This window comes from Dryobates pubescens, chromosome 21, assembly GCF_014839835.1.
Source record: "Dryobates pubescens isolate bDryPub1 chromosome 21, bDryPub1.pri, whole genome shotgun sequence".
Taxonomy (NCBI): domain Eukaryota; kingdom Metazoa; phylum Chordata; class Aves; order Piciformes; family Picidae; genus Dryobates; species Dryobates pubescens.
This window is the reverse complement of record NC_071632.1, coordinates 5,237,758-5,808,358: the sequence shown is the minus strand read 5'-3', so window position 1 is coordinate 5,808,358 and position 570,601 is coordinate 5,237,758. Positions and strand designations below refer to the sequence as shown.

General features: G+C 46.0%; 5 protein-coding genes across 10 annotated transcripts; 2 read left to right on the top strand and 3 right to left on the bottom strand.

Annotated features, from left to right (window-relative positions):
* Positions 1–8,931: 8,931 nt before the first annotated feature.
* WDR37 (WD repeat domain 37) lies at positions 8,932–45,660 on the bottom strand. Of its 2 annotated transcripts, XM_054171247.1 has the most exons (15): positions 45,511–45,660; positions 40,784–40,815; positions 36,921–37,098; positions 34,523–34,619; positions 31,295–31,390; positions 31,060–31,124; positions 28,052–28,187; positions 26,617–26,688; positions 25,674–25,718; positions 23,238–23,314; positions 21,893–22,130; positions 21,250–21,391; positions 13,628–13,762; positions 12,936–13,050; positions 8,932–10,004 (listed from the first exon to the last, which is right to left on the bottom strand). In XM_054171247.1, exons 3-15 carry the CDS (start codon positions 37,056–37,058, stop codon positions 9,873–9,875), a joined length of 1,488 nt encoding a protein of 495 aa, XP_054027222.1. In that variant the 5' UTR covers positions 37,059–37,098; positions 40,784–40,815; positions 45,511–45,660; the 3' UTR covers positions 8,932–9,872. The 2 variants fall into 2 exon arrangements, with proteins under 2 accessions (XP_054027222.1, XP_054027223.1); XM_054171248.1 differs by lacking the exon at positions 40,784–40,815.
* Positions 45,661–51,463: 5,803 nt separating this feature from the next.
* On the top strand, positions 51,464–56,456 carry IDI1 (isopentenyl-diphosphate delta isomerase 1). Its single transcript, XM_054171430.1, has 5 exons — positions 51,464–51,638; positions 52,556–52,719; positions 53,178–53,270; positions 54,592–54,722; positions 55,676–56,456. The coding sequence occupies exons 1-5, from the start codon at positions 51,496–51,498 to the stop codon at positions 55,991–55,993; spliced, it is 849 nt and encodes a 282-aa protein (XP_054027405.1). The 5' UTR covers positions 51,464–51,495; the 3' UTR covers positions 55,994–56,456.
* A 2,398-nt stretch (positions 56,457–58,854) lies between these two features.
* On the bottom strand, positions 58,855–70,041 carry GTPBP4 (GTP binding protein 4). The gene is made up of 17 exons (XM_054171403.1): positions 69,934–70,041; positions 68,201–68,371; positions 66,762–66,865; positions 66,548–66,684; positions 65,953–66,053; positions 65,360–65,452; positions 64,811–65,002; positions 64,654–64,719; positions 63,919–64,008; positions 63,427–63,537; positions 63,081–63,158; positions 62,923–62,974; positions 62,281–62,381; positions 61,249–61,446; positions 60,565–60,630; positions 59,584–59,718; positions 58,855–59,068 (listed from the first exon to the last, which is right to left on the bottom strand). Exons 1-17 carry the CDS (start codon positions 69,979–69,981, stop codon positions 58,916–58,918), a joined length of 1,896 nt encoding a protein of 631 aa, XP_054027378.1. The 5' UTR covers positions 69,982–70,041; the 3' UTR covers positions 58,855–58,915.
* Positions 70,042–96,538: 26,497 nt separating this feature from the next.
* LARP4B (La ribonucleoprotein 4B) lies at positions 96,539–148,378 on the top strand. Of its 3 annotated transcripts, none has more exons than XM_054171316.1 (17): positions 96,539–96,897; positions 115,704–115,838; positions 129,303–129,450; positions 129,611–129,772; positions 131,870–131,951; positions 133,339–133,475; positions 135,378–135,481; positions 137,135–137,245; positions 137,745–137,798; positions 138,141–138,350; positions 139,282–139,388; positions 139,987–140,124; positions 140,739–140,784; positions 143,411–143,575; positions 146,573–146,697; positions 147,319–147,430; positions 147,940–148,378. In XM_054171316.1, exons 2-17 carry the CDS (start codon positions 115,758–115,760, stop codon positions 148,219–148,221), a joined length of 2,064 nt encoding a protein of 687 aa, XP_054027291.1. In that variant the 5' UTR covers positions 96,539–96,897; positions 115,704–115,757; the 3' UTR covers positions 148,222–148,378. The 3 variants fall into 3 exon arrangements, with proteins under 3 accessions (XP_054027291.1, XP_054027288.1, XP_054027289.1); XM_054171313.1 differs by having other exon boundaries at positions 139,870–140,124; XM_054171314.1 differs by lacking the exon at positions 96,539–96,897 and adding an exon at positions 110,387–110,426 and having other exon boundaries at positions 139,870–140,124.
* A 12,521-nt stretch (positions 148,379–160,899) lies between these two features.
* On the bottom strand, positions 160,900–455,943 carry KIAA1217 (KIAA1217 ortholog). 3 transcript variants are annotated; one of them, XM_054171453.1, is made up of 21 exons: positions 455,625–455,943; positions 377,262–377,548; positions 274,746–274,941; positions 255,183–255,381; positions 249,805–249,898; positions 217,038–217,870; positions 207,420–207,524; positions 206,850–206,902; positions 198,202–198,365; positions 190,105–190,280; positions 180,810–180,940; positions 179,567–179,714; positions 176,806–177,307; positions 175,677–175,857; positions 173,432–173,586; positions 172,810–172,956; positions 169,410–169,529; positions 164,966–165,043; positions 163,170–164,849; positions 162,568–162,690; positions 160,900–161,808 (listed from the first exon to the last, which is right to left on the bottom strand). In XM_054171453.1, the coding sequence occupies exons 1-21, from the start codon at positions 455,842–455,844 to the stop codon at positions 161,317–161,319; spliced, it is 6,084 nt and encodes a 2,027-aa protein (XP_054027428.1). In that variant the 5' UTR covers positions 455,845–455,943; the 3' UTR covers positions 160,900–161,316. The 3 variants fall into 3 exon arrangements, with proteins under 3 accessions (XP_054027428.1, XP_009907367.2, XP_054027429.1); XM_009909065.2 differs by lacking the exons at positions 164,966–165,043; positions 455,625–455,943 and adding an exon at positions 384,111–384,348; XM_054171454.1 differs by lacking the exons at positions 163,170–164,849; positions 164,966–165,043; positions 207,420–207,524; positions 455,625–455,943 and adding an exon at positions 384,111–384,348 and having other exon boundaries at positions 160,901–161,808.
* Between the last annotated feature and the right edge of the window lie 114,658 nt (positions 455,944–570,601).

Here is a 570,601-nt window from a genome sequence, read left to right as displayed (position 1 = left end):
TCTCTCTGTATAGAACTTCTTCCTAACTTCCAGCCTAAACCTCCCCTGGCACAGCCTGAGACTGTGTCCTCTTGTTCTGGTGCTGGCTGTGAAAACTGATCAACTGCCTGGGGCTTTAACTTTGTAACTTTCCAAGGGCTGAAAAACTATTTACAAGAGATTGTTTATGATCTGGGAGTCCTGGTGGATAACAAGTAATCCATGGGACAGCAATGTGCCCTTGTGGCCAAGAAGGTATCCTGGGGTGCATTAAGAGGAGTGTGTCCAGCAGATCAAAGGAGGTTCTCCTCCCCTTCTGCCTTAGTGAGACCTCACCTGGAATATTGCATCCAGTTCTGGGCTCCCCAGTTCAAGAGGGACAGGGATCTGCTGGATAGAGTCCAACAGAGGGCTCCCTGGAGCACTGCCCTGTGAGAAAAGGCTGAGAGCCCTGGGGCTGTTCAGTCTGGAGAAGACTGAGAGGGGATTTGATAGATGTTTATAAATATCTGAAGGTTGGGTGTCAATAGGGAGGGCACAGGCTCTGCTCAGCTGCACCCTGTGATAGGACAAGGGGCAATGGATGGAAACTACAGCACAGGAGGTTCCACCTCAACATGAGGAGGAACTTCTTCACTGTGAGGGTCACAGAGCACTGGAACAGGCTGCCCAGAGAGGTTGTGGAGTCTCCTTCTCTGGAGACTTTCCAGACCCATCTGGATGCATTCTTGTGTGACCTGTGCTGGATTCCATGGTCCTGCAAGGGGGGTTGGACTTGATGATCTTCAGAGGTCTCTTCCAAGTCCTGACATCCTGTGATTTACTAGCTTACATTTTCCTTTCTCTAGGAGCTCTGCACAATTGAGCAGTTAGAGGAGCACAAAACAGGCCTAATACTTGTGTCACAAGTTTTCTAAGGCATCTCTGAGGGCTGCAGTCTACACAGACTATCCAACAGCTCTGCTTAAAAGTGTGGAGTGTCTGCCACTTATCCTGGGACCGAGCTGTGATAAACACAGAACCAGCTCACAGAGAATTAAGTAAGTATAGGAAAGGCAGGGAAAGGCAAATAGTTACAGGGAGCTACTCTGGTTTTTTTTAACCACTTCCCCTGTGCTAGGAAAACCACAACAGCTTCCAGGGCTTCAGAGCTGCCATTTTGCTGAACACAGCAAAACCTGTGGCTGGAATGGAAGGGGGTGGAAAACATAGAAGGCTTTAGTATTAACTTTATGATTTTGCATCTGATTCTAAGCTGTCCCACTCACAGGGAACAACATGCCAGCTTGAAACTTATCATACACACCTGTGGAGTGTATGTGGCAATGTATCCCCCATGACATTTGCCTTCTGCAAGCTCAGTGTAGGTACCTAGCAGCACCACTATGCCTCTCTTTTGGAGGGAAGGGGCGAGATGAGCTCTCTTAAACACAGCACAAACACAACCCCACACTGGCACAGGCTGTCAGCCCAGGCGAGGTTCCAGGTACCCAGTGCCAGACCAGAGGCATTCTAATGCTGGGCATGGTCTGGGGCAGGCAGCAGATGCCCAGCAGAAAGGCAGAGGCAGCAGTGCAGGCTGTCCCCCTGACTGCCCCATTGTAACGACTGTTGAATGCAGGGACCCAAGGAAGCTGTGGGCATGGCAGGGATGGAAGAGAGCTGCAGGCATGGCAGGCATGGAAGTGAGCTGCAGGCAGGGCAGGCATGGAAGTGGGCTGCAGGCATGGCAGGCATGGAAGAGAGCTGCAGGCATGGCAGGCATGGAAGTGAACTGCAGGCATGGCAGGGATGGAAGAGAGCTGCAGGCATGGCAGGCATGGAAGTGAGCTGCAGGCATAGCAGGGATGGAAGAGAGCTGCAGGCATGGAAGTGAGCTACAGGCATGGCAGGCATGGAAGTGGGCTGCAGGCATGGCAGGCATGGAAGTGAGCTGCAGGCATGGCAGGCATGGAAGTGGGCTGCAGGCATGGCAGGCATGGAAGTGGGCTGCAGGCATGGCAGGGAGTGAGGCAGTGGGACTGCTGCTTACACTCAGCTGCTGCTCCTCTTGCTGCTGGCTGAATATTTAGGAGTTTATCCTGTTTAGGGAATTACAGAGCAAGATCTTGGCAGACTAGACAGCATGAGACAAAATTGGTCCATAAGTTTACAGGGCAAGGTTTAATGAACTCTCAGAATCCATGGAGGGTACCAGTGCCTTAGGTGCTAAACATGTTTGTTTATTGCTCTAGCAGGTCTCTGTTAGTCAGAGTTTATACATGGTCTGGCCAAGTGTTTTGAGGGGTTTTTGTTCTTGTTGTAATGCAGAAGGCTTTTATTGGGAGACTGACTAGGTACCAACTGCAGTATTGGAAACATTACTGCATCTGGATTAAAGAAAACACCTCACAAAGTGTGTGATGCTTTCCACCCACACATAGTTTCTACAAGTGCAGCTTGGACTGTCCAACTATATCCAAGTGTCAGGAGATTTCCCTTCTGAAGAGAAAAGTAACACATTTTTTACTAAACTGAAGATGTTTTAGTTCACTTCAAACTCCCCATTTCACGTGGAGATCTCTTCACTGCTTAGCTAAAAGACTCAAAAAACTGCTCAATGACTTTGAAACACCACAGGGAGCTCCACATCTGACCCCTCCTCAGCTTTGCAGCACAGCCTCAGGCACTGCAGTGCCCGCTCCAGGCTGATGCTGGCTTGAAGCAAGTAAGGACCAAGCTCCCTGTATCCACCTGACAAAATAAAACCATATTTCAATGAGTCTGAGTTGGGAGTTCCTGGTCTTTAAGAAACTAAACTGACTGAGAGTTTGATTAAATGCTTTGCTGATTAGCTGAAATATTTTATTATCTTGAAGCACTCAAAACCCCCCAAGCTTAGATTATTGGGGTTTTTAAGTGCTCCAGTTTTTCCATTCCCCTCTCCACCTGCAGTGAGCATCAGCTCCCTTGCACCTGGGGCATGGAGACACCTTAGCAACTCATCCCAGCCGTCCCTGGTACTGTCAGCACCTCATCCCACCAGCACCTCATCCCTCCAGCCACAGTGGAGGTGCTACACAAGGCAAGCACCAGCTTAGAGGCCCTAACCCATGGGCAGGGCACACCCTGGGCTTGATAGCTTTCCATGAAGTCATCTGAGCAGAGCCCTTCAGTTCATGGTTTAAAATGACAATCAATGAATCAGTAGGTGTGGTTAATACTTCTTTTGGCAGTGCCTGTGTATTGCTGCCAGCTAACTGCTTGCAGCTACTGCTGGGCAGGCATCTAGGGGATGTATCCTTCCCCAGAGAGATTCGCATTTGGGCATCCAGCGTGCACAGCTCCACCCAGACCAGCAGTCTTCAATAAGGCAAATCTAGCCCTGAAGAGCAAGGTAGTCTCTATTTAATTAAAATGATATAAAACCATGAGAAATGTACTGGTCAAAAAAACAGAAAACAAAAGCCTCTGTGTGCCTTTACAGCAGCAAAACTGTGCTTATGCCATTACCTTCTCCTCAGAGCTGTGGAGGAAAGGTTAACGGAGGAGGCCCAGCTGAGCCAGAGGAAGGGAGGCTCTTTCCGTTCTGGCCAGCACCTTTAAACCCGTGTTACATCCAGCGATGTTCCAAGACATTTGGTTGATAGCATTTTTCACAGCAAAGTAGCACGGCCGCCCTGACAGACGTATTCTGCTCCTTTACGTTGTCCTGCAGGCACATGAATTATGAACCAGAAGAGCTTCGCCTGGCTCCTTGCAAGGGAACCCAGCCGGGCTTTGCCTCCGCGTCTGCGAGGCTCAGCGCGCCCTCTGCCGGCAGCTCTTGCTCACACCGCGCCCGGCGCTCAAACCCTTCCGCCCGCGAACAGTCGGGGCCAGCCCCGCCGGGGCCAGCTGCTCGGCTCCCCAGGGAGAGCTTTCGGGAAGCGCACAGGATAGGACATTTCGGGAGGAAGAAAGCAAGTGGAAGGGGGGGGAGGGGGGGGGGGAAGGGGGTGGGGAAGAGAGGAGGAGGATTGGACTCGAACTCCAGAGGTCCCTTCCAAACCCTAACATCTTGTGATCCTGTGCCTCTCCCAGGCAACCAGCACCAGAACAAGAGGACACAGTCTCAAGCTGCACCAGGGGAAGTTTAGGCTGGAGGTGAGGAGAAAGTTCTTCACTGAGAGAGTCATTAGGCATTGGAATGTGCTGCCCAGGGAGGTGGTGGAGTCACCGTCCCTGGAGGTGTTCAAGAGGGGATTGGACGTGGTCTAGTCATGAGGTCTGTGGTGACAGGTTGGACTTGGTGATCTTGGAGGTCTCTTCCAACCTCGGTGATGCTGTGATTCTGTTTGAATTGCTAGAACAAGGTCTCCATCTGCATTTTGATAAAGTCTACTTCCAGCAAGAGCTCTTATAACATGTTGGCAAGGCTGGTGGTGTTTAGAGGTCATTTGTTCTGTTGCATCTGGAGAAGAGGAGATAACTTTAAATACTTGTAATCAGCTTATTAACAAAGTGGATCAGAAGTTAGATACCATTTCTCCTATGATTTTGTACTTGTAAACTTCAGCAAAACAGGCCAGAGGAAAAATCAAAAGGATATTAACTAAAGATCAAGATCAAATTAAGCTGGATTAAAATAGCTCCACATGTTATCGAGTATAACAAGGCTGTGTTGCAAGGTGGAGTGGATGTCCAGATAAATTAATCTTTGGCCTTCAGTATGGGAAAATAAATGTAAAGCCTATTGACAGAGCAGCTTGGCTGCAACATCACAGAAGCTGATTAAGAAAAAGCCTGATGTGGACTTGTTCACATGCTTGGCTTTACCTTTCCCTGCCCCCCTCAAGTCACTTTGAGACAGGAAGACACTGAAGAGGAAAGGAAAAACCCCTTTCTGGTGAGAGGAAGAGGACAGTGGAAGGTGACATTTCAGTGGTTATGGCTTTCTAGTGGGAGAGCAGAAAGATATTTCAAAGAGTTGTAAGTGCTTTGAGGTAGTAACTCAAAGGAGCAGATGAGGCTCCTGCAAACACTTGATTCCTCACTGAGGCCAACAGCACTGCATGGAGAGGAGGGATGGAGTTTGGAAGAACCAGAGTATGTTATGAGCCCAGCAGTATCTATACTGCTATGGCACTCCTAGAGCACTCAGGGCAACATGCAGCAGTGCTGCAAACACAGCAGGTATCTTGCTGGGGAGACCTTATGTGCAGCAATGACTAGAAGGGGTGCTCACCCTTTTGGCAAAGCTGCTGTAATCAGTAACAAAATCCATGCTCTCTGGTGAGGAACTGAGACTCACACCCACAGACCCTACCTCCAGGTATCACAGCTCTGAATCACACCAGATCCTCCAAAAGAAAGCTGCCCAAAAGGTGCCCTGTCCCACAGCCCATCCCTCCTCTCCCTCTCACAGATGCTGCCTTTATTCAGTTTTTTAACCTTCTAACTCACCTCAGTGACTCACACCCATCACCTTCACACCCTCTCACCTTCTCCTGTGCTTTTCATGCTGGAGCTGAGTGCACTCCCTTGGGGTCCTCGTCGCTGTTCCCTGTGCAGCCACCTGCAGCTGCTCCTGGGGATGCTGGACATGGTGTCCTCCAGGACTGCAGGACCCTATCATCAGTACCCTTGCAAACACCAGGAGTGAAATGAGTTTTGCAAGAGGAGCAACAAGCATCTGACAGAAAGGGTTCGTTCACTGCTCCGTGGAGTTATACCAGGAACTGACACAGCCTAGCTTCAGTTTCCCAACTGTGAACTCCAAGTAGCCTTAGATAATCATGGGAGGGATTTCTTTGATTTCAGTAAACCACGCATCTGTGCCCAAGAACTTCTCAGTACATTAATTCAGCAACATAAAATATAGACAAAATTAGGGTACAGCACTGAAAATGAAGTTTCCAGACCCGTAATTGGAGCCATGAATCTGATTTTCCAAACTACTAACCACCCACCAGGCTGTGCAGAACACTGATGGGAGCTCAGCACTTCTGAAGGGTGCATCACAACAGCATCCAACTTCTTGACAGCCTTCTGGCAGAGAGTTTTCACAAGCTTCATGAAACATGAAAGGCCAAGACAACACATCCTGCAGTTACCCACACTGGAAAACAACCTTCATTAATATCATCACTATTCCCTCTACCCTGAAACTGCTGCTGAAAAGTTTTGCTCTTCCTTCATTTCTCTCCCTTTTCCCTAATGCTTTAATCCTGTACTTCGAGGGTTTTCCATACTACCAACCTGCTTTCAGAAGTGTTTGCTGTGCACTGTCGAACTTTGCCTTGCTGTATGCTCAGCAGTGGCAGCCTTGGGAGGATACAGTGCCACCGAAACACTCAGGCTCAGCTTTGCCTCTGCACAAGGCTGATCTCTGGCATTGCAAACATTTGAATAAGGTTTAACACAAACTAACAAGGAAGTCAAAATCAACTCTCTGCCTTTGGGGACACCAGAGCTGGAGTCAGTGCTGCAGGTAGGATCTCAGCAGAGCAGAGGGGCCGAATCCTCTTCCTGTCCTGCTGCTTTCCTTGCTTTGGATGCAGCCCAGCACACAGAGCTGCCTTCTGGGCTGCCAGCGACCAGTGCTGGCTCATGGGGAGTTTGTCACCAACTGATACCCTCAAGTCCATCTCAAGGCTGCTCCTGAGCCACTCCTCACCGAACCTGGATTTGTGCTTAAGACTGCCCCAACCCAGGTGCAGGATTCTTTCAGCAGAAAGGAGTGGAAAGTGGCAAAGAGCATCCTTTGGCTACTAACCAAGTGAAATACAAAGATGAACAGAACTCTGCTGCAACAGGGAAGAACAACAACCTGCAAAAAGGAACTGTTGAATGCTTTAATGCATTTTGAATCATAATGAAGAAAAACCATTTTACATCTAAAAACAAATTAGCAGAATAATAAAAAGTGGTTCCACATAACTTAGAAAGTTGGGGGTTTCTTTCCAAAAAGGTAGTTTTCACATATTTAGGCAACAAAGATGATGTTTCATTCCAGATCTGATTGTATACACAAACTGTGAAAACTGATGTGCATTGCTTTGAGAAAGACATAAAAGCTTGCTTTTGCCCAGTGATGAGTTGTCTGTGAAGTTCTGCACAACACTGAAACTGTAACTCTCCTCCTTTTATGAAATGCTGGACATTGCTCAGAGCTGAAAAAAACCCACTCTTTAGAACACTCAAAGCTGTGAAATGTTTGCCACGTGCTTGGCCAGTGCAGCCTCATTCACTGCCATGCTCCCGTGTGATTTGCTTCAAAGGGGAGTGACCCTTAACCCAGGCTACAGTACAAGAAATTAAGCTAAGTGATAGTGAAGTGTTAGCTGATTTCAGCATTAGCCTGCTCAACAGAACATGGCTCTAGCACCTTAGTTGGTTGATTTTGTCAAAGCAGAAGCGTGTAAGCATCCCACTCTCACTGCCAGAGGATGTCCCCTCTGGTGATATCAAGAGTTTGCAGCACTGATGGTTAAGCTGCATAGAGACTCTTGGTCCCCTGTCACATAGGTATCTGAGAAGCTTCAGCAGACAGCTTAGCAAACCAGTGACCCTCCCACCACTTCAGGTAATAAAAGCACACTCACTGCTCAAGACACATGCAGGCCATGCTGCAGCTGCTTCTCCAGACTGAGGAGACGTTTTCATCTTGTTCTTTTTTAACAGCATCAACCTGTGTAACGCTCTCTCCATTACCAACTCCAACAAAAAGAGAATCTCTCCTCCTTAAAGAGCAACACTTGCAATCCAACATCTAATGGCTTTACCCAAGAGTTAGAAACCCAGGGGACAAAAAAAAGTGAAAATCAACTTTTGACACCATCCTGCAACCCTTGCTGTCAGAAGACTGAAAACTCTGCAGCTGCTTCCTGCAACCTTGCTACTCTTGGTATTTTAAGATGACTTCAGTAAAATTCTGGATATATCTTGTATCTCAAAAAAAAAAAGAGAGAGAGAGAGAGAAAACCAACAGAAAAATCCAAGATATCAAGCTAATATGATATTATGACCACCTATACTATAAAGACATTACATACATCCTCCATTCATCATCTCGAGCTTCCTTACTGTTACAGTTCACAATCAGTCTAGGACCTCAGTTTCCCTGCAATTACTCAACGAGGCATTCTTCATCCAATCCCATTGCACTCCAATGCCACTATCTGTTAGTCAACAGAACAGTTAACATATCTTAATGTCACTCTAAACAGTGCTGCAGAGGACATGAGCACAGCTATAGCTTCACAAAATCATAGTAATGAGATAATAAGTTCCTAACACCTAATGCCCCCCTCCCCCCAAATCACATTATAAGAGTGCACCCTTGGCTCCCCTCAGCCTTCCTCTGGCTCTGTGCTATGTCAGACAGTCAGGGGTATGATCTCCCTTTAGCTACACAGCAGTGGCTGTCTGAAGCAGGGGGTTTGTTCTCCTGAGGGTGTCAGCTGACACCTGTATTTACTCACACAATCAGCAGCCCTGGTAAAACACCCCACTGCCAGTGCAAAGAAAGCTAAGGACAGTGAAGACTAAACCCAGAGTGAGATCATTTGGGAGGGAGTAGAGAGATCTGGCAGTTACCCCCTTCTGGAAGAGAGCAGGAACTAGAGCAGCCCTTGCCACAGCTGAGAACAGAAAGGTGACAGACAACTTTCATATTGCTCCATTAGCTGTATGTGTTCATTATCCTAAGGATCACATTTGGTATGATTGTCTTTCCTCTCAAGGCAGAGACAGGACTTCAGCCACAGACCAAAAGTGCTTTTTTTCTAAGCTACAGAGAGATTCAATGCATCTTGACCAACATTCATTTTTGAGGTAGTACTCATTGACTTTGTATTGCTGGCTCAAAACAAAAACATGGGAAGTGAACACAAAAGAAAACTACGCTCACTGTAGGTATAGTTTAAAAAACAAAATCAAATTAAACAACAACCAACCCCCACCCCCCCCCCCCAAAAAAAAAAACAACCCCACAACCTATTTCCTTTCTGGGCAGATCACCAAAAAGAAGCAATCCTTCTTACAAAGGTCAGCTCACATTCACTGGTAGAGTCAAACTTTTCATAAATGGTTTATAACAATAGCTATAAACTAAAGTGCTTCAGAATTTGCTTGACTAGGTTTCAGTGATTAGAATCATGATGCTCTGGATCTTTGCTAGCAGGAAACACCATGAGATTTGAGTCACTTTATAGAAGAAGGGCAGGATGAATACTTTGCTTTTTCAGAAGTACAAAAAAAAAAAAGCTTTCCAAACAAACCTGGCAGTCTTTACTCAACTACCTGGCAGTCTTTACTCAACTGCAAGTTGCTTGCATTTTCCTTCTCAATTCTACTATTTCTCCAGTAACTGGAACGAAAATGGGAGTCGAAGTTGCACTACGCTGCAGCACTGTTAAAAAAAAGGTATTCCAAATGAGATGCAGACAGGAAAATGTTTGCCACCACACACCTAGTGAAAAGTCACACTTCATTTCAAAGTTGGAGCCCTGCAGGTTCTTTGTCACACAGGGCAGATATGTATAGTCATGAGAAAAATGTAACAGACTTGCTCTAACACCCTACATTAATTACAGAGCTTTCACATTCATGTCACAAACGTAATGCCCTACTGTGCAGCTATTCAACGCTAAATAACTTAGAACATTTGCAACAGGGAACACACTGACCAGTGGATGCCAGAATAGAAAAGTTGATACACCAGACAAACTAATTGAAACAAAATAAAAAAGAAAAGAATCACATTGTCTGTACAACCCATGCAAACTGCACAACGTGGGAACAAGAGCAGCAGCTGCTCGAGTCTCTGCTAAGGAAGAGCTTCACAGCCGCAGCAGACTGGCGTTTGGAGAGGTCTGCCAAGGGGAGAAGTAGTCCTCGGCAGCAGGAGCTGCAGCCACGTTGCCAGCACTTCATTTCTCTTGTAACAAAGCAGGGATGTTGATGTTCCACCCAATAGCCTGGCGATCAAACCCACAGGTGAAGAGGTTACAGATGGGGTGGTCCTCACACCACGCTGAGCAGCACACCATTCTTCTGTGGCCCTGCAACAGTTCAGGAGACAGCAGGATTACTGAGGGTAGGGTAGAAGAGAATAGACCAGACCAGACCAGGTTGAAAGAGACCTTCAAGATCATCACGTCCAACCTATCATCCAACACCACCTAATCAACTAAACCATGGCACCAAGCACCCAATCAAATCTCCTCCTAAACACCTCCAATGACGGTGACTCCACCACCTCCCTGGGCAGCCCATTCCAAAGGGCAATCACTCTCTCTATGAAGAATTTCTTCCTAACATCCAGTCTAAACCTCCACTGGCACAGCTTGAGACTGTGTCCTCTTGTTCTGGTGCTGGCTGCCTGGACAAAGACCAGCCCCTGCCTGTCTACTGTCTATTGTAGAGACCAATAAGGTCTCCCCTGAGCCTCCTCTTCTCCAGGCTAAGTAACCCCAGCTCCTTCAGTCTCTCCTCACAGGGCTTGTGTTCCAAACCCCTCACCAACTCTGTTGCCCTTCTCTGGACATGTTCCAGCAAGTCAACCTCCTTCCTAAACTGAGGGGCCCAGAACTGGACACAGGACTCAAGGTGTGGCCTAACCAGTGCAGTGTACAGGGGCAGAATGACCTCCCTGCTCCTGCTGGCCACACTGCTACTGATACAGGCCAGGATGCCACTGGCCCTCTTGGCCACCTGGGCACACTGCAGGAACTGTGAAAGCTTCTATGCAGATCGTGAAAGCTTCTATGTCAAGAGGTTAGTGGGAGCCAACATGCAAACCTGCTAACACTCACAGGGGTGTTCACAACTCTAGAGAACCCTAGAGCACATTCTTAGTCATCTGCAAGGAGAAAGGCTTTGTAAGAAGGAGATCCATACTGAGAGGGGCACACAAACAGGTGCACCAGAACTCCAGACATTTCCAAGGTCTGTTTGCTACCTAATTACACTTTATTCACAAAAGCAAATGGGATTTTGATGTTAGCCTTTTTATCTCTAAAAGCAATCCTAAAGTACATAACTGCATGCTGGCAACTACTCTGCTAGAAACCTGCAAGATTGAGTGTCCACCACAGCCATAACACAGAAAGGATAATGCTAAAGAAAGAGCAATTTCACACTGAGGAAAGGCAATGCCTTATCTATTGTTCAAGTCCTACAGTAACAAAAAATACCCCAAGGAGAATTCTGACCAACATTTAAGTCACAAAAATGAACTTCCCATGATTTCAGCAGTGTCAGCCTGATTGGAAATATTGAAGGAAAGGAAAAATGAAGAAAGAAAAATAACCAAACCCCAGATTAAACAACAGCCTAGTAAACCCCACTGAACTACAAAAAGACTCAAAATAAAAGGACTGAATAAGGCTTAAAACTCCTTAAAACTCCTTCCTGTTGAATCCACCCCAAATTCTATTGAAATGGCATATCCCATTAACAGCACTTAGTCACATTTGCTCCACTTGTGATGCCTGCCATGCCAAACAGCAGCACAACTGCACAAAACTGAGGGCTGCAGTAAGGACAGGGTAGGACCAAACACCAAGAATGCCTGTGTGTGAGCATGGGAGGGAAAACACCACCACACATATTAGCCAGTCACACAAGGTGAGTGAACAAAACTCACAAACAAAACTGCTTGTTTCCTTTTGTTTCTTCATATAACAAACACTGTGTAATTGGGGGGGAGAAAGACAAACCAACAAAACCCAAAACCAAACAACCTCAAAACAACCACAAAAACCAAACCAAACCAAGCAAGCAAAAAAAAAATAATTAAAAAAACCCAAACCACATCAAACTTCACAGTGAGTCACTCCTCTGACACAGCACAAGCCACAACATTCACACACCCCTGCAGGGCTCTCACACACCCTGCCCAGCGCACAGACATTCACACACCCCTGCAGGGGGCTCACACACCCTGCCCAGGGCACAGACATTCACACACCCCTGCAGGGCTCTCACACACCTTGCCCAGGGCACAGACATTCACACACCCCTGCAGGGCTCTCACACACCCTGCCCAGGGCACAGACATTCACACACCCCTGCAGGGCTCTCACACACCCTGCCCAGGGCACAGACATTCACACACCCCTGCAGGGCTCTCACACACCCTGCCCAGGGCACAGACATTCACACACCCCTGCAGGGCTCTCACACACCCTGCCCAGGGCACAGACATTCACACACCCCTGCAGGGCTCTCACACACCCTGCCCAGGGCACAGACATTCACACACCCCTGCAGGGCTCTCACACACCCTGCCCAGGGCACAGACATTCACACACCCCTGCAGGGCTCTCACACACCCTGCCCAGGGCACAGACATTCACACACCCCTGCAGGGCTCTCACACACCCTGCCCAGGGCACAGACATTCACACACCCCTGCAGGGCTCTCACACACCCTGCCCAGGGCACAGACATTCACACACCCCTGCAGGGCTCTCACACACCCTGCCCAGGGCACAGACATTCACACACCCTGCAGGGCTCTCACACACCCTGCCCAGGGCACAGACATTCACACACCCCTGCAGGGCTCTCACACACCCTGCCCAGGGCACAGACATTCACACACCCCTGCAGGGCTCTCACACACCCTGCCCAGGGCACAGACATTCACACACCCCTGCAGGGCTCTCACACACCCTGCCCAGGGCACAGACATTCACACACCCCTGCAGGGCTCTCACACACCCTGCCCAGCGCACAGACATTCACACACCCCTGCAGGGCTCTCACACACCCTGCCCAGGGCACAGACATCTTCACTTGAGGAAGGAGAAAAATGCTGATGAAATGCACCGGAGACGTTCCCAACTCCAAACAAAAATTCCACATCTGGTGCTTATTTGCACGTGGGTCATTTCCACAACTGCCAGCAGCACAGCCAAGTGTCTCTCAGCAGCTGTGCAGTGTAAGCTAGAGCTGCCAAAGGCCCCCTTAGCCCCGGTGCTGCTCACCTGTCTGTTGCTGCGCGGCAGCCGCGCCAGGCGCACTCCGGACATGTCGAACAACCGGACCTGCCGGTTGTCGTGGGGCAGGGCGATGATCCTCTGGCCAACACACACATTGATCCTGCACATGGGGGACAGGACACAACATCACACTAGGAGTTTAAGCACATGGGAAGTGACACAGCTGAAGATTAGAATTCGCAAGTGGAAACACAGTATTAAAGGTTCAGATGCTACAGCCCACACAGCAAACCCCTGAGGAGCAGGACAGTGTGGGCACTGCAAATTAACATTGCCTGCACCTGCGCTTTAGAAAGCCACTGCAGGTGATTTCAGAATCTCACCAATCCCAACTTCAATTGCAGTGACTAAAAACTAAGGTACATCCCATGAGGGTACAGCTGGAAGGCATCACCTAGTCCAACCACCTGAGTAAGTCAGGGCTGACCACAAACCAAACCATCCTATCAAAGGCACTCTTCCGATGTCTCTTAAACACTGAGAGCCTTGAGTCATCAGCCACCGCTCTCAGAATCCTGCTCCAGTGTTCAACCATTCTCTTGGTACAGAGATGCTTCCTAATGCCCAGCCCACGACTCTGCTGCCACAGCTTTGAGCCATTCCCACGTGTGAAAGAACTGACGAATTAACTAAGGGAGCAGGACTGAAGAAAGTCAGTAGCTCAGAGAGCTGCCTACCTGTTGACTGCAGAGTCTGTGCGGATCGTGGCTATAGGAGACCTCATGTTCTTCAAGTCCCAAACTTTTACAGTGCGATCGTCACTACCAGAAACAACGTTGTCTCCCACAGTGAAAACTGCAGATGTCACAGTGCTAAACAGACATGAAGAGGAAGATGTCAAGCCCTACAGTTCTTCATTAAACTAGCATCTGACTCAAAGATCTGTTTTCTGTTCCAGCATTCCCTTTCAAATATGTAAGTTGCCTCTCCTTTTTTTGTCCCAGGTTGAGGCAGATCCTTGCCCTGCCTCCCACCGGGGCAGAAAAAATGAGACTCAGACAAATGGATTGCAGAGGCGATGTTAAGTTGAAATGGAAAAGCAGTGAGTGTTTTACAGAGAGACTACAAGCACAGTGACAAAGGAGATCCCAAAGCATGCCCAGAAGCCTCCCAGCACTCCCTTCTCCCCACCTGAGGGTACACCCAAAAACCCCCAGGGCTCTTTCTTCCCCCCTCTCCACTGTTAGGCTAATCTCAGCTGGCCAGATCTGAGATTGCCTTTCCCCCTTCTCCTCTTGGCATTAGGCCTAACCAGGCCCAAGAGGCCTTGAGATAACTCCCCCTCCACTACCAGATAGGGAGCATCTGCCACAGGGGCAGCAAGGGAAGAAAGGAAATGTGAGACCTTGCAGATGGATTTATAGGGAGCAGGACATTATGGTTGTAAAATACACAGCTTCCTGTGTCCACCCACCGGGCTGGACACCCGGGGCACCGCAGGTGTATCTTGTGTGGCAGCAGCAGCAAGAGGCACCCAGCCTAAACTGCCACACCTTTTTTTTTCCAGCTAATCTGAAATACTGAAACTCCAAGTGGGTATTTTAGAGCAAAAAAAAAATATTCTAACAAGAAGCTGTGTCACTTGAGGTGTACACAGGGCTGGATTGCTCCAAGTGTATGGAATATAAAAACAATAAAATGGTCAAATAAAATTAGTGTCAGGTAGTGATAGGACTGAGGGGGATGGAGCAAAACTATAAATGGGTGGATTCATTGGATGCTAGGAAGAAATTCTTCACCATGAGGGTGGTGAGACACTGGAACAGGTTGTCCAGGGGGTAGTAGAAGCCCCATCCCTGGAGGTTTTAAGGCCAGGCTGGATGTGGCTCTGAGCAACCTGATGTAGTGTGAGGTGTCCCTGCCCATGGTCCCTTCCTTGAGGTCCCTTCCAACCCTAACAATTCTATGATTCTGTAAGTGCCCAGCAGTGGAAAGTCATTCTGGAGGTGTCTCTCACATTCCTCTGGCCCTAATATGAGCTAAACACAGCCAGTCTTGAAACCCTAATTCAGTTCTGAAGTTCTGTACTGATGTCCACCAAGCTTCTCAGGCAACCAAAACTGAATTGGCAGCATATAGCACAATTCTTCCTCACCAATGTTTTGAGACCAGTAGTCAAGTTCTTTCCCTCTCCACCCAAGGACTTCTGCAGAACTACCTCAGGCCTTTGTCATCCACAGCACAGACACTGAAGAGGTGTAACTGCAGCTATTTTGTACACACCCCTGGATGCAGCTGTGATACATGTACAGAGCTCCCAGTGTAACTCCACTAGCAAGAGCTGCAGCAATCTAATCACTGCTAATCATGATTTCTACTCCTGTTCTACAAGCAGCTAAAGCCTGAGTCAGATAAAAGTGTTAAGTAATAGTAGTAAGAAGAATGATCACTTCTGTGTCCAGTTCTGGGCCCTTCCATTTAAGAAGAACACTGAGACATGTGAACATGTCCAGCAAAGTACAATGAGGCTGGGTAGAGGTCTGGAGCACAGCCCTGTGAGGAGAGGCTGAGGGAGATGGGGGTGTTTAGCCTGGAGAAGAGGAGGCTCAGGGGAGACCTTATTACTGTCTACAACTACCTGAAAGTAGGCTGTAGCCAGGTGGGGGTTGGTCTCTTCTCCCAGGCAACCAGCACCAGCACAAGAGGACACAGTCTCAAGCTGTGCCAGGGGAAGTTTAGGCTGGAGGTGAGGAGAAAGTTCTTCTCAGAAAGAGTAATTGGCCACTGGAATGTGCTGCCCAGGGAGGTGGTGGAGTCACCACCACTGGAGGTGTTCAAAAAAGGATTGGATGTGGCACTTGGAGCCATGGTTTAGTTGTCATGAGGTGTTAGGTACTAAGTAATGGGTTGGACTTGATGATCTCTGAGGTCTTTCCCAACCTGGTTGATCCTATGATCCCATGACTCAGATTTTACTCGTGTCTATAAATGCAGAAGGCAGACCACAGAAAGCCCCCTAAGAATACTTCCAGAAATGGGAAGAGCAAAATATTACTTTCAGAAGTGATTATATAAAGAATTTTATGGACTAATTTTATTTTAGCATTTCATTATCTTTGTATTCCATACTTTCATAGCACAGTATACTGCTGAGCTCAGATGAACAGCTCTCTTGACGAGGAGATGTTTGGGGGTTTTTTACCTTTTACCTATTGTTACATATTATCCAATTAAAGCATTTGTACTACTACTATTTTCATTTCAATACTGCCTGAATTCCCAACTCAAACCCAGTTCTTTTCTGCCCACACAACGTACTAACAAAGCAGGTTTGTCTCTCCCCAAAATCATCAGGGAAGGCTTCTCAGCTGTTCCCACAGATTTCACTGAATGACCTCTCTTGCAGCCTGGGTCAGGCACATCAATTGCTTTCCAATTCAGCCATTTTAATTGAAGTTGTCAGTTGTTCCTGTCACTTGGGTTGTTATGCAGAAATCTGAATTCATGTCCTACCCAAGCTGCTGATTGAGATTAGCACTCCCCAGGTCACAATGGACCAGTTTATGCAAGCCTCTTAATTTAAATTGACACCAAATTAAGTTTTAATTAGGATGAAGACCCACTTTATTCATGATACCAAGTTTTCTCATGCATTATTAGAGTGCAACTAAGCTACCAGGGAGATGATTACAATAAGAACCAAGAGGTCTTCACCTAATCTTCTGGACTTTATGACCCAGAAGTCAAAAAGTTGCAGCAGACATGAAGGTCTCAACTGATAAAGTCTCCTTCCTCAAGCACCTCCACACTTGGAAAGGAGACTTATTCACACAGTCAGAATAGGGATGGTGCATTCTTAGCACTGAAATTGTCTTCCACCAGCCTGACTTCAGGTTGGACTCGATGATCTTTGAGGTGTCTTCCAACCTTACTGATACTGTGATACTGTGACTTCCACTAAACTCTCTTTGTTTGGCATTTTAATTCAGAAATAATAACAACAACAGCAACAATAATAATAATAATAACAATGATAATAATAATAATGATGATGATAATGTTGGAAGAGACCTTCAAGATCATCGTGTCCAACCCATCAACTAATCCAACCCACCTAAACAACTAACCCATGGCACCAAGCACCCCATCAAGTGTCCTCCTGAACACCTCCAGTGACAGTGACCCCACCACCTCCCCAGGCAGCCCATTCCAATGGGCAATCACTCTCTCTGCATAGAACTTCTTCCTAACATCCAACCTAAACCTCCCCTGCCATTTCCTACTTATACACTAAACCAGGATTTTAGCCCAACCAAAAAGAGGTGAGAACAAAGGGAAGCAAAGTCTGTGTGGAAAGAAAGAAGCTGGCAGAGCAACCAGTATACAAATAGTATTTTCAAGGTATTCCCTTCCTAATCCCATCCATAAATTAAAACACTTTCCCCTGCATTTCCATGTGGCTCATTTTGCTTTCTGTTTACACTTACATTCATCTTCAGTTTGTTCCAACCCAGATAAAACTGTAGCTAACATCCCCCTGGCTAAATTAATAAAAAGTGTCAACAAAAGCTCATCAGCCCCTGTGTTAATGGAATGCTAGAAGACATTAGGTTTTTAATAACTCAGAGGGATGACAGGTATTGTAGGACATTTAACAAAAAATCCTGGCAAAGAGGAAGCAGTCTTATGACACTTCAAACTGTGGGTCCCACAGGGAGTTTGGTCTGCTACAACTATTCTCCAGAAAAGCTTCAGCCTCGCCAAACTGCAGCAAAACTCATTTATCTTGTCATAGGGAGCAGCCGAGCGTGCACTGCCAGCTGACAGCGTGGCACTTCCTCACCACACACCGCTGCCTGGCCTCCAACATCCTGCTCCCTCCGTGGGTCTCAATCAACAGAAATGCTGTAGTGCTAGCACTCCTCATTAGGCCCAACAGCTGTCTCCCCAGTCACACTGAGACACAAAACTGTTTTGCATAACAATCTGCTGAAACTTCGCACATCGGGGAAAGGAGGGGGGGCAAAAAAAAAAGCTGTTGGAAATGTTGGACCGTGAAATGCTGATGCAGAACCTTCACTGGCACTGCACCAAAGAAAAGTTAACACTGCTCTCTCCATTTTGATTTACAGCCTGTACTGGGATTTACCCCTGAACACTGCCAGACAACAGCTTTTTGTGCCTGTGAGAAGGCATCTACTCACAAGCATAATCCTTGTGAGGGGTGAAGCTCCAGAGAAACACGTTTCTACAATGCACACCAAACTGTAGTTAAACAGCAAAATTTGAGTGCTCAAATATCTCTCTCTCACTTCAAATAGTAAAACTCAGGAGTGAAACCCAAAGGAAATGCTATTTCAGATGATTATTTCCTGCACAAGAATTTCCTTTCTTTTAGGGGAACAAAGTGTATCCCCGCACTGAGCAGGCTGCAGCCTAGGGGGAAGTCACCACCTGGGTTTAACACCTCCAGACACAGACAACAGCTTGTACATTTAAAGGGTGGTGGCACTGACCACAGGAGTCCCAGGTGAGAAGCATTCAAGTTTTGGAAGTGCTAAAGGCACTGGATTCCACAAAGACCTATACACAAGTCCCAAAGTCTGATTGTGGATTTCTCTCCAAAGATCAGCAGAGCTTGAGCGGAAGAACAAACCACGATGGAATTAACATAGGAGGGGAGGGTTCAGAGATAACTGCTGGCACTGAAAAGTGCTTTTTTTAGGGTTTAAATCAACATTGTCTGTTCCAGAGATATGCATTTCATGGTATTTACATTGCCAGCATCTCCTTTTCTCACCATCATATAACGAAATGATACAGGATTGAAGCACCCACACACACAAACCCCAACACTGCCGGGCACAAAACTACTGCCCGTCCCAGCAGGCTTGAAGCCTCGATCCCTCCCTCGCATGTCCAAACCAAGAGGTGCTCCCGGTGAGAGGAATACCGGAGCAAGAGGCGGCAGCCGCCCGCTGCGCTCTGGGGAGGGCTCTGCAGAGGCTCCGGCTCCTCTTTGCGCCGCTTGCCGCCGGGTGGCGTCCGGCGGGGTGCTGGCGCCCCCTGCTGGCCCCGCCGGGAGCGCTCGGACAGCGCGGCCCTGCTGCTCGCTGAGGGTCCGTTGCGCTCCGTGCAGGTGCCTTTGCGCATCCAGGAGGAAAGCGAGCGCTGGGCAGCATCAAACGGGGCGCGATGGAACCAAACAACCTCCGAGCCACGCTCTGCCGGGATTCGGTGGTGGTTTGGATCCTTTGTGGGGAGGAATAAACTCGTGGGGGGAAGGGGTTACAGGGCTTACTGTATGCTGGCCTCCTTGTTGAAATGTCTGGCACATAGTTTAGGAGTTATCTAATGAAATGCACATGGTGGGGGGGAAAAAGGCTGCTCTATGGGTTCTAGACAGCTATTTGTCAGGTACTACTTAGCAAGAGGCTGTTAAAACTTAGGCTCAAGGACTTCAAATCATCAGCATCGATGACAGTAACACCCAGGTTACAGAACTGATTCCAAGAGCCTATCAAAATATTTTACATTTGGTGAATTATTCAGATTTAAGAAAGCCAAAAAATGCCTGGTGTGCATGTGCTAAAAGCATTTCCTCTATGCTGTGAGAAGAATGTGAGAAGGCTGTTACAGTGTTGATTTGAGAGTGATTCTAGAATCATTTGCTGATAGCAAGTACAATAATGGACCAAAAATAAAATCCCTCAGAGCGTTTCGACTGCAAAATACCGAGCCCCCATCTCCCCTCTGACTGCATTCCTCAGTGACTGATGTGATTCTGTGACAGAATCATCTCTTCAACAAAATGAACAACCTTAGTCATTCGACAGGAAACTCAGTTTTAAGACTCTCAGAAGTTTTGAGTGTATTTGGTGAAGAAAAAAACCTGCGTCAACACTAAAAACTCATACACTGCAAGAACTAAACAGAGACAGACAACACACACAAACAGAAGTATGAAGACAAATAAAAGCTGCAACAGAGAGACCAAAGAGGTTGCTCAAGGTCTGTTTCATTCATAAAGAATAAACTGCCCAACTGTTCATAGGTTTTGGTGGCAGAGGCCAAAATATCAGCACAGCTTTTCCAATGTGCACCTTCACTCCAGGTCAACAGCATTTGGACTCAGCATACAGATGGAATAAAACCTCATATCAATCATGATCCTTTCTCTGAAAAAAATACTCTGAAACAAAGCAATTAATTAGCTCAGGAAATGCATGCACCCATGGGACACAAAAAACTTCCAACCTTTACAAGTCGCTCTAGAGAAGGTGATAGAGGAGTACAAAAATGATGGCATGAAGCAATTTCAGGACACAGACTACAAAATAAAGCTTACTTTTCTATCAGGAGAAGATAGCTACATATATGGGATGACTGTCACACACCAAATAATTTATCAAGGTGAGGGGTCAGGGGCAGGGCATAATTTAAAGAGGTTTTACATCATGTATGTGTTAGGCAACAGCAAAGAAAATGGGAAAGTGGATCCTGAACTCAGTCATAATGCAAGCTGCACCTCTGAATTAACCACAAACTACAAGCACAGATGAGTATTTGTGGGTTTTGTTTGGAGCTATGACTGACAATCATCTTTTAATTCTGAAACAGTCACATTCAAACATTCCAAAATCTTTACAAAAAATATTTGCTTCCTTGGTTGAAGTATCTCAAAGTTGCTCCTGCACTTTCTGTGTATCAAAGCCCTGACTAAGGGAATGGGAAGCCAACACTGTCACAGAGATCCTCATGACTACATTTGCCCACATTCAATAGCAGCCAGAATAAATACTCAAAGCCTGAATTGCCATGTAAAAATGTTACACCAAAAGCTCTGTTTAGAGAGAACACGGCAATCAGTGCCCTTACTTCAAGTTCTTAGTTTATGTACAAATTAGAAGTTTATCTTAAAAGAGCAAAAATTATCCAGCCTTTTTTCCCCCCCCATTGGTTCCCAAGAATTAACCTTCATTTCCCAGTGAGTATCATGACAAGCAGAGGCAATCTGCTTCAACTGCATTACAGCAATACCCCTCTAAAGTACAGGTGTATGCAATGTGGGAAACAACGTCATACCTTCAATTACCTTTACTTGTAAAGAGGTTTAGCTAGACTTACCATATGAGCAATATCACACCAAGAGCCCTGGCTGGCTGTTTTGGAAATTAAGTACTGCTGTGTTACATTTGAAGGAGGACAGTTAGGGGTTTCTGTGAAAATCAGGCTCATAAAACAGGGGAATGAACTTAGTACCTCAAAAAGAGCACAGGAACAGTTTTGTGCAGATTAGCAACTGAACACGTTCACACTTTCAGAAGTCATCAAAACCTGTGAAGGAACTGTCACTCACTCTGTGTGGCCCTGAAAGACATTCACAGAATGGATAGAAGGATCTCTGAAATCCCACAGGCGGAAGGTCGTGTCGCGGGACGATGTCACCACCAGCCGCTGGGTGGGATGCGTACAACAGTGAGTCAGCTCTTGGTCGTGCCCTGCAATCACAGGTGAGGACATGTAAGGTCATGGAGGTAAGGCTTTTCCTTTCCACATGAAATGAATGGAATGAAATGCTGGTGATTTGCAGTAATAGTTCTGAACTTTAATGTCACCACGGCTGTGAAAAGCTGGAACTGTGTTTCAGCGTACCAAGCCCTCGCTGCTCGCTTCCCATCATTATTAAATACTGAGAGGTTATTGCTACTTAAGGTGTCACGAACAAAAAGCACTTTGCAAGAACTACAATTTGGCTACATTCAGTTTAAAAAGGACTGCTTTCACAGGTTACATTACAAGCTTAAAAGAACACCAACTCATGCTCAGATCTGCAAGGTTGGAATTTTAGAAACCATGGCAAGCTTGAGCAGCAGCTGAAGTCACCTACACACTTGCATCGCGGTCCAGAGGAACGACTTCCTCTTCCCCACTGGTACCCACAAATAATGGCATGTACAAAAATAAGCCACCAATTCATCCTTCTGTGAGTGAAACAATACCTGTGAGAGAATGGACAAGTTCAGAAGTCTCTACATCATACAGATTTGCTGTCCTGTCCCATGATGCTGTCACAGCTTGCTTCCCTCCAACAAGCCAGTCAGCTGCTATGACCACTCCTTGATGGCTTTTGAGTGAAGTTAATGGGGCTCTGACAGTGGGACAGTCACTAGAGCCATCCCCATCTCCATCAGGTTCATCTTTATCTGAGATCTCCACTTCATCTTCTCCAGACATTTGCTACAATATGCAACAGGAATAAAGATTTAGGATAAAAGGGAAGGAATCTCTCTGTTACATGGTATAGAGTAAATGCTTCTCAGTCTCCTCAAGGTGAATTTGGGTAACTTAATTCTGTAGAGTGCAGCCTTGTGCAGGTACTCACTATCAAAAACTTAGCTGGAGGAGTAACACCAGGGGGTTAAATGCAGTTGAATTTTTAAAGATAGGAAGCATCTAACAGAACACTGACTATTTTAATCTTTGGGAAGAGTATCATTTACAGCTGTATTTTGCTGACAGCAACATTTGTCTGCTGGTCAATAATCATCAGGCAGTGCTGATGTAAACTGCACACAAAAACTCTTTTGCTAACACAAGACAAATATGCTTTTCTTTCATGATGTTTGGGTGTAAAAAAAGATAACATTTGTCCTACTCTTTCAAAATGGAAATGCCAGATTGAATAAGCTGAATCAAACATCTTCCATTCAGAGATCTATCTCATATTACACAGCCATCTCTTGCCTCAGCTTCCCGAGAAGCTCGTGCTATAAACTACATTTGACTTCACAGTTTTGAAAGTGTAGTGCTTTCAAGTCAAATACAGTCCACAGTAAAGAGTGACTAACAAAAGCCTGGGGACAAACCTCAGAGAGTGTGATGAGTGCTGGCAAGAGCTGATGTGAACTAAATAAAGCCACAATTAAATAAATGCCAAGTCTTTAACCATCAGTTTTTCATTCACAGCAACTATAGCTAATACAGGTGCCTCATTAAGCTACAAAAAAACCCCACAATAGTTTTGAGAATATTATCTATTATTCAAATCATTACCAAAACAAATTTACTTGAGAGTTCATTACCTACACATCTATCAATTCATGTACTTGCAGCTGAACCACAGAGCTTTGAAAACATTTTGTCTCACTTTGAAGTGAGACTTGTTTGAATTAAAGGCTCAAATACCTGATAAACTGAAACCTTCAAATCCCACCTCTGGCAATCCTGAAACCATGCCATGTTTAAATTATGTATAAATTTAACAATCAGTCTTATCATAAAACCTGCATCTGATGAAATTGCTGTGCAATTAGTTTAGCTGCAGTTACTTAGTTGATTGCTTACATTGCAGTCTGTGGTTGGCTGAGGGGCAGGCAACTGTACAATGTATCTCCAGATGTGAGCTGTCTGGTCTCCAGATGCTGCACAGGGGGAAGAGAGGTGTAAAAAAGAGAGATATTAAACAGGAGTATTTCCATAGACAATAAACCCAAACTTTAGCACCAGAACAAGAGGACACAGTCTCAAGCTGCACCAGGAGAGGTTTAGGCTGGATGTTAGGAAGAAATTCTTCATGGAAAGAGTGATTGGCCTTTGGAATGTGCTGCCCAGGGAGGTGGTGGAGTCACCATCACTGGAGGTGTTTAGGAAGAGACTGGATGGGGTGCTTGGTGCCATGGCTTAGTTGAGCAGATGTTCTTGGGTGATAGGTTGGACTCAATGATCTCAAAGGTCTTTTCCAACCTGGTTCTATTCTATCCTATTCTACCCTACCCTATCCTGCTACATTTGGCAACGCTGAGTTGCCTATTTTTCTAACAGACACAATTGTGACCTTCCTGGTAAGCAAGTCTCAATATTAATGGTTACTTTGCTGGATTCAACAATTATAAGAACATAACTCACTATGCAGAATCTAAGTAGCTACCAAATTAATCATTCCTGCAGTAAAAACATCCACTTAAATACTACACAAGTATCACTCCTGTTCTAATGCCTCACATTTCAAGAAGACATTTAACACATCAACAGGTGTCACCCTTCAGTTGCTATTTCTCATATTACTGGGGTGGTTCTTCAGTGATTTCTTCTATTAAATGTTTTTAGCCTGTTTTTAATAAGAAACCCCAAAAAAGCAAGTGTGCAGCTATTCTGCTTCTGCCTTAGACAACTCAGCTTAACTAGCACTAGTTTACAGCTCTGCAGGTACCATCTGATTTTAGACTTCAATTGTTTTGGAAATAGACTTATCCATTATCATCTAGGGAGAAACTCAAGATTCCCTTTGTTATGAACAGAATAAACATACTCTAATACATTGGGGTAGAGTGATGACAGCTCTAGACTGAGAAGGAAAACAGTTTGTTATGAGCATGCACAGTTCTGACAAGTGCAATGTACATGAAAGCACGAGGAAAAAGATCTCATCTAATAGACCAGGTAAGAAGGCAAGAAGAAAGGTCAACCTGTTACTGTTTCTGGATCAGGGAGGAAGACTTTTTTCATTTCAATCAGTTCTAAATCAATCAACACTGTAGAACACTTCCCCTGAAAACTTTCAATGACAGTTTTCAGAACCACCTCTCAGCAAAATGAAAGATGATGTTAGCTATGGGCTGCTTTTGTTAGCTTGCTTTCATTTTTTGTCAGTTTATATAACAAGACTGTTTATGGCACTGAAACAATGGCTACAGTTACCATATCAGAACAGCCAAACTTAAATCACTGTCAGCCTAGACAAGAAGGCATTCTACTCCCTATCTTCTTTTACAGTAGTCACTGTAGATGAAGAAAAAGAAGTGTTTTAATTTCTAACCTCAGTAATAATTATCTTCCTTCTACAATAGCTAACAGCAGCAAACTGAGTCTACATCTCTTTAATCCCAAAGCTAGTGCCCTAATTGCTTGACCATATGAACCACATGAACCCAAAGCGGCACTGATGGTATTCTCAGTCCCTCTGGGAAACCATGTTGTCTGTGCCTGGTGTGCCTGTACTATTCTTTAAATGCCTCAACAGTACCCAGTATAATCTCCCTAATTATTCCAGAGACTGAGGTTGAACTAACAGGTCTGTAGTTCCCTGGGTCTTCCTTCACGCCCTTTCTGAATAACACTGGGTTATTCCAGACAGCAGGAGCATCCCCAGACTCCCAAGACCTTTGGTAGATGAGAGCATTTGTTAGCTTCTTCAGTAGTCTGGGATGAATCCTACCAGGCCCCATGGACTTGTGAACATTCAGCTGAGTTAAGAGTCTAAGTATTTGTTGTTTTGTAGCAGGTAAGAAAAATGACAGTGATATGACAAACAGGCATGGGAATCATAGAATCAATGAGGTTGGAAGAGACCTCAAAGATCATCAAGTCCAACCTGTCACCTAACATCTCATGACTACTAAACCATGGCACCAAGAGCCACGTCCAATCCCCTCTTGAACACCTCCAGCGACGGTGACTCCACCACCTCCCTGGGCAGCACATTCCAATGGCTAACAACTCTCTCTGTAAAGAACTTTCTCCTCACCTCCAGCCTAAACTTCCCCTGGTGCAGCTTGAGACTGTGTCCTCTTGTTCTGGTGCTGGTTGCCTAGGAGAAGAGACCAACCCCCTCCTAGCTGCAAGATCTAGCTCTGATTTGTATGGCTTGAAGTGTAAAAATAATTCAACAGACAACTATGCTGACAAAGGAGTAGGGAGAGGGCCTACAACCAAGAAGATGCTAGGGAATAAGAGTTGCTTTTCCATCATGATTAACATAGCACATGAAAAAACTTCACATACCTGTAAGAGCCACTTGCTCAGTTGGATGAAACTTTATGGAATTCACTGTGTGAAACAGAGCAAAGTTTTAAGGTAGTATACTAGAAGAATTATTCCACAATATTTTATCATTAAAAGATTGGCAATTAGCAAGTCTTTGGGTTTAAGTAATTTTTTGTAGTATGGCAAACCCTCAGGTGAGATAAAGCACAATGGTATTTGAGTACATAAACCTGTGTAGTACCAAGGGAAGCAGCTACAGTTGATTATACAACACTACTATACTTTCCAGCAAGGTACTTCAAGAATTTAGTACAAGTACTTCATGTTGTAAAAGATAAACAAACCACATCCAAACTATCATGTGTGACAGGAGACAATGCTCTGGACTTCCATAAAGATAATTCTGTATTTGGAGCTAGCTCTAACACGATTAAAAACTCACCATACATGACCACCAGCTTTCTGGTTATTATTTAAGGCTGCAGGAACAAATGCCTAAAAACCTAATCTTCAAAGCAAAATTCTACTACTACACAACAAATTATGTATCAGATCATGTACCAAGCAAAGAAATGCAAACAGTTGTTCACCCAGCAGCTGCATTTTGTATCCCAAATATAAGACAGATCCTGCAAACCAGCTTTTCTTGTTCTGCATATGGGTAACACCTCAGTGAGTTCTGACATTTATCTTCTGCATGTTGCAAGCATGCCTGTAGGTTTCTTTACATGGACTTGTTTATTCACTTAGCATTAAAGACCTGCCCTAATAGGGACCTCCAAGAAAGAATCTTATTACAAAACATTCTCTGTATGAAGATTAGTGGAACTGCACAACTGGTTCATTAATGCTGTTGGCAAACATGCAAGTGAAACCTCAATAAACATTTTTGTAGCTGTCCAAAACTCATTTCCCCCTCCCACACTCTGTTTCCAGTTTTCACAACAGACTCTTATCTTACCTGATCCAACATGCCCTACATACTTGACAAGGCATTTCCCTGTTTCTATGCTCCACAGCAAAGCAGTGTGATCTACAAAGATTAAAAGGCAGTTAGAAATGCTGTTACAAATGTATGTTTTAACCAAATCAACGAACAAGTTAGCTCCAAACGTAGAGCATACCATATGGAATAGATTTCAAATGCAGAACACAACAAATCCTCTTGAATACCACTTTATATATGAAATAAGTTTGTTTGTTTGTTTTTATAACTTAATGCAGATCTGCCCCCCAAAAGTAGAAGAGCTGTCCCAGTTGGATTAATTTGCTCTAAGTGCTGCAAGGAAAATTCTACTTTTGCTATTGTTCCCAACTCAGTTATATACTTATATATAATGCCCCATCTGAGTGTCATGAGACTCAAATAGCACAGAAAAAGCATGCAGTGGTGAAAAAGTCAGGCATTCACTAGAAACAAGAGTTCTGTGCACAAACTGTTTAGTTCCTGCATGGAAGTCCTAAATGCATATAGGTCAATGCAGAGCACTACAGAAAACTTAAAAAGAAATCACTCCAGTGCTACTCCCTTATCCTGCCAAACTCCAAAATAAAGAACAATTTATAAGTACCTGTAAGTGGGATCTGGAAAATGCTTCCAAGTTATATCAGGACAAGACAAGATGTCCCATGTGAACACAAAATGTAGCCCTTAGCAGGCACAGTTCAGTTTATGAAGCAGAGGGTCCTGGTCCATAATACTTATGTCCAGGAAGCATCCTCAGATTCTATTCCAGCTTTGAAAGACTATCACTTCAAACTGCCCAGTCCTGACCAGTTATGGTTTGTTTACTCCAATCACACACACCTCTAGACTGGTATTTGGATCATAATAGATTTAGTGACTTACTCATTAGTACCTGTTTCCCTCCTGTGTGGGAAGGAAGAAATCTACTAAGTTACTAATAACTGAAAACTAAGCTTTCTAGCTGCCCCCACATCCTTAGGCAAAAGTCAGGTAAGTGTGAGAATCCAATATGCAAACTGTGACTGAGTCTAGGGCTTCTCTAAAGCAAAGGCTAAGTGATACTATGATAGAAACTCAACAGGGATCCTGTGTACAGCCATGTAGCTCTGTGCAAGAGTCATGTCCAAGCAGGCAGCTTCCCCCACACCCATCTACACCATCCAGAAGGCTAGAGCTGATCCTAAAGGCAGTGTGACCTGTGTGGAAGTTAACTAGCATATAGTCTAGAAAGATCACCAAGGATGCCTGAAACCTCTAAAGGGGAAATGCATTTCGAGGAAACTCCAATGCAAGGCTTTTCTATCTAGAGAACATCTTTAAATATTCTTTCAGTGTGGAGCTAAGTACTCAAGTATGCTTTTGATCCACATTTGCTATAGCTTAGGGACTAAACCAGGGTTTTCTAGAGATTCAAGCAACAAAACTTTACCAGCAGATGCAGTTCCCAACACCACTGGCTGAGTTTTCGCGACACTGACATCCCAAATACCATCCCTGTGGCCAACATATTCCTTTACCAGTTGACAGATTGCCCTGGATGTTGTAGTTTTAAAACTGGATACAATCTGAAATAGCAGAGATACCAACATATTTTTTCCACATTGACCCAAGATCAAGTAATTATCTCACAAATACAAATAGAGTATTTTTTCATAATGATCCTTCAGTGTTCTGACAGTTCACTACTGTTCAAACTCTGACACTTCATGGTAGCAAAAGTGAGTTTGGATGCAAACATACCTCTTCATTTCCTTTGTTAATAACACCCTCCTTTTTTAAAGGACACCAGATGAACTGTTCTGTGGGCCAATAATGTAATCCCATTGGAGCAGTGAGTTGTACAAATGCAGTCTGCACTTCTCATTCAGTTTGAGTGTGGGAGGATGGTTTAGAAACAGAACCCCTCAACACTTTCTTTGCCTATTCCCAAACTAATGTATCTGATAATTTAAAGACAACCTGCATTATCTAGTGTAAAGTCTATGAAAAAGCTCACTTAACACATAACTGCAGTAAAATCCAGAAGCACTCCCATTTAAAACACTCACTGATTCAAAACTGCACAAAGCTAATCAAATCTAGACACGTTGATCCTGAGGGTCTCTTCCAACCTGGTTTATTCTGTTCTATCCCATGCTATTCTATTCTAAATCCAACATTAACCTGAGCCAGCTGACTTGTGTAATAAAGCTTTTCTTTTTTAGAAAGATATGTCTGTCTCATCTAAACATTTGATAAGCACACTCCCTCAGAGCCAGTGCTAGTGGGGAAGCAAAGAAGGCTCATTAAATCCAAGTAAGTACTTGCATATGTAATAACAAATGAAGAGAAAGACAAATACTCAGAAAAATGGTAAAACTGGAAGGCACAAGAGTAGAGGAAAGCTGGGAAGACTCAGCATCCACAGAAAGAAACCCAGCCTACATTTTTAGATGAAGTGGACTGCAATACTTTTAAATACAGGAAGTTTGTCTTGCTGGAACACTTCCAAAGACAACTGCAATCAAGAGTGGTGAAAGATGACTTAAAAAAATCAAACCCACTGTGGAATACCCTATTTTTCACTTGACAAGTCTAGAAGCTCCTAAATGTTCTTTGAGGAAGACTGTCTGAAAAGCTTTGCTAAAAGTGAGACAAGAAGACTTCCATTTATCAGTGTTTTCCCCTGCATGCAATTATGGGCAGGTTAAGCCAAAACCTTTAAATGCTTCAATACAAATCACATTAAGACTTATCTACAGCTTAGTAGAAGCTAGAAAATGAAGTCTGCATTTCAGATATACTAAACTGAGGATAAAATCCCCTTAGTTTTTGGTATTTAAAAAAAAAAAACAAAAGGTCATAAGTATGCCATTAAAGTAAATTACTTTCTAAAAGGTTTCTAGAAGTTAGAAGACTATCTGCAAAAGCATCCCAAATCCTGAGCATGTCAGCTTTCCAATGATGTGATGGTAGTGCCCTATGTGAATTCCAAATTAACAGCTAGTAAGTATTTAGCAGGAGGAGGAACAATCATTAAGGATGCATTGAAAAGAAAATGAGTCAGTGGTAAAGACTGTTAGCTCAACCATACTCTGAACACAGTCCTACAGGTGCAACTTTCACACTGAATGCAGTCCTCCAACTAACCTATGAGAAGTGGAATTACACAATTAAGTAAATGGGTAAGGATTGGTATTTCCAAAGTTCTTCACCTCTCAAACCATGCTTGCATTCTGTCTTTCTAACGAGTCAAATTCTCATGCAAAAGCTTTCCAGGAGAAATCTCCTCAAGAAGCAGAGATTTTCCAAAGCTGCTGGACAGTGGTTTCATGGATCAGTTAATGAGCAGGCTGTAAAACTCCTTGGGGAGTATTAGCAGTCCTGGATGAACACAGACAACTATTCCAGAATGCTCCCTAACACTAAATACCAGATATAGCTAACACACAAGTTTTCTACACATTGTTTTTCCTTCTTTTTTGTTGCCACTCACCTCACACACCAGTAACTGGATAAACTAGGCAGTGCCTGGATTACTTCATTGTCCCTTAAGCACATGAACAGTTTTCCAAGAAAGAAAAGGAAATAACTAACATGCAACTTTCTAAAAAGAGGCCTCTGTACTGCAGAAAGTTTTTGCAGTAACTTCAGCAGATCTCAGACTACCACATACAAACATAAACAACTGGGTCAAGAGACAAAAGGTTGCAGCTTTGACTCCTGTCTGTAGGAAGGAAGAAGTCATCAAAATAAATCCACTCCCATGAAGAGCAGAAACGTTTCTGGACAGAGATCCTCTCAACTTCAGCACTCCTGTCAGCTTTCCTCTCTACCCTCCAGCAAATGCTGATTGAAAGTCATGGGAAGAGCTGTATCAGCACATTCCTGGTTATTGATTGAGATAATAGATACATGTGATGTCTGTAATAAGGTATTAAATTCCTCGTGTTCCACTACTCGGGACTACTTTCCTGTGCATGCGTATCAAAACATTGGGAAGCAAAGTTGTCACCCAGAAGCCTCCACCTCATACTCCCCAGCTACCCATGCTGAAGTTGTGAGGCCCACCTGCCTTGCCTAGGACATGAGTGCTACATTGCAAGACAGACATTTAACACCAGCCTTAAAAACCTCCAAAATAAAAAACCCCAAACCAACCCCAGCACTACACTAGACAAAGTGCTACTCCACAACTACATAGCAGATGTACTAACATTACATCACCCCTATTAATGTGATATTTTCCCTATTCAAGTGGCCTCATTAAAGAATTTACTTCAAGTTACTTCAATTTACTTCAAGACTCCAAATCTTCATTAACTCCAAGTAAAAGGAAGAGGCAGCTCTATGCATCAGAGTGGTAAGAATAAAAGAGAAAGTTTGAAAACCAGTAAAATATAAAGGAGACCAAACAAAATGCAGTAATGATGTGTAGAGGTTTCATCTGTCTCATACCTTGCTAGTAGATGCCTTGTAAGTTGTCTTCAATTTCTGAGAAAGCTGACTGGTACTATGGCTGGCTGTTGAGACAAATAAATTCAAAGGAAGGGATTTCAAACACAGCATTAGCTTACTTGCAGAAGTAACTGGAATTAGCTCCCTTCAATAAGATGTTAAGTTTTGGCCAGAAAAATGCCACAAAATACTAATTAAAAAAATACTAGTGTAGGATTCTTTGTGGTTCTCTTACCTTTTGTTTTCAGCTGTCCTTTGCTCAGCTCAGCCCCATCGATGGTCTGTCCTTCCCCTGCTAAGCGCTCATTCAGCGTATCGATCTCTCTACGTACTAAGGAAAGCAAAACTTCACATGAACAGCATTTACACCACCATTAACATCCCCTTTAGCAACTATGATGGCTACTAAGTAACCTGTTTTATGCTAAGGACAGGAAAAGCCATCAGCTGTGACCTTCATAAAGCAGGTCTCACTAAGACATAAACCAAGACTCCTGCTAACTTTTCCATCAATCACCCTTGACCCAGAGTCCAAGAGAAGTATTGGTGGCTTCTAATTGCTGTTCCAAGTGTGGCTAAGGATTAGTAAAACAGCTTCTGTGAGATACATGACACACTTGCACCAAATCAAATCCAGCCAAAGACTGAAAACTTGCAGCATCATAAGTATTTTAGCCACAGAATTAGTATGCTACTTCTCAACAAAGATCTAATTCATCAGGCAATAGCACCTGCCCCTGCATGCTTGCCTGGTAAGAGTTTCAGCAAGAAAGTGCAGCAGACATCTATTTTTAATACCATGAAACACACTAAAGAATTACACTGACCTGTACCTTTTCACATTCAAGTGTTTTAAACCACTACATAATATCCAAGTGTTCTAACTGCACATCAGACAAAGCATGTATTTGCAACAGGAGCATGCTTTTCTGGCAATTCTTTGTCACTCTCACCAGGGCCATTTCAACACCAGAGTGATGGCATGACTGAAACACATCAGGTACCTGGAAATTATTTACACTGGCTGGGCTGCTTTAAAGGTGCTCAACTTTACTCTAAAGAACATTTTCAGTGGCTTACATTTTTTTCCCTCAAAATCTGAGCTGATAGTCTTTTAAGCCCTATGAAGAGAGGTTGAGGGAGCTGGGGTTGCTTAGCCTGGAGAAGAGGAGGCTCAAGGGAGACCTTATTGCTCTCTACAACTACCTGAAGGGAGGTTGCAGACAGGCAGAGGTTGGTCTCTTCTCCCAGGCAACCCGCACCAGAACAAGAGGACACAGTCTCAAGCTGTGCCAGGGGAGGTTTAGGCTGGATGTTAGGAAGAAGTTCTACACAGAGAGAGTGATTGGCCATTGGAATGGGCTGCCCAGGGAGGTGGTGGAGTCACCATTGGAGGTGTTTCAGGAGGAGACTTGATAGGGTGCTTGGTGCCATGGTTTAGTTGATTAGGTGGTGTTTGATGATAGGTTGGACGCGATGATCTTGAAGGTCTCTTCCAACCTGGTCTATTCTATTCTATTCTAAATGTTCTCCTCAGATGAAATCTTCCTGAGAGGCTTTAACCAAGCAGTTTTCCCACTGTTCTTGAGAGTAAGTCTAAGTCTGTCTTTTCACAAATTCCTGACTTCTTTAAAGAGGAATTCACTGCCAGGCTTTCAGATGTGAGAGAACATGACACACCAAGAATATGATTCCTGCCATTTGTGAGAAATTCACTGAAGTCTCAGTTCTAAGGACTAGAAAGGTCAGTTTACATTTCCATACCACATCCAAGTGCCTGAAATGAGCAACGCAAGATTCTCTTTCCTGTCTTCCCAGCCACATAAACCTAAACCTTTATGGAATATAAATAATGAGAAAGACAAGTAAACAAAGAGATGGGCTTGTAGTCACAGATGACCAACACAATAACCAACCAGGCAGATACAAGAATTGCCTGAAAGGACTAGTGATGAAGACTGGAAGGGAAAGAAAAAGAAGAAACTAGAAATCAGTTGTAATCAGTGCAAGGGAGTATAGGAAAATCCAGGGAGGGTAATCAGAGATTCTCTACATACAGTAAGCACAACACTAATGTAGGAATTACACCAAGAACCAAAACCAGGAGACTAAGCATCAGAAAAGAAAACATTTAGGAATTATCAGGGCAGTAGAAAGGGACTACAGAAGCCAGGGGTGAACTAGAATGATGTGAATAAGACAGACAAGAAATAGAAATGGAATGGAAGGCAAACAGTCATGCTCTGGAGGGTACTGACAAATTCAGCACTTGCTTTCTGACAGACATTTTTGAAAGCTGGGGAGGGAAAGCCCTTTTTTCCTGCTATCAGCCAAGTTCTCAGCAGGAGGCTGAGAACTCAGTTGTGCTAATTGTCACTAAAAAATGTGTAGTGCTGGTGATAGCTTTTAACCAAAACAACCTCTTCTTTTAAGAGAATAAAAAACCAGTGCATTTTCAAAAGCATGCAAGAACTTTTTTTAACACAAGTGTTTGGTTTAACTGTGGGAACAGATTAGGTGTGGAAAAAAACTTGACCTGGAGCCAAAACAAACAGATTCCACAACTCAGAAGCCAAGCCAGGCAACACGGCTTCCAAAATCCAGCAAGGAATGCTGAGCAGAGGCTTTACTGTATGAATTACTCTGGATCCTCTCACACCACCCTGGACCACTTCCATCACTGTATGACTGCACTCTCACTAGTTAAATAACATCTAAACATCTTGTGCAGGTGACACCTGGAATTTCCATCTGAGTGCTCAGCTTCAGAACTCATGACAGTTGTAGGTGCTGGTTATGCAGTGTACTAAGAACTGTCATCCAAAGCCACCATATTTTACACTCTTTCAAGTAAGACACTTTTCCAACTTTACTTACTGATGTTATAGCATTAAAATTATATCATTATATCATTAAAATGAATCCTGCAAATAAACAGCAAAGCCACCAACTCAATGGCTGAACACAGCTGCCACCAGATGAACATGGTATAGAACAGAGCCTACACTGACCAGGAGACAACCCTTTCATTTTCCCTGCCTAAGAGTCACAGAGGACAACACACATCAGTTCTCACTGCTTGTGTGGAAGAGCTAAGGAAGTGAGGAGAAAGTTCTTCACTGAGAGAGTCGTTCGCCACTGGAATGTGCTGCCCAGGGAGGTGGTGGTGTCACCATCCCTGGAGGGGTTCAAGAGGGGATTGGATGTGGCACTTGGTGCCATGGTCTAGTGATGAGGTTTGTGGTGACAGGTTGGCCTTGATATCTTTGAGGTCTCTTCCAACCTTGGTGACACTGTGATACTGTAACTCCACCTTTGGCTGCAAGTTCGAAACAATTCTTCAACGCCTCAAAGAAAAGCGATGTTAATTATACACAACAGTAGCCACTGTAAGCATCTCAACTGGTGCTACTGTATCTCAAATCCAACCAATTCATAAATTGCTGTGAACCAGATAACTCACATTCCAAATTTTCAAGGTAGAGGTTTTCAAACTCCCGTTCTATTTGTCCAAAAAGTTCAAGGAGCGTGTTCCGGACAGAGGATGGTAGTTTAGAATCCTAGAAGACAAAAATACAGGGATGTTATTTTCCTTGATGTGCTTTTCATGTAGCTACCCTTCAAGCTTAAACTTATTTTTAATGTTCTCTCCATCTCCCAGCAAGCAGGAAAATTAAAGGCGTAGAAACACAAAAAAAGCTTGGTGCATCACACAATTACTCATTTTTAAGTACCACCCAACTTCGAGGGAACTTTATTGCTCGACATGAGTTTAAGGATGCTCAGAGCTTCTGCTCTTACGTGTTTCAGCAAACCCAAACCGAAAGACAGTAGTCCCATTCCGACAGACGGAATCAGGAGGCAGCGTGCGCGCAGTGGCCACCAGAGGGCAGCACACGCCTTCAGCTAAGCCAGCATCTCCTTCAGGAACAACTGGAGAAGCCTGCCACGATCCCCATCTTATCAGTTATTTCTGAATATCCGTTTTTAAGAGAAAAGCAAAAGAAATCACAAAGAGTCCTCCTGCAGAGCACACCTGTTTTGTGCATCACTCAGTTTCAGACCAGTTTCACAGCTACTCCAAGAAGTGGTACTCTGAGCACAGCTCTTTACGTCCCTCTAGGGTTTTCCTTTCTGCAACTTCCTCTGTCTCTCCCTTCAGACAGCACTTTGTCAAGCAGAATGTGAGACAGATGTCAGTTAAAATCAACTTGAAACTAAATCTATTAAACAAGAATACTACACAAATGAATCACTATTAAGAGAAACACTGATGTTAGAAGAAGAATTTCCAATTCAGTTACCTAATTCCACACAGAATCACATACTAGTAGGGGTCCAAAGCGACCTCAAAACATCACATAGTTCAACCCCCCTGCCCGAGCAGGATCACCTAGAGTGAGGTTATGAAAGAAACTAAATTATCCTGCAGCTTTTGAAACAGAAGAGATGTGAGGAAAGGCTTTCAATCCACTACTCAGACCCTGAATGTGCTAGCAAATCTAAACCTGTCCTAAATTAACTAGCATAGTAAACCACATCCACTTCCTTTACTCTCTAATTACCATGTAATAACATTATCTGTTTATCTGCAAAATGACTTATCTAGATCTCATGTGGTGTACAGCTTCACTTGTGAAGGGGCATTAATACTCTGCTCATTACAATCTGCCACTGGCTGTTCAGATAATACATAAAACATTAAGGACATTAACATAATAAGCATAACACACTTACAGAGTTTAATAAGAATACTAAAACAGCCTAAAATTTTGGTTTACTACACAGAAGTGACAGAATGCCTTGGGTCTCTCAGCTGCCCTTCACCTCCTTCCTGAAGTAGGGCTGCAGCAGTCCAGCACATGAACAGTTTTCTATCCAACTTCTAGATGATCAGAAGTAACAACTTGTTAGTTCCAAGGAAATCAGTGCTGCAATTTACTGAGTAATAGATTTCCTTTTCTTTGAAACGTCACAACACTGAGAAAACACAAGGTTTTCCCCTCAGAGTATCTGCAGTCAGAAAGTGAAATGTGTCAGAGCCAAACACTGTTAGCAGGCCAAACCATCTCTGATAAAAATCAGGTTTTGTACCATCCTTGCCAGGCCCACATTAACACCGTGTAGTCAATTTGACAATAAATAGTTTTCAAACTGGTATTTGCTTATCTCTGGCAGCACTTCTTCAAGCATGCCCTTTAGGAGCCTCACCTACTGTTAATCTCAGCATTGTTAGTTGAAACACTCCAAGTGGCTCCACACAGGCTGTGTTCACTACACAGGCTGGCACGATAAGAGACTACCAAAGTTTGTGGCTGTTGTTCTTTCCCTCAAGCTTAATACATGTAAGATCACACTTTCACTTGAGACACAGTTTTAAAAAGCAATAAATAAAAACCCCAACCCAGCCCCAAAGCCTTCGGTTAGCTCACACCTGTCAAGCAGGCTGCAATTGTTTCCTTCATAGAAAGGCCTGCAGCAGAGCATTCTAACACCTCCCCTGTCAGAGTGGTCATAACACATACTTCAGTTTATTCATATTCCTGGGTTACTATTGTATCAAACTCAAACTTATGAAATCAAGAATCAATCTTTGAATTTAAGGGGAAGAAGGGAAGGTGCAGCAGAATTAATAGTCTATTTCTTCTCTATTTTTCATGGTTTCATCATTCCTGTAAGAAAGCACAAAAGCCGACGAAAAGCTCCACAGGTCCAAACTCAACCTGAAGCAGCATCAGCCTCCAGGTCAGCAGTCTCCAAAGACAGCCAGCACTTACAAAGCTTGCTGTTCCTGCAGCTTTAGTGGGCATGTTCCATTCCTTAACTTCTTTGCTTTCTTATGGAAGTAAGCATGACCTTACCTGCCCTTCCAACATGTCTCTCTGCAGTCCTGCCCGCTCCTGCTCGGAACTGTTGGTCCTCCGGATGGAAAGGCTGTGCGATTTACGTTTCTGCTTTGCTTGCCGAGCAGATGCACAACTTCCACTTTCTATGGGCATTACTTCAAAAAACCAGCTTCACAGAGGCTCCTATGACAAACTAAGGACAGGTATTACAAGTTAACAAATCGCTGTGCCAAACTGACCACAGTTTATTTTTTTCTTCTCAAAACAGAAATGTTTAGTTCCACTAAACTTTGGAGTTGTTTAGGTGGGGATTAAGAAGGGATCCCTATCACTAACAGCTGTTCTTCAAACAACATTAAGTTCAAAAGCACATATGCACATATGCAAATAAAGTGGAATCACTTCTGGGTTATTTATTCATTGGCTAACAAACCTGCACAAAGGGAAAATCAATTCCACTGCCTTGCCCATTTTGGAGAACGCTAAGCAGAGACAGCACCAAAACGCTTCCAGGTAACAACTACTATGCATATGGTATTTCACTGAAATGCATGCAAAATTAAAACCCAGCAGGAAAATGAAAGCAAACAGACATGATAATTCAGGGACACTGTCAGGTTACAAATGCATTATGCAATAATAAGGGTTCGTTTACCAAATTGAATAGATGAGCTTGCTTACAAGTAAGCAGAAATGAATTGTAATGGCTGAAGTTCTGAATAACTACTTCCCACCAGTTTTGGCAGCTGATTTTCACTTTCTTGACAGCAGAAGTGCCCATGAACTCAGAAGACTGAAAGTGCACCTGGCTTACCAGGCTGTTGCTGCTGTTAATTTCTGGCAGTTAAAGCCAAATATGCAATTTAATATCCCCAAAACCACCTGACAGTATCACTGATTAATATTACCATGCACGACCCACTGCTTTCCCCTGTTTAAGAAAAATCAAATGACATTTGATTTCTTGTAGAAAGGTGGAGAATAACATTCTTTACTATCAAACTCTTGGGTTTTTACAAACATTTCATCACTGAATTACTTCCTTTTAATTTAAAGCTGATATTCAATAGAAATTTTTTCATTTCATGGGCTACCAGTTGCTAAAAAATTTCTCATGGTTTAGGGTTAATTGCTGACAATTTTGCAATCATGAACGTAGAGAATAAAACAAAGATTCATTCTCCAGCATTAATTACTTCTGAAACAACAATTACAACTTCAAATATGTGCAACAGTCTGCAGAGAAATAGGAGAGCAGAGTTGGCAAAGCTAACAAGCAACTGAGCTTCCTTTTAAATGAGTTGATCAGAGAGAAATGAAACCAAACCCAGGGCCACTTCCAATTTAAGATCCACCAACGCACTGGATCTCAAGCTAGGAATGAGCACCATCACTATGAACAAGATTAGGCATTAATCAGTTTGGTGGCTTTCACGTGGTCTTTTCAGCTTTTTAACAGATCATAAAGCCAAGGAAAACCAGACCTTGCTAAAAACACAGTGTGCATCATGAATGCAAACAGCTTCAGATGTGCTTTGGATATCAAATAATGAAAATATATAAAGATATCTACACTTCTATATCAAAATGAGACTAGACTTAGTGAGGACATCCATCCTCAAAATTCCTCATTAAAAAAAAAATACTGGTATTTTAATTAGCTTCTGGAACACACAAGTTCCAGTAACCTGACATCAATTCCACGGTGGACCTAAAATAAAAATCAGGTTGCACCAGGATCTTGTACTGCACTGAAATGATTTTTTGTTCATTTCCTCTAGACTCTGCACAGCTCTCCCCTGCACCTAATCCCATCAGAGCTTTTGATCTGTGATTAATCAGCAGTAACTAATTAGCTATAGTCAAAAGTTAAAGAAGGAGAGAAAGAACCACCATTAGGTCATTTCTTATTTGATTAGGTTTCTTTTCTCACTGTGGCTAGATCCCTCTACTGCAGAAAGACAGGATGGAAACTTTTAAAAGCCCATCCCATAAACAAGCTGTTGCCAGCTTCCTGGGCTTCACTAAGGACCTTCCTGTTCTTGGACATACTGTCAAGAATTTGGAATAGGTTTTCAGTGCTTCTCACATTTCTGCTTCTTTTCAAAACATGATCAGATCTCAAATGTATATTCACCTCTCTTCCATCCTCCTTCCTGTCTCCCCTTGGGAACCACTCTTTCAGGGGCATGCAGTTTACTGCTCTCTGCAGTGTCTGGGATTACTTTTTAAGGCCCAAAGCACCAAACTCTGTGTGCACACACAGACATGATAAAACACTTTATATCTCTATACACATAGTTACATATAGTAATAACACAAATCCGTTAACACTGCTTCACTGATGGTCTGTGACAAAACACTAACTGATTTCCAGTTCCTGCTGGAGCTGGCTGCTGAGCTCCAGCTGCACACAGAGGTGCTACTGTGGTTTATGCCTAACAGGCTCTGGTTTAGCTGTGCTAACTGCCATTCACCCTCTGCTGCCAGGGAACTTCATTTGAGAGGACTCTCATCAACAAATATCCTTTTCTGGATTGCTTCATAAAATGACAGAGTGGTTTGGAAAGGCCGTTTAAGGGTCATCTCATCCAACATACCCTGCAGTCAGCAGGGACAACTTAAACTAGATCAGGTTGTTCAGAGCTCCCTTCACCCTGACTTTGAGTGTTGTCAGCCACGGGGCATCCACCACTTCTCTGGGCAACCTGGGCCAGTGTTTCACCACCCTCACTGTATAAACCTACTCTCTTCTAGTTTAAAACCATTATTCCTTGTGCCATTACTACAGGCCCTGGTAAAAAGTCTCACCATTTTTCCTGTAGGCCCTTTTTAATTAATGATAGAACACAACAAGGTTTCCCCAGAGCCTTCTCTTCTCCAAGACAACCAACCTCAACTCTATCAGCCTTTCTTCACAGGAGCGGTGTTACAGCCCTCTGATACTTTTGTGGCCCTCATCTGGACTTGCTCCAACAGGTTCATGTCTTCCTTGTGCCATTGGCTAGGATAGGATACAACTGACTTTCTGTGCTGCAAGCCTACATTGCTACCTCGTGTTCAATTTTTCATCCACCAGTGTCCCAGAGTCCTTCACTGCCAGACTGCTTCCTTCCCTCAAGTGAATCAACTGCACCACTCAGCATTGATGCCTACAGATTTGGCAGCTGTATATGCCAGCACCTCAAATTTAAAGGGACACAGTCAAATGCATCAGACGATCCTTTTACAGAGTGAAATTCTCACATTAACTACAAATAAGTTTCTACTTTCACAGCTCGTAAGCAAATAGAGATGTTTAGGTAAGAAACACCTCCATTACTCGAACTGTTTGGTAGCAGCACCTCATCTGCAGCCAGTGGCATGGACAATAGCAGCACTCTCCTCATGCACCAGCATGACCACATCTCTCATGCACTGTTCCGGAGAGAGCAAGCATGCACGCTCTTCCTCAGGCTCTGCAAGACGGTGCACACAGCCATAGCAAACTGCAACCAAAGAGGCAACAAGCAGGCATGTGCAGAGGATAAGAAGGAGAAGCTGAAGGCTTCTAGCTGAAGGCAACTAGCTTCACTGCCTGCAATACTGCTCTGAATTTCACCAAGTAGTCTTACAGCCTTTCAGTAAGGGAGTAACAGAGGATGCAAACCCTGGTTTAAAAAGTGACAGTGTCCCTTTAAATATTTAATCTTTACTGTGACTTTTCAGAACTATTTTGATGCTCAGCTCAGTAAGAAGCTGCAGGTTTTCAAGAGTAGATTTTGCAAAACAGATCCTTGGCAATATGATGCTTCAAAGATTAAATTAATAAAGGTGCTCATTTCTAGCAGTTACCTGATTCCCCTTATTATGTAAGGTTTTCAAACAACGAAAATTACCTGTCCAGAATATCAGTGTCATGTTACATATCCTATGAAAACCATATTAAATATTGATTAGTGAGGCAGTCAGTAGTATACAAACCAGTCAGACTTTCACATTTTTGAAACTTTGTAGTTAGCATACGCTAGCGGCAGGAGAGGGGAGTGAGGGAAAACATCAACACACGGCAAGGTGAAGCACCAAAACCCAGTCAAACAAAGGAACAATGCTTCCAAATGACCCACCAAATATTGTTAGTTATTCATAACTTTTGACTGTTACTAATGGGTTCTGAAAAGAAGTGTGGGGCTCAGATAAAGCTAAATTCACAAAAGCTAGAAATCCACAATCAAAAGAAAAGGGAGGGGGGGGAAGCTGAATAAAAGTACTTTCCAAGGAAACACACAGAAAAGAGGGTGATTGTTGCATGACTAAACTATAGCCATTAACTGTGGCAGTTCACAAGCACTGCACTGTTAAAAGGTGAGCTTCTGAGACTTCACTGAGTTAATCCTCTCAATCCTTTTGGAAAATGCTACGTTTGCATAGTGTCCTTCACACAATCATCTGTCAAAGCCTCAGGAGAGCCCTACCAAAGGACTTTCTGACAAAGTCGATCAGCAGAAGTAGAGGAGGAAGATGTCCTAGAAAACATCCTAGTCCACAGGTGAGTACTGCTTTCTAAAAGCAAAGATACTTGGCTATTTCAGTTGTGCTGGTTAATTAAACTCACAGCATATTTTACATTGTGTTAAATTAAAGTTCTGCCACCTACCTTTCTGTAACAGATGTTACCGTGTATTCAGTCACAGGAAATACTTCAACAGAGTAGCAGTAAAGAACAGATGTGTAACCAATTGCTATTTTATTCCGCTACAGCAGAGAAATGGCACCAAAGTACACACCCTGGTCTTACAGGACTGAAAATCCCTGCAGCAATCAACTAGCTCTATTGCCTCCTACTTCTACACTTGAACAACAGAAAAGCAGACTGCTCAAAGGAAAGAAATTCTGGGGTATGCATGCTGCTGGGGGCAGTCAGACAATCTGGTTTAAGTGTCAGAGCGCAGAGAGAATGGCTACAGTGATGCATTTCCTTTTTTGTTCATTCAGGACAACACTCCAGTCTGTAAAGGGAAAGCATCAGGAAGTCCCAGCAACATCCCTTACGCAAGAAGTCCCCGCTCCATTTTGTGTGGAGTTTAGCAGTAGTCATACTTATTCATTACACTGTCAGAAGAAAAAAAATATTAATGACCACAACACCACAGAAGTAGTTTTACTGTATGTGTACGAGCTCCTAAATCTCTCAGGCAAGTCTCTTATTTTCAGGCAGGGTTCAGAACAAAATTTCAGTGTATACTGTGTAAGAAACAGAGGGCTATTTACACCAGCAGTCGTTGTTGTGTGCAACATTAAAGCCCTAACATACCAAAATGCCAATTAACATGGGGGGGAGTCCACAAAGCAGGGAGGGAAAGGGGAGAGAGAGGAGAATGATCATAGCTATCAAGTTCTTAATTACATGTAACTCAGTTTGACAGCATTACTCAGGAGTTAAGGAGAATTAAATATCAACATATGCCACTGCAACCTTTATTAACATGCAAAGCAATAAAGTTTAAATGAGTAAAACTTCCATTTTGAGGTATGCAGTGAACAATTTTTTTTTTGCTGAACATTCAAGTGCCATGAATTCAATAGCAGCACCAGGAATACAGCACACTTGAGAAAGATCAGGCTACACAGATTGCTTTGTAAGACTAGTTGTTTTGATAAAAATACATATTTAGGAAAGAAACTAATCCAGATCGTGCTAGAATCACTGACAAGTGTGCTAATGAAATCCACTCTAGCATTACAACAGTGATTTTTTTCCCCTAAATTTAATGCAGTATCCTTTCAAACAAACAGGATGTTCCTTGAAATGCAAAAAAGTGGAAGAAGCATCCAGCAAAAAGCTGACAACCTTCCTTTGACACAAAGCATAGTAAAGAAGATGCACCAATGAATTTTAAGTACATTATACAGCTGGAAATCAACAATAAGAGCCTTAAGGCACTAGTAAGCACCTACTCCAAGCAAGTTTCTAACACCAACATCCAAGCCTGAGCCAGCCCAGTTCTGCTGCAAGCAAGCTTTGATCTTCCTAATTCAATTATGTCAGCAAATGCTGCAATCACACCAGAATGCAGTACAGACCCTGACTGCCAAACAGTCTGCTACAGCAAGAAACCAGACTCTCATCCATACAGACTTATCTTAACTAATATTAAACAACAATAATTATCACACTTGGGTGACTTTTCTCTAATTTAGAATATAGAAGATACCTGCCTGGGTCCACCAGATCAAGAGCTGTCAGGTGAAACTGCTGATGTCCTGAAAGCATGCAACTTTCCTTTGACATCTGTACCACCTATGAGTGTGCTCACTGCTTCAACCTGTTTAGACGGTACAGGGTACAAAATAATCTTACATTTAACACTAGTGAGTTGCATGTCACTATACAGCATACTGGGGTTTATTAACCAGTACTGATTAGCTGACTTCACTGAAGACAGACAGCATCTGCTCCTGCTGCATTACATACTGCTGGCTAAATCCTAAAATATGTGAAATCCTAAAAGGAGGCTACTTTATTTCCTTAGCTGTTTCACAGACCTTTTAGCTCCCATTCCTGTATAACAAATCCCTAATTGCCTAGAAGTGGTCTACATGCATGCGTGCACAGGTATGCAAATACAAAACCTCAGGGTGAGGAATCCTAAGGAAGTTCAAGAGCAAATGCAGTTTAACCAGGTATTTGTTTAAGGAAGCACTGCACCACATTCAGATGCCAGAATCTTATTGTGCTAGTCTCTAAACAATGCTTAGGGACTTATTATCAATGTCCTGGATAAATTGCTATTATGCTTTCATGCAAGCGGAGTGACCTCTAATATCATTGCTCTTCCTTTGGGAATATGTTACTTGCCAGCAAATCAGAATCTTTCTACCGCTTCAGACATCAACAAAAGCATGTAACTGACACAAAATACATTTAGTAAGCTTTTCTGAAGCACCAGTAACCTTTGTACAGCACATTCTTGAGGTATCCTCTGGTGCGGCCTTGTCAGACCATCTCAATTCCTGCGCATTCCTCAGTACAGTACGAACAGATTCTCCCCACAGAGGTTTGAAGCAGTGGCATCCAGAACAAGTCATTCACAACTCTTGGAGCTGAGGCTACTAGCTTGTCTTGTGAGGGCATGTCTACATTGTAGAGACAGTCTCATCTTTGAAAGACTTACCCTTAGATTTAACATGACAAACTCAGATTAGGGGCAGGTGCCTTTCCTTCAAATATTGCCCAAGTCCACAACACACAAAGATTAAAAATTGGGCATGATAGGGCTGACACACACACACAAGATCTTATCTGATATAAGCCACTCATTAGAAAACATACTTGAGGATTCTTGAGGTTACCAGCTCGCTTTCAAAAAGATCACCAAAGAAATGCCAACAGCAGGCTTGCTTGGAAAACAGTTTGAGAAATTTGCTTAAGGAGAACAACGCTGCAGTGATGTTGCAAAATTGGTGCCTGCACAATAGACATTTGTGTAATTTCAAGGTGTACCCAATGACACTGAATCACTTCAAAGAAGCTGCTCCACCAGTTCTTTAGGCACGTCTCCCATGGATTACTGTTACAGAAGGCATGTTTTCAAGTGCTGTAACAAAACAAACTTTGACAAGCTGGGAGATGTAAAAGGAGGTACAGAAACACACACAGAAGTTTCTCTCTCCTCACAAACACCAAGATGTGTCATTGAACAACGGTTCAGGGCTTCACTTGAGAAAGTTTGCCTTGCCTTTGCATAAGCATATTTTATTGTTCTTAATAGCCTTTCAGAACTGGAAGCTAACATCTAGTCAACCTCTTCGTACACTAAGTCTTCCTTCAAATTTGCTTTCATGGTTTTTAGCTCACAGACAGAAACACTGCAAATGGCTCTTTAGAGATGTAACTTTTATTCATCTCACAGACGATTCCAAGTCATCCTCCCGCTGCCGAAGGCCAGACCTACCCCATCCCTCCACAAATGGCACTTCCCATCCTCAAGCAGTTGTGCCCCACTTCAGGGAATTGGGGAATTTCATTTCTCCTCCATCTGTACGTGTGGTATGTTCTGAACTCTTATCTGTAAACTAATGACACTTGGCTTGTCCTTAGAATATGCAGTAATACACAAATGAAGTTAGCGAGCAGAGCCTCCTGAGCAGACACCCTTGTTTTCACTGTCTGCAGACCTGGAGCCATCCCTACGGCCTCGGGCTGCAAGCGTTAGAGGAACAAATCTTTTGAAACCCCCAACCCACCACCCAGAGGAAGAGGCAGAAGGGCTTATCTTCAATTACTAGGTTTCAAGAAAACGTGGAAATCGTCTCGCAGGGAAATAAACGGGAATAGGGCGGGATGGGAGTGGGTGCCGAGGCAGGAGCCCCGCTTTACGCCACGGGCCTGGCGAGGCGACGGCACCGCGCAGGTAGCGCCCGCTGCGCTTCCCCGAGACCCCCAGCCCCGGCCCTCCCGCCCCACGCCCCGGCCTGACTCAGCCCTTCCCCGCAGCTCCCGCAGCCCCTGGGGGCAGCCCCTGCCTCCGGCTGTGGGGGGAGACTCGGCGGGCAGAAGATGGCGGAGGGTCCGCGCCCCGCTGGGGGGAGAGGGGCGGGGGGCGCAGCGGCCCCCAGCACTCACCTGTCAGCCACAGCCGGGGCGGCAGGCGGGAAGGGGCAGGGCCCCAGGCGGCGGGGGAAGTGAGAAGGAGGAGGGCAGGTGGGGCAACGGTAGCAGAGAGCAGCCGGTGCCGCGCTCCAGCAGGGACGCGCCTCTCCGGTGAGCAGCCCTCACGGCGACATCCGGCGGCGGGCGGAAGCGGGGGCCGCTATGGCGACGGGCTGGCAATGGGCTGCCGATGGGCTGCCGATGGGCAACCGCCGCTCGCCGCCAGCCCAGCCTAGCCTGCCGCCCGCTGCCTCGGGCGGCTGCTGCCCCGAGGCTCAGCAGCGGCACAGGAACGGGGCACGGGCCGCCAGCGGACGGCTCGTTTGGGGTGGGTGCCGTCAGTGCTGGTAGACGAGCCCACCGCAGAAGCCAAATGGCCAGAGCAGGCCCTGCCAGACCGCGAAGGACGGGAGACAAACGGCAGCGCTGCCACCAGCCCGCCCGCACCTCGGTGGCTGGCTCTCAGCCCGGGCTCTCCTGGCTGTTAATTTCATGCTGAGTTGTGTTTCGTCCTCACTGTTGCCCGAGTGGACCACCGTGGGCTGCCAAGGCAGATAAAGCTTTCCTGAACGACCGCTGGAATTCCTCACTTTTTAATATAGAATGGCTGTGAGATACCAAATCTGGACTTTTTCTACTGCATCTGCAGGCGATAGCACAGAAGCAGTGAATCAAAGCTAAGCTCTTTGTTCTGCGAGTAGGCTGCTCGCTTTGAAGCTTACAATACATAATTGAAATGTGATTAATTCCTCTGCTGATTAACACTTGGAAGAAACCTTCACCTAAAATTCTTATTCATTACAGCAGACTGTGAAAGTCAAAAGAGGCCTTTGCCTAATTATTTTCTCTCTTCCTGCAGATTATCTGGCTGCCTCAGAAGAGGTCTGTGAAAAGGCCAGGGGAACATGTGCTTCAGAGTGAGAGCTGAAAATATTACATTCTCTTTTCATGTACTTTGCAGCGACAAGTACGCCTGCTGCTCTCTTTTGTCTTCTTTTTCCTTTCTGCCTCCTTCTGTGCAGTCATGTCTTAATTGCAGCTGTATGAACACTGACAAAAGTAATGTGGTTTACCTTTTTACAAGCATCTTTTTCACCACTGGAGGTTGTTCTGCAAGACAACCAGCCTAACTTGAAGACCTTAAAGGTCTTTTCCAACCAATGATTCTACCATTCTCTAAGATTAGCCTGTTCCCTTCTTTGAAGCCACCAAAACAAGAAAGGAATGGAGCAAAACAAATACCTAAGTGGCTTTAAGGAGGGAAAGAGAGAGGGGAGATAGAACTGGCAGAAGATGGACAGAAGGTAGAACAGAGTTGTGTGGGAGGAAGCCTGAACACAACCTGACCAAATGCCACTATGTGATCCTTTGAATTCTCCTCACAGTCGGTGCAGCTGCCATTCCTGCAGCCATCTAAGGCAAGTCACAACTCCAGTCCTCAGCTATTCAGTTCCTAACTGAACATTTTTTTTAAGCCTCATAATTCCTAACAAAATTACTTAATCCTGATATAATTCTATTGTACTGTAGCAGTTTGACCTGTAAGTACAAAGGAAAAAAGAAGGTCCGGTGAGAGAACAAAGATTCACATTTGGGAAGACACTTAGCAGCTTTCTTACCTTCTGGAGCAGCTCACACTATAGCAACAAAAGGCAATACAGAAATGGCCATGTTTTTCCTGAAAAATATGCAAAATACTTCAGTAAGGAAAGACAGGAACTTAAACAACTTTTTCCTTGAGACAGGGTGAGTCTGATATGAAAAGTGACAGTCCTTTTGTGGATGCATTTGCTTTCTCATGAGAAAAGAACAGCCAGTGTCCTGTTGTCAGTCCAGACCTCTAACGTGTTTCATTTTGTCATGGCACTGCAAGAGCAGCAGGCACTGTGCTGCACCTGCTTTTCACCAGCTACTTGTTTTAAAGCAAGAAACAGCAATACAGGAGCCTAGGGAATGGGGGCAGTACTAGTTAGCATCATACCAACAGCTGAGGAGCTTTTTTAATAGTCATTACAGAAAAGAGAGTTGCAACATTTAGGTTGTCCTGGACATCACCTTCCAAACCTGCTGATGGGCCCACATCTGGACTTGACAAGATACAAGGCTTAGGAAACCAGCAGCAGAACAGAATAATAGCTGAAATTCCCAAATTAAGATTTTTCCAAAGTTGTAAAAGTAGCAGGGAAAGACAAAACCTCCTCTCCAGAGCTCAGACCAAAAGAAAGAAGAAAATAAAAACAGGTCTAAGGGAGAAAAGGACTCAAGGATTATTTCTTCCTTCAGATAGGAAATGTCCCAATACCTCTTCCTAAAAGAGTTGTTTCCTGTTTCATTAATCATCACCTTATGCTGTATAAACACATTTGGAAGCTGTCCATCGTAGCACACTTTCCATTATGCTTGAGGTAGCAAAACGAAATGCAAATACAACATCCTACTACAAAGCCATCTGGCTTCTCTGAAGAGAGATGAAGCAAACCCATTTTCCTGGAATAGGTCTTTTAAGAAAGAAGGGTCAGGTAAACAACAGCAGAGTAGTCAGGACTGGGAGGTGTTTTCCTCCCAATTCAGATAAAGCCCAGGCTGTTGTTTGTTCTGCACATAAGTGGATCACTTGGACAAACGTTTTCTGCAGAGTTATGACTCCAGGGCAGGAGGAGACTTCTAAGAGGGATTCCTCAGAGAGCCCAGGAACACAGATAGGTCTGTATCTGAGAACAGTGATTTGGAGGTCTTGAGCATTAGAACAAATGAACAGGAAGCTTAAAAAGAGGCAGGTTGGATTTGAAGGGTTGGGGGGAAAATTCTTTTCCTTGGCAAAGCTGAAAAGTGAGGAGACACATCTCAAGAGTCTGTATGTTCTCAGCTGGGGTCAAAGCCCAGGTTTGTTCAGTGTTGGCTTCATCCTGTGCTTTACCATCCTCTTGTTTAACTTGCTGGAGAACTAAGTTGGTTTCCTCCACTTTGGTGAGGGTATAATTTCCCTTTATCTTAGCAGACAGCAAAATCCTGACAGTGATTTGCAGGTGGTTGGATTTTCATGTGAAATGAGAGACTTCCCAGTGATGACAGAAACTGATTTTACCTTGTTAGTGGAGTGTTTGCAAGCAGTCATCAGACTTCAAGGCATACACATATTTAAATCAGTTTCTAAGGCAGATATATGTCACTGCAGGCATGTTTCTGTGCATTTGGAGGGAATCCAAGTGTGGAGGTTTTGCCCTTACAAAATGAGGATGTTTTCTTTTCAACTCAGATGGCTTCTCTTTGAAGGTACAGGGCAAGGCTGGAGGGGAGTGAGAGGAAAGATGATACAGATTACATAAAGCACCTGATCCTGAAAGTGCCTTTGGTTAAACACTTAGAAGGCTTCTCCCTTGTCTGTTGTGTGAAAATTGTTTATTTTGTCTCTTTTGTCCTTTTTGGCTGCTTTGTTTTACCTCTTGTTACCCACCAGGACTTGTCAGACATGGTGCTCACTGCCATTGCTCCAGGTGAAGTCCTTTGTGCCAGACAGGAAGCAGTGTTGGTTCTGACAGTCAGGTTCTGAAGTGCTTGTACAGAAGTTCTCAAAAGTCCTTACTAGGGGTGGGGTGGAATCTTTTCTCCATTATCTATAGAGACTTTTCCTGGTATCCCTCTGCTGTGCAGCCTGAATGTCACTGTGTATATCTGCTCCTTGGTGTATGTCATACTCCAGCTGTGTCCCATGTATGGAGCCCTCTCTGTCTTTTAGGGTGGAAGTTTCTATGCCAGCAGAGCTTCTTCCCCCTCAGGAGAGCTGGTTGCTGACTCTGCTGCCTTCAGAGAAGATACTGGCTTGCATGTCCATCTCAGCAGCTAAAATGTTTTTGATAGATCTGTGTAGCTTGTACCTATTCACATTAGGAGAATGACAGAAGAAATATCTGATGGATTTTTTCACCTGTAACAAAGCAAGCAGCGAGTGATCAGCATGGCGAAGGCGGTTTCTGCAAAGGCCAGTCTGCAGTTACTGCATTCTCATGCTAGACAGTGACTCAGTCCTTTCTGAGACAGCATCTTCATTATTATTAATGTCCTTGTGATAATGATTCTGTTTGTGATTAATAACACTATGATCACATTAGTATTACTGTCCATGTGTTGTGTTTGCTGTAGTTTGAGGGATATGCAGCAGCTGGCACATTTTAAGCTCTCTCCTGATTTCAAGTGGCTTCCACTCAAACCACCTCTTGCCTTCCCTCTTCTTTCATCAAGCTCTGCACAGGGAAATCCCTGTAAGATATCCCCCTAGTAAGATACTAGCTGTCAGCTTAAATATTTTGTTCTGCTAATGGCATCCTTAAATGACAGGCCATCTGGCCTGGCCACAGGAGCTATCAGGTTAAAATGCTGAGATGGGAGTTGAGGGGCAGACAGAAAGAGGGATGCCTCCAAGACATGTAAAGTATCATTTATAGGCCTTTTGTGGAATCTAACCATAAATCCAACCCTGTGAACAGGCAATAAACCAGCAAGAGAAGTCCTGCTCAGGACATACTCATCTATGGTGTGTGATGTTTCTGCAGAGGCTGATACATTAGTTCCCTTGGATTGGGTATCTCTGCATAGCTAGAACCCTCATACCTGAGCAGTGCACCTTCACATACTGCCTGTGCTTGATTCCTTGTTCAGAAATGGGATTTTTCTTTCTGTGTCCCTGAGGGACAGAACTAGTTAGGTATTTGCAGATCTTTACTAACAGAGTAGCTGTGAAGCAGAGTAGCAGTGAAGGGAGTCAGCTGGCCAGTATTCCCCAGGCTGTGATCTGTATGGCACACACTTAACCTCTTTAATTCAAAGGATGCTACTATGGAGCAGAGAAAAATATCCAAGATTAAAAGTGTTAGACTGTCAAAATGCCCAGGGACTCTACAGGCATCCACCTGAAAGAGTGCTCTCAGAATCGATCAGAAATTCAGTCCAGGAACTACATTTGTAGGAGCTGGGACTGACAGCTGAGGGGAACGGTGTCATTTAGTCTGGAGAAAAGGAGACTCAAGGGAGACCTTAACATTCTCCACAGCTACCTGAAAGGAGGTCCTAACGAGGTGGGTGTCACACTCTTCTCCCAATTAACAGTGGTACGACAAGAGGAAATGGTCTCAAGTTGTGCCAGGGGAGAGATAGATTGGACATCAGGAAAAACCTCTTCACCAAAAGGATTGTGAAGCCCTGCAACAGGCTGCCCAGGGCAGTGATAGAGTCACCATCCCTGGAGGTATTTAAAAGATGCACAGACGTGGTGCTTAGTCGCATGGCTTCGTGATGGACTTGGCAGTGCTGGGTTCATGATCCTGATGATCTTAATTCCAGCCCAAACGATTCTATGGTTCAGTGCAGTCCTTCGGTTTCCATGGATGGGTAAGAGACAGACAGCAGGGCTTAGCGTTAGAAATACCCATAGCTCCCACGATACCGGCACCACCTATCATTGCAAGTCCCAGCAACAACGCGTTGCAACGCAGGGCGCTCTGCAGATGAAGCGCTGAAGGCTGCTAGGCCTGTACCGCACCGATCGCCACCCAGCCTCGCCGCAGCCTGGTACGCCTGCCCGTCTGCCCCGGCGCAGGTTCTGCCGTGCGGCTGCTCGCCCCGGCATATCCCGCAATCCTCGATGACGGAAGGCGCCCCGAAACCTCAGCTGCCAAGGGAGCTGCAGCTCTACCGGTAGCTGTCGCCCACCCTGCCGGAAGGAGCTGAGCTGGGCCGGGCTGCGGCTTGACCCGGCTCCCCCGCTCCCATTGGCCGGCTCGCCGCTATGCCCTCTCTGTATTGGTCCGCCTGGCCGTGTGGCGGTTGGCTGAGCTGCCGTCTCCCCTACCTGTCACTGGTTGGTGCGAGGCCGGAGCAGCCCGCGGCGCGGTGGGGCGATCGGGCGATGCTGTGACGTGGGCGCTGCGGGCGCTGCCATTGGCGGCAGCGGCGTGACGGGCGATGTGGCGCGTGCTGAGCCGGGCCGTTAGTGCGGGCTGTCGTGAAGCCGCCGGCCCTCAGGGGCGTCGCTGTCGTGTGTGGGGCTGTCACCAGCCGCTCGCTTCTGCCGCCCGACAGTGTGAGCGGAAGGTCTGGGCCGAGAGGTGAGGAAGGGCTGAGGGCTGGCGAGAGCGGGGAGCAGCTGCTGCAGCAGCCAGCGGAAGGGAAGGGATCTGCGGAGGGAGAGGGCGGCGGACGGGGGCAGCGAAGACAGGGTTTGAGGAGTGTTTGGGGAGCGCCTTGGGCAGCGTGTCCTTGCCGGGGAACCCTCGTGATTTAGTTCTTGGTGACGGGAGGAAAAACCACTGGTGCACACGGTGTCTGTCATGGTGAAGGTGACCCGGCGGCAGTGTGCAGGGCACGCACACTGGGGCAGGGCAAGGTGATGTTCGGAACTGCATTTCAGACACTACTAGCCTACCAAAATCGTACAGTTGGCACAGCTGGCCTGCAGCACCTGCTGCGTGGGCTGTCAATAATAAAACGCTCTGCTGAGCATCTACACATTAGATAGCAGCGCTTGGCGTTGCGGGGAGGAAGCTTCAGAAATTGAAAAGCATGTAAAAGCCCCAAAACAGGATTGGGGCACCACTTACACTGTGCTGGAAAACTGACCCATTTGGTTATTTCTCAGACACTGCCCATGTATTGGGTCTGGCTGAGATGAGTTAGTTCTCCCCATAGCATAGAATCATCTAATTGTCAGGGTTGGGAGGGACCTCAAGGGCTACCCAGTTCCAACCCTCCTGCCATGGGCACCTCACACTAGATCAGGCTGCTCAGAACCACATCCAGCCTGGCCTTAAAAACCTCCAGGGATGAGGCTTCTACCATCTCCCTGGGCAACCTGTTCCAGTGTCTCACCGCCCTCGTGGTGAAGAATTTGTTCCTAACATCCAATCTGAATCTACCCGCTTGTAGTTTTGCTCCATTTCTCCTGGCATGTTTCATAGTGCTGTTTGTAGTGCCCGGAACCGTATCGGTTTTATTTTCACCAGATGACTCTCCACTGTGTTTTCAGGAGAACATTTGCTACCATCACGATGCCTGAAGTAAACACAGATCACCTGGATGAACAGCAGGTGCAGCTCTTGGCAGAGATGTGCATCCTCATTGATGAAAATGATAAAAGGATTGGAGCAGATACCAAGAAAAACTGTCACCTGAATGAAAACATTGATAAAGGTACAGCTTGCTTGCCTCCTAGTTTAACCATTAAGTTGATTGAGGCTTTAATTTAATCATGGCTACATGTTTGAAATTACTTCCTGACATTTCATGCCATTTTTTAGGAGTTTTTGAGTCCTCTCTTTTTCATAGTAAATTTCTGGATACTGAGCCTTCCTTGGAAGCTTGCTCAGTTATGCACCTTTAGTTGACTAGAACTTCTCTGTTGCATTGTTGTTATTGGCACTTTCCTAATGGCATAATGTTTTGTCTCGTTGACATGCATCAGCTTGAATAATATGACAGAAACCCAAATAATAACTCTTGGGTTTTTTATCAAATCCTTGGGTTTTAATGTGTATGAATTTTAAATGTAAGTGATCTGAAAAATGAGAGCATTCTAAGTCCTTAAACTCTGTCTTCATATGTTTTTTTTCCCCTCCTCCTAAATAGCCTTCTGTTTCTTTTGTTTTCAGGTCTACTGCACCGAGCTTTCAGCGTGTTCCTGTTTAATACAGAGAACAAATTGTTGCTGCAGCAGAGGTCAAATGCAAAAATTACCTTTCCAGGTCAGTACTGAAATGCATTGTATCTATAAAAATGTTTCTTTAAATCAATGTTTTCAAACACTGCAGTCTTTTTTTTTTTTTGCAGTGTAACTCATTCTGAGATTTTTAGGATGTACTTTCTTGGAGGAGACACTTTGAAGAGTTTGAGCTGTGCATGTGGATGAAGTAGGATAATGGCACCAGTGGTTTGTTGCCAGCCATCATCCTGGGAAATGAGCTTTCCTGACGTGTTTCATCCTGTTCATGCAAGTGCAGTGTGTGCTGTTCACCTCCTCTGCTGCAAGATGTATTTGCAGGAGTTGAAACAGGCACTGTGGTAGCTGGATAGTGTCTGGGTTCCACTAGTAAAGACATGCAGCTGATGTGTAGCAGAGCCCTGCTGCTCGACAGCTGTGCTGTGTTTCAGCCAGCTCTGCAGACCTTTGTCTGTGGCTGTGTCAACTTCCTTAACTATGGAAGAAATGAGGCTGTGGGCAGATTCTGTAGTGCATGAGTTTTGAAGACTGTTGAACTACTGCTATCGAATGCAGAGGGAGAGGCATAAAAATAAGTGGAATGAAAGAAACATGGCTTACATCAGACATGTGGGAGGAAGCATAAATCTGTTTCAGAATTCCAGGTGGAAAACAACTTCAGCTCTTCCTAATCCTCTTTAACTTGGGCAGGAAAGACCTTTTCTTCCTTCCAAGGGAATCTTCAGGCTTTGGGGTCTGTTGTTTGTTTTTTCCCTTGACCACTACCTAACAAAGTGCTCAAGTGTAGTTTGTGGGTAATCTGACTCTGGTTTAAATGCTTTTGAGCTAGACTCTTGCAGATAGAAGTTGGTCAAACAGAGTTATTCTACATTACTGATAAGTGATTTGCAATACACATGAAGCAGAGTGTATAGAGGGTCTGTTATTTAAACACAAGCACAAACTGTTTGTCTACTTCTTGTCAACTGGTCTTGAAGCTCTGGAGGCTTTTTAATACTCTGTTGCATATAAACTGCCCCAAATAATTTTAATTGGTTCTTAATTGGTGCTTTCCAAACTGCCTCTCTAAGTAGATGCTCTCTTGGGCATGAGCATGCATGGGTTTGTGTGTTGAAACACTGATGTGCCAAGCAGTACTTGGCACAGGCAAATCTTGGTGCAAAATATGGACAGAAAAATAATGGTGAAATTATCCTTCCTCTCTTCTCTACGAGAGAGAAACAAGGCTGTGAAGTGTTGAGTAACTGTCCTCTGTCTCTGGGTTGATTTCTAGGGCTGTGGGGTTTTTGGTTTGTCTTTTTTTTTTCCTTACATGTCAAAAATGTACTGATACAAACTTCTTCCAGATTGTTTTACCAACACTTGTTGCAGTCATCCTCTAAGCCATCCACTAGAACTGGAAGAAAACAATGCCATGGGCGTTCGGAGAGCAGCGCAGAGACGACTGAAAGCAGAGTTAGGAATTCCTCTGGAGCAGGTAAAGGAAAAAGGGAGAGAGGAATTCTTGCCCCTGTTAGCCCGTTTATAGACTGACAGTGTCTGGCAAGCAGGGTCTGGATGAAATCTGAAGAGCTGTAGGGAACTTAGTGAATTTGAGACTACTTCATCTAGATTGCAGAGCCTCAGAAGCTGATGGAGCTGAGTGGTGTTTTAGAATAGTGCACTGCCCAAGAATAAGTCACTGTAATGAAGGGTTACTGCTTCAGGGCTGCCTAGGGCTGCTTGGGCTGTCCTACTTGCCCAGGCTGCTGTCTTTCCTCCAGGCTGCAGGCAGGGCACTGTATGCTGTCTGTAGGACTGGTGGTCCTGGAGGGCATCACTGAGCTTCTGGCACCATCCATCTACAAGTCCCTCTGCAGTCCCAAGTTTTGTGTAGGGTTGGCTGGGCGCACAGTTTTGCTGCCAGAGCTTCTAGTGGCAGTTTGGGAGAGCACAGGAAAGCTGCCTGAAGGAAGCTCACAGCCAAAATCTCTTTCTGCACTTTTTAACTAATGACATTTGTGTCATCTAGGAGAGGCTTAGGTTGTCCCTGAAATTAATTACCTGGTCTGCAGCTTGCACAGATGCCTGGTAAATGAGGGTTTCTTGTCTGTCAGCACCAGTTCTGGCCTTGGTTCTAAGCAGCTGTCAGGTCTTCTCCTTGGCAGGTAAGGGCTGTATTGATCAGCTGCAATGAGTGTGCTTCAAGGTCTAGGAAAGATCCTTTAAAGCTTCCTGTGGAGAAGAAATCACTCAGTGTGAGCCTAACTAGAGAAACTCCGTGCAGCTGCTGTCAGCAGACTGCAAGCTGTTTATTGTTCCTAGTAATTGCCTGTGAGGCACTAGTGCAGGTGTACTCTGGGGGAATGTTCTCAAGGAAGAGGCTGAGAGCTGGCAATTCTGCTGTGGTGCCCAGTAGGGCAGTTGTGCTGACAAGTGTTTTGGTTGTAGGTACCTCCAGAAGACATCTCCTATTTGACACGAATTCACTACAAGGCCAAGTCTGATGGGATCTGGGGTGAACACGAGATAGACTACATCTTATTTGTACAGAAGGATGTGACACTGAAGCCTGACCCCAACGAGATCCAGAGCTACTGCTACGTGACACAGAAGGAACTGAAGCAGCTCTTGGACAAAGCCTCCAAGAATGAAGTGAAGATTACCCCATGGTTTAAGCTAATTGCAGAGACCTTTCTTTTTAAGTGGTGGGATAACTTGGCTAACCTGAACAAATTTGTTGACCATGAGAAAATACACCGGCTGTAAACGGCTGGGGCCAGGGCTGGCGCTGCTGTGCTGTCTCACTAACTCTATGGTAACTGGTGACTCAAGGCACAAAACTGGTCCTCCTGGAGCATGTTTAACAACTTTGTACAGAGATGATTGTGGCTGATGGTTTTCTTTTCTCTCTTCACCTCCTCTTCCCCTCAGCCCTGTTCCTGTTGGCCAAGTTAAGCTGAATCTCATGTAAAATGGGTAACAGTAACATAAGAAACCCCATGGTTCCCCTTCTCCATTACATGGTGTGATACAGAAGATGTCATCCCATGTATGCCCAGTTTGCTGTTCCTTCCTTGCCTAACTAGAGCTGCTGGGGAACCTCCTGCCCAGCTCATCTGACTGTGCTGCTCGCAGCTGTACGTGACTGCACCTTCTGAAAGTGGTGACATGGATTTGAGTGCTGCATGGATGCCAAGGCTAGATGTCTGAAGAGAAAACCCAATCAATTATTTTAATCAGGATGATTTTAATTGCAGAAAGCAAATCTCTTCTGTTGCTGTACCCTATAACCAAACACACAAAAGCTAAGTAATGTGGTTGGTGTGGGCCAAGGCTGGCTTGGAAGTGCTGCAGTGTTGCAGCTTTAGATGGTAAACGCTGCAGGGGTTGTTTGGGTTATTGCCCCATCACCTGGTTAGTTTGTGACCAAGTACTGCCCATCTCTGCATGGGAAGTGATGGTTAATGATACCAAATGCCAGTAGTACCTCAGACACGGGCAGTAGCCTGGCTCTAACGGTTCTGCTCTAGCTGCTGGAAAACACGGGCAGCTCCATCCAAGCTTGTTTTCCTGCAACATCCACTGTAACAGTCCTTCCAAAATCCTGGACAACTCAAACCCCTTGAACTCCAAGATTGAAGGCTCACAATTTATGGGCTTATATCAGCTGTTAATTTCAGATAATCAGAAGTGCCAGAGTGCAAGAGCTAATCCTTTTTGATCCTGCAGTCAGTTGCTTGTAGCAAGCCAGAGGGAAGGCTTTTCTGAAACAAGTAATATGTGAAGGGTCTCGATTTGGATTAAAGACTTTATTGGTTTTATTCCCTGCCCCCCAAAGCTTGTCTTCTGTTAGCAGATTACTCACCTTAAGATTTATTACCTTCTACCAGAGGTGTCTTGATGAAATAGGATGCTTTTCCTGCCACTGCTCCTTGTGTGTAATCCCTGGGTTTAACTACTCGTTCTGCTTTGAAAGTTAACTAGTTTCTCCAGTGGTTAGCATGCTTCTCATCCCAGTGTTGAGGGGCAGCACTGAAGCTCCTGTGTGCCAGCAGCTCTGGTGCTTCAACACTTCAGGCTTTTAGAGCCAAGTTTGTTGTATGTAGACCTGAAGCAACAGTGGGTGAATGAATTGTGATGCAGTGTAACAGTTCTCCTCAGTTCAACACAAGCCACCATCTATTAGAGTACTTGGCAAATACCTGGAATACTTTTTAAATAAAGGATTACCTTAATAAGACCATGATTAAAATACCTAACCTAAAAGCTGGGACTTGCTTTCTTTCCAGACTTTGAGCCATGTGGAGAACCATCTGACATCACTGCACTATAAGCACCACCAGGGTTACTGAAGGCATTACTGGAGCAGGCAGTCATTTTAGCAGGGGGCTGGGTTTGTAGGGCAGCTGCCTGGGAGGAGGAGCTGACACAGCAGATCCTGGTGTCAAATGCTATGCCTAAGGGAGCTGAAAGCAAAGTTTAGCTAAACAGTTTCAAAGCCTTTCCAAGTTCTGATATTGAAGAGGTTTTGTCACTGAACTTTGTTGTGTTCCTGTCAGGTTTTTAACAGGAATTTATTCCACAGAGCACATGAGGGGAACAAGGATTTACACAGTGCTCCAACATGTTAAAGCTGGTATCTGAACACTTCTGGAACGCACTCTGCTGTTGTATTAAAAACTTTTAAAGTAATAGGTTAAGGATTCTTCCCCCATCTTGGGCCTTTTGGTTGTTTTCAATCCACTTTCCATTGGATTCAGGTTTATGATTCCAAACTGCAGATGAAGTGTAGTGTTTGGGCAGCGCATTTATAATGCATCATTTTACTAACCTCTAGGCAAGCTCTTGACCAACTATAGGGATGAAAAGCCACTCTTTCACCTTTGGCAATATATTTTGCATTGACTAGAGAATTTTTGTGTATCAGCTTCTGAAAATGTCTTCCCAAGCAGGGGATGACAGTAGAATAACTGCCATGCACTCCGGACAAAATTTCAGTCGGATCCTCATTTTCTGCATCTGGAAGAATAACCTGGAATACTGAAAGTTTTAAGCTGCAGCCTTCTCTGCCTATGCTGCTTTGGGTCAGTACCAAAGCTGCAATCCTTCCTGCTGCTTCAGTCAGCACCATTTAGCTGATTCAAGCAGCAGCATTTCTCCCTCTCATTCCAGACTAGCTCAGTGCATGTGCACTGTGTGCAGTATGTGTCAGGCTCCTGTTACTTCCCCACCAATCTTGAACTCCACCTGCAACATGAACTCATCCCTCACTGTACATCAGAGCTAATTTGAACACAGCACCCCAAGCCTCACTGCTGCAGGACTTTACAAAGCTGTGTCTCAAATTCTGAGAATAGCTTCATTACAAACACTTCACATTTCTACGTATAACTTTTAGTCTAGCTTTATGCAGCACTTCAAATGCTTTACTTCTACAGGAAAGCCAGGAGTAAGAAAATGGAACAAAGCATTTTTATCTATTTGGCAATGGTTTCTACCTCTGGTACAAACCTGTTGTGATATTACAGCTGCAAAATGAGGAGTCAGCACTTTCCCCCTCTGAGCTATAAGTATCTTCAGCACTAACACAAACCACACACTTTTTAAGCACCATTACTAAAAAGGAAGACAGGCCCAGAAATTAGTTCAATAAACTCAATTTTAATCAGTTTTAATCCAGAGGACTGGTTATCTTCTCTGTGTTTTACCAGATTTTCTCTTTCCAGCCAGCAGATGTTTTGGCTTCAAGTCAAATATGTGTCTGTCTGCCTCTCCTTTCCTGCCTAGGCGATTCATTTTCTTCTGAGCTTTCTTTGCCATAGTCTTGACCTTCTTCACCATCTATTTAAAAAGAGACATGCAGAGTGAGTTCCTCATGTAACACAGCTAACTAGCTTTACCTTTCACAAAACCCAGTAAGCTAGATGATTTTAACAAGGACACTGATACCCAACATCTGCCACCACATGCAACTCCAGAACAGCATTACTGCAAGTCACTCTAATCCCCCTTAGCAAAACTCTTCTCTTTCCAGAAAGCTTAAAATCTGCTGGCACTGCCCCTGAATTCTTGTCTCACTGAAGGTAGAACTCCACAGGTTGTAGAACTTTCCCTTCATACTTGTTCTTAAAAGACAACAATGCAAAATGTTCTCAGTCTGCATTATTATGTCCCATTGGTAAGAATGAACTAGGCAACTGAAGTACAGAGTTCAGATGAACTGAAGATGGAGCTGCAGAGAGAAGAAAGATGAACGCTGGACAAACACAACCAGCCTAGTATGAAGTCTCCCAGAAGCTAATTTAAGCATGACCACGATGGTTCAGTTGCTACAGAGGTAAATAGCTTTAACAAACCTTCTCATCACGAAGACCCGAAACGTCCCGCGGTGTGCGAGAGCAGCTGCGGCTGCGCGCCACAGACTGGGGAGTTTCGGACTCGTCTCGTTTCCGTTTCCTGGTAGTGCTGCGGGACCTTCTCATGTAATGTGCCTGAAATGCAGAACAGCACCTTGACCATTAGCCCAGAAACCAGCAGCTCAAATGTGCTCCACTTCCAATCAGACTAAGAATGAAACCGAGGTGGGCTGCTGTGACACCAGACTGACTACTCCTCAGTGACACCAAGCCCTTGTCAGCCAGCTGTCGCTGCCTTCCCATCCCACAGCAACCTGCATATTTCAGTTGGCGTCAGCAGATTGTTCTCACAACTATCAAGTCCAGCTTCCTGCTTTTTCTGAGCAGGTTCCTAAGCAATGGCAAATAAATGGATAATAATACTGTGGCACTTTTGCAACAGCAAAAAGGCAGTGAAGAAACCTACTCTGACCAGTGTCCTGTTTACAGGATGTCAGACATGGAAACACCATCCCACAGCACAGCAATTCCATTACTCCTGAGAGCACTGAAATCAACATGGCATCTCAGCTCTGCTGTGGATGGGTAGTGTTGACATTCCTTGTTTCCCAACACCTTGTTTAGTTCAAGAACTTAAGGTCTGAAGGCCTAGGCAGCCAGAATACTGCTGCATTTGCTGGACAAAATGATTTTAATTTCTGATCAAGTGTCTCTCAAAGGCAAATCCCTGTTTGACATACTTTAGCTGCCTTATGTCTCAAGGTGCCAGCTGCCCTCAAAGCGGTGCACAAGATGTTAGTTTCCATTTGCAGCCTACTCAATGTTTTGAACACCCAGTACCAACTGCCTCACCGGGGTTTTCTGTCTTCTCCCTCAGAGACCCTTCCTCTCTCTTGTGCCAGCTGTAACACACATTGCCAGTCTGCTCTGAGACCTTGATCTCCTTTAGATAAACCTTGTGTTCAATTAGCAAAAACTTACATCGTCTTTATTAGTCATGTCGAGTCCAAGATCAGTCATTTCTTTCTCTAGCACCTTCCTCTGGACCTGTAAAAACACAGTTACTAAGAAAACATTTCCCTCAAAAAAGCATAGCTCCATCTTTATTTTCTGTCTTAGGCTGCCACAGTCCCATCACAGTCACCATGTGTTTATTCCTTTGGCACACCCCACAAGCTGACAATCGAAGCCACAACTTCACATTTCATTTGTTGCACCTCAATTCTCTTCACCCATAAATCCTTCTTCACAGGATTGCAAGGTCCCAGTATTCCTTAAAAGCCTTCTCCATAGGTTCCCTTTCTGGGGGGCAGTAACAGGGAGGTATTTTGGTTTCCTTACCTCTCCCACAAGGCACCACCCCTCTGGGGAAGGTAAGAAATCCTGGGTACAAAATCAGCGACATTCCTTTTCCTAAAATGTCTGCTTATCAGTTTCCTACACTGCAATCATCCTGGACTACTGGTCACAAGAGAAATGGCTACCACCCCTCCACAAGCACAGTAGTGACCAGAACTCCTAGGAGGTCAGAAGAAAGCAAGCAGCAAGGGAGAGGGCCATACAGAAGTGATGGGTTCCATACAGAAGTGATGGGTTCCACTAATCAATGTTGCTATGTTTCTGTGAAGCTATCAGCAAGACTTTGTTGCAGTGTTCTGTACTTGCCTTTTTGGCTGTTCTAGGCATCCTTGGGCCGTGAATATCCTTTTCCTTGGACTGCAGGATTATTAGCTTCTTCTTTTCTCGGATCTTTTGCGCCAACTGTCGGATTTCCGTCATTTCTTCATCTTCACTTTCTGGTTCACTGTCGTATTCTCCAGCAGCCTCCCTCAGCTCTTCCTCTTTCTCTAATTCTTCCAGTTTCTTAGATTTTGAAGAAATGAAATGAGAATCAAGGTGATCATTAAAGCCTTGACTTGCAGTCCTCAACATTTTACTTTTGCATGGTCCAAGGCCATGACAGAATGCAGACCCTCCACAGAAGAACAGTATTACTTGATCATGACTCCTCCAGCCACACTTAATGTAGTTGGTGGAGCAGATTACTGTGAACCTATGGGGCAGACTACTATGCAGACTTACTTTGTCACATTATAGTTTTTGTAACTGCCCCAAAGCTCCCCACTGCAGGAATGCAGATGTACTGTACTGTGCTGGCTGTGCTGATTCTGGAAGCACAGGCTGAAAAATTCTTCTGTTTCTGCATCAGCAAAACATCAGCAATTCAGCCAAACCCAGCTGCATAACCAGCAGGCTGTGTAATCTGCACTCATTACCTCTCTTTAACAATCAGTACAAAATAAGAGCAGTACTTTTTATATTGTTAATTGAGAATCCAGTCCATTTCCTGTATCATCACACCCCAGGAGACATAAATTTGATGGGAGAATTTCATATTATCAATAACACATAAAGTTCAATGGCTGCATTCCTTCTGGCTGCAGTCAAAGAGTAAAGAAATGTAACTTCTGCAAACCCCCTATTTTAGGATGGGAAAAGTAAGATCACCATTTTTCTAACAAGTTAAAGCCATTTTCCCTTCTTCTGAAATGCTGTCCTTGACCACTCAGAACACAGCATCTACCAGCAAGTGCAGACAATAGAAAGGAACTTGTTCTCCTGACACACACTGGTTCTAATCTACAAATAAAGGCTTAAAGATGCAATAACAGCACAGAAAGAACAATGGGAACTCACTCTCATTATATCCGGATCGATGTAGTCCAGTATGTTATGACCTTCCCATATCTCTGGTATCTTATCGTACTTCTCAGATGAATTCATTAAGTCCCAGTATTCTTAAAAAACACAACACAAGTTGATAAAGAGACAAAAATAACTTCACAGAACGTGCAATGACAGAAAACACTCAGATCCCAATTGTATAAAAACCAGAAGAGCCACATCTGTAAGTGGCAAGAATTAGGTAGCATCTCTGACGTGTTCACAAATACTCCTGATGTCCCTCCTACCACCAAATACTGCTCAAAAATGACACGACCCAGTGGAAACAGAACACATGCAGTCTCTCTCACAGCAATACTTCCTTCACAGAGAGCATCAAGAACTAATGAGTAATGCAGTACAGAATGGAAGATAAAAATGACTCGAGTCATCAGAGCAGTCATTGTACATCTGTGATTCTACCCGTGAGGAAAACTGAGGGACATTATACAAGAAGAAGCAGATCACCAGCTCTGGAATAGAAGACAAGGACAGTACACAAATGGTGGCACTGGAATTTAGTTGAAAGGAGTCAACTTTAGGTATTCTCCCCTAAGACTGAAAAAGCCAAACTTTACTGCTTAAGAGTAATACTGATTCTTATAGAATACTTACTCTGAAGATCCAAAATATAGTCATCTCCCATTTCAAGCTCAAGATCTCTCTCCTGCAAAGACAGGTAGCTTTATGGATCATCTAACTTCAAATTTATGGGCCAGTGTAGCAAATTTGAAATCCAGCTGCTGATTTCCTAATCTAGAGATGCCACTTACCAATTTCCTCTTGGGTGTGTCTACTTCCATGCGCCTCTTACGTGCTACTGCTCCCTCAGGTATAAAAGGCAGCCGCTCCTACATTATGGCAACAACCCACCCCAAGGGAAAAGGCAGAAGTTAGAATCAATTCTTTTTCATAATGCTGTAAGTCACCATTGCTGAGCAATGTATTCCTAAAGCATACAAACCCCCAAGTTGACTCTCAGCCCAGCAAAAGCAGGTACAGATCAAAAATCAGCAAATTTCACCATACTCATCTCTTCACATGTTTAAGATCAGGGAATTTTTACCCTACTCAAGAAGAATTGAGCAACACATGAAAAAAACCAAACATGTAGCCTACCTTGTTATCTCTTTTGGTTGGCATGGCCAAGTGTAGTCTATTCAGCACTTCATTAACTTTATTTCCTTTCATTTTAGTATCAACACGATGGGCCAACAGCCTGTCACAAGCCTGAAAGTGCACATGACAACATGAGGCAAGGAATGAAGCCTTCCCAATTCAAGAAATGACACAGCAGGCTTTAAATCCCAAGTATCTAGCTTCACATCTCACCTCCTCTCTGATCTCTTAGCTCCCTAGCTCTCAAGAAAGCAAAAATTACTTTTCACAGTGAGCTGACACCAATAGAAAGTAACAGAACCCAGGAAATGTTCACCAGTTGGGTTTGTTTTCAGTATGATTTATATAATTTTCCACTTCCACCCAAGGCTATAAAGGACAGTGTGCTTAAAATGTATGATGATAAAGCACAGTTTAACTGAGATTAAATTCTTACAAATGAGGCAAAAACTCTTCCCTTTAATATGAAACCAAGAGTGATAACAGACCTACCTCTGTTTTAACTTGCATTACACCTTCTTCCGTTAGGGTACTTGTCTCTATTACAGAAAATCCTTCTGCTTCAAAACTTTCAAATATTTTCTGAAATAGAAACATTATCCCAAAGAATTAAATTCTGCCCATTTTTTAAAACATTGATGCAGTAAGTCCAGCATCCATGCATGCAACCTGTTACTATTTCATCAACGGGTTTCTGAAAAGCCGACAGACACTTTACAGCTACAGTTCTGCTTAACCTGTTTCTTCTGTTAAAGCAAAGACCTGCTTTCTAAAAGGCACCTATAAAGGACTCATAACAACAAAACCTGAGAAGGAACCAACTGTGAGAGAACATTCCTGAACTGGTAGACACAGAGTAACTAGCCCAGCACTTACACAACCTGTTGCCCAGTAGGACCTTCCACGGCAACTTCTCAGCAACACCTCTCTGGTGCTCTTTCTCCAAACTCTTCCTGAAATGATTACTGAGCAAGGCTACTCAGTTCCACTTCCAACTACAACACCAACTACAAGTTCTCACAGCATCAGAGATTTCCAAAACCATATTAGACAGTACTAAAGAATATATGAGTAAGGTCCTGGAAAGCTACCTTCCATTACGCTATTGGAGGGTTAAAGAAATGATCATGTGAAAGTTTCTGCCCAATACAAATGGCAGCTGTCAATGACACCTGTGCATTGCATTTCTGTAAGTGTCAGAAGATAGAGAGGTGGGAGAAGTCTCACCTGACTCTCTTCAGGAAGTTCTGCAATCCTCTTCACATCACATTTGTTTGCAACAATTATAAGTGGCTAACAGAAAAAAAAAACCACAAAAGAATCCTGATTCAAGTTATCATGTTATAAAAACATGGAGTTCATTAATGAGGTAAACCAAACCTACCTTGTTAGCAAACAAGGGCTTAATATTTCTGAAGAGCTCCACTTGCTCCTCCAGGCTGTGCCCACACTGCTCAGACACATCCATCACATACAGCACAGCAGCACGCAGATGAGCCAGCGCAGTTATAGCCTGCATCTCGATGGTGTTCCTGTCCTCCAAGGGATGATCCAAAATGCCAGGAGTATCTACTACCTAAAATGAACATAACTCAGTCAGGCTTTAGTCCACAATAACTGATAAACTACTGCAGAACGTGTGCCTGATTGCTGGCCAATACCCTCCATTTTAAGATGGCAATATTCCACCCTTTCAGTCATAACTAACACTATAAATTTGGCCAGCTTGCAAACTGCAGAGTGGAATAACGGCACAAGAGTGAGGTCTCAGAACAACCAACTCTCCAAGAATTGAACACTTTGGCACACTTACACAGCAGCTCTCAGACAGAGAGTGTCTCTAGATACAAAAATACAACTCCCTGAGAAATGGCAGACCAGGTTATAACCAGCTAATTCTTTAAAGGAGATGTGAAGTGGTCCCAGCTCTTACCTGCCAACGCAGATACTTATAATCCATGTGTCCCACGAAGAGAGATTTTGTGGTAAAGGCATAAGGCTGAACTTCCACATCTGCTCGTGTAACCTAGGAACAAAATTGATGCACACACTTTTACTGACAGTCTCCTGAAGTTGCAAGCATTGTATCAGAGTAATACACTTGCAGAAATAATACACTACAGAAATAGCTAAAAATGGTTATTCTGGCTTTGCTGCAAGCATTTATCTATCAGAAGGTATGATAATGGATATGTGCTGTTTTGGGAAAGAATGACTTTTGAGACTGAAATCTATTGTAATTCTCCACTTATCCATTCAGAATTTCATAAAACCTCTGTTCACACATTTTAATTTGATACTGCTCACTTCAGGCAGTGCCATAATGATACCACATTGGTTAAATGTTACCTTGTTTTAAATTCAGTGGTATCTCGGTATTATTTTGGGGGAAAAAAACCACAACCAAACCAAAACCCACACACACCCACATGAAAAAAAAAACAACAAAAAAGCCAACCCAACAGAATATTCAAACAAAAAGCCAACAAACAAAACCCCAACCCAAAAGCCCAAACATGTCCATACCTTATTTATAAAGCTGGATTTTCCAACATTTGGGTAGCCACACAGCAGAAGAGTTCGTGTGTTGGGGTCGATGGTTGGCAAACGAGACAAATGTTGTCGCACTGAAATGTTAAGAAGATTAACTATATATAAAGGCATGGCTGTCACTTTTAACCTATGAAAAATGTTTTATAGCTGTAAACACCACAAAATTTGAAGAATTCTCAAAGAGAAAGCTACTTAGTTAAAAATACATTCTAAGTACTTGGGCATTTTGAAACTATTTCTGTCTCCTGTTCCACGTAAACAGAAGGAAAATCTTTTCCACTGTGAGGGTGACAAAGTCCTGGAGCAGGCTGCCCAGAGAGGTTGTGGAGTCTCCTTCTCTGGAGACTTTCCAAACCTGCCTGGTCAAGCTCCTCTGTGACCTGCCCTAGGTGATCCTGGTCTGGCAGCGGGGCTGGGCTGGACAATCTCTGGAGTTCCTTTCCAACCCCTAACATTATGCGAGTCTGTGCCTCCATTCTGTACTAAATACATTCTTCTGTTACTAGGTGTAAGAACAGATGGCAGAGCCAATTCACACGCCTTATTTTAGTCTATTTCCAACACAAACCTTGCTCCAGATACTCCAGGCTTTGTTTCTGCCGTTTGATGATGGTGCACATGCGTCCCAGGGCGGCGCGCTTCAGCTGCTTGCAGCGGTAGAGGGAGTCGCCGTACTTCATCAGCCGCACGTAGTCTTTAGCGACGCTGTGAGGCAGGAAATGGGAAATTAGCCAGCAAGTAACCAGGCTCGTACACAAGTGAAGAAATTAAATGCCCCTTACTTGTCAATCAGATTCTTGGCAATATTAATCTGTCCCAAAGCCAGCTTATAGTGATCTTTGTCATAGAGAACGTTCATCAAATCCGCATAAAAAGGGTGAATATCCTAAAACAAAAGCATGAAAGCAAATTAAGCCTCACATTTTCCTTGGTTAAAATTACTACTTCTTGGCAACTATGTAAGTTCATTAGTATTTTATGTAAAAAAATAATCTGTTTGGTCAATAAAGGCATAAATATTATTAGCTTTGAATTTCTTCTGCAAACACATCTTGGACTCATTCACATGGAGTTTCCGTTTCATCTTCTGGTTTGTAAAACACTGCTAATAACTCTGAAATGCTCTTTATAAACAAAACAACAAACTGCAAGCAGCCTGCAGAACTAGCTTCTAAAAGCAAATTCACACTACACCCCTAGCACAACACCAACACAAACTCTTCTGAGTGCCAGATTAGAATAGAATAGAATACAATAGAATAGAATAGACCAGACCAGGTTGGAAGAGACCAGACCAGGTTGGAAGAGACCTTCAAGATCATTGCGTCCAACCCATCAACCAATCCAACCCTCCTAAACAACTGAACTATGGCACTAAGCACCCCATCAAGTCTCCTCCTGAACACCTCCAGTGATGGTGACTCCACCACCTCCCCAGGCAGCCCATTCCAATGGGCAATTAATTAAATTCTGTGTACACTGAATAAGTTTCTTCAACACCCAAATAAATCCTTCAGCTTTCCAAGGAAGCATCATCTTCAGTGCAAACCTCTGAAACAAAGTATTTTAGCTACTCATGTACTTGTTTATCATCACCTAAAGATATCAGTGGGAATTTTGCCATAATACTCAGCAGATACAAAAACATGAACAAAAAAAATTCCAAAATCCAAATGGTTGCAGGTTAACACTTTAAACATGAGTGAAAAACTGCCTATAAAAAAATCCACTGGAGAGATGGATCCAGATGGGAGTTCCCGGGAGCTTAAGACTATATGTGCCCTTTATGGGTCCAGGAACAATGCTTATGTTGTCAATGTAAGTTCTGAAGAACTGAAGATGGGGAGCAATGTGATATACTTGCATGTTTCTTTATACAAATATTGTCTAGGGATGACTGAGCATCAGCACAATTTGCATGCAGGAAGAAATAAGCAGATAGAACATAACTGTCAAAACTCCACACTTTCTTTCTCTTCACTTCTTTGCAGCTTCTGGCAAACACATCTTGGCAGCTAAAACCTTGTAAAACTTATCCTTCAGTAACCATCCATGGACACAGTTTAGGCTTCTTTTCTTAGCAGGCAAGTACTGGTTTGCAGAACAAGTTTGCCTAAAATGCCTCCCAGTAAAATCCACTGGGAATCAATCAAAAACACCTACACAGTGAATCAAAATGAATGAGCAAAGTTCCTTTTTGATCAAAGGATAAAATACTTACATCTAATTTGGGGAAATCTGTTAAGATCTGAGTGAGTCTGTCATGGTAATTCTGCTGAGTGTATTTGACTTTTCGCATGTAAAAGTGTCGAATCCGGTGGATTTGGTAGTGCTTGTGAATGACAGTTGGGGTCTTCCGCTGAGTCTTTGACAATGTCAGATCTATGAAGTCCTGCAGTCAAGGAAACACGACTAATTAGGCAAACTGTCAAGTAAAGCCGTGAATTTCTTTCTGGTGCTGGAGCACGCACGCCACACATGGTTTGTAACCTATGCTTTAGGATACGTTCGTGTCTGCAGACACTAACAAGCAGTTTGCACATCCCCTCTTCGGTTTCATTTCATTTGACTGGGAGCTGGCTTTCTGTCCACATCTGCCCCAGCAGCGGTTCGGTTTGGGGACAGACACCAGGACTCCCATAGCCTGAAGCCCAGGTGTGGGACTGGCCTGGCCGAGGCCGTGCCGAGGAGTGCTGCACAGCAGCTCCCACCCCGCCAGCAGCTCCGCGTACCGCACTTTAACTAACGCTCCTGCCTTAGACCAGGAGCGCAGCCCGTTCTGAAGGAGTGCCCAGAGAGTTGGCTCGGCTTTAGAAAACCGGAGGAACTTTTATGGGAACCACCCCGACAACCCCTGCTCCCCCCATCCCCAAGATCCCTCCTCAGGCTGCAAGTGCCCCTCTCTGTGACAGGAGCCCTGCTCCCCCCATCCCCAAGATCCCTCCTCAGGCTGCAAGTGCCCCTCTCTGTGACAGGAGCCCTGCTCCCCCCATCCCCAAGATCCCTCCTCAGGCTGCAAGTGCCCCTCTCTGTGACAGGAGCCCTGCTCCCCCCATCCCCAAGATCCCTCCTCAGGCTGCAAGTGCCCCTCTCTGTGACAGGAGCCCTGCTCCCCCCATCCCCAAGATCCCTCCTCAGGCTGCAAGTGCCCCTCTCTGTGACAGGAGCCCTGCTCCCCCCATCCCCGAGATCCCTCCTCAGGCTGCAAGTGCCCCTCTCTGTGACAGAAGCCCTGCTCCCCCCATCCCCGAGATCCCTCCTCAGGCTGCAAGTGCCCCTCTCTGTGACAGGAGCCCTGCTCCCCCCATCCCCAAGATCCCTCCTCAGGCTGCAAGTGCCCCTCTCTGTGACAGGAGCCTTGCTCCCCCCCATCCCCAAGATCCCTCCTCAGGCTGCAAGTGCCCCTCTCTGTGACAGAAGCCCTGCTCCCCCCATCCCCGAGATCCCTCCTCAGGCTGCAAGTGCCCCTCTCTGTGACAGGAGCCCTGCTCCCCCCATCCCCAAGATCCCTCCTCAGGCTGCAAGTGCCCCTCTCTGTGACAGGAGCCTTGCTCCCCCCCATCCCCAAGATCCCTCCTCAGGCTGCAAGTGCCCCTCTCTGTGACAGGAGCCTTGCTCCCCCCCATCCCCAAGATCCCTCCTCAGGCTGCAAGTGCCCCTCTCTGTGACAGGAGCCTTGCTCCCCCCCATCCCCAAGATCCCTCTTCAGGCTGCAGTGCCACTCTGTGACAGGACCCGCGCACCCCCAATTCCCCCTTGATATAGGCCGCCGGGCTCAGGCGCACTACCCAGGGCGAGTCCACGAGTCTGCGGGAGGGGCAGGAGGCAAAGGCCGAGGCCACGCCGGCAGCGTGAAACCGGTGGGAACGGACAGTGGTCTCCTGACGGGCGCGGAGGAGCTCGCCCCGAGCTGAGGGGCGCTGAGGGGAGGAGAAGCGGCAGCGAATCTCGTACCTTGGCGGACGGCACCACCGTGATCTTCTTGAAGTTGTAGAGCGCCATGGCGGCCGGTCCAGCACAGCGCGGCCGAGCCCCGCCGCACGCCGCCGGAAGAGGCGGCGGCCTCGGTCCTCTCGCGAGAGCCGCGCGCGTCCGGCCCGCCGGCGCGAGGCGGAGCGCGGCGCGGCCCCGGCGGGGGCTCCCGAGGGTCGTTAGCAGCGCTGAGCTCCCGCGCCTTTGCCTCAGGATGTTCCTGCGGCCCGCCTGGATGTGGCTCTGGGCGGCCTGATCGGGGGGGTTGGAACTGGGCGATCCTTGGGATTCCTTCCAATCCTGACGGTTCTATGTGAGAATATACTCTGCCATGCTAGAATCATCCAAACAATAAACGTTATAGGGAATCGTTAAACAAACAAAAAACAGTGTAGTTTTCTGATGCTTTATACTGGCACTAGTATTAACACTAGTTTTAAGAATAGAATAGACTAGACTAGACTAGACTAGACTAGAATACAATAGAATAGAATACAATAGACCAGGCTGGAAGGGATGTTCAAGATCATCGAGTCCAACCTATCGTCCAACACCACCTAATCAACTAAACCATGGCACCAAGCACCCTATCAAGTCTCCTCCTAACCACCCTATGAGGAGAGGCTGAGGGAGCTGGGATTGTTTAGCCTGGAGAAGAGGAGGCTCAGGGGAGACCTCATTGCTCTCTACAACTACCTGAAGGGAGGTTGTAGCCAGGTGGGGTTGGTCTCTTCTCCCTAGCAACCAGCACCAGAACAAGAGGACACAGTCTCAAGCTGCACCAGGGGAGGTTTAGGCTGGAGGTGAGGAGAAAGTTCTTCACTGAGAGAGTCGTTAGTCATTGGAATGTGCTGCCCAGGGAGGTGGTGGAGTCACCATCCCTGGAGGTGATCAAGAGGGGATTGGATGTGGCACTTGGTGCCATGGTCTAGTCATGAGGTCTGTGATGACAGGTTGGACTTGATGATCTTTGAGGTCTCTTCCAACCTTGGTGATAACTGTGATACCTCCAATAATGGTGACTCCACCACCTCCCTGGGCAGCACGTTCCAATGGCAAATCACTCTCTCTGTGTAGAATCTCTTCCTAACATCCAGTCTGAACCTCCCCTGGTGCAGCTTGAGACTGTGCCCTCTTGTTCTGGTGCTGTTTGCCTGGGAGAAGAGACCAACTGCCTCCTGGCTACAACCTCCTTTCAGGTAGTTGTAGAGAGCAATGAGGTCTCCCCTGAGCCTCGTCTTCTCCAGGCTAAACAACCCCAGCTCCCTTAGCCTCTCTTCATAGGGCTTGTGCTCAAGACCACTTTTCTTCGCTTTGTGGAGACCAGGACTTGATTTAGGAAAGAAACTGAGTTTTCTAGCTGGGTTTAGCAGAGATGTGATTGATCTCTGCTGTTTCTGAGGGAGGTGTCTGACATCATTAAATTCTGCATTAAATTCCCAGAGAACTGACACATCTCAAGGACACAAGTGTGAATCCTTCCAGTCATTTTCACAGTAGCTTATTGAGAAAAGGTTTTCCTTAATGCATTTTTGCTTCTGAACTTGTTCTCATACTGTCAGTGAATTATTATCCCTCTTAATGATAATTCTTGAGGGCTAAGTTTCGAGATAAAGAGATTATGCCCAGGATCAACTTTTTAACCAATGCTATATTACAGTGTGCTACCATTTCTTGACTCCAGTTTTCTTGTACACTCTGTATTTTGTATTATTTCTAAAGCATTAAGATGTGTTGCACAGTTTTAAACCTGCCTAAAGAAACTCTCTGGTGCACAGGCAAGTCATTGGGGATTTTTATACAGGAAATAGATTTGTTACCTAAAGAAGCTTTAGAGGTTAGCTAGATAGGAAAGAGTAGCCTGCCCTGTACTCAGACTGAGTTCCTCAGAAGACCTTCAATGTGGTATTAGCATGATGCAAAGAGCATCATGGTAGGACCCAAGCACATGTATGACCTCAGACCTGGGGGTGTAGGCTTCTCCCCTGTCCATGTCTGCTGGAATTTACCCAGCACATTGTTAGTTCAAAGTAGCCCAAACATCCTCTTGCTGTGACACTCTGATGTAGGAAGTGCTGAAAGGTTGGCCAGCCAGGTCCCACTAACAAGGAGTGGCTGTTTTACTCATAGGGAGGCCACGCTAGTGGTGCAATGTGTGCTTACAGTCCTAAGCACCACTGGCAGCCTGGTCCTCACCCACTGTGGACAACCTGAGCTGTACAATGTGGATCCTGGCAATACACCCTAATGTCTTCCCTCTAAGTGCAGTCTAAGGAAGTTAACAAAGGATTTATTGTTTCCAGGTTAGTAGAAAATTCAACTTGCTCTGCCTCAGCTTCTAATTTCTCTTGTGTGATAAGGCTGAGAGTAGATACTGAAGCTACACTTTGCTAGCTGGGCGCCATGGCTAAGCTCAGCTGTGGTACAAGCTTGTACAGCTGCAGTGACTCATGCTGGTAATGGCAGTGTTTGTCACATCAGCAACCACATCTCTCTGTGCCTCCAAGGAATGTCACCTTGTGAATGCCTCCATAGTAGGCTTCACCTTGCTCCTCTGCAGAGATGATGATTGGGACTGACCTATTAAATGGTCAGGAGGGAAGACTGAGAAAGGGAGGCCATGAGCAACAGGAAGTGAGATTTCTGCCCATCAGCAAAATGAGCAGCTGGATTCCCACAGTGGCTCTGAGGGTTGGAGCCTGCAAAATATTGCAGGTGGGCAAGTCTCTTAGTTTGTGCTCCTTTTTCTTTCACCTGTAGCCTAGATACAACTGTGACAGAAGGAAATGATCCTGAAGGATCGTTTGATATGAACTTAAAAAAGCTAAGAGTGAGCAGTAATTACCCCTTGGCAAACAGGGCGACCCCTCTGTAGAGCTGATCTCCTTCTGTTAACACTGTTGGTTCATTGCCTCGATTCTTCTCAGCAGGCCTTACTCAGGATTATGGCTGGAACTTCATCATGCTGAAATGTCCTCACAGTTTGAGGAGTTTGATATTTAAAACTTGTTCCTTCTGCCTCAGTTTGGCACCCAGGGCTGATAAATTCAGAGAGGTTTCTGGGAAGGCAGCCAGTGCTTTCGAAGCCCAAGAAAAATCAATCTTCCACAAAGGAATAAATTAAATTCTGTCACTATCTATCAATATTTGCCTCTGACTCCACATAACAATTATATGGAAAGGGGCCATTTGCTGTAAATATGGAAAGCAGGGAACCACACACAGTTGTGTTTTTTGGGGAAAAAAGAGATCTTTCACAGCACAGAGCTATTCCCAACGCACCATTGATCTCCTCGTAATGGGCACTGCAGGAACAAACACAAAGTCAGTCCTAAAGAACTATAGTGCTCCTGCCTTCAGTCTCCACACCTACAAAAATAATCCTCTCAATTTTTCAGTGCTGCATTTTATAGTTTCCCATTGCCTTCATGGCCTGGACAAAGCCAAACTAGGACAGCAATGCCAGTGGGGCATCTCCTTGTGAGCTGGCACAGCTGCACACTGGTGAATAGTGTGGGCTCATGCTCCACAAGAGCAGACTCAGCCAGGTGTCCATCAGCAACTGCTGAACATAAAGATACTACCTTTGGCTCGGGAAGGCCTTGAGGCTGAGCCAAAGTGTGTTCAAGTCAGGGAGGTAAAAGTACACCTTGTCTTGTTCTCACGAGCTTTTCTGCAGAGCTGCTGCAAGACAGTAAAAGAGGCAGAGTCTGAGACTAAGCAGAGCTCTGGCACAACCCAGTCTGCCTATCCTCATGTTCCTGCACTTGAAGAGTCTTCACTCCCTTACCAGCCAGGGGAAAGCTGTGTTTTACAGAAGCATCCAACTTCTGAGGGCTTCCCACTGGCTATATACAGATGACCTCTGGTAATGTTCATATCTGGGTGTTTAAATTACATTTCACCCATTAAAGTATATACATATCTCTAAACTATTTCAAATCTTCCCTTGTATGGATTTGGGGGTTCTTGTTTCATCACTCATCTCCAAACTGAGAAAAAGGTGCTGTTCCTCAGCAGGTTAGTTGCTGCTTTCAGGTGTCCCTGGTCCATATCTGTGATTGTATTTATACATATTTCAGTCTTTCTGCTTTTCCTGGGCCTTTTTCACAGGAAGGAAGCTGGGAGGGTTCTGTTGTTTTATTCTTCTTGTTTGTGGGGTTTGTCTGCTTGTTTGTTTTGCTCTTGGTTTTTTTGTTTGTTTGTACTTTTGGAAAACTCCAGTGTCCTCTGGCTTCCTGCTTCTCTTCCTCTGGTGATACTATGCTCCTCAGCTCTGTCTGTTCATACAGATGACATAATGCTGGGGATCAGGGGTGCTTGTAGAGGGATGCTCATTGAGGCTTAACAGCAGAGGACTGAGTGTGAAGCACAGATGTTATATGAACTGTATATAAGGTCAGCTTCACAGCCCCCACGTTGGAGCTACAACAGAACATGCAGATGCAATGAGGAGCAGAGATCCATTTATTCAACCATAAGCCAAATAACTTATCCTCCTTCTGGAACAAATACAAATGCTCTCCTGAGCTGTTATGATTTCACCATAACAACCTGATATACCTTTGAAACCATTCATTTACTAAACACTTCAGCTGTCAGGAAAAAGAGGGATGGAGAGGGAACTGGATTTCATATCTCGTGCCTGTGACATGTTCTGGCTTGTGTGACTTTCTTCTTCACAGAACATCTGACAAAAGACAGCCTGAAGTAATCCTCATCCTCGTACCAGTGGGTATTTCCAATGAGGTGGCTTTCCAAAACATGACTCAGACTTACAACCAAGGCTCCCTATTGCTTTATATGGTCCTCACTGTGCAGAGTGAGGTAGGTCTCTCCTGCTCCTCCCAGTCCCCCATTCTTTGTGTTGTCATAGTTAACTGGGAATTATAGATACAGAAATAAATAATCATTCACTGTCCAAAAATAGGTCAAGAAAAGCCACTGGGTGTGCATAAGAGAGAGCCAGCTTTGAAGCACTGACTAAAAGTGATGAGGCTCCACATTCATGTGGGTGTTCTTGATGCAAGCACTGGTGACAGCAATTACAAGCACAGTCCTTCAGAAGCAGTCAGGTCTCGGGGCTAGCCTGCCAGCACGTTCAGTCACTGGGCCTGCTTTTGTGCAGGGTATTTATTTAAATGTTACCATGAAAATTCCGTGTCCTCTGACATGCTTGCATTCCTCCTCCTGAAGTGAGCCTCCCCAGAATGGGGGGATCCTGGTTCCTCCAGCCTGCAGAGGTGAATTGTGCCATTAAAACATGAATCCTAGGTGGGCTTTCTTAGGGTACACAAACTGGTTCAAAGCATCACCCAGCTGCTTTCCTTTATTATTTGACTGTATGTGTTATGCCCTCCATCAGTCACTTCTTCGTCTGTGTTCAACTTTCCTTCTGGAACTGAATGTGCACAGCTGAATCCCAGCCGCACACACCAGGTCCAGCTCCTTCACAAGCCATACCCCACAGCCCCACGGACTCCTGGGAGCAAAAGGTGCATGATGTCAGATGTGGTGGCCATTAGTGTTTGTGCCCTGCCACAGGAGGCTGGGTGGTTTTGGCTGCGGGCTCCATTACAGCAAACATACTCTTGCCTGCTGCTCATCCGAAGGAAGCCGCGACCCCGCCTGTGGCGCTTGCTGTGATCAGCCACCAGGGGGCGCGAGTGTACGCGAGTGCCAGGCTAATTAAGGCACGCGCTTTCGGGTCACATAATTAATTTGAAGGGAGTGGAGCAGTGGAAGATGCTGCCTGGCTTCTACCTCCTTTTCCTTTGGAGCACCTGGCAGAGTGATCTGAGGGTTTCGCTGCGGGTTTGCTGTCAGAGCCCTGCCACTCTCTGAGGGCAATGCTTCCCAGCTTCCCAACGCCAGGTGCAGCAGCTCTTGGGTGCTCACTGTGGGCTGGTGCTCACAAAGTGTTTGTCACGCAGTGACGACAATGCATAGCAAGCTCAGGAGCCAGCGTTGGATGATGAATCAAGGCCACCTAAATGATGTCTCAACTTTTTCCCTTCTGAACTCAAAGGAAAAAATGCGTGCCTAAATCCAGGTCTTGGCTTAACCTCATTTCTTTCATACACTCCCAAAGAAAACAAATACAAAATGGCAGTGCAGGAGAACAGGATACTGTTGGTTTAAATAACTGCAGCATTGTAGAGATTATTCGTGTCATTTTAGGGACTACCAGAAACCACCTGAGAGCAGCAGAGGAACAGCAGGGTTTACATATTTCCTGGGCTGCAGCAAGAGAAGTGTGGCCAGCAAGTTGAGGAAGGTGATTCTCCCCTTCTACTCAGCTCTGGAGAGACCCCACCTGGAGTACTGCCTCCAGTTCTGGAGCCCCTATTACAAGAGGGATCTGGAGGTGCTGGAAGGTGTCCAGAGAAGGGCCACGAGGATGATCAGAGGGCTGGAGCACCTCTCCTGTGAGGACAGGATGAAAGAGTTGGGGCTGTTCAGTCTGGAGAAGAGAAGGCTCCCAGGTGACCTCATTGTGGCCTTCCAGTATCTGAAGGGGGCTACAAGAAGGCTGGGGAGGGACTGCTCAGGATCTCAGGTAGTGATAGGACTAGGGGGAATGGAATGAAGCTGGAGGTGGGGAGATTCAGGCTGGAGGTGAGGAGGAAGTTCTTCATCATGAGAGTGGTGAAACCCTGGAATGGGTTGTCCAGGGAGGTGGTTGAGGCCCCGTCCCTGGAGGTGTTTAAGCCCAGGCTGGATGAGGCTCTGGCCAGCCTGATCTAGTGTGGGGTGTCCCTGCCCATGGCAGGGGAGTTGGAACTAGATGATCCTTGTGGTCCCTTGCAACCCTGACTGATTCTATGATACTATAAATTCAGTTAACACAGTATCTGAGGCCCAGCCATGCCTCTGCACCTCCTTTACACTTCTGGCTGAGGAGACAAAATGTGTAACACTGACGAAGACCATGTCCTCACTTCATGTTACTTGCTGCCAGCTAAAGAGTAAGTTTTCTTGGCTGTGGGCACAGTCCCAAGAGCACTTCTGGTGTTTGCTCTGAGCCCTGTGCTGATGCACTGCTGCTGTGTTAGCACAAATGGGACTTTCCCCAAAGATCTCATTTTTGGAGAAGCATCAGAGGTTTACTGGTTTAGCTGCTTTCAGGTTTCAAGCTTGTGTGGGAAGACAACCTTGAGCAAGAGCTTGGCAGAAGTTGAATTGTACACAGGCTGGTGGGGCCCTTGGCAGCTCCAGCCAGGCATGGCCTCCTCCTGCAGTGTCCAGAACTTCCCAATCCTCATCCAGAGCCTTCAGCACTTTTTGAAACAATACCATTCAGGGCTGTGCTTTAAGGAGTGAGAGGTTGCATTTGTTTTCAGTATTTCACTCTGGGGAAGTTTTGGGGTGTTTTTCTTTCTCAAAATGTGTTTCATGACACCATGGAGCAGCTGGAATGACTGAAATGCTGCAGAACACATGACTCCATGGGATTATTTTTAGATGCTGAGCTACATTAATTGTTCTAAAGACAAAGACGCCACTTGTGGTTTAAGGAGACCTAAACTTCAGACAGCTTAATGCTGGGACATGGTATGGGAGTGCTGCTGTTACATTTGCTATTGGCCCCTGTCAGGAAGGATGCCAAAAACCCACTGGTGTGTATTTATATACCTTTGTGTGTCAGGAATATCATCCTAAAAGAACCTTCCTTTTCCCTTTGCTGTTGGATTGCCCCCTTGACTGACCAGACAGACCAGTCTGTTAAAGCCTATTTTTATTGTGCTCCAGTTCTCTTTAATGAGAGGTCTGTATTTGGAAATCACACATTGAAAACTGAAGTGACCAGACACAGATCCCACTGGGAAGGAGCTGGAAATTACATCTTGGCACACCATGGACAGTGGACGGGTTGCAGAGCAGAGGAGTCTCTGGCCACCAATCTGCCTACCTGCACTGACTTACAGTTTGTCCATGGGAGGACATGGAAAAAGAAGTTTAGTGATGAAATGCAAACAGAAGACAGATTTTCCAGGATCACACATTTTATGTCCATGAAAAGCTGATGTGGTGTCTCAGCTTTTTTGCAGAGAAGCAGGGCAGGGAATGGGGGTGGCAGGGGCAGCCTCAGCCCTGGGCATCAGGCACCTCCTTGGGGATGCAGCCAGGCTGAGGCCAGGCCAGGCCATCAACCCTAACATCTGCAGGACAATCATTGTTGCCGTGGCAGAGACACCACAACAGACTCACTGGCATCCCCCATCTTGTCACAGCTGCTAGAATTTTATGACCTTAGTTGCTGTGTCTCATTTGTTTCACAGTGGAAAGTGACACATGTATTATAGATTACTCTCTGTGGAAGTAGAATAGAATAGAATAGAATAGACCAGATTGGAAGAGACTTTCAAGATCATCACATCCAATCTATCATCCAACACCACCTAATCAACTAAACCATGCAACCAAGCACCCTATCAAGTCTCCTCCTGAACACCTCTAATGATGGTGACTCCACCACCTCCCTGGGCAGCCCATTCCAATGGGGCTAATTTCTTCCTAACCTCCAGCCTAAACCTCCCCTGGTGCAGCTTGAGACTGTGTCCTCTTGTTCTGGCACTGGAGCAATAAGGTCTCTACAACTACCTGAAGGGAGGTTGTAGACAGAGGATGCTTTCTGAATTGGGTGAGAGGAGAGCTGAGGAGTTATCAATAATTGTACCCCCAAGTAACACAGCTCCACAGCTGGGTCAGCTGGCCAGCCTTGCAGAGTAAGTGGTGCCTGGAGCTCCCCTCCTCCTGGCCTGGCCAGAGACCAGCACTGCCTAAAGAACAGGGTTTCCTCAAATTTCAGCTAAGAGAAACCCTTTCTGCCCTGTCCTAATTGTGTTGTTTTAACAACACAGCAACACAGCTCTCTTTGCCTTCTGCAACGCAGCAGAAGTTTTTAATGAGATAAAAAGGAGTTAAGTGAATACTAAATGAAGTGTTTGTCCTGGCCAGGTTAAGAACAGATTAGTGCTTATTATTTGAAAGCCTTGTACAGGGGCAATGATTAAGTGAAACACTGTGTGGGTTTGACCTGTCATGCTGGTTTGCAGTAAGTCTGTCCCTCTGCAAACAGGAACCCACAGAGTCCCTTTCCAGCGTTAAAGATACCTGTATGGTACACCCAGAAATCACCCTGGCTTTACAGCGAGGGGGAAAGGGAGTCAATTACATTGCACCATCTTTTCAAGCACTGCCTGCAGCCCTTGAAGGAGTGTCCCCAGAGGAGCAGGAGGATGTTCTCTTAAGTATGAAGTGATGCTGTTTGCCCCAATGGCACGAATGCTTCTGTGTGAGTGTGGCTGCAATGCACGTACTTGAGATTTAGCAAGTCCCTGTGCAGGTCAGTTCTGACACATATTCCTTTGGGAATGCAGAGTGTTCCAGCACAGCTGGCATCTGGATGCCAGTTCCTGGATCCTCCTTTCATACTATTTGAGCACGTGTCATGGTTTAATCCCGGCCAGCAACTATGTACCACACAGCCACTTGCTCACTCACCCCTCCCCACTCCTGGTGGGATGCAGGGAGCTGAGAAAAAGGTAAAAGAGGCGAGTTGAGATAAGAACAGTTTCATAACTAAACTGTCAGAATAATAAAATAAGATAACAATTGCAGTAATAAAAATTGATACAATGAGAAGAGGAGGAAATAAAGCCCAAGAAAAGTGATACTGCAGTCGCTCTCCACCTGCTGACCAGTGCTGGAGCAGCGATCCACCCCTCCCGGCCAACTGCTCCCAGTTTATATTCTGAGCATCATGTCTTATTGTATGGAATAGCCCTTTGGCTACTCCAGGTCAGCGGTCCTGGCCATGCTCCCTCCCAGCTTGCTGTGCCACTGCCTGCTGGCAGATCATGGGAAGCTGAAAAATCCTTAACTCAGGCTAAGTGCTACTTAGTGCCAACTAAATCATCAGTGACTCGTCACCACCACGCTCACACTGAATCCAAACCACAGCACTGTACCAGCTACCAGGAAGAAAATTAACTCTATCCCAACTGAAAGCAGGCCAGTGTGGTGGTGGCCCCTGGCACTAAACAGCCTGTTGTAGTGGAGTCAGTAGCTGGGGTACACACCCTGCTCCAACAGATGTTTCCATAAGCTGCCTCCTCCTGTGTGAATGTGTTGATGTTTAAGTCCTGGGCTTGGCTGTGCAAAGGCTCAGCAGGTTTGCAGCTAGCTGTGCTTTTTTAAGGGCCACAACAGAAAAAGAAATGGACTTTTACCTGGATAATATTTAATTTGTCACCCAACAGGGTTTGGTGACAGAGTATGACAGGTGGTCTGCCTGGGTAGGGTCTTGCTGACCCCAGCACAGAGTGAAACCATTCACCACATTTGGAGGGGACACACTGCAGGACCACTGTTTGTTTGCCTGAGACACCTTCTTGTATGCTGGTCCCTCACCCTGACTCCTCCAGACTTCTCATATTTATGGTTGTGGTTGCCATTGGTCTCAGTTTGCAGATGTTAACTGTCAAATACTGAAGGTGAGCAAGACAGATGGAAAAGAGTGGAACAAACTGAAGGTTTGTAGGAGCTAGTACGGAAGCCTGGTCTGCTGGGTCTAAGTATCCACTGCCTTGGAGAAAGTGATACATGGCTCTGAGAGCTGTGCTGGAGAAGTTCTGGCAGTCTTAAAAATAGAATAGAGATGATGTAATAATTAAAATACAATCATTTCAAATTGTCCTTTTCAACAAGTTAGCATGCTTTTATGGCTGGAAGATAGTTATCTGAAGTAATTACCCTGTTATCCTAGTGACTGACTGATGGTGACCTTTATACTGCAAGTGAATTATGCAAATTGGTATTTTCATTAAACATTAAATAGCTCCCTTGGGAGGAAAAATGCTGCTCACTGTTCATTGGCTATTAAAGTCTAATGATATGATTTACCACAACTTTGTTTTCCATCTCCAAGGGCTCTGGAGGAGAAGGGATTAAAGCTTGGTTTGGAATTTGAGGCTCAGACATGTGTAGACAGGTCAAATGAAGTGGAAAAAAAAAAAAAAAGGGCAGAACAAATCCCAGTACCTTCATCCTGTCTTCAAAGGGTCCATTCTGGCAGAACCTTGGTGTGCCACTGAAATGCCTCCAGCCCTATGCTTTCTAGTCCACTGAGCGCCTCACAGACAAGAGGTAACCTGCCCACTAACTTAGCCTAAATCTCACCACCAGGTTTTACTTCATATCAACACATCAGCAAGTCCTAAACTCTAGAGCATGGCTGGTTCCTTTGCTTTCAGCAGCTCACACAGACCATGCACGGTCTCAGAGCCAGCCTAGTGCCACTCAGGCTCAGTCAGGGGGAAATTCAACTCACCTGACGGACAGGTGCAATGGGAGCACTGAAGAGCACACTTCCAGCACAGCAGGACTGCTGGAAGTTTACAGAGTTATGTTAAAAGGTCATTAGGAACAAGGGCAAAAAATGCAGCCTTTAGGAACAAGAGTGACTCTGGTCATTGTTGATGGATCCTGTGGTACAAAACAGCCCTGGGTACCTGCACGAGCTAGCTAGAAAGCGAGGCAGACATTGTCAGTGCTAGAGTAGGCAGGCTTGGTGCTCAGTTGTTGCTACTCCTACAGATTTCTACAGTCTCTTTGGAAACTTCTGCTGTTGCATTAAACATTCAGGTGCCTCTTCTGAAGAAGCACCCACTGGAAGAGGTGATGGCTAGTAAGAATCTTCTCTTTCTCCACAGTGGCTTTATCTGGGACAGTGGTTCTCTCATCAGCGTTGGGTATTCCCTCTCTCACCAGCAGTGAGAGCCTGCATCTAAATGTCCAGCCATGGAGTAGGTCTTCTATGGACTCTAGAAGTGTTGATTGGAAGGACCACAAGATGCCATCTGGTCCAGCCTGAACAGCCCAAGCACAATTCATGGCCACTGTCTCAGCTCCCCAGATGACATGGGAAGCTGCCTGGAAGTTCATGCAATTTTCTGACTGGGTATCACATCAGCCTCAAGTCTCAAACTCTACATCCAGAAGGGTTAATGAGTCATATCACTAGCTGACAGAAATGCCAATCAACAGGGATCAGCTGTAAATAATTAGATGCAGAATGTGAGCATTAGGTATGCACAGAAGTTACAAAACCCAAGAGAGTGGAAAACTGCAGTTCCTAGGGAGCTGAATCTTGATAAATCCTTGGTCAAAATACTCCAAATCTGAATCCCTTTCCTCTGTTTTCAAAACAGACAACAGTTTTCAATATAATTCAAATCAGTTTATGTATTCTAAACTATTTAGACCCTTAAACAGACATTCAACTTTATTGTACTACAGATTCATTCAGTTGAAACTTATTTGATGACTACATCTGGAAAATGCATGTGGTTTAGTAGCTGATAACATCTGCAGTCACCTAGCAACATATTTGTGACAGTGACCTGGCAAATGTTTGAATGACTTTGTTAACTGTTTAGCCCTCCTCCAAAAAGAATAAATTGATGAGAAAGGTATTCCAGGAAAAGCCTCTTCAATTTTGCTATTTCCTATCCACATATCTTGACCTTTCTAGCAATCACTTCTCCAACTTCCACCCCTTCCCTCCTCCAACACTGCCTGTGTCCTTCCAGGTGTGTATCAGCCTTGGCAGCATAACATTCCCTCGCTGAAACCTCAGCATCCTCTCATAACCAGCACAACACAAAGGCTTCCAGTACTCCACTCTCCATGTCAGGCCTGGCCACAGATCCTCAGGAGAGTCACACCCCTGCACAGAAAGATGTTTTGGGGTGCTGCTGTAGCCGCAGTGAGCCCTGAGCTGTCTCAGTGCTCAGAGCAGGCAGGGCTTGCCTATGCCTCTTGTGGCAGAAGCACAACCTGGCTGCACACCAGAAGCTTGGCAGAAGTGACAGATGGCATCCCACAGATTGTGACTCTGAATGGACATGGTACAAAACCACACCGCAGCTAGTAGGCACTAACACTACCTGTAGCACTAGTAGTGCTACCTGTCATCCCACTCATATATCCTGCTTGGCAGTGCTGAGTGCAGCCCTGCTCGGAGCCACCTTGATGGTGTGGTCCCTCCCTCCTGCACTTCTCTGTGGCAACACACAAACTGCCTTTCCCTCCAACCCTTCCTGCTTCCTCACCAGCAGCATTCCTCCCAGAAGGAATCAGAGGAGGCCAAAATGACTGCTGGATTCAAGTAGGAAGCAGAGAGCCAGAAGGTGAGCAGTTCCTCCTGTCCCCTGTGACATCCTGGTACCATGACAGTATCACACAGTATAACTAAGGTTGGAATCCCATGATGAAACCTCCAAGGACTGTGTGTCCCAGCAAGAGGAAATTAGCTGAAGAGTAGAGGTCTTGGTGAGGAAAGAGAGCTTTCCATCTATGTTCCTAGCCACAAAGGCTTGCTAGCATTTACTACTGTTAATATCCCCATAGGGAGCATATAGCTGCAAGAGCAGCAGCAGCCTCATACTGCTACCAAGTTCAGCCAAAAGCAGGCAGAGGAGAGGCACAGTGACAAGCCAACAGTGTCCCCACTCCTCAGAGCACAAACACAGCTAGGGCCTGAGTGCACGAAATACCTGTGCCTGAAGTCTGCTCCGGGTTCAGTTCTGCAGAGGATTTTATACACCTGCCTAGGTGTGAGCCAAAACCCCACAGAACTGAATATTCCAAACCCTGTGAGGTCCAGATGAATTAGGCCAACCCCAAAATCCCAAATCCAATCTTCTGTGAATTTTGGATCTGGAGATAGAGCTCAACTTCACCATTTGGTCTCATCTTTAATATACAGAGAAAAAATGCCAATGTCAGCTTTCAAAGTAATCCTTCCATGTCCTGCATGACTGCCTTTCTGACTGCAGACATGCTGGTTACTGACTTGGCCTCTCCCAGCAGAGACACCTCCTTACCTACATGGTTCTTTGGGAGGCAATTATTTCCTTCCTGCTCCAGAGGTTTGCTGTTTTGGAGCTCGTGCTTTCTTTCAAGCTCCCATAACCCTCTCAGGAACCTCTCCAGGTGAAAGCAAATGTTGTCTCAAAGGGGTACTGTGTCTTTTATTACGTCCTGACTTCACTGCTGTAATTCATTATCTGTTGATCTGCCTGCCATTTCCCTCAGGCGTTTGCAGCTCGCGTTGAACTTCAATGTTGGAACATGGATTTCTGAGCATTTTGCTTCCTTCCTGGATGGGCATCTGTGGTTTCATCATGGGAGAGTGGTAGTTTCAGGCTGAAAGCAATCTTCTACTTACCAGCTTTCAACAGGTCCTTTTCACTTCTCATCTTTTTATTTTCCTGTTACTTCACTTGCTGTGTCTCGTTCGGTAGCGACGACAGCCTTCTCCTCCTGAGCTGCTTTATCATCTCCTTTTTCTTTCAGAATCAGTTTTCCTGATGAGCATCTAGAAAACTGCCAAAGCCCCATTGGAGTGTAGACCTCACAGTGGTATGAGTGTCCTCAGTTACCAGTTCAGGTTACCCAGTGTAGAACTTAGTAAAGAGGGGGCTGGCCAGGGCTAGTTCCAGCCTGACCATCAGTTCTTCTTGCCTTTTGCCTCCTTTGCCTCTTTCTCAGTGATGAACACTTGCACAAAAGCCAAGCACGTGGCTTGCTTGCCACACAGCTAGTATGATGGCCAGTGTCTGCTTTAGTTGTCTTCAAAGGCATAGCTCTCTAGAAGAGCCTGTGATAGCCATAAATGCTAAGTCTATCACTTGATGGTCTAGTTAGAGCTGGAGAACTTAAGACGCCTCATGTGGGGAGACAATACTTGCAAGCACAGCTGCTCTGCTGCACAGCAAGGTTTGCTACAAGCTAATGAGCAAAGTTCCTGTAGGTTTCTGTGTAAGTTACATGCATAAGGTTAAAGCCTGCTCCCAGTTTCACCTGCTTTGGGCAGGTCCTCTCACACTGCAAAGGGAAAAGAATACTTGTTTTGGCTTATCACACAGTATCACAGTATCACAGTAACTAAGGTTGGAAGAGACCCCAAGGATCATCAAGTCCAACCTGTTCCAACAGACCTCACAACTAGACCATGGCACCAAGTGCCACGTCCAATCTCCCCTTGAACACCTCCAGGGACGGCGACTCCACCACCTCCCTGGGCAGCACATTCCAATGACGAACGACTCGCTCGGTGAAGAACTTTTTCCTCACCTCGAGTCTAAACCTCCCCTGGCACAGCTTGAGACTGTGTCCCCTTGTTCTGGTGCTGGTTGCCTGGGAGATGTGTGGCATCAAACCGGGGTTGCCTGCCTCAGCCCCTCAACCATGGTGAGATGGTGAGTGCATTTGGTGGTGACCCCTGGTTGGGGGATCCTCCCAGCCCATGCCCAAGGCTGCTCTGAAACTCTTCTACTCTGCTCCTAGGAGTTGAATGGTGACAGCAAATCAGATGTGCCCTATCATTGAGCATGCTGAATCCACAGTGCTTGCAGATGATTTAGCTTCTGGAAGGTGTTCAAACAGTCCAGAACTGTCTGCTCTTGCGCATCTCCCCCTGAGAAGCAGAGTAACTCTGCTGGCATTGAGCCAGACCCACACTACCCCTGTTGAACAACTTGGGCCATGTCAGCGACCCCGCAGGGAGTCCCCAGCTGTGGCACCAGCACTGAGCACACGTTCCAGAGAGCTGAGCACGGTAAAAAACCTAGGCAGAGATAGCAGAAGGGAGCAGGAAATCTCAGGATGCCATTCCTTAAGCAGGCATATCCACACCACTCTCCAAAGAGGCATGAAGGGTTTACAGCCACTGCCCAGAAATGGAGCCCAGAGTATTCCAACTGCCATCTGCTCCAACTTGCTAGAATGATGAATATGGGCATTTGGAAACCATGTCAGTTTGGTTCTAACTCTACTGGCAAGCACAGATCAAAACCACCCGAGCCATTGATTGTGCCTCCCCAGTGCAAACCCACTCAGCGCTTTCTTCATGCTTGCTGTGCCTTCATGCATGTGGACACCCACAGCCTCCCTCAGGACTGCACAAGCACCTACCTCTGCCTGGTTTGCTTTGCCTCCAACTCCTGGTAAAACTTGCCTGCCTCTCTCTTTCCTCTCAGAATCTCAGAGAGCAGATTTCATTCCTCACATTGCATCCTTGTTGCAGCACTGCCGAGTTCTGCCTTTTCCCATACTTGCTCCACAGAAACAGGGGCAGCCTGTCCATGGAGACTGCACTGAGCCCATCTCTAGACTGCAGACCTAAAGGCACAAGCAAGATCATCTCCTCTGCTGCTCCTTAAGAAAAGCAAGGACCACAGCCTGCCACAAGCATCCAGCCTGGCCCACTCGGACAGCCAAGCTGGGAAGCTGTGTGAGCTGATCAGTCTGCACTAGGGGGCTGCCAGCATTCCTTAGCTGTATTTCCAGAGTTTGTAACAACTGGATGGCTTAGTGAGGGCAGAAAAGCTGGATGGATTGCACAGGAAAACACATTTAAAATCAGTTCTTTCCAACCATACCTTCACATTTCAAGAGCTGCTGGTGGCAGCTGGGTTTAGCACCTACCTCCTGACTTGGTCTGAGCAAACAGAATGCTTACTGAGCACTTTCCACCTTTACATGGAAGCAAAATACAAAAAGGAACAACAAAAGGTACACATAAAAGCTGCTGGTGACAGAAATCAGAGACTCCATTTGTACTGATCTTTTCAAAGTTTAGCACTTGGACATGACATTTAATAAGCCAGATAGGTCAGGTCTGGGTCTAACTTACAGTCAGGGACAGCTTTGCTGCTGGTTCTGATGACACAGAAGGTCAGTGCATCATCACTGGTGTACCACTGCATCATCACTGGTGTACCACTGCATCATCACTGGTGTGCCAGTACCTTCCCATTTTTATCCAGCATTAGCATTGCTCATCATTTAAAGGGACTTTTACATTCAACTTGCTACTGGACTATGACACTTCAAAATGGTTCTGGCTGATACATGTACAGGTAAGATCTCAAAAGTGTGACCCCCCCTCAGATGCAGAATACAAACAACAACCCAAAAGTTCATTTTTTCATGTTTTACTCCTTAATCCAGTTTTGGTTTAGTTTGGGGCTACATGCACAGTTTTTAAAAGCTTGTGTTTGGCAATAAGAGCTGAGAACAATTGGAATCCTTCCTCCAAAGTTGCTCATTGGTGCAGCCTTTTTTAGTTGGTTTTCATCTTTTATTTAACAGATCCCCAATATAAACAGCCTTGATGACCTGTTGGTAATTTCCTGAATTTTAGGCATTCCATCATTTCCCCCAGAAAACAGGCATTCAAGAAGTCAAATAATCTTGGCCCCAGTGCTCTTTTGCTGCTAGAGGCCATTTGCACAGCAGACATCTGCACTTGGCACCTAGAGTGCCAGGTCATCCTTGTGTGCTCCAAGACAGGTGAGAAACTAGAGGGGTCTGACTCAGGCTTGTGTATCAAAGAGCAAATTACTAACCTAAACTACCAGCAAAGAAAGGGCCACGAGGATGAGCAGAGGGCTGGAGCACCTCTCCTATGAGGACAGACTGAAGGAGTTGGGGCTGTTCAGTCTGGAGAAAAGAAGGCTCTGAGGTGACCTAATTGTGGCCTTCCAATATCTGAAGGGGACTACAAGAAGGCTGGGGAGGACTTCTCAGGATCTCAGGTAGTGATAGGACTAGGGGGAATGGAATGAAGCTGGAGGTGGGGTGATTCAGACTGGATGTGAGGAGGAAGTTCTTCACCATGAGAGTGGTGAAGCCCTGGAATGGGTGGTGGTTGAGGTCCCATCCCTGGAGGTGTTTAAGCGCAGGCTGGATGAGGCTCTGGCCAGCCTGATCTAGTGTGAGGTGTCCCTGCCCATGGCAGGGCGGGTGGAACTAGATGATCCTTGTGGTCCCTTACAACCCTGACTGATAGATGAACGAAGAAAGCAAACATGAAATGCAGCCTGGGAAGGAAGCCCCTTGTAATGCTGCAGTTTGTACACCTATTTGTGAACCATCTGTCGGTCAGCACTGTGCCTACCAGCACAGACTAGCATTCCATTTGAATGGGCCTGGAAAAGCAGATCAGAGGGACAGTAAAGCAGTGGAGGAGAACACAGGCATCACTCTTGCAGGGTGATTCAGCAGTGATTTGATATCTCATTGCATTTATTCATTCGTTCATTCATTCATTCGTTGTGAGGGGAAATTTTCAGCTGCCTTTTCCTTCCTGTCTGCAGCGTGAACCACAGCAGCGTTCTGCAGCCATCTAATGAAAGCTCTGCAGACCTCTCCATGGAGACCCATTTAAACAGAGAAGTCACAGGACAGTTGCTATTTGTGTGCCTGAATGGAAATCTATTGTTGTTTCTTTTTTTTTGCTCCAGTGAAGCAGAACAAACCCTTCTTTTTCTTTGTTTGTATGAGGTGAAAAAACATACTGGCACTGACTTCCAGATAGAAACTCTTAGTGGTAATCAGCTCCTGCTCACTTGGAGAACATCTGGGAACACAGAGCCAGACACTCCATCTGTTCTGCTCCTACACTTAGGTAGCATACCTGCAATGTCAAATACCCTCCTCATTTCCTGTGCCTGCTTACACCTCATGCTATAGTCTCTCATGGTCACAGACTGTTTCTTTGCCTCCATCTAAACCAGAGAGTAACCTCTGGGCACTAGACAAATACCAATTTTGTATATATAATGTAAGGCATGAAAATGAATATGGATATTTTTATAGCTGAAGTAGTGAATCCAAACTCAGAAGCCTTGTCTCAGAGGGCTGGTGTCATCTCTGACACATAATCTCTCTATACTTTGGCTTTCCATCTCTATTTTTAATTTCTTTTGCCACAGTGTCCTTGTCAGAGTCTAGATGCTCCTTGTGTTCATGTTCTATAGACATATAAACTAAAGATAGTTCTTGCTGCAGTACCTTCACATGCTCAGAAAGAAACACATTCTGAGGAAAAAGAAAAAAAAATATTAAGGAGAGGAAAGGGGGAAAAATAATCAGGAGCTGTGTGATGTATTTTGTAACACCTGGGAAGATGTATCTGGCATGGTTTAGCACCAGGCTTGGTAGAGGCAGACAGGGGCTGGATTCCATGATCTCAAAGGCCTTTTCCAACCAAAAGGATTCCCTCATTGTGTGATTCTCTGTACAGCCTTCTACACAACTCAGTGCAGAATGCAAGGCCAGTGGCCTTCCTGATTACTCTGCCCTGCCCCTCAGCACTCATTCTGCCCTCGGGTGCCAGACTGTTGTGGGGCTGGGCCAGCTCAGGTGTGCTGGCTTCATTCCTCTGTTCAGGGGGGCACACTTGTGCAGAGCAGAGCTGGAGCCTCTGTTCTCACATTGCAAAACCTCTGATTTTGAGAAGGAGGTTAGGGCACATTCACAATCAAGCATCAAGCAGTTCTTTATAATTATAAGGGACACTACAATAGGTCTTGTTTTAGAACACATCTTAAAGGACACCAAGATTCACCTTGCAGATTAAGACACCTGGCTGGTATCCACAGGTCAACTGGATGTCCAAGCTTTGGTTACAGCCAGTGGACTCCAGAGATCTGCCTACCTCACCCTAAAGTAGACCTCTCAGTATGCAAAGCAATTGTGTAAGCTGAGGTGTCTAATGCCAGATTTGCCTGTGGTATCCAAGGCAGAACTGCCAAACATTAAACACGACCTTTCTCCATCCAAAGTGGCAGTCAGAACCTGAGGGCCTATTACAGAGCACCTCAAATGGCACCAGAAGAACAATGTGGGCAACCGAACCAGTGAGCTGGGTAGTTCTCCAGCTTTCACTGCCTGTGATGGGTGTTTGGCTGTACCTCCCCCATAGACACCTAACCTGTGAGATAAATGCCACCCTGAATGTCACATAAACAAAGACTGTCATTTGTTTTTTACTTCCCAAGTGTGGGAAGTTTGGCTCCAAGTTCCAAATCAGCATCTCCCCAGAGCATCTTTCTTCTCAGAGGGCATCATGGGGCTCAGTTGGCTCTTCCTGTCTTTCCATACCTCCAAGCAGTATCCAGTCTGCCTTCAGCTGAGGCACTGACACGGTTTGGTATGTTAGAATTAATGTAACTCTAATGTAAGGTACTGGAAAGGAACAGTGCCTATCCAGCACTCTGCACCTCTCAGGCTTTCTCATTATTTACATAGTGTTTATATTGTTTAGTGGTGCCAATCAGGGTAAGTATTGCTTGCTGCAGGGTGCTTTCTGCTCCATAACTGCATCTAGCTTCTACCCTGAAGAGCTTACCATTTAATTCTAAGGCAAGATGCCAGGAGTTTAGAAGAAGAGAGAAAGTTATGAGCAAAAGAGGTAACAGTGCTAGTCACAAAGTCAGAGGAAGCACAATCATTTTTATCCCTCTGTTTATTTGTTAAAATTATATACTTTTTGATTCAAAACAAACAAACAACAAACACAAACCAACCCTGCATGGTTCATTTCTCTTTCCCCCCTTCCTGGGGGGGAAATTTCCATTTCTCAGTGGAAATATTGCACTTACATAATTTTAAAATGCCATTTAATCCTATTTAAGATTCCTTCTCATGTTTATAACATCCATCTACTTACATATCATTGCTTCAGGTATGAACAAGCTTGGGGCTGGACTACCAGCAGACATACAAGGCCTTTCTTTCCCTGGTGATCTATATAGTGAGGCAGGTCACATTCATCCATTTTGCCTCAGTTCCTCTTGGTTTAGGTGCCTGCCTGTGATCCAGCCTCCAGGCTGGGCCCTGTACCAACATGCAGGTTTTCTACTGGCTTCTCAGCCAGAATTTCTCTGCATTTTCTGGGAACATCAGTCCTGCTGTGCCATCTCAGGGCATCACCTACTATGACCTTCCACAGTCCTCCCTGCACACTCTCACCCAACTCATTTCACAGCTCTAAGCACATGCTTCCTCAGACACAAGATCACTTTAACCATCCATTTAAAAAAATGAAATTGATCTCTGCAGAATACTCCCTACTTATTACTCATTTTGAGGAAAGCCAGAAGCATTATCCATGTTGCAGCAGACACCAGAATGTGCTGCCACTGTGCAACATACAGGAGAAGAGGTGCTAGAAGTGTAAAAGGCATTAAAGGGAGCATTAAGCTTTTACAAATCACAGTGTATTGAAAATCAGGAGTCAGATGCATTTGTATAGTTCATGACCTATTCAAATGTACTGTACTCTGAGAGCTCTCCTCTCTCCAGACACAGCACAGAATGCTGGAGGTAAACACTTTGCTGCTGTGCCAGAAAGCTGATGGTGAAGAAAATGTCTCTTAGATGCATAGGTCATCCTGCATTTGTCTCACCTGGGCTCATCCTTCAGCTAAAAGGCACTGGCCTTTGCCAGGCAGTCAGGCAGAGTATTTTCTGAGGCACATATTTGTCTAGCACACACTGAACCACCTGCACAGCCTACAGAAGCTACCAGATATGCTTCCAGCCCCACAGACCTAGCTGAGACCTGATCTAGCCAAACAGGGAGAAGAAACAGTAGAAACAGGTATTTTTCACTGCTAGGTAGCTCTCCTGTAGATTTTACCCACCTATAGTAATACCAAAAGAATTAATATCTGTGTCCCAAGTCAGTGTTAGCTGACCAGGCCAGTAACAGCACTCCTGGCTGCCTGCCACCAGGAGGGAATAGCTGTGTTATGTCTCTGACACACTGAATTTTCCATGTTGCATTTAGCTCAGTAAACAGCCAGCTGGAGCTTAGTATTCATGCCTCCTAGAGTATAAACTGAGTTTGCTTTTTAAAGAGATTTCTATTTCCTCTCTGAAGGGAAAGTTGGAATTGGTATTGCCCAATACCTCTGCATAAATGATACTGTCTTTATGTGTACCTGGAGGTGCATAGTGATTTCCTCACTGACCTAAGTATACCTATGTCACACAGCCACTTGCTCACTCCTCCTCCAATGAGATGGGGGAAGAGAATTGGAAGACTAAAAGTGGGATAGCTCATGGGTTGAGATAAAGACAGTTTAATAGTTAAAGTAAAAGCCACAGGTGCAAGCAAAGTAAAACAAGGAATCCCCCCTGGCAGGCAGGTGTTCAGCCATCTCCAGGAAAGCAGAGGTCCACCAGGTGTAATAGTGACTTGGGATGACAAACGCCATCACTCCAAACATACTCTTTCCTTCTTTTCCCCCCAGCTTTACATGCTGAGCACAACATCCTATGGTATGGAATATCCCTTTGGTGCACTGGGGTCAGCTGCCATAGCTGTGTCCCCTCCCAAATTCTTGTGCACCCCCAGCCTACTCGCTGGCCAAGCAGCATGTGGAGCAGAAAAGGCCTTGACATTTGTAAGTGCTGCTCAGCAGCAACTGACACACCTCTGTGTTGTCAGCACTGCTTCCAGCACAAATCCACAGCCCCACACTAGCTACTGTGAAGAACATAAGCTCTGTCCTGGCCCAACCCAGCCCAACCCAGCTTACATGTCTAACACATGGCAGCAGGTTGTGGTCTGTAGCAGTCATCATTCGTGGGGGGTTCCTCTGCTCCATTCACAGGTCAGTCCACTCCCAAAGTCTGGCACACACATCCCCACTGCTTTCAGCTTGGCACACCCAGACAGATGTACTTTCATCTGTCTGGTTCAGTTTGGGCTTATCTTGATGCACTGGGCTGAAAACCCTGGTGCTACAGACACTCATTCTCTCACAGATGGCTCAGATGCCCTTGTTCCTTTCATGAGAAGCAAAAACTGTTGGGCATTCTGGGCATCAGCTGAGCTTCAGCTCCAGAGTTAATCCATCAACACCAAGTGCCTGGCCCTGCTTAACTTGTGGATGTTTTAAACTTGTGTTTCTCAGCCTAGGTGATTCCATTAGCCAGGCGTGAGCTACATAACACTAATCAAACAGTGAACATTCTTTCCACCTCTTTGGAGCCATGTACTCTGATAAAGCATGACAGAGACTTAGCATGGAGAATAAGGCATGGAATAAAGAAAGGAACCCCACCTTGCTGAAGGAACAGGGCTAGAGGGAAAAACTTGCCAAGCCTGGGTGTTTTTGAACTAGTTTCACAGTAGCACTTTACAAGGTTTGTTACCAATAGCAATGATTCTTCAGCTGGAAAAGAAACAGATCCAAATGATCCCATCTATTTTTATCAGGACTGAATACTCTGTATTACACATCTACACTTAATTGGGAAAAATGAAAGTTATGCCATTAAAAATCAAATCAGAAGAAAAGTTACACTGGAACATACCTCATCTGAACCTGGAACACTCCTACACTTAGAGATACATGAGTAACAGGGATCATAAATCTCTGTGATCGGTAATGGACTTTCATCAGGTTACTTGACCATTAATTCTTATTTAGCTACAAAAGGAAGCCTGAACAGCTCACAGAACTATAGGATTCTACAAGCAGCTGAGACTCAGATCTAGATATCATGTATAATCTTTTGGCAGGTCACTTAATCTCTCGTATTTTCCCCTCCCTTTGGAAGCACTATTTAGTTGTCTGTGTCTGCTTTGCCTGTTGAGGAGGTAGTCTACTTGGAACAGGAACTGTCTGGTACACAGACAGTCAACTACTTACTTGTGACCTACAAAAGACACTGATGCAGAAATAAGAGACATTTAAAATGCTACTCATCAAATCAGAGCAACGTAGGATGATTACTGGATTCTATTTAAGTTGCAGCTTTATGACAGGAATAGTCTGTTGTGTGCTATCACTCAGCATCTCACGTTTGAAAAGATCCCTCTGTTCCTGCAAAGTTGGGTAACAGCATCATGGATTGTAAAATATTCCTTGGCTCATAAGAGCTCACCAGCTGCAAAGTACCGAGTGGTTTGTGGGCTCTGGGAAGTGTTCCAGGTCAGCAATTCATAAATACTGGTGATTCATGAAGCCTTATCCATAGATCTGCAAGATCAAGGATTTTCAGAATGCAGCTACTACAGTGTGTTTAAATACAGAATCACAGAATTAACCAGGTTGGAAAAGACCTTCGAGATCATCAAGTCCAACACCATCTAATCAACTAACCCATGGCACCAAGTGCCTCACTCAGTCTCTTTTTAAACACTTCCAGGGATGGTGACTCCACCACCTCCCTGGGCAGCACACTCCAATGGCCAATCTCTCTTTCTGGGAAGAATTTCTTCCTAACATCCAGCCTAAACCTCCTCTGGCACAGCTTGAGACTGTGTCCTCTTGTGCTGGGTGCCTGGGAGAAGAGACCAACCCCCATCTGGCTACAACCTCCCTTCAGGTAATCATAGACAGCAGTAAGGTCTCCCCTGAGCCTCCTCTTCTCCAGGCTAATCAACCCCAGCTCCCTCAGCCTCAGAGTGAAACAGGAAGAAAAAGGTATCTCTGAATATAACCTTTCTTACAAAGCAGCAATCTAGTCCTGTTCCAGTGACAGCTTTTACCATGTTACTCAAGTGCTTCACAAACTTCAATCAGTTAATCCTCTTGTGAGGAAGGAAATACTATATTTGGAGAAAATCATAAAGACTGCAAAGGCCAAGCATTCCAGTACACACAGTGATTTGTCAGGCTTTGAGTTTCTGTCTGCTTCATTCTAGGTTTAGCTTCCAGGAACACTGTATTTTTGTAGCTCCACTTTGTATGGAGCTCCCTTCTTACATAACCCAAACACCTCACTCCTTTTCGGTGAGCCAAGAATCCTGATTAAAAAAAACCCAAAACACAAACACTTAAAAACCTTGCAAAACTTTAACAGCATCACAAATAGATTGAGAAGTAACTTACCTAGTGCCCAATTAGTGGGTCTAATTTTGCTTCATTTTTGTGGACTAGCACTTGTACTGCTTGTGGACACTGCTCCTTCAGAGACACAATCTCTCTCCAGACTGTTGCTTCTGAGCTGCAGAACCAGGAGTAGCTTTCTACTGCCACACACTATCCACTGTCCATGGGTAAGATTTTACTCATGTCTGTGCACACATTCCTCAGCTACCAGCAGACCAAGGAAAAAGGTAAAATCTCTTTCATCTCAGCAGTGTGCCATTAAAAACCAGACACATTCAGTGACCAAGTTCTACATCTCCCATGGTGAGAAGTGGCTCAGGCACATAGGAAACTCCTGTTACTTTCTGGAAAAGATACTCAAGTTTGGCTGTTTCTGAAACACAATAAAACTCATGAAGGAAATAAAAACCATAGCTCCATCGTATCTAGAGTGACACGTGTAACCATGGATAACACTTCTATAGCATTAGGATCAGTTACACTTCCTGCACTGCTTGAGGTGTCTTCTGTCCTTCTGAATATCTATGCTTCAAGTTTTATTCCTTTTCCTGATCCTAGTCACCTTCTTTTGTTCAGGGTTTCTTCCTTGTAAGTTCTGGAAAACTGAACTTAACCATGGAAAACACTACCTGTGCTCACAGAAGCACTCATCCTACCCAAGAATGCTGAGAAACACTCCCCTTGGATGAACAGAGAAGCTTCACATCTGCTAAGACCTGACCTCATTTCAGGCACTGTGATGTGCTTTATTGCCTCTACTAGCTAGGGACCTGGAACAATACAGCCACTTCCATAACAGTTCCAAAGAATAATGTGTGTCCTCAGAATAAGTCTTCTAGGTTAATTGCAGTGTTTTCTCTATGGGAATTTCTAGCAGATACGCTGAAGGCAGGAAAATGACTCTTTTATCAGTAAGGATTAAAAACAGGACCCAGAAGGCCCTATCTGGATTAATTCCTCCGATGCAAAGGTAACAAAATGCAGGTAACTATTTACTGCTGGTTAGTTCTAAGGTGATGTTGTTTTGCCACTGTTGAGGCTGAAGGCAAGCTGAGAACTGAGCAGTCCTGGAAGATGATCCTTTCTAACATTTAAGTCCTGAGAAGAAACCACATTTTCCATTTGCCTTTTCTTTCGTCAAACACAAGAACCCTTGAATCTCATGGAATTCACCGGAACTTATTAAAACTGAAGAGATACTGTGTTCCCCAACTTGGCAAACCAAGGCCGAGAAGACAGAGGACACAGCGTTGTGACAGCGTTTCGGAAGGCGGCAATATGCCCTATGGCAGCGCGAAGAGCTGAGAGTGCTGACAGACTTAGGCTCCTCGATTAGGGACAGCATTGCTAAGGTTCCCCGCCCGGCCTCGCCGCCGCGGGCTGCTGCCCCCAGGACGGGCTGTTAAGACTAATTCTGTCCCTTCTCGGCTTTAAAGGGAAACGCTCCCCGAGCGCCTGCCGTGCGGAACGGGCCGCGCTCCACGAAACGCCCTAGTGGCGGTCTGTCGGGGCTTCCTAGGAAGGCAGCACAGCTGCCCCCGCCACAAGACACCCGCCGAGTCGGGAGGTGCTGGGGCGTGTCAGGGTAGTGCCGCCCGGTAGGGCTCTAACTGCAGGGACCAGCCCGGCCCCCCCGCGCCGGCAGGGGTACGGCAAGCGCGAGGAGATAAAACGGCTCCAGAGGGCAGCGGCACCGGCCCGCCTCCGCGCGCTCATTCAGAGCGGCTGACGTCAAGTGTGTCACGTGCTGCCCCGCGTCACGCCGCGCGCGCGGCCCACTCCGCCAATCCGTGGGCACTGGTGCCGGCTGAGCGCGCCGCTCCGCGCGGCGTCGCAGGCCAATCCCTTCCGCCGGCGGAGGAGGGACTTCCGCCGGGAGCCGGAAGCGGGTCTCTCATGCGAGCGGGTGGTTGAGTCTCGGCTCGGAGACGTTGCGGGCCCCGAAGCCGCCGCCGCCGTCTCCTTCTCCTCCTCCGCGCCCCCCTCCCCCTCCCCGCTGTGCTGCCGCCGCCTGCTCCTCCTCCCGGCCCCCGCCCCGCTCTCCGCTTTCCTCCTCCTGGTATCCGGCGGTGGCGAGGCCCCGGCGGCGGCGGCGGCGCAGCGAGAGGCCCCGGCGCTAGCGAAAAACCCGACAGGAGCGAGAGGCCCCGGCGCCAGCGGCGACCCCCTTCCTTTCGTGTCTGCCCGTCTTATCGTCGAGGCCCAGCCCGAGGGCGGCGGCTGCTGCTGCTGGTGACAGGTGAGTGCGAGGGGCTTCCCAGGCCCTGCGTCCTCCCGGCGGTAGCGCCTTCTCGGGCCGCTCTCCCTTCCCCCACCCCATCTCCCGGTGTGAGGGGGAATGGCGGATCTGAGGAAGAAGAGACACTCCCCCTGTTCCGCCACCCTTCTCGCACCGGAGAGGCGGCCGGAGCCGCCATCTTCCCACCCGAGGCGGTTCCCGGGGGAGAGGTAGGAGGGAGGAGGAGGGATCCCGGCTCGGGGCCTTGATGGTGGCGGGGGGTAGGGCGAGTCGCCGGGCTCGGCCGCCGGGGCCGCTCCCGCACTGCGGCCTCACCGAGCAACGCTTGCTGCCCCGGCCCCGAACGGTAGCCGGGCAGCGGCCGAGTGAGCTTTGCCCTCTATGTTGATTCTGCGTTGCCGAACGTTTCCGTGGGCAGCGGGTGAGCGCGCTTTTGGAGGCAGCGGGAGAGGGATGAGGAGTGTAAGGGCATGGCTGAAGCACCGGCTTTGTAGAACTTTATGGCTGCCCACCCTTGGCAGTGACCCCTCTCTTGAAGAGCACGGCAGGAGTAAGCGGCAGGCGGTACCAGCTCATAGCTCAAGGCAGATGCAGGGCAGCGCTGACTTTTCATGAGAGCTGTGTCCTCAATAGGTGAATTGATTGTGCAGGAGCTAGCAGGCCGGCTGTGCTCGCGGGTTGTGAAGCAATAGTTGCAAAAGCAGCCACCACACAAACGGTGTTTTGCCCCTAGGATTCTGCTGTCATTAGGCCTTCACTAGCTGCTTCAGCTGAGTTGTTTTCACTCTTAGTTTTGGTTTCTGCAGATGCTCAAAATTACTACGTAGCTTTGTCCACAGTTTAAACAGATGTGTGCTTGCCAAACAGTGTTGTACAAGATCCCTGTGTGGCAGATAAGTATAATTATTTTTGTTCTGCAGGTAAGGGAATTGAGGCAAAGTGGTTAAGACTTGCCTGTGGCCACAGAGAGAGCAAATTCCAAAACCACTGTTTAAACTTGAGTCACGGTTAGGGTAAAACCATGGGAATTCCATCTTCCAATCCCACATATTGTCTCTGGCCTAATTTTCTTGGCTTCAGTCGGAATCCTTAGTAAAACTGGAATAGGAGTCTTAAGTACCGCCTCAGGATCTCCATCAAAAGGCTTTAACCTTTAATATGGTTTAAGTTGTGTGCCAAACTTTCACAGATTGGATACATTTTCAAAGGTCAAAGCATGTTGTGTTCTTTTTTTAAAACTTGCTGGGATTTCACAACTCAAGGGTTTTGATTCTGATCTGGGAGCTGTTTTTATCAGCTGAACTTTCACTTTTTTGCTGCTGACTTGTAAGCATTTCTTCAAGTCAGCTCTGGAGAGATGGAGCCAATCAGCTCACTCACTCTAGCTATTGGAAGACCATACATCATTTTTGGTTTTCATTCAGTTTTTGTGGAAGGTGAATGGGGGGAGGAAATGAGGATGAGGCCTGCTAGAATACACCCAGAAAACATTACATATTTTATATGTGATATCTGTAGAAGATTGTGGTTTTTCTAGGTATGGTGCTGTTCATGTGTAGAAACTGTTTATAGGGAAGCCAAAATTACTCTTAGGTTAAATTCCTGTTATATTTGGGGGGGGGGGGAAATTAAACTGAAATAAAAGGATTGCATAAATGAATGAATAGAAAACATCAGACCTCTTGAATGTTCCTAAATAAGTGACTGTATATTTTCATGGTATATAATTGGGTTGTTCAGTGCATGCAGTGTTCTGGGTTAGACTGAATTGTTTCCCTTGCAACTCCTTCTGTTTTTCAAGTGTTTGCACACAAACACCTTAAGGGAGTAAAGATGTCTGCACAGGCCTGTTCTGCCTTGGCTGCTTTTATGCCTTGCTTTAATGTAGATATACCCATAGAAAGGTGCTGATACATACATATATATTGTTTAGTTATGTGACTGGCACTGAAATATCTTGCTTCAGTATGACCATGGAAGATAAAGAACTGGAGGCAGTTGGGGGGGCTTTGGGATTTTTGTTTGTTTTGTTTTGGCTTGTGGGGTGTGGGTTTTTTTGCTTCTTTTTGAGACATGGACCAACCATGTATGTAACTTGTGTCTCTGTTTTCCCTGAGTAGAGTGACATGAAATACTTGGTTTATTTGACTGAAGTGCAGAATGAATGCTGTCAGGTATGTCTAATCTGTGTGTTCTGTGGAGATCTGTCGCTTTAAGTCTCGTATCTGGCAATGGCTTTGGCTTTAAATCAGTTGTGGGCTTAATTGGCGTGGTAATATAAACTCTTTGTTAAATATTTATTACACTGCCTCACCAAATGCACATGCTGGACACGGAAGAGGCATGTTTCTGGCCATTGTGCATGACAAATCTAAGGTGACAGCTGAAAGGTAGCAAGAAAGCCATAAAGAACAAAGTAATTAGGTATAGATGGGTTTCATCAGTTTAATTTTTTTTAAACTGGGCGACTTCAGTGCTACTGATGTTTAATGCAGTGGTGTCTGCATGTATTCATCAAACATTCACATTCTTGTAAATTAACAGGTAAGGTACACAATTAAGCATGTAGAGCACTTGGCTTATCTTTTCTTGTGTGGGTTTGGCAAGGGCAGCAGCCTTATTGATCTCCAAGAGCAGCCATTCTTGTCTTGGAGGTGCTCGGTGAAGGAAGGGGCAAAGGTGGCTGTAGAGGTAGCTAACAAATGCAGTGGCAGAAAGAGTGAAGAAAGCTGTCACTGGCACAGAGCTAAACAAAAAAAGGCCACATGAAGAAAGCTTAGGAATGTAATTTCAAATCTGGGGGGGTATCAGTCTTGGGGAGTGTGATTGAATTTTTGTACCTGTGCATACATGCACGCGTGAGGAGCTGCTCTATGGCACAAAGCATTGTCCAAAATGTGGGTTAGATAGTGTTATGTTCCTGTAAGCATTTACTAGCAAAATGGCATGTTCAGGCAAGAAGTTTGTGTAACTCTTAGAAATAATTGTAGAAAATAATCTTTGGCTGCATTCATTCCTGTATGTAATCTGTGATAGTAGACTAACAAGAGTATTTGCATTCGGAATGGACACGCAGGTATGAGTAGGAAAGGAAGGATGTTACAAAACAGGACGTTGTGAGGAAGAAAATTATCTCCTCCCCCTGCAGTTTTGAAAGGCAATAGTATGTGGAGGACTGTGAAGATGAGATGAAAAGTTACTCCTGTAGTACAGGCCCTGGAGAGGTGTTTAAGGTTGTTCCCAAAGCAAGGCAAATGCATGCTAAAACTAATAGTCCATATAAAACAAGATACAGACAAGTGGATTTCACCTTGTAAGCTAGTCAGTAAACTAGGGAGGGGAAAGTGATAGAAAAGTCAACCTTTGAAAGAGTGCTAGTCTTATGTGATACCTCAGAAAAGAAAACCTGCACACACAGCCCTTCTTTCCCAGCTAAAAAGTAGAGTTGTAAGCTACTTCTTTGGGGACACTCTGTTTTCCTTTCCTGTGCTACAGCTCCTCTGTAGCAAACTGAAGGCAAGCTAGGGTGTCAGAACAGTCAAACACCATAATAGAATATCTCTGGAGCACTTTCTTTGGCTCTAAACCTAGGATACTTCACTTGGACAATAAAAGTAATTTGTTGCTGGATAACTGAAGAAGACTCATTGCGATTCCAAGGATCTGTTTCTTTAAGGACTTGTGGCCTTTGATTGGCACATGGTAAAAATTCAGGTTGGAGGAATATGTTGGGAATGGGAGACAAGAAGTTGATTTCTGTGCCACCAAGTCATTTCTTAGCCAAGTTCCACAAAGTAATAGCTGGTATTTCTCAAGGTTTGGTGACGTGATGGAGCCAAGGCTTTACAGTCCTGTTTTTTCCATTGACCTGTCACATAAGCATGCTTTGTGTGTTGCTGCTGTGTGCTGATTCTAAAGGGAGGTGTGTCCCCCTCTGTTGGGAGCAGGTGCCACAGAGTAGTACCTGCAGATAACAGAGGTGCTGTGGAGTGCTTAATTTAAGCGTGACTGCACCACAGCATAATTGTGTGATCTGGGATAGCCATGACAGCATTTGTTCTGTGATGTGTGCTGCTGCAGGTATTCTGTGTCTGGGTATGTGTTTCAGGAACAGCAATTAACTCCAAAATTGGAAGTCTGGCAGGGGTTACTAATATGTGGTTTGCTGCTTGGCCTAGAACATTGCAGGGAATTGGGGAAGCGCTGTTTTGACGCCCTGATGAATCACCAATTTCTTTGAGCCTTAATCTTTTCTAACACTCGTTTACCATGGAGGGCTGGGCTATGCATATTCGGGATCCTGTCAGTCCAGCTCCTTAATGGGTAGTTGAATGATGTAATACAAAAGGAATCGTTGGTTCATAAGCTCTACGGATTGCCGCCTCTGCACTTCCAGCAGCTCTCTTGTTATTGGCATGAGGCTGTTGGCATGTAAGGAGCTGGTGTCTCCAGAGCATGTCCTGTAGTAAAGCTTTGTTGGTGGCTGCCTCTGTGGCCAGCTTAAGATCCTGGGTATCTTGAGTTCTATGTATGTGTGCTTAGGGTGGTAGCAGCTATACACCACTTCTAGTTTCAGACCTCTTGTGTGTGTAGCTAGATAGAAGCAGCATGGTAGCTTGTGATGAGTTAGACCCAGAATTGCTTTTCTCTAAGGGACTCCTTCCTAAAACACCTGTATCACTTTTGTCTTGAAAATAGACTGACACTGACCATAGAGTTTGGAAATTACACCTCCAGATTCTATCAGTAGTTCATGTGGGACTTGTTCAGGGGTGTAGTTGTAGATCTATTTTACCTAATGCTTATGCTGTGCTTTATGCAAGTCTGAAGACTGTATTGCTTGATTTTCACAGTGTTTTCTTGCACAAGCATCAGAACAGTATTTTCCCTTTGCTTAGATAAATTCTCCATCAACTTCATACTGGCCCCTCCTTGATAGCTTCTGGAAATAAGCAGAAATAAGCAACAGAAATGAATACTAATACCTTATTGATGGCATTCATAAGGCAGGCTTCTCTCTGTTTTCATAATGGAGTTGCAAACTTGCTTCCAAAACTTTTAGGTCTACTCCTTTGGTGTTTCTCTGCGTTTCTGGAGGGATGTAACATTTTATAACTTATTGTAACATTCTCTTAACTTATTTTGTAATCACAGGATGCCAGTGATCTGACAGGGAGTTCTGAGGAGCAAAATATTAGTTAAATAGTAATTATGGTGAGGAAAAAAATATTTCCCTGTTTGATCCGTCTCACTTGTCAGAGACGTAATGAAATGTTTGAACAGCTTTACAGTGATGTCTCTCGGCAGCTTCATGGTTTTGGCTTTGGTCAGTGTCAGTATCCATAAGCATATTTTTACATGGGCTGTTGCAGGTTGCCCCACAGCAGAGTCTGACTCTGCCTGTTGTTCAAACAAGGAACTGATGAATCAACAGGCCAATGTCCAAAGTAGCTTGCTTTTTCATACCCTGCCTCTGAAGGCTCATGCTCAAACGCTTTGATGTATCTTAATGTTTTCTTACTCTTGTTCTACAAATTAGAAAAGCAGAGCAAAAGGGAAGAAAGCATTGGGGCATGGCTCCTTTGAAGTGCTGAGCTGCCCATATGTGCAGAATTTGGAGTCTTATCATGGAGTTTCATTCCCATTCAATTTGTTGCTGCCTGACAGATAGGAAGAGAAAATGGTCAACATGTTGCTGTTTAAAGCAGTTAGGCAAAATATTGTCTGGGCTGGCGTGTCTCCAAGATCTTGGGGTTTGTGTCCCTGCCTTGTGGTAGATGTCTAAAAGGGAGTGGGACACTTAAATGAACACACTGCAGCTTAGTCTATGGTCTATTTTGTCATGTTTATAATACTCTGTTTGCTAATTAACTATGTATTTTAACTGCCTGGATTCAAGGAATCAGTGAAACTTTCAGGAGGATCTGTGCCCAGTTGTGGCGTGCAAGAAGAGTTGTTGTCCTCAAATCAAAGCTGAACTATTGGAACAGTTCATCCTTTAACAGTGAGTCAAAACCTGAATTACCAGTAGTTTTGATTGCAGTGATACTCTTAAAAGGTGGGGTGCTCTAACTGTGCACTGTACACCCAGGAGGTGATGGCCTTTCATGGAGTCTTTTAAAAGTAAGCAGGAGTTGCTTCTGGTTTTGGTGAAGCTTGGAATGGAGGGTGATGAGTTTTCAAAAGAGGAAGTAGTACTGAAATGACTGGATTATTTGGGTTAAATTCTATTTTTGACAAAGAGGTTAATGAAATAATCACTGGCAAAAACATTAACTTCCTTTTCTTATTACACAGCCTTAAAGTTCTTGTTTCAGTAGTTTAATTTCACTTTAGGTTTGGTCCTGAACGCGTTTGAAAACTTAAACCAGCAGTGTTTTAGGTGAATACATGCTTTTTAGGTCAGCTGAAAAATATCTGGACCTGAAAGCCTGAGGGGAATTAATCCTGGGATATTTGTTTTGCAGAACAACTGTTTACTAAAATTCATGTTACATACTGAAGGCTTATTGTACAGCTTTGTGTTGGAAGAAAACTCCTCATTGTGCCTTTTCACTTATCCTGGCAATTACCAACATCTTTCTGTATATGCCTCTCACCTGGACCCTACACAGGTGCAGACCCTTTTCTCTCTCACTTTTCTCAGACCTGTTCTGACAGAAGATGTATTCTAGGAACACTAACAGCTGTCCCATCAGGCTGCATCAAATCTTTTCCACACTGAGTTCCACCTGCATTTGAATTTGAGATCCTTGGTGCAAGGTTCTTGCTTCACAGAATCAGACATTCATTGTGTGGTCTGAGAATGTGATGATAAAGAACTTAGCATATCAGCTTTGAAGCTCTGTGTGTGCCCTAAAGAATAATTCAAGGCACTAAAAATACTGTGTCATAGAAGTTCCTAATGCAGTTTCTGATCTCTTGTTTAAGCACAGTTCTGATTGCAGACTTGAAACGTGCAATCCGTCTAGTAACAGTGTTCTATGATGGTGCATCAAGAATAGTGTGGCCAGCAGGAGCAGGGAAGTCGTTGTGCCCCTGTACTCTGCACTGGTTAGGCCACACCTTGAGTCCTGTGTCCAGTTCTGGGCCCCTCAGTTTAAACAGGACATTGAGACTCTTGAATGTATCCAGAGAAGGGCAGCAAGGCTGGGGAGAGGCCTTGAGCACAAGCCCTATGAGGAGAGGCTGAGGGAGCTGGGATTGTTTAGCCTGGAGAAGAGGAGGCTCAGGGGAGACCTCATTGCTGTCTACAACTACCTGAAGGGTGGTTGTAGCCAGGAGGGAGTTGGTCTCTTCTCCCAGGCAACCAGCACCAGAACAAGATGACACAGTCTCAAGCTGTGCCAGGGGAAGTTTAGGCTCGAGGTGAGGAGAAAGTTCCTCACCGAGAGAGTCGTTCATCATTGGAATGGGCTGCCCAGGGAGGTGGTGGAGTCGCCATCCCTGGAGGTGTTCAAGAGGGGACTGGATGTGGCACTTGGTGCAATGGTCTAGTCATGAGGTCTTGGGTGACAGGTTGGACTTGAGACCTCAAAGATCATCTTCCTACCTTGGTGATTCTGTGTGAGACCTGTTAAAGAGCATCAGTCTTCCAACCTCACCCGTGGAACTACCTTAAATATTAGCCTTGGAGCTTCAAGTGATGTTTTCAGTCCTGTCCCTCATCATAAAATCCTGCATCACCACATCCTCTTCTGCCAATTCCGGAGTTTTTCTGCAGGCGTTGTCCGGAAAGCTGTGCCCAGCAGATCTGGGCAGTCCCAGGTGGTGCGGTGAGCGTGCGCTGCCCTTTTGCTGGCTGCAGGGTAGTGAAGTATGCGGAAGGCTTAAGGATCACGTTGGTAAATCAGGAGGAGGAACAGTCAGTAATTGAAACAAGGAAGTTTGTTGTTCCCAGCATTGCTAAACTGACATTCTTCACACACAGCATTTACCTTGGGCCCTCTAATTAAGTGCTGAAGCTGCTGCTACTTTGTATGTGTTTGAACTTTGGAGAACGGAAGTGTTTCTTGGACAAATTTGGAAAGGCCAAAGAGCCCATCAGTTGCTGCTTCTTGGTTTTAAGCATTTCAGGCAGCCAGTAGCACATTGCAGTGCTTGCAGCTGTGAAACAATACAATGACATGCCCACCTGCTGTGAGGCGGGCACATGAAGATGCTGGTGGGTCCGTCGGCCAGGGAAGATCAGGACCTTTCCTAGCTTTCATTCCAGGTCAGGAATCAGTTTCAGTCTTAGAATGAAAACTGCCTCTTGTGGTGAAAGTGCACCAGTTTCTCTAAACTTTACTGCTCTGACTCAGCACTTGGCATACTTAATTGTTGCTTCCTTCAACAGTGGAATATGAAGATTAATCTCTTTGACTTCACTTCAATAGATACTTAAAGAAAAGCAAACTTGAACTCCCCCCTCCTTGGTTAAGTGAGAGCAAGCCAGCTGTGTGGGGAAGGAAGGGAAACAAGGGAAATGTCTTATTATACAAGGAATAACACCTTGCATAATAATTCCTCCTGTCTCCATGAGTTCAGAGAAGATATGATAGAATGAGACAGACTTAGTATCCGGAGTGCCAGAGTAGCCTCACCTGCTGGCAATAAGATATGTGTCAAAATGAAGAGCTATGGTTTATAAGAGCAATATTTGACAAGTCTTTCAGGTGGCTTTTTCTGATAGCCATGTTCATCTCTTCATGTGGTGGGAAGAAGCAGTAGAGGCTGAAGGTAGGTGGAAATTTTTCAAGTTGGCCTCATTTAAAATAAATCAGAGTTAGGAGCTTACCATCTAATGCTCTCAAAGTGCCTATTCAAAAATAGCCCAGAAGTGAACAATATTTGATGAAATCTGTGGTAATTAGCACTAAAAGGTCTCAGCTCCTGCCCTGTCCACTCCAGGGTAAGCTTTAATTTTCTTTCCAACTCAGTTTACTGCTTTTAGTTAATTGTTGTTAATTCATGTGACCTCAGTGCAGACAACCAGCGTGGATGATGGTAGTGGAGGTCTGGCATTTGCTGGTGCTGCATTTCAGGAAGGGATTTTTATGATGCTTTCCTGTATTTACATTAAGTAAAAACAATAATTTCTGCATCAGAGTATTTGCCATTAAATATTGGTGTTACATTAAAAGCCTGGAATATTCTCCCACTTAGTTTGTAGGCGTAAAGATATCTGAGAAGCTTTGAATTTACAGAGCAAAATGCAATTAGCCTGTTAAAGATCCCCCCTTAACGAGTCCCAAGTTAATATTTGTGGAGCAGTTACCATGATGTATATTAGTATAATTACCAACACTTCTACCTGCATTTCCTCAGCTGTGACTTGTATTTGCAGATCAGAATCCCCCTGCCCTGGACACTGTGCAAGCACTGTTGCCTTGTAGCTTAGTCAAGTGCCACAGGTAACTTAACAGCAGGTGGATGGCTGTGCAGCTTTTGCTCTCAGGAAAAACATCTGTTTTAAAGAGCCCATGATTTTCTTTGGTTTTTTAATCTTGTGGCAGGAGGGAGTTTCCATCATTCTACAGGTTCAGCTAATCCATTCTAGGCATAAGCTTGAGGTTTTTATTTATTGTGGATATTTGGCCACTCTTGAGGCTGACTGGTTTTAGAGGGTGCCATGAAAAGTTAGCCGCCTCCTGCAGTCAGGCTCATTTAACGAATGTGTTCTTTATTACACAGCTTGAAAACAGAAACAGATCCAAAATGCTGTGCAGTGTGGGGTCTGGAACTCCAGGCTTAACCTTCTGTAGGTAATTTGAAGCATTTTAGCCCCATGTTCAGGCTTGATTGGTTTTGTGGTTGGTTGTTTTTCACATAAGAGAAGTGGCTTGCATTGACCTGTTCTTTTACTCCTTAATTCAGTACAGGCAATCTGCTGGGATTTCTCCTGTGAAAGTCCTGCAGGTATGTTGCTGTCTTCTTGGTTTGCCTGCTTGCCTTTTTTTTTCAATCTCACTTGTAGTAGGAACTACCTGTGGGATTTTGTAGGTAAGAGTAATAGGAGCAGCATCAGTGATGTGGACTTGACCTGCTGAGTTTCACTCCGAACTGCAGTACGTGGTTTGCAGTACCCTGGGTGGCTTCCTAGAGAACAGGAAGGATGGATTAGTGGCATCAGGTGTTCAACTCAGGTTTCTCTACTACTCAAACTATGTGTACAGGCAACTTCCTGTGTAGTTCTGTCTGTTTGTAGAAAAGGAGGGTTGTTCAGATTTATTCCAATTCTGTTCTTGAAGATGATGGTTTTCTGTCTCAGACAAGTAAAAAGAGACATCACAGCTGAGAGGCAGGGAGGAGGTCAAATGCTCATGAACCTGACAGATGGCCTGTGATGGAGTCTTGTAGTGGAAAATCTTGCTTTGAGACACATGCCTAAGTGGCAAATTCCTGGTCTCTTCACTGAGGAAGATTAAAGATCTTTTCCCTCCAGTGTGAGATGGTTTCTGCTTTTTGTAGGCCTTGGTAATGAACATAGAGTTTGGGCCTCTACATTCAGCTAGATGAAACAGCTTTTCAAGAGAGGATGTAGTTGTGAAAGTCTGTGATCATAGATGTGTTGTATGAAGTCAGCATCTCACTTCCCATTTCAGAATTGTCATGGCTTGGCCGAGCTGCTGACAGCTTTAACTCTGCCATGGGAGGGTTTGCTGAGATAAGGCACAAATGGGACAGTGAGGGGGCTGCTTGCATGAGCAGTTTGGTACTTTCTGAAATCATCTGATAGAAGAGTATCTGACATAGTTGAATAGAAATGAAACGTGCATCTTCATGGCTGACCTGCAGGGTGTGTGCTGCTAGTCCACTTCCAGTGAGGAAAACAAGCTTGTGGCTTTGTGATGGATGTGCAAGCCCTGCTCGTTAATGAGCTGGGTTTCTTAATGGTGTGTTCTCCAGAGCGCTGCTTCAGACCTGCAAACTGCTCACAACACCATCATACTTGTCTGCAAGGCACATGATGCTCTGCCAGGCACAAAAAAATTCTTCCTGGTGGATTATTTACTACTGGTATTCTTAAATGGTAAGATTTTTTAGGCTGTATACTATTAAACATCTGATACATTGCATGGCTGAGGAGGAGATGAGCCACGGGCTTATTGGGCTATTTTTTTGAGTGATGTTTGGGGGCACATCAGATAGTAGCTGGTGTAAAATTTGTCTTGGTTTGCAAGAGGACTGCAGAAATTGTGTGAGACCTTTCAGTATAGTAAAAAGGTTTGGTGTTTTATTTTAAGTATATATACTTCAAATACAGTGCATCAAAGGCTAGACAGAAAAGATACTGAGGATTATTTATTGGTAGGGGTCGTCCTGTTATCTGCTATGTACTTTTAAGCTGTTTTCTTCCTGCCTGAGACAGGTGAGTAAGGCTGTAACTTCCTCCCCTTCCCATTTTTCTTGCTCTTGACTAGCAGTGTTTTTCATACACCTGCACAGAGTCCTTATCATTGGCCACTGTCGGGCTTCTTTCATGTTCTGTCGCCTTTGCTTAGTGACTTACTGCTTGGTATCTTCTGCCAACTAATTAGCAATCTGAATTTCTAGACTAGCAGAGTGGTCAGTTCTGGTATGCAGATCTGTGAGGAGGCTTTGTGTTTGAGTTAGAAAGCTCAGTAAGTGATGGAGATGCGAATTGCTTGTGAAGCCTGGTGCAGAAATGCTTCATAAATCTTTAAATAAGGAAATGCAGCCTTCCCTTTAAATAGCAAGGTTTGCTGCTTCCCTTGAAATCTCAGTCAGTCTTACAGGAGAGACTACCTTTGAAGAGATAAAAAATAGAGTTGCAGGACAGTTTTGGAGGCTATCAACCCTGTAAGGAACAGTTTGTTTTAAAGAGCACTTGAAGCAGATGCAGCAGTGACTGTAAAGCACTTGCACTGGTGTTTGCTCTTGAGGGTTCGGAACGTACAGGCTTCAGGTTTGGGAGGGTTTCTGACACAGTGCATTTCTTGTTCATACCTGATTGCCATGTGGATTTTAAAATCACAGAATGCCAGGGGCTGCAAGGGACCTCAGAAGCTCATCCAGTCCAACCCCCCTGCCAGAGCAGGATCACTTAGAGCAGATCACACTGGAACACATCCAGGCAGGTCTTGAATATCTCCAGAGAAGGAGACTCTACACTCTCCCTGGGCAGCCTGTTCCAGGGCTCTGTCACCCTCACAGGGAAAACTTTTTTTTCCTCATTTTTCCATGAAACTTCATATATCTCAACTTCCACCATTGCCCCTTGTGCTGTCATTGGCCATCACCAAGCAGAGCCTGACTCCATCCTCTTGACACTCACTCTTTATAAACATGAATGAGGTCATCTCTCAGACTTCTTCAAGCTAAAGAGCCCCATCTCCCTCAGGCTTTCCTCATAAGGGAGATGTTCCACTCCCCTAATCTTCTTTGTGGCTCTGTGCTGGACTCTTTCAAGCAGTTCCCTGTCCTTCTTGAATAAAATACCTTGTACCTGCCAAGTGTCCTGCTGCTTGTCCTGCTCTGGGGGTTGCCTGGGCACAAGCAGCTTTTCTTGGCAGGAAGGAAAACTGAAACAGATCAGACAGGACTGCTCTTGGGCATTCTGAAACGGGACGCTCCAGCCACCATGGCAAGCACGCTGGGTGCATGCACCTTTTGAATCCTCCACCTGACAGACTCAGCAATGTTGGGGTCACACTAAGGTGCAGAGGTGCCATTTTCAACTTTTGCTCCCACTGCTTAGCTAATTAGCAGTTAAAAAACTCTGAGCCTTGTGATGACTTTTGAAGTAGCAGCGTGTTCAGTCCCTCTGTAGACACACACTGTCGCTAAACATTTATGCCGTGTCAGCTTAATTGCTGTTGTGTAATCCTGAGTTTACAACTGACGTGGGCACAATGATGTTGCAGAGATCACCACCAGCAGATGGGATTTTGGGGATTGTTCAATTTCTCATTCACAGCTGTTTTGTCCACTGCAGCAATGTAACTGCTTCACAGGATATTTTCTTTGAAATAATGCCGTCCTTTTAAAGTTGGATTGCTTGTCACATCTGCTCTGTAAAGAGACTGGTCTCCTGCTTTGAGTTCTGTCCTGGGCTTTCTGTATTGGAAGGATACAGCTTTGTAGGGCTGTTCACCTGCAGAAGGCTAACCTGTGCCCCATGCAGCAGGACTGTAGTTCAAGGCTTGCATTAACAGCTGAGATCTTTTTGAAAGCCTTCTAAAACAGCCATCTGATTAAAATTACAAGGTGGTTCCCCTATCACTGCTCATAAGACTAAGATGAAGGGCAACTTGCAGCCTTTTAGAGCTTGTCAGGTTTTCTTGATGGTGGTCTGTAAGCTTAGCCTTTATCTGGCTTAGCAGCTCTACCTGGGCTGAGGGCATTATTAACTCTTGAAGTGTGCCTTGGGAATTGAAAACAATTGTGCAAGTATTAAAGAAAAGTAAACTTTGTTTAAACTGGAGTTAATGTGTTACATGAATAGCATACATTTGGAAGCAGCACCTGTTATTTCTCATATCAACTCTGATGTATTCAGCAGGTGCTAAAACTTCAAAGCCGAGGTCAGTGGTAGCTCTGATTGCTTTTGCTGGGTGTTGTGATCCTTGTGGATGCATTGGGGGGGGAATGATGGTGAGAAAGCCCGTTATCTCTGACAGGAGGAAGGATTGCTGGCCTGCAACTGGAACCTTGTTAGGAGGCTTAAGTTGAGCAGTGCCCCTCTGTTTTGAAAACATTTGAGTCTTTCTGATGTTACTGGAAGCGTGTTTCTGTATTAGCCTTGTGAAAAGTTTATCTTGATCTGTGTTTAGAGTTTCTAAAATGTTTGCTAGGAAAGCCAAACTCACATCTGTTTTTGTTTGTGCTTGCTGGAAGAGCAATGAAAAGACCTTTTATTCCGGCGAGCTGTTTTGTGTTGCGTGTTGCTGTTTGCAGGGTGAAAGTTAGCTGTCAGCACTTGCATTTGTAAATCTCTTTTTAAGGGCTGATTACTCTGGGCTGAAAGTTGGCAGGCAAGATCTCAGCCCTAGAGCATTGTTTGGGGTTTTGCATGTTTTTAAATAACAGATCTCTCTGACTGGTGTAACTGAGAGACTGCTCACTGCTGCTCATACTCCTGTAACTCTAGACAGCAGAAAAGTGCTGGACAGGAATGGGAAAAACGACAGAGGAGTGCTGATGGAAGCAGGGGAGTGGGGGGATACCCTCGTGGCAGGCTTTTGGGGCTTGCCAGGGGCAATTAGGATGTTGTCGGCTGTGTAACAGTCAGGTAGAGGTCTGTGAGCTGTTTGCAAGGTTGTGGTGTCTGTGGATGCGGGGTGTGTGTAAATACCTTCAGATGGTTGAACGTTAACTCTGCCGGTGCTGTGATACACTGCATTTTAGGTCAGGCTTAGGTAAAGGTTAGCCTGATGTTGACACCACAGTAGCACACACACGTGGCTTTTGGATGAGAGCAGTCCCAGCTCTGCTTGCCCTGGCACCCAGACAAACGTGCTCATGTGGTTGTGTACGCTTACCTGTAGAGTTACCCTGTGGACCATTGCTGATTTGTGTCTGCTGTCTTCTGAAGTGATGGAATTTCTTATAACAAACTGCATTTGAAAATATCTGACAGTAAAGAACCATATTGTCAACTTCAAAGAAGGAAAAAAACCCACACAACAGCATTCTCCCCCCATCAGAACAACCCAAACCAATCCAAAACCAACCACCAACAAAACAACCCAGAAAGGTGAAGGTGGTTGTGGATGTTGTAGAGGGAAAAGAGTGATCTGTTAGGCATGCTGCTCAGCCCAGGTGGTCTCAGTCCCTCCTGAGAGTGTTCTTATGTAGCTCCTCACATTAGCCACTGCTGGCCAGGTGCCCCCAGGGGCAGATCTGTACAGATGAGTAAGGAGTTCCTGCCCAAGTCCTCCTTATTGTGAAGAGAACAACTGTGTTAAGACTCCTGTTGGCAGCTCCTATCAGCAGGCTGAGCAGTGTGTTGGCATTTGGGGGCCATGGTGATTTTTACCTGTATTTTAACCTTGTGGGGCATACATCTCTTACCTGCTTACAAACCAAATTCAAACTGCTTCTGATAAGCTTCAGTGAAATCCAGGCAGCTTCTCTTGGGTTAGGTAGGCTGGAAGTAAATCTTTGCATGTCTTGGGAGCAACTTTGCACTTGACACAATATATGTGCAATTGTTGAACTTGGCTAATTACCAAGTAGCAAGCCAGAAAGAAAAATAAAGATGTTCTGGCTGCATTTGCAGGGTTGAAATGGTGCATAACGTTACAAAATTCTAACTGCCTACTTCTGAATCAATTCATAAATTGCAGTTGACTGTGACCAGCCATAAATCCTGTCTCTGCCACAAATTAAGTACTTAAAAGCTTATTTAAGAGGCTGTGGGCTTCTGAAGGTTTTTCTCATGGGTTTAGGTTTTGTAATAACTTGAATGAAGAAGAATTTCAGCCTGCTGCTGTAGCTCAGTGTTCTGCCATAGGTTTTGTTATCTCCAGCCCAAATGGGTCTTCTGGCTTGCATTATTTTTCTTAGTGTTTCCTTACTGCAGCAGCTGTTCTTAAGCAAAAATGAGGTTTCCCAATCAGCAGTTCAGTGTAACCTTTGAAGTGGTGGCCAGGTTAACTCATCAGTGGAGTGATATTTTAATGCAGCAATAAAATGTGCCACATTTCACTTGTTCACTAATTTGACTATTAAACTGGCATCAAAAGAGGATGAACTCCCCAACTGTCAGTCCTGACTGTAGTTTCTAGTGTAGTTGTGGTTCCAGTTGTAGTTCCTAGCCACCACATGCTGATTTTGGTTCCAGTGAATAAACTTCTGTATGAAAGTGCCTGTAAATACTAATGAAAGACATGCTACAACATATGCTGGGGAGAGCCTTTAACATTTTGTGATGATGGGTGGTTTTACTGTTTCTCACTGCCTTTGCCACAAACACTCTTCTCTGACCTGACAGGCATGGAAGCCTGCATGGAAGCTTTCTGTTCTAACATGCTGGTGAGTGGCACCTCTGCAGTGGAAGAGGTGATGATCCTAACTTTCCAGTGCAACCCTGCCCACTCGATGTGCTGGGGCCATAGAGCTGTGTGACAGTACTAACTGAAGAAAATGGTAAGACTGCAAAGGAAATTCCTCTGCATTTGAGGTCTTTCCCCGTGACTTACCCATTTTCAGAGAGGCAGTAGCTGCTCATTCCCAAAACCTTGGGACTCAGAAGGCAGGTTGAATATCCCCTTTAAACAGATTCTAATAGCCTCTCACTTGTTTTGAGAGCTGGTTTGATCCTTAATGATCAAAAGACAACTTAAATATTTGGGTTTGGCATTGTAGTTATTAAAAACAATTTGTTCCCAAGGTTGAGGGGATTTAGTGTGGTGTCTATCACAGCAAATCTGTGTAACTGAGAGTGTGGCTCTTAGCCTGAGTAATCCAAACAGAGTTACCTCGAGCTTCAATCTAGACCTGGGCGTCTTGCATAATCTCATCTAAAGGACTTCTGATAAGAGTCTTGTGTAATCTCAACTGAAGGGCTTCTGAAAAGCAGAAGGAGGCTGTGCTGCTGCTCTGATTGCCCCTGGCTTGCCCAAGAAATCTGAAGTTGCAACGTGTACATTGCAGTCATGTGTTATCTATCAAGTTGGTTAACAACTTGTCTACCCTGGACTAAAATTAATGATTGAGCTGAATACTTGGTGCTTTGTGGCCAGTCAGCAAATGCTCTGAAGGATGTATGTAGTGGAACTTTACTCCTGTTTGCTGGGCTCACATGATTTGAGCTGGTTTCCTTCCACAATCTGTAGATGTATGAAGTATTGCTGCTAACAGTGCGTACCAGAGGACTGAGGAGATTGCAGCATGACTGGGGGCAGTCTGATGTGGGAAGGGAAATGTGAGAGAGAAGCAGGTGACACAAAGGGATGCAAGGAAGTACCTTGACACTGGTTTGGGGATCAAAAGGCTGAGTAGATAATGTCGTTGCAGACCAACACACCTATCTTACTGTGAAGTAGACTTCACCTTGTGAATCTGAACTAATGTGCATGCTCAAGGTTACTCTGAGCAGTGGTGGAGATTACATAGGCTGAACAAACACAATGTGCAAGAAGTCTAGAACAAAATATTAAGAGGCTGAACTAAACTTCTTTAAAGAATACAAACAGAAGCATTCTCCAAGAAGCTTAGCCACCTTCCACATTGATACTGGGCATGCAACTTGCCATGCCTGGCTTTGAGCCAGCACAGAGGCTAGCTGTTTAATACTCCCTTTGGAAAAATTGCCTTCACCTTGAGGATGATTTCCTTGCTTTGTGAAACAGAAACATCCTGAGTGAATTCCAGACTTGCTGCTGTGTAGGTTCTGTGTGTGCTCCACCATATGTAAGGGCAGACCTGTTTCTGTTACTTTGTCTTTTATTTGTTTGGGATTGTGGTGTTGAGGTTTTTTGTTTGTGTGGGGGTTTGCCGTTGTTGTTTCTTTGGGTGTTTTGTGTAATTTCTGCCTTACTTAAATAGTTCCTGTTCCAAGATGACAGGCAGGGTGTTGAGGGGGGTGGAAAAGAATCTTCCAGGAACACAGCAGTGACACAGTGAATGTATTTGTTTCAAATCCATGTTTTTCAGCTGCCTTTACATCCATAGCTTAAGTAGTAAGCAGCTACATCCCCCTGTGGGGGCATATCAGTGCGGTTTTTTCAACTGTATGTGCAAAATACTTGCTGCATAACCTCCCAGTGCAAACACTTGGCTTGGTTTGTAGGTGAGGCTTCCAGTTTACCTTGGTGGTCTTTGAATCAGGTGTTCAATCAGGTGTATGGAAGGCTTTTGCCCATTTGCAAATGCACCTTAGAGGAGGTTCCATGGAGGGAAAGAAGTGCTTTTTATTTCCAGTCTCTTTGGGCTTGTGATACCCCGAAAGGAGCTTAGGCTGCTGAAGGAAGGACTCATGCTGTTACCTTCCCTGTGCTTCAGGTCTTTGCTGCTGTTTCAAAGGAGGCTGTAGGTGTGTCACCAGTCTGAAGGCAGTAACTGTCTCTCGTGTTACAGATGCAGTACTGCAATTTCCATGTGAATAAGTAACTGAAAAAGCATGTTACACTTTGCTCAGGGTCCTTTAAGGGGAAAAAAACCCCCTCATCCTGATTTTACACCCCAATATTTACTTCTGAGACTTCAGGCTTTACAAGAGCTTTTCTTGCTTTCTGAAGCCCAGGGTTGGTGTTTTTTTTTTTTTTGAAATAACAGTATTAAATAATAGCATCAAATTTCAAAGCAAAGTTGCTGTCCAGATGTTAAACTCTGCTCAGTTTTCTACTTGTCTAATCAAATAACATTTTAGGATGATGGAGCAGAACAACCTGCTGAGCATTACTAATACAGCAGAGCTGTTGTAACTTGTTTCTTAAAATCCACAATGGGCAAGTGACTGTCAGAGTAGTTGTAGAAGACAAACTTTGGTTTGTGACTAAATGCTTCTAAGTAAGTTAAATCTCCCAGGTGGGATGAAGTCAGGATTTGAAAAACAATCCAAATAATTAAGGTGAGAATCAAGGGAAACTTTCCCAGTGGAATTCCCCTGCCCCGTGCTGTGGTAAGTGTCCATCTGCTCTCCTGGAGCAGGCAGCAGCTGGCAGCTGAGTGTGTCTGCAGGCCTGCTTTATCCTTGCCTCTGCCTTAAGGTTTTCTCTGAGCTATAATCCTGACCCTGTTGTGTGGAAGCTCTTTGGACCTTTGGTCTAAACCGGCATGGCATGACTGGAATGGCTGTGAGTTCTCAGGAATTTCAGCTACCACTGACAGAATCTTTTGTCTTCCTGTTTCCACAGCTTACAAAGGTGACCAGTGAAGTTCTCTCTGAGCAGTCAAAAAGCAGACAGCTCATGACTTCTGATCAGGACACTAAAGTTGTGGCTGAACCGCAGGTGCAGCAAGTACAAGAAGTTAAAGACGGTTCTCATCTCGTAAGTATTACAACTGCAGAGTACCCTGGTCCGAGGGGTGCACGAAACAGTTTGTCAGCTGTCTTCATCAAGTTGTGTCTCGGAACATTTTAGAAGGCAGTTGGCTGATAGCACTGCAGCATAAAATGCTAGAACAGAGCTGTTAAAGGTAGCCAGTGGGAACATCAGGGGGTCTAAATAAACTGCGAGTTACAACAGGCTGCACACAGTCAAAGCTCAGGGCTTTTTAGACCACGCAGGAATTGCTACCAACCTTGAGCTAGCTTTTAGCTCACCCACAAACATGTGAGGGAAATGCACTTGGCACGTGTCTGTAATTGGAAAGTCCAAAGACACACAAATAGGAAATTGCATTCTGTAACAGGAATTTTGCTGTCAGTTCTGCCAAGTGGCACTGTGCTGCTGTGCTCCTGTGCAGGATCCGGGAAGTCGCTTTATGGGATGCTTTTGGCAGCTCCTACAGCAGCTCAGGCTGTGTACACACATTGCAGTAAATGCTACATCTGTCTTCAAGACTGAATGCTTGATTTGGATATAAGCTCTACTCATTTTCATTGTTGATCATCAACTGTATGTTGGAGGGAGTGTTTCCTCTTGGGGCATCTTGAAGTGTTTGGTTTCTGTGTGTGTTCTGCTAGGCACTTAGCCTGTGTTGTGCTAAGCAGCACATACCTGCTGCTTCAACTTCCCTTGTAGCAAGCAGTGTTGTGCAAAACACTAGACTCCTGCTTTTCTTTGCTAAGCAAGCTTGTGAGGTTTCCTTTGTTCCCCCTTCCTCCTCTTTTTTTCTTCGTCCTGGGTTCTCTTCGCTGTTTTGCATTTCTCAGATGTGAGTTTTGTTTATTTGACAGTAGGGGAAAATGTTGGATCCACTTTTGTGCCATACTTTTGAAAGTTGAGCATTGCTGACTTCCCCCCCTTGTACTTGAGTCATTAATTCCAAGAGACCAGTGTGTAAGCTTGAGTAAGACTCCTGCAGATTCACTTCAAAAGCTTGCAGCTGTCAGTGTACTTGCAACAGGTGCATTAGTATTAAAAGTGCTGTGATCAGTCTTTACATTGATGCTAGTTTTTAACTTGGCACACTACAGTTTTTTATAAAGCTACATGCAAAGTTGGGTCAGAGTCTTAATTTCTGTACTTTCATGCTTATATGGAGAGAGTAAGGATTTCTTTCAGTTTCAGAAAGTGTCTGGTTTTTTCCTTGCTAGAGGACAATAATGGCAATTTGGATATCCTGGAGTGCATCAGTAGTGATATAATGCTGCATTTCAAGTTAACTGATTCTTTTGAGGTGAAAGCTTTTCCTTTGAATATTTTATTCCTGTAAGACTGTAGCTTTATTAAGCTTTTAAAAATTGTATCAGTGTGGTACTTGTATGCACAGTTTCCAAAGGTCATTTTGTTGTATAAGAATCATTGGTAATACAAGCTTGTTCAAAAGCAGTGTTCCTAGGCTGGTTCCTTCCACGATGGCAGCTTGCTTGAGTGTGTTGTGCCAGTGCTTCAGCACTTCACTTGCAGGTTTTGGTAACAGGGTTATAATTTGAGGTAAAGCTTCATGGGATACAGGAAGAAGTTAGCAAACTGAAACCATCAAGACAATTCCAAAAATGTGATAGGAAGGAGAGACATTTCTGATGCCCATCTCCTCTCATCCTATCACCTGATACTGGAGAGAACAGACTGACCTCCACCTCACTACACCCTCCTCAGACCTGTCATTGGATTTTATTTTTGGTATCCTGATTGGCAATTTCTTTTCAAGTTCAATCATGAGTTCTAAGTACAAGCAAAACAGCTGGCAAGTCAAGAAACTTGAGATGGGACTCAGTGGTAGAATAGAATAGAATTAACCAGGTTGGAAAAGACCTTTGAGATCATAGAGTCCAACCTATCACCCAACACCATCTAATCAACTAAACCATGGCACCAAATGCTTCATCCAGTCTCTTTTTAAACACTTCCAGTGATGGTGACTCCACCACCTCCCTGGGCAGCACATTCAGGAGGAGACTTGATGGGGTGCTTGGTGCCATGGTTTAGTTGATTAGGTGGTGTTGGATTAGTTGATGGGTTGGACACGATGATCTTGAAGGTCTCTTCCAACCTGGCCTATTCTATTCCAATGGCCAATCACTGTTTCTGTGAAGATGTACTTCTGGTACTTCCTAAAATTTTTCACAGGAGGTAATTTAGAAGCATGTCTTGGGCTTGGAGCTGCTGGGTTATGTTGTTCAAAAGTCCTTTTACAACCGTTGAAGAATAAACCTCATGGAATCAAGAGAGTCAGTCTGAAGAAATGAGATTTACTGGTTTAGGACAGGAAGCTGTGTAACAGTTCAGGGAAACTTTGCTGTAGCATGTAATGCTTGGAGCACTGGCCAGTACACAGATTGCATACACTCTGTGCCAAACAGAAAGGGACCTGGAGGTACTGATTGACAGCTGTCTGACCATGAGCCAGTAGTATGCCCAGGTGGCTAAGAAGGTCAATGGCATCCAGGCCTGCATCAAGAATAGTGTGGCCAGCATGAGCATGGAAGTCATTGTGCCCCTGTACTCAGCACTAGCTGGTCCACACCTTGAGTACTGTGTCCAGTTCTGGGCCCCTCTGTTTAAGAAGGACATTGAGACTCTTGAACGTGTCCAGAGAAGGGCAACCAGGCTGGGGAGAGGTCTCGAGCACAGCCCTACAAGGAGAGGCTGAGGGAGCTGGGGTTGTTTAGCCTGGAGAAGAGGCTCAGGGGAGACCTTATTGCTGTCTACAGCTACCTGAAGGGAGGTTGTAGCCAGGAGGTTGTAGCCAGGTCTCTTATCTCAGGCAACCAGCACCAGAACAAGAGGACACAGTCTCAAGCTGTGCCAGGGGAAGTTTAGGCTTGAGTGAGGAGAAAGTTCTCAGAGTTAGCTGTTGGAATGTGCTGCCCAGGGAGGTGGTGGAGTCACCATCCCTGGAGGTGTTCAAGAGGGGATTGGATGTGGCACTTGGTGCCATGGTCTAGTAGTCATGAGGTGTGTGGTGATAGGTTGGACTTGATGATCTTTGAGGTCTTTTCCAACCTTGTTGATTCTGTGAATAGCTTTGAATGGGGGAGGGGAGGAGTAGGCCTTAAACTGAAGATGCAGGATATCAGCATCATGAATGATCAAAACTGCTCAATGTTCACATTCTGTCACATAAGACCATAAGAAAATTGCTGAACACTTACACACCTGTGGATGACTTCTCATGCTAGTGTTTAATTGCTTTGGTGTGTAAAAGGGGTATTTAAACTCTTGGCAGTCCATTTAACCTTGATATATTGGAGGGGAAGTTGAGCAATCGTTGTGCTGTCTGTTGTGATGTTGCGCTCTCTTTTCCCTTAGCCAGGGCTAGGCATGACGTCAGCTATGGCCTGGGGAGTACAGGACAATCACTGCTTCTTCAAGACTAGTTACTTCATTACAGAAAAGGGATGAATGAAACTAGATATCAGGTTATATTTTAAAACTGAGCTCTGTAAGATGATGGGATGAACCCCTGTCCTTGAGAAGGAATAGGCACATGTGAAAATGAAAGTAGATGAATAGGTATATTGCTGTTAATTAGCATCAATTAACTGGTGACTTAAAATCACAGAATAGTCTGGGCCAGAAGGTACCTCCAAAGGTCATCCAGTCTGACCTCCCCTCAGTCATCAGGGTCATCCCAAGTCAGATTAGGCTGCCCAGGCCCTTGTTGACCCTCACCTTGAATACCTCCAGGGAAGGAGCCTCAACCACCTCCCTGGGCAACCTGCTCCAGTGTTCCACCACCCTCATAGGAAAGAACTTGTTGCTAACATCTAATTTAAATCTGCTCTTCTCTGGTTTGAAGCCATTGCCTCTTGTCCTGTCACTGCAGGCCTTTGTAAGTAGTCTCTCAACATCGTTCATGTAAGCCCCCTTAAGGTACTGCAAGGCTGCTGTTATGTCTCTCTGGAGCCTTCTCTTCTCCAGGCTGAAAACCCCCAGCTCCCTCAGCCTGTCCTCTATCAGAGGTGCTCCAACCCCCTGATCATTTTTGTGGCCCTCCTCTGGACCTGCTCCACCAGGTCCTCGTCCTTCCTATACTGAGGGCTCCAGAGCTGTACACTTTACTCCAGGTGAGGTCTCCCCAGAGCAAAGTGGCAGAATCACCTCTCTGGATCTGCTGGCAATGCAGCTTTTGATGCAGCCCAGGATGTGATTTGCCTTCCGGTCTGCAAGTGGACACTGTCTACTCACATCCAGCTTCTCATCCATCAGCGATCCCAAGTCCTTTTCCTCAGGACTGCTTTCTAACACCTCATCCCCCTGGTCTGTATTGAAGTCTTGCTTTCTGCACAGCTGTGTGCAGGACAGAGAGCTAAAATACTTAGTAAGAAAATAATTGTTTAGGTCATGGAAGTGCTGCTTCAGAGCAGTTTTGTTCCTTGGAGAGGGAAAACCTATTTAGATCAGAGTCAAAATACATGTATAAAGGAAAACAAACCAACCCAAAATAAGAAACATCCACACCCCTCCATCTGAGCTGGGCTCTGAAGTGGCAGAGCACAAATTTTGTTGAGGTGCTTTTCAGAGCAGGTGGCAACATTTAACTTAGCTGGAAGGTTTTTAAGGTTTAAGGTCTTGGAAGTTAAACAAGGGAGCTCAGGTGATGTAGCAGAACAATAATGTGGTGTTTTCTGCTTAAACTTGTGTTGCTGTTTGTTTTGGTTTCTTAGTGATAATCCCAAAACCAAGAGTGTTGAGAAATGTGCACCATACATGCTTAAAACTGGAGATTATCATTGGAGCTGTTAGATAAAACCGAAGGCACAAGTACAAAGTGTGCCTTTGTACGCACAAGAGTATGGGAAAACTGGAAGCAGTTTCTGCTTGCCTGAACTGCTTCGCCCATTTTCTCCCCATTAGTTGATAGCTGAAGTGCTTGTTAAGGCCCTGGAAAAGTGGACTTTGCCCTGGTCTGTCTCTTAAGGCACTCAGTTCCTCTGCAGGAAGCGTGTAGTTACTAATGATTAATTCACAGAGGAAGAATCCTGCCTCGCGTTGATCTGTTTGGGGGAGTTTTCTGAGCAGTGGCAAACTTTGCAAGTAGTGCTGTGACTTCATGCAGATGTTAAAAGCAGCTTGAATTGTTTGCTTGTGGCAGTTCTTCAAAAAACTGGCTATTATAAGTAACTCCCTCCCCCTTTCCCTGGACTTGGTTCCAGGGAATGCTGAAGAGAGGAGTGACTTGGCATGGTTTAAGTCTGGATCCAAGCATGTTGAATAACTTTGGCCCACGGGAGAATGAAAAGCAATGCAGCAGATGGCAGCAATGGTGCACCAGGCTCTCTGTCCCAAAGAACTATCTCTTGCAGGCCTTGGAGGGATAAGCTGGGGGGGAAGGTAGTCTTCCTCTTTTCTTACTCTGCAGTTTCAAAGCAACCTTGCTGAGGAGGGAATGTACTTCCTGACCAGCTCAGCAGTCTCTTTCATGGTCAGAGAATTAGTGCCTAATAGGTTTCCCCTGGAAGCTAATCAGTATGTTTTTCACATACAAAAGCTCAATCTGCCTGTGGCATTTACAGTTCTGTTTAAGAATCCAAAACACATCATTTTGTTGTGGTTGGTTTGTCCTGGGAGCAGAATACTTACCCGGAGAGAGAAAGTTAGTTGGCAGCTGTGTTACAGCTTTGCATTTATCTTTTTGCAAAGAGAAGCACCATGAGAAATGACTCAACGTGTGAATCCCTTGAGAAAGCTTCAGAAGAGAAGCGTTTCACACTGTCTGAGGAAAAGATTCACCTCTGCTCAGTTTTATGCTGCTGAATAGTAACTCTACTACTGTGTCTGCAGGAGCACTTCATAGTGGCTGCAGTGGAGACCAAAGTGACATTCTGACTTTCTGGAGTCCTGCATTTGCTCAGTACTGCCTTGTACTTGCAAGTTAGTGCCATAAGATTGTGAACAGTTTGGGATAGTAAAAAAAACCCAACCAACAAACAAGGCAAGTTTTCATTCTCTTGATTCAGATTTTAGTCTACCCTGGTTCTATTTACTCTGGGTCAGTGCAGCATTGCTTCTCTTCTTAGTCTTCAGGTGATAATGGGAAACAAAATGCTTGGTTCTGTTTTTGTTCATTACTCTAAAAGGATGTAAACTTAGTTTACCAAATAGGTAAGAATGAATACAAGAGAGGAGCTAAAAATTTGTTGTGTGTTGATTCTGTCAGAAGCCAGTGAAGGAGACTGAAAGGATGCAGTGACTGTGGGCTTCTCTGGTAAACATGGACTGATTTATTTATTGCTTCCTTGCAGTTTTGAGAACAACAGAAATCTTGCAGTGTGGTGGTAGCAGGGGCTATACAGATAAGGGCTTAAGACACGATTCAGTATTACGTAGCCTATGGACTTGCTGTGAAAGCAGCTGCAAAGATAGTCACAATAGCCATCATACAGAACAGAAAGTAATGACAGTAGAATATTAAGAGCATGGATCTGTGAAGCAGCCTTTACCTTGCAAGTATATTTTACAGTGGAAATTAAACCAGATCTCTTACTTGCCAGTTGAAAGGCAAGTACCTGACTTAGCCTTAGTACCTTCATGTACTGCTGTATGAATGCAATGAAGCAAGCTGTCAGGCTGACTTAAAGCTCTACTTCAAGTACATCATGATGACATTTGCCATGAGGTGCACAATCAGTTTCAAAATAGCCTTTCAATATTTGAGATGGAGTTGAAAGCTCTTTGTTGTCTTCCTTTCTTCTGTTTTCAGTATCATTTAAGTAATTGGGTAGAGTGCTGTAGAGGAACAATCTGCAGGCTCTCTGAATGAAATCATGGCAGTGGATTTGAGAGGAGGCCTGGCTGACCTAAGGTTCTGCAAAGGCAAGCAAGAACTCTGTTTGGAGCAGACAAGATTGCTGTGTAATTTCCACCTTCTTAGTGGGGTTCTGTTTTTGAAGAAGCAACCACTTTTTCAGTCAGTAAAGGGAATAGAATAGAACCAGGTTTGAAGAGACCTTTGAGATCGAGTCCAACCCAGCACCATCTAATCAACTAAACCATGGCACCAACCATCCCGTCCAGTCTCTTCCTAAACACCTCCAGTGATGGTGACTCCACCACCTCTCTGGGCAGCCCATTCCAATGGCCGATAATTCTTTCTGTGAAGAACTTCCGAAGATCCAGCCTAAACCTCCCCTGGTGCAGCTTGAGACTGAGTCCTCTTGTTCTGGTGCTGGTTGCCTGGGAGAAGAGACCAACCCCCACCTGGCTACAACCACCTTTCAGGTAGTCGTAGACAGCAATAAGGTCTCTTCTGAGACTTGCACTAGATGAAGCCTTGGGGTGAGTAAATGCACGTGTATGAAGATGTTACAGCTGTGGCAAGGTCAGGAATAAGCCTGTTTGTGGACAGCAAAGAGAACTTACACTGGATACAGACTTCTGGAAGGAGGAGCATTTAGGCAAGCTACCCTTGAAAGCCGTCCAGGGTTGGGGTTTTGTGTGTAGAGAAATGCACACATTTTCTGGCTGTTAAGTGCAGGTTTATGCTGCCACAGTACTGAGATGGATGGCCAGATGATCTTGAGGCCCCTTCCAGTGCTCTAAGGCAGAGGCATTGTGTATTTTACTTTTCTCATTCCTTATCGGCGTGAAAAAAAAAAAAGGCCTGGACCAGAATTAGCTTCCCTGATAACATACAATGGCTGCTCAATGGACTACATGAGCTCTTATCTATCTTTATCCTGTTTTTCCTGAAGAAGTAATCCTGGGGTAGGTTCAGCTCTGGGGGAAGGGAGGAGAAGGAGAAAAAGAGTTCAAAATATTTGTTCTTTTAACTTCCGCTGGTTCAGCCTTTGAATCAGATTTGAAGATGTGAAGCCAAAACACCTTCTACCCTTACACAGAAAGCAGGAGTTGTATTAAATATGAAGCCAAGCAGGCTTTTTGCACTCATGGGTGTTGTGAAAGATGTCATTTAAAACGTTTTAATGATTTGGATGAAGGAAACTCTTCAGGAAATCAAACAATGGAAGTTTGTAAGACTTGCTAATACTTGTAAACAGGCTGTAAGCTCATTAGGACAATGATTTGGCTTGAATATTGCAGTGCATATGATGAAATACTACAACATTGCTCAGCAACTGGGATCTGGACTTTGAGTGGCAATGACACATGAACCCCTGCATGGTTTAAAGTGTGCTATTTTTGGCGGCTGGGTGTTGGCTTGTCTCCTCAGTAGCAGTAGAAAGTTGGTGTGTAGAGGAAGGTGATTGCAATGAGAAGACTCCCCTGACGCTGCTTATTAAACATGGGCTGCTGCTTCAGTACAGAATTCAGCAACAGCACGAATGAGGAGAAAACCAGCTTGTTACAAAAATCTGTGGAAGAGGAAGCAACAGAGCCAAGGATAAGTAAACCTTTCTCTTCAGTTTTAGGCAGTGTGGAAAGCCAGGGTCTGCGTGCAGTGGGAAGGACAGTTGGCGGGGCAGCGGTGCCGGCCGGCAGCGAACGCGGGCACGGCAATGACTGTGCCACATCAGGCTCTGCATTGGGCCTCTGGGATGGAAGGACTAAATACCCCTCATACAAAAGCATAGAGAGTGCTCCCTGTGAGAGCTCTAGGAAGACGTATGACAGACCTTTTAGCTTCCTTAATTCCTTTAGTCACCGCCTGAAGGTCTCTGGTACCTATGGAAACCCTCAGAAAGCTGAGGAAAGGAAAGGCGGAGTTACTGAAAAAGCAGCGCCTGAAAAAGCCAACAGCAGCGGTCAGAACGTGAGCAGTGCAGGAAGGGTTAACAGTAATGTGAATCCTGAAAATGTAGCTGCAGAAGAGCCTTGCCTTTTTGATCATATTTCTCCTTCCCGTGTAGTGGACATCCTAGACAGCGGCGCACAGGATGGGATTTCCTTCAACAGATGTTTTCTGGAGGATGGTGCAGTTACGTGTGGTGATTCGGGGCAGAGGGAAACAACTGTAAATGTTGAAGGTGGCAAGAGTGACAGTCTACAAAAAGTTTCAAGCTCATATAAAGAGATGTCTCCAGCATTTTCCTGCCCTGGTGTAGACGACAGACAAGATACAAAAGACAAGGAGTTCTACAGTATTTGTGTTGTAGATGCTGAAGAGCTGAAAGGGGGTGAAGGGGTGCCAGCTACTGTGCATGGAGAGGCTGCAGCAGACTCAGATAACTCAGCTGTTACTGATGAAGGAATGCACAGCATGGCACGACCTTCAGACACTGGGGAGGAATTTCCAGTGCAGCAGTCAGAACAAGTGGAAGCTGAGCTTAGCTCACAGAAAGAACTGTTTCGGTATAAAAAAGTGGACGGGTCAAACACACAGGAAATGGAAACAAAGGAATATCGCAGCACAGACGTCCAGTCTCCATGTGAGAACCCACTGGGTGACAGGAGTCAGGTGCATAAGCTGGATACTGGCAATGCAGTGACAGATGGCTTAAGAGCAAAAGTATATGATGAAGTCATCCCTGGGAGTCAGCAGGAGGACACACGTACTGTAGGTGCTGCTGTCAGTTGTGATAAATCACTCCACGGAGCTTGTGATCCTGTGAAAGGTGTGGATGCTGCTGAAGAGAGCCAATGTGGTCCTAACTCATTACAAATGACACACAGTAATTGCATTTCCAGTGCACTGCTAAACACTGCAGTATGTCAGCTGGGGAAAATTGAGGAAAGTCCTGATTGTGAGGCTGTCTCGCTTGGTTTCAGCAGGCATCCCTCCAGTGTTGTGAGGGACATAGCTGCTAAACAGCTGGCAGAGAATGCTAAATTACCATTAGGCTCGGACAGTGATTCTCTTCTGGGGAATCAACAGGTAGGCAAACTTGCTGAAGAAAGTGAAGTAAGCTCAGATGTGGAAAAAAGAACATCTCAAAGAGCAGGTGGTGATAGCCAAGTGTTTACACCTGACTCTAATGACCATCACAGCCTTTTGGAAGAGTTCTTGACAGAGAAATGCACAGGTGCCGTTTGGCATAGCTGGGAAGCTTTGAATGTAGCTGAAATGCACGAAACCTTGGAAGAAAGTTCTGGTTTTCACACTCAAGTGAAAGGTTGCCCTGAAAAGACATCAGCTGAAGCTGCAAACTGCAGTGGCACAGAGGAAGATGTCTGTGTGAGTGTCACTGAGGTAAAAGGTGACGTGCTCACGGAAGCCAATAGCTTGGGCAGCACTCAGTCCTGGGGACGTGATGGCACTGTGACACCTCATGAACTATATCACATAAGCACAGAGGAAACATGCCTGAAGTCTCGTATTTCACAAGAGTCACAAGGGGATAAACTCTGCAAAAATTCAAATTCAGATGATAAAGACACCCTTTCTCCTGTGGAAGAGGAGGATATGGATAAGATGGACATGAACTGTAGACAGGGTGAGCAACAGGATTTGTATTCCTGCCACACAGTGGCAAATCAATGGAGTGTGTGGACAGACTCAGCCAAAAGAGCTGGGGATGTGGTAGAATCTGTAAAACAGACAAAATTTGAAGCTCTCCTCGATGAGACAATTGATAAGAAGGAGGAAAAGGTAAACCAAAACTTGGATGCTAACACTGGTAGTGATAAAAACATCTTAAAGTGCAATGGAGTCTCGCCTCATGATCAGAGTACTTACTCTGATCCCACTGTACCCATAGCTTTGGACAGGTGTACGCACAAGAGTGTAAAACTGGTAGATGCCCCTAAACAGCTGGAAGATGCAAATGGTGTCTTTCACAAGGCCCAGAACTGTTTGCCATCACTGTGTCAAAAGTCATGTTCTCATGTGCATGAGAAACCAGTGGAAGAGTCTGAGGTGTGTCAGTGTGCCAGTCCAGAGCCGAAGGCTGGGACCACTCAAGTTTCTGTTGGACCCTTTGCTGAAGTAGGATTAGAAACTCATGAGAAAAGTGTATGTGATGTAAATGAATGTAATCTGCAGGATGCAGAAGGGAAACAGTGTGTCAGTGTCCACTCAGAGGAGGAGAACCTGACTGACTTTAGGGTGTCTGCTGGGAATCCAGGAGCTTTTACCACAGGAAATGTAAAGCAGGTAGAAGCTGAGGGCACTGAACTGAGAACCACCTGTTACATATTAAGTACTGAAATGAATGACTTGACCACAGGTTGGGAACAGGTGCAGGCGGATCACAAGATTTTCTCAAACAAAGAGCTTGGAGATCTTGTTGACCCAAAGCAGGTAGACAAACATGTTGCTATTCCTTCCTATGAAATCCACAGTGCCTGCAGGGCCGCAGGCTGCCAGCGCGGCAGCCTGCACGGGGCCCTGGGGCCGATGGCAGATGGAGCGAGTGACCAAGAGCAGCACACCTATGAACTGGACAGACACAGTCCCCAGGCTGAAGTGTGGCCACACTTTATCAGTCCTCAGACCGGCAGTGCTGACTGGACAAATCAGCTGTTCTCCGGCACCATCAGTACTGGTAATGGGGAGTATCTGGTGGGCTTCCCATGGAATAATGCCCTCCCTGACAGCTGTGTGAAGGGTGACAGGATGTGTGTAGTCACTGAAGGCTTCCAGAGTGACCCCCAAGCTGTAACAGCTGCTTCATGTGCAGTGGGAAGTTATCCCTGTGGGCTGCTGGCACTCGAACCCGGTGGTACTTGGGGATGGCAAGACAAAGACATGTTTGTAAGTATTCTGCAGAAATGATTTGATGTTGCAGCTTTAAGCTGAAGCTAGGAAGTGGAATTGGCCAAGTCAAGTTGTTGTTTTATTAGATAGATAAATATTTCATATGGGGCTTTGGGGGATTTTTATTATGGGTTTCTTTTCTCATTTATGGTTGTGGTTTGTTTGGCTTGTTTTTCCTTTTTGGTTCTGCTTACCTCCTGTGGAAGTTTAAACATTGGGCAAAGTTTCTGGATGCAGGTTCTCAGTTCTGAATGAGAACTTACTACAGACTGTTAACAGTGCTCTTTACCTTTGTATAGGGAGAAATATGTGTGGATCTCCTGAGATCTTGAAGTTATGGCTTGGTAGCAATTAGGAGTCCTTTTGTTCACTTCTGGAGATGGTCTTCTGAAGTGCTGTAGAAAGGAATGGCTGCAGGAGAAACATGGGGCATGAGGTAGAATGGATCTTGGCTAGCTGGGGTAAGAAAACCAAAGCTGACCTGTGGTGGCTGCTGTTCTTCTTCCTTCCCTGCCAAGCGGAGCTGGCCCTGAGCATGGCTCCCTGCGCTGGCTGCTGTACAGCAGCTGCTCACACCTTGCCCAGTGGTCACAGTGTAGGCAGTGGGTGGCACTGGAAGCTGTTTGCTCTCCACAGGGGCAACTCTTCATGTATTAAAAGTGGAAACTGATGCAACCTGTCATCATCTTTGGATTCAAGTAGTTATGTCAAATGCTTCCACTTCTTATAACCCTTGTCTATCTAGATGTGTTTGAGCTGAGAGTCTTTAGCTCTCCTGGATGTGTTTTCTGTGCACTATGATGAGTGCACATGTTCCAGAATAATTACAGCTTCATGGAGTTTTGAAGTGCCTGTCTTTTTAACTCTCTACTGTTCCTAGCATCCTTAAGTTCCCAAAACCTCCTTTAATAACCTTTATTAGTATTTGTGATTGTGAGCAATACTCTTTGCCAGTATAGCCCACATATTAAAACATAGCAAAGATATTCTGAGTATGGAACAACTTCCTGTATTCTACTCAGACATTAGCAAAAAGAGGAAACTGTCTCCTGTTAGTATTAATAAAGTGTTGTAAACATTGGGACTACAGAGAGTAACCTCTAAAGACCAGGGATAGCCATTTTTATAATGCTCATATATAACCATTAAATGTGTCCAGGTCAGAGGAGATTGGCCTAAGATGATTTCAGTGGATCGTGGGAGAATCCATTGTTTTTGTCCTGCCTTGGGGGGAACTAACCTAACTCTGTGGATGCTCTGGATTTTTCTCCTTTAGTAGTGACAGAAGTTGTCAACGTATCGTTGCTCTCAAGTTTTTCTAATGCTTCCTTAAAGGCGTTAGCCTGTTTATATGTCCAGAAACCCCCCACCTTCTGGTTTTGAATTGTCCTTATTTTGTAATGGTATTTACCAGAAGTAGATAGAGCTACCAGTCAGCATTGAATTACCATGGACGGAGCCCTGCCTGAGGTCTGGGGCAAGTACAGGTTGAGTCAGTCTGTCAAAGGCAAAGAATGAACTGTTTGCTGTACTTTGCTCTGCTTGGCTACCCTTTTCTGGGGATTCTTCATCAGGGAGATGAATTCTCTACAACACAATTCTGCCATTTTTGTACCTGAAACAATTATGGGATGGCAGTTCAATTAACACATTTAGATGTGAGAAAAGCTTGACAGGTCCCCCTTGAGAGGTATATCTGGTAGGTTTATTTGAACACACACACACAGATGTATGCTGTGCACCCACAAAGTGCAGAATCACAGACTTGTGGATTTGTTGTTTTGTTGTTTCTTTCTTTGTTTTTGCAGGAGTCAACCAAGGTTTCTGAGTTAAATCCTAATGCAAAAGTTTGGGGAAATCATATGTTACACTTGGAAGCAGGTGGTGCCACTGATGGTAGTGTGAGCAGAACGTGGGAAGAAATACCTGAGCAGCCTCCAGATTCTTGTCAAGAAGGTATGAACAAGTTTGCAGCTGTTGGTTGAGAGAAATGTTACATTCATTTCCTGGTAAAACAATGAATGCAAATGGATAAGCAGCTTCAGATGTGGGTGTAACTATGGTGTTACTGTGATCAGAAGGGATGCTTTTTGAGTGTGTGCCATCTTTGCTGCAGGACTGGATGCCAGTGTTGATGGCGACAAAAAGCACCAGAATGCAGTGCTGACAGAGCTGCAGGAGCCATCACCAGCACTGCCAGTGTCAGACCAGACAGAGATGAACCCTTTGGCTCTTGATCATTCCGAGTATGAGTCTATGCATGAAACCACCCAGACAGGTAAGGAAAAGATACATCTGCTTGGGCTTGCTTTTAAAAAGCAAATATATTTTGAGTTGAGTAGGGAGAGTCCATTAAAGAAACAGACCACCCTGCTGACCCCAAACAAAACAGAAAACCCAAACAAACAAAACCCAACAGGCTACCTTCTTGGTTCAATGTGTGGTCTATAAACAGACCTCAGGAAATCCTCTCTTGCTCTCAGGCTAGGCTTACTTGTACACCAGTCTCCTCCTGTTTGATTGTAGGCCTTAGGAGAGTGCTGCACAGAACTGATCATAAATTCTGGATATAATTGAGTATCATTTTCTGGAATGTCACTCTGGATGCAAGTCCCTAGTGTAGATGTTTTCCATTGAAATATCTATCTACCTAAGCTGCAAGTTTCTAGTTAGGTCAGGTACTGAGGTAGAACTCACCCAGCACGTGTCTCAAGTAGTAATGTTAAATGTGTTGAAAGTTCAGTCCTGTACTTAAAATGTAAAATAAGCAGCAATTTATTTTCAGTGCTTTGTATTCTTTTTGAATGGAGGTTCATAATTTTTTTTCCCAGTGCCACTGTTAGTAGCTGTAGTCTATAGCAGGTTTTAGAAACTTCTGCAAGGTAGCATAGAGATTCAGCCAGGCTTATACTGCAGTGAAAGGGATAGAAGAGCTGCAGGATGCATGTAGGATTGCTACTTGAACTGAGATGAGGGATGGAAGAGAGGAAAATACACTGGGGATTTCATGAGAGGTCTGCTCCATGTTTCTTGTGCTTAGCCAGTTTTATAACATGCATTTGAAACACCCAGGATAGAATCGCTAAGAGCTGGAAATGAAGACAGCTGAAACGGGACAAAGCTGTGGGGGCATCCTTGCTTGTGTTGGAAACTGAAAGTTCTCTCTGACTCTTCTGCTTAAGGGTATTACTAAATAATAGCTAACAGAAAATTACATTAATGGTGCTTAACACTCTGGAGGGGAACAGTGTCCCTCAGCTTTTGTGTTAGAACTTGTCAGCCTCTCCTTTGCATACCCCAAATGGTTCCCTTCCAGCAGGAGTCAAATAGTGCTGTAAAGTGACTGAGCAGCAGAACACACCTGCTCCATTGGTGGTCCCAGCTCTGGAAGCTGGGGGGTATTTTTTTAATCTTTATTTTAAAAAATACATCTAATGCATGTCATCTTGGTCTTGGCTAGGTCTTTGGCAAGGAAGAAAGAGGAAATGGGGAAGGGAACTAGTGGTTAGCACAAGGTATATGCTTCTCAGGTGTTGGCATGGTGTGCATGACAATGAAGGAAATAAGTTGCTTTAGGAAGAAGAAAGGATATGGAGAGATGAAGAGAAGTATGAGAGATGCTGAAGGTGGGAGGGATATAGAGGGTAAGAGTTAGTGTGAAATGGTTTTAAGAACTAATTTACATTGATTTAATGTACTACTGAACATTTTCTAGATCTCTAAAAGTCACACTGACTTCCTGATCTTTAAGTAGTTCTTCCACTGGCACAGTTAGTTTACCCTTAACTGACTGCAGTATGTTGGGTGAAACTAAAATGAACCTGAAGTGAGTGTTTGCAGCTGAGAATTTTTAAACTTCCAAGTCTAAGAAAAAAATAATTTCTCCTTCTTTGAGCAAGAGATTAATGGATCACATCTGTTGTTAGTTGCATTGGTACCTGCTGGTACTTTGCAGTGACATTGTGGAATTCTTTTCTGAAATGGGGCATTGGGGCATTCAGATTTAACCAGAAGTCCAAAGGTCCTCCATCACCATGCTCATCACCCTGCATTAGTCAGGGCTCAGTCAGCTCAAAACTGGTTAAAGACTGGAGCTGATGCTTCAGTATCTACTTGGAGATGCTCTTCTAGAACCTCTTCAAATGTTTGTCTTCACTTGTTAAGCTCCGCTCTGCATATACAGAGTTCTATTTTCCTGTCTTAAAGGGCTCCTTTACAGTCTTGGTTGATGCTGAGCTAGTTCCCAGGGAACATGTATGAAGCTGAAAATGTGTTCCTAGTTATACAGCCAGCAGTAGACATGAGGGCACGATGAAATCACCTGTTGTGTCATACAGCAGAACTCAATGTTTAACTGAAGTATTGTAATGACTAGGTGGAAATGAACAGTTGCAGCCAGAAGGTCAGGAAGATTTACGAGAATTACTGAAGAAAACCCTGGAGTTCTGTTTGTCCAGGTAAGCATGTACCTACACCTAGCAAACTGGGGCACAACTGGCAGGATCCACTGCCTGCCTTGGCATGTGTGTTGGTGTGTTTCTCAGCTGTTACTTAAAATGGAGTGGAAAGGATGAGAACTTGGAGGAAGCAAGATCAATTCCAGAGTATTATATTGGTGGGCCTCTTAAAGCTTACCCAAACTTCTGGGCCTAGAGGATAAAGCAGCAAATACATTGAAGTGAGTGTAGTTACATGCAGCTACAGATCAGGGCAGTTTTTGACTGTTACTGAGGGTTTTTTCAGATTAAAACTTAGTTACTTGAGCCAGTTGGTAAGCTTTGCTTAATCATTTAAAGATTTGCATTAATTCAGAGGAAGATATTTGTAACTGTGTCTGTAGGTCCCGTTATACTTGTAGTGGTGAGATGGTTTAACCCCCCCACACCCACATAAAGCACAGCTAACCTCAGCTGGGGAAGTGAATGGAAAGCTGTATTTTACAAGCAATAATAAAATGCAATGAATATATACAAAATATACAATATTTACAATATTACACAAGAATTTACAGGAAAGAACACAAACACTGATCCTCCTGAGGAGCATCCCACTTTGGGTTCCCCCCAGACCTCTTTGCCCCTCCTTCCCTTTCCCCTCACAGTTAATTAGGTGAAAAAGGCTATTAAGGGAAATTTGTTAGCTCAAAGCAGTTGTTAGGAAAGTTAGTTTCTTTTATCAGTTTCATTCAAGGGTCAGTTGCATGCTCTCTGGCCAAGAAATGAAAAGACAGACTGAAGCTGGAGTGAGTGAGAGAAAGAATGCTAGAGATATTTGCTGTGGTACGTCTCATTTCTGACCAATGAAATTCGTTTAGAATTAATCTTTGTTTTCCTTTTAACAACTAAACATTCAGCTAGAGAATTCTCCAGCTATCCTTTTCTTAAAGGCACAGCCTAAACTGTCACAATACTTTAATTTTCTTTTGTTTTCCTTTTAAAAATTATATTAAAGGCTCTGAATCACACACTGAGTATAGACAGATGAGAGATGATGGAAGCAGTTTACTTGTTCTTAGTTATGCTCAGTGCTTATGTCTAGATGAAGAACATCCTGGACACAGCTCTCAACAACCTGGAGCAATTCCTTGTCTGTACTCCTGAGTAACCAGTTAGTGCTCATTGGGAGTTGCAAACTTCCGGCACTATTGTATGTTTGTGGGGTAACGTGCTGCCTGGTGTTTTCTAGGAGGTGAAACCAAGTGAGTGGGTTGGGAAGTTGGTGAAAATGCTGAGAAGAAATTTGATGCAGAAAATCACCTTCTACTGTGTGATAAGTTTTGGTCCCAAGTTTATTGGCAGAAGCCAGTATGTGACATTTGCCTCTTTCTTTTTTCTCTCCCAACAGAGAAAATCTCGCCAGCGACATGTACCTTATATCACAGATGGACAGTGATCAGTATGTGCCAATAATGACAGTAGCAAACCTTGATCACGTCAAGAAACTCAGTACTGATATGGATTTGATTGTTGAAGTGCTGAGATGTGAGTAAAAACCCCTCAATACTAGGCAGTGCTCTGGTAGTTGCTTTAGGACTACTGCTTCAATTTTCATCCCCTCTTGTTGCACATGGAGCAAGCATCTTCCAGTTCAGACCATCACAAATACTGCACTGTGGGTTTATCAAAGCTGCTTCACATTTGAGATCTTGAGTAATAATCTGTGGAAATGAGAATAATGTGAGCTGAAATTGTGGCATGTGGTGAGACAGCTCACAGGACTGAAGGATCACAATGGGGCTGTGTCTTGAGGACAGGGAAGAGGAGGAGAAGTCACACTTGCTATGGAGAACATTAAACGTACAGAAGTTGGCTATAGGGGTAGTGGGAGCCATCTAGGTCAAGATCAGAGGAGTTGTATCCAAAGGGAATCTTACAGTAGGCATCTGCCACTGACCTCCAAATGAAGACAAGACCAATGAAGCAATATTTGGGGTCACTTAAACAAGCTTTGGTTCAACAGAACCCGGTTCTTCCAGGTTACTTCAACAAGCCAGGTATCTGATGGGAGGAAAATACAAGCAGCTCACATGTCATTCATCAGGCTCCTCAAATGTGTAGAGGACGGCTTCCTCATACAAGTCAGATGTGCCAGCCAGGAATGAGGCACTGCTACTTGCAAATCAAGAAAACCTGCTTTTTAATCCCTCAGTTAGTGATAGCCTTGACTGCAGTGACCACTATGTTGTGTAGTTTGAGATCCTGTTGAGCACCCTAAAGGTTAGTACTAAGACATATTTTAGAGCAAACTTCAGCTTGCTTAGAGCTCACTTGGGTGGAATTCTGAGGGAGGCTTTCATGGAGCATGAAGGAGCTAACAAGAACAAATCACAGAATGTAAGGTCTTGTGTCTGAGAAGACCTAATCCAGGAGTGTAGGCTAGGATCTCCCCAGCTGGGGATCATCTCTGTGGAAAGGCACCTGGAGGTCCTGGTTGTCAGCAAGCTCAGTATGAGTGAACAGTAAACTGCAGCAGTGAAAAAAGCCGATGCTGAGGCTGCTGAGTTGCATCAACAAGGGCATCACCAGCAGAGATAACAAGGTCATTGTCCCACTCTGTGCAGTGCCTGTCAGGCCACATCATCCCTCTTCAGGTTTCATTGCCACTACATCAAAGAGATGTGGACAGGCTGGAGGATCTGGAGAAGGGCCACAGAGATGACCAAAGGACTAGGAAGCTGCCATATGAAGAAAGGCTGAGAAGTGGGTTTGTTCAGTCTTGAGGAGAGAAGGCTTAGGGGAAGTCATACCTCTGGGCTGCACTATTTGAAGGGTGGCTGCAAAGAAGTTGCAGACTCCCCTTTTACAAGGAGTCATGAAAAAAACAGGAGTCATGACAGGAGCAGCTGCTCCTCAGGAGCTTCCCACTGGACACAATGAGAACAATTAACCACTGGAACAATCTCCCTGGGGAAGTGGTGAGTTCTCCAACACTGGGCAGTAAGGTTCAGCTGGGCAGGGTGCTGGGCTGTGCTGGACTATACTTTTGCCAAGAAAGGCTGGACCAGATCATCCCTGAGGTCCCTTCCCACCTGCAGTTGTATGATTCTGTGATAAAATTCTCAGAAGAGGCTACTGAATGTTGCCACTAAGAATAATAAAAGAAAGTGTGACTCAACATGTGCCTTAGAAGAAAAATCCAAGGAACTGGGAATTTCTAGGCTGAGAAATCTTCACACTCTTGTAGGAGGAGTATGGAGATTTTAAAGAACACATCATCTCAGCTTGCCTGAAAGGGTCCTCAGTTATCTTCTGCTTATACATAATGTACATAAATATTTGAAGTTTAGCACAAAAAGCTCTGCATTATAAAGCTTTTGGTGTGCACAGCCACTGGTGATTGCTGACAGCTGAAATATGCTTTTATGGTTTTTTTTTCCCCCTTAGCTTTGCCTTTAGTCCAAGTGGATGAGAAGGGAGAAAAAGTTCGGCCAAACCAGAATCGCTGCATTGTGATCCTACGGGAAGTACCTGAGTCTACCCCCATCGAAGTAAGGCTTTGCTTGTGCAGTAGGAGTGCTTCTCTCTTGGCATTGGGAAGTTAGATGTCTTCCAGATTTCATAAGCATATCACATCTCTTACTACATTGTTAGTTTCTAACAGCATTGGTAAACCTTAGTCTGGGGGGGGGGTGTGTTTGGACAATATATTTGAGAAGCATGTGGCTGGTAGGAAGGCCCTGGTGCGAAGCTGACAGTGCTGTTGGGTAGAGATGCCATTGTGCTCTTGGACTGACTTACCCATACGTTCTCAGTGCTCACCTCCCTGGATAAACAGCAGATGAAGATGAGGTAGGATAGCTCTTAAAATGGAAAAGGCCACTGCTGCACCCTGAAACTTGTGAAGTACTTAAAGCTCTGCAAACACTTTCATAAATGCTGAGGGCAGAGGTGTCACGTGGATAGGGATCTCTGCTGGCTTGTGGACCGTGTGAGCGTGGAGAACTTGACTCTTTGGAGGCTGTTCAGTGTATCTGATGTAGCTGGGTCTATGACTACTGGAAAGACTAGAAAAGAATGATTGGGCCATAGATCAAACTGTCAAGTTTTCCTAAAGGAGCAGGCAGAGATTCTTGGTGATGGGCAGATACTTTAATTTCCTGTCTGTGGTTTTACAAGGAAGAATAGATTCTGAGAGTTGCTCTTGATAGCCTTCATACAAAAAGTACTGCAGTTTAAAAACTTAGGCTAAACTGTAAAGTTGCCTTAAATAGGAGCATGAACCACAGTCCTGAAAGGAACTGGAGGGAAGGAGTTAGATATGCTCTATGTACATGACTTTAAAATACCAGCTGCTTTTAACCTAGCTTTTAATAGGTCAGAGCTTTGGAGGTCTTGGGTTCTGGGGTTGAGTTTTTTTGTCATCACTTTGGATATATTCCCTAGTGGTATATATCTTAAATTGTTAAGAAGGAAGTGCTGAGGAATCTCTTTGCAGAAGAGGTGATCTGAGTGCAGTGTTTTGTGTGTGATGTGTTTGTATTTGCCATTAAGCAGCAAGGTTCCAAAGCACCTGTAAAGCCTCCCAACTTGCCTCTCCTTTTGATGCTGCTTGCCTCAGCTCTGCAACAAAAATGAATGTGCAAATGGATTAAACAAAACAAAGCCCAAGGGTTGTGCTTTGTATGGACAGGTTGGACTTGATGATCTTTGAGGTCTCTTCCAACCTTGGTGATTCTGTGACATTGGTTGATTGGGTTTGAGATGATACAAACCCTGTTTCAGATACACTTGAACTCAGGTGTCTGCAGATCCCTGTGTCTCCAGCTTCTGCATGGGGTTTTATGTGGCTGTGGTTTTGGGGACAGGGAGAAACAGACATTTTTCTGCACTTGATGCCAAATGTGTCTCTATGGCTTCAAGAGCTTAGCTCTCCTCATTTAAAGGGTGCAGATGGCTTCTACTCTACTAAAGAGTGCAGGATGGCCTTAGATAATGCTGCTTTGAATTCCTTCTAGCTAGCCAAGAGATTGGAGGGAGCTGACACCACTGCAGGTGTTCTGAAGTTCTCAGCCCAAAAGTGCTATCTATCTTAGTTGGAATTCCAGAGTTCTGCACATCAGATGGATGTTTTATTATGTCTGTTTATTTATCTTTCTCCCTCCCACCCTTTTCTCTCTTCTTATCAAACCCACTACCCTTAGGAGGTTGAAGCACTTTTCAAAGGAGATAATTTGCCTAAGTTCATAAACTGTGAGTTTGCCTACAATGACAATTGGTTCATCACATTTGAATCAGAAGCTGATGCACAGCAGGTAAGGCTTTTTTCAGAAGCATTTTAGAGTATTACAGGGAAGAAGGGTGGGGTGAGGGTGTGTTGATGGGTCATGCACTGTTGCAGATGTGTAACAAAGAAAAATACCAAACCCTCTACAAATAGCAGTGCTTCCATTTGGCTCGTACCCAGTTACCAGTACTATCAAACATAGCCTTGTGTCCAGGTTTCAGCTAGCAATTTTGTCTTGTTTGCCATATCCTGGCATCTTGGCCCAAGTTATACATTTTTATATTAAGAACATAGATACTTTGGATGACATACTGAAATGCTTCACTCATAAGAATGAAAGTCTTATTGTAATGCTACTGAAGCACTTCTGCAGTGCTAACTTAGCTCTTGCTGAATGCAGATTGCATGTAAGGCTTTTCTGTAGTCTGACATTAGCAGACTATTCAAGAATTGTTGGGCCTAGCCTGTCAAAACTTAAATTTCCTTTGCTTAATATAGTTGACACATTTTACAATTCCTTTTTAAAGGCTTACAGATACCTTAGAGAAGAGGTGAAAACTTTCCAAGGAAAACCAATAAAGGTAAACCGAGCTTGATGTTCTGGGGGTCTGTGTGTGTGTTTATGTTTTCTGGGGGCCACTATTTCCTAACAAAATCTAAGTGATCTAATCTCAGCAACTATTTGACCTGGAGATGGGCTTTGAAGCATAGCACATGCTATTTTGCTACTTTTCCTCCTCTCTGGCAGCAGTCTATCCATCCGAGCATCAGGCCAACAGGGAAGCATTCAACTGTTCCTGCCTTCCTTGAAGGAGAAAGCAGTGACTGATAAGTGTCCAGTAAAAGTTTGAGAGCTGCTAGTTTGAACCACCCTGGTTTAATTTGAAAGGCTGCTGTAATAAGTAATCTAATCTCCTTTGCAGGCAAGGATAAAAGCAAAGGCAATAGCTATAAACACATTTTTGCCAAAGAACGGATATAGACCCCTGGACATGAACCTCTACACGCAGCAGCGTTACACAACATCCTTTTACTTACCTCCAGTATACAGTCCCCACCAGCAGTTCCCACTCTACAGCTTAATTGGCCCACAGACCTGGTCAGCCACACACAGCTACTTGGACCCTGCACTGGTAAGTCTCTTGCTTATGAAGCTGCTGCCTTCTTTCCAGAGCTGGCATCTTGTGAAATCTTGAGGCATAGGAAGCATGTGTATCCAGAAGAGGGGAGTTGAAGATGCTGATTCTTCTTGAAAAAGTTGCTCAAAATTCTTCCTGTGGTGGTGTACAAGGTTAAGTGTTTAAAAGTCACCTATGATTTCAGACTGCAGTATGATTCTCTTCTGAACCTGCTAGTTTTTGAGGCAGTTCTTCACTGAAGTTCTAATCATAGAATTGTTAGGGTTGGAAGGGACCTCAAGCATCATCCAGTTCCAACCCCTCAGCCATGGGCAGGGACCCCTCACACTAGATCAGGTTGCTCAGAGCCACATCCATCCTGGCCTTAAAACCTCCAGGGATGAGGCTTCCACCACCATCCTGGGCAACCTGTTCCAGTGTCTCACCACCCTCATGGGGAAGAACTTCTTCCTAATATCCAATCTGAATCTACCCAATTCTATTTTTATTCCATTCCCCCTAGTTCTAGCATTACCTGAAATCAACTGTTAGCAAAATAAATCTTTACTAAACAAGTGTTTTGGTCTTGGTTAAAACCTCCTTAGAAATCAGATCTTCAGAATATGAGCATGGATAACAGCGTTTGCCAGTGCTATTAATATTTCCTCTATGAAACTCATTTGTACATCTAAAAAAAACAAATTGTGCTAGTGAAGTTGGAGAAATTACTATGAATATGCTTCAGATTTTGAGATCTTGTTAATACAAGACTGTGATATGCACCCACCACAAAAAAAAATCTTTTGCTAATGTTACTTCTTGGGACAAGAAGACACTAATTCACATGTGGTGCAAGTGCTGCCCTACACAGAGTGGTGGAGAATACAGGGGTTAAAAAAGCCAGCACTCAGTATTTCTCGTTCTGAGCATGCAATATATTCTTCAGGTAACACCATTTCCAAGTACTGGATTTATCAATGGGTTCACATCTCCAACCTTCAAGCCTGCTGCTTCTCCACTGACCACACTAAGGCAGTATCCTCCCAGAACCAGGCAAGTGGAACCACCTTTGGACAATATACATGTTTTATTATCTGCCTGTGGAGTTTTAATCTGCTCCTTAGTGACACCAGCTAACTTGAAATAACTTGTAAAATTGAACCTGATGCTAGGTTAAGTGAGGCCAAAGGGCAGGTGGTGTTTGATGGGCAGTGGTTAGTTGATGTCCTGCTTCTAAATGTAAAGGGACTGTCTGAAAGCCAAGACCTTATCCATTCCATGACTTAGGGTAGTCAGATGAAATACTCTGAACGATGGCATGTGAATCAGGATTATTCATTTTCAGTTTCACAGAGCTTTTAGTCAGGCTGTAGTTGAACATAGAGTGACCTGTTATGATGAATATTTATCATTTACCTGAATGAAATATGCAATAAAGCACTAAAGATCTTACTGCTGCTGAATTCTGCGTGTAGCCGTGGGCCTCAGGAGATCTCTCATAGTACATATGTTGAAATGACTTTTGAATTTATAGGAATCCTAGCAAGTCCCATATACGACACACAATTCCCAGTGCAGAAAGGGGACCTGGGCTTCTAGACAGTCCCACAATATTCAACTTTTCTGCTGATCGTTTAATCAATGGCGTCAGGAGTCCACAGACGCGGCAGCCGGGGCAAAGCAGGGCACGGATGCAGAGCGCAGCTACGAGTTACACCAAGAGGGAGGTGGGAACTGGCCGTGTGGAACAGACCAGCGTTGACTCTTCTCCTGGGTTAGGGAGAGGAAGGTGAGTCTAGTTTGTTAGGTGACCTCTTAACAGCCTGGGATTGCTGCTTCTAGTCCAGAGGTGTGGTACTGGTGCTGTTCTCAGTACTATTTTTAGCTCAGACTGTCCCTCCTCAAAGCTGAAATCTTGGAAAGTACCTCAGAGCAAGGGCAAAATCTAGAACACATTTGCACTGCATTCACTGGCCTTGCATGCTTTCCTGCCAGATGCAAGTCATTAATGGCAACTGGTGAGGTTTAGAGCCCATCATCCTCTGTCCTGTCGACATCTGTCCTAAGAGAGTTTTTATGTATTATTTGACTTGGTGAAGCAGCTCTGCCCCTGCCATTGCTCAGCAGATTGTGCACCTCAGCCTTTACTGGCAGTGCTCATTGCTAATTTTTTGCAGTCCAAAGGTCAGAACTTTGCCCGAGTTAGGCATTCACAACAGCAAAGATGATGGGGGGGGAGGTACAGAGGGAGGAAAAATTATTGCATGCAACTAAGAAAACCATTGTCATTCGGTATAAAAACCAAACAGAAAGCCAACAGTTTGAACTGGTGTCTCCTGTTTTCATCAAGTGCCTTTTGGTGATGTGCAGGCAAGGTTCTGATAACTGTTTTCTTTCCCATAGGAAAAACTCATATGGCTACCGAAAGAAAAGGGAGGACAAGTTTACAGTGAGTGTTCATAGTCATATTCACCTCTAATAACAGTAGGGTAACAAGGCAGTAGTATGGATATTGTGTGGAGTAGCAGGTGAGGTAAGTTACTGCACAAGAAATGGTGTGTCCCAGTTGACTGAAAACAGCAGCTCACAGGAATTTACTGTGTTTGGGAAGCAGAAGATGGTCTGTTAATGCAGAAGTCAGGAAAAAGTAAAAATTACTCTTTCATAGTAGCAAAAAAAAAATCCCATCTTTGTCAGCCAGTGTTCACGTTCAGGGGAAGATAAATAGCTGAGCTGAAGTTCCAAACCCTTGATGGTTGTGCTGTTGATGCACGTGCAGCAGATCCATGTGTTACAGTGGACAGCTAGGGTGGCAGCTGTGGTGTGTGGGCAGTTTTTCTCAGGTGCCTGTCCAGGTGAGGGTGTGCTGGCACTGAGAGAGTACAGCTTTGGTAAACGGAAATTTGAAGTCAATACCTGAATAGCCTTCACAGTTTGCAAGGCTGGAGCAGACATCTTGTAGAAGCTGATTTGATGAAACCAGTCTCCCCTCTGTAGGATTGTCAGTAGTGCTTTCTTTTGCCTTTACAAAGGTGCTTGGATTTTAAAATTAATGTCTTCCTGTCACCTTTTTCTCCCCCTGGCCTTTAAAAGAACAAGGCAGTGGTACAGCTTAGTCTTCTGAGTGAGTGGCTGGAGTCAAAGGATTACTGAGGACACTTACTGAGCAGAGAGGCTCTTCTTGCTCAGCTGACTTTAAATGTTAGTTGAACTTTGAAAGCTGGTAGGCATGGCAGACCCATGTTTCCCTTCTCTCAGCACCCAGGATTTAATTGCTTCCTGTGCAGCCAGGTTCCTTCTAGGTTCCCCTGGCCCATGAATCTTTAGTCTGTACTGTCTGGCGATGCAACTTGGACAAGGTTGAGAGCTGGTGCACACCCAGAGCTGTGTGCACTAGGAATGAGCAATACTCTCAAGTGAAAGATCAAAACCTGTTCTCTTTTAGACTCTGGAACTAATTGAGTGTGGGATCCTCTTTCTTTTGTGATGCTGCAGTGATTAGATAGCCACTTAGGTCTGAATGGAATGATGACTTCTTTCTATTTTATTTTTTAAGAGGAAAAATGAGAGTATGAATGCTTGCATGGGAGAGCATAAACCTCTGGATCAGATGGTGTCTGAGGCTATAGGCATAAGCTCACAGGAAGCTGACTTGAGAAACTTTATGCAGTTGGCATCTAAAACACATTTAAGTCCTGGTCTCAATACTTTAAGATGTTAATGCTGCTTGTCTCTTAATGTGTTGGGCTTTTGGGACTCATCTGTAGAACTTCAAATGTTTGTCACAAATAGGAGAGCATTATCTAATATAGGGCTTCAGTCCTCTTTAAGAAAACGAAGTGCTGTGACTTGAACTGTGCTTAAAACCCCTAAAGTTGTTCCTCTTGCAGTTTGAGTTAGACAAGTATAGGCTCCCAGTCACCCTTTGGCAGATCATCTGACTTCTATTTTTGGAGGTTTGCTGCCTCCATTGCTGTAGCTGTGTTCTGAGGGTCAGTAGCAGTCCTAGGAGCTGCGGGTATTGTCCCTGTATCTATTCTTTCCCTACTTGCCTCTCAGCACACTTCTTTTGAGGTTTGTTGCAGTTTACAGTTTTGTATCTCTTGCTCTTTGTGAGAAGGAAGGTGAAAAACCAGTAAGTAATGCAACACCTTTGTGTCCAGAAGCCTTGTTCTCACCTTCAGACAGTCTTGGCTATATCCCCTTTCCAAAATAGCAATTGTCTCAGACTGCTTTGCCCTTGGTGCTCTGCAGCAGAGGCCCTTTTGGCACAGGCCTGAGCTCGGTGGTGAAATAGTTACTGCTTTGTTTACATGAGGGAGGTGAAGTTAATGGGTAACTTCACTTCCAGCGTGTTACAGAAGGAATTGTGTTTTCAGTGTAAATAGAATTTAGCTTTACAAATCCTCACAAGTGATCCTCACACATGACCTGTAGCTGTGCTGCTCTTAACTCCTGCCGTGCAGAAGAGTTGCAGTTAGCCCACTGATGGGTTTTTGTGGTGGTTTCTTTCTTAGATATGGTTAGAAAAATTCTTACTGTTGAAGAAGTTGTGACCTGTTTGTTTACATTGTTATGAACATATAAATTCCTATTAGTTAGATGGAAATTGCTCTAATGTACCCTCCGTGCAAGCCGCAGTGTCTTGCCATTTCTTACTGTCTGAATAGGACTCCTGTTTGTTGTCTAGAATGTTAGCAGCTGCACCCATGGACTATGTAGTCACTGTATCATGGTATTTAAAGCAGTTTGTCTTCCTTTCTGTCAGTGCAAGGGTCCATCCTGAAGGAAGGGGTCAGCAAGATGACTTTCCTTACTATAGTAGGAGTTTAGGCATATGAAATGTTTAGGATGCTTATGGCATCTCATTTAAATAGCTTAATATGTTAAGGTCAACAATGGAAGATGAAAGCATCTGTTCCTTGGTACTGTGTGGCTGTCTTGGGAGGTAGGGTGGGGGAGGTCTCACTTAGGGCTTCACAGATATGAATCAAATGCAAAATACAGTTTAAAGTCCCATGCTTGTCTTTTCTGTCATCCCGTGCAGTAACCTCAACGTGTTATTTCTGTTCCAGAGAGGCCAAACACAGTCTCCACCACCCCCAAAACCTCCATCTCCTAGCTTTGAGTTGGGCTTATCTAGCTTTCCTCCACTACCTGGGGCTGCTGGCAATTTAAAGACAGAAGACCTTTTTGAAAACAGACTGTCCAGTGTGGTAATAGGAACGTCAAAAGAGAGAGTGAGTAACTGGGGGAAAACAACTGCATACCTCCTGGGTTCAGATTTGGTGGCTTACAGGAAAAACTTGTAGTTTAAAATGGGTCAGAAGAAATGGCTTTTGAAAAACAGCTGTCAAATGATGTGCCATTGCCTTCTTCACTTGCGTCTTGGAATTTGTTTGGTATTCTCTTGGAAACAGTGTGGAATGTGAGCACCAGTATCTGTGGATGTTAGTAGCAGAGGTTAGAGAACAGTATCACTAAGGTTGGAAGAGACCTCAAAGATCGAGTCCAACCTGTCACCACAGACCTCAACATGTCATGGCCTCAGACTTTTTAATACTCAGGTGAAAAATGTGTGATAAATTTCCCTCCTGTTTGAATGTCTGACTTCTGAGTTGTGTATAAAACACTTCAGAGTGAGGGAGACAAACATTTAAGCACTGAAAGAGAGAGAAGCTGCCTGCGTGGTGTAAGTATGCTGGAACCAGAGCAGTTCTCAAAAGCAGCTGGATTCCAGCCTTGTCTTGCCATAGTGTTTAGAGAGGAAAAATACTCAAGAATGACTTGGCAGCCCCTGCTTGCTAGATGTAGTAGTGATGCAGGTGAAATGTGCTCATAGATTTAATTCTTCAAACTCTCTCTATCATGCCATCTGTGAGTGGCAGGATTTTCTCCTCCAGACTCCTCTAACCCTCCTGTGCACTAAGGAATAGTCTAGGCTGTGGAAGTCTGTATTGGCTTTTGTTTGCTAGCTCTAATTATCTTGGGTTTTTCTGGCTGCACCATGGCTGAAGAAGCTAACCTCTGGATATAGCAGTACAAAGCAACCTGATGACACACTGAAATCTCTCTCATGTCTCATCTCTAAAACTATTGCAGAAGTGTTTTCTTTGGTGCCCACATATCAGGGTGGGTAGGGAGGCTATTTGTTGGTGAAGGAAAGAGGAAGGGGCAGGAGAGCCTGCATCTGGAGCAGTGATGGCACAGACAAGCTATCCATTCTGCCTCCTGCAAGTGGTAATAGGGACAGCTGCGTTCCAGGGTTGCACTGAGGGGGGGATGTGCAGGGCAGTACCATGGGAGCAGTGTTTAACTTGCTGTTAGCCAGTACTCCAGTTTGTAGTCTGCTCTTGGCCAAGATCCGTCTCTCTTTTGATGTTTTACCTCTGTTATTTCTGAAGTAGTCTTCTATTACCATATTTCAGCTTCTAAATGTGAATCCAGCAGCTGCTGTTGACAGTGCAGCTGGAAACACATTGCCTCTCCCATTGCAAATCCTGTCCATGCTTTGCACTGTCCTTGCTGCGAAGAACTCCCCCCTCCCTGGCTCCCCTGCAGAGGCAGCTTTGGTAGTGGTCAGGCACTGAGTTTGTGACAGTGCAGGGTGCTGTAACATTAACAAGCTTCCCTTGACTTCCCAGGTTCTTTCTCTAGCCTGTGTGAGTTGCTCTGTTCCATTGTGTGGGAGAGAGATTGTGCTCTTTCCCTGTTGGCATCAGTAAGGGGTAAGATAACAGCAGCTGGCTCCAAGGAGCAGCTGTGTTCTTTTACAAAGGTGTTTGAGTCAGCAGTAGACTCTTGCTAAGGTGTGCAGACTGCTTTCACTCTTGATCTCAGTAGTTTTCTCATACCACCTGCTCTACAGTTACAAAGTACTGAAGTAGCTGCAGGGTCCTGCTCTTACTCTACAGGTGGGCAGGCCTAGTGTACAGAAGCAGAGTAGACTCTAAGTCCAACAGTTAGCCAAGAACAGCTTGAAGCTCTGTGCTTTGTGATGCCCTTCTGGATGCATCTCTGAGCAGTGACAGGTGCTAATCATCCTGTGGTTTCTAATTAGGAAACTGCAGTGCTGTCAGACCAGAGCTGAGTGTTTTGGCCTGGCAACACCCACTCACATGTCTGCTTGACTGTGTACCTACAAGTTTTGATGAACTTGAGCCAGAATGCTCAGCAACTTGCACTTTCAAGCTTTTGCATGCACTCTTATAATGAATAAAACTACAGAAGTTTGTTTATTTCAAAACAACCACCTTTTATGGTTTTATTTAGACTAAAACTAGGCTTAGATCTCCTGCAGTACTCTGCTGCCTGATGTAAAACCAGCTGATCTAATACCATTTTCCTTTCTAACACTGTCGTCTTTTATGACCTTTGAATGGTGGCTGTGCTGGGGGAAGGGTGGCTGTCTTGTTCCTTCTGTGCTTGTGCTCTCCCACTTTTCTTCCTTCTGTTCACCAGAATCTGTTCTGCCTCTGGAGTCAGGCAGACCAGCAGCCATACTAAAACAACATCACATTTTAAAGCAGAAGGTTTGTAAAGGTCAGGAATAAGTTTTTCAAGATCCAAAGTCTTTCTCTTAGGACAATTCAGATTCATGTGTCTTGGACCTATTTGGCCTTTGTCTGGGAGAGCAGCATCACTTGACTCCAGCAGAATCTTTTGAGGGCTGTGGGAAAAGCCTCTTTTGTATGGTAGGAAGTCAAACTATAGCAAAAGAGAGGGATTTTTAGTGATGGTCATATCCTAGGTTGCAAAGCCTTCAGGGTTTGGTTTTGGCTGGGTTTTGGTGTGGTTTGGTTTTTTTTTTTAAGGTTGGGGTTATTTTAGCACCAGCTCTTGGGATTACGCAGTTACATGAAGAAGGCAGTTCCTAATGCATAACACCGGGAGGCTTTTGTCTTAATAGGCTAAGTATGATTATGTGAACCAGCACAAATCTTGTTTTGTCACCAGCAGGCACAAAACTCCTATTTTGGAAGAGGTGATTTTTGTCATCCAGATATGACCCAAAGGGAGCTAAGCTTCCAGCTTTTATGAAATAGCTGCAGTGTGTGCTTGTGTTTCTCAGTAGTTACAACGGAGAAAAGCTTGCTTGTCACAATACATACGTTGGATCCTCCCGTGGTTAATATCCCCTTGCAAATCAATTCGTGAAGTGCTTTGTGTTCATTTTCAGGCAAACCAAATTAATTGGATGTTATGATTGCCCTTCTGTGCCTTTTCTCCTCCTTCAGAACATTAATGTGGATGCCAGTACAAACACTATTCCATCGGGGATTCCTCGAGAGCCGTTGTTGCCAGTTTCTTCTCCGCTGCCCAGGACATTTGAAAGGTCTCCTTCGCCAGTCCAGTCTTCTGAGTAAGCACTTTAATTACATGGCTCTAATTAGCCTGCTCTGAATCACCTTTGCATATCTGTTAGCAGAAGGTTAGGTGGAACACCGTGAAAAGCTACTCAGATGTTAGTCAATGAAAGAGTATTTTGTTGTGCGTTGTAGTAAAGACAGCAAAGCTTAATCTCTGAGCAATGTCTTGATTCAGTCACAACAGTCCTGCAGCAGGCATTCACTGCTGTGGTTTAGTCTCTGCAAGTGTTACATAAATACTTTCTGTTTAGATAGTTTTTGAGTCTAGAGCATTGGGGCTATGATTCTCCTGTCCATGCAATGAAGAAAGCTTTCAGTAGGAATTTATTTGGAACCTGCAAATCAAATTGAGGTGTTTGAATAGCAGGAGTAAGATAAGTCAATAACCAAATGATATCAGAGGGCCACAAATTACAGGTAGGGTTAAGTTCCAGAGGAATGTCTTTTTCCTTTCATATTTGATAGCATTTTTAAATGCACTGCTTGTCATGATATGCTAGGAGATTATAGCCTATAGCCTTTTCATAGCCAAAGTTATAGACCTATTATTAGATCGTTCACCTGTCCTGAAGTTTCACTTCTCATGAGCCTTGCTTCCTGCTGGGTGTTTACAGGGACTCCAAAGTTGTGGATAAACAGCAGAGAGAGACACAGAGCACAGAGAGGCTTCCTTCTTCCACACTCAGTACTGCATGTAAATCGGTACAAGTCAATGGGGCTGCCATAGTAAGTGACCTTTTTACTGCACCTTCTCTTAACAGTCCGCTCTGATGCATTGAACAGAATATTGCTTCCATTGCTACCCAGCATTGTTTAATCATGTGAGCCTGGCACCCTGAAATTTGTGTTGGTGGCTTCATGATGACTTGCATGATTGAGTTGTGCAATTGAGAGTGCAAAAGTGCTCAAGATAACTTGGTGAATGATAGCTCTCTATCTCAGTTCTGTTCCTGGTAGCATCCTTGAGGGCAGAAGCCTTAACAGACGTGTTGCTGTTTAAACCAGAGTAGTTTGCCCTGTTGCAGTACCTCATTTTTGTGGCCTGCTGTCCTGCACCTTTGTACCTTTCCTTGCACCTTATTGTCTGTACAATGTCTCTGCACTTCATCCTCAAGCCCTCACCTGCATTTTCAGCACAGTAGTCTTTTGGGACAAAGACTTTCCCATCTTTCAGACGATTTTTCCTTGGGATGCTTCGTGTAACTTTGATGCCCTGTTGGCTTTCCATTTCACAGGAACTGCGAAAACCTAGTTATGCAGAAATCTGCCAGAGAACAACTAAAGATCCTCCTGTGTTGCAACCCCAGAAAGAACAGAAGCCAAACACTGTAGCATGTGGGAAAGAAGAAAGAAAGCCCACAGAAACAATAGAGAAAAACAGAGAACCTCCTCCTGCAAAGTCACATCCTGGACAACCCAAAGACCAGAGGAGACAGTCAGGACGCAGATCGTCCCCTCCGGCCGTTGGCAAACGCTTAAATAAAGAACAGAATACCCCTCCAAAATCTCCTCAGTGAAACTAGCACCTGGGAGGGATTTGAAAAGAGGTCTGCTTCCCACAAATTAAACCCGTGTTCCCACTAAGATACCTGAGAATGAGTTGCTGGTTAGGAGCTTGCAGTGATCCTGGGCATGTAACAATGCCTGCCAGTTTATTTTTCCTGTGAAATACTTCCCCCCTCCCCCCCCCCCCCACTCTTGAACAAACATTCTGTTTTTATTTTTTCTGGCTAGTTGTTCTAAACCTTACCATTTAGGTTGGTGCTTAATTGGAGGTGAGGCTTAAGTGTGATGATTTTTTTTTTTTTTTTTCTCTTTCTCCCCAAGATGTAAAAATATTTGTCTTTAAAAAAAAAAAAACAACAAAAAAAAAGGAAAAAAAATAATAATCAACTTTTTATGAAGCCTCTCTGTGGCTGTGTGAGTGCAAGCTCTGTATAGTGAGGTTTGTTTTTTTTTCTTCTAAACTGTTGAAGCAGAAACGTGCTGCTGCGATATTTTTAATCACCTGGTCTGCAAGTACATATCTGAGGTGTCCAAGAGACTGGTAAGGGCAGCTAGTGTGTAGAGTGCAAGGGAGTTTAGATACCTTTTACCATTTAGTATGTGACCTTGGAGATCGATTGGTTGTTTCCTTTTTGTTTTATTGGGCTGCTGTACTAAGTGTCAGCAAATGAACTTGCACTTTTAGGTTCAATGAGTAGTTGTTTCTAGCAGTTTTAAAGAATTGACCTTTCCTTTTTTTTTTTTGGATGTTTTGCACAGGCAAAATGAATTCTACAGAGCACCAGAGCAGTCTTTCTAACCTGTTTTCTTTCCTGACTTTACTGCAAGCAAGTAACCATCTCCTCACTCCAGAATAAAACTGAGGTTATAATTTGCAAATACAAAGCACATTGTGAACAGAAAGAATGAAGTCTGAGCTTCTCTGGTGGTGAAGGCTGTTAGTGGACGTTATCAGGAGAAAGCCCTGGAGCCTTCTTGTGATAACCTTGGCTTCCCTGTGCTTGTAAGGGAGTTAACGGAGTCAGCGCTGTACGTTCTGGTTACCCCTGTGCTCTCTCTAGACTTTGTGTTAAACTCTGCCCCAAGTGCTCTTTGCAGGAGTTCATATCTCAGTCAGCCTCGTGTTGACACCTTCCTGGAACTACAAGCATTGGCATACCGATCCAAATTGTTTCAAGCCGTGAGATAATGGTGTTTGTCTTGTGTGCTGGAGGAAGAGATCCCTGGTGTTTACCTCTGGGACGAGGTTTCTCACACTTGCTTTAGGAGTTGATGCGCTTTCTGAAGGACAAGGATGCACTAAATTAGCAAGTTTCTACTAAAGTTGAATATAAATTATTTTTTTTTTGTTTGTTTTAGAAATGCCTAAACCTTTTTTTTTTTTTTTTCTTTAAGTGTTTCAACTGCAGGAAGTTCAGACAAAAAAAAAAAACTCATTCCTGCTGCCTATGACAGTACAGTTTATTCCACACAAGGAAAAAAACAAAAAGAAGCAAAGAAAAGAAACAAGAAGTTTATTTAAACAGCTGATTTTTTTTTAAACACAAAAAAAAAAAAGAAAAAGAAAAAAAAAAAAAAGAAGAATTATTTCCATCCAATATTTAAAGACTTGAATTTTATTTAAACTTGAAAAAAATGACTTTGCCTTAACTTTTGTACAAGACAGCTTAGAGTTCATGAGGTCTGACCCCGTGGAGGGTTAGTGTGAGTGGAGTACAGAAATTACTCAGTTACAGTATGTATCTATTGTCACTGGTCTTACTGGGTAAAACATACTGTAGTGCAGGAGCTAGCAGCAGTTTGTGGTGTGTTTTTTTTTTGTAATATACCTTAAAGATCTTAAAACAGTTGATCTTTTTCAGATTGTTGAGAAAAAAAAAAAACACAACAAAAACAACACAAAAAAAAAACACCAAACCAACAAACAAACAACAAACCAACCTGTAAATGCAAATAGTCAATACTGTATTAAATATGTGCACTTGGAAGTGTGTGCTTTGCTTGTACAGTTGTAAATAATCAGAACATATAAAAAGAGAAAAAAAAAAAAAAAGGTACCCTAAAGGAGAGGAAAAAAAAAAAACAACAAAAAAAAAAACAACCTGATAAAAATTATTGATATTATAAATGTTGCTGTTGAGCTGGATGTAGATAAAACTAAATGTTGTGGTTTGAATATTACTTTAATTTGTTGGGGTTTTGGTTTTTGTTTTTGTTCTGGTTTTCTTTCTATTTTTTTGTTGTTTGGTTTTTTTTCCCTTTTTTTTTTTTTTTCCTTATTTTTATTCTGGTGTGCTGAACTGACTGCCTCTTCACTGCAAAAGGGAAATGGAATGAAAGTCTGATTTGAGAGCCCCTCACGTGTTTTCAGAAGTCCCTCTGAAAACGAAACCAAGGCAGTTTAACCATTTCAGAAGTGTTCTGCAGTGTAAATAGTGAATTTCGACAGTCGAACTAATTCCAAGTCATTAATAAAACTGAACTTAATTGGGGGGGGGGGGGGGGGAGGAAAAACAACACCCAACCCTTTAGACTGCTACAGAAACATACACTGAAGCTTACTTGTCTGCTTTCAAGAGTATCAGTGCATTCCTTAGTGTATGGTTCCTAGAACTGTAAAGTACCTGTAGAAGTTGACTCCTGATCCTATCCGCAAGCATCAGCTGGTAACTAGTTGACCTTTTAAAGCCAGCCTGTTGTATGCTGCAGAACTGGTCCCAACAGGGCGTGCTGGAAGCTGATGATTTGTTTCCTTGTTTAAGGAGCACACTTTGTGAATGCTGTGGGAGGAGATAGGACTCTGATTACGTCACCAAAACTGCTCACCCAGTTCTGTCATTGGACTTTCCTAATACCTTACTCCTTTCCCCAGTGGCAGTGAAAGTGGTAGCTAGATGTGTGTATGGTTTAGGCCAGCTGTATGATTCATTTTGTTTGTCTGCTGCAAGTGAAAGGCTTTACCAGCTGCAAACAATCACAAGTGGTTCCTTACAGCGACTGTGTAGTGGTGATGCTCACCTGGTCCCTAGGGGAAGCTGCTGAGAGCAGCAGGGTGTGTTGTGCTGTCCTAATGTATTCTGCTGCCATTTGTGCTAGGTCAATACACTGTAATTACTGCTTGCCCAGCAACAGGCTGTTGCATCCAAAGTTTGAACCTTCCTCTGATGTGATTTTTACAATTTGATTTGTTTTGGTGGTTTTTCTTTTTACAAAAGCAAAGAAGTGACATGCCACGGAGCTGTGTAACATACAACTGACCCTTACTGCATCTTCCTGTGGGGATTGTTTCTTGCCACTCAGTGACAAAATGGGAGGTTTTGGAGCAGAGTTGTGGAGTTGCATGCAGACTGTTGCTATGATACACAAAGAGATTAAAATGTGGCTTTTAACATGCAAAACCTGCCAGAAGAGGCAGCTAAGTTAAAGGTTCAGGGATGCAGTCATGAAAATTGGCATTTTACCTGGCAGGACCGTGTGGTGCTGTTCTCCACTTTGAAAACAAGTCCAAACAGGATCTGAGACCACTCTTCAAAGAATTTAACAGACAACAAAGAAGTTCCTTTTAAAACTTCCTGTTGTTTCAGATCAGCCCTCCACCTCCAGCACTGTCATTTGCCACCTAGAAACTTGTGAGCAGTGGCAATCGGTTTTTACCTGGCTGCTTTATCATTCAGAGGCTTGAGCAGCTGACATGGAAGGGCCCTTGTTTGAGTGTGGTGCAGTGTATCAGGAGCAACAGCTGAGTGTAATGGTGCAGACCTATCTCTGTATCTCCTCCAGCTAGCTATGGTTAGGGGTTTTTATGTGCTTTGTAACCTGTTACACTAATAGCAGCAGACAATCTAAGAGTTCTGAGGAGACCTAACAGCTGCCAATTCATGAAACAGAAGTGTAATACGGGAGCCTTCTTGAGGGTTTTTGTTTTTGTTCTTCTTCCATTAAGACTGGAATCAAGCTTACATGTAAACTATCAGTAATTTAAGTTTCCTTTTGTGTCATAAAAATGTAAAACTGTCTAATTTGAAACAAACAAAAAAAATATGTAGGTTATGAAAAATAAAGATTTAGGCACTGTTGAATTCCTGATTTTTTTAATTAAACTTTTCTTCAGCAGTATTTTTCATTACCTTTGGTGTTTTGATCCCATTTTTGGACACTGTCTAATTGGGGGTGGGGGTGGGAAGTCTTTGCTTCACTGTGCAGCTGTTGTAATAATGATTTGACACTACCTAGCAGCAGCAAGAACGCCTGTAACGACACTGAGGACACTAGTGTCCATCTCGTGGGTAACCGTGACTGGTTGGCCTTTAAAAGCCAAAGCTGATGTGATGTTTTGTTTACTGCTGGTTATCTTCATTAGGGGGTTCCTCAGATTAGGAGATAATGTGTTGGCCTGGTTTTCAATGTGGATTTTAATGTCTGGGGTTAGTGCCTTGGTTGCATAGCTCTTGGATCTAGAGATGTCCTGGGATTATGGCTGTCTTTGGCTGGTTTTGCAGGTTACCGTGGCCGTGCCTCTAGGAAAGAAAAGCTTCTGGGATATCCTCCAAGTAAAAAAATCTATTTTGGAAATACTTGAAATGTTTTTCTGGTTTTCTTTCTTTCTTTTTTATATATATTTTTTTTCCTTAAGCTTTGTCTTTCCTTCAGCTATATCTGACCAAGTTTTAACTCAAACATGGAAGTCTTAACAGCTCCTGTGCTTTGTAAGCATCTTGGCGGGTGTTGCAGTACTGTTCGTCAAGCTGGAAGCTCAGTAATCCTCTGGGCTGCTCTATTTCCCTGCTACTTTGTGCCCAGCAGAGAAGGACAAAACAGGACTAGCAGTGTACACTGGACACTACAAATTTCTTCATGTTAAATATGAGTGATGTGAATTGCAAGCAGTAACACAACCAGTTTTGGTTTCAGCGTGGAGTATTCTGCCCTTGGAACTCAATTTTCTGTTACTTAGTGTGTAAAATGCATGGAAATCTGTCAGCAATGTTGCCATAGTAGTGGCATGGCTCTCCAGGAGCCCCTCAGCCTAGGCAGAAACTGAGGGTTTTGACAGAAGAGAGGAGCATTGACCCCTTTGTGCTGGCTTTCCCCAGTAGGAGGTGATTTTGATAATGGCAGCACCATTGTTCATGCTGAACTAATCTGGTTTGTTTCCTTTTGGGCAGGAGGAGAAAGAGTGACTCTGGAATGCAGTGCTCGTGCAGTTGAGCATTCAGTGATTGCTTATTGTCACAAATTGGCTTCTTGTGTTTGGATTCTAAGGTGGCCTTAGGGAAAAACCCAAACCCAAAGCATTACGAAGTTTTGGAGTTTTTAATACGCTTTTGTTTCACTAACCTCTAGAAGCTAAAACTTCCTCTTCCACTGGTTATCGTGCCCAGGCTCTGGGTGCTGCTGGCTGAGGGTGCTGGGGTTGTGTAGCCTGGAGAAGAGGAGGCTCAGGGGAGACCTTACTGCTGTCCACAACTACCTGAAGGGAGGTCGTAGCCAGGTGGGAGGTTGTAGCCAGGCAAGCAGCACCAGAACAAGAGGACAGAGTCTCAAGCTGCACCAGGGGAGGTTTAGGTTGGAGGTTAGGAAGAAATTCTTTGTGGAAAGAGAGACTGGCCATTGGAACGTGCTGCCCAGGGAGCTGGTGGAGTCACCATCACTGGTGGTGTTTAAGAGGAGACCGGATGAGGCACTTGGTGCTGTGGTTTAGTTGATTAGATGGTGTTGGGTGATAGGTTGGACTTGATGATCTCAAAGGTCTTTTCCAACCTGGTTAATTTTGTAAGTCAGGGATGTGACTGAATTTCCAGGGCTGCTGGTTTACAGGTGGAAGTAACCTTAACCCACTCCACCTGCATTCGAGAGGAGACGCTGCGTAAGGCAGAGCCGCAGGGCCGGCCTGTGGGAGCAGCTTGGGTACTGCGGTCCCTGCTTGCAGCATGGACACATCCTTTGTACTATTCCATGTGCAGCTGAGGTTGTTTAAGTAGAAGTCTGTTCCTGTTGCAGCAGCATTTGGAATACTCTGAGCTGTCAAGCCAAGTCAGCATGGAAGTGCTGTCAGGAGCCTGGCTGCCTGAGCTGAGCCCTGTCCTGCAGCACCAGGCCTGGCTGGAAAGTAGCTGCAAAGAGGTTGGAACAGGGCAGCCCCTGCTGGCACACCAGGGGCAGGAATACAGGTGGTGCTCAGAGGAGAGTGTCATGGTAATGGTCCTGGCAAGGACGGTGTCTTCCGTAAGCCAAAGCTTATGCCAAAGCTTATGGAAGAGAGTGAGGGAGCTGAGAGCTCTTTAGCTTAGCAAAGAGGAGACTGGGAGGTGACCTCATCAATGTTTATAAAGATGTAAAGGGTGAGTCCCGAGAGGATGGAGCCAGGCTCTGTTGGATGGTGCCCAGTGACAGCCCAAACAGCAATGGTGGAAGCTGAGGCATAGGAAGTTTCATGTGAGTATGAGGAAAATTTTTTCCCTGTGAGGGTGACAGAGGCCTGGAACAGGCTGCCCAGGGGGGTTGTGGAGTCTCCTTCTCTGGAGCTATTCAAAACTCACCTGGGTGCATTCCTGTGTAATGTGGTGTAGGTGATGCTGCTCTGTCAGGGGGGTTGTACTGGATGAGCTTTTGAGGTCCCTTCCAGCCGCTGAAATTCTGTGATTCTGTGTAGTTAGCTTAGGACAAACGGAAGGTAAAAGTGCTTGGTTGAAACCAGGCCTTGCTTGCTCAGGTGGACGTGGCTCAGCTTACCGAGCTTGGCCATTCTCAGCCTTATTTTATGAGGGAAAGGGAGCAGAAGGCACCTGGGTTTTGCTTTAGCCTTTTTGGTTATTCTCGTGTGTGAGCTGCAAATGCACTAAATCTTTTAGTCTGATGGTGAGAGACAATCAGAAGTCTCTGTGCGTTGTCATGCAACAACTGATCGTGAGCACTTCGTTGCTTGGCAAAATGGAGGGCAAAACGTGTAAGGGAGTCTGAGATAAAATCCCCTCCTGATCTCTAAATTTCTCATCAGCTGGAAGAGCAAATTGCTTTGTGTGCCTGTAGAAGTCATCCTGCAGTCTGGTGGCTTCACATCCCATTTGCTGTGGGCAGGCAGTGTCTGCAGAGTAGCAGTAAATCAATCATGGCTAAGGATGCTCTGAGGAAGGAGGGATAAATGTAGACCTGTAAAACATACTGAAGCTGGCAAGAGCTGTGAAATCTACATGGATGGAATTACTGATGTCTCTGATGTCTTCCAAAACTGGAGCCAAATTCATAAGTATGATCTCTGTGCGGCTTGAGATGTCAGCCCAGGCAGAATGACTGAGGTTTGGCAGGTCTGGTCCATCTGACTATCTCCTCTCCAAGGCTGGAACTGTCTTCCAGGAACTACAGCTCACAGGCTGTCACGAGTGAGACACTTCTGTTACTCTTGCTTTTTGTCTCTGCCTTCAACTTATTTAGGGCTTAGGTGGTCAGCATGCAGCTACTGCAGCAGAGCAGTGGCTGGCAGCCCACCCTGTGTGGTGTGGGGGGGCAGCAGGACACGCTCTGTGATGGGCACAGAGGTTTGGAAATAGGTAGTTAGTGTGCTCTGTGGGGAAGGATTGTCTTGACACATGTGAATTGTCAGGTTCAGGGTTCCAGAACTATACTTTAGACAGTCAGTTACAAAGTATTTATAGCTGTGTCTGGCGTTAGGACATTTGTCTAAGTTCTTCCTTTCTGTTTGTTGGAATGTGCCCTTCCTACATCCAGGTAAGTGCTAGCTCCATCTTCTCTGGTATGACTCAAGGTGGTACTGAGGGAAGGTGCTTACCTTGAAGCTATGGCAAATGTGCACTGGAGGGATCTGTTGATTCGGGCAGCAGACACTAAAGTGACTGTTTGGCTCAGGGGAGTTGGTTCTTGGACTGGCAATAGATGTTTCCTTGGTAGCAAATCCTGTTTTGGACAAACCTTTGTGTTTTACCTTTCATTTGAGTCATCTCTTCCCAGGGAGACCTCAGCCGTGCTGGCTGCTGTCCTGTGTACTGCTGCATACCTTCATCCTAGCCTAGAAGCGGCACTGCAGGGGATACATAAAAGTTAGGTGCCAGGTTCAGTGTACATTGAACTTTAATAAACAACCAAGAGATGTTCTTTGGAACTGTTTTTTCGTTCTGCCATAGAAAAGGAGCTTTAGGTACCTCAAGTGGGTGTGGAGTGGGAAGTTAGGGAAGTAGGGCAGAGCTTAGTGAGTCATACAAACAATGCTGCATGCTGCTTGTTAGCAGGTGCTGCTGTGATGGCAGCTCTGACCTGCTCTGCCTGCCCTTGCTTTGAGCAGAGCTTTGGCCTTGATCTCTAGAGGCCTGTACCAACCTCTGATGCTGGCTGGGAAGAGAGATAGTCTTGCTTTGACTTGATAGGAAAATACAGCTCCTCCTGTTCACTGAGTACTCTCCAGTGAGAGCCACTGTTACCTCTTCAACAGAGCCCTGCAGAGACAAAGCTTGGCTCCTCTGCTCTGGCTTTAGCAGCAGATACTTTCCAGTGTGCTTTTTTTTCCTGCCATGTTGTGCAATTACAGTTCCTACTTGATGCATTTTTTTTTTCCACTGGTTTCAAAGTAATCAACAAATGCTGATTACTGGGTTTTAACTGTCTCCAAGGATGGAGGCTTTCCAAACCTCCCTGGGCATCATATGGAGAGGGAGAAGGGGTCCTTTTTCTAGGTTTAAGCAGGATTTCTTAGTGTTTCCCTTTGTGCCCATTTTGTTGTTTTATATTTGTCCTCATCAGGACTTGAAGTGACTTGGGACAAACTTTTGTTCTGAGGGCAGCTTGGAGCTGTGTAGCTGCAGGTCATTGGGAACAGGTCTAAGCTGAGCTCTGGTGGGGAGATGCTGTAAGGATGAAGTGTGCTGGCAGCAGCATTGGGGTTTATTTTTTTCAATGGTTCCAAAGAGCAGCTCCTGTTTCAGGGGGATTGGTGGCTTAGGCTGAAATCCCTTTGCTGGCATCTGCTGGCTGGGAGGTGCTGTGTGACTGCGTTGTAAGACTCTGAAGGGCTTTTTACCCTCCCTGTTAGTGTCACTCCCAGCACTGAACACGGGGAGTTATGACAGGGTTGGAGTCCAGACGGCTTCTTAAATTCTTTGGTGCTGCTGCAGAGCTGAAGGGAAATCCTTTGAGACGCACAGAAGGGTCTCCTCCTGCCTGCAGCATCTGAAGAGAGCCCATCTCCACTTTAACCAGGCAGGATGAAAGTGCTCAAAATGAGGCCTCATCTGTTAGTGTTCTTGTTTTCAAAGCCAAGTCATTACCCTGTCCTCCCTCAGGTATTAATGAAGCCATTAATTGTGCCAGCCTGCAGAAGGAAGGGTGCAGGCTGCGGTGTGGCTGCGAGGGGGATGACTTAGAGCAGACGTGCTGCGTTTAAAGCGGTGCCTGTATGCACAGCTCCCAGGCAGGAGACTGCACCAGTCTGCCTCAATCCTCTGTCATCCCCCTCTCGGGTTTGTAAGCATGCAGGAGGAGCTGCCTCTTGGTGGGGATCGGATGGATTTGGCCCTGTATATTTCTAGGCAGAGATGTGCTGCACAACCCCCTTCTCTCCCCTGCTCTGTGCTCTTCTGCTCTGCCATCTCACCACTGGCCTGCCCAAGGTGCTGCGTTGCTGTTGGTTTGCTGCAGCGGTGCTGACTCTGGGCTGGCTCAGATGACAGCAGGCAGCAGGAAAGTCCCTGCTCACCTCCCAGCTCCTTCCAGTTCAGAAGGGAGCAGTGAGCTGTTCCACTACTGATTCTGTTTTTTGGAGCAGTGAGATCCCTGAACCCACAGGCTGCTGCCAGCTACAGCAGCTCGATGGCTGCTGCCAGAAGAGACTTGTGCTGTGAACACAGCTGCCAGCAAGTCTAGCACCTTCTTGGGTACAGTTTTGCTGGAAAGCTTTTTGTCATCTTTTGGCTGCCCAGGAGCTGGCAAAAGGCTGATCTGGAATTGCCAGTGCAGGAGCTCCCTGGTGGCAGCAAGGAGGATGAGTTGTCTTTTTTTCCCTGTCCCCTTTTTAAACAGGCTGTCCTCTGTCAGCCCCAAACTCCCAGTTGAGTCACTGGGCAGCTACCACTTCTTGTCCTGAACTGCCTGCAGCCACCTCCACCAAAGCTGCCTCTTTACAACTAGCCTGCAGCAAGAAACTTGGCTTTTGAATCACCAGCATGTACTGTTTCCTTCTGCACTCTAGAGATTTATTTACAGCCTTGTTTTTTCCAAATGCTGCTGGTGCTGAGCTGCAGCCTATGGGCAGCCCTCCCCTGCCTGCATTTCTGAGAGCTCAGCAACTTCAGAGCTGCCAAGTGGGGTGGGGAAGGAATAGACACAACCTGGCCCCCAAAGCTCCTGGCAGCAGTGCCTGTACAGAGGGGTTTGTGCTGTCTGAGCCTGTGAGGGGCAGCTCTCCTAGGGGTGCAGAGGATCAGGTACTACAGGTTACTGGTTTTCATTAGAAGTGTCAGATCCCTGGTTGGTATCAGACTAACAGTTTAAGAACACATCCTGCTATGACCATCATTTAGCTTAAAGTGGTGTTTTAGCTGCATACCCTGAAGTGTGGCACCCACCTCCTGGAGCTCTCTGCTGTCTGTGGGTGGGGACATGCAGTAGCACTATATGGTAACAAGCTACATGCCATTGGCTCAGGCTGGTTCCTGTAGAGCAAGGGAATAATGGATCCAGCACTTGAGAATCACAGAACCATTGGGGTTGGAGGAGACCTCTGGAGATGATCTAGTCCCAAACCCCCTGCTAAAGCAAGGTCACCTAGAGCAGGTTGCACAGGTGGGTTTTGAAGGGCTCCAGAGAAGGAGACTCCACAACCTCTCTGGGCAGCCTGCTCCAGGGTTCCAGCATCCTCAAAGTAAAAAAGTTTCTCCTTAAATGCAATTGACATCTCCTGTGCCTAGTTTGTGCCCACTGCCCCTTGTCCTGTGCACCACTGAAAAGAGCCCAGCCCCATTCCCTTGATTGCTTGCAAAGTGCATGGTGTGTAGTGTGACAGGGTTTTGAGAGATTCTGCCCACTTAAAACAGCTATTCCTAGACCAGGCTTCTGAGCCACTGCTTTTCTGTACCAGCTGGAAGGGATCTGGCTTCACTCCAGGGCAAGTGCTCTGAACTGTGCCTTCAGCTTTGCTTTGGAGCCACTCAGCTTGTCCTGGGCTTGGCTTGCAGCCTGATGCTGAAGCTGCTTTGGTCTGTACAGGCCTGGGGCCTTGGCTGTGCCAGCAGAGGACAGCACTCAGCATGACCCTGCTAGAACCAGACCATCTGTCAAGTTCTTGAAGTATGAGTTAATGTTTGCATTCTTTTAACACTCCAGCTGCAAGAGATGCACCATGGAGTCCATGTCAGCTTAAGATCCTTGAGCCCAACCATTCTCTAACTCCACCAAGTCTGGTGCTAAACTGTGTCCCTCAGTACCACCACATCTCTGCCTCTCTGAAACACCTCCAGGGATGAGGATTAAACCACCTCCCTGGGCAGCCTGGGCCAGTGCTTGAGAACCCTTTCAGGGAGAAGGTTTCTTCTAACCTCCAGCCTAAACCTCCCCTGGCACAACTTGAGGCCATCTCCTCTCATCCCTTTGAGGGCTCAGCCTTGAAATGAGACTTTTAAGAAATTTCCTGCTTCACAAAGAGGAATAAACCAAGGAATACTTCATGGTGGAAGAGACAAAACCTCAATCAGGCAAGGCTTTAGGGGCCTGTTCTTTTTTTTTTACCTTGCTCATTTTCTAATCTGGAGTTCCCCTAACTGGATTTTGTCCAGGTAAATCTGAAAGACCCCCATTTTAAAACTGTGATCTATGGATGGCTTTACTCTGAAGTCAATTTACCCCTAGTGGTTTAACAGCCTTAGCAGCTAACTGAGACCATGGTAGAAGTTAGTAGTGACAATAATACAAATAGATAAGCATGCAGCCCTTTATTTTGGTAAAGATCTTTGCTTATCATAGTTATGTATATTACATGATGGTTGTTATACAAATCAATTTATTTACAAATCCATGAGCTCTGCAAGCTTCTTGCCTTTTTTTTCCCTCCTTATTTGACTGATATCTACCTTTTCCCACCCCTTCCCTATATATATATATATAATATATATATATTTTATGTATATTTTTTTTTTAGGCATGCATAAAAATGAACTTTGGTTGTGGTAAAACTACTCTATGTGCCCAGCCACATACAGTATTTCTTTATTTATAGATATTTATAGATATGTACAAAAGGGTTTTGCCAGTATACAGAAGAGTTACAACAGTGTACAGGGTAAGGATCCACAATGCCATACATTGAGGTGAAATAAAACTGAAGGAACAAAAAGGGGTGGAGATTCAGTGAGGAAAAGAAACAAACCAAAAAAGTGATCAGCAACTACCTCTATGCATTGAAACATTTCTTTATTTAGTTCAATTTCCTTGGCTGGCAAATTCTTAAATAGAATCTGAGTGGCAGTGCAATAGGGTTTGAGTTTCCTCGTGCACACCGCGAGCAGGCTCGCCCCGTGCAGAGGTTTTACTGTCCAGCATACTCCTTTCACAAGTACATTACAATAGTATCAAAAATGTTTTGGCAAGAAAGATCTGGAGAGGAACCATGACAAAAATAGAAATCTGTAACAAAGCTAAATAACACCAAAATAAAAGAGAGAAACCAAAAAAATAGTTTAGTTTCAGCTTTACAGTTGTGTATCGTCACACTTTAGTAGACCTCTGTTCGCTTCTAGTCCCCATAATGAAAAATAGCTTTGTACAAAACAGCTCCCTGCAGTGGTGCCTGGGCACCTCCTCCTGCTCTGGATGCTGCTGTCGCACACAGCCAGCTCCCCTTGCACCCCTCGCTGCCAGGAGTGCTGCCTGCAGGGAGCAAAGGCTCCCAAATCCTTACAACAGCAACAGAGCTTTCAAAACAACAAAGGAAAAGAAAAAGCTTCACTCTACTCTAGGGCAGTAACTCAGTGTTTAGCATGGGATTAGTATGAAGCCTTCAGCAATACAGCAAAATGGTTACATTCCCTGGTTAAAATATTGGCTGTGGGTTCTTTGGAAGTGAAGACAAAGCCTTGGTGAGCTGGCAGGCGTGCTGAGCTCAGCCTTTAGGATGGCTCCTTGGCTGTGGTGGCTGGGGTGGACTTGCCGGCATTTCCGTTCTGTGCCTTGTAGCTGGTGAAGCTAGGGGTGTGGATTGTCCTGATGCTCTTCATACCTTGGCTCAGTGAGGTGGGAGAGGTAGAGGAGGGGGGGGAGGTAGAGGAGGAAGGAGGGGGTGACCGGCCGTTCTGAGTCTGTAGTGAGAAGGAGAGATGATGACCTTTCCCTGGGTGAGAGGGGCTCTGAAACTTGGAGGAACCGTTAGAGACAGAGGGGATGAGGGAGGTAGAGTAAGTTATACGACCTGTCTGAGGAAGGTTAGAGGAAGGAATGGAGCTTTTAGTAGGTGGATTAAGAGGGTTAGAGCTGTCACTGCTAGAAGCAGGTGCTGAGCTGCTTTTCCCAGAAGTGGGAGAAAAGGCTGGGATCTTAGAAGCAGGTAGGGTAGGGGAAGTAGCCTTATAGTCCCCACCAGCTTTCTTAGCACTTCCATTAGCCTGCAAATAAAGATGGCAGGAGACAGTTTGTCAGAAAGCCAGTAACATGATAAACCAGCAGGACCTGGGGAACAGCCCTGCAGAGAACAAGAATCAACAGTTTGAGGCCTGAGCTAAGGCTTGCAGCCATGGACTGGACCTGGTAGAAACCCCAAAGTGCACAAGGAAGAGTGCAGAGAGAGAGAGAAAGATCCAACAAAGCTGTTGTGAGAAGGTGCAATCTATGGGTTACAGAGCAGTATGGACCAGTCGCTACATTGGCCATGCTTCCAGGTTATTAAGGTGTGAACAGACATGTTAATGAGCATCTACTGCCCTCTCTGGCACCAACAGGCTTCCTGCAAGGGCTTTCTGAACAGCAGCATTCCAAGCTCTCCTAAAGAACCACCCCATTTACCAGGGGGAAAGTAAACAGGTAGCTGAGTGTTTAAAATTCCAGCTCAATACTACAGTTTTAAAAACTAAACAAGCAACAAAACAAACCAGAAACATACAGAAGGGGGAAGGGGGGGAGTGGGTCAGGAAAAAAACAAACCAAACCAACAAAGCAGCAGGTGTTTTATTGCAGACACGCATGCACAAGCATGGCAAAAAGATCAGTAGGTACTGTCATGCCCCCAGGCTCCAGGACGTCCAGTTAGAGCTCACTTGACAGCCAGGCATCCGTTATTTGGTATAATCTGAGTCAGTTACTGCAGCTTTGACAGACACAGACACCACCAACTGTCCATCCAAACACGGGGGTTAGGGTAACACTACCTGTCTGTACTGGCGTGGGTCCTGCAGCTTGTGCTGTTTGCCTGCCTTCTCCACGCTCCCTTGTCTACTCTTTGAAGCCAGGGGCACCGGCATCCGGCTGGTCTGGGAGGCGGCGCTGGAGCCCTGCAGGAACAGGTGGAGGGGGACAGGGAGGAGAGACGAGGTGAAGGTGTGATCAGCGCTGGTGTGCTGGCAGAGGAGGCTGCACACCATGCACCAGAGAAAAAAAAAGAAACAAAAAGCCACAGTACTACATGCAGGGAAAGTTTGAGAGCTACACACGGCAGGGGTTAATTCCCAGAATCAAGTGGAGAGCACTGCTCACTACTGATCAGCCTGGAGTCGGTGTCAGTGACACTCCTCACTTCACACAGCAGATTATTCCACCCAGCTCCCCTGCATTTGCCCATCACCAATCAGCAGCAGAGAGTCAAAACCCCCACAACCAAATCCCAACCGTCTATTAGCTGTTAGCCACCTCGTGGGGAGCCCAACCAAGCCACCTGAAAGGAAGCAAACCAATCACAAGAGCCTCTGGTTTAATGTTGATTATTGCAGGTTTTAAGAAAGCAGCTGGAGGTTTGAGGTCCGGACTAAGGTACCTTACGTGAGGTGGCTGGGGCAGCCGGAGGGGGCTCTACGCCAGCAAGGCTCTCATCCAGCACTACAAGCTCTCGGGGTGGGGTCTCTGCTACTATCTGGGCAGAGAAGGGGACAGTGCTTCCCTCAGAGCTGTGTGTGTTTTCAGGGATAGATTTTGGACTCATTTCACTGATGGTGTTTTCCAGCTGCTTTATGGTCTGCTCGAGGCTGTCTAGCGTCCGGTAGGTGCTCTGCCGAATTTCATCAGTCCTAGACAGAGACAGTGCAGCTCCAGAGGGGCCCTCTTGCTTCCCAGAAGGACTTTTGTCACTGTCCTCAGATTGAGTCCCGGTGATTTCAAATCTCTTTGCTTCCTTGTGCTGCTTCACAGTCCCATCTTCCTCTTCTTCTTCGTAGACCACAACCTGCAAGGTCTTCTTTCCAGTCTTGGTTCCTGTCCTTATGGCCTGTGTCAGAGCAGCCAGCTGCTTCTTAGGGAATTTGAACTTGAATTTTTTCTTGGAATCCTGCCTGCTTCCAAACTGATCAGCAGAGTCCAGGTTTGTTTGTGTGCTCAGCCCATAGATCTGACGGTATTTGTCAAGGTTTGTCGTCGTGCTTTCCTCCTCTACAGGCAGTCTGCTTTCTGCAGGGTCAGAGGAAGGCTCAAGGTCAGCGATGTGCTGCTCATCGAGACTGTGAGCTGCTGAATACTCCGTGCTTGCCCTTCTGTCATTAGCTGCTGGTGGCTCTTCCTTCTGGCTCTTGGAGATGTTGTGTGCTTCGTTCTCTTCCTCCTCCTCTTCCTCTTCTATCTTTTCATCTGTCATCATCTTCTCCAACTCCTCATCACACTCTTCAAAAATGGTAGAAAGCCTCTTGTATGCTGACCTGATGTCCATTGGCTCATCAAAGATGATGATGACAGGTTTCTTGTCCAGACACACCACCGGCTCTTCACTGTCCATGCTTCCCGGGGTGCCCTTCTCCGAGGCCGCGTCCTTCCTAGCGTCGATGTTCACTGTTTGCACATCGCCACCCTTCCGGCTGACTATGTCATGAACTTCCCCACTGGAGAGGACCTGGACGGCTGTTTTAGTGATCATGAAGGCAATGTTTTCCGTAGGTGGGCTGTCTTCGCTTGGAGAGCTCGCTGGAGAGTCTGTCTCTTCAGTGCTGTTGCTTCTGGCTACTCTGGGTCTTAGCACAACCTGGTTATAGCTGCCTGCAGAAGCTTCTTGCTCCTGCGAGGGAGGCTGAGGCCCCCCGGCCTCCTGTGCGTGCCTCATGAGAGGGGCGACACTGCTGCTGGGAATATGCTTGCCTGTGCTCTGCAAGGCTTCACCCTGCAGCGGGCCCTGGTGAGCATCTCGGGAGGCTCTGTAGTCTGGCCTTTGGTTTCCAGTTTCAACAGCTGGAAAATGGGATCCTAAAATATCCCGAGCCCCTCTTCTTTTGTCATCCTCTGGCAAACTGATACCAGACAGGTTTGTGCTCACATTCTGAAGGTTTTTCTTAGAATAGTCTCTACTGTCTACAAACAAACCCTTGCTAAATGTAGGACTGTCATTCATTGAAAAGCCAACTTTACTGTCAGCTGTGCTGGATGAATCAGAACCCAATTCTTCTTCAGTTTTCCCTTCCCTCTTCTCTTTAGGATGGTCACTATCTGTGGGAGATCCTGTTGTAGCCCCATACACCTAAGGGGGAAAGTTGGATTACTCAGTTATTCTGGGCTCTTACCTCTACAGGACTTTTTCTTTCCCCCAAATTAATCATCACATTCTCAGGGGAAGCACAGACCTCATGAACTCACCACTCTGATTACAGCTGCAGAGGCATGTCTGAAGTTGTCATCTGATTCCTGCCCGTCTTCAGAGCAAAATTCTAAGTTCTGGCAGAACAGTTCATGAGGCTGCTGCTCTGTGCCATGCATGTGGCTAGCAGGGGTTGTTACCCAGGGCTCCCACTTTAACAAGGCCTCCAGAATATGCAAAACCACACAAATCAACTTATTCCCAACATCTGCGGCAACCTTGACCCGTTCACTTGTCAGCTTAAAAACCCAGATCCCCACTTCGTGTAAGGCTGAAGTTGAAAGGATTCACAGTATCTGATGAAGTTCTGCTGGCATGCATCAAAGGGAGCCTGGTGTGGAAGGGCTGGCAGCAGCGCACCAGGGCTTGCTGGCTCCCTGGAGAGTCAAAGGTGTGGGTCTGGCTAGCCTGGAAAGGACATTTTGCACCAGGCAAAGCTGATTTTCAAACTACAGCATTTTGCCCTTTCTAATGCTGCTCACATCTGAGCAGTGCTGCTCCCCTGCAGTTAATACACTCACCCTCTGAGCACTTCTAAATCCCTGCTGCAGCTCAGAAGTGCTCCTTCCACACTGCCTGCCGCACCCAGGGGAGTGCAGAATGAAGTACATTTATAGAAGCAACTCCAAACATGACCCAGAGAAGTCATAGAATCATGATGCTTGGAAAAGACCTCTAAAACCAGCAAGTCCAACCATCAACCATCTCAATCATCCACAATGTTTTTCTACTATCATGGAATCATAGAGTCAATAAGGTTGGAAAAGGCCTCAAAGATCATCAAGTCCAACCTGTCACCCAACACCTCATGACTACTAGACCATGGCACCAAGTGCCATGTCCAATCCCCTCTTGAACACCTCCAGGGACAGTGACTCCAATTTTTCCCTTGTATCCAATCACCCATGAACTCAAAGCAGTTAAGATCCCAACACTGCAAAAAACACTGGCACTGACTTCCAGACAGAAACTCTTAGTGGGACTCAGTTCCTGCTCACTTTGAGAACATCTGGGACCACAGAGGCAGTCACTCCATCTGTCCTGCTCCTACACCTAGGTAGCATACCTGCAATGTCAAATACCCTCCTCCTTTCCTGTGCCTGGTTACACCTCATGATGTAGTCTCGTGGTCACAGACTGTTTCTTTGCCTCCATCTCAACCAAATAACAACCAATTCTGTATATATAATATAAGGTATGAATATGGATATTTTTACAGCTGAAGTAGTGAAACTCCAAACTCAGAAGGCCTCAGCCTTGTCTCAGAGGGCTGCTGTCATCTCTGACACAGAATCTCTCTATACTTTAGCTTTCTATCTCTATTTTTAATTTCTTTTGCCACTGAGGTCCTCAGGACTGTTTCACAATCACACAGGCTGTCAGGGGTTGGAAGGGACCCAAAGAGATCATCAAGTCCAACCCCCTCAGTTGGGTGCTGCTTTTCTTTGGGGCTTGGTTTGGCAAGTGCTAGTGACAGCTTAGGGTAAACACAGGGTAGAGGGAATGACCTGAGGAGACAGGAGAGAAATCTGCTGTCAAAAGCTGGCTTGCCAAGAAGGAAATGAAACTGGCCTCGAGCGCCTGCAGGCAGTGTGCCAGAAGTGCTACTGCTGATGTTACTTATCACAGAATCATTAAGGTTGGAAAAGACCTCTAAGAACAAGCCTAACCATCAACCCAACACCACTGAACCATGTCCTGAAGTGAAGACTAGAGAGCTTGAGACTAGAAGTTGATCCCTAACACACCAGAAGAAGAGACACTACTTTTAGATGAGTGAAGATCAGTCAGGAGAGCTGCTGTCCCAGCTGAGGTGAAGAAATGCTGGTATAGAAAGGTGCAGGCTGGCTACGGCAGGCACTGCCCACACAACATCACAAGGTGTGGTCTCTACATCTCAGGTGATGCTTTCTTAGCTGCTGTCTGAGCATTTACACAGAAAAACCTCACACACAATCAAAATGTAGGAGCAAGACAGCCCATGATGGACCAGAGTCACAGTTCATCTCTGCAAAGGCTGGTTAGCAGCTGCTCCATGGACACCCTGACATGCCTCTTCTTTCCACACAAGGAGGGGCTGTCACCCAAAGCAGCCACATCCATGGGCAGGCTGACACTGCCTGCACTTCATGTTGGGAGCTGGTATCAGAGCAATGCAGCAGGGCTTGCAATCACCCTAGCCCCAGGCCCACCTTCCAGTGCCACCATGTGTCAGAGCTCCCAGGCCATTCAGTGGCACCTGCTGACCCACTGACTGAGGTCCCATTTCTCTATACCCTTTAGCAAGTTCCACTTGTTCCAAGCAACATCCTGTGGTGTCATGGTACCAAATATGTCCTTTTAGGAACTGCTGCCCTTCTACCAAAAAAAGCAAATCACAAGAAAATTCACTTCCTCATTGAGTTTATCATGATCATAAGGCTCCACGTTTCAAGCCAATAAACACTCTGCCCTGTCAGATGACAAAACCAGCTCTCGTTAACCTTCATTTCATGGCCTCTGTGTTATTCCAGTGAAAAGCAATTCCAATGAATTATGGCAGTCACTTGGCAGCACCATTCAAAGAAACATTTGTGCTACAGGATGTGCACTGTCCTGAGTGGTGACCCAGGCTTTCACGTAACACCACCATCCTCTCATTCTGAGTAGTAACAAGGACCTTCACAGACACATTCACACATTTTTTTGCTCTGTAACACTGCCACACACAGCACAACAAAGCCATTTCCCCCCCTTTTAGTCATATCCATGAACTCATACCTTCACCCAGCCAGCTGTTTGCAGCTTTAATGCTCTTTGGGCAGCTCCAAGCCAAGTCCATATGTGCAATGCTCTGACCTGGCAACAATATCTTCTAAGGGAGTTGTGGATTTTGATGCTAATAAGACATCAGACACTGCTATCTAGGTGTCATCTTGTCTGGGCATCATCTTGTGGTTTACAGCTGCAGTGCCATGTGCAGATGCAGCTCACTGTGGCTAGGAAAGGTAAGTCCTCCTCTGCCTTAGGGACCTGGCAAAGGAGCTTTCACAGAATCACAGAATGTTAGGGCCTGGAAGGGACCTCGAGAGTTCATCCAGTCCAATCCCCCTGCTAAAGCAGGATCACCTATACCAGGTCACACAGGAACTCATCCAGGCAGATCTTAATATCTTCAGTGGGGGAGACTCCACAACCCCCCTGGGCAGCCTGTTCCAGTGTTCTGTCACCCTCACAGGGAAGCAATTCTTCCTCCTGTTTCTATGGAACTTCCTATGCCTCAACTTCCACCATTGCCCCTTGCCCTGGCATTGGGCTTCGCCAAGCAGAGCCTGGCTCCAGCCTCTTGGCACTCACCCTGCATATATTTATAAACATGAATGGGGTCACCCCATAGTCTCCTCTTCTCCAAGCTGAAAAGCCCCAGCTCTCTCAGTCTGTCCTCATAAGGAAGATGTTCCACTCCCTTAATCATTTCTCTCTTGCTGCCTCAGTTTCTCTTAAATGAAGTTTAAATGCAAACCCTCCTATAAAATCCTTGGGGAGCTACTCATGGCATCATGATACCAGAGGTGGTATTTCTGCTCCAAGTCACTTGCAGTTTGCACACACACACACACACACACACACACACAGAGAATGCATGGGGAGCTCAGGAGATGTTTCTTGCTCCTCAGTATACTCCACTTTACTGCAAACTGGCATTGGGCAGTCAAGCTGTCAAGCCTGCACAACCCCCTAAACCCAGCAGAGATTCCATTCACTGCTCTTACACTTGAAAAAGAGCTCTCCAAAGGCAGAAATATTAGTCCTTTCCATCAGGCACATTGGCTGCCCACTAAGACAAATCAACTCCACTGGCAGCTCTAGTTCAGATGCAGTGGTGAAATTCATCCACACTTGGCTGCAGCCCCAGGTACGTGGCTTCTTGTCTGAGTCCTGTGCCCAGAGAGAGAATCTTGGGCATTAGCTTCCAGAGTAAGGGCAAATTCAGCCCACCCACCTTGACTCTGTCCTCCAATATACTGAATGGGACTTCTAAATAGCTCGTAATTATTTCTGGGACCAACACAAGAAGCAAAATAAAGCAGAAATTCTTCAAAGTGTCTCCTGAGACTGAGAGGAGCCACAGGAGAGCTGCTTCACCACCCACTGCCAGAACAGCACTGGGAGGATGTTCTAAGGACTTAGAGCATCTCCTTGGCAGAAACTGATAGATCCTCTTCTAATTTTGATCTCACAGAATCATAAACCTTCATTGCATAATTGCTGAGGAGTCACATAACACATTGCTACAAAGTTCTGTATGAGTGTTTCTGAGCCATACTGAGATAAAGAGAAGGAAGCCACTGGGCAGTGGTGGGCAGGGGTTAGAGAGAACAGGACACAAGATATAAGATTAGTTTTGAAGGAAAGAAGGTTATGCCAAGACCGGGTGGCATGGTTACAAATGCCACTTGTTACCTTCTTTTCCTTGTGATGCATTAAAGTCCCAGGCCTTATGTCTTTAACATGTGTATCATTTCTGGACTGTTCAGCATGACTGTTTGAGTTTACATCCATAAAAGAGCACTTCTGGAAAGCCTAGGAAATAAATACTGCAGGTTATCAGGAGACCAGGAGCTTTTGCACAGAAATGTCTGGAGATGACCAGCTACAAAAGGAGCATTTGTTTTTTAACAGTCACAGCTCAACAATGTTAGTTACCATCTCAAAATCTCTATCATCTTATGAACCTATCAGACTAAAAGGGGCATCCCTTCCAGTTTGCCAGGACTGACTCTAACTCATCACGCTGACCACATGTGCCCTGTGGGGAGATGAGCTGGATTTCTAACAGAGGGGGAGGTGAAGTCACACAGAGGTGCTGCAAATCATTTATACTCAGCTAGGAGCTCCATGAGAAACTCTGGGCTTGTGACAATACCCATTTCCTGCTGGTTGATAATCATGGAAGTGCTACATAGCTCTCCTTCTCCCCACACAAATTGTTATTAAGGCTGTGGACTTGGAGATGTGTCTTTGCCACAGTCTTCATTAAGGCTCCAGATGGTGATGGTTCCAGCCTAGGGGGTTGTGCAACACTGGCCTCCTACCACGTGCACCACGGCCTGGAGTTGTCAGCCCTTTTTTGTGCTATCTTCTTTCCATTTTCTTTGGGTTTCTCTATCCATCTGGCTCCCAGATCTGGAGGAGCTGAACCATCACTGCATCACCATGTGCATCACTGGCATTTCTGAAGGCCTCTCCTGGCTCAGTTGGCCTCCAGTGAGATGTACATCTGTGCCAGCCAGAGGAGCAAGGGAAGAGTGCTGACAGGACTCAAACACACCATGACATGCATGAAGGTTATATTCTTATACCATGCAGTGGGGAAATGCTTTAATTCCTGGCCACTCTCACACAATCAATAGCTCTGATTACACCTAAGAACCAGGACTGCTCTTTGGACATCGTCTTCCTCGTAGGTAGAGCATGTTCATGCAAAGTGAGGAAAGTAACAATATCCAAAAGTCTAGTGCAAAAATAGGGGTGCAGAGCTGCTTCTGCTTTCCATTACACCCTACCTGTATGTGTTTATGGGCCAGTGTACCTAAGATGACATGGAACAGCCTTGCCTCTGATGATACACAATAGGGACTTTGCCCAGCTTACCCACCTGTCAGACCAGTGGTGTGGTTCTGGGTGAGGTATACCATCCACAAAGGCATCCTCAAAGCCCTTCAGACTTTAAGTGATGAAGGATCCACTATTTCCCTTGGTACTTGGTTTATTTATCTCCTTTGTTCCCCCAAAGCTGTGATTCTCCAAACACAGTTTGTGCTACAGCAGCTGATTATTATCATGCCTTTGTTCTGCTAGATGGAAAGGTGCTGCCCATGGAAGAGACACCACATTGTACTCAAGATGTTTCTGAACCTTCATGCCATTAACAGCCTTTACATGGGGGGGGGACACACAGACACATAACCATGGAGCAGCTCAATGCTGATCCCTCTGATCCTGCACAGAGAGATAAAAAACACCACCCAAAGCAGACACTGACTTCATGGCCACAGCACTGGCTGGGGAGCTCCTGTCTACTTGTGACTGCAGCTCCTGTTTCTTTCCAGGACAGGCAGCTGTGGTCTGGCCCACATTTTGTTGTTTTTCACATGGGCTTTCTATTTCAGTGACTGCATGAGGACTAGTAAGTGTCTGCTATCATCTCCCTGCTCTCATACCCCTCTAGTCTGAATGGAGCTGATGTAGACAGTAAGGATTTTAAATGTTCTTCCAGAGAATGACACTATAACTGATCCCAATGGCCCCTGACTATAGCCAGCTGCACTTTCAGAGTCAGCCAGCTCTCAATCATTCTGTGATAGGGCTGCTTGTTTCTTGTATACTCTGTGGTGGCAGAGTTTCATCAGGATGTTGTATCATGTTTGAGCAAATTCTTTACAGAAATGTCTCTAGGTATACAATTCCCTTTCAGCAGCCAAATCTGCTGTACCTGACCCAAAGGGTGTTGTTTGGGTTGACAGGTCTGTGTTCACTAGCAGAAATGTTTACATCTGTGCTTTAGTTCTTCACTGCTGAATCATGTACCCTACTTCCCATTACTCTGCCTGTGACTGGTACCAGACTAATGAACCTGTAGCTCCAGGATCGATCAGTTTGCCCTTTCTAACCCATGATGTTCTGTCAACCTTCTAAAACACACTTAATATTTTGGTATTGGTTTAAAATGAGCCTTGCTTGTCCCCAAAATACCATTTAAACACTTATTCCCTGTTGAGCTACCATGGCTATGTCTCCTCCTTAGCTCTCCTAAGCCCCCTTTCTAGGCCTTAACCTCTACTTCATTGCTACCAGTTGCAAGGCAGCCAGGTTGCTTTCCTAGAGACAGGAGATGATGAGACAGTTTCAGCATCCCCAGTTCTCCTGCTGCATTAGCTATTATCACACAAATGGGATATGGGTAAGCCACTGCTACTGCTCCACACAAACCACACCATCTGAAGCACTCCTGTATGAGAGCTGAGCAAAGGGGGAGGCTGCACTCATCACACATAACCATTACTGCTCCAGATCCACAGCTCCTGTGCTGCAAATGCTCCCTGGGCAGCACCAAACCAACCTCTTGGCAGGTGGACAGCAGGGACCATCTCATATGGTGAGAGTGCTCTGAAACACCCTAACATCAGAAGCTACAGCCACAGAAGCTGATCCACACCTGCTTCCCCCGTGGGCAGGGAAGAGGACAGAAGGTGCCCTGGGAAGATGGAGCCCACTGGTGATGGCGGGAACAGCTGGCTTCTAGCGCAGCATCGCTGCCACTGAACTGCAGCAGCCTCTGTGTGCTACCAAGTGAAGGACCAGCATGACAGCATTACTCCTGTGCCACTGGTCATACACCAGAGGGAACAGGAAATAGTTCAACATCCGAACACTCCAGGAAACACTGGACCATAGCACAGAACAAGTGAGCACCACCTGCCAGGAGCAGACCCCGTATGCTTTGTTCCCACTAACGTTAACACAAGTGAGAGGCACCCAGCACCTCGGCAGGCTGGTACTAAGTGAGAAGTGATAGGCCAGGGACAATCCCACCAAATGCACACCAGTATTTTACTTTTCCCATCTGCACATGTAAGATTCTCCAGTAGCAACCACTGCATTCTTGACCACTCCCTCAGCTCCAGACCTCTTGAACAAAATTTGGGTGGTGCTTACAAAACGTGTACTGAAGAGCGCAGCAAATGGGGACCTGGTGAGATTGGCAGACCTACTTTCCTTCATGCTGTGGGCTAGACACTGTGCTGAGGTCTTAGAAGGGATACCTGGCACAGCTGCCTCCATGTGCAAGCCAAAGGCATACCTGTAATTCAGCCATGATTTTATCTCCTTCCTCTTCCTCGTCATCTTTTGCAGCCGATGCAACAGCATGCCCTGCGCTCCGAGGCAATGCCTGCTCCTCTTTGGAGGCTTTGGGTTGTTCTACCTGCCCAGCATCTTCACTGCATTCCTACAATCAGATGAAAAAGCACAGGCAGACAATCTAATTTAGTGGAGTCCTCCAGATGCAAAGCAAACCGAGAAAATTCAACACTACTGCAGTTCCCCTGTTGCAAGGTCCCTCTTTCTAAGCAGACTGCTCCCCCATCAGCTCAAAAGCAGCCAGTGTTGCTGAAGTGATAGTGTGGCCGCTGGTTAAAAGGCTTCCCAACCAGGGCTTCCCTCCACTTCCTTCAAAAGCAGCCTGTGACTTGCCTTCTCCATTGCTTAGGAGATAAGAGCAGCAAGTCTCCTGTCAACAGAACCGATCAAACCTTTCTGGGTCATTTGACCTAGCAGTGGTGCTCCCTGATAAGCAGTTCCAGTAGCTCTCCTGGATGTAGCTCTGCCTTAACTTATTTTGTGGTTTACAGACCCAGCCCAAGACTGGGAATGTTTCTCTGTGCCATCAACAGTCTGACTGCTTAGAGTCTGCATCATCCAACCTTGACAACAGCAGCCTCTTTTCTGGCTGCATAGACGACTTCTCCTGATCTTGTTGTGGTTAGTCCTGACCCTGGCAGGTAACTGCGCCGTGGAGGTGGAGGAGGCGGAGACTTGGTCAGCTTGTCATTATCCTGTTCTCCATCAGGAACTTCCTCTGCAAGTAAACAGCAGGACAAAATGACCATAGGTGGAGGGGGGAGAAAAAGGTTGCATCCCTGTCTCAGTTGGAAAGGAGGAAAACAGTCTTAAAGACCTAGCTGCTGAAAATCTACAAACAGAAACATGTTTGGGATTCAAGCAGAATTCCTTTGAACCAAAGACAGCAGTGTTGTTCTTGCTCAGAGAAACTGGGCCACTTCATCCAGAACACAGCAGCAGAGCTCCTGTCCTCCATGCCACTGTGGCCCTGGGTGTACAGGTGTGAGAGCAGAGCACACACTGGTAACTCAGTCACTGTAAAGGAGCATGTAAGGTGCAGGGTCACCTGGGAGCCTGCCTACAGATAGGGCCTGAGAGTCTCCTTTGAAAGCATGGCCACACATGTGGACACCAAAGACACCAAACCTGGGACTTTTGTGTTCTCAGCAAGTCTGAAGCAACTAGCACATGTTTCTGCTTATGCATGGAAGGTGCTGCTGGGAAGGAGCTAGGACAGGAGCTGAAGAGTTTTGTCAGTCTTATAGTCAGACAAAACTAGCTAAATTCAGGCAAAGGCTGAGAGGGAAAACACAAATGCTGCTCTAGAGGTGCCACCTCTGCAGTTCAATGAGTCCTCTTACCCCCAGCAGGGAAAGGCAGCATTTGTGCCTTTCCTAAGGCAGCATTTATTTCCATTTTACTTAACAGTATCACAGTACCTTAGAGGTTGGAAGGGACCTCAAGAGAGCGAGTCCAACCCCCCTGACAAAGAAGGATCACTTAGGGTAGTCTGCACAGGAATACATCCAGGGGGGTTTAGTCTCCAGAGAAGAAGACTCCACAACCCCCCTGGGCAGCCTGTTTCAGGGCTCTGTCACCCTCACTGTAAAGAAGTTTCTCCTCATGTTGAGCTGAAACCTTCTATGTTCAAGTTTGTATCCATTGTTTCTTGTCTTATTACTGTGCACCACCCAAAAGAGCTTGGCCTTCTCCACTGGACACTCACCCTTCAGATATTGATAGGCATTGATCAGATCCCCTCTCAGCCTTCTCCTCTCCAGACTAAACAGCCCCAAGGCTCTCAAGTCTCTCTTCATAGGGGAGATACTAAGAACTCCAGGAATTCACAGTTTGCCCTTGAATTACCATATAAGAGCCCTAGATATGTTTTGCTAATCCCTGAAGATTCACATACCAAGAACAACAACTGAGCAGAGCCAGCCCTTGATTCCCCAGGAGAGTCTTCCAAGAGAAAACCACTTTTCTCCAACTGGCATTCTCTTTCCACCATGCTTCCCTACCCAGCTGCCACTTCCCCTTCCCTACTGTCCTGGGTCAGTAGTTTCTTTCCCAGAAGCAGCCTTACCCTGCTTGTGACCTCTGTTTTTCTGGTCACAGGCTCAGCATCACACATGGTAAGAGCCACCAGTTTCACAGTGCTGTTGACAGTGTGTGTTTTCAAGGGCAAGAGGACAACCTTCCTGCAGCTACTCAGTGTTATATAAACAGCTGGAATAAATAGAATCCAGACAGATAAAACCTCCTGCTTTTGGGATTACCCAGCTGTTTAGGGCTAAGTATTCCCTCTGGGCAAGTTGTTGCATAACTGCCCACTCCTGAGGCTATGTCAGGCTCTTCTACTCTGCCAGCTGGACCATGGGAGTTGTTTAGGTTTCTGATGGTAAGATCATTTCTGCTTAAACTCTTTGTGGCTCTTTCCAGAGCTCTCTGTAATGCTAAACTACTAAGTGAAAAACTGAGCACAGTATACTAAATGTAGGTATAGTATGAGATACTCTCATCTCTGTCAAAAGCAAGGTGTGCTCTTACTCTCCTGCTCATGAAGAGTTCATCACCAGAGGACAAACTCACTCTTCCAGCTGCAATAGAGAGAAATTCATGTTCAGCTGGTTACCCACACTGGGGCATCTGTAAAATGACTGCAGCCTCTCCACAGGACTTGCATTATTCCTCAGGGGCATACTCAGAGGTACCACGAAGAACACACAAAGCTGTAAACTGAAACCACTCTAGACAGCAGGACAAAGAACCTCTCTTCTTCCACATAATCAATTCTGCAGCACCATTTACTCTAGCAAAACTTACCTGAGACTTCTAGCTTTTCCACTGCATCCCCTTTAGGCAGTGCTGCTGTCTGGGGAGGCATCTCCAGGTTAGGAATTGATTTCATTATGTTGGCTTGGGCCTCTTCCAAGAGCTTTTCAAATTCCTTTCCATTATAGTGATCGAGATTTTGTCTTTTCTCTTCCCATTTCTTCTCAGCTTTCTAGACAAAAGCAGTAAAACAGCTGTTGATCTCTCTGATTGCTGTTGCGGGGACTGACTTCACAAGAAACCCATGTGTAAACATTACAGGTCAGCATGGAGAGGTTATTCTCAGTTCTAGCCAGCAACTGGAGGAAATACATTGGTAGTGATTGTACACTGGGCCAGCTACACGACAGACTGACAGTGGCCACTGCTCACTGCAGGAACAGAGGCAAAATGGAAATCTGGGTCACTCCTCACTGGAGATTCAAGTGCACTCTATAATAAGACATGAGAGCTCACTTATGGGTTGTCTGTGTGAAACCATTGGAGCTTCACACTCTTTGGCCCTTACCTCTCCATAAAGACATATATGGACATTTAAAGAGCGACTGACATTCACTGGTGCAATTGCTGCCAGAAAATCAGAGTACTGTTCAAAAAGAAGGTATTCTAAAAAAGGACTTTCAGTATGTTTTTGAAATATAGGTTATTAAGAATTAAAAAATACAGTTTACAGGATCACAGGGTGTTAGGGGTTGGAAGGGACCTTGGGAGATCTTTGGGTCCAGCCCCGCTGTCAGAGCAGGACCATAGAATCATGTCCAGACAGGTCTTGAAATTCTCCAGAGAAGGAGACTCCACAACCTCTCTGGGCAGCCTGTTCCAGTGCTCTGTGACCCTTACAGTAAAGAAGTTTTTCCTCATGTTGAGGTGGAACTTTCTGTGCTGTAGTTTTTATCCATTGCCCCTTGTCCTGTCACAGGGCACAAGGGAGAAGAGGCTGTCCCCTCCTTTTGGTTACATGTAATTATCCTGTTGCATCTAAACCCAGAGGTATCTCCAGAACTGCACAGTGGAGTAAGGGGGGAACTATATGCAGCCCCAGAATGCAAGTGAAGAATGCCACCTGCAGTCTGCAGAGTGAGCCTGGGAGCTCAGAGCCAAAGGGAGGACAACACCATACCTCAATGGATACAGCTCGGCTCCTGGTGCTTGCACTGTGGATTTCCTCAATGAGAAGACTTTGCATGGAGGTGCCATTGACAGAGACCTGTGGTGCTGGCGTGGCTTGTGTAGGTTGGGATCCTGTTGTGGGCTCTTGCAGGGGGGCTGGTGGGGTGGCTGAGAGGTGGCCACCCGCCGACACACCTTCACTGTGGCTGGCTGCAGTGGGTGAACCCTGGGCATGGTTGACCAGGGCTGATGAGTGCTGGGACTGATGGATGACAACAGGAGAGCTCTGCACGTGATGGACTGTCATTGTGGAGAAGGGGATGACTTCTGACTTGACTGATGACACCTGGTTCTCTGATGTGACGGCTGTGAGGCTTTGCTGTGCGTGTCCCTGGGCATGCTTGAGCTCCTCCTGGCTTTTCAGAGTATCAGCTGCTGTGGCCTTTTCCATGGTAGAGTACTGCATGGGTTGGGATGGATCCACACCCCTCAGCAGTCCTTCTGTAACATGTCTGCCCAGCCAAATGGAACACAACAGCATGGCACAAGGTTAGCACACAGGTAAGTTGTGAGCAGTAAGTAACAATCAACTTTTGGAAGGGAAAAGCATCTCTGTGAAGAACATCAAAGTGGTGGCTTTGCCTCCTGATGCTCCCAGCTGTGTGATTTTATAGCTTCCTGCCAGGGTCAGGGGCTCAGAGTTGTAGAAAAGCCACACTGATTAGGATGGATTTGCCTTCTCAACTGTTTACAAATCTCCAGGAGTGTACTGGCACTTTGGGACCAAATCCAAGGTCAGTCTTGATGGGGGTGCTGAGCAAGGTGATGGAGTTGAAGATATCCCTGCTTACTGTGGGGGGATTGGACTAGGTAACCGCTAGGGGTCCCTCCCAACCCAGTGCATTCTATGAATCCACGAGTTACAGCGGGCTGATGTTAGAGGGAGAATGGAAATCAGCTGACTTAAATGTTATACACTGCATCTAGCTAAGCAAGATGTTCCTGGGCTCTCAGCACATAAAGTGGTAGTTGCACAGGCTAGAACATGAGGCAGAAGATTTGGGAAACTGCCAAAAGAAAGCCTTCAAGTGATACTTCACCAAGGTTTTGTCTGTCGAGAGCTTGGGGTAGGATGAGATGAGGATACAAAGGGCTGACTATTTCTGGCAGCTAGCTGTAAAATGGCTGAGCTTCAGAGTGTAGCTAGCTATCAGATGCCATCAGGTTTTGGAGTACTCACACAGACTTTGTGAGGCTTAATCATTTCACTGCAAAAAAAAGGACTTTTGGTAAAGCTGTGGCATGCATGGCTTATTGTGTTGGGGTGGTTTTTTCCCCCTTAAAGAGATTAAGACAGGAAACAACTAGTCAGTTTTAAGAAAAGGAAATGAACAAGAAAGGACATAGATGTTTATCTACATGGAAAAATAAAGTGATGGCTCCTAGGAAACCTGTTCCATAGACTACTTTATCCAGGTGCCAGAACTGGCAAATCCATTTTACAGATGCTCCAGGATATATGGAAACAATGACAACCCTACATTCCTTAGAATAATGGTGGCAACAATAGGTTTATGACTTACATTTGCTTATAATTGAAGTAAAATTGAGACTACCACCACCACTGACAGCTTGCCCTGACTCACTGGTTTGCAGCAGGACCTGAGTGCAATGCCTGTTGCCTCCTGTACATCAGCAGTTGTTTGCTGCTCCTGTGTGCTGGCAAACACAGCTGAACACTGGCACTTGGAGAAAGCTGAAATATTAGGTGTCCACTAACACATTTCCCTTGCAAAGAACAAAGAGTTTGCAAGAGTTCACAAGTGTACTGAAAAATGTTTCTTTCTTTCACAGAATCACAGAAACATTCAGGTTGGAAAAGACCCTCAGGATCACCAGGTCCAATGCAGAACCCTACTCTACATGGTTCACCCGTAAACCATAGCCCCAAGCACCACATCCAGACCACCTTTAAACACATCCAGGGTTGGTGACTCAAACACCTCCCTGGGCAGCCTGCTCCAGTGCCTTACCACTCTATCTATGAATTATTTTTTCCTGCTGTCCAGTCTAAACTTACCCAGTCACAGCTTGAGGCTATTCCCTCTTGTTCTATCAGTAATTACCTGTGAGAAGAGACCAGCACCAGCCTCTCCACAATGCCCTTTCAGGTAGATGTAGAGAGCCTTCAGCCCCCTCTGTTTCAAACTAAGCATCCCCAGCTCCTTCAGTTGCTCTTCTTAAGATTTAGCCTCCATGCCCTTTCCCAGCTTCCTTGCCTTCCTCTGCACTGGCTCCAGCACAGAAGATTTAGGCTATCTTCATCCATTAGGAGTATTTGCTTGATTTCCCCTTACCATCACATTTCTGGGGATGCACATTTCAGTGTCAGGGACTATTTCTGCTAGCTTAGATTGCTGTAAATGCCTGCAGTTACTGAGCTCAGGTATGGGACTGATGCCATCCTGTAAGCTTTCTCCAGCAGGGACTTCTCAAATCTGGAAGTGTTGTGTTCAGAGGGAGCTAGTTTCAATCATAAGAGCTCACCCACTGGGGCTGTTGGTCTGAATAGAACTGCTGCACAGAGCACAGCAAAAGCCAGTTTGATTTCCCTTGGGAGGGCTCTGGGAAGGATTTCTAGAACACTGCAAGCAAGCTGCATTTCTCAGAATCTCCTAGGAAAGAGGGCAAGAGCCCCAAACCTGGAAGATGTTCCAGGCCTGCTGGAGGCAATCCTTTTGTTGTTTTGAAGAAGCTAATGTGAAAGTCACCTCCTGAGCATGGTGAGGATGTCGGTCATGCTGCGCACACGCTTCAGCAAGCTGTCCAGCTTGTGTGGCTCTTCCTTCAGGAACCTCACAGCTTCCACCTCAATCCTCAGTATTGCACGCATCTTGTTCTGCAGCGTGGGGAACTCTCCTGCAAAGACAGCAGCTGTGAAGCTCCGTGCTAAAAGGTGGATGTGAACGTTAGAGAGTCCAGTGCCTATCTCTCTCCAGGGCCCGTGCAACAAACCCCTTAATCCCAACTTTAAATCACAGAACCACAGAATTTCAGGGGCTGGAAGAATCACAGCATTGCTTAGGCTGGAAAAGACCTTTGAGATCATCAAGTCCAACCATATTTGCCTTGGTTAGAAAAAGAGTTTGGCAAAACAATTGTCAAATCCCACTCTCCTGACTCAAGCTGGAAGATTTATCAAGTCCCTTAGAGGTGTCTGCACTGCACTAGGTTAGGCCAACAGAAGCAAGGCATGCGAGGCTGAGCACACACTTCTCAGCGCCTCACTTTATGCCCAAGGATGGGGAGGTCTTTGGGTGGGGGTCTTTGGGTGATCACTGGGTGGTGAAGATGGCCTTCACCATCTTAACCATCATAGAATGATCCAGACTGGAAGGGACCTCAAAAGCTCATCCAGTCCAACCCCCCTGCCAGAGCAGGAGCACCTACACCACATTACACAGGAACACACCCAGGCGAGTTTTGAACGGTTCCAGAGAGGGAGACTCCACAACCCCCCTGGGCAGCCTGTTCCAGGCCTCTGTCACCATCTCAGGGGAAAAATTTTTCCTCATATGTACATGAAACTTCCTATGCCTCAAGTTCCACCACTGCCCCTTGGGCTGTCATTGGGCACCACCCAGCAGAGCCTGGCTCCATCCTCTTGGGACTCACCCTCTACATCTTTATAAACATTGATGAGGTCACCTCTCAGTCTCCTCTGCTCTAAGCTAAAGAGCCCTCAGCTCCCTCAGTCTCTCCTCGTACAAAAGATGTTTCACTCCCCTAATCATCCTCATGCCTCTGCACTGGACTCTCTCAAGCAGCTCCTTGTCTTTCTTGAACCAAGGGGCCCAGAACTGGACACAATATTCCAGATGTGGCCTCATCAGCGCAGAGTAGTGGGGGAATCCTTCTGGAAGTGAAAGTTAACGTCCCAGATCAAAGGCAAAAGTGTTCTCAGCCACTGTGGCTGAAAGAAAAGGGGCAGGAGTGGAAAGGAGCAGCACACACCTTTCAGGGTGGCAACAGACTCTCCCACTTGACGCAGAAGAAAGGCTCCATCTTCAACATCTTTCAGGGTAACTGTCTTGCTGGAAGCACTGGAGTCCCTCTTCAGGTCTTCAACAAATGCCTCCAGCTCACTGGCAAAACAAAAGAAAGTGAAGATAAAATGTAAGCAGGACCTTCAACTTACAACCAGATGCATGGAAGTGAATGGACTAAACCTAAGCAGAAACCATAACTGTGGCATCTTTATGTCTGACACCGCAGGCTGGAGAAACAGCAAGGTACAATGAAAGGAGTTGAGGGTGCTGGACACTCACAGTGTAGGCACAGGCTTGGAGCTAGCTCACGACACTGATCTGTGTGCCAGGCTAGAGAAGAGCATATTGACCTCAGGGCAGCTGAGCTGCAAAGAGCAGATGGGGTGGTAAAACACATCTAGCAGCCAGCCCTCTGAGGATGCAAGCCCCACTGTACCACTACATCCAGTAGTGGTTTGTACCTTGCATTTTCTTGTTGCTGATAACACACAAAGGGATGCCCAGCAGTGAAGTAACAACCCAAAAACTGGCACTATTGGCCCCCTGATGAAACCCTGCTGATCTGCCAGGACTTGCTAGACAGGATATAGGGTCCTGTTTCCACAGATAGCCAGACTGAAACAGTAAGTATGCAGCCTGCAGCTCTCACTCAGCATTTGGAGTCGTGAATGAATCACCTCAGGTGTGTTTCTTCCAAACAATGCCATCCTGTTCTTCCTCTGGCTCCTTGTGGTGCTTACTCATCACCTTTCCCAGTATTTTTCCCATCTCTTCCATAAACCACACACATTTTCACGATCCTTCAGGCTTGTAAACTTCATTTTTGTTTTGGGGGCAGCCATTATTTTTTCCATTTAAAGTTCAGACCACATTTCTTTAGCTGGAGTTTCTACACAGAAGCTTAAAAGTTTCTCAACCCCCTTGGCCCCTCCCCACATTCACAACTATACAAACACCCATGTGAAGAACTTCAAAGGGTCACCACTTGAATATTTATTCTAAGAGAAACCCACCTCTCTTAAAACACCAAATTTACTGAGAGGAATGTCTGAGAAGCAGTTTAATTGCACTGCAAAGCAAATCAGCTACTCCTTGCAACGTCATTTTGGCCCTCATTTCGTGCATCTACTCAGGTTTTGCAATTGCTGTGAGAGAACCAAGGTGGAAGGAGAGGCTGAGGGAGCTGGGATTGTTTAGCCTGGAGAAGGATCAGGGGTGACATCATTGCCCTCTACAACTACCTGAAAGGTGGTTGTAGCCAGGAAGGGGTTGGTCTCTTCTCCCAGGCAACCAGCACCAGAACAAGAGGACACAGTCTCAAGCTGTGCCAGGGGAGGTTTACACTCAAAGTGAGGAGAAAGTTCTTCACTGAGCGAGTCGTTCGTCATTGGAATGTGCTGCCCAGGGAGGTGGTGGAGTCGCCGTCCCTGGAGGTGTTCAAGAGGAGATTGGATGTGGCACTTGGTGCCATGGTCTAGTCGTGAGGTCTGTCGAGACAGGTTGGACTTGATGATCCTTGGGGTCTCTTCCAACCTTAGTTATACTGTGAGACTGTGAAGCTGATTGACTGAAAAAAGGGACACCTCCTTGCTCTCTACAACTACCTGAAAGGAGGTTGGAGTGAAGTGGTGATTGGTCTCTTCTCCCTAGAATCAAGTGATGGAATGAGAGGAAATGGCCTGAAATTGTGCTGGGGAGGGTTAGGTTGGACATCAGGAAAAAAATCTTTCCTGAAAGAGTGTTCAGGCATTGGGACAGGCTGCCCAGGGAGGTGGTGGAGGCAGTGTCCCTGAAGGCATTCAAATACCACATAGAGATGGCACTTTGGGACATGGTTTAATGGCTGTGGTGTCTTTTCCACATGAAGCAATTCTATGATTCTATGAACTGCAAGTCTTGCTTCTCCAGATTCATACAGGCACTGGAATAGGATTCCCAGGGAGGTGGTGCAGTCACCACCCCTGGAGGTGTTAGAAAAAAAGTGTGGACAAGGCACTTCAGGTTAGGCCAGCAGCAGGACTCTATCTTTGAAGTCTTTTCCAACTGAAACAGTTCTATGACTCTGCATTTTCCTTGCACCAGCACAGCCACTGCTGCAAGAGAAATCCAGCAGGAAAAAAAAACCAGCAGAAAATTATGTCTTTTCAGCCAGGTCACTTCCTAGATCCATCTCAGTGAACAGGTGACATGGAGAGGAAAAGAAAGGAGTAGGTGGCCAGTAATGGGATAAACAGGATAGAATCCCTTGCAGCACCACTCTGCATTTAGGTGAGTGTGAAGTGGAAGCACGGTCACACAGAACAATAAAGGGCAGTACAACAGTCCTGATACACAGAGAAACAGAAAGAGTATCATCAGGACCTGAACATCAAGTGCACACAGCCAAAGAGCTCAGCTCAGTCCAAAGCCCAAGACTTTTAGAAGCTATAAAACACCTTTGAATGAGGCATCATAAGCTGCTTCTGAACGGGTCACAAGCAAGCCGAGGTAAATGATCCTGTTCGCATTTTAAGTCCACTTCTCTGCGCCTTGAGAAGTGGGGGAGCCCCAGTTTCCAGCAGCAGAAGCACCCTTGCTGGCAACTCTGCGGTGCACCACACGATGGCAGCAACGGAACGCTTCTCAGCGTGCTCTTCAGGGGCAGAGGCTGCGCTGCTGCGGCTACCTGCTCGGCTTCGCCCGCCTCGGCTGCGGCTACCTGCTCGGCTTCGCCCGCCTCGGCTGCGGCTACCTGCTCGGCTTCGCCCGCCTCGGCTGCGGCTACCTGCTCGGCTTCGCCTGCCTTTGCAAGCGGGGCCACAGACACAGCCTGCGGGGGGAGCTGGAAAAACAATTCAGCTACAGTGCAAAGGCTCCTGACCTGAAGGCAGTGCTGCTTTGGGAATCATGGGGTGTTCCCTCTCCCTTTTGGGGATCAGCCCTGGAAAAGCAGCTTCCCAGATATTTTGTATCCACCAGGCAACAAACCCCCCCCCCCCCCCCAACCCTATGGGCAGAAGCTTAAATTTGTTCACATGTGGGAAAAAAGAGACAGGAACAAAGAGAGAACACTGTTAGGGTAGGTTTATGACTGTTGGAAATGTAGGGATGAAGGACAGGCTTCCATGTAGCTGACAATTGCTTTCTTCCCCCTTTGTTCTATGAGCAGAAATGAAATGAAAGGGCCATCACAAAGCCCTTTGATTCCATGCAGTGATACTATCACACCAGACAACTGACCCTGAAATTACTCAGGGGATACCACATCACACTGCCCTATGCTGCTAACTACAAGGGAAAAGAAACTCCAGCCCTCAGGAGCCAAAGCCTGAAGCAGATCCAGCAACTGAAACATTTCTTTCCTGCAACTGTGGACATAATTTGGCTTTATAGCTTGGACTGAGCAAACCCAATTAACAAGACACTCCCTCCCATTACTGCAGTTTCAGAAGGCCCATACAAGAGACATGATTTTTCTGCATCTACACTTCACACAGGGCAGCCAAGGCAAACTCTTAGCTTAAGCTGAGCTCTTTCTTCAGGCAAAAAGCATCAGAAGCTCCATCTCAGATTGCAGCGTCAGTAGAACAGGTTACAAGGCAAAATGACACAACGAACAGTAACAAATCACTCAGGCCAGCTGCTATTTGCCCTGGAGTTCAATGGCAACTTGAGCGTGAAACAGCTGAACTGTTGATGCTAAGCATCTAACTTGGTGATTAAAACTGCTTTGGCACCAGAGTGGTGGAAAGTGTCAAAGGGGGCCAGAGTTATCCAGGGAGCTGCACTCTGGTGAGACTGACTCTCAGACTGATCATAGAATTGCTTTGGTTGGAGAAGACCTCTGACATCAAGACCAGCCATCAGTTTAAAACCACCACGGCCTTAAACCACGTCCTGAAGTCTACGCATTTTTGAACACCTCCAGGATCTGTAACTCCACCACCTCCCTGGGCAGCCTGTTCCAATGCCTGACCACTCTTGCAGCAAAGAAATTTTCCCTAATCTCCGACATAAACCTCCCCTGGCACAATTTCAGGCCATTTCCTCACATTCTATCATCTGATACCTCACCTCAATCTCCTTTCAGGGAGTTGTAGACAGCAATGAGGTCTCCCCTCAGTCTCTTCTCCAGACTATAAACAACCCCAATTCCCTCAGCTGCTCCTTACCAGACCTTTTCTCCAGACCCTTCATGAACTTTGTTGCCCTTCCCTGGACATTCTCCAGCACCTCAATGTCCTTCTTGGAGTGAGGGCCCCCAAACTGAACCCAGGATTCAAGGTGTGACCTCAGCAGTTCTGAATACAGGGGGACAATCACTTCCCTGGTCCTGATATAACTGATAGATATCAAAACAAAGACTAAATAATTAGTGGACCAACGCATAAGTCAGGGAGGAATGGTTGTGATTTGTGAGAAGAGAAGGTAAGTCTCACAAATCCACAAGGAAACAATTAAAGCATGGGGACAAGCTATAGCCCAAAAGGCTTTCAACAAGGTATTTGAGTAAAAGCTTTCAAGAAAGCAATGTTGCCATGGGATAAAAGAGGAAATTCTCTCATGGATAAAGTGCTTGAAGTGAAGTGAAGGGATCAACAAAGAGCTTACTCAGTGAGTGTGGTTTGCTGGTGGGCTCCACAGGGATCAGTGCTAAGGCTGGTGCTTTTCAACATGTTATCAATTATTTAGGAGAGAGGATGAATGGTATAGTAAATAAAGAAATGAAGTCTCAAAAGGTTATTAAACTATTCAGGGGAATGGAAATGGAAGGTGCACATGGAACACCTGGTACTAACTGACCAGGCAAACCCCAAAGATTAAAGTAGCTCCTAATAAAGTAATGCTTGTTAGAAAAGGAGAAACAAACCCACCCCCACATAAAACAACCTCTCAGCCCCCTGAGTTTTTTACACACAGTAATGAACTTTGAACTGATCATCATCTGTTGTGAGTGAGGTGTTGGACTTGGAAGGGAAAGTTTACGTGGAACATGAAGGGATGCCATCACCATGCCACTGCATGAAGTCATGATGTGCCCACATCCAATACAGCTGCTGCAGGGCTCTCTCCTCTCCACATCCCCATCTCACAGATGGAATTAGAATGGAATTAGAAAGGGCATAGAGAAAGGCAAAAGGAGGATGAAATGTAGAGAAAGTCTACTACAAGAGGATCAACCAAGCAGATCATAGAGTCATAGAATCAATAAGGTTAGAAAAGCCCTCAAAGATCATAAAGTCCAACCTGTCACCCAAGACCTCATGACTACTTAGACCATGGCACCAAGTGCCACGTCCAATCCCCCTTGAACACCTCCAGGGATGGGGACTCCACCACCTCCCTGGGCAGCACATTCCAATGGCGAGTGACTCTCTCTGGGAAGAACTTTTTCCTCACCTCGAGTCTGAACTTCCCCTGTCACAGCTTGAGACTGTGTCCTCTTGTTCTGGTGCTGGTTGCCTGGGAGAAGAGACCAACTCCCACCTGGCTACAACCTCCCTTCAGGTAGTTGTAGAGAGCAATAAGGTCTCCCCTGAGCCTCCTCTTCTCCAGGCTAAACAATCCCAGCTCCCTCAGCCTCTCCTCACAGGGCTGTGCTCAAGGCCTCTCCCCAGCCTTGTTGCCCTTCTCTGGACATGTTCAAGAGTCTCGATGTCCTTCCTAAACTGAGGGGCCCAGAACTGGATACAGGACTCAAGCTGTGGCCTAACCAGTGCTGAGTACAGGGGCACAATGACTTCCCTGCTCCTGCTGGCCACACTATTCTTCATGCAGGCCTGGATGCCATTGGCCTTCTTGTCCACCTGGGCACACAGCTGGCTCATGTTCAGCCAGCACAGAGTGCTGCTGTCCAAGCCACGGGCTTTCAGGCTGGAAAAGGGAGTATCAAGGGACTAGGAAAGCATCTCTAGCATCCTGATCAGCATGGCAAGGGTGAATATGCTGCTGTGCATGATTTTAGAGTTTGGGATTGACTGACAGATGAAAGATTCAAAACCAAACAAAAAGAAGTTCTTTCTATCCTCCCCAAAAAGCATTACTCTGTAGAATTCATTGTGCCTAGAAGCTGTACACAAAATTTACATACATTTTTTAAAATGCCTACGTTTATGAGATGTAAATAATCCTTTTGCATATGAAGATATCTTCTCTGACTTGGAAAATCCCTGAGCTACAAGTCATCAAAAGCAGGGAGATGAGCTCTGAGCATTTTGCCACGTTCTCCTTTCCCAAGTATCTGCTGCTAGTGGCTCTCCAAGACTGCTCAGTGGAGCTTTTTTTTTCCTCCACAAGAATTCCTGTGTTCAGTAAGAAGCCTGGCACAACTTATGTTCTTGTTAGGAAAAGCAACTTGCCAAGGACCATATCCAATCAGACAGATTGGATGTGGCTGTAACTTAAACACAGGGCTTATAAACCCCCTTCTATCTAGGTGCTCACAACAATCTACAACATGTAGTAGTCATACCTGTAACATGCTCCTCACAGCATAAACACTTCATTAGTCACTGTTTCATTTCACCCTAATTGGTCCATGGCCTGCTAAATTTCAACTATCTACAGTCCCAAAAGTGTCATATATGACATCTCTAATGTTGAATCAAAAGACTAGATAAAAACAACCCTTGCCCAGTTAATTCTGAGTGTATTTCACTGTCACAAGTGTACATAAATGTTACCCTTAACAGTGTTCCTTAGATTTCCTTAGGTACCTCTGAACTGTCATCCTGCTACAGCTGTGACACACATGGGCACACTTCTGGAGGCACCATCATGAGTAGCTGCTCAACAGAGAGCATGCTCTGAAATGTACATAGAGTCATAGAATTGGCAGGGTTGGAAGGGACCTCAAGGATCATTTAGTTCCAACCCCCCTGCCATGGGCAGGGACACCTCACACTAGATCAGGTTGCTCACAGCCATATCCAGCCTGGTCTTAAAAACCTCCAGGGATGAAGCTTCTACCACCTCCCTGGGCAACCTGTGCCAGTGTCTCACCACCCTCATGAGGAAGAACTTCTTCCTAACATCCAACCTGAATCTATCCACTTCTTTTCCATTCCCCCTAGTCCTATCGCTCCCTGACACCCTAAGAAGTCCCTCCCCAGCTTTCTTGTAGCCCCCTTCAGATACTGGAAGGCCACAATTAGGTCTCCTCAGAGCCTTCTCTTCTCCAGACTGAATAGCCCCAACTCCCTCACGTCTCTGACATCTCAGCTGTTTACTACATCATACTGCCAACATTTTATTTTTATGTCCTGGGAAATAAAGAAATTAATTTCAGAATGGCAGAAAGGAGAGCTGCTGGAGCTGGGATTTGCCATTTCAGAGCAGTAAATATGCTTTTGTAAGTAGTGCAGAAATCCTTAAGCTCCCTTGCCTTGCAGGAAGCCAGTTCTGCTGATCTATGACTAAAGAAAGGTCAAGAGGACAACAGTTGAAATGCTAAGAAATGGTAATTTTTCTGCCCTGTTGCATCTGTTTATACATCTGCACTGGGATCAGCTTAACTGGAGGTGCCTACATAGATTGTGAACCTTCTGAATACTGCCAAGTGATCCTTGATGTGTGATTTTGTGATGCATGCTCTTCACCATAAAGAGTCATCAGCTGTTGAACTTAAAGCAGTGCTGTGCTGCTGCTTTTGGGCTCTGATCCTGCAAACAGCCAAATGCATGGCAAAGAAATCTCACTGAACCTAACTGAAGAAAAAGAATGGTGATTTAATATTTGTTTCTAGCAGGAGGCTCCACAGGGCTCTGGGCAGCCTGATCTAGTTGAGGATGCCCCTGCTTACTGCACAGGGGGTTGGACAGGATGGCCTTTGGAGGTCCCTTCCAACCAAGACTGTTCTATGATTCTATGCTTCTAAAAGGCTTGAACTAACATTTACAACCTATGAATGATCCAAGTGACACATTTCCCTGTAACATTAACAAATGAGGTAGCACAGAAGCAGCAGAAACACTGGGGGGAAAAAGAAGAAAAAAAAAGATAGAATCCAAACCCTGATGAACCAGAACCACACTGCAGTCAGAGCTGTATGCTAAATGAACAGCTGTCAGGATGAATGCATTTTGCCATTTGACCTCCCTCAGTCCTCATTTTATGAGGCAATGCAATAAACAGCCAAAACACACAAACTGCTCTTTCCACAGAAGAAAAACAAACTAGAAACCAGGCAATGAGGTACATGGGAATAAAGTGATGAACAGGAGAGTAATTACTTAAGACTACAACACAAAAGTTAGTTAAGACTGAAACCCAGCTGAGAGGGTGATACACCCCAGCATGGATTGCTGCTGCACATTCAACCTTTCTTCATACAAGACATACACTCCCTTAGCAACACTCCACTTTGTCTTCACAGAGGCACCATTTTTACTACAAATCTTATTCACCTGACAACACACTGATCAACAGGAAAGATTTAGTCTCCTTAGCTGTCAATAACTGTAATCCTACAGCTCTTCAATCATCATTTCCAATGACAAGCTGACTAGAAGGTTTCTCTCTGTTATGGAGCTATTCTTCAGGTGTGAGCTAAATGCAGTAATGAGGAAGAATTAGTTATACAGCATCTTACAAATGGGAGTGCTAGAACAAGTTAAATTGTTTATTGATTTCAGCTTCATCTTGACTCCTGCTGACTCTGAACAGGGACTAAAACAAACAACTTGATCCCACCAGTCTTGATAGGCCAAGGTTTTGAGGGGAAAAAAAGTCTTACAAAGAGCCTTACACAGCAACAACCACCACAACAACTGCAAGTAAAACTACTTTTTTTGTTAAGTGTATGGAAATCCCAGTGAGTCAATTTTAGACAGAGACTGACATTGCTGACTGCAATTAAACTTCAATCCTCTATTTATGAGCCTCCTCTACCCCTCCCATATAATAACCAAAACACTTACTATTGAAAGCTGATTTTTGTACTTAAAGCCAGACTCATTAGAGGAAATCCCTCCCTCCTCCCCTCAAGCACAATGCATAAAGCTGAAGGGAAGAGCTAGTGTAGGGGGAGGCTTTCAGAAGATGGAGGTGGTCATGGTCCTTACTGTCATCTGCCCCCTTATACAGGGGGAACTCCTGAGGAGGCTGAAGCTCTTTGTGCTGCCAGTCAAGACCAGGGATTTGTACAACACAGACACAGTCTTGCAGCCAAGAGGAGCACAAGGAAACACAGCTGGAACAGCCACACACCAAGTGCAGTTTCACTGAAGGGAGTGCTGACAGCCAGGCAAGAGCAACAGATTCTAAGAGGGTTCTGAACCCACCACAACTTCTTTACGATCCTCTCCTCCTCGTTGAGGTATTTCTGCCTCTCCTGTTCCACCAGGTTGCGCTGTCGCTGCACAGGATCTTCCAGCCTCTTCACGGTTTCCATCATCTTGCCATTGATTTCCAGCTCTGCTTTCTTCACCATCGCCCTCAGCACCTCCTGGTTCTGCAGCTGTTGCACAAAAGAAATCAACTTCAATTTTTCCTGCTTGACACACATCCCTGGCAACCGAATACATTGCAGAGCTCAGTAGCAGCTTGGGATAAATACAGACCTACAGTGAGAAGGAGTTTTTACCTTTCTTATTCCCTCTTTAACTTTCCCTACAAACATTATTCCATGAGGAAGAAGCAAGGGCGAGAAAAGTACAACTCTTATCAACTTCTAATTTCCAGTTGCAAGGTGCTGAACAGAAGGCATTGGGATCAGTAGACCACCTTCAGTGCATAACTTCTGCAAGGATTGTGGCCCCCCCTTTATGCTCAGCCTCATGAGAAAGCTGAAAGCTTGACTTCCCCTTTGCACATCCCTCCTAAGCTCATGCATTGCACTGCCCACTCGTGCCTGCTGGATAATCCCAAAGATTAATGCCAAGTCTGGAAAGCACTGCTGTTCTCAGGATGGAATTCTTCAGCCTCTCAAGTGGCAGAGAAAGGGTTGTGCCACCCAGCGCAAGTTGCTACAGACCACAGCTCATCTGCAATGTGCAAGGCCTTCTTTGCCCAAAAACCCCACCTAAACAACACAAACCCCTTTGTAATATGGTCCTTTTCTGAGAATTGCAAGAGTCACACCTTCCTTCTGGTCTTAGACTTATGTTAAGTGTCTAAAATGTTCCTTTTCTTGCTGATACCAAGTTCGCAGAACAAAACTCAGCTAAGAAAGCAAACTGATCTGTAGTCATCTGTGGGCAGCCGTAGAGCAGCTAAGGCTTACACTTACCCAGGGACATTGTTTAGTGGGCATGGTGGTGTTGGGTTGACAGTTACACTTGATGATCTTAGAGGTCTTTTCCAACCTTGGTGATTCCATGATTCTATTCTACACAAACCAAACCTGTTCAAGCCTCCCACACAAACCACAATATTCAAAGTAAGAAGCAGGGCTCCATCTAGTCTCAGCTTTGGGATATGAGGAACAGCTGAGGGAACTGGGATTGTTTACTCTGGACAACAGGAGGTGAAGGGAGACCTCATTGCTCTCTACAGCTTCCTGAAAGAAGGTTGTGGTGAGGTGGGGGTTGGTCTAGGATCAGGTGACAGAATAAGAGGAAATGGTCTGGAAATGTGCCAGGGGAGGTTTAGGTTGGAAACCAGGAAAGATTTCATTATGGAAAGAGTGGTGAGACATTAGAACAGGCTGCCCAAGCAGGTGGAAGAGTCGCTGTCCCTGGCATATCAGGACATGGTTTATTTGCCACAGAGGTCTTAGGCTGAAGGTTTGACTTGATGATCTCAGAAGTTTTTTCCAACCAAACCAGTTCTGTGAGTCTGTGATAGAGGCAGCAGGGGTACAACTCTGTTAGCCCAGCAGCTCTCTCATACTGTGTGATTTTAAAAACCTCCTGGGTTAACTGGGAGACAAAGTTCCAGTTTTAAAACCACCAGCTCTCTGCTAAACCTCCAGGCCTAGCAGCCAAACAGACAAAGGAAGAGCACTGCCTAACAGGAAGAAACACAAAAAGGGGTTACCTGTAAGGCAGTACAATGCAAGAAGGCTTTGCAAGTTCATTTAAGACAATTCATGGGAAGTTCATTTAAGACAATTCATGGGAACCAGAGAACAAAAACATCTTTGCCCAGGTTTCCAATCAGTGCAGAAATTAGAGGAACAAACTCAGCTCTTCCCTCCCAACTCTTAACATCCTTGTGGCTGTCTTCTCCAGCAACATAACTGTGATGAGAGGGAGGGCAATACGTCACTGGAAGTGCATGGGGAAGAGGGGGGGCCTGAGCTGTGACAAAGCAGGAGGTGTTAACTCAAAACTCAGCTGAAGAGAAGTGTTAGTAGTTAGGGGGGAGGGGGGGAATGAATCTGGGAAACATTTGAAACAGCCCAGACTTCCAAACATTGTCAGCTGCTTTAGACTAGACTGGATTCTTTTGAAGACAGTGCATGTGTGGATTTTTCCCCACTATGGGATTAATGTTTGGATTTGATAAATTAAAACCTCTCCCAGCGAGGCCCTTACAGCTATCTGAGCCACACATCTCTTGCACTGTGCTCTATCTTTCAAGGAGGAAAACACAAATGAATGAATAGCTGAGTGAATGAGCGTGTAACACTTCAGTCAAACACTTTGTTCACAGCTCATTAAAAAGGGGGGGAAATCTGACACAGGGAAGTGACTTGGGATATGTGAAACAACTGATCCCAGGTCAGTGAGAAGGACAGCAATAGCCAGGTGTCCAGAGTTATCTCTGCTCCTCAGCTGGTAACAGTGACTCCCAGTAACACCAAAGTTAAGTATATGCAAGTAAATACCTAGAGGGCAGGTGTCAGGAGGATGGGAGCAAGCCTTTTAGCAGTGGTGCCCAGTGACAGGACAAGGAGTAACAGGCACAAACTGGAACATAAAAAGATCTATGTAAACACAAGGAGGAACAGGCTCTGCTCAGCTACACCCTGTGACAGGACAAAGGGCAATGGATGGAAACTACAGCACAGGAGGATCCACCTCAACGTGAGGAGGAACTTCTTTACTGTAAGGGTCACAGAGCACTGGAACAGGCTTCCCAGAGAGGTTGTCTGGGGACTTTCAAGACCCATCTGGATGTGTTCCTGTGAGACCTGCACTAGGTTCTATGGTTATATGATCCTGCTCTGCCAGGGGGGTTGGACTCATGGAGCCACCATCCCTGGAGGTGTTCAAGGGGGATTGGATGCGGCACTTGGTGCCATGGTTTAGTACTCACGAGGTCTTGGGTGACAGGTTGGACTTGATGATCTTTGAGGTCTTTTCCACCCTTATTGATTCTATGAATAATGGCCAGAGGTCCCTTCCAACCCCTAACATCCTGTGATTTAAGGGTGATGGATCATTGGAACAGGCTGCCCAGGGAGGTGGTAGAGTCACCATCCCTGAAGGTGTTAAAAATTTGAGTAGATATGGCACTTCAGGATGTGGTCTAGTGGTCATGGGGGTAGAAGGTTGTTGGACTTGATGATCTCTGAGGTCTTTCCAACCTTAATGATTCTACAAAGATTAAGTGTAGTCTCACCAATTCCATAAAGGAGCTCAAAACATATTTGCATTTCTAATTCAGAGACACACTTGTGGGACTGGGTATCATATACCATTTCTGACAGCATGATTATTACATTTTCTCTTCTTTCTGCAGTGCTCATTTCCCTGCACTTAATACCTAAAGAAAATGCAAATATGCACACACTTTCCCAACACTCAACTTCAATCATATCTAACTACTTTCCTCTTAAAATGTGTGCAATTAAAGGAAGGAATAGACAAAACAATTCCAAGGTATGTATAAGACAATCATGCATAGTCTCAGTGTGAGCAGCCAGCAACGTGCACTTGCAGCCCAGCAGGCAGCTGTACTCTGAGCTGCATCAGAAAAAGTGTGACCAGCAGGGTGAGGGAGGTGATTCTGCCCCTCTGCTCTCATGAGACCCCCACCTGGAGTACTGTGTCCAGTTCTGGGGAACCCAACACAAGAAGGACATCAACTGTCAGAGCAGGTCCAAAGATGGAGCACCTGCCCTGTGAGGACCAGCTGGGATAGTTGGGGTTTTTCAGCCTGGAGAAAAAAAGGCACTGGGGAGATCTTAGAGCAGCTTTTCAGTACTTGAAGGAGGCTACAAGAGAGCTGGGAAGGGACTTTTCACAATGGTTAGTAGTGATAGGATGAGGGGCAATGAATTGAAGCTGGAGCAGGGCAGATTTAGACCAGAGATTAGTAAGAAATTCTTCACCGCGAGGGTGGTGAAACGCTGGAACAGGCTGCCCAGGGACAGTGCAGATGCCCTTCCCTCCAAGTGTTCAAAGCCAGGTTGGGTGAGCTCTTGAGCAGCCTGATCTAGTGTGAGGTGTCCCTGCCCATGGCAGGGGGGTTGGAACTGGATGATCTTTAAGGTCCATTCCAACCCAAACCATTCTGTGAGTCTGTGATACACCATGAACAAATACTCTATACTCTTTGGTTCAAACCTGCCACTAGGAGTTCTCATTATCTGGGAGTGCAGAGTGAACAGCCCCACTGAACTCAGGATGGCCTCCTGCCTTCCCAACAAATGCATCCAGGACACATCTGGGTTAGAATCATAGGATTGTTAGGGTTGGAAGGGACCTCAAGGATCATCTAGTTCCACCCCCTGCCCTGTCATGGGCAGGGATACCTCACACTAGATCAGGTTGCTCAAAGCCACATCCCTCAGCACCATGAGACTTTGAGTTTCTCTGAAAATCAGAGCACTTGAGGAAGATGCTAGTGGAGCAGCAAGTGCAGCTAATCTCTGGCCATGATGCAAACGTCTTCATTTCAGGAATCTCTCATTAAAATCCAACCACAGACTGAAACAGCCTTAAATGTCTGGTTGCATCTAGTTACATACACTGGTGTGTCAATCAATACATCTGGATGGATGCCTGCTGGATATGCTTTAAAAAGAGGATTTTTGCCAGTACAGACAAAGGCTATGTGAGCTCCTTCTCACTGTGTGATTCTTCCATTCCACTGAGCAAATGAGCAAGAACTTAGTGATATCATCAACTGAAAGCTGAACCATATACAACATTAAATAGCACTTTCTGTCCTGTTCCTGTTTCTTAGGTATCCTGCCAACTTTTGAGCCTCTGCAATCACTGGGCTTTTTTTCCCCAGTTCTTTGGAAGTGTTTCTTTCAGTCTGTCACCATATGAAAAACTCACACAAACAGGAACAAACTGACTGCCAAACCCAGGAGAAACAGTAAAAGTGAAAAAAATATGAAGTACTGTCAAACACACTATGCAAGCAACCTGGAAAACAGAGAACAAAACAGAACACTTTTCCCTTTTGCTTGGAGTTACTTTACCAAACTCACAGTGTCCAATTTTTCCATTCAAAGTGTGACATTTCAGCTCTTTTCAAACACTGCCTCTTTCCACTTGCTCCCCTACAAACTGTGAGCTCTTTTCCAGAATGATTCCACCCATTCCTGAAAGCCGTGACAGAAGTCAGTAATGAAGGTGATTTGGATCTCATATACCAAAGTTTCACTTGAGCTACAGGTTCTTCCAGCCAGCTGTCACAAATTTGCCTGCTTCCTCCTGACACGCTGCACCGAATTTGCTCTCACTTCTGAAATGAGGGAAGCTGGCCAGAGTCGATCAGCACACTCAGGATATGTCCTTTATTGCTCCTCAAGACTTCCTCGGCAGCATGATCTGTGCAGCCAGTACAAGTTTCTTCACTCATCTGTGCCACAATGCTCTATCTGACCACAAACAAGGCTACTGCCCCAGGCAGGATTGTGCAGACAAGGTGCAGCTGGGGAAATGTCACCACCTCAGCCAGCAGCCCTTGTGGGAGCAAGGCACTTCCTGCCTCCAGCGCAGCACTGCAGCCTCTATCCTGCTCTGTAAGTCTGCATGCTAAGTATAGCTAAATGTACTAAGTACAACCTGCAAGAAAGCTGGGGAGGGATTTTTTAAGGGTGTCAAGTAGTGTTAGGACTAAGGGGATCCAAGCTAGAGGAGGGGAGATTTAGATTAGACATTAGGGAGGAGTTCTTCACCATAAGGGAGGTGAGACACTGGAACAGGTTGCCCAGGAAGGTGGCAGAAGCCCCATCCTGCAAAGTTTTTAAGGCCAGGCTGGATGTGGCTCTGGGCAGCCTGATCTAGTGGAAGGTGTCCCAGCCCATGGCAGGAGGGGTTGGAACTAGATGAGCCTTGAGGTCCCTTCCAGCCCTGACAATTCTGTGATAGCTGGTGGCCAGGTCACAGAAGTTAGCCGAAAAGCTGCATGTGGCACGTGAAGTTACAGAAGGGCAGAGGGGCTGCAGTGGGCTGTGGCACAAACATTGAAGAATTCACACAAAAAGTTGTCTTAGCAACTTTGTTCTCATTAAATGGAATGCTGAAGTCTTCTCCAAACAAATGGAGCTTTCCTGAACAGGAAAATGATTCTATGATCCTATCCCAGTGAAACCACAGCAAGTACCACTCCTACATTCTAAACTGTCCTGGTGGTTACAGCAGTAGCTGCAGCCCTACGGTACCGAACATCTGATGTAACTTTGCAGGCAAGTAGGACTGGCACTGCAGTTTTCCCCTGCTCTCCACTTTGTCTTACAAGAAATTGCATTCCCTGCTTTTACATCTTCTCAGACAATGCACAGAGCTCTTCAGTTTCCAATTAAGCAAGGGGCTGAAGACCTGCACAGCTGCACATGCTTATTTTCAGTGTCTGAGGAGAGCAGCATATTGACATCTGCAGCATGACTGTAGGTGTCAACAGAGCCTTGGTTAATGCCTCATTGTTCTTACTGTTTCTTGGTGGTGTGCATTACAAAGGCACTGGTAAAACCTGAATGCAAGCAGGGGCACCAAACCTCTGCACCAGCTTTGGAAATGCCTTTCCCCCCCACTTGCTGCTCAAGTTGGCTATTCTTTTGGATTCTATAAATACAGGACTCAGACTCTGGCTTAATGCACATCTACTGATCCTCAGCTACATTTGGGTTTCCTGACATCAAAGTTGTTTATTCAGGGACTTAAAAACTCTCTCAGCTATAAAAAGTATGGAGCAGGAACAGGGCTCTTCCAACATGTTTGTACAGCACATAGCATAGCAGGGTTCAAACTGCAACCACAGGCTTGATATTATTGTAATATAAAAATGGATGTAATGCCTAGAGTCACCAAAAAAGGCTAGAAATGATGGTTTTTCTCTTCAATATCTAAGCAGAAAGCAGTATTTAAACTGAGCTAATTCTCATACCTCTAAGACTATGCAAGCAGTGTATGCTAGAGCAGAATACACTAGTGACTGGGCATCAGGCACTAGTGGTGTCCCCCAGGGATCAGTGCTGGGCCCCATCCTGTTCAACATCATTATTGATGATCTGGACAAGGGGGTTGAGTCCATCATCAGTAAGTTTGCAGATGACACCAAGCTGGGGGCAGGTGTTGATCTGTTAGAGGATGGGAGAGCTCTGCAGAGGCACCTTGACAGGCTGGACAGATGGGCAGAGTCCAAGGGCATGAGATTGAACACATCTAAGTGCCAGGCTCTACACATTGGCCACAACAACTCCATGCAGTGCTACAGGCTGGGGTCAGAGTGGCTGGAGAGCAGCCAGGCAGAAAGGGACCAGGGGTGCTGGCTGACAGTAGGCTGAACATGAGCCAGCAGTGTGCCCAGGTGGACAAGAGGGCCAATGGCATCCTGGCCTGCATCAAGAACAGTGTGGCCAGCAGGAGCAGAGAAGTCATTATCCCCTGTGCTCAGCCCTGGTTAGGCCACACCTTGAGTCCTGTGTCCAGTTCTGGGCCCCTCAATTTAGGAAAGATGTTGAGATGCTGGAAGGTGTCCAGAGAAGGGCAACAAAGCTGGGGAGGGGTTTGGAACACAGCCCTCTGTGAGGAGAGGCTAAGGGAGCTGGGGTTGCTTAGCCTGGAGAAAAGGAGGCTCAGGGGAGACATTATAGCTCCCTACAACTCCCTGAAGGGAGGTTGTAGCCAGGTGGGGGCTGGTCTCTTCTCCAGGCAACCAGCACCAGAACAAGAGGACACAGTCTCAAGCTGCACCAGGGGAGGTTTAGGCTGGAGGTTAGGAAGAAATTCTACACAGAGAGAGTGATTGCCCATTGGAATGTGCTGCCTGGGGAGGTGGTGGAGTCACCATCCCTGGAAGTGTTTAAAATCAGCCTGGATGAGGCACTTAGTGCCATGGTTTAGTTGATTAGATGGTGCTGGGTGGTAGGTTGGACTCAATGGTCTCAAAGGTCTTTTCCAATCTGTATTCTGTCTTGGGGCTTTGCTAGACCCCTGCTTCTGAGAATCTCTTTATAAGAAAGAGGTGGGGGGAAAAAGGAAAAAGGCATTTGCTGACAGCCCACTTGTCTGGCATTGCCCAGGCAGGCATACCTGTAGCTGCTTCATCTGATGCAGCTGCAGCCGCAGGTCCGACACGTTGCGTTTCATACCGTGCAGGCTCAGTTGCATGGATGGGGCTGCAGCAGGGTGATGATGGGTGACAGCTGAGTCCACAGCGACCAAAGCATTCTTCCCTCCAGATGTGTTAGCAGCACCTGCAAGAAGCAGCAGCACAGCTTGAGGAGAACAGAAAGGATCTGCACTGGGGTTTTGGTCGTTTGTTCCCACGAGCTCACACCGTATCAAGTTCAATGAAATCAGATGGAACTACTGTCGAGAGCTTTTCTTTGCCATTTGAGGGCAAATTTTCAGTGCACCAAAGAGCAGAACATTTTTCTGGCTGGAATGAGTGTGAAACCAAAAGTGGTTAAGTTCTATCCCTGGCCCATGTAGTCTTTTCAACCAGTGAAGCCTCCAGATCTGCTGAGCGTAACACTGCCAACAAGCAATCGAACCTCAAACATAGCCTTGGCAAAACTCCTAGGGAGGAAGCATTGCTAAAAGATGGAAATGACACCAGACTTTTCTCCCTGAAAACTAGGCTGCAAGGTTTCTGAAGAATCATGTTTTGGCCTTTACCTATATTTGCAATCCCTAGTTGCACCCACGCTCTGTAGGAGATGCCAAGCCATAGGCTGCCAGAGACGTGCTCCAAGACAAAGCTGCCCTAGCCCAGTGCTGGCCACTGTAATGCTACACCTTACCTAAGTGTGCCCTGGCTAGATCTGCTCAGTGCTCCAACAAGGGCTCTTTTCATCTGGCTGCTGAGCAAGCTGCTGCTCAGCTTTGCTGTACTCAGGTATGATTCAATGCTCTCTTGACTTTCAAAGAGTCACTTAACAGAAAGGAGCACTCAGGAAATAAACAGTCCTTGTTCCCTGCCATTCTGTACCCACTCCATGCTTCACTCTAATATATGCTAATACTTACCTGTCTACATGTACACTGCAGTTTTTCCAACAGTCAAGCATCTATTTCTCTCCCACATGCACTAATTTCCCCTCCCTGCTCCCTCCCCCCCTTTTTTTTTATTGAAGAAAAGGATAAATAGTTCATAAACCCTACAGACAGAAACCACCAGAGAGCCTGAAAAATGTGAACGAGCCTCCAAGAGTTCTGATCCCCAGCCACAAATCTGGACTATTTTTGAAAGCACATCTACCTTTCTGCTATTCTTTGCCTCAAGCAAAATCCCCCAAACCTCAGCCTCTGACCCTGTGATGGTGCAGCCAAGGCATGAATCAGTCCCCACCAGTCTCTCCCCCATGCTGGCTCCCAGTCAATTCACATATTTTCTCAGGAAGGGGTGCCTGCGTTCCTTTTACAGTAGGTGGACTGTGATCTGCTTCTGCAAACAATAAATGTCTCTGACTCCCTATGCAGCAGCTCTTCTCCTCTTCTGCTGCCTCAGCCACCTCTTCTCACCCTGAGGTGCTCATGGTGTCCCTGCTGCAGGACACGCTGAGCCTGTGAAGGATGATGGACTCCCGCGGGTGCGAAACACAACCACAGACACTGAGTGAGCACGGGAGTGGAGAAATGACCAGCAGCTGATTTCTCAGAGACACTTACTTTCATCACAAAGGAATAAGTGGGCAGCTGAATGAGGCATTGCTTCATCCAGGGAGTGTAGCTCGCTTTTGGAGACCATCCCAGGCTGTAGCTTTGCTATTAGATGTGCAGCCAGATGGAGTGACGGAAAAGAAACAGCACTGGCTCTCAGGTTTTCAAATGAACCCTTGCTGGAGCCAGGTAAGGAGAATGCAAACCCCCTACATGATTCCTCTGGACTGAAAAACCCCAAACCCCAAATGTTAACTTTTTTTCCCCCCACAAAGTCTCACAAACTAAGCTGCCATTTTCAAAGTACAAAGAGAAGTGATGTGCAGAAAGGAGGAAGGTTTGCTATTTGCCCAGGCTCAGGAAGGCCAGGAACACAACATCCACTCCCTGACACTTGACCTTTACCATGGCTGCACAGACATTGCTCTCCTTCCACTTTCCAAGTTTTGTTTTTATTTCCACTACAATAAGAATTGATTTTGAAGCAGGATTGGGGGGTGGGGGGGAGGGAAAAGCCACCAGCAGACACCCAGCAATGTTTCTTCACAAATTACTCATCTCCTTGTTAAAGGGCCACACCACTTTGAAGCATCATTTGGAGTTCTTTAGTTCTTTCCATCCAGTTAGAACCCACTAAACACACAGGCAAATGCAACATTAAGGCTGCAATTCAATCATTAACAAGCTGGTATGGCCAGGCAGCCCTAAAAGAATCCACTGTTCTATACATATAAGTGTGTGACTTCACTTCATTGAGCCTGAATGAGTTTAGGATCATGTTTTACCTGCAAACACTTAGTTCAAAGACTGGTGTGAGCTGTCTTTGAATCTTGAGTCAAGCAAGCATATATGGGCAATGTTTTTAATGCATGGATCACCACAGCACAAGTCATGCACTTGAAAAAGGCACACAGATATGCATGGCTGAAAAGACAGCTCACCAAGAGTGAGGAATTAAATCCAAGCCCTTGATGTCTAATAGAATCATAGAATGGTCTGGGGGAAGGGACCTCTGAAGGTCATCTAGTCCAACCCCCTCTGCAGTCAGCAGGGACATCCTCAACTAGATCAGGCTGCCCAGAGCCTTGTCGAGTCCCACTTTGAATATCTCCAGGTATGGCTCCCAACCACCTCCTCCTGGGCCACCTGTTCCACTTCTCCCTGCTGTCATCTCTGGAGGTCTTAGTGCAGAAAGATGTATGCCTTGATTCCTTTTCAGGAAGTACTGAAATATCCTTCTTCCCCTTCCAACAAGGCAGCAACCAGCAAAGAACTATTGTTGGGGGTTTTTGGCAGTCCATGATACTGATCTCAATTTACAGAATCACAGAATTAACCAGGTTGGAAAAAGCCTCCAAGACCATCGAGTCCAACCTATCACCCAGCACCATCTAATCAACTAAACCATGGCACCAAGTGCCTCATCCAGTCTCTTTTTAGACACCTCCAGGGACAGTGACTCCACCACCTCCCCAGACAGCCCATTCCAATCTCTCTTTCTGGGAAGAATTCCTTCCTAACATCCAGGGAGAAGAGACTGACCCCCAGCAAGGAATCCAGGATTCAATCTATCGATCTCAGCATTTGATGGACAAGATTGTAACAGGAAAGAGAGCAAGTGAGCACTTCTCAGCATATTTGTAACTAACCTCAAGGAGACCTCTCCTGGTATAGTTTGTTGTAGAGTCACATGCTGCTCCCAAGCAAAGAGTCCCTTGACTTCACCATTCACTTTTGATGAACTAAAGAAGATTATGAGGATTCAGGCATGGGATTTCTCCCAGCATTAGTAGAAGAGACTCAGCCAGTCTGTGGAAGGGTACTGCTCTTTGAGCACACCCTCCATGACAGAATTGAGCCTCAAGCAATAAAACAGAAGAAACACAGACACACATGATCTCTACAGGCTCGTTTTCCCCACTGAAACAAAGTGGGTTAATTTAGGCCAAGGAATCCACTACAGACTGGGAAAGCAAAAACATGTAAAATGCAACCCCATGCAGTGCTACAGGCTGGGGTCAGAGTGGCTGCAGAGCGGCCAGGCAGAGAGGGACCTGGGGGTGCTGGTTGACAGTAGGCTGAACATGAGCCTGCAGTGTGCCCAGGTGGCCAAGAAGGCCAATGGCATCCTGGCCTGTATCAGGAACAGTGTGGCCAGCAGAAGCAGGGAGGTCATTCTGCCCCTGTACACTGCACTGGTTAGGCCACACCTTGAGTACTGTGTCCAGTTCTGGGCCTCTCAGATGTCTCAATGTCTCCTTAGAAGGACATTGAGACACTTGAATGTGTCCAGAGAAGGGCAATGAGGCTGGGGAGAGGCCTTGAGCACAGCCCTGTGAGGAGAGGCTGAGGGAGCTGGGGTTGCTTAGCCTGGAGAAGAAGAGGCTCAGGGGAGACCTTATTGCTCTCTACAACTACCTGAAGGGAGGTTGTAGACAAGCAGGGGCTGGTCTCTTCTCTTAGGCAACCAGCACCAGAACAAGAGGACACAGTCTCAAGGTGCACCAAGGGAGGTTCAGACTGGATGTTAGGAAGAAATTCTTCACAGAGAGAGTGATTGCCCATTGGAATGTGCTGCCCAGGGAGGTGGTGGAGACACCATCATTGGAGGTGTGTAGGAGGAGACTTGATGGGGTGCTTGGTTGCATGGTTTAGTTGATTAGGTGGTGTTGGGTGATGGGTTGGACGTGATGATCTTGAAGGTCTCTTCCCACCTGGCTTACTCTATTCTGTTCCACAACAATTTGGTTTATATGAAATTCCAAGCAGAGTATTTACAACCTAGCCATATAGAGTTATCTAGGATTTAGAAATGTTGGGTTCTTTCCCTTCCCCAGTGTGCTAGCTCTCTATTTTTTGCATGGAAGTCTTCTATTCTCAGAACACACACACACTACAGAATACAAAGTTGGTTCAACATTGACGAGCCAATTTCATCCTGCACAGATGTTTTATTGTTCAGGATGGGAAGCAGTTCACATTTCTGCTTACCAGTGCTCTAGAAAGGACTGCTCAATCAACATTTTATAGCATTTTTTTTCCTTTCAAGCAGACTTTGAAATTGCTAAAACTGGTATCTCAGTGCACAGTTGTCAAGGGGAATTGTATGCTAAGAGAGTCAACTGTCAAAATGGCTGCACTTAATAAGGACTGGGCTGAACCAGAAAACAAAACAGCAGTCAGCAGAGGCATTTCTAGATGCTGCTGGTGTGTTTTAAGTGCAAGCACAGTCACACAAAAAAGGAGAAACATTCTGTAGCATGTTCTGGCAGATTGCCTGATTTTGAAGCGAGCAGGGACTGCATTGCCTTATTAGAGCCTGTCACACACCATTTCAAGAGCAGGTGCAGAAGCAAAAGATTCCATTACACAGGACTGTTCAGCACTCATGGCTGAGGTGGGTTACAGCTCTGCAGTACACTGGGCTCAGCACCACACCTTGTTTCCCTTGCCTGCTACCATTCACTTCTGCGGCTGAATCATGCTGGAAGGACAGGATTTAGGGATGCAGACTGCTGGAGTTACAGTTATACCTCACAGCACTATAGGGAACCTTGCATCCAACTGGCTGCATGCCTGTCCCCACTGCTTTATCCTCATCTCCCAAGTGATCAGAAAGGCATCTATCTTCACTTAGCTCTTATCTGGGGCTAAACCACAGCAGTTACTCTGTCACCCAATGACACTCCCCAGCAGAGAAGCAGGAATGAGGAAAAAGAGAGATGAGCTACAGGTTGAAATTGAAACAGATTTAATCAAACAGGCAAACTGGTACCAATGCCAATGCAAAATATATAAAGTGATACTCAGCCTAGCATAGGTGCAGCAGTCACAGTGTCCAGGAAGGCAGGTCTTAAGAGCAGGAGAGGAGCAGGCTGAGGAGGCTTGGCTCCCTTCTCATCAAACTTCCTCCTTTACACTGAGTGTGATGCTGATAGCCTGGGACACACCTGTAGCCAACTCAACTCATCTGTCCCAGCTGACTCAGAGCTGCTAACGGCCTGCAGCCCATGGCTGGCCTGGGATTCTCTCCCAGCAAAGCCAGGAGCCTATTGCATAACCTGAACGCTGGTACCCTCATGCACAGGCTGGATGCAGGCACAGCCATGTGACAGTCAACATCACTGCAGGACAATGTGGATGCTGATCTGATCTTTCCAGACTGAACGACACATCCTGCCCCACACCCTCCCATGCTTGGACACAACTGTTAGATGCCATTTTGTCATTCCAGGGAGACAGGTTCAGTCATATGACAGGGCAGGGAGTGAGGAGCCTTCAGCAGCTACAGTGGAAGGAAACAGTTGCTGGTCAGTTGAACCAGGCTGTTCTGGTGGGCTGGGCAAGGCTTCCACACCGAGGAATCCCCACTTTTGTGTGAAGCTGGGTGGTAGTTTTAGGCTGTGGCTAGGAAAATTTTCCACGGATCTTGGACAGAAAGTGATAGAATGTAAACAAATCACCACTGGATATAAGAAGGAAAATAATGATAAGGTCTAAACAACCCTATTGTTCTGACATCTAACAGAAAGCCAGCTGTGTACAATAGCTTTTTCTCTTTTTGGTTTCTTCACTCTAGCAGGTATCAGGTGGTGCTCCTGCTGCCCCTGGCTGCATTCTTGTTGTGGCTAAGTACTACCAGCCTACTCTCTGCTCTTCTCTCTTTTACCTGATATAGAGTAGGGGAAGGGAGCAGGGAAGGGGATGCTGCTGGTAACCCCCTGCTTTTGTCCAGGGGTGGGGTTTGTGTTGCTTATAAATTGTATGTAAATATTGTATCTTTTGCACATATTCAGGGCATTTCATGTTTCTAGATTGTAGTGTGCTTGTAAACAGAGCTGCATTTGCTTTCAACTGAGTTGGCCTGGCAATTTTATGCTGGGGGGTCATTTCAACCCATCACAGGCTGTTTTGTCAATTAATATTAGAATGGAATAGCATGGAATGGAATGGAATAGCATAGAATAGAATGGAACAGCATAGTATAGAATGGAATAGCATAGCATAGAATGGAATAGCATAGCATAGAATGGAATAGCATAGCATAGAATAGAACAGAATAGAATAGAATCAACAAGGTTGGAAAAGACCTCAAAGATCATCAGGTCCAACCTGTCACCCAAGACCTCATGACTGCTATTCCATTTCTCATTCCCTGGAGAGCATATTCACACACACAGGTGAGTCAGTGAATATGTTGGAAGGGACCTCTGGATTTCATCTGGTCTAGAGTCCTGCTCCAAACATGGCCAGTCTACCAACCAGCACCAGAACAAGAGGACACAGTCTCAAGCTGCACCAGGGGAAGTTTAGGCTGGAGGTGAGGAGAAAGTTCTTCACTGAGAGAGTCCTTTGCCATTGGAATGTGCTGCCCAGGGAGGTGGTGGAGTCACTGTCCCAGGAGGTGTTCAAGAGGGGACTGGACTGGACTTGGTGCCATGGTCTAGTCATGAGGTCTGTGGCGACAGGTTGAACTAGATGATCTCTGAGGTCTCTTCCAACCTTGGTGATACTGTGATACTGTGTGATACTGTGAATCTAGATCAGGATCTCCAACTCAATGCCTTCCACAAAGTACTCATCTGAATGAGCAGAGAACAGGGAAAGCAGGAAGGCCTAGCAGCAATACAACAGAAAGAGGAGCACAAGAGAATGTGTGTGCAGGTTTGCAGGTGCTCAGTGGGAGATGAGACCTGTGCATGGAGAAAATAAATTCTCAGAGTATAATAACACTGAAATAGGGAAAAGTCTAAGAGCCTTTTGCAGCTGTTTTGAGAAATGATGGACTTTTCAGTAAGCTGTCTGAAACTGATAAATTACAACTTGTTTCTTCACAGCCTGAAATATTGCTAACCCCAGCCAGGGGCCAGCAGGAAGGGAAGAGTTGGAATGGGATGAGAGTGGCTTGGGAACAAAGGCCCAGCACTAGGACTTTAAATTCTTTCTCTCTCACATATTTTGATAGTTTCCAGGTCTGGTTTGATTTCTGTCAGTTGGAGGGATGTGGATGTACTGCAATTCCAGAGTAACAGGAATCCTAAACATGAACTAACAGCTCCAACACAAAGGCTAGTGAAGAGCATAATAGATTTGCTAATGAATGTGTGTGGTTTACTACCTGTTGGAGCACAGAGCTCCCTGTGGGAAAGGCATTACCAGGAAGCAGGGAACTGCCTTTATTTGCATTCAGTGCATAGGGAAGGGTGAATGAGGAGGCAGACAAACACACCCTGCAGACCTCTCCAGCAGCAGCCCATATACAAAGAGCTCCAATCACATGGAGACCTTCTCTCCCAACAGCCTTACACCAGCTTTTAAACATGTAACGGCTCACCAAGTGGGAAGCTAAAATAAGGCCAGCTTTTATTGGCTTCATAATTGATGCTTGCTCAGAAGAGTGTAGGTGCACACTAACAATTAGTAACAGACCAATACAGCTTAATTAGGGAAGAATGGTCAGGCATGGAAACTGGTTGCCTAGAGAGGTAGGAGGTGGAGTCACTGTCCCTGGAGGGGTTCAAGAAATGTGTGAACATGGCACTCTGGGGTGTGGTTTAACGGCCATGGTGGTGTTAGGTTGATGGTTGGACTTGATGATCTTAGAGGTCTTTTCCAGCTGAAGCAATTATATGGTTCTACGATTCTACAGAGCACTATCTTGCTGACTGCCAATTTTCTTAGCATTGTCACATCCACAGCATTCTGCTGCTGGAAGGACCTTAGAGGGAAGTTCAGGTGACCAGGATAGGAATGAAATATTTAGCCTTCTACAGCAATCTAGATACATCCAGGGTTACTGTCAGAGGTATACTGCAGGGGGCATGAGTCACTGGGAAATTCATTTGTGAAGAGACTGTCCCGTTCAAACCACTCAGCAGCAGGTGTAAAATCCATTTCAAGGACCCACCCCATCAGAAATCCCTCTTGCCAAAGCTATGATCAACTCTCATACCCTGAACTTCAGCTCTGACAGCACCACTGAAATAAATTTGACACTTCCATAAGCTGGGATGGTAGCAATGTTAGAGGTATTCATATGCTTGAGCAACTTGTGAATGAAAAGTGTGTTCTCTTACCTGCAGTGTCAACGCTGCTCTTGCTGGATGCAATTTTCAACATCATCTTCTCACTAAGGTAATAAAAACATCATAATTTTAACTTACTAACAATAAAACCACAGTGAAGTTTATAATCAGCAAATTAAATGGCCTTGTCTAGCACATCTATGTATTTTCTATTCTTAATTTACATCACCAGTATCTTGTCAGTTGGTTGCTTGGGGGTTTTTTGTTTCTTTGTTTGTTTGCTTTTTAAATCAGCTTTTAACACAGGTTAAGCAAGGCATGGAGCATAAGCAGCAGGAAGCACAGAGATGCAGCTCCATTCATTCTTTTTTACCACAAAGAAGAGTAGTGCAGTTAATCTCCATCTAGCAGTGGGCACATTCTTCCTCTCTGCCTAGCATTTACATGGGGGTGTGTGTGATAAAGGTGCTTTGAGCATTCAGGGTTTGGGTGCTTTTGGTTTTGTTCTGTTTGTTTGCTTGGTTTTTAAGTTATTACTACATTCAAACATCATTTGTTGTTGTTGCTGATTGATCACTGAAATCATTACAGAGAAACAGATTGAATGAATTCTGTTTTTACCTAGAAGCCTCTTTGCTATTACTTGTATTTGGCCCTTTAAAAAGCGCAGACTGAACAAGACCAGTTAAACTGGCAATCTGTTTCTCCATGGCTTGTATCCTCTCTCTGTAAGACAAGAGAACCATTTGTTAAAGCCAGATATATTTGCTTTCAGACTCGTTTTTCTAGGTGAAGGATTACCACAGGGTTGGAAAGACACTACAGAGCTTGTGCAACGGCCCACGGGCGCCAGTTTGCGCTGTACCTTGTCGCGGCAGCTTACCTTGTCTCGCTTGGGACAGCTTGTGCATGGTAACAGACAATAAAGAAAGACAGCTGCTTGGTTAAAAAAGGAGCAAAACAACCACCCACCCAGATAATGAACTTGCATTGATCTCACAAGACCTCCAGCAATCAGTTCATGCCCCTTGGCATTAGCGAAGATCACTTTTTCTCAGCATTACATATATATTGTTCTTATGTCCACACTGGGGCAATGGTTTTGGCTGTATGTAAGGTCTCAGGATTAAAGGGTTTTAACACTTCTTGGTACTATTTTTACTCTCCCCAAACCCAGGATTTTTTGTTGCCTGTGAAGCATTTAATCTGCCCAAGCTGACAACTTCCCAGCCCAAATCCTTTGCACCTGGCATCACAACTGTCTGCTGTGGAAAGGACAGCAATGTGACAGACAGGCACAGGACACCAAATGCAGCAACGTTAGCATAAACCAGACTTGCTTTCATGCACATATCCTGAGAAATTCCTGAAAAGCAGAAGAAAAGAAATGAAGAAGAGCTGTAATAACTATGCTCAGCGTTTTCCAGAGGTACCACAGGCCACTAAACAACCATGCTGACTTTTCTGGATAGAAAGACTAACATTTGTGTGCTTATCTCTTTACATAAATGCATATATTGGTCAGGCACCAAGAGACTTCCTCAGTGAGCCTCCAAACAGACACAGGTGACTACTTTCACATGCCAGTACACCAATGCCACACCACAACACAGGCACACAACAACATGGGACCTCAGACAGGAGCTTCTGAAAATGTCTCCCTGTATGCCAGCAGTTATGTCAGTGGGGAAACACAAAAGCAGATACTAACAGCAGGCTGTGACACTGGAAGATGACTGGGACCCAAACTACTCCAAAAGCAAGTGACTGAGAGCAGCTGCAGTGACTGATGAAAGAAGATGGGGCAGACAGGCACAGCCCCAGGCTGAGTCTGCTGCAAGAGCCATCCATCACCATTGCTTCATCCCAGGCACACGGAAGCAGCCAAGCTCTAGCCACCCCCGGCTCTAGCTGCTGTTTGGTGACCAAAGCAATACCACCACTAGGCAGGGACCACATAAACTCAAGCACAGGTGTCACCACCAGGGAAAAGCAAGCTGACAGGGTACAAAGCAAGAAACCAGCCCAGCTTACAGCTAGCCAGATTAGCCAGGTTAATGATTTCATTCACTTCCAGGGAATGAAATCGAGCTTTGCTGGGAGAACAGGCAGATACCACAGCCAGGAGAATCTCCAGGACACCCAGATGCCTAGGGAACAGGGCAGCACCACGAGCCATGAGATGCTAACAGACAAGGAGGGAAGAAGAGCGCTCAGCCAGTCCCTGGCTGGCAGATGTTGTTCTTACTGCGATTTACTACAGCGTGCACATCTTACTTCTCTGTCTTCCCGTTGAAAGGTATTTTGAAGGGTGAGGAGAAGGCTAGTGAATCTGACCTGATTCATTTCAAACCAAGAAATAAAGTTACAGAATTTCCACTCTTACAAGTTTTAACATAAGAAACTGGTTCAGGCTACAGTCATCTTTGGAACAGAAAAGCAAGGACTAAAAGCCTGGGATAAATATATTCTAACAAACTTTAATGTAGCATTTTTGACACTTAATAATGAAAACACTCTCCTTTTTTTTCCTTCCCCCCCTCCCCCCCCAGATAATCATCACAAAACCATCTTTGAACTAAACCCAACTGGAAGTCTATCTGGTCTACCAACTCATAAATATGATGGTTTTTCCATCCCACATTCAATAATCTGGAAACAATTTTCTGCTTCAGAAGAGATTATGGCAACACAAAGCTGATCTTGTCCTTTGCCATGAAATCTAGGAAAATATGCTGTTAAGAGGGAGAGGGATGTTCCAGAGATAGGAGATGATGAAAAACGAATGAAATACTGGAATCAATTGCACAGAGCACATTATTTTGCATATGGTAAAAGCATTAAGAATGTGAAGAATCTCTGTGTGCTCTGGAGTTGCTCTGCTGAAGACAAGGCAGGACTTTGCCTGTAGTCATTCCTGTGTAATGCCCAGACTCCTTATGGCCAGCAGGACCAAACAGTTCAAAACCAGGTGTTGTCTGGGAGGAAGCACCTTTTAGGCATTAAATAAGATGAGCTGAGTTTGGGAGGGCTGGCAGCCTGACCGAAGGCAGTGTGCTCCAGCAGCAGGCAGCGATGCAGCGTGGCTGCCCTGGCAGCAGGGCCATGCCCTGGGCTGATGTGGTAGAAGAGCTTGGTGGTGCTCCCTTGAGGAGCAGTGACAGGCTCTACAGCAGCCCCCTTCTCCTCTAGCTTCCCTGTGAAGGGCTGCAGCAACCTGAGCTCCAAAGGGAGAAAATGAACTCTTTCTTCAGGCAGTGCCAGGCAAGGCTCTCTCAGGGATGGTGGCAGAGCCATGGCAGTTGCACATTTTGGTTTCGCAGCATTACACTCTCTACTCCTCCTGTGCTCCCTGCTGTGGAGAGAGAAGGTGAAGGGAACAGCCTGCCCCACCATCCCTTCCTGCACCAGGCAGGCCAGTGCCCCAGCAGCATGGGGCAGGTTAGAATCCCCACAGCGTGGGGTAGGTTAGGGTCCCCACAGCATGAAGCAAACCAGTACTCCAGTGACATGGGGCAGGGCAGGGCACCTAGGGCAAGGGACAGGCCAGCAGTCTGGTGACATGAGTGAGTCAGACTGGCACTCTAGTAACATGGGACAGGTCAGGCTGGGATGTAGAGCTCTAGGAGAGAGGGTGAGGCAGAGCATAATGCAGTGGTGCTTCTTTGCTGGCAGTGGTAGCACAGGAACACTGAACCCCCTCTCTGTTACCAGATTAATTTCCCAGATAAATCTGCATCTCTCCACCACCCAGGAAGAGCAGGGAGGGTCTCTTCCACAGAATTTAGGAAAGAAAAGAGTATTTTATCAGCCTGAGCACAGACAGGCATTGTTTCACATTGTTCTCCCATGAATGCAGGGAGAGTCAGAGGTGGTACTACGGTGGGGAGGAAAGGAGGGGACAAGGTCAGAAGCAACTCCCAGATCTAGAAAGCCTTTTTGCCAGACTTGGCTTTGGCTTGTCACAGACTTTGGCCAGCAGAGCAGGCATGGGCTGCTGGCCAGCCCTGCTCTCCTCAGCAGCCTGACCCACAGCCCTGGCCCCAGGAATGTCAGGGCATTGGGGCCCTGCCTTAACATCGCTGTCTCCAAATTCATCAGTAGCACAACAAGCTCTTGCTTCTGTGGGGACTGTGCATTGAGACATCAGATTTCACCACCAGATTTCTTCCTGACAGCTTCAGTGAGGTTTCATGTCATTCCCTCTACTGCAATTAACTACCAGTAATGCCAAGCACGGCCAAACTGGTACCCACTTCTCACAGCGATGCCATTTGAGCGTGACTTGCATGTTCCTTCCCTTTCCTGGGGACATCTTTCATATTCACATCACTGGGAGGATACATCACACAGACAGAGACTAGAAACGGGCTGTGTAACTGTTCATTCATGTTCCTATCCTACCCTAGGCTGTGCAGTACATCATCCATAACAGACAGACTCACATAACAAGTCTGGCACCATGAACTAATTGGCACAGTATCCTGGAGAAAGCTTTTCAGTGACTTCATATTTTATAGTGAAATCCCAAGTGAAGTCTGTACAGCAATCAAAAAGAGGGTCAGAGACAGGGAAAAATATATTTCTTGCTATATTACACTATGAGAAAAATATTTCATTAGTAATTTTTTATATCTCAGTGGGAAAAGAAAGAAACCTGCAGTAGGTTGACTTTCCCAATGGCTTCCCTAGAAGCAAGGGATGGTAGTACAGACATGCTTTACCCTAAAGTCCCCCCCAGAACAGCAGAGTGGATATCCTGCAAGGTAGTGAGCCAGCAGAACCCTTCTGTAGTCTCTTCCCAAGGGAAAGGTACACACAGATGAATATTTCAGATTAAACTCAAACCTTCTACAGCTTGTAGCTAAAGGGAAAATGGAAGCTCTGAAGCACTGCCAGCTGCAATACTATTTGACAACTCTGATCCAGGAGTCTGTATCTCATCTTCCTACAAACAGTTCCTCCAACAGAAGGAAGCCAAAGCACAGTTTACCTTTCCTCCATTCTTTCACTTGCCTTCATCTTCTTCTGCCTGGTTATTCAACATCTTTCCCAAAAGAAGATGCAATTTTGGCCCAGTGGAAAGTGTCTGAGAGGGTAAATCTGCAAAGCCACTTTTCTTACACAATTCTCAGTGCATTGCTGATGGAGTCTCTCACTGCCTGTGGCTTTACAGAGTATCACCATTTTTCCCTAATGCACAGAGAGTCCCTCCATACGTTAACATATCAGACAATCATGGACATGGAGCTGCTGGAGCAGGTCCAGAAGAGGCCATGAAGGTGATCAGAGAGCTACAGAACTTTCCCTGTGGGGATAGCCTGTGAGAGTTGGGGCTGTTCAGCTTGGAGAAGAGAAGGCTCTGTGGAGACTTTAGAGCAGCCTTCCAGTACCTGAATGGGCTACAAGAAAGCTGGGAAGGGACTTTTTATAAGGACCTGTAGTGATAGGATGAGGGGCAATGGCTTTAAGCTGGAGGAGGGCAGATTTAGACTGGAGATTAGTAAGAAATTCTTTCCAGTGAGGGTGGTGAGACACTGGAACAGGTTGCCCAGGGAGGTTGTAGATTTCCCCTCCCTGGAAACAGGATAGGATAGGATAGGATAGGATAGGATAGGATAGGATAGGATAGGATAGGATAGGATAGGATAGACCAGACCAGGTTGGAAGAGACCTTTGAGATCATCGAGTCCAACCTATCATCCAGCACTATCTAATCAACTAAACCATGGCACCAAGCACCCCATCCAGTCTCTTCCTAAACACCTCCAGTGATGGTGACTCCATCAAAGTCAGGTTGGATGAGACCTTGAGCAGCCTGGTCTAGTGGAAGGTGTCCCTGCCCTTGGCTGGAGGGGGCGGAACAAGATGATCTTCAAGGTCCCTTGCAACTCAAACCATTCTGTGAACTATTAATCTATGAACCAAGTGGTTTTGTGATGGGAACAATATCCAATACCCTACACATGGCCATTACACTTTGGTCCTGAACTGCAAGCCACGAGCCGTGAACATGTCTCCATTTTTTCGCCCAGTTCTACTACCATCTTTTCTCACTATTCTGGCATAAAGAGGACAAAAGGTCTGTCCAGGCAGAAGAGGACCACAGTACACTCCTGAAATGCTTCTAGGGGAAAAAGCCTTCTACAGAGCTGTTTTTGCTGTTCTAAGGATCGTGTTTGAGTGAGCAGCAGCTCTCATTGTGTACATATTCAGCGCTTGCAAATAACCCAGAGTTCTGCAACAAAATGTGTGTTTTAAATGCAAAGAATGTAAGTCAAATGGCATTTAACTTAATGCACTTTTGGGTAAACAGCTTCTTTCCCAATTTATCAACACTGGAACATCTGCTTTGCCTGCAGTAACTTCTGGAAGTGTCTACCATAAGCTACATAAATGGAACATTCAAAAATATGATAGCATAACACTGTTTAACTGTTAAAACAACCCATGCTCACTCACAAGAATTCACTCATTCTCCTTGTAAGCCTCAGATTGAAGAGATGATGACCCCCCCAAAGATGAACTGCTGCAACTTGTTGCAACTTCTAATATTTTTGTGCATATAGATACTAATATTGTATTTCTTACATGTTTGTTTTTAAATCTCCATCAATTGGTTTCTTCTTATTGCTGTAAAAGATGGAACTCTTCTGGTAAATGAACTGCTGTGAGAGTTTCATAGAATCACAGACTTGTCAGGGTTGGAAGGGACCTCAAGGATCAGCCAGTTCCAACGCCCCTGCCATGGGCAGGGACACCTCACACTAGGTCAGGTTGCTCAGAGCCACATCCAGCCTGGCCTTAAAACCCCCCAGGGATGAGGCTTCCACCACCTGCCTGGGCAACCTGTTCCAGTGTATTATCACCCTCACAGTGAAGAACTTCTTCCTAACATCCAACCTGAATCTACCCACTTCTAGTACTGCTCCATTCCTTCTAGTCCTATCACTACCTGACATCCTAAAAAGTCCCTCCCCACCTTTCTTGTAGCCTCCTTCAGATATTGGAAGACCACAATTAGGTCTCCTCAGAGCCTTCTCTTCTGCAGACTGAACAGCCCCAACTCTCTCAGTCTGAGTCTATTCAATGCTTTATACCATGAAAAGCTACCTTCCAAATACTTGAGGTAGAAAAGATAGAAGAAAGAAAGGCATGAAGTAATTAACCCCATCCCAATCCTGGCTTAAATAACAGGCTTGAGGGAACTGCCTTCTGCAAAGCAAAACTAAAATGGGAAACTCCAAGAAGAGATGGAAATACTGGTTTTGGTCTTTTGTAGACCCAAATCTGCTGCAGTTGACATTCCAGAGGTAAGGGACCCATTTCCTTCAACCAAACCAGGACAGGGTCAGTGAGAGGTGTGACCTGCTGCAGGTACCCAGGATACTCTGATAAAGCACACACATATCCCACTTCAGCCCCAGCTGGCAAAAATAGAGGATTAACAGGAGGAGTGAGAGTCAGTTTAACTTCTGACACTGTTACTATCCACTGATCTGGTTGAGGATGCCCCTGCTGACTGCAGAGGGGGGTGGACTAGATGATCTTCAGAGGCCCCTTCCAAACCAGACCATTCTATGACTCTGTGATTTTAATCTTTCCTCAGACTGAACCTATGCGTTGTCCTGAGGCTGGATAGTGCTGCTGCAAGGTAATTTCCATGAAGAGATGGCAGAAAGAGATGTTTTTGTTGTTGTCAGCTCACTGCAGTAGGAACTGAAGAAACAGTATTTCTGAGCTGATGGGTTTCATGCTTGCAGTTTCCTCAACCCACTCCTGAATGGGTCAGGATGGGGAGTCTCTCTTGTCACAGTGCCCAAATGCAGAAGACCTCCCTCCTCAGTATCCCCACAGACAACAGAATCTGCCCTTTAACTGCACACCTGACACCATCTGCCTGCAGACTGACTGAACCCCCCCCACCGTTCACTGTTTGTGGCCTGCTTTTTAGGCTCTTTACACAGCCACCAGCAAATGGATGATGTACAGGACAGAGCTGCATGCACCTCTTACTGTGCCTGGGAGGGGATGATGAATTCAGCCCTCTCTTTCCAGTCCCAAAATATCCTTACTCACAGAGGGGAGCCCAGCTGTGCTGCTTCTGAGTGTAAACTGTAAATGCTACACAGCAAGTGCAGGGTAACTTTCTACCATTACATGTGTCACCCTTCAGGTGTTCTTAACACCCTTGTAACAACTCAGCTCCTGCTGAAGCAGGGTAAGAGCACTCCAGTGCCTTAGTGTTCCTTGTTTAGATTGGTACAAGCCTCAACAACGTTTGCTTTGCAAGTTTAGGAAATGATCACAATGCTAAAGCAAGGCTTAGAGGATTTCATGTCTGCAGAACTCAAACCCAGTTCTTAAGATTGCACTGGTTAGAGAACACAGCAATTTGCACAAATTGTTGCTGGTATTTACAGCTGGTTTTTAGAGAGTCACATTTTCTCAAGGTTAACCCCCCCCCACATCCCATAAAGGCAGCTTTCAGAATAGGGTTTGTTCCCAGTGCCATGTGGCTAATACACTCCATGCTGAATTTTAAGGTCATGGATTTATTTGGAAGTGTAATTATGCAAATGCAATTTTCAGCACTGTAAATGTATTCTGAGATCAGGACTAAAACTCCTGGTGCAAAGCTCCCCTTAGGAGCTGCAGAACTCTCTGTACCATTGCTCTTTATATATTCAAAGATACACAACCTTGTGCATATCTGTGTAGCTGAGTGAACAGATGAGATGCCCAGAGGGGACAAAGTTGCACAGACTGGAAAGTTGTTGGTGTCCTTCCTTATAGTCAGCTCCCTAACATGAACCTTGTACAATGTTGATCTGGAAGCTCTTGGATTAGAATTACTAAATAAAGTCCCAAACTGGGAGCTTGGAATGACATTTCAGGAGCCTGCATCTTTTTCTTGGAAATAAACAGGTACAAATGAGGTTTCACTGACCCTAGACACGGCACTTGGTGCCATGGTTTAGTCATGAGGTCTGTGGTGACAGGTTGGACTTGATGACCTTTGAGGTATCTTCCAACCTTGGTGATTCTGTGTGATTCTGTAATATGCCCTGAGTCATACCCTTGTGTTAAGAGAACTACCAAGCTATAAACCTGTTACTGTGGATGGCTGATTTTCTCCCATCCTCCATTTTTCTCCCATCATTGGACCTCACAACACAAGCATGGTCAGAGACAAACAATTGTTGAGCAAGTTGCTCGGGTAGAAGGGAGGTTTGGGGCTGTGCAAAGCTCTCTATCTCCCCAGTGGTTAAGGCAGTCAGCAGTTACCTTTGGCCTCTGTGAGCTCAGCATTTTGCAGCTATTCATCTTCACTTGCCTAAAGAGCCCTATAAAAGTTAGCAGCACAAACAACACGCTAGAGATTAGCGCAGCTCTTGCAAACACACAGCAGCCGACTGGCAGCCCAAAGATTTTTCTCTCCTAGGGCAGGGTCTATAGCAGGAGAAGCCTTCACAGACCTTTGCATAAATCTGGTCCTTAAAGAGACAGGAGAGATGATTGTCATCATTGTCAGCGCACAGCAGTTAACAGTCAGGGCACCAACTGTTTGTGACGCCGGAAAAATCATTGGGCACAGCATTTGTGTTTCAATTTCTTGCCTGGGACAGGCTTGCTCTTCTCAGCAATTTCCCCTTGAGGAACATCATTATAAACAACTGTCCTGGTTTTATGCAAATTCATGTTTTACAGGAGATAAGACAGCAGTGATAAATTCTGCCCATTTCCTAACACTAGATGAGAAAAAAACAAACCCACAGCCCTCTACTCCATAAAGCAAGCAGAACTGTAATATCACTGTGTCATTCTTAACAGGGGTGAAATATATTCCCTTATTAGCAGGAACAGAACATCATTTGTCCTTGTAACGGGATCTGGTTGTCTGGAAAGCAAAAATCCTAGTTCATCATTTCATGTTATTATGTGGGTTGGTTGGTTGGTTGGTTTGTTTGTTTCCCAACGACTGAAATACACACAAATGGAAATAACCAGGGATTCATCATGGGTTGACAATACCTTCAGATGAATAAGGGGTGGTGTTGCACCTCCTCTGAGTTCCTAACTGCCTCAGACAGGGGGCTAGTAAACGCTGCAGCCCAGCACAGCAGCTTCTTACACCTTATATAGCTCCCTGGGTGTGAAATGGCACAAGGTGTGCAGATTAGGAAGGCTTTTCTCATTTACACAAATTAAAACCACCCACCCCCACTTCTGCTTTACCTTGTCTCCTTGTCCTTGGGCATCACAGGTGACCCATAGCCAAAGGCCTGCTTGTCGACTGGAGATGGCACCGCCTCAGCCATGCCCGAGAGGCCGAGGGCGCTCCGTGCTTTGGCATCCACAAAGACAGGCTGGCCTGGCTCCTTTTTGAAGGACTGGCGGCTGGGAGAGGCCCTGTCAGGCTGCAGGGTGTGTGGGGGGATGTGAGCGCTATGGTGAGGATGAATCTCCATCATTCTCATGTCAGCCAGCCTGTGGGGCGAGGCGGGAGGCGTTTTGGAGCCCAGAGTGGGCAAGTGGCTCTCCGGGTACTTCCGAGACTTTTGTCTGTACAAGGACTGCTCCAGCATCTCGGGCTGCATGGAGGGGCTGCAGTAGGCGCTCGAGGACCTGACGGCACCGCGGTGGTAGGCTACAATGTGGTCGGGGACATCGAGGGGGTGTCCGGAGTGGGAAGCGGCCACACTCATCCTCCCCTCGTGGTACAAGTAGGGGTCACCGTACAGACCTTCGTTTCGGATCAGGGCGAGGGTCTTGCTGCCCACGTCCTCGTCCGGCTTCACGTCTCGCCTCTCCAGGATGGCGCTGGGGCTGGGCGAGATGGAGCGCGAGGCCGGCACGCCGGACAGCCGGTCCCTGGGGATGGTGGCGTTGCCTGGCACGCCCACGGGCCGGCCGCCGCCGTAGGGAATCCTGGACGGAGAGGGAGGCATGGAGTGGGGCACCGGGGTGGAGGGTGGCGAGCTGGGCATCGCGTGAGGAGGGTGCGTGGCGGATCCGGGGCGGGCGGCGCTCGGGCCATCGCGACCTGCATAAGCAATTTCCCTCTGCATCTGGAAAGGAAAGGAGAAATGAGTGAGATACAAAAAAGCCACTGAATGAACAAAACAGGATTCGGGCTGTGGCAACCTGGACAGCTGCAGAGGAAAAAGGAAAGAAAACCCAACCCTTGAGAGAAAACAATTTGTCTGCATAAATAACAACACTTTGGACTTGGGTGCCTAAAGAAAATAGCCACCACGAAGAGCAATAAAATGGGCTCCAAGTGAGAGGAAGAGGAGCTTTAAAAAGCTTTTGCTTCTGCAAATACCATCTTACCCTGATCTGATATTCCTAGCCCCCAAAGCTGAAATCAGGGCGGCAGGTGTTCCAAGTACAGGTAGCCAGTGACAGACTTAAACACTTTATTGATCAGACACAGACTAGAGTTCACTGGTTCCAAGCCATGAAGAAAATGCTGATGCTCTGGCACTGCAAACAGACCTGAAGTCCTTAGACAAGAAAAATATACACTGCAATTAACTGGCCACTTGCTTCAGTGCAGGATTTAGCCTTTTGCTGATAACCTGATGTGGTCTGCATTCCACAAAGGATACACAAAACACAGGAGAACATCACACACAGGTATTTATTGCCTGTGACACGGTTACACTGCACGGAACAGTCTGATCCTGTAACACATGTGCCCTGGGTTTGCCTCACCAAAGGTGAGAGTGCTTCAGCCGGCTTGTGGAGCATACACTCGGAAAGTCACTGGGCAATTTATCACAGTTCTGTAAGTAGCAGCAACTGCAAGCAGTAAGGAATGAGCAAGCAGCCAAAGGAAAGGAAAAACTTCCATATTAATGTGTGGTGCTTTAGAAATAGCTACAACAGCTACATCTGTTTCTGAGACTGCAGCATCTCACTCTGCCCAGCAGTGACCTCTCTAGATGGCTGAACGCTGTCAGTGACAGACAGGGGAGAAATTCTCCCTCTAGCAAGCATCATGGGCCTGCTCCGGTGCTGTTATGGCAAGGCAGATAAACAGGAAGATGAAAAAGTCAGCTGGGTTCCACCAACATGAGAAAAAGCCCTACAGCTCCTAAAAGTTGCGCTGGCAATTTCGCCTTCCCTCTCCATCTCTTCCAAGGGACTGCAGAAAACTGAGCGTCAAAACATTCCCAAAGTGACAGGGCACATGCTCGTGGGCACTGGAAGCAGCTGAGCTGAAATCCTCACCATTTTTTCTCCCCTCTCACTCCTTGCTTTGACAGCATGATTGGAATCATTGTGGATACAGTGATCCATGGCTGATGAAACAAGAAATCATATTCTGTCCCCGCCCCATCACAGGATTTTCCACTGGTAAGGGAGTAGCTGTGGCTGCACATACAAACAATGGCTGCTCTCATCAGGGCAGGCTCTGCACTTGGGAATTACAAATGACGTTCCCCGGGTCCAGAGATCAAAAATCTGGAGTATCAGGTATCAGAGAGAAGAAAGGAGATAACCTGAGCATAGCAGCAGCAGCAATAAATAAGTGTAACAGAACAAAGGAGCATGCAGGGGTGGGCCATAAATGAGACAGAGCAAAGTCATCAAGCCAAAGGGTAACGTGGGAGCTTTTTAATTTGCACAGAGAATCACTGTAGCCTGGAATTTAAAGTAAAATATAACCAAAGAGTATTCACAAAATGAGCAGTGGGCATTCAACATAGTTTTCTATAGGCCTGAAGAAACACTGCACCATACTGAGTTGTATTGTGCATTCAGACTTTGGACCTGGGCCAGCAGAGCTAAAAGACTCCTACTGACTTGAGCAGCTTTGGGATCATGCCTCCAGGGACAGGCAGCCCCAGATGTTTTGCACTAAGGGAATTAATTGCAGAAAGAATATTCTCCTCGGTTTCTACTGTGCAAGCTACACCATGCCCTGTTTAGTTGCTTCAGTTAAACTTGCAACAGATGCAATGGTATCTGGCACAAATCTAGCTCTGGGTTGCAGCAAGAGGAAAATTCCAACCATTACCTTACAGTGAGGATGAAATTTCCGTGGGAAGCTTTGAAAGTAACAGGTTTAATTTCCACTACCTTCTGGAATTCATATTGCTCATTCATTTCTCACAAGCCCAAGAAATCTCTCAAAGAAGCATTCCTATTTTCCACCCTTGCTTGAAGATGGAACTGAGGAGCTCAAATATGAGGCTGAGCTACTGCTTAAAGCCCTGTGTCTGAGCACTGACGTTTGTAATGCCATTTCCTTTTGCTTTAAAACACCACTTGGTGTACACAGCCTGAGTCAAGACCCCACTGGGCTGGGCAGGGCACAAATGCCTGGGCAGTCAACCCCTTCCTGAAAAGTTCACTTTCTATTTTAAGCCATGACTCAGCCTTTGGGTGGAGTGTGCTGAAGGAGAGCGCAGAGACACGGAGTCCGTGGTGCCCGGGGCAAGTGCACTGGGGCACATGTTCTGGGCAGGGACATGTGCTGGGGACTGGGATCCTGGAAGCCTTACTGGCTGGATTACAGTGTCTTCTGCCACCTGGTTGATAGTTTGTCATTCCACTCACTCATGTCTCTTCTTCAGGCTCTCCAGGTTCTTTGTTAATGGCAACTTTAAAAATGTGAATGATGCTCTTTTCTTGCTTCACATCTTTTGTGTGCTGCTCAAGGCACACTAATCCGCTCACATACACTTCACTTTCTGTGCTGCTTTTCTTCTCTCCTCCACCACAATACTCCCATTTTTCTCAAAGAAAACACACACTTGGATATGCAGGCTGAGCCACATCTTCTTGGACTCCAACTGCATGACTTCTGGAGAAGATTGAGAGGGGATTTATTAAATGTTTATAAATATCTGAGGGCTGGGGGTCAAGAGGGAGGGGACAGGCTCTTCTCAGTTGCACCTTGGGATAGGACAAGGGGCAATGGATATAAACTACAGTACAGGAGGTTCCACCTCAACATGAGGAGGAACTTCTTCACTGTGAAGGTCACAGAGCACTGGAACAGGCTTGTGGAGTCTCCTTCTCTAGAGACTTTCAAGACCCATCTGGAGGCATTCCTGTGTGACCTGTGCTAGATTCTATGGTCCTGTTCTGGCAGGGGGGTTGGACTCAATGATCTTCAGAGGTCCCCTCCAGCCCCTAACATCCTGTGATCCTGTGACTCAGGGTCAGACAAAGAGGCTATTAGGCATATCTGAGAATCTAAATACTAGGTGTTGTCACAGCCACTTGCTTTGAGGGCAACAGGAGGACTTTTCAGTGCAAGCACAGGATCATGTGCAGCCCTGTAATACGTTTGCCTGAGGGTGTGGTTTTCTTCAGCACATAGCTCTTCCTTGTTCTTCCTGCCTGTAGACTTTGCATCCTTGAAAGAGCAACTTGCTTTGTCAATCCTTAGGTTGAAATATGGCAAATGGCTAGCAACAATTTCTACATCTGTGGGGAAAAGCATCACTAACAATCTTTCACCTTCTGTGGTAAAAAAAGATCAGACCACATTTAAACATCTCTCTAGTGGAGGTTTTCAGTCAGTCTAACAGCACTTGAGTCTGTAAGATGAAGATTTGGATTTTGTTTCCTACAGTAAAGCAATAGAGACACAGCAGAGTGTTGCTATATACCCAAGGGTGGACACAACAGAAACCCAGTTGGGTGCATTACATTAAAACCAGTTGGCATACTCAGTAAGTCACTGTGTTTTGAACACAGCAAGCTAGCAAACCAGCCATCCACCCACCCAAATGGGTGACCTGATGAAGAGGTCATCTTCTCAAGAGTCTCGCTCCTGGTAGCCCACATGCAGGGCAGGCAGGCCCAGCATCTCTGCATACAGCAGAACACAAAGCCCTGGCCTCTCCACTAGCCCCCTGCAAGGAGGACAGAGCCTGGCATGCTAAGCCTTATATGCCACAAACCTTACAGGCAGCAAAGCCCAGCAGCTGGTGAATCCTGCACTGCAGTCTGACTTGGTGTCCATCAGCACCAACTCGACACTACACTGATCTCTATTCTAAATTTGTTAGAGCTGGCCAGTCTCATAGGTCACTCTGGTGATCTGTCCCAACATGGACATCTCACAGGGAAGAAGCTGTCCTTGCTTCTGTCTCTCCAGCTGCCTCAGCACATCAGCCCCACACAGGCAGCAGGCAGGGTGTGTGGAGCCGTGCCTGCACACACACTGGGCAAGGCCAGCCAGCGCTCAGCACTACGCCTGCTGCTGATTCACCAGCACCACACCAACCCTTCACCTCGCCACACCATTATCTGCCAACATCTCACAGAAAAACTTGGGCAGAGAGAAAAATAGGCCAGGCTTTCTGACCCAGCAGCCCTTCCCCTTGCTCTCCCAGGCCTCACCTATGTCAACAGAGATCACCGCAACTGACTTCGCCCCAAGGGCTTAGGCCTGCCAAAATACCTACATGGAACATATGCCCTAGATGGAGCTTATCCATGCACCCTCCTGGAGACACCCTGGAGTTCCCAGCAGACTCCATTAATCACCTCTCAGGCATGTGAAGCTGTTGCTTTTCTTACTCTGCCGTTGACACCCTGCCTTTGCCTGAGGAAACTGCAGCGATGCTCCTCAGGCTGGCTCACCCAGCACTAAACAGAGGAAACAGAGGATGCCTGCAAAGAATTTTATTGAGAGTTTTGATGAAAAAGCTGCAGAAATGTTAAATATTGATACAACACTGACACATTCATAGAATCATAGAATTGACAGGGGCGGAAGGGACCTCAAGGATCATCTAGTTTCAACCCCCTGCCATGGGCAGGGACACCTCACACTAAGTCAAGCTGCTCAGCACCACATCCAGCCTGGCCTTAAAAACCTCCAGGGATGAGGCTTCCACCACCTCCCAGGGCAACCTGTGCCAGTGTCTCACCACCCTCATGGGGAAGATCTTCTTAGCATCTAATCTGAATCTACCCATTTCTAGTTTTGTTCCATTCCCCCTAGTCCTATCACTCCCTGACACCCTAAAAAGTCCCTCCCCAGCATTCTTGTAGCCCCCTTCAGATACTGGAAGGCCACAATTAGGTCTCCTTGGAGCTTTCTCTTCTCCAGACTGAACAGCCCCAATTCTCTCAGTCTGTCCTCATAGGAGAGGTGCTTCAGCCCTCTGATCATCCTCATGGCCCTTCTCTGGACACATTATGATCCTTCCTGTTATAGAGGCTCCAAAACTGGATGCAGTACTCCAGATGGGATCTCACCAGAGTGGAGCAGAGGGGGAGAATCATCTGGCTCTAGAGACCTCTAATGGAAATCGCTCACCAGAAGAAAATCCTCTAAGAAGTGAGGAAACCCTTTTGCTTTTCTAATCAGGAAAGACTAAATTAAAGAAACCCAAGCCCAACAACAACCCATGAGCTTGTGCTTTCCTCACAAAACCCACAGTGACAGCTTTATTGTGCTATTTGTCCAAATGCCTCACTTTAATCAGTAGTTGCACTGGTGGATGCCATTTCTGTTGTGACTCATCTCTTGTTTAGGTTGCATTTAGACAGCCGAAAGCACAACCCCATAATGCATGGGTTTAATATTTCTCAAATCAGGCCATTTACAATAAAGAAAGAGTGCTTTCAAAAATTCCAAAATTGGTAAAGAGCTTGAAAACTAAAATTTTAAAGCATCTCTGCCACCACTATCTGTCTATCAGCCAAATCTTTATGCTATTAGGCACCACCGAGAGCTTGTCACGCTTGTCTGTTCTTGTCTTCTCATAGTATGCCCTTTAATTCCCATACATTTCCCCATTTTATTGGGTCACAGAATCACCAAGGTTGGAAGAGACCTCAAGTCCAACCTGTCACCACAGACCTCATGACTAAATCATGGCACCAAGTGCCACATCCAATCCCCTCTTGAACACCTCCAGGGATGGTGACTCCACCACCTCCCTGGGCAGCACATTCCAATGGCTAACAACTCTCTCAGTGAAGAACTTTCTCCTCACCTCCAGCCTAAACTTCCCCTGGTGCAGCTTGAGACTGTGTCCTCTTGTTCTGGTGCTGGATGCCTGGGAGAAGAGACCAACTCCCTCCTGGCTACAATCACCCTTCAGGTAGTTGTAGAGAGCAATGAGGTCTCCCCTGCGCCTCCTCTTCTCCAGGCTAAGCAACCCCAGCTCCCTCAGCCTCTCCTCACAGGGCTGTGCTCAAGGCCTCTCCCCAGCCTCGTTGCCCTTCTCTGGACATGTTCAAGGGTCTCAATGTCCTTCTTAAACTGAAGGGCCCAGAACTGGACACAGGACTCAAGGGGTGGCCTAACCAGTGCAGAGTACAGGGGCAGAATGACTTCACTGCTCCTGCTGGCCACACTATTCTTGGTCATTACAGGAAAAAACCCCAATCCAAACAACGAGCTGGCTGCAGCTGCCCAATGCCACATTTGAAAACTGCAAGCACATTAGCATCATTTTTAGCTTTTTCTCATCAGGAACTTTCCAGTGATAAATCTTTTCAGCAGGCAATGCTAATCCAAAAGAGCTGAAACATTTGGTAGAAACATCAGGAAAGACAGAAGTTGGTAAAAAAAACCCCAAACCAACAAACCAGCAGATTTCAGTCAAACATTGTCAGTGTTTCTTATCAGACATGTGCTCTAGAGTTTTAGCTTTTCAGATTCATACAGCTGGGGTAACTTGCTCAGAGCCTGTGCTGGGGCAGGCACTTGGTATATTTGGGGTGATCTCCTAGCCCAAGCAGTAAGACATGCCAAGGGTTTCAATGTCCATCAGTCCTCAGCAATACTTCCAGATTAGAAGTTTATCTGGCAATCTTTGCCCCCTGATGCCCAAAAGGGAGAGTTCAGACCATGAAACAGCTGATCTAGGCTAAGCCAGAGACCTTGTCTCAACAGAGTCTGGCCCCAGAGTAGAAGGCTCTAGGAACTGCCAGGGTTCACAATTGTTTTTCATTATGGGAACCACATGCTGGTAAAATAAAACTGATTTCAAATGTTCAAACTTCCCATGAATGGGGAATTCCAAGACTCAGATAGCTGCTCTTAACATGTCCCACAGATTTCCATTGTTGTTTTTTTTTCCTGGATAATTTTCCAGACCAAGAGTTGCAGAATCCCCAAGAAATCTCAGTACTTACTATAATTGGTTTCCCATTCTTAGCACGTGTCTAGGTTTCACTTCTCTAGCTCCTTTTGCACAGTTTTAGTATATGCTCAGTTGTAAAATTGCTGTATTACAGTGCAAGAAGGGTTGAGCTAAATACTCATAACATCTAGGAAACTGTAGTGCTCTGGTTCCAGTGAGTGACTACACCAGAGCAGACTATTTAACTGGACATACATGGATATGGCAGACAATCACTGGCTTTTGCTCCTTCTGTTTGTACTCTTAATTCTGCTTATTCTTTTCTGTCTCTTAGGATGAGCTTGTGATGTTCCTTATCCACTGTACAGGCTCTGGGCAACCTGATCTAGTTGAGGATGTCCCTGCTTACTGCAGAGGGGGTTGGACTAGATGACCTTTGGAGGTCCCTTCCAGCCCAGCCCATTCTATGAGTCTATTTTAAGTCATGGTGAATCCACCCAGTCCTTCAGTTTCTATGTTCACAGACTTCTTTTCTTTTTGTTCTTTTTTGTTTTGTCAGGCTTGGCTGGCTAGAATCTGCCAGGAACAACACAGGAGAACAAGATGGTGCTGCTCACTGTGAAGGGACGTAGAGTTTAGAGCACATTGACCTGACCCTCTAGGAAGCAGGCATCCTGAGTGAACCTTCATCAGGTGTCATCACCATAGCACTGTGTATCACTACTACAGTGAGTCTCCACACCTTTCTGCCAGTTGTGCAGGGGTACACAGAGGTTCTGGCACAAGCACTAGAGCAGAACTTTTAGGATGCCATATTAGAACAGAACAGAACAGAATAGAATAGAATAAACCAGGTTGGAAGACACCTTCAAGATCATCGAGTCCAACCCATCATCCAACACCACCTAATCAACTAAACCATGGCACCAAGCACCCTATCAAGTCTCCTCCTGAACACCTCCAATAATGGTGACTCCACCACCTCCTCAGGCAGCCCATTCCAATGGGCCATCACTCTCTCTGTGTAGAACTTCTTCCTAGCCTAAACCTCCCCTGGCACAGCTTGAGACTGTGTCCTCTTGTTCTGGTGCTGGTTGCCTGGGAGAAGAGACCAACCTCCACCTGTCTACAACGTCCCTTCAGGTAGTTGTAGAGAGCAATAAGGTCTCCCCTGAGCCTCCTCTTCTGCAGGCTAAGCAAGCCCAGCTCCCTCAGTCTCTCCTCATAGGGCTTGTGTTCCAAACCCCTCACCAACTTTGCTGCCCTTCTCTGGACACGTTCCAGCAACTCAACCTCCTTCCTAAACTGAAGGGCCCAGAACTGGACACAGTACTCAAGGTGTGGCCTAACCACTTCCCTTTCCACGCCAGAGAGCATCAAACACATTCTTAACATTATTGTCCCTCATACCTATTTCCTACCTCTATCTTTCACGTACACTTGTGCATGAACCCAGTCCCTACAGCAATGCAAATGTTCTACCTCAAGGTATTTCACATGTCTCAATATGTCCTTTTAAATCCCTGGCTACATACAAACTTAATAAACCCCATATCCCAAAGCTCCCCTGGGGAAAACAAAGAATACCTAGTTCACTTCTTACTGAATGTAAACCAGATCCATAAAATTCCATGCTGGCCACAAAACAAATGTAATGGCAGTATCAAAAATAACCTTTGATTGCTTCACCTTGCCTTAAAGTCAACGAGCAGGCTGAGGATGGGTCATGCAAGCAGGCAGAGGGAAGAGCTTCAGAACAAATCCTACACAGTCTGCTCTTTCAGGCATGCTTTCTTCAGCTATCCTGATGCTACCATGAGCATTTGTCTCTACAATGAAAAGCAGCAGCACTCTCACTACACTCTTAGACAACATCGTGACCTACGGACAAACAAAACAACCTCTGATAAGCCTTTTGCTCTGAAATGATTAAATCCACTTACTGTTGCTCAAGGAAATCACTTGAGTGGCTGCTGCAGTGAGGTGAACATTTGGTTCCACTTCTTCTAATAAAGCACTTTCTTGTTTTCGGTCTTGAATCTAAATCCTCAGCCTATGTGGTAATATTGTGTACATCCATGTCTTCTGGGAAAAGGTTCTGAGGCAGTAAAGGCATCCCTTGTTCCTCCTGCTCAGAACAGGGGCAGGCCATCTTGCTCTCCCCGATCATCTAAGTAATGCTGCTTCAATAGACTGAAGTACTTTTCCACATGACAGGCCTGCAATTTCTCCTCCCCTTCGAAATTAGTCACTAAATAACCTCCTTGGCATGTCACCCAGTCACTAACTGTGCAACACGATGTGATTCAATCGCTCAACCACTTTTTACTGTGTGCCTATAAGATCTATAGAACGAGACTAAGGGGGAATGAAGCACAGGAGGGACTCACAAAGGGGAAAGCCATAAATAAAGTAGTGAGTAACCTTCATTTAGGCAAAAGGGTGCATTTCAAAGGCAGCAATACGAAGCACATACATATTCATTCCCCAACAGGTGAAGACCTGCAATTAGTGACCCAGAACATACAGTACATACAGTGACCCAGTACATACAACCCTACAAAAAACCCACAGCAGTGCTAAACCTGAGAAGCTTTTCACATACTCAGCCTGGTAGTGACATTTGTTAGAAGGAAGCAGAAGCCCCTCCCGTGGAGGAGGCTGACTATTCATTAACCAGGCACCTGTGCTGCTTGGCTAACCTGAACTTCAGGGCCCCTGTAAATCAATCTTGTCGTTATCTCTGCAGCACACCACACTGCCCATTATGGTTGGTTGTTGGCTGGTTTGCTTTAAAAAGGAGGCAAAAGGAAGGAAGAGAGAACAAAAGAGATGCTTCCCTAGCTCCCAAGCCCTCATCCAAAAGATCACAGGATACAGAAAAAGTCTTAAAAATACAGCATTCACAGGCTAAAGCAGATGGCACTTGAACACCACAGGGCAAAATCTCATCTCACAAGCCCTTCCCAGACCTGCAATTATCTTCTCAGATGGGGTGGGGGTGGAGTTTTTTTGCTGCTGGTTGGGGTTTTTTTTCTTTCTTCCCCCACCCCCCCACCCCCCCCAACAGAAAATCTGCAGTGGCAGTCAGAGGAATCAAACCACAATTTAAGCACATGGCCATGAGCTAATACCACTGTAACAAGCCAGTTAGAATGGGACCTTGCTGGAGTAACACCTCTGTGTCACAGTACTGCTCTCCATCTCTCAGCCACTGGTGAGGGAGGCATCATTCATTTCCACCACAGGAGGCAAACTGACACAAAGCATTTAACAGGATAAAGATCTGGTCAGATATGATAGTCAGAACTAAAAATCCAGGTGTCCCACCCCTTGCTACGCCCAGCCCAGCAGCTGATGAGTCCTTCAGCTTTGTAGAGGGCTGCTGTGTACTCTGACTCCTGGGGTTGCTTAGCCTGGAGAAGAGGAGGCTCAGAGGAGACCTTCTTGCTCTCTTCAGCTACCTGAAGGGAGGTTGTAGACAGGTGGGGGTTGGTCTCTTCTCCCAGGCAACCACACCAGAACAAGAGGACACATAGAATACATAGAATACATAGAATAAACCAGGTTGGAAGAGACCTTCAAGATCATCGCGTCCAACCCATCAACCAATCCAACACCGCCCAAGCAACTAACCCACGGCACCAAGCACCCCGTCAAGTCTCCTCCTGAAAACCTCCAGTGATGGCGACTCCACCACCTCCCCAGGCAGCCCATTCCAATGGGCAATCACTCTTTCTGTATAGAACTTTTTTCTAACATCCAGCCTGAACCTCCCCTGGCGCAGCCTGAGACTGTGTCCTCTTGTTCTGGTACTGCTTGCCTGGGAGAAGAGACCAACATCCGTCTGTCTACAACCTCCCTTCAGGTAGTTGTAGAGAGTAATAAGGTCACCCCTGAGTCTCCTCTTCTCCAGGCTAAGCAACCCCAGCTCCCTCAGCCTCTCCTCGTAGGGCTTATGTTCCAAACCCCTCACCAACTTTGTTGCTCTTCTCTGGACACGTTCCAGCAAGTCAACCTCCTTCCTAAACTGAGGGGCCCAGAACTGGACACAGTACTCGAGGTGTGGCCTAACCAGTGCAGGGTACAGGGGCAGAATGACCTCCCTGCTCCTGCTGGCCACACTGTTCCTGATGCAGGCCAGGATGCCATTGGCCCTCTTAGCTGCCTGGGCACACTGCAGGCTCATGTTCAGTCTACCGTCGACCAGCACCCCCAGGTCCCTCTCAGCCTGACTGCTCTCCAGCCACTCTGACCCCAGCCTGTAGCTCTGCATGGGGTTGCTGTGGCCAATGTGCAGAACCCGGCACTTGGATGTGTTAAATCTCATGCCGTTGGACTCTGCCCATCTGCCCAGCCTGTCGAGGTCCCTCTGCACAGTCTCAAGCTGCCCCAGGGGAGGTTTAGGCTGGAAGTTAGGAAGAAGTTCTTCACAGAAAGAGAGATTGGCCATGGGAATGTGCTGCCCAGGGAGGTGCTGGAGTCACCATCACTGGAGGTGTTTAAGAGGAGACTGGATGGGGTGCTTGGTGCCATGGTTTAGTTGATTAGATGGTGTTGGGTGATACGTTGGACTTGATGATCTTGAAGGTCTCTTCCAACCTGGTTAATCCTATCCTATCCTATCCTATCCTATTCTATTCTATTCTATTCTATTCTATTCTATTCTATTCTATTCTATTCTATTCTATTCTATTCTATTCTATTCTAGGCTGTAAATTCCTGTGGCATTATTGGTCTTGACCAGAACTTCCCCAAATTCCTGTGTAGTCTAATGCAAACAGTCTCTTCAGAAATGGAAGAGAGATTTCTTTTGTTTGGCATGTCCATAGTTTCCAGCTTCTCTGTAAACTGTTGTACAACATTTTTCATTAGATGCTTGCACTAGAACCAGAATAAGGCATTGCTCTGGTGCACAAACAACACTAAATCTGTATTTCAAATTGAATCAGTCAAGGCTTGCTCCTTGCAGTGTAGGAGTAAAGTAGCATTTACCATTGTAGCATCTGGTTTGTATTTGGCAGGTTTAACTAACCAGCCAAGCATCCCCTTTTAATGAATGGATGCTTATACTTGACCTAGTTGAAAAGCTCCTTTGGTCTGCTGACCAACCAGACTCAAAACCATCCAGAGCAAAAAACATAAGCACATGCCCTAGCACACTTGGGTTCCACCACACATGCTTTCCAATAGCTGCAGAGTACTCCCTTCCACCTATGTTCTTCCTTACAGGCTAACAGACCTGCCATGAGACATCCATTATTATGCTAACAGACAGGTTTAAAAAGACCTTCTGAGAAGAGTCTGAGGGAGCTGGGGCTCTACAGCTTGAAGAGGAGACTGAGGAGTGACCTCATTCATGTCTATAAAGATATGCAGGGTGAGTGCCCAGAGGATGGAGCCAGGCTCTGCTGGGTGCTGCCCAATGACAGCACAAGGGGCAGTGGTGGAAGTTGAGGCATAGGAAGTGCCATGGAAACAGAAGGAAAAATTTTTTTCACTGTGAGGGTGACAGAGCCCTGGAACAGGCTTCCCAGGGGGGTTGTGGGGTCTCACTCTCTGGAGATATTAAAAACCTGGATGTGTTCCTGTGTGATCTGCTCTAGGTGATCCTTCTCTGGCAGGGGGGTTGGACTGGATGAGCTTTTGAGGTCCCTTCCAGCCCCTAACACTCTGTGATTCTGTGATTTCACTGCAGGGAACTGCAAGCTGGTAGGATGCACATTTCCAATAACTGGACTTCAGCATGATAAAGTACATCCCAGAACATCAGACATACTCTAAGTAGTTCTCCATACATCTGGCACTATATGCAAGCCTCCAAGTACGTCTGATGCACACAAGAAGTTTTTCCATGAGAGGAATGAACCTTCTTTTCATTTTGAAACACATCAGGCACACCACCATGAACACTGCACACATATATCATTACTAAGGCTGTAATTTAATGTGTAGGTTCTAACAATGCATACAAACCATTTGAGCATCACTTTCCATTTAAATTACTTTATCAGAGCCCTCAAGCCTTGCCTAACTTGCCATATATCATCCTGTGGGCAATTACTTGCTATATATTTCTTTGGAAGTACTGTAAGGAACGAGAGTTCACTCTCAGCTTAACCCCCTGGGTATAAACAAGGGGCATGCCCCTAAGACACCCAACATCCTACACTTCACTGAGATCAAGCCTGCAAGCTGAGATTAACTTATGACCTCCAAATCAGTGCTAGTGTCTATATTAGTGATAGACCCACTGATAAATCACCAGCCATCCTACTTTCTTCTTTGTTATTTACAGTCTTGGGCTGTCAGACCTTCCCATCAATTTGCCCATCTTTTATTTTCTGTTGGCTTCCCTAATTTTTAAGCAGAGGACCCTCTTAGGACAGAACATCAGTAAAACACACATTCAGAGAGCCAGAGAATAGTTGGATGTCTACACATGTGGCACTTATTGCTTGACTGCTGATCAAAGTCCTTTCTGCTCCTGATAGCAGCTCTTTTGGTTCCTATTCCCTTAATATTTTCGTGAATGGGAAAAATTAAGCAGCTAATGCCCTGTACTGCTGTAAGCATCCATCTCCTTGAGAGAAAATAGGGAAGCACTTACAGGGCTGGATTATTTGGCACTTACTCAGGACTTGGGTTCATTCTCAGCACTCTGAAGCAAAGCTTGTGATGGACTCAATGGGCTTTTGCTTAAATGCAACAAGTTTGTTCAGTCTAGAGAGCCCAAATGGGGAGGAGAGATTGCTAATGATGGCTTTTACAGCTGTACTACTAAAGAAGCATTTTCTCCTGCTTTTTGGTGGCTGAGTTCTGGGTTTTTTAGGAGTGGGGTTTCTGCCAAGGAAGGTCCCATGCCACCTCACCAGTCTTATAGCCCACCCATCTTTTAATTTTGAAACCCAACACTGTAGGAGGACAAAAGGCTGGGTGTGGAGTGATCTGCAAGATCTCCTACATCTGCAGCCTCTGATACACAAGACTCTTGAAGGAAGCTGGAGAACCACCATCAGTGTCTTTCTTCCCTCTGCTTAGGTAGGCACCATGACAGAAACCTCAGTGTGATAGTCCACTTTCTGCAATGGAAGGAGAGTTTAGCTCCTAGTTTTGTTTCCAAGCATTCAGCAGAGGATGAAAGAAGTGGTTGCATCCAGTCCTGACCTCAGTCTCAGCTGCTTCCCCATGGCAAAAATGGGGGAGCAGAACACGGACCCTTCACCTGCTGGTCTTCAAAAAGGGACTGAGGTGACACACACCCCAGCACCCAGCCAAGCCACACTGCTCTCCACAACCTGAGATAACTTTCAAAGTGGCCTTAACTTTCCCTCAGCAGCTCACCAGCCCCCTACCCATGTTTATAGCTACATGGATGTGTGTGATGTTTCCTCCGAGACTGAAAATCCTACAGCACCTCTGTGAATTTGAGAGGCCAAGCTAAACAACCATGGAAGGAACAGAACAGGCCTGCCTGCCTGCCACATACTGGATTTGAGCTTAGGTACAGACTACACTATCCTCTCCCAAACACAGGTACTGTTTGGCATTCCCTCTGTTCGCTGATTCCCAGGGCAGGCGGTGGAACAGATATGCCTTGGGGTAGACACAAGCACCAGAAAGTCTTCTCCTACTTATTCCAAATTCCCTAGTTCTTAAAAAAAAACCCAAACAAATAAACAAAACAGCCCTCCCACACCACAGAGCACATAAGTCCTAGCTAAAATGAAGCACTCTAAAGGGGACAGGCACCTCCACAGCTTGGTAGGATGGTTGGAGCTCACGGTGTGGAGCAAGCTGTGTAAGAAGCCTTCGACAAGCAGCAGCTGCTCTACAAGAGAACAGTGCTTCATTAGGGCCATCAAGATGATGAGGGGACTGAAGCATCTCTCTCACAAGGAGAGGCTGAGAGACCTGGGGCTCTTTAGCCTGGAAAAGAGAAGACTGAGAGGGGATCTTACCAGTGCTAGTTGGTATCTAAAGGGTGGAGATCAGGATGATGGGGCTGGGCTGTTTTCGGTGGTGCCCAGTGATAGGACAAGGGACAAGAGGCACAAACTGAAACACAGGAGGTTTCACTTAAACAGAAGGAAGAAATTCTTTCCTGTGAGGGTGTTGGAGCACTGGAACAGGCTGCCCAGAGATGCTGTGGAGTTTCCATCTCTGGAGACTTTAAAAACCCCCTTGGTCACATTCCTGGGCAACTCTGCTCTAGGCAAACCTGCATTAGCAGAGGGGCTGGACTAGATGATTTCCAGAGGTCCCTTCCAACCCCCACCGCTCTGTGATTCTGTGATGCATGTTTTGCACATCAGCAGTATGGTTTTGGCCTACCCTTTGGTGATGGCAGATCAACATAATCAGGACTTTCAGACATTTAGAGATTAAAAAACTAAAGGCAAGAAAGCACAAGTGGGAAATCCTGCGCTGGAAACTCTGCAAGCCTCTCAGAATTCCTTTTAAGTTTACCAGTGCAAGTACAGCCAACTCTCACTGGAGTCACATGAAGAAGGTTCTGCAAAACTGAACTATGATGTCAAGTCTGCAGCCTGTCTCCTTAGCCAGTAATTTAAACCTCATGCTTCCCCCTCACTCCCGTAGCCAGTTAACAAAGACATTTTCCTAGCTATGGGAAACTATCACAGCATGCACCGCAGACAGACATGCATTCAGCACCTCTCTGAAGTTAAGACAGCAACTCTGAGTTGCTGTGCATGGAGGATTTATCTCACCTGATGTTGCATTAAGAGGCAGTCAGCTAGGCATCCTGCAGGATTCCCTCCACATTCCCTCTACGGCTGGGTGGGACAAGCCGCCCTTCGGCGCTCCCAGCCTCTCACCGCGGGCTGCAGTGGGTGGTGATTTCTACCCTCAGCTTAGAAGGATTAGACTTTTTTCCTAATTCTCTCTCGTCAGCCTGTCCATGTGGCTTTCCATTTAGCTCACTCCTGCTCTGTTTTTCTTCTTATTTCCCCCCCCCGCCCTCCTTTATAAGTCAAGCTGAGATACTATAACTGCAAGGCAGAATCACAGAATCACCCAGGTTGGAAGAGACCTCAAAGATCATCGAGTCCAACCTGTCACCACAGACCTCATGACTAAACCATGGCACCAAGTGCCACATCCAATCTCCCCTTGAACACCTCCAGGGATGTTGCATTCATTCATTCATTCCAGCTGATGCTAGGTAGTCCAGGCAAAGGAATTTGCTGAGATCTACCTTAGAATCACACAATCATTTTGATTGGAAAAGACCTTTGAGATCATTCTGTAACCCTGCCAAGGCTGGTGCTAAACCATGTCCCACAGCACCACGCCTCTGCCTACTTCCAACACCTCAACCACCTCCCTGGGGAGCCCGTTCCAGTGGTTGATTCAATCAGTGCTGTGGTTCCTGTTTGACTGAGCTAAGAATTAAGGCTCTCTAGCCTGAAGTGGGCAATAAACATCATTTATTTATGAACAGACCAACACAGAAGCACCTCCCCTTTTCATTCTCTTCCTCTGCCCTACCCTTAGCATGTTTACTTATGCCTAAACTTTTAAAAGCCCAAATGTGGAGGAACTGAGTGTGTACCATCGTTTTTTTCCCCTGCTCAGTCAATATGTAACACAGAAATAGTAATAAAAAATAGCAAGTGCCACGTGCTGCAAACATTTAATTCATATAGAAGTCATGACTTGGACTCAATGACCGGAGAGGTCTTTTCCAGCTTCAATGGTTCTATGATTCTGTGGCACTGGGAAGAGAGAGGGTAGGCAAAGAAGATTTCTGTGAAAAGCTATCTGAGTGTAGAACTGCAGAAGAGGGCAAAAATGATAAAACAAAAAGGGAAAGAGACAGGGTGAAGGACAGTAATGGGAGTTTGTGGAAGAGGCCAGAGATGAAGGAGGGTAGCACTGGAGATGGAGTGCTGTGAACTAAACAGGGAAATGAGAAAGGGATAATACCTAACAAAGAAAGGAAAATAAGAGATTTAAGTTAGGAGATGAGGAACTGATGAGAAAAAAAGAGGAGTTAAAGAGACTGTAGCATAGAAGGGAAAGCCAACAAAAGATTCAATGAAAGAATGAGGACAAATGAGAGTGGGAAACCCTGAATTACTGCAAATTTCTCCAAGGATAGAAGGTTTTGCATTAGTTCTTGTTACTACAATGATGGAGCTTAGCATAGCAGGTGTGGTAAGCAGAGGAAGAGGAAGGGAGGAAGGAGAAGAGGAAGGAAGGATGAGAGGAAGGAAGGGAGGGAGGAAGGAAGGAAAAGAGGGAAGAGAAAGAAGAACATACACCCAACATACATTTGTTTAGTTTGGGTTAATATCCTGAGGTTTTGTAGATGTTTGAGGACATGTATGAAGAATCTATGACCATCACTTGCCTTTTCAACCCACTCTTGTATTCAAAGCCAAGATATCTGAGAAGCACTTTGAAGTTACAAAAGGCTTTTGAAACCTAGCACTTAGTCGAGCTTTTCCCTCTGAAGACGTAGTTAAGGTTCAAAACGGGTTCATCTCCTCCAGCCACTGCAGAAAACAGCAGCTCTCTTCAAATCATTGCCCTTTGTACAGGTCTGGTTGTTAGTGTGGGGACAGCAGGAATTCTGCTTTGATGAAGTCACCACCAAGCTCTGAGAAAAATAGCATACTGTGTGCATGCAGCCCTGACTTCTCAGAATATTGTCTCCCATATCAATTCCATCATGTTATCAACACCCTGACCATACAGACATGACCCCAAACACGTCTGCACACCAAGAGCTCTTTGGCTATCATAATGTTTAGGTTCTCCAGGGAGGTGGTGGAGTCACAGTTCCTGGATGTGTACAAGAAACATGTGGCCATGGAACTTTGGGACATGGTTTAATGGCCATGGTGGTCCTAGGCTGATGGTTGGACTCAATGTTCTTAGAGGTTTTTCTGACTGAAACAATTCTACAATTCTATGACAGTGTCTAACAGCCTTTCCCATTCCTAGACTAAGACCACTTCCCCCCCTCCCCAGGTATAAAACAAGAATCCAAGAGAAAGATAAAAGGAAAGAACTATCACTATAAAATGTTGAACTTAGGGCATGCAGCAGCTTAGACCTAGGTAAATGGGCAAATGGGTAGGCTCTAGATCTGGAGCGGCCTGGTTACACCAGCTGATGTTGCTACAGATTAGTCATCAGTGAGACAACTTTGATGACACACTGGGTGAACTCTGCTCAGAAGAGAAGGGAGCACAAGGCCATGCAGTGCCTGACTCAGAGCAGTTCCACTAGGGCTTCCAGTCGAGCCTCAAGAAACACTTGAATGTGTCCAGAGAAGGGCAATGAGGCTGGGGAGGGGTCTGGAGCACAGCCCTGTGAGGAGAGGCTGAGGGAGCTGGGGTTGCTTAGCATGGAGAAGAGGAGGTTCAGAGACCTTACTGCACTCTACAACTTCCTGAAAGGAGGCTGTAGACAGGTGGGGGTTGGTCTCTTCTCCCAGGCAACCAGCACCAGAACAAGAGGACACAGTCTCAAGCTGCACCAGGGGAAGTTTAGGCTTGATGTGAGGAGAAAGTACTTCCCAGATTGGAGTGCGCTGCCCAGGGAGGTGGTGGAGTCACCATCCTTGGAGGTGTTCAAAAAAGGCTTGGATGTGGCACTTGGAGCCATGGTTTAGTTGTCAGGAGGTGTTAGGTATTAGTTAATAGGTTGGACTTGATGATCTCTGAGGTCTTTTCCAACCTGGTTGATTCTATGATTGTATGAAAGGCAATTTGAGCACAACGAAGCATGAGATGCAGCGCATTGTGCATTGGCTTGCCAGAAGTCACAGTGCCTCTGTGTGGAGGTTTATTCCCCCAGCACCATCTCACTGTTGGAGCTATCTCCCTGCTACCAGCCTGCATCACTTGATTTCTAATGGCCAAGACAAGCACCCAGACCAGCGAGCTCATTTCTGCATATTTATGAGTGCATTTCATTTCCTGCAAACAAATGGAATGTGAGAGCTGAAAAAAAACAAGCCCCAAACCCACATTAAAATTGCCCAATTAAGCAGAGAGAAGTTAATAAATCTCTCATACTTGATTTTCCTGTGCTTCCTCAGTGTACTCTCCAGAGAAAACAGCGTGCTGAGAACGCTAAGAAACCTCTTGGCAGCTCAGCCAAGATTTGTCAGGGTGTTATGACAAATTACAAAAAATATAAACACACTGAAACATAACACATTTCAAGCCTAAAAAAGGTTGGATTTACATAATTACATCATTGGTTTGCCAATATCCACATTTATCTCATCAGCATAGCATGGCCCACCCATCCCATAAGCTATTAGCCTGGACTGAACATACAAAAGCTGTTAGTGATTTATTTATTTGGTTTTAAGCTAACATCAGGACACTCCTCATAACTTGTGCTGTGTCCAAACCAACTGCTTCTTTTGCTTTCAGACCAACTGCTTCTTTTGGTCCAGACCAACTGCTTCTTTTGGTCCAGACCAACTGCTTCTTTTGCTTGCAGACCAACTGCTGGTTTCTTTTGCTCTTTAGGTAGAATCGTCTCAGAACAAACAGAGGAGTCAAGGTAATTCATAGAATCATAGAACTGGTTTAGTTGGAAAAACCCTTTAGGATCATCAAACCCAACCATTCTCTAACTCTGCCAAGGCTGGTGCTAAACCATGGCCCTCAGCACCCCATCTCTGCCTCTTTGAAACACCTCCAGGGATGGGGATTAAACCACCTCCCTGGGAAGCCTGTGCCAGTGGCTGAGAACTCTTTCAATCAAGAAGTTTCTTCCAATCTCCAGCCTCCCCTGGTGCAACTTGAGGCCATGAGGATACAGCACTTCCTACCCCCTCTTCATTCTCTTGGAAGAGATCAAGCCCATCATGTGCACAGCATCCACATCACCACCAACGCAGGGAGCCAAACCCTTCAGACCACTCTCAATCTCAGCACTTCCTCAGGGCACCACTGAACTGATGGGGTTGTCCTTTTCCACCCCCCCCTTTTTTTTTGTCCCCAAAAAAGGAACAGTTTCAAACACACACAGTTCTGGTAGAGATCAGCATTTTTTATTTGGTTTAAACATGCTGGAGATCAAATTTCTGCTCTTTCAAAAAAAAAAAAAGAGAAGAAACACTTTGAGCAACTGCACTCATAAATCAAACTCAATGCACAGCTCTGTGACTCGCTGTGCTCACGACTCAGCTCTGATTTTTGTTCCATATTTGTATCTCTTCTCCCTGGCACTGAAGCCAGGAAAAAAAAAAAAAAAGGACCTGGACAAGCTGATATGGTTAAATGAATGTAAAGCTAAAGGGTAGTCCTTGGTCTCAGCTGGCATCACCAAACAGCTGAGTCAAAACACAATTTCTGTTACAGGGCAATGAGGCTGGGGAGAGGCCTCGAGCACAAGCCCTGTGAGGAGAGGCTGAGGGAGCTGGGGTTGCTTAGCCTGGAGAAGAGGAGGCTCAGGGGAGACCTCATTGCTCTCTACAACTACCTGAAGGGAGGTTGTAGATAGGGGAGGGTTGGTCTCTTCTCCCAGGCAGCCAGCACCAGAACAAGAGGACACAGTCTCAAGCTGTGCCAGGGGAGGTTTAGGCTCCAAGTGAGGAGAAAGTTCTTCCCAGAAAGAATAATTGGCCATTGGAATGTGCTGCTCAGGGAGGTGGTGGAGTCACCATCCCTGGAGGTGTTCAAAAAGGAATTGGATGTGGCACTTGAAGGCATGGCGTAGTAGTCATGAGGTGTTGGGTGACAGGTGGGACTTGATGATCTCTGAGGTCTTTTCCAACCTTATTGATTCTATGATTCTATGATATATGGAATAGGTTAGGATGTAAGTAACATCAAAGTGCTCTAAAGCAGAGATGATAGTTAAGAGAGCTAAGCAGCATGTTTACACCTGTAACCAGCTGTTCCTTCCATTTTAAGGACACAGCAATTCAGAAGAAATAGGCTGCTGTGCTCAGTGTTAGACTTGGCACTACTGGGAGGAGAAATGGCCATGGAAGCTGTATATAGAACTGGATTTTGCCATGGAAGTGTCCAAGCAGCACTGCATCTCATTGCTGCAAGGCCCAGCACGACCTGCAGCGGTAAGGACATCTTTTGGCAATGTTAGAAGTGCTATCAGTGCCTCAATGAGGAGTCTTCTTAGATCACAAACTTCTTCCTCTATTGTTTCAGCTCTACATTTTCATATTACTTCCCCCTACCCATTAAAAAAACCCAGGTCAACCTGGCAGCAGTAACAACTTAGTTTACCCTAAGATCAAGCTATCTATAGTAAACATGAAGTGACTGAGGGACCAGCCCTTCACTCACACACCCTTTCTGGTCTTTTCACATAGTCACATAGAGTTTTGGTTTGCAGTGATGCAAGGAAGGCATACAGACACACAAAAAATAACTTCAGCATCACATCATTTCTCATGGAGTCCCACTGCCTGCTGATACTTGCAACTGCCTTGCTGTTGCCAGCGGAGGCTTTTTTTAACCCCAGATCATAACGTGTATCCCAACAAAAAAAAGGTATTTTTAGTGCTTATATTCTTAGAAATCTGATTAGATTTCCAGAGTCCTTATTAGAAAAAGTACACTCCAACATGGAAAAGCAGCAAAGTCCTCAGATATGAAGCTGTGCTCTCCCAGACACCAGGTACTGGTTAAATTCTCTTTGTTAAAAAGAAGATAAGGACAGAGTTAATTCTATTTTGTATTCGTCAGGCTTATCTAGAGGCAGGTAACTAATAATATACTGAAGTGAAGACTGGGTGGAAAGCAGAGAATTTGGGTCATGGTCACAAAATATCCCATTTAGGATTTGTGAAAAGCTTCTTGGGAAAGCTAGGTTCCCAAATGGCAAGTGAAAGGAAGATGTGAAGAAGAAAAAGCACTGCTTCTAACTTTACTTGGGTTCTAGAAACTGTGCTACCAAAGCACACACCTTCACAAAGTGCTTTTTAGCCCACTTCAGTAACAGCTCGTTCAGAAAGCTAACTGAAACTCATAAAGCTTGGTTGGACTTTGCCTTATGGGACTCCAGCAGTTCAGATAAGCTACCTGGTTTACAAAGGAGGCAAAGGAGGACCACTCCTCCTAGTAAGAAAGGTCACAGCCACAAGCATTTTTATCAACAACATCTGACTCTGCCAGACACTAAGGAATTTCAAGTAAACAGCCAAATTAGTGCAAATTGTATTACTAAAATCAAAGGCAGTGAACAACAACAATAGAAAGAGTAAAACATCTGAAGGATCAGAACAAGGAAAGGTTATGTAAAAAGAGGTGGAGTAAGAATAAAAGCAGAAATCAGCAGACAATAAAAATGGACTCAGATCCAAGCCTTATGTTTTCATTCAGGGCAAGCTCCCACTGAAGGCAGAGAAAGCTTTTTCTGAGAACCTCAGACTGAGAGGAAAACACTTCTGATTTCAATGAAAGGCTGAAAAGACCTTCACACAAGACAGATCATATGTTGTCATTAAGCAACTTCACCAGCTCCAGGGCAAGCTGGAAGCAAACCTCACATGAAAGGCAGGCTAGCTTGAATATAGGCCTGTTGGTGGGAAATGTGGAACTTCCCCCCATTAAAGATTCCACTAAACCAACTGCATTGTGGTGGCAAGTGGATCTGTTTGCACAGACAAGACTCTCTGTGAGTTTCCAGGTAACTGGCTTGTGACACCTACCACATGACTCTCCTCCCAGGCTGCCCGGAGGATTACTACAAGGGTGCAGCAAGCTCACATTTCTTGAATGGTTTACTGCCAAGGACCTGAGCTCTTCTTCCAACAGCCAGCATGATATAAACTGAAAATCCACCCCCATTAGCTGGAATTTTTCAAAAGGCTATCTTTTCAAATGTTGGTAGAGCAGTAAGATCTACATGGTTATAACCTGAAAGGAGGTTGTAGCCAGGGGAAGTTGGTCTCTTCTCCCAGGCAACCAGCAACAGAAAAAGGACACAGTCTCAAGCTGCACCAGGGGAAGTTTAGGCTGGAGATGAGGAGAAAGTTCTTCCCAGAAAGAGTAATTGGCCATTGGGATGTGCTGCCCAGGGAGGCGGTGGAGTCACCGTCCCTGGAGGTGTTCAAAAGAGGATTGATTGTGGCAACTGAAGCCATGGTTTAGTTAGTCATGAAGTGCTGGGTGATAGGTTGGACTTGATGATCTCTGAGGTCTTTTCCAACCTTATTGATTCTAGGATTCTATGATATTCCTTACACAGTCTGTGAAATAAATGTAAGCCACCAAAGCACGCTGCCAGCTTACTGAAAAAGCCACAATGCAGTATCCCCCCAGCTGTAATGCAGGCTCTGTGTCTTTAAACACACAAACTTCTTGCCAGGTAGCAGTTGAGAGTTGGATATTGTTTTATGTGCAGTTAAAACTTAAAGAAAATACATATTATTATTTTTTCCCTTAAAACTCCATCCACTTTCCCTCTACCACAGGCTTTAGGCAGCAGTAGGTATTGTACATCAAAAGACCTATGAATGAAAGAGAACAGGTACATTCAGTCTCTCATCACAGTCTGATTTGATGCAGCTACTTCTCAGTGTCTGCAGCGCTGTAGCTGCATAAATAATTGCTAACTACTGACAGCCTCCTCACAGCTGAAGCTGTAAAAATCCCTATCAGCTTAAAAAAAAACCACCATCAGAGACTTCTTGTCTTGTTCCAGTCGCAGCAAGATTTGTAAAGGCAAGCTGGAGAGCAGCAGTTTACATTTAATATGTAAGTTTAAAGTGCAGACATCAAATCTGAGAGTAGAGTTTGGTGATTTAGAGAGCAATTAAACATTTATTTTCTCATGTGGCTCAAGGGAGAAGAGACAGGGTGGGTTTTTTCGTGTGTGAAATCCTTTCAATGAATCTGAAAGTGTCTTTTAAGTTTGGAAAAAATGAAGAGAGAAAAGAGAAAAGAAGAAGAAAAAGAATTAGCTATCTTTCATTATTTATAAGCATCATCATCTTACCTTACATCTCCTGCAGAGCTCTGTTTCTGGATGGCTTTGGCAGGTATTCTAATTCAGAATGAGTTTCAGCAACACATGCCATGACAATCTTCCCTCTCTTTAAAATAAACCCCTTTTCCTCTTTCCCTCAGACAAAGCATGTGGGCTGAAAGAGCTGCGGCGTGGCTGTTCAAAACATTTCGTGGACACTCAGAGGCTTGCTTTCTACTGCATGAAAGTTCCATCTGAGTGGGGAAGGCATTTTTCCTGTCCCGGAAATCAGCATAACCAAAACCAATGCTGAGCTAATGAGAAATGTTTCTTCCATGTGTTCAGTTTGGCAGACACTGCCAAGTCATATCAAGGAAACACGTGATGTTTATAAATACAATATGGCTCGTGTTGTCATAACCTCTCAATGACAAAAAGAGCATTAGGAGAAGCAGACAGCAAAGCAGCAGGAAAGATGAGATTTGTATCATTTGGAAGGTCTCTATCCAATAATAGAGGTATTAGTGTTTGCTTTTGCTTTTGCTTTTTTTTCTCCCCCTTCCCAAAAGAAAACAAAGTTTTACAGTCGCAGGCTCAGCAAGGCAACTCAGAGACATGCTGTCCTATAGGCATCCCAGCACTAAACTGCAGCCACCCAAGTTATTGTTTGAATTATTTTCCACTACTTTGCTCCTAAGTATCTCTGCATAGTTCAAGGACCTGTTGGTTTTGGTGTTTTTTTTCCCCAGACAGTATGCAATGAAAGAATTATTCAGCCATAGGATGTGATGAAGAAATGAAATGTTGGCAGCATTCAAAGCCTTGGTGTTGATTGATGTTAAGATCACAACCAATCCAATTGAAAGAGGCATGAGAGCTGCTTGTATGGCTACAGGTACCTTAAGAACAGAGAATGATGATCCTGATCCTGCTTTTGTTCTCTCTCTATCTTCCCTGCAAACCAGCACTGAATTTCAGGCTCCTTGGATGCTTAAAAAAATATCTGGGGAGTTGTCTGTTGGTTTTGAGCACTTCTAGGCTTTTGTTTTGTTCTGGTTTTTTTAAAGTTCACAAATTGCATCTAACTCTAGAGAGTTAAAATATTAGCAACCTGCTAGCCAGGGGATAAATGAAAAGTGGCTGCTGCACAACAATAAATTAATCAAACTATTCAGTACAAGAGTTTGCCTAACTTATCAAATCACAGAATCAGAATCACCAAGGTTGGAAGAGACCTCAAAGATCATCAAGTCCCACCTGTCACCACAGACCTCATGACTAGACCATGGCACCAAGTGCCACATCCAGTCCCCTCTTGAACACCTCCAGGGATGGGGACTCCACCACCTCCCCAGGCAGCACATTCCAATGGCGAGTGACTCTCTCTGGGAAGAACTTTCTCCTCACCTCCAGCCTAAACTTCCCCTGGTGCAGCTTGAGACTGTGTCCTCTTGTTCTGGTGCTGGTTGCCTGGGAGAAGACACCAACCCCCTCCTGGCTACAACCACCCTTCAAGGAGTTGTAGAGAGCAATGTGGCCACCCCTGAGCCTCCTCTTTTCCAGGCTAAGCAACCCCAGCTCCCTCAGCCTCTCCTCACAGGGCTGTGCTCAAGGCCTCTCCCCAGCCTTGTTGCCCTTCTCTGGACATCTTCAAGTGTCTCAATGTCCTTCTTAAACTGAGGGGCCCAGAACTGGACACAGGACTCAAGGTGTGGCCTAACCAGTGCTGAGTACAGGGGCACAATGACTTCCCTGTTCCTGCTGGCCACACTATTCCTGATGCAGGCTGTCTCACTTTACTATACACCTCTCTTTAACTCTTCCCCTCTCATCCTGGCAGCCCAAACCCCAAGCAGCACCATCATCACCTTTTTGCCACTGTAATGCCCAGAAAATGGGGAGTTTCCAGGTGCCCCCCCCCCCCAGCTCGACTCTGACTCTATTTGGGGGACTATTTTTTTTTGAAGACCAACTCTAAAAAATATATAAATCCCAAAGCCCTCAAAGCCCTCCTCACCAGCAGCACACCTCAATACAACAGCAGCCTCAACAAGCATTCTGGCCTTGCCCACCCAGCCGAGGGCTGGGATGATTTACTGACCTGCTAAGGTCTTAGGCAAGCCAGGGAATTAAGCAGAAACGTGGTAGTTCTGGGACAGCTTAAACCAGAGTGTAACACACAGGCTCTAGGACAGGTGATGGGGAAGAGAAAGATTGCCAAGCAAAACCGCCACCAGTTTGTTATGAGGTAAAAATTCCTTCCCAGTTCTCAAAATTGGCAGACAGATGAAGCTCAAAGCAAACTGCTGCATAAACCAACATGATTAGTATCCAGCTGAGCCACCAGAAATTCAGACAAGTTGCAATGGCAGAATGGGGAGATGATCATTTAAGATTCTGGCACTTTAAGCCATTCCATGAAAGGAGGGTGTAGGGAAAGAGGACAGAAAACACTCTGGGAACATTCGGTGGGGGAATCACTTCCACTTGGAGTCACCAAGGGCTTAGAGCAACATCCCATAATAAAGGAGCTGTCACACTTCCAAAGAAATTAAATTAATTCAGCAGTATAGGAAAGTCATATGATCATAGAATGGTTTGGGTTGGAAGGAACCTTAAAGATCATCTACTTCCAAGCCAATGCCCGGCCCAGGTTGCTCAGGGCCCTGTCCAGTCTGGCCTTAAACAGCTCCAGGGAAGAGGCATCCACAACCTCCCTGGGTAACCTGTTCCAGGGTCTCACCACCATTACTATAAGAATTTCCTCCTAACATCCAGTCTAAATCTGCCTTTCTCAAGCTTCAATCCATTCCCCATCAGCCCATCACTACAAACCCTTGTAAAAGGTTCATCTCCAGCTTTCCTGTAGCCCCCTTCAGGTACTGAAAGGCTTCTATAAGATCTTCCTACTACAAGGTCCACACCTTGAGTCCTGTGTCCAGTTCTGGGCCCCTCAGTTTAGGAAAGATGTTGAGATGATGGAAGGTGTCCAGAGAAGGGCAACAAAGCTGGGGAGGGGTTTGGAGCACAGCCCTGGGAGGAGAGGCTGAGGGAGCTGGGGTTGCTTAGCCTGGGGAAGAGGAGACTCAGAGGAGACCTCATGACTGTTTACAACTACCTGAAGGGAGGTTGTAACCAGGGGGGGGTTGGTCTCTTCTCCCAGGCAACCAGCACCAGAACAAGTGGACACAGTCTCAAGCTGTGCCAGCAGAGGTTTAGGGTGGATGTTAGGAAGAAGTCCTTTACAGAAAGAGAGATTGGCCATTGGAATGTGCTGCCCAGGGAGGTGATGGAGTCACCATCACTGGAGGTGTTTAGGAAGAGACTGGATGGGGTGCTTGGTGCCATGGTTTAGTTGATTAGATGGTGTTGGGTGACAGGTTGGGCTTGATGATCTCAAAGGTCTTTTCCAACCTGGTTAATTCTATTCTATTCTATTCTATTCTATTCTATTCTATTCTATTCTATTCTATTCTATTCTATTCTATTCTATTCTATTAATGTTTATCAGTTTATAAAGGGTGAGTGCTGAGAGTTTGGAGCCAGGCTCTGCTCAGTGATGCCCAGTGATGGGACAAGGGGCAATGGTGGAAGTTGAGGTAGAGGAAGTTCCATGGAAACATGAGGAAAATTTTTTCACTGTAAGGGTGACAGAGCCCTGGAGCAGGCTGCCCAGGGGGGTTGTGGAGTCTCCTTCTCTGGAGATACTCAAGACCTGCCTGGATGCATTCCTGTGTGACCTGCTCTGGGTGATGCTGCCCTGGCAGGGAGGTTGGACTGGATGATCGAGGTCCCTTCCAGCCCTTAACATTCTGTGACTCTGAAACAGCATTCAGCATGGCAGAGCTGTCAAAGAAACCATGCTCTTCAGGACATCAATGGCCACAGCACAGTATCAGTAATAAGAAAGTAAGGCACTCTGAAGGACTTCAAGAGAAACTGTCCTTTAGAGCTTGCAAAGTCCAACCTGGTCTGGTCTGGTCTAGTCTAGTCTATTCTATTCTATTCTATTCTATTCTATTCTATTCTATTCTATTCTATTCTATTCTGGTCTATTCTGGTCTATTCTCAAACACAACCCATTCAGAAACATGCATGAAACAGAAAGAAGATGAGGGAAACTGGAATTAATGGACCTGCAAGCTGAGTGGTCTGATAGCAGAAACTCACAGATCCCACACTCCTCATGCATGTTCTGACTCTTCTTCTCCATATGGATAATACTTAATACTTCAAGAGCTACTGCCAATTCTTCTACAGGTCTCACATCTGTTTGGTAGTTAAAACAGGTGTCCACGCTGGCAGCTGACATTATTTTCTGGGATTATTTTGGGTCTGTTACATGGAAGTGATTATAAATCACATGAATGGAAGCCTGAACATCATCAAACACAGGGATAAATGTTCCAAAGGGACAAGAAGGCGAACAGTAGAAAAATCTGTAAAGGCAAAACTTTCCCAGACCTCAAACCCCTGAAGCTTTAACTCACATATGGCAGGACATACAACCACACTCACGGTATCACCATGGAAAAATGTATTTACAATGGCTAATTCATGATATCCTAAACATTGCTCTTTCTACCAGTCTGACAACAAGCTGCTCTTACCACGCTGCAGAGCACAGTGTTTACAAAAGTTACTCCCTGCTTCCTACTGGAGTGAATTTAGCACTCATAGATCACACAAACATGAAAACCATCAATTTACCCAGGGCAGAGATGGACCAAATACAAGGGGAGGGAAGAGAAGCAAAGGTCTTTCCACAATCTGTTGCTTACTATGCAATACTAGCACATCAATTGTACGTGTGGCTCAGTTGCCACACACTTCCACCCCCTTTAATCTGCTTTGCTAAGCAAAGAAGGATAGAGAGTCCGCTGACAGTTGTCTCCTACAGATAATCCATTGATGGTTGCCCCCTATACTAAATCCATTGATGGTTGTCTCCTATAGATAATCTATTGTTGCTTGTCTTCTATAGATAATCCATTGATGGTTGTCCCCTATACTAAATGCATTGATGGGTGTCCCCTATACATAATCCATTGATGGGTGTCCCCTATACTAAATCCATTGATGGTTGTCCCCAATACTAATTCCATTGATGGGTGTCCCCTATGCTAAATCCATTGTTGGTTGTCCCCTATGCATAATCCATTGATGGTTGGTCTCTTCTCCCAGGCAACCAGTACCAGAACAAGAGGACACAGTCTCAGGCTGCGTCAGGGGAGGTTTAGGCTGGAGGTTAGGAGGAAGTTTTACACAGAGAGAGTGATTGCCCACTGGAATGGGCTGCCTGAGGAGGTGGTGGGGTCGCCGTCGCTGGTGGAGTTCAGGGCGAGGCTTGACAGGATGCTTGGTTGTATGGTTTAGTTGATTAGGTGGTGTCGGATGATAGGTTGGACATGATGATCTCGAAGGTCTCTTCCAACCTGGTTAATTCTATTCTATTCTATTCTATTCTATTCTATACATAATCCATTGATGGGTGTCCCCTATACATAATCCATTGATGATTGTCTCCTATAATCCACTGATGGTTGCCTCTTCTGATTTAGGTACCTGGAGGCAAACTTCAACCAGATTTAACCAAAAGGTAGAAGCCATTAGACCACCACATCTCTACCAACACTGCCAAACTAGAGATTTGTGAGAAGATCCTACAGCGCTTCTGGTGAGCAGAGGACAAGTTGCAGTGTGTGCTCCAGCTGTTCAGAGTCCAGAGGATGTGCATCAGGAAGAGCACTGCACAAGCCTCTACTCTGGGAAAAGCCTCAGCTGGGATCTGAATGTTGCCACACAAGGAAGAACCCAACCAGAAGACACCCATCTTTAAACAAACAGGTTTGGTTGTTTCTGGAGCTCAAGAAATCGCTTCTTTTCCATGCTCATGACTTTGAAGTGCAGCAGTTCACACAGATCAAAGAGAAAGCTTTTTTGCATGCTTCCCCAAAAAGCCCCTAGGAACATCTTGGCTCTGATTGCACCTCTGAGACCAGAAAAGGGAGCAATTTGCCCATGCAAGGGGAAAGGCAAAGGAGAAAAGAGCTGTTTTGAGGAGGCACAAAAGGCATCCCTGGCATTTCAGCAGAGCAAAATAAAATGTTCTCACATGGAATCACCGCTCTGCAAAGGTCATCACTGTGTCACCATCATTTTTGAGTTATGGCCAAAGAGAGCTAACTCAAGCATAATCAGGAGATGGCAAGTGTGCATGTCTGCTGTACACCACAATACTGCAAAATGAGCAGCACAAATTCTGACAGTTTTTGCACAGAAGTAGCACCTGTGTTCACAACAACTCTCTTAAATACCTGGAGGAGGGCCAAAGAAGTAATCTTTGGGTTTGAATCTCTGCAGCTAACAGAGTAACTAACCCTAGCTAAAAAATGGTCTAAAGCACACAAATAAGAAGTAGAAACCTTCAGTATCCACTGCATGTGGAACAAGAACAGCACAGCACTATTTTATAAAGCCACAGTGAAACTGTGAGTTTCATAAGGCACAGTGATAGTTTGTCATGCCTTCCAAGAGGAACGAGATGCTTTGCATGCACAGAAATCACAGAATCACAGAAACATTCAGGTTGGAAAAGACCCTCAGGATCACCAAGCCCAACCCAGAACCCTGCTCTACAAAGTCCACCCTGAAACCATATCCCCAAGCACCACATCCAAACCACCTTTAAACACATCCAGGGTTGGTGACTCCACCACCTCTCTGGACAGCACATTCCAATGCCTGAGCACTCTTTTGATGAAATTTTTTTCCCTAATGTCCAGTCTACAGCCTGTTATTGCTACAGGAATATAACTAGAACTGAGGAATTTCAGGATCTTAAAGAAGAGACTGAAAACTATCACATTTGGAGCACATTTATTTGCTCTCCCATGTGCAGCACTCTGAACAATCAAGTAATCAGAATTCTGACCTATCAAAAAGACCATTTTATAATTCAAGTAGATAAAGGAGAGGTGGTTGGGAATAGTGCCTGTAAATAAACTATTGCCACCTTGCTAAACTGATGAGGCCCTAAACTGTTGGAACAGCAGCAGTGCTCACATGAAATGTTAATAATAAAGCAGTGAGACACGCTCAGAATTGATAATGAAACCAAGCAGCAAATGGACAATTAAACAAATCACTTCACAGGAGATTTTCCACACTGTTGAACCCACTTTGGATTCCCACACAAAAGCCACAAAGCAGGTAGGACAGTAGCAGCATTCCCTTCCAGCCCCATCCAGCTCATTTGATTGTATTGTCTCTTGGGGACAGACCTAGGATGGGTGGGGAGGAGGTAAGGTTGTGTATCCCCAGCCCCACCACCACCCCCTGCTGCCACATTAGCTGTGGTGGAAGAGATGCTGCAAGGGTTGCACCTCCTGTACCCTCCACATCAAGGTGGGAGATCACAGTCCAGCAAAAGATACAGACAGTGACAGAGAGAAATCAAATATGGTTGAAATGCCTTCTTTAGGGTTCTCCAATACTGGTCCTTCAGAACAGGTAGAAAACGTTAGATAAAGGCAAACCCATTCACACCACAACAGGTATTTATCAGCATTTCCTGCTTGAAATGGGCACTTACAACATGCTTTAATGGACTTCAAGCTAGGTACATCTGCTCAGCCACTGCAAACCTGCCCCTGCTGCAGTATTGCTAGAGTGCCATGCTTCGCTGCAAGGGGTTTGGAAACACCAAATACAGAGCTGGATAAACTCTGAGCATTGTTTATGTCTTGAAATAAGTAATTCAAGGCTGTGTTTTGATTCACGTGCCTCAATGCTAGTAAACAGGAACAAAACAGCCAATGCTGAGGGCAAGTAACTGGAAAAAGCAAAGAGGTAAAGAAATATTACAGAAGGCATTATCAGTTCCCACTTCCATACACATCCTATGTGCCCTCGATTTTATGAGCTGCTGTGTGCGCACCAAGAGTTTAAACATTTAACATAAAAGCTGGAGGAAAGAGGAGCATAAATGCAGCACTGTCACTTACCCTTATATCTCCATTGACAGCTCTGGAAGCGTGATTAAATGCATGTGCAGGATCTTTGTTGTAAACTTTAAGGAAAGATCGGTCTTGAATATTCCTGGAATCAAAAGAATCAGCAGTGATAACAGATGAAAGTACTTTTATTTACTCTGTTGCCCAAAAGTTTCAGGTAACACAAACACAGTCAGCTCTGCAGCCTCTCTAGAAGAGCAACTCAAATGCCATAACTTGGACCCAGACAAACAAACAAAAGCCTACTTTGATTCTTTTTCCCATGGGAAGTATCACTCTTTTGCTCCAGCTCCACACCCATAAAAATTAGATAGGGTAAAGTTTCTTTCAAGCTCTTGCCATAGAGTGAAAACACTTTGAAGACAATAGAGCTGCAGCATTTGCACGGCACTCCAAAGGATTTAGTTAATATTTACATGTTTTATTGTGTGCTCAGCCTACAGGAGCTGTTTTTGCTTCTCCATGAAGCGAGACTATCAAAAGGAAAACGGCCTTTCTAGCTGCACTTATTCTGCAGGCAATTCTAATTATCAGCCTGCTCACAACTAGGCAAGTAAGTAAATAAATAAATGCACAGAAGGGAGAAATTCAGTAGCAGTTAAGTCCTCCCTCTAAACTTTATCTATAACAAAGGGGGGCAGGAATGACAAAACCAATTAAACAAGCAAAAAGGTTTGAGGAAAGGCATCACAGAAATGGCTTGGATGGAAAGCCCTAAGAGAGAGTATTTTTGTTCAATGAGGACCCAACACTTGGTCATGGATTAGTTTTATTTTTCCAACTACTGCATTTAGGAAAGAGGTAGATGACAGGAGTTTTCTGTTTAGTTTCAAAACCTACCTTCCAACAATCTCGGGGCTTAGACACTTTCCCTGAGTTCTGCTGACTTCTTGCTGATGTTTAATCAGCAGCAACGCCTCCAACCTACATCCTCTCAAAGCTGTGACTCCTTTCGTTTCCCAGTAGCGATCTCTAGAGAACTTACTTACACATGTGAGCGAATTCCTTTCCTCCAGGTGCAGCTACAAGCCCAGTGAGCTGATCTTAATCGCTGGGATTATCATTTAAAAATGAAGGAAAGGATTCTTGGGCAGGTCCAATTTCTTTCTTACCATGTCACACTGCAAGCAGTGATCGCTCTGAATGGGCGGCTAGTCAGAACTTGTGCTGCTGTTGGAGATGTCAAGTAGTTATTAAAGAAACCCTGCAGCTTGAGAGACAGATCAGTGCCTTCTGTTTAAGAACTGCAGGGCTGACGAGAAGTTCAGTATTTATGAGTGTTTACTTGTAGAGTGCATAGGAAAATTGCTACCTTGCGGCAAGTTCAAGTTCTTCAATTATTTATGGTAACCCAAACAGTTTTCCATCTTGCAGACATAACCCTTTTGCTTTGAGATGTGCACACTGGGAGGCTCAGTTACCATTTTTTGTGTGCCTCAGCCAAGGAGATACGTCCTTTCTGGTACAGAGCAAGCTCTCTCAATCCTCAGTTCAAGCAGCAGCACATTACTCGTGTTAATAAATGTTATCTGCTGTCCTCCGTGCCTGATGATTAGGAGCTGGTGCCTCAGCTAACACGAGATTGCTTTAAAAGCATTCTCCATGAATATTTCTGGTAGAAACATGACACTTGAAAGTAAAACGTTGCTGTGAGGCAAAGCACCAAAATACGAAGCATTTGATCTCCGAAGTGAATTCTGTTCCACCTCATGTTGCCGTTCTAGGACAAACACGGCTGATAACGGCTATGTATTACTCTGCTTGTGTTATTACAATTCTTTGCATTACTGTAGCTCCCAGATGCCCTTGGCACGTTCAAAGGCCTCATTGATCTGTGTGTGTGTGCTGTATAAACACCCCAGGAATACAACCTCTTCACCAGCTTGCAAGGTGAATAGAAGACACAAAAGCCAACGGGATAGCTGCAGGAAGATAAGGGAACAAAAAGAAACAAGGAGACTATAGTTTCCTCTGCCAGGAGAGCAATAAACAGATCCTGGGACCAGGAGCATGCTCTCAGCAGGCAGTGCAAAGGAGACAGTGGGAAGGAGACCAAGGCAGTGGCTTTTCAGATGTCTGTGGAGGACACCTTCCATGCACTTTAGAGGGCTGTCTGGGAGGAAAGCACTTGTTTGAAAATTGAAGACGTGTAGCTGGCATTGTTCACCAAGTGGAGGCAGATGGCACTTGGTACTGAACAAGAAATGAAAAGTAGCCGTGAAGTGGGCTTGAAGGAACCCTCATAATGAAGACAAATAGTTTGTATTTAATGAGATGGAAAAGACACAGCCAGAGGACAAATGAAAACATCGCATGTGGAACAGTCCCCTTGTCAAACTGGAAGAATGATCTTTGTTGCTTCGTTTGAATGGGTAAGAGAGAACAAGATCACCTGCATCAAGTGCTGAGGAAAGACCATTACAGCAGTTGCTATCAAAATTAGCTGAGTCTTTTTTCACTATATGCTGGGAAAGGAAAGTCTGCATCATAGGAAAATCAGGCAGAAACAATCTGAAAGCACAGAACCACAGAATGTTAGAGGTTAGGAAGGATCTCCAGAGATCATCCAGTCCAACCCCCCTGCCAAAACAGGGTAGTCTGCACAGGAATGATTCCAGGTGGGGTTTGAAAGTCTCCAGAGAAGGAGACTCCACAACCACTCTGCCTGTTCCAGTGCTCTGTCACCCTCACTGTAAAGAAGGTTCTTCTGATGTTGAGGTGAAACCTTCTGTGTTCAAGCTTGTATCCATTGTTCCTTGTCTTCTTACTACCACCACCAAAGAGCCTGGCCCCCTTCACTTGACACCCACCCCTCAGATGTTTATAGACATTGATCAGATCCCCTCATTGATCAGCTCCAGGTCTCTCAATCTCTCTCCACAGGGGAGGTGCTCAAGACCCCTAATCATCCTCATGGCTTACCACTGGACTCTCTCCAGCAGGTCCCTGTCTCTCTTGGACTGGGAAGCCCAAACCTGGACACAGTATTCCAGGTGTGGTCTCATCAGGGCAGAGTAGAGGGGAAGAACCTACCTAGACCTGCTGGACACACTTTTCTTGATACCCAGGATACCACTGGATGTTAGAAGCCTGAACCACTTTAAGAGAAGGATCAAGTTATAGGCTTAAGTAGAAAGGTAGTGCTTTGTCCCTAGTGATTTAGAAAAAGAATAGAGAAAGTAAAGAGAAAGCAGTGTCATGGCCTAATGAAGGAGAACATCAGCTTAGGTTGAAACTAATGGTCCATGAGACTATATTTAAAGAGAAGACCAAGATTTTAGTTTGGGCAGAAGAAGCAGGATTCATGTCATCCAACTACACACATTCATAGGGAAGACTTCAAGAACTAGGATTCCTGGCATGTATAATTTATCAGACAATTTCAGAGGATTAATCACAACCAGCTCAGAATGTGGAAGCAAAATCTCCATTTCTTCAGCTGAATAGAGTAGTAAGTTAATAAAAAGATAAAGAAAGGAGGGGGCGCAGAGGAATATGAGACAGCCTCCAAGAGTTGGCTGAAACACTGTGTTTAAGACAAGGAAGAAAGAAAACTAAAGGGAGACATGGCAAGGAAAGGAGGGGAAAATGATAATTCATCTGTTCTCTGAAGGGAGACACTGGCAAGACCTTGTGAAACGTTAGAAGTTGTATTGGAAATTATTCAAAGGTGGGGAAAATGCAGCTGGTAGAGCATGCTTTGGACTCCATTAAGCTGGGATTGCTGAGGTTTCCTTAGTGAGGAGGGTAGCAGAACTGAAGGAGGGAGGAAGTCAGCTGGGCCATGGGATTTCCTCCAGAAATGCTCTACAATACAGGCATAGGAGCAGAGGAAGGGATTGAGCCAGGCCTGAGGTTGGCAGAGTGACGCCTGCAATGGGAGCAAGGGGGAAAAAAGGTGGAGTGGTATTAAGATAATCAACAACCACATTCTCAGAGGCAGGGAGGAGATGAAATCATAAAGTGTTAATCTGAAACTGAAGGGAAGATGCAAGGATAAAGTGAGAGAGGATGAGCCGATGGGCTGGATGATGCTGGCAATAATGCACTTGGCAACGGAGACACAGCAACCCCGATCCTGATTTCATCAGTTGGTTCAGTCTTGTGAACAGACTGATGGAGAAGAAGCTTGAGTACATGATGATGCAAAACCCAAAAAATAACAATCAGATGGGTCTTAACATCAGGCATTACAGTGGCCAGACGGGGGTGTGGGAGTCTGCAAAGGAAGATAAAAAGCCAGAAAGCAAAATCCAAGAGTCTGGCTAATGACAAGGAGTGGATAGACAGTCTGAGGTGAGCAAGCCAGAGGTGAGAAAATGGAGAATGGTGCTGTTCAAAGATAAGAGGAGGAATGGGGCACTTGGAAGTGGCAAGGTTAGAAAAGCTCCTACTTACTCTTTCAACTACAGCATTACATGGAGAAGCGTTTAAGCCACAGGATCTCCAGAAGGCAACAGTGGGCAGTATACTTTTCTGACTTCCACATGGCACTAGTGGCAGACTGGTGTAGAAAAAACACCTTATGCTTTCTCCTTCATCTTCTTATGCTCCCCTGTCTGTTCTTTTTATCACATAACTTATCAAACAGATGGCACTGAGTTTCACTGTGCTTTTTTGCAGTTTTTGCAGTGTAACATCTGAGGTGTGCCTGAGCTTTGTTGCTGAACCATTTGGGACTGTCTAGGGCCCTTGAGAACTTGTTGCTTCTGCTTAAAGAGCACAGACATCAGGACTGAAGCTGCACTTCCACAAAATAAAGGATGGAAAGGTGCACCCAGATGTTGGTCAGATCATTTATTGACCAAGCTCTGGATCATTGAAGGGAAGTGACTGCATTAGTTGCTGCATGCTGACATGCAATAGGAAGGTGGTGGGGCTGCTGCAGCAGCAGTCACCAGTGCCAGGGATCTTTGGCAGTGTTAGATGGTGTGTTATTGGCACTGTTGTGAGGACATCAGCGACATTCATATTTGGAACTTCAGGCTCACAAGGATCAGCCTTTGCACTACCAGCAAAGAAAACACCAGGTTTTCTGGAAATGTCTAGTTTGAGGTCTGTAATTTAAATATTGGTCTCAGTTAAAAACTCAATAAAATATTAAATATGTGAACCTGGGTGCATTCTATGGATATCTGAACCAGGCACACCTTTTATCAATGGCTTGTGCAACAGACATTGCACCTATAGCTGAAGGCAGTGTCAGGCCAGCCCTCCCATATTAGTCAGACACCACTGAACATGCCTTTTGTGTCAGGCCACTAACTGTCAGATACTTATCAGCTCCACTCCTTTTCATTCTGCGAGTGCACTAAACCAAAACAAAAGCAATCCCCCACCCCAACAGCTGTAATTCCACCTTTACTTACCTCACATCACACAATTCATAGTAAATGTTTCTGCTCTCATCCTTGATGTAAATGGCCACACTGGGAGACTCCAGCATTTTCATGGTCAGCTGCTGGGGGAAGGCACTTACAAAAAGGGCACGAATTGTGTCTGTGCTTGTGATTTCGTTTGGCATCCTCAGCTGCTTTGTTTCATCTCCATACTGAAGATATAAAACACCTGCAAGCAAAACAGAATAGCAGGTTACATACTGTTAAGTGGAAAGTAATGATCTGGGTTTCAGAGTCAATGTGGAACACATACTGACAGAGAAAAATCAGCTCCTGCTCCTTACTCATAAAGCACATACAACATTTTCCTTTTAAACACACTGCTGGAATAGAGAAAGCACAGATCAGTGATCTTCCCATGCTTTGATAACTGTGCTTGACACCTGGAGGTCATCTGTCCAACTCCCTCACTCAAGCAGGAACACCTACAGGCATTTACCCAGGACCATGTCCACACATTTGTTGAATACCTCCAAGGAAGGTGGCTCTGCAAGCTCTCTGGGAAACCTGTTTCACTGCCTGGTCACTGTCAGAGTGAAGAAGTGTTTCCTTATACTCAAAGGGAACCTTGTCTATATCAGCTGAAGACCACTGCCTGTCACTGGGCATCACTGAAAAAAGCCTGGCTCTGTCTTTCTTGTATTCTCCTCCTATCAGTTACTTTTATACAGTGATGAGATCCCTCCCCTTGAGCCTTCTCTTTTCTAGGCTGAACAGTCCCAGTTCCCTCAGCCTTTCCTCAGAGTAGAGATGCTCCAAGCCAGTTAATCATCCTTGTGACCCCTTGCTGGACTCGCTCTAGCATGACCCTGTCTCTCTTGTATCAAGGATCCCAGAACTGGACCAAACAGTTCAGTTGAGAAGAGGGAAGGATCATCTTCCTTGACCTGCTGGCATCCCAGGATAGTACTGGCCTTTGCCACATTGCTGGCTTACATCCAGCTTGCTGTCCACCAGGATCCCCAGATCCTTCTCTGCCAAACTGCTCTCCAGCTTGGTGACCTCAAAGAAATATTGCTGCGTCTGCTTTGCACACATTTAGCAGCCTGGAATCAGATGGAGGAGAAAAAAATGTAGCACAGACAATAAAGATACCACTAAGTTTTTATTTCTGCCAGCTGCCACTGCCACAATGAAATGCTTGGTGAGTGGCTCAGAAGCTCTCTAGCCATTGCAAAGTATTTGGAAAAGGAAAACAGTATCAGATCTGCTCAAGAATCAGTGACTGCAGCTCATCTAGAAATGCAATCAAAGCAGTTTTACACCAGTTGGTTGGGCTGCTGACACTGACAGTAGGAGGACAGCATTCAGGCTGAACTAACTGCTGAAGGCTTTATGATATTTTCAGGCAGCCTCTGGGGCCCGAGCAGATTCTGTCCTGCCATGCCTTCGCCCTTCCCAGTAACCACCACAGGCAGGCTAGAACTACCCAGAGTATCTTACACAAGCTGAAGTCACTGCAGTAATTGCAGTGTAGATGTCGTTCTCCTGTGGCCAACACAAACAGAAGGGTTGGGAACACAAGGTCCTCAGTGCAGTTACCAGCAGTCATCAGCAAATCTCAGCAAATCTCAGAATCTGGTAACTCAGTAGGCTCTCACATAGTCATCACCAATAGCATCACAGTATCACCAAGGTTGGAAGAGACCTCAAAGATCATCAAGTCCAACCTGTCACCACAGACATCATGACTAGACCATGGCACCAAGTGCCACATCCAATCCCCTCTTGAACACCTCCAGGGACGGTGACTCCACCACCTCCCTGGGCAGCACATTCCAATGGCGAATGACTCTCTCAGTGAAGAACTTTCTCCTTACCACGAGCCTAAACTTCCCCTGGTGCAGCTTGAGACTGTGTCCTCTTGTGCTGGTGCTGGTTGCCTGGGAGAAGAGACCAACTCCCTCCTGGCTACAACCACCCTTCAGGTAGTTGTAGAGAGCAATGAGGCCTCCCCTGAGCCTCCTCTTCTGCATGGGCAGTTTATGGTGCTGAGATTCAAACACTGAGCAAAAACCAATGGGAAAGGCTAAGGTTCCAGAACCCAAAGGTATTCAGTGAAAAGAAAAAGAGTTTTAATCTGAGCCCTCTTTCCCCTTACCCTTCAGCAGTGCTGTCCCAGTGTTTCACGACTGCTGGAAGGAGTGAACAAGTCCCTAGTCAGCTGCTGCTACAATCAGTGGGTAGATAATTGTGCTTGCACTCAGGGAAGGAAGATGTTAATTTTTTTTTCCCCCCCTTCTGAATACTAAACAAACTGCTCAACATTACCTAACCATTACTTAATATTAGGCTGCTTTTATGAAATGGAGCTGTTAACATCATTTCCCCACAATTATCAGGAGCTTCTACTTTTTCTTTCATTAAGATTGCAATCAGACACTTTATGACTCCTACTGCAGGCTTCCACTTTCCCTCTGGCTGGAAAAAACTGTTTCAGACTAAAAAGTTACTACTTTTCTCTCACAGACTGAGGAGAATTTGCCTAAGAATTTTTGGGTTTAATGCCAGTCTTTAATGAGTTATTAAACTATTTTCCCTCCTTTTTTTTTTTATTTTAATTGGCTCCAGCATTTATTTCCTTACATTCTCCTAAGTAAAAATGGCTTTTTAGTGCTCATTCAAACAATTTATGCAGCTAAGCATTCTTTAGAATTCAGAAAGTAACTGTATGAGTAAAAAACAATAAAGTACACATGCTTTTAATGATTGCATTTCCTTCACTGTTCCAATACATGCAAAGGAATACTCATTTTTTGATGACAGCTGTCAGTTCTGAAGAAGAGCACAAAGAATTTGCTGCACTTTGGCATTTGGGACTTTCATGGAGGGCTGGGTATCAAATGGAGGGGGCCAAGCTCTTTTCAGTGCTGCACAATAAGAAGACAAGGAACAATAGGTGCAAGCACAAACAGAGAAGGTTTCTGTGGCAATGCCAGCGACGAGCAGTGTGAGCAACCTGGCAGTGCAGGCCTAGAGCCTGACATGGTGGTAGGCCATGCTCAGCCTAAGTGCAGAGCCAGCTAGCAGTGTAGCAAAACAGTGCTGTGCCTGCAGCATGTAACTAAAGCAGGACACTGGTAGCTATAAACACAGCAAGCTATCTTGGGACAACAGGACATGCACCTGCATCAACAACCTCGCGTGTCAGCAGTAGTTGGACCAATAATCTGTAATAGTGTGATGTGTGGTCACTCATAGGGAACCAATGAAGCCATGCCAACGAGGCTCTCCGAGTTTATAGAAGTTGTAGAAGTTCCCCTGATACACCCTTGCCTTGCCTTGCCTTGCCTTGCCTTGCCTTGCCTTGCCTTGCCTTGCCTTGCCTTGCCTTGCCTTGCCTTGCCTTGCCTTGCCTTGCCTTGCCTTGCCTTGCCTTGCCTTCCCTTCCCTTCCCTTCCCTTCCCTTCCCTTCCCTTCCCTTCCCTTCCCTTCCCTTCCCTTCCCTTCCCTTCCCTTCCCTTCCCTTCCCTTCCCTTCCCTTCCCTTCCCTTCCCTTCCCTTCCCTTCCCTTCCCTTCCCTTCCCTTCCCTTCCCTTCCCTTCCCTTCCCTTCCCTTCCCTTCTTCTTTGCTTTACACTACTGTGCTGTACTCACTATGCTTGCACTCTAGTCCTACAATACTGGAACAATAAAGGGACAATACTCAATCATCTTGGTCGTGTGTATTGACCCCAATCTCCGTGGTCTGTAGGTTTCAGCTCAACATGAGGAGAAACTTCACAGTGAGGGTGATGGAGTGCTGGAACAGAGAGGTTGTGGAGTCTCTTTCTCTGGACACATTCACACTCCACCTGGAGGTTTCAGAAAAGAACTGGACGTGGCACTTGAAGCCATGGTTTGGTTAGACATGAGGTGTTAGGTGATAGGTTGGACTTGATGATCTCTGAGGTCTTTTCCAACCTTATTGATTCTATGATTTGATTCTATGACTACCCTGGGTGATCCTGGGGGTAGGACTTGGTGATCTCTGGAGGTCCCTTCCAACCCCTAGTGTTCTGTGATTTTGTGTCAATGATAAAAATGTGGGGGGTTTAGCTAAAATTACAGACTTTATGCATCAGCTTTTGAGTTGTGTGTGCCCCTTCTGCCCAGTTTCAAAGACAGGGCAGAATGCAGAAAAAGCTGGGTTTGCATTTCAGGCCACTAAACCCACGCTGAATATCGAGCTACTGAAACTATGAACAGAAAAGAAATGGTTGAGTTAAGAAAAACATCTTCCATAGCAGACTAAATCATTTCAGATCAGTCCTGACTCTGCCTGGCTTCTAGCACTCTCACAAAATACTGATGCAAAATAAAATTCCAGTTGTCTTGGGGGCTTGGATTTTCAAAGCAAATATGCACTGTTATCCAAAAGAGACTGTGCCTTAAAATAGACATCTTTAGCACACAGCTCAAAGAAATATTTTGGCCACGGTCTCTCACTGCTAGGGTGAAAAGACATTTTCAAAGGCATAATAAATTCCTTTTTTGCTTACTCTTCCTTAAATCACATGCCCTTATAAAAAATCCCTACTGCTTTCCCTCCTGAGCTGTCTGACCTGTCTCGTGAAGCAGCAAAGCTTTAGGGCATTTCCCATTTGACAAAATTAACTGCTCACTGCTCAAAATCCCATTTCAGCATGACAGAATAAAGACATTCTAAACCCATTCTTCTAAGTTATTGACATTATTTCTTTTTCTCCCACACATTGCCCAGCTGAAACTCAGAACACTGGTAATACCCACAGGCTCAGCTAGCTTCGTGGAAGCTCTGAGGCTTCTTTTTACCTTCAGCTAAAAAATTAGCCCCATGGAGAATTAAAGCAAAAAGAAACAGAATCTAACTCAGGCACAGCTTTTGTCAGGGCACTGCACATATGCCAGCAAGGCTGTTGGAAAGAAAAGTTAAACACGATGAATGTTAATGTCTCCATGCACCCTGAAATCCCTCTTCCACTTGTGCTTCTGTTGCAATGGATTTACCTGAAACACAAAGATTGTGCCAAATGTTATGAGGCACAAACCAAACAGGGCTGCAAAATGCCCTGCTACTCTGGGAAGGCAGGTGTGAATGGCAGAGAGGATGAGGGAACACCACCATGCAAACTGCTTGGGAAATGCAAGTCAGGCAGCACTGCGGCTACCACTTCTAGGTGCTCCTAGATGCTGCCAGCCATGGGCTTTCCCACAGTCAGCTGCAGCAAGCTGAGATAGAAGAATAGAATAGAATAGAATAGAATAGAATAGAATAGAATAGAATAGAATAGAATAGAATAGAATAGAATAGAATAGAACAGACCAGGTTGGAGGAGAGCTTTCCCCTTCGTCATGCTGGTATAGCACAGTTTCAGAAATACCTCTGGAATTTCTGATATGTCTTCAGCCTATGGGCAAAAGGCCATGGCATTAAAGGCAGGAAGGACACAGCAGAAAACATTTCTGTGTAAGCCAGGCCTTAGAAACTTAAACCTCTTTACAAATTGCTTCACAGCACTCCTGTCAGCAGAGAGGTATGTTTTATAGTAGGGGAAATTAAACACCCAAGGGGTGAAAGGACACGCTCAAAGAAAGGTTTACAAGCATAAAGCCCAGATCTGCTGCTGATCATGCGAACACACCACATGATCAGCCATTCCTTGCCTGCATACAGAGCCTTTTCAAAACCAAAAGACTTTCTGCTCCTCCTTTAACCAAGGGTCAGGGACAGAAGGACTTGCAAACTATTTCATCATTTCTCTCAGAGATGGCCTACGTGAAAGGCAACTCAGTGTGATGGAATATGTACCATTACCTTCATTTACATAGGCAGTACCTCCTGTGCAAGATGAACTCACCAGTGCTGGGTTTACAGAATCAAACACAGAATGGTGTGGGTTGGAAGGGGCCTGGAGATTGCCTGGTCCAACCCCCCTGCTACAGCAGTTTCACCTAGAGCAGGTTCACCTAGAGCAGATCACACAGGAACCTGTCCAGGTGGGTTTAGAAAATCTCCAGAGGAGACTCCACAACCTCTTTGGACAGGCTGGTTGAGGACTCCAGCACCCTCAAAGAAGTTTGTCCTTAATTTTAAGAGAAAAACTGTTCCAGTTTGTGCCTGTTGCTCCTTGTTCTATCTCTAGGCACCACTGGAAGAGAACAGCCCCACATCCTCATGGCATTTAGATATTGATCAGCACTGAGAAGATCTCCTCTCAGTCTTCTTCAGACTGAATAGCTCCAGGTCTCTCAGCCTTCCCTGTAGGTGAGATGCTCCAGTCCCCTCATTGTCTTTGTGGCCTTCTGCTGGATTCTGCCCAGTAGTTCCTTGTCCTTCTTGACCTGGGAAACCCAGAACTGGACACAACACTCCCTCAACCTGCTGGCCACCTGGGTTAGAGGGTGCCATCCTGCACTTAGTCCAGCTAGCAGAGCTTTAACACTGCCCATGCTGTGGCTGCAGTTCACACAGGCACACCAGATGCATGGCAAGGTGCTCAGCTCCGGTGCTGCTGCTGGGCTGCACAACCCACTTGGCAGCTGAGGACATGCCCATGTGGGGTAAGGGTGAAGCATGGCTGAACTCACAGGGTCTAGGCTGGCTTTAGAGGAGCTGCATAACCAAAATGGCTCAGCACTGTACTGGTAAGATCATGACTCCTTAGTCACAACTGGTAAAGGTTTACTCCTTATGGCAGCACGACACCACTCAGCTGACATCTCTCAGCACCTCCATCTAATCCAGGGTGCTGACCTAACCCTGACTAAGGATCATGTTATCATGGCTGTGTTACTAACAATGATCTCAGTGCTGGGCAGCTCAAATGCTTGGAAGAGATTTAATCACAAATTGCTTTTATTTACAGAACAGTAATTATCCTTACAAACTGGTTGTTGAAGAGATAAAAGCATGAAGCACACAACAGCAAATATGAAGTTAAATACTTGATAAGAGTAAACTTAACAAACATGACTGAGTCATCTTCTGTGACCTTTCCAAATAGCAGTTTATTCTCTCACATAATGAATTTTAAATGGAAAAATACAGTTACTCACATAATCCTCTCATCACTTTCATAATGAAGAAAACTGAGGCATAAATAGCTCCTCAGTGTTAGGAAATAAAATATTGTCAAAGCTTGACGTGGAGTGGATGAGCTTCTGGAGGACACTCTCTGTGTGGGCAAGAGAGGCTACAAATGTCTGCTCTGAAAAAATCTCACTGCCATTTGGCAGCACTACCTAAATCCATGGGCTCCTGTCTGAAGAGGAGCATTAGCTGATGATGATTCTTTACTTGGCTGAGAGATGCTTGGGTGCTGGAGCACTGAAACCTTCCCACAGAACCAGAAATCACAGGTGTGAGCAAGGTACTCCTCTCTCTTCTGACCCAGCTGCCCTGCAGATTTCGTGTCTATGAAAAGTTGACTGGAGTACAGTCATCAAAACCTGTCAAGCTGTGCCAGGGGAGGTTTAGGCTGGATGTTAGGAAGAAGTTCTTCATAGAAAGAGTGATTGGCCATGGGAATGTGCTGCCCAGGGAGGTGGTGGAGTCACCATCACTGGAGGTGTTTAGGAAGAGACTGGATGGGGTGCTTGGTGCCATGGTTTAGTTGATTAGATGGTGTTGGGTGATAGGTTGGACTCAATGATCTCAAAGGTCTCTTCCAACCTGGTCTATTCTATTCTATTCTATTCCATTCCATTCCATTCCATTCCATTCCATTCCATTCCATTCCATGGATGAATTGGTAGCTCTGAAATGTTTTTCAAATCAAAGGGGGAAAGCTAGCTGTAACTAAAATAGGGGAAATACCTACAGGAGGCCTTCAGACCTTGTTGGGTGAATAGTAACATCAAAAAAAAAAAAGTACACTGGGAATAAGTGCAGAATAATAAGTAATGGAAAAATAGATAAGTTGGCAAAGAAAGCACTAGGACAAAGGGCAATGGTTTAAACCACAGAAGGATAGATTTAGTTTGGACATTAGGAAGAAGTTCTTGATTATGAGGATGGTGGAATGCTGAGAACAAAAGCAAGAGGCAGCCTTTCCCTGACATTATTTCCCTTGGAGAACAGGAACCAGAACTCAGGCCTAGCCCAGTAACTATGCACTAAACCCACTACCTAAACACATACCCAGTGCTGGGAGCAAAGATGAAACCCAAGAGCTGTACTCACTCAGGGCCTTGCTGTCAGCACTGACAGCAAATTCTCCATATGCTGTGCTGAGGGGCAGGCAAGTACTGTGCTTCTCTGCTTGGCCAACACCTTGGACTACAAAGAATTACAACTCATTTTCTTCCTTTGCATGCCCAGGTGCAAATGGAAGGGCCTGCTGTTTGGCTGACTTACTGTGTTAGAGGTAGACTTAGAAATCTTGCCTCATGTGAAAACTAGATCCAAGTTGTTCAAGTGATAGCTCCTGTGCCAGATATGACCCATGGGATAGCTCCATTTGGTCTCCTGCCTTTCCCCTGAAGGGGAGTTTGACCAGTGCAAGCTATTCCTGTTGCCAAATCCCTCGTCCAGCAGACAGCAAATGCTGAAAGCCCAAATTGCTGCTGCTAAATCAGATTAAGAAGTGGCAGTAGAGTTGGATGAAGACATTGCACCTTCTGCCTGGACATGATTTGGAGTAAAGAGGAAAGCTACTAGCACCTTGCCATAGCTTTATTCAGTTTACCAGTTTGGATTCTAATTACTCTACCCTTCACCTTCACTACTTTCATTCTGGTTTACATTCACGTTGCAAGGTCCTGCAATAGGAATATTTCCTCACTCTGTATATTGCCAAACACAGTGAGGTCTCATTTTCAGCCAAGGCCCTTCGGTATTACTGCAGTGCAAACAAATAAGAAAGATTATATTCAAATAGGTTTCAGCAGTGACAGGTACAGACCTGCAGAACTAATGGTTTTATTTACCACACTGCACATTCACTTCAGTATCACTGCAATGAACCCACTGGATCCATGCTGATGCAGCCTGTTGCAATGGAGACAAACTCAGCTCCAGCATGAGCCAGCATCTATAGTACACCTCTTATCAGCTTTTTAGTGGCAGACAGAATGTGCTTCTCTTGAGACAGTTTGTACCAAATAAGATCTTGCTGCTTGGAAGTCTGGTTTTTTTTCCTAGTACACCCAGGACCTTCTCATGAGGAGTGGATGAGGGAACTGGGGTTGTTTAGTCTGGAGAAAAGGAGGTAAGACCTTCTAACTCTCTACAACTGCCTGAGAGAAGGTTGGAGCAAAAGGGGGTTGGTCTCTTCTCCCCAGTTACAAGCAATAGGATAAGAGGAAATGGCCTCAAGCAGCACCAGAGGAGGTTTAGTTTGGAGATTTAGAAGATACTTCTTCCTGAAAGGGTTCTCAACCCCTGAAACAGGCTCCCCAGGGAGGTGGTTGAATCCCCATCCCTGGAAGTGTTTAAAAGAGGCAGAGATGTGGTGCTGAGGAACATGGTTTAGCACCAGCCTTGGTAGAGTTAGAGAATGGTTGGACTCAATGATCTTAAAGGTCTTTTCCAAGCAAAACAATTCTCTCTTTTGATGATTTTTGGGGGAAGAATCTGTTAAGTAAACAAATGCCAGCCTGGGAAAGCTCATATTCCACCCTTCCATTGAGTTGTCTTTCACAAATCAAGTAGGGACAATATATGAAATAGAAAAGCATCTCAGCACTATGCTGTGTCAATAGGTTGCTTTAGCTTTTGATGCTCTTTTAATGCAAAATATGGCAGGTAAAAGGTGTGTTAGAAGCCTTTTTTCCTGTCCAAGTCCTAAAACTGTAATTTGAAGACTTGTGTAAGAAGAGAAAGTTTAGCAAAGCAGGACAGGAACAGGACTGTTACTTCAGAACACTGTAATTTCCTAGGCTCTGTGTTTCAGTTCAATAATTGGAACTAGTTGTTTCAGGATGTTTTTCCTATAGATCTGCCAGCCCATGTTAATGCATCTGACCATGACAGCAAATATTTACATGACCTTTTTGCATGTTGGCTGCTTTGCATACTCTGTAAGAAGACAAGATAGGGAAGATTTCTTTAAGCTGACTGAATACATTAAAGCTGTACTCAGTCTGAAGCTGAAATGCAGTTCCCAGGGAATTTCTCTCCCATGAAGATCCTGCTGACTTCATTAGGCTTGAATCATGCCCTAAGGAATCAGAGAGGGCAGTGCCAATGCTAACAAACCACAGGCTTCTCTTGTAAAATCTATAGCCATTCACACATCTGCTGCCTGATTTAACATGTCTGTTCTAATTTCTAGCTCATAAATAGTAAATAACAATTAATTACCACCAATATAATACATAAGTCCCACCTTGGGCATTTCTGGTTTTCAGTGCAAGTCTTACAGGACATTGCATACACACATAGAGTTCTTCCTGCTGCTGGGTGATAGCTACCATGCCACTGTCCCATTGCAATTACAACACTGATTTTCTTTTAAGCAGGCTTTGAGAAGCACCTGCAAGAAATGCTATCAAAATCTAGCTCTTACTGTTAGAATCAGTAGGAGCATTTCCAGTGGCAGCAAAGTAATTAGTCAGATACTAAAATCAGTGGCCGATAGAACTTCAGATTAGGGGACTAACAAATCATATTTGGAATGCTGCATGATTGCTTAAGGCCCTCTGCATGCCAATCTGTAAGGGTTTGTGTAATTTTCCTTCTGAAAGTAATCCTCCAAAGGCAAATAAAATGCAAATGTGGGAAGGATCAGGTATTTCTGCAGAGGCCTCTCCATGCTATCAGGTTTATCAGGAAGAAGTCCAGTCATCCTCTACTCCTTATCCATCTGGATCACAGTGGCCAGAAGTCCTGGCTGGGACACCCAGAGAAGGTACTCACAACCCTCATGCCATAAAGCTCCATCCTCTTCACTGATTTCTCAAACCCAATTCCTTGTGCACTTACAGAAATCCCTCCTTGTACTATGCTCTCCTTCAATCCAGCATCCAGCCCTGGAGCACAGGATCACACAGGATGCTAGGGGTTGGAAGGGACCTCTGAAGATCATTGAGTCCAACCCCCCTGCCAGAGCAGGACCATAGAATCTACAGCAGGTCACATAGGAACATGTCCAGACAGGGCTGGAAAGTCTCCAGAGAAGGAGACTCCACAACCTCTCTGGGCAGCCTGCTCCAGTGCTCTGTGACCCTCAACAGTGAAGAAGCTCCTCCTCATGTTGAGATGGAACCTCCTGTGCTGCAATTTATATCCATTGCCCCTTGTCCTATCCTGGGGTGCAACTGAGCAGAGCCTGTCCCCTCCCTCTTGACACCCAGCCCTCAGATATTTATAGACATGTATTAAATCCTCTCTCGGTCTTCTCTTCAGACTGAACAGCCCCAGGGCTCTCGGCCAATTGTCATAAGGCAGTGATCCAGTCCCTTCATTATCCTCGTAGCCCTCCATTGGACTCTCTTGAGTAGATCCCTGTCCCTCTTGAACTGGGGAGCCCAAAAGACTCTCTTAAAGTAGATGTCTGTTCCTCTTGAACTGGGGAGCCCCAAACTGGATGCAATACTCCAGGTGAGGTCTCACCAGGGTAAAGATGTACAGCCTGATTCTGTGGGAGCTGTTTCTGCGGTTGGAGGTTGTGGTCACACCCTGCCCTTGGGGGCTGCCACCCATCGCATCAACCACCCTGACCCTTGGTCACGACAGAGAGGATGCTGGTGCCAGGGCCATCATTTGCAAGGATGTGACACCCAAATGAAACCATCTGCCAGCCTTCATTCCTTTGTGGAGGCACCAGAGCAGCGACAGCAGCGAGCTGCAGCGCAGGCACACGCTGGCTGCTGGCATAACCTCACTGGGTGCTTGTCAGGTTCTGCTTCCTCCAGGCAAATTGCAAGTGAATTCTGACGAAAGCTTTTGAGCACCTTCCAGATTTCCAGAGCTGATTCTGGCTCTGACAGTTTTGCTAGATAATTTTTTTTTCCCCCCACAGTAATCACACTGGAATAACTCCCAGCTTTCAAATAGGAGACTTAAAAATACATTTAGTGTTTGCCTTGCAGAGCGAATTCATTTAGTTTAACATCTCGCTTTTGTCTCCAGGCCGCAGATTGCTCAGACAAGCGCTGATTTCTGATGGACCTCTGAGCCAAGAAAGAAAGGCCTTCCCTTTGGAAAGCTGGGCCTGAAATTTTAAATGGGCCCACCACTGGAAAACTGGTCTCTGGGTCGACTCCACATGAATACCACGTCCTATTGGATTAGTCCTGACTGACACAGCCATGACGCTGGGGGAGCCAAAAATGCATTCTTGCTACATCCCTTTAAATGCTGTGTGTGAGTTCAGGCCACAATTTAAACACATACTGACTTACATGTAGTTAGGAAAATAAGAACCTGCATAAGGAACAGAATCACAGAATCACCAAGGTTGGAAGAGACCTCAAAGATCATTGAGTCCAACCTGTGACCCAACACCTCATGACTAAACCATTGCACCAAGCGCCACGTCCAATCCCCTCTTGAACACCTCCAGGGATGGGGACTCCACCACCTCCCTGGGCAGCACATTCCAATGGCTAACAACTCTCTCAGTGAAGAACTTTCTCCTCACGTCGAGTCTAAACTTCCCCTGGCACAGCTTGAGACTGTGTCCTCTTGTTCTGGTGCTGGTTGCCTGGGAGAAGAGACCAACCCCCACCTGGCTACAACCTCCCTACAAGTGGGATATGTGTGTGCTTTATCAGAGTATCCTGGGTACCTGCAGCAGGTCACACCTCTCACTGACCCTGTCCTGGTTTGGTTGAAGGAAATGGGTCCCTTACCTCTGGAATGTCAACTGCAGCAGATTTGGGTCTACAAAAGACCAAAACCAGTATTTCCATCTCTTCCTGGAGTTTCCCATTTTAGTTTTGCTTTGCAGAAGGCAGTTCCCTCAAGCCTGTTATTTAAGCCAGGGTTGGGATGGGGTTAATTACTTCATGCCTTTCTTCTATCTTTTCTGCCTCGAATATTTGCAAGGTAGCTTTTCATGGTATAAAGCATTGAATAGACTCAGACAGACTGAGAGAGTTGGGGCTGTTCAGTCTGCAGAAGAGAAGGCTCTGAGAAGACCTTCTTGTGGCCTTTCAGTATCTGAAAGGGACTCTCAGAAAGCTGGGGAGGGACTTTTTAGGGTGTCAGGGAGTGACGGGGCTGGGGGGAATGGAACAAAACTAGACATGGGGAGATTCAGGTTGGATGTTAGGAAGAAGTTCTTCCCCATGGCGGTGGTGAGACACTGGAACAGGTTGCCCAGGGAGGTGGTGGAAGCCTCATCCCTGGGGGTTTTTAAGGCCAGGCTGGATGTGGCTCTGGGCAACCTGACCTAGTGTGAGGTGTCCCTGCCCCTGGCAGGGGGGTTGGAACTAGATAATCCTCGAGGTCCCTTCCAACCCTGACAACTCTATGATAAAAGGTGAGTTTTTTAACACAATGGCATCGAGATAGTCAATGTAAGAGTAAAAAAACCCCACAAAATTCACTCCCTTTCCTCACTGAAGTTATGTTGGCTGAGAATCCAAACATAATTTGTATTGAAATGAGATTCAATTTAAAAATGCATGGGAATGGGAAGGGAGATGTTTCTGCATGGCTTGTGTAACATCCTAAGAACAGAAATATTTTCATGACAATTAAAGCTGAAATCCCCAACAGTTTCCCTTTAAAAAGAAACCCAAACCCCCAAACCCCAAATACTGCCCTTGTACTGCTGCAAGTAAAACCAAACCTAACAGGGGGGCCTACAAGGAGTCTCAAAAGGAAGTTTTCCAACCATTACTCGTGGTGCTGCTAGAACACACTGGCAGGAAAGACTGAAAAGACATCATTGTAAAAGAAAGACATTGAAGACTGCTAACCTAAAGCTGAACTATTTCAGGATAGTTTTTACACTGCCTTTTAAAGGAAACTATTTCACAGAATCACAGAATGTTAGGGGTTGGAAGGGACCTCAAAAGATCATCCAGTCCAACCCCCTCTGTCAGAGCAGGATCAGCTAGCGCAGATCACACAGGAAATGCTATGAATAGTTGCTGGAACAACCTGAAGATGACAGATTGTGGAGTGATGACAATTTATTACCTGGCTAGTGTGATGATCCCTTCAGCTACACACACAGCTGTGACCCCTCCTGTGATACAGGAGGGAAGAGGCTGAGCATCTGACTCCAGTTTCAAATCTAAAACCTCTCAACTGAAATGCTTCGTATCACATTGCTTCCTCTTTCTTCCTTTTTTAATTTGCTGGTTTGTTTGTTTGTCCCTGTATTTTGCCTCTTCATGCTGAGATAAGCCAGGCTCTCCAGTTCTGGGCCCCTCAGTTCAAGAAGGACCTCAGGGAACTGCTTGAAAAAGTCCAGTGCAGAGCCACAAAGATGCTGAAGGGAGTGGAACATCTGCCTGTGAGGAAAGGCTGAGGGAGTTGGGGCTCTTTAGCTTAGAGGAGACTGAGGGGGGGTGACCTCATTCATGTTTATAAAGATGTGAGGGGTGAGTGTCAGGAGGACAGAGCCAGGCTCTGCTCAGTGATGTCCAATAATAGGACAAGGGACAATGAACAGAACAGAACAGAACAGAACAGAATAGAATAGAATAGAATAGAATAGAATAGAATAGAATAGAATAGAACAGAATAGGATTAACCAGGTTGGAAAAGATCATTGAGTCCAACCTATCACCCAACACCATCTAATCAACTAAACCATGGCACCAAGTGCCTCATCCAGTCTTCTCCTAAACACCTCCAATAATTGTGACTCCACCACCTCCCTGGGCAGCACATTCCAGTGGCCAATCTCTCTGGGAAGAATTTCTTCCTAACATCCAGCCTAAACCTCCCCTGGCACAGCTTGAGACTGTGTCCTCTTGTTCTGTTGCTGGTTGACTGGGAGAAGAGACCAACTCCCACCTGGTTACAACCTCCCTTCAAGTAGTTGTAGACAGCCATGAGGTCTCCTCTGAGCCTCCTCTTCTCCAGGCTAAGCAACCCCAGCTCCCTCAGCCTCTCCTCACAGGGCTGTGCTCCAAACCCCTCCTCAGCTTTGTTGCCCTTCTCTGGACACTGGGTGCAAGCTGGAGCAAAGGAGGTTCCACATGAACCTAAGGAGAAACTTTTTGCCTGTGAAGGTGACAGAGCCCTGGAAAAGGCTGCTCAGAGAGGTTGTGGAGTCTCCTTTACTGGAGACATTCAAAACCCTCCTGGATGTATTCCTGTGTGACCTGCTCTAGGTGGTCCTGCTCTGACAGGGGGCTTGGACTGGATGGGCTTTCAAGGTCCCTTCCAACCCCTCATGTTCTGTGATTCTGTGCAGACAGGCTGAGATAGGGTCTGAAATCCTGACCAATGCATTAAATGTACACCTTAACGTGACCATCCTCCATTAGGACCTGGACAACACATTTCAGGGTACGCCACAGAGTTTAAAAGTAGACTACTTAATAGTGAGTTTCCAGTCCTCTCATCTCTCAAAGATACTGTTAAACTGCAAAGAAGGGCAGCAATGCTTATAGAATGTCCAGGATGGCTCCTGAATGAAGAACAGATGACTACAGCAGCACTTCTCAGACTGGAAAAGAGATGACCTGAGGGCAATGACAGGCCTGCAAAACCAGATGATGGCCCAGGGGGATCAGACAGCGATCTGATGTTTGCTGTCATTTCCAACACAAGGACAAGAGGGCATGACTTAGAGCAGATAAGCAAATACAAAACAAAGCAAGAGAGAAGCAATGGCTGGGCAGTAAACCAACAGAATCTTGCTGCCAAAGTCACATCTGCACTGTTGTGGATGCAAAAAATTTACATGGCTTCAAAGGGAGACTGAACAAATACCTGGAGGAGACACTTCTTGTGGGTTATTATGCAGGCAGAAACCATTAACCAGGAAATCCCTAAGCTGGAGATAGCTTGAGGCTAGGAGAGTACTTGGAGAAGGATACTTAGCCTGTTCTTACTCTTGCCTACACTAGCTGCCTAAGGTCCTTCTTGGAGACAAACTATGGGGCCAAGTGGTCTAATCTAGCACAGCACTTCCTATGGTCCTGTTGCCAGGTTTATTCATAGTGATGAGCACTGAAGGCTTGTCCAGAAAGAAGTCTGTTGTATACACCACTGACAGCCACAAAGCTTTTTCACTGGTGCATAGCAGGCTGCCTGCTCTGATGTGCCTCCAAAGCTGTTTGTCAATACTCAGCTCATATCTGAAATAGAAGTTCAGAGCTGAGGTACCCTACATAGCCTGGGGTGATCAATGAGTGATAGTTGAAACCCATATGGTGAGACTGGACTGAGTGTCACACAGGGACCTGCAAAAGCCCAATCTATTTGACATCGTAGTGGAGCAGATGGATGTGTTCCAGAAATCCTCAGGCTGAAGCAGACCATTCTGAGGACACCCCAGCCAGCAGTGGTATGTAGGCAGAGATGAATCCTCTCTGTGTATAATAAACACACATCTGCTACACACTTGCTCTTAAATACACCTCTAAAACAGTCTTGACCAGCTTGGAGTCTTCCCCATGAGGGTGGTGAGACACTGGCACAGGTTGCCCAGGGAAGTGGTAGAAGCCTCATCCCTGGAGGTGTTTAAGGCCAGGCTGGATGTGGCTGTGAGCAACCTGCTGTAGTGTGAGGTGTCCCTGCCCATGGCAGGGGGGTTGGAACTGGCTGATCCTTGAAGTCCCTTCCAACCCTGACAGTTCTGTGAGTCTGTGAAATTTTCAACCCAAAGAGCCTGACATATTGGTGGGCCAGTGGCTTTGGGACATCAGCAGCGTTGCTCCATGAGCTAACACAAGCAGGCATCAGTCCCTTGTCCCCAGCCCTGCTGTTCTGCACCTGCCAGCTCTGGGGGTGGCAGGGACCCCTTCCAGCCTAGTTCTCATTCATTGTGGTTGTTGGATATTGTAGTACCCTTGACAGAAAGTGAGATTGTTGAGGAACACAGAAACACTGTGACAAGCTTACAAGCATGGTCTGATATACAGCCCATCCCTCGGGCTATGTCACTCAGGATGTTGGGAGCAGCAGTTCAGTTTATTACCTTTGAGCAAAACCCTGCCTTCCTCAGCATTCCCATGCACATTACCTGCCTTCCCACAGCAGGGCAAACTGCTGCCTTGCCCCCCAGAAACCCCAGCCTTTACTGGTACCACCCATCAGCTGACAGCAGCTTCCAGGACAAGATCCACCACCAGGAAAGGAGCTCTGTTTCACAGCTGGGATTAATTCAGCCCTGAGATATCACACAATCATACATACCATGCACTGGATTACAAGGGACCTTCAAAGGCCATCTAGTACAACCCCCCTGCAGTACGTGGGGACATTCCCAACTAGATCAGGTTGCTCAGAGCCCCATCAAGCCTGACCTTGAATGCCTCCAGGGCTGGGGTCTCCCCCACCTGCCTGAGCAACCTGTTCCTTCATAGTACGACCTTCATAGTAAAAGACTTCTTCCTAATGTTCAGTCTAAATCTACCTCTCTAGTTTAAAACCACTGTCCCTGGTCCTGTCACTACATGCCTTTGGAAATGGCCCCTCCCCAGCCTTCTTGTAGGCCCTTTCAAGTGCTGGAAGGCCACTATAAGGTCTTCCTGAAATCTTCTTTTCTGCAGGCTGTACAACCCCAACTCTCTCAGCCTGTCTTCATAGGAGAGGTGCTCCAGCCCTCTGATCATTTTTGTAACCATCTTCTGGACACACTCCATCAGGTCCACATCCTCCTTGGGAAGAATGAGAGCAGCAGAGCAGAGCTGTCCACCTGCACTGGCACATCACCTGTGTCACCATGCAGATGGAAGAGCACTGCCCCGAAGTAAAGGGCATCTCCATCAGACATCTGTTCAAAGCCTCTGCCTGGAAAGCTGATGCCACACAAATACCTAGCCTTGTCTCTGAGAGCTGGGTCTGTCAGCCAAGAATATCTATCTCTAGGTCTCATCCAGCTAGGCTGGACCAAGATGATAAAGATGATGAAGAGGTGTTGAAGTGAGAAAAGCCTGTGTCTCCTGTCTGAAAATGAGGGTGCAACAAGCTCACTGCCACACGGAGTGCAGGCATGGCAAAAAGTATTTGCAAGACTGAGTTTTAACATCAAGTCAGCATTTCATGCCAGAGTCTGCATCTTTCTCGTGTATCACCTTCCCAGGACACTTACAGATCTTATGATAATTCCAGCATTCCCCTAAGTTACCCAGGACCCCATTCTGAGCTCATGCCCAGGGAACAAGCTGACATTAAAAATGATGTGCTGGCAAAGTCTTCACTTTTTCAACTCTTTCAATTATTTGCCTTTGACAACTCCCTGGAAGGAGGCTGGAATGAGGTGGGGGTTGGTCTCCTCTCCCTAGTCTCAGGTGATAGAAGGAGAGGAAACGGCCTGAAAACAGTGCCAGGGGAAGTTTACATTGGAGATGAGGAGCCATTATTCCTGGGGGTGTTCTAAAAAACCACATAGACATGGCACTTCACAACATGGTTCAGAGGGCACAGTGGTGTTGGATAGATGGTTGGACTTTGCTATCTTAGAGGTCTCCTCCAATCTTAATGATTCTATGAGTCATTATGGTACTTAGAATAGAATAGAATAAACCAGGTTGGAAGAGACATTCAAGATCATTGAGTCCAACCTATCATCCAACACCATCTAATCAACTAAACCATGCAACCAAGCACCCCATCAAGTCTCCTCCTAAACACCTCCAATGATGGTGACTCCACCACCTCCCCGGGCAGCCCATTCCAATGGCCAATCACTCTTTCTATAAAGGACTTCTTCCTAACATCCAGTCTGAACCTCCCCTGGTGCAGCTTGAGGCTGTGTCCTCTTGTTCTGGTGCTGGTTGCCTGGCAGAAGAGACCAACCTCCACCTGGCTACAACCCCCCTTCAGGTAGTTGTAGGCAGCAATAAGGTCTCCCCTGGACCTCCTCTTCTCCAGGCTAAGCAACCCCAGTTCCCTCAGCCTCTCCTCATAGGGCTTGTGTTTCAGACCCCTCACCAACTTTGTTGCCCTTCTCTGGACATGCTCCAGCAAGTCAACCTCCTTCCTAAACTGAGGGGCCCAGAACTGGACACAGGACTCAAGGTGTGGCCTAACTAATGCAGTGTACAGGGGCAGAATGACCTCCCTGCTCCTGCTGGCCACACTGTTCCTGATGCAGGCCAGGATGCCATTGGCCCTCCTGGCTGCCTGGGCACACTGCAGGCTCATGTTCAGCCTACCATCAACCAGCACCCCCAGGTCCCTCTCTGCCTGGCTGCTCTCCAGCCACTCTGACCCCAGCCTGTAGCACTGCATGGGGTTGCTGTGGCCAATGTACAGAACCTGGCACTTGGATGTGTTAAATCTCCTGCCCTTGGACTCTGCCCATCTGTCCAGCCTGTCCAGGTCCCTCTGCAGAGCCTCTCTGCCCTCCAGCAGATCAACTCCTGCCCCCAGCTTGGTGTCATCTGCAAATTTACTCATGATGGTCAAAGATACCATTTAAAAACTCTTTTGAATGCCCAAATGGAGAACACAGGCTAGAAGCAGAGAGGAGAAGGATTGAAGGAAGGTCTTACCCAGCGATCTCTCCTTGGTTTGGTTTGCCGAGCGCACCACGGGAAGGCTCGCCCGCGTGCGGCTGCCCCTTGAGAAGGGGCTTGGAGAGTCCCCCTCGGACATGGCCTCTAAGGAATCAGCTGATGCTTCAGAGAGGTGTTCTGTCTGGTCTCCCAGAGTGGGCTGCGGGCTCTGGCACGGCTTTGGGCTTCTAGTCTGCAAAAGAGAGTATTTTCATTGTTGGCATACTGAAACTGGAATAGAGGGGGGAAAACAAAACAAAGAGCGAGCAGGAGGAAGAAGTTCAAACTTCTTCAAATATTGGAATGCTGAAGGTCACTTCTGTGTGGGTTATTTAGGAAAACAGTGTCCTTGAGTATTCTGCTATGGTTTTTATACTTGTACACCCACACACTTCAAATTGTTGCTAACAAGGCCCTGAGGATAAGACATGTGCTGAGGAGATGTACGGTGATGCCACTCCTTGCTGCTGCTCAAACAACCACTACAGCATAGACATACCCACACACTGCTGTGGACAAGTCTACTAAGAGAAATCCTCTGAGAAGGAATATTGCAATGTAGCTGCAAGCTATCAATCTCCTCAGCATATTCTGCTGGGCCACCAGGTCATGCAGCACAGCCAAAACAACCATCCAATATCTCTAGCTGAAGTCACAAATTATTAGTTTGCTTGCACCAGCGAGTAAAATCGGCACGTTGCATCAGCACAAGTCAGAAACGTCTTCATTAACTGACCAAATCACCCAGGGTTTTTACTGGGCAATCATAGCAGTAAATTGCTAAACACAGTATCTGGAAAAAGCTGACTCTCTCAGTCAGGGGAGAGGAATGGTTTAACTTATGCACTTCTACTGACTCCTCACTGTAGAAGTTATACCTAACAAACCCACACTCGATAGGAGACACAGAGTCCTGGGTATTGTATTTGTTTGTGCACATCCTAAGTGCTTTCTACAAAGAGATGTTGCTTTAAGAAGCAAACTCAAGACCATATAGTGAAACTCCCTCAACCACATGCTGCTATTACTTAGGCTTCAAACTAGAGAGGGGCAGATTTATATTGGCTATTAGGAACAGGTTCTTTACTATGAGGGTGGTGGAACACTGCAACAGGTTGCCCAGGGATGTAGTTGGGTCCCTGTCCCTGGAGATATTTGAAGTGGGGCTTGACAGGTCTCTGGGCAGCCTGATCTAGTTGAGGATGTCCCTGCTGAGTGCAGAGAGGGCTGGACTGGATGACCTTCGGAGGTCCCTTCCAACCCAGACCATTCTATGATTCTAAGCATAATTTTCCAGTCTCTTAAGCAAACTCTGCACCACAACAAACCGGAACAGACACTGTACAAGCAGCAATTCAAATCCAAGCAAGCTTACTCTGTCCCCAAACCAGGGTGAAAACATGAACTACAAATATGAAATACAAAGACCTACAATCAGCACCAGACACAAGGTGTCACAAAACATGCTTTCCTCTTCCCTATCATTAAAGGGATGATGCCAGTACATTAAGAAAGAAATCCCCTGTATTAAAATCTGCTTCAGCTCTAGGTTTGAGGATGCTGTCAAGACCAAGAAAAGATTTTGCTGTTTTCTGGGAAGTCAGGATGACATATCTGGCTGACATCTGCTTCCTTCAGTGGTTTTTCAAGTGAAGTGAGGTGAGATCCTTCTCAGCAATAGCATGCACCAATCAGTATTCCCTGTGTGACCTGGAATGTGTGAGGAACTTTGCCTTTTACTAGATTTTCATTAGCTGGCTGTTGTTGCCATGTTGTTCAGTTGCTCACAAACTACAATAGATTAGAAGTGCCTCACAAGAAAGCTAAATCCTCCTGAACTGTTCACTTTTGAACTACTAATATCAACATATTGGTGATTATCCCATGTCCTGCAGTGAAATTTTTCAAGAGCATTGAATTCTTGCTGGACTTAAGGCTAAGAACATTTGTTCTGAGCAAAGTAAAACGTGCTCTGAAGTGCCTATGGCATGGTCAGCACCAGTCTGCAGCTTGTGAATACAGGGACTTGTACCTGAAAACTTGCAGAGGTGACAAGTGGCCTGCAAACACAGAGGAAGAATTTGATTAGTCAGGACTTCTTTGTTCAGCTTGCCAAAATGGCTTGGGAACCACCACTGCTGGAGCATTTTATTCACACAGGCTTATTCCAGGAGCAGATTCATAGATTCATACAATGTTAGGGGGTTAGAAGGGACTTCCAGAGATCATTGGGTCCAACAGCCCTGCCAGAGCAGGATCACCTCGGGCAGGTCACACAGGAACACATCCATGTGGATTTTGAAAGTCTCCAGAGAAGATGACTCCACAACCTCTCGGGGCAGCCTGCTCCAGTGCTCCATCTCCCTCACAGTGTCTCCTCATGCTGAGTTGGAACTTCCTGGGCTCTAACTTCTATCCATTATTTCTTGTCCTACTACTGGGTGCCACTGAAAAGAGCCTGGCACCCTCCTCTTGAGACCCATCCCTCAGATATTTATAGACATTAATAAGATCCCCTCTCAGCCCAAGTGATTACAGCTTTGCATCTCCTTGTAATGATGAACAACTTATATGTGGGTATTCATTAAGAGGGAGCTAGAAAGCACTTAACTCTCATGTTCTAGAAAGCCACAACTAAAATCAGATACAAAAAACCCCAAACCAACAAAAAAACAACAAAAGGCAACTCTATCAACCTGCAAAAAGCTCTTTAACTCCAGAGTTTGTTGGGAAGGGATTGCTTTTGTTTCTTTAAGAAAAGAAAATATTCTGATAATAGGAACCAAGCTTATTTTGCTTCACCTCAGCTTATTTTTGTTTCTCTTCCATTTGAATCCCCAGATGTCATTTGAGACCCTCAGCTCCATGTGTGCAGCCTATTGATACATGGAACAGGTGCATGTTTCAGCAGTAAGGGGATACTTCATTGCCAGGAGCAGCAGACACAGCTTTGGCTTGTGCAGTTGCCCAGCCTATCTTGTCAGTGGGCAGATGGAGCCAACCTCTGCAATGCTGTGTTGGCCCTGGGGTAATTCCTGAGGACCTAATATACAGCATCTCAGAGTCCTCTGCCATCATTACTGTGACTAAATGCATTGGGTCTGGCTGACAGAAGAAATCCTTCACCATGAGGGTGGTGAGACACTGGAACAGGTTGCCCAGGGAGGTGATGGAAGACTCATCCTTGGAAGCTTTTAAGGGCATGCTGGATGTGGCTGTGAGCAACCTGATCTAGTATGAGGTGTCCTTGCCCATGTCAGGGGGGTTGGAACTGGATGATCCTTGAGGCCCCTTCCAACCCTACCAATTCTATGAGATGGAGGTAACATTTCCCACAGCAGACCTCACAGTGCTGTGCTTTGTATCAATAGCTAGAAGGTGCTGATAACACACCAGCATTTTGTCTGCTGCTGAGCAGTGCTCACACAGTATCAAGGTTGTATCTTCAGCATTCCACCTCTCCTCAAACAGTAGGCTATGGATGGGCAAAATCTCGGGTGGGGATATAGCCAGGACAGCTGACCCAAAGTGGCTGAAGGGATAGTCCACACCATGTGATGTCTGCTCAGCAGTGAAAGCTAATGAGGGAGCAAGGCAGCATTTGCTGTTATGGTATTTGTCTTCTGGAGCAACCACTCTGTGCTCTGAAGCCCAGCTTCCCAGGAAGTGGCTGGACATCATCTGCTGAAGGGAAGCAGAGAATAAATGTGTTGTCTTCCTTTGCTTCCATGTGTGGCGTTTGCTTTTGCTTTATTAAACTGCCTTTGTCTTGACCCAGGAGTTATTTTCTCACTTTCTTTTCTCCCTGTTCTGTCTTGCTGAAGAGGGGAGTGATAGAGTGACTCTGGTGGGCACCTGGTGTCCAGCCAAGGCCAACCCAGCACAGTAAAAAAAAAAGACCTTTTTTTGCCAGGCCTCATTCCTCACTCCAAATACTGCAGCCCCAAAAGGCATAGCAGAGCCTTCTGAAGCAAAGAAGCAGCACACCACTCAGATGTAAATTCCAGCCCTCCTCTTCACATACACCACTGCAAACCCACAGTAGCTCCACTCTGGTAAGTGGAGTAACAGAAACTTCAAACCAATGCAAGTTATTAACAAGATCCATCACACACACACACATACTGCTCAGGGAAGGCTCCAAGCCATTTGTCATACTCTGCTCATGTGAATGCTGCATTTCAGGAGCAACTCTGAATTTGAAACAGATTATGAAATGATTCTCAAGCACAGCAACAGCAGTGGCTATTCCAGAAACTGGGAAATGTGAGTGCAGAGCATAAGCATTTCCAAAAGAAATATTCACCACATAGCTTGTATTTCAGGATCCATCAGAACCCAGCTAGGGTCACAGTGGAGACTGCTGTCATGAGAGTCAGGATAGGGCTGTAGCTCCACGGTGCATAAGCCAAATGAAAGCAATGACTGAGACCTGATGGAGTGGGTCCAGAGGAGGGCCATGAAAATGATCAGGGGGTTGGAGCACCTCTGCTACAAAGACAGACTGAGGGAGCTGGGCTTGTTCAGCCTGGAGAAGAGAAGGCTCTGGGGAGACCTAATAATGACCTTCCAGCACTTGAAGGGGGTCTGCAAGAAGGATGGAGAGAGACTATTTACAAAGGCCTGTGGTGACAGCAATGGCTTCCAACTGGAGAAGAGCAGATTTAGATTGGATGTTAGGAACAGGGTTTTTACCATGAGGGTAGTGAAACACAGAGCACGGTGTCAGCTGCAATTTGTCTCTTCAGGAGAGGAATCTTATCACACACATTTTTGAAGCTGCTAGCATTCCTGACGGTGTCCAAATGGTAAAAGAAGACATCAAAGATTAACAGAGCAGCAGAAAAATCATCCTTTCTAACCACATGCTCTAAAGAACACACTTAGCATAGGCAAACAACACCAAACCAAACCATTTGAGAGACTTCTTGACATTTCAAATAAAGAAAACAAAAATACAAGAAAAATGGGAGTATGCTTTTCTTGACCTTCAAGTAAAGTATCTGACCTGTAAATGGTGCTGAAGATGGCTACAGGACAGGTGACAGACTGCAAATCTGTGTAGAAACAGGCTGTGTTTAGGGTATGAGTTTATTCATTGTGAACTATCACAGAATCAACCAGGTTGGAAAAGACCTCAGAGATCATCAAGTCCAACCCATCACCTAACACCTCATGACAACTAAACCATGGCTTCAAGTGCCACATCCAGTCTTTTTTTGAACACCTCCAGGGATGGTGACTCCACCACCTCCCTGGGCAGCACATTCCAATGGCCAATTACTCTTTCTGAGAAGAACTTTCTCCTCACCTCCAGCCTATACTTCCCCTGGCACAGCTTGAGACTGGGTCCTCTTGTTCTGGTGCTGGTTGCTTGGGAGAAGAGACCAACCCCCTTCTGGCTACAAACTCCCTTCAGGGAGTTGCAGAGAGCAATAAGGTCTCCCCTGAGCCTCCTCTTCTCCAGGCTAAACAACCCCAGCTCCCTCAGCCTCTCCTCACAGGGCTGTGCTCCAGACCTCTCCCCAGCCTCGTTGCCCTTCTCTGGACACAGTCAAGTGTCTCAATGTCCTTCTTAAATTGAGGAGCCCAGAACTGGACACAGGACTCAAGGTGTGGCCTAACCAGTGCTGAGCACACGAGCTCTTACTACTGCAACAAGACTATTTCTTCCCCATATTTCTATCAGACCCAAATTATGGATGGATCTGCTTTTTCCTAAGATACAGAGTCTTTGGGGTCTCATATTAGCAGAGCTACTGAGTTTTACTTGCCTGGACGTGCTAGTAGGGGCATATTACTCTTGGAGAGAAAGTGAGTACTGCCCACATTCCTAAGCATTTATTCTAACAGTGTTTCCATAGCACTTTCTCAGAAAAGCCAAATGCTTCTCCATGTCTGTACAAAGTGAGGTTCCTATCACATCTGTGCCATGGATGCATTTGGATACTCTCTCTCACTGGGGGCATGGGGGGTGGGGAGATGATTCAGCAGCTGAATGCAGCATAAAACCATCCTTCGTGACAAGGTTGCTTTTCTCTGTGTGTCATTTCACCATCAGGAAATGAAAAAAAATCTATGGCATCTTCCTTTCAGACACCATCAGTTGGAAATGCCACCATGGCAGGAGCAGGTGCAGGTCACCACCTAGGTTGGATGTGGCTCTGAGCAGCCTGATCTAGCGTGAAGTGTCCCTGCCCATGGCAGGGGGGTTGGATCTAGATGATCTTTGAGGTCTCTTCCAACCCTAACAATTCTATGATTCTATGAGTCTACATTCACCAGAGCTGAAGAGAGCAGGAGGGCAGCTGCCCCCTCAACACCATATAGACTGTAGGAGTTATTTCTCCCATTCCCCAATGCTACTGGGATCTCTCTGGCTTTTATTTCTGTACTTCAAACACAAATGTTTCACTGTTTGCTGCTGAATCAATGACAACAAGTTACAAAGCTGGTCCTTGCTCACAATCAGTCTCAGTTTGGTGGCAATCTTAATTTCCAAGGGATGAGTGGCCAGAAGTCTTTCCTCCTTGATAAGGAGAGACACAGTGCCTGAGCCACAGTTCCCACCATCCTGAGCACTGAACCAAGGTACCCCACTTGCCTGCAGCCTCCCTGACCTTGAGTCATAGAATCACTGGAAGGCTGGAAAAGACCTTCTATAACGCTGGAAATGACCTTTAAGATCACCAAGTCCAACTGTAACCCAACTGCCATGACCACCTAACCATATCCTGAAGTGCCACATGTACACACTTCTGGAGCACTTCCAAGGACAGAATCTCCCTAGGTGGCATGTTTCAGCACCTCATCACATTCCCAGTACAGAATTTTTTCCTAATGTCCAGTCTGAACCTCCCCTGGCACAACTTAAACCCATTTCCTCCCATCCTATCACTAAGGACCTGGGAGAACAGACCGATACCAGCCACATTACAACCTCCCTTCAGGTAGTTGTAGACAGCAATAAGGTCTCCCCTTAGCCTCCTCTTCTCCAGACTAAACAACCCCAGCTCCCTCAGCCATTCCACGTGAGACATGCCCTCCAATCTCCTCACCAGCCTAAGAATGATTAAGGTTGGAGAAGACATTAGATTACCAAGTCCAGCCATCAACCTAACACAACCATGCCCACTAAACCATGTGCTGAAGGGCCTTGTCTACTTGGTTTTTTAACACTCCAGGGATGGTGACTCCACCACCTCCTGGGCAGCCTGTTCCAATGCCTGACCACCTTTGCAGCAACAAATTTTTCCCTAATCTCCAACCTAAGCCTCCCCTGGCACAGTTTCAGGACATTTACTCTCCTTCTATCACCTGATAGTAGAGGGAAGAGACCAACCCCTACTTGGCTCCAACTTCCTCTCAGGGAGCTGTAGAGAGCAATGAGGTCTCCCTCAGCCTCTTCTCCAGACTAGAGAAACTCAATTCCCTCACCTGCTCCTCACCAGTGGTTATTTTAGTTATTCAGTCTGGAAAAGAGAAGGCTCTGAGAAGACCTTATTGTGGCCTTCCAGTTTCTGAAGGGGGCTACAAGAAAGCTGGGGAGGGACTTTTTAGGGTGTCAGGGAGTGATAGAACTGGGGGGAATGGAGCAAAGCTAGAAGTGGGTAGATTCAGGTTGGATGTTGGGAAGAAGTTGGGAGGGTGGTGAGACACTGGCACAGGTTACCCAGGGAGGTGGTGGAAGCCTCATCCCTGGAGGTTTTTAAGGCCAGGCTGGATGTGGCTGTGAGCAACCTGCTGTAGTGTGAGGTGTCCCTGCCCATGGCAGGGGGGTTAGGACTGGATAATCCTTGAGGTCCCTTCCAACCCTGACAATTCTGTGATTCTATGATCACTCTAGGAATTTCTCTGAAGGCAGAACTCCTCTCTGCTTATGACAGGATCTTTATCATCACTCTTTATATTCTCTGATGCTAACCCCAATTTCTTTCACCTAGTGGAAAAAATGATGTGGCAGAATCTATCTGCTGTATTTTTAGGTTGGAATGATATCCAAATCATCCCAAAAATCCACACATTTCCCCAGGAGCCTTGCTAGCTTCTGTTGGTGGCCAGCTGCATGCTCCCTGCTGTGGCAAGCTGCCAAAACTCCTTTCTTTTAATCCTGAGTGCTGGGAATCACGGAGCAGGAGGTCCACAGACAGCTGACTCCTGCTCACTCTTCACAAGACCGTGGCTCAGCCTTCAGCAGGGTGATCCCCAGAGTTAACAGCATTTTTCCCCTCCCCCCGAAGCTCTAAGTGACTGACACGAAGCAGCGTTTTCCACGTTTGATTTCTAACTGTGAGCACCCAGGTAAACCCAAGCCTGTTTTTCAGGAAAACTAGGTGTTTACAGTAAAGTTATTCATTAGAGGCAATAAAAGCTGTAGGTGCTCAGCACTTAGGCTGCCAGGCTCCTCATTCAGATGTTTAATTGGAGGAACTTGCATTTGAAAATGTTGCCCTAAGGAACTCAGCAGCCCGTCTAAGAGCGGCTTAATTGGTCCAGACAAGTCCAGACTGAAATATGCAACATGCTGTGGCATCTCTTTGGAGCACATGAAACTTCAGGGAAAAAGAAAAACCTAAGCCATATTAGAGTGTAAAAATATTTCTCAGCACGTTTCTGTCCAGATTTGATTGTTGGTTTTTTTTCCCCCCTCTTTCTACAAATGGCATCCTGAGATTTTAGGGTAGAAACTGACAGAGAAAACGAAGAGTGCAAAACAAGTAATGGATGAGGAAAAAAACCCACTCTGAATGGAAGAAATCTTTCATTCCACACCAGCTCTCTGCTTTAGTGTTTTCTGATATGAAGTATTTATACAATCATAGAGTTAGTTTCACAGAATTGTCAGGGTTGGAAGAGACCTCAAGGATCAGCCAGTTCCAACCCCCCTGACACGGGCAGGGACACCTCACACTACAGCAGGCTGCTCAGAGCCACATCCAGCCTGGCCTTAAAAGCCTCCAGGGATGAGGCTTCTACCACCTCCCTGGGCAACCTGTGTCAGTGTCTCACCACCCTCATGGGGAAGAACTTCTTCCTAACATCCAATCTGAATCTTATTTATCTGTGCCAGCCAAATTTAAAGAGTGACTGATCACCTCACTGTTTTTTTTTGTTCCCCACAAAGGCTCCTATGGCTTCATCAGTTCTGCTCCCAGCAAACATTTGCTCTCTCATAGCCTCGGTCACATTCTTGCATCATAGCTTCAGTTTATTATGACTTTGTTTAAATAAGTTATCCATGAATTCCAGCCTGGACATCAAGATTTGTCTTAATTAAAATCTTATGGCAGTTTCAGTTGGAAGCTATTTCTCTTTTCCCTCCTAAAAAGCCTACTGTGAAGTATTCATGAGGCAGCATGACCTCTTGTTCCATCCGGGAGATGGCTGCGTTTCATCAGCAGCAGGGTGAGGTAACTCCTACCTACACCATCCCCACAACTGCCATGAGAACCCTGAAGATTAAAAGGGTTGATTTACACAAAAATTGTCATTATGCTGATTAAAGGGGAAAGATCTTTACATGCTTAAAACCACATGCAAAAACAAGAGGGGGAGAGGGAAAGAAAAAAAGGAATATATATAGCAGATGCCTGAAAGCACCTAGAGGATACTGTGTTCTGATACAATGAAACGATTCTCTACCCATCCCTGCTCTCCCACACATGTCCCTAAGGAAAATAGGAGGAGGGTCTGGTTTTGTGGTGTCTGTTTCCCAAAGCAATGTAACACCGTGCAGCAGTCCTGGAAAAACCTGTTCTGTGTTTCTGCGGGCTAAGAAGGAGTCCTTCCTTAACGTGCTGGTTTAAAAATAAATGAAAAGGGGGGAAAAGAGCCATCAACACGAAGGCTGCCGAGTGGGACCATTAGCTTCGGGGCAGGGTGTGAGCTGCCCTCTGTGTGGGCCAGCCCAGTGGGCGCTGCCAGCCTCCAGCAAGAACAAACACCCTGGCAAAGCAAGAGGGAGGCAGAGCTGCCGCCGGCAGTGGCACACCCACGCCGACATCGGGACTTATTTTTAGCCACCACTCGTGGAAGTAAATGTGTGGCGAAGCACTTATCAGCCAGCTGCGTGCTGGGCTGCATCAAAAGAAGTGTGTGAAGTCCAGCAGGATGAGTGAGGTGATTCTGCCCCTCTATTCTGCTCTGCTGAGACCCCAATGGTTCTGGGGGTCCCAACACGAGAAGGACAGGGAACTGCTGGAGTGGCTCTAGGAGGCCACAAAGATGATCAGAGGGCTGGAGAACCTCCCCTGTGGGGACAGGCTGAGAGAGTTGGGGCTGTTCAGTCTGGAGAAGAGAGGGTTCCAGGGATACCTTATGGCAACCTTCCAGTACTCGAAGGTTGCTACAGGAGAGCTGGGGAGGGACTTTTTACAAAGGCTTGTAGTGATAGGACAATGGCTTTGAGCTGGAAGAGGGGAGATTTGGAATGGAGATGAAGAAGAAATTCTTTATAGTGAGGGTGGTGGGATACTAGAGCAGGTTGCCCAGGGAGGCTTTGGATGCCCCATCCCTAGAGGTGCTCCAGGCCAGGTTGGCTGAAGGCCTTGGGCAACCTGGTCTAGTGGAAGGTGTTCCTGACCATGGCAGGGTAGTTAGAACTGGATGATCTTTAAGGTCCTTTCCAACCCAAACCAAACCAATCTATGATTCAGTGATTCTTACTCTGGCACCTGGGAAGAGTTAGGGATCTACTGCAAGAGAAATGCTGTAAACCTTTCCCTGCTCCTCTCTTCCAACATTTCTTGGTGCCCTTTCACTTCCTTTTCCCTCCCTCGAGGCCATCTCCTTGGTAATGGCAGAAGCCTTTCCGCTCCCCACATCTCTGCCTCTCCCACCCTTCCCTCTGGCTGGCATGTTTATTGGCCTCCTTAACTCCTGGAAAAGGAAACAAACCAAACTGGGAAGCAACAAATCAGGTGCAAATAAGCTGCTGTGCACTCTGCATGCTCAAGGGCTCATTCCTGGCTCAGAGCATGTGTTGGTGCTTTTGTGCTCCACTTGTGACTGAAGTGGAAGGCACACAGAGGCACACTTGACGTGAGTATCCAAAAGGCATGTGCACAGGCACTGCCTGGGTGGGCAAAAAAAGTTCCTGTCGTAGACATCCGCTATGTATGGTGTTACAAAGCACAATGAAACGAAGAGCAGCTCAGTGGGAAGGAAGGTGAGATGCAGGTGACTGCACAGGTGCACAGTGTAGATAAAAAAATCATTCTGCAAGTTGCAGAACTAAGCCTCTTTTGCAGGTCAAATACAGCAATATTTATCCTCTTGCCTCCAGAGCTGTCCTTAGCTTTGCAGTGAGACTTTTACCCCTTAAGCCAGTTACAAATGTGTATAAATACATAAATAAAGTGAGAATTGAGACAGCTGGGAGGGAACACTGATTTATCTGGGAGCTCCCTCTGAACTGTGGTGGGTCTGAAAGTATCTAAGACAAGAGTGTGGAGTTCATGTCTCTCATGCTATTAAGGGAAAAGTCAGAGCTCAATGATTGTCAAAGGTTGCACATGCATCACACTCCCAGTTGCAATTCATCTATATGAATACCACTTTGGTGCTGTGAAATACAGAGGGGGAAAGCATGCAGATCCATAGTTACTGGAGAGTGCTGGTTGTGCAGCAAGACACACGGAATTAAAGGGGAACAAACTCAATCCACAGCAGAGTGCAGAAAAAAGAAAGTACAGTACTAACTCTCTGAGAGGATTCAATTTTCATCAAGTACCTTTGAATGTCAAGTTCTGAATGAAGGGAGACCAACATGCACTGCAAAACCTGTGGATCAAAGAGAGAAAAGAAGGGGAGGGGAAGAAATAATTGTTAACAGGAAAAGAAAAAAATGAGAACAGTAGAAATTGAAAGAGAATAACCTGTGAAGTGTACAGGAGGAGGGAAGGGAGGAGGGAAGGGAGAAGGGAAGAGAGAAGGGAAGAGGAAGAGGAAGAGGAAGAGGAAGAGGAAGAGGAAGAGGAAGAGGAAGAGGAAGAGGAAGAGGAAGAGGAAGAGGAAGAGGAAGAGGAAGAGGAAGAGGAAGAGGAAGAGGAAGAGGAAGAGGAAGAGGAAGAGGAAGAGGAAGAGGAAGAGGAAGAGGAGCGAAGCGGAGAAGGAAAGAGAGAAGAGAGAGAAGAGAAGAGAAGAGAAGAGAAGAGAAGAGAAGAGAAGAGAAGAGAAGAGAAGAGAAGAGAAGAGAAGAGAAGAGAAGAGAAGAGAAGAGGAAGAGAAGAGGAAGAGAAGAAGAAGAAGAGAAGAGGAGAACTCCAATCACAGCTCTCTTTACTACACCTGATCTTAATGCACACAGAACGTGAAAATGTGCTGAAAGGAACTGTTTTGGGGCCAAAAACACCCCACACAGTTTTTTCCCTACAACACCTGAATGAGATGCAAATTGGAGGGGGAAATTGCCTCCTGCTGCTTTTAGTCCTTATAGGTGAAGGTCCTGTACTTTCCTTGTCTTCATTTGCCCGCAGGGTGGAGGTGGGGGTAGAAGAGGGTTTTTGCATAGTGCTCTAAACAACCTTCTCTGAGCAATGATTCCTCCTTCAGCCACAGCCAGGCTCCCAGGACAACTGCTGCTGCCCCATTCAGAGCATGCAGCTATTCATCCCAGGCAAAGAAATGCAACTGCTTTGCTAACAAGGATGCCATTGTTAAAGAATCTTATTTAACAAGCAATTATAATGCCAACCTCATAATTAAGGGAGTGATTCAAAGAATCTTTTGAATTTTACAAACCCAGAGGATATGAGAGTGGATTTTGGGGGGGGAGATAAGCAACGCTGTGATTTTTCCTCTCTCTTGGCGATTGGGCACGTTGGAAGGGCAGTGCCATTTTATTTCAGGAGAACAATAGATCATTTCCCCCCCCCCCCTAATGATAAATGCATCATTTAGCATTGTTCAAGTCAAATGTGATTTTTACAAATAAGCTATTTATGCAAACACTGTGCAAATTAAATGTAGCCTTCCGGCAACAGCTGGATACGTTCCAGTTGCAAACCACAAGGACAAAACAGTCTGCTGCTAACGTCTCAGCGACGCTGGAACCGCATGAAGGCCTTCCGTGGCTTCAGAATATCCCCACCTCACACGTGCAAACCTGAGGAGGGCTCTGGGCAGCCTGATCTAGTTGAGGATGCCCCTGCTTACTGCAGAAGGGGTTGGACTAGATGACCTGGATTCTGCCACTTCACTCTGCGCTGGTGAGACCTCACCAGGAGCACTGTGTAGAGGTCTGGAGTCCGCAGTACAGGAAGGACACAGACCTGGTGGAGAAGGTCCAGAGGAGGCCACAAAAATGATCAGGGGGTTGGAGCACCTCTGCTGCGAGGATAGGCTGAGGGATCTGGGGGTGTTCAGCTTGGAGAAGAGGAGGCTCTGGGGAGAGTTAACAGCAGCCTTCCAGTACCTGAAGGGGGCTACAGGAAGGATGGAGAGAAAGACTGCTTGCAAGGGCCTGCAGTGACAGGACAAGGGGCAATGGCTTCAGACTAGAGAAGGGCAGATTTAGATTGGATATGAGGAAGAAGCTCTTCACTGTGAGGGTGGTAGAATATTGGAACAGCTTGCCCAGGGAGGTGGCTGAGGCTCCTTCCCCGGAAATATTCAAGGTGAGGCTCAACAGGGCTCTGGGCAGCCTGATCTAGTTGGGGATGTCCCTGCTGACTGCAGGGAGGTTGGACTGGATGAGCTTTGGAAGTCCTGTCCAGCCTGGACCATTCTGTGATTCTATGATTCTAAGACCTTTGGAGGTCCCTTCCAACCCAGACCATTGTATGATTCTACAGTTCTGTGATTGTTACTTAAAACTATCTACTCACATTTAAAGGGCTACAGTGTAAAACCAACAATAAAGAAACCACAGTGTCAGCTCATTAATGATAGATGACCTTCGGAGCTCCCTTCCAACCCAGACCAGTCTATGATTCCAAGTTCCATTTGCCCTTTAATTAAACTATGCTGATTAAAAAGAAAAAGGGAAAAAAAAAAGAAAAGTCATGGATTCTCAAAGGACTAAATCCCATCTCATTGCCAAATACATGACACTTCCAAAGGGATAAGTGATGCTGCATGTTTGCTTGACATTCAGGCATCACTGCACATCAAGACCACACTTTGGAAGAGATATTACCCTGCACAATGGCAGCGTTAAAAGCACAACAGTCACCCTCCCTATAGCTATTGTACAGGATCATCCTGAGCTACTTAACTTTCCTCAAGCGCTGTCACCTCGTGGAGAATTACAACTGTGTCACTTTTCTCTGGACTTTCCTACTCCCAAATGAAGTGAAACATCAATGCTGACCTGAGGGTGGGGAAGGAAAATAAGGATTAAACCAGCAACAGCTCTCACCCTTAATCCAGGGAAAATGTTGTCTGTATCCTCATCTCTCTCCTTCCCCTTCACATGGTATGTATTTTAGTTTTAAAGCAAATTGATAGGGGAGGAGTTGGCACTTAAAATACATGAAACTATTTCACCTAGGCCCAGAAGTCTCTCCCTTCCCTTAGGGAAGTTGATCTGAAATCACAGGGATGTGATGCAGGATTGAGAGTTCACGTTCTGACTAAACAGTCCTGCAGGAACTGAGGAACCGTGGCAGAGGCACAGAACCACAACAGCAGCACAGCCGCAGTCTTCACTGGTTCCTGCAGAAGGCAGCACACAGAGGCAAATGAGGCTCTCACAAGTGAACTCTGGATCACCCAGAGAAGATCCAGACACGACAATACAGGAGAAACATAACCAAGGCCATTACTCCAGCCCAGGGGAAAACCTTATTATGAATGAAATCTGAAGAGATTTGGGTCTGAATCCAAACCTGAAGGATGGCTTCCTTTGGAACTTTCCAAAATATTTCGTGATTTTCTATGTTCCTTTCCAAACTCAACACCACACTGATGCCTTCATCAGCACTCTGATGACCTCAAGGGTATTTAAAGAGGGAAAACAATAATGATCTATTTCTTCCTTTCCTCCTAGATGGTAGGGAACACTACTTTTTTCCATCTGTGGGCATGTATGTGGATATATATAGTCCACAATGGTGGGAAATGAATTCAAGGAGAGCTTTGCAACTTCCAAATACAGTCAGGGTTGCCCACCCCAGGGACAGGTTTCTGGGACAATCCCTCGTCTCCTGCTTCCCTCACTGACTCTGTTCAAGAGAAGTGAAGCATCAGAACAAATACCTGGCATGAGGGGACAAACAGGATGTTGGAGCAAATCCCACAGAAGATTAAAAAACCTTGGACTTGATTTACTAAGAAACAGCTATGGAGCACAGAACACTCTACTAATGTGCTCTGAGCAACCTCTGCTGGCCAGAAGATAGGATCTCTTCCTAAATGGTGCACAGAACTGTGTTTGAGGGTGCAGATTACCCTAACCCTAACTTGAACTGCACAAAGACAACCTACAAAAAGGGGGCCTGTGCCAATGAGATGAAGGAATGACAGAGATTTTCACTGTGTGCTACAAAACACTCTTAGAGCAGAGAGGCTTCTGTTGAAACTGGTGTTACATCTTCATGAGTTGTGAAAGCCAGACTACAAGAGGGACCAACTCTTGGCCACATTGGGTTGGCATGCAAAGAAACAGCTTAATACAGAAGGGCAGACATATAAAGGTAATGTGGAGATAAACAACAAAAGAGCACAAGACATTTCCTCTGGAAAATTAGAAGCCAAGGAGAAGAGTGGAAATCAGAGCTGGGACACAAAGTGCAGCTAACAGAACAGTTGCAGAATCACAGAATCACAGAATTTCAGGGGCTGGAAGGGACTTTGAAAGCTCATCCAGTCCAACTTCCCTGCCAGAGCAGGAGTACCTACACCAGATTACACAGGAATGCATCCAGAGAGGGAGTCTTACTAACAGCAAGTATGAGCAGGATGGAGAAAAGCTGATTTCAGGAGCCAGACCTTACTGTAAGAGGTACCAGAAAGAAAGGAAACATCTGCCCAACGTTTTGCTTTTGAACTTTAAGCCGAAATGGAGCAAGTGGTGGCCCTAGAGAAAGGTGAAGAGAGCTGTAAGTCATAGGAGGAAAGCAAAGTTGCCAGGAATGCACTGAATGTTATCACATGAACTCATCAGAAAAGTCTGGTGAATACCACTTGTTAAGGTAGTACCCAAAGGATTGGTGAGCAGTAACTTAGGGAGGACAAGGATGAATATCTCGGAGCTGACTGACTGTATTAGTCATTATCCCAGGGCCTTCAAAACAAGAGCAAACAAACTCTAAGTCTGCCTTGTTGGATCTGCCTGCTAAGCAGATCAAAGGAAAGCATTCACCATTTCAAGCAGGATCAGGCGTGTTCAACAACGAAATTCTAAGTCTCCAAAGGAAAACGCAGATGCTTGAGACATTTGTGCTGATGATTTAGTGGGAGACATCTGTCCCCCTGAGTCAGCCTGAAACAATGTCACAGAAGGATGTCAGGAGCACAATGTCCTCCCACCACAGGAATGCAGCTCTGCTGTTCTTGCTGGCAGTGACCATCCAAGCCGCAGTGCCTGGTCACTGAGGTACTTTCAGTGTTAGGAAAGTGGAGAAATCTAGAAGCATGTTAGGCTTCCTCCTCCCCATCCCCCTTTTTTTTTCAGTCTGTGTAATACACAGATGCTGTTTCACAGGATTATGGTTCTGATGGGTTCAAAAGGGAAGTCCTCACCAAGGCAGAACACATTAAACACATCCCATTTATTCTGAGTCACCCAGGGAGAGGACGCAGCTGCTGAGGCAAGAAGTGGCTAAAATCAGAGACCTGCAGAGGTATGGCATGGAGCAAAGCTGGGTTAGCCAGGATGTTCCAGTGCCAATTAGCATTCTCTAGGTTTCCAGTCTCTGGGTGAGATCCTGCAGAGACATGCAATCAGCCCGACGCTGGAGGGAAATGATAATGAGCACACAAAGGGCTAGAGATGAGTATGTAGATGATGATATACGACTTAACGAGATGCTGACTCATAAGTCCTCTTAAACAGCTTGAAATTGAAGGAAGGAAGTGAAGATCAACTGCCTGTTTCCTGTGCACAATGGCTTTGTGGGGAGGGTGTGAGAAAGTGACGTTTCTCAATAATGCTGGGATGGAAAAAAGTCAGGATGGTAACTCAGCTGGATCCAGGCCAAAGATGTTCTTCCAACAGACATTTTAAGCACACAACTGTCTGCCAAAGAAGGGGAAGGGTGAAGTCTTTTATCACACAGAGTACAGGACCAACTGCAAGCGATCTGCAAGACAGCGTTTAAACAACTGCGGAAAGAACCAAAGATGGTCAATAACAAATGGTTCGAAAGGAAGCAGAGAGACAAAAAGCCCAGTGTGAAATGTAAACCAGGGGGCTACATCACAGAGACTGAGAACAAAGGAAAAGGTCTGCACAAAGCATTAAGGATTTCATATGCTCCAGGATTTACGTTTTTCCAGCACCTCGACATCTACAGCATGCCTCAGAGGGTAAATGTTGTTTGGGTCCAGGTTGTTGAACGGTACAGCTGGAAAGGACATGTGTTAACTTAGCAAAACATCCCTCTGCTTTTTGGAAAGAGGAGCCCCTGTTGTTGGCTTTGCTATTTCCACAGTTTTGGACCAAAGCACTCCTGAAAACTTGTGTTCCATTTCATCTTAGTGAAGATTAAAGTGAAGATAATATTTTATGCAACTTCATGTAATATTTGACAAACACCCAAATCAAACTACTAGAACCAGACAGATGAAAGCATCTCAAGGAAACCCAGATCATATTCCAAATCATCCATTTTTTGAGAGACATAAAATAGTCACATCTTTAATGTAAAAAAACCAGTCTGATATTCAAGAGGTGCAGAAGTTCTCCAGGGTCACACAGCATTCCACTTTTCGCCCTCCCCTCCATCCATGTGGAGATGTTGTGGTTGAAACGCCACGCTTTTGCACTGTCTCAACAGAAATACTGCACTGTGTCTGCACTCCAATTCAGGTGTAGTATCAAGCAAATATAATACAGCTTCTTGTTCACCTGAGATGACTTACAAGTTAAGGGTTTTTAAAACAAGATCCTGCAGGGATGTCTATCGTGGCACTGCCACAGATTCATGTTTAAATGTATATAATTAAGCATATAATTAAGAATAATCACATAAGAAGACCATGAGATTATTTTCATTAACCAAGCTAGGCATGAGTGGATCATTTGGTTGATTTTTGGCCCTAACTTACAGTGGTGTTTGCTCATTGGATTGTTTACTATCTCTATGAGGAGAGGCTGAGGGAGCTAGGGTTGTTTAGCCTGGAGAAGAGGAGGCTCAGAGGAGACCTTATTGCTCTCTCCAACTACTTGAAGGGAGGTTGTAGACAGGTGGGGTTTGGTCTCTTCACCCAGGCAACCAGCACCAGAACAAGAGGACACAGTCTCAAGCTGCACCAGGGGAGGTTTAGGCTGGATGTTAGGAAGAAATTCTTCACAGAAGGAGAGATTTGCCATTGGAATGTGCTGCCCAGGGAGGTGTTTAAGAAGAGACTGGATGGGGTGCTTGGTGCCATGGTTTAATTGATGAGATGGTGTTGGGTGATAGGTTGGACTCAATGATCTCGAAGATCTTTTCTGACCTGGTTAATTCTATTCTATTTTATAAAAGTAACCAAACTCAGGCTGCTTGGTGCAGGCTGGAGGAAAACTGATTGTTGAGTCCAATTTCTCTCAGGTATCCTGAGCCTGCACCACTCTTCCATAATGTAAAACCCTCTAGGTGAAAGCCTGCATCATACAGACATGGAAAACTACAAAAATAGATTGGCTGGAGAGCTCAGTTGGTTGCCTAACGATGTGTTTGAGTTTACAAGGAGTTACCTCATCCTGCCTCCTACTAATTCTGGTAAGATTAGCAGGGAACACAGCAAGTTTGAATTAGTGGTTCAGTCAGAATCACAGAATTGAGTTAGCAAAATACCCCAGATGTCAAGCCAACACTACCATGCCCACCAAAGCACATCTCTGAGTGCCATGGCTACACATTTGTGGAACATCTCCAGGGATGGTGACTTCAGCACCTCCTTGGGCAGCCTGCTCCAATGCCTGACCACTATTTCAGTAGATAATTATTTTGTTCTTGGTGGTATTATCCCATCTAAATCTCCCCTGGTACAACTTGAGGCCATTTCCTCTCATCCTATCACTTGTTACTTGAGAGAAGAGACCAACTATCTCAGCTGTCTGGAAGTTTAAATACACACTGAGACACTACAATTTGCAAAGTCAAGTGGCAAGAATGTGGTGTAGCTTTTCTTATCTGTCCCACAGCTAGAAGTGGGGACAATTAGACAAACACAGTATCTCTGCTTCCAATAGTTTGTCTCTCCTATTATTCTAGCCCTTCCTCCTACAGTTACAGTATCACAGTCTCACAGTATCACCAAGGTTGGAAGAGACCTCAAAGATCATCGAGTCCAACCTGTCACCACAGACCTCATGACTACACCATGGCACTAAGTGCCACATCCAATCCCCTCTTGAACACCTCCAGGGATGGTGACTCCACCACCTCCCTGGGCAGCACATTCCAATTACAAATGACTGTTTCTGGGAAGAACTTTCTCCTCACCTTCAGCCTAAACCTCCCCTGGCACAGCTTGAGACTCTGTCCTCTTGTTCTGGTGCTGGTTGCCTGGGAGAAGAGACCAACCCCTTCCTGGCTACGACCACCCTTCAGGTAGTTGTAGAGGGCAATGAGGTCTCCCCTGAGCCTCCTCTTCTCCAGGCTAAACCATCCCAGCTCCCTCAGCCTCTCCTCATAGGGCTCTGCTCAAGGCCTCTCCCCAGCCTCATTGCCCTTCTCTGGACACATTCCAGTGTCTCGATGTCCTTCTTAAACTGAGGAGCCCAGAACTGGACACAGGACTCAAGGTGCAGCCCATCCAATGCAGAGTACAGAGTGTATCTTTTCTTGGAATCACCACATATTGCTGAAGATAAACAACAAAAAAACCATTCTGAACCTTTAGAAAGGAATAAAGAAACAACGATGACCTAAGAAGGAAAAGATTTTCATGAGCTGTCTGCAGTATTTTGAAAAGTAATATGAATAATAGAGAAAATATGATGTTTAAGGAGTATAGCTGTTCCTTTCTCTCCTTTTTTTTTTCCTGTGGTATTTTTCCTCTCAGCTTTATTTAAACAACTGGCTGACCTGGTTATCCATACAGTAACCATCACTGAAAGGCACAGTACGGCATATGCAGTGACAACTGATGGTCTGCTGAGAACAACACCCTCTGAAATGCACATAAAAGCATGGCCTTGTCAACTTCCATCCCTTAGATTTAATTGCAAGGTAGCTTTTGTAGGTTCTTTTAGACTTCGCTTTGGCCTTCACTATCGATCAAATGCGCTCTCCCCGTCCTTGACCCACCGTATCCAGCAGAATTCAGAACCCTATCTCCCTTGCAAGGTTTCTGCAATAATTAACTCATCAACAGCACACTGCAGGTAAAGTTGCTATAGAAAAGCAGCCCATTTATATGCCACGGGTCTGCTCTTAACCTTTGGTAAGGATCAGTCTCAGCCCACTAGCAAGGTTTTGTTAACCACAGTCTCCCAGATTTTTCTCTTAGAACACTTAAAACTTTGAACTACCACAGCAAACAAAAATCCTCCCTGTCTCGTTATTAACTGAATTTATTACCTTCCAGCCTTTCTTAAACACATACCTGTCATCTACACAATTACAGCAGAGATATGAGCTCAGAAATGCCTTTGTGCAGCATATACCAGCTTACACTTGAATTGTTCTAATTAGCACAGAATCCACCTGAATAAGTCAGCCTTACTATCTCATAGTATCAGTTATCTCATAGTAGTGAGACAGATAAATATTAAGTACATATAATGCTGCACACAGTGAGAGTCTGGAAGGTCCTGAGTGAATCCTAGGTTTGATACCATCAGATATCACTGTTATGATACTGGGGGCAAATTAACACCAGCAAATATTAGGTTATGGAAAATGATCTTGACATCACTATTGCAAAACAGCACTGGAGGATTTCACTGGGAAGGAAATTTAGATATTAATTACAAATAGAGATTTATATATATATACACACATAGGTAGGTAGGTAGGTAGGTAGGTAGGTATTTGAGTATTACAGATTGTTCACATGTTCTTATTGCAGGAAGTTTTACTCTCTTCTGGTGAGACCTCACCTGGAGTACTGCATCCAGGTCTGGAGCCCTCAATATAGGAAGGACATAGACCTTATGGAGCAGGTCCAGAGGAGGGCCATGAAAATGATCAGGGGGTTGGAGCACCTCTGCTACAAAGACAGGCTGAGGCACCTGGGGCTGTTCAGCCTGGAAAAGAGAAGGCTCTGGGGAGAGCTAATAATGACCTTCCAGTACCTGAAGGGGGTCTATGAGAAGGCCTGCAGTGATAGGTCGAGGGGCAATGGCTTCAAACTAGAGAAGAGAAGATTTAGATTAGATGCTAGTGCTTTGCTGCCATGAGGGTACCAGGGAGGTGGTTGGGGCCCCATCCTTGGAGATATTCAAGGTGAGGCTCAACAGGGCTCTGGGCAACCTGATCTAGTTGAGGATGCCTCTGCTGAGCACAGAGGGGTTTGGCCTAGACAACCTTTGAGTGTCCCTTCCAACCCAGACCATTCTATGATTATTACATATTGCAAAAGCTACTTCTCAAAAAGATCTACTCACATTTAAAGGCTACAATGTAAAGCCAATAATAAAGAAACCATAATGTCAGCTCACTAATTGGAAATGTCAGTTCAAATATACCCCATTTGGAAACAATAGACAGATGCTACTGGCTCTATAAGCGTTACAGAACAGGGAATAGAGCTAGAGTTGGATTTCAAGAGTTGATGTCATTGTTGTTCACAAGCCAACACAGGGCTTTAAAACCAAAAAGAATATACAGCATGTAAAATGGTTTCCAACTTGTAAGGGTTCCAGGCACCATGCCAGTGGATAATAATTTGCAATGCTGTTCGGGGTTTTTCAGGGGAGGAAGTGAGGGAGGGGATATAGCACATTCATGCAGAAAGGAATGTGCAATTCCATGTTCTTATGTGCTACAAAGAGAGATGTCTTCCTACAATCCTGCTTTCTTGTATTGCACTTGTCCTCTCTTCACATGATTAAACATTTCCAACTTGGGATCTATACTCTCTAATATCTTTGCTCATCAAAAAGCTTTCTTTATACTGACTGTGCTAGCACCACTCAGAAATGACTAATAGCAAAAGTTAAGAGAAAGCAAGTCTAGCACAGAATCACAGAATTCTTTCATTTGGAAATGGCCTCTAAGATCATCCAGTCCAACCATCAACCCACCACCACCATAGGCATTAAACCATGTCCCACAGTGCCATGGCCACACGTTTCTTGAACACCTCCAGGCATGGTGACTCCACAACCTCCCTGGGCAGCTGGTTCCAATGCCTGACCACTCTTGCAGGAAAGAAAGTCTTCCTGGTATGAGCCAATAGATGTATTTCTCTGGATGCTAACATCCAGGCAGTTGCAGTAGGAAGGGCATGCACATTTCAGTCCCTCTGCTGATGCATTTTTCTTCTAGCACACAAGCATGAAAATTCCCCATATCAGAGCTTACCATTTGGAAGAGAAGTAACCTTTAGCAGACAACACCAGATGAGCAGTACACAATTTCTTCTGCTCTTGCACAAGCACTCAAGGACCTCATACTGCCTTCCCTCCCCTCAAATCAGCAATGTTATCTCTTCAAACAAAAGAGGTGCCTACAAATATTTGACAAAGCTGTGTCTCAGTCCTCACTAGCAAATACATACTGCAGCCAGAACATAATGAACATAATGTAGGGTTTGTACTTGAGCACCATCCACTTCCCTGCTTAGTGGAGCTATTGTGAGCACGTGTCTGATGATTTACAGGTATGCACACAAAAGGCATCCTGTCTCCACAGAAGCTCATGGAATGCGTTTTGCTACAGGCATTAAAAGAGGGCCAGGGTTTCATCCCTGCGCTGTTCCTCTCTTCTGGTGTCTCTAAGCCTTTAGAAAGGATTAGAAAGATTCAATGTAAAGAAAGAATGTGTCCTTTCAGGAGCCTTCTGAGAATAATTCACTTTCCAACAGCTGATTCTGCAAGGAATTCCTTATAAAGCAAAGCATACTGGCAGTGGGCCTTTGCCTATGTGTCTGAACATGGGTGAAGGTGCCCAAGCCTGTGAAAATAAATGCATTATAACAGACTCTGAAGACATTCTGTAGCAGCTTTTTCCTGCTCTGCCTTGCCATTATCTTGGAAACTAGAAAATAATTCTTATTTTGGTCATGGAGCAATACTTACATTCATTTGTTTTTCAGGGTTTTTTTTGGCCTTTGCTCCCCATCATTCACTTGCCTATTTTTCTTGGATTGAAACACACCTTTATTCTCCAAACAGCAGTGTTGTGCATACTCTCCCATTTCCAAACACTGAGACCTCCTGTTCTCTAATGTAACTGTTAGTAAGGAAAATATTGAGCATGGTAGGCTGCAGCATCTAGGTTTGCACTGTAGAGGTGTATTTTTTTACCCTTCTGTGTCCTCAAAGTATTATCTTCATGTTTGCAACTTGCATCCATTCTGATTGAGAGAGATGACCCTGAGATACACTCAACTGCCTTTTCACAACATAAACTGATGACACAGGTGTAGTGGGCTTCAGGAATAACCTCCAGGTTGAGTAGCTAGAAAACATACTTCTTATTTCCATTCACACAGAAAAGAGATCACAGGATGCTAAGGGTTGGAAGGGACCTCCGGAGATCATCGAATCCAACCCCCCAAAGAGTATTTGTGGCAGATAATCATAGAATCAATAAGGTAGGAAAGGACCTCAAAGATCATTGAGTCCAACCTGTCACCCAAGACCTAGGTGTATGACAAATATTCCACACTACAGAATCTTTCAGCAGATTGCTACAGAAGAGAGGCTGAAGAACTCCCTTTTTTGTTGCTGCTTTTGGTGTTTGTTTGGTTTTCCCAAATAGAATAGAATAGAATAGAATAAACCAGGTTGGAAGAGACCTTCAAGATCATCGTGTCCAACCTATCATCCAACACCACCTAATCAACTAAACCATGCAACCAAGCATCCTGTCAAGCCTCGTCCTGAACACCCCCAGTGACGGTGACCCCACCACCTCCTCGGGCAGCCCATTCCAATGGGCAATCACTCTCTCTGTGTAAAACTTCCTTCTAACCTCCAGCCTAAACCTCCCCTGGCACAGCTGAGACTGTGTCCTCTTATTCTGGTACTGGTTGCTTGGGAGAAGAGACCAACCTCTGCCTGACTACAACCCCTCTTCAGGTAGTTGTAGACAGCAATAAGGTCTCCCCTGAGTCTCCTCTTCTGGGCAAAAGGAATTCAAAACTAAAGAGGTACTCTGATCTGAGGAACTCAAGACTAACACTAAGTTGCTATGAAGACATGAAAATATTGCAGGCTTCTAGTCACACTGACTGTGTTATCACAGAATCACAGAATGTTAGGGGTTGGAAGGGAGCTCCAGAGATCACTGAGTCCAACCCCCATGCCAGAGCAGGATCACCTAGAGCAGGTTACACAGGAATGCATCCAGGTGGGTTTTGAATGTCTCCAGAGAAGGAGACTCCACAACCTCTCTGGGCAGCCTGCTCCAGGGCTCCAGCACCCTCACAGGGAAAAAGCTTCTCCTTATGTTCAAGTGACACTTCATCTGCTCCAGCTTGCACCCACTGCCCCTTGTCCTATCACTGGACATCACTGAGCAGAGCCTGGCCCCATCTTCCTGACACTCCCTTTAACCATCTTAAATGACTTCCCATCATCAGTCACTTTGCCTAGTTCCCAAAATTCCCAGAAGCATCAGTATTTCTCTGTTGCTAAAAATCAAACAGAAAACCTAGTCTGGCAGTGAAGGTGGATTAAGGAGACTTCTGTGAAAGCAGATGTTAAGGGGAGTTCACCGAAGGTTAGGTAGGGTAAGAAAACCAAGTGGAAAAAAATAATCTAGGGGATGATCATATGGGCTCTGACATGCACTGACTGAGCTTTCAGCTCTGCTTATCTCAGGAGCTGAATAAATGGCTAGTAATTTTGATGGTATCTAACAAGGCAAGGGCATAAGTTGTACAGCACCGCTGCAAGAAGGAAAATGAAGGTTTGTTTTTCTGAAAGAATACTGAATTCCCCCCCAAAAATAGAAAAGAAATTAAAAGATTATTATTTCAGAAGCCATTAACAAGCAACCCAGTGTCACAGGTTGAGGTTTACCATGCTGAATTCTTAAAAAGTAAAAGATTGAAATAGTATTCTTTCAGAAGCCATTAACAAACCACTCAGTGTCATAGGCTGAGGTTTATTTTTCTGAAGTCTAAAAAAATAGAAAAAAATTAAAATATTATTTCAGAAGCTATTAATAAATAACTGAATGTCATAGAATCAGAGAATGATAGAATCAATAAGGTTGGAAGAGACCTCAAAGATCATCAAGTCCAACCTGTCACCACAGACCTCACTAAACCATGGCTCCAAGTGCCACGTCCAATCTCCTCTTGAACACCTCCAGGGATGGGGACTCCACCACCTCCCCAGGCAGCACATTCCAATGGCTAACAACTCTCTCTGTGAAGAACTTTCTTCTCACCTCCAGCCTAAACTTCCCCTGGCACAGCTTGAGACTGTGTCCTCTTGTTCTGGTGCTGCTTGCCTGGGAGAAGAGACCAACCCCCACCTGGCTACAACTTCCCTTCAGGTAGTTGTAGACAGCAATGAGGTCTCCCCTGAGCCTCCTCTTCTCCAGGCTAAGCAACCCCAGCTCCCTCAGCCTCTCCTCACAGGGCTGTGCTCCAAACCCCTCCCCAGCTTTGCTGCCCTTCTCTGGACACCTTCCAGCATCTCAACATCTTTCCTAAACTGAGGAGCCCAGAACTGGACACAGTCCTCAAGGTGTAGCCTAACCAGTTCTGGGTACAGGGGCACAATGACTTCCCTGCTCCTGCTGGCCACACTATTCCTCCCTCAGCCTCTCCTCACAGGGCTGTGCTTGAGGCCTCTCCCCAGCCTCGTTGCCCTTCTCTGGACACCTTCAAGTGTCTCAATGTCCTTCTTAAATTGAGGGGCCCAGAACTGGACACATCTCTCTTTCTGCAAGAGCTCTAAAAGAAGAAAGCAAGGCATAGTAGGACCCAGGAGCAGCAGTATCCATCTGTCTCTCCTGATTCACTGCTGTAGTTCAGGAAATTCATGGCTCCACAGACCCCCCTTCGGGATGTGAACTGAGGGACTGCTTGTTGCTTATAAATAATGGTTTAGATTCCACCCTACTATCTATTAGATTCATTTAAATGAAATCTGAAAGCTTCTAAGAAAATTCTCACAGGAGAATTTTAGGTCCTAAACACCAGTAATTGTTAGGACAGCTTTTGCTGAATTTCAGAACTCAAAAGGGGTGAAGTTTGAATGCAGGTGGCCACTTGTCTGGAAGGCACAGAGCTAATTCAGTATCACAGTATATCATTTATAAGTGAAGGGTTTAAAACTCTATAAAAATAGGATTTTTCATTGAAAAGACAGAGCCTCCTCTAGGAAAGGTTTGACTGATGGGGGCAGACTGAGCTCCCCAGCAGTATTGCTTATGTTGAGGATTACAGAGACTACTGTGTGGAAAGGAAACTGAAGTTGTGCTACCAAGAGGAGTGGCAGAAAGGCAGACAGCTGAGTAATTTGGAGGAAAAAAAGGACATAGAATCAAGGAATTGTTAGGGTTGGAAGGGACCTCAAGGATCATCTAGTGCCAACCCCCCTGCCATGGCCAGGGACACCTCACACTACAGCAGGTTGCTCACAGCCTGGCCTTAAAAACCTCCAGGGATGAGGCTTCTACCACCTCCCTGGGCAACCTGTGCCAGGCTCTCACCACCCTCCTGGGGAAGAACTTCTTCCTAACATCCAATCTGAATCTACCCATTTATATATCTTTTTTTCCATGCAGAGCATCCATAATAGCATGTTTCTAAATCAGCTGGGGATTCTTATTTTTACCTGCCTGAAAAGTAAATGGGATAAAAGAAAAAACAAACCCCAACCACCAAACCCCCTCAGATGTCTTTAAAAGCATTTTGTAGACAATTTGGAAAAACACTCTGCCATTGTGAGCCCTTTCAATCTAGTTAATAGAGTCTGCACATCCTGTTTACACCAAATACTTACAGGAAATTTGGCACAAACCCCACTCTGGGAGTGGGCACCTCTCTCTTTATGCCTTACTAAATACTTGACAAATAATCAGAGAATCACAGAATGCATTGGGTTGGAAGGGACCTCGACAGATCATCTTGTCCAACACCCTGCAGTAAGCAGGGACATCCTCAGCTGGATGGTAACATAAAGCCTAGGATGAATCCTGAGCAGCATTTGAAATGGAGGGGGGACAAGCCAGTACTTACCCTTTGAAAACTTTCTTCTGACAGACACCAGCTTATTAAAATCTGCTACACCAGCCACGGTACCAGGAGTGAGAAAGATGTGCTAACAGCACGGTCCAAGTGACAGGAAAAACAGTTTGCAAACTTCTGTCACTTTGTCAAATGTCCCCAGAGAGCAAACAAAGAAAGAAAGAAACCCTCCCAGATGTTAACCTTCAGAAGGTGAGCAAATCCCTTTTGAAAGCTCTCAAATGGTTGTACTCAACGATCTCTGGAGGTCCCTTCCAGCCTCTAACGTTCTGTGATTCTGTGATATGCCAGATTTCAGCTGGGTGTGATGACAAAGCAAACAGCTATCAGCCACTTGGAACTTCCTTAGCTCCTTGAAGCCAAGGCCATAAAAGCCATGCTATGGCTCAGATAAGTTAAGGTTGCTAGAGAGATCTCCTAAACTGCCCCACCCTGGGCAGTTTGAAGGAGGCTACAAGCACTGGGAGAATGCATCTCCAGGAACACATCCATCTAGCCACACCTGCTGGGTGTCATCTACAGAGCTACATACATTTAAATCTATAGGCAAAGCTCCAAGTAGCAATTTTTGCTCTCTCTGCAGATACTTGATTCACATTAGTGCATGACAGATCATCAAGGACTCCTGGCCCACAGCAGAGCAGCTCTTAGAGTCCTGGCCCCTGTGATGACACCTCAACTGCACTTGCATGCATTGCTTGCATCCAATCTTGCAGTTGCTTATATGGGAAAACACTAATGGCAATATATGGACTAGAATTAGCTTCATTTAATTCATGTGCAAGGTGAAGAAAAGTCAATCACAGAGGAAAAGAGCCAGGTTTCTCTCTTTAGAGACTGCCACCAACTATCTATGAGCCACAGCTAAGGACATCTGGAAGACCATACCTTGGCTTCACATTTGCCTTATGAATTATCTGCTGCTTCCTCAGTGTTTTTAGTATTTGTCTTTTGGGCTAAAAAGGGAATAATAGAGTAGTATTTAAAAAGGGCACTCACAGCACTGGAGAAATTCTGCTGTATGACAGCACTGGAGAAATTCTTCTAAGTATGTGCTCTTCTTGGGTAAGATTAAATGCATCTCTTCCACAGTCAAAGCACAACACAAAGAAGAGAAAAGCAGGAACTGTGTGCATTTAAAAATCTTTGTGGTGGGTATGGGATGGTGGGATCACAGGATCACACAGGATCACAGGATCACACAGGATCACAGGATATTAGGGGTTGGAAGAGACCTCCCAAGATCATCAAGTCCAACCCCCCTGCCAGAACGGGACCATAGAATCCAGCACAGGTCACACAGGAACACAGGGCTTGAAAGTCCCCAGAGAAGGAGACTCCACAACCTCTCTGGGCAGCCTGCTCCAGGGCTCCAGCACCCTCACAGCGAAGAAGTTCCTCCTCTTGTTGAGGTGGAACCTCCTCTGCTGTAGTTCATATCCATTGCCCCTTGTCCTACCACAGGGTGCAAGTGAGCAGAGTCTGTCCCTTCCCTTTTGGCACTCAGCCCTCAGATATTTACAGACATTTGTTAAATCCCCTTAGTCTTCTCCAGACTGAACAGCCCTAGGGCTCTCAGCCTCTCCTCATAAGGCAGTGCTCCAGCCCCTTCATCATTCTCACAGCCCTCCACTGGATTCTCTCAAGTAGATCCCTGTCCCTCTGCACATCCAAAGCTGGATGCAATACTCCAGGTGAGGTCTCCCCAGGGCAGAGTAGAAGGGGAGAAGGGATCAGGGAGGGCAGCTCTTCTTTTGGGCAGCATAACGACCATTTTCTTTGCCTGAAGGGGGCCTTCCACCTTTTCTTTTCATCACGGGAAATGAAGAGGCAGTAGAAGCAAACTGATAAAGCCCCGCAGAAAATGCTATGCAAATTGCTGCAAGTTCAGTCACAACCAGCCACCTCCAAGTGCTGCATGCCTAATGCCTCCATCTGCTATTTCACAACATCCTGAATTAACAGCAAAACACATTTCCAAATTCTATCTCTCCAGTTTCTCTGTACCCTTTCCGGACCAGGCTTAACTCATTAGGACTAAGAAAATACCCAGAAGCAATTTAGATTTCCTCTGTCTATTGGAAAAAAAAAAAAAGTAAAAAGAGAAGCCACACAAGAAACCTTTTATCAGTGTGCTGCTGGGAAGGGAAAAAGCCCAAACCAAACCAAAAAAAGAAAAGCTAGGAGGCAGAAATGGGATGAAATCCTTCTAGACCTCCTTACAGTTGAAAATTGGCCAATTCAAAGAATAATTTCTCAGGCAAGACTCCATGCTCCATCTCTTTTTCAATTACTGGTTGCTGGTTAATAAATATGACCTCCCAAGCAAGTACAAGCCCTATGAAGAGAGGCTGAGGGAACTGGGGTTGCTTAGCCTGGAGAAGAGGAGGCTCAGGGGAGACCTTATTGCACTCTACAACTACCTGAAGGGAGGTTGTAGACAGGTGGGGTTTGGTCTCTTCTCCCAGGCAACCAGCAACAGAACAAGAGGACACAGTCTCAAGCTGTGCCAGGGGAGGTTTAGGCTGGATGTTAGGAAGAGAGAGAGTGATTGCCGATTGGAACGGGCTGCCTGGGGAGGAGGTGGAGTCACCATCATTGGAGGTGTTTAGGAGGAGACTTGATGGGGTGCTTGGTGCCATGGTTTAGTTGATTAGGTGGTGTTGGATGATAGGTTGGATGCCATGATCTTGAAGGTCTCTTCCAACCTGGTCTATTCTATTCTATTCTATTCTATTCTATTCTATTCTATTCTATTCTATTCTATTCTATCCTATCCTATCCTATTCTAATTCTATTCTATCCTGTTCTATTCTATTCTATTCTATTCTATTCTATTCTATTCTATTCTATTCTATCCTATCCTATCCTATTCTAATTCTATTCTATCCTGTTCTATTCTATTCTATTCTATTCTATTCTATTCTATCCTATCCTATCCTATCCTATCCTATCCTATCCTATCCTATCCTATCCTGTTCTATTCTATTCTATTCTATTCTATTCTATTCTATTCTATCCCATCCTATCCCATCCTATCCTATCCTATCCTATCCTATCCTATCCTATCCTATCCTATCCTATCCTATCCTATCCTATCCTACTGCAGCTTTCTAAAGGCACTGGAATTTAAACATAAAATAAATATAAATATATATGTATGTATGAAAAGGGAATTTCAGTAAACTTCCTGGCAAAAGCAACACATTTCAGTAGTAAAAGATAAACTGTTTGCCAACTACATTTCAGGCGCTGGTTCCTTTGCTTGATTTTCCTCTGTTAACCGGAGAGGTTCAGCAAAGCACACCAAGTGCTTGCTGTGAAGTACACATTTTGCTGGAAGGAAGAAGTCAGCTATTCATATAGTGGAATCTGATGGCACAGAGCCCATGTAAAATCTAAAGCCCCAATGTTCTGTTTCTATCCACTGCAAACAAAAGCTTGGGACTGTGAAAGTAAGTGCCTTTAGCAGTCTGGCTTCTAAAACAAGAGGCACCCAAATGGTGTTAACTATCGATTATCAGTTTGATGCTACTGGGAATAAAAGAAATGGTGTGGGCTGTTAGCAGGCTGCACTTCGAGTTTTCAGTAGCCTTTTTGTTTCTGACAAAGAGCTCTTACATAAACACACCTTAATTGACTGGCTAAATAAAGCTGCAGCTCCTATCATGCTATTGACACTTCAGTTGTAACTGCTTGACTTATCCAGGACCGAACAAGACAGTGAAATTCACAGGATCACAGGATGTTAGGGGATGGAAGGGACCTCTCCAGGTCACTGAGTCCAACCCCCCTGCTAGAGCAGGACCAGAGAATCTAGCACAGGTTGCACAGGAACACATCCAGATAGGGCTGGAAAGTCTCCAGAGAAGGAGACTCCACAGCCTCTCTGAGAAGCCTGTCCCAGTGCTCTGTCACCCTCACAGTGAAGAAGTTCCTTCTCATGTTGAGGTGGAACCTCCTGTGCTATAGTTTCTATCCATTGCCCCTTGTCCTATCCCAGGATGCAACTGAGCAGAGCCTGTCCTTTCCTTCTTGACACTCAGCCCTCTAATATTTATGAACATTTGGTAAATCTCTGAGTCTTTTCTTCTCCAGACTAAACAGCCCCGGGGTGCTCAGCCTCTCCTCATCATGCAGTGCTCCAGTCCCTTCATCATCCTCAGGGCCCTCCATTGGACTCTCTCAAGTAGATCCCTGCCCCTCTTGAACTAGGGAGACCAAAACTGGATGAAATATTCCAGGTGAGGTCTCACCCAGGCAGAGTAGAGAGGGAGAAGCACCTCCCTCAATCTTCTGGACAGACTTCTCTTAATGCACCCCAGATATTAAATATTCAGATACTAAATATTCAGATCTTAGAGAAGTAAAACCCAACTGCTTACTATTTACTCAACTGGAGACTAGCTTGAGTTCTCAAATAACGTCAAGCAGTCAAATTGTGCTAGCCTAGCTCCTCTTGAGCTGTGATTAACCCCACAGTAAATCTCTCTGACTTTCTAGCACTGCAACCAGCCAAACAAAAACAAAGTCAGAGTGCTCACAAGAAACAATCCAACTACTTTCAAGTAGGTGGAGGCACAGCTGGTGGTGTCAGATGGTTAGGGGATTTCTTCTGTATATTTTGTCTTCACAGTTTTATATCTATAGTTTCATCATTCATGATTACCTTCATATTCCTCCCTCTATTTTCATCAGCTGGTGATTCTTAGGGCCATGTCTCACCTTCACAATACTGTGAAGACATGCAAAACAAAACTGTCACATGAATCTGGTGGCTGGCTGTTCCCATTGACCACCAGGATAAAGGGAGAGGCATGCCACAGAAAATAGCTCAGTGGCACCCAGCATGTGAAACTGACCCTAATTTTCACCTCTGACGGTAAATGATGCCCCTGTGCCAGCTTTCACACTGAGAATATTCAATATCCAACGTTCAGTGCTTTGCAACACCCAGTTACCACCCTGATGGCATATGATAGCCCACAGGACCAAGTCATATGGGGAGGGAGGTGCCCTTAAAAACTCACTGCCCCGTGCTGAATGTACTTAAGGAAACATAGAGCAGTTCTACAGGGAGAAGCCATCTCAAGCTCTGCCAGACATGGTTATGAGGATGCCTCCTGGTTTGTAACATTTCTAGAAGATGAAGCAGCTACAGAACACTCTGTTAATAATACTGCTGAAATACTTCGGATCTTTAGCGAGGCTGAATTACTCTGCCCTGTGTCCCTCAAAAGGTCTGAAACCTTCCCTGTTTACACAAAACCAGATACCCCTTCAGGCAAAGAGCACTCCACTTTTCAAAGCAGAGTCAAATACCAAAAAACTATTCATTTGGAACCACAGTGAAAGTTCAGGCATGTTACTGAGCAGATTTCACTGAAGGCTGTAATGATCTAATCAGGATGGCTTAATTGCATTTGGCTTTGAAACCAAAGCCCTGCACCCGAAGAGCAGAGGGCTGTTCTGCAGCACAGTAGCAGCTCCCAGCCAGACCAGGAGGAACTGTGTGAAGAAGGATCCACACAGCCCACAGATCACTCCTTGCAGAGACTCAGTTGCCATAACAAGATCACCTGGAACTGCAAGCACAAACAGCGTGCCTATTTTTGGGTGTCTGCTTGATCTCACACACGTGTGAGGATCCCAACACCTTCTGAGCGCGAGAGCAGATGATGAGGTTATGAACATCTGCACAACAGTTTGTTTAAAATCAGAAAACTCATGAATAATAATCTGGGCTAACCTTTCAGTAATCACTTTCTTCCTGCTGTATAAAAATGTATTATTTGAAAACCATCATCACTGCTATCTTTTTTATTGTCCCCACCCCCGCCCCGCTCCTCCTTCTCCAATATCTATCAGACAATTACATTGCAACTCTGTTCTGAAAGAAGGCCTGGAGGCTCTGGAAGGCTCTCTTTGTAAGCCTGTGAATAAAACAAATATAAATACAAACCCCCCTACAGCCCAAACATCCCCTTTTATTGATTAAGGTGGAGGGTAACACTGCTTTGATTTTCATTCAAAGGGTTCAAAAGTGCTTTCTCAAGGGACTGTTCCTCAAGCCTGTTACCCTATTACTGGAAATACCCCCAAGTATGACAGCAAAGCAGAGATGCCAGTATCCCACAAATTGTTGCTACACATTTCCTAGTTATTTAAATAGGTTGACATTAGGAAAGTTCACATTCCTTCTGAAAATTAAAACACACAAACCAAACTTAATCACAGAAATCACAGAAATATTCAGGTTGGAAAAGACCCTTGGAATCGCCAAGTCCAATCCATAACCCTACTCTACAAGGTTCATCCCTAAACCATATCCCCAAGCACCACATCCAAATGACCTTTAAACACATCCAGGGTTGGTGACTCCACCACCTCCCTGGGCAGCACATTCTGATGCCTGACCACTCTTGCTGGGAAAAAATTCTTCCTACTGTCCAGCCTGAACCTACCCAGTCACAGTTTGAGGCCATTCCCTCTTGTTCGAACTATCACCAATTACCTGTGAGAAGAGATCAGCACCAGCCTCTCCAAAACCTCCTGTAGACAGCAATGAGGTCTCCCCTCAGCCTCCTCTTTTTCAAACCAACCAGCCCCAGCTCCTTCAGTCACTCTTTCTAAGATTTATCCTCCAAAGTCCAGAGGAACCTACTAGTCCTTATTGCTCCCTACAACTACCTGAAGGAAGGTTGTAGCCAGGTGGGGGTTGATCTCTTCTCCCAGGCAACCAGCACCAGAACAAGAGGACACAGTCTCAAGCTGCACCAGGGGAGGTTTAGGCTGGATGTTAGGAAGACATTTTTCACAGAAAGAGAGATTGGCCATTGGAATGTGCTGCCCAGGGAGGTGGTGGAGTCACCATCACTGGAGGTGTTTAGGAAGAGACTGGATGGGGTGCTTGATGCCATGGTCTAGTAGTCATGAGGTGTCAGGTGAAAGGTTGGACTTGATGATCTTTGAGGTCTTTTCCAACCTTATTGATTCTATGATGCCTTTGAAAAATGCCTCCCTGCAGAACTAGGAAAACAAAACATTAACAGACAAAGTTTCCGGACCAAGGAAAGTTGAGCCTGCTAACAGGTATTTAGCCTGTCTGCCATTGAACTCAGCCATGTAAGAAGATGGACCATTAAGCACAAATCCATATCTGAGTTTATAATAATCCCTTTCTATCCCAACGCAGAGCAGGTCAAGCACTATCTTTTTTAAGCTATTCCAGAAAAAATAACGAAGGGGGAAGATAAAAGAACTGCTGAAAAGTTCGTGAATAGAACTTTCTGCTTCAGATCAACATTTGAAAATCATTCCCAGCTGTTAAATCTGAATTCTTAATTGTACACAAGAGGTTGAGGAGAAAATAATCAGCAGATGCAGCTACAGTTTGCTATATCTGTGATTATCTGTTCTATACATGATTCACGGGTGTCAACCATTTTTGGAGAGACAGGCACCAAATTTATTCTTCCAACAGAGCTATCTGGGCACAAGTGTTTAATTATAGGCTCCTCCACACTTTCTGTGGAAAAATTCTTGAGTACAGAATGCTATATTTCAATTCCTGGAGCTTATCCTCTCAGGAAACAGGGGCGGGGGGGGGGGGGGAGAAGGGGGGGGGGGGGGTGAAGAAAGGGATTTTTGGTGGCAATTCCAAGATGCCAAAACCTCAGACCCTCTTCCTTTTCTGTCCCTTAACATCTGCTTTCCCCAGAAACTCAAATAAACCTAGCCAGAAGTTGAAAAAGAAATTAAGAAAGAACAAAATGCCTGGGGAAGAGGATGGAGAAGGGAGAGGCAAACGTAGCAGTTCAGGTTATCTCCTCTTGTTTTTTCCATCACCTCACATATTCCATCTCCATACCCCAGGTCTCAGACAAATCTATAAAATTACACTCCCCATGTGCTCCAACATGTTGGTGGAGGGAAGGAAGCTCACAAAGAATTCAAGCCTGAACACTTCTCCATTTGCAGCCTTTTATCATGATGTCTTCCAAGCACGTTACCCTGGGTCCTAGGGAACGGCGTGATGCTTCCAGGTGTGCCGGAGCGCACCAGGGTCTCCTCCTGCCTGGTGGGGCCTGCATGCAGCCAGGGAGGGTGCCTGTGGGGACTTTCGGGCTCCCAAATGTGTTAACAATTTATTGTACAGGTCTATCACACTTTCATGTCAGAGAGGCAGGAAAAATGGCTATTTAACCCAGTAAATTTTGTGTCTCCGTAACACAGAAGCCATTACAATATGGATGAGATCTGGAATCTATTAAAAGACATAATGGAAAAGAAAAGCTAAACACATAAATAACTCATCCACTTGGAATTTCTTTCAAAACTATTGAAAGGCAATAGGTGCAACCAAGATTAAGTGTCTGTAAAATATATTTTTATAAGACACACACATTCTTTTTTTCCCCCCCACCAGGGCATATAAGAACAAAGAGGCATCTAAAAACCTCAACAAAGAGAAGCTTTATGACTTCTGCCTACAAATTTTAGGCTCCAGCCTTAATTCACTTTGTTCCTCGCGGCTGTGGTTGGAGACTATAGCAGTTTACTTGGCATGCACTTTATCTGCTCTGGCAAAGCATTCATTGTGGGCTAAAGATGCCCAGAGACTGGGACACTGAACCTTTCAAACCCAAGGACTAAGTATACCAAGGATGCACTGAGTACACATTGGACCATGGGAGCTTCTTCTCAACAACCAAGTATCATGTATTATCCAAACCAAGATCTCTTTAAACCAGATGGGTCCATGGCATGGGAATGGTTCTGCACAGACTGAAAAGTTTTGACCACTAACTATGAACAAGCAAGGAAAATGAGTTCCAGCCTGCTGGATTTTATGTGGGAGAGCTTAGGTCTCATAAAACACTTCCAAGCACTTCTCTGGTTAAATTATTCTAATGGTCACTTAGCTATCTTTTGGAATGAGAAATGTCCATGTACCAAAGTTCTGTATTTATCCTGTGGCACTGGTTCAAGGAAACCTTTAGCTGGAACAGCCACATAAGGAGAGCAGATGAAGCAAGCTGAAATTATTGTTATTATTATTATTTTAAAGTTAAAATCCTAATGAAAAAAAAACAAACCTCAAAACCCAAGCAAACAGCTCTTGAGTAGAATTACATCTTAACTATACCTTTGTCCTCCAGTGAAGTGTGGAGCATTCCTCTGGCCATGCAGACATCCTCTGTGCACTACACTAGAGGACTACTTAAATAACCACAAGATATGAAGCCGCCCCAAAGGCACGTTGTTTACAGTAATTTATAGTTGTAGCATTTCCAGACTACACAGAGGTGGTGGCTTAACACAGCAGCACAGCTCTGGACTTCAGACATCGAAAATAAACACTGGGTAATGACGCTGCAGTGTGGCAGTGGCTTGCAAGCATGGAGGGGCCACACAGCGAGCGGCATCCCCCCTCTGCGAACGCTTGGGCTCTGTCTGCAGACAAGATGCCTTAGAACAACGCAGTGAAGCACCTTAAAACCTCAACACATTCAGGTAACTTACAATCATGGAGGTATGGCAGAAGGGCAAGCTAAAGAAAGGCTCCCTAGCCAAATGTGTGTCACTATCATAGTCTTGTTAAGGTTGGAAAAGACCTCTAAGATCAAGCCCAACCATCAACCCAACACCACCATGCCTGCTAAACCTGCTTCCCAAGTGCCATGTCTCTGTATTTCTTCAACACCTCCAGGGATGGTGACTCCACCACCTCTCTGGGCAGCCTGTTCCAATGCCTCATCACTCTTTCTGTAAAGAAATTTTTCTCCTATCCAACCTAAACCTGCCCTGGTGCTGCTTGAGACCGTTTTATAGAATCATAGAATCAACCAGGATGGAAAAGATCTCTGGATGGCAGAAAGCAGGATCTCAACCCAGTACCCAAACTGGGGGCTGCACCTAATACCCAACCTTCTGAGACAAGACACTGGCCACTACATGAGGACATGGGCTTGGTCAGGGCAGTCATATAAGATTTTGGGTGGGATCCTGGTTTCTAAAGCTTTAGAGACTGACAGATGTTCTGAAGCTATAAACCCAAACCAGTCCCAAAATAATAATTAAAAATTCCTCCTCTCTTAGCAACTGGGAGCTTGGGGCTGTGTGAGCTTGCAAGGCTTGTGCCAGATCAGTGCACTGGCACAGCCAGCAGGGGAAAAGCAGGCAGGCAGACTGGAGGGAGGCTCTGTTGGATGTCCCACTCTTCCCTGAGCCACAGAAGCAGCAGTGGGGAAAGCAGAGGGGCTGAAACTGCAGCTCAGAACAAGGCCTCTCAGACAGGGATCCCAACAGCTTCACCAGGGTCAGCACCAGCACCTTCCAGCCCCAGCTGCCTGAACAGCTCCCATCATCTCCTGCCTTTGCTTCCAGACAAGACAGGCATGGAGGATCAATCCAGGCTACAAGGTAAATCAGGCTGTCCATAGGGGACTGGGAAGGGGCCATCCCCTTCCAGGTAAGACAACGTCTTGCAGTCCAAAGTGGACTCCCAGGAATCAACTTTGATCAAAGGAACCACTGATCTCCTGAGAAGAAGGAACATCCCAAAGAGTGCTTTGCTACAGCAGTACTGGACAATGAGGAGAAATAGAAGCATCAAGCACACTTGAGCTAAAACTTCTGCAGGTCCACATGGGAGCAAAACACACACACACTTCAAAGAGGACAACCTGCTTGCCAGGAGATGCATGGCATGCAGCCCAGCAAAAGTACAAAAGTAGCAAAAAAGTTCTTTCAGTGTAACTACAAGGTCAGCTTCTCATTCTGGTACAAAAGTTTCCATGCTGCAGATCCCACGCTGAAACCTGACCTCAGCCTCATATCTTCAGAGCAGGGAAGAAAAAGAAGCTGCAAGACTGAGCAAGTCGTGTGAAGCACTTAGTGTCTGTTCTCCACCATTAAAGATGCCTTAGTGGACTTCATAGGACTTCTAAGGGTTGGAGATGATCTATCTACCAGGGCCTGACAATTCTCAGATTTGTTCCCAGGGAGGACACTGAGGTGGTGTAGGAGGTCAGGTGCTGGAGCACAGCAGGCTGTACTGGCCAGGGGATGCTAAGTCAAAGGAGTACCCAGGAGTGAACCACAGGAGGCTAAACAGCCATGGAACAAACTCGTAAGTGCACACTTGGAAGCCTTCATCTTCTGCTGTTTGATCTCATCTTTCAAAAAGGGGGGAAAAAAAGGGAGTTTCACAACCCTGGCTAACAGTTGCTCTATAAATAATGAGATAAAAGGAGAATATGTAACAATAAGCACTTAAACATTTGCCTTAGAAGCTAGTAGTGAGGGAACACAGGACTATGAAAACAGGAGGTCTGGACACCAGCAGCATTAGCCTGCTCCCTGTGCCAAGGAATGCAGATCTCGTACAAGATGCAGTTTGTGCAACCATGGTGCATTTCATGGGCTGGTAAGAGACCACTAACCTGGTCTCTTCCACAGAAAGAGGACAGAACTGTCATATAAGCATGCATGACCCTCACACCTAAGGAAGCGCCTTCAGAGTAACATCACTTCACCTTAAGGAGAATCTTCTGTCCTGTGAGGGTGCTGGAGCACCAGACCAGGTCACCCAGAGAGGCTGTGGAGGCCCCTCTGGAGACTTTCAGAACCCACCTGGACATGTTCCTGTGCAACCTGATCTAGAAGAACACGCTTTATCAGGGGGTTGGACTAGACGACTTCCAGATGTCTCTTCCCACCTCTACCATTCTGTGACTTCATGATCATGATGGAGTGACATCAAGTACAAAACATTTGTTCTCTTTCAGCAGCCCAGTGAACTAACAGGACTGAGTAAAGCTGGGTTCAGTACAGGTCTATCAACACTCTGACCACTTAAGAGATCTCTGCCTCAGTTTCCCCACTTGAAAATTAACCACTACCTCCGTCCCCCTGTAGGGATATTCAAGGGCTGCAAAAACCTTAAGGAAGTAATAACTTACATTATTGATTACATGATTATTGATATGCCTCAACTGATGTTAACCTTTTGCTTAGTAAACAGCTTTAGCAATATAAAGAGTTAATTTAAAAGCTATTTAAAGACTAAATAAGCTTCCCCTCCCCTGTCTTTGCATAATGAAGTCTAGTAAATTAGGGAAGTGATTGTGCCCTGGTGCTCAGCACTGGTGAGCCTGCACCTTGAACACTAGGTTCAGTTTTGGGCCCCTCACTACTAGAAGGGCATTGAGGTGCTGAGGCACATCCAGAGAAGGGCAAAAAAGCTGGTGAAGCATCTGGAGAACAGGGCTGGTGAAGAGGAGCTGAAAGAACTGGGGCTGCTTAGTTTGGAAAGGAAGAGGCTGAGGGGAGACCTCATTGCTCTGTACAGCTCCCTGAAAGGAGGTTGGAGTGAGGTGGGGGGGGTTGGTCTCTTATCCCTGCTGTCAAGAGATAGAGCAGAGGAAATTGTGCCAGGAGAGGTTTGGGTTGGATATGAGGAAAGATTTCTTTGCTGCAAGAGTGGCCAGGCATTGGAACAGGATGTCCAGGGAGGTGGTGGAGTTGCCATCCCTGGAGGTGTTTAAGAAACTTCTGGACATGGCACTCTGGGCCATGGTTTAATGGCCATGGTGGTGTTGGGTGGATGATTTGAGTTGGTGATCTTAGAGGTTGTTGTAGTTTGAGCTGGGTGCCCCCCTGGTGCATTCACTTCCTGTGTCCAGAAGTCCAGCCCAGAGGGATGGACACAGGAAATTGTGTATTTCCTACCATAATTCTTTGCACCACTATAAGATCCAGTGCGGAGTCTGGCACTTCCTCTTTCCTTCCCTCTCCGAGACTTGGTAACTGGGGGAGAGATCTCCCGGCCATGGGCCTGATTGGGCCCAAGGCCACAGGGGGATGGGCAGTCTCAGGCCTGGCCAGCTGAGACTAGCCCAGCAGAGGGAGGGGGAAGAAGGAGCCCTGGGGGTTTTGGATGCACCCTCAGGTGGGGATGGGATCTTTCTTTGTCACTGCGCTTTGGGTTTTCTGTAACATTCACTGCTTTCTATTTAAACTTCATCACCTTTGCAATCCGTTTGTCTGAGTCGTTATTTCTGCCTGTGGTGGGGAGGGGATCTGCCCCAACCCATTACAGAGGTCTTTCCAACTGAAACAATTCTATGATTCTGTGACACTTGTGAGGATTTTGCTGATTCTGCCACTGAAAAATTACAATCTTTAAGGCAATGGCTTAAAAGAACCCAAAGCAACACCAGCCCATGGACTCCCAGTGCTATGCTGCAACCAATAAATACAATATATGAAGGGAATTCAAAGTAACAGCAGGGAAGCAGCATTATTCCTCTGTGTGGCTCTGACAGGACCATAAAATAATGCAAGGTTAGTTCTGCTGTGTGTATTTCAAACGTAATGCTGAAAAAACTCCAGCACATTCAGAAAAGAGCAATAACATTCTGAATTATGGAAGATGGAATGGAATGGAATGGAATGGAATGGAATGGAATGGAATAGAATAGACCATGTTGGAAGAAACCTTCAAGATCATCACGTCCAACCCATCACCCAACACCATCTAATCAACTAAACCATGGCACCAAGCACCCCATCAAGTCTCCTCCCGAACACCTCCAATGGAGGTGACTCCACCACCTCCCTGGGCAGCCCATTCCAGTGGGCAATCACTCTCTCTATGAAGAATTTCTTCCTAACATCCAGCCTAAACCTCCCCTGGTGCAGCTTGAGACTGTGTCCTCTTGTGCTGGTGCTGGTTGCCTGGCAGAAGAGACCAACCCCCACCTGGCTACAACCCCCCTTCAGGTAGTTGTAGAGAGCAATAAGGTCTCCCCTGAGTCTCCTCTTCTCCAGGCTAAGCAACCCCAGCTCCCTCAGCCTCTCCTCACAGGGCTGTGTTCCAAACCCCTCACCAACTTTGTTGCTCTTCTCTGGACACGCTCCAGCAAGTCAACCTCCTTCCTAAACTGAGGGGCCCAGAACTGGACACAGGACTCAAGGTGTGGCCTAACCAGTGCGGTGTACAGGGATAGAATGACCTCCCTGCTCCTGCTGGCCACACTGTTGCTGGTGCAGGCCAGGATGCCATTGGCCCTCATGGCTGCCTGGGCACACTGCAGGCTCATGTTCAGCCTACCATCAACCAGCACCCCCAGGTCCCTCTCTGCCTGGCTGCTCTCAGCCACTCTGACCCCAGCCTGTAGCACTGCATGGGGTTGTTGTGGCCAATGTGCAGCACCTGGCACTTGGATGTGCCAGATGAAGATGCCAGAGAAGTTCTCCCTGCAGGCTCTATCCAAAAGAAGAGGAAAAAGTGACTTGATGATGTAATACCTACAATGAATTGATGACTAAAGGAAGAGGCACAATTTCATTCAGGACAAAAAAGAAAGTAAGATGGGCAAAAAAGCCCAGCTATTATAGCAATCAGCTTGGTCCTAAAATGCAGAGAAGGACTTTTATTGTTATTATTTTTAATACTAGATTGTATTTCTGGAGGTGAAACTCCGAGTTTAGTTGATGGAAAGAACCGGACTTCAGCAGGCCAAAAATCAGAGGACGAGATTAGCTTTCATTTATGTTATTAAATAGAGCTTTAAGAACTGAAATTTGCTCATCATTCTTTTCTCCATCACCTATTACCAGGTCTGGTTGCCATGGCATTACAAAAAAAACCAAGAGATGATGATAATGGACAAAGTACAAGGGATAGTGGCTTGCAACAGCTTAACTAAGGTGCTCAGCAAGAAATGGCTGGAACTCCAACAAATGGTTTTCAATGTTTAATGCCATTTAAAGGTCCTTGATTAACAGCTTTCAGCAAGGTAAAAGTTGCTTATGCCACTGAACACAGTCAGAGAGAAAACAGAGCATAAAGAAGGTCAGCTGCCAGCTGGCCAATCGTTGGGTTTTGTCATGGTTTTGACTGGACATGCAGGACCCACCTGGAATACTGCATCCAGGTTTGGGCTCCCAGTTTAGGAGGGACAGAGATCTACTCAACAGAGTCCAATGGAGGGCTACGAGGATGATGAAGGGACTGGAGCACTGCCTTATGAGGAGAGGCTGAGAGACCTGGGGCTTGTTAGTCTGGAGAAGACTGAGGGGGTATGTAAAAAATGTTTATAAATATTTGAGGGCTGGGTGTCAGGAAGGAAGGGACAGCCTCTGCTCACCTGTGCCCTGTGATAGGACAAGGGGTAATGGATGGAAATTACAGCACAGGAGGTTCCACCTCAACGTGAGGAAGTACTTCACTGTGAGGGTCACAGAGCACTGGAACAGACTCCCCAAGGAGGTTGTGGAGTCTCCTTCTCTGGAGACTTTCAAGACCCATCTGGACATGTTCCTGGTGTGACTTGTGCTACATTCTATGGTCCTGCTCTGGCAGGGGGGTTGGACTTTATGATCTCCAGAGGTCCCTTCCAACCCCTAACATCCTGTGATCCTGTGGCTGTATCAACCTTCTCAACTAATATCAGGGCATCACCTTCCTGGCTGAGTTTGGTTTCAGTGACAACTAGTAAAAGAAGTACTCAAAAACCCCTCCAAATCTGCACATTTCAATTCACAGCAACTAAGAAGCCTCCTCCCCAGCTGGGCTCTGCCGCTCTCTATCACAATTTAAAGCCATGCATAGGTTTGAGCAACTTCTCGTGATGCAAGACTGTTATACTTAAAGTCTAACCACAAGTCCAAGTGAAGCTAAAGAGTTATTTCCTTTCCATCTGCATCATGTAAACATGCCTCTATGCAAGCAGAACAACAGATGAGCTCCAGCTTGGTTTTGCTAGAAATTGGTCAGGCAATGATCAGACAGAAAGAAATTTGTGCTGAATGTAGGTGTCTAAAGTTATCTGTGTTTTAGCAGCCTTCTGCTTGCACACTGAGTTATCTTGCTGCTGTTCCAGTAGCTGTGTCAGTAACAGAATTGTCACATGCCCTTTAACATCTTTATTGATGATCTGGATGAGGGCACTGAGTCCATCATCAGTGAATCTGCAGACACAACACCAAGCTGGGGGCAGGAGTTGATCTGCTGGAGGGTAGAGAGGCTCTGCAGAGGGACCTTGTCAGGCTGGACAGATGGGCAGAGGCCAAGGGCAGGAGATTGAACACATCCAAGTGCCAGGTGCTGCACATTGGCCACAGCAACCCCATGCAGTGCTACAGGATGGGGTCAGAGTGGCTGAGAGCAGCCAGGCAGAGAGGGACCTGGGGGTGCTGGTCAATGGTAGGCTGAACATGAGCCTGCAGTGTGCCCAGGCAGCCAAGAAGGCCAGTGGCATCCTGGCCTGGATCAGCAACAGTGTGGCCAGCAGGAGCAGGGAGGTCATTCTGCCCCTGTACACTGCACTGGTTAGGCCACACCTTGAGTCCTGTGTCCAGTTCTGGGCCCCTCAGTTTAGGAAAGATGTTGACTTGCTGGAGTGTGTCCAGAGAAGGGCAACAAAGCTGGGGAGGGGTCTGGAACACAGCCCTGTGAGGAGAGGCTGAGGGAGCTGGGGTTGCTTAGCCTGGAGAAGAGGAGGCTCAGGGGAGACCTCATTGCTCTCTACAACTACCTGAAGGGAGGTTGTAGCCAGGTGGGGGTTGGTCTCTTCTGCCAGGCAACCAGCACCAGCACAAGAGGACACAGTCTCAAGCTATGCCAGGGGAAGTTTAGGCTGAAGGTGAGGAAGAAATTCTACACAGAGTGATTGCCCATTGGAATGGGCTGCCTGGGGAGGTGGTGGAGTCACCGTCATTGGAGGTGTTCAGGAGAAGACTTGATGGGGTGCTTGGTTGCATGGTTTAGTTGATTAGGTGGTGTTGGATGATGGGTTGGAGTCAATGATCTTGAAGGTCTCTTCCAACATGGTTTATTCTGTGTGTTCCTGTGTGACTTGCCCTGGGTGATGCTGCTCTGGCAGTGGGGTTGGACTGGATGATCTCCAGAGGTCCCTCCCAACCCCTGCCATTCTATGTTTCTATGGTACAATGAACAGGAAAAGTCCTTAGCCCTTCTCCTGTCTCCTTGTTAAAAAACCAAAAAAGGAGAAAGAAGAAGTGCCATCTGCAGATATGTAATTAAAGCAACTGGACACAATAATCATCCATCCAAACCTGACTTCAGTAAAGACACTGAAGGGAAAAAGGATGTTTGTCAGGAAAACCACATTTTCATCTTTTTAGATGACCTACATAGTGAAAACCACAGAAAGGAAAACTTGGCTTGTTCTGTTCCCTGCATCACTCCAGTGATTAAAGCTGAGCTGGTTTAAGTCAGCAGGACTGCAGAAGTCCATCTAAAGTCAAGGACTGTATGAAGTCATGTCTCCCCCTTGACTCTGCTCTGGTGAGACCCCACCTGGAGTGTCTAGTTCTGGGGGCCCCTGCACAAGAAGGACATTGAACCACTGGTGCAGGGCCAGAGAAGGCCACAAAGATGATCAGAGGGCTGAAGCACCTCCCCAGTGGGGACAGGCTGAGGGTTTTGGGGCTGTTCAGCCTGGAGAGGAAAAGGCTCCAGGGAGACCTCATAGTGCTGTGCAGGGGACCCACAAGAAAGCTGAGGAGAGACATTTTACAAGGGCTTGTAGTGACAGGATGAGAGGGAATGGATTGAACCTTGAGTAGGGTAGAGTAAGAGTGGATATTAGGAGGAAATTCTTTATGGTGAGGGTGTTGAGACACTGGAACAGGTTGCCCAGGGAAGTTGTGGATGTCCCCTCTCTGGAACTGTTCAAGGCCAGGTTGGATGGGGCCTTGAGCAACCTGGTCTAGTGGAAGGTGTCCCTGCCCATGACAGGGGGATTGGAACTGGATGCAAGGTCCCTTCCAACCCAAACCATTCTATGATTCTGTGACTCCATGACAGTGTTTTCTCTAGCAGATTATCCCAAGTGAAAATGTGATGGGGAATCAAGAGAGTTCAAGCTCAAAGATCAGAAAAAGTTACCCCTGTGTAGCTCACAAACATCTGTATCCACCACACACACAGTGTTTCACTGGTCTGTTGGTGTGCCTTGCCTTCAGCTTTGTGAGCTTTCAGTCCTGCCCTACAACAGCTGCTGCAATGAGCACATTAAATCTCCAAGCAGCCCAGCTCCTGTGATACTGCCAGCAAGTGCTGCTTAGCTCCAGAGATACATCGATGTCTAATTGCCACAAATATATGTTTGTTTTTATCACCCCTGGCAGCCCACAGGCCTGTCACCATCCATGTAACAGCTAAAAACACGGCCATGAGACACCCTGGAGCTGACTCAGCTGTTTAGGAGCTGAACACAGAAACTTCCAGATCACTGTACATCCTGCCTGCTGGGCTCCTGCAGAGAGGATAAAGGGAGTGAATTCTCTGTGTTTCATCTCACCCACCGCTAGCAAGCCAAACCCCACTCCATTTCAGATTTGAAACTGGCTCATTTGGGGAATTTTCTTTTTCAGTCCAATGCCAGTTCACATACAACAAAATCAGAGATTTTCAAGAGCCTTCTTCCCTCTCATGGAGCTTTGGCAACCAAGGAAGCGGGGTCCACGGCTCCCACAAATCTGCAAACACAACTGGGGTACTGGGAATCTTGCCCACAGAGGACGAAGGTTAACATCTGCCCATGACCACAAATAGTGTCACAATCTTTGGATGCCCAGTGTAAACTCCATTTAGTAGAGCTTGGTCTCTCTTCTAATGCTGGAGGCCCTTCCAGAAGTCAGGAGGAGGAAAGCTGGCTGCAAAAACCAGCTTGCAGAGGAGAAGCCACAAGAGGTGAGAGAGGAAGTGCCTATGTGCACCCTGAACAAGCCTGAGACACAAGGAGAAGAGCACAGCACACAGCATCTGCTGTACTCTGGTGAGACTAAGAGAGCCAGGCTCAAGGACCTTGAAAGAGAACTGAGCTTAACAAAATTCCTGGAGCTGCTTCTATAAGCAGCAGAGACCACGTGCAGACAATGTTGTTGGTGCCCTGGGACATGACAGCTACTGAGCTTAGCAAGAGAGAAGCCACAAACAACTGATGTTGCTCATTTCCAATCTATCAAAACAACAGGACACACTCCTGGTTAGAGACCTCATCATATTGTTTTCCTGAATGAGCACTTCTTTGGTGCATTCTCAAAACTGAAAAGGCAAAACAAGATGTGATCAAGGGGAGCTGCTTCAGAAACATGTTTGAGTGCCTTATGCTTAAATACTTCCACAAGAACTGCAGAGCATGAAATGGGGGCTGGACAAAATGACCTTTGAGGGTCCCTTCCAACCCAATGCCATCTGTGAGTCTGTGAACTGTCTGACACTGTTTCCTCCTTATGAAAGCTGTGCTGTTTAACAAGTGCTACCCTTGATGATTATTTAAGTCCTGGCATCAATCAGCATGCTTGCTCTGCCAGGCACATGTGGGCTCCTTCTGAGGCACCAACAGGTGCCTGGCATAGCCAGCCAGAGAAGTGGGAAGGCAGTTCATAGAATCACAGCGTGGTAGGGGTTGGAAGTGACCTCTGGAGATCATCTAGTCCAACACCCCTGTTAAAGCAGGCTCTCCTAGACAGGCTGCACAGGACAGTGTCAAAGCAGGTTATGAAAGTCTCCAGAGGAGAATCCACAGCCTCTCTGGTCAGCCTGGTCCAGTGCTCTGACATGCCCACAGGAAAGACATTTCTCCTTAAGTTCCAGTGAAACTTCCTGTGTTCCAGTTTGTAGATGTTGCCCCTTGTCCTACCACTGAGCACCAATGAAAAGAGCCCAGTCCCATCCTCTTGATCCCCAGCCTTTAGATATTGATCACCATTGGGAAGATCTTCTCTCAGTCCACTCTCTTCCAGACTACACATCCCAAAGTTTCTCAGCCTCTCCTCTTAAGACAGATTCTCCAGTCCCCTCAGCATTTTTGTGGCACACTCTTGGACTGTCTCCAGTGTTGCCATGTCCCTCTTGAACTGGGGAGCCCAGAACTGGACACAATATTTCAGGTGTGGCCTCACCAGGGCAGAGTAGAGGTGGCAGACAACCTCCCTTGACCTCCTGGCCATACTCTTAATGCACCCCAGCAGACCATTAGCCTTCTTGGCCATGAGGACACATTGCTGGCTCACGGTGAACTTGTCCACCAGCAGTCCTAGGTCCTTCTGCACAGAGCTGCTTTCCAGCAGGTCACTCTCTCACCTGTACTGGTGCAGGGGCTTATTCCTCCCCAGGTGCAGGACTCTACACTTGCCCTTGTTGAACTTCATGAGGCTCCCCTTTGCCCAGCTCTCCAGCCTGTGCAGGTCTCACTGAATGGCAGCACAGCTTGACAGTGTGTCAGCCACCCCTTCGAGTTTTGTACCACCACCAGACTTTCTGAGTACACTCAGGTGTGTTTCATTTGGAAACAGAAAACAGGGTAAGTACCTTCCAAAATAAGCAGTTTCATAAAAACACATTTTCTTCTGAACCTCACTGATGATACACAAGAGTATTTAGAAGACAGCTTTGTCAGTGTACCTGCTCTGCCACGCGTGGTGTCCGCACGGCCTCCCCTGCTACCAAATGCTTTTGAGAATCAAGTCAGCATTTTCCTTTTCCAGGGTGGCACAGTGGGAAAGATGCTGCAATTTCTGTAATTTCTCTGGAGTAACCCTTGGCAGTTTGCTTTAGAAGCTTCTCTATCCTCCCCTCTGATTTGTATTCCAGAAAGTCACATAGAGAGGAAGAGAATCCAATTATCTCTCTTTTCCCCCCCTTTCTCCTAACTAGAACAGTAATTTATGAGTTAAATATCTAGATATTGTTGCTTTACTTTTCCAGATTGCCACTGCTCCTGTTGCCTCCTTCAGCTGTCCTACAAGGCATCCCACAGAGTACATATTAAACCCACATATTTCCTTTTGAAGGCAAGAGTGCAGGATAATTAAGACAATGTTGCAAACATGGCTATTAGCTGCACAGATTTGGAATTAGGAAGAGGCTTAAGTGAACCAGCCTGACAAAAAAAACAGACTAGGGAAGATAATAACAGTGAGCAGAAAACCCCCTGAGCTATTTAGCACCACTGACACTGCTGTCACTGCCCAGGTAATCAACAGCAGTGCATCACACAAATGCTACTAATGCCAGAACCCCCTCCTCTCATCTCCACAGTGTAGTCAAGCCCTGGGAGGCAGCAAAGGGTCACATTGCTGCTGTCTACAACTACCTGAAGGGTGGTTTGGTCTCTTCTCTCAAGCAACCAGCACCAGAACAAGAGGACACAGTCTCAAGCTGCACCAGGGAAAGTTTAGGCTGGAGGTGAGGAGAAAGTTCTTCACTGAGAGAGTCGTTTGCCATTGGAATGTGCTACACAGGGAGGTGGTGGAGTCCCCATCCCTGGAGGTGTCCAAGAGGGGATTGGACATGGCACTTGGTGCCATGGTTTAGTCATGAGGTCTGTGGTGACAGGTTGGACTTGATCTTTGAAGTATCTTCCAACCTTGGTGATTCTGTGATTGTATGTCCCTGAGGTAAGGTTTTTCTAGAATCTTAGGACCATTTTGGCTGCAAAATATCTTTGAGATCATTGAGCCCAACCATTCTCTAACTCTACCAAGTCTGGTGCTAAACCATGTCCCCCAGCATCACAAGTCAGCCTCTCTTAAAACACATCCAGGGATGGGGACTCACCCACCTCACTGGGACATCTATTTCACTGTTTGAGAATCCTTTCAAGGAAGAAGTTTCTTCTTCTTTAGGTCCAACCTAAACCTCCCCTGATGCAGCTTGAGGTAATTTCCTATCGCTTGTTAATAGGGAGAAGAGACCAACTCCCCCCCGGCTCCAACCTCCTTTCAGAAGGTTTCCAGAAGGCCTTTCCTCAGCCTGCTTTTCTCCAGACTAAACAACCCCAGCTCCCTCAGCTGCTCCTCACCAGACCTGTTCTCCAAACTCTTCACCAACTTCACTGCCCTTCTTTGGGCAGGCCCCAGCCCCTCAACATCATTTTTGGAGTCAGGGTCCCAAAGAAAGCATATCCCTGCTCACGGCCTGATGTCCTTCAGGCTGTATTTGGAGTAGTCTGTCCATAAACAGAAGCTGATTTAGATACAATTAATTACCAGTAGACCATACACTTAAATTTTATAGAAGCTGATTTAGATACAATTAATTGCTAGTAGACCATACACTTAAATTTTATGGGGTAACAGCTGCAGAAGGAATTAGTAAACCGCTGTTGACTGTGACTCCTGCATTAATCTTGTTTCCATGCAGAACCTGTGATCATGTTTTGTGCACCAGTCAGAGAGCTCTCACTGAAACCAGCCAGATGTGTAATGACCTTTGCAGCAGGGCTGTGCACCAGAGTCACTACCACAAGCACACAGCCATCTGTTGGAAGACTCCTGCAACCTCTTTGCTGCCTTTCAAGGATCAAACTACATTTGTGTCCAGTGAAGCTGTAGATGTCCTCAGAGCTGGTAACACACCCTCTTCCAAACCATTCTTTAGCATGCTAGTCTCTCAGGTTGCCTGGGCAGCTGGCATGGGGTTTGGAATACAAGCCCTATGAGAAGAGGCTGAGGGAGCTGGGGTTGCTTAGCCTGGAGAAGAGGAGGCTCAGGGGAGACCTTATTGACCTCTACAACCACCTGAAGGGAGGTTGTAGCCAGGCTGGGGTTGGTCTCTTCTCCCAGGCAACCAGCACCAGAACAAGAGGACACAGTCTCAAGCTGTGCCAGGGGAGGTTTAGGCTTGAGGTTAGGAAGAAATTCTACACAGAGAGAGTGATTGCCCATTGGAATGGGCTGCCTGGGGAGGTGGTGGAGTCACCATTACTGGAGGTGTTTAGGAGGAGACTTCATGGGGTGCTTAGTGCCATGGTTTAGTTCATTAGATGGTGTTGGATGATAGGTTGGATGTGATGATCTTGAAGGTCTCTTCCAACCTTGCCTGGTCTATTCTATTCTATTCTATTCTATTCTATTCTATTCTATTCTACCTCACTGAGTGGGGTGTGCTCGGTGTTCTTGCAGCTTTTTGGGTCATTCATGGCTTCTCTCTGGCCATACAGTTTGATTAATGTGGCTTTCAGTGGATGTTGTTGTCTTCAAGTTTCGCAGTGTCTGTGTAGGGCACCTTGCAATGAGAGCCCTAATCCCCACTGGGAACCATTCCTACCAGTGCAGTACAAACACACTCTACTTCAGTATTTCTTGCTTTATTTTGTCTTCACTCACAGAATGGTTTGGGCTGGAAAGGACCTTAAAGATCATCCAGTTCCAACCTCCTGCCATAGGCAGGGACACCTTCTACTAGAGCAGGCTGCTCAAGCCTCCATCCAACCTGGCCTTCTTTTGTATGCTATTTCACAATTCCTATTTGACATCACCAGCTCCACACTGATTTCCTGGCTATTTTAAGGGTTTACTTGAGGGAAACAATTCAATGTTTTGCAAATAATCCACCACACAGGGAAGGAAACAAATCCCTGAATATATGGATTAGGGGGCTGATTTGTGGCATGTGTCTCCATAAATAGTACACACTAATCTACTTGGAAGGTAGGATGTGTGAATTGCTGCACATCTTAATAGCTTTGCAAAGCATGGAATTGAAGATCTGGGCCAGTCTGCTTGTTTGCTTTCCCATGTTGAGTTGGTAACTGTATAACCTTACTGGGTGTTACTGTGCCCTACAAGGAGAGGCTGAGGGAGCTGGGGGTGTTTATCCTGGAGAAGAGGAGGCTCAGGGGTGACCTTATTGCTCTCTGCAACTACCTGAAAGGAGGGTGCAAATAGGATAGGATAGGATAGCATAGGATAGGATAGGATAGGATAGGATAGGATAGGATAGGATAGGATAGGATAGGATAGGATAGGATAGAATAGAATAAACCAGGGTGGAAGAGACCTTCAAGATCATCACATCCAACCTATCATCCAACACCACCTAATCAACTAAACCATGCAACCAAGCACCCTATCAAGTCTCCTCCTAAACACCTCCAATGGTGGTGACTCCAGCACCTCCTCGGGCAGCCCATTCCAATGGGCAATCACTCTCTCTTCCTAACATCCAGTCTAAACCTTCCCTGGCACAGTTTGAGACTGTGTCCTCTTGTTCTGGTGCTGGTTGCCTGGGAGAAGAGACCAACTCCAACCTGGCTACAACCTCCCTTCAGGGAGCTGTAGAGAGCAATCAGGTCTCCCCTGAGCCTCCTCTTCTCCAGGCTAAGCAACCCCAGCTCCCTCAGCCTCTCCTCACAGGGCTGTGCTCCAAACCCCTACCCAGCTTTGCTGAGGTGGGGGTTGGTCTCTTCCCCCAGGCAACCAGCAACAGAACAAGAGGACACAGTCTCAAGCTGTGCCAGGGGAAGTTTAGGCTGGAGGTGAGGAGAAAGTTCTTCTCAGAAAGAGTAATTTGTCATTGGAATGTGCTGCCCAGGGAGGTGGTGGAGTCACCATCCCTGGACATGTTCAGAAAGTATTGGATGTGGCACTTGGAGCCATGGTTTAGTTAGTCATGAGGTGATGGGTGATAGGTTGGACTTGATGATCTCTGAGGTCTTTTCCAACCTTACTGATTCTATGATTCTACAGGGGAAAAAAAAACCCAAACAAACAAGAACATTTTTGCTGCTTTGTGGAGCAGGAAAAGTAAGACATCACTTAAAGCAGCTGTTGTGCTGGAGGCTTCTGGAATGTTTGGCATTGCGTGCTCGATTTTGGCATTTTGTCATCAAAAACTGGAGCAGAGCACTGTCTCTCAAGTATGCAGTTGGGCCCCTCGAGCTCCTGCAAAAATAAGCTGGCAAACAAACCCCCTTAATAAAATGCTGATGCTGAAAAAGATACCCAGTCATCACTTTGTTATGCTGCTTTTCTCAGCACGTCTCATTTACTTCCCAAAGTAAAAGCCAGAGATGATTCCCAGATAAGCCAGAGTTGTGCTGAGGTGAAATCCTGGCCTCCTTGAGACAGGAGACAGCTCAACCACCGTGTCGACCTTTGAGCCATGAAATCACAGAATCACAGAATTTCAGGGGCTGGAAGGCACTTCAAAAGCTCATCCAGTCCAAGCCCCCTGCCAGAGCAGGAGCACCAACATCAGATTGCACAGGTAGGCATCCAGGCGAGTTTTGAATACAGGCTGGGGTCAGAGTGGCTGAGAGCTCCCAAACAGAGAGGGACCTGGGGGTGCTGATTGACAGCTGCCTAAACATGAGCCAGCAGTGTGCCCAGGTGGCCAAGAAGGCCAATGGCATCCTGGCCCGCATCAAGAATAGTGTGGCCAGCAGGAGCAGGGAAGGCATTGTGCCCTGTACTCTGCACTGGTTAGGCCACACCTTGAGTCCTGTGTCCAGTTCTGGGCCCCTCAGTTTAAGAAGGACATCGAGACACTTGAAGGTGTCCAGAGAAGGGCAACGAGGCTGGGGAGAGGCCTTGAGCACAGCCCTGTGAGGAGAGGCTGAGGGAGCTGGGGTTGCTTAGCCTGGAGAAGAGGAGGCTCAGGGGAGACCTCATTGCCCTCTACAACTCCCTGAAGGGAGGTTGTAGCCAGGAAGGGGTTGGTCTCTTCTCCCAGGTACCCAGCACCAGAACAAGAGGACACAGTCTCAAGCTGTGCCAGGGGAAGTTTAGGCTTGAGGTGAGGAGAAAGTTCTTCACCGAGAGAGTCATTCGTCATTGTAATGTGCTGCCCAGGGAGGTGGTGGAGTCACCGTCCCTGGAGGTGTTCAAGAGGGCACTTGGTGCCATGGTTTAGTCATGAGGTCTGTGGTGACAGGTTGGACTCGATGATCTTTGAGGTCTCTTCCAACCTTAGTGATACTGTGATACTGTGAACAGCTCCAGAGAGGGAGACTCCACAACCCCCCTGGGCAGCCTGTTCCAGGGCTCTGTCACCTTCACAGGGAAAAAGTTTTTCCTCATATTTATGTGACACTTCCTATGCCTCAACTTCCACCATTGCCCTTTGTGCTATCACTGGGCATCACCCAGCAGAGCCTGTCCCAGTGACCTGGTTTCAGTGGGCATTAACTTGCCTTTCAGCCAAAGCAGTTGTTTCTTCTTGTTCAGGCTCTTGTGATGTCTGTTGTTCAGTGGTTTACATGGGATTTTTAGCTTGAGCTTTTAATCACTCTGTAGCCTGTAGCAGGAGTGCCAGGTTTGCATTTTCTCCAGGACAACTCCTGCAGTTCATAGAACCATAAAACTGTTAGGGTTAGGCACCCTAAAGATCATCTAGTCCAAATGCCCTGCCACGGGCAGGGACACCATGCACTAGACCAGGTTGCTCAAAGCCTCATCCAGCGTGGCCTTGAACACCTCCAAGGAGGGGGCATCTCATTGCCCAAAAGAATTCCTGCCTTACAGGTAATGTCAATATAGGTCACAAAACACCAAGCCAACTGTTTCTTAAACTGTCTGATCAACTGCAAATAAAGTCATGCAGAACTGGCTGCCAGCACCAGCAGCTGAATGTGACAGGGAGCTGAAGGTGGAATTAGGCAAACCTCAGGATATGATGTGCAGCTTCCAGTAAGAAAACTGGTGAGCCAGGTTTGACTGGGTCATCTGTACTTCATGAACAATAACAAGCCTTTACTCTTCCCAGAAACCTGACAAGAGTAAACTTGAATGGATTTCCTTCCAAGGCAAACAAGGGACCTGCCTCTTCTCTGACACACATTAGTATAAAAGGAAAACACTCTCAATGATAATCATGGAAAGCCAATCACATCCTGGGCTGCAACAAGAGAAGCATAGCCAGCAGGGCCAGGGAGGTGATTCTCCCCCTCTACTCCACTCTGATGAGACCCCACCTGGAGTACTGTGTTCAGTTCTGGAGCCTCTATTACAGGAAGGATGTGGAGGTGCTGGAATGTGTCCAGAGAAGGGCCACAAGGATGAGCAGAGGGCTGGAGCTGCTCTGCTATAGGGACAGACTGAGAGAGTTGGGGCTGTTCAGTTTGGAGAAGGGAAGGCTCTGAAGAGACCTTATTGTGGCCTTCCAGTATCTGAAGGGGGCTACAAGAAGGCTGGGGAGGGACTTCTTAGGGTGTCAGGGAGTGATAGGACTGGGGGGAATGGAAAAAAAAACACTAGAAATGGGTAGATTCAGATTGGATGTTAGGAAGAAGTTCTTTACCATGAGGGTGGTGAGACACAGGTTGTCCAGGGAGGTGATGGAAGCCTCATCCCTGGAGGTTTTTAAGGCCAGGCTGGATATGGCTGTGAGCAACCTGCTGTAGTGTGAGGTGTCCCTGCCCATGGCAGGGGGGTTGGAACTGGCTGATCCTTGAGGTCCCTTCCAACCCTAATTAACAATTCTATGATTCTATGTGGTGATAACTCACCTCATTACCAGGGCTTTGTCATTTCAAGACTTCTCATGTCCTCAGAACAGCAAAGTAGATAAAATGTAAAAGGTCCATTTGTGCAGCACAGCAGTGGTTAATGCTCTCTGAGGAAGGCAGAAGTAATCCCTCTTTTGCTGTAGCCTACACATGCTGCAGTAATTGGCTAAAAGGCTCCTGGCTATTCTTCCTGTGGAAAAGAAACTCTTCCCCTCATACCTGCAGGGCAGAAACAGTTGATGTGGAGAACAGTGCCCAGTTCTCTCTGGGTTGGTTTGTTTCTTTGGTGGTGGTTTTTTTGTGTGGGTTGTTTTTTTCCCCCCTCCTGCCAAGACCAAAATAGGTAGCAAATAATGAAGAGGAAGGAAGAGCTTAGAGGCAGGATCTCATCTCTAGAGAAGGCACCACTTAAGCACTGACTCTCTCTGCTGCTGCCTGCAGGCAGCAAAGACTTTGATTTGGAACCATTGTATATAGGACCCTTCTCCTGACACACACAGACTGGAAGGGTGGGTTGGGATAAGCAAACTGGGTTACAGATGAATCCTACCCACCAAGAAGAACAGAAAGTCTCCCTTATAGAAATAGAATAAATACAAATGGACTAAACATTCTAACTGAACTCTCCTTTTCATCAGTAGCATACCACTATAATCTGATTTCTGACTACACCAAGTATATCCTTTTATCCTCCCCTAATTTCAGGCACACTAGAAGCATAACGCTGGTTTACAAGATCACAGAATGTTAGGGCTTGGAAGGGACCTCCAGAGATCATTGAGTCCAGCCCTGGCCTGAGCAGGGCAGGTCACACAGGAATGCATCCAGGTGGGTTTTGAAAGTTTCCAGAGAAGGAGACTCCACAATCTCTCTGGGCAGCCTGCTCCAGGGCTCTGACAACCTCACAATAAAGAAGTGTCTCTCATTGAGGTGGAACCTCCTGGGCTCCAGCTTTTACCCATTATTCCTTGTCCTATCACTGAGCACCACTGAGAAGAGCCTGGCACCTTAATCCTAGCACCTTAATCCTGACACCTCCCCGCCTCAGATATTTATAGAGGGTGATAAGATCTTCTCTCAGCCTTCTCTTCTCAAGACTAAACAGACCCAGGTCTCTAAGTCTTTCTTTACAGGAGAGACATTCAAGACCCTTAATCATCCTCACAGCTCTTTGCTCTCTCCAGCAGCTCCCTGCCTCTCTTGAACTGGGGAGCCCAAAACTGGACACAGTATTCCAGATGTGGTCTCACCAGGGCAGAGCAGAGGGGCAGACCTGCTGGACACACTTTTCTTAATGCACCCCAGGATACTGTTGGCCCTCTTGGCCACAAGGGCACACTGCTGTCCACCAGGACTCCAAGGCCTTTCTCCATGGAGCTGGTTTACAGCAGGATAACCCCTGGTCTGTACTGGTGCCCAGATGCAGGACCCTGCACTTGTCCTTATTGGACTTCATGAGGTTCACCTTCACCCAGCTCTCCAGCCTGTCCAGATCAAAGCAGAGCTATGAATTTCCTCCTCATTCCTTCAATCTGCTGGCCAGCCAGGTGTCTGCTTGCCATGGCACTGCCCTCATTACTGTGATATATCAGAATAAACATATTTATGCTCTGATCTAGCAGACAAAAGCTGCTCATAGATCAAGTCTTGAGTGCCTCTGCTGTCCATGAAACCTGCCTGCAACCTTCTAAGCAGCATTTCTCTTCCCACCTCTACTGAAAATGAAAGCATTTGTTATTCAGAAGTCAGCTCAATGTCCTCCTGGCTCTCCTTAAAACTTTTGCAGAAACACACACATGCTTAACTTCAAGAAACCAGCCTGACATGCACAGCACTACAATGCTGGTGCCTCTAAAGACAAACACATGTACAGGAGCATGCAAAATGAGACCTTCAGTTATAACCAGGGAACACTGTAGAAGGAATGAAAAGGTCCCTACAAAGGAGCTACTGAATCCTTCAAAACAATAAGGGGAAGTAGCCAGCAAATTAGCAGCCAGTCTTGGTGCCTCTTCACATTCACAAATACTCTGGAAGGCAAAGGGAATATAGGTGCACAGGGAATAAAGGAGGGTAAAGCCAGAACATGCACCTTACCTTCTTCCCACCTCACAAGCCCCAGCTTTAAGCTACAGCTAAACCAACGCAGTATTACATACCCCACATTGACTCAATGACAACAATTGAGCCCAAAAGCTGTTAAAATGATACATTTGGAGTATTTCTGCAGGTTTCCATATTGTTTTCTATCTCCAAGGGCAGTAAATGAATCACCATCTATGGATGGTAATGTAATATGTAATAATAGAAGCTAATTTTCTGCAAGATCTAAGTCTTCTCATTTTCACTGCTGTATACCAAGAATTATTGCTTAACTTGTGAACTATTTTCCCTGCACTTGCTTCCATCACCTAGTGCAAATGAAACTCACATGGCTTTTTGCAAAGCACAGGAAAAGCTGCAAATCAATTGGCATTGATTTGCCACCACCAGACACCTCTTAAATCAATGTCATGAGGCACTGTGGCGAAGCCCATCGTGTTGTGTTGCCACTGTGCAGTGCAAGGAGCTGAAACCACACAGAACAAAACTGCTGGCAGGAGGAAGAGTTCTGCAAAGCACACAACCATAAAGCTTCTGCCTTTTGCTCGTGTCTTTTGTCCCCTAACCTCTTCTCACCTACCCACCATGACAGTGTGAAACCCACTCAGACTCTTTCCACCATGTCTACTGAGGAAGGAAAGCCCCCTGCCATGGTTACTCTGGAGTGATGTTATGTGCTGTGTGCAGTCAGCTGCCTCAAGTGCTGTCTCCAGTACCCTCCCAAAGTGCACTTGGGGCAGTGTAGGTTGCTGACTTGGAGTTGCCTCCTCTACCCAGTGACCCTTAGGTTATCTGTTCTCCTTTTGAATTTTGAATTGCCTCCTTCTGAACTGTCCAAGACAGTTTTGCAGACAAAAGGGCACATAATCAATCATATAAATTCACACATTCACAGACTACATCAGGTTGGAAGGGACCCTCAAAGTTCATCTTGTCCAGCCCACAGTCAGCAGGGACACCTCCAACCAGAGCAGGCTGCCCTGGGACACATCAAGTCTGACCTTGAATGTCTCCAGGGATGGGGCCTCAACCATATCTCTGAGCAACCTGTTCCAGTGTCTCACCACTCTCATTGTGCACGACTTCCTCCTGATGTCCAACCTAAATCCCCCCTGCTCCAGTTTCAAACCATTGCCCCTCATCCTATCACTAGAAGCCCTTCTAAACAGTCCCTCCCCAGCCTTCTTGCAGGTCTCCTTCAGATATTGAAATGTTGCTCCAAGGTCTCTCCAAAGCCTTCTCTTCTCCAGGCTAAACAGCCCCAGTTCTTTCAGCCTGTCTTTATAGGAGAGGAACTCCAGAGTATGGCCCTCCTCTGGACCTGTGCCAGCAGGTCTCTGTCCTACTTGTGTTAAGGCTCTTCTCACGAAACAAGTCTCAAAGTCAAATAAGGCACTGCACCTGATGAGGCAGGTCAGCAAGAAACAGAAAAGTGGCTTTGGGAGGCAGATGAAAAAACAAACCACAAACAACACCAAAAGAGGCAGCTGATGTTGACAGAGAAATCCAGCTGATATACTTGAGTAGTGTCCCAGGAGCTGATCACATCACTGGTGACTGTGGGGGGAACAGGAAATCCCAAACGACTTACTCCACTAGTAAATTAAGACCCTTAAGCACATTACCAAAGAAATCCTGGCTCTCTTGAAGTCAAGAGGTGCTATGACATTAATGTCAGTGCACTTACAGCTTCACCCTCATCCAGGATCCCTGTATGTGATTTATTATTCCAGCCTGCATTGCAGGGCTTTACGGGGTGCATTGGTTTCCATTTAATTTTTGAAGTGTGATTTAAATATAGCAAATCCATTATGGCTCTGTATTAAGTTTCCATGCATTTTAGCTGATGATGTAGCACTTTGGCACGGGGCTGTGGACTTCACTCTGTCTCTAATTAGGTGTGCAGCAGCACTCTCATTTACTTAAATGACATCTGCTCAAGTGTCTCTGGAGGGACAAGTGAAACAAATGGTTATAATTGGAACTGAATAAATATTTTTGCTATTAGTAAAGGAGCTTCAGCAGTGACTCCTTGGGAAGAGCTAAGAGGAAGGATTACATCCTGAACTGATTTAAGGCTGAAGACACACATGTATGGCTTAGCTGATCTAACAGCTCAGGGTGGCTGGAAGGGGGACAGAGCAGCTCCTCAGTTCTCCTTCCTCCATCCCAACCACAAATCCTCATCTCTCCCTACACATAAGATGAAACAATTTGCCTTCTCCTCTCATTCCCCAACATGGAGGTTGACTGTCACTTTTTTTCCCCCACAGAGTCTTTAAGCAGTGTGTGTGAGAAGAGGAAAAGATGGATAAGGCTCTAGTGACTGGGAGACTTTTGGAGTACCATCACTGTTTGCATCCCTGTTCTTAACCTCTTCCATGGGTATCTTCTTCAAGCTGATGGTAGAAACAGGCTACAGAAGCCTGGTCCTGCTTATTCCTGAAATAATCTCTGAGCCACAGTAACCTCTGGGTGGCTAGGATGAAGCAGCAGATTTGGGGAGAAAAGCAAAGACTTTGCCATTTGGGTCTCCTGGCATAAGTGCTGAGCCCAGAATGTCTCCATCTCTCCAGATCACACCAGGCTGTCTTTTTTTCAGCAGCTGCCCAATGTCCTGTTTCATACAGTCTATATTATTTCCAGAAGATTGTTTTCCTGACAGTATTTTTTTGCTCTGGTGTGGTATTGTTTGGATTTTCTTGAGGGTGCTTTGCCCATCTGCTTCCATGACTGTGGGTGTTGGGTTTTATTTTGATAGCTGATGTGCAATACAAATGCAAACCTGTTTGCATGCAGCCAGCTTGCTCTGTTCCAGCTATGAAAGTCAGAGGAGGGGGAAGCAGGAGGGTATTGTTGAACATTTCCCAGCCACATTCACCCTTTTGTTGTACCAAGTTAAACTCTCACATACCCAGTGACATGCAGCTTATATCATCTTACACATGACCTTTGACTTTGTCCTGCTAAACTGAGATTGAGAAACTTAAATGTCAGAAGGCTAGAGGAGGTCAGAGTAGCAGAAAGGCAGGAGTTAAAGTTGGTCATAGGATTACATTGGTGCTTTACCATATGTGGCTGCTGTTGCCCTTAAAGGAGTACTGTTGGCTAAGAATTTGCAATTTGTCTTGAAACAAAAAAGTGCAAGTGAGAAATGAAATCATTGGACAGAAGGCTTAGAGAAAAATCACCTTTTTATTTCAGCTTCTCCTCTTGCTGACATTTCTTCTGCATTTGGGCAATATTTCATCTCTTGGTTGGTTCATAGACTTGCAGATTTAGAGAATGGTTTGTGTTGGAAGGGACTCTAAAATCATCTAGTTCCAACCCCCCTGCCATGGGCAGGGACACCTTCCACTAGGTCAGGTTGCTCAGGGCCTCATCTAATCTGGCCTTGAACACCTCCAGGGAGGGGGCATCCACAGCCTCCCTGGGCAACCTGTCTCACCACCCTGACTGTAAAGAATTTCTTCCTAACATTCAGTCTGAATCTGCCCTCCTCAAGCTTCAACCCAGTTCCCTCTCATCCTGTTTCTTTATTTTCCTTTGTATGTGATTACATCCAGAAGGGGACAGTTTTCAGCTGTATTTAAATTGTTGCTTGCTACTTGAGCACAATATGCAAAGCTGATTCATGGTGTGTGCCTTGCATGGCTTCTTCTAATTCCAGCTTGAAAACAGTCTGCTGTAAAGGGCACTTGCTATACCTGCTTGCCTCCAGAGGACTCTTGAACTGATGCTTTCTAACTTCAGAGTTTCTTTTTTCCCTGAGACTGCCTCAGAAGAAATCTCAACCAAAGGAGGCTCTGATGAGATTTTTAGAGGAGGTGCAGTAAGATGTGAGGAAGGAAGAAAACCATTCATTATTTTTCATAAATAAGAAGAATCCATTCTTATTCCAGGTCTTGGAAATATTGCTCAACCTCTTGTGAATGTTGCTGTTTTAAGTGCTCTGCTCATGCATGCATGCATCATCTTATTTCCAGCACTGTTTAATCACCACCACTAAAACTCCAACCTCACCCCTGGGACAAGCAGTACTCTTCTGGCTGGCTTGTATTAGATTAACAGAAAGGAGGGAGGCTTAGTGCTCATGCCTCCAGTGAGGCAGAGGTATTTCCCATTTCTAGAGGAACACAATGAGGAAGCATATCACAGAAATAACCAAGGTTGGAAGGGACCTCAAAGATCATCAAGTCCAACCTGTCCCCACAGACCTCATGACTAAACCATGGCACCAAGTGCCACGTCCAATCCCCTCTTGAACATCTCCAGGGATCCTTCTTCTTGTCTTTTTGCAATACCTTTTGGGGCCTTGTGTACCTGCAGCTTCTTCCTCCAGCAGCAGCTCCAGCTTTTAACTGTGTCCCACTGTTTAAATTGTAAAGCTCATCATAGCAGCAAAGGCTAAGCAAATGAATGTAACAAATCCAGTGGTACGGAGTGAGGCATGTTTTGGACAGAGGGAAGAGATGGAAACACACTCAGGTTTAAAACTGCTTTCTTCCTCCTGCCTGAGAGCAGAGGTGCCTTACAACCTGATGTTTGTGGCTCAGCTATCCTAAGCAGTTCCTCTGGGAGAAAAAGAGGAGCCAAGGACAGGGCCAGGCTGCCTTGCATGGTTCCTGGCTCCTCAGTAAGAGTAAGGCACCAAGCAGTCCCTCAGCCACATCACAGTGCTGAAGGAGCAGGTCTCTGAGGAACAAGTCTTGGGGGAAAAAATGCAGAAGAAATAAATGCAGTAATGGATACATTAAATTGCACAGAGGCAGGATCTTAAAAGTTTTCAACCTATTTTTAAACACAAACTTCATTCAGAGAATCATGGAATGGTTTGGGTTGGAAGGGACCTTAAAGATCATCTAGTTCCAGCCACCTGCCATGAGCAGGCACACCTTCCACTAGACCAGGTTGCTCAAAGCCTTGAGCACATCCAGGGAGCAGGCAACCACAGCTTCCCTGGGCAACCTGTTCTAGCATCTCTCCACCCTTAGAATTACATAGAATTACATAGAATAAACCAGGTTGGAAGAGACCTTCAGATCATCGCGTCCAACCCATCAACCAATCCAACACCACCTAATCAACTAAACCATGGCACCAAGCACCCCATCAAGTCTCCTCCTAAACACCTTCAATGATGGCACCACCTAATCAACTAAACCATGGCACCAAGCACCCCATCAAGTCTCCTCCTAAACACCTTCAATGATGGCAACTCCCCCACCTCCCCAGGCAGCCCATTCCAATGGGCAATCACTCTCTCTGTGTAGAACTTCTTCCTAACATCCAACCTAAACCTCCCCTGGTGCAGCCTGAGACTGTGTCCTCTTGTTCTGGTACTGGTTGCCTGGGAGAAGAGACCAACATTCGCCTGTCTACAACCTCCCTTCAGGTAGTCGTGGAGAGCAGTAAGGTCTCCCCTGAGCTTCCTCTTCTCCAGGCTAAGCAACCCCAGCTCCCTCAGCCTCTCCTCATAGGGCTTGTGCTCCAAACCCCTCACCAACTTTGTTGCTCTTCTCTGGACTCATTCCAGCAAGCCAACATCCTTCCTAAACTGAGGGGCCCTTTCTGTAAAGAATTTCTTTCTAATATCCACTCTAAATCTATCATGGGAAAGTCTGTGTAATGAAGAACATGGGCAGAAGACACAGCTTAGCCTGGGACACTTCACTGCACAAAGGGAAATTCCTCCTCTGTGCAGTAGGAAATGCCACAAATGCATTCCCTGTGAGGCATAACCATTGTGCACAGCAAACACACACCTGAACTTTTCAGGGAAAACACCAGCCTTCAAACAGAAGCTGTGCTTAAAGCAAGTTAAATGGAATCCTTTGCCAGCAGCAGAAAAACCACAGCCTGGCTGCAGCGTGTGGGTCACTGGCTAGCTCCTCAGGGAGCTCCCTGTGCCTCTGAGTGCCTGCAAGGTGAAATTGCTGCATGTCCTGCGGCTTTGCAGTTCACAAAGTGTAAACCTGAAGTCAGATGATTTGATATAAAAAGAAAGGCTTGGAGATACTTCTGCATGTTGGTATGATCCAGGGTGAAGCAAGTGAACCTCTTTGTTATCTGCTAGGGTTGGAGACAGAAAGGCAGCAACTGCCGGGTGGGAAGAGAAGGCAGGTCAGAAACAGTGATGCATCTGTGCTGTCTTACTGGCTGCCCTCAGTGCAGTGCTGAGCAGTGCTTATGAAGCTGTGCCCTCCTTTTCCTCACTTCACATCTGATTTGCAAACCTGCATGCCAGAGGGGCAGATCAGTGCCTCCTTGCCCCAGCATTAACATCCCTGTTCCCTCTCCTCTGAAGGCATGGCCAGGAGCCTTCCCAGAGCATGCCTTCAGCTGAGGAGGGATGCAGACACTGCAGGGATATGAACAGCACAGTATTCAGTATTCAGTATTCAGTATCACTAAGGTTGGAAGAGACCTCAAAGATCATCCAGTCCAACCTGTCACTACTGCCCACTGCAGGCTTGAACTCACGACCTTCCCATTAAGGGTCTTATGTGCTACCAACAACCACAAATGGATAGAATCACAGAATGGTAGAGGCTGGAAAGGACCTCTGGAGATCATTAACTCCAGCCCCTTGCCAAAGCAGGATGGCCTAGGGCAGGCTGCACAGGAACAGATCCAGGTGGGTTTTGAGTCTCCAGATGAGACTCCACAACCTCTCTGGACAGCCTGTTCCAGCTCTGGCACCATCATAGGATAACAGTTTTTCCTGATGTTGAGGCAGAACTTCCCATGTTCCAGTTTGTGTCCATTGCCCCTTGTCCTACCACAGGACACCACTGCAAAGTGCCTGGCCCCTTCTTCTGGAGACCCACATTTTGGATACTTATAGACATTAGTAAGATCTCCTCTCAGCCTTCTCTTCTCCAGACTAAACACCCCCAAGCCTCTCTTCATTTCTCATAGCCCTCTATTGGACACTCTCTACTGTACCTCTGTCCCTCTTGAACTGGGGAACCCAGAACTGGACACAGTACTTCAAATGTGTTTTCACGAGAGCATACAAGAGATGGAGATGATTTAATACAGCAGGTAGGCCAGCTCAGTCACTCAGGCCCATGGCAGGGAGTTAGCCTTTCCCATTCTTCAAGAAACTTAGGCCTGGTGGAAGTATCTGTACATGACATTGCTGCTTTTGCTGGTCCTGTCCTCCTGGTAGATAGATAGATAGATAGATAGATAGATAGATAACTGCATATCTCATCCTGGCATGGATACTGCTTAATCTGGCAAAGTATCTGGCTTTTAAGGAGAAAATTGGGTGTCTCTTCCAGTCCTAAGTGTTTGTCAAGATGGACAGTACTGCTGCATTAAGAATCAAACATCTTGGTTTCCAACCTTACAGAGATGCTTCAGTGCTGCTGCAGACCTGAGGGGAAGCACTGTCACTTGCCACAAAGATGGTTTGAAGGATTTGGAAGTTGCTCTCTCACACATACAGCTATGGCATTCAGGATATGCTGGCCTGCATTTGGTGTTTCAGATCTGCTCCTTCTTTGCAGCCAAGTTTGAGATAGCTGAGCTGTGTATCTACTGAGGGCATTATGGGGACAGTGACAAGAGCTTTGGGAGGATGCTAGGAAGGGAACGCAACAAGGTGGCTTCCTCCTCTTTTGGAGTTCTCGCTGACTAGAAGGTCACAAAATTAGCTTAAATGTGCCTTAGCCTGTCATGGACCATGCAGAAATGAAGAAGAAGAGATTTAACACATCAAAGTTTAACAGACCTAAGATTTAACACATCTAAGTGCCAGGTTCTACACATCAGCCACAACAACCCCAGGCAGCGCTACACTGGGGTCAGAGTGGCTGGAGAGTGGCCAGGCAGAAAGGGACCTGGGGGGTACTGGTTGATAGAAGGCTGAACATGAGCCAGCAGTGTGCCCAGGTAGCCAAGAAGGTCAATGGCATCCTGGCCTGTATCAGGAAGAGTGTGGCCAGCAGGAGCTTGGAGGTCATTGTGCCCTGTGCTCAGCACTGGTTAGGCCACACCTTGAGTCCTGTGTCCAGTTCTGGGCCCCTCAGTTTAGGAAAGATGTTGAGATGCTGGAAGGTGTCCAGGGAAGGGCAACAAAGCTGGGGAGGGGTCTGGAGCACAGCCCTGTGAGGAGAGGCTGAGGGAGCTGGGGTTGCTTAGCCTGGGGAAGAGGGCAGACCTTCTTGCTCTCTACAACTCCCTGAAGGGAGGTTGTAGCCAGGTGGGGGTTGGTCTCTTTTCCCAGTCAACCAGCACCAGAACAAGAGGACACAGTCTCAAGCTGCACCAGGGGAGGTTTAGGCTGGATGTTAGGAAGAAGTTCTTCATAGAGAGAGTGATTTGCCATTGGAATGTGCTGCCCAGGGAGGTGGTGGTGTCACTGGAGGTGTTTTAGGAAGAGACTGGATGGGGTGCTCAGTGCCATGGTTTAGTTGATTAGATGGTGTTGGGTGATAGGTTGGACTCGATGATCTGGAAGGTCTTTTCCAACCTGGTTAATTCTATTCTATTCTAGTCTAGTCTAGTCTAGTCTAGTCTAGTCTAGTCTAGTCTAGTCTATTCTATGAATATCAGAGCACTGACAGTGTTAGATGGAGAGGTGAAAGGTTCTTATCCAGAGAGTTCTTCAGAAATTACAGTGCAACTTAACTTTCAAGATCTTAGCTTAAGTCTAACAATCAAGTTAAGAGAATAGAAACAGACCATCATTCATCAGTGATCCTGGAAGCAGGTAGAATGGAGAGGGGGTTCCATCTTCAAGATAGGGAAGCCCTCAAACATATTGCTGGCATCTGATGTCCATGAAGAAGATTGCTACGCTACTAGAAAAGCAGTCCATGAAGAAGATTGTCACACTACTAGAAATACATGTCACCTATTTCCCCTGGGCCCTTTTGTTCAGATCTTTCTCCAGTGTCCTCTTTAACCAAACTTAACAATCTTCTCACCTTGAGAGAATCCCAGGAGTGAGATGAGTGGCCTGTAATCCACCCTTAAAAACTGCAGAGACAAAGACCAAGCAGTTTGTGGACTTGCCCAGGGAGGCTGAAGGAGTGGCAGTGAAGGCAGGAGCTGGTGCTGCTCCACAGCCCAGGGGAGCACGACAGCATGAACAGAGCTGGCTCCACACAGTCATTACCTCCAGGGGCATGGAGAGTTTCTCTCCTGCTGCTGTGTCCATCTCACTGGAGGGACCACGCAGCCTGGGCGGGAGACCCAGAGTGAACGTGAGGTTTCTGACCAGAGGCAGTGGCATTGCATGGAAGAGGCCAGCTGGGCAGCCTCGTTGCAGCCCTTTCAGCTCTTACACAAAGGCCTGTAATTACATTTTGGGTGGATAAATAATACATGAAAAGCCAAGGCTATGATGGTGCATTTAAATACAGCAGCCACTCTGCTTTTCTGGTTTAGTGAGGACTGTGTGAATCAAAAATACCTTAGTCATCTGCAAAAAGGCTTAGTCCCAGCAAATCATGGTTTTAATTACAGGAAATAATCATAAACTACTTTATATGCAATTAAAGGCACTTTCTTTTGGAGATATTTTTGCAATTTGTATTTCCCCCCCCCCCAAACCCAATTATCCAAAATATTATCCTTTCATGCCTGCAGTGCAACTTTGACTTGCATATCAATTGATTTCTTGAAATGAAACTTTCTTTATGTATAATTGAAACCCCAGACTAGTTCACTTTTATCTAAGGTAATTGATTAATAGAGCAGATTACAGCTGCTGGTTAGCAGCAGCAGCTGAAGAGTTCTGTGCTGGTTTGCTCCTTGGGTTAATTGTGTTAATTTAGAATGGAAATTGGCACAATTACAATGGCAATTTTTAAATGTCAACATCTTTTATGTTAATGCCTAACCAGCCTTTAATCAAATGCTTGAAACAGAAAATACCTTTCACAGGGAAATTTAATATCAGCCTGGTCCAGAGCTCATTAGTTGCACGGGAAGACCAATGTTGGATTTGGACCATAGTCATAATTTTAGCCATCTGTTGAAACAGAAGAGCCTTCAAATTCAGACTGGACAGTGGTGTGGCTCAGAGCTTTGACAAGCAGCTACAAGCACTGAATGGAGGGTTTTGTGGCAGTGCTACACTTGAAGACTAAGGAAAATGTGCCCTGTGGTGGCTCCCTCTCATGAAGTGGGAAGAAGAGAAAGGAAGAAGTATTGTCTCCTTGTCCTCAAAGTGACAGGTCAGGGAAGGTCCTTCACCTGTAAGGAGTGTCTGTAAGTCAGGACAGAAAGTAAGTAATGATCCAGGAAAACATCAGCATGATCCATTCTGCTTAGCAGCCAGGATGAGGACCTGTGCTGCTTCCAGTCTGAGTCCAGGCCAGGGCCCTGAGGACATCTGGACTCCTGCTTGCCTCTGCCAGGGGGCTGGTGTCCCTCATAAGCAACAGGTTGCATTTCCCAACTTAGCTGCCTGCTTTAATGAGAGAGACCATCCTAAAGACAGATGAGTAAGGAGCCCATTCTGGGAACTTGTGGACTGAGGGGGAGCAAGCAGCATGTCTTGAAAAAATGGCATCCCTTCCCAGAGAGCTTTGTTCTTGGAGGGAATAGAATAGAATAGAATAGAATAGAATAGAATAGAATAGAATAGAATAGAATAGAATAGAATAGAATAGAATAGAATAGGATGGAATAGGATAGACCAGGTTGGAAGAGACCTTCAAGATCATTGCATCCAACCTATCATCCAACACCACCTAATCAACTAACCCATGGCACCAAGCACCCTATCAAGTCTCCTCCTGAACACTTCCAATGATGGTGACTCTGCCACCTCCCTGGGCAGCCTGTTCCAATGGGCACTCTCTCAATGAAGAATTTCTTCCTAACATCCAGTCCCAACATCCAGTTTGATTCTTCCCTGTAAATGTATTAGACAGGTGAAAAGGAAGGGCACAAAGAGCCTGCTTAAAGCCAAGGAGAGCACTGGAGTAAAGGCCAGCTAGTATGCGTTGGCTTGGGTGAACTTAGGCACGAGGCTCTCTCTCTGCTGGGGTAGCTGGAAGGCAATTCTGCAGCAATGTGAGCAATGAGGTTGCTTCCAAAAATCAATCACCTCCTAGGCCTGCTTGCCTGCAAGGAATGAATGTGATAATCCAGCAGAAGTTGTTCTGCCTGTGTGCTCTCATGGCTGTTACAGCTGAGCTGTCCCGGTGCCATCCTCCTTAGTAAATACGTGACTGGATTATAGAGAGGACGTGGCTGGATGATGGAAAAGCTGTCACAGTTTTCTAGAGGCTGCCTTGGGAAACATTCTGCCTTAAACCCCAGGCTGCTTCTGAAGCAAATTTCACGGGGCCACGCTGCCCTGCTAGCTGGGCACCAAAGTGCTGGCATCAGCAGAGGGCTCAGCCACCTGAGCAGGGCAGGAGTTCACACACCTCCGGGGGCACTGCTCATGGTTTCAGTCAGCCTTGATCTGAAACGTGATCTGGGGAATTCACAGAATCTTTTAATTCAGCTGTCAAAACTATGCAAACTTAATTATAGGCTGGATGTGGCATAAAAGCCTCGACGCAGTGTTTTCCCTCAGCATTTGTATTTGCTGCTGGGAACGCTCCAGCCCATAAATCTGTGCAGATAATGCTGATAGGGAAAAATCACTAACAAAACAGAGTTTTACAGGTGGGTTTAGGTGAATTTTCCATCAACTTTATGTGCCTGTAGCATACCATTATATTCTTTTCTCAGCCATAAACTTCAGTTGTGAAGTATGAGATAATTGGATTTCTTTTGGCTTGATTGTTCACATCTGCTGCTCTCATGCACGTGCCTGGGCTAACACACCTCAGTCCGTGGGGTGCTGTGTGGTTCCTGGATGGGGTGTAGAGCTGATGAGGAGTAGAGGTTCCCATGGAGGCCAGGGTAGGGGATGGGGCAAGATGGAGGTGGCAGGTGGAGGAGCAAGAGGTGGGATGTGGCTCCTGGTGGCTCTATCTGTGCTTGATCACAGTATCACAGTATATTAGAGGTTGGAAGGGATCTCAAGAGATCATCCAGTCCAATTCCCCTGCCAGAGAAGCATCACCCAGGGTAGTCTGCACAGGAATGTATCCAGGTGGGGTTTGAAAGTCTCCAGAGAAGGAGACTCCACAACCCCTCTGAGCAGCCTGCTCCAGGGCTCTGTCACCCTCACTGTAAAGAAGTTTCTCCTCATGTTGAGGTGAAACCTTCTATGTTGAAGCTTGAACCTATTGTTTCTTGTCTTAGTAGTGTGCACCACTGAAAAGAGCTTGGCCTCCTCCACTTGACACCCACCCCTCAGAAACTGATAGACATCCATCAGATCCCCTCTCAGCCTTCTCTTCTCAAGACTAAATGCACCAGGGCTCTCAGTCTCTCTTCACAGGGGAGATGCTCAAGTCCCCTAATCATTCTCGTGGCTCTCCATTGGATTCTCTCAGTCAGCTCTCTGTCTCTCTTGCACTGGGGAGCCCCAAACTGGACACAGGATTGCAGGTGTGGTCTCACCAGGGCAATCGATATGGCAATCACTCCAAATGCCAGTGGGAATGGCATCCAGTGAAGGAAATGAGAGCACAGGGGGCAAGTGGCTATGAAAATATATCTGTGGAAAGAGGAAGGCACAGGCTTCACCAAAGCATTAAAGTACCAGCAGGGAGATGAGGGTATCCAGGGCCACTTTCTGACCTTGGGCAAGCCACGTATCCCATGGATACAGATCAGCTGTTTCCACTAGTTTTTACAACTTAGGGTCAAATAGCACATTATGGCTATCCTGAGCTAATAACCCACTACCCTTCTTGTCCTCTTCTCCCACACACTGCTTACAGACTTAAGCTGCAGCTCTGTAGCTTGCCTGTTCTTTCTCCCATCCATCACCCTCAGTCGTCTCATCACTTACTGCACTGACTTGCCCCTGGAATCACTTCTTAGCTTTGATCATCGGTGTCCTTCTCCAAATCATGTCCCCAGTTCTATTACACTGTTTTGGTGCTGGAAACACTTGAACTGCACACATCAGAGATGCCCCAGGAATTTGTAACAGCAGGTGATCCTTTCTATCTACCTGGGTCTCTGTTCTCTTTTTCTAGTAACTACAAACACTAGTTCTGCTTTTCCAATTGTTATTGAACTGACATGTCCATGGATCCATAATAACCTTCAGATCTTATCCTTGAGTGGTAACTCTCAGCTCAGCACTTATCATTTTATACATGAAATTAAGGTTAGTAATAAGCTACAGACTGGGATATAATGATGATGTTCACAGAAGCTCAAGTCTTTTAGATTACAATCTCCACTCTCCTCTGCACTTAAATAAAGCAAATCAAGTGCAGCTATAGTTATCTGTTTGAGTTAAATTATATTTCCCATACCCTAGAGACAATGTTTTTCAGGTTGTGGAGTCTCCTTCTCTGGAGACTTTCAAGACCTGTCTGTATGTGTTCCTGTGTGATCTGCTCTAGGTTCTCTGGTGCTGCTCTGGCAAGGGGGTTAGACTTGATGATCTCCAGAGGTCCCTTCCAACCCCTCACATCCTGTGATCCTGACTATTCAAAGCTGTGAGACTACACTCAGATTAACAACATGAGCAATGTTGCAGCTTGGCATCTTTCACCTGTTTAGCAAGCTTCAAGCCTAGAAAATGTTAAGCTCCCAGAGTTCAATCCCTTTTCCACTCCACAGGGGACAAACCCATCCCAACTGAAACATCAGCTTGTGTCAGGTGCTCAACTACAATTACCTAGCATCATATTTTTGAGAAGAGAGTGGTTACTATGTAAATGCAATTAAATAATTTGTATCTTACAGACCTGAACTGTATTTTAACAGATTTAAACTTACTTGACTCTTACAGGATCCCACCTTTTAAACAGTTTGAACAAGCAACACATCAAGTGATGACAGCAGCAATTCTTGTATTGCTGTATCTAAGTATCAAGCAAGTGTCTTACTTCACAGTGTTCTCAAGCACCTCCCTCATAAGGAGAGCTCAATAAACATGGCTGTAATAATCTTTCTTTTTCTATATATACATCATAGAATCATTTCAGCTGGAAAAGACCTCTAAGATCATCGAGTCTAACTAACACCACCACAGCCATTAATCCATGTCATGAAGCGCCATGGCTACATGTTTGCTTGGTTTTGAACACACATATACCATCTAGGCAGATAACATACAGATAGTAATTATATATATATGGTTTTTTATATATGTATAAAAGCTTCCATATGAGTGTGACCTATAGTGTGACCAGCAGGAGTAGGGAAGTGCTTGTCCCGCTATACTTGGCACTGGTGAAGCCATACACACGCACACAGAGAATTAACCAGGTTGGAAAAGACCTTTGAGATCATCAAGTCCAAGCTATCACCTAACACCATCTAATCAACTAAACCATGGCACCAAGGATGGAGAAATTTTGGGCACCTCACTAAAAGAAAGATATTGAGGTGTTGGGAGTGGGTGCAAAGAAGAGCAACTAAGCTGGTGAAGGGCCTGGAGAGTGAGTCTTCTGAAGAGCAGCTGAAGGAACTGGGACTGTTTAATCTGAGGAAGAGAAGGCTGAGGGAAGACCTTATCACCCTCTACTACTATGTGAAAGAACAATATAGAGAGGTAGGTGCTGGTCTCTTCTCACAGGCAATTAAGTGATAGAACAAGAGAGAACAGCCTCAAGCTGCACCATTGCAGGTTTAGGCTATACAACAGGAAAAGCTTTTTCACTGAAAGAGTGATGAAGCAGCATTGGAACAGGCTGCCCAGGGAGGTGGTTGAGACACCAACCCTGGATGTGTTTAAAGGTCATTTAGATGTGGCATTTAGTGATATGGTGACCTTGGAAGAGTAGGGTTAATGGTTGGATCTGATGGTCTCTAGGGTTTTTTCCAACCTGAATGATTCTATGCTTCTATGAGCATGTATATTTAGCATGCCTTAATAAGTTATTTTACTTTAAGGGTTTCTAAAGGTCAAAAGTTCCATGTAAAATCATGGTGGTTATCAGCCCTTTATGTAGCTTTTCTGTGAGCTATCTGTCCAGTTTAACAAAACTCCCATGGTCTTATCTGGATTACATTAGAACAAACAGAAGTTCAACCAGTCCCCAGTCAACAAGCACATCTGGCAGAAACCACTATGGCTATAAAGTAATTGTCTTTCATTGCAAGCAGCTGTTTACTAATAAACAACTACATGAGAAGCCCTTGAAGGAAAGGCCACGGGAGAGAAAAATGGTACTTCAATTAAAAAGAGAAAGAGAGACATGTAACTAAAAGCATTTCTGAACTGAAACCATAAGTCTCTCTGGCATCCTTCCCAGCTACTATTTGATTCTGTGCCCTGTGTGACATTTTATACATCCTCCTATTTGAACTACTCAACCAGATTTTGTTTCTTGCTTCTGCTGGTTTTCGAACTACTGCCACAACGGAGTTGCCACCTAAAGGAAATGTGCAGTTTCATGGTGCTTTTTGCCTCCTATTTGTAACCTGATTGATGCAGCTGGTTAAAAGACTGTCTTTTATCTAGAAGATCCTCAGGTGTCTCAACATTCTTCGTGGAACAGGACAGGAGCCTGCAGCAAGAATTCTGAATGTTGAACCAACTTTTGCAGCCCTTTCGTTGCCCTGTAACACCTCTGGTTGTGTCAGCCTTGCCCCCAAGTTCTAACAGTTGTTATTACCCTAATTAACAAACACAAAAGTCACAGAATTGTTTGGGTTGGAAAAGACCTCTAAGATCGTGGAGTCCAACTGTCAACCTAACACCACCGTGGCCTCATGACAGTATCCATGACAGTGTATTAAGCACTGGGCAAAGAAGTTAGGTGGCCCTTCCCCACAGAGCCCAAACCTTAAAAACAAGTAAAGGTGCTGAGGGGACTGGAGCGTCTCTCTTACGAGTAGAGGCTGAGAGACATGGGGGTCTTTAACCTGGAAAAGAGGAGGCTGAGAGGGGATCTCCTCGATGCTCAGCAAGAGCTAAGGGGGGAGGCTGAGAGGATGGGGCTGGGCTCTTTTCAGTGGTGCCCAGTGACAGGTCAAGGGGCAATGGGTATGAGCTGGAACACAGGAGTTTTCATTTAAACACAAGGAAGAACTTTCCTCTGAGGGTGCTGGAGCTGTAGAGCAGGCTGCCCAGAGAGCCAGTGAGTTTCCTTCTCTGGAGACTTTCAAGACCCACGTGGACATACTTCTGTGCAACCTGTTCTAGGCAAGCCTGTGTTAGCAGGGGCTTGGACTCAGTGATCTCCAGAGGTCCCTTCCAACCCCCATCACTCTGTGGCTCTATGAAAGGACACCAATGAACCAACTCCACTAATTAACAGTTTTTAGAATACAAAACTATTCAAATGCTGAGAATAGAATAGAATAGAATAGAATAGAATAGAATAGAATAGAATAGAATAGAATAGAATAGAATAGATTTAACCAGGCTAGAAAAGACCTTTGAGATCACTGACTCCAACCTATCACCCAAAACCATCTAATCAACTAAACCATGGCACTGAGCACCCCATCCAGTCTCTTCCTAAAACACCTCCAGGGATGGTGACTCCACCACCTCCCTGGGCAGCACATTCCAATGGCCAAGCACTCTTTCAGTGAAGAACTTCTTCCTAACATCCAGCCTAAAATCTTCACTCATGCTAACCCAGGACACCTACACTGTAGCTGTCCACAGCTGAGCCTGTCACTCTGGGTTCCTTTAAAAATCTGTGGGCACTTCTAAGACCCATGTCATCTGACTCCTTTCAGATAACTCCTCCAGGGTGAGTACTGAATTGGAGATTCCACTCCCTAAGGGGAGCTTCTATTAATTGGTGAGATTACTTGTGCTAACTAGCCATGCAGCTGCTCTCTGTCAGCCCACTAAATACCATGGTACCCACAGATCTCACAGAGGAATGTGCCTGTCAGCAGGAGGGATTTAAAGGCAGAAAATCTTAAGGGACAAACCCATAGAACAGAATCACAGAATGATTAAGGTTGGAAAAGACCTCTACAATCATCAAGTCCAACCTTCTATCCAACACTTCTGTGACCACTAGAGCACATCCCAAAGTGCCATGTCTACGCATTTATCGAACACCTCCTGGGATGGTGACTCCATCACCTCCCTGGGCAGCCTGTTCCAATGCCTGACCACTCTTCCAGTAAAGAAATTCTTCCTAATATCCAGCCTAACCCTCCCCTGGTGCAGCCTGCAACTCATTTAAGCAGCTTGTTCAGGTCTTTACAGGTGCATAAAAGCAAGGGAGAAAAGCAAGCAGAGAAGCATGTTGCAAAACAAAGGAAAAAGGGTGAGGGAGTGAGTAATGGTAAATGGCCTCTCACAATTAGTTTGCTGGAAATAATACTTGGAACTGAGAACTTCAGAGAAATGTCTAGTGCTACACCCTGTCCACAACGAGAAGACAAAACAAATCCATCAGGAAATTATTCAGATTTCACTAAGCCTTCCCTCTAAAAGAAAAACAAACCAAACCAAAACAAACTGCTCACAAATATTATCTAAATTACCTTATCATATCCAAGCTTAATCAAGTCATCAACCACCTGAACTTGCTGTGTGCAGGACCCTGGCACCTGGGGATCATTCAGATCCTCTAAATCCTGAAAAATTGTTTAAATAACTGCAAACTCTCCAACTTCTCATCATGTGAAGAACATCAGTGTCATCCCCTTTTTGATTGCTCCTCCTCAGTGCAAGCCCACAGCTGCCCAAAGGGATCAGGTTTCATCTTCTTAAGGCATCTCAGTTGTGATGGATCCCATCCTGCAGTCTATAAACAGCCCTAGGTGTATTATTGGTTATGAACTGGTACATCTCCTAACCAACATCATTAAAACACAAGGCAGTTCAGTGAACTTGGAAAATGCTAAGAAATTACTCTCCAGGGAGTAACATCTGGTACAAAGGAGGAGAAAAACACTGGTTTCAAGTGCAAGACATGTAAGAACTGCAGGCTAACCCAAAACCCCATTAATCTGTCTCCACCCCCACGTTCAAAATGAAAAACAGAGCAAATACCCTTTGGTGCTTCACATTGGGAAGACACAAATCTGTGATGCCTTCCATCTGGCTTGGTTGCTGGTTTTTAATAACAAAGGCAAAATCACCCTGCCTTTCTTCCCCATCCCCCCCTTTTTTTTTTCCTCCTTTTCTTCCTTCTTTCCTTCTCTCTTTCCTTCTTTACTTCTTTCCTTCTTTCCTTCTTTCCTTCTTTCTTCCTTTCTTTCTCTCTTTCTCTCTTTCCTTCCTTCCTTCCTTCCTTCCTTCTTTCTTCTGAAGGGTATCTTCAGATCTCTTGGTCCCAAGGTTTTTATACTGTTCTCATCCCATTTTCTTTAGATGCCTGTCAAATTTCACTACTCTGCCTCAGTGATCCAGTGTCTGAGCACAACCAAACTCACATGAACCACCGATCTGGCTGAATGTAGGGAGCTCCCCCTGTGCTTCTGTAACTCTTGACCTCCCTGGTACAACTACAAGTAGCCCATGGGCTTTCTAAGTTCCTGCTGTCCCTGCTGGTAGCCATGGACCACCAGACAGTTACAGCACAGGCCATGACCCCTCTGCTGCATCCTGCTGTATTGCTGCAAGGAAATTGGGCAGAGTCGGACAACCTGGCTTTGAACCACCTGGCAATTTCCTTTTGCTGGAGAAATTCCTCCTGTCTAGCCAGAGCTTATCTGTATGGTCAGAGGAATGAAGCAAAATCCCACCTGATGCTTCACTCTGGGATGGGAAGGCTGCTTGGATGGTGCCCTTAACCCTTTCACACTTTCAGGAGTTACCTATGGATCTTGGATGAAGAGCTAAGATGAAAAGTGTCTTTCCTGGTGGCAAGCAGTGTTTGAAACTGGCAGGTGGCCCTTCCTCCTATCCAAACACATCCCTGTTGTGCTCACACCGCTGAATATTCACCTTTGGCTCACATCTGTCTGGATTAGACTGATTTCTGTTTTTCCTTTCATTTTGCAGAGAAAGCCTCCATGCCATGGCCCATCAGCTGAACAAATACTAGCTCACTAAACAGGGCTCAAAACAATCTGTGTAATAACTGCTGCTGTTCCTACATATTTACAACTTCACATAAAGGAACATCAAAATGCTATTAACATCTTGGTGTGACCAGTGCTGGAAAGCAGCCCTGAGGAGAGGGACTTGGGGGTGCTGGTGGAGGAGAAGCTCAACAGGAGCTCTCAGTGTGCACTTGCAGCGCAGAAAGCCAATCAGATCCTGGGCTGCAGCAAGAGAAGTGTGGCCAGCAGGTCAAGGGAGGTGATTCTCCTCCTCTGCTCAGCTCTGGTAAGACCCCACCTGGAGTACTGCCTCCAGTTCTGGAGCCCCTATTACAAGAGGGAGCACCTCATCCAGTCTCTTCCCAAACACCTCCAGTGATGGTGACTCCAGCACCTCCCTGGGCAGCCCATACACAGTACACACAGTACACACATTCTAAGATCTGTTTCCCCACAGTTGAGATTTCCTTCTGCACAAATAGATGTCTTTCCACAGTTAGCATAAACACAATCACAGAAAATAACTTCAATAGCAAAACTCTGCAACTATTCCACAGCCTCTTGCTGCCTTTCAAGGCAAGGGCCTGGAAAGTCAGTTCAGTCTTGTAAGGAAGAGGAAAATTTTGCCAAGGTCTCAAGCAAAATGTGCTGCTGTTTTATTCTTGTGAGATAACAGCACAGAGACATTCCTTCAGGTAACATTTTCAGGATTGAAAAGACCAACATGAACTTTAAAAGTGGTGTGAGCTCTGAGGGCCTCATCTTAGCATCTTATTGTCCAAACAGCACTATGCTGTGCAAAAGGCTTCACTGGCAGCAAACATAAATATAATCCCTCAGCATAAACACAAAGCAAAATTCCCCTCCTCTCCCAGCCTGAACACAAGAGAGTTCCACAAACATGCTGTGGGAGAAAGCTTTCCCCTGGGAAAGGTCATGTGGTGACATCAATGACCCTGGCCATTGGCACAGGGTGCCTGAGGGACATCAAAGTTCCCTGCTGGCCAGCTGAACTCAGCTGATGGCACAGGTCCGTGGGCTGCCTTGCCCATTATGCCAGGATAGCCCTTTCCCAGGGTCTCCAGCCTTGTCACAGTGAGGGGAGGCAGCAATCCTTTGACACTTTCTGAAGGAAATAGCTGGGCAGTACCATTTCTATGATGAAATGAGAGGGGCTGAATTCAAATACACCATGTGCTTGCATTTCAGAGAAGAACTGGGTAGCACGTGTTTAAGTGTGGGCTTGGCTTCAGTGCTCCATGGCAGGAGAGAGCCATGCAAGTCCAGCACAGGTCCTGGAGAGAAAGGGTGCATCACACTCAATGCTGATCCCTACAGACCATGAAGAAATGGCCAGAAACCTCAAGAGGTGATGAAATTGAGGCACAGGATGGGGACTTGTGGAGAAGATGATTTGTGAGATTGTGCTGGGTCTGTAACATCAAGAGTGAAGGGGATGGGGTAAAAGAAACCCAACCATGGAATCACAGAATCATTTTGGTTGGAAAAGACCTTTCAGATCATTGAGTCCAATGACTAACTAACTCTGCCAAGGCTGGTGCTGAACCATGTCCCTCAGCATTACATCTCTGCCTCTTTTAAACCTCTCCAGGGATGGTGATTCAGTGTTCCACTCCAGCGTGCTTTTCAAGGAGCTTTACACCCTCAGTCCCTCTGTCTCACACTGGTTAACCTGTCATTTCAAAGGTCTTCAATAAGCTTAGTGTTATTCAGAGAACTTACACAGCACTAACAATCCACACCCTGAGAACTGCAGACAGAACGGCGACTGCCCAGGTCAAAGAGCACAGAACATCAGAAGCCTGTTTCTCACTAGCCACAAAGCTCTGCACACAGCCTGGAGACTGCATAGACAACATGACCCAAACTCAGGAAGAGGACAGAGACAGAGACCCAGAACTGCATAACAGATGGCAGGGTGCATTTTGGTGTTGGGGTGGGGGGTTGAGTGTTTGATTGGTTGACTTCATTATTCACATCCTACAGGTGTGCTGTAGCTGCTAACAAAGCTCCAAAACCCTGTGCCAAAGAACATTCAGCTCCACCAAGAGCTCTGAGAATGACTATACACTTGAGTCATTGCCACTTTCGCTGGATGCTTTGTCTTGCTTTAAATTATTCACTTTATGTCAGACAGAGACTGAAAACACCTCTAATAAAAACAAAAATGTGCATTAGTCTTCTGTTTTGTAGAACAAAAAGGTCTTCCCTTTTAGAGGGGAGGAGCTCCTGGCTGAAATGAGCATTAAAGAACGTTTGACAAACTCTGGGGAAGAAGAAATGGTTTTGACTGGAAATCACAAATCACAAAAAAAAGTTGAACTTTTGTTGCCAGCTTCAATAAATGAAGTTTTCCTTGAGATATTCAGGTGTAAATGTATTTGAAAGGAGATATGGCTCAGATGGTCTCTGCAAACCCCAACACCGTCCAGTGGAGCAAAGGTACCATCACCTACCTTCAGCTGGGCTCCACACAACAAATCAAACCCTAATTTCTCCAGGCACAGATGTACAGACCTCATTCAGAATATCCTTCCCTGTTACTGGAACTAAGCTCCTCAGCACCAGCAGCTTTGTGCAGCACTCTCCTCAGTCCCTGGCTTCACAGAGCTCTTCAGCTCTGCAGCACAGCAAGGGTTCGTGTAAGCCCTTCCAAAACTGGGTATGCCTTTCAGCAAGACCCATGCCATGCCTTGAGCCTGTAACAGGACAGATGCTACATCCTGCTTCCCCTCCTTGTTTTACATACTGCTATGATTAGAAGAGAACATCAAGAATTATTTCCTGCTTAGAGATCTCCCACGTTACTTTAGCAAACGTAACATTTGCCCCTTTGTCTCTGAGTCCTAACAGAAGTTCCTCATTCTCAGACCATGTAACTTTGTTCTCATTATCCCCTGGAAAAGCCAATTCTGATTTCTGTCACCTTCCTCCTCCAGACAGACTCCCATTTCTCATTCTGCTGTGGAATTCTCATAGTCCTATTTTCGGGTACACTTCTAGGCATTGTTGAACATTGCTTCAGTGAAGGGTTGGTGGGGTTTTGTGTCTCTTCCTTATCACAGAATCACAGAAACAACCAGGTTGGAAAGGACCTCTGAGATCAAGTCCAACCTATCATCCAATGCCATCTAATCAATTAAACCATGGCACCAAGTGCCTCATCCAGTCTCTTTTTAAACACTTCCAGTGATGGTGACTCCACCACCTCCTTGGGCAGCACATTCCAATGGGCAATCTCTCTTTCTGGGAAGAATTTCTTCCTAACATCCAGCCTAAACATCCCCTGGCACAGCTTGAGACTGCATCCTCTGGTTCTGTCACAGGTTGTCTGGGAGAAAAGACCAACCCCCACCTGGCTACAACCTCCTTTCAGGTAGTTGTAGAGAGCAATGAAGTCTCCTCTGAGCCTCCTCTTCTCCAAGCTAAACAATCCCCAGCTCCTAGAACCTCTCCTCACAGGGCTGTGCTCCCGACCCCTCACCAGCCTTGTCGCCCTTCCCTGGACCCATTTGAGCATCTCAACATCGTTGTTAAATTGAGGGGCCCAGAACTGGACACAGCACTCAAGGTGTGGCCAAAAAGAATTTGATGTGGGTTATTTGTTGATTGCTTTAAGCTGTGTCCTAGTTTTGTCCGTGTTCATACAAAAATCACTGTAGCTAGACCCATCACTTAGAAGTGACACACATAAAGCAAGTACAGGTAGCACCTCACAAAGTAACCGCTTCAGGGTGTATAGGTGACAGAGATTGGAGACAATACACACAACCAAGATGATCGAGTATTGTTCCTTTATTGTTCCAGTATTGTAGGACTAGGGTGCGAGTATAACACATGAAAGTGAAGCAAAGAAGAAGAAGGGATAGGAAAGGAAAGTGCATTTCAGGGGAAGTTCTACAACTTATATCAACTCGGAGAGCCCCGTTGGCATGGCTTCATTGGTTCCCTATGCGTGACCACACATCACACTATTACAGATTATTGGTCCAACTACTGCTGACACGCAAGGTTGTTGATGCAGGTGCATGTCCTGTTGTCCCAAGATAACTCTCGGTGTTTATAGCTACCAGTGTCCTGCTTTAGTTACATGCTGCAGGCACAGCACTGTTTGGGTACACTGCTAGCTGGCTCTGCACTTATGCTGAGCATGGCCTACCACCATGTCAGGCTCTAGGCCTGCACTGCCAGGTTGCTCACACTGCTCGTGGCTGGCATTGCCACAAGGGTGAACCAATCCTGAGATCTCTAATTGTGCCAAATTGTTCATATTGATGTAAGCATGAACTTCTCCCAGGGACAGCTGGGAGAAGTTCAAAGTTTCAATGAAAGAAGAAAATTCCTCTGACTTGAGAGCGTCTTAAGGCTGAGAAGTTTTGAAGGCAGTGATCACTCAGGTGTTTCCTGTGCTTGATCATGATAGCTCTATATTGACACCTTGACTGGGAAAACGAGGGAAAATACATCACTATTCTAATCATGCATGGTAAATTCTATTTACTCCAACTCTACCCCAGTTCTCTTCCCCCTAAATGCTTTTTCTTGTAACTTTTCCCTTCAAATTCCCATTTGTATCTTCAATTTTCAAGGAGTCTGAATTTCCACAAACTAAAGCAAATTCTTTTATTATTATTTTCTTTTCAATTTCTGAATTAGCTCATTCTGGGTTTTTTTTTTTTTTTGCAAGAGCAGCTGGGTCAAACTCAGTTCCTTCTGAACAGTCCTTGAAACATTAAAATTGCATGAATAGCCAAGAGCCTCAGTTGCATAACTGAGGCCAAGGAGGAACCAATAAATCTCTGCCAGTTAGCCCTATTCATCAGTAACTTTTGTTTGACTAAAGCATATCAGCTAGAAAAGCAACTTGTCATAGCTGGAAGATTTAGTGAGATGAAGAACCCCTTGGTTCCCTTGATAATTTGTCAGAAGAATGAACCATTTCTACTGTGAAAAATGTTGTGCATTAGTCTTGATTTGAGTCTTCCCAACGCTGCAGTTATAGCCTTTAGTTTGTGCTGTGATTTCCACTACTGCTCTGAACCAAAAGAAGAACCAAAACAAACCCAGGATATTTTCTCCTGCTTCAAGAGACTTCATATTTCTTGCTGAAAGAGGCTCTTTATTTTGACAGGGTCAATGGATTAAAAAAATTAATGACTCTCAGGCTGCTTTTACATAATCACAGAATGCCAGCTTGGAAGGGACCCCAAGGATCATCAGCTCCAACCTTTCTAGGTCACAGTGTAGTAGAAACAAGCTCTCTGTCGAGATGAGTCTTAAAACTGCCCAGTGTAGGGGACTCCACCACTTCCCTTGGGAGATGATTCCAGTGTCTCACTGTTGTCATGGGGAAACATTTTCCTCTGGAGTCCAATGGGAATCCAATAAGAATTTCTTCCTAACACCCAGCCTTAAACCTCCCCTGGTTCAGCTTGAGACTGTGCCCTCTTATTCTGTCACAGGTTACCTGGAAGAAGAGACCGACCCCCACCTGGCGACAACCTCCCTCCAGGTTGTTGTAGAAAGCAATAAGGTCAATAAGGTCTCCCCTGAGGTTCCTCTTCTCCAGTCTGATCCATGCAGTATAGCAGCTTACTGAACATATCTCTGAGATCCTTCATGTAGAACTGTTGAGGTTGGAAGAGACCTCTGAGATCATCACATCCTGTCACTTCTGAGATTGCAATCCCACCAACACTGCTAAGACACTACCACTAAACCATGTCCCTAATCACTAACTGACTCTACTCGTTACCACCAGAAATGGCTGGTGAAGATGTAAGCATGTTTCATAAGAAGGAAACTATGGTTTACTAAAGCTGCTTCAGTCATTACCTCTGGCTTTGACTTCCAGCTCAAAGGATCTGTTCATACACCTGACTATAATCCTTCCTCATCTGTTTCATTTGTGATTTTCCCTGTAAAAATCACCATCCCAGCACGTGTTTGCACCTTGAAAGAACCGTTTGCCCATCTTTTATCTGCATTTTAATGATGAAGTATTCAGCAAACCAAAGCCAATCTCATCCTAAAATATGCTTTCTGAGGCTGGGATACACTCTGGGTTTGTCACAAGATACTGTGTACCTGACAGGACAATGCCTGAAACTCCTGTGGCGAAAGATCACAATGCAATTGCTTGGTAACCTAAGCAGAGTGGATTTCATGACCAAAGCCCAGATCCCAGATCCCACTAACAAGCTACATTTCTACAAAAGCTGCTTTTTAACATATTCCCAACAACTGTGTCAAGCAGCAACCACACACAACATTCTTTTCTATGGGAAATTCTAACTCCTAGCTCTGTTTACCTCCTCCCACATGAACTCATACTTCACCACAAACTGACAGAAATTGTAAGTTTGAACAACCAAACCCAACAATGCTGTGCTAAACCAAGGATGTTAAACCAAAATGAGAGCACTTTGCTACCAGCCTTTGAAGCAGTCTCTGGATGTCTTCATGTGTTCAGAGTCACCTACTTCTCCCTCTGCTAGTCACAAGGGGCAGCAAGTGTTGATCCACTCTGATTGTTCTCCTTAAAACCTCCTTTAGGAAACATCCAGGTGATGGCCCTCCCCTGCCTGTGTCTGCAGTAGGTCACATCCTTGATTCCAGTTTTCCAGGAGGATGAGTAGAAACTATGCTGGTATCACTGACCACCTATTCCACAGGACTAAAACCAGATGACCTGTTCCAATGGTCCAGCTGAAACACCTCTGGCTCTAAGGCCGCCCTGCCATAAGCAGGGACACCTCACACTAGATCAGGTTGCTCAGGTGCTTCAGCCCTCTGATCATCCTCATGGCCCTTCTCTGGACACCTTCCAGCACCTCCAGATCCTTCCTGTAATAGAGGTTCCAGAACTGGACACAGAGCTCCAGTTGGGGTCTCACCAGAGCAGAGTAGAGGGGGGAGAATCACATCCCTCGCCCTGCTGGCTATGCTTCTCTTGATGCAGCCCAGGATATGATTGGCTTTCTGGGCTCCAAGTGCACACTGGTGGCTCCTGTTGAGCTTCTCCTCCACCAGCACCTCCAAGTCCTTTTCTTCAGGGTGGCTCTCAAGCCAGTCCCTGCCCAGCCTATATCAGTGCTTGGGATTGCTCCAACCCAGATGCAGGACTTTGCACTTGGTCTTGCTCAACTTCATGAGGCTGGCTTGGGCTCACCTCTCCAGCCTGTCAAGGTCCCTCTGGATTGATCCCTTCCCTCCAGTGTGTCTGCTGCACCACACAGCTTGGTGCTGAGGGTGCACTCAATGCTACTGTCCATGTCACCAACAAAGATGTTAAACAAAGCTGGTCCCAGGACTGATCTCTGAGGGCCTCCACTTGTCACTGGCCTCCACTTGGACATGGACCCTTTGACAGCCACTCTTTGGTATCATTTGGTATAGTTTTGGTATTTCATCCTTTAGATCATTTCCTGGATGCTACAATAATCTTCTCTCTCCAACTACTAAGACAGTGATCACCAAGGACTTCCTACTACTAGTCTCTCTGCAAAGATCACTGTACTCTACAAACTATTTGTGCCAGCCTGAATGGAGCAGGGAAGACAAACAAACACCCTGCAAAACAAATAAAAAGCAAAAAAACCCACCTGCATCATGGTTTGCCTTCATTTTGTCTCTCTAATGCTGTGGTTGAAGAAAACTATGAGAAGTTTCCTGTCCTGTGAAACAATATCTGCAAAGCTGTAAAAATGAGCTTGTACTTAATGGTTGGATTGATTTAAATAGTGTGAAACTGCTTAGATTGAGGACTTCACTACTTTTGTGTCAAGTGGCACAGCCAAGTGTCACAAAAAGCAAACACAGGTTTTGTCCTGTTCACTCTCAGGCTGCTGATTACAAAAATAGGGGGAAAAGAGCCTGTTACATGGCCTATGATCTTATCCCTTATCCCTTCTGACCAGCACAATGTGGCAGGAAAGATACAGCTTTACTGATAAGAAGAAGTATCTCTCTTTTAAGTGAAGGAATAGTAGCTGCTCTCCCTCAAGTCAAACAGAGCTCATAGTACAGTATTTAAGAAACTTTCCAATATGATGAATTATTAACTTGTCTCAGTTGTGTCTTTTTAGCATTGGGCTGAGGAAAAGGAGCACAGCTCCCACAGTGCCTCCAGATCTCAGCATCACTTCTCATTCTATCAGTGCCCTTTGGACCCACAGAAGCAAACTGCAATCTTGCTACCAGTCAAAATTTACTGCTGAAAAATCACACTTGCATCCACAGTTGAATTGGATGCTTTAAAGATCATCTACAATGAGCTGCTGTAAACTCAAACAGTCATCTGGGATGGTGACGTCAGCTTGATGATAGAATCCTAGAAGTGTTCTGGTTGGAAAAGCCCTTCAAGATCATCAACTCCAACCGTTCTCTAACTCTACCAAGGTTGGTGTTAGACCACATCCCTCAGCACCACATCTCTGCCTTTTGGGAACACTCTCTGTAGAGCCTTTCCAGTGTTCAATAACCTCGATGTTGTATATTCCTACTTACTGAGACCTCCCAACAGGAAGACCTCAGTTACAATGCACCACCTGCCTTGTACCATATTAACATGGAGCTTTTAGGAAAGGCAGTGGGGGAAAACAGTGAAATGCTTTCATTACTACTATTAAGATCATTGAGTCCAACAATAACCTAACATCTCCCTGTACATAGCTGTTAGACCATGTCCCTAAGCTCTTCATCCAAACATCTTTTAAGCATCTCTGGGAATGGTGACAGCACCACTTCCCTGGGCAGCCTTGCAGAGGAACACAAGGATTTTTCACTGTAAGGGTGACAGAGCCCTAGAGCAGGCTGCCCAAAGAGGTTGTGGAGTCTCCTTCTCTGACACCTGCCTGGATATGTTCCTGTGTGATCTGCTCTAGGAGATCCTGCTCTGGCAGAGGAGTTGGACTGGATGATCTTTTGAGGTCCCTTCCAGCCCCTAACATTCTGTGATTCTGTGATCCACAGGGGCTATTGAGCATCAGGCCTAATATGTGTTTGAAGCAGAGGCTTAGATGAGAAACAACTGGTTGATCCTCCTCTCAGATGAGAAAAAAGTGACAGGAGAGATAAGACACATTGCATGGGCTGTGGGGCTGGGCAGATTTGTTCTCTGCAATGCTTCCTTGCTGCCTGAACTTTCAAATGATCTAACAGCAGAGCTATGATTATGACTGCTTACCTGTCTGTTACAATGAGGAAGCTGGAAGTTCTCCCTGTATTAGTGAACCAAGGCAGTCTAGCCATTCAAGAGACAAGCTATGTGTTTTTGTGGATAATGGTATCACAAGACACTGTTAACCCTGCAATCTGTGCTTGACATTAATTTTCAAATGGGTTTTAGTGGTTCTCCTCTTAAATACAACACCCAACACACTTCAAACTGATTCAAGCTGAAATGCTTCCCGTGGCTAATCGAAGCTTTTCTTCCCCACACAACTCTTGTCCAACTTTCCCTCCTTCTTAAGTTTCAGATAAAATACCTCAAGCCCGCCTATTGCAGTGCAGCACCACCAGACTCAGCTACTTTGCTGACTTTGAGGGAACAAATGCAGGTGATTGTGTGGGTTGGCAGAGCTGGCAACATGAATTCAGGCTGGCTGGTTTAAAGGAGCAGTCAAGCAGTAGGCAAACATACATTTCCAAACATAGGTCTTTGCTGAATATAGAGGTAAATAAAACCAGATCATCACCTTCCTCTCCACTATTTGAAGGCAGAGTAGAACATTTTGCAACCATGGCTGCATTTTAAAAGGCCCCTGAAAGATCACAGAACCCAGACATTCAAGGAAGTTTTCAAACCACAGGGAAGATAAGCCAAAAACAAAGCAGCTCTGGCTAGACAAACCCCACTTGAAAGGCTTGATAACTTTTGTCTGACTGCTTTTTGCAGAGGAAGTTAGAAGTTAGGAAAGCTACTCTGCCTTCAAAATCTATTAGAATTGAGTGTGGTCCTAACATTTAAAACAGGGGGGGCCAGGAATACATTGACAAACACAGACATTTTGGCAGTATCCAGGGAAGTCAGACAAGCAGCAGCAGAAAGCAGAGATCAAAAGAACACACAAGTTCTTTTATTGTAGAAAATACCTGGAATTCCATGTTTATCTTACCACAATAAGCTACTGAATGGTTATCTAAGCTGCCCTTGTTTTGCCAGGCGACTCAATACAGCTGTAGGTCTTACCCTGCCTTAATTTTAGCCTGTGTGTGTTTAAAATGCTACAGAGCAAGTAAATCTAATCTAAAAGGTTATATATACATCTCCTTAGGAAAAACAAGCTTCACAGAGAGTGATCATCCTTAACAGAAAATCCTTTTTTTTGGTGTCAGTTTGGAATTATTTGCCCCAGTTGTTTGAAGGAAAATCACATAAATCACCTATCTGTGATACAGCACAAAAATCCCAAACCCTCCTGTCTCTCCAGTAATTTATCACTAACATGTATTGGGAGAAATCCCTCCAAGTACATCCAAACAACCCCAAGCCAACATGACTGTTCCTGGAAGTGTTCAAAAAAGGCTTGGATGTGGCACTTGGAGCCATGGTTTAGTTGTCAGAAGGTGTTAGGTACTAGGTAATAGGTTGGACTTGATGATCTCTGAGGTCTTTTCCAACTTGGTTGATTCTATGATTCTATGAGAAGCAACCTCTTCTGTCTCTCTAGTAATATTTCACTAACATATTGGGAGAAATCCCTCAAAGTACATCCAACCAACCCCAAGCCAACGTGAGAAGCAACCCCTTCTGTCTCTTAGTAATGTATCACTGGTAGGCATTGGGAGAAATCCCCCAAAGTACATCCAAACAACTCCAAGCCAACATGAGAAGCAACCCCTTCTGTCTCTTAGTAATGTATCTATCACTGGCAGTTATTGGGAGAAATCCCCCAAAGTACATCCAAAAAACCCTGACCCAACATGAGAAGCATCTCACCAGTGCCTGCTTGAGTACTTGTGAACTCCCCCCTCCCCTTCCCCCTAGTTCTCCTTTTATGAACTATTAAAAGTTTATTAAATTCCATCTTTCCCAAATTCCAGGCTGGCTTTGCTGATCTAACACAGTCACAAAGAAATCTGTCTAACAGATTATAAGCGAAACTATTCCTGGCAAAATAACCTCTCTGAGACAGGTTGAAGTCATCCAGGAACAAGACTGGACTTGTGAGCTCCCAGTTTCTTTAAAACAGAACAATACCTGCTGGCACAGCATCAGGGGGGAAAGAAAAGATATCTCAAACCCAGAATATTACAGCAGAAGCAAGAGAAGACGTGGGAAACAAAGCAGCTCACTCATCTTCACTGCCCAAGTGTCTTCAGAGTACAGGTCTACTGTTTTCTAACCCTTCAATTCACAAGAGGCCCACAAAGGAGCAGTGACTCCAGAATCCTGGAGGCTTTCAGTACAAGGATTAAACCTTACATACAAACACTCTATAATTAGAGAAGGAAGCTTCTGGAGTTTTGGACAGCGTACGACAAATTCTGACACCACGAGATGAAATCAAATTGTATTTGCACGGTCCAAGGGAAGCTTTTCTTCTGTAGACTGTCAGTCTCCCTCTCAAAAGCATCTTTAGTAACCTAAAAGGTTTTGAGCCTTTCAAAACCAACCCAGAAACACCACAGACAATAGGACACTACTATTGAACACTTAAGGCCAACCCTGCTAACAGGGAGCAGCCTTCTCAGAAAAAAAGAGATCTGTCCCGGAGCTTCCACTAACTCTAACACAAGCCCCGCAGAGGAAAGCCCTGGCTCTTCATCACACCTCTACCTTGCTTGCAGAAGAGGCACCAGAGGAGCAGCAAAGAGCTGAGAAGCTCCTTTTTCTTCTTGGGTGCGCCACAGGAGCACAAGCAGTTGCCTCCTCCTCAAACACCATCCTCTCGGTAGCAGACTGCCGCCAGCATGGAGCAACGGCAGCAGGAGCAGCAGGAGCAGCAGGAGTGCCTCTTGGTCCCAGTGGAGATGTCCCATAGGTGTGCATATGCAGCAGAGCTTCACCTGATGTGAAATTTGGTCACACATCCGGGTGTATGAATGACTCATGTGTGAAAAAAGACTGGTTTTTCACGGTTGCATGCTGGAATACGGGTGGGGATTGAGCAAATACACATTTGCACATAGGCTAGGGCTACTCTTTTGTGACAGGATTAATACCCAAGACCAAGGAAGTCATGATTTGGCAGTGGAGAAAGAGGGTGAAACAAGCACAGTAAGAAGACACAGAAACAGTGTGACCAAAGGAATACAAACAGTTAATGCTATGGTGAAATCTCCTGTGGAATTGAGCTACTGCAGCAACCAAGTACCCTATGTGACCTCTGCAATGGTCCTGCACTCAGAGAATCACAGAATCATTTTGGTTGGAAAAAACCTCCAAGATCATCAAGTCCAACTGTCAACCCAACACCACCATGGCCATTAAACCAGAGTGCCATGTCCACGGGTTTCTTGAACACCTCCAGGGACAGTGACTCCACTACCTCCCTGGGCAACCCATTCCAATGCCTGAACACTCTTGCAGGAAAGAAATATCCAACCTAAACCTTCCCTGGTGCAACTTGAAGCCATTTCTATCATTTCTTACAAGGCAGAAGAGACCAAACCCCCAGCTCGCTTCATCCTCCTTTCAGGGAGTTGCAGAGAGCGATGAGGTCGCTCCTCAGCCTCCTCGTCTCCAGCTATTCATTGGCCTTGGGATGCAACCTGACTCCTAGTTGCAGTGGGGTCCCAGGCTGGGTATGGGATTATCCCAGTTGTTCAGGATGGGATTAGAAGGCCGTGGCTGGGAGCCCTGCCTCCGCAGCAGCGCCCATCAGCTGCCGGGCTGAGGGAGCTGCAAGTGCCCAGGGTGCCAGGCAGCAGCAGGTGCCTGCAGGGCCTGCCCTGAGGGAAGGCGCCAGAGACAGCGTCCGGTGCGGAAAGCACTTGGTAAAAATAAACCCGAAGGGAAGTACACATGAGCCAGGCATGAAAGGCCTGCATCTGATATCAGAGCAAGAGCCATCGCTCACACAACCTGCTACGGCTTTGAGCCAGCTGTACTCGACAGCAGGAGCGTGTTTATTGACACAGGGCTGGAGCGCCTCTTCTATCAGGACAGGCTGAGAGAACTGGGGTTGGTCAGCCTGGAGAAGAGGAGGCGCTGGGGAGAATTCAGAGCAGCCTTCCAGTACCTGAAGGAAGCTGTAGGAGAGCTGGGGAGGGACATGTTACAATGGCTTATAGGACAAGAGGCAATGGTTTGAAACTAGAGAACTACATTGGACATTACTGTGTCCAGTTCTGGGCCCCTCAATTTAAGAAGGACATTGAGACTCTTGAATGTGTCTAGAGAAGGGCAACAAGACTGGGGAGAGGCCTCGAGCACAAGCCCTACGAGGAGAGGCTGAGGGAGCTGGGTTTGCTTAGCCTGGAGAAGAGAAGGCTTAGGGGAGACCTTTTATTGCTCTCTACAACTACCCGAAGGGAGGTTGTAGCCAGGAGGGGGTTGGTCTCTTCTCCCAGGCAAGCAGCACCAGAATGAGAGGACACAATCTCAAGCTGTGCCAGGGCAAGTTTAAACTCAAGGTGAGGAAAAAGTTCTTCCCAGAGAGAGTTGTTAGCCATTGGAATGTGCTGCCCAGGGAGGTGGTGGATGTGGTACTTGGTGCCATGGTTTAGTATTCATGAGCTCTTGGGTGACAGGTTGGACTTGATGATTTTTGAGGTCTCTTCCAACCTTATTGATTCTATGATTACAAAGCAGTCTCATCCCTGAAGACATTCAAGGTCATGTTTGATGGAGCTCTAAGCAATCTGATCTAGTTGGGGATGTCCCTGCTTACTCCAGGGTGGTTGGACAAGAGGACTTTAAAAGGTCCCTTCCAAGCAGTGCGTTCTATGGTTCTACTCTGTGGTTCTATGATTTCATTACCTGGGCCACGAGGGCCAAGAAAAGCATCTAGTGATCTGCACCTCCTCTGTGCCATCCCACCCCAGCCTTTTGCAGTGTTCAGAAGGGAGAAGTTCTGCACCAATTTCCAGAAAGCTTTTGATGCTGTTTCTATCACATGTTTTCATTTAAATTCTCCAGCAGCAGACACCACACTAACTGCCTGTGGTAAAACAGAGAGTCCCCAGGCTGTGTAACAGAGAAACCCTTCTCGCCCACACTGGAGCATGTTGGGGCTGGCAGAAGGAACCATCCTGCCTGTGCCCCTAGTGCTGGATTGAGTATTAGCCAAAGAGATGGCAGCTTGGATTAGCAGCTGAAAACCAATTGAAACAATAGTGACCCTCAGTAAAACAAAACAAAACAAAATACTGGTACCTACAATCCTGTGGTGACTCTAGACTAAGAACAGAGGAGTAGTGAGGTTGTCCCATAGCCCCAGGGAGTAGATGTGGACACAGTGCTATCTTTTTGATGCAAAGCTATTAGGCAATTTTATTATGAAATAGCTTTTTCACAAACAAAGAATGCATGATGCACATCATGAAAGAGTGAAATTAGCACAGGGCATCTGTGGGGTATCAGAGTGAGGATTTGTAAACTACTACCAGGGAATCACAGAATGGTAGGGGTTGGAAGGGACCTTGAAAGACCATGGAGTCCAACACCCCTGCCAAGGCAGGTTCACCCAAAGAAGGTTGTACAGGAACACATCCAGGTGGGTTTTGAATGTCTCCAGAGATGGAGACTCCACCACCTCTCTGTGCAGCCTGTTCCAATGCTCTGTCACCCTTAAAGAAGTTCCTATTCATGTTTAGATGGAACTTCTTGCGTTCAAGTTTGTGCCCTTGTCCTGTCACTGGGCACCACTGAAAACAGACTGGTCCCATCCTCCTGACTCCCACCCTTTGTAAGCATTGATCAGATCGCCCCTCAGTCTGCTCTTTTCCAGCCTAAAAAAAAAATCACAGAATCCCAGAATTTCAGGGGCTGGAAGGGATCTCAAACACCCAATCCTCTCAGTCTTTCCTCAGAAGAGATGTTCCAGTCCCCCCATTATTTTTGTAGTCCTTTTCTCTACCCTCTCTAGCAAGTCCCTGTCCTTCCTGAACCAGGAAGCTGGAGAGGAAATAAATAACCTAGATGAAGAATTTACTGAAATGGTAATTCCTCTGTAAAAAAACAAAAGGTCAAGTAATTTTTGGAGACATATAGGCAATTTTATAAATGACCTCGCTTTCCAGGCTCATATTTTTAATGGAAGTGTTCACTTACATCTACATTTTAAACTAATTCTTTTGCACATTGTGCTACATGGTAATTCTTCCATCCAAACAGTATTTACTGCTATTTAAATCAACCACCCGATGTCATACAACTATTTATTTACTCAGCCAGTAGGAGATAAGTGACATTTCTCCTTACTTATTCTAATCTGAGCCAAATATTTGCTCCTTCTGTGAGTAATTTATTACTAATTACAGCAGTCTGATGCACGGGATTTTGTGCTGCTAAAACCAGGGCTGTAAATGAACAACCGCAGCTGAAACGATGCTTTCAAAGCATGGTGGAAGAAAGCCCAAAGCTCATACATAGGCATTGACAACAGGTCTGTTTCCAGGCTTTAGGCACCCACATAGCCACAAAATAGGTGCAAATTGGAAAAGCCTCATCTGGCAGAGAGTGTATCTGGAAGGGAACATTTCAGGGGAAATTAAAAATCAGACTCAACTTCTTTCAAATAGAAAAAGAAGTTTTAAGCCTTTGGTTTCTCACTGCTCAGTTCCTCCTTCCTTGGAAGACAGATGTGTCCCTCCAGACTGACTACTTAGCTTTGACTGAAATTGAATTGCAATTAACTTTTCCCAGTTTGAATGAAAGCAGTGTAAGAGGATGGAGAGAGCCTATCAAATATATATGTAAAAAATGTAAATCTCTTAGAGGCTGAAATATTCTTACAACTTAGTTGGGCTCTGGGATTTTTGAGTCAGGAGACATTATCATAGCGAAGAACACAGCAACCCAAACCAGAACTGGACATTCCTGCAGGTATCAAGAAGATCCAGTCCTACCACTAAGAACAACATAACTCTGGAAGATAAAACTCAAACTGTGGGGCAAAAGAATCTGTAACTAACTGAAGATCAGAATGTACATGATGCACATGGGCTGATTATCCAACACCCACCCCCTAAGAGGTTGCTAGCACCTCCTGACAAAGCCATGGTGAAAAAAATACTGGGTTTTCTGGATTCCAGACATAACTTAAAGAGAGCAGCTTCTCCAGTCCTTTCTTTAACAAATTATTTCAATACTTAGGCCATTTTTTTGGAATGGGCTGCCCAGGGCCACCAACCCAAAGTCTTTATGTTGGCTTGGTGTGGCAACATGCAAAACTTAAACCCATCAGATTCTGAATTTACTGATCTGGCAGAATTACCATCACTGGGTAAACATCAGGAGACACATCTCAGGGACTGCTGACAGGGTCACAGGTGTTGGCTGCTCTTTTAACAATAGCACTGCTTCTCTGGGTGTACTCAACCCACTTGTAAAGAAAGGAAACTGGAGTACGTGGTCATAAATTATTTGCTTGTCTTATTTACTCTTGTTCTCTTATTTGAACCCAGAAAAGAGATGTAAATCCCAGGGATTATGCCTAAAGCAAGCTTGTTAATCAGGTGACATTGGTGCAATCTGCCTTTGCTACAAAATCAACTGGAAAATGCTGTAGTACAGCAGCAGTGGTCCAGAGGTGCATTTACTTTGCAAGTGGCTGATATAAATATGTGTTTCCCTCCCTAGTGAAAATGCAAAGAGGACAGAAATGTTCCCAGTTGGAAGCTAACAGGACTATTCATCTGGAAAGAGAACAACCCAGCTACATTCACAACCATTTGCAGGGAAATAATCTTGAGCCACACCAAATGTTCATAAATACTGAGCCTAACCACAGGCTACTGAAGGAACCCCCAAGTGAGTGATGCTGCACTGCAACCTAAGGTCTGCTACCAGCACGAACTGTCGCCCTCACCCAACACATCTGCCTGTCTGTGACGCTCCTCATCTGCCAAACACTCCTCACATCTTCTGTAACACACCTCCAGATCTAAGGACAAGAGAGTGCCTGCTGAAAAACAGCAGGGGCAAAGATATCTGTAGACCAGGGCTTCATTTTCACTTCTGTCACAAACTTCTTTGCTCTCATAAGTTAATATGGGGCTTGAAAGGAACTTTAAGATCAACTAACAAACCCCACCTACAATGATGCTCTGAAGACATCTCCCATGCTGTTCACACCTCGGCTGGGCAGGAAGCCCAGGAACTTTAGGTGCTTTGAAGTAGATTTGGAAGACGAAACAGTGGCAAAGAACACGTCATACACCAACCTACTTCTGCAGAATGTGTAATGCAGAAGGGGAAGATTCAGCTTACTGGTTGCCCAAGCCTGAAGGAAGTTCTACAGTCACATATCCATCCCTGGGCAGAGGACTTTGATAACCAGGCTAAAGCAACACAGGGCCAGAGCTCTCTCTGTCACTGACTCCTGAAAATTTGCTGGCAAGAAGAAAGGGAGTTCATGAAGAGAGAATTCTGCAGTCCTGTGACGAGTTTCTTTCAGCAGATGACCTGAGGGGCTAACCACAACGATCTGGAGACTGAACCCTGTAACACATCACTGCCCAATGGCTGAACTTCAAAAGGGAAAACATAGGGTTTGCCTATCCCAAATCTCCAAGCGCCCCCAGAGGAAGAAGAGCATCAGGCACAGGTTCATAGGAGGTGCCTCTGCCACGGGGGGTGATCACTGCCAGGTCACTGTGCAGGTCTCATGCTCTCATCTTCAACACTGAAAGAATTTGTCCTGCAATGAAGCCATCCACCAAACAGGAGACTGCTTCAGTGCAGGTTTTGGTAGCCATCCACAGAGGCAACACAGAAAGCACCAGGACTAAAAAGAGTATACACAAACCCCACATCTCTAAGTGGCTTAGGGTACTTTTGGCCAGAAAAAGAACGTAGGTTTCTGAAAGCTAAGGAATCTTAGGTGTCTACAGTCACTGGGAGAGGTTTCCATGGGCAACTCTCTTGAATGCAACTGCCTGAGCTACGCTTTAAGCCATACCGAAGTCCTGGATTCTTTATGGGATGTAACCACGAGTACCAAAACAAGATTACCGTGGACATTCAAACAGTCAGCTGAACACAAAGGAGTCGAAAAACATTCTCCTTTGTCACAAAATTAGGTTAGAAAAACACATGCAGCAAACTCACACGAACAAAGGTAAGCATGTAAGAACTACCTGGGGACTCGGGGGTTACAAACAATCCGGGCTACTTAAAAAGCAGAGGCGTTGCCACGGCAGAAAAGTTACTAATCCTGTTGGGGCAAAGTAACTGCGCGGGAGTGTGGTTTGCGTGGGGGGAGGGAAGGGAAAAGAAAAGGAATTGCTTTATTAGCCCTTTTGCAGCTTGGTTTTGTTTACTTTTTTTCTTCCCTTTTAAATTTGTTTCAACTGGCAGACATAAATGAAGACATTTCAGTTTATCAAAGCAAGCATTACTCCGAGAGATACCTCAGGGCTGCTAGTTTAAGATGCACCTTAATGCACCGCCTTGCTTTCTGTAAACTTCAGGGTAAAACTGAAAGACTTTCCACTGAGATGCTCTGCTAGGAATATTCCTCTTCCTCAGTGTTTTCACTTACAGGGCATACAAAGTATTGCCCCTTTGCTTTGCTAATGAACCAGCTCTTTGTGCATCTCCCCGTCGGGCTATTTATAACTATCTCGCAATCGCGGCATTATCTGGGGGCTAAAGAGCATGTTTCAGCTCAAAACAAATGGACGTGTCACCTCACCTCCTTCCATAAACAAAGGCTAAGGGCTTGGAATCCAGCAGAGATTTCAGCTTGTAATCATGTTTCATGCGCTCACTTTCAGAGCTTTTCCGAGGTGCTTTTCACGACGTGAAATCAGAGCAGTTGCCCTTCACGTACAGCGGCGGTGGGAAGCGGTAAATTGCTGCTCCAGATGGCACAGGAGACAGACGGGGGACACGCGTGGATGCTGCACTGGCTCCCCACTTCCCGCACGGGCAACGTGCTCTGCGGGGCTTATCCAGGGAGGAGGGGGGACTGCCATCTCATGTGGGCAGGGAGGTAGTACCCATTGGTGGAGAGGAGGCAGGGGCTCGGAGAAATCTCCTGCAACAGCTTCTGAAGGGGGTTGTTTTTTTCCTCCTGAGCAAACCCCTACAGCCTGTGCTGACACAACAGCAAGTTCTAGCTGCTACGTCTCCGATAAAAAGGACATTTTTTGGATGACACATTACAGCAGTATCACAGTATATTAGAGGTTGGAAGGGACCTCAAGAGATCCTTGGGTCCAACCCCAGTATGTGAACCAACTGAAACAACACTGAACAAAATAGACTACAAAAGTCTGCAGCAACATCTATCCATATTAAAAGCACATTCTTCACAAGGCACTGTGTACATTTCAAAATCAAATGTAATTTCCAAACTGCTTTTTAGCCACAGAATCAGAGCACTGCCTAGACTGGAAAAGACCTCTAAGATCATTCTGTCCAACCATCTGTGCCAGCCAGTACAGACCAGAAAATTATTCACATGATATTAAGGATAAATCAATTTCTCCTTACCCAATTTCATGGCATCAAGGAGCAAAAGTGTAATGAATGCAAAAATGCACCAATTGCATTTGACACGGTGTCATTTGTACCTCTTCTAGTACTCAATAATTAACACTCAGACACTGGGAGAAAGGTTAAATTGAAATTAATTCACAAACATCCCCACTACTGGTTTAGCTGCAAGATGTAAGCAGGAGTAAAAGAGTTGTGACCAATTTTGTCACTCTGTCCTCCTGTCAATCCATTCCATTTAAGAATCAATACAGGTTCCAAACAATGTTTGTTTAACTTTGCCTGATCAAGCAGTGCAGAACACTAGAAAACTTTTCTACCCTGTTTTTTCACCTGGAATTAGATAACGTGTTTCCCATATCCCACAGCCTCCTCATTCCCTAAATCCTGCTGAGGATTTACACTCAACTGAAGTTTCTCTCAGGTTCACATTTCTCAGGTGTCTGTCAGCAGAACTCGAGATTTTTCACATATTTAAGCTCTAACATTAACCAGGGCAAGACCCCCAGCCCCACTGCCCACCTTTCACACCCTGATCTAACCCTTTTCATACTGAGTGACCGATCCAACTGCACCTTGGAGCCCTAAGCCTGCTCCCCGTTATCACCCCGCAGCAGTGCGGGGCAGGGGGGGGGCTACCCCTTACCTGCTGCTGTTTGCTTGCCCTGTCGTCACTAATGAAAGCACAAAAGGGGTTGCAACTAAGAACCCAGGGAACTGACTCGCTCTGCAGAGGGCCTGAATATACCCCTTGTGTTTATACCTAACCCCCCAGAAGCCCCAATAGCCTTTCTGGACTTTTACCTCCAAATGTGTTTACCCTTTCCTAATGTACTTTTACCCACGGAAAAAAACAACACCTCTATTAAGAAATGCCCCAGCTTTACCCCATGGTATCAGAGCACAAACTCAAAAGTCACTTCAACAGGCTGATAGCAGAATCCACTGAACAAAAAATACCTCCCCCCAAAACTTCACTATTCTTTCAGGTATCAAATGCTGCAATAAATGCTGTTGTAATTCTTTTTTTTTTGGGGGTGGGGGGTGGGGGGTGTTCTAATTTAACAGTGAAAAAGAAGAGACATCTGGCAGTAATCTACAAATAAATACACAGTGTCTCCATTCTTGGTTTCTCCTCCAAAACACTACCTAGGACATTTTTGCAGCATGATTCACATAATCAGCATAACACAGTACAATGCCTTTCGAACCATCCCGAATTCGCAGCTCATTCAGTAAAGAGCTCACTTTGGAAGGAGGAAAGGCAACGTGCCATGCCAGAAAGCTCGCTGTATTGACACAGCCCTGCTGCCAGGAGGAACAACGTGGGGAAGCAAACTCCACAGCTTCCAAAGCATTTGGGTGGTGTTGTTTTTTTTTTTCCCCCAGCAAGGTCAGAGAAAGAAAGAAAGGAAAAGGCTTATTTACCGAAATGTGAGACGCTCCACAGGTGCAGCCAGAGATGGTCTGAAATCCTCTCCCTTTAGTTCCAAAAAAGTTTTAATTTATGATGAAGCCAGTGATAATCCTCCCAAGCTGCCAGGTAAAGAGCACAGCCATGTCTCAGCTGTATTTTCTTTCGCCCTTTTGCAGCCTAACTTTGTTATTTGCATAAAGCTTAGCCCTGGCCTATGGGACTTTTTGAACATCTACATGTTAGATTAGCTGTCTTGACATGCTCTATCAAGCATGACATCATGGATCTCCATGGTAACCTTAACCACACCTGCCCAGATGCCAGAGTTACCTGTCATGTTCAGACCTAGCTGAGCACAACCGAAAAAAAAAGCCCTCTCTCAACCACCACTTTCCAGGCACTCAGCCTCGCACAGGCACTGGAAGGGTTTTGGTTATTCTAAAAGTAATGGAAAGCTGATTTTATTCTCCAGCAGATTTGCTCTTCACAGAGCACTGGCTGAAATACCAGAGCTGTTCCTGACCCTTCCACACCTCCCAGTGTACTTCCTAGTCAAACAACAACAACAAAAGAAAACTGTGGCAAACATCTTCCAGCTCGTTTACTTCGGCCACGCTGGTAAGCTCCGGCTCTGAAAACCCTTCTACACGCTCATTCTGGCTCTGGGCCCTTCAGAAAGAAGTGTGTTTTTTTGAGAGGTGACTTGTAAAACAGGTTCATGGCAGAGATTTCCCCCCTCCCTCCCACGGCCAGGTTACCATTTTAACCTCTTTATTGCCAACTCCTTTTCATCTTTGCAGCTGCTGGCCCAGCTTTTACGCTTGTTCCTGCGCTTTCCTTCTCTGCTGACTGGAGTCAGCCCCACACTGGTGACCACGTCCTGCCATGAGGTTAGCAGCAGATGATTCACACCCCCTCAGACTTCAGAAGACTGAGACTGTTTCCCTCCTTCCTTTCTCATTTTTCTTCCTAACTTTCCTGGGGATTACATTAGCACCTTGGTTTCATTAACCTAGACAGCCTTGGCAGAGACAAGGCATCCACAGATCCTGCAGAAACTTGCATTACCTATAAAAAAAGATTTTCTTCCTCATCTTTCCAGGTGGAGGGATATCAGGGGCCCAGCTGCAGGGTTGTCTGGGGTGGGGGGGGAAACCTGCAGCAAGAGGGTGAGCTGCAGGGCTGTGAGGTGCAGAGCTGTGACCGTGGGGTGCCTGTGGGCATTCTGGGGTGCACAAAGCATGGTGGAACTACCCACACCTCGATTCACCATACAGACCAGCTTAGCTGCAGGTTATTTGCCTTTGCAGCAGAATCCCAAGGCCCTTGTGCAAATAAAGACAGACCCTGCCTCTGAGCTTCCTTTTCCAGAATAAGATATCACAGAGGGCAACAAACCTGCAGGGGGGAGGAGGGCTGAGCTGTGTGCACAGCTGGGAGGCTTCAGGTCACCACGGTGGTTAACCATCACTAATCCCTGCTGGCATTTTACCTGGCCATCAGTGTGCTGCTGACTTGTAGCAGGTTATCAAGGCTAGAAACAGGAGGCACATCCAGGGAGGGATTTATGTGAATAAACGAAGCCTGGAGGAAACCATTAATATGTAGTGGAAGATATGGACAACATTCAGAGCAGAAGTTGCTGGGGAAGGTGATACAGTATGATCTGACAAGAGGAAATATTTTTTTACTGCTGTTTATTTTCTGTAAACCAGGAGTCAGTTTGCCCTGCTCAGATACTGACAGGTAAAATGCCCAAGACAAGTCCACAACAAAGCAGACAATTACCAGTCTTGATTTTAAGGACCATTTATGTTGGTTGTGGACCTGACAGGGTTCAGAGCAACCCAGAAGATAAATTATATCATGTCCAAGAAGCTATCTTCTGACTCTGACTATTGGAATGTTTTATGTTCTAGCTTCACCATTTGACATCGGTGTTGCATTAACTACTATAGATCTCCCACAGTGGGGAAAATTCTCACTGTGGGTAATCACAGAATCATTGTATTGTTTCAGTTGGAAAAGGTCTCTAAGATCATCCAGTACAACCCTCAGCCTAACACCACCATGGCCATTAAACCATGTCCCAAAGTGCCATGTCCATGCATTTATTGAACACCTTCAGGGATGGTGACTCCACCATCTCCCTAGGCAGCCTGTTCCAATGCCTGACCACTCTTGCAACAAAGAAATGTTTCCTAATCTCCAATCTAACCCTCCCCTGACACAATTTCAGACCATTTCCCCTCATCCTATCACTTGATACTAGGGAGAAGAGACCAACCCCCACCTCACTGTAACCTCCTTTCAGGGAGTTGTAGAGAGCAATGAGGTCCCCCCTCAGCCTCCTCTTCTGAAGGCTTAACAATCCCAGTTCCCTCAGCCACTCCTCACCAGACCTGTTCTCTAGACCCTTCACAAAGCTTTGTTACTCTTCTCTGGACTTGCTCCAGCATCTCAATGTCTTTCTTGCAGTGAGTGGGCTAAAACTTAGCACAGTATTCAGGGTGTGGCCTCATCAGTGCTGAGTACAGGGGCAGGAGCACGCCTCTGGTCCCGCTGGTTGCACTATCGCTGAGCCAAGCCAGGATGCTGTTGGCCACCCAGGCACACTGCTGGCTCATGTTCCTATGGCTGTCAACAAGCACCTCCAAGTCCTTTCCTGCTGGGGAACTAAATGTTGCCCCTTTCCAAATACTGGAGCAGATGGAGAAGTAAGAAGGGAGGAAAGAAACCTGGACATCTTACAGATTTTGTATGTGAGATATATATATGTGTGTGTGTGTGTGTGTATGTTACACACACAGACTCCCTAATGCTTACGTATGTAGTTTGTTTGCTGCACCACTGCTACACACACACATAGCAAAAGGAGGGGGGAAGGGAGGTATGTATGCTAAACACACATGTACACCCTCCAAAGCAAAATTATATTATGGTCTTGCTCATGGAGCAGCTGAGTAAGTGTGCACAGTACATACACATATATATACACACACAGATATAGCTGTGTGTCTATATATACACACCCCTATGTGTACCTATACACAGAGGTGTACAGGCACACACTCAAACCTGCACGCAGAACACAGAGATAGGTGTGTGTGTGCACACAGACACACTCAGGAAGAAAAAAGCCCTGTAATGCCATGACCACAGAATCATAGAACGGCTCAGGTTGGAAGGGACCTCAGAGGTCATCTGCTCCAACCTCCCTGCCATGGGCAGGGACACCTCTCAACTAGACTTGGTTGCCCAAGGCCTCATCCAATCTGGCCTTAAACACCTGCAGGGAGGGGGCATCCACAACCACTCTTGGCAAGCTGTTCCAGAGTCTCACCACCCTCATTCTGAAGAACTTCTTCCTGAGATCCAGTCTAAACCTCCTCTCCCTCAGCTTCAATCCATTCCCCCTTGTCCATTCACTGGACACCCCTATGAGAAGCCCCTCACACACCGCCTGAAAATTCAATCTTGCTGCATCTGATACACCAGGCTGTTGGTACACCACATTTCAACCAAGGAAATTTCTCACAGTCAGCTCTTGCAACTTATTTCTGCCTGTTCACAATGTGGCCTCACCCAGTTCATAATATCTTTTTTCCCTTTTTCTTCTTTTTTTTTTTCTTTAAGCTGTGCTGAATGGATGGAATTTCTCAGTCTTTCCTATTCCCAAGAAGGACTGTTTGATGCTCTGATAGCAATTTTAAAGTTATTTTGGGTTTGAAATGATCTCAAAAACTCCTCACATACAGCACATAAGTCTAATTATCAAAAAATAGAAGCAGGAGACTTTTGCATGAATTCTACCCTCAATAAATTAGCCAAGGATGACACATTTTAAACAAATAGCAGGAACAGTTACTGCATTCCTTCTGTAATTTATTGCCCTCAGAAAAGGCTCAAATTACAAAATGTGTAGGGTGTAATGCTGCAGGCTGTTCAAACTGGGTTTGCAGTGTCTGCAACACTGGAACTAAATATTTACATGACTCCAAAAGATCTAATCTTTGGATTTCACCCCCCCCCCATCCCCGCCCCCAACCTCCTTTATTTCATTTGTATGCTATCTTTATCCACCACCCCAGCACATTCCACACAGTCACTGAAGTTCATAGAAGAGATAAGTGGGAAGAAAGGGGAAAAATACATTAATGAGACTTTCAAAGGCTAGGAGGGAAGCTGTTCAAGACTAAGGCTAGGAGGGAAACTGCTCAAAACTAAGGCTAGGAGGGAAACTGCTCAAAACTAAGGCTAGGAGGGAAACTGCTCAAAACTAAGGCTAGGAGGGAAACTGCTCAAAACTAAGGCTAGGAGGGAAACTGTTCAAGACTAAGGCTAGGAGGGAAACTGTTCAAGACTAAGGAACAGATCATCCTCCTTAGGGCTGAATTCTTGCAGCAGTTTCTTAGGTGGCTACACATGGATTCTAGCAGCTGTGCTCTGAGGCAGTGACAGCACCTGGGATCTCTAGGAAGTGTCAAAGAGAAGTTGCAGCGGGGGGGGGGGGAGGTTACCAAGTGACAATTTCTCCAAACCTGTAACAAGAGTCTGATCTCCAGAGGTTTGCAAAGCTTCAAAAGAGGCTGGGAATTCAGTCAGAACTCCCGTGACAGAGTACAATGTTTTTGCCAGCTTGTTTTTATTGCTTCCTGAGCATCAATTTGCTGGTAGTGCTGAAAAACCTACAGCACCCCCAGAAAACTTTTTATGCAGGCTTTTGCTGTCAGTCATTTGTTAAACTAGTCATACACACGAGATTTTGGAGCCTGAACTCTAAGTGCTGGTGGTTGATTGGAAAAAGAAACAAAGAGATTAATTATGAAGTAGAAGGTAGATTGCCTCAACAGATTAAACTCCAGCATGGCACCCAAAACCAGAGTCCAGAGTTAGGCTGAATTCAGAAGGCGGAGTGACACCAGCTTCCACCTGCTCTGAGAAATACATCAGCATGTCACATCTCCTCTGACCCTGCATCTGCTTTGCACTGCTGAAAACCAACTGAAGGCAGGCGAGAAGCAAACCACCTTACGGTATGCTGCTGACGGACCTATGTGGATGTCAAAACAGCTTGGAGGAGGCAGATACCTGTGGATAAGTCCATTCTGTTTGTAATAAAAGACTCCAAACCAGAGAAGAAAACAAATGAAAGGGTAACAGAGCCAGCTAAAGCACACAGACACGCTCCACAGCTATTTTCTTTTCTCCCGGGCAGCGGTGCCAGCAGGGAAAGTGTAACAGAAGTTAACAGCTGTTCCACATTTTCCCTTCAGCTGTGAAAAGCACATAGAGACCCCTATACTAAGATCAAGAGTCTCACCTTCATCTCTTTCTCTGTGTAGACTCTTCAAGAAAAAGAAAAAGCGCTTCAAAAATGTCAGTTTCAACAAACAACTTGGAGGTGATATTGAATAGGTTTGTTGTGGTGATCCTTTCCCTGGATGTCAAGGGACTGACTGAAACTGGGGCTACATCAAAAGAATCTGTTTAATGCTGTGTCATATTCTCACCTTTTGGAAGGAAGCAAGACTCAGCTTTGTAGGAGTTAGAAGGACTGTTGATAACAAAAAGACAAAAGCAAGACAGAAATGGGGGGTCCATACCTGATCTCTCAGCCTTTCCTGGTGTCCCATTATTGCTGTAGCGTGGTGGGGATATTTCTGCTTCAGGTGCTCAAGAAAGGCCTCTCTCTTCCTGTCCATTTCTGAGGTTTGCATTCCCAGTATCTCTTTGGAACTGCGAGGGCCACCTACTGTGTGTCTTCGAGGGATGTTGCGGGTTGCCTTTGAGCTAGAAGCAGGGTGAGTGCCGGGCGCCGAAAGGAGCTCTTTAGATCGGAGGCATTCCGCATCGTCCAGCGACGTTACGTGCAGACTGGGCTTTGCCTGGTCTGAAAGAAAACCAAACCCAAACAGTAGGTCACAAGAACTTCACCCTCACATTCGCCTCAGTAAGAAAACCATCAATGCCAAAGCTAGGTTCTATTACAAGTTTGTTCGTGTTCAATGGCACGCTGGGGGGTGCTGGTGGATGAGAAGCTCAGCAGGAGCCAGCAGTGAGCACTTGCAGCCCAGAGAGCCAAGCAGAGCCTGGGCTGCAGCAAGAGAAGCATAGCCAGCAGGTTGAGAGAGGTGATTCTCCCCCTCTACTCCACTCTGATGAGACCACACCTGGAGTACTACATCCAGTTCTGGAGCCTCTATTACAGGAAGGATCTGGAGGTGCTGGAAGGTGTCCAGAGAAGGGCCACGAGGATGAGCAGAGGGCTGGAACTGCTCTGCTATGAGGACAGACTGAGAGAGTTGATGCTGTCCAGTCTGTAGAAGAGAAGCTCTGAAGAGAACTTATTGTGGCCTTTCAGTATCTGAAGGGGACTACAAGAAAGCTGGGGAGGGACTTCTTAGGGTGTCAGGGAGTGATAGGACTAGGGGGAATGGAACAAAACTAGAAATGGGTAGATTCAGATTGGATGTTAGGAAGAAGTTCTTCCCCAGGAGGGTGGTGAGACAGTGGAACAGGTTGCCCAGGGAGGTGGTGGAAGCCTCATCCCTGGAGGTTTTTAAGGCCAGGCTGGATGCGGCTGTGAGCAACCCGATCTAGTGTGAGGTGTCCCTGCCCATGGCAGGGGGGTTGGAACTGGATGATCCTTGATGTCCCTTCCAACCCTGACAGTTCTGTGATGCTATGAGTCTATGCTCTGCATCATTAGGCATGTACATATTGGAAGAAGTGGCCTGCAAAGAATCACTTCTCTAAGCCATGCACAGGACTAAAAGTACTTTTAACACACAAAGCCACAGCACTGCTTCACAGGAAAGTGAGCATCATTGAAGAAGATGTTCCTTTTGTATCATCTTGAACTGCTCTGACTTGAAAAGAAGGTCTGACAGGACCCTTATTCCCTGACCTTTAAAATCTACATGCGTGCCACCAGAAGAAACAGAGTTCTTCAATAGGCTCCAGTACACTTAATGGCCCCATAACCACGATCCAAAAGATAGCAACTGATAAAACTCCTTTGACGAGGAGATCTGAAATCCTTAATCTCCTCTCAGTGTGTTTGCAACATGCTTTCAAACACCTACAAAATAATAAGAGAGTTTTGGAGGCTTCTCCCCACCCCACCCCCCTGATTTCTGACTGGGGGCTGGGTTTAGATTTCATGGATATCCCTTGGATTTTACACGTCTCAGGACAGCAGACTGGAAAATACTACATCACTTTTTCAGTAAAGAATTTCTTAAGAGCATAAAAGACAATTTTGTGTGATATAAAATGGAAAAAAAAAATCCTCAGAGAAATTTGACAGCTGTAAGACCAAAGACCATGATGACAACTCTGAAGAGATAAGCAGACACTGAGGGTACCTAAGTGCTGGCTTATCTTCAGGTAACTGGGTAACATGAACCCTTTGGTGCTTGAAAAAGTGTTGTCTGGAGCCTTGTTACCCAATACCTTTGAAAATTCCCTCACTCCTTTGTCAGCAAAGGGAGCAAAAAAAAAGAAAAAGAGAATCAGAAGTACTGAAAAGGCCTCTCCAAATCTGATGTGGCCTTTCCCATCTTTCCTGGACAGGCTCAGATGCCTGTGAGCCTTAACCCTTTGCATCACCTGCACAGGAGCAGGAAGCTGTATCCTCTAGGTGTTTTCAACACATTTCTATTTCTCTCCATCTAACACTTTCCATTTCAGAGCCCTTAGTCATGCAAGCAACCATCCCCCTCATGTGCTGCCATTTATACAGCACTGCTGTTTGGAAACAGGCTCCCACTTGCTTCTTTTTACCATCCAGCCAGGCTGACATGCTGCCTACCACTCGCCTCAGGAATTTACGTGGAGGATTCTTCAGCTTTCTGGTATATGCTGTCAGCTACCTGCCAACTCCCACCTAATGTCAAGCCCTGGTAATGAAGTGTTATAAAATGAAAATCCTCTCTCTCTCTCCGTGGAGCCACTGCTGGTGTGACGTCCCACCAATTCACACAGGGAACCAATTCCCTCGGATTTCACAAGGACTGGGCCCTGGAAGGTCTTCAAAGACTTGCATGTTTCTGTAAGCTTCCTATTAATGCTCAAGGACTCCAAAATTTCAACAGCACCCTTTCATTTCCATTCACAGCAACCTATCCTGAAAGCAGAACTGGACACGGGAGCCAAGACTGCAGGTGGCACCGTGCTTGATGAGCACAGATCCAGACACGACTTTGGAAGCAGGTTTGGTTCATGGGTAAGTTTTACTCTCACACAGACTGAAAAATGACAGAATTATATAATCATTAAGGTTGGGAAAGACATCTGAGATAAAGTCCAACCAGCAACCCACCACCACCATAGCCATTAAACCACATCCTGAAGTGCCAGGTCCACCTGCTTTTTGACACCCCCAGGGATGGTGACCCCACCACTTCTCCACAGCACCTTCTAAGACCTTCTTGGGAGCACAATCCTTGTTAAACCCTCAGAGCAGCAGCCTCACATGTATATCACAGAATGTTAGGGGCTGGAAGGGACCTTGAGAGATCATCTAGTCCAACCCCCCAGCCAAAGCACACTTCCACAGACTCAACTTTCTCAAGCAGAACTCCATTAAAACATCTTCAACTTCACTGATTACTGAATATTCAGAGCACCACCTGCCAGGTACACCCAGCTTGTTTGAGAAAAGTGGCAAAAAGAAGAGTTCTGTTTGCAAGAGGTAAGCATGGCCATTCTAGATACACTCAGTCAAAATGGAGTCTGAAGGCTGCACAGTCATTTAAATGGATTTTACCAGGAGCAAAAAGATGGAGGATGAAGCTTGCTAGAATTTACCCTCTTTAATTTGTTGCACCAAGAGCCTGGAGGTTATATCCCTGAGGCTGTTGGAACAAAGGCAGCAGACATAAATAAGGGATTTCCTTAGAGCTCAAAGGAGTCAGTGTGAGGGTGGGTGACTGAGTGCAGCAATTTGGTATCAGCCCTGAAAGTATGGTCACAGCAGCAGCTTCAATCACTGACGTGGTGGCAGGCACTTTCTCAAGAAGGCAGGCAAACCTGCACTGGAAAACACAGCTGAGAGACCATGAATGTGGACTTTGGGGTCCTAACTCTCTCATGCAAAGCCTTTACCTACTCTGCAATTCAATCATTTCAATGGTTTAAGAGCAAGCTGATTATTTGGAATATAAAGAGACACAGGAATTAAAGTGTTTTACCACTATTTGTTATTGAGTGAAACCTTGAGAAGGAATCAAAAATAACATTTTTCTTATGCTATATCAGAAAGACCAACAACTTCTCTTATTTTTCTTTCATATATTTGGAAAATACTGTATAAATACCAGTGAAAAGAAAGGAATGTAAACTATGCAAACTAATTGCTAGCCTTGCCAGCGAGCTGACCTGGGCATTCAGCAGCATTACAGCACACAGCAGTGCGTGACCTCCCTTAGCAAACCAAACTCTCTGTCGTGTTTGAATTTGGTTTTCCCCCTAGTAACTGCTGAAAAAGTCTTCCTTGACCACTTCCTAGATAGGGACAACTGACTTTGATGGCAGGGTTGAAAGCTGGGATGGTGAAACCCACTCCCTGTATAGCTTGGGACACATAAACTTCCACAGCTACTGTGTCAGCCACAGTGCTAGAGGGAGGAGAAACAGAGAGAGGTTTTCTGGATCCTGGAGTTGCTCAATAATAGTGTGGACAAACTTTCCATATCTTTCAACTGAAGATAATAGACCTATAAAATCAATCCCCACAGATAACTGTGAAATGTGTGAAGGATCATGTGATGGTTCCCAGAAGGGAGCAAAGGGTAGCAAAAGAGGATGAATTATGCAAGTACCCTCCTTGGAAAAGAAGTAAAGAGAAGCCAAGGGAAAACACAGAGGTGTGAGATAAGTTTGTCTCCCTCTCTCCCTCCCTCTGCTCAATAAAGTAGCAAGTCTGGAGGGCAACAAACAGCAGGGCTTGCTGATTGACAGGGGAGGGGCTCTGGTTATCAAAGGCTTGAGTCAACCTTACGGTTCAGTTGCTTCTCCAATCTGAAAACACATTTCAAGATTTCTTAACATCACCCATTACCACAGAAGATATAGCTACAGGAAAGCCCAGCTCTGCAGCCTGGAAGCAGTATGCCCAGGAGTATCAGGAAGACTGTAATGGATTGTAATGTAATTGATAAGAAGATAAAAAGAAAATAGAAAACAATATAGAAGGGAAAGAAAGAAAGAAGGGAAAGAAAGAAAGAAGGGAAAGAAAGAAAGAAGGGAAAGAAAGAAAGAAGGGAAAGAAAGAAAGAAGGGAAAGAAAGAAAGAAGGGAAAGAAAGAAAGAAGGGAAAGAAAGAAAGAAGGGAAAGAAAGAAAGAAGGGAAAGAAAGAAAGAAGGGAAAGAAAGAAAGAAGGGAAAGAAAGAAAGAAGGGAAAGAAAGAAAGAAGGGAAAGAAAGAAAGAAGGGAAAGAAAGAAAGAAGGGAAAGAAAGAAAGAAGGGAAAGAAAGAAAGAAGGGAAAGAAAGAAAGAAGGGAAAGAAAGAAAGAAGGGAAAGAAAGAAAGAAGGGAAAGAAAGAAAGAAGGGAAAGAAAGAAAGAAGGGAAAGAAAGAAAGAAGGGAAAGAAAGAAAGAAGGGAAAGAAAGAAAGAAGGGAAAGAAAGAAAGAAGGGAAAGAAAGAAAGAAGGGAAAGAAAGAAAGAAGGGAAAGAAAGAAGGGAAAGAAAGAAGGGAAAGAAAGAATGGAAAACCACACACACAAAACCCCACCCCAAAACAAACAAGGAAAAGAAAAGAGAACAAAAAGAGAAAAATTTAAAAATAAAGAGAAAAAGGAAATAAAAGTTCTTCACCATGTCCTGATATGGAATTCTTCTAAGTCACCCCCTCCATCAAGTCTGCAAAGGTCAGGACAGTCACTATGCTTCATTACTTTGAATGTTGCGGGGGTTTTAATAGTCCTGTTTTGCAACCCAGGTGCCATAAGAGAGGAACATTGTCAGAGCCCTTTCAGAAAGGACCAACTATGGACTTGACCCATCCTGATACTGTGAAACTGAGCCCTGAAGCCAACCAACTACATTCACTACTGAGAGTTTAAAACAGAATACAGTTTTAACAGCGTGAGCCAAAGCCACCTCCGTTAGATTTATGCTAGCAGTAAAGCAGAGATGATTTGGAATCCTTCCAGTTTATCCCACTGCCATTAAATGTGCTCTCTTTACAAGGAACTTTCAAATGCAAATTTAGCTTAAGGGGCCAAAGTACTACATTTGGTTATGAGCTTTCAGCATGCAAAATGTTGTGGCATTCATAGAGTCTGCCTGGTCAGGCCTCTCTTTTTCTACCTCCACCTGTATCTCAGGTCGCTTCCTCCAGTAGAAACATGTTACTGAAGGCTTCCTCCCCCATCCTTCTATGAAGACACATCATTGAAGTGATGATTTCCATCCCACTAAACATAAACATTTACAGACAGATGTATGTGACTTTGCATTGCCCATTTTAAAAACTTCATTATTTCAAAGAGTATCAAGCAGTTAATGAGCCCTAAGGGGGGGAAAAAAGAGTTAAAATTTGCTTTTTAAAGAGGTTTGTTGTTGTTGTTGTTGTTGTTGTTTTCTCTCCTAAGTTCTCTCTAGGCACTATTATGTTGTCTGGGATTTTTAAACCCACGTGTACCTCCACCCAGGCACTATTTAATTCACAGAAGCACAGCAGCACAACTTTGTCTGAAGTGCCTCTAAGGAATACAAGACACAGAAACTGGGAATGGTCACAGGTGCTTCACAAATACTTGGACAGCTAAAGATTAGATGAGGTATTTGTCATGCTACCTGAATGCTATGCTCCACGTGGAACAGCCTGCATAGAATTCACCAGGAAATGGTTTTCATTCACTTTTAGACAAAATACGGAGTGCAGCAGTGAGTGTAGAAGCCCACCACAGCTGACCCACCGTGAAAACCACGCTCACCAGTCCCTGGCTCCACTCCAAAACAAACCCAACCGGTTTCGCACAAAGTAAACTAACCCTGTGACAGTCTGCCGTGAATCTCCCCTCTCGCAAGAGCCATCCTGCGGAAAGGATGAGCTCAAGCCCACTGTCAGGGAAGAAAAGCTGTTTCCCTGCCCTAGGTGAAGCACACCGAGCATGAGAAGGGATAGGGGACACTCACTAAACAATGCCTCCCCCCTCGCAGGAGCAGCGCCCTGCACGCCAGGCAGCGTCCTGCCAGCTGTGACAGCAACACTCGGCATGCTCCCTACTTTCCAGCTCAGACAGAAACCTCTTTGAAGAGAAAGTTACACTCACGAAGTCGGTGCATTAGGGAAATCTGCAGAACCATTAGCACAGGCAGCCCACAAGACACACATGCCTTTTTCCTTTCCCCCCCACCGCATTCCGCCTCCAGTCCCACAAATCGGCACCGAGGGGCACGTGTAAATGTAACTCCATCTTTGCCTGATTCTCTTTACTTACCCTTCATCTGTCTGCTGTCTGTGGAGCACGCCAGGCACAGCTCAAGTTTCTGGCTTTCCTTTTCCTCCATTGTCCCTGCCTACGGCACAAGCTCCTCGCTCCAACTTGGAAGGCTCAGCGCTCGGACTGTCAGCGCCAGGCTCGGGGAAGAGAAAGGCAAAAAAACCCTCTTCCTTTCGTTGGTGCCAAGCCCCCGCTAAGCGCCCCGCATGCCCGGGCTCCTGACCGCGGCGGCGGGCAGCGGGCAGCGGCCGGACGCGCCCCCCGAGCCCTGGGCCCCAACAGGTGATGGCTTTGCTGCCGGCTCGCCCCTAGCCGGCTCGCTTCCCGCTGCAGCCAGGCAGCCGTATGAAAGGGAACGTTGCAAACATGATTACAGGCCTGAGTCTCTGCTGGAATCCGAATCCGTAGCCTTTTAAATCTCTGTCATGGGACAAAAGCCTTTCCACAGAATATTTTTTTAAGCTCGTAACCACCAAGCCCACAAACATTCCTGATAAATGCTCCTCTGTCTTTTTGAGCGTCTAGTTTAAAAGTAATTCATTATATAAAGAGCTTTGAGGTTTTGTTTTCTGTTGAATTCTTTCAAGCTGCTCAGAGAATGAATTGGGGGGGTGGGGGGGTAGAAATCAAGATAGAAGAATTCAACTTTAGTGAAGCCAATAAAAATGAATGGTAGCAATATGTAAGCAGTGACTTCGGTTAAGAGGGATTTTGCAGCCTCAGTAGCAAAGTATATAGAAACATAGCACTAATTCTCTTTTGGCAGATCAGAGCCTGGAATCCTGCATAAGCATCAATAGATCCACCAGGCTGTGGAGGCAAAAAGTAATGTGGCTGCGAAGGACGAGATCAAATCCCACAGATTCCAACAGATGCCACATGTGTTGATTTAGTGGAAAATATCAGACTAAATTAGTCTATCAAAATCATAACTCAGAGCCAGAAATGGCGGAGCAGACCGAGTGTTGAGTTACAGCATCAAGACCAGAAAGTTTATCCACACACAACTTCTGAATTAGGTTAAGAACAAAGCATAACTGAGATACCAATAAAAATATGCAATTTCTCATTTAAATCAACCTCATACTGCAACACCAGATAGCAGTCAGCGTCTTGGATGTCTTTTGAAACAGGCCTAGCACAATCTGATCTTCCAAGTTTTCTTCAACTCTGACTTCAACGTAACATCAGCTAAATTGCTTGCAATGACCTCTCCACTACCCAGTCCAGACAGCCTAGGGAAATTCCCCTTCTCTTGCTTCCCTGTCTCTATCTGGCAGAAATGTCATCCTAGCTACTTAGATCCTTGAATGCAGAAATGTTTTGTGTATATACAAATTCAATAGAGAAGCTCAAGGAGAATCGCTCTCCTCATGGCCCCACCCTCCCCCTTCCAGACAGAACCACCATTTGAGGGAATTACAATGCATGGTTGATAAATGAACAAAACTATTGTTCATTAGAGCAGACAGACATACTCTCTAGCACTTCAGAAATATTTATTTTCCTTCTTCACAATTAATTCTATATGGCCTTGGAGTCTGGCAGAGCTCCCAGGAATCTGGCACAGAAAACACAGAAAAGATGAAAATACAACCTAAACATTCAAAATGCTATTTAAGGTCTGCAGAACAGTGCTCCCAACAGAATACTCCTATAGTTGCCTGCAATATATGTATTCAGATTAATGTTTTTACTGGCCAGGGGTTGCTCCTGCTCATTCTGATTGTGGACTATTTTAGGAGAGGCGATGGCCAGCCATCCCATCTATCTGATGTTGCCTTTTGTGACGTGGAGGAATGTGCAGTTAACACTGACGTTTTCCAGACCCTGGATGAGCATGATGAGCCCCTTGCAACTTCCATGCAGAGCCAGCTGGAAGGAGAAGAGGGCTCTTATAGGAATAGTGATCAATGAACACCAACAATTTCAAGAGACGTCCAAAAAACCTCCAAAACCCCTGATGGGAAAAGGAAGCCAGGGCAGCTGCCTGGAGCAGCCACATGAAAGCTGTACCAAGACATTACCTGGACACAGGGCTCAGAAACTGAGACTTAGAGAACTAAGGGCATTTTTCATACATTCATAGAATGCTTTGGGTTGGAAGGGACCTTAAAGACTGTCCCATGGGCAGGGACACCTTCCACTAGACCAAGTTACTCAAGGCCCCCAGCCAACCTGGCCTTGAACATCACCAGGGAGGGGGCATCCACAACCTCCCTGGGCAACCTGTTCCAGTGTCTCACCACCCTCACTGTAAAGAATTTTTTCCTAACATTCAGTCTAAATCTGCCCTCCTCAAGCTTCAATCCATTCCTTCCCATCCTATCACTACAAGCCCTTGTAAAATGTCCCTTCCTGGCTTTCTTGCTGCCCCGCTTCAGGCACCAGAAGGTTGCTCTAAGGTCTCCCCAGAGCCTTCTCTTCTTTCAGCTCTAACTCTTGCAGCCTGTCCCCATGGGGGCGGTGCTCCAAACCTTTGATCATCATCATGGTCCTCTTCTGGACCTGCTCCAGTAGTTCCCTATCCCTGGCATGCTGTGGGCACCAGAGCTGGATGCAGTGGGGTCCATCTCCAGGTGCGCTCTCACAAGAACAGACTAGAGGGGCAGAATCACTTCCCTCATCCTGCTGGTCACACTGCTTTGGATGCAGTGCAGAAACCTTATCCAGAAAGCATAAACCATGCTTGCCTACAAATGTATAAAAGGAAGGTGGGCTTGCAGCCTGGTAAAAAAACTAAGTTAGCTCTGGAGCTCAGCATGGTTTATACTAAAAGCCTTAATAAGATCAAAATCAATGCATTCAGCCTTTGGAGGCTCTACCTCCATTCCTGGGTGGGGAAAAAACCCTAGAAAATTAGTTTTGAGGCTAAACCTCAATTCATTAAAATAAAAATCTCTACTGTTAGCTAGCACCATTAGTTTGCACAGCCAAGAGCACAAACCAGAGAGCTGGGCTCCAGGCTCCCCCACTGACATGTCCAAGTGAGCAGCTAGCTGTCCCTTGAGACAGTGACAACCTTCTTTTGGAACTGTTGCTTTTTATGGCCACAGCAAGATGCTCCCACTGTTGAGGATGACATTACACGGTACTGCTGATGCTGCTAAGGGGCCTGAGCAACACAGACCTCCAAAATGCAGAGGTGATCTAAGAGAGATTGGCTGTTTGATTCTGGACCCTGTGACTTGAAAACTAGGTGTCACCTTAGGAGAACTTCTGCAGCTTCAGAAGCAGTCTCTCAGAGGAATTAGAGAGCGTTGGCAAAAGGTGAGACTAAATGTGGCACACTGTGGTACCATCAGAATCAAACTAAACCAAAGAGGTTGCCCAGCCTCAGAGGAAATATAACCACCTCTGCTGCTGCTCCAGACAGGCAACAGTCGGGACAGCAAGGTCTCAAAGGGAAAAGACCTTGATCCCAAACTGGATTCAATTAATGTATGTAATGATGCCATTCCTGAAGATATTACCTAAGCCTGATTCAAAGAATTAGTGAAACTGCTTTGGCAGCTGAGAAACTGGAGCCAGCCAGAAGCATTCTACTGTTAGGCTCAAAGGAAGAGCTCCCCAGCACAGTCACTGGGATGAATCACTAAGGACAGGTTAAATAAACTTGATTAACCAGTTCACAGCATGCAATCAGTGCTTGTTTATCAGTGGGATCAACAATAACAGTGCTTCCTTTTAATTACTCTGCTCAGATCCAGACCCATCCATATCAAAACAATGCACAGAGAATAATTGCTAGCAGGTTATGTTGTTTTAATTGTGTTTAAAATTAGTGTCCCAGAGCGGCTTAAACACTTCTGGATTTAGCATGTGTGGAAGAGGAAACATTAAGGAACATTGGCTGTGCTCAATTAGTCAACATTATAATGTATATATATAACAATGACTCCATGGCTGTAGCAATTATTCACAACTGGGAAAAAAGAGGGAAGTTAATTTGTAATAGTTAAATCAGAAGAAGCATTCTGCAATTAAAGACCTATCTCAGTGTCCATGTGAAATCATGGAGCCACTGAGAAAAACACCTTGAAGGCTCTCTACAGAAGCCAGCCTGACACTGTCTAGCCTACTACAGTCCAGAAACAAAAGAAATATTGGACATGGAATGGTGAGGCAGAAGCCTGGAAGGAATTAAGAGCACTCAAGTGGGTCATGCTGCAGCACCTCTCCCAGTTATTACACAGCCAGAGATTGCCCTTGAGGAGTGCAGCATCAAAAGGATGCTCCAGCAGGTCAGGAAACTTCCCTTCCACACCAGGGAGTTGTGGGTAGCCATTAGCTGCCAACTGGTCAGGTTTGGGATGGAGAAAGTAACTAAAAAATATATGTAAAACCAGCACAGAGGGTGGAGAAACTCTGCTTTCTACTGGGGACAGCAGCCAGCAGCTTCACTGCTGCAATCCACCTCAGCAGGTCTCTCAGTGCTTAAAATTGAATTCAGTCCTTTGGCCAAGCATACGAATATGCTGCCCAGGGAGGTAGTGGAGTCCCCATCTCTGGAAGTGTTCAAAAAACATAGTGCTGTGGGACGTGGTTCAGCTGTCATGGTGATGCTGGGCTGGCAGTAGGATTTGATGATCTTAAGAGGTCTTTTCCAGCCTTAACGATTCTACAGTTCTAAGAGCAAAGGCCTGTGTTCGGGTAGGGTATTATCAAAGGTTATCTCACAGCAGCCAACCACCTGTGCAAGCTGAAAGAACAGAAATCTCTGAGGTCTATTGACAGCAATCCACGTGAGTAGGTCTGAGGGGAAGGACTTTTATACTATTTCAAAAGCAGTTGTCTGCTGTCTGGTATGGCACAACAAGGAATCAGATTTCAGATGTGGAGGAAGGCTTTATCATCCTTTGGTCTCACCTGCTCAGTAAGGGACTTCATCAATCAACTGGGTCCTTTTCCGAAGGCAATGCTAGTAGTTCACCTATTCAGTGGTTAATTTAAAGGAAAACACCTGAACTGGAGTATAAAAGTTCTGATAACAAACAGTCTAATGAAACCTCTGGGATTATTTATCATGAAATTGCTTTGCCTGTTAAAAAAATCCATGGACCTTCAATATTTAGACTTTGTACATTCCAGTCCAGTTAAGAACTCTCATGCTTGCAAGAAAAAGGTAGCCCAAGGAGTGAAACAGAAACACTCCAGCTGAAGCAAAACCAAAAACTTGAGTATAAGCTTCTCTCCAGAACAGATTTGTCAGACCTACAGGTTTCAGCTCTCCAGAGAAGTTCAGAGACTGAGAGTGGTGCCAAGAGCCTTAATCACTAAAACAACCATTAAGAAGAGTCACTAAGAGGCTGAATATGAGATATTTGGGCAGAAGATACATCCATCTTTCCTTCAGCTAGAGCTCTGGGGAGCAGCTATAATCGCCTGTCACTTGGCATCACCCAGCCCTCAGGTACAATTAAGGATACAGTACCCCAGCCCACCTCCTGCCAACAAGCACTGTGCTGTGCCTTACTCATCTCCAAGCAACAGAGCATCCTTCATTCACTCCAAAAGTCATTTTGCTCAAGCTTACAGCTCTCCCACCTGGACACTTACATCATGTTAAATAGGTTAGACTTCCTTTTTTTGCAAGCTTTAGTCTTGTTTCCTTCCTCCTCCTGGAAGGTCTGAAAGCAGTAAACACTTGTGTGTGCCCAGCATCAAACTGAGACAGGAGGCTGCGGTCTGCACAAAGAAATGCTAACACTTAAGAAGGGAGGGAAAAACAAACAAAACAAACAAAAACCAACAAAAAAGAGGTGATTCTTCTCTTTCACCCATAGCTTTTACTTCCCTCTCTAATGTGGAACAACCCCAACAAAGTTAACTCTTGGCACACTTCACCAAAACTTCCCTTCCTGCTACCCAAGGCAAGGTGAAACAGAGCTGCCGCCCAGGGAGGTGGTGGAGTCCCCATCCCTGGAGGTGTTCAAAAAAGGATTGGATGTGGCACTTGGAGCCATGGTTTAGTTGTCAGGAGGTGTTAGGTATTAGGTAATAGGTTGGACCTGATGATCTCTGAGGTCTTTTCCAACCTGGTTGAGTCTATGATTCTGTGATTCAAATGGACATGATTGCAGGATGCACATTTCTGGCTCAAGTCACTTCAGACTCTTACCCCCTCTCCACTGTCATCCCAGCATAGCAAGCAGGCATCAATATCAGTGCCTTGCCACCAGAACTGAAGAGCCTGTCACGCTACAGCTCCTCCTCACACCTGCCAGCCTGGCCAACACACCACACTTGGCCACAGAGGATCACCTACGGTAAGGGATGAGGTCAGCCTGCAAACACAGGAACAGAAAATATGAACATCTGTTTTGTAAGGTACCAGATAAATAGCTCTGTGGAAGGAAAATGTGCCTTACATAGCGGAAATTTCAATCACTGGAGTTTAATCAAATAAAAAGCAGTATGTGGGTGGGAAGGAACAGTGCAGGGAATTGTTTCTGAGGGAGGTGGAAGAAAGGGAGGGGAGAAGGTCACTTTTAAGTCCATCTGCTCTACATTCAAATTCTATTTCTCCCCTGTGTAAAGCATTTTGGTTTTGATAAGTTCCCTTTTGGATGAATTCGCTCAATCAGAGCTCCGGTAAGAGTTTGGATTCAAAGTGGTCCAACTTTGTACCAGTGCCAGAAGCACAGAATTAACGTCTGAAACACTGACTGACTGTTGCTGGTTTCATGGATCTCTGCAGGATCTGGTTGCAAAAGTACAAAGCAGTGTGCTTTAGTGATTAAAGGTATCAAGAGCTGCTCTCCAGTGCTACAGGGCTGTTATTTGAGGGCATTTCAGCACGCAGGGCCATGGAGGTGGCTGTTGGAGCTGACAGCTCAGGCACATCATGTCCAGCAGCAGCAGGACTTCATGATCCTCCACCCTGCAGCAGTCACCACTGTAACTACCAGCTCTCATGCCTCACCTGGCATAAGGTGGCTTTGCAAACAGAACGACAGAAATGTTTCAGTTGGAAAAGATCTCTGTTGCAGTTTGGAGGGGGAACTCTAGCCTAGTCCCTGACTGCAGGGGCTGAAAATAAATTACCATTGGATGCAAAAGGAAAACAATGATGAGGTCTATATAATTCATTGGGTTGACAATGGGGATACAGAGCAGAGGCATAAACAGTTCTTTCTCTCTTCTTCTTCTGTCGCTTCTGCTTGCAGCTTTCCCCTCTCTCTCTCTTCCGTGGCCTTGCCAGGGGTATCTCTGTTTTAACTACTGTGTGAGGTAACAGGAAGGAGGCAGGGAGTAGGGGAGGAGGTGAAGGGTCCCCTGGATCCACCCAGGGGTTCTGAGGAGGTTCTGTGTTGTTTATACATTGTATATATATCTATGGTGTACAAATATTGTCTATTTTGTACATATTCACTGCATTTCATATTTCTAGATTGGAGCTTGCCTGTAAATAGAGCTTCATTTGCTTCCATCCCAAACTGAGCTGCTCTGGCAATTTTATTCTGGGGGTAGTTTTCTCCAGATTAGTTGGGGGGTGATTTCGACCCACCATAATCTGTAAGACCTTCAAGCCCAACCATCAACCCAACACCACCATGGCCATTAAGCCATGTCACAAAAGGCCATGTCCACATGGTTTTTGAACACCTTCAGTGATGGTGACTCCACCACCTCCCAGGGCAGCCTGTTCCACTGCCTGACCACTCTTGCAGCAAAGAAATTGCTCCTCATCTCCATCCTAAACCTCCCTTGCACAATTTCAGGGCATTTCTTCTCATTCTATCACCTGACACTAGGGAGAAGAGACCAACACCCACCTCACTGAAAATTCTGGGTGAAGTACTGGAAAGAAGTATCAAAATCGCTTTAAGGCAAGGTGACAATAGTACTTATAAGCCCCCACTTCAGTTTTAGAAGGTCCTATAAATCCTCTCTCACAGCAGAGAGTAATGTAGGAATGCCCTTGGAAGGGGGCACTGGGTAAGTGAAGGATGAGATGAGAAGTATTCAGTCAATACTTTTAGTCTGCTCTTGGGCAAGGAGTCTTGCTCAGAGCAAGAATAACTGGATCCTGGTAGAGAAGCTCTATCCAGAGCTCTCCTCTGTCCAGGGCTATGGAAGAAAAACCTAAGAGCAGAAGGTAGTCTGCAGAATGGAAATGAGGACAGAAGGCTTTACAGATCTGACATCTAACATCTAGAATCATAGAATCAATAAGGTTAGAAGAGACCTCAAAGATCATCAAGTCCAACCTGTTACCCAACACCTCTACTAAACCATGGCACCAAGTGCCACATCCAATCCCCTCTTGAACGTCTCCAGGGATGGTAACTCCACCACCTCCCTGGGCAGCACATTCCAATGGCTAACAACTCTCTCTGGAAAGAACTTTCTCCTCACCTCAAGTCTAAACCTCCCCTGGCATAGCTTGAGATGCTGTGCTCTTGTTCTGGTGCTGGTTGCCTGGGAGAAGAGACCAATCCCCTCCTGGCTACAACCTCCCTTCAGGTAGTTGTAGAGAGCAATAAGGTCTCCCTTGAGCCTCCTCTTCTCCAGGCTAAACAATCCCAGCTCCCTCAGCCTATCCTCATAGGGCTTGTGCTCAAGGCCTCTCCCCAGCCTCCTTGCCCTTCTCTGGACATGTTCAAGAGTCTCAATGTCCTTCTTTAATTGAGGGGCCCAGAACTGGACACCAATTGAATCTGAATAGTTTTCCTAGATTGCATATCAGGAAAGATTTCTTTCCTGCAAGAATGGGGAGGCATTGGAACAGGCTGCCCAGGGAGGTGGTGGAGTCACCATCCCTGGAGGTGTTCAAAAAACATGTAGACATGGCACTCTGGGACATGGATTAATAATGGCCATGGTGGTTTGAGGTTGACTGTTGGACTCAATGTTCTTAGAGGTCTTTTCTAACCAAAAGGATTCTATGATCCTATGATTCTAAAGAAGTGCCTAAACACAGCCAGAAAACACAGGCTGAATCCCACAAGTGGGGGTGGGGGTGTGTGGAATGCCACAGGCAGTAATTATCAATCACTTTCTTTTCCCAGCCATCAAAGAAGGTAATTTGTTTGTTTTCCCCACCCTGCAAGTGAAAGACTGGGTGGTCTTCTGACTTTAAGAGTCTGGGAAATATTCCTCTGGAGGACAAGGCAACGCTGGGCCTCCTGGGCAGCATGAGGTCCTTTTTCAACACTGTCTTACACTGCGCTTGATGTTAGTCACAGGCATTAAAACTGTGGCAGTGCTTTGCAAATCAGCACTAAATACCTTTTCTTCATGGCTCCATGCGAATCTCAGGAGGGTTTCCAAGACATGAATAAAGCCTCAGCTGTTGAAAGGTAGCATGTTTTCAGTTGCCCAGCTGTCTTCATCAGCATGGGACTGCCATGCCACAGGTATTCTTTATTTGGTTAAAGACTAATTCCCCTTCATCTTGCAGAAGTTGTCCCCAGCTGAAGGAATATAGCAGCTTTGTTTGATATATGATAAGTAACTGTGAATTCTGAGGCTATTAGCTCATGGAGGGAGTGACATCTCCTTAAAACACAAAACCTCAGCCACTTGCAGACAGCTTAACTCATTCACCTTCTGTGTTCCTTAAAAGCAGGATTAACTGCTACACATGCAGACTAAAAAATATTGATTAGAATTGTTTGTATCTTCATCCCCTTCTTAAATGAAGTACATTTGGTAACACCTATGCTCAAAACTGTGACAGCTGAAGTCAAACTTGCTTGCCTGGTAAAGAGCCTAGCTCATGGAGTGTCCAAACAGGGCAACAGAGCTTCCTTTCGCAGTAAAAGGAAGCTAGGAGAAAATGGGGCAGAAACCAGGCTGAAAAGCCTTCTGAAAGCTGCAGCTGCAGCCAACAGCTGAAATTTTAAATCAGACATTATTTTCTCTCCTCATCTCGTGGGCTCTGCCACAGCTTTCAATGAACCACAAATTCAGCCACAGAGGCACTACCGCTTGTAATTTTCTCTTGCTGATGGAGCTAAAATAAGAACCATAAACACTTTCCCCCAACTTCAGAAAGCAGGACATGTCAGTCCCCAGCAGGACTGACATGTGGATGTGTTGGGCAAGCAGAAAAATCCAAATGTGGTCCTGTGAAGTTCACAATGAAATGTTGCATGGAGAGCCTGGCACACACAGCCGTATGGGTTGAGGAAAGCAGAAGCAGGAAGTGCATTTCCATTTCCCAGCTCAGTGAGAAAACAGACATGTGACAGCCAGCAGAGATGGTTCCCTTGGATTTCCCCAGGGCATTCTTGGTAAAGAAACTAAGGGATGAGATCCTCTCAATGATAACAATACTGAATAAAGATAGGAAAACCCCTGCAGGAGCAGAATTTCCCAGGGGAGGGAGATTACCAATGGCATCACAGAGAAAGCACTGCTTCAGGAAGCTCTCAACAGTCACAGAATCATAGAATCAAAGATCATCAAGTCCAACCTGTCACCCAAGACCTCATGCCTACTAGACCATGGCACCAAGTGCCACGTCCAATCCCCTCTTGAACACCTCCAGGGACGGTGACTCCACCACCTCCCTGGGCAGCACATTCCAACAGCTAACAACTCTCTCTGGGAAGAACTTTCTCCTCATCTCGAGTCCAAACTTCCCCTGGCACAGCTTGAGACTGTGTCCTCTTGTTCTGGTGCTGGTTGCCTGGGAGAAGAGACCAACCCCCTCCTGGCTACAACCTCCCTTCAGGTAATTGTAGACAGCAATGAGGTCTCCCCTGAGCCTCCTCTTCTGCAGGCTAAACAATCCCAGCTCCCTCAGTCTCTCCTCGTAGGGATTGTGCTCAAAGCCTCTCCCCAGCCTCGCTGCCCTTCTCTGGACACGTTCAAGTGTCTCAATGCCCCCTCTAAATTGAGGGCCCCAGAACTGGACACAGGACTCAAGGTGTGGCCTAACCAGTGCTGAGTGCATGGGCACAATGACTTCCCTGGCACCTGGACTTGTTGAATGTCATCATGTTGGACTCTGCCCATCTGTCCAGCCTGTCAAGGTCCCTCTGGAGAGCCCTTCTACCCTCTAACTGATCAATACCTGCTCCCAACTTGGTGTATCAACACCTGCTTCCAACTCAGTCGTGAGATGGAAGAGTAGGTATAAGGCAGAGCTTGCTGAGACCATTACCATATTCAGTGAAGACAAGAGCTCATTATGAAGAAGAGACTTCACATGATCCCCTGACTAGGCAGTACAATGACAGATGAAACCCCATGCAGATAAATGTGAAGCGACGCACGTTGGCTTTGAACAGACGATTACTGCTCAAAAAGAGACACTGAGGTTATCAACATTTTATGAACATTTCAGCTGGGTGCTCATTAGTGATTAAACAAAACCAAACAGATGTTGGAAAATGTGAGGAGAAGAATAGTGGACAAGACAGATAATATCCTTGTGCTACCGTCCAAGCCCACAGCCTCCCCGTGTTCTGGATCTTGCATGCGGTGTTAATTCACTCCAGGTCAGAACAGATACAGCAGAAATAGAAACATTAAGAAGGCAGCAGCATGGGTGATCAAAGTTATGGAACAGTTTCTGTCCAAGGAACAACTAAATTATGTAGGACTCTCCATTCTGCAAACAGATGACTCAAAACATCTGCTTGAGGGCTATAAACATGAGTGACAGAGAGAAGCTGAATAGGGAAAGGCTGTGCATTGTCTCCCTCAATATAGCCTGCAGGGTCATCAAATGGAACAAGCAGGCTTATGACTAAACATAGATGTGAATAAATACATAGATGTGAATATCAGCTTCACAGAGCACTACAGAAGTGCTGGTAAGCTGGGGAACTTCTTGCTGTAGAACACTGCTGAGTTTAAAAGAGTTAAAAAAAACCCCAAACAAGCTCATGGGGAAAAGAAAAGAAAAGAATTCATTAAGAACTGTTCAACAAAAAGACAGACATAATCCTTGGCTTCTTTCAAGTGATCTCTCACCCACATATTGCTGGGAGGATATTCCTAAAGTTTCACTACATACTCTCCTTGATCCTGCATTCTCCCCTAGATAAGCATCACCATTTGAGACAGGTTGTTGGACTGGATCTCTAAGCTGACCTGCTGCAACTGCTCTTACGCTTGGCAAGGTACAAGAAGCCCTGCTGCTGATAGTAACACTTGGCCACATGTGCTAAACAAAGAAACAGAAGCACTTAAATTACAACAATAACAAAAAATTGACAAGCCCAGACCTAATCAAAACACTCTGCTGTGTAGTGAGAATCTCATGGAAATCTCCTCCTGGAGGAAAGCTACAGGAGAGAATGGGTCACATACAATATGGCCAGGCAGAGCATCTCCCTGTCGTAACGATTGGCCTTAGATGTTTGTCATACAGCACAGAAGCTTTTCCTTAAGTTCATGTGAAACCTCCCTTCTAGTTTGTGCCCATTGCCCCTTGTCCTGTTGTTGGGCATCACTGGAAAGAGTCTGGCCCCATCTTCTTGCCTCCCCCCATCCTTTAGCTATTGATAAGCATTGAGAAGATCACCTCTCAGTCTGCTCTTCTCCAGGCTAAACAGCTCCCAGCCTCTCCTCAACAGCCCTCCAGTAGTTCCCTGTAACTCTTCAACTGGACACAATACTTCCAGTGTGGCCTCACCAGGGCAGAGCAGAGGTCACAGAGAACCTCTCTCAAGCTGCTGGTCACACTTTTCTTAATGCACCCCAGGAGACCACTGGCCTGCTTGGCCACGAGGGCACATTGCTGGCTCTTAGTGAACTTGTCCACCAGCACTGCTGGGTCCTTCTCCACAGAGCTGTGTTCTAGCAGGTCAACACCTCACACCTGTATTGATGCAGGACTCTACACTTGCCCTTGCTGAACTTCATGAGGTTCCCCTCTGCCCAGCTCTCCAGCCTGTCAGGTCTCACTGGGACTCCACAGCGTGGTACTGGGCTATGGCAGCAACTTGATCATTTAGAAGCGTGAAATCTGAGCACCCACCCACACCACTGCACACAACCTCTCCATGAAGACATCAGCTATTTTGTCCTTGGGGTTCCTGTAGTTCTTTGGAAACTTGCCTTTATTATTTCCTTACCATATCAAGATGTCAACCCACCTCCTTGCTTTCCTGTTCCCAGAAAAGAGGAAAGTCAGGGTTTGGGTTTTTTTGTCGTTAGGAGAGTTTTCAAGGGCACAGAATAACACACCTTTTATGGAGCAGCTCTGCACACCAAGAGAGACTTTACTAGCAGTTTCTCAGGGAATGTTGTGACTGGCTGACTTGAAGGAGGCCTATCCAGAATCTCATTATGTTTTCAAGTACTTCAGAAAGAAGCTTGCATGGAGGCAATGGCAGTTTCAGACCTGAGATGATGCAATTCTGTGCTGACTGCAGGAACTCCTCACACTTGTAAGGAGTGTTACGCACCTGGGAGCTGCTGGGACACACTTGGAGAAGGCAGTTACCATTTTATTTGCATGATTAAATGCTGTTTTTCAAAGTGATGCACAGATGACAAGATAAAGAGTGATGTATCTCAGTAGCTCTTGACCCAGAAAATCTGATGTGGTGTCAAAAACACACCACAACACAAAAGCTTTGTGGGTGTGGAGCACACACGGTTCACAACACCTTACATAAGCAACCTTTTCATACTACTGCAGCCAAGTCAGTCCTCTGTTGGAGACCAGGGCCCCTGCATGTGGACCTGCAAGGGTGGCTGCAGGCTGGCAATAGCACTGTTTGTTCCAGAGATGGTTTATGCCCATATGCTATGTTGACACACTGCAAATGAGAGAAAATCAGAGTGCTCGTCTCTAGCTGATGGGACTTCTGCAGATAGCACCAGAAATCCCAGAGCTTCCTTCTTCTGAAGGGAAGCCAACTTGCCACACCTCACCTAGTTTCAGCCGTCAAAACTACAAGCAACTAGTGAAGCTATTCACCCAGAAACCCCCAGGGGTGGAACAGGAAATGCTGAAGTTTGCCTGTCTCACTCCTTCTGGACACCTATTTCAGAATGGGGTGCATTAGACTCCTCAGACATCTCTCCATGTCTGGAAAGCAGCATACACATTAGGCTAAATGTCCAACACATATAGAGCCAATGTTACAGGAGGTGACTCATACACAGGCACAGCAGGCTGCTGGCTGTTCAGTGGTGATGGTGGTGTGGTCACTTCAAAACATATGCACATATGGCCTGGTTGACAGGGCTCTGAGCAACCTGATCTAGTGGTGGATGCCCCTGCTCATTGCAGGGGGATTGGACCAGATGACCTTTGAAGGTGCCTTCCAACCCAACCCACTCTATGATTCTATGATAAGATATATGCTCTATTTGGAAAGATATCTTCTACTGCTTTTTTTTGACATTTCCACAACCTTTTAGACAGTGGGTGAATCCCATGTAGACCATTTTCCTTAAGAGCCAATCAAATACCCCAAATTTCAGACTCACATTTCACATCCTCTGTATGAAGACATTCCTGTTTCTCTTCACACCCAACTCATTTTGTCACAACGTTTTGCTGCCAGACAACCAATTTCTTCAATGCTTCTCTCCTGAAATGAAACAACCCAACCCAGAGCATATTCTAAGGAGACTCTCACCATCACAAAATGCCATTTCTGCAGGACTGGGGACTGCCTGTCTTTCCCTCTCCCTACATTCCTGTTTGCAGTCCCATAGCAGATGGAGTCGTTGCACAAGCCCTGACCAGGCTTTGCAAACCCAGAGCGTGGAGCCTGCTCTTAAACTTCTGTCTGTAACACTTCATGAGTGGTTGCTGTGGCTGTGCCAGAAGAGCTGCAAACAGCACTTCCTTCCACACTCTGACCCCAACCCGTGTAGACACATCACAGCATCCATCCCAGGCTCTGCTGAGCAGGGCAGGGCTCTCAGGTCTGTGCAGCATACGGCGCCAATGCTGCTCTCTCTCACACGAGCACACACACGCACGCTGCAGCTGCCTGCTTGGCTGTCTCTTCTCTCATCTCTTGGCTTGTCATTGATAACATCTTTTGCTAGCAATGTATCTTATTTTGCCTGGTGTAGTTGTGGAATCATAGAGTGCATCAGGTTGGAAGGGACCCTAGAAGGCCATCCTGTCCAACCTCTCTGCAGTGACCAGGGACATCTCCAGCTAAATCAGATTGCCCAGGGCCCCATGTAGTTTGATGTTGAATGTCTCCAGGGATGAGGCCTCAATTACATCTCTGGGCAACCTGTTCCAGTGTTTCACCACCCTCATTGTGAGCTTCCTCCTAATGTCCAACCTAAACCTACCCTGCTCCAATTTAAAACCATTGCCTCTTATACTATTGCTATAAACCCTTCTAAACTGTCTCTCCCCAGCCTTCCTGTAGGTCCCCTTCAGATATTGCAATGGTGCTAATATGGTCTCCCCAGAGCCTTCTCTTCTCCAGGCTGAATCACTCAAAACTCTCCCAGCCTGTCTTTGCAGTCCTCCCCTCCCCCTGGAAAAGGCATGAAGAAAAGCTGTGGCAGAATGCAGATATGAAGACATAGTTAAAAGGCTCAGATTTCAAAGCTCTTGGTAGCTGGACGGGTGAGAGGCAGAGAGCTAGGCTAAAACCAGCAGAAGGCTGTTCAGCATCAGTGTGACTACCTACAGGGGAAAGCCAGCACCCACCTCCTGCAGGCGTTCAAGCTGCTGTCCCTTAAAGCACCACAGTCCAGCAGAAGGGAATTGTTTCCTGACCTGCTACTTTGTCTTAAGACCTGTCCAAGCTTTTCACTTGGTGATCATCAGGCAGCTATGCTCAAGGTCCTGCCAGTGAAATAACATGCAGGTTTTGCAAAACTAAAGAGTTTCCTACCATGGAAAGTCCCAAAGCACTAAGAAACTAAGTTGATCTCCACCCATTGTCTGTTTCAAAACTCCCTTCATAGCTTCAAATTACCAGCTCCTAATGAAAGCAAGGGGAGATGAGCAAAGAAATCAGACTTTGCCAACAGAGATATTAGCAACATTTTTTAAAAGAAGGTTTTGAACAAGTCCAAGTGCTGGGTCCTGCATTTGGGTCTCAACAATCCCCCACAACACTCCAGGCTTGAGGCACAGTGGCTGGAAAGCAAAGATCTGGGGTGCAGGTCAACATCCATCTGAAGATGACCCAGTGTGTGCCCAGTTGGCCAAGAAGGCCAACAGCATCCTGGCCTGGATCAGTAATAATGTGGCCAGCAGGACCAGGGATGTGATTTTCCCCCTGTACTTGTCATTGGCCACATCTGTTACTGTTACTCCAAGAAAGGCATTGAGGTGCTGGAGCACCTCAGAAAGAAGGTCAACAACGCTGATGAAGGGTCTGGAGAACAGGTCTGGTGAGGAGCAGCTGAGGGACCTGGGGGTGTTTAGCCTGGAAAAAAGGAGGCTGAGGGGAAAGCTCATTACCCTCTACAACTCCCTGGAAGGAGGCTGGAGCCAGGTGGGTGTTGATCTCTTCTCCCTAGTACGAAGTGGTAGGACGAGAGAAAATGTCCTCAGGTTGCACCAGGGGAGGTTTAGGTTGGAGATGAGAAGCAACTTCTTCCCTGAAAGGAGTCTGAAAGACTGGCACGGGCTGCCCAGGGAGATGGTTGAATCCCCATCCCTGGAGGTGTTTCCAAGAGGCAGAGATGTTGAGGGCTTTGAGGGACATGGTTTAGCCTCAACCTTGGCAGAGGTAAAGAATGGGTGGCCTGGATGATCCTAAAGGTCTTTTCCAACCGAAGCTTCTGTGATTCCATGACAATTTCATTGCCTCTCAATCCTCAGCGGAACACAGCGAGGCCCAAAGCAGGCGGTGGGAGCCGTGCCCGGGCTGGGGCAGGGCGCAGCGGGGGCTGCAACCGGAGCTCTGCTGCCCTCTGCTGGGCAGCCCCGGCCGCCGCAGCGCCCCGCGGGGTCACAAGGAAGCGGCGCCTGTGCTGCGGCTGCTGCTCAGGTGCGGTGAGGGGCGTTTGATAAGGGGCAGAGAGACAAAGGCGAAGGGCTAGCAGTGCCCAGGCGGGTGCCCGGCCGGCTCTGCCCTGGCTCAGCTGCTCGGCAGGATCTGTGCAGCTCCTGATTCACAGAAACACAGAATCGTTCTGGTTGGAAAAGCCTTTTAAGATCATCCAGTCCAACTATTCTCAAACTTTGCCAAGTCTGGTGCTAAGCCATGTCGCTCAGCGCCACATCTCTGCCTCTCTGAAACACCTCCAGGGATGGGGATTCAACCACCTCCATAGGGAGCCTGTTCCAGTGGTTGAGAACCCTTTCAGGGAAGAAGTTTGTTCTCATATCAAACCTAAACCTCTCCTGGTGAAACTTGGGGGCCATTTCCTTTCATCCTGTCACTTGTTATTGGGGAGAAGAAACCAACACCCACCTCACTATGAGGGTGAAGTTATTCCAGGAACACACAGGACAAGGACTAACTGTCAGCTCTGTAGTTAGCAGAAGGAGTGGGAGTGCCAAAGGAGAGAGATGCTGGCTACAGGCACCCTGCTCCTGGAGAGCTCTCTCTGGCTGTATTTGTGAAACAGAGGATATACAATCAAATTAAATACAGACAGACAAACAAAGCAGAAACACTCCCAGCCACTTTACATCTGGATCCAAAACAAAGTTATTCTCATAAACCTGAGTCTCCCACTGAAAACATGTTGAGAGAAACTATTTCTTTGATGTACTTGCTCCTTGTACCAAGGCTTGGACCTGCTCTGAAGGGTCAACAAGCTCAGGTTCCTTCAGAGCAGGAGAAAAGTCTCTTGATACCTAAAACTGAGGGTTGCAAAGCCTCATCTAACCTTGGCTACTGCCTTCATCCACTGGAACAAAATCAACCACACAGGACGACGTGCAGTGCTGTGTAAATCAGAGACAGGGTAGGACTTAGCAGACAGGGAGCCAGCACAGCTCTCCTGAGCTTATATGATCTGTCCTTGCTGATCTACAGCATCTGATGGCCAGCCAGCTCCTGCTACACCCTTCTCCTCCCAGGTAACTCTGAGCAAAGTGCAGTGCACAATCCCAAGCCTGAAGCCACATCAAAGCAGGTTGCCAAGGTAAGATCCTCATCTTAGAGAAAACCTCAAAGCCTGTATCAGGCCTGGATGTGAAAAGTTAAACTTATTTGTAGACATTGTTTTTGGAAAACCTCTAACTGTAACCTTCTTGAACATAAAGAATCATAGTATCAGTCAGGGCTGCAAGGGACCACAAGGATCATCTAGTTCCAACCCCCCTGCCATGGGCAGGGACACCCCACACTAGATCAGGCTGGCCAGAGCCTCATCTAGCCTGGGCTTAAACACCTCCAGGGATGGGGCCTCAACCACCTCCCTGGACAACCCATTCCAGGGCTTCACCACTCTCATGGGGAAGAACTTCCTCCTCCCCTCCAGCCTGAATCTCCCCACCTCCAGCTTCATTCCATTCCCCCTAGTCCTATCACTCCCTGAGATCCTGAGCAGTCCCTCCCCAGCCTTCTTGTAGCCCCCTTCAGATACTGGAAGGCCACAATTAGGTCACCTCAGAGCCTTCTCTCCTCCAGACTGAACAGCCCCAACTCCTTCAGTCTGTCCTCACAGCAGAGCAGCTCCAGCCCTCTGCTCATCCTCGTGGCTCTTCTCTGGACACCTTCCAGCACCTCCAGATCCCTCTTGTAACAAGGGCTCCAGAACTGGAGGCAGTACTCCAGGTGGGGTCTCACCAGAGCTGAGCAGAGGGGGAGAATCCCCTCCCTTGACCTGCTGGCCACACTTCTCTTGCTGCAGCCCAGGATCTGATTTGCTTTCTGGGCTGCAAGTGCACACTGAGAGCTCCTGTTGAGCTTCTCCTCCACCAGCACCCCCAAGTCCCTCTCCTCAGGGCTGCTTTCCAGCCACTTACTGCCCAGTGAAGTTCTCTACAAGGCTGGCATGAAGCAACTTAAAATCTGCAGTGCTCCTCTCAGACCTCATTTGTCTCTAGGGTAAAGCCTCAGAATGCTGGCTCTCACCCCAGCCCTAAAACTGGTTAGACCACAAGAGAATCTGCTGCAAACCTGTAAAATAAGACTGATTAACCACTTAACCTCTACTTAAGATCCCAAAATAGGTCTTAAGTGGAAGATGGCACATTTCACCCCGTAAAAACTCACGCTGCTTGTTTTTGTAGTGCAGTTTTGTGCAGTTTTGTACACTGCTGCTGCCTGCAGGCATGCAGACTTGGCACTTGGCACACTGACTGCAATGCCATCAAAGCAAACTGCTAACTTCTGAAGGAAAATCCAACTTTTGTAATTGCTCTCCAGTTACTGGGCTTGATGTCTGGGGGAAGATAAAAGGAAAACAAAGCATGAAGTCTTACACCAAATACAAGCTGCGCTGCTGGAGTAATCCTGAGCTGCTCCTATAGAATCCCAGCACAAGGGACATGCTGCATGGCTCAAATTGACTGCATTTGCTTTGCAGACATAGGGCTAGATTTGAACCCCAAGAACATGTTGTTGCCCATGGAAAGAAAAACATCCAAGGAATTTGTAGCTGATGTAAAAAAGGCAAAAGAAGAAGAAGAAAGAAGAAGAAAAAGAGAGGAAGAGAGAAAGAGAGAGGAAGACAGAGGAAGGGAGGAAGGGAGAGGAAGGAAGGGAGAGGGAGAAAGGAAGGAGAGGAGGGAGGAAGGGAGGAAGGGGGGAAGGGGGAAAGGGAGGAAGAGGGGAAGGAAGGAAGGAGCGGAGGAAGGGAGAGGAACGAAGGGAGGAAGGAAGGGAGGAAAGGAGGGTGGCAAGGGTCAATGAAAGAAGGTCCAACAAAAAGCCATGAAGATGATTAGGGGACTTGAGCATCTCCCCTATGAAGAGAGACTGAGAGCCCTGGGGCTGTTTAGTCTTGAGAGGAGAAAGCTGAGAGGGGATCTGATCAATGTGTATTAGTATCTGAGGGGTGGGTGTTAAGTGGAGGGGGCCAAGCTCTTTTTCGTGGCGCACAGGAATAAGACAAGGATGCAAACTGGACTATAGAAGGTTCCACCTCAACATGAAGAGAAACTTCTTTACAGTGAGAGCCTTGGAGCAGGCTGCTCAGAGAGGTTGTGGAGTCTCCTTCTCTGGAGACTTTCAAACCCCACCTGGATGCATTCCTGTGCAGACTTCCCTATCTGATCCTGCTCTGGCAGGGGGGTTGGACTGGATGATCTCTGGAGATCCCTTCCAACCTCTAACGTTCTGTGACTCTAATGTTATGATTCTAAGGTGCAAAGCTGTGGGGCACTGGGCTGCTTTGGGCTTTGCAGCAGGTAGCTGAGGTGTTTTACCACGTCACCCTGCAGGCAAGGTGACATTCAAATTGCTCCAGTCACAGTGTGGAAGGGAAATGCCCCTGCCCAACCATGGGAACTGTAAGCAAGAACAAAGAAGTCTGGGGGGAAAAGTCTGTAAGGCAGTAAAAGCTTGTGGAGAAAGCTTGAGGGGCACTCATGTTTTCTGTCTGCTATTTAAAGATGGGCAGCTTGGGGATGTACATGGTGTGTCCATGTTCTGCATTTTGAGACTGTTAGGAGGCCTGCTTTTGGAGCTTTTCTTTTCTTCTTTTCTTTCCAACTGTTTTTAACATCAGACACAGACGTAGCACAAGTTAATAAACCCCTCCCCAACACTTGCAAAGGACTGTCACATGGAAGCCTGTTCACCAGTACCAAAAAGAATTACCTTACAATGCAGCTTCTCAGCACCTGGAATGACAAGGGATGCAGCTCTGTTTAAAGGCAAAGAGAAGTGCAGAATTTCTGAATGCCTGATACACACTTGAAAGCACCCAAAAAAGTTTTGCAGATCAATGACCAAATTTGCTTTCAGGATTTCCAAAGGCAAGATTAAAATGAAAGTAATGCACTAGAAAGCCTGAACTTTAAGTCAGTGTTTGGAAGAGAAAATCTGGGCTTTGGCTTGCAAGAAACAGGAACTTACAGGACAAAAAGGTGATCTCTGAAAAGTGAAGCAAATACAATGCTGCCACCTCTAGAATCATGGAATGGAATGGAATGGAATGGAATGGAATGGAATGGAATGGAATGGAATGGAATGGAATGGAATAGAATAGAATAGAATAGAATAGAATAGACCAGACCATGTTGGAAGAGACCTTCAAGATCATCGCATCCAACCTATCATCCAACACCACCTAATCAACTAAACCATGGCACCAAGCACCCTACCAAGTCTCCTCCTCAACACCTCCAGTGATGGTGACTCCACCACCTCCCCAGGCAGCCCATTCCAACGGACAATCACTCTCTCTATAAAGCATTTCTTCCTAACATCAACCAGGCTGGAAAAGACGTCAGAGATCATCAAGTCCAAGCTATTACCTAACACCTCATGACAACTAAACCATGGCTCCAAGTGCTACATCCAATCCTTTTTAGAACACCTCCAATGATGGTGACTTCACCACCTCCCTGGGCAGCACATTCCAATGGCCAGTTTCTGTGAGGAACTTTCTCCTCACCTCCAGCCTAAACTTCCGCTGGTGCAGCTTGAGACTGTGGACTCTTCATCTGCCACTGGTTGCCTGGGGAAAGAGACCAACCCCCACCCGTCTACAACCTCCCTTCAGGTAGTTGTAGAGAGCAATAAGATCTCCCCTGAGCCTCCTCTTCTTTAGTTATTTGATACTTTCAAGAAATGTATAAATTCACATAGCTAGGCTAGAAGACAACCTGACCTTCTCAATTTATTCATGGTTCAACTTTGGGCTACCCCATGCACACACCTGTCTGCACCCACTCAGAAAGCTACACCTGTGTGTTTCCCAGCATCTGGATGGCTCAGCAGCAGTTAAGCTATGAACTGTACCAAAAGGCACAAGAATTTCCTGCACACCCTGTGGGATAACAGTCCACTGAATGCTGGAATTGCTTTCAGGCTACCACAGAATGTTGGTCAGCACCACACCTCTGCCTCTTTGAAACACCTCCAGGGTTGGGGATTCGACCACCTCCCTGGGCAGCCTGTGCCAGTGGTGGAAAGCCCTTTCAGGTCTCAAACATTACCAGCTGTGCCTGCTCACAAATGTCTCACTGCTTTGCTCTTCTGCACCATCCATCCATGGGTAGATGCAGTTACATGTGTGCAAGTCTACTTAGAACAGAATAGATTAGACTAGACTAGACTAGACTAGACTAGACTACAATAGAATTAACCAGGTTGGAAAAGACCTTTGAGATCATCAAGTCCAACCTATCACCCAACACCATCTAATCAACTAAACCATGGCACCAAGTGCCTCATCCAGTCTCTTTTTAAACACTTCCAGGGAGGATGACTCCACCACCACCCTGGCTAGCACATTCCAATGGCCAATCTCTCTGTGAAGAACTTCTTCTTAACATCCAGCCTATACCACCCCTGGTGCAGCTTGAGACTGTGTCCCCTTGTTCTGCCAGTGGTTGCCTGTAACAAGCTATAGTTTAAAACTGCAGGAATTTTCTCTCAGCTCAATGTTTAATTTTCATGTAAAAGCAGGAATCATCTTCTTAAACAGATGCATGAACAAAACAAACATTAAAGAGTTTCACCTTTTGGCACACAGAAATCCAAAGCTGGTGATACTGTCTGTGGAAGATTAGAGTGAAAGCATGTCCCACCTGGCCAAGATCCAAAGCAGAACATGAGATGGGATGAGACTGAATGCCAGAATGTGTCTCTTCTCAAAAGCTAGCACGTATGTGACAGGGACAGTGTGTGAGGGTGCCACACTTGGGTACACAAGCAGCTTCACAAGCACACTAACTTCACACTTCTAACAACATTTTTGGCCTGGAAAGGGGTTGCAGAGAATGCCTTGAGAAATTACCCTGTGGAAGATCATAGAATCATAGGATGGTCTGGGTTGGAAAGGACCTCCAAAGGTCATCTAGTCCAATCCCCTCTGCAGTAAGCAGGGGCACCCTCAACTAGATCAAGACTTCCAGATGGTTTTCCTTCCTCATCTGCAGCTGCTGCTTCCCCCCCACCCCCCTCCCTCTTTTTGTTTCTTTTTCTTTTTTTCTTTTTTACAATTAACTGGTTTCTGTTTAGTTCTGCTAGCTGACAGTTTAAGAAAGTCCCTCAGTTGCTTACCAAACCTCAGTTCCTAGGGCTGGCAAAAAGGGAACTTTCAAACGTTTAAGACTTTTTGGGGTGCAGAGCCTCTTTGGCATCTGTATAAGAGCTCCCACGAGGAACTCAGAAGCAGCAGTGGATCCAGCCCCTGGGATGAGTGCAAAGTTCCTACTGACAGCCCCTGAGCAGGTAGGAAGGCACAGACCATGACAGCCCTGGCTGAGGTCCTGGGCTTTGCCTCACTTCACCCAAGCTGCATCCTCCCTGAGCCAGCCCCTTGGGGAGGCACAGGGGGCAAGGGGACATCAGGGGTCCCGTTCTGCTTCAGCACACACACACAGATTGCTGCAAGAGGAGCGCCTTTATCCTGTAATAGAGGAGCACAAGGGCTTTCAGCTCACCTCCACAGCTTCATATGCAGTGCCTTCTGCTTCCAGCTTGGCAGCAGACACTCCTGGATGAAGCACACAACTAGGTGTTCTTTGAACGCCTCTCCACTTTCAATTAAGGTGGAAGAGAGGCATCTAAACAAAAACTCTCCTAATATGCTCATCTAGGATATCTAGCTGTGCCTTGAGGGAGGGTTGGATTGCCCTGCTATTGATATTTAAACAAAGCCCTTGATTCTAAATTGTTGTTAGAAGTACCCTAAAGCAACATGAAACCTCTGAAAGGAACATAACAGATGCAGGGCTGGGCAAAATTACCTCTCCCTCTTAATCCAGGCTCCCGGATAATGACATGCACTGCTGATGGCTCTCAGGGTTACTTCATAAGCTTAGGCTGATGCTTGTCATACCAGCAGTAGCTGATCTGCTTTCTTTTCTATCATTTCACCCTTGCTATCCCACCAAATCAGTATCTAAAGAGTTCAAAGCTGGACACAATGCCCCCAGCCCCCCCAGCCCTTAACAAAGAAGATAAAGCACACTATGTTTGCAAGAGACGTTTCTAGCTAATAACAAGATGCACAAAATCAAAAGTGAATAGATCTGCTTTTAATACTTACTGCCCTATTTGCCTCCTCCAGCAGCGCTCTGCACCAGCTATTAACAGCAAGAAGGGAATTTCCTCCTGCTCAGACTATTCTTGAAATAGATTGCAGCAAGTCTTCCTTCCCAACCTCAGCCTTCAACAGCAAAAGGAAGCAACTCTCAATCTACAGGCAGGAACAACCTTAGGAACTTGAAAAAAACCCACCCAACAAAACCCAAACCAAACCAGCAAAACTCCCCTCCCCCCTTCCCAAATTCTGGCTACCACTCTGCTGAAGGTCAACACAGCCATTTAAGAAAGAAGATCTGTATGAGCTGCTTGGAAAGACTTCCCACTGCAGAAACCGAAATTACAGCACAATGCACACTTGCCTTGCCTTTCAAGTCCGGAAAGATCTTTGTTAAGATCACTTAGAGCAAGGAAACAAGTTTTCACTCACCCTGCCTGTGTATTTTTATAAGCCAATCTTGTAAATAAACTTCATGGAGGGGAAGAGTGGAGAGATTGCCCTTGCTGTGGGCATCAAATGAAAATGTCTACATCAGGCCCACACAGCCTGGAGAGAGCTGCGAATTCACCCCACACAACAGGGCCAACAGAAGACAGAACAACAAAACAGAGAGGCTGAGGGAGCTGGGGTTGCTTAGTCTGGAGAAGAGGAGGATCAGTGGAGACCTTATTGCTCTCTACAACTACCTGAAGGGAGGTTGTAGACTGGCAGGGGCTGGTCTCTTCTCCCAGGCAACCAGCACCAGAACAAGAGGACACAGTCTCAAGCTGTGCCAGGGAGGTTTAGCCTGGATGTTAGGAAGAAGTTCTACACACAGAGAGTGATTGCCCATGGGAATGGGCTGAACAGGGAGATGGTGGAGTCACCATCACTGGAGGTGTTCAGGAGGAGATTTGATGGGGTGCTTGGTGCCATGGGTTAGTTGATTAGGTGGTGTTGGATGGTGGGTTGGAGGCGATGATCTCGGTCTCTTCCAACCTGGTCTGGTCTATTCTATTCTATTCTATTCTATTCTATTCTATCCTATCCTAAAAAGGCTCAGGTGGTAATGGCCTCCTGACAGCTTCATTCCAAGGAGCATCATTAATAGGCAAGGAAAGGGCAAATTATTTACCCAGTGGCTATATAAATGTGCTCTGCATAGCATGGAACAACTCTTTTCCCAAGATCTCAATTAAATGGAAATCAAATCAATAGCTGCACCATATGGTAGACCCTGAGATCAACACTGTCTACAGCAATGATGGAAGGTCTCCAACTAGATTAGGTTGCTCAGGGCCCCATCAAGTTTGACCTCGAATGTCTCCAGGAATGGGGCCTCCAGCACGTCTCCGGGCAGCCTGTTCCAATATTGCACTACCCTTATTGTGAAGAATGGAATGGAATGGAATGGAATGGAATGGAATGGAATGGAATGGAATGGAATGGAATAGAATAGAATAGAATAGAATAGAATAGAATAGAATAGAATAGAATAGAATAGAATAGAATAGAATAGACCAGACCAGGTTGGAAGAGACCTTCGAGATCATCAAGTCCAACCTATCATCCAACACCACCTAATCAACTAAACCATGGCACCAAGCACCCCATCAAGTCTCCTCCTAAACACCTCCAGTGATGGTGACTCCACCACCTCCCCAGGCAGCCCATTCCAATGGGCAATCACTCCCTCTATGAATAATTTCTTCCTAACATCCAGCCTAAACCTCCCCTGGTGCAGCTTGAGACTGTGAGAACTGCCTCCTAATGTCCAAATATCAATTCAGAACGATCCAATCCATCATGAGGAAGACCAAAATCTTCTGGACTTCTCTTTGGAGCTTTTATTTGCTGTAGCAGGAGCCCAGGGCACTCATTTAGGTGGTGAAGTTAGATGACCAAAAGTCATGTCTGAAAATAAGAGACTAAACCAGAACGTACAGGTTAGACTTGATGATCTTTGAAGTCTCTTCCAGCCTTGGTGATACTGTGTGATACTGTGTAATGAAGAAATGCAAATTCTAAATGAGATTGCCAGTTATAAATATGACTGCAAATTGTACAGGAGAATGCCAATTACAAGTGATGAAGAAATGCAAACTATGGGCAGGTGCTGCAGCAGGGCAGCAGAATGATCACAAGCTGAAAACAGAGCCCTGGGAAAACAAAGCGTGCCGGAAATCCAGACAGAACAGCATCAGGGTCAACGTGACAGAGGAAGAGAGCTGAAACTGAAAGATACTCTCCATTGGGAAAACCATGAAGAAATACAGGGAAAATATTTCCACAAGTCACCTGGCAAAGAAATCCTCCACTAGGAAGTAAGGAAATAAAGCTGAGCGTGCTCCTGGGAGAAATGGAGAGAGCTGTCTGATGGCTTGTGGCTACCTGCCATCTGCTTAGCACTGAGTGCTCCTACCATACAGGCAGAAGGGATGAAAAAAAAGCCACCAAGACACTGAAATCCTGTCCTGGGGAAGCATGTGGCAATGCTTTAGTTCACCTTGGCAATGCTTGCACCTCCCAAGGTGCCAATAAAACTTATTACAGATTTCTTCAGGTGATGGTGATTTTTATTTCATCCCAGAACAAGGGGTGCCATCTCACAGTAACGTGCTTTCCATAATCCAGGCTCCTCTAAATAGCAGACTAAATGTTGACAGTTGCACCCTGTGAGGACAAGGGGCAACAGAGAGAAACTACAGCACAGGAGGTTCCACATCAACATGAGGAGCAACTTCTTTGCTGTGAGGGTCACAGAGCACTGGGACAGGCTGCCCAGAGAGGTTGTGGAGTCTCCTTCTCTGGAGACCTTCAAGACTCATCTGGATGTGTTCCTGTGTGACCTGTGTTGGAGTCTATGGTGCTGCTCTGGCAGGGAACTTGGACTCAAAGATCTCCAGAGGCCCCTTCCAACCTCTAACATCCTGTGATCCTCTGATCCTGTGACAGACACTATCTCAACAGTAGTGCCCAAAGTAGATTCCCAAGCTCCCTAGGGCCTGTTGCAGGTTACTCAGGGCTTTGCAAAACTGCAATAGTTGGGTGGATAAGGGGTACAGAGAGTGCTGCTAGCCTGCCAACACCCACAGCCTTTGCCTCTGCCTGGAAGAGAGGGTAGTGACAGGACTCAGCAATGGACTGCATCCACAGTTTGCATGAAGCTATGATTTGATAGTGAAGCTGAGGGTCATTGTTTAGCACCAGCCTTGGTGGGGTTGGATAATGGTTGGACTTGATCTGAACCGTGTCTCTCAGCACCACATCTCTGCCTCTTTGAAACATGTCCAGGGACAGAGATTCAACCACCTCCCTGGGGAGCTGCTTCCTGTGGTTGAGAACCCTTGGGTTGTTCTCTTGGACTTAAGGCATTCAAAACACACCATGGGTGGGTGCTATCAGCCATCACTATCTCACTGCCCACACTGGACTCTTTGGCATTGCAATAAGCAAGCAGTAGATCTGATCCAGAAGGCATGGATGTTACCCAGAGGTAGAGACTCAGGATAACGAAGACTTCTGCAGGCCAGAGAGTGTTCACTCTGGTGTCCTCAAAAGGAGGTTTCTATTACAAGCTTTTTAGAGTCATTTGAGTTAAATTCTTGCTCTGGTTTGGCTGCATCCCCACAGTGGCCAAGGACAAAATACAGCCACTATGAAACAACACAGAGATGCACAGCACTTGGAGCCCCTCTGACAAAGTAAGGAAGGAACGAACTTGTAACTTCTGAGCCCACTAGAACAGAATAAAGATAATTCCACCAGTGGGTTCAGGAGCAAGCCAAAACCCAAACCTGCTTTAGACTGGTGACAGCTGAAGGAGAACAAAACATGGGAGAGACAGGAGGCTGAGGAGCTGATTCATTAAAACTCAATTAGACAAAAATTCATTACAATGGAAACAAGAAAAAGAGCATCCTTCCAAAGGTACACAACTCTTAGGAGGATAGTTCTGTAATATTATAATTGCTGCACTGCCAAACCTTGTTAAAAATGAAGAACATGTCCTTGTAGGAGGAGGAATCTCAGTAGTAAATGCAGGATCCAAAAACACAGCTTACAGATAAAGAAGTGGTTACTGAAACTGCCAGAAAATGCATAGACATCACAGGAACTGGAATAGCTTGGCAGAATGGATACTAAAATGGACCTCTGAAAGACAGTGACAAGAGATGTGACCTCTGAAAACATAACAGAAGGCACGCAGGGAGTGGGAGATATTGATGTACAGAACTGCAACATCCTGAGAATGAGGAGTCACCTCCCAGGGAGGTGGTGGAGTCACCGTCCCTGGAGGTGTTCAAGGGGAGATTGGATGTGGCACTTGGTGCCATGGTCTAGTCGGGAGGTCTGTCGAGACAGGTTGGACTTGATGATCCTTGGGGTCTCTTCCAACCTTAGTTATACTGTGAGACTGTGATACTGTAATTGTAATTAAAATTACTATTGTCACTCCAGGTGTGCCAGGTCTGAGATGGATTAGAATGAAGGCTTCTATTGTAAATTTATCTGTCAAGAGAGGGCACAGAGCACAGTAAAGAAAAAACAGAGTCCTTAAAATACAGAGGTAGTCCAGAACCAGTAGTTAAGGTTGGTCAGGGAGGAAAGACAGGCAGGTGAAGCCACCTGACTTATGGATGTGTGCACACCCTGGAGGAGGCACTCACAGCTATAGGGAGTTTTCACACACTTGGGAAGAACCCTGAAAGGTCATCTTGCCTACCCGCCTTGCAGTAGGCAAGGACATCTCCAAATAGATCAGGTTGCTCAGGGCCCCATCAAGGTTGACCTTGAATGTCTCCAGGATGGCTCAAACATGAGGGACATTTTGAATGCACAGAATGGCAGGCTATCCTATCTACCCAGCTGCAAAAGCCAGTCTGGGGTGGTTTATTACTATCCCATGAATGTTTGCAGTGCTGTTACACACATGCCAAGAGTGTTGCAAATATTTAGTCCTCCGAGCCTTGTATTTACCTCACGTGTGCACAAAAATACACTTGGAAAACGTGTGGCTCCAATTAAGCTGTCCCTTGCCTTTTTTACCCCCTACACAACTGAGAAAAAAAAAAGAAACAAACAAAACCCACCCAGAAATACCTTATCAAAATTTGGAAGCAGGTCTCAGAGAAAGCAACTCTCAGGTCCTCAAGGCAGCAAAAGCCAACTGGCGAGAAGTGAAGGAAGAAGCAGCCACAAACACCTAAAAATAGAAAGTCCAGTAGGAAGTTCCCTTACAGAGATTTAATCTGCTATTGTACTCAGATCCTGGCACTAGGAGTTAAAATCTACAAGAAGCTATCATCTTTAATACATCATCTCCTTCCTACTGTTCTTTAAAGCAAAGAAGCTGATTAAACATCCTGCCACACTCCGGTAACCTTAACAGCGCCTTTCTTCATTTCACACTGCAAAAGGTCAGGCACATGCTAAATTGCTCTGCTTTGTGTGAATTTACACTCAGCACAGGACTAAGTCAACAAGGCTTGTGCTTCTGGGCCTTCCAACAAACCAAGCACTGAAAAGTGCTACTCCAATCTTTCTCACTCTTGCAAGAAGTCTGGATGCTACATTTGCTTAGTGGAGCTCCAGATTAAGTAGCGTGGTCTGGCTTCCGGGGGTATGAGTATCCCTCAAAGCACTGAGGACAGGCAAACGCCATTCCCCTCATTTTGCAAAGCAGGGAAGGTTCTTAAAGGTTCTGGCTTTGTAGATCCTTAAAATGTTAAGTTTTACATCCAGAAGTTGCAAGGCTTTTAAAGAAAAGAATAAACCCAGTGATGTAAATGTGAAAATATCAGACACCTAGCAGCTGTATTCTCTAAGAACTGATCCTGCTCCACACACCCCTCTGCAAACAGCTGAACTGCTCACTGGAGCAGGATCATTGCACAGAATCCCAGAATCACAGTTCTACCCAGCTGCCAAAATCCTATTTACCAATAATTGCAAGATATAGAATCATAGAATGGTTTTGGTTGGAAAAGGCCTCGGAGATCATCAAGTCCAGTGACCACCCCAACACCACCATGGCCATTAAGCCATGTCCCAAAGTGCCATGGCCACATGTTTCTTGAACACCTCCAGGGATGGTGACTCCACCACCTCCCTGGGCAGCCTATTCCAAGCCTATCTGGTTTTAATCTGGGGGGAAAGACAAAGCCTTTACCTTCCTTCTCCCTCATCTTTAGGCTTTACAGCAATGATAGTGATAGCAACAGCACCAGAACGAGAGGACACAGCCTCAAGCTGCACCAGGGGAAGTTTAGGCTGGAGGTGAGGAGAAAGTTCTTCCCAGAAAGAGTAATGTGCCATTGGATGGGCTGCCCAGGGAGGTGGTGGAGTCGCCATCCCTGGAGGTGTTCAAGAGGGGATTGGACGTGGCACTTAATGCCATGGTCTAGTAGGCATGAGGTGTTGGGTGACAGGTTGGACTTGATGATCTTTGAGGTCTTTTCCAACCTTATTGATTCTATGATTCTATAATGGACTTAAGCTAGTAATGTAAACAATTTCCTTTTCTTCTCACCTCTTCACCCTGGGAGATACTAACTGGCTTCTGCTTGACCTTGGCTGCGTTGTTTTGGCTAAGTCTAACTTCTCTGCTCCTTTCTCTTGTCCCTTTTATGTACAGGGGGGTAAGGGAGGCCAGGGAGGGAGTAACTATTAGCTTCTCCTTGTCTGTGACCAGAGGGGTCCTTGTGCTGTTCATTAATTGTAAATCCCTGTAAATATTGTAACTCCTGTATATTTTGTACATGCTCGTCGCCTTTCATTGTAGATTGCAGTCTTGCTTGTAAATACAGCTTTCATTTGCTTCCAGCTGAGTTGGTCTGGCAAATTTAATGCTGGGGGAGGGTGTGTATGTGGGGAGTGGATTTTCAACCCACCACAGCAGGAAATGAAGCAAATCATCTGTGTAAGAGAAGAGCAAACCAGTGTGCCACAGCTGCTGAGGAGACAAGGAGCCACCAGCGCAAGATGGATCAGCCCAGCCCGTGCACCCTGTTCTCACCCAGCACCAGGGTGTCTTGCTGCAATGGAGGAGCTTCAGAATGGAAGGGAAATTCATGTATTTTCTTTTAAAATTATCATTTACTTATTCTGAGTTCCCAAGACACAACCCATCATGTTATGAACTTTAAGCTGGCTTTGGGGGGTAATGTCATAGAATCATAGAATTGTCAGGGTTGGAAGGGAACTCAAGGATCATTTAGTTCCAACCTCCCCTGCCATGGGCAGGGACACCTTACACTAGTTCAGGATCTAGCTCCTGCCCTTCCTCTTCCAGCTGCAAGAAAGCCACTGAAGAGAGGCTGCACCACATGGTTCAGGGCAATTAGACCCTGCAGTGTAGGATTTGTTATCATACACTTGAAGAGACGGGGGAAGAAAAAACCCCAAACATTTCCCTTTTCTAATTCACACCTAGAGTGAGCAGCCTGGCACTCCAGTCTGTAAGAACACTGTCAGCCTGGGCTTACCCACCCTTTGGTGACTTCCACAGGGCCTATCCCAGCTCTGACCACAGTCAAGTTCAAGTCCATAAGCTAATACAGGCCAGTAACCAGTGGAGTGCTCCCAGAGGAAAGCACTGCATACAATAAACTTTCTAAACGTGGTACCAGTGGGGTGGGGAGGGGGGTTACAGATTCCTGCTGACTTGCCAACTCTGTAAGGCCCTTCCATGGAAAGGACAGAAAGAAAGGACCAAGCAAGCAAAACCCAGGGTCCAGCTGATAGAATAGAATAGAATAGAATAGAATAGAATAGAATAGGATAGGATAGGATAGGATAGGATAGGATAGGATAGGATAGGATAGGATAGGATAGAATAGAATAGAATAGAATAGAATAGAATAGAATAGAATAGAATAGAATAGAATAGAATAGAATAGAATAGAATAGAATAGACCAGGTTGGAAGAGACCTTCAAGATCATCGCGTCCAACCCCTCAACCAATCCAACCCACCTAAACAACTAACCCATGGCACCAAGCACCCCATCAAGTCCCATTGAATGTAGCAAGACAGGAGACAGATACTCAAGACTTTTGCCCCACCACAAAAATGCTTAACAAAACAAAGTTACTGCTTTGCCTTGCTACTGCTGCCACCCTCTCACTGCTGTGTGTGACAGATCATTTTTATGTGATGCTCCATTGGGGCTCCTTGTGCCAAGAAGCTGGTAGCTGCAGGAAGACATCCTTTCTTCCTTCAGCTGCTCACTTCCAGTATCTATCCCCAGAAACTTCTGCACAGCCACACACTGAACTGTGAGGAGTCACAGAACTGAGCCTGATGGCACTAACCTTAAAAAATATATATATATATTAAAATAATTACCTCTTTTTATTATTTTTCTGGGCTGGTGGTTTCACTGCAAAACATAACTCACACTGAGATGCTGTTAGAAAGGAGGAAGTGATTAATTGGAAGCTGGGTTAGACACTAAAGTAGTGAAGTGGTCAAAATGCTACTCCAGACACTTGATTGGAAAGCTAACCCTAGTTTTCCCCACCAACTCCAGTGGCTTTTTAAGCTTTAAAGCTAATTCAAATTTTCTTTGATACTGCACCTGTTGGGGACACTTAGCTGTGCTGAATGTAAGGCACAGAAGATAATTACCTTTCTCAGCTTAGCAGATGTAGCCTGCAGATATGCTGGTCTCACTACATCCAGTCTTGTCTAATCTCAGAAGCAAAGTGGTCCTGAACGTGCTCAAGCCTGCATCAGAGCTCCTACACCCCACAAATATGCAACTACTTCTGGTGCACCATATGGTAGCAATCCTGTGTCAGCAACCCTGCTTTCCAGAAGAAGAATGAAGAGCAAGTTCTCCCCATGAAACTGAAGAGAGATTTATCCCACAAAAGCATGCAACACATCATTACCCAAGCCGGAACCGAGGCAGGATGCCGGCGCTCGAGTTTTATGGGAACCTCAACAGTGAAGGGTCAGGGATTTGATCTGATGTCCAAGCAAAATGCCAGTTAAAGTTTGTGCAGTGCCATCAGACTGACACTGCAGTTTTGCTGAGAAACTATTAATTTAATGTTATGGAAGCAAAATATCCTGCTCCCAGTTTCCATTATACTTGAAGCCTTTGACCCTGGTTTATCCTGGAGTTCAAGCCCTGATAATCTCTGTGCTTGAAGCTCATCTTGGTGGATAATGGAAAATTCTGCTCCATTTCCCCTGGGACTTCATGCTCATTAGTCACAGCATACCAATTAAAAGCTTTGTTAGAGAACCAGAGGAATGTGACACAGCACATGTACAAACCAGGAAGCTTCATTCAGCCCCAGCATGGCTGGCTGGCTCTGTATGGAGAGCCAAGCAGCACATTAAGCAGGTCGTGTGCATCAGCACGCAAGACCAACAAAAGACCTGCAAGAATTTTTAAGTCAGCACTCTCCCTAAGCAGAGGATTTTCATCTGGAACAACAAGAGTTACAGTATGGTGCACAGCCTCCACCTTCCCTCTAACCAAAGGTAATGTCAAATACATTCAAAGCGATGTTTTCCTGCGTGGTTGCTTCGGCGATGCTCTTGCAGGGAAACTGCCACAGCGCACCACCACCAGCTGCCGACCAGGTTCTTTTTGCTAACTATCAGAGGTGAAGCTGGGGTTAGTGCCCTGGCAAGCTACTTAGGAACTAGAATAACAACCATTTTCCAAAGGGATTATTGCCACTGTGAGCCACTGTCAAGTATCTGTAACAACACTTCTCAATTAAGGAAAGAATAGGACTCGGTGCCTGCGCTTTGATCGTGCAGTTAATAACTGATGCTGCCTCAATCAAAACACAGGCAGCATTTAACATGCAGATCCATTGTTGTGTTACTACTCTGTATTACATCATCTGGTACAGAACTCAAAAAATAATGGTCAGCCAGAGCTGTAAAGAAACAGAATGTAATTACATGGTGTTAACCTTCAATTCTAGTCCAGCATTTTCCCTGCAGTGAGCAAAGCTGCTCCCAGGAACTTTTAGGGTTAACAGCTCCCATCCACAGCAGATTCATTGTTGTGTTACCATTCTGTGTTACATCAGTTGGTACAGAACACATAACAGTCAGCTAGAGTTGTAAAAAAGAAAAATTAATGAATTACATGGTGTTAAACCTTGATTCTAGTCCAGCATTTTCCCTGCAGTGAGCAAAGCTGCTCCCAGGAACTTTTAGGGTTAACAGCTCCCATCCACAGCAGCTCTAAACCCAGCAGAGGCAATAGCTCTGCCTTTCAACTTAGATTTCCATTTCTCCACCTCATATGCAGCTAAATGGTGATGTTTAGCATATTTCTTATATTATAGACAAAACACTGTGTAGAATATTCCGTCATTGACAGGGATGAGCACATTATGAAAACTGAAGCATGAGTGATGCATCACAGAGGAGAAGATATTTTGGGAGGATTAGAAGGTCTTATAGCCACTTGGAAGGACCTTGGAGAGGCATTTGGGACACGCTGGAGCAAAGCCCTTGTCAAGGACAGAAAACTTCTTTGCCTGCACCACCCCTGCATCAGCTCACGCCCCAGTGAAGCCCACACTATCACTGAGCCCATTGCCTGCCCCAGTCTGCCACCTCCCTATGCCCACCTGCCTCTGTGGTTGCTCAGACCACTGGCTCAAGGAGCCCACCCAGTGGAAAACTAACCAATTAATTAAAAGCCAGAAAGAAATTCTTGGGTGAGTAGATCTAGTTGGGATAACTACTAATATCAAGTTAGTGGCCGGCCAGTAACAGTCACCACGTACCCAGCTCCAGCAGCAACACCTCTGCACTGGGATCCCATTTGCTCACACTAGGGAAGCTTTCATGCCCCAGTAGGGACCACAACTTCCCTACACAGGGTCTGGCCAAAAGCTCAGTGGGTTTTATTCCTTCTCTAATACAGTGGGAATGTTGCTTTTTCTCTGCCCTTTTTCTCTCCAGCACATCCCTCCATCCTCATGCATGAGGATCAGCGATGGTAACCCACCTAATCGAGACATGAACCAAGGAGGACCTCAGCACCTCTGCAGCCTCTGATCTGCTCCAGGGATCTGGGCTCTGGCAAGGGTCAAGGACAACCCTGGCCTCATCTCACCCCAGAACATGCCTGGAGGTGGCCAGGAGAGAAGAAGTAATCTTGTGCTTCCTAACCTGAGAATTGTTGCCTTGGTCCCAGCAAACCAAAAGCCAAACCTGTTTCTTAAGAGCTCCCTCCTAGAAAAATCTTAACTCACTCTCCTTTCTTTGTGTCTCCACGTAGCTGTGACTGATTTTGAGAGCACCTCAACTAAATAATTCACTCATACTGCAGGAAGAAAATGTCCACTCCTGTTTTATGAATCCCCACTACCAGGAGCAGTGGCACTGTGGCACTTCACCAAAGGAAGGGCTCAGCTAGGCTCAGGGGACTCCTTGGGGCTGGGCTGAAACCATGTCCATCACTGCAGACCACAGCCCCACCACGCTTCAGACTCTTCACACCTTTGCTGTGCTCCACATGATGTGCATCTGGGAGAATCTCATGACGACTTGGGAAGAGGATGGCATCTCCTTCCTCCCCAGGTGTCAGGGGAATGGTGTGAAGCAAAGCCAATGACAATTCAGAGGGAAGCTCAGCAAAGTACAGTAAGTTAACAAGATGGGTCCTTGGCTTGCCCAGAGCCTCCAAGTGACACTCTTATGACAAGCAGTGGTTTTCCTCACATTTAGACCTGCTGAGAAGCTGCTCAGTGGTGCATTTAGTGAAGGCAGAAAGACAACATGAAAAATGAAGTGACCAATAGCTAACTTCTTTCTATGAATTCAGAGAACAGAATTAAAGCTGCTCAGAATTCCTATTTCTTATTTTCTGCCAGTTTTCACGAAGCTTTTATCACAAATCCCCCTCCTCCCAGGCAGAGGTGAGGAGGAGACAAGGTAGGAACTCTCAAAAATACTCTCTGGCAAGAAGGTCTTGAGCTTAGCACATCCCTGTGCCCAGGGAAAGCCAAAATACATCTTGGACTCTTTGTTTCTCTTGGATTTTGAGCATTGAAGTTACAGGAAGGCAATATTCCCACACTTTTGATTTTGGAACTCTAATGTCAAGATTCTGCTTGCTTTTCCTCTCCTATGGAGACAGACTGAGAGTGTATGGGCTGTTCAGTCTGGAGAAGAGAAGGCTCCCAGGAGACCTTGTTGTGGCCTTCCAGTATCTGAAGAGGGCTACAAGAAAGCTGGGGAGGGAATTTTTAGGGTGTCAAGAAGTGACAGGTCTGGGAAGAATGGAGCAAAACTAGAAATGGGTAGATTCAGATTGGATGTTAGGAAGAAGTTCTTCCCCAGGAGGGTGGTGAGAGACTGGCACAGGTTGCCCAGGGAGGTGGTGGAAGCCTCATCCCTGGAGGTTTTTAAGGCCAGGCTGGACGTGGCTCTGAACAACCTGCTGTAGTGTGAGATGCCCCTGCCCATGGAGGGGTGGCTGGAACTGGATGATCCTTGAGGTGCCTTCCAACCCTGACAATTCTATGATTCTATGAAATCAGAGGTTCAAACCCACTTTTATGATTCCAGGAGCTGCAACACTGAGAAAAACAAATGCAGGGGAAAGACACGAGAGGTTTTGTTCTGTCATGATCAAAAATAGCCTACTTAAACCAATACATTGATGTGTTCACAGTCACATTGAAATAAAATAAGAAGAAAGCAATAATAATAAAAACCCTTGTCCAAAGATCTGTTACTTTGGTTCAGGCTGATGGTTGCTAGCACACCACACTAATGTTAAATAGTTGCAGGGAGACCATTTTCTCTTTATGTTCACCAGGGCAGGTCACACAAAGTCCCCCACTAAAGCCAAGTCTCAGCTCTTTTATTACTCTAATTTTTCACATTGCCTTTCTACTTTGTGTTTGATGGATACAGCTGCAAGGAAAAGTTCGACCACTGCCTTGACATAGCTGTGGTCTCATTCCACGACACATTAAGCACATTCTCATTTTAAATGGGATTTTATTTTAGTGGAAGCCAAAATAATTCAAAAGCTACCAGCATGTGCCTGTCCCTCTAATCACCTCCTTAATGGAAGAGTGGAAAGAAATGACACAGGAATGAGTGGAACAAAACTTCAGGAGCAAATATTTAGGTTCAGATATCTGCCTACAGCCCGTAGGGCTCACAGCCCCTGGGATTGTTTAGCCTGGAGAAGAGGAGGCTCAGGGGAGACCTTATTGCTCTCTACAACTACCTGAAAGGAGGCTGTAGGCAGGAGGGGGTTGGTTTCTTCTCCCTGGCAACCAGCACCAGAATGAGAGGACACAGTCTCAAGCTGTACCAAGGGAAGTTTAGGCTTGAGGTGAGGAAAAAGTTCTTCTCAGAGTTAGCTGTTGGAATGTGCTGCCCAGGGAGGTGGTGGAGTCACCGTCCCTGGAGGCGTTCAAGAGGGGATTGGACGTAGCACTTGGTGTCATGGTCTAGTAGTCATGAGGTCTTGGTTTTAATTTGAGAGGAAATACAAAGGCTTTACCTTCCTTCTCCCTCATCTTTAGGCTTTAAAGCAACAATATCAATAGCACCAGAACAAGAGGACACAGTCTCAAGCTGCACCAGGGGCAGTTTGGGCTCGAGATGAGAAGAAAGTTCTTCCCAGAGAGAGTTGTCAGCCATTGGAATGTGCTGCCCAGGGAGGTGGTGGAGTCACCATCCCTGAAGGTGTCCAAAAAAGGATTGGATGTGGCACTTGGAGCCATAGTTCAGTTGTCAGGAGGTGTTAAGTATTAGGTAATAGGTTAGACTTGATGATCTCTGAGATCTTTTCCAACCTGGTTGATTCTATGATTCTAGGATTCTATATATAAAAAAGCAATTACTAATAAAGCTCCCAAGCACAGACAGGTTGAAGTAAAACATTTTCATCGTCACAAAGGTGAAAAATCATAACTTAGCCATTTTCATCATCAGAAAAGTGAAAATCAGTCTCAGCATGCAAACCCACAAATAACTGATGAATTGGTAAGCAATTCTTTCCTGTACAGGGAAAGTATTTCACATTTTGTTTGCAGTAGCAGAAGCCCACAGGAAAATAAGGACTTAGTTGCAATTTTCTTGTTCAAATAATCCAGAGTTTCCAGCTTGTAAACAAACAGAAAGCACCTGAGAGTTACTTGGTTTGGTTTCCCTAAGGGGTAGTGAAATCTTTTGAACTTCTTCACATTACCTTTCTCACCAGAGCCCATTCTAGGTTAAAATTTATTATTGTTCAGAAAAAAAGGAGATAAAAAGCTTATATTAAAAATCCAGATCTGTCTGCTGGATAACAATCTGTCTCATGGATAAACATCTAACACAGCAGGGTTGCTTTGTGCTTGGTGAGCTGCCTTGCACTCCCCAGTGCCATTTATCATCACCCAGCTCACAATGTGCTACAGCAGTGTGAGGACATCTGAAGGAAAAGGAGACAGGCTCTGGAGCTGTGTGTGCTGAAGGATTTCCTGCTGTGGTTTCCCTGCTGAGGCACAGGTTCAGAGGGTAAGGAGCTGATTAGCTTGGGATGTCCACTCACAGGCACCCAGAGCTGGAGCCCAGCAGTAGAGTATGCATCATGCCACCCCCCCAGCCACAAGGAATAGAATAGAATAGAATAGAATAGAATAGAATAGAATAGAATAGGATATAGAATAGGATGGGATAGGATAGAATAGAATAGAATAGAATAGAATAGAATAGAATAGAATAGAATAGAATAGACCAGACCAGGTTGGAAGAGACCTTCGAGATCATCGCATCCAACCTATCATCCAACACCACCTAATCAACTAAACCATGGCACCAAGTGCCACATTCAGTCCCCTCTTGAACACCTCCAGGGATGGTGACTCCACCACCACCCTGGGCAGTACATTCCAATGACAAATGACTCTCTCAGTGAAAAACTTTCTCCTCACCTCCAGCCTAAACTTCCCCTGGTGCAGCTTGAGACTGTGCCCTCTTGTTCTGGTGCTGGTTGCTTGAGAGAAGAGACCAAACCCCTCCTGGCTACAACCACCCTTCAGGTAGTTGTAGAGAGCAATAAGGTCTCCCCTGAGCCTCCTCTTCTCCAGGCTAAGCAACCCCAGCTCCCTCAGCCTCTCCTCATAGGGCATGCATTCCAAACCCCTCACCAACTTGATGCTCATCCCTAACACCAAAGGGGCATTTTCTACCTTCTAACATTTTCCACATTGGGATCTTTGATTTTTCTAATCACGATTCAATTTATAGAAACACAGAAATGTATTTGTGTTGCACCTAGAACCTGTGCTCAGCTGGTTTTTCCCCTTCTTTCCTGTCCACAGACACTTGTCCTTCTCCTCCACCCTTATCTGAGATAAGCAGCTTCAACTTACACACATGGTACCTTGCCAAACCACAGTCTGGAAAATTAATTCCTGAAAGGATTAATTTTTTTTTCACTCTTCCCCCCTCCCCCTTACAAAAATGTTTCTGATTCAGGAGAAGCCATGTTTCACTTTGCAAATAGAAGGGACTCTGCCTACTCCAGCAGACAGGAGCATTTCTCTTCACTGCCAAAGGAAAGCTGAACATGGCCCAGCACAGGAGTCACTCCCAGTTGCTGAAGTAATGTAGCCTGTCATGGTAAAGCTCAGAGAGTGTACAAACCAAGTACTCTTGGAGAAGAGAGGGAGAGGGAGAGGGAGAAGGAGAAGGAGAGGGAGAGGGAGAGGGAGAGGGAGAGGGAGAGGGAGAGGGAGAGGGAGAGGGAGAGGGAGAGGGAGAGGGAGAGGGAGAGGGAGAGGGAGAGGGAGAAGGAGAAGGAGAAGGAGAAGGAGAAGGAGAAGGAGAAGGAGAAGGAGAAGGAGAAGGAGAAGGAGAAGGAGAAGGAGAAGGAGAAGGAGAAGGAGAAGGAGAAGGAGAAAGAAGGAGAGGCTTCTGCAGACATTATCAAACATTTAGGGAGGGCCTTTTTCCCCATTCTCTGAGGTTTACAATGCCAATCTGTCCATTTGCAAATAAAAGGATTTTTACTACTCATTATGATCAATTTTTAAAAGCTTTCCCCTTTTATTTCACACAGAGTTCAAACTCCATGCAAAAGCCTGTCCTTCAAACACAGTTGTACAAAGCAGGGGGAAAACCTGACCTGCCAATACACAGTGCAGTGGAAACCCTTCCAAGCTTCTGCCCTGAGGGGACTTGTCCCACCATCCCATACCAGCATCTAACTATGTGCAAGAATCAGTAATTTTCCTCTTGAAGAGTCAGATAAATCCCCATCCCCTCTAATGTTTTCAAAGGCTTCTTCTCCACTCCTAGGGTGTCACATACATAGAATCATAGAATCACTGAATGGTTTGGGTTGGAAGTGACCTCAAGGATCAGCCAGTTCCAAGCCCCCTGCCATGGGCAGGGGCATCTCACACTACAGTAGGTTGCTCACAGCCACATCCAGCCTGGCCTTAAAAACCTCCAGGGATGAGGCTTCCACCACCTCCCTGGGCAACCTGTGCCAGTGTCTCACCACCCTCATGGGGAAGATCTTTTTCCTAACACGCTCCTCTGCTTCTTGATTGCCCAGTCCAAGGACACAGACTCCAGCCAGGCATTTGGATTGCTCTGAAGAGCTTTATACCATGCAAGAGCAGGGAGAAAACAACCAAACATCCAACCCCATACACCTTGTTTTAAGAAAGATATTGTCTTCTGGCCTCCACAGCACTCAACCTGACTGTGCCATTTTTACAGCTATGGACTTGGCCATAGCTTTAACTTTTCATAGAATCATAGAATCAATAAGGTTGGAAAAGACCTCAGAGATCATCAAGTCCAACCTATCACCCAACACCTCATGACTAACTAAACTATGGCTTCAAGTGCCATGTCCAGCCCTTTTTTGAACACCTCCAGGGATGGTGACTCCACCACCTCCCTGGGCAGCACATTCCAATGGCCAATTACTCTTTCTGGGAAGAACTTTCTCCTCACCTTGAGCCTAAACCTCCCTTGGTGCAGCTTGAGACTGTGTTGTTGTGGCGCTGGTTGCCTAGGAGAAGAGACCAACCCCCACTGGGCTACAGCCTCCTTTCAGGTAGTTGTAGAGGGCAATAAGGTCTCCCCTGAGCTTCCTCTTCTCCAAGCTAAACAACCCCAGCTCCCTCAGCCCCTCCTCATAGGGCTTGTGCTTGAGACCTCTCCCCAGCCTCGTTGCCCTTCTCTGGACATGTTCAAGTGTCTCAAGTGTCCTTCTTTTCACCCCCAGGACCTTGTTCACTCACTCTCAGTGCATCCAAACATAGAGAGTGATCCAGAACACTAAGAAATACAACATAAATGGTAATAATGGAGGGGGAAACGTACATAAAGAATAGGGGAAACAGCAAGACCTGAAGCCAGAGGCAGTGCTGAAGCAAGAGGAAATTAAAGCCTTTTACACCGGGGAGCGTAAGGGGTGAGAAAGCAAAGAGAGGGCAGAGGCAGGAGTAAGACAAAATAAAGCTAAGGCAAAGAGAAACACGACAACAGCAAATAGAAAGCTGACTTTTAAATCTTGAGTACAAGACAAACTTTGACAGTCTGTGACATGTGCAAGCACAAATGTTATTACACAAGCCCTATTTTCACCGGGCGACGCTGAGCCGGGTACTCCACTGGTACTATTTTCTACTGCTGAGACTCAGCTGTTCAGGGGTAAGTTGTATTTCATGCCTGGGAAGCAGACAACATAGGAAAGCTGTAAATGCAACTAGGAAAGACAGGAACTGACTTTGCTTGCGTTGGCAACTGCATTACCTAAAGAAAACTTACGTAACTTCATCCGCGCTCAAACCAAGGAGCAAACAGCAGGGCTGGCTATTGCAGCTTGCTAAAGCAGGACTGCTCCTATTTATGCACTCCAAAAAGGAAATGTAAATCTTTAGATGTCCTTTCTCCATTGCTTTAGGGGGCTTTTAAAATAAACAAACACACACACACAAAAAAAAACCCGAACAGGGAACTTTCACTGCCCCACTTTCAAAGTTGGAGCTGGGTAGCACATCTCCCCACACTGATGACTCTCTCCAGCATCTCTCAGTAATTGAAGCAAAGAGAAGATGATTTAAAGCTTTGATAATAGCTGGCTAATTTCCAAGAGTTTTGATCAACAACCCCCCAAAGTTCAAAATGAATATTCAGATTTTGCTCTGCAGCACGGGCTGCAATTTGAGGATAGAAATCTCAGATGATAGCTATCTCAGATCTCCTCCAGATCCTCTGCCTGCCCTAGTTATGTCTGAGCAGCAAATAACACAAACACACCAACATGTTTGAGTTAGGAAATGCAGAGATCTTGGAGCACTCCAAATGAAAAAGTACTGAGAACATCCCAAGCTTGCAAATAGTCTGGCTACACACTGGGCTCATTCCTATTCCACCTACATTTCTGAACTAGTTTATCATCTGTAACTCCTGAAATAGGCACTCTCCCACCTGCAGCACTCTCCACTGGTGACTCATCATTGCCCTCCAGAGACAATCCTCCCTGTGCCTACACCCACTGGTGACCTTGCAGAAAGAGTGAGAATAATGCAAATCAGGGACAACACCAGATCAAGTTCTACATCTCTCCAGGGGTTGAACACCTGCCTTGCATGGAGGTCACTTTTCTTCTGCATGACAGGGCACTGCTGAAGGTCCAAGCTGGCAGCTGTGGGAGCAGCCTTCCCCCACCAGGGCCCTACAGCAGATTCCTGTCTCAGCTACACCATCATAACTGAGCTGAAAGCAATGGAATTGCAGTGACATAACCCAAAGGTGTGTGAAACGGGACTGGCCACTTGCAGAGAAAGCTGCTTCTTAACTCTTCTCCCAAGTAACAAATGATAGGACAAGAGGAGAGGCTGAGGGAGCTGGGATTGTTTAGCCTGGAGAAGAGAAGGATCAGGGGTGACCTCATTGCCCTCTACAACTACCTGAAAGGTGGTTGTAGACAGGAAGGGGTTGGTCTCTTCTCCCAGGCAACCAGCACCAGAACAAGGGGACACAGTCTCAAGCTGCACCAGGGGAGGTTTAGACTCAAGGTGAGGAGAAAGTTCTTCACTGCGCGAGTCATTCGTCATTGGAATGTGCTGCCCAGGGAGGTGGTGGAGTCTCTGTCCCTGGAGGTGTTCAAGAGGAGATTGGACGTGGCACTTGGTGCCATGGTCTAGTCGGGAGGTCTATCGAGACAGGTTGGACTTGATGATCCTTGGGGTCTCTTCCAGCCTTAGTTATACTGTGAGACTGTGAAATGGTCTCAGATTGCACCAGAGGAGGTTTAGGTTGGACATTAGGAAAAAGGTTTTTCCCTGCAAGAGTGGTCAGGCATTGGAACAGGCTGCCCAGGGAAGTGGTGGAGTCACCACCCCTGGAGGTGTTTCAAAAAGGTGGCACTTTAGGAAGTGGTGTTGGGTTGATGGTTGGACTTGATGATCCTGGAGGTCTTTTCCAACCAAACCAGTTCTATGATTCTGTGAAAACACCAGGATAAAAACAGCATAGCAGGGTGAAGAGCTCAAGACTGGCTGCTACCCTGTGGCAGCAGGAATCATCCCACATTTAAACAAGTCTATGGGCAACAGCCCAACATTCTCCTGGGATCTCTTTCTTCTCCAAACTCACTAAGTCTGTGTCGATTGTCATCGTTTACTTGAAATGAACTGGAAATAAAAACAAACAAGCCAAACACTTCATCCAGTACTCTGCTGCCAGGAAACATCCCTCTGTCACTATCTTTACCCTTAGAAGGCTTCCACCACGTAGCACTTCCAAGGACAAACCTTTTGGCAGAGGGAGAAAGCACACAGCACACCATCACAGCCCACGGTTTGGGTCTGCTCACGGAGTTATGACTTCCACATTTCACAAAAGCAACAAACAATTTTTGCTCTTTCAGATATGGATCTTTCCCATCTCAATGGGACCTCATTTCTTCCCCTCCCTCCCCCCCCAAAATGTGAATAACTAAAGTGACATCGCACGAAACACAGCCTAAGGCTGCCAATATTATTCTATGTGTGGAAGGAAAGGCTGCGCTCCCCTGCTAGACCAAACGCCACCTCCAGCAGAAACCTTCCCTTCTTCCTTGCTGCTGTGAGGAGGACTGCATTACACAGCACTGCACTAAGCCTTTCTGTTCCATTCTATTTTATTTTTTTTTAATCAAGCTATAAAAATAATCAGCTCAACTACTCATACTAATCATAGAAATATTAATATGAGACACCAACTACCCCTTTGCCGGGAGGTTTTCTTCTCATATGCTAAATATGAGAGCCATAAAGTTTTATCCTTCCTATAAGTTGCACAAAATTGTGTTTTACTGCAGGAGGCTAGCATAAAAAATAATTACTGTTATAAACATACAGCAAAATACAGTCATGCACAGGGAGAGCTTTTATGTGAAACATTTAGCACAACGGCAGCAGCTGCAGCAGAGTTTTGCTCCTTTCAGCTGGACAGTGTAAAAATCACTCTTAGAATCATAGAATTGTCAGGGTTGGAAGGGACCTCAAGGATCAGCCAGTTCCAACCCCCCTGCCTTGGGCAGGGACACCTCACACTACAGCAGGTTGCTCACAGACACATCCAGCCTGGCCTTAAAAACTTCCAGGCATGAGGCTTCCACCACTTCCCTGGGCAACCTGTGCCAGTCTCTCACCACCCTCATGGGGAAGGACTTCTTCCTAACATCCAATCTGAATCTACCCTCTTCTAGTTTTGTCACTACCTGACACCCCAAAAAGTCCCTCCCCAGCTTTCTTGTAGCCCCCTTCAGATACTGGAAGGCTACAATAAGGTCTCCTCAGAGCCTTCTCCTCTCCATTAGGTTCAACTGATCCCACAGTCAGTCTTTGGGAACTCCTTCAGTGACCTCCAACCCACCCTCCACCTCCAGTTCCAATTTTGCCTCCAGTTAATTTTTTCATCTTCTTTCCTCTCCTATAACTCCTTCTTCATTCCTATGTTATCACATCTCCACAAAGCAGCTGGCAAACCCACTATTTTGCTGAAGTCTGCATGGACTTGACATATGATTACTTTTGATTAGACAATTAGCTTAGCCATCTTTTCAATTAAAGACAGCAGCATAGGCAGGCATGACCCTCTTGTGGAGACCCTACATTGTGTTTTAACTCATTTATCATGTTTGCTCAACTCTGTTGATTATTTCTTTAAAACTCCTTATGTATTGGGGAAAGACTTTGCATACTACTGAGATCATAGGAAGGCTCTTTCAATGAGTCCATTTCCCCCCCAACTTCAGTATCATGTTTAAGTCATTCCCCCAGGTAATACCCCCAGGTTTATTCAAGGCACTCACTGGTGGAACTGTAGCTAAATTAAGCAAATTCTTGGATTCCATAATTTAAGTTGTGCTTCCCCCTGGAGGCGAGAATCTCCATTTCTGCATAATCATTCCTAGGAGCTGCCCTGAGTTTGTCCCAGGTTTGAGAGCGTCATTGAAACATGAGGAATGCCACCAATCAGATCCAAACCCTTGGGCTGGGTGTTTACAGAATGAACCAGGCTGGAAAAGACCTTCAAGATCATCGAGTCCAACCTATCACCCAACACCATCTGATCAACTAAACCATGGCACCAAGCACCCCATCCAACCTCTTTTTAAACACTTCCAGCAATAGTGACTCCAGCACCTCCCTGGGCAGCACACCCCAATGGCCAATCTCTCTTTCTATGAAGAACTTCTTCCTAACATCCAGCCTAAACCTCCCCTGGTGCAGCTTGAGACTGTGTCCTCTTGTTCTGGTGCTGGTTGCCTGGGAGAAGAGGCCAACCCCCACCTGGCTGCTATCCATCTCTAATCACTGCTAACAGCAAAACTTTCTTCTTTTCCCACTGGCTGCACTTTCATTCATTTATTTTTTTGACTTTTTAGAATTTTCATTTTTTAGCCCCCTCCCCCAAATCTTAATTAGGTGGACTCCTAGACATTTGCAATTCAATTCTTTAAGGGTAGCAGAGCACTGGAACAGGTGGGGGAATCTCCATCTCTGGAGACATTTTAAACCCACCTGGATGTATCTCTGGGCGACCTCCTTTAGGTGAACCTGACTTGATGATCTCCAAAGGTCCCTTCCAACCCCTACCATGCTATGATCCTGTGATACTGTTTTCTGAGGGAGGTGGTGGAGTGGCCAGCATTGGAGGTGTTAAGGAAGAGACTTGATGGGGTGCTTGGTTGCATGGTTTAGTTGATGAGGTGGTGTTGGATGATGGGTTGGACACGATGAACTCGAAGGTCTCTTCCAACCTGGTCTGGTCTGGTCCGGTCTATTCTATTCTATTCAATTCCTATTCTATTCTATTCCATTCCTATTCTATTCTATTCTATTCTATTCTATTCTATTCTATTCTATTCTATTCTATTCTAATTCTATTCTATTCCATTCCTATTCTATTCCATTCCTATTCTATTCTATTCTATTCTATTCTATTCTATTCTATTCTATTCTATTCTATTCTATTCTATTCTATTCTATTCTTCTATTCTAATTTTTAAGGTACAAATCTCTGTATTGGTCAATCCTCTTTCCATTCCTTGCAGACTCCTTGCTTCTGCTCAATACTGTTTTTAGGATCCTTATTTATGCAGTGAAATATGGGGAAGTTTTCCACAATGTGTATCAAGCAGCTGTTTATGTTATTTCAGCAGTCTTTTGCACCTTTGACTACAGCTCATATTCATGTTGCTTCACATAGCAGACCCTGCACTTTTTGTTCCAGATTAGTAATTTGTTGGGGGATAGGTTGGACTTGATGATCTCAAAGATCTTTTCCAACCTGGTTAGTTCTGTAGTCTGCAAATGAACTTCTGCCTGCAAATTCTCAGGGAGTTGTCCTCTGGAAGCCTTACAGATCTGTGGCAGCTTCTCTCCTTGCCCTTATTCCCATCCACCTCTGCCTTACTGCAACGCTGCTTCAGCAGAACTTTTATCTCAGCTTCTCTTCCAAACGTTTCTTTTCATCCCAGGAGGTTCTGTTTTATCCCAGCTTCCCCTTTTCAAAGCTTCTTCCCTTAAATATTCACAGACACCTAACTAAATCTACTCATCAACAGAAGCCTTCCTGGACACACTGGTGTTTTGGGGATCATAACTCTTGACCCTCTGGCATAGATAGCCCCCAGGCTTCCATGCTGCTGCCTGGATCCTTCCACTGATGCACCAATGGTTCCACAAGTCACACTGACCTCACTCAAACTCCCAGCCAGATGAGGCTGGATCCTTCTACATCACATTTTTTACCAGCAGTGGGACTTGTTTTCTCGAGCTAGCTATCACCTAATAATATTGTTCCTTTATTCTCTTTGCCAGCCTCATTTATCCAAATTTAATTTCCCTGTGCCCTTAAGGCTGCTACAGGCATCACATGGGTGCCTCTTGCATGTTCTCCTGCATCCCATTTCATCAGGTTAAAAGTATTCTCATCAGTCCCATAAAATGAGGAAGCTGCATATTGCCTACCCACTGACAGCAACCCTATTTTGTTACTGACATATAATAATCAAACATCCCCAAACTTCCTTCATTGCACAGTTCATTTCACATCCTTTTTGTATCTTTGTGCTCCTAGGAGCGGGGAAGTCATTCTGCCCCTGTACTCAGCACTGGTTAGGCCACACCTTGAGTCCTGTGTCCAGTTCTGGGCTCCTCAGTTTGTGAAAGATGTTGAGTTGCTGGAAGGTGTCCAGAGAAGGGCAACAAAGCTGGGGAAGGGTTTGGAGCACAGCCTTGTGAGGAGAGGCTGAGGGAGCTGGGGTTGCTTAGCCTGGAGAAGAGGAGGTGCAGGGGAGACCTTCTTGCTCTCTACAACTACCTGAAGGGAAGTTGTAGCCAGGTGGGGTTTCTTCTCCCAGGCAACCAGCAACAGAACAAGAAGACACAGCCTCAAGCTGTGCCAGGGGAGGTTTAGGCTGGAGGTTAGGAAGAAATTTTTACCAGAAAGAGAGATTGGCCATTGGAATGTGCTGCCCAGGGAGGTGGTGGAGTCACCATCACTGGAGATGTTTATGAGGAGACTGGATGAGGCATTTGGTGCCATGGTTTAGTTGATCAGATGGTGTTGGGTGATAGGTTGGACTTGATGATCTCAGAGGTCTTTTCCAACCTGGTTAATTCCATTCTAACCATTCTATCAATTCTCTAGATGCTGACAGATCTGCCTGGAGATCATCTCAGCACTCACCTGTGCCACTCCCCATCTTTTTACTGGCACTCATGAGCTGCACCAACAGGAGTCTCACAAAATCATCCATCACTCAAAATATTGTTTGTAAGAACTTTCCCCATTCCTCTCTGGTTTTTTGGTTGTTTGGTTTGGTTGTTTTCAAATGCAGGTATTTCATACCCTTGCAAGCAGCCAACTTTTTGCTCTCTCTGGATCCCCTTTGGTATTCCCATCTGTACTCTGCAGCTTAATTCTTAATGATGACAATCTAAACCCAAGAGGTGTTTTAATTTGTACTAGACATCCATCTGACATGCAGGAACTCAGCTGGATGCCTGGTTGTTTTATTTCTTTATGAAATTTAATGCACCTAAACCAGCTGGCAATGGGAGAGAATGACACTGAATGAGTTTCAAACACTGAGTCTATTAATACACAAGTATCAACATTTTAATACATTAGCAATACCAGCACAACAGATGCAGCAAAACATGTCCATCCTGTTTACTGCTCTTTTTCATCATTGTGTCTCCAAGTCCAGTTACTGTCATTTGTCAGTACTGTCATAAAGTAACTCAGATCTCAAGCTCTCCTTTCAGCATAGTTTAGACTTTATCAAATGTAATTAGCTGTATGATCCCAAAGCCTTCTCTGATCTCCTGTTTCCCCAAAACCCTAAGAGTTCTTTGGTTTCTTTCTATGGTTATTCTCCAAGGAGTCCTAGATTTTCCCTCCTTATCTACTTAGCAAATGCCTTCAATAACCCTGAAAAAAATCTCCAGAAAGAAGTATCTATTACTGCATCATCCAAACCAACCATCCAGCTCATTTTGCACTTGCAAACATATGCTAGTGCCTCAGAATCACAGAATCAGAATCACAGAATTAACCAGGTTGGAAAAGGCCACTGAGATCATCAAGTCACCCAATACCATCTAATCAGCTAAACCATGGCACTAAGTGCCTCATCCAGTCTCTTCCTAACACCTCCAGTGATGGTAACTCCACCACCTCCCTGGGCAGCACATTCCAATGGCCGATCTCTCTTTCTGTGATGAACTTCTTCCCAACATCCAGCAGAAACCACTCCTGGTGCAGCTTGAGACTGTGTCCTCTGGTTCTGTCACAGATTGCCTGGGAGAAAAAACCAACCCCTACCTGGCTACAACCTCCTTTTAGGTAGTTGTAGAGAGCAATAAGGTCTCCCCTGAGCCTCCTCTTCTCCAGGCTAAGCAACCCCAGCTCCCTCAGCCTCTCCTCACAGGGCTGTGCTCCAAACCCCTCCCTAACTTTGTTGCCCTTCTCTGGACACCTTCCAGCATCTCAACATCTTTCTTAAACTGAGGGGCCCAGAACTGGACACAGGACTCAAGGTGCTGAGTACAGGGGCACAATGACTTCCCTGCTCCTGCTGGCCACGCTATTCCCTACCCTGCAGGCTCCTCAAGCTGGGGCTATGGAACAAAATAGCCTACCTAGGTATCATTTTACTGTACAGGAATCATGTTACCATTTCTGAAACAGTTACATTTTCTACTACTCACAATCCAAAGCAATCCTGCTTTCAGATTTCCAAGCTATTTTGATCCACTGAACTCAAAATACGAACTCTTGCACCTTCCTGGGCTGGCTTTGGCATGAACTCAGCTATGTTCAAATACAGTCTGCATGTGGTTATGTTGACAAAATCTAGATTATCCCAGTGGGATCAGACAGAACAGTACCAAACTAGAAAAGAGTGGTATTTTTAAATAGGAAGTTTCTTCTTGCTAAAGGTACAGTTGAGATGCAAGTACAGCATCACAGCAGATGTAGCCCTGCATGTCCCAGTTCTGCTTTGGTACTGTACTAAGAATGTCCTGTGATTTTTTTTCCTGAGCCTTGAGCTATCCAGCATTCTTTCTTCAAGTCTAAACTTCTAAGCTGTGTGATTTGAGACTCTTGAATGTGTCCAGAGAAAGGCAACAAGACTGGGGAGAGGCCTCGAGCACAGCCTTGTGAGGAGAGGCTGAGGGAGCTGGGGTTGTTTAGCCTGGAGAAGAGGAGGCTCAGGGGAGACCTTATTGCTCTCTACAACTACCTGAAGGGTGGTTGTAGCCAGGAGGGGGTTGGTCTCTTCTCCCAGGCAACCAGCACCAAAACAAGAGGACAGAGTCTCAAGCTGCACTAGGGGAGGTTTAGGCTGGAGGTGAGGAGAAAGTTCTCAGAGAGAGTTGCTAGCCATTGGAATGAGCTACCCAGAGGGGTGGTGGAGTCACCATCCCTGGAGGTGTTCAAGAGGGGATTGGCGTGGCACTTGGTTTGGTAGTCATGGGATCTTGGGTGACAGGTTGGACTTGATGATCTTTGAGGTCTTTTCCATTATCAATCCTATGATTTTATGATTATCACAGTACATCAGAGGTTGGAAGGGACCTCCAGAGATCATCGAGTCCACCCCCCCTGCCAAAAGCAGGATCACCCAGGGTAGTCTGCACAGGAAGGCATCCAGGCAGGGTTTGAAAGTCTCCAGAGAAGGAGACTCCACAACCTCTCCGGGCAGCCTGCTCCAGTGCTCTGTCAGCCTCACTGTAAAGATGTTTCTCCTCATGTTGAGGTGAAACTTACTATGTTCAAGCTTGGACCCATTGGGTTTTGTCTTATTATTACCCTAAGGTATCAGCTTCCTGCCACCTTCACTATTTGTTTTGGGTTTGTGTTTTTTTAAATTGTTTTCTATATATAATAAGCTTCTGGGTACCAGGTAGGAAGCACCTGCATGGTGTTCTGAAGTAGAATACCAAAGCCTCCAATTCAGAGAGCAAACCATGGAGAGCTCAGTGTGCACCCACTTGAAAAATACGACAATGCTTAAGCAGTTTAGCAATTTTGGTGTCTCTAATGAATAGCTTCTGAAAGTTTTATGTTGGCAGCTCTGACTGTGTACTGCTGGAACCACTGAAATATGTCTTAACAATTCACTGTTCCATACATTTTGCTAACAGGAGCTGAAGCCAAACTTAACCCCACCCTGATTCGATTCCCAGACATTTATGTCTTATTAAAGATGATCCATTCCACAGCGAATGCCAGGCTTTGGGCAGACCTTTGGAGTCCTGCCAGAGTCAGGAAAAAACAGCTCCCATCACAGAGAAGAGAAAGCAAGTTTGAATACATCACAAACTGCTCAGCTGGGTTGCATAATGATGGCCACCATTCAGATGACAGGGACACTTTCCACTACACCACATTGCTCAAGGCCCTGTCCAACCTGGCCTTGAACACTTCCAGGGAAGGGCTGTCTAAAACCTCCCTGGGCAACCTGTGCCAGTGTCTCACCATCCTCACTGGAAAGAATTTCTTCCTAATCTCCAGTCTAAATCTCCCCTCTTCAAGCTTGAAGCCATTCGCCCTTGTTGCATCACTACAACCCCTTGTAAAAGGTCCCCCCCCAGATTTCTTGTAGGCCCTCTTCAGCTACTGGAAGGCTGCTTACAAGGTCTGCCCAGAGGTTTTTCTTCTCCAGGCAGAACAGAAGGCCAAAGGCCAATGGCATCCAAGGCTGAAGGCCAATGGCATCCTGGCCTGCATCAAGAATAGTGTGGCAAGCAGGAGCAGGGAAGTCATTGTGCCCCTGGACTCTGCACTGGTTAGGCCACATCTTGAGTCCTGTGTCCAGTTCTGGGCCCCTCAATTTAAGAAGAACATTGAGACTCTTGAACATGTCCAGAGAAGGGCAACGAGGCTGGGGAGAGGCCTCAAACACAAGCCCTGTGAGGAGAGGCTGAGGGAGCTGGGGTTGTTTAGCCTGGGGAAGAGGAGGCTCAGGGGAGACCTCATTGCTCTCTACAACTACCTGAAGGATGGTTGTAGCCAGGAGAGAGTTGGTCTCTTTTCCCAGACAACCAACACCAGAACAAGAGGACACAGTCTCAAGCTGTGCCAGGGGAAGTTTAAGCTCAAAAAGAAATTTCTTCCCAGAGAAAGTTGTTAGCCATTGGAATGTGCTGCCCAGGGAGGTGGTGGAGTCACCATCCCTGGAGGTGTTCAAGAGGGGACTGGACGTGGCACTTGGTGCCATGGTTTAGTCATGAGTTGTTGGGTGACAGGTTGGACTCGATGATCTTTGAGGTCTTTTCCAACCTTATTGATTCTGTGATTCTGTGAACAGACCCAACAATGCCTTCTCAGGGAATACAGATTTACAATGAGAAGACTTTAAGGAAACCGGAAGAGTTATGTTTAGAAGCATCAGAAGAGTTATCTTTAGAAGTATTCCACTGAATTGCCCAGATACAACATTGATAAGTCATCTTGCACCAGACTGAACATACCAGAACTTCAGCACAGTGGAGAGGAACATGCTCCTTCCCAGGATCTATTTATTTTAGAGTCAGCATTACAACACTTGTCAAGTGAGCTCAGGGAGACTGAATGCTGGGGTGAGTTATTTAGCTGAAGGAGTTTCTTAAAAGATGAAAGGAACATGCTCCAGGATGCCTCACAGGATGCAATTCCTTTAACAAATGGCATGTCTGCCTTTAATAAGTGGGCACATTCCTTTATAAACTGCAGAAACAGTTAAACAAAGGTTTTCTTTGGAGTTGAACACATTGGAAAGAGAGGGAAAGAAATAACAGAACCTTTCCAAGGTAACACTCACATTACCATATTAAGAGGAAATCTTTCATGAGATCCAGCCATAGCATCAGATTAACTGAGCTAATGCTGGAGACAGTAAATACAGCCTGAGCCAGCGTCTGTTATTTCGCTGTGACACTTGGAGCATGCTGATACTCTGCTGGTCAATGTTATTTACTATCATTGCATGCACACTTGCCAGACAGCCACATCCAATAAAGCATTAGTGTCCTCATCGTAGCTCAACCTTGCAGCTCATCAATTGCCCAGAGGAGACCGTGGCAAGCTGGACAGGCTGCAAACATAACTCACTGCTGTCCGTGGGACAAGGCACAGAGGGGCTTCGGGCATCCCTGCAGCCACCAGAAGGCACTTGGGTGAGGAAATGTGCTTCCCAGCTCCTGAGCTCACAGGAAGGCTGAAAAGGTGCTAATTACAGTCACCAACTGGGCTAATGACAAATGAAGGATGCCCCGAGGCTCAGGGATAGATGAAGGTGAGAGCAAAACCAAGACAGATGAGTAAGAAATTGTAGTACTGCAGGAGAATTTTTTTAAAGGGGGAACCAAAATTCTTGCTTGCAATCAAACAAAGCCTAAGGCCTCTCTGTTGCCTCTGTACTGAGCCCAAAAATTTCCCTGGCTAAGGAGTAGCTGAGTAACCACTAAATTAGCTAGCACATGTCATCGTTCTTTTCTCTCCCTTACAGCTTCTTGTGCCACACATCAAACCCCCTGAAATCCACTTATCCATGAGTATTGACTATGACCACTTACCAGCTCTGCTGAGTACACATCACTTTGGTTTAGCACAATCATCTGATAATTAACAGTGCTCATGAGAATCATAGAGTGGGCTGGGTTAGAAGGGACCTCCAAAGATCACCCAGTCCAACCCCTTCTGCAGCAAGCAGGAGCATCCTCAACGAGCTCAGGCTGCCCAGAGCCCTGTTGAGCCTCACCTTGAATATCTCCAGGGATGAGGCTTCAACTATCTCCCTGGGCAACCTCTTCCAGTGTTCCACTACCCTCATGGTAAAGAACTTATTATCTCATTAAATTCCTTATCTCAACCCTGAAGTTGGGGGTTTTCTGGTGTTACTTTCCCTCCTGTCTGTGTGGGGGAAGGGGGTCCTGTGAGAGTGGGCTGTGTTAACCCAGGACAAATATACATTAGATATCAAATAATAATAATACATTAAAAATAATAAACTTAATACAATTATTGTCAATAATAATAGTAATAAAAATAGGTGTATAATATAGACACTATGTAGTATAATATATGTATATTAAAATGTATACACTATATGGTATAATATACACAAATAAATGGCATTCACCAATGGTGATTTTTGCTTACTTCAAGTCTGGTTTAAGTCCAGTAGCAGTGAGATGAGAAAGTTAAAAGCTCAAGGCTCAGACACACTTCTCTGAAACCTTGGAAATAGTGAACACTTCATTTTCCCCCTCGTTCAGAACATTAGAGCTGAGGCATTTAGAACTTGTTTTGATGGTCCTGAATGCACTCTTCAGAAAAACACTGAGGATTAAGAGGTATTTGCATCAACTTCTGTAGGAGTCATAAAAAAGATCTTCCCCAGTGTTTTCACCATCTTCAACACAAGTGTGATGAGTAGTTTATTCAGCCTCTCCATTGACAGCCTCAGTCTCACTAGCAACTTCCATTCACGAATTGCAGAATCCTTTATGAAGGCTTCAAGTGTTTTTTAACCATATGCCAGCAAGGTGAAAAGAAGACACAGGTTCTGCCACCGGGTCTGACTCAGAGTTCAGTTTCAAAAGAGTTTCCTAACAGATCATTCCCTGTCTTTACAGCAGCACCTTTCACTTACCACCCAGCCCTTGCTTCTGCTGGAGTCCTGTTTCCCCCCTAAAGCCACCTCAGTGCATGAGAATCACAGAATTCTTTCATTTGGAAAAGACCTTTAAGATCACTGAGTCCAACCATTCTCTGACTCCACCAAGCCTGGTGCAAACCATGCCCCTCAGCACCACATCACTGCCTCTTTGAAACATTGACAGGAATGGGGATTCAATCACCTCCTACCACCACTGATTGGGGGAGCAATCTCTACAAGGAGCCTTTGCACAAGGGGAGTCTCCTCCTGAAGCAGTGTTACATTTCACAGTATCACAGTATCACCAAGGTTGGAAGAGACCCCAAAGATCATCAACTCCAACCTGTTACCACAGACCTCATGACTAGACCATGGCACCAAGTGCCACTTCCAATCCCCTCTTGAACCCCTCCAGGGATGGGGACTCCACCACCTCCCTGGGCAGCACATTCCAATGGCCAACGACTCTCTCAGTGAAGAACTTTCTCTTCACCTCCAGCCTAAATTTCCCCTGGTGCAGCTTGAGACTGTGTCCTCTTGTTCTGGTGCTGGTTGCCTGAGAGAAGAGACCAACTCCCTCCTGGCTACAAACTCCCACTTTACATAGGAAAATCAAACACAGTGACTTTTCTGTCCACACATATTTTCACATCCTGAAGCACACACTCTTCAAACATCTTTTGACCTGGGATCCTCACATTTAGCCAAGAGCAGACTGCAATTCCACACACTTGCAGGTCAGCCTCTTCTACCTTCACAGAATCACAGAATGGTAAGGATTGAAGATCAGAGTGTCCAACCCAACACCCCTGCCAGAGCAGGATCACCTAGAGCAGGTCACACAGGACCATCCCTCAGGTGGGCCTTGAAAGTCTCCAAAGATGCAGATTCCACCACCTCTCAGGGCAGCCTGTTCCAGTGTCTGCCTCCCTCAAAGAAGTTCCATCTCATGTTTAGTTGGAATTTCCTGTGTTGAAGTTTATGCCTCCTATCTCTTGTCATTGGGGACCACTGAGAAGAGTCTGGCCCTGTCTTCCTGACAGTCACCCCTCAGATATTTGTAAGCATTAATAAGAACCCCTCCTCATCACATATCTTCATGGCAGCTACAGCAAACATATGCAGGGAAGATGATTCAAACTGTAAGAGCATCTGTACCTGCTTTTACTGCCCTCTAAGCAAGTGTACAGATGAAAAACAGAAACAAACTTTCGTAACACCTTTTTGAAGAGTAAAGAAACTCTCTGTCACAATCTACAGGATCTTTAATCTCACATATTAGCTTCTTTAATGATGCAAGAATATCTAGTCCCATCAGCTGGTTGCATTTCCTCACTGCTATGAGATAGGATGTGCCTCCAGAAGAGATAAGGACACTTGAGCAAACTTCCTTTCCTATCTCTCCAGAACAGTGTCTGTGAAACTACTGAAGGCTTAAAGCTCAGCAGCCACACATCCTATCAGCACCATTTAAAACTGATCAGGAAATGCTGGGTTTGGCTTTCAAATGTGTAGTGTGACAAGGCTTCTGCTCGAGAGATGACAATTTATCAGAACTATTGCATGTCATAAATATATAGATTCTACAGGAGATAGAGATAGGGACTGCTGCATGCCATAGAGCGGCACAGAGCAGCTCCAACTGTCATGGATAGGGCTGAAGTCAAGCTGCTGATAAGCATTACACAACCTTTTTGAGGAAGATAAAAGACCCAACTGGTGTTAGGACTGGGTGCTTAAACATGCAGTGAGCAAGAGTGAAAACGAAGGCTGCACCTGCTATCTATCACCAGCGTTTTCGCAGAGGGCTTGGAAAAATCTCTACCCTGCCGTCCACAAAAGGGCTTCTGGAGAGAGAGGAAAGCAAAGAAATGTCAATTGCTGCTTTTAGTGTAACTTGCCATTTGAAATTTAACTCCTCTGTGTTGCTGCTGTGAGGGGAACTAGAGAACTCATCACCAAACTCCTACTGCAGTTCACCTCTGCGGATCCTCGTGGGCCAGCTGCGATGGAGCAATGCTCTGGATGATGCGCCAGGGAAGCAGCCTGCAGCTTCCCACTTTTGCCTCCCCAAAGCTTTTGCCTTTGCTCTACTGGAAACTTCTTAAGGACTATTTTCTGTATTTTCAGTGATTAGCTGACTATTAAAAACTGCAGCCCATTTTGGTTTCTTGAGAAATGACAGTTTTCATGCAATGCTGAACAGGAATTGCTAAATAAAGAAGATGACTATAGGCCATCATTTTTATCTCTGGGTGCATGCTATAGATTTAGCACATGAGGAAAAGGAGAGATTAAGGCTATTACAACAGGACCCTAACCCTTGAAACAGAAGAGTATTGCTAAGTGAAGCTTCTAGATGATTTCAGGGAATAGCTCCGTGGCATGCTGGAGGAGACTGCAATGCCTAGCACCCCAAAAAATAGCATCACGATCATCATTATACTCACAGAATCACAGCATGGTAGGGGTTGGAAGAGACCTTCAGAGGTCATCTAGTCCAATCCCCCAGCTAAGTCATGGTCACTCACAGTAGGGTGCCCAGGATTGCAAAGTCCAGGTAGGTTTGGAATCTCTCCATATAAGGAGACTCCGCAACCTGTCTGGGCAGCCTGGGCAAGGGCTCCAGCAGCCTCCCAGTAAAGAAGTTGTTCCTTCAGTTCAAATGAGTGAAATACTGAAACAGGTTGCCCAGGGATATAGTGGAGGCCCCATCCCTGGGGGCATGCAAGGTCAAACTTGATGGGGCTCTGAGCAACCTGCTCTGGTTAAAGATGTCCCTGCTGACTGCAGGGGGGTTGGACCAGATGATTTTTTTTGAGGGTCGCTTCCAACCTGATGCATTCATTCTGTGATTCTCTGAACTAGCTTACCTGGCACAAGTGCTGCTTGCTCTTCTGTTTGCTTTAGATGATACAGATCAGATTCATGACATTTATAATAAACCCAAACAAACAGCACACTATAAAATGAAGATAATAAGGTTCATCTAAATACATTTCCCCAGGCAGTAGAAAAACACCTTTCTTTATTTCAGGTGAAATTACCAAGTCCCTGTTTTAACTTTAACTGTATGCAATGCAAACCTGCTAATTTGATTTCTTCATTAGCTATGCAATCATTCTGCAAGCCTCCAAGAAGAAAAGGGTAACTCTTCTGTATTTATCTCTTTAGACAGAAAGCTTGAGATGATAATGAAAATAATATTTTCACTATCTAAGGATTCCATTCCAGAGCTATTTCAGTGTCCTCCATTTATCTCTTGCTTCCCTTGTGTTATACAGGAGATAAACACAGCAGAAGCTTTCTGGAGCAGAATGAAAAGGGGGAGTGGAAACTCACTGCAGGTTCTGATCCTTTGACTTTGTTGGTCTTTCTGCTAGTTTTGGCTGGGGTAAAGTTCATTTTCTTCTGATCTGGGGCTGTGCTTTGGATTTGTGCTGCAAACAGTGTTGGATCACAGAATGTTAGGGGTTGGAAGGGACAGTCACACAGTGTCACTAAGGTTGGAAGAGTCCTCAAAGATCATCGAGTCCAACCTTTCACAACTCACCTCAACATGTTCCTGAGTGACCTTCTCTGGGTGAACCTGTCTTGACTGGGGGGGGAGGGGAGTGTTGGACTAGATGACCTCCAGAGGTCCCTTCTAAGCCCCTACCATTCTGTGATTCTGTGCAGTTCCTCTCTTGGTATCATACAAGCAAACTTCCTAAACTAACCTCACAAATAACATTTGAATGCACTACAACAGCCACACCATCAAATAAAGGCATACACCTGAAAGTTATGGTTTCCTTCAAAGCTCCAGCTTTTGTTTTTATAACAGGACACACTCAGAAATTACACATTCTATATTTATAGGGTCAATTCTGGACAGGAAAAAAAACACCCTCCCTGTTTTGTGGAAGCAGCCAGACTTGAGGGGGTCTTGTCAGTGGGGCTCATATTTCTGAGCCTTCTCATCCACATGTCACAAAATCAGGCCAGATTTATGTGGTTCTATTGGTCTGGCATTTACTGAAACCTCTCACACTGAAATACTGCCCTGCCAGTTCAGCCATGGCACCTAGGTATTGCACTACTCTCTTAAATCACTATAAATGTTGTGTGTGCATAAAAAGTTACACACTCCACATGAAATACAGACTTCCATCCTACACAGGGCAGAGAGATGTTAATGTCACTGTATGGAACAAGGATCTATTAAAGAGGAACCTTTAAGTACCTACAGTCTGTGCCACCTATTCATTTCCTCAATTTCTTCTAAGCTTCCAAGACCTCTGACTGCCTTCAGAGTGATGCAGGCGGATGTTGGTCTCTTCTCCCAGGCAGCCAGTACCAGAACAAGAGGACACAGTCTCAGGCTGCGCCAGGGGAGGTTTAGGTTGGATGTTAGGAAAAAGTTCTATACAGAGAGAGTGATTGCCCATTGGAATGGGCTGCCTGGGGAGGTGGTGGAGTCACCATCATTGAAGGTGTTCAGGAGGAGACTTGATGGGGTCCTTGGTGCCATGGGTTAGTTGTTTAGGTGGGTTGGATTGGTTGATGGGTTGGATGCGATGATCTTGAAGGTCTCTTCCAACCTGTTCTATTCTATTCTATTCTATTCTATTCTATTCTATTCTATTCTATTCTATTCTATTCAGTTTACACAAAAATCAACCCTCAAAAAACAATTATCCCTGATTTCCACCAAACCTGTAGCCTCTCCAACACTCCCTAATCTAGATGGTTTAAGCTTCTCTGGAGTTGTGGGTGGAACTGGTTAGGTTTCTTTCCCCATCTCACATTTTTAGCCCTTACTGTATAAGAGGCATAAGATCCTGAGCTTCCCAAGAAGAATATTCTTCCCAGAAGAATAGTGAAGAGGTGATTGGGTACAGTCAGCATGGCTTCACCAAGGGCAAATCCTGCCTGACAAACCTGGTGGCCTTCTATGAACAGTGACAACATCAATAGGTGAGGGGTGAGCAACTGCTGTCGTTCACCTGGACCTGAGCAAAGCCTTCGACACTGTCCCGCACCACATCCTGGTCTCCAGGCTGGTGACACATGGGTTTGATGGGTGACCACTAGATGGATACAGAACTGGCTTGATGGCTGCACCCAAAGAGTGGCTGTCAATGGGTCCATGTCCCAGTGGAGGCCAGGGACAAGCAGAGTCCCTCAGGGATCAGTCCTGGGACCAGGCTTGTTCAATATCTTTGTGGGTGCCATGGACAGTGGCACTGAGTGCACCCTCAGCAGGGTTGCTGATGACACCAAGCTGTGTGGGGCAGCAGACAGGCTGGAGGGAAGGGATCCATCCAGAGGGACCTGGACAGGCTGGAGAGGTGGGCACAAGACAACCTCATGAGGTTCAACAAGACCAAGGGCAGGGTCCTGCAGCTGGGTCAAGGCAACCCCAGGCACTAATCCAGGCTGGGCAGTGAGTGGCTGGAAAGCAGCCCTGAGGAGAGAGCCTTGGGGGTGCTGGGGGAGGAGAAGCTCACCAGGAGCTCTCAGTGTGCACTTGCAGCCCAGAAAGCCAATCAGATCCTGGGCTGCAGCAAGAGAAGTGTGGCCAGCAGGGCAAGGGAGGTGATTCTCCCCCTCTGCTCAGCTCTACTGAGACCCCACCTGGAGTACTGCCTCCAGTTCTGGAGCCCCTATTACAAGAGGGATCTGGAGATGCTCGAAGGTGTCCAGAGTAGAGCCACGAGGATGAGCAGAGGGCTGGAGCACCTCTCCTGTGAGGACAGACTGAAGGAGTTGGGGCTGTTCAGTCTGGAGAAGAGGAGGATCCGAGGTGACCTAATTGTGGCCTTCCACAGTATCACAGTCTCACAGTATAACTATGGTTGGAAGAGACCCCAAGGATCATCGAGTCCAATCTGTGTCAATAGACCTCCCGACTAGACCATGGCACCAAGTGCCACGTCCAATCTCCTCCTGAACACTTCCAGGGACGGAGAATCCACCACCTCCCTGGGCAGCACATTCCAATGATGAATGACTCGCTCAGTGAAGAACTTTCTCCTCACTTTTGAGTCTAAACCTCCCCTGGCGCAGCTTGAGACTGTGTCCCCTTGTTCTGGTGCTGGTTGCCTGGGAGAAGAGACCAGTATCTGAAGGGGGCTACAAGAAGGCTGGGGAGGAACTTCTTAGGATCTCAGGTAGTGATAGGACTAGGGGGATGGAATGAAGCTGGAGGTGGGGAGATTCAGACTGGACGTGAGGAAGAAGTTCTTCCCCATGAGAGTGGTGAAGCCCTGGAATGGGTTGTCCAGGGAGGTGGTTGGGGCCCCATCCCTGGAGGTGTTTAAGCCCAGGCTGGATGAGGCTCTGGTGTGAGGCTCTGATCTAGTGTGAGGTGTCCCTGCCCATGGCAAGGAGGGTTGGAACTAGATGACCCTTGTGGTCCCTTCCAACCCAGACTGATTCTATGATTCTATGATGTATAGTAGTCTCCTTCCAATCCTGCCAGGTCCCAAAGTGGATATGCTTTTGCAATTGAAAAATCACAGAACCATAGAATAATTAAGGTTGGAAAAGACCTCTAAGATCATCAAGTTCCACCATCAGATTATTAAGTCCAACCACAAGTTCTGCAAGCAGTGCAACTGCTGTCACTTGGTTTCCATAACCTCTTTTTTTCCCCCCCCTTCTGAGTACTGATTTTGTAAATTGAACTACCCTGAGGCTGCAGCATGCACTCAGCTCCAAAATGTTTCCATCAGAATTCAACCAACCTCCTCCACAGTCTGGATTTCCCTCTCTGGTGGGTTGTTTGAGCTGTGAGCTACAACCTCAGCTTGTCCCTGGAGTATGGCTTCTATGAGGTCTCACCTACACGTGAACTCTTTGATGTGTAGGAGAAGTTGAGCACGCACTGCAGCTTCTCCCTGAGCATGGCATTAATCAGGGCCTTTCTTCTCCAACCAGCCAGCACTTTCCCACAAAATGACAGAAAAATACAGACATCTCCTAGCTGGCAGGGAGAGCACAGAGTATCCTGCACAGCACACAGCAAAGCAGAGACAGAGGCAGTGGGTTTGAGACACTTACCTCTCCATCATCATTACACAAATTCAGATAATTGCTAAAAAAAAAAAAGGGTTAAAGATGAAGGGAAGCCTGCCAGGGCGTTCTGACATGAGCAATTTGGGGAGGAAATGATGCTTTAAAGAACCTCCAAGGCCTTTTTTTTTCTGCTGGGGCCTGAGTCACGATCTCGCAGAGAATAAGAAGGGAGATTGGCCTATCACTCCTCCCCTAAACAAATGCCCAGGCATTCAGTTTTCAATAACCATAACTCCAGTTTATATACTGCATAATCTTAATGGGAAGGAAGCAGGTTTGGCTACCCCATTCATCTCCCAGGTGAAGTCACACATCAGCAGCTACAGAAATAAACGCACACGGGTGATGAAAGAGTGTCGACTGTCTCATAGCAGGTCCCTGCTTCTGCAGGAGGACTATAAATTCCTGGAGCTATTTTAATAATGTCCAATTCCAGCCTGAAAAGCTTTTTTCAGCATTTTGATATCCTCTGGTCTCTCCTACCTGGTAACAAGTGATAGGACAAGAAGAAATGACCTCGAGTGGAAGATATCTTTAATATCTTCGTTGATGATCTGGATGAGGGCATTGAGTGCATCATCAGTAAGTTTGCAGATGACACCAAGCTGGGGGCAGGAGTTGATCTGTTAGAGGGTAGGAGAGCTCTGCAGAGGGACCTTGACAGGCTGGACAGATGGGCAGAGTCCAAGGGCATGAGATTGAACACATCCAAGTGCTGGGTTCTACCCATTGGCCACAACAACCCCATGCAGTGCTACAGGCTGGGGTCAGAGTGGCTGCAGAGCAGCCAGGCGGAGAGGGACCTGGGGGTACTGGTTGACAGTAGGCTGAACATGAGCCTGCAGTGTGCCCAGGTGCCCGAGAAGGCCAATGGCATCCTGGCCTGCATCAGGAACAGTGTGGCCAGCAGGAGCAGGGAGGTTATTCTGCCCTGTACTCAGCACTGGTTAGGCCACACCTTGTGTCCTGTATCCAGTTCTGGGCTACTCAGTTTAGGAAGGAGGTTGACTTGCTGGAATGTGTGCAGAGAAGGGCAACAAAGCTGGGGAGGGGTTTGGAGCACAGCTCTATGAGGAGAGGCTGAGGGAGCTGGGGTTGCTTAGCCTGGAGAAGAGGAGGTTCAGGGGAGACCTTACTGCTCCCTACCACTACCTGAAGGGAGGTTGCAGCCAAAACGGGGTTGGTCTCTTCTCCCAGGCAATCAGCACCAGAACAAGAGGACACAGTCTCAAGCTGCACCAGGGGAGATTTAGACTGGATGTTAGGAAGAAATTCTTCATAGAGAGAGTGATTGCCCACTGGAATGTGCTGCCTGGGGAGGTGGTGGAGTCGCCATCATTGGAGGTGGTTAGGAGGAGACTTAAGAGGGTGCTTGGTGCCATGGGTTAGTTGCTTAGGTGGTGTTGGATGATAGGTTGGACGTGATGATCTTGAAGGTCTCTTCCAACCTGGTCTATTCTATTCTATTCTATTCTATTCTATTCTATTCTATTCTATTCTATTCTATTCTATTCTATTCTATTCTATTCTATTCTATTCCATTCCATTCCATTCCATTCCATTCCATTCCATTCCATTCCATTCTATTCCATTCCATTCCTATTCTATTCTATTCTATTCTATTCTATTCTATTCTATTCTAAGCAACTTCTTCCTTGAAAGGGTTCTCAAGCACTGGCACAGGCTGCCCAGGGAGGAGGTTGAATCCCCCTCCCTGGGGCTGTTTCAAAGAGCCAGAGATGTGGTGCTGAGGGATATGGTTTCGCACCAGACTTGCCTGGATTCAATAATCTTAAGGGTCTTTTCCAACCAAAATGATTCTGGGATCTAATGATCCATGTTATTTCTTCATTTCTAATACCAATACACGAAAATGAACCAATACATTCCTTACCAATTTGCAAAGCTAAGCATCTCAAGCTCAAAATATTGAACCATTTAACCATATGAGGCTGCACACACCTGATACCAATCCTAGCTTCATTATAGTTTTGCAGGCTCCTGTACAAGGCCATGAAATTTCTAATCTTCCTGTTTATTTTAAGATCATAGCACAACCTCTGGGTCTCAGAAGCAAAAAAGAAACCCCAACAACAAACCAAACCAACAACAAATGCATTGGCAGTAAAGGAGACAGCCAGCATTGAATTTGTGAGATAATGAACATTTGTATATACCAAGTGCTCAGAAGATCTTTGTTCTCTGTCTTGATGAATATTAAACAGTTGCAGAGGGAACAAAAATACCTCAGGCTAAATACAAACATTCTTTGCTTTGCTATTCTTTTAATAATGAACTTCCTTGGAAGGCTAACCCCTGATCCTACATGTGTTCTGTATTTGTGGGTACAGCCCTGCCAGGAAATGCTGTGAAATGGAAGTCCCTGATAGAGAAAAGTTCTTGGCTTTAAACATTCCATAGATATTGCTTGAATCTCAGGAAGAATAGCTTCCAAACTTTGCCCATGGTTCAGGTCAATCCCTCCATTGAAAAACCACACCAAGCTTTAGAGATAAGTAGCAACACCCATATGGGTTGCATAGTCACTGTTTATGTTGGAGTCCCTAATGAAAATAAGATGGGGAAAATATTTGGAATGGGCTGCCCAGGGAGGTGGTGGAGTCCCCATCCCTGGAGGTGTTCAAGAGGGGATTGGACGTGGCACTTGGTGCCATGGTTTAGTCATGAGGTCTGTGGTGACAGGTTGGACTTGATGATCTTTGAGGTCTCTTCCAACCTTGGTGATTCTGTGATTTTGTGTGATTTTATAGAATAGAATGGAATAGAATAGAATAGAATAGACCAGGTTGAAAGAGACTTCAAGATCATCGCATCCAACCTATCATCCAACACCACCTAATCAACTAAACCATGGCACCAAGCACCCTATCAAGTCTCCTCCTGAACACCTCCAGTGATGGTGACTCCACCACCTCCCCGGGCAGCCCATTCCAATGGCCAATCACTCTCTCTGTGTAGAACTTCCTCCTAACCTCCAGCCTAAACCTCCCCTGGCGCAGCTTGAGACTGTTATTGCTTGTTTGGCATGAGGAGCCCACAGGTATGAATCCCACTCTATCCCTAAAGTCCCTGTCTAATAACTCGAGATGGGACAAACAGGGGTTTGGTCCAGCTTTGGATCCAACTGAACCTGACATACCAAGAGCTTTAGTCTCATGGCTTTGCATTCCACTTAACCATAGTCTGAAAAGTAAAGTGCAGAGGAGAAATGAGGGAGGAAAATCCAGTGGGGAGGGGGGTGGGGGAAGGAAGAGAGAAAGAAAAAGGACAGGAAAATAAAGCAAAGTGAAATGATGTGAAGCCAAATAATAAAGCAAATATCAAAACGCAATAAAACGGAACAGAGAAAGGAAATTGAAAAGACAGTCATTAGTATACTTTCTGCTTTTCTTGGAGGAAAGTATGGGTGACAGAAACTCATAAAGCTCTCCTATCAGTAACACATCCCAGAGGTGAAAAAAAAAATAAAATCAGATTTTAATTGATTCAGTCTAGAAAGAGAGAAGGGAAAATGAAAGGTTTACTTAGCTCTGATTTTTTTTTCTCCTTGAAACCAGCAAATCCAAAAATGATGTTGAGTTTGCAAAGATAGTCACTTACCAGATGAGAAATGTCAAAACTCTGACTCACCCTGTGCATGCTGCCTCCCACACCATGTGCACATCTCTCCTTACTTGCACAGCCCCACCCCCCAACCCCCATCCTTGCTGTGGGCCATCATCACCTCGTTCTCTGCACATAACTCATCTCACAGAATCACCAAGGTTGGAAGAGACCTCAAGGGTCACCAAGTCCAACCTGTCACCACAGACCTCATGACTAAACCACGGCACCAAGTGCCACCTCCAATCCCCTCTTGAACACCTCCCTCCTCTCTTGAACACTCCACCACCTCCCTGGGCAGCACATTCCAATGGCAAACAACTCTCTCAGGGAAGAACTTTCTCCTCACCTCCAGCCTAAACTTCCCCTCACAAGCACAGAGTGAAATGCTTCATCCCAACTAGCTGGGTGTGGATTTGGGGCTCACGTACCACATGCCTGCCTGACATCTGCCTGAAGATCAGTGTGGTGCAAGGGATTTTGCAGCCTGGGCCTCAGCATTCATCACTACTGTGTTGAGGGAGGTAAAGGGTCTGGAGAACAGGTCTTGTGAAAAGTGATTGAAGGAACTGGGGTTGTTTATCCCAGAGAAAAGGAGGCTGAGGGGACACCTCCCTGCTCTCTACAGCTCACCAAAAAGCGATTGGAGCTAAGTGGGGGTTGGGTCTCTCCTCCCAAGTAACTAGAAAAAGACTGAGAGAAAACAGCCTCAAGTTTCACCAAGGGAGGTTTAAGTTGGAGGCTGGGAAAATTTTCTACCCTGAAAAATTGGTGAGGTGTTGGAAGAGGCTGCCCAGGGAGGTGGTGGAGTCACCATCCCTGGAGGTGCTCAAAAAATGTGTAGTCATGGCACTTTGGGACATGGCTTAGTGGGCATGGTGATGTTGGGTTGACAGTTGGACTGGATGATCTTCAGGGGCTTTTCCAATATTAATGATTCTGTGATTCTATCAGCACTCAGTGGTGGAGTACCATGACCACTGTTGGAAATCCCACTTCAGAGCAGGTCTCAGCTATTCTGAGAGAATCCAGAGGGTACCAATGGGTCTCTCTGCAGCTCAGTGACATTGGTATTTCCATCAGCATCACTGTTTTCATATGGATACTGAGGCCTGCTTTCACCAAGAGACCTCTCAGCCTTCTGAGATTCCTCAGAATTCAAATTCTGGTCAAGATCATCCAAAGAAAACTCAAATTATTCCTGTGGTTCTATTCTATGATGAGTATTTGTGAAATGCCATTCTCACAAGAGTCCCTATAAAGTAAGAACCTTATTTTACCCTTTCCCCCCTTTTTCTAAGAGAGAAAACAAGCTGGCAGCCAGAGAAATTATGGTCAATGTTCCCCCAATTGAGGTGAAGAGTCACAGATAAGTACAATGTGACCTTTCTGAGCCCTCTCTATCAGACAGCACCTGGTGTGATGAAATCACAGCAGGCACTGACTTCCATCACTGTATGTGTGCTCAGCACTGCACACCAGAATCCATGGCCATAGAGTCATAGAACAGTTGAGCTTGGAAGAGCTCTTTGATATCACCAAGCCAAATAGCTCACCTGGATCTCACCATCTCAACGCTGCTGCTAGGACAATACTACTACACTCAGCACCACATCCATGTGCCTTTTAAACATCTCCAGGGATGGTGACCCCACCACCTCCCTGGGCAGCCTCTTCCAATGCCTGAGAACCCTTTCTGTGAAGACATTTTTCCTGATATCCAACCTGAACCTCCCTTGGTACAATGAGAGGTCATCACCTCTTGTCCTGTCACTTGCTGTATGTGAGACCAACTCCCACCTGGCTTCAGACTCCTTTGAAGCAATTGTAGAGGGCAATGAGGTCTCCCCTCAGCCTCCTCTGTTGAAGGCTAACCAACCCCAGTTCCCTCAGCTGTTCCTCATAAGCCTTGTGTTCAAGACCATTCATCAGCCTCACTGATCTTCTCTGGTTACACTCACAGCATCTCAACATCCTTGTAGTGAGGCACCCAAAACTGAACACAGTATTTGATGTGCGGCCTCACCACTGTCTCAGACTTACCCCTCCAAAGACTAACATGAAAGGCAATTCCACCCAGCCAACACTCCTCAGTGAAAGCTGGGGCAGTATGTCTGATCCCATGCAGACCTCTGTGCGAGAGGCAGTGAGATCCACTCCAGCCTTTCATGACTTTACCTCTAGAGACTATTTCTCTGCCACAACCCACCCCCACCTATGCAACCCAACTTGTCCATTTAAGCACAACTCATCCCATGCACAGCAAAGGGCAGGAACCCTGTAGAAGAAAACCTAATCGTCTCAAGCTATACCAGGGGAGGTTTAGGCTGGATGTTAGGAAGAAGTTCTTCATAGAAAGAGAGATTGGCCATTGGAATGTGCTGCCCAGGGAGGTGGTGGAGTCACCGTCACTGGAGGTGTTTAGGAAGAGATTGGATGGGGTGCTTGGTGCCATGGTTTAGTTGATTAGATAGTGCTGGGTGATAGGTTGGAATCGATGATCTCAAAGGTCTTTTCCAACCTGGTTAATTCTATTCTATTCTAATACATAAGCATAATCCAAATGAGTCATCATGCTTTGCAGCCTCATTAAAACTGTAACTGTAACTTTTGGATTTCCTGGCTGCTGAGCACTGAGCTTTGCTGGGTTGCTCTCTCTTGACAACACTCATGCAAGTTCTCTCTGAGGTTTTCACTGCAAAGGATCTTAAAGAAACCAGAAATGCCATCATGTTGCTCACTAGTGGAAACTACTCCAGTGGTCACAGGTTGATCTCCTGGGCATGGAGTAGGACATTAAGGGGTATCAGAATCACAGAATCACATAAACACTCATGTTGGAAAAGACTCTCAGGATCACCAAGTCCAACCCAGAACCCTACTCTACAAAGTTCACCCCTAAGCCATATCCCCAAGCACCACATCCAAATGATTTTCAGACACATCCAGGATTGGTGCCCACCTTCCTGGGCAGCTCATTCCAAGGCCTGACCTCTCTTTCACTGAAAAAATGTTTCCTAATGTCCAGTTTAAATCTACCCAGTGACAGCTTGAGGCCATTCCCTCTTGTTCTATCCCTAACTACCTGTGAGAAGAGACCAGCACCAACCTCTCTATAACCTTTACAACTGAAGATTGGAGGACACCCACAGGGCCACAGGGTTTTAATGACATTACACAACAGCAGATGAAGGTTGGTCAAACAGATCCTCCTCTTCTACATTGGGTTGTTCATGACCTGGAAGCTTCCTACTCACATTTCCCCATCCCAACTCCTCTGACTCACTCTTTCTTAAAATCCAATCCTCCTTCAGCATTTTTTCTCCTCCAAGTCCCAGTCTTCTTCCCATGGGAGCTCTCAGCCTCCCCTCACCATGCTCCCTATTTCAGCTGTTGAATTCAGCCTGTAGCTGTCCCCTGTCATGTCTCCCACTCGTTCTCTCTTTAAGGTGACATGAACATGCTTTGGCTCTTTGTTACTCACCCTGGTCCCCAGGGCACTGCCCTGTGGCTCCTACACCTTTCACTGCTTCCTTTGACTTCTGCCATATCTGCCACCCCTCTGCACCAGCCTCTAACAAAGCATCCTCCAAATCACTTTGGCCATTGTTAGGACTCCACTGGGGGCCATCCAGTCAGTTCCATTTTCAGAGAAAAGCCACACACTGCATTTCCACCACCCTTACAACACTCTCCCCTTCAGAAGTATCAATATTCATTCTTCAGCATCTCTTGCAAACCCAAGTCCCAGTAACATCTTGCCTGATGTTCATAAATCACCCCAGAGCAGAAAGCCAGCACGTAGCAGGGATTAATTCCTGCTCCAGAAAACAGCAAGCATAATGCTCTGAGCACTAAAAGCACAAGCCAGGTTGCAGCACTACCAAGAGTCACTAGGATTTTCTCTCAGAGAAACCTCACCTAACACACAAAGCAGTGAGTGCAACCCTTGGTTTGGGTTGGGGTTTTTGAATGCTGTTGTTGCAAAGCATTACATAGCCCCCAAACCAGTTAAATAGAAGGAGTAAAAGCAGAGCCTGAGAGCTCCCTGAGAATCACATCCCTTAAAAGGACACTCTTGCTATTCTGTGTAACTTCGGTGCCCTCAAGGCACCAAAGGGGACTAACTGCTCTTTATAAACCTTTATAACTTGGTGAAAAACATAGTTACAGGCTTGCCTAGGAAAGTTTTCAAGGTTTAAAATCTTAACTGGGAAAATATCTTCGACTGCAGCATCAATAAATACTTGGTTACTAGGGCAGGAACAAAAAATGTACATCTGATTTCTTTCTTCTTTTTCTTCTCTTTTCCTTTTTTAACTAAGGGTTTTAATTTCTTGCATGCATCACAAAGAGCAAAAATCAGTTTCCACGTTGCCTAGCTTAATAAGCAAGATGTTGTGTGAGTCAGACCAGAAGTTTAAGCCCTGCCACCTTCAGTTTTTCTATCTGCTCTCTTCTGCCTTTAATAAAGTGCTTCAGACCCAGTTTCCTTTGTAGAAACAAACAGATCATCCATCTCCCTGAGTAAGATTAGGTGTCATCACTTCTTCCTTCTTTGTGAAATAATAAAAGTCATGCTGCAGGGGGGAAAAAAAAACCACCTCTTTTCAACCTTGCTCAGCCAGGAATAAAACCTGTAATCTTGGATGCCATGTGTGTGAAAGGAAAATACACAGTTTCGAGTTACAAAGGTCTAGGATTTACACTTCTTTTTCCTGTGGGTTTAGGCTGGAGGGGCAGCAATTTCTGCTCTGGATTGAAAGGATTCTGCCTTTCATTCCTATTTAAACACCAAACTTATTAAAAGTCCCATTAGACTATTATTTAGTAATACTCTATTCTATCCTGTTAGGAAATGGATAGGCAGAATGCACACACACATTACTTAGTAGCATTCTATTCTATTAGGAAATAAAACAGCTGAAATATTACTTAGTAATATTCTATTCTATTAGGAAACAAACAGCTAGAGTGTTACTTAGTAATATTCTACTCTATTAGGAAATAAATTGTTAGTATATTACTTAGTAATATTTTATGCTATTAGGAAATAAATGGTTAGTATATTACTTAGTAATATTTTATGCTATCAGGAAATAAATTGTTAGAATATTACCTAGTAATATTTTATTCTAGTAGGAAACAAACAGTTAAAGTATTATTTAGTAATATTCTAGTCTATCAGGAAATAAACAGTTAAAAGATTACTTAGTAATATTCTACTCTAGTAGGAAATAAACAGAATGGTACTCAGCAATATTCTAGTTGATTAGGAAATGAACAGCTAAAATATTACTTGGTAATATTCTATTAGGAAATAAACAGTGAAAATGTTGCTCAGTAATATTCTAGTTGATCAGGAAATAAACAGTGAAAATATTACTTAGTAATATTCTAGTTGATTAGGAAATAAACAGTTAAAATACTGATAGCAATGTTCTAAGCCTTTATTTCCTAACAGCAAGGCAACTTACCCTCATTTTTTTCACCAGCCAGATTAAACAGCTCCTTTTAAATGCAGTTCTAAGGAGTACTGTCACCAAAACTAAGTTAAAAAGAGGCAATGCTAATGTTCCTGCAGCCCATTGCTAAACAGATCAGTGAAAGCAGATCATAATCTTATCTCATCCCCCACATTTGTTTGCATTCTAAAAGCATATAAGCTTTTCCAAACACACTTGATCTCTTCGGTTTTCATACAAGAAATCAACTCACAGCTGCCCTCCTAGGAGCCAGGAATAGGAGTTTTACTCGCAAGGCTGAAGGGGATTCTGTGCCTGCACTGCTATCTATTTTTCTCACCTTATTTCATCTTTCCACACTTGCTAATAATTCCAAATGACCATTCCAAGGAAAGCTTCCCGATGTGGGGTCAGACCCAGACTGGGAGAGGCTGCGATGTGCCACTTCGACAGCCCAGCATTCTCAGTTTGTATCCAGCACCCAGCCACAAACCAACGACAACAATGTTTGGAGTCCTGTTATTTCCAAAACAAATGCTTTGTGGACCAGGATCTGTCACTTTAGAAAGATACACACACATGCATACACCCCCCCACCCCACTCTACAGTAATTGATGTTTGGGGTTCGTTAAAGAGGCAACAACTGCAAATGCATTTGATTATTTCTGTTGCAGCATGAAATAACCAGTTACCTTTCAGGAAAGGAGCCCTCCGTGGCACAAACCCTCCTGTGATTTCCACCTGCTCTTGCTGATGCTGTTTCACCAGGTTTCCTTCACTGCCAGCTCTCAAAATCTTTTCCCCTAGCCTAATTTTTCGCGACCGGCTGTTAAAATCTTCTTTCCTAGACAAAGGCGATTTAGGAGCTGTATTAGCTGCCAAAGGTCGAGCCAAGCGAGAGGGCTTGGACATTCTGCCTGTGCAGGAATGTACCTGCTCCAAAAGCAATTCCTCAAACCAATCTTTCCCGGCTCTCTTTCCAGCAGAGGAGCTGGGGAGTTGGTGTGTGCAGCGCAGCTGGAAGCAAAGTGCTGTGCTGCCAGTCCGAGCAGTTTTAAACACCAGGCGTTGGGTGGTCACGCTGACAGTCTCCCAGACCTGTGGAATGTAAATGTGTGCTGGGCTCACACAGATGACTCTGCTCTGGTGCTGTGTCCTGACCCTTCTGTGGGGAGCAGATGCTCTTACAGGGGCTGCCTGAAGCTCCTGGTGTGCACTGAGGAGGTGCCTGGCAGCAGTGGAGCAGAATGGGAGTGTCCCACCTACACAGGTACAATGTGGAAAACCACCCAGGCGCGGGGTTACCTCCGCATGTGGGACCATCCCACATTCCTCTGCCAGCTCTCAAACAAATGCTTTCTTGTTTTAGCAGATTTCTTCTCTGTGAGCCAAACCCACACTGTACTTCAGTGCCTGGTGTCCAGGACCCGTTTGTCTTTGAGCTAAGCACAGCGCGAGCTTAAACTGGATTAAATGATGCATATTCTCCTTCCTTTGTGCTTTCTGGCTCACCAAAATAAATGAAGGATTGGCAGTGAAGATCAGCTTTCTGAATAAATGGTCCAAATCCCTTAATAATAATAAACTGCCATTCCTTAAGAAACAGAATATTGCCCATTGTACTTTCCTCTTTCACTGGTACATGTGCACCTGAAAAAAACCACAGGCCAGCCCCTGGCTTCTTGCACCCTACAGGTAACCCTGTTCTTTACTGACTCTCCAAATGAAAAATCCCTGACCTCAGGCTGCATTATTTCAAATCTCAGTTCCTGGGTGCTTTCCTTTGAAAATGCCTAGGCAAAGCCTGCCTAACTTTCCCTGCCAGCCCTGTGCTTGTGAGTGCTGCCAAGGCACAGACTATTTGGTGGCATGAAAGGAAAATTCAAGGCACCGTAATTTTGGAACCGACATCTAAAGACCCCCACCAACCCAGGGTGCCACCCAGAGAACACACCACAGCTCCACTTGCAGTGAAGTCTTCACACTGAATTTTAAAGTGTATTATTCCTCAATATGCCAGGCAACCAGTGTGCTCTATCAATACCTTGAGACTGTGAGGGAATGTTTTATTTCAGAGCTAGATCAATACTACCAGAGCTCAAGCACTAACAGTTACTTTGGAGAAATGCTTAACAAGCAAAACGACAGGAGAAGATGACTAAATGATTACAGACATGCCTCATTTTCTGAGATGGCAATTGTGCAAGGCAGGAACATCTTTCTGCATGCTATTTCCATATTTTTTTTCAAGAGTCCCCAGTTAAAGAGCTAATTGGTTTTGCATCCTCTGCAAAGCATATTGTCTAGTGCTTTGTTGACCCATCAAGAATAGGGCCCAGGAAGTGCAATAGAGCACTTGCCATGACAGTGATCGTCGTCTGCACACTACTCTAACAGCGTGGCTGGAGCCCTGTGTGAGTGGGAAGACTTCAGCTCTCAAGGAGGGACTTACCATGGGATCACATCACAGAATCACAGAATGTCAGGGGCTGGAAGGGACAGCAAAAGATCATCTAGTCCAACCCCCCTGTCAGAGCTGAACCATTTTAGTTGGACAAGACCTTTCAGATCATCAAGTCCAACCATTCTCTAACTCTATCAAGTCTGGGGCTCACCCACAACCCTCAGCACAACATCTCTGTAGCTTTAAAAACATGTTCAGGGGGGTGGATTCTACCAACCCCCAGGGGAGCCTGTTCCAATGGTTGAGAACCCTTTCAGGGAAGAAGTTTCTTCTAATCTCCAACATAAACCTCCTCAGGTACAACTTGAGGCTTGGAAGAGGAGCCTCACCTATGAAGCTGGATTCTAGCCAGATGGTCACATTACCTGTAAACTTAAAATATTTTCATTTCTAAGCAAAGCAAGGACATAATGAATTCAATTTTCCCTATAGCAACACAACAACAAGGGATGGGGAAAGGGAGAGCTAATTCCTCTGCTTCCAACAGGAAAAATGAAGACCCTAAGCTTTGTCCATGTGGATATTGAGGCAACACTTCTGCACTGTGAGACAGTAGTAACATCCTGATGGACATTGCCTTTTGACAAGGAAGAAGCTCTTTGTCTCACAGCAGAGGCACAGCCATGCAGAAATGGGACAAGTTGTTCAGACATGGGAGATCTCCAGAATACCCCAGTCAAAGATGTCCATTTTCAGTGGTATCTTGGTGTCTGAATAGCAATCAGGAGCCTCAATGGCATTATATCATGTGAGAAGAGGTTGAGAGAGCTGGGACTGCTCAGCCTGAAGGCTGAGGGGCATCTTATCCACATGCATAAGCATCTGATGTGTGGAGGAAAGGAGATGGAGCCAGGCTCTTCCCAGTGATGCCCAGCACCAGGACAAGAGGCAATGGGCACAAACCAAAATAAAGGAAATACAAAGAACAAAATAAAAACTTTTTGCACAGAGAAGGTAGTCAAACACTGGCACAGGTTGTTCAGAGATGTCATGAAGTCTCCATCCTTGGAGACAATCAACACAGCCAGGCATGGCCACGACCAGCCTACTGTAGCTGAGCCTGCCTGAGCTGGGGGTTGGACTTTGCAATCTCCAGAAGTGCCTTCCTACCCTCACCAGGCTGTAATTCTGTATTAGCAAATCCAGTCAGACCCTATTTATAACCTGGAAGCTGAAATAGCTTTCACTCTGTCCAACAACAGGCACGTCTTTCTCTGCAGTCCCAGTAACTAAACCATCTCATTGCTTGCTGTTTCTGGGAGGATTTGCTGCCTTTCTGGTCATTACTCCCTCTGCCCTCTTGCAGTTTGCTCCCAAGAAAGGCCTTGTTGGCTTGTTTCAAAGGCTCTGAGATGTGAAGCTGGTGATTCCAGCCACAAGCATCAAAACTTTCAATAAAGCCCTCCAAAAACTCCAGCCCAAGCCAGAAGGCCAGGCTGGTTAACTGGTCCTGTTTCAGGATGGGTGCAGAGGCAGTGTATCACTCATGGGAGGAAACGGCACAAGAGCGTGCAGCCAGGGGCAGCTGCCAGCTTCACAGCTGCACAGGTCCTCTCCCCACCCCAGCTCCCCTGAAGCCCTGGACTCACCCCAGCTGCAGGGCAGGTCCCTCCCTGCCATCCCACCCCCTCCACCACAGGTTCCTAATGAAGCTCCCCAGGCAGCAAGTCTTTCATCAGCTCTCAGACTTTCTGAAGCCCCAAGGTACTCTTTTGAAGTGCTTTGAAAACCCCCCAAAACAAAACACCCCCCCCAAACAAACCCAACCCCCAAACAAAACAAGCTCCAAACAAACCCAACCCCTTTCCCCTCAGATTTCAGATAACCAACCTCAGCTAGGCAGAGACATCATATTGATGCAACATACCATCAAGCAGAAAGCAGTGCAGTTTGTCAGGGTCTCATGAAGTGCCGTGGGAAGTTCTCTACTGCTTCAGGTCAGTGAACAAACCCTGTCACAGCAGAAACTCAGCTGAAGGGACCAGTGCAGTCTGTGCTCTGGATGCATCACATAGATGGCAACAAGCAACACTTCTAAAACATCTTACACTTTCCATACACTGTTTCAAACAATGCCCTATCAGTTTCAAAAGGCAAATCCCCTCTTGCCTGCCTGGAAAATAAACAACTGCTGAAATATGACAACAAGGATTTCTTAAGGGTTAGACAGCAGAAGGCATTTTTTGCCATATATTAAACAGGTTATTACACTGCTATTAACTTCAGTAAGGTTTGTTGCCCCTGGGATAAAAGGAAGACGACTAGAGATGTTATTAATCCAAACAAAGCATTTGCAAAGCTTGAAGTCTCCTTTTTTGGGCAGCCCTGAAGTTCTAGTTTACATTCACACATAAAGAACTGGGGAGGGGAGAGGATCCCTAGCATGCAAACTGGGGAAAATTGGGAGCTGATGCCATATGGTTTAGGATCACAGAATGCCTTGAGTTAGAAGGGACCTTAAAGACCATCCAGTTCCAACTGCCCTGCCATGGAGAGGGACACCTCCCACTAGACCAGGCTGCTCAAAGCCTCATCCAGCCTGGTCTTAAAAAGGCTTCCACGGATGAGGGGTTTTGTGAGATAACCTCTAGGATTCACAGGACCATGAAATGGTTTGGATTGGAAGGAACCTTCAAGGTTATCCAGTTCCAACCCCCCTGCCACAGGCTGGGACAAATTCCATTAGGCTAGGTTGCTCAAAGCCTCATCCAACCTAGTCTTAAACAGCCCAGGTGGCCAAGAAGGCCAACAGCATCCTAGCCATCAGGAGTAGTGTGGCCAGCAGGAGCAGGGAAGCCATTGTGCCCATGTACTCAGCACTGGTTAGGCCACACCTTGAGTCCTGTGTCCAGTTCTGGGCCCCACAATTTAAGAAGAACATTGAGACTCTTGAACATGTCCAGAGAAGGGCAACGAGGCTGGGGAGAGGCCTCAAACACAAGCCCTGTGAGGAGAGGCTGAGGGAGCTGGGGTTGCTTAGCCTGAAGAAGAGGAGGCTCAGGGGAGACCTCATTGCTCTCTACAAATACCTGAAGGGTGGTCATAGCCAGGAGGGGGTTGGTCTCTTCTCCTAGGCAACCAGCACCAGAACAAGAGGACACAGTCTCAAGCTGCACCAGGGGAAGTTCAGGCTTGAGGTGAGGAGAAAGTTCTTCACTGACAGAGTTGTTAGCCATTGGAATGTGCTGCCCAGGGAGGTGGTGGAGTCACCATCCCTGGAGGTGTTCAGGAGGGGATTGGACATGGCACTTGGCGCCATGGTCTAGTCATGAGACCTGTGGTGACAGGTTGGACTTGATGGTCTTTGGGGTCTCTTCCAACCTTGGTGATACTGTGATACTGTGACTTCCATGGATGAGGAGTTCACAGCCTCTCTGGGAACCCATTCCAGTGTCTCACCACACTCATAGCTAAGAACTTCCTCTTAATTGCCAATCCAAATATACCCTGCTTTAGTTTAAAATAATTGCCACTTGTGCTATCATCACAGGCCCTTATAAATAGACCCTCTGTGGTGTTTTCTCAGCCTCACAAAACCCTCTCCCATATTTTGGTCTGCAGCTATCTCCATCAGAGAGAAGCATATACAAACGCTCCAAATCCAGCAGACTTTCTGAACCATTGAGAAGAAACAACTTCCACACCAATAAATGGAAGTTGCAGGTGCAGAAGTTAAAACAGTAAATTAATGAGGTCTTCTCTTGACAAAATGGAGCAAGTAACCAGCTGGCATAACATTTTCAGCACAAGATGGGAAACAAGTGTATAGGCACCAAAAGAAGCAGCTCAGTGCTGGAAACAATTTCAGATGCAAGTCACAGATAGGTACATAATGTGATAAAATAAAGAGCAGTGCTTCAGATACATTTTCTAGTAACTGAAGCATGCAAAATTAGTGACAAGTTAATTTTGCAGATGTTAAAGCTTCCTTAGAACTATGTGCCAGTGTTTTATTTTTCCATATATGACTGCTGAAACAGTTGCCTAATACAGAAGTCGCGTCATGTACCTGGAATACTGTGCCCAGTTCCGGTGGCCTCAGCACAAGGAGGGCATGGAACTGGTGGGGCAGGTCCAGAGGAGGCCACAAAGATGATCAGAGGGCTGGACAACCTCCCCTAAGGGGGCAGGCTGAGAGAGTTGGGTTTTCAGTCTGGAGAAGATAAGGCTCCAGGGAGACCTTAAAGCAGCCTTCCTGAAAGAGGCCTGTGAGAAAGCTGGGGAGGGACTTTTTACATGGGCTTGAAGTGATAGGATGAGAGGCAATGGCTTTCAGCTGGAAGAGGGGAACTGAGACTGGAGATGAGGAAGAAATTCTCTCCAGTGAGGGTGGTGAGACACTGGAACAGGTTGCCCAGGGAGGTTGTGGATGTTCCCTCCCTGGAAGTATTCAAGGCCAGGTTGGATGAGGTCTTGAGCAACCTGATCAGAGCATCATAGAATCAATAAGGTTGGAAAAGACCTCAAAGATCATCAGGTCCAACCTGCCACCCAAGACCTCATGACTACTAAACCATGGCACCAAGGGCCACGTCCAATCCTCTCTTGAACACCTCCAGGGATGGTGACTCCACCACCTCCCTGGGCATCACATTCCAACAACTAACAACTCTCTCTGTGAAGAACTTTCTCCTCAACTCCAGCCTAAACCTCCCCTGGTGCAGCTTGAGACTGTGTCCTCTTGTTCTGGTGCTGATTGCCTGGGAGAAGAGACCAATCTCCTACAATCTACAACCAGATGTCCCTACCCATGGCAGCAAGGTTGGATCTAGATGATCTTTAAGGTCCCTTCCAACCCAAACCATTCTGTGCCTCTGTGTTCAATATATGGAGACCTATCTGAAAACATTTCACACAGGTCTCAGAGCATCCTCCCCAGAAAAATAACCCATGCAAAAGGAAAGCAGTCAGTCATTCAGTGACAGGTGAACACCCCTCCAGCAGAAAGCAAGCTGTAATTACAGCAAGCCTGCTACTCTTTAATATGGTCTTCAAAAGAAAAGTCTGTTAAGGGTCCTGTTGCAGTGTAATAGCTGCCTGGAAGATGATAAACTTAAAGCAGAGTTGTCATTTCCACCAGGAAACCCTGTCCCAGAGATTTACTACTCAGCCATAAAAATTTAATCTCAGCTCCAAGACTTTAAAATAAAATGAAATAAAAAAGAAGTCCAAACCAAGAAAGAAGCCTTCAGGTCGAGTGTAAGTCCTTCTCTTTAGGTTGAAAACATTAAAGCACAGCAAAAGCTTTTGTGAAGACAGAAGGCTTTACAAGTGTGGAATCTGAACACACCTCATTCTGCCCCAAAAGCAGGAATACCCTCAGCAAGGGCAGAATTCATTCTCTTCATTGTTCTGTCACTTCTGAATCTTCTACCTGGCTTTGGTTCAAGACCTTTCAAGCCCTGTACTTGCCTGAGTGCACAGCTCTGGGGCATGCTAATAAAGTGCTTACAGACATGGAACTCTATCATGGTTGTGGTTTTTCTAAAGCAGCACAGATTCATAGCTGCTATCCCTCATCTGGTGGTGTTCTGCCCTCAGAGTGCCTTCTGATAACCACAACTGGCTCCCTGCCCCACCCAGAGCGTTGTATGAATGTGTCCAGAGAAGGGCAACAAAGCTGGGGAGGGGTTTGGAGCACAGCCCTGTGAGGAGAGGCTGAGGGAGCTGGGGTTGCTTAGCCTGGAGAGGAGGAGGCTCAGGGGAGACCTTATGGCTCTCTACAACTACCTGAAGGGAGGTTGTACCCGGGTGGCATTGGTCTCTTCTCCCAGGCAACCAGCACCAGAACAAGAGGACACAGTCTCAAGCTGTGCCAGGGGAGGTTTAGGCTGGATGTTAGGAAGAAATTCTTCACAGAAAGAGTAATTGGCCATGGGAATGTGCTGCTCAGAGAGGTGGTGGAGTCACCATCACTGGAGGTGTTTAAAAGCCTGGATGAGGCACTTGGTGCCATGGTTTAGTTGATTAGATGGTGTTGGGTGATAGGGTGGATTTGGATGATCTCAAAGGTCTTTTCCAACCTGCTTTATTCTATGCTGTGCTTTGCTATGGACGAAATGATCTTCATAGAATCACAGAATCAATAAGGTTGGAAAAGACCTCAAAGATCATCAAGTCCAACCTGTCACCCAACACCTCATGACTACTAAGTCATGGCACCAAGCACCACGTCCAATCCCCTCTAGAACACCTCCAGGGATGGTGACTCCACCACCTCCCTGGGCAGCACATTCCAATGGCTAACAACTCTCTCAGAGAAGAACTTTCTCCTCACCTCCAGCCTAAACTTCCCCTGGCGCAGCTTGAGACTGTGTCCTCTTGTTCTGGTGCTGGTTGCCTAGGAGAAGAGACCAACCCCCTCGTGGCTACAACCTCCTTTCAGATAGCTGTGCACAGCAAGAAGGTCTCCCCTGAGCATCTTCTTGTCCAGGCTAAGTAACCCCAGCTCCCTCAGCCTCTCCTTGTAGGGCTTGTGCTCAAGGCCTCTCCCCAGCCTCACTGCCCTTCTCTGGACACGTTCAAGAGTCTCAATGTTCTTCTTAAATTGAGGGGCGCAGAACTGGACACAGGACTCAAGGATTCAGCACTCACAGTGCTGAGTACAGGGCAGAATGACTTCCCTGCTCCTGCTGGCCACTCCATACCTGATACATGCCAGGATGCCATTGGCCTTCTTAGCCACCTGGGCACACTTCAGAGGATCCCTTCCAACCCCTTCCATTGTGTGACTAAAATGTATACAGTCTTGCTTCACTTTTCACTTGCTCTGATGCTTTCATCAAACCAAGTAAGAACTTGGGCTGGGTATGTTCTTCAAGGAATACCCCTTAGGAGAAATCACAGCAGATCATTACCATTATTACTTCATTGTTAAATGGCATATGAATACTGCCTTCCACATCTCCAGTTATTTCACATTTGATTCTTAAAGCATGTTAAAGTTGGGCACAAAAAGAGCTTTTGTGAAATTTGTAGTGTGAGCAGTTTGGGTGTTGTTTTTTCCCTTAATAAAAGAGGAAAGTGTCCATGTTTCAAAACCTCTTCTGAAATTGTAGAAGTGAATCTGAGGCAGGTTCAGTCTTTAATGCCATGACAAAAAGGGCTAAGGGAGAGGAACAACATGAAACACTAAGCTGACATGTTGCTCTGGAGAAAATGTGGGTTTCAAATGTTGCTTGGTAATTTGTTGGAGCAGAGCTGCAGCCTTCTCCAGCTTTTGCCATCATTATTTTCAACCGGTCACCAACTCTTAATAAAAGACTAACCTTTTAAAGAGCTCTGTCACTTACTGCCCTCACAGCTCCACACTCTGTTCTGGTGAGGCCACATCTGCAATACTGTCAGTACTGTGTCAGCTCCTCAGTTCAAGAAGGATGGGGACATGCTGGAGAGGATAGAGACAAGGGCAACAAAGATGCTGAGGGGACTGGAACGTCTCTGTGATGAGGAAAGGCTGAGAGGATTGGATCTTTTTAGGCTGGAGGAGAGCAGACTGAGAGGGGATCTCATCAATGCTGTCTAGGGTAGGTGTCAGAAGGATGGGACCATCTTTTTTTTTGTGTAGTGCCCAGTGACAGGACAAGGGGTAACAGGCACAAACATCAACATAACAACATCTAAACATAAAGAGGAACTTTAAGGGTGACAGAGCACTGGAACCTGCCTGGGCAGGGGTGCTGGACTCAAATCTCCAGAGGTCCCTTCCAACCCCTCCCATTCTGTGTTTCTGTGATAACAAGTGCCCCATAATGCTGACTGCATGGCTTGGAGTAAATCATCTACCAACAGTCAGTTGCTTGATCCTGTGCTGTCTGAGCTGCTCTGGAGGGATGAACATTTTTGTTAAAACAACAGTAAAGGGATCTGCAGCTGGATGGATTTCTGCTCACAGAGCTGTATGGGAGAGCTCAGGTAATCTGAGTTTACAACTACTCCCCTAAAAAGGCTCAGCAGTACACCCTCACATGCTCAAGCCATCTGGCAAGATACTCCTTGGTTTGAATCCACCCATACTTGTAGAGACTAAATGTTCTGAAATCTGGAGATTTTATGCAGATGACTTAATAGCCTGCTTTGCATATTTGATGATTCATTACCTTATTTACATAAATGACAACAAATGGTCCCAATTACTAGCATTTGAGCCTGAAAAGGCTGCACCACTGAGCTTTAGGAATGCAGCAACTGCTGTTTTCTTTATTTCTGGCATATATTTGGAAGGGTGTCCAGGCTACCCTGATGGTTCCTCCAGCCTTCATCTTTAGGTATTGCTCCTCAGAAGCATGAAGGAAAAATCCAATGCAGTGGTCAAACAGCAGGCAATAGTAGGTGGCAAAGAAAGCTGAAATGGTAGGTCTTTCCAGACAAGAGAAACCTTGACAAGAACCAACAACCCTATCATTAAAGCAAATGGACCTATGAAGGATGTTATTAAAACCCCCAAACTATTTTGTGCTTAGCTGGCCAAGAAGGCCACCAGCATCCTGGCCTGGAACAGCAACAGTGTGGCCAGCAGGACCAGGGAAGTGATTGTGCCCTGTACTGGGCACTGGTGGGGCCACATCTTGAGTACGGGGCTCAGTTTTAGCCCATCACTACAAGGACACTGAGGTGCTGGAGCATGTCCAGAGAAGAGCAACAAAGCTGGTGAAGGGTCTGGAGAACAGGGCTGTAGAGGAGCACTTGAGGGAACTATGATTGCATAGTGTGGAAAAGAGGTGGCTGAGGGGAGCCCTCATTGCTCTTTATGACTCCTTGAAGGGAGGTTGCAGTGAGGTGGGGGCTGGTCTCCTCTCCCTTGTATCAAGTGATAGGACAAGAGGAAATGGCCTGAAATTGTGCCAGGAGAGGGTTAGGTTGAATATTAGGAAAAAAAATTCTTTCCTGTAAGAGTGGTCAGGCACTGGAAGAGGCTGCCCAGGGAGGTGGTGGAGTCACCATCCCGGGAGGTGTTCAAGAAACGTGCTGGCCGTGGCACTTTGGGACATGGTTCAGTGGCCATGGTGGGGTTGGGTTGAAGGCTGGACTCGATGACCTTACAGGCCTTTGTCCAAATGAAACAATTCTGTCATTCCAGGATTCTATCACTAAGCTGGTGACCCTGCCAAGTCCAATATGTAGATGCAAAATCTCTTTCAGAAAAAAGCTCAATGGCCCTTTGTGAAGGCAAGGTAACTGAAGTTAAAATACAGAGAACACTGCAGGACCAGAATTTCCACCTAGAACCATGAAGAAAATTGCTAAAAGGATATTTTGAGGGCAGATTCTATTCACCAAACAGTGCCCTGTGATCTCACTGTTCTCCAGGATGTATTGGTGAGCTGTAATGACTAAGGAAGCTAAAAGCACACAGTCCTAGTTCAAAGATTCTTCCTTTGTGCTGAAGCATTAACCAAACCACATACAACTTTCTCTTCAATATTTCCTGGATTCATAGATTGATCTTAAAGGGTTAAAATACAAATGATGCTGTAAGGACTGATACATGGTGAGTAGTCAGGTGTGTACTTGAAACCACATACAAACCAAGGGAGAGAGAGAGAACACAGGCAAAAAGAAGAACAAGAAGGTAAATGACTCCCCTCCAGCAAGCCCTCCTGGGCTGTCACTGGCCCTAGTTCAAAGATGCTTCCTTTGTGCTGAAGCATTAACCAAACCACATACAACTTCATCTTCAACATTTCCTGGATTCATAGATTGATCTTAAAGGGTTAAAATACAAATGATGCTGTAAGGACTGATACATGGTGAGTAAACAGATGTGTACTAGAATAGAGTAGAGTAGAGTAGAGTAGAATAGAATAGAATAGAATAGAATGGAATGGAATGGAATGGAATGGAATACATAGAATATACATACATAGAATAGCCCAGGTTGGAAGAGACCTTCAAGATCATCGCGTCCAACCCATCAACCAATCCAGCACCACCTAAACAACTAACCCATGGCACCAAGCACCCCATCAAGTCTCCTCCTGAACACCTTCAATGATGGTGACTCCACCACCTCCCCAGGCAGCCCATTCCAATGGCCAATCACTCTCTCTGTATAGAACTTCTTCCTAACCTCCAGCCTAAACCTCCCCTGGCACAGCTTGAGACTGTGTCCTCTTGTTCTGGTGCTGGTTGCCTGGGAGAAGAGACCAAACCTCCACCTGTCTACAACCTCCCTTCAGGTAGCTGTAGAGAGCAATAAAAACCACATACAAAGCAAGGGAAACAGAAAGAACATAGGCAAAAAGAAGAACAAGAAGAAGGCAAATGACTCCCCTCCAGCAAGCCCTCCTGGGCTGTTACTGGCCACCACTCTGTTATCAACGAAGTTACAGCAAATTTGACCTGAATTCCCTGCACTGAAATACAAGCACCAAATCTACCATGTTATTATATGAACTATAAAAGAAACAGAATAATTCAGAAGCTATTAAAAATTCATGTTGTAAATTCTTGAGAGCAAGCCTTCATGATGTCCCTCGTTTTAATCGTCCTTAAAGTGCCTTTCAGCACCAAGGTCTGCAGGGGGAGGTCGGGTGGGGGGGAAGTCAGGAATAACTTGGGTCAAGAAAATCAAGTTTCTCACCTCAGTAAAGACTCCTTGGAGGGGGAAGAATAGGATCTGAGCAACTTCCATATTTAACATAGGAATTAAATGGATCTTTTCTATGTCTGCTGGCATTTAAAGACCAATTTGCAAATGATTTACTCCCATGTCAACATCAAGCTTTGCAACGGGGAACTCAAATAGCCCCCAGATAATGCATGAACCTAAATAAAACTACTCCCTTCTCCTTTGCTTATAACAACTTAGTTTGCCATGAAAAATGGAGGCCACAGAGCTAGCTACCAGCAAGTAACTTATCCAGATCTAAAGATGAGCCCTCAGTTAATGGGGATGGTGGTGGTGGGTTGATCATTAGACTTGATGATTTTAGAAGTCTTTTCCACCCTTAATGATTCTAATGTCTCTTTCACATAAGGTGATGTCTTCAACTGAACAAAATAGTCCCATTTTTCAGCCCCTTACCAAGCAGTATGACACACATCTTCATACTTCTGAAGAGCAATACTATACAACCACAGGGGGTTGGACAAGATGGCCTTTGAGGGTCCCTTCCAACCCGATGCAATCTGTGAAAGATGTTTAATCAACAGTGGTTTGGAACTTTTTCTACCTGAAATTTTCCTCCTGAGCTCTCCCCCCAATTTTCTACAGCACAAATGAATTGGCCACCTTCTTCCCCTAGCAGCAGCTACCTGTGTTGGTCTGTTCTGCAGCTAATAAAACAGCAGTCACTTATCTCTTGGTAGCACTAATTTCATTCTGGATGCGTTGCTGTGCAACCCGCTCTAGGTGAACCTGCCTTAGCAGGGGGGTTGGACTAGATGATCTCCAGAGGTCCTTTCCAATCCCCACCATGCTCTGATTCTCTGAAGAGATCTGTCCATCTGCCTGCTCATGTGAATACAAGGAGATGGCCTGGGGACTTTCCTCATGGAGCAACTTCAACCTTCTCCCCTTTCCAAATGCCTGACAGAGCGTCAGGAAAGAGGCTCCTTTCACCCTGGAACTCGCAGGACCAGCTCAGGTCAGCACAGAATTCACTTAAAACTAGGCTCAGGTGACACAGAAATGTGACCTCCTGAAGCCTTCTTGACCACAGTTGCAATTGCCATCCATTATTTCCAGAAAGCTTGTAATTGCATAAACTTTTTGGTTTGGTTACTATGTAAAACACCCAAGGTCACATTTCAAGGTGGTGCTAATGGACACGTGCAATCTGCACAGCACGAGTCTCAGATGGGCTCTGAGAGACACAAAAACCCCAACATCCCCAGCTCTTATTTAAGCTACTTCTCTTTCTAGCTAACATGACTAATGAAGCAAAGTGTGTCATGTTACCAGTGGTCTGTAAGGCCTTCTTAAAATCATAGAATCATAAAAATCACAGAATTGTTTTAATTAGGAAAGTCCTATAAGATCATTGAGTCCAACCATCAACCCAACACCACCATGGCCATTAAACCATGCCCCCAGGTGCCATGGCCACATATTTGTTGAACACCTTCAGGGATGGTGACTCCACCACCTCCCCGGGCAGCCTGTTCCAATGCCTGACCACTCTTGCAGCAAAGAAATTGTTCCTCATCTCCATCCTAAACCTCCCTGGCACAATTTCAGGACATTTCCTCTTGTCCTATCATCTGATACTAGGGAGAAGAGAACAAACCCCACCTCACTCCAACCTCTTTTTAGTGAGCTGTAGAAGTGTGGTGGGTTAAAATTCCCACCCCACTCCCAACATTGAATTTGCCAGACCAGCTCAGTGGGAAGCAAATGAAAGCTGTATTTACAAGCAAGACTACAATCTACAGTGGAATGCAATGAATATGTACAAAATACACAGGATTTACAATATTTACAGGTGTTTATATTTCATCAACAGCACAAGGACCTCCCTGGTCAAAGACCAGGGGAAGCTACCAGCTTCTCCCTCTCTGCCCCCTCTGTACAAAAGGAAGAACAGACAGAAGCAGAGAAATTAATGACTAACCAATGCAGCCAAGGTCAAGCAGAAGCAAGTTAGTATCTCTCCCAGAGTGAAGAAGCAACAAGAGAATAGCGAGTGTTTCAGTACAGCCAGTTTTAGTCCCTTTATCTCTTCCAATGGGATTGCTCAGAATTACCTTCATTTTCCTTTTTACACCCAAGAGTGATTTCTTTACATTTTTACTACTTTCTGTTCAAGATCTGTGAAAAATTTTAAAGGCATAGCCTAAAACTCCCACAAGAAGGAATGATCTCCCCCTTTTCCAGACTGACTGCCAGTTCCCTCAGCTGCTCTTCGCCAGCCCGGCTCTCCAGGCTCTTCATCAGCTTTGTTGCCCTTCTCAGGACACACTCCAGCACCTCAATGTTGTAGCCAGTGTGTAGAACCTGGCACTTCCATGTGTTCAATCTCATGCCCTTGGACTCTGCCCATCTGCCCAGCCTGGGAAGGTCCCTCTGCAGAGCCCTTCAACTCCTGCCCCCAGCTTGGTGTCATCTGCAAACTTACTGATGAAGGACTTAATGCCCTCATCCAGATCATCAATAAAGGTATTGAACAGGATGGGGCCCAGAATTGATCCCTGGGGGACACCACTAGTGCCTGGCTGCCAGCTGGCTGTGGCACCATTCACCACCACTCTCTGGGCTCAGCCCTCCAGCCAGTTCCTAACCCAGCTCAGAGTGCTGCTGTCCAAGCCAGGGGCTGACAGCTTGGCCAGGAGTTAACTGTGGGGGACGGAGTCAAAGGCCTTGCTGAGGTCCAGGTAGACTACATCCACAGCCTGCCCCACATCCACCAGGCTGTCACCTGATCATAGAAGGAGATCAGGCAGGACCTGCCCTTCCTAAATCCAAGCTGGCTGGGCCTGATCCCTTGGCCATCCTGTATGTGCTGTGTGAATGAGAGAACAAAGCAAGCTTTCCTGGAGACAGATATGACAGAGTGGTAGGCTGGAGGGACAGGGCACTTCAGGGAGCTTTGTTCAGCACACACATCAGGTGCAGCTGGCTTTTTTCCAGCCCTAGGTCTTTTCATCTGCAAGCTAAGAGTGAGATGTCAAGCCAAGGTCTGCCTCTGTAGTTTATGTTACCCAGAAGGCTTGCTTTAATTATTATTTCTTAAGTTGCATAATTCTTACTGAATTTTAATTTCAGACAAATGAAGAATTCAAAGAACAGTTCATTAAACCCTCAGAAGCAACCTTTTCTTCTTTTTTGGGGGGGGGGGGGGGGGGGGAGGGGGAAAGTGCTGATTCCATTTGCAGAATAGCAATTAGGATAAAGGATAAATCAATAGGTTTGCATTTATCAATTACTGTTATTCAGCAAGCAGAAGCTGGGAACTTTGATAAAGAATCTTCAATTCCTTCAGCCCTTAATTACAACTCATTAACTTTTCATTACCTTCAAGCTTGGTCAAAAGGAAAAGCAAGTCTTTGATGGCACCAGGGCTGGCAGCACGCCGTGGTAAATGCTAGATACAGGCTTTGCTGTGTGGAATTATTTGTGTTTAGCCAGTTATGCCATTGCTGTATCACAGCAACTCATCAGCAGGGAGAAGTTGATCTCATTAATGCATTAAAAACTATCTACAGGGTGAGTGGCAGGAGACTGGAGCCAGGCTCCTCTCAGTGATGTCCAGTGGCAGGACAAGGGGAAATGGACACAAACTGGAACACAGGAGGTTCCATGTAAACATAAGGAAACAATTCTTCACTTAGAGGGTGACAGAACCCTGGACCTGGCTGCCAGGAGAGGTTGTGGATTCTCCTTCCCTGAAAGCATTCAAAACCTGCCTAGATGCTGTCTCCTCTAGGATGAGCATGCATTAGCAGCGGTCTTGCACTAGAAGACCTGGAGCACCTATTACAGGAGGGATCTGGAGGCGCTGGAATCTGTCCAGAGAAAGGCAACGAGGATGAGCAGAGGGCTGGAGCTCCTCTCCTGTGAGGGCAGGCTGAGACAGCTGGGATTATTCAGAATGGAGAAGAGGAGGCTCTGAGGAGACATAATTCTGGCCTTCCAGTATCTGAAGGGGGCTACAAGAAAGCTGGGGAGGAACTTTTTAGGGTGTCAGGGAGTGATAGGACAAGGGGGAATGGAAAAAAAACTAGAAATGGGTAGATTCAGATTGCATGTTCAGAAGAGGTTTTTCACCATGAGGGTGGTGAGACACTGGCACAGGTTGCCCAGGCAGGAAGCCTCATCCCTAGAGGTTTTTAAGGCCAGGCTGGATGTGGCTGTGAGCAACCTGCTGTAGTGTGAGGTGTCCCTGGCCACGGCAGGGGGGTTGAAACTGGATGTTCCTTGAGGTCCCTTCCAACCCTGACAATTCTATGATTCTATGATCTCCAAAGGTCCCTTCCTACCCAAACCATCCTGTGATGCTTTCCTTCGTTGGCTCAGCACCTAACTCCTGTCTGTGTTAAGTAAGAGCCTTGCACATACTCCAGTTGAGTGAATCACAGCTTTAGGCAGCACAAATATTTTATAAAGCACATACAAATTAAGGCTGCACTTAAACTAAGTTTACATGGCAGTATCTTTATTTTTTTCTCCTGAGCTCAGATTTTCCATTATTCATGGGTTTATTTGAATGCATTGCATATTCAAGTCATTTCAAAAAGATTTTAAGATGAGACCTTTACTGTTTGAGGAAAGATCCCTATTACACAACTTCTCTGAGACTCAGACCAGCTACCAAGTGAGAAACAGTTCTGTATGTTTGTGGCTTTGGCAGTGCCGGGGGATGAGCTAGGGGTTTTAAGCTGATGGTGAGATCTGGACTGTTCCAGCTTCCTTCTATTATGGATGAGTGTGAGAAAGAAAGAAAAAAAAAGCTATTGAGAACAGCACAGTTGTCACCCAGAATGGGTAAAATGTGCAGAGTGTTTTAAAGATCGTATTTTGCTTCAAATGAAGATCAATGTGCCCAGGTGGCCAAGAAAGCAACTGGCATCCTGGCCTCTAGCAGGAATAGTGTGGCCAGCAGGAGCAGGGAATCATCCTGCCCTGTACTCAGCACTGGTTAGGCCACACCTTGAGTACTGTGTCCAGTTCTGGGCTCATCAGTTTAAGAAGGACATTGAGAGACTTGAATGTGACCAGAGAAGGGCAACGAGGCTGAAGAGAGGCCTTGAGCACAGCCCTGTGAGGAGAGGCTGAGGGAGCTGGGGTTGCTTAGCCTGGAGAAGAGGAGGCTCAGGGGAGACCTCGTTGCTCTCTGCAACTACCTGAAGGGAGGTTGCAGCCAGGAGGAGGTTAGTCTCTTCTCCCAGGCAAGCAGCACCAGAACAAGAGGACACAGTCTCAAGCTGTGCCAGGGGAAGTTTAGACTTGAGATGAGGAGAAAGTTCTTCCCAGAAAGAGTAATTGACCATTGGGATGTGCTGCCCTGGAGGTGGTGGAGTCACCATCCCTGGAGGTGTTAAAAAAAAAAGATTGGATGTGGTACTTGAAGCCATAGTTTAGTTGTCATGAGGTGTTAGGTACTGGGTAATAGGTTGGACTTGATGATCTCTGAGATCTTTTCCAACCCGGTTGATTCTGTGATTGTATGATTCTATGATTCAAACATATTAAATGAGCTACAGTTTCTCTACTGTGTGGAATATTTTATTCCACAGAACCACAGGCAATTCTTTCTTAATCTACAAGTACTTCAGGGTCTGTGTTTTCCTCTGACATGAGGCACCTTCAAAATTGTTAAGTTTTTGTTACTTTCCCTTCTCCTCACAAGGCCAGGACAGACAAAAGGGCAAGAGGCTCCTGCCACAAGTTTGCCAATTGCATTTTGTGCCATCAGGGCAGCATCAGAACAGCAACACCTGGTGTGTCCAACCACCACTTCTTAGTTCATATGCACCCTTTCCTTTGTTATCAGGTGACCAGGAATAATATTGGCAATAAAAGCACCCTGCAAAGTTAGCACCACAACCTTTGGCAGAAAAATCACCACTCTTCCAAAGTGGAGCAAGGCTGGGCTCCTATATCTGTCCCCAGGATTATGTTCCCCCACCAAACAGCTGTCTTCAATCACAAAGCCCACACTTCCTTTTTCAGCATTATTAATCTTAAGAAAAATGGTCACCTTCCCAGTGGTTTGACATATTCCACGTGGCTGCTCACCAACATCTCACATGGATGGTCCTTTAAACCCTTTTCCCACAATAAATGCCATATGGGAATGATGGAGAAACAGGTGATGTTCAGCCTGAGCCAAACAAGTACTACCTGGACTCCAGCACTCTGATGAAAGGCTGAAGGCGCTGGGACTCTTTAGCTTGGAGGAGCCTGAGGGGTGACCTGTCTATAAAGATGTGCAGAGCAGTGTGGGGAGGAGGGAGCCAGGCTCTGCTCAGTGATGCCCAGTGATAGATAAGGGGCAATGGGTGCAAGCTGGAGCAGAGGAGGTTCCACAGGAACATAAGGAAAAAATTTTTCCCTGTGAGGGTGACAAAACACTGGAGCTGGCTGCCCAGAGAGGCTGTGGAGTCTCCTTCTCTGGAGACATTTAAAACCTGCCTGGATGCATTCCTGTGTGACCTGCCCTGGGTGACCCTGCTCTGGCAGCGGGGTTGGACTGGGTGAGCTTTCAAGGTCCCTTTGAACCCCTAATGTTCTGTGATTCTGTGAAAAGGGGGCTGAACACAAGCTGTCAGCTTCTCATTCCCCTGACTGCACTGCTCCCATGGGGGTCTGGCCCATGGTACTGTGGTGGAGGAGTCACAAGGCGGTGTCACTACTGAAAACACATAGCCAGATACACAGCCAAGTAAGGACCTGTCAGCTTGCAGAGGAGCCATGAATTTTCAAGCAAGTGAAAGTTTCCTGAGCTGGCAAGGCAAGAAGAAAGAGCTGGATATTTCAAGGGGTTCCAAAAGAAAGAAGAATTAAAGGGCTGTCCTGGAAAGGAGAGGAATGCCTCCCCAGGACAAGACTTGCTTCATTATCATGGACTTCAAACCTGCAATCTCAACAAATGCACTGTTTGCTTTGAGGCTGCTTGATTGAGTCTTGGTCTCTACAGCTACCTGGAAGGATGTTTGAGTGAGGTGGGGGTTGGCATCTTCTCCCTAGTATCATTTGACAGAAGAAGAGGAAATGGCCTTGAGTTACACCAAAAGAAGTTTACATTCAATATTAGGGGGAAAAAAAACTTCCTGCCAGAGTGGTCAGGCACTGGAAGAGGCTGCTCAGGGAGGTAGTGAAGTCACCATCCCTGGAGGTGTTCAAAACATGTGTGGACATGGCAGGTCACCACATGGTTTAGTGAGCGTGGTGGGGCTGGGTTCACAGTTGGACTTGATGATCTTCGAGGACTTTTCCAACCTTAATGACTCTATGACTGACCATTAGCATTTTTAGACAGTATCACATTTGTTACACTTCAGCAATCCCAGGAGTCACAATGCATTCATGTATTACACACAAAGAAGAGGGAAAGGAATTTTCACCCACATATAATTCAATGCTTTTTGTTTGCTAAACAATTTAATGGGTGACTCCAGACACTGAAGCTTCCTAAAAGATCACACCAGATAAAAATGGATTTTTTTTTTTCCCCCTACAGCTGACAGGCAGAACAAAAAGGAGAGCAAGGAAGCAGAAATAATGTGAAACACTTCAAATCATGAAGAAAACATGAAGTGTAGTTTAGATGCAAGTGTTAAAACACCAAGAGGCTGTCAAGGAGCACCAATTAATTTACTGAAGAATCACAGAATTGTGCAGGTTGGAAAAGACCCCTGGGATCACCAAGAAGCAAAATTGCCAGAGAGAGGAAGCAAATGTATCACTGGATGTATGGACTGAAATTGGGCATGGCAAGCAGGTATTGGAATAGGTTGCCCAGGGAGGTGGTGGAGTCACCATCCCTGGAAGCATTCAAACAACATGTGGACATAGCACCTGGGGACATGGTTTAAAGGCCATGGTGGGGTCTAAGGTTGATGGTTGGACTTGATGGTTTTAGAGGTCTTGGTTTTGGAGGTCTCTTCCAATTGAAACAATTGTATGATTCTCTAAGTACTGTGTTTTTACTTTGTACAACTGGCTCCAGATTGCTGGTCTGCCACATCTCCTGATGGCTCAGAAAGTGTCTTGTAAAAAATCAGGACATCCTCTGCTATTTCTTATCTCTCCCTACGAAGCACACAGAAATGGAAGATAATGACAAAGAAGCCATAAATCACTTAATGGTGTCTGTGTGGTCTGTTATCTTCATCAGAAGTCTCACACAATGTTCTCCTCACTAACAGAAATTGCAGCTCACCTTTAGTCCAAGATGAAACCAAATTCTCATCTAACAGCCCAGCCCACAGCCCTGAAGTCAAATAAAGGCTTTCTTCCCAGCCTCCACAGCTCCACTTCATTTCCAAAGTGACTTGTCCTGAGTATGTGCAGAGCTGTTATCCTGAGTTTCAGGAGTATGTCCATGAGACACTGCCTAGGACACTCTCCCTCAGCATGGCTCAGCCATGCATTGTACCTGCTTTTGTGCCACAGGAGTAGATGGCTGGGATGCTTCCTCAGTTGGTTGGGCTGACTGGTAGGGAAGAAGGATGAAAAACTGACACAGGTCAAGACATCATGGGTTTGCAAAGTCTTGCCATTTTCTGAACTAACTGAACAGGAATTGAAACACAGTCAAGAAAACAGATGGAAGTGTTCTCCCCTCTGCACAGCTCTTCACACTAAACAGGCCTACAAAGGTGCCAAGAAAACAGCTAGTCAAAAGCTACAGTGCTCCATGAGGTGTTGAGACAGCCTCAGCTCTTCAGATGACTGCTAGCATGAAAGGAGGCTTATTAGACTCCTGATTTACAGGATTACAATCTGATCCAAAGCCCATATCAGAACCTTCTCAGATGTTCCCACTAGGGTTGACTCAGGTCAGTCTTCAAATAAATCAACTTAAAATCCAGTTGAAATGACAAGCACAATACCCCTCATGTTTTGTCTACTGAAAAGGCTGGTATCTGATTTAAAAGCCTGACATCTGATTTTTCAGAACTCTCAAGCCTGACTGTAAAATGACATTAGGAATCCCAAACTGAAATCCCAGCAAATCATTTTTGAAGAACAATTAAAATGAAAACATTCATCAGAAAAGCAAAAAGTAACTTAGAGCCTCCCTGTGTTTCCCTCCCCTTATTCTCCTTAGAAAACAGCAGCCAGGAAAATTGTTCCTGCTGAGTTGTTGCCTCTGGTCCCACCTTGGGGATGAACTCTGCTGGTATTCCCACACTCAAACTTCACACCAGCACAGGTCCCTCACAAAGGGGTTGGCCTCTTTCTGTCCTTTGTTCTGCAGGTAACAAACACTTTCTGTGTACGGCTTTGGGATCGAAGGGATGGAAAGGAGCCCAGTTTGACACTGGTCAGCAGCCTCTGTGATTTACAGTCAGTTAAAAAACCCCAAGGCCAACCAGCAAAGGGTCATGGTAGCATCAGCTCAAGCCCCCTCTGAGTACACAAGCTGATGCTACAGTACCCAGATCACAAAGGAATCAAAGACATAAAGTACAGCCTGACAGCCAAGGTGACCATTGCAGACACTAAGCCCCTTCTTAGTGTAACAGAGTGACGTCCATTGACAGACTAAGTTAAATAACGAGATCTTCAAAACGTGAGCACCCCTGTCCCTGAGCTTGCTGGATCTCAGTCTCCCCAGTAACACACGGACTCCTTCCAGCCTCCTTCAATTCCCTTTTCCCCTGCTTCACTTGACAGAGACTGGAGAGAGTCACAGACACCCACAGATCCTACCGATAACACCAAGCCGCTGGGGCCCCTCCGCAGAGATTCGGCTAATTAACCCATTCCCTGCCCACCAGCCCCGGGGCTCATGCACTCTGTCACAGACACTCAGGGTAGGTTTAAAAAGTTGCTTTAACACTCAGCTCCCAGTGACCTCAAAGGGATCTGCAAATCCTTATTGTTTCTGACAGGCCATCTATTTAGATTGATAAACACCACCCTGTCAGATGGGAACACACACCCCCAAAAAGGAGTTTCTCTTTTCATTTCAGGCAAAAAGAATGAAAAGCATTCAGCATTCATTGGTGCTGAGTTCAAGCACTTTAAATTTCAGCTGAAGCACTCATTATAGTGATCCATGTCACCTTATCTTTCCCACCCAGACAGCTTCTTTGGTATCTGCCTTAAGATCTTTACCTCTTTAACAATTGTTTGTATTCAAACTAATTTTGTATTCGGTATCTGCTTTCCATCAGGTGACTTTACTGAGCCTAGTTTTGTCCTACCTGCATAAGGGACATTTGGGGTTTTTTTTCTCCTTTATATAATCTGCTGCTGAAGAAATGACTGAGGACAAGCATGCAAAAATAAAAATAAAATCAAATAATGCTTCAGCTGAACAGTGAGGAACACTAGCAGGGCCACGAGGGTGAGCAGAGGGCTGGAGCACCTCTCCTATGAGGACAGACTGAAGGAGTTGGGGCTCTTCAGTCGGGAGAAGAGAAGGCTCCCAGGTGACCTTATTGTGGCCTTCCAGTATCTGAAGGGGGCTACAAGAAGGCTGGGGAGGGACTTCTCAGGATCTCAGGTAGTGATAGGACTAGGGGGAATGGAATGAAGCTGGAGGTGGGGAGATTCAGGCTGCACATGGGGAGAAAGTTCTTCCCCAAGAGAGTGGTGAAGCCCTGGAATGGGTTGTCCAGGGAGGTGGTTGAGGCCCCGTCCCTGGAGGTATCACAGTACCACCAAGGTGGGAAAACACCTCAAAATCATTAAGTCCAACCTGTCACCACAAACCTCATGACTACTAAACCATGGCACCAAGTGCCACATCCAATCCCCTCTTGAACACCTCCAGGGACAGTGACTCCACCACCTCCCTGGGCAGCACATTCCAACATCTAACAACTCTCTCTGTGAAGAACTTTCTCCTCACCTTGAGTTTAAACTTCCCCTGGTGCAGCTTGAGACTATGTCCTCTTGTTCTGGTGCTGGGTGCCTGGGAAAAGAGACCAACCCCCTCCTGGCTATAACCACCCGTCAGGTAGTTGTAGACAGCAATAAGGTCTCCCCTGAGCCTCCTCTTCTCCAGGCTAAACAATCCCAGCTCCCTCAGCCTCTCTTCACAGGGCTGTGCTCAAGGCCTCTCCCCAACCTCATTGCCCTTCTCTGGACATGTTCAAGTGTCTCAATGTCCTTCTTAAACTGATGAGCCCAGAACTGGACACAGTTCTCAAGGTGTGGCCTGACCATTGCTGAGTACAGGGCACAATGACTTTCCTGCTCCTGCTGGCCACACTATTCCTGATGCAAGCCAGGATGCCATTGGCCTTCTTGGCCACCTGGTATGATGAAACAAAACAATTAATTTCTATGTGATCTTCTTTAGGTGATCCTCCTCTGACAGGGGTTGGGCTTGGTAGACAAGAAGCTCAACATGGGCCACCAGTGTGCACTTGCAGCCCAGAGAGCCAATGAGAGCCCGGGCTGCATCAAGAGAAGTGTGGTCAGCAGGGTGATGGAGGTGATTCTCCCCCTCTGCTCAGCTCTGGTAAGACCCCACCTGGAGTACTGCCTCCAGTTCTGGAGCCCTTATTACAAGAAAGATCTGGAGGTGCTGGAAGGTGTCCAAAGAAGGGCCACGAGGATGAGCAGATGGTTGGAGCTCCTCTGCTACAGAGGCAGACTGGGAGAGTTGGGGCTGTTGAGTTTGGAGAAGAGAAGGCTCCAAGGAGACCTTATTGTGGCCTTTCAGTATCTGAAGGGGGCTACAAGAATGCTGATGAGGAATTTTTTAGGGTGTCAGGGAGTGATAGAACTGGAGGGGAATGAAGCAAAGCTAGAAGTAGTTAGCTTCAGATTGGATGGTAGGAAGAAGTTCTTCCCCATGAGGGTGGTAAGACACTGGCACAGGTTGCCCAGGGAGGTGGTTGAAGCCTCATCCCTGGAGGTTTTTAAGGCCAGGCTGGCTGGGGCTCTGAGCAACCTGATCTAGTGTGAGGTGTCCCTGCTCACAGCAGCGGGGTTGGGACTGGATGAACTTTGAAGTCCCTTCCAACTCTGACAATTCTGTGATTTTCAGAGGTGCCTTCCAACCCCTACCACTTTGTGATTCTGTGAATTCTGAATCCGATGACTTAGTAAGAGCCTGTGAGCAGCACTGCACTGCCACTACCTGAAGCCTGTGTGATGTTCTGCAGTCATCTGCAGTCACAGTATGATGTCCCAAAGTCATCTCAGAGGTACAGGAAAATAAAAAGTTACCCACTAATGTCCTTCCCTCTATCAGGATGTTAATGGAGTGTGAACTATATCAAATGAGCACAAGGAAGAACATTTGCTGCAAATTTTACTCAACAGCAGTTCAAGCCATCATACATCAGGAAATGAAAATAAGAGGTGAAGAGTACATATTTTATTATTTCAACAACCTACTGCCTTAATGGAGTAAAAACCTCTCCCCATCGAGAGGCATTAGCCTGCGCTGACCAGACACTTTCTCCCTCCCCAGGAACAAACCGATACACAGCTGAGTCTACTTCAGGTCCTGCAAAATGAAGTGTCAGTGCAAAACAACTAATATTCTTCTGCTGTATTTCACACACTTGTTTTACAGCTCCTGTTTTATAGCTCACAGGTTAAACCCAAGTTCTGACAGTATGTGAGACATGTTTGTTCTTATGACCTTGACCGCTCCAGAAGCCATCAGACATCTTTTTGGCCTGCCTCCTGTTATTTCTGCAGCTACAATATATGCCTGCCCTGTCTTTCAGGAGCACAGATTGATACTCTTGAGCTGCTTATCATCTGAGGTTTAAAGCCTCATAATTCTAAGTAAACACTCTCCAGAAAGTAAAACCAGAGGCAGTAATAAGGAACGTGTGTTCAGGTTTATCAGCTCACAATGCAACATGTGTTACGCGCAGGGCCTTTGGGGTAGGAGGGTTGAACTTTCCCTTCCAACACGTTCAGTTTGTTGTTCAAAAGCCTGATGGAAGTATTTCTGGATTACATGCAGTTGCTGAAAATTTTAAGCAAAATAGAACTGTCCCAGCTGTATAAATATTATGAAAGTGTCTGTGTTACTCAGACACATTGATTTGCTCTCGTGCGGACTTTCAGACCACCAGAGGACTCTGAGTTTCTACAGCTCAGAGGTGCTGGAGCAGGTACAGAGGAGGGCAATGAGGTTGGTGAGAGGACTGGAGAGCAGGTCTGGTGAGGACTGGCTGAGGGAGCTGGGATTGCTTTGCCTTCAGAAGAGGAGACTGAGAGGAAACCTTATTGCTCTCTCCAACTCCCTGAAAAGAGGGTGTAGTGAAGCTGGCGTTGGCCTCTTCTGCCAAGTAACTAACAGCAGGACAAGAGGAAATGGCCTCAAGCTGCACCAGGGGAGGTTTACATTCAATGTTAGGATACATTTCTTTATGGAAAGAGTGATCAGGGATTGGAACAGGCTGCTCAGGGAGGTGGTGGGTTCCCCACCCCTGGAAGTGTTCAATAAACAAATAGATGTGGCACTTAGGGATTTGGTCTAGCAATAATGGAGCAATAATGGCTAGAAGGCTGGAACTGATCTTAGAGGTCTTTTCCAAGCTTAGTGATTCTACTATTCTTTAACTCTACAGTAAGGCCAACAGCACTTCACATAGGGCTGAGAATTCAAATTCAAGGCTCCTTTTCCTAACCTGAGCCATGCAAATACATCTTGCTCCTCCCTTCCTGACAAATATAAATAAGGTCATAACGGACATACTATGTAAAGCTTAAATTAAGCACATCACTATGGAGGAGGCCTCATGTTTGCATCAAAGTGTTATGAGTGGTTCTGTATCAGGGATGACTGCACCTATTTCCACTGGTCCCATATAGCCTTCATCCACACTGTAATGGACATAGTGTCAACTTTTCCCTTCTCCAAATCACTTTTTGATTTCACTCTTGTCTATCTTTCTCTCCTTCCCCACAAGGGATCAAAATACCTTGCATATAAATCATCTGAACCTGGTGTTTTCTACTGCCCCTTGCCCCTCCTTCCTACCCCACTCCCCTTTGCCCAGGACATTCCCATTTCCCTTTGCAATCCCAGGTCTTCCTCTCCACCTGCAGTAGGTCCTGTTCAACACAGCACTGAAGAAAATGCCTGTCCCCACGTGCAAAGCCTGTCCCTGGTTTACTTCAAGGGGGGATTACACAAAATCCAGGCAAGTTAGCTAAAAGAAAACCTAAGTAAAGAATCAAAGACTAAACTAATTGCATGTGCCAGGACACTCTTTAACTAAGAGAAAACCTAAGACAGGAATTAAAACACTAAATTAATTGCATGTGCCAGGACACTCAATGGAGATACCACATTAGGCGGCCATGGCTAAAAGCACATCATGAGAGTGAAGAAAACCCCAAACCCAAACAACAAAAGCAGTCTAAAAGGTCTCCCAATCCTCCATCTCCAAAAGATAGGATGAGGAATGGAGGGAGGAAGCTTGTAAAACATGAAAAGTATTCTTCTAAAACCAGACTAGGTCCAAAAAGGAAAACAGAACTCATGAGTAGGAATGGAGAAGATTATGTGCTTGTCAGTAGTCAAATATAGGGAGTAAGTAAAGCAAAGTCATTCTGTTTAATGGACATCTTTAAAAGACACAGAGCATTATGAAACAGAAATGAGGAAACAACAGCAAGCTTCCTGCTATAGTAAAACCCCGCTTACTAAAAGCCATCACATCAACCCCCCTAAAACAAACAGAAAAATCCCAAGCTGTTTAGATTAAAAATAACAAACACACACAAACCCAAACCATTAACAACCATAACTTGCAGTCTGTTCCACCAGCAACAAAGCAACATTAAGACACAAAGAACACCAGGTGAAAAGTGAGGCATTGCACAAAGGAGCAAAGCAAGCGTTGAGTAACCTCTCCTAATCAGGCTTTAAGAGCTCTAAGTATCTTGTGAAATGTTTGAAACAGGCACTGACCTACTTAGGGTGCTCACAACCAATTGAATACTACAAAAAAAAAGACAAAAAATCGCCAACCCAAAGCAGCAGCTTGAAGTCTAGGAGCTGCTCAGCAAAGCCTCCGTTTAGCGCAGCCTTCACTTTGGGAAGAACCTCTTCCCCACACCCCACCCAACACTATCTCACCGCAACACTGCTAATAATGATTCATGTTGCAAATTAAGCTTAAATAGCCTGTTTCTGCACACACACCTCCCCCAAAAAGAGTAATCTCCTTCAAGCCAGAGAGTGCTGCGTTGCTAAAAGCTTGCAGCAGCAGCAGGCAGCACAGGACGTGTGTCCCCCAGCTTGTCTTTCCCAGCACACCTCTCCGACAAGCAGCCGCTGGGGAATTGCCATCTGCTGGTACTCCCCAAATCTGAACACAGCCCACATACCTCCAAAGGTTAGGTGATCTTGGCCTAAATTATCAGCTAGGCAAGCAGCCACCCCACAGATTCAAGGTGCAGGCTCCGTCTTGCACCTTGTGCTGTCCTTTTGTGCCTCTCTCTGGTGACACTGCTCTGCCCTCCCAAGCAGCCTCTGGCAGGGTAGGGACAAGTCCATCAGACCTGGAGCTCTGACCCCCCACAGCCAGACCAGCACAAAGCAGGGACTGTGGCACATGCAGGCAGCTCACAAAAGCAGCAAAGTCAATTTTGAGCTCTACTGATTTCTATATTTTGCCTTTAGGTCAGGCCTGCTCCTCTAAAAATAAGTTTCTAACCTCTACCAGGTGAAGGTTTCTAACTGCAGCGCTTGAAAAGCACAGCCACTGAATGTGTGACGACCAAACTCCTGCTGGGAAGGGACCCAAAGCCTTTCCAGCAACGTCAGAGAGGAAGTTTAGACTTCAGCTAAAAGAAGAAACAGCCAGGTGTCCTGTGGGATAGAGACCCACTGGAGATTCTGCAATTGGATAGGTAATAGAGGGAAAATAACCACGTCTCACGATCTTCTGCACTCAGAAATGAACACCTTCAAAACAGCCACTGGAAGAAGCAGTTATCAGAGTCAATATTTGGTCCTAGGAAAATAAATAACACTTTGAAGGAGATGAAAATTACTACGGCTCGAACAAGAAGGTAAACACTTCTGCAGTCTTCCCTGGTGGAGGGTGAGGATGAAGCACTGGATTGCAGCACACACAGCTTGCCAACTGCCTCCCTTTTGCTGGCTAAAATGCACCCACAGGGGATTCCTCCCCATGGCTTCAGCAGAAGGGGATGAGAGGTGGCTGGTTGCCTACAGGTGCAGGGGCTCGGAAGATGCCCAGCCAAAACAGAGGAGATCATCATCATTGAGCCAGCAGTGTGCCCAGGCAGCCAAGAAGGCCAACGGCATCCTGGCCTGCATTAGGAATAGTGTGGCCAGCAGGAGCAGGGAAGTAATTGTGCCCCTGTACTCTGCACTGGTTAGGCCACACCTTGAGTACTGTGTCCAGTTCTGGGCCCCTCAGTTTAAGAAGGACATTGAGACTCTTGAACATGTCCAGAGAAGGGCAACAAGGCTGGGGAGAGGCCTTGAGCACAGCCCTGTGAAGAGAGGCTGAGGGAGCTGGGGTTGCTTAGCCTGGAGAAGAGGAGGCTCAGGGGAGACCTTATTGCTCTCTACAACTACCTGATGGGTGGTTATAGCCAGGAGGGGGTTGGTCTTTTCTCCCAAGCAACCAGCACAAGAGGACACAGTCTCAAGCTGTGCCAGGGGAAGTTTAGGCTGGAGGTGAGGAGAAAATTCTTCCCAGAGAGAGTCATTTGCCATTGGAATGTGCTGCCCAGGGAGGTGGTGGAGTCACCACCCCTGGAGGTGTTCTAGAGGGGATTGGACGTGGCACTTGGTGCCATGGTCTAGTCATGAGGTTTGTGGTGGCAGGTTGGAGTTGATGATCTTTGAGGTCTCTTCCAACCTTGGTGGTACTGTGATCCCCCATAATGCCAGCATAGCTCAGCACTAGAAAAAGGAAGGAGGGGAACAAGCAGAGGAAGAAGGGAAGTTCCCAAGTCACAGAATCACAGAATCACCAAGGTTGGGCCTTGGACTGAAGGATCATCAGGAAGAGCTACTGCAAAGGAGGTGCCAGCTACCAGCCTTGGTGGGGTCCTAGGTGGGGCTCCTGAGTAAGACCACCAGATTAAGGCAAGGGCACTTTTCTAGTAAGATCATTAAACTCCCCAGGCTGTGGGATGAGCTGCTTCTGTATACGGGCAGAGAATGCAGCAAAGAGCAACGTTAATTAATTATATGAAATGTGAGGGATTGGGCAGGCTTTAAAGCTCACCTACAACAATCCCCTAACTCCCAAGAGCAAGTTTTATGCAGCATGTCCTTTCTTAAACCTAAAATCAGCATCAGGAGCTACTCTGGGGTTAGTAACAGTGGGTGTTCTCACCTGGCAAGACAGGGATGGGTTTATACAGAAGCACAGAATTGTTAGGGTTGGAAAGGACCTCAAGGCTCATCCAGTTCCAACCCCCCTGACATGGCCAGGGACACCTCACACTACAGCAGGTTGCTCACCGCCACATCCAGCCTGGCTTTAAAAATCTCCAAGGATGAGGCTTCTACCAACTCCCTGGGCAGTGTCTTCCCACCCTCATGGGGAAGAACTTCTTCCTAACATCCAATCTGAATCTACCCATTTCTAGTTTTGTTCCTTTCCCCCCAGTCCTATCACTCCCTGACACCCTCAAAAGTCCCTCCCCAGCTTTCTTGTAGCCCCCTTCAGATATTGGCAGGCCACAATTAGGTCTCCTTGGAGCCTTCTCTCCTCCAGACTGAACAGCCCCAGCTCTCTCAGTCTATCTCCATAGCAGAGCAGCTCCAGCCCTCTGCTCATCCTCCTGGCCTTCTCTGGACACACTCCAGCACCTCCAGATCCTTCCTGTAATAGTGGCTCCAGAACTGGCCATGCTCTGAATGCTGAAGGGTATCAATTTGCCCTGGTGATGTTACCCTTTGTATTCAACTGTAAATCATGCGGAAAGGAACAGGACCGAGCGACTGTCAAGGTCTTACAGGTGGTCAGTAGTGGTACCAAAAGCAGCTCTTATACCTTTAAGCTGTGTCCAACATTGGCTTCATTAAAACCACCAGCTATTTAAGTATGTGATTATGAGGGCCTTGTAACTGCAAATGTTTTTGCACACATGCAGAGACTTTTCATTTAATCTACCTTTCAACGGTTGAACAGAGCAGATGTCACCTTGGGCATAAGGGTAATAAAATCATGTATGTACAATGCTTTTCAGCTGCTTTAAAAATATTCTTCACTGGCTCCCACTAATGTTCTTTCAAATTTTTTCCCCACCCTTTCAAAACTCAGCTAGCAAAACAAGTACAAATATGCATAATAATAAGTCTGGTCCTGGGAGACACTGAGCTCAATGGCATAAGCTAAACCCCACCAGGGTAACTCTGCAGTAGATCATAGAAATGAAAGCACTAATGGAACCAAAAGCCCCTCACCTTTTCCACTTACATGCAGCTTTCCTAATTTTAAGCAAACCTCAGTTGAGTAGACTTAAACAAAGTATCAATAACATAAAGTAGCTACTTTATGACTGAGGTGCTTCATTTGATAGCAACTCTCCAGCTCCTTGTTTAGATATAATTAAATCATCTGCCCTTGAGCCTCTAAACAAAGCAGATTAAAAGGCCTATATGGAAATCCTGTGCTGTGTTTTATGGAACTGAAACTTCAGAGTGCCCAGTAATGTTCTGGAGATGAAGGTAAGAAACAACAACTACCAGGATCTGAAAAACCTGACCTTCCAAGAGATCAAAATAGAATAGAATTTTAAAAAGAATAGAATAGAATAGAATAGAATAGAATAGAATAGAATAGAATAGAATAGAATAGAATAGAATAGAATAGAATAGAATAGAATAGAATAGAATAGAATAGACCAGGTTGGAAAAGACCTTTTGGATCATCGAGTCCAACCTATCACCCAACACCATCTAATCAACTAAACCATAGTACCAAGCACCCCATCCAGTCTCTTCTTAAACACCTCCAGTGATGGTGACTCCACCACCTCCCTGGGCAGCACATTCCAATGGCAAATCACTCTTTCTGTGAAGAACTTCTTCCTAACCTCCGGCCTAAACCTCCCCTGGTGCAGCTTGAGACTGTGTCCTCTTGTTCTGGTGCTGGTTGCCTGGGAGAAGAGACCAATCCCCACCTGGCTACAACCTCCCTTCAGGTAGTTGTAGACAGCAATAAGGTCTCCCCTGAGCCTCCTCTTCTCCAGGCTAAGCAACCCCTGCTCCCTCAGCCTCTCCTCCCAGGGCTGTGCTCCAAACCCCTCAGCAGCTCCAGGAACTGCTCTCCCTTATGGTGTTGCAGGCCAATGTGGTGCAGAACACTGGTCATAACATCAGCTACAACCCTGCAGATAAGATCATTGTCATCTGAGGATTCCATCTGGAACTGGGAAAATCTTATACCTTAAGCTGGACCTTGGGAAGTAACATCACTGAAAACTTCAACTGCTACCCTGGGATGGATGCTTCCAAGAAGTGTGAAGAGCTGGGCTGTGCCTGAACTGTAAGCAACAAATAACCCAGTTGGGAAGAGGCAGAGCCAGAACTTAGTTTTCATATTGATTTGCTTACTACAAGAGAGAAAGTTTCCTTTGTTCTCTCTGGAAAGAGAGATTGCCCCTTGGAATGGGCTGCCTGGGGAGGTGGTGGGGTCGATGTCCCTGGAGGTGTTTAAGAAAAGCCTGCATGAGGCACTTAGTGCCATGGTCTAGTTGATTAGTTAGGCTTAGGTGATCAGTTGGACTTGATGATCTTGGCGGTCTCTTCCAACTTGGTTGATTCTGTGATTCTGTAAAATTTCTCTTTCCACTTGCACAGACAACAGCTCATCCAGGCAGCCACAGCCTGCCTCCCACTGCATGAATTAAATGGTTGAACTCAGTGCAGATGATTCCTGGGCTGCATCAAAAGCAGCATGGCCAGCAGATGGAGAAAGGTGATTCTGCCACTCGGCTCTGATCTGCTGAGATTTCACCTGGAGTATTGAATCCAGCTCTGGGGGCACCCAGAACAAGAAGAACATGGACCTGATGGAGAGGGTCCATAGGAGGGCCACAAAAAATGATCAGAGGGCTGGAGCACCTCTCCTACAAAGACAGGCTGAGAGATTTGGGGCTGCTCAGCGTGGAGCAGAGAAGGCTCTGATGAAACCTCACAGCAGTCTTCCAGTACCTGAAGTGGCCTACAAGAAAGCTGGGGAGGGACTGTTTAGAAGGTCTTGTAGTGACAGGACTAGGGTCAATGGTTTGAAACTAGAGTAGGGTAGATATAGATTGGTCATTATAAAGATGTTCTTGACTGTGAGGGTGGTGGACTGTGAGGGTGGGGACCTGTGGCACAGGTTGCCCAGAGATGTGGTGGAGGCTCAGTTCCTGGAGACATTCAAGGTCAAACTTGATGGGGCTCTGAGCAATCTGCTCTGGTTAAAGATGTCCCTGCTGAATGCAGGGGGGTTGGACTAGATAACCTCTAAAGGTCCCTTCCAACTCAATGCATTCTGTGATTCTATGAAGGGGCAAGGGAGAATCCCTGGGCAAACAGCGATCAGGAACAAAGGGCTGCTGCCAGAATAAATAACCCTGGCTGTGGTGCCCATGCCCACAGAGGCCAGGGCAGAGGGCTGTACTGGGGGCTGAGGGCTATGCCCAGCACAGGGGCCTGGCCCTGAGCACTGGAGAGCAGGGCAGCCCAAATGCCCATTCTTAGGTCTGCTGCTACCCATCCCATCAGCTCAGGCACTTGAAATGAAAGGGCTCCTCTGGAAGGGGAACACACAGCCATTTCTCAACCGGGTATCAAAGCAAGCAAGGGGGTGGCTAGGTTTATAATTAGCAGCACTTTGAAGCCTTTCTGAGATCTAGAACGTGAGAAATAAGCCAGGGGCCTGAACACTGCAGCTGATGTGGCCAAGACTATAGGAGTACTGCCATACCTTGGGCCATCTATCACAGCTGCTGCCACGCTCAAGTACACTTCTCAAACACACTTTGTACACACACACACACACACAGAGACCATGTCAAAAGCAGCTCAGCCTGCAACTAACTTATTTACAGCCCCATGTCAAACTGAATTACCCAAGTAACAGAGTGTTTAAAAGCTGTAAATACATGTCCTTCACATGAGGAGGGCTATTTTAAACCAGCTCTTCTGTCTTAGTCATTCTTCCCTGCATTCAACTGGCAAACATTTCTCTGTGCTCCAGGAACATTCTGTGATGCCAATTTCAATATTTTCCCTTGTTGACTCGGGTGAAAAAAAATAGAAAGCACTGAAAAAGGCCAAATGATATACAACAACTGCTGAGATTTTACATCAGGCAGGCAATACAAACAAGGAGAGATGGCATAATTGTTAGGTCACAGCTGCCAATAATCCAGGGTTCAAAACACAATAACAGTTGGTGGAAGCTGCTTTGATGAGGCCTGTAGTGATCCATGAAAACGCTCACCTTGCTTGTACTGCAATGAGTCTCAAATCCTGCTTTCCAAGGAAAACAACACACCTCTCAGCAGAACCTACACTGCCTTCTAGTAGCTCTGTCAGAGTATGTATTACCCAGGATCACATTCAGAAAACTAGATATGGATGTGCTGGAATGTGCCCAGAGAAGGGCCACAAGGATGATCAGAGGGCTGGAGCTCCTCTCCTATGGAGACAGACAGAGGGAGTTGGAGAGGAGAAGGCTCTGAGGAGCCCTTATTGTGGCCTTAAGGAGGCTACAAGAAAGCTGCAAAGGGAGTTTCTAGGATGTCAGGTAGTGATAGGACTAGGGGCAATGGAGCAAACTAGAGGAGGGGAGATTAAGATTAGAAGTTAGGAAAAAGTTCTTCCCCATGAGGGTGGTGAGACACTGGCACAGGTTGCCCAGGGGAGGTGGTAGAAGCTTTTTAGAAGGTTTTTAAGGCCAGGCTGGATGTGGCTCTGAGCAACCTGATCTAGTGTGAAGTGTCCCTGCCCATGGCAGGGGGGTTGGAGCTGGATGATCCTTGAGGTCCCTTCTGTGATTCTGTGACACACAGAAGTCTGCCATTCCTAACGTTCCGTATTCCTCTGCATTCAGTTTGGTTTTCTCAGTGATTCTGTTTATCTAGTTTTATGTCTGATTTTCTTGTCCCAACACCATGAAGTGCCTACTTCCATTCAATGTTACATCCAGTGCTCATCTGTACTTATTGTGAGTGACATCCAGACATTTGCTTGCCTGCTTGCTGGACTTTTTTTAAGTAGGCACTTTACAGACAAGTAACCATGAAATACAGATTCAGCAGGTTTTCCAGTCATAGAATTGCTTCAGTTGGAAAAGATCACTAAGACCATCAAGTCCAGCTGTCAACCTAAGATGATCATGGACATTATACTATGTCCTGGAGTGCCACGTCCACATGTTTCTTGCACACCTCCTGGGACAGTGACTCCATCACCTCCCTGGGCAGCCTGCTCCAATGCCTCACCACCCTCATGGGGAAGAACTTCTTCCTAACATCTGATCTTAAATCTCCCCTCCTCTAGCTTGGATCCATTCCCCCTAGTCCTATCACTACCTGACATCCTAGAAACTCCCTTAGCAGCTTTCTTGTAGCCTCCTTAAGATACAGGAAGGCCACAATAAGGGCTCCTCAGAGCCTTCTCCTCTCCAACTCCCTCAGCCTGTCTCCATAGCAGAGGTGCTCCAGCCCTCTTGCAGCAAAGAAATGTTTCCTAATAGCCAACCTAATCTTCCCCTGGCGCAACTTGAGGACATTTCCTCTCACACTATCACCTGACAGCAGGGAGAACAGACTGACCCCCTCCCTCACTCCAACTTCTGTTCAGGGAGTTGCAGAGAACAATGCAGTCTCCCTTCAGCCTCCTCTTCTCCACACAAACCACTCATTTTCATTCTTCTTCTCTTTTTTTCCCAATCACATTACATCATGCCTTTTTCTGTACCAGGTGCCTGTGTTCTGAAAGGTGCTGAATGAAATACTACAATTGCAAGTGGCCCATAAAATTACTGAGATAACAAACAGGGAATAGCTTTGTGTCTCGTGGTACTTCCTCCATTAGGTGACCAACTGAAGAAACTAATTCACATTAAGCTTTCAAGACAGAAGATGAGAGACTGGGACATTCAGATTCTGGCTCAGCATCAGAGAACCAGCCAGAAACAAAGTTGGCAGGTAGGAGAAGGGGGAAAGAATCACAATCAAACAACAAAACAAAAAGTGCAAAGTCAAGGATAAGAATGTGTTTGCTGAACCCCAACTGTGTTTCCTCAGTGACCTGGTCCAGGAGGGGAGACTGGAGAGCACAAGCAGTGAGATACTGATTCCTGTCATCATTGCAGGGGTGTTGTGATATTCTGTATTTCTTCAAAAAATACTTTCTGGTCTTATTTTAAGCCATGAGCAGGAAAGAACTGCCAGAACAAGCACTTTTAAACATTGCTGCTGACAACAGCTCTGTCCTAGAAGAATTTGGCACCTTTAGCTCTCCAGACAACTTCACATTTTCTTTTCACTTACTAAGGTTGTCTTGACACCATTCAGTTTCATCTGTCCTTGGGTCCTACCCCTGAGGGAAGGTGTATCACCAAGAGAGCACTCTGTGAACCCTTCCACTGTGCTGCTGTCCAGCACTGCAACACACTGGACCTAATAATCCAAGAACACTCCCTTCCACAGAGCCATAGAATGCACTGGGTTTGAAGGGACCCTCGAAAGCCATCTTGTCCAACCCACTGCAGTCAGCAGGAACACCTCTAACTAGATCAATTTGCTCAGAGCCCCATCAAGTTGGACCTTGAATGTCTCCAGGGACGGGGCCTCCACGACATCTCTGGGCAACCTGTTCCAGTACTTCACCACTCTCATTGTGCAGAACTTCCTCCTAACGTCCAACCTAAATCTCCCCTGCTCCAGTTTCAAACCATTGCACCTCGTCCTATCACTACAGGCCCTGTACTCAGCAATGGTCAGGCCACACCTTGAGTCCTGTGTCCAGTTCTGGGCTCCTCAGTTTAGGAAAGATGTTGACTTGCTGGAACATGTCCAGAGAAGGGCAACAAAGCTGGGGAGAGGTTTGGAGCACAGCCCTGTGAGGAGAGGCTGAGGGAGCTGGGGTTGCTTAGCCTGGAGGAGAGGAGGCTCAGGGGAGACCTTATTGCTCTCCACGACTACCTGAAGGGAGGTTGTAGTCCAGGGGGAGTTGGTCTCTTCTTCCAGGCAACCAGCACCAGAACAAGAGGACACAGTCTGAAGCTGCACCAGGGGAAGCTTAGATTGGATGTTAGGAAGAAATTCTACACAGCGAAGAGTGATTGCCCACTGGAACAGGCTGCCCAGGGAGGTGGTGGAGTTGCCATCACTGGAGGTGTTTAGGAGGAGACTTGATAGGGTGCTTGGTGCCATGGTTTAGTTGATTAGGTGGTGTTGGATGATAGGTTGGACACGATGATCTTGAAGGTCTCTTCCAACCTGGTCTATTCTATTCTATTCTATTCTATTCTATTCTATTCTATTCTATTCTATTCTATTCTATTCTATTCTAAACAGTCCCTTCCCAACATTCCTGTAGGTCCCCTCCAAATATTGAAGTGTAGCTATAAGGTTTCCCTGGAGCCTTCTCTTCTCCAGGCTGAACAGCCCCAATTCCCTCAGCCTGTCCTCATACAGTTCCATCTGTTCCTTTTCCAGGAGCACCCAAGTGTTGGAACTGCAGCAATTAGTGACATCCTAATGCAAATGTGACCTTATTCAACTTGGCTTTTTAAACATAAAAACTGAGATGGGAATCTCAGGATCCCCATCAGTGTATCTTGATAAAACACACACAGTAAGTGTATCACAGCCTCACTGATTCCTCAATCATTTGATCTGCAAATATGAATAAGCACAGCTTCTGGACACGAAGGTTATGAGCACTGACTGTGTTTTGCTGACAAATGCTGAAACCCAAAACACCACAATAACATTCTGTAAATATTGACATCACTGCTGACATTTGTAGAGGAATACACAGTTCTGCAGTGATTATTAGTTTATATGTATAAAGAAAGCTCCACCGAGACCTCAGAGAAGCCTTCCAGCACCTGGAGGGGACACAAGAAATCTGGGGAGGGACTTTGTACAAGAGCCTGTGGTGATAGGATGAGGGGTAATGGATTGAAGCTGGAAGAGGGGAGGTTTAGACTGGAGATTAGGAAGAAATTCTTTCCAGTGAGGGTGGTGAGACACTGGAACAGGTTGCCCATGGAGGCTGTGAATGTCCTCCACCTGGAGGTGCTCAAGGCCAGGTTGGATGAGACCTGGAGCAACCTGGGCTGGTGGAAGGTGTCCCTGCCCATGGCAGGGGGTTTGGAACTATCACAGTATCACAGTATCACTAAGGTTGGAAGAGACCTCGAGGAGCATCGAGTCCAACCTGACACCACAGACCTCATGACTAGACCATGGCACCAAGTGCCACATCCAATCCCCTCTTGAACACCTCCAGGGATGGGGACTCCACCACCTCCCTGGGCAGCACATTCCAATAGCCAATTTCTCTTCCTGTGAAGAACTTCTTCCTAACCTCCAGCCTAAACCTCCCCTGGTGCAGCTTGAGACTGTGTCCTCTTGTTCTGGTGCTGGTTGCCTAGGAGAAGAGACCAATCCCCACCTGGCTACAACCTCCCTTCAGGGAGCTGTAGAGAGCAATGAGGTCTCCCCTGAGCCTCCTCTTCTTCAGACTAAGCAACCCTAGCTCCCTCAGCCTCTCCTCACAGGGCTGTGCTCAAGGCCTCTCCCCAGCCTTGTTGTCCTTCTCAGGACACGTTCAAGTGTCTTGATGTGCTTCTTAAAGTGAGGGGCCCAGAACTGGACACAGGACTCAAGGTGTGGCCTAACCAATGCAGAGTACAGGGGCACAATGACTTCCCTGCTCCTGCTGGCCACACTATTCCTAATGCAGGCCAGGATGCCAACTAGGCAATCTTTGGGGTCCCTTCCAACACAAACCATTCTATGACTCTCCAGGCTGACATGCAAGGTTAATGTTAATTGGAACTGTGTTAAATTTCTGTGTTTTAACATTCATGAAACAAACCCCAAAGAAAGAACAGCTCAAAATTAAAAACCAAACCCAAACAACCCCCATAACTGTTTTACCACCGTTTCTGTTACTGGTTCAGAGGAATTGCCACATGGAAACTGGCCCTTTTTGACTTAATCTTGGGCAGAACCAGCTACAGCACTGGTACTTAAACAGAGCACTAGGACCAAAAGAGGGATTCAACCTGTCAGCAATACCAACGCCACCTTTCATGTCACAACCTAGAACCAGAAACTCCAAGAAACAACTCAAATCCTTCCAGCACAATGGTCAGTGCTGGAAGGAACCAGAAGATTGTTTCCTTAGGAAATAACATTTTCACCAAACAATTTGATAACTTAGAGTAAAATCAGTTCCTCCTCAGCTACTGTGAAGCAGTGCTGCCAGAAATTGGCTCCTTTATGCAAAAGGAGCCGAGTGAGCTATGAGGTTCTGCCCCTCAGCGTGAGCCTCTGTGCTTCTTAGGCCTCTGCACCATCCCACTTTTGATTTTTTGATGCAGATGGGATGAGTTCTTTGGGCTCTGTCAAATTATTGGCATCTTTCTCTGAAACACATCCCTGGGGGCCAATGGGATATGGCTGTAGGTGACCTACAACTCCAAGTGTCCAAGTGGGAAGCTCTTTAAATCACTAAGCTGATGATAATAGAATAATTAAGGTTGGAAAACACCTCTAAGATCACTGAGTCCAACTGTCAACCCAACACCACCATGCCCATTAAGCCATGCCCCAGAGTACCATCTCTACATGCTTATAAACACCTCCAGGGATGGTAACTGCTTCCCTTCCCTGGGCAGCCTGTTCCAGTGCTTGACAGTATACATGTTCCTACACAGCCATGACAGAGCTCTAGATCACAGAATCATAGAAGCATAGAACTACTGAGGTTGGAAGAGACCTTTAAGACCATTAAGTCTTCTTCCAGAGAAGGGTCACGAGGCTGGTGAGAGGTCTGGAGCACAAGCCCTATGAGGAGAGGCTGAGGGAGCTGGGGTTGTTTAGCCTGGAGAAGAGGAGGCTCAGGGGAGACCTTATTACTCTTTACAGCTACCTGAAAGGAGGTTACAGACAGGTGGGGATTGGTCTCTTCTCCTAGGCAACCAGCACCAGAACAAGAGGACACAGTCTCAAGCTGTGCCAGGGGAAGTTTAGGCTCGAGGTGAGGAGAAAGTTCTTCACTGAGTGAGTCATTTGTCATTGGAATGTGCTGCCCAGGGAGGTGGTGGAGTCCCCATCCCTGGAGGTGTTCAAGAAAGGACTGGATGTGGCACTTGGAGCCATGGTTTAGTCGTCAGGAGGTGTTAGGTAATAGGTTGGACTTGATGATCTCTGAGGTCTTTTCTAACCTGGTTGATTCTATGATTCTAAGTCCAAGCTTTCCTAGAGCTCACAATCCCACCACTATTGCTGAGCTGCACTAAACCATGTCCCTCAGCACCATATCCACGTGTCTCCTAAATACCTCCAGGGATGGTGACTCCGCCATCTCCCTGGGCAGGCTGTTCCAGTGCCTGATATGAAGAACACATACATTAAAAAAAAAAGCAAGCAGCAGCAGCAGTAACAGGGTTTTTACAGAGTTTTTTTGCTCTTCAAATTGCCCATTTTGAGAATTTCTCCATGGCAACTTGCTCCTCTCCTCTCAGTCAAAATGATCCATCATGTCTCAATTCAGCAGATGTTTCCTCTTATTCTTTTCTCTAAGATTCATTATTTATTCTACATTAATGTGTACTGCATCACATCTGCCATCTGTTAACCCAGGCACACAAAATGTCAAAATGCTTTTATGCTCATCTGCAACGTCCCTCAGAACTTACTGCTTCTCCTAGCCAAACTCCTCTGCCTTTTAGGGGTAAGTCCTTGAGCCACTGTGCAGGCTGGAGAAGCCCTGTCCAAGGAAGCGATCAAACATGCTCTCCCCAGCCCTAAGGACAGCTCATCATTACTGTGGGCTCCAAACCTGCCCACTAAGGACAGCAATGCTTCCATGTCCATGTGGAGCCCAGGGACAAGTGGAGTCCCTCAGGGATCAGCACTGGGACTAGCCTTGTTTAACATCTTTGTTGGTGCCAGAGACAGTGGCATGGAGTGCACCCTCAGCAGCTTTGCTGACAACACCAAGCTGTGTGGTGCAGCAGACATGCTGGAGGGAAGGGATCCATCCAGAGAGACCTGGACAGGCTGCAGAGGTGAGCCCAACACAACCTCATGAGGTTCAACAAGACCAAATGCAAGGTCCTGCATCTGGGTCGGGGCAATCCCAGGCTCTGATACAGGCTGGGCAGGGACTGGCTTGAGAGCAGACCTGAAGGGAAGGACTCGGGGGTGCTGGTGGATGAGAAGCTCAACAAGAGCCAGCAGTGAGCACTTGCAGCCCAGAAAGCCAAGCAGAGCCTGGGATGCATCAAGAGAAGCATAGCCAGCAGGGCCAGGGAGGGGATTCTCCACATCTGCTCCACTCTGGTGAGACCACAGCTGGAGCACTGTGACCAGTTCTGGAGCCTCTGTTACAGGAAGGATCTGGAGGTGCTGGAGTGTGTCTAGAGAAGGGCCACAAGGATGATCAGAAGGCTGGAGGACCTCTCTTATGAGGATGGACTGAGGAAACTGGGGCTGTTCAGTCTGGAGAAGAGAAGGCTCCGGGAAGACCTAATTGTGGCCTTCCAGGGGGCCTACAAGAAAGCTGGGGAGGGACTTTTGAGGATGTCAGGGAGTGATAGGACTGGGGGGAATGGGAAAAAACTAGAAATGGGTAGATTCAGATTGGATGTTAGGAAGAAGTTCTTCCCCAGGAGGGTGGTGAGAGACTGGCATAGGTTGCCCAGGGAGGTGGTAGAAGCCTCAATCCTGGAGGTTTTGAAGGCCAGGCTGGATGTGGCTGTGAGCAACCTGCTGTAGTGTGAAGTGTCCCTACTCATGGCAGGGGGGTTGGAACAGGATGGTCCTTGAGGTCCCTTCCAACCCTGACAATTCTATAGAATCCTAGAATAGAATTCTAGGAATTCATAGAATCCTGTGCTCACCTTCCTCATTTCTCAGCCCAAACAAAAGAGAGAAGCAGAGCTGTGAGAAACACCCCCAGGTGTCAGAAGCCCCAATGCCATGGGGACGTGAGCAGCACTGCTGTCCAGATGAGCAGCATACATCAACATTTCTAGCTCAATTTAGAAACCTCTCACGGAGTGACTGCTCTGGTTTCTGAGTTTCATGAACCTGAAGTGAGATAAAGGAATGGACTTGTGCTCTGAGAATTATTGGATGTGAAATCCAGAGGCAGTCCTGGGGGCAGGGAATGGCACAGGAAGGCTCTTCCACTGATTTCCGAGTACCCTAATCACTTAATTACTGAAGCACTTCATTTAGATGAGGGGGGGTGAAATTCTCACAGGAAAAGCAAAGCATTTCACCAGAATCTCACTTCCAGTGTAAGCATTTCAATCACTGCCTTCATGGAGTGACATTCAGGAGAACCCACCCTCCTCTGCATTCCCCCCATGAGAGAAGTGAAGCCTGTAACAGCCAGTGGATCATCTCACCAGCAGCTAGCCTCATTTCTGACTCCCCCAGCAGGCTTCTCTGCCTTTCACAGAATCATACAATTGGTTCAGTTGGAGAAGTGAGTCCCACCATTCTCTAACTTGACCAAACCAAGCCTCCCAGTGCCACATCTCTGCCTCTTTTCAGTGCCCTCAGGGATGGGGATTCAACCACCTCCCTGGGGAGCCTGTTCCAGTGGTTGAGAACCCTTTCAGAGATAAAGTTGCTTCTAATCTCTGACCTAACCTCCCCTGGTGCAACCTGAGGCCACTTCCTCATGATTTTGACAGCTGCATCACTGCAGCTATCAATTTCCAGTAGCTTCTGTTGCAGCAATTCATGTTTCTGGTCTTTGGAGAGGGAAGGGCCAGGGGAAGTTTAGGCTGGAGGTGAGGAGAAAGTTTGTCACTGAAAGAGTCATTCGTCATTGGAATGTGCTGCCCAGGGAGGTGGTGGAGTCACCATCCCTGGAGGTGTTCAAGAGGGGATTGGATGTGGCACTTGGTGCCATGGTTTAGTTATGAGGTCTGTGGTGACAGGTGGGACTTGATGACCTTTGAGGTCTCTTCCAACCTTGGTGATTCTGTGCAGGGCCAGAGGTCATAATCAAGACGCCTTCATGCTATGTTTGTTCTTGGTGTCAGCTAGGGAGACAACCACACTGATGGAGAGCTTTCAGCACTTCCTAGCACTCACCAACCAACTCATCAACACTATTTATGAGCTTCTCCAGCAGCTCCCCAGTTACTAAGGTCTAATTCTGAATGCAGGAGATCCTCCAAGGCTGGGCAACAGGCTCTCATTAGGAAGGACAGGCCCATAACTACCACCTGCTTCTTGTCAGACCTGCAGAGGGTCTCTGGTCACAGTGTGTGGCACTGAACAGCATTATGCTCCCTAGCTTCATGAAGCCAGACATAACAAAAAAGAGGTCACCACCTACTACTACCAAAAGAAAAGCCATGTAATGCTTCTCCCAAGAGCACCTGGGAGCAGTCAGTTCACTGGATGAAGACTAATGTGCCCTGCTATGAAATGCAGCAGCTTTCCTGCCATCCTGACTGCATCACCAACACCACTGATGGGAGTGAAGCTGTGGTCTTCAAGTACACCTAGGAGCTCTCATCACTCACAGCTCCTCAGGAACAAAACTCCATGTTTGGCTTGGAACCCCAACTGTGTATCACTTGGTGATAGGGGGAAACAATCCAGGAAAAGGTTCCTCCAGAGCAACCCCAGGCAGCAGATAACAATCCCCACTGACTCTGACAAAACACAGTGTTTGGCCTTGCTGCATTGTGTTGAGCAAAACCCAGATCTGTGCATTACACCAAAGGATAAGGGCTCAAAGCAAATCCCAGATGTTACCCTGCTACCTTTCAGGAGACTCTCTCTACATGCACAACTAAAGCAGAACCCAGATTCACAACACAAAGACCAAGGGAAAGAAAGTGCACTAAATAAATCTTAGTATAAGAGGGAGAATATTGACATTAAAGGCCAGAACTGACACAAGTGATGAAATATATCTATTCATGGGAGAAATAAGGCTTATCTCCTAAGCAATTTGGGCATAAAAATCTGCATAAAGAGAGGTAAGAGAGAGAGAAATGACAATCTGTAAAGTCTTCTATTGTCAGCCACAGCACTTTGTCTCCTTCCAAAGAGAACCCAAGGAAAAGTCTGCTTCTATCTATCAACCTTCCAGAAGAATCTATTAAGCAGTGGGGTGAAGACAAGCACCTGTGTTTCTTTTCTTCCTATTCACTCAAGGCTCCATTTAATTGAAGATGCCTTGGATAAAGCAGAAGTTTGAAGTTTGTCATTGAAATTAAACTACATTTCAGCTATAGGCCACAAAGAAGGAATGATTAAATTAGCTCTTAATTCCAAGCCATGCTAGAAACCTCTTCATATTATCAGCAAATGAGCCTGCTGTAGAAGCAGTTGCTTTTCACTGAGTAATATTGTCTGCAGTTCTATAAACCTGAGCCTCTAGAGAGGTTAAACCTCACCTCTTTGTTTCTCAGCTAAATGAACATTAAACCTGCCATGTTACCCAGCTATCTGAGTTTGTGTCTCTGCACTTTTGCACCCTTCAGGTAAAAGTAATCATCCAAAAGAAACATGTCAGTGCCAAGAGAGAAGCCACCCCATGATCCTTATGGGGAGAGACTGAGGGAGCTGGGGGTCTTGAGCTTGGGTAAGAGGAGCCTGAGGGGTGACCTCATGCATGTTTATAAAGATGTGCAGGGTGAGTGCCAAGAGCCAGACTCTGCTGGGTGATGCCCAATGACAGCACAAGGAGCACTGGTGGAAGTTGAGGCATAGGAAGTTCCATGGAAACAGGAGGGAAATTTTTTTCCCTGTGAGGGTGACAGAGCCCTGGAACAGGCTGCCCAGGGGGGTTGTGGAGTCTCCCTCTCTAGAGATATTCAAATCTGCCTGTGTGTGTTACTGTGTGATCTGCTCTAGGTGATCCTGCTCTGGCAAGGGGTTTGGACTGGATGAGCTTTTGAGGTCCTTTCCAGCTCCTATAACTCTGTGATCCCCAGCTGTCCTCCTCCCCAGCATGGCTGGGGATGGAAGGCAGACACGTGGTTAGTATCTGGGTTCAAAGTAACCTTGCAGGGAAGGGCAAAAAAAAGGAGGTTCTGAGCAGGACTGCCTCTCAAAACATCCAGGAGTGTTTGCTTAGAGCTGTCTAGCCCAGACCAGCACAAAGGTTTCTTTATCAAGGATGCATAACCAGTTGTAACATACCTACCCACCCAAGGCTTCATCTCAGCAGACAGCTTTCTGGCATAAAGCCTTCAAGCCTCTCATTCCTTGTCTCACCAAAAGCAAGCCCTGCCAAACAATTCCACTTACACACACACATGATTTATGTTGGAGGTGCCACACCTGAGTAGAAAAAGAACCATTTCTAGACTGCTTCTAAAAACCTTCAGATGGGAGCAAAACATCCCCACCTCTCAGCACAGCAACCACCCACCAAAACCTGCTCAAACAATTAGAACCAAACTTAAAAGTATTTTTTATTCACAGTTCCAATAGTTTATACAACTCAGGAGACTCATCATGTCTCAGCAATACAAGGACTTTTGAGGGAAGCCTCATAGAACTTGGAAGTGTTTGTTGGCCTAGCAAGTAAAGAGAAAATTACTTGCATAGCACCAACAGCCTGCACTTCACAGAATCACACTATCACCAAGGTTGGAAGGGACCTCAAAGATCATCAAGTCCAACCTGTCACCACAGACCTCATGACTAAACCATGGCACCAAGTGCCACGTCCAATCCCCTCTTGAACCCCTCCAGGGATGGTGACTCCACCACCTCCCTGGGCAGCACATTCCAATGGCTAACAACTCTCTCTGGGAAGAACTTTCTCCTCACCCTGGCACAGCTTGAGACTGTGTCCTCTTGTTCTGGTGCTGGTTGCTTGGGAGAAGAGACCAACTCCCGCCTGGCTACAACCACCCTTCAGGTAGTTGTAGAGAGCAATAAGGTCTCTCCTGAGCCTCCTCTTCTCCAAGCTAGACAACCCCAGCTCGCACAGCCTCTCCTCATAGGGCTGTGCTTGAGGCCTCTCCCCAGCCTTGTTGCCCTTCTCTGGACATGTTCAAGTGTCTCAAGGTCCTTCTTAAACTGAGGGGCCCAGAACTGGACACAGGACTCAAGGTGTGGCCTAACCAATGCAGAGTCCAGGGGCACAATGACTTCCCTGCTCCTGCTGGCCACACTATTCCTGATGCAGGCCAGGATGCCGTTGGCCTTCTTGGCCACTTGGGCACACTGCTGGCTCATGTTCAGCCGGCTGTCAATCAGCACCCCCAGGTCCCTTTCTGCCTGACTGCTCTCCAGCCACTCTGACCCCAGCCTGTAGCTCTGCATGGGGTTGCTGTGGCCAAAGTGCAGCTCCCGGCACTTGGATTGGTTAAATGCCATTCTGCTGGACTCTGCCCATCTGTCCAGCCTGTCAAGGTCCCTCTGCAGAGCCCTTCTGCCCTCTAACTGATCAACACCTGCTCACAACTTGGTGTCATCTGCAAATTTGCTGCTGACTGACTCAATCCCCTCATCCAGATCATCAGTGAAGATATTAAAGAGGATGGGGCCATTGATGTTCATCCATGGAGCACAGGTTTCAGAGAGGCTCTTTAGAATCATGGAACCATTTTGGTTGGAAAAGCCCTTTTAAGATCACCCAGCCTAACCATTCTCTAACTCTGCCAAGTCTGGTGCCACTCAGCACCACATTTTAACCCCCTCCTTTACTCATCCTAAATACAGAAACTCAAAGAAGTTCTTCAGAGGCCCTTGCAGAACCTGAAATCTCTGATTTAAATGGCCAAATGGTTTCAAAATGAACAGCAAAAAGACAGAATATGATTTTTTTTTGAGGGGGAAATGGTGGCTTTGGGGCACAAGATAAATCAAGGCACAGGTGTACACAAGAGATGGAGGGAGGACAAGTTAGGGCAGACAGGTCTATGCAGAGTCAGCAGGAGATTTTTCCAGACATTTCAAAGACCAGAACAGATCATTCTCCAGTTTGGAGCTCTTGAATACATGACCCAGTTAAAGCTGGACTCCTGTCCCATAAAAATTTCAGCAGTAGAAGCTGAGCCTTTCCATGCTGCAAGGCCAGTGAGCTCCAAGGGAAGCCCAGAGGTCAGCCTGCACTGCTCTTCCCAGCCTGGAAAGCAAAGCCAGAGGCAGACATAGGTTCTCTTTCCACCTCTGTCCTCAGAAAAAGGGACTCAAGCACAAAGAATGCAAGTCTAGCCCCTAAGTTACATTTTGAGAGACCCTACCATGAGATGAATTCAGAGTGCAGCCTCTCATCTGGGTGGGTAGGAGAACGCTGCTGCAGTGCCATCAGCAGCTGTGGAGCAGCAATGGTTGAACGCTGTCCAGAAATAACCACTTGCTACTTACAACAAGTAATCCCCTTCCTCCTGAGAAGTACCAATTGCTTTCTTTTGTTTTAGAAGAAGAGTGGTAGACAAGCTAAAGCTATGTTAATGGAGTTACAGAACATTCAGGGTTTAATTGTTACACCAGGAAACTTTCCCAAAGCAGATTTATCTCCGCTATGCTGCCGTATGACCACACACTCCTGCTCTGCCTCTTGCATGTAACCTGATGCAGGGGAGGCTGGGCTGGTATTTGGGCTGCTGAACACACACATAGGGCCATGAAACAGGCACACAGGGAACCTGACCCAGTTTTGCTGTGGGACACCAAACTGCAATCCTCCTTGAACTGACTGTTATCATTTTTAACTGTGTAAGCTTAGAGCTGCCTTAGTGCAACTGCCTGCTCTGAAATATGCAGTCATTTTACACAGCCTAACGTGCCTCCTTGTAAACATCATCATTTTTATCATTCCTCAGGCAAGCCATCCCTCCCAGCCTCCAAGCATCAACATCCAACAAGGAGCACTCTTTCTGACAGGCTGCTTTGTTCCTTGCTCAGATTTCTCATCACATGAGCATTTAGCCCCAAGGCACCTTCTCAGCCATGGATCCATTTACTTACGGTCTACAAGGCCTTGGGAAAGCCTTGGCTGGCATGCAAGGGAATGCAGCAATTGTTTCCTCTAAGTTCAAGGGAGGAAAAGAGAACTCACTCATTTATTTAGTGGTGATTTATGACGTGCATCAAACATTTCAAATGGGCTAAGACTAGAGCTGCTTCCATGCCATGCCTTGAAAAGGGTTGTATCAGACTTATGATCATAGATTATCATCTACTATAGTTGCACATGATCTCCAGAGGTTCCTTCCAACCCTCTATGATTCAATGGAGATGGCTGGCTGCAAGCCTGGGAGCCAAAGGAAGATGCTGCAGGTGTGCCAGATGACCTGGGAGTCCAGGTGGATAACAAATTATCCAAGGGTCAGCAATGTGCCCTTGTGGCCAAGAGGTCAGTGGGATCCTGGGGTGCATTAGGAGGAGTGTGCCCAGCAGATTGAGGGAGGTTCTCCTCCCGCTCTGCTCTGCCCTGGTGAGACCTCACCTGGAATATTGCATCCAGTTCTGGGCTCCCCAGTTCAAGAGGGACAGGGATCTGCTGGAGAGAGTCCAACAGAGGGCTACAAGAATGATGAAGAGACTGGAGTACTGCCTGGGGAGGAGAGGCTGAGAGCCCTGGGGCTGTTCATTCTGGAGAAGAGAAGGCTGAGAGGGGATTGAATAAAAGCTTATAAATATCTGAGGGCTGGGTGTCAAGAGGGAGGGCACAGGCTCTGCTCAGTTGCACCCTGGGATAGGACAAGGTGCAACAGATATAAACTACACCACAGGAGCTTCCACCTCAACATGAGGAGCAACTTCTTCACTGTGAGGGTCACAGAGCACTGGAACAGGCTCCCCAGTCTCCTTCTCTGGTGACTTTCCAGACCCACCTGGACGTGTTCCTGTGTGACCTGCGCCAGATTCTATGGTCCTGCTCTGGCAGGGGTCGATGATCTCCAGAGGTCCCTTCCACCCCCTGACATCCTGTGTGAGCCTCTCTCTGTGTCTCTTTTTCTTTCCTTTTCTTTTTTTTTTCTGAAGCAGAGGCTCCAGAGACCACCTCAAAGTGAATCAGAGGCACTGACTGGATCTATGCTAACTGATTTTCCTCCAGGCTTTATAATGTGTTTAGCTTGGTTTGTCCACATGCAATCATTAGTTATTTATTATATAGAGATTGTCAAATAAGAGGCCCTTCTGGATAAAAAAAAAGGGGGGTTGTGCTGCTGACTGACCTACATTCCCATAAATAAAGTTTCTCTTCCTTTTAAGTGGGTTGTGGTTGGAGGAAAATATCCACAAAGTCTACTGTGTTTGGGGAAATAAATTCAAGTGATTCTCTATTTCAATACAACTGGCACTTTCCACCCCCCCACCCCCAAGGTTGTTTTTACACAGGCACTTCAGCACTTTCAATTTAGTTCAGAAGTGGAGACCATGATTTGCAGAGGAATTCCCTTCATAATTTGAATGCAAGTACTCTAATAGATCTGAGGAGTAAATAATGGTTGACATCATTTAGGGTACCTAAAAAACAGGCTGCAGAAGGATCAGCAAAGCAGGATGTTAGCAAGCAGCCAAGGGGGCAGAGCTTGAGCAGCTGGCCCAGGAAGCTGCCCAAGCACAAGCCCTGTGAGGAGAAGCTGGGGGAGCTGGGGTTATTTTGCCTGGAGAAGAGGAGGCTCAGGGGAGACCTTATTACTCTCTACAACTACCTGAAAGGAGGTCACAGACAGGTGGGGGATGGTCTCTTCTCCCAGGCAACCAGCACTAGAACAAGAGGACACAGTCTTAAGCTGGACCAGGGGAAGTTTAGGCTGGAGGTGAGGAGAAAGTTCTTCCCAGAAAGAGAAATTGGCCATGGGAACGTGCTGCCCAGGGAGGTGGTGGAGTCACCATCCCTGGAGGTGTTCAGAAAAGGATTGGATGTGGCATGGTTTAGTTGTCAGGAGGTGTTAGGGATTAGCTAATAGGTTGGACTTGATGATCTCTGAGGTCTTTTCCAGCCTGGTTGATTCCGATGCTATGATTCTACTGCACTCCTTGGACAGGAACTACCTCCCATCCATGGACCCAGTGCTCTGGTACTCCTGAGGGATCTATTGTAGCCTGTCAACAAAGTTAGCAGTTCCTGGCCTGTGATGTTAAAAATATGCCTGTCCTGATGTAAATGATTTAATTCTTTGGCTTTTTGAGATACACAAACAGGAAATTTGCTCTTAATGAACTATCTTCAGAACCAAGAGAGTTTGTCCAAAGGGTGACTCACTAGCTGTTCTTTTTGAAAGCACCAAGATAGAAATTCAGACTATTAGCTTAATAATCCTGTTTACTGAATTCTGCTACAGGCTTTGTCATGTGGATTTTTGTTCTTCTCTGGTTAACTGGTGTCTTGTGTTTAGATATATTAGACTATTTGTAAAACATAATCCATTTAGACCTTGTTCTACCAGTAATCAATCACACCTACATCACCCTTGAAAGGTTCTTATTATACAGGTTGGACTGTGAGAGTGGGTCCGGAGGAGGCCATGAAGATGATCAGAGGGATGGAGCATCTACTGTACGGGGACAGGCTGAGAGAGTTGGGGCTGCTCAGCCTGGAGAAGAAAAAGGCTCCAGGGAGACCTTAAAGCAGCCTTCCAGTACCTGAAGGGGCTGGTGGAGTCACCATCACTGGAGGTGTTTAGGAGGAGACTTGATGAGGTGCTTGGTGCCATGGTTTAGTTGATTAGATGGTGTTGGATGATAGGTTGGACTTGATGATCTCGAAGGTCTCTTCCAACCTGGTTTATTCTATTCTATTCTATTCTATTCTATCCTATCCTATCCTATCCTACTCTATTTTATTCTACAAGAAAACTGGGGAGGGACTTTTTACAAGAGCTTGTAGTGATAGGGTGAGGGGGAATGGATCGAAGCTGGAATAGGGGAGGTCTGCTATTTCAGCTAAGATATTATCAGTTCAGGTAACTCTTCAGGCACAATCACAGAATTATAGGGGTTGAAATGGACCTTGAAATATCATCAAGTCCAACCCTCCTGCCAGAGCAGGATCACCTACAGAAGGTCACACAGGAACACATCCAGGTGGGTCTTGAATGTCTCCAGAGAAGGAGACTCCACAACCTCTCTGGGCAGCCCATTCCACTGCTCTGCCACCCTCACAGTGAAAAGGTTTTTCCTTCTATCACTTCAAAACCTGATGCCTCAGACTACTCCTTTAGCCTGCTATAAATGTTTCACAATTGAAACAGTGATTTCACAGCAAGTAATGCTACCCTCATCTAACAAATTATCTTCTATTTCACACAAAATCACAAAACAAATAACTTTGAATGGTTTCACTACTGTCACCCTTGGCTGTTGAACAAGCATAGATGGAGGCACACACACTTCATTTCTTTCTTTCTTTGATGTTGGTTTTAATATCTGTGGGCACCAGTGCAAGAAAATGAGAAGCATCTGCTGAGCAGGAACATCCTCTCTTTGCTGCTTCTCTTCTTGACTCCTCTCAACTTGAAATAAATCTGCCAGCTCCACTCACTCCTTTATGTGTCATGGCCTGGGCAAGGAAGACTGAGTGAGTCTGCCCTCATATGCTAACCAAGCGGTTAACAACAGGATAATGCAGTTCATTCTCCTGGACACCCTCAGTGTACACTGGTGAGACAGAGGACAAGAGACAAAACTGGCTGTGTGCAGTGCAAGTGGTGTCCATTTGTCAGTGCCAACATTGCCTGCAGAAAATCCCTTTTACCCATCCTGCTACTTTTCCTATTCCCTTCCTTCTCACACATAGATATGACAACACCTCCAAGGCTGAGATAAAAGACAAACAACCCCTGATAGACGTCAGAGAAGCCAGGAATATCAGCTCAGAAATGTGTCCACAACGTGCCTCACTTCACTATTCCCCACATGAGAAAAACAGAGCAAAGACCTTAAGAAACACAGAACTGTTTCCATTGGAAAAGACCTCTGAGAGCATCACCAGGGCTGTTAAACCATGTCCCAGAGTGCCATGGCCTCATGTTTCCTGAACACCTCCAGGGACAGTGACTCCACCACCTCGCTGGGCAGCCTGTTCCAATGCCTGACCACTCTTGCAGCAAAGGTATTCTTCCTCATCTCCAACCTAAACCTCCCCTGGCACAATTTCAGGCCATTTCCTCTCCTTCTATCACCTGATACCAGGGAGAAGAGACCAACACCCACCTGACTCCAACCCCCTTTCAGGAAGTTGTAGAGAGCAATGAGGTCTATACCTCTCTATTGCTCAGCCTCCTCTTCTCCAGACTAAACAGCCCCAGTTCCCTCAGCTGCTCCTCACCAGGTCTGCTGTCCAGATCCTTGTCTGGCCATGCCCCAGCAACTCAACATCTTAAACTGCAGCTGGCAGCAGTTGAAGCACACATAACTGAAGTTATTTCAGTTTTCCATAAGAAAACATCAGAGTGGTGACCAGCACCTTGCTGATGACACAGTGGAAGTCACAAAGTCATCACGTGCTGAGAGCTCCCCTGGGAGCCCAGAGGCAGCAGAAAGACAAAGTGTCAAGGAAATAAAAAGCAAAGGTGAAACTTAAGTTGTAGGACAGACATAACTCACTCATTATCCAGAACTGCCTAATCTTCTAGGCACTAAAACTCAATAGGTGACTCCTGATTTATGTTCCCTGGCCATTAACCTGAATTACCCCCACATATGCTCATGGTAGATAGGCATCTGCTGATCAGCTGTGCTCCAGGCCATGCAGACTCCAGCACACAGCTCACGTTACTTAACAGCACTGAAAAATGAGATGTGGCCACGGCTGCAGCACATCAGCAGTGATGGAAGCACATGAAAGTATTTTACCCTTGCAATCACTGGATAAGCATTTTAAAAGCAAGTGTAGAGTCCTGCACCTGGGGAGGAATAACCCCCTGCACCAGTACAGGTGAGGGGCTGGCCTGATAGAAAGCAGCTCTGTAGAGAAGGAGCTGGGAGTGCTGGTAGACAGCAAGCTCACCACAGGCCAGCAATGTGCTCTCATGGCCAAGAGGACCAACTGTCTCCTTGGGTGCATTAAGAAGAGCGTGGCCAACAGGTCAAGGGATGTTCTCCTCCCCCTCTGCTGTGCCCTGGTGAGACCATGCCTGGAGTATTGTGTCCAGTACTGCTCCCCAGTGCAAGGAGGACAAGGAACTACTAGAAAGAGCCAATGAAGGCCACAAAGATGATGGGGGGACTGGAACATCTTGTACAAGGAGAGGCTGAAAGACCAGGGGCTCCTCAGCCTGGAGGAGAGAAGACTGAGAGGGGGATTTTAAAACTGCATATGAACAGCTACAGGGTAGAGATCATGACGAGGAGGCTGGGCTCTTTTCAGTGGTGCCCAGTGACAGGACAAGTGTCAGTGGGCACAGACTGGAGCACAGGAGGCTTCACTGGAGCTTAGGCAGGTTGTAGACAGGTGGGGCTTGGTCTCTTCTCCCAGGCAACCAGCACCAGAACAAGAGGACACAGTCTCAAGCTGTGCCAGGGGAGGTTCATACTGGATGTTAGGAAGAAGTTCTACACAGAGAGAGTGATTGCCCATTGGAATGTGCTGCCCAGGGAGGTGGTGGAGTCACCATCATTGGAGGAGTTTAGGAGGAGACTTGATGGGGTGCTTGGTGCCATGGTTTAGTTGATTAGATGGTGTTGGATGATAGGTTGGACACGATGATCTTGAAGGTCTCTTCCAACCTGGTCTGGTCCATTCTATTCTATTCTATTCTATTCTATTCTATTCTATTCTATTCCAAACACCAAAGAGTGATTAGTTTTTTAATCACTGATTTTGAATTGTTTGTTTTTTTCAGAGCAAAACCACACAATTGGTTAACTGAGCTCTTTAATTTCTACTGAAAATCAGATCTCTAACTACAAAATGCTGGGGGGGGGGGGGGGAAAGGCACAGTAAAATTGTTTAGTTTTTGACACACCCCTGAAAAGCCTCCCAAAAAATTCCTTACTTTTATTAGTAGGTATAAAGTGTAAGAGGACCACTGAGGCACTCCAGTGATGCCAAAATAATTCTTGCCTCCACAGCTGAATTGGTGTTGGATATCTAATTTACAGACATTGATCTTAAAACCCAATCATCTAAACAATAAGGAAAACCAAAACACCACCTTCCCAAACTCTCTTTTTTCCCACCTTGTGTTCACATGCTTAGGTGTGTAAGTGACTCAGTTTTAATCACTGCCTGAACGAGTTCATCACATGCCTATTTCACTCGTGGCAGGGAGAATGGCTTATTAACAGCCCCCTTTCACGGCAGCCAACCACCAACCCCTCCTCAGGTGCAACTCAGCTGCTCAACAACAGCTTTTTAAACAAGCAACTAACGCTAAAGTCTAAAGCAGGAAAACAACTTACTAAAGGATTAGCTATTGCGAAGCTAATTACAGAGCTAATCTATTAAGACTAAGTAGTGGGTTGTTTGGGTTTGGGCTTCTGTTTTGTTTTTAAATCTCCTATCTTCAACCCATTAAACACAAAAGACTCCTGCATGTTTCTTCAGGTAAAGTCCAGATCAGCTTCTTCAATCGCTGTGGTTGAAGTCCCCATCCCTGGAGGTGTTGCAATGACAAAAGAGATGGGGTGCTAAGGGACATGAGGCTTGGTAGAGATAGAGAATGGTTAGGTTCAATAATCTTAAAGGGCTTTTCCAACCAAAATGATTCTATGATTCTATGCAAACTGCAGTTACACTGAGCCAGCAGTGTGCCCAGGTGGCCAAGAAGGCCAATGGCATCCTGGCCTGCATCAAGAGTAGTGTGGCCAGCAGGAGCAGGGAAGTCATTGTGCCCCTGTACTCAGCACTGGTTAGGCCACACCTTGAGTCCTGTGTCCAGTTCTGGGCCCCTCAGTTTAGGAAGGACATTGAGACTCTTGAAGGTGTCCAGAGAAGGGCAACCAGGCTGGGGAGAGGCCTTGAGCACAGCCCTGTGAGGAGAGGTTGAGGGTGCTGGGGTTGTTTAGCTGGGAGAAAAGGAGGCTCAGGGGAGACCTCATTGCTCTCTACAACTACCTGAAGGGAGGTTGTAGCCAGGAAGGGGTTGGTCTCTTCTCCCAGGCACCCAGCACCAGAACAAGAGGACACAGTCTCAAGCTGTGCCAGGGGAAGTTTAGGCTCAAGGTGAGGAGAAAGTTCTTCCCAGAAAGAGTAATTTGCCATCGGAATGTGCTGCCAGGGAGGTGGTGGAGTCACCATCCCTGGAGGTGTTCAAGAGGGGATTGGACATGGCACTTGGTGCCATGGTTTAGTAGTCATGAGGTGTTGGGTGACAGGTTGGACTTGATGATCTCTGAGGTCTTTTCCAACCTTACTGATTCTATGATTCTTTGATTCTCTACATTGTACCTACTAGGACTATATTTAGCTTCAAAGGAGGGTGACGTCCTAGTGCTGGACTTTACCGCACCTGGCTGCTCCATACCTAGTGAAGACACATAAGGTAGCTTTACAGCAAGGGAGGGAATCAAATGTATGAAGACAGCAGCATGTTCAGTGTAAACCAGTAGCTGGGAAACAAGAGGAGACAGGAGGAGATTACACCAGCATTTTCTCCATGCATGCCCTCTGTTTCACCTGCAACAATGCCCTTCTTCAGCTGCAAAGCCCCAGCCCATGAGTGGTGCAGGAGGCAAGAGAATCAGGTTCAAACAGCCTCCCCTGCTAGGTCCAGCCTGAACCCACAGCCCAAACCAAGCACACCAAGGTTTCACCAAGATGCTGTGGAAAATGCTGAGACAAGGTCTTTTGGTGAACTAACTGAACCTTTCATCAAATATTGAGATGCTTCTTGAGAGAGGGAAAGAGATGAAAGAAGCTGCAAACCTAATGGTTTCTAGCATCTACCCAAGAAGAAAGAGGCCTTGCTTTCAGTTTCTCTTAGTATTTTATAGAACAACTTAAACCCCCCTCCTCTCACAGATGTGAGTGCATAGTCCTGTTAAATCCACACACACTGGGGATGTGAGTGATGGCTGAAGGATACAAAAAAATCAGGAAAGCATTTCCCCCATACCATAGAATCACAGAATTGTCAGGGCTGGAAGGGACCTCAAGGATCAGCCAGTCCCAACCCCCCTGCCATGGGCAGGGACACCTCACACTACAGCAGGTTGCTCACAACCACTTCCAGCCTGACCTTAAAAACTTCCAGGGATGAGGCTTCAACCACTTCCCTGGGCAACCTGTGCCAGTGTCTCACAACCCTCATGGCGAAGAATCTTTTCCTAACATCCAATCTGAATCTCCCCACTTCTAGTTTTGCTCCATTCTCCCCAGTCCTATCACTCCCTGACACACTGAAAAGTTCCTCCTCAGCTTTCTCGTAGCCCCCTTCAGATACTGGAAGGCCACAATAAGGTCTCCTTGGAGGCTCTAATGGTATGCATTTAGTTGCTTACAGCAACTGTGTCTGCAACTTTTGGAGAGTAAGTAGAGAAGGAGAGATGAAATTTTGTCCAAAGTACAGATAAAACCAGGCTTTTGATAAGAAATATTGTTATGAAATTGAATGAGTCATCACCTGCTTAATCCTCTTTACTCTGCTGGTAGACTTTCTATAGCCCTGATGCAAGTGAGGAATCACTGCAGGTCAAATCAGCTCAGCAACTGCTTGGCTGCATGGTTCAGTTGATTAGGTGGGTTGGATAATAGGTTGGACACGATGATCTCTTCCAACCTGGTCTATTCTATTCTATTCTATTCTACACAGAATCACAGAACACTGGGGGCTGGAAGAGACCTCAAAAGATCATCCAGTCCAACCCCCCTGCCAGAGCAAGATCACCTAGAGCAGATCACACAGGAATGCATCAAGGCAGGTTTTGAGTATCTCCAGAAAGGGAGACTCCACAGCCCCCCTGGGCAGCCTGTTCCAGGGCTCTGTCACCCTCCCAGGGAAGATATTTTCCCTTGTGTTTCCATGGAACTTCCTATGCCTCAACTTGGGCACCATCCAGCAGAGGCTGGCTCCATCCTCTCAGGACTCACCCTTTACATCTTAACACGAATGAGGTCACCTCTCAGGCTCCTTTTCTCTAAACTACAGAGCCCCAGCTCCCTCAGTCTCTCCTCCTAAGGAAGGTGTACCATACTCTTCACCATTTTCATGGCTCTGCACTGGACTCCCTCAAGCAGTTCCTTGAGGTCCTTCTTGAACTGAGGGTCCCAGAACTGGACACAATATTCCAGATATGGCCTCACCAGGGCAGAGCAGAGAGGGAGGAAAGCCTCTCTTGATCTACTAACCACCCCCCTTCTAATCCACCCCAGAATGGCATTGGCCTTCTTGGCCACAAGAGCACATTGCTGGCTCATGGTGAACCTTCCATCCACAAGGACCTCTAGGTCCTTTTCCCCCTGTATGATGTGAATGTATTTCACTCCTTTTTGGTGTTTGGGTGTTTTGTTGGGGTTGTTTGTTTGGTTGGTTTTTCATTGGGGTTTTTTATGTATATATTGCAGTCTTTTATGCCTACTTTCATTTACTTACAAAGGTTTTTCAGGTCTAAAGCTTAATAAATTACAAATATTTGTTTCCTTCTACTAAATACATGCTTAAACATAACAAATAAGAAGCCAAGCACTGCAAAATGCAGAAACAATCCATTACAGTAATTAAATTACACTGTTAGCAACAATGGAAAATACTATTTATGCACTTCAGTGAGCCAGAGCTCTGGGTTCTGTGCTAAAAGACAGGCAAACATACCAGACTAATCCTCAAAAGATGCCAAAGCATTGGAACAGGCTGCTCAGGGAGGTGGTGGAGTCACCATCCCCAGGGGTGTTCAAAAAACATTCAAACATGGCACTCTGGGACATGGGATAATGGACACGGTGCTGTTGGGTCAATCATAGAATGGTTTGGGTCAGAAAAGACCTCTAAAGCTCATCTAGTCCAACTTCCCCGGTGATGCTGGGTCAACCATAGAATGGTTTGGGTTGGAAAAGACTTCCAAAGCTCATCTAGTTCAACCCCCTGGTGATGTTGGGTCAACCATAGAATGGTTTGGGTCTTTAAAGCCTCCAATCCTCATCTAGTCCAACTTCCCTGGTGATGCTGGGTCAATCACAGAATGGTTTGGGTTGGAAAAGACCTCTAAAGCTCACCTAGTCCAACCCCCCATGGTAATGTTGGGTCAATCATAGAATGGTTTGGGTTGGAAAAGACCTCCAAAGCTCATCTAGTCCAACCCCCCTGAAGTGCCAAAAAATGAACAATTGTTGACCCATTTAGGATACTTCAGAAGCACATCTGAAAAAAGCTGTACCACTGCTAGGGAGCCTTTCTATTTGCAGATTGATGGGAGTCATAAAGCCTCATGCCATAGTTCTTCATCCGTTATCTGATACCAGCTTGTGTGGAGAGGGCTGCTGGCATAGACTACAAGAGGCTTCTACAGCTGATGCACACAGCTGAACCAACACTGCTGCTTAGAATCACAGAATCATTGAATCATTTCAGTTGGAAAAGACATTTAAGACCATCAAGCCCAACCATTACCTAACAATTGAACCAACACTGCTATTTCTCCCCTGTTTTTAAGGGCCATGTTTCTGAAACTGTTCTGCAACACAGAGCGACCAAGGTGTAGAGATGAAGAGCTGGTGTCTATGTTCCAATTAAGTCATCAATAACATGAACTAGAGATCAATCCAGCCATGAAGCCCTCTCTGAAACTTGAGAGTACTTCAAGAACAGATTAAAGACCCTTAATCATTGGGGAATGTGTCACTATGTGCTACATTAACACCTCTTTACCAGTTGCATCAGGAGTTTTTACTGAATTCTGCTGTTGTAGTGATATTCATGATATATTTTATTAAAATGTATAAATAAGATAGCCCCAGACACAGATACAAACACAGCTATAGATTTATAGCCCCAGCATTCCAAGCAGCCATAGAAGCATAAAATTATTTCAGTTGGAAAAGACCTCAAGTATCATCAAATCCAATTGCCAACCTGAGACCTCCATGGCCATGAAATCATGTCCCAAAGTGCCATGTCCAGATGTTTCATGAACAGCTCCAGGGGTGGTGACTCCACCATCTCCCTGGGCAGCCTGTTCAAATGCCTAACCACTCTTACAGTGAAGAATTTGTTCCCAATATCCAACCTGAAGCTACTCTGGCACACATTCAGGCCATTTTCATAGAATCATAGAATCACCAAGGTTGGAAGAGACCTCAAAGATCATCAAGCCCAACCTGTCACCACAGACCTCATGACTGCTAAACCATGGCACCAAGTGCCACATCCAATCCCCTCTTGAACACCTCCAGGGATGGGGACTCCACCACCTCCCTGGGCAACACATTTCAATGGCTAACAACTCTCTCTGTGAAGAACTTTCTTCTCACCTCCAGCCTAAACTTCCCCTGGCACAGCTTGGGACTGTGTCCTCTTATTCGGGTGCTGGGTGCCTGGGAGAAGAGACCAACTCCGTCCTGGCTACAACCATCCTTCAGGTAGTTGTAGACAGCAATAAGGTCTACCCTGAGCCTCCTCTTCTCCAGGCTAAAGAACCCCAGCTCCCTCAGCCTCTCCTTGTAGGGCTTGTGCTCAAGGCCTCTCCCCAGCCTCGTTGCCCTTCTCTGGACACGTTCAAGAGTCTCAATGTCCTTCTTAAATTGAGGGGCCCAGAACTGGACACAGGACTCAAGGTGTGGCCTAACCAGTGCTGAGTACAGGGGCACAATGACTTCCCTGCTCCTGCTGGCCACACCATTCCTGATACAAAATTTTCTCTCTTTCTGCCACCTGACAGTAGGGAGAAGAGACCAATCCCCACCTCACTCCAACTTCCTTTCAGGGAGTTGTAGAGAGCAATGAGGTCATCACATGAGATCACCAAATCTGGTCAAATAGTTGCAAAGCAACATAAAGTATTTTGGTTTAACTTTACCTCTTGTGTTTTCTTAAAAGGCCTACAAGAAGGCTGGGGAGGGACTGCTCAGGATCTCAGGGAGTGATAGGACTAGGGGGAATGGAATGAAGCTGGAGGTGGGGAGATTCAGGCTGGAGGGGAGGAGGAAGTTCTTCCCCATGACAGTGGTGAAGCCCTGGAATGGGTTGTCCAGGGAGGTGGTTGAGACCCCACCCCTGGAGGTGTTTAAGCCCAGGCTGGATGAGGCTCTGGCCAGCCTGATCTAGTGTGGGGTGTCCCTGCCCATGGCAGGGGGGTTGGAACCAGATGATCCTTGTGGTCCCTTCCAACCCTGACTGATATTATGATTCTGAAATATCAGAATCAGAGGCTTTCTTCTTCACAAAGTAAACCAGCTGAGCATTTTGAACTGCTTCTCAATACTCACATATATGACAGACACAAGTAGTTGCTTCCTGTAAGCCTGGCACATTTGATAGGAAATACTGAGTTGTACTTAAAGGAAAGTTAAAAAACCAACCAACCAAACCACGTTATTTACAAAGTTTGAATCCTTTGCATTATAAATAAAAGTGCAAGTAAATGCCTCACACTGTTTGTTTCAGAAGAATTGTCAGCTTCTAAGAACAAAATTGTGAGAATCCCTAAAGCCTAAAATAAAGAAGAGAGTGGATTAGACCTTCTGAATGCCCCAAGGGTTTACTGGAGGAACAGAGCAATAATGATGCTGAACAGTGTCTGTAGTATTTTATTGGTCCCCTAAATGTCTGAGGAAAGAAAATCCCATGCAAGGAAGTACATGACAGGTTGGATCTCTCTCTATTTCTCTCTCTCCCAGAAAACCACGTGCACAACTCACTCACTGATTATTTCCTAATCTCTTCCTCATACCCAGAAGGAAAACCTGCAGATAGGAAGCTTACTGCAGCCAGGTTAAGCAGAGGACCTCAGACTTTGCTGAGTTTCTTCTTTGGAGGAAATTCTCTTCCAATTCCTCTCCTCACCTCCTTTTTATTGCCAGCAACCTCTTTCAAGTCCTTGTTTGGATACTTTGCTGCCCTCCAGACTGTGATAAAAGGGCACTGCTGTATTCTCTTTGTAGGCAGGAGTCATTGCTCCTCTCCTCTGCTGCTGACAGCAATGACTGGGGCTGTCTCTGCAGCACTGAGAAGGCAGCAGGAAGGAGAAAGGAGAGGACCCACAGTTACTAAAAAAGGCTGAAAATAATGTATGGTTTAGATACCGCTACTGGTTTCCCCCTAGCCTCACTGCACTTATTCATGAACGTCATATAATCAGTAAGATCTGAAAAGACTTCTAAGATCAAGTCCAACCACCACCCACCACCACCATGGCCACTAAACCATGTCCCAAAATGCCAGGTCTACACACCTTATGAACACCTCCAGCAATGCTGACTCCACCACCTCCCTGGGCAGCCTGTTCCAATGCCTGACCGCTCTTGCAGGAATGGAGTTTTTCCTTATGTCCGGTCTAGATCTTCCCTGGTGCAACTTGAGGACATTTCCTCTCGTCCTATCACTTGCTACTTTGGAGAAGAGACCAACCTCCACCTCACTCCAACCCCCTTTCAGGGAGTTGTAGAGAGCAAGGAGCTTCTCATCCACCTTTTTTCCAGACTGAACAATCCCAGTTCCCTCTGCTGCTCCTCAGACTTGTGCTCTACACCCTCCGCAGTGCTTTGATATTTCAACAACACTGTCAGCAGATAACCTCTGAAAACAGCCTACAGACCAAGGTCTTATTCTAAAGTCAAGGATAGTGCAACTAATAATAGGGTTTTTTTAAACAGAGCTGTTTCTTTTCTGCTGGGATAAGATACATGAAGATTTTTAAACACAGCCGGAAAAAAAACCAACAAAACACCCCAAACCAGAAAGAAACAGACAAAAAACCCCATATAATTGACTTTTGCTGCTGCTGCTGCTTGCTGTGCCTTTGCCTGCTGTCATACAGCAACTCCCTAACCTCACCCTCGGAGCTGCTCAGTGCTTCTGGAGCTCAGCTCAAGAGGAGGTGGCTTGGCAAGGAGTATGCCTGGCTCTGAAACTGGGGTAGCTCCCCAGTGAGAGCAGAAGAGAACAAAGGAGCCTGTAATGCTGCAAGAGGACTACAAGGAAATACAGGAAGGAGTTTATTCTTGTTTGGAAACACAAAAAAACAACCCCACAACCAACCAAAAACCCAAACATTTCCCCTCCAACCCTTGAATTAACATCATGAAGCAGATTTCTTTGCTGCAGCACAGCAGACCCCAGGAGATGCACGCAATCCACTATCTTGTACACCAAAAAAAACCCCACCACCACCCCACCCCAAATACATAAAACTTACAAATGCTACTTTGTGCCTCTTTTGGAAGCAGAAAAATAGGAAGTAGCACTAGCAATTAGACTTTCAAAAGAGCATAAATAACTCATGTGTCCAAACTCCACAAAGTTTCCAGGCAGTTAAATGCATTCACTTCTCTTAACTTGCACAGTTAACTTACTGGAGGTTAAGACAAATCATTAAGACAACTGAAGGCTGGAATCAGATATACTCAGGAAAGACTGAAATCATTTAGCTCTAATTTGAGATACTGAAAACAAATCACTGCTGAAGTTCAGAGCTGGTGTGGAAGCTCTGCATAGAGGGTACTCACATGTCAGGGCTTTGGCAGGCAGAAGGTGCACCAGAATGCTGTCGCTGCCCACATCACCCTTTAATCAACCAGATTCCTATGAGAATGAGAAACCATCCAGTGAGCTGCAAAGTTCCTGAGGCTGCATTTTGTCTTTTTTTTTTCCCCTCAGCAAAAGAGGATAAGTAACTCTGTAAAAACCTGTTGTTGCCCCTCCTGTTTCTACCAGCGCCGTTAGGACTTTGCGAATGAAGACTCAGCGTGTAAAGATTTAATCTCCGCTGGGCATTTGCTTTATTCCCCTGCCTGTTCTTACAAAGCAGACACAGTGAAAGTGACTGCTGACTCCTCTGTCTGGGCATTAGCATCCAGGCACCAGCCACCAGGTCAACAGACACAAGTTATGCACCAACAAACTATTGTGCTACTTCCAGCATGAGGCCACTTAAACTGCATCTGCTAATCCCATGGTTTTGCATGCCCGACCCAGACAAAGCAGGCAAGGCTGCACCTAAATACCCCCTTTCCCTTTAGATATAAAAGGGACTTTCCCCATCTAACCCCAGGGATTGGAGTCTGTTGTGCAGCTTCATTTTATGCTGTCTTGTTTTCCTACTGAGAAAATCAGTGCTTACAATGTGCCAAAAGCACTTCTCTCATGTGTAAGTACCAGAGAGATTAAATAAACCCAAATGATCAAAAAATTCTCTCAGCCCCCTTGAAAAAAAAGGCTTCCAGGGCTTCACAGAAAGCGGTGCTGGAGAGGGGAACTTCCCCTGGACATTCTTGACAGCTAGGATATATTAAACATTTCAAATTATGAAAGCCTGCAGGCAGCCTGCAGACAATCCGAGCTGCCTCCATACCTCATGGGTCATACCCTTAAAAGCCATCACAGAAGCCAGTAACTTCTCAATGAAGATATTCCAAATACACAATAAAAATGAAAGATTGTGGAATGGCATCCAAAATGCTCCTTGTCCTCAGGGAGGCAAGGTCAGCATGGGCCTTCCCTCTCTGAACACACTGTGCTTTCATAACTCTCATTTATGTAGACTAGATGAAATCCATCGCTCACCGGATTTAAAACCCACATTTCTTCCTAACTGAAAACAGAAGCGGGGGAGAGGCAGAAAAAGGTCTGAATGGCAAGTGATAAAGGCACTCATAGATCACAATACATGCAGGGTTTGTCATTAAAATGCCCAAAGATTAAGAATTGAAACGACCTCGCATCAATCAAGTGTCCAAACTCAGTTTCTAGATGGTAGAGGGAAGCATGAGCTCACCAAATCCTACCACCCCCAGGACTCCTACCACATGCAGAGGATGTCCACAGCCACCCAAAGCAAGGCAATGGAACTGTTCCAAAGGGCAGGGCTTGGGACAATTTTAAATTAGATTATTCAGTCACACTGTAAGAGGGAGTCACAACAAAGGGAGTCACAGAATGGTGGAGGTTGGAAGTTTCTTCTGGAGATCATCTTTTTTATTCAACCCCGCTGCTAGCTGCAGGTTCACCTACAGCAGGTCACACAGGAATGCATCCAGGCAGGTTTTGAATGTCTCCAGAGGTCACTCTACAACCTCTCTGGGCAGCCTGCTCCAGGGGTCTGTCAACCTCACAGTAAAGAAATGTCTCCTCGTGTTGAGGTGGAACCTCCTGTGTTCCAGCTTGTACCTGCTGCTCCTTGTCCTACCATTGGGCACCACCAAAAAGACTCTGGCATCTTCATCTTGACACCCACCTCTCAGGTATTTGTAGATGTTGGTAAGATCCCCTCTCAAACTTCTCCAGACTAAATAGCCCCAGGTCTTTCAGCCTCTCTCCACAGGGGAGATGCCCAACTCCCCTAATCATCCTTGTAGCTCTCCATTGGACTCTCTCCAGCAGATCCCTGTCTCTCTTGAACTGGGGAGCCCAAAACTGGACACTGTATTCCAAATGTGTTCTCACCAGGGCAGAAGAGAGGGGGAGGAGAGCATGCCTAGACTGCTGGACACACTTTTCTTAATGCACCTCAGGATGCTGTTGGCCTCTTGGCCTTCTTGGCCACAAGGGCACATTGCTGTCCCATGGAGACCTTGCTGTCTACTAGGACTCCAAGGCCTTGCTCCATGGAGCTGCTTTCCAGCTGGACAACCCTTAGTCTGTACTGGTGCTTTGCCATCTGCTCTTGCATGGTTGTCCTACTTTCAAAGCATTTCAGTTTTCAATGAAACTTCTCCATAATCCTGTGGAATGTGCTGCCCAGGGAGGTGGTGGAGTCACTGTCCCTGGAGGTGTTCAAGAGGGGACTGGATGTGGCACTTGGTGCCATGGTCTAGTCATGAGGTCTGTGGTGACAGGTTGGACTCGATGATCTTTGAGATCTCTTCCAACCTTGGTGATACTGTGACACTGTGATTAGATGGTGTTGGGTGATAGGTTGGACTTGATGATCTCAGAGGTCTTTTCCAACCTGGTTAATTCTATTCTATTCTATTCTAATCAGAGCTATCCCTCTACCCCTGTACCTTCCTAGATGCCTTTGGGCCTTCCAAACTATTCTTTGCATTAACTTCTTGTCTACGCTTGCAGAAATCTATCATTCAACAAATTGTTTATTCATGAGAGGTCTTCCAGGTTGATTAGTTAAAAAAACACCAACAAAACCAACAACAACAACAAAAAAAACCCACCAGTCCAGTTTAATTACATCAAGCAAGAGAACTGAAGTGGTCTGAATGCATCTAAAATACTGTGAGGGCTCATGGATACAGTGTAAGAAAATGCATAAAATCCTTCATAGTGGTATCCAGACACTGTGCCCACTGAATCACATTGATTATAAGGTAATATGATTAAAGCCTTTACAATAAGGGTAGTGAGACACTGGAATAGGTTGCTCAGGGAGGTTGTGGATTCCCCCTCCTTGGAGGTCTTTGAGGCCAGGTTGGACGAGCCCTTGAGCAGCCTGGGCTAGGGGAAGATGTCCCTGCCCGTGGCAGGGGGTTGCAACTAGATTGTTAAGGTCCCTTTCAATACAGAATTAACCAGGCTGGAAAAGACCTTCGAGATCATCAAATCCAACCTATCACCCAGCACCATCTAATCAACTAAACCATGGCACCAAGTGCCTCATCCAGCCTCTTTAAACACCTCCAGTGAGGGTGACTCCACCACCTCCCTGGGCAGCACATTCCAATGGCAAATCTCTCTTGCTGGGAAGTATTTCTTCCTACCATCCAGCCTAAACCTCCTCTGCCACAGCTTCAGACTGTGTCCTCTTGTTCTGCCACATCCAAACCATTCTGTGATTTCTTAGTATCAACAGAATGATTGGGATTTTCTAAACATACATAGGCAAGCTCACCCTCAAAAGCAGGCAGACATTGACCAATACAAAGTTAACAACAGATGGGAAAAAATGAGGTAAGTAAGCAGGGGTGATGAGAAGTCATTACATGTCATCTCTGTGAAGCACTTTGATACTGCATAACTTCTGCTTAGCACATAACAGTAAACTGGTACATGAGCTGCCCTTTGATTATGAAGATGAGGCCCCTTTTTGCCCCCTATACTGAGACCACATCTGTTGGAAACATCTGGAGAAAAACTGCTCAGACTCAGCAGAGAGCTAACACTAGGAAAAGCAAGATCCCAAAGCACAAGAGCTCCACGGTTTGAAGCATCAGTGTCCAATTGTATTAACATCACCTAGGTGCCTCTGCTAATGGATTATCATGGCACTGGCAAAGTGTTCTTCAGCCTTTGCTGGTGATAAGTTGTTTTTAAACTATAGATACTTACTGCTGTGCAGAAAATCTGCTGGAGAAGCCAAAGAAATTCAATTGTTTCAGCCTACTTGGAAGATTTAAGAACCCAGATAAAAGGATTCAAAACACAGCAGCTTGGTGCCTGCCTTTTAGCAATTGCTGGACAAAAAGCAGAGGGTAAGGGATGGAAGAAAAGCTCCTAAAACTAATCCAGAAGCAGGAGGCCATATTTCAAACACAGATTCCCCAAATCACCACAGCCCCAAGGACCAATGTAGTTAAGATATGCAAGTCCTAGGGACTGGGAGAGACTGGTGCTGATGTTTTGGAGGCATGAGACTGAGGGGGTTTGTATATATACCCATAGTCTAAATATACACATGTGTATATGCTTATGTACCACTATACATACACACATTTGTGGTGGGGTGAATCATCTATCATAGAATCATAGAATCAATGAGGTAGGAAAAGATCAGAGAGATCATCAAGTCCAACCTATCACCCAACACCTCATGACTAACTAAACCATGGCTTCAAGTGCCACATCCAGTCCTTTTTTGAACACCTCCAGGGATGGGGACTCCACCACCTCCCTGGGCAGCACATCCCAATGGCTAACAACTCTCCCTGTGAAGAACTTTCTCCTCACTTCCAGCCTATACTTCCCCTGGTGCAGCTTGGGACTGTGTCCTCTTGTTCTGGTGCTGGTTGCCTGGGAGAAGAGACCAAACCCACCGGTATACAACCTCCTTTCAGGTAGTTGTAGACAGCAATAAGGTCTCCCCTTATTCTGAGGTGGGGAGATGGGAGTGTTGGGAGGCTTTTGGGTGTGCTGTAGGGGACTCTGTATGGTTTGGGATTCTTTTGTCACTATGCTTGTAGCTCCTGGAGAACACTCACTGCTTTTCCATTTAAACCTTCCATCACTTCTGCAATCCATTTGTGTGAGTGTCATTCTTTTGCCCCTCTCAGGGGCAAGAGAAGCTCTGCCTGGCCTCAAACCAGGACAACTATGCATGGCTGCAGAGACACCAGGAATGTCTTCAGCCTACCTGGTTCAATATGTGCAGCCAATAGGTGAGTGTTTATTGCTTATACATCAAAGCTGCTTAGATTCCCCACACTTCCTAACAGGATTTTTAGAGCAAGTCTGCTTGGAGGAAGCATTGAGCTTCTCTCATCCCCAGTGAAGACAAGGGAGCACAATGCCAGCAGGCTCCTGTATGTTTGCTGTGCAGCAATATGCAGACTGGAAGGGGCAAGGAAGGGGAGCTGAGCACCACAGGCTCAAAGCAGCATGCAAAATAAAGCAGATGTGAGCCTCTTGTGATGAAGAGGAGAAAGAAGTTGCTTAAGACCGTGCTAAATTACTGCTGTGGTAGAGTGGCAGTCTCAGAACTGCCATTCATAGTTCAGTTTCCTGAGCAGCATTCCAGTAAAGATCTCTCTTAGTGGTATGCCTGGGAAAATTAGAGTTGTCATTTTGGTGAAATTTGGGGTTCCAAGTTGCTGTAAAAATACTTCATTCAAAATGCACAAGGAACTCACTGCAAGTGGGCAATCTCACTGCTTTTGTGGCGAATTCCAGTCTAAATTTCAGGTTCTGCTGCCTGGAATATTATCAAGGCCAGATACTACCTGGCCTTTGCTTGGCTGATGGCTCCCTCTCACTGGAGCACATCAGACCCAGCTGCATTATTTACACTCCTCAGTATGCATCAAAGTCCAAAACGCCTTCTCTAACAGAGATAAAAGAACAGAGCACAGACATGATCCATCACACCACTGAAACACAATAAAGTTCCAAGCCCAGGCAGGACATCTGTCTGCTGTGCTGCAACATGAAGTTTCCAAAGCCTCCAGCCTTTGAAGACTGATGTGGTAATTCCATTTGATGGAAAGGCCCCTATTTCATTTCTTACATGGCCTACAAAGCGAGCTCATATTTCAGTTTTGGTTTCTGAATGTTTCATCAGCAAACATCTGAGTCAGCAGAAGAGGCAGGAGGCTTTCTCTATGTGTTTTCATCTTTGTTTTCCATGATATTTAATAAGGACCACATTTATGAATCCCCTTGGTGGATTTCAGTCTCCTTGTAGAATTCAGACCAGAAGTGAGGTAGAAACTGAGAAAGGTTTGAATGCAAAGGATGAGCCATTCCAAGCATCCCCAAGTATTTCTTTTCTCACTAAGGAAAGGACTTGATGGGTGGAATAGCAAGCTGGAGGGCACCTGAGACGACTCCCACCCTCCCCATCCGCAATGCGGGGCTGGCACAAAGGCACTTACAAAAGCTTCAAAGGCTGCAAGAGGCAGCAGGCACATTAGGGGAGATCCCATTTTCACATTCCCGTGAGGACAGGAAGAGGGAAGGGAGGATGGCAACACAGATTGTCACTCCACACTGTAAACAGATGAAAGAAAGTGTTTCTTTAGACTTTGAGTGCTATTTGGGAAGTGAGCAGCACTTGAGATGGCTCCTCTTGTTGTCCCACTACTCAAGGGAATGTGCCCTTTGATTACCACAAGCCATACATACAACAAAGGTCACAGAGTCACAGAACGTCTGGGGCAGGAAGGGACCTCGAGAGATCACAGTATCATAGAATCAGTCAGGGTTGGAAGGGACCACAAGGGTCATCTAGTTCCAACCCCCCTGCCATGGGCAGGGACACCCCACACTAGATCAGGCTGACCAGAGCCTCATCCAGCCTGGGCTTAAACACGTCCAGGGACGGGGCCTCAACCACCTCATCCAGTCCAACACCTCCTGCCAGAGCAGGAGCACCTAGAGCAGATCACACAGGAACACATCCAGGCAGGTCTTGAATACCACCAGAGGGGGAGACTCCACAACCTCCTTGGGCAGCCTGTTCCAGGGTTCTATCACCCTCACAAGGAAAAAATTCTTCCTCCTGTTTCCATGGAACTTCCTATGCCTCAACTTCCACCACTGCCCCTTGTGCTGGCATTGGGCATCACCCAGCAGAGCCTGGCTCCATCCTCTTGGCACTCACCTTTACATCTTCATCAACGTGAATGAGGTCAACCCTCAGGCTCCTCCTCTCCAAGCTACAGAGCCCCAGCTCCCTCAATCTCTCCCCATAAGGAAGATGTTCCACTGCCTTCATCACTTTTGTGGCAAAAAAGATTTAAGCAAGTTTCTCCTGATCCAATTTTCTCTAACATCACAGGCAGAGGCAAACCACACCACAAATTATTTTGGGGAAAAAAAGAACTATTCCTAACACAGTAACACATCAGCCTCAGTCAGTTAAGCATTACCCACCTCACAACACTGCATCACTTCAAAATCTTTCTTAAATGCCAGAGAGGATACACTGCAATAAATATCAGTGACAGGAGTTAATTGCTATAGGGCAATGTTTTTGGGTTGCCTACTAACAGGGGAAGAAGAGATGGCTACACTTCAGCACAGCTTTCTGAAGCTCTTCTCATGATATTCCTTCAGAGATCTGGACCCCAGGAACAGTGCACACTGAAATTAGTTGAATTTCCAGGCAGTAATAGTAGGCAATCCACCAGGTCTCTGCTGTTGGAGAGTTTATCTAGGTTAAAGTGCAGGAAGGGTAAGAAGGAAATAAAAAGAAGAGTAAAAATTAAGTATAAAAATGTTGAAAGAAGAGAAAGACTAAACAGAGAGTGTAACATTTGACTATACTCCTAGGTAATGACATGAAAGAGGAGATTGGAAGGTTGACCTTGATGAGCTTAGAGGTCTTTTCCAACTCTAATAGTTCTGTGATTCCACCATTTGGGTTATTTTTATTCTGCAACATTTTGTAACTTCTCTTCATGGCACATTGCACAGAGATCTCTGGTTGTGCTGAGATAACATGGAGAGGCTGAGGGAGCTGGGGTTGTTTAGCCTGGAGAAGAGGAGGCTCAGGGGAGACCTTATAGCTCCCTACAACTCCCTGAAGGGACGTTGTAGCCACATAGGGGTTGGTCTCTTCTCCCAGGCAACCAGCACCAGAACAAGAGGACACAGTCCCAAGCTGTGCCAGGGGAAGTTTAGGCTCAAGGTGAGGAGAAAGTTTTTCACTGAGAGAGTTGTTAGCCATTGGAATGTGCTGCCCAGGGAGGTGGTGGAGTCACCATCCCTGGAGGTGTTCAAGAGGGGATTGGACGTGGCACTTGGTGCCATGGTTTAGTCATGAGGTCTGTGGTGACAGGTTGGACTTGATGATCTTTGAGGTCTCTTCCAAACATGGTGATTCTGTGATTCTTCCATGTCAAAAGAGATTAGGGAGCACACTGAACACGTGTGAGTTCACCCAAGGGGGTTCTCAGCTCCTGCTCAGTGCCAGCCTGACTCCCACAGCTGTGCCAGGAGAGTGCAACCCAGGCCAGGAGCACTGTGCACTGTCTAACAGTCTGCTTTAATGTGGGGGCACCAGGACATTTTTGGACTGCAGGTGTTTATTTCTGTAGAACCTATACAAACACAGCCTAGAAGAGCAGTAACATGAGGAAAAACTTCTTTGGTGTGAGGGTGCTGGAGCCCTGGAGCAGGCTGCCCAGAGAGGTTGTGGAGCTTCATTCTCTGGAGACTTTCCATCTGGATGTGTTCCCGTGTGACCTGCCCTAGGTCACCCTGCTTCAGCAGGGGGGTTGGACTTCAGGATCTCCCAACATTCTATGATCATAGAATCATAGAATTGTAAGGGTTGGAAGGGTCTCAAGGATAGGATAGAATAGAATAGAATAGAATAGAATAGAATAGAATAGAATAGAATAGAATAGAATAGAATAGAATAGAATAGAATAGAATAGAATAGACCAGAGCAGGTTGGAAGAGACCTTCAAGATCATCGAGTCCAACCTATCATCGAACACCACCTAATCAACTAAACCATGGCACCAAGCACCCCATCCAGTCTCCTCCTAAACACCTCCAATGACATCAGGCAGGTTGAAGGATCATGCAGTTCGAACCCCCCTGCCATGGCCTGGGACACTTCACACTACATCAGGTTGCTCACAGCCACATCCAGCCTGGCCTTAAAAACCTCTAGGAATGAGACTTCTACAACCTCCCTGGGCAGCCTGTGCCAGTGCCTCACCACTCTCATGGTGAAGAATTTCTTCCTAACATCCACCCTTTTCTAATTTTGTTCCATTCCCCCTGGTCCTGTCACTCCTTGACACCCTGAAAAGTCCCTCCCCAGCTTTCTTGTAGCCCCCTTCAGATACTGGAAGGCCACAAGAAGGTCTCCTCAGAGCCTTCTCTTCTCCAGACTGAACAGCCCCAACTCCCTCAGTCTGTCTTCACAATTCTAAGTTCAAGCTACTGATTCAAAATTATCTACTACTGATTATTTGTTTTCTTAACATTTAAGCTTAAAATTATCTTCTAGTTAGATCTGCCAGTGTTCCCTGTGCACAACATAGTCCTCCTGGAAATACACCTCCTGAAAATAATGTGCACCTGGAAAATGCTTATATTTATACACTTAAATGAGTTTACAATTATTAACAATGCTAAACCAGGGAATGATTTAGAACTGCACCAACTTGCATTAGAAATGCTCCCAAGTTTGCTGCTGTTGGTTTACACTTGGAGCACCAAGTGTACCCTTTCTGCTCCACCAAGGAGCCTGAAGGGCAGCAGATTTGTTAAAGAGGAGAGAAGCTGGCAAGTGAACTCATTTCTGCTGAGCTGAAGCGCTCTTGCTTGCTCTCTCTGCTTCCCTCTAGTGAACCAGCAAAAATAAACCATTAGGTTCAAGTGCCTTGGCTTGAGGACAATGTTAATCAACTCTGTTTTCTGCTTTCAAACTCAGATACAGACCCCTGTCAATAGCATGGCTGGAAATTGTTCTTTTCTGACTTAGTCTTTCCAGTAATTTGAGATGTTTAAGACTGCAAAATGCATTAAAAGGCAAACAAACCAACAATGTTTTCATTGAGAAGGTGGTTGGACTAGTTAACAAGAAGGACACTGAACAGCTAGAGCAGGTCCAGAGGCAGCCACAAAGATGGTCAGAGGGCTGAAGAACCTCCCCTATGGGGACAGGCTGAGAGAGTTGGGGCTGTTCAGCCTGGAGAAGAGAAGGCTCTGAGTAGCCTTCCAGTACCTGAAAGAGGCTACAGGAGATCTGGGGAGGGACTTTTTACAAGAGCTTGTAGTGATAGGATGAGGGGGAACAGATTGAAGCTGGAAGAGGGGAGATTTAGACTGGAGATTAAGAAGAAATTCTTTCCAGTGAGGGTGGTGACACCCTGGAACAGATTGCTCAGGGAGGTTGTGGATGCCCTCTCCCTGGAGGAGTTCAAGGCCAGGCTGGACCGGACCTTGAGCAACCTGGGCTAGTGGAAGGTGTCCCTGTCTATGGCAGAAAGGTTGGAACTAGAAGATCTTCAAGGCACCTTCCAGCCCAAACTTGAGGTCTGTCCCTCTCTCTAAGTTCAGGACCTTTCTCCTTTTCCTCCCAGTGGTACACACTGTTTAGCAGTTTAAAGCATTTGGGGTTTGAAACTGCAGCTTGCTTTGAAGCAGCCGTGATGAGGGACTACTTGTCTTCCTTCCACAGAGAATGCTGGGGAAGGGGGTGCAGGGGAGAGCTGAGCAGCAGAGAACCTTACAGAAGTCAGGTATTTAGGTATTCACCACCAGAAACAGGAAATGGGTGCTTCACTCTAACTACTTAAGAAAAGCAACATCCAGGACACACTGTGAAGGTTACTACAAGATTATTGTTTGCTGTTCCTCCACACCACTTCTAGCTCTTTCTGAGGATTAAGCAGATGGCAAACAGAAGCTACTGCCAGTGTAAGTCACCATCTGGCTAATAGATGCACTTTTCCATAGGCTCATTAGCATGCTTGTTCCATCCCAAATCCTCCCTAACAGTTTCATCTCTGTCTGTATCAGCTTCCTAACGCAGTTAATAAATGCTAAACACATACATGAAGTCGCAGTTCTTGTGCAATGTAATCACAGCTTGTGACTAACCCAAAACATCAGAAGTGGGACCAGACCCAAGCCTCCTTAGCATCAGCTGCACTTGCTTGTCGGCTCCACTTTCTGACTATTATTATTTTATGCTGCTTAAACAGTTGCCTTTAATTTACCACTGCTTCACTGTTTGCCAGACAAACCCTCTGAAAGAGTTTTTACAGATTAATCTTTACAATCTTTGCTTACTTAGAGGGAAAGGTAAATAACCCCCCCAAAAAAGAAACCTGCATACAAACTTCAGCTTATTTGAGGTACAGCTTGGCTGACTTTGCCAATTATAATCACCCTGAGATGCCTAAAAGCAAGAAGAATGGCAGGGCTAATTTTAGGCTACTCAATAGCATCAGAGCATCTCATCAAGAAGAGTTTTGGTTTGGGTTGGGTGTTTTTTTCTCCTTGACCATTTAATAACACTGGTCAGAAAGCTCAGGATATGGGTTATTTAAGCTCAGCAAATTACTGCTCAGAATCGACAGTGCCACAGCAGGCTAATGGATAGCCAAACACAATGACAAACAAAAACACACACAGGCCAAGCTGCAAATGGGAGTCAGCAACAGTCAAGTGGATGTCAAGAACTCCAGCACTGTGCACTGGGCTAATTAAGGACACACAAGTGTCTCTCCTCAGATATTTGGGAATCATCCACTTTAAATGAAAATGGGAAACATTCAAAGGAAGTAAAAACCAATCTGCTAATGGTCACTGGTATGGGATCATCAAATCACAGACTGGTTTGGGTTGGAAGGGACCTCTAAAGGCCATTTGCAATTTTAATATAATTTGAAGTAGTTAAGTGTTTAAAATTGTTCAAGAAAATCTTGGGGGGCACTCATCAGAAGTAGCTTACTGAAGCCTGCCTAGGGGGAGGATGCTTCAGCAGCACAAACACCACCCGCTCTATGGCCAGGGGCTGCCCCATGCAGCACCTGTGGTTCACAGGTCCAGCATTTCAGCTATCCCTGACTGGAGATTGGTCTATATTTCAAAGGCTGGCAAAAACAGAGGCAACCAGATCTGGGGTCGGAGTGGCTGGAGAGCTGCCAAACAGAAAGGGACCTGGAGGGGCTGATTGACAGCTGGCTGAACATGAGCCAGCAGTGTGCCCAAGTGGCCAAGAAGGCCAATGGCATCCTGGCCTGCATCAAGAATAGTGTGGCCAGCAGGAGCAGGGAAGTCATTGTGCCCCTGGACTCTGCATTGGTTAGGCCACACCTTGAGTCCTGTGTCCAGTTCTGGGCCCCTCAGTTTAAGAGGGACATTGAGACACTTCAACGTGTCCAGAGAAGGGCAACGAGGCTGGGGAGGAGTCTGGAGCACAGCTCTGTGAGGAGAGGCTGAGGGAGCTGGGGTTGCTTAGGAGGAGAAGAAGAGGCTCAGGGGAGACCTCATTTCTGTCTACAACTACCTGAAGGGTGGTTGTAGCCAGGCAGGGGTAGGTCTCTTCTCCCAGGTAACCAGCACCAGAACAAGAGGACACAGTCTCAAGCTGTGTCAGGGAAAGTTTAGGCTCAAGGTGAGGAGAAAGTTCTTTCCAGAGAGAGTTGTTAGCCATTGGAATGTGCTGCCCAGGGAAGTGGTGGAGTCACCATCCCTGGAGGGGTTCAAGAGGGGATTGGATGTGGCACTTGGTGCCATGGTTTAGTCATGAGGTCTGTGGTGACAGGTTGGACTTGATAATCTTTGCGGTCTCTTCCAACCTTGGTGATACTGTGATTCTGTGTGATTCAGATGGAGAGAGGCAAGGTATTTGCTCAGCTGAAATAAGCAGGGCATCAACATTAGGTTTTGTTGGGTTAGGTTGGCACATGACTTGGAGCTAATGGGAGGGGAAGCAAAGAGAAAAGAGGAAATGGTTGTGCAAGCAGCAACGATGGAAGAGAAAAAAAAGAGTCAAAAAAGAATATCAAATGAATAGAAAATGGAAATTAGGAGAGAGAGGGGAGAATCTGGAGGTGCACAAGCAAAGTTTAGTTCCACAATCCAACAAGAATCAAGTTTGAAGTCTGGATACGCCCAGGAATGTTCAAGAAGTAACATTCCACCAAGGACATGGGGCAAGCACCTTCTTTATCTGAAACAATGCAGATGCAAACACAGCAGCAAGTTTTCAGAGAACCAAACTTACTCAGAGAATTATTTTTTTTGGCAGGGATTCCAGTGTGGACAGCAGCACAATTTATGAAGGTGACTCCTACCCACCAGTGAGATTACTGCTTCAGGACTGGTCTGGCTGGGTTTCTCCCAAGCTTTATTTGGCAAGACTATCATTACTCTTCTGTATGTGCACACAGACCTGAGAGAACGATGGTTTGGCTTAAGACTGCTGAGTTCAGAGCAGGAATTTCAGAACTCTGCTTCTCAAAAAGAGAACTCTAGAGAGGGCTATGCTGATCATGAAGAGGCTGAAGATCTCTTTCCAGAAGATGCTGGAGACCCTCAGTTTCAAGCTTATCACTGTGCAAGCTTTGACCTCAGTCATCTGGCTTTCAGAATTCCCATCTGATCCACTGGCAAAATGCTGCAGTTTTCAAAGGGCTGTTCTCAAGGCAACAATGCATTGCTTAATCCCAGACTGGACAGATTCCACACTTCAGAAGCAAGCTTGGTTGAAGCAGAATTCACAATTGTCAGACCAGAATAAAGAAAAGAAAAAGAAAAAGAAAAAAAGAAAGAGGGTATTTCTGGTCTCTTTTGTAATACCAACCATTTATGTTTCATCTTTCTACAGCTCTTTTCCAGTGCTTTGTGCTTCTCCATCTGATTTGTGCCTTGTGGCTATTGGTCTCACACTGCTCCTCAGCAGAAAATGACAGGCAGCAGTATGAAAGGGAGGGCTAAGGGTCCAGGGATTTATTTTTCCCAGCTCAGATTGCAACTGTGCTTTCAGCAAGCTCCCATCCAGAATCATCACCCCACATCTAACATGGCTTTGGACATAAGGCCCACAATTGTGCCAGAGCCTTAGAGGATACAGACAAACCTCCCCAAACCACCAAATCCCGGGAACTGTGCATACAAGACAATCATAAAATTGTTTTGGTGGAAAAGCCCTTTAAGACCACCAAGTCCAACCATTCCCTAACTCTACCAAGGCTGAGGCTAAACCATGTCCCTCAGCATCACATCTCTGCCTCTTTGAAACACCCTCATGATTAACTCCAGAAGAGTTAAATGACTCAAAGTAATTATAGTTTGGGCTTGCTGTCATGACTATAGTGCACCTAGGCCCATTAAAGGTATCCACCAAATGAAGTCCTGTGAGAGGGGCAGTACCTACAAAATAAGCCTACTGAGTATAAATCCTTCATGCAGTTGATACTTGGATGATGAACAGTTCCAAGGTATGGAATAGGGATCTACACCTTTCAAATCAATGAGTTTAACCAATTGGTTCATGCCCCCAAGACAAAACTCAAGAAGAGTGAGGCTTAGATAGGACATTTTAGCTACTGAACCACAGAATCATTTCACTTGGAAAGGGCCTCTAAGATCATCAAGTCCAGCCACTGTCCTACCACCACCATGGCCATTAAGCCATGTCATGTCTACACATTTTTGTAACGCCTCAGTAAAGAAATGTTTCCTAATCTCCAAACTGAACCTCCCCTAGTGCAATTTGAGGCCATTTCTTCTTATTCTATTACTTGTTACTAAGAAGTAGAGACCAACAGCCAGCTGGCTCCAGCCTCCTTTCAGGGAGTTCTAGAGAGTCTGAATGTCTTCCCTCAACCTCCTTTTCTCCAGACTAAACAATCCCAGTTCCCTCAGCCACTCCTAACTAGAGGAGGATGGGCATGTCAGATGGAACATTTTCACATGCCCATCCCAGGTGGGGATCAGAATAAACACCAGAGGATGATTACTAACATCTGAGAATACAATGTATGACATTGTAGTCTGCACTTAGCCTGATAATACTGAAGCCACAAACCAATCATCCCCTGAATTATTTCAACACTTGAGCAATGCAGAGAGGGAAAACATTGCTAAAACTAAACCATTTTGCAAACCTGAGATTCATCTCAGTGCAAAAGTCCCTCCTTTTTCATCTTTGTTCTTGTTTCTCTGGGAGGTTTTTTTGTTTGATTGTTTGGTGTAGAGTCACAACATTCCAACTCAGAATTAACACAAGTGGAGTTTTCTGAGGCAAAAATTTGAGCAATGTAAGGGGATTTCAGGTGCAGGAAGGTATGACGTATGCTAAAGCCTAAGTTTCCACTTCAGGTTGTTTTAAGCTTTAAGGTACAGACACTCAGAATAAAAAAAGCCAGTACAAAGATAGAAAGATCCCACCTGGCAAATGGTGTTTGCAGCCTAACTGGATTCTGGTTCTGTCTCCCTCCTCACCCCTCCCTCAAAGCACCACTGAAATCTGACTTATTCATCAGTGAGCCATCATTTTGACCAAATAGCTTTTTCCAGGAGAAAAACCAGCAGCATGAAAAGAATCCAACAATTGCTTTCTCTCAAGCTATTCCTGTGGCAGTGCCAAGAAGTATGCCCTGCTGTTTGGTGGACAGCTCTATTACAACCTTCAGCTCCCTGGCTCCTGCTTCAGCAAATGCTCTGTTCCAGCAAACAGAAGCAGGTTGCCTACTGTTTGCTTAGTTCATTCCCAGCTTGCTGCTTCCTACTGGGGAACATTACCTAAGCCATCCGGAATCATTATGATTACCCATTTGGAAGTCTGGTGTTTTTTTCCACCTAAACGAATAGAATAGAATAGAATAGAATAGAATAGAATAGAATAGAATAGAATAGAATAGAATAGAATAGAATAGAATAGAATAGAATAGAATAGAATAGAATAGAATAGACCAGGTTGGAAGAGACCTCAAAGATCATCAAGTCCAACCCATCATCCAACACCATCTAATCAACTAACCCATGGCACCAAGCACCCTATCAAGTCTCTTCCTGAACACCTCCAATGATGGTGACTCCACCACCCCCCCTGGGCAGCACATTCCAAAGGGCAATCACTCTCTCTGTGAAGAATTTCTTCCTAACATCCAGTCTGAACCTCCCCCGGCACAGCTTGAGACTGTGTCCTCTTGTTCGGGTGCTGGGTGCCTGGGAGAAGAGACCAACCCCCACCTAGTGTATGATCCACTGTTACAGAGTCATAGAATGGTGTTGGTTGGAAAAGACCTCCAAGATCATCAAGTCCAATCAACAACCTAACACCACCATGGCCATTAAGCCATGTCCCCAGGTGCCATGTCCACACATTTCTTGAACACCTCCACCACCTCCCTGGGCATCCTGTTCCAATGCCTGACCACTCTTGCAGGACAGAAGTTTCTGATTGTTTCTCTGTTCAATGATTCCAAATGTTTGTTTAGAACACAGTGAGGCAAAATTTGGGCAGAAGATCAGCCAAAAGTAACATCCACAGACTGAAAAATATTGTTCACTGTCCATCAGGACCAGTGCAGAGTCCATCCTGAGCCAGCCCTGGGCATTGCCATCCCAAACCAGTGTGACAGGTCCAGCAGTAAACCAGCTTCTGTTGCTCAAAACCCTGAGCTCTGCTAGCTCAAAACCTCAGAAGTTACCAGCTGCCACAGAAGAAATAACCCCAGCCCTGCAGTTCCTTCTCACCCCAAAGCCATTATTATTCAGCTACTGGTACATGCCACAGCAATATCTTATCTGGTGCAGATAAATCTCTCTCTCTTCTGATTTAAAGAGCACAGTCAAATGGACTTCTCCATACAGCTCCTTCTGCATTTTAAGTAATGCAGGAGAAATCTCCTGTTTTCAGACTGGTGGGGGCCGGTGCAAAGTTGCACCTTTCCCTGGCACTATAAACCTCCCACCCTGCACACTGCTATTACCCAGAGCCTCACAGGAAATAAGAGGACTTTGGGTAGTTTTGTTGTCTAACAACAGTTGAAAGTATGCAGTAAACACCACCTTTGCCTACATGTAGTGAGAGGAGTAGCTGACCGCCCCAGATTGCTGCTGACCAACACTGGCATTTCAGAAGTAACCCTAACCACGACTCTACTCAAATGTGCCACTCACCTTAACTTTTCAGATGTTACCCTTGGAGGTATCCTTGGAGAAACCCTAGGAGAACCTCCACCAGCTCTTATCAGCTAGAATTCAAAGGAGGGAGAGAACAACAACAGGATGAGGCAGGCACAGGCATGTTAGGGGAGGAAGCAGAGACACTCCTTCTTGCCTCACTGGGATGTAGCAACTTCCAGGGACCGCAGCCCAGCCCCTTCACCAAACTGGTTTGTGCCTTGAAGAGGATGTCAAGGAATTATTAAAGGCATGTCACACACTTCTGTGGTGGCAACATGCTTAGATAAATTTTAAATAACATGTGTGATCAGGAAATAGACACTGCCTGGGCTTTTGGGCCACACAGATGTAAATCAAACAGCATGAAACTGCTAAGACACCTTTGTCTCCAGGCACTCAGCCTCCTACAGGCTGTAAATATGCACTGTTAAGAGCTGCTTCCTCTGTGACAATGTTTTTCCTCAAAAAAGTCATTAGAATGATATGGCTCCCTAGGGAGATGGGTGAATCCCCATCCCTGGAGGTGCTGAAAAGAGGTAGAGATGTGGTGCTGAAGGACATGGTTTAGCACCAGAATTGCTAGAGATAGAGAATGGTTAGGCTTGATGATCTTGAAGGTCTTTTCTAACCAAAACAATTCTATGATTCTTGGCCAGTAGGTCAGGAGAGGTGATTCTGCCACTCTGCTCTGATGAGACTCCACCTGGAGTACTGTGTCCTGTTCAACAGGCAGGACATGGACCTCCTGAGACCTCACCTGGAGTACTGTGTCCTGTTCAACATGCAGGACATGGACCTCCTGGAACTCTCCAGGTCAAGAGACGAGGCTCTACTGGACAGAGACCAACAGAGAGCTATGAGCATGCTGAAGGACCTGGAACATCTCTCCTATCAAGAAAGACTGAGAGACCTGGGGCTATTTAGCCTGGAGAAGAGAAGGCTGAGAGGGGATCTCATTAGTGTCTATAGATATCTGGGGGTAGGTATCAAGATGGAGGAGCCAGTCTTCTTTCAGTGGTGCCCAGTGACAGGATGAGGAACAATGGGTACAGGAGGTTCCACCTCAATACAAGGAGACACTTCCTTATGGTAAAGATGATGGAGGCCTGGAGCAGGCTGCCCAGAGAGGTTGTGGAGTCTCCTTCTCTGCAGACTTTCAAAACCCACCTGGATGCATTCCTGTGTGATCTGCTTTGGCAGCAGGGTTGGCCTAGATGATTTCCAGAGGCACCTTCCAACCCCTAACGCTCTATGATTCTGTGATCATCTGCAATTCCACTCAGACAAAGGTCCTACAAGCACCACCCATCACTTTGCTCCTGTCAACACCGTCCATCTCTGTGCCTTCCCTCCTTCTAGAAAGGGAAGGAATTGAAGCCTTGGAAAAACAGCAAGTGGTTTACATGCATTATTCATACCTCTCCATGTAATGGGATTCAAAATGTTTCTCTTTGTTGCTGACATCAATCACAGTCTCTTAGATTTCAGAGGAATATTTGCCCAGTCCTTGTGTAAAGCCAACTATTACAAAAGGAGATTCTGCTCCTTCCTTCACTGAAACTAATGATGTTTTCACAAGCTTATATTCTGGTGGATCACAGGTGGGTTGGAATAAACCCTTCCACAATCATTAAAGGCTGCATCTTGCATGCAGCCCTGGCAAATTCCACAGACAATTTCTAACATCTGTGATAAGGATTAATCAAAATTCTTCTAATCAAACATTTAAAAAGCTCAAAACTTGCCCATTATTTCTCATAGGCACTGTCAAGTTACTTACAGTGTTATATATCATCCTGCACAACCATGAGGCACATACAGCTTTGCTGCTCTTCAGCAAGGATTGTTTACCAAAATGGATTTGCAGCTTTTGATGAATTCATCTCTAGATTTAAGCATCTATAGGCAAAACCTTTACCTAAACAGAACAGGGACTCAGCTACAGCTTTTACATTACTACCCTTAAGAAATCAGTGAGGAACTACAGGTAACCAGCACCAGAACAAGAGGACACAGTCTCAAGCTGTGCCAGGGGAAGTTTAGGCTGGAGGTGAGGAGAAAGTTCTTCACAGAAAGAGCTGTTAGCCATTGGGATGCACTGCCCAGAGAGGTGGTGGAGTTCCCATCCCTGGAGGTGTTCAAGAGGGGATTGGATGTGGCACTTGGTGCCATGGTTTAGTAGTCATGAGGTGTTGGGTGACAGGTTGGACTTGATGATCTTTAAAGTCTTTTCCAATCATATTGATTCTATGATTCTATGATTCTACAATCACACAAATGCTGAAATGACTTTCCCAAGGTTACACAGGAAGGGCTGGCAGAAATGGGAGTGCACTGGGCTAGAAGGGATCTCTAAAGGTCACCCAGTCCAACAGCCCTGCAGTAAGCAGGGACATTCCCAACTAGATCAGGTTATATGCCCATCCAAGCCATGAGCAGCCAGTGTCTCCAGGAGGATGCCGTGGGACATGGTGTCAAAGGCTTTACTTAAGTCCAAGTAGACACATCCACAGCCTTGCCCTCACCCACTAAGTGAAAATCAGGTTAGTCAAGTAGGGCCTGCCCTTCATAAAGCCATGCTGCACCATACACAAATGATTCAACTTGGGAAGTATTTTTATGAACAGAGTTGTTTCCCTTTTTCCTCAGTCCCAAGCCAGCTCACAGCTTGCAGGGCCTTTCATGGCCATTGTGTCCCATGGATGAAGACATCAGCCTGGAGAAGAGGAGGCTCAAGGGAGACCTTATTGCTTTCTACAAATACCTGAAGGGAGGTGGTAGCCACATAGGGGTTGGTCTGTCTTCCCAGGCAATCAGCAACAGAACAAGAGGACACAGTCTCAAGCTGTGCCAGGGGAGGTTTAAGCTGGATGTTAGGAAGAAACTCTTCACAGAGATTGGCTATTGGAATGTGCTGCCCAGGGAGGTGGTGGAGTCACTATCACTAGAAGAGTTTAGAAAGAGACTGAAGGAGGAACTTGGTGCCATGGTTTAGCTGATGAGATGGTGTTAGGTGATGATCTTGAAGGTCTTTTCCAACCTGCTTAATTCTGTATTGTGTTTCACTATGTGACTTCACACTGGGGACAGGGAGCCAGAAAGTGCTTTAGCCTCAACTTTATGTTATAACAGAAAACTCAGAGTAAGGTAGAAGCAACATCACCCTCCAGTCTTTCTCCATCCCCACCTTCCCCAGAGCAGGAGGTTACAGCATGGAGGAGTGAAGATAGATGCCAGTGCTGCTCCAGAAAAATTGCTCTTCCATACAAGACCAAGCCTGGATGTGACCTGAGGAGTTTGATGCTGTGGTGTGGCCACAGCTGCTTCTTGCCATTTCCTGAGCACACAGCAGGCTGATAGACAAAATGTGTTGCATGTGCAGCAGGTTCTGGTACCTTTAGTCACCAGAAGCCACTTAAGGACAAGAGTCACACTGTCACTCCCTTGAATTTGGAAAGAGAAATGCAAAGCAAACTGCTGCCATAATCCACCAGAAAAGTATCATTGTATACAGCATAAACAATGCCTAATTCACTTGCAGCCACATGTCTATTTTGCTAACATTGAGAATTTGCTCTGTATTTTAATCATCCTGTGTAATAATTTTGCTCAGAGTTGTCATACACTAACACCCTCCTCTAAACCTGGTCCAAATTATTTAACATCTTTCAAAATCTGGAATTTTCTCCATCCTCTCAAACTCAAGCACAGCAGCCTCTAACTCTTATCAAGTCCAAGCTTAGCATCAGTGCCTGGGGTGTTTCAGGTCTTTGTGCAGAAAAAGCTCAAATGAGATGGGGGTGGGGGGTGGGCAGAAAACCAACAATTCACTTGGGCATCTCAGAAGATCATTTCAAATTCAGGTAAAAAGTTAGCCTGGGACTTACATAAAATCATAGAATCCATAAGGTTGGAAAAGACCTCTGAGATCATCAAGTCCAACCTGTCACCCAACACCTCCTTTCTAACTAAGCCTTGGCTTCAAGTGCCACGTCCGATCCCCTCTTGAACACCTCCAGGGATGGTGACTCCACCACCTCCCAGGGCAGCACATTCCAATGGCCAATCTCTCTTTCTGGGAAGAATTTCTTCCTAACATCCAGCCTAAACCTCCCCTGGCACAGCTTGAGACTGTGTCCTCTTGTTCTGGTGCTGGGTGCCTGGGAGAAGAGACCAACCCCCTCCTGGCTACAACCTCCCTTCAGGTAGTCATAGAGCGCACTAAGGTCTCCCCTGAGCCTCCTCTTCTCCAGGCTAAGCAACCCCAGCTCCCTCAGCCTCTCCTCACAGGGATGTGCTCAGGACCTCTCCCCAGCCTCATTGCCCTTCTCTGGACACGTTCAAGTGTCTCAATGTCCTTCTTAAATTGAGGAGCCCAGAACTGGACACAGGACTCAAGGTGTGGCCTAACCAGTGCTGAGTACAGGCGCACAATGCCTTCCCTGCTTCTGCTGGCCACACTATTTCTGATGCAGGCCAGGATGCCATATATATATAGCTGTAATACTGAGAAAATAACCTGTTGGCCACAAGAGTCTTTGGTTTACTTTGAGCATGGGATAATGGGAAAAGCACAACAACAACTAAATGGTCATTTCCACTTTCACCAGTGTAAGCCTGAACTGTTCAAACCTTCATCCCTCAAAAATTATGAACAGCTTCTCCATGCTGGGATGGGTCACCAAATCCTGCTCAGTGATTTATAAGGCTGAGTAGAAAAGCAGAGCTATTTTCTCTGTTTCTCACATGAAGATCATCACTTTTTTTACTACCTTACCTACCTTAGTCACTACCTTAGTGTGGTAGTTTTAGGCTATGCCTTTAAAATTTTTTCACAGATCTTGAACTGAAAGTAGTAAAATGTAAAGAAATCACTACTGGGTGTGGAAAAGAAAATAAAGATGCTTCTAAACAATCCCATTGGAGAGATAAGGAACTTCAACTGGTTGTACCAAAACAATTTCTTCTTCTCTTCTCACTGCTTCACTCTGGGAGAGATACTAACTTGCTCCTCTTTGACCTTGACTGCATTGGTTTGGTATTAACTTCTCTGCTTCTGTCTCTTATTCCTTTTGTACAGGGGGGTAAGGGAGGGCAGAGAGGCAGAAGCTAGGGGCTTTCCCTGGTCTTTGACCAGGGGGGTTCTTGTGCTGTTTATTAATAGCAAATGTAAACCCTGTATATTTTGTACCTATTCATTGCACTCCATTGTAGATTGTAGTTTGGCTTGTAAATACAGCTTGCATTCACTTCCAACTGAGCTGGTCTGGCAAATTTAATGCTGGGGGTGAAATTTCAACCCACCACACCTAGGAATCAGCTATGTGAGGGGACTGGAATGGGCAGTGGTTCCAGATTGAGATCTTTCTTGGTGTTGCTGATGATAATAGATGTGGTGGCATTAGTCTCTTCCAGATCAATGTCAAAAGACCTCCATATAACTGCAGACAATTCACAGCTTCTATTTCATAGACTTCTGAACTGAAAGAGCCAGCAGGCAAACAAGGCTTGTGCTGCACTGCTGCAATTCTAGTGAAAGAAAACAAAACCAAGGCAAAAGAACCCCCCATTTGTCCCAGGGACTACATATACCTAAAGGCAATGTGATTAGTCTTAGCCGTGAAAATATTACAGTCACTCAGAGCTGTCTAAATGATAAAAAAGAGAAGTTGCTACTAGAAAGAAAGGTTTTTAAGAACAGCTATATTTAAATTCCAAACCAGCTGAACCACAAAGCATGCATTGAATAGTAGTAAGCTCTGCAGTCAAATGACACTTAATTCCTTAGACATGGACCTCCTACCCATCCACCAAGCACTAACACACTAAAATACAACTTAATATTTCAAAAGCCAGTAGCAGGAAATGTTAAATCCTCTTTACAGGCATCTTTAACCTACATAGCAAGTTTCTCATCAGGGAAGGCTACCAAAGCTGCTGAAGGGTCTGCAGAAGGGAACTGGGGATGTTTAGCCTGGACAAAAGGAGGCTGATAAGAGACCTCTACGACTCCCTGAAAGGAGGTGGGGATCACTTTCTTCTCCCTAGTATCATGTGACAGAATGAGAGGAAATGGCCTGAAATTTCACCAAGGGAGGTTTAGGTTGGACACTGGGAAATATTTCTTTGCTGCAAGAGTAGTCAGGCATTGGAACAGGCTGCCCAGGGAGGTGGTGGAGTTGCCATCCCTGGAGGTGTTCAAGAAACATCTGTATGTGACGACTGGGGACATGGTTTAATGGCCATGGTGGTGTTGGGTCAATGGTTGGATTTGATGACCTCAGAGGTCTTTCCCAAATGAAACTATTCTAGGCTTCTATGATTATACTTTAGGAATGCCACTCAAGACAAACATCCCTTTCTGGTTTGGGACAAACACATTGCCAGACCTCGGGTGGTTTAGAGCACACTGGAGGGTGCCCTAAGGCAGCTCATGGGTTCTGCCTGCCAGCACAGCTCAGTGTTGGTGTAGGAGTCTGACCTTCCCAGGGTTCTTCCTGGGACACACATTGTCTTGAGGCAGACATATCATTAGCTCTGTGTGACTACCTTAAACTCTTCACCTCAGTTACCGCTAGTTACATCATGGGATACTCAAAGAGGAGGGAAACAAGCCTGAGCTCAGTAAATATACTTCCTTCTACCCTCCCCAACTCCTTTATGTGCAAATTACTGCCACTTACAGCCTTTCCATTTCAGAGGAAATCAGAGCTGACACTTGAATTAATCTGTCTTCCATCAGCCTCTCCTTGCCCTGCTCACACCCAGTCTGCTACACGGCATCTAAGGCAGCATATATTGACAGCAAATTCCTGAGCAGGCTTGGTAAAGGTTTCTCTTGCCATACTGTCATTCATAAGAGAAATGTTAGGTGAGTAGGTGCTGAATGGAGCCTTCAAGTACTTCCAAATTAAGAACCTGTGTGGGAGAAGAGGATCTTTTTGATAACATAGAACCTAACATTTAGAGAGTAGCAATGAATCAGGCAAGACCTTAATCTTTTGTAGCAATGCAATAACAGCTTCTCAATGCAACCAACTACAAGCAAACCATCAGATTAATCCAGCTTTTAATGTCACAGCACTTATTTTGTCATTGGTCCTGAACATCAGTCCATCAATGTGCTGAGAAAAACCCTAAGAATGCAATTTATAACTGGAGATTTGTCCCAGGCACCCTTACATCACCATTCACATCACTTAAAGCCAGGACAAGTTGCAACTCATGTATTGCTTCTTCACCTAAAATTCTGCCTGCATAAATATTTTAACCTTTCTCTAAAAGTCCTGCCTCTCTGCTGCCTGAAATAGGGCCTCAGAAATCACAAAGCCTTGATCTCAGATGTAGACCTTCCGTCCTGTTGTGACATTTCCTTCTAGGAAGGAAAGGAGGAAAAGGGGACACAGTCTCAAGCTGCGCCAGGGGAAGTTTAGGATCGAGGTGAGGAGAAAGTTCTTCATTGAGGGAGCTGTTAGCCACTGGAATGTGCTGCCCAGGGAGGTGGTGGAGTCACCATCCATGGAGGGGTTCAAGAGGGGATTGGATGTGGCACTTGGTGCCATGGTCTAGTCATGAGGTCTGTGGTGATGGGTTGGACTTGATGATCTTTGAGGTCTCTTCCAACCTTGGTGATACTGTGAGGTTCTGGGAGATGTAAACCTTCACAAACCTTCACTTGCCTTCTCAAAATAAAAACTAGAAGCATTTTGACATGACTGAACACAAAACTATTCCCACAGTCATGTTTTACTGCCTCCCCTCACCAGTGAGATCCAATCCCAACCCACCCTGGCAGCTGATCCCACTTTCTGGAGGATAAAGAAGGCCAACAGATGAGATGCTTCCACTAAACTTTAACTCAAACAGCCCGTGTCAACACTGGAGAAGTCACCTGGAAAAGAGGAACTTCTTTCCAAAGGGAAGGTAGAGGATAGGATAGGATAGGATAGGATAGGATAGGATAGGATAGGATAGGATAGGATAGGATAGGATGGGATAGGATGGGATGGGATGGGATGGGATGGGATGGGATGGGATGGGATGGGATGGGACGGGACGGGATAGAATAGAATAGAATAGACCAGACCAGACCAGACCAGACCAGGTGGGAAGAGACCTTCCAAGATCAACGAGTCCAACCAATCATCCAACACCACCTAATCAACTAAACCATGGCACCAAGCACCCTATCAAGTCTCCTCCTGAACACCTCCAGTGATGGTGACTCCACCACCTCCCTGCAGCCCATTCCAATGGGCAATCACTCTCTCTGTGTAAAACCTCCTCCTAACCTCCAGCCTAAAGCTCCCCTGGTGCAGCCTGAGGCTGTGTCCTCTTGTTCTGGTACTGGTTGCAAAGTGAATACAGATCACTAAACTTCCATCTCCCAAATTCTCTCCCCTGGACCCTGCCACTGCTCACTTTTTCCCTAGGCTGCAAGTTCCCAGGAGCTGTCAGCAAGTGCTGGAGCTCCAGCACTTCATGCCTCACAACAGCTCCTGGGCTCAGAAGGAGGGCCACCCTCATGTTCAAGTCCAGCTTTTGCTGAATGAAAGCTAATGCCCAATTCAGGGTGAAAAAAAAATCTTTCAGCAGTGCCAGAAAGTTAATTTAGATCTGGTTACAGTTTTACAAACTCCTTAAAATTCAAAAAAACTGGAGCTAATTTCAACATTAATTGCCTCAAGTATTCAGCCAAATTGCTTCCCTGCTCCCAAGTCAGAGGGTAAAAAACCAGGCTGATGCATCTCAAGGTTTGCAAACATAATTGCTTTGGCATCCATAGCTGTGAAATACTGACAGCTCTTCACAACATCCAATCTGCCTGAATATGCAAAAGTTAGGCTTCAGGCATCACTGGAAGTTAGGGAGTTTGTCTTCTGCTTTTCTCTGCTTTTTTTACCCCCTTCTTTTTCTAATGTGTTTGGCTCTTTCATGCTGTAAATTGGACTTCATTGACACCTGCCTAATGATGAAATATTTTAGATCAGGTTGGAAGAGTCATCGCATTCAACCTATCACCCAACAACACCTAATCAACTAAACCATGGCACCAACCACCCCATCCAGTCTCCTTCTAAACACCTGCAGTGATGGTGACTCCACCACCTCCCGGGGCAGCACATTCCAATGGGCAATCACCCTCTCTGTGAAGAATTTCTTCCTAACATCCAGTCTGAACATCCCCTGGCACAGCTTGAGACTGTGTCCTCTTGTTCTGGTGCTGGGTGCCTGGGAGAAGAGACCAACCCCCACCTGTCTACAACCTCCTTTCAGGTAGTTGTAAACAGCAATGAGGTCTCCCCTGAGCCTCTTCTCCTGGCTAAACAACCCCAGCTCACACAGCCTCTCCTCATAGGGATGTGCTCAAGACTCCTCCCCAGCCTTGTTGCTCTTCTCTGGACACGTTCAAGAGTCTCAATGTCCTTCTTAAACTGAGGGGCCCAGAACTGGACACAGGACTCAAGGTGTGGCCTAACCAGTGCAGAGTACAGGGCACAATGCCTTCCCTGCTCTTGCTGGCCACACTATTCTTGATGCAGGCCAGGATGCCATTGGCCTTCTTGGCCACCTGGGCACACTGCTGGCTCATGTTTAGGCAGCTGTCAATCAGCACCCCCAGGTCCCTTTCTGTTTGGCTGCCCTCCAGACACATACACTTTTATTTAGCAGTTGGCCATGAGAGCACAAAATGCATCCAGCATCTTTTGATTAGGATTCAAATCTAGGCTGCCATGCATATCTTCTACAGAAATACTTTCCCCCCCCCTTTTTCTGAGGCTGCCATGCATATTTTCTACAGAAACATGTATTTTTTACTTCTTCTTCTTTTATTTTTTAAATTAAAACCCTAATCAATTACCATCTCCTCTTTCACCTCCCAGCCCCTGCCTAAAACGTGGGTTTCAAACTGCTTTTCCCCACCCCTGCACTGCCTACACTTAACAAAGCTGCGGGGTGCTGAAGTGTTCTCAATCTTGCCAAGTTAAAATCGGTTTTAACAGCTCAGTTTACAACTGCCTGCCTGCAACTTCCTAACAGGTCCTGAGGCAGTCTCCTACAGTGTGCCATTATACCCTCGAGTCTTCAGGGAGAGGGCAAAGCAAGGTTTAAAATGTTACCTACAGAGTTTCCATAGTTTCCATCAGCAAATTTGTAGATGACAGCAAGTTGGGAGCAGATGTTGGTCAGTTAGAGGGTAGAAGGGCTCTGCAGAGGGACCTTGACCGACTGGACAGATGGGCAGAGACCAATGGGATGGCATTCAACAGGTCCAAGTGCCAAGGGCTGCACTTTGGCCATGGCAACCCAATGCAGAGCTACAGGCTGGGTTCAGAGTGGCTGGAGAGCTCCCAAACAGAAAGGGACCTGGGGGTGCTGATTGACAGATGCCTAAACATGAGCCAGCAGTGTGCCCAGGTGGCCAAGAAGGCCAACAGCATCCTGGCCTGCATTAGGAATAGTGTGGCCAGCAGGAGCAGGGAAGTCATTGTGCCCCTGTACACTGCATTGGTTAGGCTGCACCTTGAGTCCTGTGTCCAGTTCTGGGCTCCTCAGTTTAGGAAGGACATTGAGACACTTGAAGGTGTCCAGAGAAGGGCAACAAGGCTGGGGAGAGGCCTCGAGCACAGCCCTGTGAGGAGAGGCTGAGGGAGCTGGCGTTGTTTAGCCTGGAGAAGAGGAGGCTCAGGGGTGACCTCATTGCCCTCTACAACTACCTGAAAGGTGGCTGTAGCCAGGAAGGGGTTGGTCTCTTCTCCCAGGCACCCAGCACCAGAACAAGAGGACACAGTCTCAAGCTGCACCAGGGGAAGTTTAGGCGGGAGGTGAGGAGAAAGTTCTTCACAGAGTGAGTCGTTCGTCATTGGAATGTGCTGCCCAGGGAGGTGGTGGAGTCACCATCCCTGGAGGTGTTCAAGAGGGGATTGGATGTGGCACTTGGTGCCATGGTCTAGTCATGAGGTCTGTGGTGACAGGTTGGACTTGATGATCCTCGAGGTCTCTTCCAACCTTAGTGATACTGTGATTATTCGGCTGCTTAGTATCAATGGGGGGAAAGAGCTTTAATATATTGTTATTTGGTATTATCTCTGTATTTTCCACACCTAACAAAGCCATTGCCCATTTTCAGCTGTAGAAAAACAGACTCTTTTTTTTTTTTTATTGCCTCTTTTGCCATCTTCTCACAATATTCCATCATTCACTTCCAAACACCTTCTGCTGCTGAACATGTTTTCTTTCTCCCCAAGCACTTCCTAAGCTGCTATTAGGAAGGCTCTGTTCCCTTACTGTGTGTTTAATCTTTCTAACACTCTGCCTCCTCCACTAAATTTTACAAGATTATTGTAAAGCATTTCAGATATGGGGAGGAAAAAAAAGACACATTAATTGCTAAACTATTTTCAGTTTTACAGGAGTGAGCATCTTCTTATTAAAAATGAGAGACACTATATAGAATCATAGGATGGGAGGGGTTGGAGTCAACTTCTGGAGACTGAGTCCATCTCTCCTTGAGAAGGTTGCACGAGAATGTGTCCAGCCATGTTTTGAATGTCTCCAGAGGAGACTCCACAACCTCTCTGGTCAGCCTGCTCCAGGGCTCCAGCACCCTCACAGTAAAGAAGTTTTCCTCGTGTTGAGGTGGAGCTTCCTGTGTTCCAGTTTGTGTCCCCTGCCCCTTGCCCTATCTCAGGACACCACTGAAAAGAGCCTGGCCCCTTCTTCTTGGCACCCACTCTTCAGATATTTATAGACGTTAATAAGATCTCCTCTCAGCCTTCTCTTCTCCAGGCTAACCAGCCCCAGGACTCTCAGCCTTTCCTCACCAGACAGATGTCCCAGTTCCTTCAGCATCCTCATAGCCTCCATTGGACCCTCTCTAGTATATCCCAGTCCCTATTGAACTGTGAAGCCCAAACCTGGACACAATACCCCAGATTTGGTCTCACCAAAGCAGAGCAGAGGGGGAGAAGAACCTCTCTTGACCATATCTTGCTGTTTCAGGAAGGGGAAGAAATCCTCAACCACAGAAAAGCTAAGACACCTCTTTTATATTTCCCCTCCTTTAAAACGCACTGCAGAATCCCTCTGAACATCTGGGCATCAAAGGGGATGGGTTTATGTTGTACAAGGAGCTCAGCAGGGTTGTTTTGCCTTCATTTTAATCTTCACAAGCTGATAAAAATGGGGATTGCTTCTTTGACACAGAGTACTTGAACACTAAAATGAAAGAAAAAGAAAACTGCTTTGTGACTGAATTTGCTTATTTGTTTCAAAAGCACAGGGTGAACCAGAATCACAGAATCACCAAGGTTGGAAGAGACCTCAGAGATCATCAAGTCCAACCTGTCACCACAGACCTCATGACTAAACCATGGCACCAAGTGCCACATCCAATCCCCTCTTGAACACCTTCAGGGATGGTGACTCCACCACCTCCCTGGGCAGCACATTCCAGTGACGAACGACTCTCTCAGTGAAGAACTTTCTCCTCACTTCCAGCCTAAACTTCTCCTGGTGCAGCTTGAGACTGTGTCCTCTTGTTCTGGTGCTGGTTGCCAGAGAGAAGAGACCAACTCCCTCCTGGCTACAACCATCCTTCAGGTAGTTGTAGAGAGCAATGAGGTCTCCCCTGAGCCTCCTCTTCTCCAGGCTAAGCAACCTCAGCTCCCTCAGCCTCTCCTCACAGGGCTGTGCTCAAGACCTCTCCCCAGCCTTGTTGCCCTTCTCTGGACACCTTCAAGTCTCTCAATGTCCTTCTTAAATTGAGGAGCCCAGAACTGGATACAGTACTCAAGGTGTGGCCTAACCAGTGCAGAGCACAGGGGCTTGTACCTGGGAGCAAGCCTCACCCTTTAATGTCAAGATCTGTAAAATTATTTCAAATTACAAGAGGGAGACAATGTGGGGTGAGAACTGTGATAGAAGTGAGAGTCCTGCTGGGAAAGACATCTGCAGTTCCAGGTGCCCCTTATCTATTTGCTGCTTACAGCAGTGGGATTCTGCAGCTCCTGCTCTCATCCCAGGAGCCCACTTTTGGCTCCTTGTGCTGTTAAGACAATACATGGCCATCAGATACTTCAGCCTTCTCTGTTGATGTACAGCCTGAATATGCAGTAAGATAACCATGCCAAGGGAGGCCACTTGAGGTTACAGATGAAATATATTCAGGGGCACATTTCATCTTCTACAGGGCCTGACTTGAAAGACTTGCTGCAGCTCCCACAGGAGCAGCCTCCTCAGACAAGGATAAGCACTCATTTTCCTGAGGATGTTCTGATTTAGTGTGAAGCCATCTCCCAGCCTCTGGATAGCTGGCAAGGAGGTCCTCTTCACAGCAAGCAGGGGCTGGTGATGCCCTGGAAAAACTGCTCAGAGTCAGAGCTGAGCAGAAGATTCACACTATGAGGTTTCTATGTAGTGCTGCTTTGAAGGGCACCAAGGCAGAAATCCTGCAGCTGTGTTCCAAAATCCTGCCCCAAGCACATGACAATGCCCCATTCAAGAAACCTGTTTCCTGCTTTTATCCACTACCTTTGATGAAAAAGCTATTTCTGTAACTCTCTAACATGTCAAAACACAAGACTGAGACCAAATTAATATTCCAGATCCCATCTAGCTCCAAAGATCTTCAGCATCATTTTGATCTCTAAATTCCAGATTTATACTAGAATGATGAATAGAATTCTGTGGCTATGGTTGATCTGCAAAGCTAAAGCACATCCTGAGTCATGTTTTTTAACCTGTTGAGGTCAATAAAGTCACTGAATGACTTCAGCTCTCCAGGTACAGCACAGAATCACACCTTAACTTGCAGCCCAGAAGGCCAACCATGTCCTGGGCTGCATCCAAAGCAGTGTGACCAGCAAGATAAGGGAGGTGATTCTGCCCCTCTGCTCTGCTCTTGGGAGACACCACCTGGAGCACTGCATCCAGTTCTGGGGCCCCCAGCACAAGAAGGACATGGAATTGCTGGAGTGGGTCCAGAGGAGGGCCATGAAGATGATCAGAGGGCTGGAGAACCTCTCCTATGGAGACAGGCTGAGAGAGCTGGGGCTGTTCAGCCTGGAGAAGACAAGGCTCCAGACACAACTTATAGCAGCCTTCCAGTACCTGAAGGGGCTAACAAGAAAGCCAGGAAGGGACTTTTTACAGGAGTTTGTAGTGATAGGTAAGAGGGAATGGATTGAAGCTTGAGGAGGGCAGATTTAGACTGGAGATTTGGAAGAAATTCTTTGCAGTCAGGGTGGTGAGAGACTGGAACAGGTTGCCCAAGGAGGTCATGGATGGCTCCTCACTGGATGTGTTCAAGGCCAGGTTGGATGGGGGCTTGAGCAACCTGATCTAGTGGAAGGTGTCCCTGTTTATGGCAGGAGAGCTGGAAGTAGATGATCTTTAAGGTGCCTTCTAACCTAACCCATTCCATGATTCCTGGATCTATGTACTTATCTTTTCTGGTTTTAGGAAACAGATAATCAAACAGAGCAAACAAACCAGAAAATGAAGTAAAGGATTCCAGCCTTGGTCAGTCACATCTTTTCCCCATGTAAGAGGCTGAGGGAGCTGGGATTGTTTAGCCTGGAGAAGAGGAGGCTCACGGGGAGACCTCATTGCTCTCTACAACTACCTGAAGGGAGGTTGTAGCCAGGAAGGGGTTGGTCTCTTCTCCCAGGCAACCAGCACCAGAAAAAGAGGACACAGTCTCAAGCTGTGCCAGGGGAAGTTTAGGCTGGAGGTGAGAAGAAAGTTCTTCACTGAGAGAATTGTTAGCCATTGGAATGTGCTGCCCAGGGAGGTGGTGGAGTCACCATCCCTGGAGGTGTTCAAGAGGGGACTGGATGTGGCACTTGGTGCCATGGTTTAGTCATGAGATCTGTGGGGACAGATTGGACTTGATGATCTTTGAAGTCTCTTCCAACCTTGGTGATACTGTGATTCTATGAAAGAAAAGCTATTATAGGTTAAGTGATAACATATCATAGAATCAGTCAGGGTTGGAAGGGACCACAAGGATCATCTAGTTCCAACCCCCCTGCCATGGGCAGGGACACCTCACACTACATCAGGCTGGCCAGAGCCTCAGCCAGCCTGGGCTTAAACACCTCCAGGGACAGGGCCTCAACCACCTCCCTGGACAACCCATTCCAGGGTTTCACCACTCTCATGGGGAAGAACTTCCTCCTCCCCTCCAGCCTGAATCTCCCCACCTCCATATATCATATCATGTTTAGTAGAAGGTAAGTTGAGTCGAGGCACTTGCTAATAAAACCAATTAGGGATTTCTACACTTGTTCTTAAGTCAAGCTACTGTTCTGGACTGTAAGCAGCTACAGTTAATATCCCTCAAGAGGGAACTGCTCGGTTCTGAAAATTAAATGATGGCATTTAGGTTTACTTCCATGTCTGCAGTGGAACCATTTCCCCATTGAAGCCAACGCTGGATTCAAAGTGGATATTGATCAAATATTAATGTAGTTGTGTAATGCCATTAAAAGATCACAAAGCCAGAAACAGAGTCTGAATGGTGGCAAAATATCTCAAAGAGAGCGAAGCCTTCCCTTGAGACAGAAATCTACAGTGATTTGCATTCTAACCACCAGAATGCTCTCGCTGCTTTTCATAAGGTTACAGATGAAATTCAATTTGTCCAACGTAATTTTTCACATCCAATTGGTTTTCTTATTCATTTTAATGGGATTTGGGCAGAAGATTCTAATGTTTCCTATTCTTAAACTCCTTCCTATTAAAATTCTGTTTAGAAGGTAAGAGATAGCTTCATGCACTAGGGGAGGATTCTTTGGCCTGATTATTATGACTAGCAAGCTTTGAGATTTTTTTCTCCCCAGGTATTTGTTTGTTTCACAGCAGGAGCTCAATCAGTTTCTTCCCATATATTTCTGTCTTCCATGTAAATATTCTTAAATGTTAACAATTGTCTAAGCAGCTGATTAACTCCATACAGCTATTTAAGTCCTAGCTTCAACTACTAAATGAATGGAAAGAAGAAAATTAAAACCTTCTGACTCCAAGGGCAGGAGATTGAACACATCCAAGTGCCAGGTTCTACACATTGGCCACAACAACCCCATGCAGTGCCACAGGCTGGGGTCAGAGTGGCTGGAGAGCGGCCAGGCAGAAAGGGACCTGGGGATGCTGGTTGATAGAAGGCTGAACATGAGCCAGCAGTGTGCCCAGGCACCCAAGAAGGCCAATGGCATCCTGGCCTGTATCGGGAATAGTGTGGCCAGCAGGAGTAGGGAGGTCATTCTGCCCTGTACTCAGCACTGGACTCACACCTTGAGTCCTGCGTCCAGTTCTGGGCCCCTCAGTTTAAGAAGGACATTGAGACTCTTGAATGTGTCCAGAGAAGGGCAACAAGGCTGGGGAGAGGTCTGGAGCACAGCCCTATGAGGAGAGGCTGAGGGAGCTGGGGTTGCTCAGCCTGGAGAAGAGGAGGCTCAGGGGAGACCTTATGGCTCTCTACAACTACCTGAAGGGAGGTTGTACCCGGGTGGCATTGGTCTCTTCTCCCAGGCAACCAGCACCAGAACACGAGAACACAGTCTCAAGCTGTGCCAGGGGAGGTTTAGACTGGATGTTAGGAAGAAGTTCTTCCCAGAAAGAGAGATTGCCCATTGGAATGTGCTGCCCAGGGAGGTGGTGGAGTCACCATCACTGGAGGTGTTTAGGAAGAGACTGGATGGGGTGGTTGGTGCCATGGTGTAGTTGATTAGATGGTGTTGGATGATAGATTAGACTCAATGATCTCAAAAGTCTCTTCCAACCTGGTTAATACTATTCTATTCTATTCTATAAATTGCTGGGAAACACCCAACAAGGTGGGTTACAAGCACTGACATGGAGCTCCAGCAGAAAACTAACTAACACAAGCCAGCAATGAAAGCCACAGGTAAAGAATTGCTGAGAAGCAGAGAAATAAGAGAAGCTCATTTGCAGTTTAGCTCAACCACCAGGACAGGTTGAGCTCCCCAGGCTGTGGAGCTGCTCAGAGCTCTGTACCCTGACCGCTGGGGAAACTCCCAAGTGCAGACCTGCTCCATAACCTTTCCCTGTGAGTCCAACGCAGATGGCATTGTCAAGCTCATCCATTGGACTACTGGTCCCAAAGCAGGAGACCACAGCAGCATTTGTGACACCTGCCATGCCTCCATCCTTTGCAGATGGCTGCTCAGTGGCTGCAGCATTCTTGACCTCTGCAGGAAACTCAAACTCCTTTCCCTTCCTGAACCCGGGGGGGTGAGAAGCCCTGGCTCTCCTGTGCCTGCCCTGCCCACCAGCATACAGAGCCCCTCCCAGAACTCTTCTGGCACATTAAAGATTTAAAATATTCAACACAACTTCTCACAGAAAATGTACCTTCCTTGCTGAGTTCACCACAGGACATCCTGCAGCAGGGGGACTCAAGTCACATCAGGGAGTTTGAACATCTATGCTGATGGACACCAAAAGGAGAGACATGAACACAGCTGGATCCACAACACAAATTGCATCTATATTTGCTCGGAAACAAGCAAGGCAGAGATGTGTTAGGTGTGTCAAAGGCAGGGTGAGCAAAAGAGCACAACAACAGAACAGGCTTCACAACAGCTATGCATGCAAGGCAGCAACTCACTTCCAAATCTCCTCTCCTGCATCTCTCCTGCAGAGAAAGCAAGTGGAAATACAACTGGGAGAAACCATCCCACAAAGAGTGCAAGCACAGCCCCCAGCTATTACAGGCAGTGGAGTCACCAGGCAGAAGGCAGGCTGCCACGTGGAGAGAGCAGACAGCATAAATCACCTTCACTGCCTGCTTACCGTAAATCACTCTCACCCATCCTGACCCCCCACAAATTTGTTTTGCAAAGCCAGAGTTATCCAGTGAGTAATCTAATCTGAGCAAGCCAAGGAACAGCCATGCCTGCATCTATAAACAGCTCTCTCTCCAGGAAAGCCATCACACTCATTTTTGCTCAGCAGTGGTCCTGCTCCCAGACAGGTTTACTGAACCTGGTCAGAAAAAGCTCAGGAAGTTAAAACAGTGCTGAAGTTTCTTACATCCATGGGTGAGGCAAAAAGAAATAATATTTCCATGTGTCACAGAACTGCTGACTGATGCTGACACAACTTGCAGCTAACCATCCTTGAAACATTTACTGAGCTAAACTTTCAGCCTAATGATTTTATACATGCATTAAACAAGACGTTGTAACAGTTCATCACCAGCCTCTTTCTGCTCCATGAATGAATGTGGAACAGAGGAAATGAGAAGCCAATTGCTCTTCTCTCGGTTCAAATGAATGTGTGGGACACCAAGGTTGTGTAACAAAGGCACAGCATTCATTCATTCCACAGTTTGTGTGTTCCCTGAAGTGGCAGAAAGGCAGGATGCCCTTCCAGGTAGCCTAGATTGAATTTGGGAATGAGGAGAGGCTGAGGGAGCTGGGGTTGTTTAGCTCGGACAAGAGGAGGCTCAGGGGAGACCTTACTGCTCCCTACAACTACCTGAAGGGAGGTTGTAGCCAGGTGGGGGTTGGTCTCCTCTCCCAGGCAACCAGCACCAGAACAAGAGGACACAGGATCAAGCTGTGCCAGGGGAGGTTTAGACTGGATGTTAGGAAGAAATTCTTCATAGACAGAGTGATTGCCCATTGGAATGTGCTGCCCAGGGAGGTGGTGGAGTCACCATCCCTGGAGGTGTTTAGGAAGAGACTGGATGGGGTGCTTGGTGCCAGTTGATTAGATGGTGTTGGATGATGGGTTGGACTCAATGATCTTGAAGGTCTCTTCCAACCTGGTTTATTCTATTCTATTCTATCCTATCCTATCCTATTCTAATTCTATTCTATTCTATCCTATTCTAATTCTATTCTATTCTATTAACAAGGACATCCAAATGCTCAACCTTCAGAAGGACTTACTGCTTCTGAATGTCTTCCTCAGACTCTCACATCATTAAACACTGGCTTTTAAACTGCAATTCATTATGAAACGACAGCTCTGGAAGGGAAACAACTCTTCCATGAGTGTCCAATAGCAACAACAAATCTCACCAGCTGGGACTGTTAAAACTGGCAGGTCTCATAAGGCTTTGACAGTTTAGAGACAGCCAAACTGAATTTTTCAGAGTTCCCTAGCCCACCACCAGCCCTTCAGGCACTGGGAACCCTGCACTTGGAAGTTTCACAGTTCAAATCAGTGTCAAATTCAGGGGCAATTTCAAAAGCAAAGAAATTTCTAATCTATAACAAGAGGTGTCCAAGAAAAAACTATGCATGAGATTATTACTACATATTCAGAAGGGATTCACAGACACTGAACAATGTGACTGTTTTACACAGGAACCTTCTGACACCAGAATAAAAACCCTAGAGCACAGCTCAAATAAAAACTGCCTGTGGTCTGGGGGACACAGCCATGGCCAGTCTTGACAAACACACTATCAGGAGAAGAGGAGGCTCAGGGGAGACTTTATTGCTGTCTACAGCTACCTGAAGGGAGGTTGTAGCCAGGTGGGGGTTGGTCTCTTCTTCCAGGCAACCAGCACCAGAACAAGAGGACACAGTCTCAAGCTGTACCAGAGGAAGTTTAGGCTGGTGGTGAGGAGAAAGGTCTTCACAGAAGAGTAATTTGCCATTGGGATGTGCTGCTCAGGGAGGTGGAGTCAAAAAGGATTGGACATGGCACTTGAGGCCATGGTTTAGTTAGTCATGAGGTGTTGGCGATAGGTTGGATTTGATGATCTTTGAGGTCTTTTCCAACCTTATTGATTCTATGATTCCATGAACATGCTGGAGAGAGAAAGGTCTGAGTCTTTTTGAGATCTGTCTTTTGACAGGCATTTTCCATCCTGCAGGAGATGAGGACAGACTTGAGACAGCTTTCTGTTCAGAGAAGGGCAGTGAAGCTGATAAAGGGTCTCGGGAACAGGTCTGGTGAGGAGCAGCTGAGGGAACTGGGGTTGTTTAGACCTGCAAAGAGAAGCCTGAGGAGAGGCCTCATTGGTCTCTATAACACTCCCTGAATGGTAGAAGGTGGATATTAGTCTCTTCCCTAGTATCAAGTGATAGAATCAGAGTAAGTGACCTCAAGCTGCACCATGGGAGGTGCACCAAGGTGGACATCAGAAGAAAACATTCTTTACTGAAAGCGTGGTCAGGCACTGGGACAGGCTGCCCAGGGAGGTGGTGGAGTCACCATCCCTGGAGGTGTTCAAGAGGGGATTGGAAGTGGCACTTGGAGCCATGGTTTAGTAGCCATTAGGTCTGTGGTGACAGGTTGGACTTGATGATCTTTGAGGTCTCTTCCAAGCTTGGTGATTCTGTGACATGACACTTCAGGACATGGTGTAATGGCCATGGTGGTGTTAGGTTGAAGGTTGGACTCAATGATCTTGGAGGTCTTTCCAATGAAAATAATTCTATGATCAGAGTGTAGATAGAAAGCAGAGATTAGTTCAGCTTTCAGTGTGGGTGGCGAGGGGGGGGTGGAGGCAGGTGGTTGGGTGAGCCAGGAAAAGCCAACTTGTTCTGGAGGCTACAGAATGCTTGTGAATGTAAAAAAAGTGCTTCCACTTGGGGTCCTGTGACAGTGATGTGAGAGAGGCAGGAGCAAGGAAAAGAAAACTGCCTGAACAGCAGTTTGCTGAGACTCTAAAGTGAGCCAGGGAACAAAAAAGCTGCACATAGTGACACTCTCAGCTTTTCAAATAAGAAACAGATCCTCATCTCTGGTTGATGAGAGGAGGCACAGGTAGCATGCAGCAAAGCACAGCTTAGCAAAACACTGCCACTACTAAATTACAGGTCTGCTGTCAACATGAGTGGAGGAGAAAATGAGCCACACTTTGAAAATCCCTGGGTTAAAACATAGTCTTCTTTTCTAAGGAATGAGATTAATAACTCTCAGGACCTAAAATATGTTTATAACAGGAAGAAATGGGAACAAGAAACCTGCTCCCCCGTGCTCTGACCTCACCAAATCCCTCCCTCTCCAGAAGGGGACAATTCTGCATCACAGTACAAGTTCAGGTGCAGAAATCAAAGTACAAACAGCTTCATTCCCACCAGGATGCTGAATTTTGAGGCCTGTGATCAGCACATTCTTCTCCCAACACGAATTTCCTTCAGAAACTTCTGTGCAGAAAATGTGTAGCAAAGCAGACCATGCTTTCAGAAGTAACATTTTTGTTTGAAGAGAGAAAAGGTAGTCCACAGGCAGAGTGGACAAAACTCCCAGAACCACAGAATCAACCAGGTTGGAAAAGACCTCAGAGATCATCAGTTCCAACCTATTACCTAATACCTAACACCTCCTGACAACCAAACCATGGCTCCAAGTGCCACATCCAATCCCCTCTTGAACACCTCCAGGGATGGTGACTCCACCACCTCCCTGGGCAGCACATTCCAATGGCCAATCTCTCTTTCTGGGAAGAATTTTCTCCTCATCTCAAGCCTAAACCTGCCCTGGTGCAGCTTGAGACTGTGTCCTCTTGTTCTGGTGCTGGTTGCCTGGGAGAAGAGACAATCCCCTCCCAGCTACAACCTCCCTTCAGGTACTTGCAGGGAGCAGTAAGGTCTCCCCTGAGCCTCCTCTCCTCCAAGCTAAGCAACCCCAACAATGTTAATTCTTCCACTTTTTCCCCCTTGTTTTAATTAAGAAAAATCTCCCATTGTTGCATAAGAAAACATGAGTTAGTTTCCAATACATACCACTGGAGCTGCCTCTGTGACAGCACAGTCCACTAAATCTGATTTAATGAAGCAACACCTCTCGCGCTCTCTGCGCTGCCTGCCGAGTAAACACTAGCACTGCATGGGTAACATCCACACTTCATTAAGAAGCCTTAATTGAGAATCACTTAGCTATCGCTTCCAGCCAGAAACCCACTGACAGGTTCATAAAAATCACCTGGTGTATTGTTCCTGATGAAATAATATTCAGCTAGGCGCTGCTGCGAGACGACAGCGCGACAGCCTGTCACCGGCTGTCCCCAGCAATGGCCACGCGGCAGAGAGCCAGCCCGCAGCCAGCTGCTGCAGACCGCACACAGCAGCTTTCCTCCTGGGAAACACAAGTTCTTCCAGCGGTGAGATCACACCTAGAATACTGTGCCCAGTTTTGGGCTCCCCACTTCCAGAGAGACAGGGAACTGCTGGAGAGAGTCCAATGCAGAGCCATGAGGATGATTAGGGGACTTGAGCATCTCCCCCGTGAAGAGAGACTGAGAGACCTGGGGATGTACTTGAAGCCATGGTTTAGTTAGTCAGGAGGTGTTGGGTGATAGGTTGGACTTGATGATCTCTGAGGTCTTTTCCAACCTTATTGAGTCTATGAGTCAGTGTTTAGTCTTGAGAAGAGAAGGCTGAGAGGGGATCTGATCAATGCCTAGAAATGTGCACTTGCAGCCCAGAAAGCCAATCAGATCCTGGGCTGCAGCAAGAGAAGTGTGGCCAGCAGGGCAAGGGAGGTTATTCTCCCCCTCTGCTCAGCTCTGCTGAGACCCCACCTGGAGTACTGCTTCCAGTTCTGGAGCCCCTATTACAAGAGGGATCTGGAGGTGCTGGAAGGTGTCCAGAGAAGGGCCACCAGGATGAGCAGAGGGCTGGAGCACCTCTCCTGTGAGGAAAGACTGAAGGAGTTGGGGTTGTTCAGGCTGGGGAAGAGAAGGCTCCAAGGTGACCTAATTGTGGCCTTCCAGTATCTGAAGGGGGCTACAAGAAAGCTGGGGAGGGACTGCTCAGGATATCAGGGAGTGATAGGGCTAGGGGGAATGGAATGAAGCTGGAGGTGGGGAGATTCAGGCTGGATGTGAGGAGGAAGTTCTTCCCCATGAGAGTGGTGAAGCCCTGGAATGGGTTGTCCAGGGAGGTGGTTGAGGCCCTGTCCCTGGAGGTGTTTAAGCCCAGGCTGGATGAGGCTCTGGCCAGCCTGATGTAGTGTGAGGTGACCCTGCCCATGGCAGGGGGGTTGGAACTAGATGATCCTTGTGGTCCTTTTCAACCTTGACTGATACTATGATACTATGAAATATCTGAGGGGTGGGTGTCAAGTGGAGAGGGTCAATCTCTTTTCAGTGGTTGAGGGGGATAATTTCAGCCCACCACAGGGGTGCACAATAATAAGACAAGGAACAATGGATACAAATTTGAACACAGAAGGTTCCACCTCAACATGAGGAGAAACTTCTTCACAGTGAGGGTGATGGAGCACTGGAAGAGGCTGCCCAGAGAGGTTGAGGAGTCTCCTTCTCTGGACACATTCAAACCCCACATGGATGCATTCCTGTGCAGACTACCCTGGGTGATCCCGCTTTGGCAGTGGGGGTGGACTCGATGATCTCTGGAGGTCCCTTCCAACCTCTAATGTACTGTGGGACTGTGAATGTTTCATATGAATTATCATGGGATATCAGAAGATACAGCATAGAATCACAGAATCTTTATCAAGCTGAACTGTCAAGCCAACACCACCATGGCCACCAAACCATGTCCCGACCTGCCATGTCTGCACAGTCTCTCCATGGATGGGGTCTCCACCACCTCCCCAGGTATCTCCACTGCCTGACCACTCTTTCACTGAAGAATTTTTTTCCAATATCCAATCCAGGCCTCCCATGGCCAATCCCCACCCCAAATTCACAGGGTTTTAAAGACCACAGACTTCTGTTTTTTGCCTAGCCCCTCCCCCAACCCCTGTCTTTTCCAGTTTGCATTTGCCCACAAGGGCTTTAATAAGCATCTGTTTAATGTTGACAGTAAATATTCATCTCCAAGTCCCCCCTTCTGGGGTCATGAGCAATCATTAGTGGTTTTCAAGGAGAAGGAGTAAAAAACCATCATTAATCCATGTGGTACTTTTCATAGAGTAGCTGAGGGAAAGCAGCTTCGATTTTCACTCCCACTCTCCAGCCTCTGGATTCCTTCAGGTCCTTGACCTCACACTGCCGGTGAAAAAAGTTTCCACTAGATGGAGCGAGATATGTAGGCCATGTAACTCTCTCGGAGGCAGTAGCATGCACTCGGCAAACAACATTCCCCCCTGTTTCACTTGCAATTCTCTTCCTTTCCAACGGAGAGAATTCGTTTCTAGGAGATCCAAAATGCATACCTTACAAACCCTGCACTCAGCCCAGGATGTGTGCATGCTGCTTCTCCAGGATGCTAAAACCACTAACCCTGAAATTCTATTATCCAGTGAATTGCCTTAAAAATTAAGCATGCTGGTTCATTACTTCAACAAGAAAGAAAGAAGGAAAAAAAGTCATTCCCCTCAAAAAAAAGAAAGAAAAAACTGATCTCTGTCTTCATCCCTTGAATATAAACCAAAGTGTAAAGAAAGAGAGAGGGAGAGGAAAAAAGAAGGAGAAAGGGGGAAGGAGAGGGGAGAAAGGGGGAAGGAGAGGGGAGAAAGGGGGAAGGAGAGGGGAGAAAGGGGGAAGGAGAGGGGAGAAAGGGGGAAGGAGAGGGGAGAAAGGGGGAAGGAGAGGGGAGAAAGGGGGAAGGAGAGGGGAGAAAAGGGGAAGGAGAGGGGAGAAAGGGGGAAGGAGAGGGGAGAAAGGGGGAAGGAGAGGGGAGAAAGGGGGAAGGAGAGGGGAGAAAGGGGGAAGGAGAGGGGAGAAAGGGGAAGGAGAGGGAGGGGAAGGAGAGGGGAGAAAGGGGGAAGGAGAGGGGAGAAAGGGGGAAGGAGAGGGGAGAAAGGGGGAAGGAGAGGGGAGAAAGGGGGAAGGAGAGGGGAGAAAGGGGGAAGGAGAGGGGAGAAAGGGGGAAGGAGAGGGGAGAACGGGGGAAGGAGAGGGGAGAAAGGGGGAAGGAGAGGGGAGAAAGGGGGAAGGAGAGGGGAGAAAGGGGGAAGGAGAGGGGAGAAAGGGGAAGGAGAGGGGAGAAAGGGGGAAGGAGAGGGGAGAAAGGGGGAAGGAGAGGGGAGAAAGGGGGAAGGAGGGGGAGAAAGGGGGAAGGAGGGGGAGAAAGGGGGAAGGAGGGGGAGAAAGGGGGAAGGAGAGGGGAGAAAGGGGGAAGGAGAGGGGAGAAAGGGGGAAGGAGAGGGGAGAAAGGGGGAAGGAAAGAGAAAAGAAAAAAGACAAAGGGGGGAAGAAAAAAGGGGAAAGGATAAAGGGAAGAAAACAAAAGAAAATGAAAAAAAGAGAATGATAAAAAGAGAAAAAGAGAAACAGAGAAAAAAAAATTAAAAAGAAACAGAAAGGGAAAAAAAGGAAATAAAAAAATGGATGGAAAAAAATAGAGAAAGAGACAATTAAAAAGGGAGGGGAAAAAAAAAGAAAGAAAAAGAAAGAAGAACTAGGAAGTCTAAGAAAATGCAAAAAACCCCTAGGGTTTGGCCAGCCCCATTGCAGCCCCCATCTGAAGCAGTGACTATGAAAAGCCAGCTTCTTCCCCAGGAATCTTCTCTCAGGGCCCAAGGTGACACACCCAGCTTTCTGGCCCTCACAGTGCTCCATCCCTCTTGCCAGAGCCCTGATGGTGTGAGCTGGGGAAGGGGGCAGGAAATTACTATCACAACCGCTATGCAAACCTCCACACTGATGCTGTTGTAAGAATTAGTCTCAGATGATCCACAGAGTTATGGCTGAGAAGGTGATCAGACTCAAGCATGACATAGCTGTTAATTAAGACATAGTGTCTTCAGAAAAGTTTGCCTGAGTGAGTGAGAAGCAATGAAATCAGCTTGACTCTTGGATTACTGAATGAGTTTGTGGAGTGTGGTATAAATAATAATCATTTTAAAAGAGAGGAAAATCCTAAACGCTCACTTACTCTTAACCTAGGCACATACTAAAATAGAAGCCATGAAGAGATACCAACCATTAAATGCTACTGACGTTTTTAGGCAGCTCCCAGTGCTGGATGGAATGCAAAGTCTGTGTGCTGCTGGAAAAACTGGAAGTGAACACACATGATCTAAAGCAGAAACAGATTCATCCCCCACTGACTAATAAGCAGAAACAAATGAGTGAATTAAAAGTGGCACACAGCACTGGTCCTGGTTTGAGCTAGGCCAGAGCTAATTCTGGTGAATGGCTGGACATCCCACCACAGTCACTGCACTCTCTGCAGCTCCCTCCTGGAATGGAATGGAATGGTAATAGAATAAACCAGGTTGGAAGAGACCTTCAAGATCATCGCGTCCAACCCATCAACCAATCCAACACCACCTAAACAACTAACCCATGGCACCAAGCACCCCATCAAGTCTCCTCCTGAACACCTCCAATGATGGTGACTCCACCACCTCCCCAGGCAGCCCATTCCAATGGGCAATCACTCTCTCTGTATAGAACTTCCTCCTAACCTCCAGCCTAAACCTCCCCTGGCACAGCCTGAGACTGTGTCCTCTTGTTCTGAATAATAAGGGCTCCAGAGCTGGATGCAGTAGTCCAGGTGAGGTCTCACCAGAGTGGTGCAGAGAGGGAGAATCACCTCCCTCAACCTGCTGGCTATGCTTCTCTTGATGCAGCCCAGGATGTGATTGGCTCTCTGGACTGCAAGTGCACACTGCTGGCTCATGTTTCTCATCCACCAGCACCCCCAAATCCTTTTCTTGAGGGCTGCTCTCAAGCCAGTCACTGCCCAGCCTATATCAGTGCCTGGGATTGCCTTGAAGCCCTTGTGCTATGCAAGTAATAAACCAACACAGAATTAATGCCAGAACAAGCACACGTACTGAAAAACTTGTTGTCTTCCCCACTCCACAAACTTAGTTGTAATGTAAGGTGAAGGGAGCCAGAAGAAGAGAAGCAAGTTCAATGAAATCAAGCCCAAAGGTGACAAAAGACAAAGTTTTAAACCCAGGAACTTTTAAACATCAAAAATATATCAAAATAATTTCCAAAAAATAATCAAAGATTGGATATTCCTCTTGTGCTTTGGGGAAACAAAATTAGGATGATGGACAGACCACCACAGAAGGCTTATAATGCACTTCCTGAACAGTAACGAACTACAGCGATGCCTTCCAAACCTCAAGGCACGGAGTCAGTACTAAACTCAGTGAAGTGTGAATTACATCCACGTTTGACTCTTCTCTATTATAAAAGCACAGGGAAATGTCATTACCATCTACTTATGATGCTGACAAAATGGCTTTCCCAACCTTTTCATCACCATTAGGAAATATTTCCTAGCAATTAAACTAACTCACCTCTTCTCTCTACAAAAAAGTGGTTAAGAAAGTCATTCTCACAGCATCCCTCTCCTGTTACTACTCCTGTTCTTTCTTTGTTGGTTTTTTTCCTTTATAGGTGGAAATCTTCCTCTTCCTTCTCATTTCCCTAGTTTACCAGCTCTCCTGCTTTCCAGGTGGAGCTCTTCCTCTCTATTTCCCTTAGTTTCCCAGCTCTCCTGTTTTCCAGGTGGAACTCTTCCCTCTCTTCTCTTTCCCCTTTGTTTCCCAGCTCTCCTGTTTTCCAGGTGGAGCTCTTCCTCTCTTCTCCTTCCCCTTTGTTTCCCAGCTCTCCTGCTTTCCAGGTGGAGCTCTTCCTCACTCCTATTTCCCTTAGTTTCCCAGGTCTCCTGCTTTCCAGGTGGAGCTCTTCCTCTCTCCTTTGTTATGCCCCTTACTTTCCCAACTCTCCTGCTCCTGAGTGTCTTCTGAGCTCTGCTTTTTCCTTCCTCAGATGGTTACATCTTCCCTTGCAGCTTTTGAACTGCTTTTCAGGTGGATCTCTCCCTCTCTCCTTCCTTATTTCCCTACTCTCGTGCTCCTGAGTGTCTTCTGAGCTCTGCTTTTTCCTTCCTTGGATGGTTACATCTTCCCTTGCAGCTTCCCCAGCCTCAAGAAGCAGCTCCTTGGGAATCTGACAAGAGCTTAGTATTTTAGAATCACTGGGGAGCTATCTTTGAGGGTATTTCACTATTACTTTCTAACTCAGTGCCAAGTAAGTTGGTTACAGACTCAAATGAAGAGGTCATTCTGCTTTATTTTCTCAAGTCCACATATGAGACAGTGACATTTCTGGAGCCAGATGATCTGGCAGCAGAGGCACAGAATTCCTTTATCAGGAGTTCTTATCACCAGCTGTCTGGAGTTTGTGATTTGAAACAATTTTTTTTTTTGGAGTTAACTACTGTAAAACAGGTAGCTGAGAAGGAAATAGAAGTTGCTTGCTTGTTCCAGTTCAACAGAAGCCCTGTGGGAAGAGCTTGGGCAGCACTCTCATAAATCATTATTAAGGGCAACTTTCAAAAAGGGAAGAAAGGAGAAGGGAGAAACAAAAAAAGCCATATTGAATTGCACTGGGTTTGCTTTGCTGCTGGCATCATCCCTATCTGCCTCAGGGGGGGCTGATGTAACTTAGCCATCCCAAAGAGCCCATGATGGTACCAAAACCACTTCTCTCCTGCACCATGGGGCTGTTGCACACAGCTGTCAGGCACCAGCTACAAGAGGAACATCCTACAGGGCTACCCACAAGTAGGCTACAGCTGCCACTGTTGCTATGAAGTGTGTTAACAGGGAAATCCAGGGGCAGCAACCACTATTTTTACCCTCTTCTGGTGCACTCCACACCATGTATCAAGTTTAACTTGTCCTTGCTTCTGTCAAAGCCAATATACACTGAAGGGCCTCTCCTATGTCTCTGCATCCCTGACTCTTGCTGTCCTTCACAGGTCATTATAGCAAACCCCTTACTATTGTACCTACACAAGGGCTTCCAGGCTCAACTCTGCCCAAGTGACCACTGGTCCTTTGGATTCAGTTAGCCACAATTATCCCTAGAGGAATGGCCAGTCATTTGCCTGGGAAAAATAGTTTGAGAGTTGGACTCCATGATCTTAGAGCTCTTATCCAATCAAATTGATGCCAGAAGCAGCAACAGATGCATTTCTGCATTTTGAAAAGAATGTATTAAATAACACAAGAGGAAAGATGACCTCACAGGCTAATCCATGGTCTGCTTTCAAGCCCATCTCCTTTTAAACCCTTGTAGTGGGAACTGTGCCTTCAAGGACCACACTCTGGCACTGTGTCTGGAGTGAGGACAGCAGCCACCCCAGAACAAACACTGGCATGTGAGCAGCATTAGAGGACAAAGGACTCCTCAGATCTTCAGATAAGACTTAAAGAACACTCTGAGAACAAAGAAAAGTTACTCTTACAGTGCTTCCATGATACCTAAGACATTCAGGGAGGGAAGAGACAGCCAAGAGAGAAGTAATACAGCTTGGTGCAAGATGGGGAGGAGAAGTGCAGAAGACCAGCATGCAAGGAACAGACTACATAGAGAGAGAAGTATTATAGATCAGGGTTTAAAAAAATCATAATCTTACATATATTGCTCTATGAAGAATTTAATTACTCAAAAGATTATGTTACATTTCCTTTCCCCTATACCACCAGACTACCCACAGTAGGTTCTGAGAAGATACAGACACTTAAAATCAATCAATGCTAATAAAACCACTGACTCAATTCATTCTCATAAACATCAGGAGAAAACCATATCCTCAGGAGCACAGCTGACACAGCAAGCAAACAGCAGTGGATGTGTCCAGCATTAGTCTGGAGCATGGCAGTGCATCATGCCAGTGGACCTGACCCAGGCTGTGGAGCAGGGCAGCAGCTCCATGCCATGTCCCTTTGCTGCACCAGTTTGAGGCAGGGCCCATCTGCTGTCTCTGAAGCTGGTGGAGCCTTGTAGCCACAGGTCTCCTCCAAAGGCTCCTTTGTCTCCCAAAGAGGTTGAACTCTTGTGCTTAATGGGCATGGTTTGTGCTTAGGGACATGGCTTAGTGGTACTGGTTTAGCAGTAGACATGGGATTGCAAGCTCTAGGCAAGAGGTTGGACATGATGAGCCCAAAGATCTCTTCCAGCCTTGACAGCTCTCTGATTCCATGACCTCTTGCTGACTGGTTGCTGGCTGTTCCAGGTCATACTGAGCCCTAACCAGCTACTGATGCTCACACCTATGCCTTGGTCTTGTCTTGCTTACTACTCCAGGCACAGACTACAAGACCAGCATGCAGTCTGAGCTACCACAAAGCTGTATTTCAGGATGTGATTTGCTTTTCTGAGCATGGAATCAAAGGGGTTGGAAGGGACCTTCAAAGATCATCAAGTCCAACCTCCCTGACAGAGCAGGACCATAGCATCCAGTGCAGGTCACACAGGAACACATCCAGATGAGTCTTGAAAGCCTCCAGAGAAAGAGATGTCTTGGGGAAGCCTTGGAGGTGCCACAGCTCTGAGACAATTACAACAACTGGATAAAGAACAACTCACTAAGCAAGCCCAGTACCCTGTTTATCTCCATTTAATTTATTTGCTGAGTTCCCTACTACAAGCACTAACATGTTTTGCCTTTACAAAACTACCCCATATATACATAAAAATAATATGTTCTTTTTCATTCTTGTTCAAAATGTCACTCATATACAATGCTTTGGTCTCCAAATTGTCTCCCTTGGCTTCAGATATGCATTCCAGATATGTACTATCTCTAATTCAAGGGGGAAAACATACAGACAGGAAAAAAAAGGCTTTATATTCAAGTCACTTCTATATTTGAGCAGCACAGCCCAGCAGACTGAGATAAACTGAGGGATCAGATTAATGCAGCCTGTCCTTTCCAAACACAAAACTTTACTTACATGCATCTTTGTCCTTATCTTTCCATTCATTTTCACTTGTGAGAACTCAATCCAAGCCTATTTACTAGAGCCAGCTGTTTTAATGGCCTCATTACTTACTCAAAACCACATCTCAATGAGCTTGGGGAAGCTGCCAAAGGTTTTGGCTGAGCCTCTTACAAGGCCCCATGACAAATGGTAACTCTATTATCTGCCTCACTGATATGAAGGTCTGGTTGGATTCTCCAGTTCTGGATGACTGAAGAACAGCAGCAAGTTCCTGTATTCCACCCATCATTAAGAAGAAGATTTTGACAGCCTGGACAGATAAGCATTACCACTACAGCATATACCCTGTCATGTCCAGGCTCAGACCCTGGAATTCCAGATAAATCAAGCAGAATCACAGAATGTTAGGGGCTGGAAGGGACCTCCAAAGATCATCCAGTCCAAGCCCCTGCCAGAGCAGGAGCACCTAGAGCAGATCACACAGGAACACATCCAGGCAGGTCTTGAATATCTCCAGAGAGGGAGACTCCACACCACCCCTGGGCAGCCTGTTCCAGGGTTCTGTCACCCTCACAGGGAAAAATTCTTTCCTTGTGTTGCCATGGAACTTCCCATGCCTCAAATTCCACCATTGCCCCTTGTCCTGGCATAGGCCATCACCAAGAAGATCCTGGCTCCATCCTCTTGGCACTCACCCTTTACATCTTTAACATGAATGAGGTCATCCCTCAGTCTCCTCCCAGCTGAAGAGCCTCAGCTCTCTCAAACTCTCCTCATAAGGAAGATGTCCCTGGGATAATTCAAACACCAGGGCACTTGTCTGGTTACTTGCCTCTGTTACATTCCTGAACCAAGGTTTCCAACCTGTGAACTCTACAACCAGCTGGTGGTTTTCCACCTGAGCAACTTAGCAGAGATACACAGCCCAGCTCACCAAGGTCCAGAAGAGTGGCAGTGAAGGTCACAGAGAACCCCCAAATGAGCTCCCTTAGAGTTCAAGCTCATTTTCTTGGCACTGAATTTGACTGGTTTGCTTTCAGAGAAGACTGCAAAAAATCAGACTTTTGAAGCAGAGAGATGGGAATGGCTGAAGTTCTCCAGGAAATCCCAGGATGGGATGCTTCTGAGGCTAAAATCCCTCCTTTGGTGCCTGTTCTGCTGTTCTGCACTGAGAGTTAACTGTATTTCAGCAGAGAATGAACCCCACCCTGGCATTCAACAGAGACAGAAAGATTGGCCTTTGCCTTCATCATTTATTCAAGGCCTAAACTGAATATTTTAGGAGAAGGAAGGAAGATTACATATGAAAATAAGGAAGTTTGAGTTGCTTAACAGCATCAATTTGCACCAGTTCTGCTTGTAGAAAACAGCCATTTCTTCTTGCACTAAAAAGGAGCCCAAATTACAAGAACTTTGGCCTAAAAGCTTTACTCTGGGCCATGCCTGAAACAAAGCTCAGTCTGCACCACCACATGCCTCCCTCTTCCTTGCACTTCCATCACTTCTCATGTGTTGGTTTAAGTGCTGCAATCACAGCTACAAAACCAAAACACAGCATGGGATGGGACAAAAGAACCAGGGCCATTGATAAAGACATGCAGAAGGCAGAGGGTAGCTGAGAGAGCAGGAAATTAGGAACCTCTGATTCCGTGTACAAGTGCTGCTAGTGTAAAGCTGCACATAACTGTTAGAAGACATCCAGGACACACAGACTGGTGATTCCCCTGAGATGATTTCTACAACCACATTTCTTCTTCATCTCTGAACAGCATTTCAGCTGACAGTCTTTAAACTGTTTGACACTTCAAGCTTTTTCTGCTGCCCAAGAAAAATGACATTTCTGAGGTCCTCTATATGATCTCTGCAGCCCTGCTATGAGTGAAATGTGTTATTTCTGGTAAGCCAAGAGAGAGGCTCTGCTGAACCTTTGAAAAAAAATGGCCTAAAAATCTCTCATGCATGATATGAGCTTGAGTTTTCTTTTACTCTGAGTTACACTCATCACAACAAAGAATCATGGCTCTGCACAACAGTGCCTGAACACTGAGCAGAGTCCCAGCTCTTCATCATCAGCCCAGGAGCCATTAACCAGCTCCCATCAGGGAGAAGTAAAATGAAGAATCCATTATTTACTTCAAGATTTCCTAAAATAACACAGCAAGCCATCCTGGAAGTCTTGTACTGACTACAAGTGAAAGAGGTCTCCCTCACAACTACTAGTCAAAGGTGAGGAAGATCCTCGACCACCAGGAGCCCTGGAGCAGGCTGCCCAGAGAAGTTGTGGGGTCCTCTTCTCTGCAGGCTTTCAAAACCCACCTGGACACATGGCTGTGCAACCTGCTCTAGAAGAACCTGGTTTTGCAGAGGAGTTGGACTAGATGATTTCCAGAGGTCCCCTCTGTGCTGCTGTGACACAGCCAGACCATGTGGAGCCATCTGAGAGCAGAGTCAGCATCTCTGGAGCTCAGGCACTCATGTGCATGCAACAGGACGTGACACTAAAGTAAATACAAATGGACTTTAAAACATTAGGGAAAGGGAGGAGCTCTGTGCAAAGAGCTGGAATTCTAGGAGAGGAGAACATGTTGCAAGTGGCTCCCCTGATCCTACCTTCACCTTCTCACCAGAGAAAGGCTGCCCAGGATTTCCTTCTCCAGTCTTTACTACAGGTAAGGCAGTGCAGCATGAGAGAGACTTTGAGGTGCTAAAGTGGGTCCAAAGACTCACTCCAGAAACTAAGCTAGTGAAGGGTCTAGAGAACAGGTCTTGTGGGGAGTGGCTGAGGGAACTGAGGCTGTTTAGCCTTGAGAGAAGGAGGCTGAGGAGTAGCCTTCTCTCACTCTCTACAACTCCCTGAAAGGAGGTGACATTAAGGTGGGTGTTGGTCTCTGTTTTCAATTAGCTAGTGGTAGGAGGAGAGGAAATAGCCTCAAGTTGCATCAGGGGAGGCTTAGATTGGATATCAGGAAAGTTTTCTTTACTGCAAGAGTGGTCAGGCATTGGAACAGGCTGCCCAGGGAGGTGGTGGAGTCACCATCCCTGGAGGCACTCAAAAAATGTGTGGACATGGCACTTCAGGACATGGATTAGCGGGCATGGTGGCATTGGGTTGATGGTTGGGCTTGATTTGTGAGGGGTTTTCCAACCTTAATGATTCAATGATTCTATAAACTGAAATGAATCCTCCTTAACACAGGTCAACATCTAAACACATTACCTCAACAAAACTCTCAAGCTTCCCACAGTTTCCAGCTCAGTTTTTATGACCTGTTACACAGGCCTCTCACCAACTGTGCCAAAAGTCTCTTGCATATCTTTTGGACTTATTCCTCTTCCAAGTCATGTCAACCTTGTAAAAAATGGGGGGGAAAAAAGTGTAATATTTACACTTTTTGTTCTCAGATGCCTACAGGCATTTGGCTATAACTCAAACTTTGAATTTACTGCCCTTGCTTGTGGGGTATTTTCCTCTTGTGTTCCTGTATCAGGCTGCTGGCGCCTACCAGCTCATCAATGTGTCTTTGCTTTTTTAGTAGGTTTTTGCACATCCTGTGTCAGCAAAGGTTCAAGAGTTCATTAGAAAAACTCTTCTTATCTCTCTGCTCACTGAAAGGGTCTTCTGACAGAGAATGTCAAGAAATTTAACACAATTATGACAACTAAATTACACGAGACTGCGTAGATCTTGTAAGGTTGCAGAAAACATAGTAAGTAATTAACTGTTGCTAATGGGTTTCCACTGACTCATCAACACACACTTAGACCCAAATCTGAACTGCTAATAGGTATGTCAGTAATGTTTGTAAGGAATCAGAATGAATTACTCCATGGCAGGAATCACAGAATGTTAGGGGTTGGAAAGGACCTCCAGAGATCACTGAGCCCAACCTCCATGCCAAAGCAGGATCACCTAGGGCAGGCTGCACAGCACCACCATCACTCAGTTTGCTTATTGTTTTCTCAATAGAGAAAGGAGGATTACAGCTGACGCTCACCCATGCATCCTGGAGGACTTGAAGCTCCATCAGCATCCCCTTAGCAAGGTCACAAAGGCACATTTCTAAAATAACTTTCCCTGAAGAGGATCCAAGTGTGGAAGGGAACAGGCACAAAGTTATGAGCTGTGCTTGGACAAAGCCATTTCACTGTAACCTAGGCTGGAACGTGCCACGTGGAACAAAGGTACTTCCAGCATAGCCAGAACAGCACATCATGAATGGGAAAATGGCATTGGGAAAAAAAACATGTCTATCACAGAATCACCAAGGTTGGAAGAGACCTCAAAGATCATCAAGTCCAACCTGTCACCACAGACCTCATGACTAGACCATGGCACCAAGTGCCACGTCCAATCCCCTCTTGAACACCTCCAGGGACGGTGACTCCGCCGCCTCCCTGGGCAGCACATTCCAATGGCGAATGACTCAGTGAAGAACTTGCTCCTCACCATTTAATGGATACCAATTTACCTGCACAGACATGTTAAAGTGTCCTCACTTTACAAAAATGAGTATGTGAATAAATTTGCAAAAATGAATAGGGGAATAAAATTGACTCATGAAAGCAGACTGGCTGTTTCCAATAGATTTCCTTCAACACATGCAGAAGGCTATTACAGAATCACGCAACTATTGAGGCTGGAAAAGACCTCTGAGATCATCAAGTCCAGCCTATGACCTAGCAGGATAACATCCTCTAAACCATGCCACCAGTGCTACGTCCAATCTTTTCTTGAAGACTTCCAGTGATGGCAACTCCACCACCTCCCTGGGCAGTCTAGCCCAGTGCCCAATCAGCCTTTCCATAAGGAAGTGCTTCCTAACTTCCAACCTAAACTTCCCCTGGCACAGCTTCAGGCCTCGCCCTCTTGTTCTGTCACAAGTTAGGCTGGAGGTGAGGAGAAAGTTCTCCACAGAGAGAGCTGTTAGCCATTGGAATGTGCTGCCCAGGGAGGTGGTGGAGTCACCATCCCTGGAGGTGTTCAAGAGGGGATTGGATGTGGCACTTGGTGCAATGGTTTAGTAGTCTTGAGGTGTTGGGTGACAGGTTGGACTTGATGATCTTTGAGGTCTCTTCCAACCTTGTTAATTCTATGATTCTAAGTTGCCTGGGAGAAGAGCCTGACCCCCACCTGACTACAACTTCCCTTCAGGTAGTTGTAGAGAGTGGTAAGGTCCCTTCTAAGTCTCCTCTTCTCCAGGCTGAACACTCTCAGCTTCCTCAGCCTTTCCTCACAGGACATTCCTTCCAGCCCCCTCACCAGTACCTGGTTGCTCTCCTTTGGACCTGCTCCAGCACCTCAAGATCCTTCCTGAACTGAGGGGCCCAGAGCTGCACACAGTGCTTGAGGTGAGGCCTCACCAGTGCTGAGCACAGGGGCAGAATTCCATCCCTGGTCCTGCTGGCCACAGCATTCCTGATGCAGGCCAGGATGCCATTGGCCTTCGGTGCCAGCTGGGCACGCTGCTGGCTCAAGTTCAGCTGCTGTCACCCAGCACTCCCAGGTCCCGCTCAGCCAGGCTG

Excerpts from the sequence above, each read along its gene's own strand:
- WDR37 (XM_054171247.1), bottom strand. The coding sequence starts at position 37,058 with ATGCCCATAGAAAGTGGAAGTTGTGCATCTGCTCGGCAAGCAAAGCAG. Across the intron at positions 31,125-31,294 it reads AGGACAGCTGAAAACAAAAG|CCAGCCATAGTACCAGTCAG; the intron begins GTAAGAGAACCA and ends TTGTCTCAACAG. Across the intron at positions 13,051-13,627 it reads ACAGACTCTGCAGTCAACAG|GATCAATGTGTGTGTTGGCC; the intron begins GTAGGCAGCTCT and ends CCCCATGTGCAG.
- IDI1 (XM_054171430.1), top strand. The coding sequence starts at position 51,496 with ATGTGGCGCGTGCTGAGCCGGGCCGTTAGTGCGGGCTGTCGTGAAGCC. Across the intron at positions 51,639-52,555 it reads CGGAAGGTCTGGGCCGAGAG|GAGAACATTTGCTACCATCA; the intron begins GTGAGGAAGGGC and ends CTGTGTTTTCAG. Across the intron at positions 54,723-55,675 it reads TAGGAATTCCTCTGGAGCAG|GTACCTCCAGAAGACATCTC; the intron begins GTAAAGGAAAAA and ends TTTTGGTTGTAG.
- GTPBP4 (XM_054171403.1), bottom strand. The coding sequence starts at position 69,981 with ATGGCGCTCTACAACTTCAAGAAGATCACGGTGGTGCCGTCCGCCAAG. Across the intron at positions 66,685-66,761 it reads GCCAAGAATCTGATTGACAA|CGTCGCTAAAGACTACGTGC; the intron begins GTAAGGGGCATT and ends CCTGCCTCACAG. Across the intron at positions 63,538-63,918 it reads TAATGCAAGTTAAAACAGAG|GCTTGTGACAGGCTGTTGGC; the intron begins GTAGGTCTGTTA and ends GTGCACTTTCAG.
- LARP4B (XM_054171313.1), top strand. The coding sequence starts at position 115,758 with ATGACTTCTGATCAGGACACTAAAGTTGTGGCTGAACCGCAGGTGCAG. Across the intron at positions 129,451-129,610 it reads TCCAGATTCTTGTCAAGAAG|GACTGGATGCCAGTGTTGAT; the intron begins GTATGAACAAGT and ends TCTTTGCTGCAG. Across the intron at positions 147,431-147,939 it reads AAGTCAATGGGGCTGCCATA|GAACTGCGAAAACCTAGTTA; the intron begins GTAAGTGACCTT and ends TCCATTTCACAG.
- KIAA1217 (XM_054171453.1), bottom strand. The coding sequence starts at position 455,844 with ATGTCCAAGCCCTCTCGCTTGGCTCGACCTTTGGCAGCTAATACAGCT. Across the intron at positions 173,587-175,676 it reads GGAAAAGCTAGAAGTCTCAG|AGGAAGTTCCTGATGGAGAA; the intron begins GTAAGTTTTGCT and ends GTTTACTTGCAG. Across the intron at positions 161,809-162,567 it reads ACCCACGCCAGTACAGACAG|GCTAATGGAAGTGCTAAGAA; the intron begins GTAGTGTTACCC and ends CTTTATTTGCAG.